Source organism: Triturus cristatus, chromosome 6, assembly GCF_964204655.1.
Source record: "Triturus cristatus chromosome 6, aTriCri1.1, whole genome shotgun sequence".
NCBI classification, from domain to species: Eukaryota; Metazoa; Chordata; class Amphibia; order Caudata; family Salamandridae; genus Triturus; species Triturus cristatus.
Window position 1 is genome coordinate 1,458,024,977 of NC_140589.1, and position 576,716 is coordinate 1,458,601,692.

At 44.5% G+C, this 576,716-nt stretch overlaps 2 protein-coding genes across 3 annotated transcripts; both read left to right on the forward strand.

Moving 5' to 3' along the window:
• Positions 1 to 7,468: 7,468 nt before the first annotated feature.
• On the forward strand, positions 7,469 to 263,597 carry SPRED2 (sprouty related EVH1 domain containing 2). 2 transcript variants are annotated; one of them, XM_085612517.1, is made up of 7 exons: positions 7,469 to 7,837; positions 48,779 to 48,863; positions 141,663 to 141,837; positions 167,063 to 167,231; positions 185,328 to 185,392; positions 233,504 to 233,650; positions 251,896 to 263,597. In XM_085612517.1, the coding sequence occupies exons 3-7, from the start codon at positions 141,697 to 141,699 to the stop codon at positions 252,547 to 252,549; spliced, it is 1,176 nt and encodes a 391-aa protein (XP_085468643.1). In that variant the 5' UTR covers positions 7,469 to 7,837; positions 48,779 to 48,863; positions 141,663 to 141,696; the 3' UTR covers positions 252,550 to 263,597. The 2 variants fall into 2 exon arrangements, with proteins under 2 accessions (XP_085468643.1, XP_085468642.1); XM_085612516.1 differs by lacking the exon at positions 48,779 to 48,863.
• Positions 263,598 to 462,368: 198,771 nt separating this feature from the next.
• Positions 462,369 to 465,455, forward strand: LOC146821531 (uncharacterized). The gene is made up of 2 exons (XM_085609356.1): positions 462,369 to 464,137; positions 464,446 to 465,455. Exons 1-2 carry the CDS (start codon positions 463,705 to 463,707, stop codon positions 465,297 to 465,299), a joined length of 1,287 nt encoding a protein of 428 aa, XP_085465482.1. The 5' UTR covers positions 462,369 to 463,704; the 3' UTR covers positions 465,300 to 465,455.
• The last annotated feature ends 111,261 nt before the right edge of the window (positions 465,456 to 576,716 follow it).

Sequence of the window (576,716 nt, forward strand, 5' to 3'; positions counted from 1 at the left end):
TTTCATATGGATAGAGGAGAAGATGGTGTACATAGCTTAAGTAATCATCTAGCTAGAACCAAGAGAGAATCTTGGGCAGAAATTGTAGGTGATATTTTTCAGGCATTGATACCAGCAGTGGGAATAACTCTGAATGCAAACAAAATTAGAAAATTATCAACAGTAGTGGATCGCTTGTCAACAAGCACCGGTGGAGGATTTTTATTGGTTAACACTGAAATGGTTGCCATGCGTGCTATGGTGATGCAAAATCGACTTGCCCTTGATATATTATTGGCAAAAGAGGGTGGAGTCTGTGGAATGCTGAAAGTTCAACATTGTTGTACTTACATTCCTGACGAAAGCAAAGATCTGAAAACTTATATTAAGAATATTACTGAATTGCATGATGAACTTGCACCACTGGAGGTTGAAGGTGTTTGGGATGGAATTGGAAAGAAAATAGCTGCTATCAAGAATTTCTTAGTAAAATAGGTAGTATTCTTATCTGTAAAATATTGCTTCCATTAACATGTGTAATCTGCATAGTTTTAATGATAAGATTATGTTGTATGTGCTGTAGAAACAAGAAAAATAAGAAAAAAAAGAATAAAAAGTGAAAATTCAAAAAGAAAAGATAAGAAACAAGAAAGAGAAATTGAAGAAATAGAATTGGAGGAGTGGAAAGAGAGTATGTATGAATCAGTAAAAAGAGAAGACGTAGGTGAAACTGAATTATGATTAAGAGCAAGAAAACATTTTAAAGATTCCGTAAAGACAGAACAAATTTTTGGGTGGTGTGGTGATAAAATCACCAAAGGGGGGATTGCTGGAGCGGGTAATGCTTAAATTTGTATACCCACCCCATTTTGCATGTCGTTTTATTAATTAAATTAATTAATTAATTATAATCGTACTAATGGAGTGATGTTGAAAATACTTACAAACCTTACTAATATATGAAATACACGTGGGATTTGCATCTGCATGGCCTAATTAATGACGTGAACTAAATTTCGTCACATATGGGTATTAGCGAGGGAATAACATTTAATTAGTCATTTCTATGTATTAATTACGTTTTTGTGTTTCTTTGCTTAAGTTGACCATTTCGAGTGGCCACAAAATGGCTGACTCCTGTATCCGATGAAACTGGCTCCATTGCTCAAGGTTCTGGGTGAAGTGCGCATGCGTCACCGCTAGCAACTGTGGCCTGGACCTGACCCCAGATGAACATGTACCTTCCAAGGACAGCCTGGGACGTCAGCCAAATATTTTGAACAAAGACTGTTGTGTGAACCGGAACTGGCAAGGGTCATAACCCAAAAGACGCTTTTGTGAGAACCCAAAAGGATGATCCCTGATTGTCCAATCAGCGAACTCGGATGCCCAAATTTTGATACTTGTTAACATCAATTTTACTATAAATTATGGTAGAATAGAGAGGTAATTACGTTGTCGCTCCTTCGATTTCCTGATGATATGCTGACGGAGAGGACGGTGACACTGCAGGACAGCTGTTAGCCTGAATCTTTGACGGACTGAATTAATGCCCAAACTCCTGATGAGCTGAATCTGCCAAAATTGATGGGCATAGATTTGCGAGACTGCAAAATTTGACATAGAGGACGACTTTAGCCAGAATAGGTAAATATGAATGGCAACTTGATCAAATGAATGATTTAATCTGCAATATTAATATAAATTTGGATTTAAACATCTACAGAAATGAGTTGGGTTGTTTATTCATTGAAATGTGTTAATGAAAAGGTTAGTTAGAGTTTTAGAATTTCACTTAAACTACAACTAACAGATCCGTTCCGGTTATGAGGAAAATACCAAATGTGAAATCTAGGGCCTAATGAGTATAAGAAAGGTTTGTAGGTTTGCTGCTCATTAGGGTAAAGTGGTATCTTCCTCCCTCATTATTCAGCGCTTGGAAGGATAATCGCCTCTCGCACGGACTGATGGTGTGTGTATGTTGGTGTTATGGGCCCCACCAGCGAATGTATGGATAGTGTGCGTGTGTGAGATCTTTTAGTCCGTGACAGTAGGGAGGGATTTTGCACTCCGTGCTGCATCACTTGCAGCATTCATTCTTTTGATGATTTCCATACAAATCTGCTTGGGCAGTTTTTAGACCCAGCATCCTTGGCATGGTTTGCCTCCTATCTTTTTGCCTTTAGATCTCTTGTTTTGCTAGCCTTGGGACTCTGTGCATTTTGCCACTGCTAACAAGTGCTAAAGTGCTTGTGCTCTCTCCTAGAAACATGGTAGAATTGGCTTACACCCAATTGGCATATTTAATTTACTTGTAAGTCCCTAGTTAGGTGGCACTGCCTGTGTACAGGGCCTGTACATTAAATGCTACTAGTGAGCCTGCAGCACTGACTGTGCTACCCACTTAACTAGCATTTTCAACATGCCTCAGGCCTGCCATTGCAGGCTGTGTGTGCAGTTTTAAACTGCCATTTCGACCTGGAAGAATAAACCTTTTGCTAGGCCCAACCGTTCCTTTTTAATACACATAAGTTACCCATAGGGTAGGCCCTGGACAGCTACGAGGTCAGGCTGCAGTGTATTTACAAGGTTGGGCATGTTCTTTTAAGTTTTACATGTCCTGGTAGTGAAAAACTCTTACATCCGTTTTTCACTACTGCAAGACCTACCTCACCCATAGGATAGCATTGGATTTACCTTATTCCATTTAATAGGCTGTAATTTCCAAATGGGAAACAGTTCCTGTTTGGAGTCTTTTGAATTGTAATGAAAAATCCTTACTTATGGTGGTCAGATTTTAAATTACAATTTTGAAAATGCCACTTTTAGAAAGTTGACATTTTCCTACCATAGCCATTTGGTGCCTGCAGCTTGTTTTTGGGTAACATGACTGGGTGTAGTTGACATTGGACTTTGTGTATTCCTCATAGACAGCCAAACACAATAGAACGTGTAGGTGTGCCTTAGTAGGCCATCACTGGCAAGATGAGATTTAGGAGCTGGGCCCAGCCCCACTTACACTTGAATAAGCTGTCTCCTGCCTCCACACAAAGGGTGGCATACCCCCTGTAGTTAGTCTGGAGGCAGGGTATATCAGGGACCAATTTGTATTTAACTGTTATTCAAAAAAAATTCTGGAACGATTACCAACTTGAAAAAACCTGAAACTTTGAGGATTTTGCATCTTGTCTTACAGTTAACAAAAGGTGCAATGATTGCAAGAAAATGGGACTTTTCCAAGTGGTTTGTAAATCCAGTGATAGTAGAATGAAAATTAATACTGTCTCATTGGATGTGTGAAAAAGATTTAAAGAGTGTAATACTCTAACATTAAAGGTCCTTTATATGTTGCTATAATTGATGGTGTATGAATTGGTGTGATGGCTGATTCTTGAGCATGGATAACTATTTTGTCTGACATAACAATCTTTAAATATTGGCCAAAATACAACACCTTGTTGGACACTGATGTTAATCCTAAAGTGTTTGGTGACCATGATATTGATATGATTCGATTTTTTTGTTGGTGAGATTGAATGTTTCGGCAGAAAAGCACAAATTTAGATATTGTTTAGAAGAAGGGACGTTATTTGCTCGGGTAGAAAGATTTGGCACTTCTGAGTTTAATGCTTAAACCAGGTTCTGACACTCTTATTGTACTTGGAGATTTGCGTATGTTGACTTGGAAGAAAATTTGGTTCAGAACATTAACTCAAGATTTCCAAACTTTTAAGCAACAAAGTGAGAACTGTAAAAGGATTTGATCATAAGATTAAGTTAAAGAAATGGATGTTCAGCACATTGGTCACAAATGCAGGTTGTTACTTTTAAGTGTGTGGAATGATTTGAAAACTTTACTGGATAATCTCTGCTCAGAATGTATTCCTACTGAATCATCTGAGTGGGTTCCACCTGTTGTCCCGGAAGGAAAACAATATAGGAATTTCTGCTTGTGTGTAGACCTGCACACATTGAACAAAAATATTTTGGTAGACTGACATCCTTTACATCAAATCCTGGCGACGTTAGCTAATTTAGGCCTATCAAGGTATTTTTCTATCATAGATTTACATTTATCTTACCACCAGATACAGTTGACCAAAGACAGGATTTTACAACATCCATAACAAGATTTGGGGCACACGAATATCTCTGTTTACCTTTTGGAATGGCATCAGCTGCCAGTGTTTTTCAAAAACTGATTTGTCTTCTATTTTATCATTTTAAAAGTGCACATGCATTCCAAGATAACATCCTGATTTTCACTGAAAATGCTAAGGAACACTTTGTTGTGCTTTAATAAGTTATACATAACCCTATGAAATGTTATGATGGTCAGACCCGAAATGTTAAAGCGGTTTGTGCAACAAGTTGATTATCATGGTCATTTGATTTCAGCCACAGAGTTACTGGCTGAACCCTCAGCCCGGCTCACTTCTGAATGAGACTATCTAGCCGGGTACTGTAAGTTATCAAATTAATTGTGGCATTAAACCGGACTTGATGCCCAAGTTGAATTTAACGTCACTATTAAGGAAAAGCAAGTTTTAGAAATTGCCTCTCTGTGACCCAGTCTGTCCAGTGGCCTCACATGGTTACTGGCCAACAGATAGCATTCTGCCCACCTGGGGAGTTGTGTGAACGACTCCCAGACTTAGGAGCAATAGAAGACTGCTACAGGGTGAGGTGTTACCTCCCATTTGCAAGAAGCCACTCAAGGTGTTAGACCAAAAGGTGAGTTTCAAAGGCAACGCTGCCATTTGTTGGCAAATGGCGTTCACACTCCTGAGCTTTGTTCAGGTAGATGGGCCGGAGACCGGGACAGAGAGGGGAGACCAGTGCCCCAACTGGTTTTCCAATGGGCATGTAGCCTTCAAGTAGCCACACCTATAGGGTGGGCTACCAAGTTCCAGACATCCGAGGAAGGGTCCGACATCTTGAGAGGAGACCGAATAGTGCATTCTGGGTTTGCTATATACCACATATAGCCAGAAAGTCATCACCAAGAGGAAGGAGACCTGGTTGTCCATTGGCTAGTGATCTCATTATCCCCCATGGGAAATTTCTGGGAATATATGTGGCACCCTGGCCCTCAGAGCACATCAGAACTGGAACAACGACCAAAGAAGGACTGCCTTGCTGCCCCCTGGACTGCACCAAGAGAGGCTGCACCGTCTGCTGGACTGCACCTGCTGCACCTAGGGCTAGCAAATAGAGAACTGTGCCTGTGGCTCCCGGCTTGGGGAAAAGTCATCCCCAAGCCCTAGACCAAAGGAATGACTCAAGAGGAGAACAGTGTACTGACCCTCTGGAACTTGTACCAGGGTCAGAACAACTGAGTACCCCATATCGGCATGTTGGTGGCCACTAAAGAAGATTCGCTATCAGCTGCCGGTGGGAACCCCAAGAGACCGCTCCTTGACAGCCAACATTTGCACCCGAGTCAGCGGGGTCCGGTGGGATCTCTGAGTCCAGATTGTTCACCTACGAGGGACACCGGTCCCCACCAGAGGATAACGATGGGACAGCTGTTGACTGAGACCGGTAGCTCAGCCACTGCTGGCCTTGCAATTTTGAGACCCCAAAATTTACCTTAATCAGTACGCCCACTAATCAATCAATCCGAGATGGTGTTAAACCTTAATTTCTTGAGGCAAGGTGTCCCCAAGTCAAGCCACCTAACCAGCACATACACAAATCAAGGAATACATACAATTAATAGGGCCCAATCAATAAATCAGTTCTAAATCAGCAGAATAGTTGAGAGTTTTATAACAAAATCAAAAATAGGATGATACAGAGTCAATACTATAAAAGCTCTCAATAAATCAAGGGTTTTCATACAGTAATTTTGCATATTAAATTAACAGAACTACAGAATCAAGGTGATGTGATGGAAGTTTGCATTCTCAGCAAATTGGAGCACTGCTTAATTTAATGTCATATTGCCTTGGGGAGTGGCATAAAAACAAGCAAGCTACAAATCTTTGCTTAGCATAGTGTGCCGCCTGACTTATTTTGCTAATTCGGTCATTGCATCCAGATATATAATACAACAAGTAACATTGAAATACCCGCTCTCTACAGTGGCCACCTGGCAACAAGCTCTGCCTCTTTTAAATGCAAAAATAAAATCTCTGCGTCTTTTAAATGTCCAAAATAAATTAATACCATGCCATAGTGCATCAGGAGATTGTAGCCGAAATACAGCTAGGAGATGCGCCATGAAAAGTTGCCTTGTGATGTAATATTATTTCTCTAACCACGTATAATCTGGAATTTCAGGATTTCAATTAGCAAAAACGATTTCATAGAGCATTTTCTTTTCATTTGAAATAACCATGTTGCGTCTTTGCAAAAGAGATATTTTTTTTGTGGTTGAAATGTGTATAATTATGAGTGGTCTTATATAGAATTTAAATAGAACATCTTCCTCCCTCAGCAAATCAACAGAGAGAGACTGGTAATGCAGAAACAGCTGGTCACCAAATGTCTTGCCACATTAAGCACCAGAAGAAAAATGTCCATGGCTGGTTTTTGCGTGAAGGTGACAGCTCTCCTTTCACCTGAAACACGTGCCATATCGGGGAATTATTCTCGTCAACCTTCAGCAAAGGTAAAGGAGCAGTCTACAAGTATAGTAGCTCAGGGCCTTGGCTTCAAAACCAGAAAAATGTCAATTTGGACGTCAGGGTGCAATGCATAGCAAACGTTAAGCACTCAGTCTTTCACAAGTGCTGATGCAGCTATATGCTCTTCCCATCACTTTGGCATTGAAACTAGTAAGGTCGGGCTGGACTCTGTGGCAATCAGGCAGGGCCCGTAGGGCTGGTCTGACATGTCAAAGTATGGGTTGTTTTTGGTGGTTTTAACCCTGGTTTATGATCTGCTTGGTCAGATTTTAATGTCGATTTCCCCGATATTAAAACAAACAATGCGGGCAGCGAGATAAAATCCATGCAGTCTTCCATATCGTTCAAAATACTTATAAAGCGTGTCTTTACAAGCTCAAAACTGAACAAATTTGCAAACATGGGCCACATACTTACCTAATTACTTTTAATTTGGTGCCCGGGCCTGTTCTCTGTCCCACCCCGATTTAAAGAAAGAGAGAATATTGTATTTAAAATTGGCCTGCATTTGAATTGTGGGTTTTAAAAAAGGCGATGAAGTGACAAAATATCAAAATGTTAGATAAAACTTGGGGCTTCTTCACCTTACACAGTCAGCACTGGTATGCTGCCCCGGATCCCTAACTTGAAACGTCTGCCGGGTGCTATGAACCGCTTGAGTGCGGTCGGGTACGGCAGAGGCTGAATGCATGTGCTCGAGTATGGCTATGCTATTGTAGTAGCTGTGCGTCTTTCGTCTAGTGACTAGTCTGGCAGCGCTCTGAGCTGTGGCAGGGGCGGGCGGCTGTCGGTGTCTGGTTTCTCCCCTCCCTCCAGTGCTGCAGCTTGGCAGCTGGTTGCTAGGATGACGTCATCGCTTCCGCCCCACTTCCTCTCCTCGGCGGTGAGAATCCAACATGGACTGAGGCTGCAGCCATGGGGCTCGGACGGGGCCACCGCCAGCCTCCCTCCCAGCTCCCCACTCGGCGCCTGTAAGCGGGAGCTCGCTGCAGAGGCGCTCTACAAGGCCGTGCTGCGCGGCACTCTTCGGGACGGCCGTTCTTTTGCAGTTACACCTTGGTTTTCTTTTACTTTTGGGACAATCCCCCCGGAAAACTATTGAAACATAATAAAAAGTTGAGGAAGGTCCGAGAATGTGACCAAGAAGATGTGGAGCGCGGAGCCGCAGGGCGCTGCTGCGGGCCGCCGCTGAGGAGGAAAATGAACGAGGAAGAACAGCCGGAGGAGTGAGTTGGGGACTCGGGCAGGAATGGGTTGTGTGTTATGGGTGAGGGTAGGTGGTTGGTGCATGAGATTTCAGCCCTAGGGGCTCACAAGAGCTGCTGCACGCCCCCCTGCCGCCGTGTTTACTTCTGCAGGGCTCGCGCTGGCGCCTACACGTCAGTCGCTACCCAGGACTTAACGGGGTTGCCCCGGTCTCGGCAGGGACACCCCCCTCTGCTGCACCCTCCCCTAGCAGGAGCATTTTTAACAGGGGGCCCTTCAGATTTTAGGTGTCAACAGTGTTCCCTTACACTTTGGAGTTTCTGACCCTTCCCCGCCCCCCTGCATTGTCGAGCGTGCGGCGGCCGAGGCTCGGGACATCCCCCCTCCCCCCGCGTCAAATGGAAGCGCAAGCGTCGGCCATTTTTTTTCCTAGAGTCGCCTTCATTTGCATACAGCGTTTTCCATTCATAAAAAAAAGAGCTGGCGTGCGCCGCTGTTCGGGAGGAGGGTGCGCTGCGTGGAAGAGTCCGCGGTCTGGCCCAGCCGTTGGGCAGAGAGGCCTGGCTAGGTGAGGGGGAGTTGCCAGCCGCCTATAGTATGAGCAGATGGCCCCCTCTTCCTTTCTGCCGCGCTTAGTCTCTTGGTAGGCAGGGTGAGGCTCAAGACTGCGCAGCCCCGAGCAGGCCTCCTTCTTGCTGCTGCGTGGGCCGCCTCGCTCTGAGCAGTCCTTGAAAAAGCGCTCGTTCACTCTGCCCTTTAAAGCTCGTAGGACGAGAAATGACCACTCTCCACGCGAGCTCTCCAGCTTCCGCTGCGCCCCATATCCCTTCTTAGTGAGATTTGGATAACCCATGAAATCCCAACATGTCAGTCTAAAGTGGGGCGGTAGGGTTGAACACCTATGTACTGTGTTTGAATAAGCCCATAGATGTTTTTTCTAGAATCATACACTTTGAAAACGAGCTGTATTGTCGGACTTCCTGAGCAAAATCACAAACTTTACATTGGTTTCTCCGAGTTTTAAACTGCGACGCGGCCTTGGGTCTGTTCTTAAAGTGTCCAACTCCCGCCCCCCCCCCCCCCCCCCCTTCCAAAATGGGACAGAAGGCTGCAATATGCTTTTAATGCACATGTTGAGGAAAACAAAGTTATTTTAAAAGGTATAAAAGTAACTACATTAATGTCTAAAGTTTAGTCCAAAGTAAGAGTGAAATGTGTATTGCTGACACAACTTTTCATGTTGCCTATGACCTTAATATTGTGCCATCCACTTCATAGAACGTTAGAAAGTGAATTTCAATCCCCAAGTAAAATGCAGTGAGGAAAATGGATTTCTGAACTATTTGGGAGAGCAACGCAATAAGGAAACAGTCATGCATTCCAGTCTTCATTGAGGAGGGGACGGGGGTCCTAATGGTAACATAACATGACGATCTATGTGGTACTATCAAATCCTCAGTTGCGTTTTGGGAGCGTTATTAAAGCTTCCATTTTCTGTAAATACTATGGAAGAACTCAACCAGAGGTTGTGTCGGTACAGTAGCAATCTAGTAGGATATGGTTTATGCTTATTTTTGATAAACTTTGTTGGTCCACGCTGCCGGAAAGCATTTCCTGAAAAACACCGATTATATCTGTTTTGCCCGCTTAAGCCTTTTCCGGGCGTCCCTGTTCTGTCGGTTGTAATGTTAACTAACGCCAACGATGGGCTGGTGAGGTATTGACATGTAAATTCGATTGGCTCGGTGATGCCCCTCTTGAGTGTAATGTCATTTTACGAGGTTCCTTTTTGTTCTCTACTCTCTCCACCTTCATGTGAACTCCGGGCGATTGCATAGTTGTTATTACATTACTTGGTTGTTCTTTTGTGCAGATACCCGTACTTATTTCACTACCTAGGTTATGTATGTGGAATTAGTAGCAGTATAAGGAATCCAGGTTGGAGATGCATTTAATAATCGTTGAAAAATAAGCTGTCGTTCAAGGAATAGTTGGCTCTATGTTTGCTCAGACTTTACTAGAAAAGGTGGCGGTGTGCTATGGCCTCATCAAGAAGTGATTAACTTGTTATGATGCCTGCTCTTTTGACATCCTGTGGCATGTGTTCCAAAACGTATGTAAAATAATAGAAAAACCACAGGATACTCCAAGCGGTTTTTACTGACATAGTGGCACCTTTTAGCTTGAAGTACACTACAGTGCTAAAACGGGGGCCTTGCCAACAACACTTTCATTTTTAAAAGCCCCTTCACATACAAGTATACGCGAGCTTTTTTAACACACGATGATCGTTTACTTACTTTGGAGTGGCATTTTTTTAACACTAATGTCTCTATACCTTGTTCCGAAATGTTGTATACCTTTTTTTTTTTATTTATTTCAGATCGAATTTTAAATAATTTGCTTTCGCCATCTTTTTTTTGGGGGGGGGGGGCAGCTGCGGCTGTTTTCCCACTATTAACGCCCCTCCGCCTCCTAATTCAGCATTTGTGTGAGGTGGCTTATAGAGTTTCCTGGGTCCTTTGCAGGTTTTTCCTGACATTGGTGGCATGCTGCTTAAGGACCATTACTAATTTGCAGCTTCGTCCTCAGAACTGTTGGGTAGAAAGGGCATCAAATAAAAGTGAGGCAAAGCAGGGTCTCAGTCCCGGACACCGCTCATCTTCTTAGGCTCCAATAGCTATATTTTCTATTGACCGTATTGTTTGGAGCACCAGTGTCAATAAACATCCAACGGAGAACATTGCCAGACTCGCAGTTGGTGATTTGGAAATGTCCTCTCGCATTGGAGCTTTCGTCCCTTCGGCCTTCTGCTAATAGCTGTACTGCTTTCTTGACAGGTAGAGAGAGATCTCTGGGTAGTGATGGGGCCCTGTAAACTCATAGGCAGGCTATGCTAACACAGGGCCCCTCTGCTGCGCAGTTTAAAATGCACATCCGTCACAGCGATATTCTGGTTTAAATGACTAGCAGCCTGTAATGGAACATTTTAAGTCCTTAGATTGGTTCTCTTTGCAAGCTTGAATACTCTTTAAAACGGGGATTGAACGGGTACCTTGGAGCTACTGGTAGCTGCTCGCTTGTACCCTGGAAGTAACTCCCTGAAGCGTAACTCAGCAAAGTGGTTAGTTCAGAGGGTTTACTGTAGCCATATTTAAAAAGGTCACTTTGCAAGAAAAGGACACTTTTTTTTAGTGTGTTACTCCAAATTGAAAATTGCATATTTGATAGAAAATAAATCCTGTTTTTTGCTAAACTAACATGCGGAGGTTTGAAATCAAACTGATTTGAAAATCAAAAACATATATAATCTTCTCTTTGAATTATAGTTAATATTGATTTGCAGAGATTTATAGCCTTTAGTATATCCTTTGTGTGGGTGAACACGTGTTGCTATTTCATTAGGCATGTAGAGGCATTTCATTATGATAACATGTTCCTTGATAGTGCTGTTAGTAACCCTGTGGTTAGTGTTCTCATACAGAATTGAATTTTATATATTTAGCATTTAATACATTGTATCCAGAATATAGACTACCACAAACAATATCATGAAGTTGAGTATATAGAGAGGTAAGTGTAGTTTGCTTTTTTTAAGTCAACATTTATTTACCCTTTAGATTTACATATATTAGAGGTACACAGATGTGGAGTCTAGAATACTTATCTATACATGTACCTTCACAGCATTGTATTAGTCAATATTCTGGATATATTTTGGTATTGCTCAGATGTTGTGACCTACCTCTGGGTGTCCACTACTTTTAGTAATCTAACAAGATATGACCATTTCTGTGGTTGCCTCTGATGTAGTCTCCAATGCTACAATTTTCAAAGTCAGTAGCTCCGTTCGATTTTCATCAGTGTAGCTCACCTTAAAGAAAAGGTTCGAGACCCTTGCTTGAAAATGTTCTCTTCGAAATACCCGTCTGGGCAATTACTATCATAAATAAGAAGGGCATCTACGATTCGAATTTCTAAAGTTTACAGTTGAATTGTCAATATAATTAATAAGCTACTCTTTATTTATGTGGTCAGACACTTCGCTCGTTAAATAATTGCAGCTTACTCCCTGAAGCCCAGTTGGTAGTCACCACGTCAATCAGTCACAGGGAACCTTTGGTATTTAGCCTTTAAAATGTTTATTTGGTAGGTTTGCTTTCCCTCTGTTTAAAAGCCACACATGAGCGGCGGCCTCTACTTTTTTGATGCTTGGACAGTAGTTTTGACCCCTGCATATCTTGGATGCATCCAAATGTTAGAACCTTTTTGAACTCTGCCTTTTTTCACTGTGCTTTTCTATATTCAGGCTGACTAGGCCTGACGTCATCGCTGTCCCGGTTGTTCTAAACATTCTTGGCTTTTTGATGACTATCTTCACTTTTTAAGCAGTAAGTGTAAGTACACCTACATCCCCTTCTTTATTAGCATAGCTCTACTGTTTTGTTTACTGTTACTGAGTGGTGTCCAGCATTCAATCCAAGAATGTGTGCTGAAGCAAATAGATGCTGGGGTTGGAGCGAGTTGGTAAAACCATAACACCTTATTCAAGAGCCATTAACCATAGAGGTAAAATTACGGAAACGAAAATTGTCTGACATCAATACATTTCAAACAATAAAATGTATTTGCTTGCTGTTCATCTGGTTAAGAAACATTAGTCGTATAAAAATAAACTTTCTCTCCTGATTTATGATACTATTACCATCCTTGTCGCTTTTGTTGGCATTATGCCAAAGTCATTTTGTGACCTTGTGCGCCTTTACAACAGGATCCTGGTGTACTCTGATACAGGATCCTGGTGTGTGCTGATGTGGCATCTTGCCAGCAGTATAACTGAGCGCTTACGGTTTGAGGCTGAGTGCTTGCATGTTATGTTCTAGCAATTCATTCGGTTTTGTTCCCACAACTTCAATTTTTGTACCCCTGAAATTCCCATTCAACGGTAGGGCTTTTTACAGAGCGTGTTCTTCGATTTCTTTGCCTAATTACTTACTTGGAAAACTGCACATGCATATTATGTTTTTTGAGGGGCATTGGGAATGTCGACATTTTTGGAAACATGTTATTGATTCTAACTGGAAGAAAAGACGTCGTTTGGTACCGATTAATTGAATTTGGCCCAGACTACATGTAATGCAGGCTTTTTGTTGTAGAATTCTTTAATCGGGTATATGAGTATCTCTTGTTACATGTCTATTTAGTTAGTCATAGGATTTTTCACTTTTTAATGGCTTAGTATTTTAGGTTCAATGGGCATGAGTTTCCATATTGTGATTGTGATAATGTAGGAAACATCTCATTTCGTTTTGTCGAATGCTTAATGCCAGATTTTAAAATATTTTTTCATACTTAAGTTGCAAGTGGTTGAAAATAAACTGCAGGACTATAATCATGTTCATGATTCACTGTTTACAAATGGTGTAAATTTACCCTTATCAATGGAGCTTGCTAACATGAAAATTCTGCCTGAAGTTGAATTTCTGAATTCACAAATTAATGATTACAGGAGAATGACCGCTTCTGTGTGACCCACATGCAAAGGACTGTGATCGCTTACAGTCTTACATATGTGGGCGTTTACCACTAATATGCTGGTGTCATCTCATCCTTGTAACTCAAAAGTTTACTCCTGCCAAATGCAGGAGTAAATGCTATCCAGCTTAGAATGGGGCATAAGGGTATAAAAGAAGCTATATTTCTGATTGTAGAATTGTACAGCAGGTTCCACTTTTAAATGCAGAAGTATTTACGCATTTTAGTATTCATAAAAATCTGGCTGTCACATACTACCAACACCACTCCAGAATTCCAAAAGTACGAATTTTGCCACAAATGCAGAACATTCCTTACAGTACCAAATTGCTAAATCAAATAAAATGCAGGTTGAACTCTTAGATTTCAATTTTCTTTATCCTACTTATTGGTAACTACTTCTGTAAATGGTTGACTAGCTAATCTAAAGCGATATTGATTAATGGTGATTAGTTGGATATCTCATTTTGCCCCTTTTAATGTTGCATATGTTATGTTTGCTGATTAAAGTAATATAGTGTTAACCCCTGTGGAATAAACAGTATAAATAAAGTGATTTTGAACCATGCCTGTTTTCTGTTGGTATTGCAAAGTGTTTGACTTTTGGGTTTTGTCATTTGGATCCATCGCATACTTCTTTGTCTAATCTATTTTGAATTGGCTTGAGTGCATGTAGACTCCGCTTTAATGACAGCAAGAGTGACAGCAAAACTGAAAAGAGGTGTGTTTTTAGGTTCATCCTATAGTCAGTACAGTTACAGTAAATTATGAGAAATATGTAATGGTAGTTACAGACTGAAGAAAGGGTGTTCAGATAGGATGCACATTAAATGCTTTCCTCCTATTTGAAGCCCACGTGTGCATCCAGTTTGAAGCCCATGTTTTGGACATTGTTCCCCAGTGAAGGGCCCAATTCAGAAGAATGAAGGATAGTCTTTTGACCTTCAGAGTTCACATTCAAGTGGCTGTCTTTCCTTTTATCATGGGTAAGATACATGTCTAGAATTGATGGGAGGATTGATCTCCAAGTCCAAGGGGAAATTGGTGGCATCTGCGCACACTCACAGAAACACTGACAACAATCATAGTAGGTGAACCTTAAATAAGACAGGTGAAAGGGAGGTCTCTTGTGAAGCACCACAAAAGACAGTCTATGGACTAGAGGCATACAATGGTATGGGCACTGATCAAGTTATTTCTGACAATGAATATTTTATCCATGCCATCGTTAGGTTAGTGAGTCCCATCTCCATAACCTGTTTGAGGTAGTTGGCATGGTTGACATTGTCAAACGGTGCTGTCAAGTCCAAAAAGGTTAGAGTGGCGATAATTCTACTATCAGTGTTTCAGCCTGCGATGGTTCATCATTGATTTTTATTAGTTATTCAATGTGTCTGGAAGGGTGAAGTCGGCTTTTAAGCGATTCAGCCGTTAAAACTATTTTGTTTTGCATAATTATCTTTACTCGTTTTCCTGAAATTTTAGATAGGATGACCCAATACCTCAGATGATCCCCTGTGTACAATGATGGACTTTATCTTAAATGTAATTCTTTTTAAAAAGCCGCATTGTCTCCGTGCCTTCTTGATGCTTGGGAAAGAATAGTGCCCATTGTAAGCAAGTTTATAATCTTTGTATACCATCATTGAGTAGCAGCACAAAATGACTTATTTGCTCATCTAGATATTGTATATTTATTCTGTAGTTCTGTAATTCAGTTCGTTATAAGGGAAGGGTAGGGGAATAGCTGCCTTGCACAAGTTAAGCCTTCCACTGTTAACACTATAGGTCTCAATAGTGTGTAGCTCAAGAATACGTGAAAAAGATGTGATTGTTATGGGTCCTCCGAATTTTGGAAAGATCACTTGAAGGCGTATAGAAATTTTTATGTTTATTGATCTTTATTTCTCGATTTGTTTCACTTCTTGTTTAATTCATTCATAACCATCATAGGCGATCATTCACTTGACGAAACAACGCATGTTTCATGAAATCAATGGCTTCATCAGGATTAAAAATAAATATTTAACAATAAATACACACGACTTTGCAACCTGTAATTTAACTATGCAGCAATTACCTGAAAAAAATAAACCACTTGTTCACTCTAGTATACTGAGCAAATGATTCTCAGTTGCGTAGACGCGTGGCACTGTATAATTAAAAATGACTCAAAGAGCTACAGTTGATTTAGTAGGTTCCATTATATACCTGAGTCGAGATAATTTAATACTAGAATACACGTTCTAAGGGTAAGGGTCGACAGTCGTGGTGTAACCAAATGTTCAATGTGTTTTCTTCTCAAATTATTGTATTTTGGTTGTTTTAAATATCGAAGCATTTTTAGAACCTTGCAAAATATTTTATAACATTTTAAAGTGACACCAATCAGTCCAAGTTGAAGAGCACTTGTAAGTTGAATTTTTGGAGAGGAGTCTGACCGTTTCTGGCATCTTAAAAGATGTTTCAGAATATACATACTTCATAATATAATGACATATTTATTGCATCTCCAGTGCCTACACGATCATCAGATGTTAGACACTGGTGATCTTCTGAAAAAATAGATTGCACACCATCAGGTGAATCCTATTGGATTGTGCACATTGCAGTCAACTTGCAATGGGATTTCCTTAATTGTAAACCCATTCCAAGAGCTCGTAGCATACGCTGTTGGGGGCACTGGTATGGAGCCGCTTCCCCTGGTCTTCCCTGCTGCTTTTGCGGGAGGATGAAGCTCCTCCTCGTCTGCACATCATTCTGGGTATCACTTCTGGCAGCGCTCTGCAGAGCCAGTGTTACCAGTGCGAGTAATTCCATCTGAACGGCATCCATCTCACTCCCCGAGTTCATTGTGAACTGTGCGGTGAATGTGCAGGACATGTGCCAGAAAAAAGTCTTTGAGAATAGCCAGGGTATGCCATGCTTCTGATTTGGTTTCCTGCTATTTTAAGCGGGAAGCACTACATCGTTGGGGGAGGCTGCAAGCCCCAAATCTCATTGCCAGGCCCGGGAGGATGGGCCGCACAACATCGTGCTTTTAAGCACCAAATGACTTCCGCAGGACTCACTACATCGTTGGTGGGGGCCTTAAGCTTCATATCTCATTGCCAGGCCTGGGAGGAGAGGTTGAGCAACAACATCGTGCTTTTAAGTGCCAAAGGACTTGAGCACGACGTGCTACATAATTGGTAGCTACTGCACGCCCCTTATCTCATTGCCAGGCCCAGTAGGCGGGGCTGAGCAATAGTATTGCATTATTGAGTGCCAACGGACTCCCGTGGGCGCCAGATGCGTCAGGCCGAAGACAAGGCCAAGAGCGGGTCTGTCTTCAGCGGAAGAGGCTGGGCAGGGCTACCCCTCTAGGGTCCTGGGCCTAACTTCATTATAGAGTGAGCCAGTATTAGTGGAGGTTATATCGGGCACACCATTTTGGGAATCTGTTATCTTTTAAGTGGTGTCCAAATTATCTCTCTGAACATCAACTTTATAACCAGCTGGGCTCTAAACCAGGAGGAACATGGGCAAACATGAACTACCCGGGGCCAAAGATAATGCTAATGCCAGACTATCCCATGGTAGCACGCTGGATTCCTTTTTGACTTGTGCATTTTGGGTGATTTCCAAAGCGATAGACCTCAGTAGAGATGCCTATCTCTAGAAACGGGGAGGACTTAAATTGTCCTCGGCGGGGCCAGTTAGGACATCAACATGCCAAGGGACTAGTGACTCTTTCAGTCTACGCAGCCCACAATCCAATGACTCTGAGCCCCAAGCTTATTTTCCACCGACTGAAGTGCACAATGATTCAGCTATTTCTGCTGTTAGTGACTGTGGGCCCTTTACTAAAAGAAAGTGCCAACGCAAGCGAGTTAGCAATTCCAGAGCCTGCGCACAAAGGAATCCAGGCAAAAACACTACACTGTGACCGTCTTCCAGCATCTTGGTCCGTCTCCACCATCCGTGAATGAAATTGGGACCATATTTTAGACCAGTTAAATCAATTAGCTCTGTTTGTGTTACTCCATTGGTGGACTGGTTGCGAAGCTTGGAAAATGTTGTTCAGGAACTAATGAAGTTGCATGCTAACCAGAAGGCCTCTCTCGATTTCTTCCTACATAGAACCTCTTAGCTTGGTTGGGGCTTTGGGTCGGATTTCAGCTGTTAACGCCCCTAGTTCGGCCACACATCTATCTCAAGTTGACGCTGTCTTTACGGGTGTCCAGATCCCTAGCTCACAAGTAAGGGGTACTTTGGTGCCTCTGAGAAGGGGGAGGGGCATCTATGGAGCGTCAAAGGACCCGAATGTCTCCCTTGATCAGGATATTAGAGCCCATGCTCAGCGTGATATTAACCAGCCATGTTTAAATCTCCCACAGAATGTTGTCCGTATGTTGCTATCCTAACGGGTTTACCAACCATGGCCCCCTCTATAGAGGAATCTACCTCCTAACTTAAGAATAAGATGCGACTCTGGATGACCCATAATTCATACTCCAACATTAGTGAATATAATGACATTCTATTTGTGAGGGTAGTTGGGTGGGTTGGCTCCACAGTCAAGCATGATTAATTGCAACAACCTAAATCTGGCCTGCTGCCTGATCTCAAGCAATGCTAGGAAGCAATTCTGGAACAATGTTATTAATATTCTCCCATTCGTTTTTTTTCTTTAAGCATCTGCAACCCAGGATGTAGCCTGGGCATCACAGACCCCTCCCCCGCCAACTAATGACTTGTGAGCCTGCTAGACCAGTTGTTCCTATTTCTAATAGATTCCTCCTCCTGTCGGACCTGGATTGTAATGATTGACGCCCAGAGGACCTAATTATCCACAGATGTAGCTAAGATACCCATGTCCAGCCCTCCCATCAGCGTCTTGGTTCCATAGCAAGGGTCTGTTTTAAGGCTTGTATGTTAAAACTTTCCCGGTTATTGGGGCCAAACATCTGGATCCAGAGCGGATTGATTTTATTACTCAGTTTGACATAGTTATGCTACAAGAATCTTGGGCCCTTGAGGATATTATTGGGATGGATTTGAGAGTTTCACTATTCCAGTCATTGCTTCATTGGGGTTGAGAGTCTTGCTGTCATGATTCATATCTCCAAGCTTTTTAAGATTGTTCCGATTTACCCATAACTGTAATAGGATCCAGATTTTGTGGACTATTTTACCCAATAAGTTTAATTTCTTTCTTTTCAATTTTTATAACACTGTCTATGATCTAGATTTTAAGCTGACACTCTATCAAGTGCTTTCACACTTGTAAGGGGCACTACAAATATACACAATATTTCCAAACAAATATCTTTGATTCAAAAACATTTATTCTCAAATCTCATATTTTTTAACATGGAGAATGTCCAATTGTTCATGTACCAATGTCTTATTGCTTTAATGCCTCGGTTAGTCCTTTATCCATTAATAAATGTTCTTGCCAATAATGAATCCTTTATATCCATGTTCCATATCGGAGTCTTAAAGCAATGTAATGTATTTTAATCCATCCAAATTTTTCTTTTAATCCATCAATCGTTGTTACCAATTTTTTATGATCCAATCACTTTATCATCCTTTTGATCCATCCATCGTTTCTTTCCAAGTGCTGTCAATCTTGAAACTCAGGTTATTTAGTCTCTTTAATTGTTTTAATGTTATATTAGGTAGAGATTTTAATGCTAAAGTGGGTTCTAATTCCACAGTGTCTGACCCTTTTTTGCTAAGCAATGTGCCAATCTGTACTAAATCACCTGATCTTAGAGGGGTGGAGGCTGTATAAAGCCCTGTGCAACTCAGCCTCTCCAGTGTGATCGAAATTGCCCCATGCTTTTGTTGGCTGGGGGCCATAGTTCAACTATTGGCTGTTTTCATATCCAACAACGTAACGTTTTGCTCATTCAGTGGGAGGCGGGTTGACCGAAAATTGTTAGTGGCCATAACCCCAATGAGTTCACTGTCAGTCTACCTTACTGTTCCCACTCCTCTGTTTCCCCTGTAATAACCAGCCTGTCCAAGAAAGACAAGGGCCTCCGGATAAAATGTAGAGAAATCTATATTCCTACCCTGATGCATTCACTAATTGCTTTGAATCTAGGTATATTAGTTGACTGTCTTATAACTCTCAGCCTTCTGCCCATTGATAACTTGGATGCTCTTCAGATCTTAAACCAATCCACCAGAACAATTATATTAGATCTCTCTGTATCTAGAATGGTACGAAAATCTGGATGGTTTGACAAAGAATTTGATTGCTACCTGTAGGCTCTGAGAAATCCTTAATGCTCACCCCAGGAATCCGCACAGTATTACAGCAGCAATGCTAGCATATAAAGAGGCTATTACGACCAGGAAATTAACAGTAAAGGAGAAAACATAGGAATGCATAGTTTTTACATGCAAAGCCAGAGACATAAGGGTTTTTTGGGAGATTAACATTAAACAGGCACCCTTACCCTATGGGCCATTTCATAACATCAACCCGGATAGATGGGTGGCCCATTTTAAGCAGATTTACTCAATAGGACATAATGCCATGGCAGATTTTGTAGAAGAGACCCAACGATTTTCTTTAGAGAATTCTTTTGCACGCGAGGATTTCTCTAATGATATCTTGAATAGCCTATCTAATAAGACTCCTAGGCCAGATGGGGTGCGCTTGGACCTTTTACAAGGTCAGCATCCATCTATGGACCCCTTTGATCGCCAACATTTTAAATGCTGCAGCATCTTTCAAATCCCCAATTAGTGGAAAATTGAAACTATTGTGCCAGTGTTTAAGATGGCCAGTAGACAGGACAACAGCTGCTACAGACCAGTGTCGTTGTGGGGAGAGGAGTTGGCCTAACGGTTAGGGCGGTCGACCTCGAATCTGGGGAACTGGGTTCGAGTCTCTGCAATGACGCTGAACATCCTGTGATTCTGGGCAAATCACTTAATCTCCCCGTGCCTAACAAAAGAAAAAATGAATGTTTCCTCATGTAACGCAACTGGTGCTATGTAAAGCGCTCTGATACCCGATTCAGGTCAAGTTCGCGCTATATAAAACTCTGTAAAATAAATAAACTTCATGTGGTCGACATGTTTCTTGCCTATGTGTCACATTGATCAAGCGGCAATTCATCAGGACCTAACAGGATTGTAAATCTATACTATTTGCGGTGTTCTGGTTGACTAACCGTGATCTACCACACAAAGCACCCTTAATGTCGTACCTGTAAAAGCGGTGGCCAATCAAGATCGGTTGGTGACTGGCACCATCAACTCCCGGCAGGTAAAGACACCTAGTAGTTCCAGTGTCGTGGCATCAACCGCGGGGATGTCGGAAGACCTACCCATACGCTGCCGAAGACCATGTAACAGTGTCTGAACCATAATCTTATCATGGGGAAATGATAAAGCAGCAAAGAAAGGGGCAATCTATTCAGCTTTTATGGATCTTAGTAGTGTATTTGAACATATCCAATCAGTCCAAGCTGTGAGGCATTTGATCTAGCATTGATATGCCTTCTCCCTTGATTGATTTCCTACGGGTCTTACACACAGAGGTTAGTGCCTCTGTTAAATACGACACCGGGGAAGAAAGCATTTCCTATAATTTTTTATTTTTTTTGCTTTTCCTCAGGGAGTTTGACAAGGCTGTGTTTTGGCCCTTATTATATTTTTGTTCTACATTAATGGTCTGAATTCATTTTTGGTTTCCAATGGGAAAGATATGCCAAAGGTGAAATCCCTTCTTTATGCTGATGACATAGACCTGCTCTCCTGTACCCCTAGTGGCCTTAGGGACATCATTAATGCCATTGTTAAGTTTATGGACAATCCAGGCTGGACACCAATATTGCCAAGACTCATTATATGGTGTGTGGGAGGTAGACTTGCAGAGTCAGACCAATTTCCATTAGGGGCAAAAACACTGAAAGGGTCGGCGATTTGCCTTATTTGGGTATCACCTTTGCCTCATAGAACTGTTGGCTACCCTGTCTTTCAAATCGCAGTTTGTACTTTAATCAATCATGTGCAACATTGTTTACATTTGCTGTTAGTGTTGGTAGCAAACCTATTCTCCCTCCTAACCCAGTTTGCTGGAAGTATATAAAATAAAGTGCTTTCCCATTCTGACTTATGGGGATGCCATGTAGGGATACCTCAATTGTTCGAAAGTACAGCCGGAGGAGAACCGTGTCTGTAGGAGGCTCTTCTGTTAAGGTCCAGGTAGTTCTCATTGTTTTGCCCATGAAGAACTAAACCTAGCCTATGTTGATGATTTTATGAAACTTGCTCTTCTCCTCTTGTAGATGGAGGCTTCGAGCAATCCGCATACTGCTTTCAACTGTGATGTGTTCCTGGATTGCCTAAAGTGAGAGAATGGCCATAAAATCCCATGCCTTGATTATGTTAGGAGAACTGCATAATCATTGGGTATGACTGATTTGTATAATTCTCCCCATATGATGGGCAAGGGTGAGCATGCGAAAGTAAAGATACTATTCACCAAGCACGCCTCAGATGTAAAAGAGTTTATCTTTGGGCAAACCAACCCTCAAAGACTACTTGGTTACAAAAATGTATGTTGGACCCGAGCCTTCTCTTTCCCTTGTGAGAAACCAATGGAAAGGGTCCCCTTTAACAAAATTTCGAGTAGGCTTGATTAGAACCCATCACTGTTTTCCAGCAGGCCAATTTTTCCGGAATTCTATATTGATTTACCCTTGTATTAATAATTCACCACAGACACTAGAGAACTGTACATTATTTTGCAGCTACTATGAACCCTTCCGATGCAAGCACTTGTTCCCTGTCCCTAGTGGAACCCTTTGTTTCTGACAACATGGGCCAGCCTTCTTTTACCTTCAAATGTTAGCTGTTTGTTATGCTGTAGGGGCTACAGTGGCACAAAACAATGAATTCTTAGTATATATGTTTTTAAACAGTGTGTTTTAATTTAACGATCTGTTAAACTTAACTCAATGTTATATATTTTATCTGTCATCCATCTATAAATTTAACAGCTCTCTTTTATCTAGGTATGTATCTTTATTATCTTTTTATGACCTATTCAGTGCCATTTGTACTTTTTTTGTTTTGTTTTATTCTTTTATGATTATTTTTTAATATAATCAAGATTTGCAATCAATCAATCAGTTCCAAGATTGCCAGCCATGTGTGCGTATGTTTCGTGATGTGCGCATGCTATTGTAAAAAAACAAAACGGTGGCAGCCAACATCTCTGCTTTTAAAGCCAGGATTAAATAGAAATGGACGTAACCAATCATTACACCTGTATAGCACGTTCAGTTTGTCTAAAAGCAATGCAAACCTACCTGGATTCATGATAGGTTTGCTTCTCTGAACACTGCTATATACTTAAAAATTGGCATCCCAGTTTGTTTTGGAAAATAATTCATCTGGAGACAGAAAAAGTTATCTGTACCTCTACCCCTACCATTGTGATAATTTCTAACCTTTTACTGACTGCTCTTGAAATATATTCCATTGATGTTAGATTTGTGATCAACAGTAGGGTCCGTTTTTGCCACATTTCCATATGTTTATTATTCAATGCCATTGTTAAATAAACGATTTGCGGGACCATTTGCACCCTTCCAACCTATTTATATAGCCCATACCAGATTATGTTTACGCGAGCAAGCAGGCAATCTCATTGCGTTTCACCTTTGTATACATTGATGGCTATTCTATTCAAACTGTAGAAAGTAATCAGTTTTGAATAAACACCCTTTTGTATTTATTTTTCTTAGCACTCCCTAGTGATTCTCTGATAGGGCAGCCTTGCTCAGTGTGTTTTCACCCTAGCTATTTTACACCCTTTTAATAAGTTATGCCATTTGATCATTTTTAATGAGAATCTTTTTGCATTATATAAGACATGAAACCCAAACCACTTATTTGAAATGTGCCTATTCAACTTTATGTGCATGTGGCGTACCGTTCTCTAATTACTTACACGTCACGTTGGGGCCTGCAGTAGTGATTCATCCAGTTGGTTTTCACTGTGGATGGATTCCACGCAAATCCTAGATCAGGGGTCTCCAACCTTTTCTGTAGTGAGAGCTACTTCTGCTCAAGGAAAGTCTTCCCGAGCTACTTGCAAATTTTATAGCTGTAAAATAGTGACTACACTATGACCACCCAATGCAAGATTTTCAGTAGTTACCACCCACGTATACCAATTACGGTTACCAGCAGAAATGGTGGGGAAAAAATCATCAATATTAAATGCCTCCTCTTGACATATGAAGTAACATTCAAATCTTGACATGCCCAGTGGCACAGAGGAAATAAGCACAGCAGTACGTCTCCCCAGCTGAGCTTGAATTATCATTCACCAGTTTCTGAAAATGCACATTTTTCTATCAAATACCACTTTCCACTGTGGGCAAACAAACTCAATTTTCTAGAAGAAACCCAATTTTTTAAAACTAAAACCGCTTTTAAAATATCCGTTTTCAGTTTTTGAGAAATGCACAGCCTCAAAACATTAGCTTGTCATTTTCATCATGTACTCCCATGTACAGATGCCTCATATGGACAGACTACTTTGAATTACCAGGTATTAACGTCATATGCCATTAATGCTCACCATAGCACCACGGATGCCTGGATTGTGCCAGTAATGCTCACCATTATACTAGGGCCACAGTTGTGCCAAGGCTGGACACCATACGGATCAGGGATAAGACCATATATCAGTCATGACCATTAATATGCCAGGAATAGGTACATAAAGACTAGTCATGCTCTTAGTAGGTCTATGATGGCTGCAAGTATACCACAACTAGCCCAGATATACTAAAATAGTCAAGGATGACCATTATTATGCCATTGGCACTTTTATGCCAGTAATGAACACAATTAAGCCAAAGATAACACTCTGATAATGGGGGCTAGCATATATATATTTGGCGGTTCTTGGCACCAGGCATAGTTTAAGGAACCAATAGTGTTTATAATAAACACACACATAAATGTTGATGAATCTCTTAATTGTTTCTGGTCGGGATCATACCCTGTTCTCCTCGGGTCTTGAGCTGATCATGCATCTAACAGACACATTTTCACTCTGACTCCTGCAGTGCTGCACTTTGTTGAGTAAGCACCGATTACAGCTCAGGCTACTGCTGCCATAATTTTTTGATGGTGCACTGTTCATCCACATGTTGTGACTGATAAAGGAGGGACTACAACATTGTCAATCTCCCTGTCGCTTAATTATATTGAGATTGGATACAGACTATCATGTGGCAGGTCCTATAAGCCACCATAGTGTGTGTTTGAGTGTTAGTATTAGTTACGGTCATAAGTTTGTCTGGCTGTCACTCTAAGGGTCTTGCGATTATCAGTGCTGCCTTCTTTAATAGGCACCTACTCTCTGAATTTGATACTGGGCTTGACTTCACCTCAGAGAGCTACTTTGAAGGTACTGGTGAGCTACCAGTAGCTCACAAGCTACTCGTTGGAGACCCCTGTCCTAGATTGATGCCTGTGGTTGGGTCATCATTAACCAGGAGGACACCAGAAAGAAACATTAGGCTCTTGGTACAAGGAAATGCGCAACACAAAAATAAATGAGAAATAGATCAAGATTCACAATTCTACAAGCCTCAATAAGGAGAGAAGGCTTTGGAAAACTCATTCATCTTTTTGAACCCGAGGTTGATCTAACGATTATAAGACAGATAGTTAGATAACATCCACTGTTGTGCATGTGTATATTGTCGGGCAACACAATGCACATTTACTTTTTCTACTGTAGGGTTACTCGGTGTCAGGAGAAAAGGAGCTTTCTTGGAAGGACAAAGCAAAATATTTCAGGATTAATGGCCAGGCTTTAGCCAATCAGGAACTAACATTTGAAGGCCCGTTTTCTAAAGTTCTGGAGGGCACATTTGGTCTTTTTATGGTATTTATCTGGCACTTAATTACCTGGATTTGAAATGCCTTTGGTAAATTACATTTAATTTGCGTACCTGGTAATTTGTGAGGAGCTATGGGCTCAATGTAGTAATTCTGTGTAGCAGTGCCACAAAACATTGTGGTGTGGTGATTGAGTTTAGCTTTCAGAGGTAGAAATTCTCTGGTGAGGTTGTGCCACATGAACGTTATTTGTGATGGTAGTTGTTTGTTTAAAGAACATGAACAATATGAGCATTGGTCCTCCAAAGGTCATAAGGGAGACAATGTGGGGCCACCTCAGTCTTTTCTTAATAGGCTGGTGTGTCTAAGCTGTATTTAGATGTCAAGTCGGAACATATTTTTAACAGCACACTGATTTCCACTCTAGTTCTTACTTTAGCATTGTACTACAAAAAAATGTAAAAGTGCAACAACATTGCTCTTTGCTAACATGTTTCTTCAGCTCTAATACTGCATGTCTTATATCTGCTGCACTTATTTTGCTTTATAATCGTTTTTTTTTTAGGTCTGGCTGTACAGCTGGGTGTGAATAACAGAAGAAAAGCTTACAGAAGTACTATGGACATATGGTGTTAGACTCTGACCACGTTTGTTCTCTTGAATACAGCACTTGGTTGGACAACATGCGCTTCCACTGTAAAATAGTGCTTGTATTGCAGGTTTTGCTTTGATGGACAGATAGTTCTTAATACAGTAGGACTGTGTTGATTATGGTGGCAAGGAAATAATAGAGGCTATTGGTCTGATCTGTATATAATTAGGTTACATTAAAGATGATGATTAACGTATTTTTTCATATTTCACTATACTAATTCAACACTAATCGTTTGTGTTCCGGAGTAACGTGCTACTCGCCGAAAAAGCGATTTGACGCCTCGTCGGGGGTAGTGAGCGCTATATAAATGCAATTACAATACAATCTATGGTGAAAAGTATATGGTAAAGTCAATAAACATTCACGGGTTGATTGCTATTACTTCATATTAACTCCCGCAGAGAGGTATGTTGCTGCTTGGAATCTCACAGATAACCATAGTAGGCAGTAGATAGTATTTTGCTTTAGCAACCATACTTTTGTACACATTTGTGATCTTATGACTGCTGAATGGTTGTCTTGCTGGAAATCTTACGCACCGTACAATAGGGGGAAGGATTTGTATATTGTCTTACCAACTGTAATTTTATAGATATTTCAAATTTTATAACTGATTGCTCGATGGTTTCCAGCTTATGTACACTTTAGAGGTTATGTGCTGGTTAGACCAGTGGCAAAGCCTATAGGTCCCACTGGTTCGTTTGGAAAAGTTGCGTCAAATTCCTTAGGCATGGTTTGAATGTTTTATGAAAAGTTATGACAAATCCACTGGGCCTGACTTGCTTAATGTGGAAACGTGCTAAAGGAAATAGTCTTTTAAGGGTGTTATTTTGTTTTTAAAATAAATTGTGCTAAAGCCTGTAGGCTAGTATATTGTTACATGGAATCTCACAAATTACCTGAAGGGAAGGATTTTGCTGTTGAATACCTCCTAGATGACCCTAGGGGTTAGAAGCATTGTACACACTTTTTGCTAGAATCCCTTTGGAAGGCTTGACAGGCTTAGTTGTCTTAACAGGATCTTGTAATCATTACAAATGCATACATTTATAAATATATGTAGAAGGCCTTTGGGCCAACCCCCGTCATGGGACAGTGAGTCAGCCCACTACAGCCTTTGGGTCTCTTGCTTTGTGAGTTATGGCATTTGTCTTATCTCGTGCACATCTGCTTCAGTGCACTTGAATGCATGGGCTGGAGGGCCAGTCCTTTAGTTTGCCATTTTGTTCTTTTATGGGACCTCTTTTATTTTTTACCTTCTCTTTTTACTTTAATTTTTAGAGCATACTGTAGCTGGCCAAACAATGTTGTTGGGCTGCTTGCTTGCTTGCTGCTCACTTCATCTGCAGTGTGCTCCATCCTGCATGAGCACTACCTCTAAACCATTCAACCATAATGGAATGGTATTGCCCGAAGTGCATTAATGTTTTTCCATTCTAAGACGGCAAACACGTTGGTTCCAAATGTGGTGCCCATGCGGGAACCTTAAAACTGTGGTATATTTTGTACAATGCTGTTACAAGTGCAGCCTGCTACTATGCCTAATTTTGTTCTTGTAAGCATGTTCGTGCTATGTTTAGGCAGCAGCATGTATTTTTTATAAGGTCTCGCCTAAAACACCACAAAGGCGGTTTGTTGCAAAAAAAATTCAATTTACATTGGGGTTTGATCCTGCCCATCGATTGGCATTATTGTTTCCCATTTGCTTGATTCTCCTTTGTTAAGTTCTGTAGGCTTTATTTCCCTTTGTAGTTGCCCCTCTCCTAAAGCATGGGTATATTACTTGTATCTTCCCACTACTCGCTTTTTGGGAGCTTAAGCACTCAGAGTGCACATGTTTTCTAGTGTTCTCCCTCGGGTGCTTCTCTGCCCTCTGTCGTTCTCTCTCACCCGTGTTCTTCTGTCCACCCACCTGTGGTCATGTTGCCCTCTCTTACTCATGTGCTTCTGTTCCCCCTTCACTCATGTTGCTCTCTCTTCCTTCTGTGCACCTACAATGTATGTAGTGCGTTAGTTAGCCTGTATATTTCTAGGCTCGTCTGGTACATTACAGTAAGGGGAGTTAATTTTCAAAAAACAATTTCCTGCACTTGGTTTGGGACGGAGTGCCCCAATAAGTTGAAAGTTGCTGATACCTTTCTGGTTTCAGGACGAGTGTGTACCGGTCCTTGAAAGACTATGGTGTTGAGTTTTTATGGGACAGAAAAATGTTGGACCAGTAGATAGACAAGGAGGTTAAAGTTTAAATATTTTCTTCCCAAGATGAGGTTAGATCTGTAGCCTCCTCTGTGTGTTGTGATCAGTTTTGAGAAAATCAAGATTACCCATACCCTTAAATAGGCTTATGAGTTTTCGCTAATATATATGCTCAGGTAATTTTGGAGAAGAGTCAGCACGTGCTGGGCTGGAAGTCAGTGCCAAACGTAGTGGGGTCCTCTTTGGAGAGTGGTATACCGTCATGCTGGTGGAAACTGAGTATGGTTTGGTGGCACAATTCACAAATATGTAATAACCGGCTGATGTATAGTACGTCTTTTCATGAGTAAAGTGTCTGTCTTCTGATGTGCACGCTCTTCACAACTCTTCCTAGATTCAACCATTTCTTGTATAATTATTTAAACACTCCCTGTCCTTTTCTATAGTCCAACTCGATTCTTGTATGTACAATTTAGGTCGCCCCCTCAACGGTAACGAGACTGCAATATTATATCACACAAAAATTGGCTTCACAAAGTATTTGAGTCCTATCCTGAACCAGTTATTCATCCTGTCATTCTATTTTGGACATCATTTGTCAGATTTGACCACTCCTCCACGTCAACTTTTGCCCTGAAGCTCTACCAGCCATGCCTTGCAGCTCCTACTCTGCATTCCACAGTCATACCCTGTGCTTTCTTGTACTGCAGCACCTCTCCCCTGGTAAGTGATGCTGTTCCCCAATGCTACAATGCACAGGTTTCATGTTTGCCACATACATGGCTGTGCTGTGCCTCCCCCAATCACACTAATTGGCACTTGGATGGTAGAGGGGCATAATAGTGATGCACCTGGTGCATGCGAGATGTGGCCTTCACAGTGCCAAAACTTGGACAGACATAACTGGCTTGGGGGGGAGCCACAAAAGGAGGATTAAAATTCAGGGGTCCTGAACACTAGGTCACAAGCCACAAATTGGACCTTCTACTGTGCCGCTCACTACCTCTGGCTACGAGTAACCTGACACTACACCTTCAGATGTTTGCAGGAAATGGCCACACAGGCTGTGATAAGTGTTTGGTCCTGAGGTGGCTTCAACGCCTGTCAACCAACCACTTGCAAATGCTAAGAGGCAAAGCAGCGACCCTGTCCTCCTACTACACACGAGGATCCCGTGCCTTCAAAACCACAACGTGTTTCAAATCCTGATGGAATAATGTTTCTCTCATTACTAGTGAAGTATAGAAATCTAGCAAATGATGCTAGAAGTCTTGGGTCTTATATCTGAATACTTGTTTTATGCAGCCGTGTAAGATGTACAGACACCCACTGTTAATTTCTGCAGTAGTTTATCAACTAGGCACCTAACGTGGGGGAGTTACTTTGTCCAGCTTTCCCGAATTGTCTTTATTCCTTAGTGACATCAGAGTCTGTGAGGTTAGAATGGAATGCACAGCTGCGAAACGTACTCCTGTGAGCAATGACAACACCAAACTAATGATATTTTGTTAATGTTTTCTGTGGCTTAGATTTTATATATTTAAGAGTTGAGTGGGATAGGCAAACAAATATGACATAGCTTTCCACTAAATCCGCTAAGATTATTTTGAATTAAAAAAAATAAAGATGCCACTCTATGGCATATAGTCTTGTGGCCTTTAGTTTTGAATACTTTGCAGCTGCCTCTCTTTCCCCAGTCCTGAGAGTATCTCTTCCCTGCTGTTTCATCACCTGATCCAACGAAAAATATTTTGGCAACTGAAATCTTAATCCATGTTGAAAGAAACTGGACTACATCCTTGCCGTTCTGCCGTCTTCTAAATCTAGGAGACGAAGTTATTGATAACTTTTTATGCTGTATTTTTGCTGTCTCCGATCACTGCCAATAATGGATGTCCCTATAATCCAGAGCAATGGTAATCCATTTACTGGCCTCGAAAAAATGGAAGGTCGAGGGGGTCTTGATGGAATTCGACCTTCTTGTCACAGAAGTTGTCTGTCGCAAGCATGTAAGTAAGGGTCAGGAAAGTGTTTGGAATCGGCCACTGCAAGCCGTCTCAGGCCAAACGAAAAACGTGCCAAACCAATTACGCCCAGCGCACAGCGCTAGCAACCTTGCAGGATTTTATAGGAGGGCCCCCATCCCTCCTTTACACATCATCCCACGTTCCTCTGTGCTGGTCCTGGAGAGAAAGCTTTGGAAATTGAAATCGCCGTTTCAGCCTGGTCTGCACCAATCAATCGCTGGTCTGACATCTCCCCGATAAAGGCTTCGTCCATTCCCATTCCCCCTTACAGAGCAGTGAGTTTTGCAGATGCTTAAACGCGTTGGTTACTATTTGTGAATGTTATTGCCACTGACCTGACAGACAGCGTGGCTTGTTCTACAGCTGATCGGATAGAATGCCGAAGAGATCGATCTAGAGGGAATTCCGACGGTGGCAGAAGGGTGTTCTGATCTTTTGTTTTTACTGTTTTGCAGTTATTTGAAACATTCTGAAATGTAACGCAGGGCCGATGGGCTCTATAAATATTCGTAATTTAACAGCAGTTTACGCATTCATAGTCAAACTTGTTGTTGTTGTTTTTTTTAATGGCTTTCATTGTTCATCGTGATCTGCTGAATTGTGAAACTTGTGTCTAAATCAAACCGTAAATAAAGCAAGGGCGACCAATCGCCCAAGCCACCACTGAGGCAAACAAATGTCGGTTTGCAGATTTAGAAAGAGCCGCAGAGGAAGTCGGCTCAAGAGGTAAATAGTGGGGTGTAGCAAAGCTGACCTCCCACAGAGGCTGCCTTTGAGAGTGCCGTCCCCGCGCCCTTTCATCCAGCTTTGTTTCTCCCTGGGCGAGAGCTGTTCCAAACCACATGGACCCCTAATTACCAGGCGGCTCTGAAGTATGAACAGCCAGCCTTGTTTTACAAATGCTCTGGGATGTCTGAACTTGCATTGGACAAAGAATAAGGGGGGCAGGCGCAAGGCTTTCCAGGTTTCCTTCGTCCAAGTAAGAACAGCCACGAAAAGCATGTACGTGCTCTGCCAGGCTCACGTCACTGCGCTGAAGTTGGGCTAGTATGGAAAAACCGGGCTGTCTGTGTTTCGGTAGATTAAAAACATACCGTGTAGGGGCGGTTTCTTGCTTTTAGCCACAATTCTGGGGCAAAACCTCTTTCATTTCGAATAACTGTTGCATGCTTGAAGCCTCACACATTACACGGGTAAGACAAGTACTTCAACCCGATTATGAGAGGCTTCGTGCAAAGTTGTTGTTAATTCACTGTTCCACAGCTTCCCACTATACTGGTTGTTGTTTTTACTGCACATAACTGTGCAATTGTAGGGGTGAGGCACATATGGCTCACAATTTTTGCCCATCTAACCTTTTTTTGCGCCTAGATTATCATAATAAATGTAAGCGAATTTAACTGAGATTATAAAAAGTAGATTTATTAATTTGTAAGGTTTCAGACGTAAACCTAGTTATTTAGAAGTGGTATGATGACCTCTTGAGAGTCAGAGAAGACGCAGTTTAAAGCAATTGTTGATTTAACATGTGACTTCTAATATTGAGTGGACAGGGCAAAAGAGGGAACGACTCAGGGATAGAGTAGTCCCTAGGGGAGGGTGTTCAATACATTTGAGGGGCAGAGCTGCATTCCGATAAGCAAGAAGGTGAGCAGTGCTGCTGAAAATAGACGTCATGTACTGCGGTGTACATGAAGTTCCAGGATGTGTTGCAGATGATTCAGGAGTAGGGTTTTTAAAGCGGGACTGAAAGGTGAGAAGGAGAGGTCCTCCTACCTTATCTTGAAAGGTATGTTTTTTTAGATTCTAAAATAAAATTTGAGAACGATCTAGATAAGGTGGAGGTCTTGTTATATCCGTAGAATATCCAGGTATAGTTTTATTTGTGTTCTATAACCAATCTGATAATCAAATTGAGAGCAGGTCACCTATCAAATTTTGACAGTGTCTTGTAACATCCTTGAAGTTGTAATGCTCCTTCGGGCATTATTAGCTATTTGCACCTCATGCAGCTTCACTTCCCCTCTTTAAAACCTTTTTTTTTTTTTTTTTTTTTTTTTTTTTACTGAGTCCCCCCGCCCTCCCCCCAAGCCCGGCAGACAATTCATAATACATTTTTTATATTAGTGATAAAACGCAAGGGGAAAAAAATCCATATACATACAAATTCCTAGAAATTTAATGCAAAAGCTCAAATATAAACCGTAGATAATTCATCAAATGTTGTGCAAATTTTATGCCATAAAGTGACTAGTGCATATTGGCCTATAATCTGATAATACTATGTACGCAATTCACCAGCCAACCACCAAGACATCTATCCCATTCCTGCTCTCCTGTTGTTCCGCTGCTGGTACCCCTCTGACATTGAGGAAATCCAATCCATGATAGGAGCCCACATCTGTAATCCTTTGTTCCTGGCTAATTTGCCTTTTCGTGCATACACTGCAATATCTATGTAATAAGTGACAAAGTGGTTAACCATTGATGGAAAGAAGAACAACCCAGCCACGCCGATGCTAAACACAATATCGTTACTGGCATTGCAAGAAACATGAATAGCTGAATGTGACTTGGTACTACATCGTTATGTACCCCTAGCAAAATGAGTTGGGTAGTTATCACATGTTTTAAACTCCATTTTAGTCCCAAAAAAATCACTAATTTCCTTTTTTAAGCCCTACCAAGTAAGGTCAACCATGCAAACATATGTATCAAATTGTCACCATACAGTTGACATCGGGAGCAACGTGTACCCGTGGACCCACCCCACTTCACAATTTTTCCCGGGGTATAAAATAGATTTAAACATGTTTTAAAGCGCTGTACTTCCAAATTCACCGACATTCATATGGAGTGAGCAAAATCAAGAGAATCCATAAAAAGCATTGTTCCCTGACTGCAGCTTCTCTTGGCACCGACTAGCATGCTCATCAGCATCATCATGCATCAGACTATTCAAGACCTGCTATAATGGCCCTATCGAGGTCTCCTTTCCAGTAATCCTCTCTACAACCTCCACCCTGGAAAACCCTGATGAACGTGGAATTGCAAGTATTGAAAAAAATTGGGACTTTAGGATCCCTGAATTTAGAAGCTTCATCTCAAAAACATTCCTGAGCTCCTCCCTCACAGTGAGGGGGTTGTAGCCCTCGGTGGAACTAGGTTTTTCCACTGAGAGGAGATTCCCAAATGATGGAGCATGTCACCTTTGGTGAGTGAGGGTAATCGTCCTAAAGGGATTTCTCTCCTTTGACAGTCAAAACCCCCTTCTTTATTTTGCTACTCTAGACACACTTTGTTAGTTCAGACCCAGAGAGGCTTGGTGTTATAAAACTATGTTAAATGGGGACACCCTCTCTGCTGGTCTTTACAAATACGTCCCTTGGACCCTCCACTATTTGGTGGTGGTGTTGTGAAAAAAGATAGCCATCTGTTGGAGTGCAGCAGCCCAATAATATGACCTAAAGTTCGGAACAGCCCACCCCCCTCGCTCTCTCAGAAGGGTCAAGTACTTCGGGGTAACGACTCCGATGTCATCGGCATATGCCACGATTTTAGTTTCCCAACCCTGAAAACGTAATGACGGGATGAGTGGGTTAATCTCTATCATCCTAATTATGGGGTCAATGTAGAGAACAAATAATAATAAAGAGTAAGGGCATCCCTGTCTAGTCCCCCGCTGTATCATGACTGGCTCTGAATGCCCCCATCAATGAGATCTTAGCCCTTCGATTACAGCATACCGCTTTTACTGACTTAAATACTGTCCCTAAACCCATCTTTTCCATTACCGCCCAAAGATACTGTCATGAGACCCTGCCAAGCGCTTTTTCGGCTTCCAGAAGTATTAAGGCCATAGGGTCGCCTGCAGTTGTATCTGTGTCCAAGAGGGTGATAACTCGATGAATATGATTCGTACTCCTCTTGGGGATCTATCCATGCTGCATGGGGGATATTGTCTAGCTAATTACCCCCGACAACCGCGTCGCCAATATTTTAGAGTATATTTTGGCGTTGCTATTAGTTAGTGTGATAGGCTGATAGGAACATAATTCCTGTAAAGGTTACTTTTCTTGGGAAAGACTAATATATTTGCCCAAGACTCGGTCATGTCCGTGCCCCTCTGAATTTACAAGAAAACATCGAGCAAGTATGCTTCAAGGCTAGTGGAAAAAGTCTTATAAAACTTGCTGGGAATAAAATCTGCTCCAACTGCTTTCCCTGAGGGTAGATTTGAGATAGCCATTAATATTTCGTCCCACAGGAAGGGTTCATCTAGATACTCCTAGTCCTCAACATCTAATTTCTTAAATAAGAAACCAAGTCGAGATACAACAACATATACCCAGTCACCATTCCCGCTTCTTCGGTATACAGCCGCTGGTAAAACCTTTGAAAGGCAACCTGTATTCCCTCTGGATCAGAGACCAACCCAGTATGAGGATCCCGAATTTCCCTGATCCGACCTTGGTCTCTTTTCTGTCTAGTTCGAGTAGCTACGAGATGCCTCACCCTTTTACTATATTCGTAGAAATGGTCTCCACACTATAAATTTGTCAGCAGCTTTTCTTGAAGAGATATCTACAATTGCTAGTTTTGCAACCGCCACTTTAAGTTGCACAGACTTGGTTTCGATTCCCCACATTACTGCTTCAATCAAGCTGGTCTCTGCTAATGACAATATTGTATAATTCTAACAAGTGTGATTTTTCTTTCTTTTGTCGTGCCCAACTAAACGGAGATGTCTCGCCACGAATTCCGGCCTTAAAAGTGTCCCAGCTCACTCCAACAGGGGCACTGCCTAAATTGTTAGCCATAATGACCTGGATTCATTCCTTCATATGATCGATGTATTCATCATTCGATAATTCACCCCGTTCAAAAGACCAGCTCAGAAATGGGCTAGAAGGGAGATTCATTACTATCTCCGGAACCAGTGGATTGTGGTTGGACAGTACCCTAGGGAATTTTTTTATCTGACACTCCCTCAACAATCTATGTGATATAAAAATGTATTCTAACTATACATGTATCTGGTGTGGTGCGGAATAAAATGTAAATTCTGGATCAGGGACACCTTTTTCAGCCCAAACATCTACTAACCCGTGTGCTAGATCCAAGTTTATCAAAGAGCTAAATAATTTAGGTTTGCAGCCCTGGTAGTGTTATGACATTGGAAACAAACAGATACTTAAACCATCAAAATCAGGAGCCAGTACCCACTCAGATCAGTGTCCTGAACCCTGCCCAGGCCCGTCAGAAATCTCCTTTAGGTATTCTTGCGCTGTTATCTGGGACGTAAATGTCCAAACCTTCCCTTTACAGATACCTTTGAGACAGCTGGGTTAATCAAAAACACTTCACAGCAGAGTCCCTGAAATGACGTAAACAGCTTCTGTGAGTGCCACCTCCTTTCCACTGTAACATGGCAGAAATCAGGCTAGACAAAAAATGTATGACCTTCATATGACCGTTTGACATCAGGCTGAGCCTTAGCAAATATTGCTTGGCGAAGAATTAAGTTACCAAAAAAAAACAATATTGCTCTAGGTTTCTCTGATTGCTCAGCTTGCCAGTTTTTGTAGGTATCAACCGAAAACAAAGAATTTGTTGCACTTCTGAATCCCAGTCCCGGTGGAAGAGATCAAGAAAAGCCCCCTTTAGCAAGTCCAGTATGAAGCATCTTATGTCGTTCCCTCCTCCACATTTTCTGTTAGACCTAATAAACTTAAGTTATTCCTGCACTGGCGGGTCTCTGAGACTTCTAGTTTCCATATCATGTCCACCGTTTGGGACTCATGCATATCATTATGATTCTTCAAAGTTCGAACATCAGCCTCCAACACTACGGTCCGTTCCTCCACATAGAAGTACTCTCAACTATTTCAACTATATTTTAATGTAGTATGGATAAGCTCAATGGAGGGTATATCTGAAATTTCTGAGCTGCCCGCTGTCACTGTTTGAGCTGTGCTACCTGCACTAATTTTATCCTCGTCCTAGATCTGTCGGGTAGCAGAGTAGTCCCACTTCAATTTACAAGCAATGCTTGTGTCCGATTCTTCCCCTTTCCCACTGGCCCTGATTTTCTCTCTCCGTTTTTTGAGACCCCGCGTGTTTCATAGTGGTTGATTTGCCCAGGCTGTTACTGACACTGACCCCAGAAGCTCCTGAGACTGACTCCACATCAGTCAGTCCACCACTTGAACCTGAGAGATCAGAGTCATCCCTTAAGGAAAATGATCCCCTAGCTCGGGGGACTCGCAGTCCATCATAGAACGAAGCCTGCCCGTGTCATGTCAGCTATTGTCAGACTTGTATTGGCACACAGAGGTGGGAGTTCACCGGTTGCATCCGCCATAACTGCCTCTAAAACTCCCAAATTTCTCCCTTCCCCCAGGCTACCCCGAGCCAGTGTGGCCACCAAGTTCGTCTGCTGCCCCCCAGGGGGCCCTGCATCTCCAGCCCCTTCCAGTGGGCAACCCCCAACCTTCATGTTATCTCCTCCCCAGAGCTTGCCCCTTTGGCACTAGTAAGGCAGTGCACTTACAGCTTCTGGGAGGAGTATTGGTCCGCACTGCACTTGAAGATTCATTTGGCTCGGTGGGTGCAGGCATGGTTGCTAACTCTAATTCTTTTATGGCTAACCTCGAGCCCGTAGTGGCTACCGTGAAGATCTCCAGAAGATCTCCAGAATTGAAGGCTGCTTCTGTCTGGCCAGACCTGAGCTAGACCGCGATTCCTTCTGCGGCACATGCTTCCTATGATCAGCTCCTGGTCCGTGTTTTTCCATCTCGAGGACAGCTACGTCCTTTTTTCCTGCAGCAGCCCATCTGGGCTGAATTAATGTACGCGCCGGCACCATGGCATCTGTTCGTTCCTACATTAGTTTATTCAACTTCGGCAGCATCCCCCAATTGTTATGGTGCTTGAGTCTGTGGCTGATGACGCCAAGAAAACCGCCGGCCAGCCTTCGTACTGCTGCTGCAAACTCCTGGGATCCGCGAGACACTAATCGGCTTCAGGTACTTGCATCCTGCTTGTACTATCATGTCAACCAACCCCCACATGCCTTAGTTCCTTTAGCCAGTAGTCGAAACTGCTCTCTTCACCTTCATTCAGCTACTAGGCTGGAGCTGGAAGGGACAGATTACGCCACATACTAAACAAAACCCATCTTGCCCCCCAAAAATCACCGCCCCCTTTTAATTTTACTTTATATAAAAAAAAAACACCAAAATCACATTTTATATTTTAAAAAAAAATAATAATAATTGGTTGGAATAGTTGTAACCTTTTGATGGTTATAATTCATTAAAAAAATGAAACCAGTGAACATCTCCATTGCTTTCCCCTCTGCGTCAAATGCTTGCCAAGCTGAAGGTTGTAGTAGTGATCAGTTGCTTGATCAGTGAGCTTATCCCGCTTCAAAATAAGAGGAGCCACTCAAAATGTATATGGCTTGTTTTAAAGCTGCTGCGTGCAAGAATCCTGTTGCTAGAGGCGCATCCAAGTTTAGGCATTAAGAAGGCATAATGCATACTAAGGAAAAGGAAGAAAAACACTAGTTTTAGGGAATCTAGCTCTTGCAGAGCTGAAAATGTGTACTATTGATGTTGATTTCTAAATAAAATCTGAGTGCGTATATTAAGAACGCGCCTGTAGTAGAAACCTGCTGATCATGCAGCATTCATGTAAATCTGAAGGCAGTAAAATAAACATAAAAAATAACATTAAGATATATATTATACTATATTGCTTAGTACTCCTAATAAGCCCATGATTAAATGCTCTCAGCATTGACGTAATAATTACACTTGCATAACCTTTCCAGCGCTAAATCAGTCAATCAGGGGCTTGTAAAGCACGGCTACTCACCTGTGAGGATCTCAAGGTGTATGGGGGCTGCTGGCCCCTTTGGGTGTAGGATCAGTCGAAGAGCCAGGTCTTGAGCTCCTTCTTGAATTGGGTCATTGCCATGGATTGCCTGAGGTGAAGGGGTAGGGTGTTCCAGGTCTTGGCGGCGATGTAAGAGAATGAACTTCCTCCAGTTCTGGTCTTGTGGATCCTGGGGACGGAGGCTAGAGCGAGTTGGGCGGAACGGAGTTGACTGGTGGGTAAGTGGAATGCGAGGCAGTGGTTCAACTATGCTGGTCCTTCCTCATGGAGAGCTCTGTAGGCATGTGTGAGGAGCTTGAAGGTGATTCTCTTGTTGACTGGGAGCCAGTAGAGTTGTCGAAGATGTTGCGTGATGTGGCTGCGGCGGGGGATATCAAGGACCAGTCTGGCTGCGGCGTTTTGGATGTTCTGTAGTTTCTTGAGCTGTTTCTGGGTGACACTGGTGTACACTGTGAAAAAAACAGCACAAGCTGCACCACTCAAAATGTCCAATATAATTTAAATCAGTCCATATCCATGATGTTTCTTTTCAAAGCAATCTTCTTTATTTTTATTTGTCATATACACATTAAAACATCCAAAGCAGCCGACGCGTTTCGTCCACCTCGGGACTTCTTCAGGGCTGCAACAGATTTTATAAAAAATACATAGTATAAATAACACACATGAGGAATAGGCACAAACAATTGTAACAATACAGTAAACAAACATAAAAGAGACCAAATTTAATAGGGCTCAAATTTCCATCAAGATTAAATAGGACGTCTATTTACAGATATCAACCAACATAAAGTCATTGGAGTGGTCAGCAATTCATAATTTTGCTACACATCAATCACAACATGAAATTTACATCACAATAGTTAATTACAGTAACAAATAATTTTGTTCATATATGTTGATTTAATCAAATGGCCTGTGACAATATATAATGGAGGATATAATGTTTTGTTGGCATAATTAGAGTGTCATCACCCGAATGCTTGGTTTCATTTAGAATATCCTACATGAACTTCATAAGGCATGACTTATAAACATTCCTTAGAATTAAATCTAACAGTTGAATGACCTTCATCATGTCAACACTAAAAAACACCTATCAAAATTGTGTGCAGAGAATAAGGGGAACAACAAAAGTATGTACAAGGGCTAGGGAAATGAAATGCATACCCACCGAAACGATTGCTGTAGTATTCTTAGTATTTTTTAACTTTCTCTATTTCAATTGTCATGTTACTGGAAACATCAATCAGTGTCACTAGGGAAAAGCCAAAGAGCGAGTGAATGTGAAAACGAGCTGAGTACATAAATTAACGGTATAAATAAAATATCACCAAACTGTTGAGAGATGGTATGCGTACTCACTTCAAGGGGTGTGTGCCTCGATTTCAATTTCAAAAGAAGAGCTTATCTGAATAGCTAAAGCGAGTCATGTCCTTCCAACATTAGTCCTATTTCAATTTTATCCAACAGTGCGAGTGGCAGTATCGCTCTCTAAGATGCCTAAAAATGAGTAATATACAAGTATTGGATAAGTTGAAAGCCAAACATCAGGATGATGTACTATCAAAGACAATTTAGAGAGAGACAGTGGTCCGAATATATAATGCCTGCAGAGACAGCTGCATATGGATAGGCAGAAAATTAAACTTTAAAGAGTAAAACTAGCCCCATGCAGCCCGCTTTGCAATGCACAGACGTGCAAGTGCTTTTGAAATTATATTGGACATTTTGAGTGGTGCAGCTTGTGCTGTTTTTTTCACTTTCATTCCAGAGCTTGGAATAGCACTGTGTTGGCGGGTGCTAATCAAGATTGCACACTCATGGTGAATTGAAAATATCACCATTAGATATGATGGGTTAATCTTAAATCCAGTGCTGTCCTAGAGGGATACCGCTAGCCTTGTTTCTTTCTGGTGTACACTGTGTTGCCGTAGTCGAATCTGCTGGTGATGAGTGCGCGGCTGACCGTCTTTTTGGATTCTGTGGGGATCCACCTGAATGTCTTTCGCAGTAGGAGGAGTGTGTGAAAGCAGGCTATGGAAACTGAATTGATTTGGCTGTTCATTGTGAGCGATGAGTCCAGTATGATGCTGAGGTTGCGAGCGTGGTCCGTCTGAGTGGGATGGAGTCCTAGAGTGGCTGGCCACCAAGAGTTGTCCCAGGCTGAACAGGAGGGTCCCAGGATGAGTACTTGTGTCTTGTCCGAATTGAGCTTGAGGCAGCTGTCTTTCATCCAGGTGGCGACGCCCTTCATTCCGCTGTGGAAGTTGGTTCTGGTGGTTGTGGGTTCATTGGTGTGGGAGAGGATAAGCTGGATGTCGCTGGTGCAGGGGACTATGTTGAGTCCATGGCTTCTGACAATGCGGCGAGTGGGGCCATGTAGACGTTGAAGAGGGTGGGGCTCAGGGAGCACTCGAGCTGTTTCTTGGCTCTGCGGCAAATGGTCAAATAGCTTGTGTTTTTTAGTATAGAGCAGCCTTCTTTACAGGGCTGACTCACAGGAGTTGAGAAGAGAAAGTTGCTAAGGGTTTGTCAGGGTTTGTGTATCATAGTGACCCTTCCTTGCCTTTGGCCATTCTTAACTGTTTGTTCGTAACGAGTTGTCGTAGGCAACAAACAAGAATAATGCTTCAGGATGACATTGCCAATTCCATAGGGATTTATTTTCTTCCTTTCTTTGATGTAAATCTTGCTTTTTGTTCCATTTCGCAATATTAAGTAATTTCTGCAATCGAACCAGTTAAATTTAGTTTGAATTTGAAAGTCCAGTCACCAAAGACTGTTGGAAAGCACCTGAAGTTGCTTTTGGATACACAGGACATGGAGAAAAGGAGCAGATTGAATTGTTAAACCTACTTATGCTTTGCCTGGCTTTTCCATTTTCTGGATTGTCTTGCAGCCGTGATTGCAAAAGACTTGGAGAAGAAAGAACAGTCCCATTTGTGTGTGTTCCCGTCAGGATCCTGTATGGATGAATTGAGTCCTGCCTCTGAAAGCCTGCTGCTGAGCAGTACCACAAGGCAAAGCATGTCTGGTGGCAGTAGCATTGCCTCTGGAGGTGGCACATTCTGCAATTACATTTAAAACAGGACACCTGAAATGGGGAGGGTTTTTGAAAACGGCTGTTCCGCTTGTAAGCTCTTAAAGGCAAACTGTTTAGAAGTTAGACCAGTGCGAATCTGTAATGTAACACTTTCTCAGATCTACTTTACAGATATATAGCTGCTCTGGTAAATGTACAGTTCTGTTCTACCACGTTATGTGGCTGACTTGAGCTACACACCCATATATTTAAGTCAGAAGGTCAAACACCATTCAGCTGTTAGAGGCTTGTTTATTTACTAGTGTTGCACTACATGCCTGCTGTTTTCAGGTTGCCTCTAAGAACGTTTTGAGGTACAGGCCAGTTGACCAGGGAAGCTTTTAGTTTGTTAAATGTTTTAAAGGCTTTTACATTTGTAGGCCCGTCTGCGCACTGGGGCCATGGACTATGCCGCTCTCACTAAAAAGCAAGTATACTATAATGTGCTCTGATCTGCGTCAACCATCTCAGCATTCTATTTGTATGGCTTGGTGTATGTTCCTGTTCCATTTTCGTTCTCTTGTCGCTCTTAAACTATACATCTACTGTCTACGAATGGAATCAACACCTGATGTTCTCTTCCTTACCGAGACTTGGCTGCACGATAGCTCTGCTCCCAACATTACTCAAGCATTACCTCTCTGTTACTGCATTAGCAGGCTCAACTGGACAGGGAAAGGTGGGGGTGGGATTGCCATAATATATAGGGACACCCTGAAGGGCACCTTTCACCCCCATAAGATCAAGGGCTGTGAAAGTCTTCTCTTCAGCTTGACACGGTCATACTTTCACCTTCTCCAGTATTCTAGTATACAGACCACCGGGTCCGTATGCACATTTCTTGCAGGCCTTTCCCCGATGTGGTAGCAGGTTTAGCTGTGAATAGGGCCTATTTCACTGTACTTGGGGACTTTAATCTACATTTAGATGATCCCCCAATAACGCTGCGTCTAAGACCCTGCTACATGATCTGGGATCCCTGCAAAGAGGCAACTAGTCAATGAGCCCATGCACAAGAAAGCCATACTTTTGACTTAATATTTTGTAACATCACAAATCTTTATCATGAGTCCTATTCCTCTAATATGGCCGGACCATCTCCTGCACTCATTTTTCTTGCCTATCCCCAAGTCCCACACCATAGTGCCTTCGGTTGGAAAGGCACTGGTTGAAACCAAATGTGGAAGGCTGGTCAGTCGCTCGGCAGACAGCGAGACCCCTTCTTACAGATAATGTTTCCGTCCCTAACAGGGGTGTCACTGAATGGAGTTTGAAATCGTTGGACATGGTCCTGCCCACAAGTTGGTGCAAGAGAATTCAGCGGGAGAAAAAATCCCCATGGTTTAACGCCAACCTGCTCGACTGTAAATGTCTAGAAATAAGTTGGAGAAATTCGTACCACACCATCAGTAAACCTAAGTATAGGAGTGCAATCAGACACTACCATGCGGCGATCAAAGCTGCTCAATCTGTCTATTTCTCTACAAAACTTTAGCTAGCCGCCAACTCACCTAAGGAGATTTTTCGTATTCATAAGGACATCACAGAGCCCAGGTCTGCTGATCCGGTCTTAGAAGCTTCAGCCTAGCGCAGCAATGACTTGGCTCTCTTCTTTCAGAGGAATATATTAGATATCTGCTCTGCCTTGCCTGACGACCCAGTCTCATCGAGGAGTCCTTAGGAAGTGAGCCCCATTTAAGGCAGCCGGAAGTAACACTCTTTCCCAATTTTACGATAGCTTTTTCTTTGATCTCCTTAAGGGATTTAAGTCAGGTTCCCCTTTGGACCCCGCTCCATACATATTTTGCGGATAGGCTCTGATAGCATTGCTCCCACCCTGGTGGATTTGCTTAATCTTTCTTACCAGCGGACAGGTCCCCCCGCCTACAATGGAAGCATGCGGTGGTTAATTCTGTGTTGAGTCTGGGTCGGACCCTCTCTGCCTAAGAAACTAAAGGCTAATCTCCCTGTTAGCAGGTCTTTCGAAGCTCCTGGAAAAGCATGTGAATCGCCATCTTTCTGCTTTCCTTGAGTCCCAGTTTTATCCTCCATCCTACTCAAATGGGGGTTGGGCCATACCACAGAAATAGCTCTGCTGGCTGTGGTCGAGGAATTAAGATCCTTTGTTGGACAAAGGAGGGTCAGCAGCCATCATTCTATTAGACCTCAGCACAGCCTTCGACATTGTAGACCATACCACTCTTATCTATAGGAGATCAAAGGTAGGTGTTGTAGGCCGTGCCTTGAAATGGTTTTCCTCCTTTCATAAGGACAGAACTTTCCAAGTGCTTGACCATACTTGGTACTATCCGACTGTCTTCCCCTGAGCTGTGGAGTGCTCAGGGTTCATCCCTTAGCCCCACCCTTTTACATTTTTACAAGCACCCTCTTGCTGACATTGTACGTTCCTTAGGGTTGTCATTGGTCTCTTACCCCAATGACACCTAGTTGGTAATCTCTATGTCCCCCGATTGCACTTCGAATAGCCATAATCTGGCCCCTTGCCTTCAGGAGGTAGCTGGCTGGATGTCCAACTGTAAATTGAAGTTGAACAAAGATAAACACTGAGGTTATACTACTGGGAAATTACCTCAGCAAGAAAGTCTTCACTCTTGTGCCCGATTGTTTAGAGAGACTTCCCAGTCCTAAAGCGGTGTTAAAAAGCCTTGGAATGTGGTGAGAATCTAGTTTTACCATGGAGCACCAAGCAGAAAAACTTGTGGCCAAATGCTTTTGTGCTCTGAGATTACTCAGAAAAGTCTTAAGTCTTCTTCCTTTCTTAGCCAAAAGCCTAATCTTCAAAGCCCTTATCTTGCGCCTCGACTATGGCAATGTCCTGTACCTTGGTTCATCAGGTTATGTAAAAAAAAGTTACAGACCATCCAGAATGCAGCCACAAGTCTTCTCATGAACCTCCCCAGACATCACTCTGTAAAAAAAAAAAAATCCTGAAGAATCTGCACTGGCTCCCAGTGGACCAGGGTCCAGTTCAAGGTTTTATGCTTCCTGCATAGGTCACGTAACACGAAAGGCCCAGTTCTATTGAGACCTTTTGCTATCCCTTATAACCGGGTAAGGTCGCTCAGATCCTCCTCAGCTCACCTGCTACAGGTCCTCGAGTTCAGCAGCTCTCGTTGGGTTGGTCGTTCTTTCTTACACCTGGCCCCCAAACTTTGGAATATTCTTCCCTCTGAACTGCGTCAACTCCCCAATTAACTTTTCCTTCCTTAAAGCTGTGAAGACCTGGATTTTTGGAGAAGTAGTTTGGGTGAACTGTTGATAATGTAGACTGTTCTGGTGCTAGGAGGCCTTTGGGTAACCATTCACTTTATAGAATAGAATAGGTACATAAAATAACATGAAATGAAGAAAAAAGACCGACCTTTGATGTTTTAGGACTAGTCTTGTCATATGCATAGTTTGAAGGAACTGTTAAGTCATTATTGTGTTTACTTAGTATTTCGAAGCATGGGGCGAGACTAGGTTTTCAGCAGATTACAATTCAAAACCATTTATTTGTTTTTTTGTTTGACGTTTTCTATAGCTTCAAACGTGTCAATTGGGTTGCCTCACATTGTTGTGCCTTCTCATCATGCTTGATGTTGAATTCCTTTTTAAGTTGATACATTTTACCATCCTGGGTTAGTTCGAAGAGGGTAATTTTTTTAATGATCTAGATTTACCTTTGGATTAGATCAGAAGTTTTCTAGTGTATGGATGATGTCCGCTACAAATGAGAGAATTGGCAGTGCTAAATCTGGGTGACTCCTTTTTTCCAGCTTCTCCTGTTGAAATGTGTTGTCATTGGTCTATGGATCTGAAAGTCTGTCACCCAGCAGTGACTGCAAATGTATTTTTGGTAAAAGGAGAGATCAGTAGGCCTAAAGAGTTCTGCAGGGGTGTGAGCCCCTTGTCACCCTGGATAAGTCATTATGGCCAAGGAAGTTGCAGGATCCTGGTTCTTTGTACCCTGAATATTCACAGCTCTGATCTACTGTTTTGTGTTCCCCGAGCATCCCGTGGTCCAAATGGTTTCGAGGGACTTTGCTGGATTTTTTTGTGTGTACGCTTTATTTGATATTTTTGGGCAAAGCCTTGACAAGAAGGCAACCACTCAAATGGCTTTTTCGGAACGGATACAATGGTTGATAGCCTGCTTGATCGGCTGCCCAACCATAAAAGGGCCAAGCTGAACTCTCCCGGCTTCTCCGGGAGTGGCAGCACAGGTATGACGTGGGAACGGGTCATGATTGTCATTCGGGGACTTTATTGTTTCGCTTGCGTTCAGTTTATGGCGTGATTTGAAGTGTGAGCCAAGCATGTTGTATGAAGATATAAAGGTGGTTCTTCTGTATGTAGGACTTGCATACAAACTTTAATGCTGTATTGGAACTGGTTGTCGTGAGGCAAGGCTAGTGCTAAACATTTGAATGAAAGGGTAGATGCGATTAAGAGTGAGGGATGAACTGGAAAAAATGGGATTTAGGGCTGATGATTGACACCTACTTTGGGGAAGACAAGGAGCTGGTCTTAAATTGCATGGTTGCTGGATCCTGACTGAGCTCTGTGGATAGTACTAGTTGTATTATCAGCTGGTTGAGAGAGACGCGACCAGAAACTAGTGGGAGAGGCTGAGGCAGGTACTAGAAACCGGTTAACTATTGAGCTCTGCTGGATGATATATTCGATGACCGCATGAGACTGAGATGGATGGGTCGCAGGCAACGCTGTTGAGTATTTGTTGTCTCGAAATGTAATTAAGACATAACCTGTGACATAGGAACTGTCCAATAAGAATTGAAAACCTAATCACTTTCAATAAAAAAGACCCATAATTTGTAATAAGTTTAAAGTGGCAGTATTCTTATACAACTCTTTGATGGGTAACTGCTGCACCCTAAAATGACACTTTTCACAGTGGGAATTGGGTTCTGTCACTTTGTAGTAACAGATCACACATATTGAAATTTAACAATGCACAATCAGAATACATATATGTTCTTAGAATGTAGGCTGCACAAATTGCATCAATAGCAAGGCCAATCCAAGCGATAGCAGATCCTCCATAGCAGGGGTACTCACAAACTTTCTCTCGGGGGCCAAATTTACAGTGTGGTTTGTGGCCGAGGGCCGCACCTGTGGGGGCGGGGTCAGTGGTGGAGGGGGCGGGGCTAGAGCAACTAAAAAAAACTGACCATGAGGTTGAACACAGACCCCTGCAGCGGACGCATTCGTCCACTGAGCCACCAGACCCAGCATACACACACACATATGTATACAGTTCATTGGGGATTTGCCCATCAGAAGAACCGCACTTGAACACAAGCTGCTTTTCCCCACAAGCTTTTATTAGGTATGGTTCGTCGCGCTTGCCTATAATTATTCACACCTGACTGAGCCCGACGCGTTTCGATGACTCTCTTCCTCAGAGGCTCACACAGTCAGTAGTATGCGAATGTAAGTTCCCCGAGTCCTTGTTTGGCAGTATATCGTACGCAACGTGCTGTCTCATATAGAGCAGCCCATTTGGTCATACGACATACTGCCAAACAGGGACTCTCTCTCTCCCGGTCTCACTCTCTCTCTCCCGGTATCCCTCTCTCTCTCTGTCTCCCTCTGTCTGTGTCCCTTTGTCTCCCTCCCTCTCTGTCTCCCTCCCTCCCTGTCTCACTCCCCCTCTCTCTGTCTCCCCCTCTCTCTGTCTCCCCCTCTCTCTGTCTCCCCCTCCCTCTGTCTCCCCCTCCCTCTGTCTTCCTCCCTTTGTCTCCCTCTGACTCCCTCCATCTCCCTCTGTCTCCCTCCCTTTGTCTCCCTCTCTCTCTCCCTGTTTCCCTCTCTCTCTCCCTGTCTCCCTCTCTCTCTCCCTGTCTCCCTCTCTCTCTCCCGGTCTCCCTCTCTCTCTCCCTGTCTCCCACTCTCTCTCCCTCTTTCTGTCACCCTGTCTCCCTCTGTGTCCCTCTGTCTCCCTCCCTCTCTCTCTCCCTCCCTCTCTGTCTCCCTCCCTCTCGGTCTCTCTCTCTCTCTGTCTCCCTCCCTCTCGCTGTCTCCCTCCCTCTCGCTGTCTCCCTCCCTCTCGCTGTCTCCCTCCCTCTCGCTGTCTCCCTCCCTCTCGCTGTCTCCCTCCCTCTCTCTGTGTGGCAGCTCGGGATGAGACCGCTTCCCGGGCTTGGGTGGGTTTGGGGAGGCCGCATTGTGAGGCCACAGGTAGGGCAGCACCAGCGATGCTAGCCTGTTCGCCACAGAGGGGTAGGAGCAAATCGAGGCTCGTGGGCCCTGGTGAGAGGCATAAGAGATGCCTACGGTGGTGTGCGGCCCGCAGAGGAGAGACTGCTGAAAAAGCAGGTCCTTGCGCTGCTGTTCACTCGTCTTATCTCCCATCGAGTTTTAAGGGCAGAGGATCTGCGAGAGGTTGCTTGGGTAACACAGGCCATCAGGCGCGCAACACCCATTGGACTCAAAGGGCTTCAGCCCCCCCCCCCCCCCACCCCCGTCGCGTGTGGCAGCCGGGAAGAGACAGCCTCGCTGCGCATACACAGCCGCACCCGAGCACTTCACAGGTCTTTAAAAGACCATTTGCATGTTAATGAGGCCTTGCTGTTTCACCCCTTCTAAGAGGCCCTGCAGCGCCACTCTGCCTATTGCTTAAAGATTCAGGCCCCCCCCCCCCTCCCCCGAAATCAGCTCCACTCTGCCTAAAGCTTAGATTCACCCCCCCCTCCCCCCGCCGCCGAAATTTAGCTCTAGTTGCACCTCTGCTTGCGAGGCACTGGTTTTGCGGATGCTTCGTTACCCAGTGAATGCGGCCCCCGAGGAATAACAACAGGCGGAATTACAGTTGATTGCCAACTGTCTGTTGTTTTACTCGAGGGCCGCATGGAAAGGGCTGGCGGGCCGCAACTGGCCCGCGGGCCGTACTTTGAGTACCGCTGCTCCATAGTATAGGTTGCTGTATGGTGCCCTAACATAGGATGCATGGGTGGTTTTTGGAGCACGATGGTGAAAATGGAGTGCACAAATGTGTTTTAAACTTGTGAATCCTCATTTTACTACTATGACCTCCCAAATAACACTTTATAGTCCCATCCCTCTTGTATCCCTCTATTATCCTATTCCATTCAACTAACGGATTTGCGTGTCCACTGCTCAAATTAACTCATATTTTCCTGTACTAAGCCACCCTAATCCTTTATAAAAGTGCTTCAACGTCTTGTTAGGGGTATTAAGGGCTATATACATATACAATTACAAGAAGGACAGCTGTCCTCTGTGTGCTTACAAAGATGCTCCAGGCCATTTAGACCTCTCCCCCGGTGCACTCACTGTCACCGTGATCCTGCCATAACCTGGCTGCTCCTATAATCAAGTGAAATTACGACTAGTAAAAATTGAGAGTGCATGGTGGTGGCAGTGTTTTGGTATTTCCCCTCTGCCCTCCCTAAACCATGCCACATTTGTTACTGTCGTCGCACTATCGAGCACATCTGAGAGTCCCAAGGGATTCTCTTGCACATGCATGTGCAGTGCCAGCCAGGCTATGTCCACATATAGGGCACATTTATTTCCACAAACGTTGAGGGTAATTTAGAACGTTACATGACTCACCGTAGTTTATATTCCATTTCTAATAATTATATCAATATCGCTCTCAAATGACTACATACTGTTTTTTTTTTAACTATTTCAGGAGCTTGATCTGCCCTATTTCGGAATTCTAGTGAAAGTGCAATTTAACATCAATCTGATTCTTACATATAGCAAAACTACATTATGTGAGTACGTGTATTTTAAATAAATGGCAATACTGTGGCTGTTTGCTTGCATTTAATAGTATTTGCACCTAATACCGAATACTGAATGCATTTTTGGTTGAAACTATTGAGTGCAGTGAAAATTAAAAGATGTGTGTTCTTATCTGTGCTTTTCTTACCATAAACTGTAATATTAGTCTAAGCACTGGTTCCTCTCAATCAGGTTCGACATTCCAACCCCCTTCCTGCACCTAACACTGCTATGTTCCTGACTATTATTTCATTTTGGGAAAAAAGGGTACAAAATGTTCCAGAGACCAGGAATGTTTAGTTAGGTGAAGTAAATTGAACACTATCAAATTTAGTTCCATGTAACTTGTAGTGTTTTACATAAATCAGTGCTTGTGAGTTGAGTGCCTAAAATGTAATCAAACGTATAACATTATGAAAAATGTTTTGGATAGGATCAGGAAATAAGATGGCACAAGCCTGGCATAAAATCGAACCACTGTTTATATCAAACATTTGCAGTGCACTAGGTCTCGCATTTACGCGAGTTTGAGCTATTGACATTGTAAATGACAATGCCTTTTATTTTTATTTTCGTTTTTAAAACATAAGTAAAGCACATTGTCATTTACAATACCCAGTGCTTTAAATGGACAAAAATAAGTGCAGGTACTCATCAAAAGGGGGTGGAGCTTCGGGCTGGCATAAGGGCGGTGCTAAAGGCGGAACAAGGGGCGGAGCTACGTTTTTTACCTTTTCAAGGTTTTTATGGAAGAAATCTGCATGCATTGTTAGAATATCGGATGTATCTGTACATTAGATTTTACACTAATACCCATTTATATAGCACTTACTAATGAGTGTTTATTACAACCCAAAGTAACCCTTTTTTTTAGCAACCTTAAAAAATGAGAAAGAAACAGTACGGTTCTATATATATGCCTTGTTGCATGCAGGTCCTTGCTGCAGGGGCATAATTCACGAAGATATATGCCAACGATGTTAACTTGTGACCTACAGGGAAGACCATGATCTATGCAACAAATACAGTATCCAACTGAGCTATCTACATAAAAAACAAATCTCTGATTTACATGCTGCATGCTATGCACTAGTGGGTGTTCCTGTCTAAAATGGAAACCAGAGTTGCTTTCCAAGGGACATACTTGGTGTAACTTCAGTAAGCAATATATTCTCTCTCTGGCTGCCACAGGAAAATTAATGTTGACATAGAGACACTGATGAAGTTGCTGCTGGTGGCTCAACGTTTCAACATTCCATTTTATGTGATTGAAAAGGAGTGGTGGACGGAATAAACAGGTTGCACATGTGATTTTAGATGACTAAAGGTATCTAACTGGGTTCTCTGAATACACTGTGTAATTAAAATATACACCCATATATGTAACACAGCACAGATGTTGAAAAAACGTCTCTGTTGGGAAATTTGAATTGCTTTAAAATCGTTTGTTGACATTACTTTACAGTATTTTTTTTTTTTTTAAATCTGTTTATTATTTTAAAGCATGGTACATCTCGCCGTCGTCTGTGAGCGGCGTACAGACAAACAAAAAAACTTTGTAACAACATTACAGTTCCGGGCAAATCACAGAACACGAAGTGCACTTCTGAAATACAGCAAACGTCCTGCGGCAGGCACGCAGTATCGACAAACTGGTAGCCACCACCTTGTTAATTTACCTGGAAACAGAAGGAGAACAAACAATATTCAATCAGCCTCAGTCAACGCCGCCTCAGCAAGAAAGCGTCTGAGCGGCTCCCAGATATCCTTGGGCTTGGAGGAGGCGGGCAGCTCCTCTGCATACAGTTCTAAGTTTTCCCGACAGTATACCATGTCCGACAACCATCCACACACCTTTGGTTTAGCTGCACTGTCCCAGGTAAACAGAGTGCGCCGCTTGGCCAGCAGAAGGGCAACCCTCACAAACCTGCCCACCAAACCCTTTAACTGAGGCACGGAGGTCAGCAGACACACCGCGGGTTCGCACGGAAGCTCAGCACCAGTCATTTTGTGAATGTGATGTAGCACCTCTCTCCAGTACTCAGACACTGGCCCACAGCCCCACGCAAGATGCAGAAAGTCCGCAGCCTCCCGCCCGCACCGTCTGCAACGATCCGACTCCCTCAACCCTATTTTGTGCAGCCTGGACGGGGTATGGTATATTTGATGTAAGTACTTGAAGTGGATTATACGCAAGTTACCATTAGGGGTGAGGCGGCCCGTTAGCTGACAAATCCGCTCCCAGTCCTCAGGCGATATCTGGGGGACCAGCACAGCATTCCATTTTGCTAAACTACCATCGGGGCCACGAACCGTCTCCTCCTGTACTGCCCTGTACTTTACAGTATTTATTGCAATCCCACGTATGCTAATTTAGAGAATATATTATATACCTCATATACTTAATTTAGTAAATGTCAAATGTATTCTTGCATTTCTAACTATCAATGAAATAAATATTTTAAAAAAGCAACAGACATTCACATCATATTATAAACGGCAAGAGGGTCTGTCTGAATTGAAATATGGCTACTGACATGAAGTCTCAGTCAGGAGATAAGACTTCTTACAAATAAAATAAGTTTCCTGTGCTTGCACTCAAACAGCTTGTACCAATGACCACCTGGGAGTGCAAAAAAGAGGAAGCTTTCAGTTTTCCTTCTTTTGCCGTCCGATCACAGTGTGCAATAAATTGCAACCATGAGTATGAGTTACATGCACTTACCTAGTCATGCATTACATATATTGGTTTTTGATTCAAATACAGCCGTATACTTCCTTGTGACATGTAAGCCCAGATGGTTTAGCGTTGGCTGCAAAGATCTCTGTTCAAAGAGCATATCGCATTTTTCACAGGATCAGTGAGTTTGATACCGAGATCCCATTATATTTACACATGCAAATAGGCAATTTAGTTGTGAAACGATGGTTGAAGATTGTGAAAGTAAGCGCAAACTTTTTGTTCTGTCCAGGCATTTTGAAAATACCCACCACAGGCAACAGTAACTGGAAAAAATGCTTGTATGTGTTATGTAAATGCACTATATCAAGTATTTGACTTTTACATAGTGCTCAACATCTTGCCTTGTCATAGATGTACTAGCGAATTTGTGTTAAAAGGTCTAATGGCAGCAGTTTACATAGAGCGATATCTGCTACAGAAGCGTCATTGCAGTCCTGTGTAACCCTGAACAATGCGCCTCTCACACCCACGCCCATTAAGTTTATTAGCCGCGTCTCTGCCCCTGCTGTGTAAAAACAAAGGATAAACGAACCTCCCTGCAGACACCTCTGCTCTGATGGCTTCCAGAGCATACATGCAGATCACTGTGCTGTGTACGAGCCCAACCCAGGGTTCCACTGTGATTAAGAGTGGAAGGTGCTGCTGAGGTACAAAGTGATTGATGAACAGAGCGCCACCTGCATCAAAGCCAGGCCCTGGTGAGTACCGGTACTCTCCTTACTCAAGAAAAAGTGCCGGTACTCGATGTGAGAAAATGAAAAAGTGCCGGTACTCAGTACCGGTGAGTACCGGCCCATTTAAAGCAATGACAATGGCAATAGCTTAAACTCGCGTAAATGCAAGACCTATTGCATTCCCTAAGAGTGGGCGGGGCTCCAGGAGAGACGTCACAGCTTAGACAAGGCCGAAGCCGTTTTAACAGCAGGGATGACAACCTAATGCCGAGAGCGGCCCTCTGTTGGTCATCAGTAGAATTTCAGTCTTTAGTCTGAAGGAAATCTCGAACGAGGCCATCTAAAAAAGCATAGGCCATCTAAAAAAGCATACCCATAATGTATTGCATGCGTGACCTTAACAGCCGCCACAGCGAATGATAGTTGTCTATAAGCATTGAACATAACTGTTTTTATCTGTCCTTTACCAAGTGAGTTAGCAACCTTTTTTTCCCCGCTCGAGATCTTTAATAATTACGTCCTAATTGTCTCGTTAAAAGTTATATAGCAAGACGATTGCTATCTTATAGCTCAAATGTTATATACATTTTAGTAATTTTCTGTATTTAGTTGCTCTCTGTGTGGCACTGAAGAAAGATAATGTAAAACATTTTTGGTAGGCCTCGTCATGGTGTGGGATCTCAATAAAATGTAACTAAATAAGTAATTGGCATTTCAGGGCTGTGTTGTTCTCTGCGGCTCTCAATACCCAGGGTGTAGGGGCGCCTGGTGATGGGTGTATGTTTATTACTAGCTGCTTAGCTTGGAGCTCTGCTTCTTCTGTCTGCCCATCACAAACCACGACTGTGAAGAGTCACCTCCCTTAGAGTGGGCGGGGCTCCAGGGGAGACATCACAGCTGTCAATCAAGGCGCTGATCGGAGCCATCCCAACAACAGGGATGACAACCTAATGCCGAGGGCGTCCCTCTGTCGGTCGCCAGTAGAATTTCAGTCTTTAGTCTGACGGAAATCTCGAATGAGGCCATTTTAAAAAAGAAAATATGGTGAATCCGGCATACCCATGCATTGCATGCGTGACCCGAACAGCCGTCACAGCGAATGGTAGTTGTCTATAAGCGTTGAACATACATTTTGTATGTGGTGCTAAACGTGATAGTATTAACACATCGTGAACCTATATATTTCCTATTTGCAGAGCTGTCTGTGCTAGTGTCATGGAAGCAGCAGCCATTCTTTCATGTGGGTCGAAGTGAATTAAACAAGGTGGAGTGATGGCCGGAATCAGAAGCTACGGGTGTATGTGCAAGGCGTCCCGTGAAGCTGGTGCCATGGTGAAAAAAAATTAGGAGACCAGGTACCATGCTACGCGCCATGGTGAAAAATAAGTAGTCCCTAAACATAAAATACTTACAGTTGCAGCGTAATAAAACTGTGTTGGTCGGTGCTGCTTCCGATAAAAACAGAAGTGATGAATCGGAGCAGCAACCAATAGGAAGCCCGGAAATAAGAGTGACGCATAAATGACCCAATTGCAAGCAGTAGGCGGGATTACTCTCGCTATACTGTTTACATCAAGTTTTGCATACAGCGCATGTGCGCTGCCTAGGCTCAACCTAAAAAGGAGGCTTTCTTTTTTCGTGTTGTTGGGTCCAGATGTTTGTTCACGGTTGCAATCTAAACTATGCAAGGTTTGTGAAATAACTTCCGGCCTGTTGTATGAAGCAATTTTGCTGCCACAGGGCTACGATTCACACAAAAAATTAGCAATCTTTATTACTATGTAATCAAAGACCTGATGGTCATGGTGGTGGTCAAATTCTGTTTTAACTGTTAAATACTATGTGTGCTTTGTCTATTTTATATCCAAGAAGGCTTAAGAATACTAAAAAACTGAAGTGAAAAACCTTTGTATAAAATGCATCCTTAATCCTGCAACCTCCAAAAGAACCTACTTAACTGTTCCATATTGAACAAGTGTAAAGGTGTTCAGAAATGACATAGCACATACAGCCGAGCATGTGAGCATCTACTCAGTAGAGTTCATCAGACACAGATGCTCTGAGTTGTGTAAGACCATGGGCACACCTCACTACCGAAACACTAACATTTTTGAAGGGTCCCCATCTATAGTTGACTGTTGTATCATTCTTTCTAAAGTTTAAACCACCGTAACTTATATGACAACTGCCCATCTACTGCTTTTTGCCCCGTGATCTTCTTTCTTTTTTACAGAAATGCATGTTTCGGTCAGGATGTGTTTGCGGCTTTGCTGCTTATTGACTCTCTAATCTCCTGGGCTCTTCTGGGTTGCAAGATTGTAGGCCAAACATAGCACAGAGGCACTCCTGTTTTTCACAGTGCATGACCTCCATGCCGCCAGGGATAAGGAAGTACCTTTAGGCTGGCAATTTGTATGGTTGGTCAGGAAATTCTGACCAGCTGCTTCTCCAAAGATAGGTTCACAGACCATCTTCCCTTTTCCTCTCACCCCAATCCGGGAACGTTTGTATGCCTTCTTTATATATGGACCCAGGTGTATCCCTACCACCTTTTCAAGCAGTTGAATTTCCAGTGTTGTGGGAGATTTTTGCTCTCCCCATCCTCTTTTATATATACACCTCCAACTACTCTGAAAACCAATTGACTCATTTTAGTTTTCCGACATTTTTGTATTTGACATGCAGCTCCTTCTGCGGTTTGGCCATCAGTCCTCGGAGTCCATCAATTTGCTGAGGGAGGTGTTTAGCAGATGTCTTTGACTGAATGGCTGCCAACTTCCTTAACATGAATGCCAACATTTCAGATCTTTCATACCGGAGGAGAAACCCTCTTGTTAGGCTAAAGGTGCTAGCAAAAATATGTGGGCGTTTTTCCTAAAGCAAAGACCTGTGTTCTCTTTGACAATGGTCCATCTTTTGAAGCCCAGTTTCAGAAAGTTCTATTTCTTGTAGCTGTAATATAAAATTCAGCCTTGTCTCCCTAGCTCGATAGCCATTGGGGCTTGTATTCTTATCCACGTTAACGACTGGAATGCCCTGTATATTGATACTCGATTGTCAGCCTCTGCAGGTTTGATTGTGTACTTGCAGCACTCCAGTCTCTACAATAGAAGCAAGCGAAGTAGCATATTCAGTTCAAGGTCTTGTTCTTTGTTCTCAGGACTGTCCTCATGACCACTACCTTGTTTCTCACGAAGTGGGTGGTGGCATATGTGTAGACGTGGACTGTCTTATTGGGAGTCATGCACCTCTTCATTATTACCTCTGACTGTAAACTGCTCCTGGTGAGGGCAGTGTTCTGGATCCTAGCACCACAAAGATTAAATCGCCCCCCCCCCCACCCACTGTCCTTGTCTGTTTTTCTGATCACCTGCAATTCAGCAGGACCTCTGTTTTGCTAACTTTTCTGTGACTGTAGTTTGTTTTAAGCCCTGCTAATGTTTCTTAGTGCAAAGATACTCCTGGTTGAAATGGTGCTCTTAAAATTATTTTGTGTGTAGAAACGTTTGATTCAGTAGACGTTGCTTCAAGAGCCAAACCACAAAGGAAGCCATATAAATAGTAGGTTGCAACTTCCCAGGAAATTTGATATTACCTAATTTGCGAGTAAGTAAAGCTCCTATATATATCATGCAGGAAAACACTGATGTGTGTGGTCCTACGAGAGCGTTAACACTGGAAGGGTTTCTTTACAAGGGTATTTGTGTCTATTGTCTCTTTATTTTACCTTGTTTAGTGACCATCTGCATGGGATTCCGAAGACTACATGTTTCATGAGGCCAAGGAACAAAAGGCCAATGGGAACAAAAAAATAGAGTACCAATCAGGAATCAGCAACAACTATTGTACCTAACTTGACAGCAAGCAGTCTTCTTTTTTTCTGCTCGCAGTCAAGATAAGTATACTTTCATTTGCTAATATAAGTACTTCACTTTACAGTTTGTGCGAATTGGAATTTGATGTTGAAACACTTGTGCCTGTGATGCCTTAGCATTGTTCTGCTGCATTTTTCACCTCCTTTTCGCGCGCTTGTGTACAGCTCTTTACCACCCATTCCTGTGGTCGTGTCCACCATTTCCGGTGACACACCACAAATTGCATTCAACTTTCTCCCCTTGATGCTCTGTTTGTTTGGGGCCTCTCACGGAGCAGTCTTTCCTTCGCTGCCATACAAGCTATGTCTCCGTCAAACTCTTCTAAAGGACACACGTCGGGGTGCGGCCTGGTCTTTACTCCGCCTCTCATTGACTCCGTAACCGCATGTTTCTTCGTATGGCAAGGTCCTTTCGGTCAGGGCTTTTCAAAGAATTAACCCTTTCCGAACACCTTTCATTTCCTTTGTTTCTTCACAATTTAGACTGGCATTACTTGTTTAAGTACACACAAAATATTTATATATCACTTTTTTTCCCCTCCATGTATTCAAACAATTCTTTCTCCTTTGAGGAAGATGATGATGATGATGAGGAGGATTTAGAGAATAATTTAACTGATTTTTTTTTTTTTTCAATCATCTGTGGCTTAAGCCGTTTTGGATTACATGTCTAAAGTTACTAAAAGTTTTGAAAATACTGTTCTGATTTGGATGTTGCAATCCAGTTTGGCTCTATCTGTGAGGGCAAGCAGAAAGTGCAAGGCCAAGGTGACCCAAACATCTGCTCAGTCAGCAAAGAGCAATTCAAAAGATATTTCTGTGCTATTGACAGGTGAGGAATCCTCACGTGTTTGAGGACGATGTTCCTCCAAGGCCTCCTTGTATTTACGGATGGGAATTATTCTGCTACTGGCGATAAGCGCAAAACTAAAACAAAAAATATAGAGAACAGCAATACCAATATTGTTATTTCCAATATCCAAGCTACAGATGATGACATGGGGGTTAAGAATACTGACAATGATCCTGATGCGGAGAATGATTCAGACTTCTGTTCTGGGACTCGAGCAAAGAATTCCAAAGCGTCCTTAACTCCTGATGATCCTTTTTACTCCAAACCAATTTTGGACTCCGATGGTCACCCAATGTTCAACACCAATCTCATCCATCACCTTAATTCTGCAGAGTGGCTCCCCTCAGATCATGTGAGGGAATATATTGCCGCCAAACTTAGTTTACCTTTGGATAAAAAAACAAGGGCAAAATTAAGATTTTGGATGCCCCAGACCTACCCTTCCTTTTCATGTTGCTTCTACCCTTTCAATTGACTCAAACATTCTGACCTTTTTCTCCAAGTTTGGCAAGGACTATTGGAAGGGCATGGACAAATCCTGGTCCACTTGTCAAGATAAGCTGTTAGATATTGTTGGTCCTTTACCACGCATTTACGATATTGCTGAGACGAACAAGTTGGATAAAGTGGACATTGACGCTGAAGAATTATCCATGTGCGTTAATGGGGCTTTCTGTCTACTGGGGAATGCTAATTCCTCTATTACCCGCAAACATTGCAAAGGTCTTTTACTAAAACTTGACCCCAAGCTCTCCAATTTTGCATCTATGGATCCCTGTCTCAAAGATGTTGGACTATTGTTTAGCGAGTCTTTCATTAAGGAATGAGTAAATATGTTACTGCTTTGTGTTCTCTCGATAAAGCACAACAGTCCCTCAAAGTTTTTTCCAACCAGGTTTTTGGCAGGACCGATAGAAGCAGGAGCCGCTCTATCAGCCGATCTCCCAAAAGCCAAGGATACAAAGGCTCCTAATCTCCAAACTATCAAGACTTCTGACAACAGTTCTGACCTCAAAGGTTAACAAGTTTCTGAGGTCTCAACCAGAGAAACACCAGGTCTTCACACTAAGCAAGTAAGTCTTCCTTCTGGCCCAGTTTCTGTAGGGGGTTGCTTAAAGTTTTTTCTAAGCGAATGACAGACGCTCACCTCCAGTATTAAACGCTGTTCAGGGTTATGCCATAGAACTTTACGAGACTCCTTTTCAATCTGCCCTTCCACTTCCTCTCAAGTTATCAGCCTCAATGTCCTCGCTAATTTCCCAAGAAAATATGAGTCTCTTACAAAAGCGGGTAATTCAAATCACTTATCCTCATTCATCAGGTTTTTTAAAGCTCTATTTTCTTGGTCCAAAAGAATAACAAAAAGATGAGACTGGGCATAAACCTCAAACAATTGAGTCAGTTTGTCGTTTATCGCCATTTCCGAAAGGAAACCATTCTGCATCTTTAAGATTCTCTGCTTCAATTCGATTAGATGATTCGTTTGGATCTTCATGATGCCTATCTTACCATTCCTATTAATCACAGAATGTTCCTCCAGTTCCAATGGCAAGGAGAAAAAAACAGTTTTCTTCTTTCCCCTCTTAACTGTCTTCCGCACTGTGGTGTTTTACAAACGTATGAAATAGGTTTCCTTTCTCAGGTCCCAGGTTATAAGATTGATCATGTAACTTGACGACTTTCTCCTTTTTGTATAAAAAAACCGCAAACTCTCCACTCTCAAATTCACATCACATGCTCTCTCCATTCAGTGCTGGGTTTTCTTATCAACAAAGACAAGCCAGTCCTAGTTTCTGCTCAACAAATGGAGTTTCTACGTTTCCTCATAAATTCCATCGACGCAACACTTCAATTACCCCAAACCAAAATTCATGCAATAAAATGTGAACTTCTTCACACACTGAGACTCTCCTGCAATTCCCTCAGATTTCTTGCAAGGATTGTCGGTCTGCTTTCCTCATTGATTCAGGTCAATTTCCCGGGGGGCTTCATTATCGAGCTCTCCGGAGACTAAAAACTCACCATTTCCTCAGAGCTCTTTCTTATTCCGACTCGGTTCACCAAGACCAGGAGTGCAGGCTAAACTTCAATGGTGGCTAGACCATTTAGAAGCATGAAACTATCTTCACTTTGGCACCCAGATCTTGAATTAGAGTCTGATGCAAGTCTTACAGCTTGGGGCGTCCGGTGTGGTCAAATATTGACTGGAGGTACATGGTTTCCACAGAAGTCCTCATTGCACATCAATTTTTTAGAGATGCTGGCGGGCTCCTTTGCAATAATTTTTGCAAAAAGCTGGAATTCAGTGCTCCGTTCTGCTCCGGATAGACAATCTTTCAGCAGTCCGCTACATAAATCACCTGGGCGGCACCAAGTCCAGATCTCTAGCGACTAGTGAAAAGCTTCTGGAAATTTTGCCTACTTCCCAAACCTTCAGGTTGGGCAGAATACTTATCTGGCAATCTAAATTCAGTAGCAGATTGGCATTCTCATCATCTTCACGACTACCGCGACTGAAGACTTCATCCTTTTGTCTTTGATATTCTGTTTTGCAAATGGGACCTTTTCCAAATAGATCTCTTTGCGTCCTGGCTGAATTCCCATCCCCCCCAATTTCTCAGTTGGCATCCAGGATCCTCGTCTATCGCCCCCCAGGACAGCAAGGTTTTTTCTGCAACTCCCTAGTGGAAACCATCTCCTCCTTGGCTTGTCTGTCTCCCAACTTTACGGTCTTAGGAGATTTAAATCTCCACTTTGACGACCCAACAAACAAAACAGCCAATGACCTTAAGGAAGACCTAGCCTCCCTTAACATTAATTTGAAATGCAATCAGCCCACCCATTCTAAGGGCCACTTGTTGGACCCCATATTCACTAACCTCCCGAGCCTAGTAGTGAATAACCCCCTCCCTATCCCTTGGTCAGACCACTACTTAATCCCCTTTAAGCTTCAACTCTCGTACGAAGCACCGGAGAGATCGCCTCCCCAAGCACCATCCCGCCCGTGGCAAAAATTGGACACGGCCTCATGGACCCAAGCACTAGCCTCCACCACACCGGTGCTTGACCCAGACCCCTCCAGAGCAGACGTCCAGCTCCGCTCCTGGATTGAACAATCCCTTGACGCCACCCTTCCCGTCAAACCCCTCCCTAGTAAAAAGGGAACTTTTAAATCTCCATGGTTCACCCAAGAACTACGCGAACTTAGGAAAAGGTGTAAAAAGCTCGAGCGCCTCTGGAGAAAGGACTGGGCTAATGATAGCAAAAACGAATATAGATCTGCCTTGAAGCACTACAAAACCTGTGTAAAAAACACCCAGGCAACCTTCTTCGAGGGAAAAATACTAGCTGCTGCTAACTCTGCCAAAGAGACCTACCGCATCGTGCGTCTCCTCACGAAAACCCCAGATCCACTGCCCACACCAGACCCATCGGGCACGAGATGCAACCAGCTAGCTGAGTTCTTCTCAACAAAAATCAAGAATATCCTTAAAACCCTCCCCTCCCCCAACACCTCCCAACTCCCCGCGATCCTTCCCTCTGGCTCGGAGGCCCCATGCCTCGAAGCATTCTCCCAGGTGACCACAGAACTGTTCCTGACCACCCTACAATCAGTGAAGAGTGGGGCTCCATCAGATCTAGCTCCCATGAGCAAACTAAAACTGGTCACCTCCACTGTTGGCCCCCCCCCCTCCTTACACCAACCTCATTAATGCGTCGTTTGTACTTGGCACAGTCCCAACCAACTGGAAAAAAGCCACAGTCCGGGCACTTCTCAAAAAACCCCACCTCGATCCCACTGACCTGTCTAACTTTAGACCTATCTCTCTTCTGCCGGCCATCAGCAAAGTGGCCGAGAGGATCGTCAGCCACCAACTTTCTCTTTTCTTGGAATCCAACAACCTCCTGCGCCAATCCCAGACCGGGTTCAGACCAGGACAGGGAACGGACCCCGCACTCCTAGCCGTAGTCGAAGAGGCAAGAACCATCATAGACGTAGGAGGATCAGTGGCAGTGATCCTCCTAGATCTGAGTGCCGCCTTCGACACGGTGGACCATGCCATTCTCATCCACCGTCTCAGCATGGCAGGTATTTCCGGCACCGCCCTGTCCTGGATCAAATCCTTCCTGGAAGGCAGAACCTTCCAGGTGTCCGACGGCATAGTTAACTCCAGTGCTCTCCCTCTCCAGTGTGGGGTCCCCCAGGGCTCCTCCTTGAGCCCCACACTTTTTAACATATACATGTCTCCCCTCGAAGACATCGTAACTCCATTCGGCATAAAAACAGTCATGTATGCCGACGATACACAGCTGGTAGTCTCCGTAAATCAGTCGACGAAAAGTCTGGACAACCTGTCATCATGCCTAGAGAATATCTTTCAATGGATGAGCGAATCGCGCCTGAAACTAAACGGAGAGAAATCCGAGATCCTTCTTCTTGGAAACCCACGCAAACTCCCCCCATCCCTCTCCTGGCCACTCTGTATGGGATCACCCCCAAGTCCGAAGTCAAAAGCCTAGGTATCTGGTTGGACCAAGACCTCAACTTTAAAGCCCATGCCAGAAAAACCGCCGGCACATGCTTTGGCCTTATTCAGACAGCGCGAAAAATCCTCCACTTAATCCCCTTTCAGTCCAGGAAACTACTCATGCAGGGGCTAGTTAACTCCAGACTGGACTACGGAAATGCCCTCTATTTAGGGGCTCCCGCATCGGTCATCAACAGACTGCAATGCGCCCAAAACGCCACCGCCAGACTCCTGACCGGGACCAAATCTAGATGCTCTGCCAAACCAGCCCTCAGATCCCTACACTGGCTCCCGATTAAGGAAAGGATCACCTTTAAGACCCTCTGCATCACACACAAAATACTACAAGGCAGAGGCCCGCCGATTCTGAGATCTCTCGTCAAATCGCATCATTCGAACAGACAACTCAGATCAGACTCCCTATCCCTGGCCAGCGTCCCCAGAATAAGAAAGACCCGTTCCGGGGGACGGCTGTTTTCTTACAATGCTCCAAAGCTGTGGAACTCCCTCCCACTCTCCATTCGAAGAGAACACAACCTACTTGCCTTTCGTAGGCAACTAAAAACGTGGCTCTTCCCATGACCCATCACTACTACTTCCCCCCCTCCCCCCTTCCCCCCTGAAGCTACTGGTTGACTGTCAGCGCTGGGACGCCTTAGGGTAGCTATGCGCTTTACAAATCTGCATTCAAATTCAAAATTCAGTTCCCTTCGCATTAGCCAGAGATGCTTTTCTCCAGGACTGGTACGAAACCCTCGATTATGCCTTTCTCACCTTCATCATGATCAACAGGGTTCTGGCTCAAGTCTGTCACCAGAAGGCTATGCTGGTTGTGGCAGTTACTGCCTGGCATTCAGTTATTCCCCTTCTGGAATTGGTGACAGAATTTCCCCTTTTCCTTCCCTCTTTCGAGAACCACCTCCTGAACCCAGAAGGTCATAGCTACAGCTGGTTCTGAACAATAAGCTCTTCCTAACAGCTTGGAAGTTCTCAGGGGTTCCCAATCTTATCCAGGCATTTCGGCAGAAGTTTCAGGGGTGTGGAATTTAATAAAATAACTACTTGTCCATGGGGTAGGTTGCTTCATAAATCTACTTGTCTTGTAACAAAATCCACTTGTCCCTTTGGTGTCATGTAGTGCGGCGACAAATTATGTCAGCGATCTCATTATATATGGGGAGAGGAGTTGGCCTAACGGTTAGGGCGCTCGACCTCGGACCTGGGGGAACTGGGTTGAAGTCTCGGTAACGAATCTAAACATCCTGTGATTCTGGGCAAATCACTTAATCTCCCCGTGCCTAACAAAAAAAAGAATGTGTGTCCTCATGTAACGTAACTGGTGCTATGTAAAGCGCTCTGATACCGGATTGGATTCGGGTCAAGTTCGCGCTATATAAAACGCTGCAAAAAAAAAAAATTTACATAAGAGCTCGGTTATAGCCTATCTGAATAAAAAAACAAATAGACGTTCCCGAGCAAAAACAAGGCAGTTGAGTCTGTAAACAACAATCCTGAAAATAATTGAGAGTCCAGTAACTCAAACAAACAGGTTTCTTCTTTTATTCCTTTAGTCTTCTTTGTTCTTATTAAAAACGCCAAGATAAGAACAGTAGCCAACACGCGTTTCGTCTCGGGTAAGTTACCCGGCGACTTCCTCAGGGCATAAAAATATAATCACATACAAAGTATATGTTTATTGATCCGCCACACCTATAGTATGTTATTGGTGTGAATCCATACACTTTCATTCATAAATGTACAGAAATCTTGAACAATTTCACAGTCCCGATCAAGATATCAGATGAAAGGGAAGGTCAATATCTAGATCCGAAAAGCAAGAAGGGAGTACTCTCCCTTCTTGCTTTTCGGATCTAGATATTGACCTTCCCTTTCATCTGATATCTTGATCGGGACTGTGAAATTGTTCAAGATTTCTGTACATTTATGAATGAAAGTGTATGGATTCACACCAATAACATACTATAGGTGTGGCGGATCAATAAACATATACTTTGTATGTGATTATATTTTTATGCCCTGAGGAAGTCGCCGGGTAACTTACCCGAGACGAAACGCGTGTTGGCTACTGTTCTTATCTTGGCGTTTTTAATAAGAACAAAGAAGACTAAAGGAATAAAAGAAGAAACCTGTTTGTTTGAGTTACTGGACTCTCAATTATTTTCAGGATTGTTGTTTACAGACTCAACTGCCTTGTTTTTGCTCGGGAACGTCTATTTGTTTTTTCAGTTTTTCCTTTTGTCACCTTTGTGACGGAGGAATATTGGGGCATAGGTGGCTGTTCCCCTTGATGTTCCCTAGAGCACTTTTCTAATATTGAATTATACGATTGACAGGAATTTGGATGTGCGCAAGGTTGTAACCCTGCCATGGTTCGAAGTTATAAGCCTATCTGAATATGCCAGGACTCCTACCATAGTACTGTTTGCATTCTTGAAATCCCCTTATGTTGCCACGTTTCCTCAGATTGACATACTGGTGCTGAAGGTAGTGAGTGGTAAGCAATAGTTCCAGGGTAAGAATTTCCTTTTGAGCCAGTGCAAACCTACTAACTTGCATGTTTTAAGGGTTTTCAACAACTTTTCTCTAATCTTTTCCGATACTGAGAAATGTTAGACATTTGCTCCTGACAATGGCAGATCTAAACCTTCTTCCAGAGTTGGGGGGTAAAAAAGTGGTCGGAGGGAAAGTGAACTTGCAAGCACTCAGATTTTCGCACAAGCAAATCTACACATTCAAATCTGCTCATGCTAAAATGCAGTTCACAAATATTTCCTAGGAGTACTATTTCTTGTCCTACTTCTATAAATTCTTGGGAATTCACGAACATCGTATTGCTGCACTTAATGCAAGGGAATATACCATGGGTGCACCTTTGAGATTTTCTTTAATAATTGGGCCCCAAATTGGTCTGGCATTAACCATGACCTTTTGTGTTTATTACAATTTTCTCCCTCTCACTCTCCCTCCCTCCCTCAGGGTTTTACAAAACCATGCCAAATCAATTCACACATTGACAAAACTAAAAAGCTGACCACCAATTTTAGACCTACTGGCATTGCAAATGCTTGTTTATTTTTGTTTGCCATAATCCTATTCAAACAGGTTACACTGATTTTCCATCATGAATATTTTTGTGAAATACTAGCATGCATCAACACATGTTACTAAATGATGCTATGAAATGGTACCTGCATTTTTACAGTAGTTTTGCAAAATGTTTTTTTTTCTGCTTTCATTTTTTTATGAACATTTTATTTTGAAAGAAAAGAATCATCAGTCTTGCTTTCAAGCTTCTGTAAATATGTGCAGATCAAATCAGAAAGCATTCTGGGAGCATTATACATAGCCTCATATTGCTAAAGTTTGAAAACATGTGCACACATTTTTTTAACTAAACCATTGTCAGTAGTGCAGTAAGAGCTTATAACATTTACTTAGGGTGCTCTCCCTAATAATAAAGGTTTTCAATCAATGAACCATAAATGCAAGTTTGAACAGCATTAACATATATAGACAAAAATATTACATTAACTGCAGACAGTGCCCTTCCCTGACCCATAATGTGGAACTGACAGCCAAAGTGTTTGTGCCGCAGGGGGTTGGGCCTACTTGTTCTCAGGACAAAATATACATACAAACGTGTTCCCCTTGACCCCAAACAATATGTCCTGGGTGTCGGGCTATAGGAATTCCACATCCCTGCTCCACGCTATATCAGCAAACCATGGGCTTCAGGCACTACCAAGGTTTACAAATCAGCCTGGTCTCTTTGGACTAGCTGGTGCATGGGAAAATCTGGTAATCCCTTTTCAACGGTCATATCCTTCATTACTAACTTTCTAGCATCCCAAGCGGGTGCAAGTAAGACATATCGTACTGTAACGCTTTATCGATTTGCAATTTCAATTAAGCATCCTTCTATCAATAGAAAGCCAGTTAAGAGAACATCTACTCCTCTTCCGTTTGTTCAAGGGAGTAACATTTTCTAATTCTCCTATTCCAAAATATGGTGAATTATGGGATGTTAACCTGGTTGTTTAGTTAATTTCCCGGCCAGAGAATAATTCTCTTTCTCCAAAAATGCTTTTATCCTAATTGACAATGTTAAGGTGCATAGTCTCCATCAAATGCTTATCTGATTAAAGATTTAGACATTTCTTCTCGCCTTTTCACTCTCATAGGCAGTCTCTTCAACATTAGCAAGCATACCGAAACAAATTTGAATATTGTTTTATCCTTCTTTTCCCAATCAGCCTTGGCTTGTGTGGGAAATTGTCAAAGCCTATGAACAAAAAACGGTACATCTTCAAATGTATTTCATACCCAACTCCTCATTTCCTTCAGAAAGCCTCAGAGATCCCATCTCTTCAACTACCCTTGCCCACTAGGTTAAATGGATTGTGTCCATACACATTTTTGGAGCCCACTCCACTTGGGGAGCTATGGCTTCCAAGGCCTTATGGGCGGGCTTTCGGCTAGAGGACATTCTGAGATCTGCTGACTGGTCTAATGATACAACCTTATGAACCTTTTATTGTAAAACATTCATTAGTGCATCTTGTGCAGTGATTAATATAAGCATTATATGAGCCTCCTGTCTTGCCATAACATTTAGATTTTCCTAGTAATTTATGATGGAAAGTCTAAGTTTTACTAAAGACACAGATGTGAGTATTATCGCACCACAGCAATGTATTGACTGTGTTTTCCCGCTTTAACAGTTTCTTCTATGCCAGCATCTGCAACATATAAAAAGCTCCTGCTTTCCAAGGCTGCCTCGTCTACACCTTTGTTGAAGATGACAACTGATACCCACTCTGACCCTTTTATGTGCTCCGCTCCCTATTCTTGTTCCTTTTGGATGGACTTTGTTCAGGACAGTTTCACACTTATGTTAGTTGTTGCTACTGTATGTTCTGTTTTTCCAATGTTTTCTACCTATTCCTAACTTCATGCATAAGAAAAGAGGGCTGCTTGTAGTCAAGTTGGGTATACTAGTTTGTCACCCATTCCTGATTGGTACTTGGTACTCTGTTTTTCTTTGTTCCCATTGGCCTTTTGTTCCTTGGCCTCATGGGATATGTAGTTTTGTAGTTGCTTTGACTGCTGCTGTTTATAAAAGCAGGTTTAGAGACCACATAGTACTCGCCTTCGTGTCTTTAATAAAATTAAGACTTTCCGTCTTAAATTACTAGGAAAATCTACGTTTTCCCTCTTTTATATTAAAGACATTTCTTTATTTTAACACAGATTTCTACCTTTGGCCAGCTTCATAATATGCAGAAGAGCATTGACTGAGGTCATAGTGCTCTCAGAACACTGTTAACGATCCAAATACCCTCACCACATTGCAGAACACTAAAGTGCATGTGGTAGGATTATTCAGGTTTTACTTAAAATGTGGTTTAGTGCTTGTGCTCTCAGATTTGATTGGCTAATGGAGTAATTAAGAACTTGACAACTTAACACTATTTACAATGTGATATCAGAAATTGGAGGGGTGGCTATGTGGCCTACAGCATACGCTAAGCGAGCATGCAGTGGTAACAGTGCAATTTACTGCCACTTATTCTGCATTTATGGGTTCTTGTGTTGTTTTAAGATCTTGGTCTCAACACACATACATCTATTTTGCTGATGCTGTTGTCCATTCAAATTCAAACACTTCTTACAATTTAAACCTCTTACGATTTAAACCTTCCCATTCTCCTCTTTCGTATTCCTTCAGGAATCTCAGTTTTTGCCCTTAAAAGAATGTCTGAGCTATGCTAATGATGTTTGGGTGGCAGGAATGGTGAGCTTTTCATGAGAAGGGGAAGAATTGTTTCCATGCTTCTGGAAGATTAATATAGTATTAAAGTCCTACAACTGAGGGCTTTGCTGGTCGTATTGGCCATCTACTCAATAGTTCCGAGCCTCCAGGGAACGATGGCCTTTAATAGCAGTTACTGCAATAGGCAGAAGGGCAGTTAAGTCATTTGCACGTTTCACTTGCTGATCGTACAATGTTCTGAATTAACCAAGGAGTTTAGCACTGGTGTGTTCGAGCAGGTCTATAACAGCCATTATTGAATAGTTGGTTGCATCTCCCAGGCAAATATTAATATGCTTTAAAAAGGGTACTCGCACCGCAGTCCAAATGGCAGCATGCTGGCATTTGTGGCGGTACTGCAACACTTGGAGTGGGACGGTTCTTTCAGGCATGTAAAAAGTGAAGTTATCAAATTTGCGCTCACTTTAACTTTCGCGACCGCTTTGCATAGCCAATAGGTCTTGCTTTTGGGACCTTTATTAGTATTTAGTTATGCAACTGTTGCATAGCCAAACACTTATAAGGTCCCAAAGGCGAGACCTATTGGCTATGCCAATGCTTGTTTTTATTTGAAAGGCGGGATTGTGAGGAAATTAGAGTGGACCGTGGATGACGATTTGGGATATATTTTTTAAATTGAGAAGTTAAAAAGGCAGGGCATTTGCTATAAAGGGATTTGAAGACAATACAGCCCGTCTTGAAAATTGCTTGTTGTTCGACTTGTAACCAATGGAGCTTTCTCAACAGGGGGTGATGTGGTAACAGCTAAGCTGTCGAAGATAAGCCTAAGTGCCTGATTTTGGACCAGTTGAAGTCTTCAATTAAGGCCTTTAGAGAGGCCAAGATAAAGAGAGTTGGCATAGTCCATCCTGGAGATGACTAAGGCCAAAATGACCTGCACCTAGGCATCAAATGTTAGGAATCTGCCAATTTTCTTAATTTTGCCTAGCTGTACAAAACAGGAGTCCGTGACTGCTCCCAGTTGTCCGTTCAAAGTCCGATTCCCATCTATGATGACTCCAATACTCTTTTTCTTTTTTTTTTCTATAAACTTTATTTTTGAGTTTACAAAATACCATAAAAAGAAACATTTGACATCAAATCAATATATGTAGGCATATTATTGACATTATCAGTGGCTTATAGGGCAAAAGGTGGCATCCGGGAGGGAGATGTACAGTGGGGAAAGGAGAAAATCATTTACAATCATAACACAGTGAGGGAAGAATCCGGGCACATTGCTAAAGTCCACTGCTCACAGTACTAGGGTCAACTCTCCTGCCCCCCATCGTGATGACTCCAATACTCTTAACAGAATTCTTGGGCTGATGGGGGTGCCCATCGTAGGTGACCAGAAGGAGGGATTCACTGATCCAATATATTGTGAGTAGTGACGATCTGTTTCGTCAGAGTTAAGTTTATGCTGGTTGTTATTCATCCACTCTTGGATGAACAGCATAGTGTTCTGAAAGATTTCCATAGATACGGGGAATGATTGATGGTGAATAGTAACTGCAGATCATCCGCATAATTATAAACTCTGACTTGCCTCTCCTTTAGAGTGCACCAGTTGACGAATGTGCTAATTAAAAAGATGGGGAGACAAAGAGACCACATCAGACATGACCTGTAAATGCCCTGGTAGGTAAGGCAAGTTAATTACTTTGGCGTTGTAGATGTAGCTTTGGAGTCCTTCCTTGCCTCTGTGAATCCTATCACAGTAGCCTGTGATTTACTTCTGAGAGGATACAGATTCAGTAATGTCCTTTTTCTTGTGTCAGTAGAAGACCAGGCACTTTTTCCCATATAACAGTTCTTTGTCTAAATTAACGGTTTACATTTTTCACTTGACCACCTAGAAAATGCTGTCATACATTACTTAGTTTGAACTTTGATACCTTCCTATGTGTCATTTTTCCTAGTTTGATAGTCTCATTCTTCTTTAGTAGTTGACTTTACATCTTTATCGTTAACAATGCCCATGCAAAATATACCAAGTTTATTTTGTTTTTACTCATTTCATTTTTACAGTTTCTACATCCTAAAATAAAATCCAATCTCCGTAGAACATAGGGATAATTTTTTTAAACACTGTCCACTTACATTATTAATATTATATTAATTGTTTAACCAATAACAGGTTATCTTAATCATAAGTGATGTTTGTCATGCCTTAACCACCAACAGAAACAGGCCGTTTTATGTGCAAGTATAGCCTTAATTCAGTTCGCACAACAGACAACAGGAATGTTTTGACATTACTACACATACCTTTTCCATGCAAGCCTTTTTCTCATTGCCTTTACCCCACTGTTGCCTTTAACACACATACCTTTACTGTGCATGGAAAGTATATGTACGGTAATGTTTTTAATTTACGCCTATCCTCCTTTTACCTCTACTTGCCCATGAATCCTAAAATTGCTCATACCTCCCTTTACCTCCGCCCACCACAAAATCCTGAATGTAACCTTCCCAATCTTTACCACCACATCCCCCTAAATGTAACTCTTACTTCCCTTCACCACTACTCATCCCGGAACCCTAACATTACATTTGCATCCCTTTACCACTACCCACTCCTAAAATTACATTCACCGGGGATCAAGCACAATATAAAATAATACAGTTGTTGGGGTTTCTATTTAGAAAATCATATTCCAAGTCAGAATCTGGGTGTGCAGTTTAAAATTAAACTATATAGTGCTGTAATGCATGGAAACATTTCAAAAACACAATAAAGTAGGATGAACATTCCTTCTGATATTCTATGGCCTGAGGCAAGGATTATTTTTGGGTTGGAAGTCATTTAGCATTGGTTCAGTTATGTGGGTAGAGGCTACCAACGTATAGTGATGTAATCTTTTTGTAACAATTGTCGGCTTGCAATGCATGATAAAACCCTAAAAACCTTGGAATTAGCAAGGAAAGGTTCAATGGAGTGCCAGAAAGAAATGTCTCACAATTGGAAATTAACATCTCCAAAGCTTACAATATTTAGTGGAGGGATTTCCCACGTGAACAGACCTCAGAAGGCATTACAAGTAGCGCACTGAGTAATCAACTCCCAAATAGAATCTTGGGATTGTAATATGGAACGGTTTCCAAGGATTTGTAACATGAGTTACTCCTCTTTTGACTTTTGTTTCACGTGTCTTGGATATGGAGCTAATTGCTATATTTGATAAATCTGTAGTTAAAATGTGGCAGTTGCCTAGATGATAGTCAAAAATATATTTTCAACCACCTAGCTTTTGCCTTTTGGACAGCTTTAACTGATTTCAACACAAGTTGCTTTGCCGAAGATTTCACCCATAAGACCTCAGATTAAGTGACCTTGTTAATAAACATTTTGTGATCATTCGAGAAAAAATGCTAAAGGCTACAGATTCTCATTGACATGCTGAAGCCAGTCCCACAGAATGGTAGATCTTAAAATAAACTATAAAGACCGTTAATATTTCAAAAGCAGCTCATTAACCATGCCTGCATTACTACCAACCCCATCAACAGAAATCCGGCTCCGGCCTGTGAGAGAATCGGCAAGAGTAGGGCATGAAGTTATCAGAACTTTGCCAGCTCTGGGAGGCCATACTATTCGTATTAAAGCACTCTACAATTGTCTCTAAAAGTAGTATCTCTGGAAGGTATGAATTTTGATCACCAGTCATTATCAATTCCAGATCAGTGTGGTGTATGGCACATCAATGGCATCATAATCCATTGTTTAAACCGATAAACACAAATTAATTGAGGGGTTAAAACTTTGTTTGGGACACACTTAAATGGTAGGCAGTATACATCCGTTTATTTTACATAGAAATTATTTGTTATTCCAGAATTACTTTTGCAAATGATGCAAATGATCAAGGTGAAATGAAAGATAATATTTATAACCAGTTAAGGTGCTAAATTACTTTACATTGTAATCTGTACTTAGTTCATTCTAATAGATTTTAATGAAGGTGTAAATGTTCAATTAAATATGCATACTAGGACGTATTATAGCAGTTCCATGGTAAAATATCATTTTGGGATGCAGGGTGTTTAGATTTTACTTTGGTGGTATACCGCTAGACTCGGTAATCACTGCTTTGTTTGCTTGTCATCATCACTGACCGTATGAGAGTTTAAGCCACAGCAAATTTCTGTCTGACGGCTAAATGGCCAAATAAAATCTGCCCACAGGTGCTCAATCAATCAGTCCTAGCATTTGTAAAGGGCACTACTTACCCGTGAGGGTCTCAAGGCGCTGGGGTGTGGGGAACGACGCTATTGCTCGAAAAGCCAGGTGTTGAGGAGTCTTCTGAAGGTCAGTAGATCTTGGGTGCTGGTCTCAGAATTCCTCTCTAGTTGTCCTCAGTTTTTGACAATATATTAGATAATCCTCTTACCTGTCTATAGTCTGTGTTTTTTTTTTTTTTTTTAAATCCCAAATTCATGTCTGACTTGTGCAGGGGATGCATGTATTGGAAGGGCAAACATTTGCTTATATGAATTGGTGATGGTTTTGCCCACCATTATTGTGTCATGCAAAGCCTCGCTGTCATAAGGAATAGTAGGTGACTTGCTGCGGTGACTTTCACCATAGGAACTAAAGTGGGTACTCTTAATTATTTGTAGAGCGAAATAAATATGTTGCCGTTAAGGCACATGCTTAGGATACAGTGAAATGTCAGTCGTAGTATTCCCAAGTATAACTAAAAAGGGGGAGAAATGCTGGATGGATTTCACCATTGCACATTGCCTACTATCTAGTGTGCTATGGTGCAAACGTGCAAGATGAAGTCATGGCAAGCTCCATCATAATGGCTTCCAATGTTGTAGGCAGCCCAAGATCCAGCAAGTGTCAGCATTTTGGGGTTTCACAATTCGATTGATGCTTATAAAATTGATCACAGCCAACCATTGGTGTAAATATTAAGTCCGTATTGCTGTAACGTTGGCAGTGTAAGCAAAGGGTAACCTAAGTAGCACTTGTTAAATTAAATTGAGAATTCTTCACAATATTTAGCAGCAGCCTTTTACACCCAAGCATTGTTTTCTACAAAAGCCTACTGTTGTATGTAGGACCAAGATTTCGGGTTGACTTTACTGTGACCAGTCTAAGGACCCCTTACTATCCAGAAGCTAGGATCCCTTAGATTGTAACTATTCAGAAATCATTATTCGGATTCTGTGAAGATTATTTAAAGTTAATTCGTAATGATTCAAGTAACCAGGCCGTTAAAATTACATACGCAAATAAAGGCTTATAAAGCGCGTGAATGCCTAATGGCGTCTTGCCGCTTACGTTCTCAGAAAGCCATGGAGCAAACCAACACAGGACTTATTTAATGAGGTAGGAAAAAACAAAGTATTAATGTTTTCCTGAAGGTTGTCAGATTAGATTGAGATGTTAAATGAAAGGGCAAGGAATTCTAAAGTTTGCAGGGAGAGTAAGAAAAACTCCGATCTCCCCATCTTGCTTTATTGATTCTTGAAAGAGCTATCAGCTTAGCTGAACTAGTTAGTGGTAAGTGTAGCTCAGTGCAAATGTCTGTATTCAGTTTTATGGGATCATTTATGTGGACCTTTTTTAAGTCTGGGATATTGTCAAATGAGTCCCATTTTACCTGATAAACAAAAACATTTTGAGCAGCACTCAAAGCTGATGGGTGATGACATGAGCATGAGCTCTGCTACTTTTTAAAAGCTTAGAGTAATGTCTGTCGCTTTAGAATGAGATAATTTGAAGCACAGTCAGATGTTGGCAGCATGAGGAGAACCTATACAACAGTTTTAAAGGCACTTATTCCCCTTACTCCTCTGAGGCTGAAAGAGGACACCTTTTGAACAGGGATTTGCATTGTATGGCTCTGTTATGTTACCAAAGGTGGACTGATCATGGCTAGAACCCTAAACAATCTGGCACCCTGCGCATGCAAAGAGGAGGTACAAAGTATGTGATAGGTTGCTGCCCTGGTCAAACAAGGCTGTCCTGGTATGCCCAATGTTATCCTCCTGTCTTCACCCCACCCTGCACCTCCAATCCTTTCTTTTAGATCCAAGAAATCTTCACTGTTTCTGGAAAAATGAGATACCATGCTCCTTCCCTTCTTCATTTTCTTTCCATGTTGTTACATGTTTATCACTAGTATCGATCACATTTAAGGGCCAGAAATGATCCACCCAAGCTATAATGAGCACCATTGTTACTATATAGTATTTTATTATTCCTTTACTTACCAGACACTCACAAAGAACTCTATCATCACTTCATGAGGGTCTTCTATGTTTTTTCAATTCTGCAAGATGCTGTTGGCAAGGTGCTGAAACTGTTTGAATGGTTGCAAGGGTGGCTGGCAGGTCGAACTTAATAGACTTGCTCCAAGTCCTCGAGAGTGGCCCTGGCGTGAAATGCTGTTAATTATATGAACTACAAAAGTTACTTCTATGGCAAATTCTATCTTGTGTTTTGGGGCAAGTCCCACAACATTTGACTAATGTTAGCATCCGTCTATTCTGCCTAGGATATATCGATGCTAGCCAGCATCCACTGCAAGAATGCCTAATTACCCACTCAGTGCTTTTTCCCCAGGCAGTTCACCTCTGGGGCATTATGATGTCCCACTTGAAACAAATTAAGAAGAGGCAAACCTCTTGGCTTTCTAAAAGTGGGGGCAGTTGTATTATGGGTTCGTAAGCAGGGAATGATATATGCAGTTGAACGAGGAGTCATCTCCTTGTTTAAAGAATTGTTGGTTGGCACACAGAGTGACAGAGAATTATGAGGTTATCTGAATGGTTTTTGCATGTTATCGGAGTATTGCAAGCAGACCGAGATTCATGGGAAGGAAAGCATGAGAGCAGAGGAGTGGAAACGCATGTGAACAATCTAAAATGGCGTTGACTGTTTAAAGTTGGTCCTCCCAGCAACCTGTAAATATTTGTGAATGGGGCGATATATGTTTTTAGGTCTCGCCTGCACCAGCGCATGCGCTGGTCTGGCGAGACTTATTGAGAGGGCTCCAAAAAGTGCTACCTGGCCAGCCTAGAGCTACAGTGCATGTGCCCGGGCGCGCGCGCCACGCTTTACCGCGATTACTTTCACTTTCGCGCCTGCACGGCCGCTTTGATGTTTGATGGTGATCGCGATCACTTTCGCGGCCGCACGGCCGCTTTGCATAGCCAATAGGTCTCGCTTTTGGGACCTTATAAGTATTTAGTTATGCAACTGTTGCATGGCTAAACACTTATAAGGTCCCAAAGGCGAGACCTATTGGCTATGACAATGCTTGTTTCCAATTGAACTCTACTCCAACCTCCAATCTTGCAATAGAGAGCAGCGTTTGTCAATGTGAGCACAGAGAGAGAATGGTGCCAAAAACTAAAATGGTTTTCCAATGAAACTGTGAGCGATGTATGTAAAACAAAGATATTGTGGTCAACCGTGCACATATATTGCGTTCTCAGATATTTCGAATTTAAGGGGTAGTACTTCCTCTTCTCTTGTACAGGCCAGCCTCATAAATGGTTACGAGCTTGAGAAATAACACAGGTTAACTTTGTACAATGGAATTAATTATCCGTTTTATGTCACAATCATGGGCTTGGCTTGACCGCCATCATTGAACAGAATGTTACTGAACAACAGAAAGGATACCTTCTTTTCAGAACAAGTCCTACGTTATTTATGATCTTTGTGAAGATCTGAAATATTTCTTTGCCAAGCTGTCTAATAAGGTTTTTGTGGTTTTCCCTTTCCTCTCTGAATCAGAAAAAAGGCTTGCCACTAGTGTAACTTATAAAAAGAATATTGTTTAGAATGGATTTTCACTTTTCTGTCTTAAATAAAAATGCTACATTGGGAACGGTGAGTCAGTTGTCTCCCATGCGTTCCCATTTTAAAAACTTGAAAGCGCCGCTATTGCTCATCAATTATATGACTCCATTCCTAAAAAGTGGTTCCAATTATCAATCATTCAGTCATCAGTATTTGTAGAGCCCTGCTATTCACCTGCAAGAGTAGCCAGGTGCTGTGTTGATGGGCTCCGTCGAAAAGCCAGTTTTGAGTCTTTTCCTGAATTCCGCCAGAGAGGGTGCTGACCGATGGTGGAGGGGAAGGTTGTTCCAGGACTTGACAGTGAGGTAGGAGAAGGTACGGCCTTCACTTAAACTTCAGCAGATGCATGGTGTCTGTGCGAGGGAGGCTGAGTTAAGGTTTCCGGAGAGTTGGTGGAACTTCAGGCGGTGGTTGATGTATGCTGGTCCTTGGTCATGGAGGGTTTCATAGGCATGTCTCAGCATCTTGAATTGGCATCCTTTCTGGTCATGGAGCCAATGGACGTTCCTGAGGTGGGGGTGATGACGCTCTGTCTGGGCAGGTTTAGGATGAGTCTGGCTCCTGAGTTCTGTATCGTCAGGATTTGAGAAGTTGTTCCTGCATACAGTGCATATATGTAGTCCAGCCGGCTGGTGACTAGGACTTGAGTGACGGTTTTTCATGTACCGATGGGGAGCCATTTAAAGATCCTTCGAAGTATGTGGAAGCAGGCGGCAGAGACTGTGTTGATCTGTTGTTTTATGATTCCCAATCCAAGATGAAGCCACGGTTGTGTGCATGGTCTTTCGGTGTGGGAGAGGCTCCGAGTCCTGTGGTCCACCAGGTGTTTCACGAGGAGGCATTGTTCCCAAAGATCAGCACTTTGGTCTTGTCCGTGTGAAGCTTGAGACAGTTGGTCTTCATCGAGTCAATGTTCGTCATGCAGATGTGGAAGTTGGTTCCCATGCTGGTGGGGGTCTACTGAGAATGAGTGGATGAGCTGGGTGTCGTTGGCCCAGAATATGATGTTGAGGTTGTGGTTCTGACTATTTTGGCCAGGCCCGTCATGTGTGTGTTGAAGAGGGTAGGGCTGAGGGAGGAGCCTTAAGGGACACCGCAGAGGGTGCTCTTTAGTTCCAAGGTAAACGGTGGCAGGCAGATTCTCTGGGTTTGTCCTGTGAGAAAGTATGCAATCCATCTGAGGCTGTTGCCCTGTATCCTGATGTTGTGAAGTCTATTGAGAAGTGTGTAGTGGGATACAATGTTGAATGCTGCTGAGAGGTTGAGGAGGATCATGGCTGCTGATTCTCCCCTGTCTAGTAGGGTACAGATGTCGTCGGTGGCTTTGTTGTGTCTTCCGGTCTTGGCTTGGTCGATGGAGGTAACTGTCGGCGCAGTTGGTAATTCAGATTGTACATTTTTGGACAGCCTGTTCCAGGTTAGTTGTGGAGTCGGGCTGGGCGGTGTTGAGGCCGTCCGTCCATTGTATCTGTCACTTTTTCCATCTGCGGCAGGAGTAGCTGGGAGGCCTGGTGGCAGTGCATGGGGATCCTGCGATGGTGAAGTGGGCGATTGTGTGGTCGGTCCAAGTGGGTTCTGTGGCATGGCTGTATTTGACTCGTTGGCTGTGAAGATCGAGTCAAACGTGTGTCCTGCACTGTGTGTGGGGTTGGTGACCAGCTGGGTGAGGCCAATATTGCTCATGCATTTCAGGAGGTTGGTGCAGTTGGGGGGCGTCAAGTTGGAATTTGAGGTCGCTGAGGAAAATGTAGTGCTTGGAGTCTATAGCGGGCGGTGAAGTCGGTGATGGTGTGTCAGAAGCTGGGGCATGATCCTGGGGGTCTGTAGGGGAGGGTGCCCCTGGTGTGAGCCACATTGTCTTTAGGAGCGGCAGGTAGGGGCTATTTTCTGAACGCAAAAGCCATCTTGGAGAGGATGATTCGCCCAGTAAAAATCAACCTTGTTCTGCATGAAATGCTTCCTTGAAGTATTATCTGAATAATTATACTTGTAAGTTAGTGTCTTTCAGGACACAATGTTGCAAAAGCATGCTCATTTAAAAATGTGAAGCAAGTGATTTTATCAAGGGCTTTTACCCATTCTCTGTTGGGTAAATGTGATGGTACATATTGGGAAAGACTTTTATGAAACCACCCATTTTGCCTATCAGTGGAAAAATCAAAAGTAGCCAAAATATCAAATATGATTTAGAAATTTTCTGATTCTCTGTATCTTATCAAATATTTCAACAAGACCAAAAACATGCTTCAAAACCCAGCATCTTTAGACCAAAGACCACAAAACTAGAAAAAAAAGCAAAAGAAGAAGAAACAATATTTTAGTGACATCCCTAAACAACAAAACCCAAGCACAATAATGTTAGCCCAGTCTTTCTTGCTGCTACCTTGTATAACAAAGTTACTTCCCCTTCAGGAAGAAATAAAAATGACTCTTTCATTCTCCTTTTCCTTTCTTTGAGTGGCAATTAGTTTGAGATTGTGCAGGTGTTTTTTCAGTGCTTATATATTTACACTGGTGAGGGCTATTTTTCCTTCTGTGGAGTTTTATCCGTTGTTATAGGTTTAAACCTAAAACAGGAGAGCCTAATTATGATGATCACGCTTTGAGGACTTAGTGGCTTTGTACGCTCCCCTTGGAAAGCACTCTGAAAGGGACTCTCCTGCACTCAGTAGGAAATCAGGGGTGTGGAATTCCTGTCACCTAACATGGTTTGGGATCAAGTACACCAAGTTGTTTTTATGATTTTGTCCAATGGACAAGTTGGCCCAGCCATGTGTAGCACAATTGTAATGTCTACTACTTTAACAGTACCATTGTATGGATCTGTGAAAGAGGATTGTCTGCAACTAAATCAAGATTCATGTCCATAAGTCTTAAGTTTTTCAAACTTGTAAATAAGGTTTAATGATACAAAGCCTTTACTAATAGTTTGAGCACTGCAAGGAAATGCAATGAGGTGTGAGCTTGGCTTACATTACTTACTGACAGCGGTTCCAGTATAAAAATGTATACTTGAAAACAAAAAACAAAATGCGGCTGACCAGGGTTCAGCACCTCAGTTCTAACGTTTAAAGGAAAGTACAAAATCTGTGCAACTACTTCCGGAGTCCTCCGCACTTCCACTCCACTGGAAACCAGATAGATTAATTCATACAAAAAGGGAAGGTGCACCAATGAAAGTCAGTAGGCTTCAAATCAATTCAAGAGTATATCCTTTATTGCTTTGTAGTGTTAAAAGTAATCATCAGCCAACGTGTTTCGTTCTCAAGGAACTTCGTCAGGGCTCAAATTCAAAAGGAAGTCCAATTGACATATGTGTTTTAGTCGGTAGAATTCAATTGGCGAGAAGTATAAGTTTCTCTCCGATATTCAAAAGAACCGAATTTTAGGTAGGTAGTCCCTCGCAATTTTGCTTAATATATAGGGCAAGTATAGATGTCTGTGGTCCTGAATAGTAACGACGTACCGACTAGCAGAATCCCTCGTCCACAGTGTAAAAGGTTTTCGCCAATTGAATTAAAATAAAAAGAATACCTTGGCATGGTGGTATTGGTTCTACTTCTGCTTCAGGAGGGCCCCTGGGAAGCTCATGGTGTTAGATTTTCAAGGTGTGTTATTTCATATCTCAGTCCCAAACACTGCAGATTCCTGTGTCTTGTGTCAAAGTGTCTTTTGGGGTTAAAGTTAGACTTGAATATCTTTATTTTGTAATTTTTTTTTTTTTTTTTTAATATTTTTATTGTTCATCATCAGAAAAATGAAGTGTAAACAATCAGTTGCTTTGACATATATATCTAATGCACCAGAAATCCTTCAATTAAGGCTTAGTCTCTTAAATTAAACAACATGATACAATACATAATTTAATTATAATTACCGAAAAAAGAAAAGTTGAAAGATCTGAAAATGGAGGGGAAAAAAAAAATAGATAAAATAAAAGTAAAGAAACATAAAAGTAAAAGTCGAGCAATTTCAACACCGCCAACTTTAGTCCTGACAGAGAAAGCATGTACCTATCCCCTTTTAGATTAACCATCTAATTTAAGTTTCCATTTTTCAACTGGGCCCCATACCCGTTTCCCAAGCTGTCTTGCATTCACACCTTTTTTTTTCATATAAAGATTTCTCTAGGATGTAGATAGCTAATAATTTTGAGAGCCATTGTTGAAACGAAGGGGGGTTAGAGTCTTTCCATACCGTTGCGATACAAAGCCGGCTCAGCGTCATTGCAATAAACAAAAATTCTTGATGGGGTATCTCCTGTCCCTCCTTTGCCACCCCAAGAACCATAATCTCATTAGTTAACTTAATCGAAATCTCCAATTCATCTTTAAAGAAATTTTCCATTGCTAGTTTAAAGGGATCTAGATTAGGGCAAGCTGCAAACATATGTGTCGTGTCTGCCTCCAAGCTCTGACATCTTGGGCAGGAGATCTCAATCGTACCACCCCAGCGAGCTATTCTATGTGGTGTGTAATATAGTTCATGCAAGGTCTTCTATTATTGTGCTTGCAGGTTTGCAACCTTCTAGATAGAATTTTCAAGCCGAAGTGATTTTTCACCCTCATTCCCGACTAGATCTAATTTAGTTCTCCATTTATCAAATATCTTTCCTCTATCATCCTCATTATACTCGCACAATGCACCATAAAGTTTAGAGATTGAACATCCCTCATCATCTCAAACAAATTCCATCAGATCTACCCTAGTATACTTACAATTACCTGCCTGTTTCCTCTGCAAAACTGATCTTATCTGTAAGTATTTAAAAAAATCTCCCCGATCCAAATTATATAGCTGTTGCGCCCTTTCAAATGATATTAACCCTGACTGATCCGTGATATCTCCAATTGTACCAACCCCGAGATTATCCCACCGCCTCATCACTTGATCATGGAATACTTCTGGGAGGAGTTCATTCATATATAAAGGGGTATAGAAATTCATTCTCCCTAATTTAATTTTCTTCCGGATTATTGACCAAACTGAGATGGCCGCCCCCAACAGCTTGAACTTTGTTCTTTTGTAGTAGTTTAACTCCTTGAATGTGAGAAGTCCCTTATTAGAGTCCAAAACCAGGAGATCATATATATCCGGAATGCCAACACTACCCCTCCAGATGTCTTTCGTATGCCCGCCGAGGAGTCCTTTACAATACTGAAGGACTGACGCAAAATAATAAGCCTTAAAGTCAGGTACTGCAAGGCCCCCCGGTCTTTAGAAAGTGCCATCATCTTTATGGCTCTGCGAGTTCTGCCCTTAGCCCATATGAAGCGATTACAAATCCCCTCTATTTCCTTAAACCAATTATTAGAAAATGATAAAGGAATTGTACGGAATAAATATAAAATCTTGGGCAAAAACAGCATCTTATTAACATTGCAGCGGCCTATGATTGTTAGGCGTAAATTGTCCATCCTATCTAAGTCTAATTTTGCCTTTTTGATTACTGGGGTCAGATTTTCCTCCACAACCTTAGATAGGTCAGATGTTATAGTAACTCCCAAATAAACCGCGGACTCTACAACTCATTCATCGTTGATCGCAGCAAATTGATTTACAACTATTTGTGTTTTTCCTTGATTTAATTTATACCCTGACAGAAGTCCGTATTTTTTAGCCTCATTCATGTGTCTAATAAATGAGTCTATACAACAGGCGAAAAAGCTTTCGATAGGGTCTCGTGGGGTTTTCTTTGGGCAACAATGTATAAATATAATTTTGGGAAAATATGCATAGGAGCATTAAAAGCCCTTTATAGCAGTCCGAGCATTAGACTGAGAGTGGGGGGGGGGGGAGTTGAGCGAGGCAATAAAAATTGAGCGTGGGACTAGGCAAGGATGCCTCTGCTCCCCTCTACTATTCGCCTGTTATATAGACTCATTTGAATATCTTTTTCAAGTAGAAAGCCAGGGTTATGACCTTTCTGTGACGCCAGGGTAACAAACTTTTTCCTAACTGGATGACCGCTTGATCAAAGAAAGGCCTTACTCAGCAGCTGAAAAATCCATGGGAAATTTCCTACGCTTTTCCGCAAATCACAAACCGCTCTCGGTCATTTCATCCACTTCTATACAATTCAAACAGTATTGGACACAACAGTAGGGTAAGTGTATGTCACGAAAGGGAATCCTTGGACTTTCAAATCTTGCAAAACAAGTGAAGAATATTAAAGGCATCAAAATCAGTCTAGTCAAATCTCTACTAGATGTGAAATCATCCGACATTCCTTTAATTCCAAACTCTTGACTACACCCCTTCCAGGAGGAGTTTGGGTGATAGTGGTTTTGGGATCATTCAGCAACTATGTGAGGATTAATCCAGCAATGGGAACTGCATGCTCCTGGTATCTCTCACAGTTCAACATAGCAGTAGCCATGACCTTTTTGCAGGAACTTGCAGTTTGTCTTAACTATGGAGGATTCTATGGATGGGGCGCACCCACTTGCTAGACTTGAAAACAAGGGCACACTAGTCTCGCCAAGAGAAGGAACTACATATCACCATACTGGAGCTAAAAGCATTCAGGAGAAACCGTTATTCTTTCCTTAGAAAGTTTGCGCTCTAGATTTCTCTTGAACATACCAACACCACATTGATGTTCTAACATGAACAAGCACGGTGGGACAAAGTCAGCATGCTTGTCAGAAAAAGCACAACACCTGTAAAACCTGGCTCTCAGTCATGGTATATCCATGTAGGGCCAGCATCTGCCTGGGGCCTGTGTAGATCGACTCTTCCACACTGTAATGACTAGCCAAGAGTGGAAACTGAACCAGATTGACAGTTTCAGCTTTAGGGCCATCTGAACTTGGAACTGGTTGCCACAGCGAATAACAAGAAATGCTGGTAATGGGGGACTGGGGTGAGGGAAAGCTTTTCTGCTGCTTCCCCTTATCCTGCGGGTGATCAGGAAGCTAAGGGGGAAACTAGTTGTCTGATCATGTCATCGGCCAGACCCACCAACACTGACACGTGGACATTCGTTTGACAGAAGCCGTCACAAGCATTCCGTTTGGCACACAGCCAGATCATCTAACCATAAACAAATATTCTTCCTTATGATCCAAAATGTCTTTGTCCGCATATCTCCTGAGCACCTAGCTACATTAGGTATTTCTCCAAGATTTAGGGACACCCAGAGCCAAGCGCGAGCCGTGCCTACTTGCAAGACTTATTAGGCCAAATGTTGAATTTTTTTTGTTCCCCATCGTCTTTAATCTTAAAGTCTATATTTAGCATTGTAATTTATACATCAAATCCTTTTGTATCTCCTACAGCATGCCTAGTCAGTTTTCTTAGGTCACCTGGCAATCATTTCATGGTTTTTCAGAACATCTGATGTGTGTTTTTCTGTGAGAGTTGTCAAGTAATTCTCCAATGACTGCTCAGCACTAATGCAAGCTCCAGCAATCACATGGAAGATCAAAACAATAAGACAAATCATTAAAAGTCCATTTCAACTGATTTATGGAGCTGACATGGTTCTGTCATGGAAAGCAGTAACTCTATTGGTGCTGACGTCTGCTTCCCGGAAGAGTGTAATCTAAGCATTTATAGTCGGGGACCCATTCCTGTTGTTCGATATGGACAAGGTAGTCATAAGAACAAATCAGAAATTAATACCCAAAGTTCCAACAGATTTCATCTGAATGAAACTTAATTATGAAAGCATTTATTTGTTAAATAATCCAACTGTAGCACCAGAGCGATCACTCCATTCCTTGAATATTTACAGATGGCTTGAGACGTATAATAACAAGTAAGTGTCAAGAAGATGTGTCAACCATTTGCCTAGTACAGCCATCTACAAAACTGGTTGCCCCTTTACAAGCAGCTCGTAGCAAAATGGCTCTAAGACTACTCTGTGCAACAGAAACTCTTTTCATCTCAGCAATAGAAAAAAAGTGTATCCTTAAAGATGGCATTCTATGTTGGAGTGACTTTGACCGTCATCTGCAGGGCAGTGATGTTGAAGAACTGATGTGCTTTGATCGCTGCTGCCTGGATTCGGAAACAGAAATAATTTAACAGTTGAGCATTCAGTTTTCATGCTTTCATAAATTAATGTTAACCTATTTGGTATGATCTGAAGTATGCAAATCTATGCATGCTCCAGTGCAATAGAAGAAGCTGGTTAAATACTTGTAACTACAGTTCTCCTGCATTGGTGTCTTCCATAGATTCACATACTACACACACCCCACCTTGGCTGTCACCCACTCATGCTTTGTATCCGTCCACATTATGCCACAAAATTTGGCGTACCGTTGCTGTGAAATTTGGAGAATTGTTGTTAAAACAAACTATGGGTATGGTGGACTTGAGGCGAAGTGCTGTGCATAGTTCTTACCTCCTATTGGCTACTGGTTAGGTGTTTTTTGTCTGAAGCTTATCGTCTTCTAAAGTTGCAGTATCTTGATCTATTTTAGGCCTTTTTAGGTCTCGCCTGAGCCAGCGCTTTATTAAGTGGGTTTTGGAAGTGCAAACTAGTGGCTTTTGTCAGGCCTCCAGCTACAGTGCATGTGCGCCGGGTGCGCGCACCATTTGTCAGCCTGCGTGCCTCTCTCCGCCTTAGTGCGCGCAGAATGCCCTACCCCCCTCCCTTATCCCACTTCCTGCTTGTTTCCATAAATATCCTGCAGCGTTTTTAAATAAACTTTCATTCAAAGCTATTGCAGCTATTTTAAATAAAGTTTCTGTCACTTGCCTCTCCCCCTACTTTCGTTCCTCTCTTTGTCACCCCTTACTTTCTTTCCCCTTTCATTCTTCCTGTTCACTCCTCACCTCACTCCTCTCTGAATCTTTTTCTCTCTCAGGCCCCCTTTCTCTACCCCCATATTTCCTTTCTTCGTCTCTCTCACTGGTCTATTCCCCCCCCCCCCCCACACTCCTATCTCAACTGCTCCTTCTCTTTCCTTTCCTTATGTTTCCTTCTCTCACTCTTCGCCATTGCTCCGGTTGCGCCACTCTCCATTCGCTCTTCCTTACACAACTATTTCCCGGCCTCACCTCTGTGGCCCCCCCGCCCTCAACACCAGCTGTGCCTCGAGGACACGCACGATTGGAAGCCCCGCTGACAGTGACGCAAGTCTTGGCTGCAGTTCTCGCCCGACACCTCCGTATTACGGAATTTATCCAATGTTTCATAATTTCCGTACTCTTAGTGTTGAGATGCAGTTGACCCTCAATGCACCATCATATTTAAATTGTGTTTTGGACGGTTGGTGAACCCTGATTCACGAGCGGGTGTCCTCGGCGTGAATTTATTCCAATGGTATGCTGCGCTGGAGACCATATGCGTGTGTGTTCCTCAGCGTAGGTTTTACTCGTTATGTTCGTTTGAAAAATATGGAAGGAAACTTTGACCCGTGGCATGTCGCATTGCTGAATAGGTCTCAACATAGGGCCGCCCGCCCCTTATAACGTGTAAATCTGGAGGTCTCTCCACCCTATTTACTAGCCGCCGGAAGTTGTCTTGGAAATGTATTTAATTTCCATGTACACAGGGCTTTAAGTGGGATGAAAAAACTGGGGGGGCTCTCAAAGGGACGTGGCCAGTGTAATTCAGGGCGTTGCTTAAACACTTAATCTAAAAATCTGTGTTGAGCATAGTGTGCTGCCTGACTTGTATTTTGCTGTTTGTCATTGCATCTGGATATACGATACAACAAGTAATATCATATCTACAAGAAGTCAGGACTATTGGCTTTGTCAATGGTTGTTAGTTGCATAAGATAAATAAGCAGCAACCATGGAACTATGGCTTGTATATATTATTGAAAATACTTCCACAAACTCCCAACCCCCTCCGTCGTGTGTAGCAGCCAGGCTGAGACAGTTTCCCGGGTGCACACACAGCCGCACCGGAGTACTTCACAGGTCTTTAAAAGACAATTTAGGTGTTAATGAGGCTTCCTTGTTTTTCACCCCTTCTTAGAGCCCCTGCAGCTCCAGTCTCCATATTGCTGGAAGAGTCAGCCCCCCCCCCCCGAAATTTTTAGTAGCCCCCCCCTTGCCCCTGAAATGTGGCTTTAGTTGTGCCTCTGCCTGGTATGATGTCATGCCTTTTTGACTTCTGCACTAGTGAGCAGTGTGAGCAGCGCACATCAATGTGCCAGCTGTCACTACAGTCCGCCTGTGCCAGGGCACAAAACAGAGCCCGATAGAGACCCGTTTCGAGGCCTCCTTAAAACCAGCATTGGCATAGCCAATAGGTCTCGCCTTTGGGACCTTATGAGTGTTTAGACATGCAACACTTGATGTTGTTGCACCAAGGATATTGTGCTGGTTAACTAAACACTTATAAGGTCCCAAAGGCGAGACCTATTGGCTATTCCAATGCTTGTTTAAGAAGTGCTTCTGTTTAAAAGTTACCCAAGAACTCCCAGCTTGCTGATGAGAAATGATTCAAACGTGTGAATCTGTAAAAGATACCTGTGCTTCTAAATTGTATTAGCTAGTAATTTACTGGGTTCTTAAATTTGTTGATGCTTCCTTGGGTCCCTCATGTTGCAACCTAATTATTACATCGTTTCTTCAGTATGATAAGTAAAAATAATTTTTAACTCTCAGAAACAGCACCTGCGTACCTATAAAACGTACCAAAAAATTGCTAAACTGGGCAGAACGGATGTGGGATTGTTGAACTCTTTCAAAACCTTATTTATATGATTTGTCTTCCACAGAAACCTTGCGTAAAGGCCATATTTTGATACGTTACCTGCCACCTCCTGGTCAAATTCTTTAATGGGAATGTAGCCACTAGTATGAAAAACAAATGTTTTGTAATACATGAAGCATAACCAAACATTAGCTGTTGTTACACCACAGTAGCTGACACGTACACAGAGAATACGCAGTAAAGTCTCGTACATGCGCATACCTCTCATTAGTTGAGTCTCTTATCCGCAGTTGACTCCTTTTTAGATTCACCTGCTCAACCATGCACACAGCCATGCACACTAACTTGCTAGTCAGTGAAGAAACACTTTCATTTAAAACCAGTCCGATTGTCTTTTCCACTGCCTTTATTCTGACCTTTCAGCCATAGAGGAGCGTTTCATTAAAGAAAAAACGAGAACATTTCCGCAATAAACGGAGGCTTTTTGTACAGTTTCTAAAAGCCGCATTGAATCTTTGTTGGATGGTATGTCCTGGCTTCCCCAGCCTCACCTTCCGTATAGCCGGCAGCATTTGCCAAACTGCATGTGGAGCTCTGCAGGAACAAATAATCTGCTAAAAATACACTTCCAGTTCTTCCTGTTTTCATAGCTCCTCCATGTCCTTAGGGCTAAAGTTCTGCTTCATGTCCTATAGTTTATTCATCAGATGGTCAATATTTTGAGTCCAGTATTTGCTGTGCACGTCATTTTTTCCATCTTCCCCGTCCAACAACTAATACTTTATTAAATATTTTATTATTTTACTTAACTATTAATATTTGGCAATAAAAATATTTTTTTTCCCTTTTCAAATGTATCTGAAAGATATCTGCTCTTTTTTTCGAACCAGCCGCAACAATGTTGCATTGGATGCCAATATTAATGAAGCTTCTGTTTTAATGTACCAGACTTACACATTTAGCTCTGTACTTTTTGAGTCGGTACCAAAGCTATTAGTTACGTATACGTCTGCTGAATATGAAGTAACTGTGAGGAAAGGGCTACCCCCCAGTAGATTATATTTGAAGAGTTAACATTGTGCTTATTGGATGCAGTTGTTGGCAACGAACTTTTGGGCATCTAATCAAAATTCCTATTGCTGTTTGTTTGGAACTGTTCCACGTCATTAATTGTTTTTTATTACCGTCTAATGGCTTCGGTTAGTATTTTTAATTAAACCAGTAGAATTTGTGCGTGATTTTTCCACTCGACATAGATCCTGTGTCTAAAAACTCATATGTTCAGAGTGGATTCAGAAGAAACCAAAATTGCTCTGATAATTTCCACAAGGCGCCGTATTATTCATTCTTTCGTATTGCTTCTTAGGATATTAATATTGCATAGTGAACCTGCATTGCCTTTTTACTGGGGGTAAAAAAAGAAAATTCCAGACATCCAGCAGTGTATTTTTGCATTAGGCCTACCAAACGGATTAAACCTGCTGCAGAAAACCCCAAAACTATTGCGGGCTTACCAAGAACTTAACTATTGGTTGGCTTGGTCACACCCATTTGCTTGCTTCTTATTCATTGGGTCATCTGGTCCCTCCTTGTCCTTCTTATGTTTGTCCCTCCTGGAGCCTAGGTTCTTTACCATCTCTCTGATTGGCTGGCTGCTTTCCCTCCACTTCTCACTTTTAGGTAACAACTTTTTCTTTTAGCTAAAGCTCTCCATGAGAATGCATGTGTTAATTACTTTTAGGTTCTGCATTTTGTTAGCGTAAGCCTCCATGAGAGTGCATGTTGCTTGCTTGTATGCTTATTGCCCCGCGCCCTGTGTTGCTGTTTCCCTCGTTTTGTATGCACTCTTGTGTGTTTCTCCCCCTCACCAAGCTGCCTCTTCCGCGCCCATTGATGCTTTCTTGCTTGTATGCTTCTCCCTTGTTACTCCTCCGGCAGAAAATTACTCCAGCAACTTCTTTAAAAAAAAAAATTAAAATTAAAAAATGCAAAAGCAGTTTTGTCATTGGCCCGCAATTTTCACATATGTGCCTACAAATTTAAGAAGTAAAAAAAGCAAACCCTTCTTTTTATCGGCCCTCTGTGCTCCTATCTGACTGAATAAAATGAGGTTGAGCTTCAGGCAGGAGAGGTGAGCTTACTTGCTACTGCCAGCTTCTCGTGATGCCACCATGCCCTGAAAGAACCTCTTCTAACCCACTTCCTGGAAGCCTTGAACATACTCCTTGTTCCCAGCCTCTCATCAGACACCTCAACCCTCCAAGAAAGGATCCATCGAGGATGCTGTACAGCATGACTAAAAGGTTTTGTCAAAGCCAGCAGGTCTCAAAGGTGAGGCCAATTGCCTTTGCCAGTGCTTATTTGAATTTCTGCCTGTTGATTAGGAGTAGGAATCAAATTGCGGACATATCCAATGCTAAGTTATTTAAGGCACATACTGTGAAAGGCACTCCCTGTACCAAATGAAAAGACATTCGGGGGCCTGGTTAAGTCGGTTCGCACAACACCATAGGTGCTCTGTTTTCTGCAATGGCATAGGTTAGCCAGTGTTTACTAATTTGAATACACATGACATTTACCACCGTATGCAAAACACTTGAGGAGCACATCTTGGCAATCCTATTCTGTGCAAGATCTTGTTTGTGAGTTGGCACCTGTGTGTTGGAAACATTAAATTCACATATTTGCGATTAAAAAGCTGCTTGTTGCAAACCTGTATTTCATTTTGTGTGGCACAGATATATAACTTTTTTTCTTTTCATTGCCAACTTTAATTTCTTTTCAATTTCTTAAACAAAATGAGTCAAAGCGCGCCAAATGTTTTGAAAATTCTAAAGTTTGTGGACCCTTTTTTAACCATCATTTGCTTCGGTTTGAAACTATTCCAGTTCCAATCTTTATTTCGGCCATTTGGCCATAAAAAATACACAATACACATATACAATCACAGATAAGTCATTTCATAAAAAGATAAAACCATTGGAATGCATGTGCTAAAAATGCTATACAAACTATATATAAAGAGAGGGAAAAAAAAAAATAATAATTTTTAAGAGGGACCCAACGCCTTTAAAATACGGTTACGCGTATGCCAAACATTGGTAAGAAATTTTGTTAATGCGAAGACAGTTGGGCCAGAGACATCAGATTTTAAAATCCTGTACATTGGTGCATATTCCCTGCAGCCCATATTCCTTATCAGCGGGAGGAGCCAGTATTTTCGTGCTACCTTGTAGGCTGGGCAGAAGAAAGCCACATGCAAGTCAGTTTCCTCCGTAGCATCACAAACCGGACACTGCTTTGTGGTGGGAGCCGATGACCAGGTGCTTGTAAAAGACCGGAAGGGCAGTGTGCCGTATCTCCATTGGAGAAACAGCTTTCGGGCCAGTACAGGGGAAATAGGATCCAGTACCTTCTCAAACCTATAGAGTTCCTTGCTTTGCAGAAACACGGAGGATAAGGACCCTTCTGCCTGGGTAGCTTGGGCCCTGGCTAATTTGTATTCGTGGTATACATTAGCCAGGGACTTTTTAGAGATGTTTAGTGCGGCATTCGCCGGCTCAGTCCATAAATCAGGGAGCCCTATTTCCATGCAAGTGGCTAGGATGTTTTTGACCCAAGGGATATTGAGCACTTTTGGGTGATTCAGAAGTTCGACCAGTTCCGCCCGATAATCTGCAAGATCATTGCTACTCCACAGCCTACGCCAGAAGGCTATGGGTCTCAGGCTTATTTCATCAGCTAACGGTCGTAAACCCAAATCAAGCCTCAGGGGGAGGAGCGGGGTGCTGGGCGGGAGTGCGGCTATCTGTCTTATAAACTTGTTTTCCGTTAGTGACAGACTCCGGCAAGATGTGTGACCCCATAGTTCCGCCCCATACATTATCGCTCCCCTAGCCTGGGCCTTATATATCTGGATTAGTGCCCCCAATGGACGGTATGATGAACCAGTCATCATCCGGGCGATGCCCCCAGTGGTTTGTATGAGTTTGAGGTTAGCCCTACTCTGATGAGATCCCCAAGTCATGGTTTCGTTGAGAGTCACACCAAGGTATTCAAAGGTGGCTACTCTCTCGAGCCGTACAGCTCCCAATTGCGGATTTGGCCGCAATTTTTGGCTCGGAATCAAAACCATGAATTTGGTTTTTGCCGCATTAATTTCCAGCCCCCTATCAGTACAGAAGGCCACGAAGGAATCAAGAATCCTCTGTATACCCATAGGGGTTTTGGATAGCAGCAGGGTGTCGTCCGCAAACATAATTGCGGGCACCCTGCTGCCATTTAATTTGGGGGCGTCCGTATAGTCAGTGGCATTCAGATGGGCGATTACCCCGTTGACGAAGAAGCAAAACAGGGTTGGTGCCAACACACAACCCTGTCTTACCCCCCGGCCAACGGGGAATCTATTGGTCAGTTCCCCCGACCTCCCGCACCTCACTCGGGCGTAATTATTGTGGTGCAGCCTCTGTAAGATCAATAGGATGTCCGGGGGAACGCCCATCTCTGCCAGGACGCTCCAAAGTTTCCCCCTGGTACCAGATCGAAGGCGGCCCGTAAGTCCACAAAAATTGTGTACAGACTACCGCCCTCGAATTTTGCTGTCCTCCAATAGATTAGGTTCAATCTGAAAACCTGGTCCACTGTGGATACCCCCTTCCTAAATCCCGCCTGGTAGGGACTAAGGGCGCCCACCTCCTCCATCCAGTCCTGGAGCCTATTCAGCAAAACCCTACCAAACAGTTTCTGCGCCACGTCTATTAAACTGATTGGTCTGTAGTTGGCTGGGAGGAGAGGCGAGCCCTTTTTAAAGATGGGGACCACCTCTGCCCCCAGCCAAGTACTAGGGATTTCCATGCCACCAAGAGCTCCATTGAAAAGGGCGGCAAGGTAAGGGGCCCAAACAGTGGGCTCCTGTTTAAACATATCCCCTGGTAATCCGTCCAGTCCCGGCGCCTTTCCAGAAGCCAGTCCTGAGATGGCAGCGGTGACCTCGCCCAGCGTTATTGGCTCCCCTTCACAGTCCGGCCAGCCCACCTCAACAACAGCAGGAGATTCTCCCGGCTCAGAACTGTATAGGGTCTGGAAGTGAGCCTGCCACACCCCTGGTGCAATGTTGGGCTCTAGTCCCGATTGTAAATTCCCCGACCCCCCGTTCACTATCCTCCAAAACAGGCGTTGGTTTTGGGTCGCTAGGGCCTTGGTGAGTTCTTCCCACTGATTTTCCTCCCATTCAGCGTGGGCAATGAGTTTCTTGTAAGCTCGCCTGCTTTGTTTAAGGCTATCCCCCCCTAAACCCTCCTTGATTAGTCTAAGGAGTTCTGTTTTTGCCCTTCTGCATGCTAGGTTATACCATGATGTTTTGCCTTGTCGCCCCCCTTTTGAAACTATTAGAATTTATTAACTTCTAATTTCAAATAAACCGTTCTAATGAATCTTTTAATCCATTTCTAGATTAACAATTTATCAGAAACAATTTTATATATATTTTTTTTAACCTAGTCTCACTTTAAAAAAACATAAGATTTGTAGAACTTTTTCATTTATCTCTTGAATTTTTTTAAATCCTGGTCGGCAAGTTCTGTGTTTTAAAAATACACTACATGTATTTAAAATGTTTTTAACCATCAATTAAAGCAATTCTACGTAACACCAAATAAAAAAAGTAAACCAGTTTGTTCGCTTATGCTCCAAACTCCTTAACAGTAATTTAAAGATCAGTGTTTTTACCAACTGGAGAAATCCATCCGAGAAAACAAAATGGGGATTGCCACAGGTTAATGTGATACGGCACTTCAATCAGAATCACTAGTTTATTCTGCTACTTTGTCTTCTTTGTCATTGTCACCTGTCGTGGAAAAAGGTGACCGGTTCCTAGATTAGGACTATTTGGCCATGAAGACGCTGTACATTTTTGTTTTGGGTGATAATTAGCCTGGATAGGCAGAAAAGATAGTTCCTTGACCAATCATGGAAAAATCAGGGGAAGGTACAGGGTTGTCGCTCAATCATGAGGCTAAAGGATAACCAATGGCAAATATATTTCTCTTGCAAAGAACCAAGTACCTGTATGAAAAAATAAGAGGCTAAAACTTCCCAGTGCTGGGTTGCAGCTAAGGAGCATTTAACTGTGGTCCAATAAATTTGTTGACTTCCACAGCAAACGTAACAAGCTGCTATTTATGGCCAGACCCGTCACTAAGCAAAAATTTAAGTTAGAACCGTATAGTTGTTAATAGAATGAATTTAAAAGAGCATAAATGATGATTACATGTGTATATACTTATTTTTTGCATTTTATATTGTTATTTTGATAAGAGTTGCTTACCATGCACAACAAACTTTTTGTAGAAAATATGTATTTGGACTTGAACATAGTGTTTATTCACATTATCGTATAGCCCAGGTGGACCCTCCGTTCCTGGTTCCTGCAGAGAGGAGGAGGGTATTGGGGTGTACGGAAGAGGTACTAGTGAAGGGAAGTATATCTGATAGAGACTTCTAGCTTCAGATTCCATCACTTAGAATATTCCCCTGGCATCAGACTGAATCTGGAAAGTTCTGACTATTAGCACCCCTGCATGCCGGTGTGGCGCCATTTGGCTTGGTGTGGTCCACAACGGAAATAACATGCACAGTGCCTATATAGGCTCCACCCCAGCACGCTGACGTCAGTTCTTTTCCTTCCACACCAGCCAGTGCAGATCCGGAGGGATCTACTCTGTCAATTTTTTTGCTGACCTTTTTCGACCCTTGATTGAATATTTTTACAGACTTTGTCTCCTGACGTGCGGATGTCTACCAAACGGGCAGGTTTCAAATCCAAGCCGTGCCGGTCACTGCCAGATGCCACTGATGGACCCGCACTTGGTTTCCGTTTGGTGTCTGGAGCTCGATCAAGACACCAAAACGTGTGAGCATTGACGCACTATGCACCCAAAGGCACTGAGGGAGTGTTCTCTCAAGCGCCTCACTTCTTGATGCTGATCGACCCCCAGGATTGTTCGCTGAGCCATTTCCGTCAATCCTCGTCCCACACGCAGTCATTGGGGAAATTCTGCTAAGGTCCACAAGAAGATGATGATGGAATCAAAGAGGTCTTCGACTTTGCTGCGTCAGTCTTCAGACAAGACTTTGGCACTCGAGGCCTATTTCTGTGGTGAAGCCTGAGTTTCCGGGAGCCGGAGCAACCAACGCCCAACTAAATGAATTTTATGAGGCCATGTACCTCATCTTTGGGATGCCCGACCCCTCTGGATCGCACTTCAGTCCCACAGGTTCATAAGGGATCCCTACTGGTATTCAGCCGGTTGGCTTGCCCTTGGCACAAGCCGAGCTCCTTGAATCCAGTGATGGATTCGGCGCAGCACCTGTTGAGCGACATCAGCCACCACCCGCTCCAGGGCAGACTCTCATTGGTGGCGCCTCCCCATCATCATTCCCGACTCCGACATGGAGCCGGACTGGCTTCGTCCTATGTCCTGGTTTTTCACCCCTACTGTGGCTACGGAGGAGGGTGCCTCGTTTGCCATGGTGGTGGGGAGGGCAACTGAGGTCTCGGATCTTCAATTGCCCTTATTGTCAATCAAGACGAATGTTTTGATGACGGTGCTTCAACCAGGAGTAACCTCATCCAAACCCTTTTTCACTTCCAATGAAGTCCCCACCGGCGGCCTGCTTGGGGTCTGGTCCAAGCCCTGCACAGGGGCACCTGTTCACAGGACATTTGCCCGGTGCCATCGCCCTGCCCCAGGGGACTCCTGTTTCCTCACCCAGCACTCCACCCCTAGAGCTTCGTGGTCCAAGCTTCCACCACGCATTCCCTACCACTCCACCGGCTAAGGAATCCAAGAGGCTGGATACCTTCGGGAAGAGGTTGTTCTCTTCTGCCAGCCTAGCCCTGCTTTTTAGGCTGGTACTCCCATACAATCTGGGACACGAGCCATACTCTAAACAATTGCTGAGTAGTGAGATGCAGCCAAGTTCACCATACAATGTGGGCTGGACACGCTGTGCAGAGTTATTTCATATTCGCTAGCCCTTTGATGCCATGCCTACTTGAGAAACATGGGCTTTTCAGTGAATGTCCAGGTCTTGCTTATGGACATGCCCTCTGATGGCTCCCATTTATTTGGGGAGAAGGTGAGCTATGGCCACATCCTTGGGCCTTTCCATTACCCCTCGCCAACCCCAGTCCCCCTTCCATCGCTTTTTTGGCGACGGAAGGGGCTTTCAACAGTGCCTCTTCCCTCCTGGCGATCACAGCCAGCAGGTTTGCCAACGTTGTTGTGGCCAAGGACACATTTCCCATCGACCACGTGGGACAAGTAGGCATAGGTTGGGCCATTCAAACACCCCCCACTCCAACAGCTGCAGTGTCCTAATTTAGACCCGAGCCCATTCAATTTTTTCGGCAAGAAGGAGAAATTCAAAATGTTCACACTCTCTCAAGTTCTGTCAGTCTTGAACCCAGGAGACTGGATGGTAGCGTTGGATTTGCAGGACGCATATTTTCACATCCCTGTCCTGCCTGCCCACAGACATTACCTGCAGTTCACGATGGACCAAAAGCACTTTAAATTTTCTGTGCTCCCCTTTGGTCATACCAGTGCCCGCTGGTTTTCATCAAGGTGATTGCAGTTGTTGCAGCTCATCTGCAAAGGTCAGTGGTTCCAGCCTTCCCTTGCCTCAACCATTGGCTGTTGAAGCTGGGATCGTCACAGGCAATCGTCTCTCATCTCCAGATTACAGCGGACCATCTTCATGCACCGGGGTTCCTAATCACTGTGAAGTCGCACCTGACTCCCTCTCGGACACCCCTCTTTATCAAGCTGTTTCGAATGCAGTGCAGTTTAGGGCCTATCCTCTCAAACGGCGAGTCCAGGATATGGTAACTATGTTTCAGCCTTTATCCTGGATTTCAGTGAGACAGACTCTAAAGCTGCTGTGCTTCATGGCCTCCTGCATCCTGCTTGTGACGCATGCCTGTTGGCAAATGCGGGCTCTGCAGTGGGGCCTGAAGTTTCGTCTGGCGCAGCATCGGTGGGTTCTTTGTCATGGTCCAGATCTCTAACAGAACCGCAAATAACTTGCAGTGGTGGGTAACGAACTGCAATTTGGATCTGTGGCAGACCCCGCTCCCTTCCTCAACCAGAGCTGACTGTAGCATCACTCCTGGGATGGGGCGGCCATCTAGGAGAGGTGGAGATCAGAGGACTCTGATCTCCGGCAGAATCCAGGCTCGACGTCAACCTGTTGGAGCTTTGGGTGATCCATTTGGCATTGAAAGCCTTTCCTTCTTCAGGTGTTCACGGACATCACTACCGCTATGTGGTACTGCAACAGACATGGAGTGGAGGGGTGGTGGGCCTTTGTCAAGAGACTTTACGCCTCTGGATGTGGCTGGAACACCAGGGCATCTCCCTAGTGGACGGCTCTCTGAAGGTCTTGAAAAGGCTAACTCAGCCTTCAGTGCATAGTGGGTCACTAATTACATCTCCATCGAGGTGGCACATTGTCACTTTCAAGAGTGGAGAGAGACTTGGTTAGATCTGTTCGCCACCGCTGACAACACGCAATTTCAGCAGTTTTGCAAGCAAGAATATCCAAGGCAGCTCTAACTAAGAGCCTCCTGTATGCCTTTCCATAAATACCACTCCTTCCCAAAGTTTTCTAGATCAGGAACCACCAGTCCAAAGTAATTCTTGTGGCTCTGGATTGGGCACAGAGAGTCTGTTATCCTGAGCTGTTGAGCATGAGCATCAGTCCTTAGATCAGGCTGCCTCTTTGGGAGGATCTTCTGTCACTGCAGCAAGGCAGGGTTCTGCACCTGAACTTGAAAACGCTTTGCCTTCATGCATGGAGATTGAGTGGCGACAGTTGACAGCTTTTAACCTTTTGCCTCAAGTCTTCAATGTTATTTTGCAGCCAGGCGTCCCTCCACCAAGACAGGGTATGCCTGCCTTTGGTGCAAGTTCCTGGCATGGTGTACAGATGAACACGTTGATCTTCTGCCTGCACCCCTTTCCCAGGTTTTTCTTTTTTATTCTTTCTTTGGCCCAGCACGGCTCTGCTTTGGGCACATTAAAAGGTTATCTTCCTGCCCTTTCAGCATTTCTGTGGTTGCCAGACGAGCCATCCCTTTTCAAATCCCCTGTTGGAAATAGGTTCCTGAAAGGTCTCAGCATATGTTCCAACCAGCGCCTTTTATTATGCTCCAGTGGGACCTAAATCTGGTTGTTAGATTCCTGGTGTGCACTCCCACGAGCTGCACCACAACTGCCCTCTCAGGCTTCCCACCATTAAAACGGCCTTTCTTGTGGCGATAACATCTAACAGGAGGGTCACTAAGTTACAGGCATGTTTGCAAATCCTCCATAACTTACCTAGCACCCTGACAAGATGGTTCTTAGGACTCAGGCATCCTTGATACCAAAGCTGGTAAGTCCTTTCCACAGAGGCCAGTCCTTCACTCTGCCTATCTTTTAAGCTCCGCCTCAATCCTTGAAAGAAGAGGAGAGACTCCACTGACTGAACCCAAAAAGAGCATTCTTGTTCTGCCTTGATCATACGCATGTGTTCCAGGTGGACGATCCACTTGTCATGAGGTATTTCTGGACCAAGAAAGGGAAGGCAGTGCAGAAATGAACCATCATGCGATGGATAGTGCTCTGCATCACAATCTACTACACACTGGCCGAAAAGCAACCCCCACGGAAGGTGTGTTGTCACTCTATTAGAAACAAGGCTGCGACCACTGCATTAGCGTGCTGAGTTCCTGTCCTGAATATCTGTCAGGCAGCAGTGTGGGCTTCCTTGCACATGTTTACAAAACACTCCTACCTGCACAGTCTGGTCCAGAATGAGGGTCAATTTGCCCGTTCGGTCCTACAGGACTTTTTAGTCTAATCAGTGTCACCACCCCACCTCCAGGGTGGTATTGCGTGGGTATCTATTCTACGTTAAGAAATCTACGGTTAGAAGTCGCTATTGGAGAAACTAAGTTACTTACCTTCGGTAACTCCTTATCTGGTAGAAACACGATCTAGCTGCAGATTCCTTAGCGACCCATCCAAATGGCTCTGCAAACGGATTTTAGTGTAGAAGGTTAACTTCTTATAAGGGCCCTAGCTTCGCACACCACTGCTCAGTGTACCTCGTGGCCCCGCGCTTCTCGCGTGGAAAGTCACGTAAAGAAACTGACGTCAGCTTGCTGGTGTAGCGTCTATATAGGCAACAAACAGTCATTTCCGGTGTGGACAATGCCAGCGACGGAAAGCTGAATGGAACAATACCACGTACTGGCACACGGGTGTACCGCTTGTCAAAGGTTTCCGGTTCAGTCTGATATATATGAAATATTCTACAGCAAGGAATCTGAAGCTAGATGGTCTCTACCAGATAAGGCGTTACCAAAGTAAAGTAACTTCTTTAAAATCAGTGGCACACACTGCATGTGTAAATAATATGTATAAAACATCTAAAACATATAGAGGTAGGACTAAAAGTAGACAATGAGGGCAAGGTGTGGCGGTTCACACTCACATCAGTGCCAGTGTGGGAGACGTACCCAGCCTCCCAATAGTTTCTAGCATCAACAATTCCACTGCACTCAGGAAGCCTGTATCAACAATTTATTGAGCTTTGCAGCAACAAACTGACGTATTATGACCAAAAGGTATTTTTCACGATTAGCAAATCCTTTTTTCCTGTCAGTTTTTATTTTTCTGCCCCTCCTGCACATTATGATGCATTTTGCGAAGTGTCGTTTTTACATGCATTGTAGTAAAAAGAAAACACAATTATTTACAATTAAAACTGAACATATTTCTGCTCATATTATGCCAAATACTATGTAAATTCACTTTCTGCGATTATTGTAGCATTCAATTACTTAACACATGACAGTACTAATATTTCGTCATTCTAAATATGTGCAAGAGCGTGCCATTGCTAATATGCTCAATGCATAATCACAGCGTCATTTAATTGGTTTATCATAGTCCCATATCAGCTTTAGTGGCTTATCATTGTGAATGCATATTTCATTTTTGTGATTAGTCATATGGGTTAAATCCTCACCTTCGTGGCCAATGGTATATTAAAGATGCTAAGTTTTGGTCCACAGAATAGTATTTTCACAGGTGTACATTGTTGAAAGCGGAAGAATGTTTTTGTTCTCAGTCTGATGATTTATTTGGATTCCAACTGGCTGAGTTTGTGCTCGATCACTGGCTCTTTCACTTTTCATAGCCATGTCCACCCCATAATATTTCATGGGTTTCCAGTTTTGCAATGGCAAAGCTTGTTTCTTTTCTGTACTGCTATAATGTGTTCCAGAATTCTCTTTCAGGGTGCAGGCTGTACTTCCCACTTATTTCGTGCCACATTCGCTCTCTATGGTGTATACCACTTATTGCGATGTGCATGTATTTCTTCGCCTGATAGTTATATTTCGATTATTATGATCAGTGATACTTTAAATGTTGTTTCTGATTTTAAATGTCTTTATTTGGAACATTTAACAAATCCGTGAATTATTTTCTTCATCCGTGTATTCAGTGATTTTTCGCAAATATAGCTCCTTTTGCTAGTTTGTCTTTCAGAGAAGCCACTTTATTTTTTTAATGTAATCTGAAGTTCATTTCCCAGATTTTCTCCAATGTCAGGATCTTCGTTGATTATACTCCAACGTTTTAAAATATTCTTCTAATTTCATGGGTGTCCTAACTACGTCCGTATTCACCTTATGTTATCTTTATTTCCTTCTTTGGCAAATGTGTCTGTGAGGTGTTTGTTTACCTTTTTCTATTCCTTTCATTGGTATCCAGTCTCTGTGTTACCTCACTGAATTGATTAGCCAGATCATGGTTATTTGAGCAATTCCATCTCGTATGTAAAAATTTGACATACCCTATATTTGTACAGTAAGTAAGGAGTGAGTATATTATCTTGATGTGCTAGTATGCGTAAAGATATTATGATTGAGACCACTCTTTTAAGAAAACCCACTGCAAAAACCGTATATTGCATGGTACAAGTTTCCATCCCAAGTCTCTTATCAAATGTATACCGTGTGGCGGTTACTTTAAGACGGTGGGGAAAGTATCAGGATTGTGCGTGTTCAAGAATAGGAATGCATTTTCCAGGCTTGGAGCTGCACAAACCAAAAACAAGGAGACCATCTCCAAGAGCTCTCCCCACAAGACCGCAGGAAGCACCCCAAGCTGAAGAAGAAGGGACTAAAAACCATGCAGGTGTAGTGAAGAGGGATATAAAGCTGATTCTTAGCTGTTTTGGTCAAACTGATTCTTCGAGCAAATCGGAAAAGGGAACTGTTGAATGAATATAGGCCAGAAAAAATAATCAAACTTTGGTAGGTGACAGCAATGATCCTTATCAGAGCAGGGATACAATCTCGAAGACAAGCTCTGAGCAAAACCTTTATACACAGTTTCTTAACATATACACCGTAAGGAGCAAATTGGGAACACCCTTGCCTCAATAGTGGATATACAAAACCCATAGTATTACAGGAACTATAGTTCCTAGTGTAGGATTCTAGCATCCGAATAGTCAAACTGTTAAGTTTGGTAGTTGTCCAATGCAATGTGATCTGTATATTCTGTCTGCAATGGTTACAGCATATTGATGGTTGTGCATGTTCAAGCCTTCCAGCTGACCAGAGCAGTGCAATGCTGCACATGTATGTAGTATCGCGGCATTTTGTACGGATTCATGTTTCTTGACTTTAAGTGCACTCGCACCGTACTTCATGTGCACTCTGGTGTTGGGGCCTACTCCTGTAGTTACTCCTGTAGTAAGTAGTGTTTTAGCTTTAGTACATCTTGCAGAGTTCCTAGGACCAATCGTTAGAAATAGCACATAGATTGTGATTCCTGGAAATTGCATATCAGTGTGAAGGTGTTTACATTTTAAGCTTTTTTGCTGGGTTGTAGTTATTTTACAACATATCTTTTCACAGTTCTTAGCTCTATTTACTTTCTCATCCAACCATATCGCTAGATTGATAATTTATAATGCATATAGTATTTAAAGATTTTAATTGAAAAGCAATTCAGGATGCCTCCAGTGTGTCCTCTGTGAAGCAGGATGTTGAATGTAAGTAATGGCAAGACGGGCCTATAAAACGCAGAATTAGCCTCGGATGACTCATCCAGTACAATGCAGTATATTTGTCAAGGAGACTGAATCATACATGGGGAACCACTTTTCAGGCAGCCAGCTGCTTCTCAGGTCAGCGAAAGACGATACACGTTTCATCAGAAGCGCCACACTAGCGATAATGCTAACGCAGGCGACTGTAATGGGTCTGAAATATAGGGAGGATGACGTCTCTGAGCAGGTAGGTGTTTGGTTCTAGTGTTTTCCTGTGCCTTCCCTTATAATATGCAAATCAGCGCGAGGCATTTTAGGCGGATTAATCCCGGCTATCCTAGATGTCGGGTCGCATGCGTTTTTGAAGTTTAACCCTTCGTTTTAGGTGAAATCATCGGAATGATACTTTTTGTGCGTGTGAATTTGGCGTGACATCTTAAAGTGGGAAGCTGCAGAGCCCCCAATGATCTTATTGATTCACATTGCACATTAAAGGCTGATTTAGTCGCCGATATTCCAGTGGCGTATGCTTTGCATGCAAATGAGCTAGCATTTTAAACAATTAGCAGTTGTTACATTTTTCTTGATCAAACCTTTAAGCAAGATTGAAAATATTTCGGGGGGAAATTGAATTTTTGCATGTGTTGCCGTTGCGATTAATAACATAATGAGTTAAAAATCGACACTTTCACATTTCACCAGTCCATACAGCCACGATTAGTGCCCCTTGAAGCCTGCATATTTGAACCGCAATCGATTGAGTGTGCACGTGTACATCTATTCTGCGTTTACATAGGTCTGACACGCACTGTTCATACATGTCAGCATTGTCCACGCTCGTGTGAGTCACCGCGGTTTTTAGACCTGTTTTGCTTACTCTTCTGGGATTTTGCTTTTACAGACGAAAGCAACCCTCAAAGGCGTGCAGCGATTGAGGTTGTCGTGCTAATGCTTGCAGTGCACTCCGTTCACAGGCTGCACAGCAGCAGCAGAGACCAGGGAGTCTGAAGGATATTTTGATGGAGTTATGTCTTTGTGGAAAGAGGTCTTTATACTCGTTAATTAGCCAGTCTCCTTCCCTCATCCCCCCCCCCCATCCCATTTCACAGTTCCACTTGGCCCCCAAGACAAATATTCGAGTCTCCATAGATGCAACACGGTGTCTGACACGATCTCTCTAGGGAAGCAGCTCCTTGTCATTGGCTGGTATTTATTATGTATGCACTAAATCGAATATGTTATGGCATCATTTATCAGTTAGTCCTTTCCATTGCCTGGTTTCTCAGAGGTCTTCGTGTATTATGACAATGTTTTCTCCATCATAACCGTGTGCTTTATGGAGTGGGTTCGTCGTGTGTATCTCAGAGAAATATGGTCCTTGTATTCCAGAAGTTTCTTGAATATTAAGAGCTATAGAGCCTGATGATGCCCACTTTTCCAATCCGTGTTAACCGTATTAGTGACCCAGGGACATCTTAAGAATTTTGGGGGCCCTACGCCAAGTGGATTTTGGGGGCCCATTTTCTGAAGTTTTTTCAGAGCAGTTTTGAATTTGTGCTCCAATGTCAGCCTTTTCATGTCCTCTTTGACCATGTCGCTGACACTACACATGCACACCGGTCCAAATTCTAAATATGTTTCCATCTAATACTCGGGGACAGTGATGTGTGTTAACAATATTGTAATGTAGCATCAGCTCACAAATATTATTGCAAATAATCTCTGCGATCCACTCTCATTTCTCATATGTGAGGTCCTATTTTGATCTAAAATGAACTTTTTTTATGGATGCTCCATGGTGCGGAAAAACCTAAACACATTTCTCTGTAAAATGTCCCATACATCACCTGTATTAAAAATAAATTGAAGGGAAATCGTAATTAAACAATCTGTTTAGGCATCATTAAAGGTCATCCGATCAAGCCTGTGTAGAAAAAAGTGGATCAGTCAGAAGGCCCTGGGCCAGAGCCCACGTTGCCCATGCCATAAAATGTCTCTGGGGTGACCCGGTGTCCCCATGAAGACCTATGTTATTACTCAAAATAGTGTATTGTGACTGGTCTTAAGCATTACCGTACTTAAAGAGTTTGCGCCAGAGCTTGAATTTTGTAGATATAATTGTAAAATTCAGGTTTTCGTACAGAAGGTTTTTTCCTGCAACATAATCGTTTCCTAGCGATTTCAAAACAAATCCTGTGTGGAACTTTTATATGTATTTTTTTTGCATTGTTTTTGCAATTGCATCTGCAGAGACCTCGTCACCTTGATGAGGCACCAAAACAGTTTTTGTGGATGTATAGCACTTCTCTGAGTATAAAGTATGATCCTCAGCCCCAGTAGTATAAAAAACACCGCTGCCTAGTCCTCGTTGCCCAGTGGCATGGTGTAATATACTATAAAGCAGGGCATTTTGCTGCAACAGAACCTCATTTAGGAATGCTTGGTATGGTGTGGTAGGTTGAACAGAAAGAAGCTTGGACTGATGACATTGGGAGTCAAATGAACGAGAGACTACTATTGGCCGAGCATTCCTTTTTGGGTGGTTATAAACTGGATTTTGTTTGGCTCTGTTTAACGTGTTTCTCCTGTGTGGCTACGTTTAGGAGGGTGCATCATAACAGCCTGCTTCTGCAGCCTTCCTTTTCCATGCATTGGCCAAGCAGCTTTAAATGATTCTCTTTTTCTGACATGAAACATTGACATGCACTACCTTTTGATGGTCTGAAATAAAATTATTTTGATCCCTCTTACACATTATGCACTGCTATGATCCAAGCTTGGCACATTTCAGACAAAGTAGATATGTAGTTGGATGGTGTTTACACAATACTGCAGTCATCGATCAATATTCAGCACAAATCAGTTGAGAGAAGTTTCAACTGTATGGTAATAAGTGTTAACATCCTGTTTTTCTTTAAAGTAGTAATGATGCATACAGTTTGAAAGGTTTAGATGTGCTTCATGCGAACATGTTGTCACGACAAAGTCTTCCATGCAGTGGGGAAGTTAACTGTGCTACACATTGAATAAGAAAAGTTGAAACTGGCATCTGATGTAAATAATAGTCAACAATTTGTTTCAGCTGTTTTTTTGAGTTTAGAAAGCTTTATCGAAATATATATATAAAATACGGTACAGAAATATATTAAAGAGAATAAAAACGAATCCAATGATAACAATAGATGCAAATACTTAATACTTCATAAATTGAAAGAATAAAAAAAATGAAAGGAAAACAAAGTCAAAGAGTACCATAAAAAATAGCATTTTTGTTTGAGATAGAAAGACAGAAAAAGGAAGGAAAAGAAATAAGGAAGAAAGAGAAAGAAGGGAAAAGAAAGAAAAAGAAACGGATATCAGCTATCACATGTTAAATACTGGCAGAACTGTCCAATCACAATACAATAAACAGTATAACAATCCTGTAATGAGTACGTAATAGAAAGAAATGAACATAGCAATCATGGCCGTTGAATAACAAAATTAGTGTCCTGGTTATGTAATGCAGAGGAAGAAATGTAGTTAGTGAGAGGAGTCCAAAAGGCCTCTTTACGAATAAGTTGCTGTTTACCCTGTGATGGTAACATAGACTCCACCAGGCAGAAAAGGATACTTTGGAGGCATCTTTCCAGTTCGATGTTATAACCTGAAATGCAATGGCAATAGATAAATCTATAAATGAGCCTATTTTGCGAGCACCCAACCACCGCATAGAGGAACTACCCAAAAATATAGAGGGAATATCAAAAGGGAAAGTGGTTGAACAAATAGAGGCAATAGTCTTGCATACTTTTTGTCCAAAAAATGAAAATATTAGGGCAAAGAAAAAAGGAATGAAGATATGTACCAGGAGTATTTTTGCAAGACCAGCAGTTAGGGGAGGAGGGAAGGGCTAAATTTAGAAACAGCCAATGAAGTTAAAAATAATCTCTGATAAAAATAGTAAAGTGATTGAGTAGTGCTGGCATTGCATGAAATGTGGTGAATCTGAACCCAAATAGAGTCCCAGGTGTATATAGAGAAAGTGTGCTGCACATCTGATTCCCATAAAAGTTCGATCTTGCTTTTGGGAAGAGTAGACAGAGGGAAAAATAGTTGTATGTAAATGTGAGAAGCCCGAACAGAGGAGGCAGAAGGTAACGGTTGAATAGAGGAATCGGGAAGAGAAGACGAAGTGTCCCAGAGAAGAGAGAGTTGCATAGTTACAATCATTCTTAAAGAATCAAACTTAGAAAAAGATGAACCAGATAAGTTGTATCTAGACTGAAATTCCTGGAAAGAAAAAAATGGCAGTTGGAAAATTTGATGAATTTATTATGCCAAATAGAGGAATCCAAAAATAGCTGCAGGGGAGAACGTGATTTGGTAAGAATCGGATAAAGAAAAGAGTAGATATAAGATATGAAATAGTAGGAGATTTAAAAGAATGGGGAGGATGAGCAAGGTACTCTAGCGAAGAGAAGGGAAATGGATGAATATTCGATTCCTCTAATTTATGCCATACTGATAAAGGAGGATCATCTGATGAGGAAAGATACGGTAAGGCTAGTCAAAGTAGAAATGAGGAGTGATATTGGTGAAAGTTGGGAAAGTTAACTCCACCTCTGTCCTTAGGAGCAGAGAGAGCAGAAAGAGAAATAAGAGCTTTTTCAATTGTTCCAGAGGAATTTACTCAATATACTATTAAGGTTCTTTTTTTAAAGGAAGCCTTATCGGTAACATAGAAAGGTACAAATTAACTACCGGAAGCATAATCATCTTGGAGGTATCCAGCCTACCCCACCAGAACAGATATAAGGGGGACCATTTCTCGGCCATGGCAGAAATTTTAGATAAAACCTCACCCAGGTTCAATTGAACAGTTGTAGCAATTGAAGCAGAATATTTTATCCCTAAACCCGTAATACAGTTAGTATTCCATTTAAAGCCCATCCCTTCAAACATTCTACTAAGACAGTATTTATTAAGCGGAAGGATCTCGGACTTGGAAAAATTCAACTTATATCCAGAAATGGCAGCATATGAAGACAGAAGATCAACAAAAGTGGACAAGGATGTAGAAGGATTAGAAATAAATAACAAAATATCATCGGCATAAGCAGTGAACGTATTTTCAATAGCTTTATAAATAAAACCACGAAAGGAAGGAAAATTCCGAAGAGAATGAAGAAAAGGCTCAAGGGAAAGAATAATAAGTAAAGGAGACCAGGGGCAACCTTGACGAGTACCTAGTTGGAGAGTAAAATATTGAGATGAAGGCCATTAACAAAAACCGAAGTAGTGGGAGAAGAATACAACTGACTGAGAAGTGATAAAATGGTGGGGCCAAATCCATGCCATGCATCATAAAAAGCCAGTTAACACTATTGAAAGCTTTTTCAGCGTCCAAGGTGATAGCTGCCGACGGGGTAGAGGTTTTGGAGCAAGATGTATGACGTTAAAAAAAAAAAAAAAAAAAAAAAAAAAAGTCCTGGAATTATCCGCAGTTGTTCTTCCCGTAACAAAACCTGATGGCTCATAGCCAATTAAATCAGGAATAACCTTATTAATACGAAGGGCAAGGACTTTAGTGAAAATCTTGCAGTCCAAACTGATTAAAGAAATAGGGCGATAATCAGCGCAGGAAGAAGGATCCTTGCCTTTCTTAGGGATGAGACAGATCATGGCTTCCAGGAAGGATCCACAAGCTTCCTTGGAAGACATAAAGTATTGAAATAAAGATACAAGGCAAGGAAGCAAGAATTGGAAAAAGCAGGAATAAAATTCAGCAGTGAAGCTGCCTGGACCGGGAGATTTGTCCTTTGGAAGTAAGGCTAAGGCGGACTTGATTTCATGAAGGGAGAGGTCCTCTTTTTATATTGAACAATCAGGAAGCTCAGAGGAACGTGGGGGGAGTTGATTAAAGAAAGAATCCAACGCTGCTTCAGAGGGGGAAGGTTCTGGAGTATAAAGCGTCTTGTAAAAATCTGTAAAACATCCTAATATTTCATCATCTTTGAAATGATCAACGCCTCTAGTATCGGTAATTTTGACCAGCTTAGGGTGTTGAGATTTAACCTTTAAATAATTAGCTAATAACTTACTAGCTTTGTTACGACCACCGTAGAATTTAGAGTTGATCTTAAGTAAGGTGCCGGAAGCCTCCTCGGTCGATATGTTTTTTGTTTAATTCTTTTTTATTGAAGTACATCTTGGCTTGAATTCGTTTTTTTAGGTTGTCTTAATTATTGGACGTTAAGTAGGCATGTTCTAGATGCTTAATAGAGGCAAGTAGAGAAGCAGATTCTTTGCTGCACTGCTTCTTTTCAGTCGCAACATAGTCAATAATGAAACCTCTGGCCGTGGCCTTATAGGCATCCCCAATAGTGGACAATGGAAGATCCGGAGAGATGTTCCTCAGGAAGAAATCAAGCAAGAACTCTTTGAAACGTTTCAGGAATTTAGGGTCCTTGAGTAGATAATTATTAAAGCACCATCTACGTGATTTGGGAGATGCAGAGGGGAGATCTAGATTGAACAGAACAGGAGCGTAATCGGAAATAAGAATAGACCCAATATCCACATGAGTTAAATTAGGCAGTAGAGGAGGACTCAAAAATATATAATCAGTTCTAGAGGAAGATCTATGAGTAGGGGAGCAGAGAGTACTCTGTGTCTGGATGAGATATTCTCCAAGCGTCAACCAAACCCCTCGAATGAATTGTAGTCATGAAGGATTTTTGCATTTTGTTGGTAATGTATCCAGCATCAGATTTCCTATCTGTGAAGGGATCCATGACTTGATTACAGTCTCCACCCACTAATAGATTGAGATCGGGACAGGAGTGGAGGGTATGTGACCTATTCTTCCAAAATTGTACGTCCACACCAGTAGGGCCATAGATGGTAAGGAGGAAAATGGGGGAGCAGTTTAGAATGAGGTGTACACGGAGCCATCTACATCCCTCTCTTCCCTTTCCACAACAAGTGAAAGTGATTTTATGAATCAAAGTAATCCCAGCATTTTTTTCTATCCTTGGATGGGGCACAAAAGACCTATCCAAAAAGATATCCAACCCATTGTTTTTTAAGAGAGTTAATCTCATTATCTGTAAGATAAGTCTCTTGAAGCATTGCTATTTTACACTGCAACCTAGACAAATGGGTGAGAACCCTCTGGTTTTTTTAACGGGATTGCGTAATCCCTTAACATTCCATTAAAAATACGAACATTTTCAGTCATGGTTACCAGGAAAAAGCTAAATTAAACAAAAGGATAAGTAATATATAGCATTTCAGAGATATCTGGAACATTTGATAAAAGTGAAAAAAAAAAGAGTAAACATATGATAAACACAGAAATGCATGTATTAAATAACAACAAGGAATACATATTGAAAAGCAGGAAGAACAATGTAAAATGAAGGAGGTGAATAACATGGAGATAAGTAAGCGTAATGCGTTACAGGAGAGGAAGAAATGTTGTCAGAGGACAACAAAGAAAAGCTGACAAGAAGCCTGAAGACTTCAGTCAAGAAAAACAGGATAAATAACCAGAATAAAGAAAATAACATGTGGGAGTGGGAAACCGCAAATGAAAAAGACCACACCAAACAGGACAACCGAGAGCAATCGGAGACAAATACTAGAGAAATAGATAAAAAAAAAAATAAGGAACCAATTGTGAGAACAACACAATGAAAGAGATTAACCACATATCAGATCTGAATCCATAAACGTTAACAAGCAAACAACAACCAGAATATGAGAAGAACTACTCAACACTTCCCATACGTGAGGGTAATTAGGAACATGAGGATTAAAATGGAAGAGCAGGGAAGAGGGAAGCAGCTGGGTAATGGGTCCAAACATGAGATGAGAACATCTGTGGAAAAAGACAGAGGGAAAACAATAACAGTTAAAACCGACCAGTATAACAAACTTTGGGGAAATTTCAACATCTACAAACCGATATGAAGAAAGAGATGAACTCAGAGAACATAAGACATAATATAGACAACAAGTTGATCAGGACCCTCCTAAGTCCATCTCATCCCCTTTATGACTAGAAATGAATTGTCTTAGATCTTCAGGACGGTCAAAAGAGTAGGACCTCTCTTTGTAAGTGACTTAGTAGCAAGGATGTATCAAACCATATCTGGCATTCATGGAACCAAGCGCCGGGCGGAGAGAAAAATTCCTTGCGAGGAACTGCAGTAGCACAGGCAACATTTTGAGAGAAGAAGACCTTCTGACCAGACCATAACATCTGTTTTCTTTTTTTGGCCGCTGAGATGATCATTAACAGTTCAGTATATTGCAGAAATAAAAAGATTATTCCTATGGGACGATTGGTTGACACTGAAGAAGAAGAACCTCCGGATTTAGGACCAATGCGATGAGCACGCTACAGATTAAGATTAAAACTTTCATTGAGATAAACAATTTTGGGAATGTGTCTTTAAGAAGGCGATCATATCGGACCCTTTCTCCCCCTCAGGAATGCCATAAATTCAAAGATTATTGCGCCTATTGCTGTTTTCTAAATCCTCCGTTTGCGTTTTGAGAAGGGTAATCTCTTTAGCCATGGCAGCAACATGAGGGATCAGATCTTGAGTGTCACTAATTCTCTGCTCCATCTCTGATACTCTAGAATCTAGATTAGACCATTTCTCATCCAATTTCTGAAGGGTAGCATTGGTTTCTATCACAAAGGGTTTAATCCGCTTAATCTTCTCCATGAGATCTTCCAGAGTTATGGGTAATGGAGATTTGGTAGGCGAACTAGGTTCTTTCCAGTGTCGTTTGGGAGGGGCAGCAGGGTTGGAGTCCTTGCGAAGAGAAGACATACTAGATGCAGCGATTTTCTGACCCAAAGAAGAAGATGGAGGATCCATTGGGCAAGGAGTAAAAATACAAAAAAAAGTGTCCAGAGGATGAGCAAATAAATAAAAGCAGAATAATACACTTGAAAGAGGCAGCAAAAGGCAATAATGAAGATAGATCCTCTGAAAATCACCTCACATAGCAGTGGTGCAGCATCAAAAACCACTAATGCCCAAACGAAAGCCAGAGTCAATAACTGTGACCAATTGTAATGGTGACAAGCATGCACTTGAAAGTTACTGTTGGCTGATAGGACAGGCTCAGCTTGGCATAATCCACCTCAATATATACATCAGGAAGGTAGCCAGACGTGGGAGCGTTATTGCTCATAAAGGGCAGTACACAGAATATTCCGGTGATGAAAAACACGTTAATCATGAGGAAAATGACCATAGAAAACAAGTCTTGAGAGGACAAAAAGAAGCATGTATGGTCTCATCCTTAAGCTTGTAGTTGTCCCTATTGCAGAAAAGAAGAAAATTTGCCCATTTTTAAAATTTCAAAACACTTGCAACAACGCGGAAAAATTTTCGTTGAGGGGAAAAATCGTCTGTGACAGGCCACGAACGAAATGGCGGGCGCCGCCGACAATTATGAGGGGAGCACGGAGCAGAATGCAGAAAGCAGCAAAGAAAATGACTGTAAACGCAGCTACCGGCGCCTGCTCCCCTAATGTGGCAAGTTCATGTGGCATGAAACGCGATGAAGCGGCTCCATTGCAAAACAGCTCCGGTCGCGGAGCGGAGCCTCAGCCGGTTGCAGCCATCTTTGAAGCGGCTCAAGCCACGCCCCCCGTTTCAGCTGTTTTGATAAATTAAAATGCCTTCATCGGAACTGAGTGAACATACACAATGCTGTAAAACTCTGTTGCTGAAAGGAAAAACCAATGCATACGGGACCAATGTGTACAGTTACTTGCAACTCTAAGTTAAAGTTTATATATCAAGAGTGGACTAGTGATGATATCCATTTCAATACTCTTCGTGTGGAAATTAACTTTTGTCTGAAAAAAATCACTTCTCAAGGTTGAATCAACCCCCCCCCCCCCCCCCCCCTTAAATTGAGCCACCAGCAAGGTGCAAAGAAAAGTTGGGCAAATTATTCCAGAACTAAAACTTCCTCATCTTTAAAATGCCACTTACTTCCCCAAAAGGATGTCCACATCAAGTATATTGCCTGCTCAGTTAGTTAGTACCAATAGTAGTAGGTAACCAACTATTATTATTGACAATAAGGATGCCTGGGAAAATCATTTCTATAAGAGCTTGTGAAAAGACTAAATCCAACCCATTTCCAAACAGCTCAGTGCATTTAAATACATTCAACGGCTGTCATGTAATCTTCACCTTTTTTTAGCAGGTGGACATGGTGGTTGGTGGTACTGCTCAGCAAGTGGTCAAGCAAAAAGTCTCTCCGTCTAATTCTTCCATTCCCCCAGGACAATGCCTTGAAAAGGCTGTCCCAGACACTCCACTGGTGCATTATCAAGGAGTGTCCCAGTTGAGGGAGAGGAAATCCTTCCTCCCAATGGAGATTTCACATTACCAAATATGGATATTGATAAGATAAATAAACTGAGAGAACAGCATCACTCTTCTGTGACGCTTGCAACCCTCACATGTAACTCCCAAAAATCCACGTTGAAGTGCTTTAGTAGCACCCCTAGCAAAACATTATCCACAGTAATGAAAACTTTGGCTTTCACAGACCTAGAGTTCCTTTTAAATTCCTTGTGTAATTTGCCAAGAAACGAGGTCCTATACTCTGAATCACTTAAATGTCTGGAAAGGATCCTGTCGTCCATTCTCGCAATGCTGGAAAAGTGAGTAAGCAACTTTGACAATGTGCAAGATATTCTCTTGGCAATTCACAACTCATTAGTGGAAAAAAAGGAGAGCAGAATACAACGAGCATTGGAAATGCAATAGGTCTTGCATTTGTTGGAGTTGGAGCTATTGGCATTGTAAATGGCAATGTTTTGTAATTGTGTTATGGGGTGTATGTATATGGTGTGTTGTGAAATTATGTATGTTGGATTGGATTAGTTAGTTGTGTAATTGTGTGGAGTGGAATATTGTGGTGTGGCGTGGATTTGTGTTTTGGCATTATGTGACTTGGTGTGTTATGGAATTATATGGATAGTAATTATGTGGTATTGAGTGTATTGGAATTATGTGGAGTGAGATTTTGTGTTTTGGGGTGTAATTATGTGGAATGGTATTCTGTGTTGTGAAGTGGTATGTAGTGAAGTGTGAGGATGTGGAGTGTTGTTGAGGGCTGTTCTCCATGGTACAGAAAGGCCTATAAATAATGTTTGTAGGATTACATATTACATGATGTAAACTGCTAAACATCAATGCAGTTTGTAAGGATATGCCTTCCCCACCTTAATTAAAGAAAGAACTGTGTTGTGTGTCTTTTTTTGTAGGCGTTTGCATAGTATGCTCATTATTAGAAAGTCACGTAGTGCCGCTGGAGAGGAAGTTCACTGTATCAGCGTAGCATTTTAAAAACAATGTTTTGTAACATAATGCCATACTCGGCACTAATGCACTGCACTTTAAGATATTACATGTACCACCAGTGCACTGCAGTTAGAGGTGTTATAGGTGCCATCTCGCACTGCACTCTGATATGTTACATGTACAACCTGTGCACTGCAGTCAGGTGTTCTAGGCACCACTGTGGTGTGGATGGAATATTGTCGCTCTCTGTCGCACGTGAGATTATTAATTAATATTTCATTTACAGAAATGCATGTAAATAGAACCAACTAAACTCCTGTAAAGATCTGCACTACTATGCATACAAGTTCTTAATATCTGAATAACTAGTTGCTCTGGTTACACTACAAGGCAACAAAATAATTATTTCTCCTTTTGCAATAAGAGCCAATGTAAAAATAATGCTGTGCAATACAATACACTAATTTGTGCAATATAATCAGCCTTTTGATTTAAGATTCAGTGTGAACATCACTATCATGATAAATTATTTGTAAAGTGCGCGCTTTGCTAAGCTGGCTTAATGGTAAAGGTGTGCACACCACTCATTTCCAACCTGGGTGGGGTCCAAAGAAATTTACCTACTCTGCAATATAATGTTCTTGTTACGGATGGCTGAAGATTTAGGATGCTTTCCCTTTATCATGAAAAAACGTATAGCCTAACTGTTCCCTACACATTTATTTTTTTACGATAACAAGTGGGAAGAATAAAAGCTAAAACTTTGTATTCTGAATTCTGCATCCTCCCCACTTGATTTGTGGCTTTGATTTCAACTCGATTGATGTACCTAGCTAAAGTTTTGATTTATCTCTGTTCTAATCGGGCTCTGTGTTTAACCATACTGAAATCCCTGCAATGGTTTTGCGTGTGTAAATCGTACTAACCAGTTGTATTCACTAACTTGCTTACATTTATGCGAAATACGCCTCGGAAGGCACACTTTAGTTTTATTGTGATTTTATGATTCCAGTATATTTGTTTGTTATTGGCCCGAATCCGTAGGCAAACAGGATGTGAGAGGCCCCTGAACATGAATCTTTTCTGAGTTGCCGAATAATTATACAGAGTCAACAGAGGTCAACGGACTCGACAGCCGCTGCAGGCAGCACTGACCAACATGGCAGGCCTCAGTCTGTGAGTAAGTCTGGCTGACTGAGGCATGTATATGTGACAGAGCCAGCTAGGCTGTTGAGGTATGAGTATATTAATAGACCCCTGCCCTAACAGTAACCGCCCGCATATTTAACGTCTTGATTTCAGACAGCGCCTAAATCTTTTTTCCCATTATAAATCTTACTGTTGTGGGTGAGAATGGGGAATAACATCAGAGGAATATGCAGCGTGTGCTATGCAAAGAACAGTTTTAGAAAACAAATGGGCAGAATTCCTCAATACACTTACTCTTTTCTGCAAGGCAGTCAATCGTGGCAGTTTGATTGTGGCTGCTCGTGTCCACAATCAGGAGTACACTCTGATTCGCCTGCAGTCCGCAAAACAGTAGATCAACTGTTGCAGGGAAGGAGAGGCGGTGGCCGGGCAGTACTGAGGTCGACTGAGTGGCTGATCACTGTACCCCCTGCGGCTCTAGAGGTGATCCGGTAGAGGCTGACCCCGGGCAGCCCATGACGAAGGTTCAGTCTCCTTAACCCGGAAGAGGGATGAGAGGTGTGTAGCTTTTGGTGTCGAGAGGGAGGGCACCAACAGGGAGAAGAGTTAAAGTTCTAGGTGTTAAAAAATGGAGGTGGTTGAGCCGCGCAAGTGTGCAAAGTAAAGTGCGCAAAAAGTATTTTCTCTTATCTAAGGTCTGCCACCAGGCATTTTTAAATGGAGCATGTTTTTGTTACTTGAAAGCGGGTGCCGCACTGAAACAAAGCGCAGCACCGCGTACTTAAAAGCGATGTGCTAGCTACCTGTAAAGTGGGCGCCATAGTAATGAAGCTACCGCAATGTTAAACAGCCACTCACGAATGTTAAAGTGCTTACCCAATAATTAAAAGACACTGTCTACCGCCGCAGGTAAAAGATCCAGTCCGGGTGAGCGGGGCCAAAAGTGGAGACAGGGCGGTAACAAGGAGGGACTATAAAGCCTCCTTCACAATAGAAAGCCAGCGTTTAGCCTAAGCTATGACGCAAGCCAATGGGAAGAAGGGGCAGGGCTTCAAGTCGCCTTCCGAAATCGTATTGATGACAAAAAGCCCTCGCAGAGCGAGGAGCGCATACGTGCTAGGTCTGCGAGACCTAAAAAAACAGTTGTGTACTTTGATATTGAAAAGATGGGTCTAGATCAGGGGTACTCACAAACTTTCTCTTGGGGGCCAAATTTACAGTGTGGTTTGTGGCCGAGGGCCGCACCTTGGGGGCGGGGTCATTGGGGGAGGGGCGGGGCTAGAGCAATAAAAAAAAACTGTGACCATGAGGTGGAACACAGGTCCCTGCAGCGGACGCCTTCGTCCACGGAGCCACCAGACCCGGCATACACATCTCTCTCTCTCTCTCCCTCTCTCTATCTCCCTCCCTCCCTCCTCCGTCTCCCTCCCTCTCCCTCCATCTCCCTCCCTCTCCCTACGTCTCCCTCCGTCTCCCTCCCTCCTCCGTCTCCCTCCCTCCTCCGTCTCCCTCCCTCCTCCGTCTCCCTCCCTCCTCCATCTCCCTCCCTCCTCCATCTCCCTCCCTCCTCCGTCTCTCTCCTTCTATCCGTCTCTCTCCTTCTATCCGTCTCCCTCCCTCCCTCCGTCTCCCTCCCTCCTCCGTCTCCCTCCCTCCTCCGTCTCCCTCCCTCCTCCGTCTCCCTCCCTCTCTGTCTCTCTCCCTCCCTCTCTGTCTCTCTCCCTCCCTCTCTGTCTCTCTCCCTCCCCCCTCTGTCTCTCTCCCTCCCCGTCTGTCTCTCTCCCTCCCCCTCTGTCTCCCTCCCTGTCTCCCTCCCCCTCTGTCTCCCTCCCTCCGTCTCCCTCCCTCCTCCGTCTCCCTCCCTCCTCCGTCTCCCTCCCTCCTCCGTCTCCCTCCCTCCTCCGTCTCCCTCCCTCTCTGTCTCTCTCCCTCCCTCTCTGTCTCTCTCCCTCCCTCTCTGTCTCTCTCCCTCCCTCTCTGTCTCTCTCCCTCCCCCCTCTGTCTCTCTCCCTCCCCGTCTGTCTCTCTCCCTCCCACCTGTCTCCCTCCCTGTCTCCCTCCCCCTCTGTCTCCCTCCCTCCCTCCCCCTCTTCCCCTCTCTCCCCGTCTCCCTCCCTCCCTCTCCGTCTCCCTCCCTCTCCGTCTCCCTCCCTCTCCGTCTCCCTCCCTCTCCGTCTCCCTCCCTCTCAGTCTCCTCCCTCTCAGTCTCTTCCCTCCCTCCCTCTGTCTCCCTCCCCCCCTCTGTCTCCCACCCTCCCTCTCCCCCCTCCCTCTCCCCGTCTCCCTCCCTCTCCGTCTGTCTCTTTGCCTCTCTATCTGTCTGTCTCTGCCTCTATCTGTCTGTCTCTGCCTCTATCTGTCTGTCCCTCCCTCTCCCTCCGTCTCCCTCCCTCCTCCGTCTCCCTCCCTCCTCCGTCTCACTCCCTCCCCCCTCTGTCTCTCTCCCTCCCCCCTCTGTCTCTCTCCCTCCCCCCTCTGTCTCTCTCCCTCCCCCCTCTGTCTCTCTCCCTCCCCCCTCTGTCTCTCTCCCTCCCCCCTCTGTCTCTCTCCCTCCCCCCTCTGTCTCTCTCCCTCCCCCCTCTGTCTCTCTCCCCTCCCCCTCTGTCTCTCTCCCCTCCCCCTCTGTCTCTCTCCCCTCCCCCTCTGTCTCTCTCCCCTCCCCCTCTGTCTCTCTCCCCTCCCCCTCTGTCTCTCTCCCCTCCCCCTCTGTCTTTCTCCCCTCCCCCTCTGTCTCTCTCCCTCCCCCTCTGTCTCTCTCCCTCCCCCTCTGTCTCTCTCCCTCCCCCTCTGTCTCTCTCCCTCCCTCCTTTATCTCTCTCCCTCCCTCCTCTATCTCTCTCCCTCCCTCCTCTATCTCTCTCCCTCCCCGTCTGTTTCTCTCCCTCCCCCCTGTCTCCCTCCCTGTCTCCCTCCCTCCCTCCCCCTCTTCCCCTCTCTCCCTCCCCCTCTCCATCTCCCTCCCTCTGTCTCCTCCCTCTGTCTCCTCCCTCTGTCTCCTCCCTCTGTCTCCTCCCTCTGTCTCCTCCCTCTGTCTCCTCCCTCTGTCTCCTCCCTCTGTCTCCTCCCTCTGTCTCCTCCCTCTCAGTCTCCTCTCTCTCTCCCTCTGTCTCCCTCCCTCTCCCCCCCCTCTCCCCCCCCGTCTCCCTCCCTCTCCCCCCCCTCTCCCCCCCCCGTCTCCCTCCCTCTCCCCGTCTCCCTCCCTCTCCGTCTGTCTCTTTGCTTCTCTGTCTGTCTCTGCCTCTATCTGTCTGTCTGTCCCCGTCTGTTAGTCTCTATCTCTATCTGTCTCCCTACTGCCCTCTGTCCCCTTACCCGACTCTCACACCTGCTGTGCTCTTGTCATTCTTTGTCACCTCTTTTCCCCCCCCCCCCACACCCCACCCCTTCACTTGTGTGGCAGCTGAGGCAGCTTCCCTTCCAGGGCACACACACAGCCCCACCTGAGTACTTCACAGGTCTTTAAGAGACCATTTGCATGATAACGAGGCTTTGTTGTATTTCACCTCTTAGCGCCCCAGCAGCTCCACTCGGACTATCGCTTGAATCCCCGGGCCCCAACAGAGCAGAGTCTGTATTTGCTGACACTGTTAAAAAACAAACAAAAAAAAACGGTACGATGTCTGCAAGGTCCGTGGGCCGCCAAGAAAGGCTTGTCGTGCCGTACTATGAGTACCCCTGGTCTAGATAGACCCAGTGACAGGAGCATGTTCCTCAAATAAAAACATGCCGGCCAAGCACTTGCTTAGAGATATTGGCATGCTAGTGGGTAAACCTCAATTCAAGAAATTCGATAATAGTAATAAGTACAATAACCCTTTTAAAAAAGAAAGTGGTCAGATATTTAATCTGAAAAATCATTTTGAACCTCCACCTTTCAATACCTTGGATTCATCCATACTCGGAGTGGCTACCAGTAAAACAAAAGGATTCATTTACAATTTTTAAGGGTAAAGAGACTCCCATAGGGTGTACATCTAATTCTACTACTGGCTTTTTAATTTAAAAAGAGAAAAACAGAAAAATGGTAATCAGCAGAAAAAGAAAAAACAACAAAGAATTTAATTAAAAAAAAAAAAAAAAAACACCTCCAAAAACTGGTTTTGGGACCATGAAGGTGTTGGCCTTAGCAACAAACAAAGAGGATGATATCGCTTTGAAGATTCTGGAAGAAACACTGGAATTTGGAAAGGCCTATGTGGATTCTCCCCAGGCGATGATGCTACGTGAGCACATTCCTCACAATGGTCATCATTCTAATATGTCCTCGGTCTTTTCACTAAAACTTTCTCCTATCCAATTAATGTAACAACAACACTAGAATTTTTTGGTGCTATATTTGATCATAATATGATTTTGAATATATCTTTTTATGATCTTGTTTTATGGATAATGAAAAATTGAAGGTGGGGCAAAGCAGTGACATCTCTCTAGTGAATATTATGCAATTATCATCTGGTTAATAAATCAAGAGTGACATTTCAGTCTAGGGTGTTGTCAAATTTTATTCTGCAAAATAGCTATTATTTTCACTGTAGGGATATTGATGTAATTTCAGTACCCCTCGAGAGTAGTATGGAGGAGAAGAGTTGTATGTGGAACATTCTGAACATGTATTAGTATCCTGGGGGAAGGTGGGAGGCAGGTCTCCCTGCTGGTGACAGAGGAGAAATGGTGCCCTTCTAACAGAAGATGAGTTAAGAAGATTGAGTTGACTGTAGGGTATTCGCAATAGTAATTGTGTACTCGGACCCATGATTAATATGCACAGTTAATAACAGCTCAGAAGTGGTTTCCTGGAATGCTGCTAGTTTGTTGAATTACCCTGATAAAAGCATTAAAAAAAATAATAACTTAAGAGCGATGTGATCTGCAGCCAGGAACGCTCGTGTTCGAATTATGTTGATCTGCATGGATATTTTGTGCTTAGTTGCAGGGCTACTCCCTCTAGGAAGGGTCATGCCAAGTGTGGTGTTGCTATTCTTTTAAGCAATCGTTTTAACTGGAAGTATTGTAGTTTCTCAGATTCTTCTAATCTATTCCAAGCAGTAAAACTCTACACGGTGCAGTGTAAGATCTTGGGAGAGCCCGTTTTATTGGTAAATACAAACATTCCACCTGATCTCCTTCCCACTCTCCATTTGTTTATAAATTAAGTGGTAGATGTTAAACAGATCCTGCTAGTTGGGGACTTTAATTTTAAAATGGCTAGCCATTCAATTAGCCTATTTACTGATTTGGAGAAAAGAGAGGCTTTAAATATTGCTTCGGCTTGTTTGTCTGCAAATATTAAAACCGATAAAAGAGGACTTTTACTCCCTGATTTACTCAGAAAAATTGACTTCGACTCTCCTCCATATTTTACTCCTAAGACTGCTACCGCATGCGCTATAAGTCTGTTCAGTCTTCTAGTCAATATTGGAAATTTATCTTATTGAGTACCTCCTTAGTGACCATAAAGCAGTATCGTTTTGGGTAGAATTCTGCGTTTTGACGGCTGCTCCATAAAAGCTTAAGGGAAACACAAGTATTGGGAAATCATAAGGTAGAATCTATTAGAGACCAGTTTTGATCAAACGTTTAAAAGGGCTGTTGGAAGAGATTATTAGTAGGGAATCTAAGAAAGTTGTTGTACTTTTTCAATACACTCGGGCCATGAAGCAGTTGGTAAGTCAGGATGATCAAAGATAGAAGTCCTCCCATTTCAAAGCCATGCAGCAGCCAATTGCAGCCTTAAATAAAGAAATTAATAGGTTCATTAGAATTCAAGAAGATGATAAAAGTAGAGGTTGACAAAAGGTGAGTACAATTGTAAACGGATAGAACTCTGAGAGACAGCCTACTGAAAGAGATGAGAAAATATTGGGAAAATATTTCAAATTGCTTTGGCACGAGAGTGAGGTCTCATCCCATTCCTATTGAGGAAGAACAATGAAGTAGATATATTAGAGTTGTGTGGCAAATGATGGGAAGGCTCCAAGTATTTAATATGTTTCCCGTAGCTTGAAATTGGAACTAGCAGCTTATAACCCCCCTCCCCCTCCCCTCAGTTGATCAGGAGGGGGACTTTATTCAGTGTATGAGAAACTCTGTTGCAATGTGCCCTGATGAAGTTCCTATCTCGGTTAAAAAAATATAAATTTAAGTTTGAGCACATTTTTGGGCTCCTATTTTCTAATACTGTGACTCTTTTGCTATAGTTCCCCCATCATGGTTGGGGAGTGTCATTGTCCTATTACATAAAAAAGGGTGTCAAAATGTACCAAATAAGTATAGGCAAATTGCCTTTCTAGATGGGTTAGGCTAAATCTTTGCGAAAAGCATTTTGAAACACCTACACTCCTGGGCGGAGGCTGAAAGGATCTTTCCAGTAGAACAAACTAGCTTTCGGAAAATTAATTTCACAATAGATAATATCTCTGCTCTTCAGCTTTTAACTGGTAAGTAAAAATTAGTGGCGCCTGGCTATATGTAGCTTTTTGATGGGTGGGAACAAAGGGTAATGAGTTGTGAGATCTTGTTTGTGGGGACTCGTATAGCTGGCTCATACATTTCTCATGCGGTCGCCTGGAGAAGGTTTATGAATGTCCCCCTCTGGTAACTCAATCAGGAGGTGGTGGGCGGTCTGTTCTATCGTTGTTGGACACCAGACTTCAGCCTCGTTACCTTTCATGTAAGCAACACTGCCTTCAGGGACACATTTCTAAACTAGAGTTGTGTTCGATTCATGTTTTGCCTAAGTCTCGTAATACTTTTGCTTCTGAGTACTGGGATTCGTCATGAATATTTTCTTGATTGCACCACAGTGGGAAAGTAGAACTTAGTAGTTAGATCTTCTGGATTACACCTGGTCCCCTCAGAGGCTCATACTTATATCTCTGCATAGGGGAGAAGAGAGGGGAGGTGTTGTACCACATCAGCACCTAGGTCTTGCATGCATGGAAGTTGAGAAACATTTCGTAGGTAGTTGGTCTCTTTTGGATATGGAAGCAGATGCAGTCATTGCAGAAATGTTTTGATGTGAAACCGATGTATGCCTGTGATTGAAGTTGTTTTCTCATTCCGTGTTATGAATATCATGCTGATCGGTTCTGCCGTTGATTTCTACTCCTCCTGACTTTATCCTTCCCTTTATTAAGAGATGCACTTCATACAGATTCTGTAAAGGGGTACACAACGGCAACTCTTACCTTTGAGTATTCCTTGTTGCTGGCTTCTCTCTGTTTCCATTGGTGTGCATTTTCTGGGGCTGCCTCGAACAGTTTCACTTCTAAGATGTTTGTTTTTCCACTCTTGAGTTGCTCAAGGAGGGTGGGTCTCTGTTCTAGCTCATGCATTGTGGAATTTAAAACTCCTCTCACTAAAAACTTTATTTTTTCATAACCAGCGCTTGAGGTCGCAGGGTGAGTGAGTGAACTACACATGCTCTGTTGCATCGTTCTTAGCAGTTATACTTGTTTTTGTACGTTGTTATTGTTTTTTCTGAAAGTGGTCTGAGTATTATTTTCTGTGAAAAGTGATAAACATATTTTCCCTTCAACCCTGAAAGCAAATGGAATATCTATCATTGAAGAGTTCTTGTTTCCAAGTTAACCACCCAAAAGAGTACACATCGGATAACCAACAATTCTTAAGTTTCACTGGTGTGAAAAACATTGAGGTAGTTTCCTGTCTAATAATTTCACAATGACATGTGTTCTACATAATGCTTTTCACATGCATGTTTCCTAGATGGAGAACTACCACTAAGTCTTTAGGATCTCTTCCTGGTGACTTCGTGGGTTTGTCTGTTAGTTTCCCAGACACGATTTGTTACATGTTGAAGACTGGTTTTATTTAGGCGGTGTGCAGCTTTTATTTGGCATTATCAAGCTTTTTCTTCTTACTTTTATAGAACCCATCCTTATGATAATTGTTGATCTGTTTTTCAGTAGTAAGAAAACACTATTCAATAAAGTATCCATTAAAAGACCAAGTTACTTCGCTTCTGTCATCGGTTCGGATGGATCTTCTATCTTATACCAGATTCACTATCTTCCACCTATTGCTGGATTTGGTAACAGTTTTTTCAAATCTGATTCTATCTCTAGTTCTTTTATTTATTTCTGACCTCTTCAGAGCTCTGTAATAAGGTGTAACTAGCATTATTAGCATTGGTTAGTACCTCTGCGGACCCATGTCATCATGTCCAGTAATGCCTTTAGTTCCCAATCACCCCTCTTTAGAGTCTTGCAGAGATCGAACTATTCGAATAGACTATAGAAGTTAAAAAGACCTAGGTTGGCGGATCAAAAGAAAGGAGAATTAGTCCAACAATGAAAGCATTTTAATATTGACTTGAGTGGGGATCTCTGTAGGTTTGATGGGATGCTGAGGTCATTTTGTAACGTGTAACTTGAAAAGCTGTCTTTGTAGTTGTATCTGAAATTGGTGAGATCAGCTGCAAGGTGTGGTGTTAAGTATGTGTGTGCTTTTTGAAGTATTGGGTTATTATTTTAAAGTTTGTTTCTTCCTAGAAATGTTTTGTTTTTTTCAATATCTGTGGGTATTGTAGTTGAGAGCTCCTTTTTTGAGGAATATTTATTATTTAGCCCAAATGGGGCACATTGAACAATTCTTTATTGTAGTTACCCTTGTAATATTCTGATTTGTAATCTGTTTAAGAAAAAACAATAGGAGCGCTTTGAAATGTAAGATTAAGGTAAAGTTGTTCCCCAGTAATTGGTGTTTTTGGTCTCTTCTTTCTCTCAATTGATAACCACAACTGTGCTTCAGATGCTGGTTTGCAGACTAGTCGGGTAACAATATTGAAAGTCAGGATAGAACTAATCCTTTTTTGGAATATTTGGTTATACAAGGTGCATATTGAAAATCAATACAAAACTATAATCTGGTCATTTCATAAAACCCAAACTGGCTTTGTCGCCTCTTATCCTCCATCAGCTAAATCAACTTCTAAAAACCCCAAGTGACTATCTAAAAAGAGAGACAACCCTGTAAGATCAAAGACTCCTTAGTATGCTAATATCAACCACACAGCACTTGATACTAACAATGCGATATAAAAAAAGATATGCCATTGGAGGCAAAACATTGTTCTTTGCAGGATCCGAGCCACTTTTTTTTTTTTTTTAAATATCTTTATTGAACATAGCAAAAACACACAAAAGACAATACATGTACATCCTATATCCATGTGCCATCTGCGCAATTTTCGGAATTTCGACCAAGATCTGGGAACCATTTTACAAAGATCTGCCCCTCCAGCTATGCATTACAACATTTCCAGTATTGACAATGGTTATATGCGAACAAGACGATCAACTAGTACCTCTAGTGACAGGTACTGTACTTTCTTCATAAAGTTGCTAACAGCCTACCTGTTCGCCTCGCCCAGCAAAGACCCAGACAGCTCTTCTACAACAAAAGAAATTATTTCTCTATCTGCTTTGTTACGATATTCAATCAATCGATCAGGGTTTTGTAGAGCGCACTACTCCCCGTGAGGGTCTCAAGGCGCTGAAGGAGGGGGGGTGTGAGCAGCTCCGTTGGGGTCGTCTGAAGAGCCAGGACTTGAGGTCCTTTCTGCATAGGTGCAGTGTCGTGCTTTGTCAGAGGTGAAGGGGGAGTTTGTTCCTGGTCTTGGCTGCGAGGTAAGAAAAGGATCTTCCACCTGCTCTGGTCCTGTTAATAACGAAGGACGGTGGCTAAGGCAAGGCCAGCGGAACAGCGTTTTTTTCTTGGGGGCGTGGAAGGAGATTCGTTCGTTGAGGTATTGGGGTGCGGTGTTGTGGAGGGCTTTGTAGGCATTTGTGAGCAGTTTAAAGGTTATTCTTATTTCGACGGGGAGCCAGTGGATGTCACGGAGGTGTTTTAGGTGATGTGGTCATGTCGTGAGATGTCGAGGATAAGTCTGGATGCGGCATTCTGGACGGTCTGGAGTTTGTGGAGGAGTTTTTTGGTGACTCCGGTGTAGAGAGTGTTTCCGTAGTTCAGTCTGCTGATGATGAGTGCGTGGGTGACGGTTTTCCTGGAGTCGGGGGGGGGGGGGGGAGGGAATCCACTTGAACGTCTTGCAAAGTATGCAGAGGGTGTTGAAGCATGCGGAGGATATGGCATTGATCTGGTGATTAATGGTGAGTGAAGAGGCAAATATGATGCTGAGGTTGCGTGGGTGGGTTTCCGAGGACAGGGGGCCACCAAGTGTTGTCCCATGCAGAGGGGGTGGAGCCGAGGATGATGACTTCTGTTTTCTCTGTTTTGAGCTTCAGGCAACTGTTGCTCATCCAGGTCACGACGGCTTTCATCCCTTCATGGAAATTGCGGCTGGTGATGTTAAGTTCCTTGGTGAGGGAGAGAATGAGCTGGGTGCCATCAGCGTTGGAGACAATGTTGAGTCCCTGCTTTCTGAGGATGGTACCAAGGGGGGGGGGGCATTTAGACGTTGAAGAGTGTGGGACAGAGGGAGGAGCCTTGGGGTACTCCGCATCTGATCTCTGTCGGTTCTTAAAGGAAGGGCAGAAGTTTTATTCTCTGTGTCCTTCCTGAGAGGAAAGATCGTATCCAGAGAGATGGGCCTGAAGTTCTTGAGGTCCGTCGGGGCTGTGGAGGGCTTCTTTAGGAGGGGGGCGCATTTGGCGTGTTTCCAGTCCTCTGGGAATGTGGTTGTGGGCGCTGGAAGAGATTCTGTCTTGGATGAAGTTTTTCTTCGTTGATTTGATGACTTGGTGGTGTGCTGTGATGGCTGCTTTGTAGGCCGTGTGCTTCCGGGGTTTTGCGCTTTCTCCACTTCTCCAGTCGTCTGCAGGAGCACTTCGATTCGCGGAGATCCGTGGTGAATCAGTTGGCTTTCTTGTGTAGTCTAGTGTTGTTCTGGAGTGGGGCAAGGGTGTTGGTGCAGTTGGCGATCCATTGGTGGAGGTTGCTTACCACTGTGCTGGCGTCTGTCGTAGTAGGGGGAGGAGTGCAGGTGAGGGCAGAGGTGAGTATTCAAATACAAAGCAACAGTATCAAAATCCTGCACAGTCATGGAAATTGTCATAATTGAAAAGATAGTAAATTTAAGTAACCACACTCCCCTCCCTAATAATTACCAAACCAGATCCATTTCCCATTATTTTATTTATGGTTCACTCGGAGGCAGTCGCGCATTACAAACCAGACACACTGTTCAGCCATCTCACAGAATCATGACATTACAGACTGAAAGTCACTCAAACTCATCATTTGATGATTTTGTTGTACTTGTTAAGCTCATCCGTTTCACCTGCCTCTCAAGCATGCTCGTTGGAGGATGTTGATATTATTGATTTAGCAAAGAGTATGTTTTGGAAACTTAAGTGGCCAGAATGTAAACCCAGTGTGTGAACTGTTGCCGTTGTCAACTAAATGGGTCGATGAAAGGGATTTGTCTAATTGTTGTCATGTTTTTATGCCTTAACATGCACAAAGTACAATAAAATCAGGCGCAAGTAGCCTTTTAACACATTGCTCTGAATGTCTAAAAATGTTGATAGTAGCAGAGCCTCCTGCCTTTGCGTATCATAACATTTTAATCTTCGACCTGCAGTTTAGGAGTGGACCTTGAGACCTCTACTTAAGGAGCTCAGATACAGCAGAGGCAGGAGGCTGCTTGAGACTCACAAGTAGAAGGAAAAAGAAGCAGATATTTTAAATTTGTTATTTAGGCATCTGTGGTGGGTGTTATCTTGCCAGTTTTTAGGTCTCGCAGAGCCAAAGGCTCGAAGAGACATTTTACATGTGGGATTTTCAAAGTGCTACCCACAGTTTTGGCTGGCCTAAACCTTGAGTGCACGATCACATGCACGTGCACAGCTGCTCCCACTCCCCCCTCCCTTCTCTATAGCTTTGGCTCCTTTGAGCACTTCAAAGGGTCCGCTCCCCCGCCCCCAAGCGCTCGCGCCCACGCTCCGCCGGGCTTGTCTTGTTTTTCATTTTTTTTTTTTTATACTTTATGCGTGTGCGGCCCATGCTTGTTTAATGCTTGTTTCGGAAGCTGTGCGTGATTCCGCACTGTGCCAGCCACTCAACGTCCTTGTGCAAGTGGAAGTGTATGCCCCGGGTCGTCGTGGCTGGCCCCGCACGGTACCATCATGGCAATTGTGACACAGAGTAAGTGTCAAATCATTGTGCTAATCTCCTTGGCTTTTCTAATTAAATTTACTTTTGCAGCGCCTCGCCCTGTAGTTTCAGCTAGTGCTCTAGTACATTCATTGCAGTCTGTAAAAGTTGAGTTCAGCCCCTTAAAGCCGAAGCGGAGGATCGATTTCCGCGACCCATCCCCCGCAGCGTCTGAGTGACAGACTCTCGCCGTGCATTTTAACTCGACTAATAGCGCAGCTGCAGTGCAGTGCTGCAAGTGTCACAGGCCGAGGTCTGTACTGGTGTTCTAATGGCGTCTGTTTGATGGTGTTTGCTGCCGTAGCTTTAGGTCTGCAGTAGGAGTGACACTTCGGTTGCTTTGGGGATTACACCTCTGTATACACTGGAGCCCGTCCCGCCAGGCCTTTAGAGCTACATTTTTGGGTACAGTAAACAAATGTTTATGGACTATGCAGAATAACACAAATCTGCATTCAGATGTGCGCCTTTTTTGGTGACCATAAAGCCACGAGCAGCAGCGCTGGCACATGCTTGAATGTGTCAGCATGTTTAATCAACAACCGTGAATGAAGAGTAGTGACAGGTTTTGCGGTTCTCTGCCGCGGGTTGTAGTGGAGTCAAGTCAGACTTCAGGCGTTGGGCATGGTCGACAAGATTGAAAGGACATGGAGCAGGGGTGAGGCGTTGGCTGGGCAGAGTTTGATCTCTTTCATTGCGATATTACTGTGATTAGGCCCAGAGTTATTCACAAATCTCAGTCCTAAGTACGTTGCCCCACGGAGCACTCTGGTTGGTATTAGAACCGGTGATTTTTAGGCTACAGGCCTGCGGTCCAAAGTTGCACAAACATCGCTTCCATAGGGTTATTACCCCACTGAGCAGTCTGTATGGATGGTATTAACCTGTGACTTGCAGGCCCTACGGCCTTGCATCCTAGAGTTGCACACAAATTCCTGTCGTAAGTACTCCACTTGAACACTTTGGCAATATTAGAATGTGTAATTCTCAAGAGATGTACAAATCTATAGTCTATATATAACCTCCGGTGAACTATCTGTCCAGCCTTGAATATTTTCATCAAACTTGCGTGTGGTATCCCACTCACATTTTAACCTGCAACATTGATTTATACTATTTTTCCACTTGCTATGTTTATTCGTTTCCCTTTCCTCTCTTTTATACGTAGATACCTTATGGCTGTAATCTCTAATTTCATGTCTTTTTATTGTACGTAATTTTTATCTCCTTTTGCTCTTATCATTTTGCCTATATTTTCTGATCTGTTCCCTTTGTTTTTCCTTCACCATCATCTTTTTCCATCTCTCAACCTTGGTTTATTTATCTTTAAATGTCCTTTAATTCATACTGTTTTGCCCTTTCTCTTTTTATTTGCTGCCTTTTTAAAACTCGGGCGATTCCTATACTATTTTCATATACTTTATTTTATTTTTCTGTCATTCATTGCTGCACTCATTCTTTCATTTCCCGTTGTCTCTTTCCATTGTATTTCTTCCTGTCTCTACTTTCTGCTCCTTTGGAACTTGACGTGCCAGTGATTTTTCACTGCTGTTAGTGGTGTACTGAGCAGCAGTTCTTGAATTGTAGAGAACACAAACCTGGACCGGAGTGCCACAAAAGAAGGTTGGAATGTCACAGCATACACATTGCTGGGTCAGTGCAAGTGACTCATAGTGACATCTCTATCCACACTCTTGAGATTTCAGGTTTGCTCTTCAAACTCAGTAGAGACACCCAAGAGACCATAGTTTGGGTCAGAATTCTGCAACTGTGGGGCACCTTTTCACAAGCTTTTTTAATTCAATAAACCAGCAATTTGGCATTAATTTATCACCACGAGTCCGTCCTCGAGGTGATGTCATGAACCCAATTAAAGAAAGGTCGTGTGTGCGAGCGTGAACAGGATCTACACAGATGCGATGTTGTTCTGACACACGTGGGGGCACTTAATTACAGAATATGCAGAAAAAGTGTGCTTTGTGGTGGGGACCGTGTTTTTTCGGCCATAGCTAGCAGATTTTTTTGCAAGTGTCGCCATTCCGTGGGCAGTCCTTCGTTTCAAACGTTCATGAACCAGAACAAGCATTGGCATAGCCAATAGGTCTCACTTTTGGGACCTTATAATTATTTAGTTATGCAGCACAATATCCTTGGTGCAACAACAACTGTTGCATGGCAAATCACTTATAAGGTCCCAAAGGCGAGACCTATTGGCTATGCCAATGCTTGTTTAGTTGGTGATGTGACCTAACTTAGGCACAGTGTGCTTCGTTTGGAACCCGCTGCAGAGTTATGAGTGCTGTTTATTTGATTTCTTTTGGCTTGCACAACATTTATTTATTCATTTATTTCTTTTTGCTTGCACACATGCAATGCTGCATTTTGTTAAAGGAGCAGTGGTGCTGTGTGCCAGATCAATGTAAATAACAGTATTGGTGTGGACGAACCAATTCCATGTAGTTGCTCACCTCTTTTTCTCCCTTGCAGTTGTATACCTTATTCAGTAGTGGACCTCCTATTCCATCATTCCTTATTCTTCACAAAGATAGTTTCGTTAGAGTCCCAATCCTGGTGTAATATTTGTGGATGTGTCTGATAAACATTTTTTAGGTGCCAGTCAATGTTTTTTGGTCTGTTTGATAGAATCCCATATGCCCACCTTAGCATGCGTTTCTCAGTTTTGCAATAATCCGAATTCCTTGGATTTTCTTCCCATAAAGGTTTTCTACAAAGCTTTTGATGCACATGCCACTGTTCTGTGCATTTTAATGCTCCCAAATTTACATTTTTACTCTATTTTGCATTTGAATACACACTGAAAACTATCTGTTGCCTCTCTGTATGTATTGGCGTGGCTTGGACGGCAGACGAGATGGCCGCCTGACTCCGTCGCTCCGTTGGTCCGGGGGAAGTTGCTGCCCTTCCCGTGTCCTATGGGGATTGTTTGCGACTCAGGCTGAGCGGATTCTGCCGCGCAAGATGCCGGGCACAAGAGGAGCCCTCTGACACCAGCTACGGTCCCTGCAAAGGCGACCTTTGAAACATCTTGCCTCGCGGTGCGAAGCGAAGGGAAAGAAACAAGATGGCGCCTCCCCGCTAGTCCGAGCGGAGTATCCTCGATTGATAGACCCGTGGCCTGCAAGTACCCTGCTTGTTCTTTACCTGATGGCTGTTTGTTTCCACTGTTGGTGCCTTGCTGGCACGATTTACTGGGCGCCTTTGCTGTTTTCGAGAGCGGATCGCCACTGCATCAACATGCCTGACCTTAAAATGGCGGCGGCGGTGACGGCGAAAAGGAGCAATGTCGAGCATTTCTATCTTTAATTTCTAGCACTAACCATACCAACTTATCCAGCGCTACTCTGACAAAGCCTTCCACAGAGGGGCTTGCCCGCAGATTTGCCAGCGCGACCCCGGTTCCAGCCCGTCCCAGGTCATGGTCAGTGTTTGCCCAGTCTCTCTCCCTGATAGCAGCGCGCAACATCGGAGCTTGACTCCCACTGCTTCCACTCCTGGTCTTATGAGCTCTGAAGCGCTCTAGGGTCGGAGGCTTGGGGAGGGAAGGACCCGAGAGTCGGTCTTTGCCACGCTGTGCCCCGTGTGCCCTGGGAGTGATTCAACCGGCGATTCAGCGGAGGGTAGGCTTGGGTCACCGGCCTGGGTGCGACTTTGACCCTGTAGCTGTGGGCACTTGTCCATCTTATTAAGACGCCTGCGGCCCCAGAGACTCTGCCGCACGGCCCTTTGGTGGCTTACCCTCTCACGCCCCTGTGATTGGTCGACCGACTGTAGAGTTGTGGTCATTTGGCCTGCAGATCTCACGGATACTACGGATACTATGCGATTTTCTTAAAGCCAGCCTTTCTCTCCTCCAGTGCTCGGCGCTGTTGGAAGCCGACAGTCATTTTTGTCAATACAGTCTATACAGTCACTATTGCAACAGTGCAAGCCGGGGGCACAGGCCAGCTACACAGGCCGGCTAGTTATCCAATTGTGGCCACAACCTCCAGAATGGCTGACCGCGAATCTAAACTGGTTCACAAAAGGAACAAAGGGGAACCTTCACAGTCAGACTCTCCGGTCAAAATGAAACCAGATATCAATAGCACCTTGGAACTAATTCTGAAAAAGCTGGCCGATGTCCATGATTTGGCCAAGTCGACCAAACAAACTACTGACACCATACAACTGGAGATAACTGCCATCAGAGCAGACATGAATGCAGTGAACAACAGACTTTCCGCTGCTGAACAGAGGATCAGTGATGTTGAGGACATTGTTTCCAAGTCGAGTAAGGAGATGAAAGCCCTTTCGAGCACATCCTCCATGCTCCTAAGACAGACGGCCGAGTTGGAAGACCGCAACCGTAGGGGCAACATCCGAATTCTTGGGGTTCCGGAGGGTTCAGAGGATCCTCTGGGCTCCTGTTTAGCCTTCTTGGAGGATTGGATTCCTAAGTTCACTGGCATAACGTTCGACCAGCCTTTTGAATTAGACAGAGCACACAGAATCCCTTCATTCAAATCCTCCTCTCGGCAGGGGGTCCGCCCAATCATTTGTAAACCTCTCCGTTTTCGCCATGTAGAAGCATTACTGGCCCATGCCAGGAAAAATCACAACCTCAGCTGGAAGGGTAACAAAATCATCTTTACCCAAGATTTTTCGAAACCTACTGTGGATACTCGTAGGGGGTTCCTAAGTTTGAGAGACAAACTGAAATCCAGAGGCATTCTGTTCTCCTTCGTGGGGCCTGCCAGGTTCAAGATCACCGAGGGGGGGAGACACCTCTTTTTTACTGACCCCGGTGCTCTTGCCTCCTACCTGGAGGGCCCTCCTACTCAGGACATGGACTCGTCGCAGCTTTTGGCCAGCAAGAGAAAATCCTCACCGGGCCCGGCGTGACGCCTGTACTGATTCCTCTGCTCCTTTTGTTTTTGCCCGGCTCCGGTGTTCCGATGTGATGTATTGGCCCCTTTGGTATTTGCGTCCTAGGGGTGGTATGGTTCTTTCTTTGGGGGATTTGCCACACTGATATGTCAACAGTCATTTGTATTCGAGTTGCAATCTTACACACGGCTCTTTGAAAGTTGGATACTGGGAAGGTATGTTTATGTATGTATTTCGACCATGTTGTTTCCCCTGGGGGGCGGGTGGACGCTTCTGTCGTCGCACCTCCCACATGCTAGGTTTTGAGGATGGGGTGGGGTGGGTGGGGGTGGGGAGGGTTGGGGCTGAGAGCGCCCACGTGTATGCGACCATTTTGATGGTCTTCACAGTTGCTTCCTCATTTGCTCTCCTTTTACTTTCCTTTCGTCTTCTCTTTTCTTTCCTTGCCTCCTTCTGCCTGTTTCCTCTCTCTATCTGGCGCCTCCTACTCTCCAGGTATGATAAGTGGCCTATGTACCGTATGCTTTGTTCGGAATGGGATTGTCCGGGCTCCAGATGTGGTATGCAGATATGGTTGTATGTTTATATTGGTGCCCACATTGGGCCTGCACTGGGGTCATTAGAATTTTCACATTTTTCCTTATGTCACGACCCACACTTGGTGAATTCACCACATAGATACATTACTCATGGCCATTGATAAACAAGGGATCCTTTTGAGTGATCTGAAGATAGCTTCCCTGAATGTCAAGGGCCTTAACCATCCTGTAAAGAGACATAAGGTCTTGGAATATTTAGCCAAAACCAAAAGTGATATCGTGCTCCTACAGGAGACTAAGCTTTCCGAAGTAGACAATAATCTGGTGAGGGGCAGCTGGATTTCGCAATTGGCATGCTCACCGGCAGTTAAGAAGAAGCGAGGGGTCTTAACCTTGATCTCGAGATCTGCTAACATCACGCTAGAATCCTCCCAGCACGATGATGAGGGCCGCTTTTTGCTCACTCACTTGAGGAGGGGCGAAGACGTAATTCATGTGATTAATATTTATGGTCCCAACACAGATGATCCCACCTTTTGGTCGGACGTGTCCGACAAGCTAGACGGTATCCCTCGGGAAGATTTGATAATAATGGCAGGAGACTTCAATCTCCCCCTGGACCCGATAATTGATAGACAGTCCACTTGCCAATACCACCCCACAAGCGCACACGCCGAGCTCACCTCTATTTGCTCAAAATTTAACCTTAAAGATTCCTGGAGACTCCAACACCCAGACTCAAGGGATTATACTTTCTACTCGCCCCCCCACAATTCATACACTAGGATTGATTATATCCTTGTTTCCGGTGCATACACCAGCCTCATTGAGTCCTCTAATATTGCTCCACGATTGATTTCCGACCACTCTTGCATCTCTCTTACCCTGACCGGTAGCCACAGAGAACAAACTCCCAAACGGTGGCGGTTTAATAATGACGTCCTATCGGACCCTGAAGATAAAAAAAGGATTACGGAGGCCATTTCAGAATACCTTGACCACAATAAGGTGTCTGATACTAATATAAACACGCACTGGGACGCATTGAAGGCCACTATACGGGGGACGATCATTGCGATAAAAACTAAAATAAATAAACAATTGAACCAGGGACTTCTTCAACTGGAACGGGAAATTAGAGACTTAGAGATCGCCCATATTTCCTCCTTGAATGACTCCACTCTACTCTTAACTCTGACACAGAAGAAGTACGAATACAATAAGATATTGAGCGAACGAGCGGGGGTGTGGATTAATAAATTTAAGGCATTGAATCTCTGCGAGGCCAACAAGGCGGGGAAACTCTTGGCTTCATATCTTAAGCATAGACAAAATCAACACGTAATCTCTTCCATCAAGGACGCTAATAACCTAACCCACACATCTCACAAGGCCATTCTTAATACTTTCAAACAATTCTATCAGGACCTATACTCAAATAATCAGATTTTCGACACTGAGAAGTGCTCTGCCTTTCTCCGTGATCTTAATCTGCCACGCCTCTCAGACGATGACTCTGCCATGCTAGCAATGGAAATTAGTAACTCGGAACTAGATAAGACGGTCAGGTCCTTGAAGGAAAATAAAGCCCCAGGGCCAGATGGCTTCACGGCATCCTTTTATAAGTCTTTCCTACCCCAATTAGGTCCTGTTATGAAGCAGGTTTTTAATCATATGGCCGATACTGGGCATACACCCGACTCCATGACTGAAGCAAACATTGTAGTCATCCCCAAGGAGGGGAAGGACCCTGTTCTCCCAAAAAACTATAGGCCAATCTCGCTTATAAATGTGGATTGCAAAATTTATGCCAAAATTCTTGCGATCAGACTCAATTCGGTCCTCCATAAATTGATAAGCAACTCCCAGGTGGGGTTCCTCCGTAACCGTTTATCTAATGACAACACACGACTGTTATGCCACGTATTAGAAAACGCTGCAACCAAAACTGTGCCCTCGATTGCCATCACATTAGATGCCGAGAAGGCCTTCGACAGAGTCTCTTGGCCGTTCCTGGAGCGTTGTCTGCACTCCTTTAGCTTGGGTAAGGACTTTATTAAAATGATTATGTCACTCTACCTAAAACCGACTGGACGTATAGCTGTCAATGGGGCTCTCTCGGAACCCTTCCCCCTATATCAGGGCACCAGACAGGGATGCCCTCTGTCTCCATCACTTTTTCTTCTGGCGCTAGAACCCCTTCTTCAGGCTATCAAACTTAACAGGGACATTGCGGGTGTGGATATCAACGGCATCCGGGTTAAACTGGCCGCGTACGCGGATGACATTTTGATAGTTACAGAGCGTCCAGACTCCTCCATTACTGCCCTAATGGAGACGATTGCGGAGTACTCTCTGCACTCTGGATACAAACTTAACAGAGATAAATCGGAGGTTAAACCACTGAACGTTTTTTGTACTAGCGACATACTGGGGGACTCTGGGTTAGCATGGCAGCCGAGTTTCATCAAATATCTGGGGATTGAATTTGGTAATAACATCATGGACACCCTGTATCAAAATGAAAAGGTACTCCTACAGAAAATTAAAACACTCCTGGAAACCTGGTCCCCTAAATTTATCACGTGGTGGGGGAGAATTGAAACTATCAAGATGATGGTTACTCCTTTAGTCAATTATCTCATAAGTATGTTGCCATTGCTACTTACCGATTCCTTTCACCATAAACTAGATAATCTTCTAACGTCCTTTCTGTGGCGTGGTAAAAAAGCCAGAATCGGCATCCGTAAATTGAGGCTTGACAAGTCTATGGGCGGCGTTAACCTGGCAGACTTTCGTTTATACCAATATGCCTTTCTAGCGAGGCAGGGTTTGCTCTGGGTCTCTCCTCCTGATCATTATATGCCGGTGTGGTTGGAGGTGGAAGGGGCTCTATTACAGAACATACGTCCTCTATCGGTTCTCACGGCCAACCGCCTTGTTGCCACCCACTCCAGATCCATCTTTAGGAACACTAAACTGGCTCTCTTAAAAGTTGACAGGTCCTTGGAGGTTGGTATGAGGGGATCCGATATGGAGTCACTTTGGCTTAACTCCAAGTTCCTTTACAATGGCGAGCCTTTACTCCTTGACTCTTGGTGTAGAAGTGGTATCTTTTTTCCACACCAATTGACGGATGGCACATATCCTTTGACATTCAGGGATCTCCAAACCCGCTTCCACTTGGCTGATATCGAATTCTATAATTTCCTGAAGGTCAGGGCTGCCATTACGAAATCCAGAGTGTCTCTCAGCTCCCCCTCGCTTCCCAACTTTGTGGCAAAACTTAATAGGCTTGGTCATCAAGTCTCCCAAATCTATCGACTTCTGCGCCCAAAATCCTCCAAGCTTAATTCTAAGGTGGTAAACTACTGGAACGAACTGTCTGATACTCAGCTATCCGATGTTTCTTGGCCCCAGTTATGGAGATCTGTCACACGTAATAAGATTTCCCCAGTCCTTTCCCAAACGAAATTTTGGCTATTACACAAAGCTTTTTGGACACCGGCCAGGCTGTTTTCCGTGGGGATCCGGGAGGACAATGTGTGTTGGAATTGTAAGCAAGACAAAGGGGATTTGGCTCACCTTATTCTGCACTGCCCGATTGTGAAACCCTTCTGGGATAAGGTCTATCTGTTTTTGTATAAGTTATTTAACTGTCTTCTTCCTAGGTCCTTAGCATCCGTGGTGACTGCTTTTTTACAGGAGGACTTGCATTCCGAGGGGGATCGTGATCTCCTTGATCTACTGTTGATTTCTGCAGTTAAAATGATACTTACCAATTGGAAGGACACTAGCAAGGTCTCTTACAAGTGCTGGATGAACTGGGTCATTCATCTCAGGGGAGCAGATAATATTGTCCTACAACAGTCACCCTGGAAATCACCCACGAGGAACATATGGTCTACCCTGGATGACTATTTTGCTTCTCATAAGCCGCCATGATCTCACTTTCTGGATGAAAATATTCGCATGTCGTCACCATACCATGACTATTGACTTGAACGGTCACTTGATGCTGCATTATGTTATATTAATGTGAACCTAGAGGCGTCGGATAACTCTCATTTCTCTTTTTCTTCCCCCTTTTCTGTCTCTCCATTCACTCTCTTCCCTTTCTTTCTCTTTCCTTTTTCTTCCTCCCCCTCTTCGGGAGTTGGGGATTTCGGGGGGACATCACGGGCATGGTGTTCGTCTAATGTTGACAGCTATCTGCTGACCCAGTGAAGCACAGTCATGGGTATTCTGGGGCCCTTGCCCTGATCCCAACTCCTGCTCTGTTTTCTCTTCTTGTGTTCATAAAACTTTTCAATAAAGAAATTTGAAATTGGAAAAATGGGAAAAACGGAAAATAGTCCACCTTTCGTGTTTTTTGAAGAGGAGAAATCATTCCCAAGATGTCTGTTGTGTAAAGTTTTACATCTAGATGTATTAGTCACCATTTTTAATTCACTATTTCATCATGTTCGATGAACGTTTTAGAGCAGGAAATTAAAAAGACATAGTGAGTGGAAGTACCAAAAAAAGTATAGAGCCCTGTATCTCTTTGAAGCAGACCGGCACACCGAAATAAAACAAGCATTGGCATAGCCAATAGGTCTCGCCTTTGGGACCTTATGTGTTTAGCCAGAACTTTTGGCTATGTTGTAGAGCATTTTGGCTGCTGTGCATTATGTTGAAAAGCTATAATAAAAAGTGATAAGCATTTTTGTTACCTTTATACAAACGTGGATAACATTATATACAACTGAAAAACCTGATCTAAAAAAAGATTTTAACATAAATGTCTTCTAGTTTTTTTGTACTTGCACTGCTGGCAACTTCTTCCTGCCTGTTCTCATGCTCGTTTGTTATAATTTTATTTTGTTATGGGGGAGCGGGGCATAAATAACTGGAGAGTGGAGTTTGGAAAACAGTAATTTAATTAGAAAACGAACAGCGGACGGACACTAGGGGAGAATCAACAGATACCAGATTCCAAGGGCAGACTGACGGTGATGCTTAGGTATAATGTTATGGGGCTCCTCCAGAAACGCTTATGGGGGTAGCTTGGGTTCAAACCCAAGAAACCCCAATGAATTCTCTGGAGATGTGGACATTCCATCATCAAAGACATCCACGTCCGTAATTAAATGAGACAATTCCGAATAATCTGTATGCGCCACTCTGCCTCCTGTGAAAGCAGATTCACTGAGAAGTGCTCCCAAATCTGTAGGAAACTGGCGAGGGAGGGGGCTCTTACCGTTAATCGTTCATGGTATCGCGCACATCAGGCTGTGAGGATGACTGGATGCTCCCTCAGGGGACAATGGTGAAAGGCCATAAGCGGCAAGATAACTTTACAGAACACTAATGCGAATGCTCCGTTCACAATTGTAAACACAGACAACTCAAAATGTCTTCCATTTCCAGCCCCCTCCTCGGGACGATTCACTGAGAAGTGCTCCCAAATCTGTAGGAAATTCCATTTCCCGCCCCCTTCTCCGGACGAGCTATGGCCAATCAGATGCGGCTCCATCTCTCGTCCAATGACGCCCCAGCCCGGCAATGACCGTGTGTCATTCGTTCCGCGGGTTTGAAATGTTTTGTGTAACCATCCTTTTAAAAACCAACGGGAGGCTCGGTGTCAGCGCCTGTACGGTGGATATTGTCTGACAGCTTTGCGTCTCCTCGTTACTACGGAAACACAGGGCGTGGCCGAAGATGCATAAAACAGCTGTTAAACCACGTTAACAACAAAGACACAAACCGATGACACAAAGTGCGCAAAGCCCATTGGGCTAAAAAGGGTTTCGGCTGCCTGCTGGCGTGTGTCTTAGCCTGGGCTCATGCAAGTTCCAACACACGGTGAGCTGGGCTGCGCTGGAGATGTGGACTCCATAACAGCCAGCCCTGTCACAGATTACCTGTTATCAAGAGTTTAGTGTTCATTAAAAAACAAGCGCGGCGTGCATGTGAGGTCGGCGTAGAAAGTGAGAGCGTGCGTTCACCAGGGCCAGTGCGACTGCCATCTGTTACCAATTAACTTGCCTTTGGCCAATTGCATGCTGTCTTTCTTAGAAAGACGCACGCAAAGGCCAATAGCGAGAAAGCAAATAAAAAGCACACACACGAGCGTGTGTTCAGAGTTTAAAGCCCTTGCTAGAAGCCCTGCAGCATGCGCGCTGGCTCAGGCGAGACCTAAAAAACGGGGAGTGTGATTGGGGTATGACGGGTGGGCTGGAAGAGCACCAGGAAGGAAAACATGAGCAGGGCAAGTGGAGTATGGTGCTAGTCTCCCTGAAAAAAGTCTTGTTAAAAAACAATTTTAAAAGTGGGCCAAGGGAAGAAGTGTATAAGCGGGGTTGAAAGTAGAGAATAAAGAGTGGAGGGCAAGGGTGTGAGGGAGAACTAGTAGATCTGTGGGAGATCAACGATTGACATGCATTCCCATGAAGTGCTGAAAAAAAAAATATATATATAGCTTACCCCGCTGGCTGTGCAATATCCGCAAACAGTTCCCAGAAAAGTGCAGTGATGCTACCGGCAACTCCTTTCTGTATGTGCACAGGAGTGCTGATGTATGGGTACGCTTACGTCACCTCTGGAAAGACCTGGGTAGAATTTTCTTTTTCTGTTTACCGGTCTAAGATGTCAGACAACACTTAGATCAATAAATAAAAAAAATTAAACTATTTGTGTAAAATGCGCTTTTTGCACATCCACTAATGGCAGCTACTGGGGCCTCTCAAAACTGTAAAATAAATAAACTACTGCACTACATAAGGGAGTGGGTGGAAAGAAATCAGTAGAATGTCGGATTGTGTGTGTGTGGGGGGACGACGACGAGGCAGCAAAAAGCCCAAATATGCGCTTTATGCAAAGCAGGTTGGCCCGGCAATACAAGCAAAGGGCAGAGTGGAGATATGTGGTGTAGCAGAGGGAGCAAGGAAAAAAAATGCAGTCTCACAGCATACTAAAGGATGAAGAGGAAAGTCTTCCCCAAAGGTGAGCAGTGGAAGGATGCCAGTCAAACGATCAGAATAATGGTAAAGATAACGCTCTAAGGAAGAGACATACACAACGAAAAGCAAGGCAAGCCAACGAAAAAATACAAGCTAAGGAGAGTGCCAAAAAAGCCAACCAATGTCGTCCGTGGATGGGCTTTAACTCTGGTAGGTACGACCTTAAAAAAGCCCACTCAACTTATCAGTGGAAGGACACAACTAATCCAATCACAGGACAAACTCAAAAATAGGGGTGAAAGTCATTGAATAAGTCATAGAGATTTGGGAGAGACAAAGCCCCCCAAACATTTAGCAAGGGACTTACTCAGAGCCCGCACTTTTTATTTCATCGTGCAGCGTAGGTCTTCTGCAGCAGGCAGCTAAAGAAGCCTTAAGTCTACAGCAAGCCACCCGGGCTCTTTTTCCTTTCTTAAGGTTGTTGCGTAATCTGTTAGCTTTCTGCTCCAGGCCACTCTGAAATGCATATAAATGTTCCTTGGCCCACAAGCGTAAAGCAGCTCTCAGACTTTTGTGCATAACCTCTGGCCATCAAGTTCATTCTCGTTTTCTTTCAGGGTGGGGTTGACAGATAGTAAGAACTTTGATACCTGTTGAGAAATGTGGCTGGCCGCCTGCCAGCATGGTTGACTAACGCAGAAGCATTTTTTTATTTTCATGATTTCGACACCTTTGAGAACACGCTTTCAAAAGCGAAGCAGCCTCTGCGAAGATGTTAGATAACAGTTGTTGAAATAAAGTCGTTTGGCGCCGGATATATTGTTGGTAATATTGAATTTTAAGTTGGAAAATCAATAAATCAATGTGCTGTACTCAGGCATTCAGGTGTGCAGGTGTTAAAAATCTTTTGGCTGCTATGTATGTACCTAGTGTTTGTCTTTTCAAACTGAACCATCGACCAAGAACATGTGAAATCACAATAAAAAAATATCTGTAAGCCTGATTAAGAAAGCAGCTGTTTTTTTTTTATCCGCACCTTTTGTAATGCCATCGTTTTGGCAGAGATGCACATCGTGGCAGGAAGTGCATACTTATTGACAATGAGTGCAACATACCTCATTTAAATAAGTGTTTTGTATTCTTAAGTTGGTGTCAAGTGATCCCATCAGTGCACGTGCTTTGCAGTGCAAACAAGTACTAGCTTGAAAACAGGAAGCAAGCTTGTAAATCAGCACTGCATGCAAAGTATAGGTTTGCTACCTATATGGTATAACTTCAAGTTAAAATATTTCTACATTGAAAAGCAGCAGGCACCTGATCATCTGAGTAAAAGTGGAGGGCGTTCGCAGTGGGGAATCTCAAGGACCAGGGTCTATGTGAGGGTTATTCTCTTCATTGCCTGTTATTGATGATGTGGACTGACTGGATGGGCCAGAGGGGGGTTGTTCAGGGTTATTCTAAGCTTCGCAATAGACACAATATTTAAAGAAGAAACTAGAGAAATGAGAGTTTATGAAAATCTGAAGGAGGTTAGAAAGATTGTGGCTTAGATTCAGTGAAGCAAAGTTTAGAGTAGAGAATTGAGGCTTAGTGCAAGCTTGAGGAGAGGGTATTCAAGGCCATGGAAAGAGGCTTCTTGATGTCATATTCAACATTCGTGATTCCAGGCAGTCTAATAGGACAGTAGGGAAAACAAGGGTTGTTTTGAGCTATTCAAGGGAACAGTTTGACCTGACCAAATGAACCTCACACTAAAGCTTGTCAAGTAAAAGGACATTGGTGGCAGTGTTGAAGGGACTTTCTTTTAGCAGACTCGTGTATATAAGGCATACTTATAGTTCACAAAATAATTTGAGGGCGTTCGAGTAGGCGATGGAAAGGTGGTTTTATCTTCTCACAAGGCAGACACTTAAATGTGTCTGCTTCTGAGAGAGCCCGGGATCGTCCCATTCCCCAGTAAAGCTGGTGGCGGGCAGAGGGGCCCAGGTTGCTTCCAATTTCCACTTGAAACATTTCTGCTATATGGGAAACCAAACATTTTTTTAATCCGTTATTGTGGAAAATGTTGGTTGGACAAGGTTTTTCTCCATCAATGCACATAGTACGTAAGCCTTCAATTATACAAACCATACCATAGTTTGGTATCTCAGGATGTGATAATATCAAGTAACTTGTTTTCTATTAGAGGACACAATTAGGATAAACAGAGAGAGGAAAAACCATCCCTGCCCAACCTGCAACCAAAAATTTAGGATTATGGATATAACGTATATCCTCTTTAGTCTCTGCATATAAAACATGGTTTTCTCATACCTGTGCTGTCTAATCTGACCTTGTGTTTCACCACCAATGTTACAGTAGACTTCCATCTTTTAATGTTTTCTGCCCAACTATTAGTGCACACATGAGCAATTTATTTTCCTTCTGCGGAGTACAAAGGCCAATCTAATTTTTTCTTCTTAGGGGTCTTGCCTGGTAGGAGATATAGTTGTTGCTCAGGTCTCTCTCTCTCTCTCTCTCTCTCTCTCTCTCTCTCTCTCTCTCTCTCTCTCTCTCTCTCTCTCTCTCTCTCTCTCTCTCTCTCTCTCTCTCTCTCTCTCTCTCTCTCTCTCTCTCTCTCTCTGTGTCTGTGTCTGTGTCTGTGTCTGTGTCTGTCTCTCTCTCTCTCTCTCTCTCGCTCTCTCTCTCTCTCTCTCTCTCTGTCTCTGTCTGTCTGTCTGTCTGTGTCTCTCTCAAAATGTCTGTACTATACTGTGAGTGACAGACTTTGATTCTTGCATGTATACATTAATCTAAAGAGTAGTACACTTCAAAACCTGGGCTTGTAAGCCAATTACTGCTTTCAATTATGCCTTCTTTTCATATAGATTGTTTTCATTTATCTTTGTGGGGGTACATTTGTTACTTCGGGGTTTTTTTTTTTTTTGCAAACATACACACCATTTTTAGACGGTGATATTTTCAGACGGTGATAGTTTTACTTTGTTGTCTTTTAGATGTCTACCTATTTGACAAAGGCCACCGAATTTGACTAGGTTTCACAATTTCCTATTTTCTCTTTGTCCGTCTAGTCACTCTTTGACACACAAAGTTTGACAGGATGTCCTCACACACCTGCAAGGTGTCATGCTTCATCATTGGACAACACCACGCACTTCTAACCATGGTTTGATGGAGAGCGGGCCTATACCCTGGAGTCAGGGAAGCATCATGGACTCTTGGGAGAAACATACCAACAATTTAGTGGGGTTGGGGTACTTATTCCCCTATAGTCCATGCCCAGTGTTTAATACCAAGTAGTACCCTGCGAAATAAAACTTATACTGGGTAACCACATTGGTTATTAATTTTTATTATGAATGCTCGGTTAGAAAAGAGCCTCTCTGACTCTAGGGTGTAGGCCAGCTCTCCGTCAAACCATGGTTTTGGAGAACGTGGGGTTATCCGGTGATGAAGCGTGACACCTGACAGGTGTGTGGAGACATCCCATCAAACGTTATTTGTGTGTCAGAGTGACCAGATGGACAAAAAACAATACAAACTATTGTGAAACCAAGTAAAACTCAGCCGGCCTTTTTTGTGAAGTAGGTTTGCATTGGAGGCTAGCTTCCCCTTGAGGCCCTAAGCCTCTAGTTCCGTACCTTGGAGAGTGTCCATTGGTTTTGTGGTTTGGTATTTGAGATGTTTGTTAAAAAAGCAAAATATTCTGCAGGGTGGCTAAACCCAGATTTATAGGCTTTGCCAATGCTTGTTGAAATATGAAGCTGTGTTAGATGAGGAATTTTCCCAAATTCTTTGACTGTGTCAACTGTAAAGCTTCACTCCAGAAATTGATTACCCTTTAGGATTTCAATAACAAATGACACCATGTTGTAGCTATGCTTAAATCGTGAGACTAGCAGCAGCCATCTTAAGTAAGCCACAAGTTAACCATTTTGAAAGGTGTTAGATGTCAAGCCTGTAAACTACTGTCTGTTGCATTATTTCTTCATCTGTGATTGAGTAACTAACTCCGTGTGCTAAGGCAGTGTAGAAAAAAAAAGTGGCATGCTAGAACAGAGGGTAATATTCCTTGCTTAATGGGGGCCATTCTAGCTGGTGAGAGACCAGACCTGGTCATTTGGTAAGCAGGGATTAGTTGCACCTTTTGGCATAGTTGCTACTGAGTGTGTGGAGGACCACCTCATTCAAAGAAGGGCTTTACTGGTCTTTGTGTGTAGAACTAACACTGTTCCGCCCCACCGCCTAGCAGCAGTATACCGTAATCGGCCACCGCCTTTTATCTGTGTACAGACTCTGCCATCCTATACTTTTGCTAGACCCCCAGATTCAATGTCCGGAACCCAGGAGCTCTTGGCCTCAAATAAGAAGCAAAAATGTAAAAAGTAGTCTAAAGATGGTTATAAGAACAGGGTTTATAAAAATACTTTGACTTACCGGCAGAAAGTAAAACCTATTGATAATCAAAAGTACTTTTTTGTCTTGATTTGTTGTGTGATGGTAGTTGGGAGATGTGTTTCAAATTCTTGCTCAGCAACTTTGCATATAATTCCAAACAAAAGATTGTTATCTCTGTCCCTTAGTTACTGTAAATAGAGAGCATTTAGAAAGTGCCTTCAGGCGACTTGTGGCTCAATTCAAGAAATACCATCGCTTGTTGAGTTTAAAAGTCGAGTGTTAACTCTTTATAGGCAAAGGTGTGTAACATGACATTGTTTTTATTTTGTTTTAGTGACAGCTATATTGTGCGTGTCAAAGCCGTGGTTATGACCCGAGATGACTCCAGTGGGGGATGGTTGCCACAGGAAGGAGGCGGCCTTAGTCGAGTTGGTGTCAAAGTCATGTTCACGGAGGGCTGCGGAAGAAGTGCCTTTGTCATCTATGGTGTACGACTAAAGGACAAACTGGTAATGCAGAATGCATCTGTTCATAAGTTAATAAGATTGACGTTGGTCTACCTCAAAACCTTTCACAAGATATATATATACACACACACACACACACATATATATATATATATATATATATGTGTGTGTGTGTATATGTATGTATGTGTATATATATATATATATATTCATAGTGAACATCTGGGGTTTTCTTTTTACTTACATGGCAGTTGAATGGGCATCAAGCAATTTGCTTATTGTTATGCCTCTTCTGGGTTCCAAATATTTGATTTTGGGGTTTGTGTTTCAAAGGGGAATTTTATTTTGCTTTGCTAATTTATTTTGTACACGCATAGTGTTATTTGATTTTGGATGGGAAATATGCATGGTGTGAAGGGTTTGAAGGGTCTGGAAAACACCTAGAGAAAACAGCATTAACATGAATTAGGACTGTATTTGAATATTTTGCAGTTCTCAACTTTTATTGCCATTAATTTGTGTTCTTACAGTGTATTGCCGTCCAAGCTTACTATATTAAAGTGTTTTAAGTTGGACTTCTTTTATTATATATTAAATTTTCTTTACTTAGCGGCACTAAATGTTCCTTCTTGTTCCCTACTTATGTTACTTTGCCTTGTGTATATCCCTATCAATTTTAGACAAGTTTACGTCCATGGCCATACATCGCTTACATACGTATAACAGATCTGTATAGTAGCTCTCTGCATCCGGTGTTCACTCATCTACTGGTGTTCTGGGCACTTCTCATTTTTAGGTCTCACCTGGCGTGGCTGCGCCCATGCGCAGCTCGCTCGGCGGGATTTATTGCAGATGAGGACTTTTAGAAAAGGGCTTTAAACCCAGCCCCTTATTTCCATTGGCTGGCGTCACCATTTATGCTAAACTGTGGCCAGGCATTGGAAATAAGCTATCTGTGTTGCCTCCCTTTGGCTTTTTGGTCCAGCCACTCCGGACTCGGTGGCTTGCTTTACGTGTGCTGTAACAACTTTTCTGATCAGTCACGCGTGAAGCATGCAGCAGTAGGCTCTCTGATTGGTTGTCACTTTCACAGTTCATGGTTCTTTTTATGGCTTTATTTACTCCAGGCAGGCATGGAGCTCAGAGGCGCAAGGGGTCACAGGGAGGGCAGGGGGATCCCAGCAGACTGTGGGTGCTTGGCAGCAGCGTGTTTGCCTCGCGCTTGATAACTTTGAAACTGTGCGCGGCGCCGCTTCACGGACACCGCGCTCTGATTATTTATATATTTCTTAACTTTAGCACTGAGCGCAGCGCCTGCTTCAAGGACACCGTGCTCAGTGTTAAAGTTAAGAAATATATAAAGAAACCGAGCGCGGTGTCCGTGAAGCGGCGCCGTGCTCAGTTTTAAACTTAAGCATTTGAATGCAATCGGACCGATTACATTGCAAATGCTTGTTTTAAGTACAGCGTCCGCTTAGTGTGTGACCTGCTTCTATGGACTCCCCCTTTAGACAGAAAATGTACTCATGCTCCGAAGGGAATTTGATTTGGACAAATGGTGGAGAGGAGGGGCCACATAGTATCCAGATGCCCTGTGTCTCAAGTCAATAGGTCAGCGATAGGTGCACATTCGTAATTCATGGTCACTTTCTTGTGTGAATAATCTTTGTTTTTCCTTTTAAACGAGTGTCCATGTCACTATGCCAAATGTAGTAAAGGCAGCGTCTTATGGGAAAGACGACCTCACGTCAGCACTCAAATGGCGGAGACTCCGCTTAAGGAAGAGGTATATACTTTGTATAGTTGCTTATGGTAACTTTTAATTCATCTGTAGTCACGTATGATACATCTCATACTCAAAAAATAATTTCCATGTAGGTGAACAACGCTGTTAGAAGATCAACAGTTATGAGAATGGTCTTTTCAGATATCCCCGATGCATTTCGGGACTCGCCCTTCGTTAGGGGGGTGTATTTCTACGAGAGAAAATAGGGAAATTGAGCAGAGGTCCAGGACATGAAGTGTGTGAGGTTTAGTAAAGTGAAAAGAGCCGGAGTATCAAGTGTCAGAGGTGAAATTTAAAATTGTAAAGTGTTCGCTTGGGGAATGTTAATCAGAAAGGAAAGACGTAAATCAGTGGACCGTAGGCTAACGGAAAGAGGCTGGTGAAAAAGAGGCTGGTGAAACAAGGTACTCAAAATAATTACGTCAAGTGATACCGCAATTAGGTGTTTTAACAAGAAACGAAGAGGTGAACCGTGTACTACGAAAACCAGTAAAATAAAGTACGAGCGAAGGTAAAAAGTCTAGAAACAAAGGAACATGCGGGTAAGTCAATAGTGAAATACCTGAAAGAACCGCCGAAGCTTCTTAGGTGAAGTCACGTCGAGAGGTGATACAAATCCGAAGTAAAGCAGCGGAAAATAAAGTCTGTTAACCCGGAAGTGACTGGAACGTAACCAGCGTAGAGTGCCATGTGATTAAGAAAGAGTGAAAACAGACTTGGTTTGTGTGCGGTAGTCAAGGTAACCCCGAAAAAAGTACGTGTATGACTGAAAGTAACAAGAAAGAAAAAATAAAAAGTGTCTAATGCGTATGTGTCACAAAGAAAAATAAAAACCGGATAAGTACAATTACACAAGAAAATGCGAGGAAACATATGTACATAATGACAATAAATTTCTTCAAACAGGAAAAAATAAGTATCATAAATCTGGATGCAGAACCTATAAAATAGAAGAGTCCTTTACAGATAACAACTGTATTCAACACGTTCGTTCATTCCGGAGGGATAAACGGAATTGAGTCTATTTATCCAAAACAATTCGCGTTGTAATAAAAAAGCGTTATTGTCTCTTCCTCGTAGTAGTGGGACTTGTTCCAAAATGAGAAATCTCAATTGGCTGCAATTTTACTGGTTTTCGTAGTACACGGTTCACCTCTTCGTTTCTTGTTAAAACCCCTTATTGCGGTATCACTTGACGTAATTATTTTGAGTACCTTGTTTCACCAGCCTCTTTCCGTTAGCCTACGGTCCACTGATTTACGTCTTTCCTTTCTGATTAACATTCCCCAAGCGAACACTTTACAATTTTAAATTTCACCTCTGACACTTGATACTCCGGCTCTTTTCACTTTACTAAACCTCACACACTTCATGTCCTGGACCTCTGCTCAATTTCCCTATTTTCACTCGTAGAAATACACCACCCTGACGAAGGGCGAGTCCCGAAATGCATCGGGGATATCTGACTACGCCACCCCAGTTTAGACATGGCCATATGCAAATCAGTCTTGACCCTGTGCCTCATGGGAACAGTCCAGCCCGAACTGCCAAGCCATGTCTTCCCTGGACCGGAATCAAGCATCCTAGGACCGGTTTCTGGCTATCAGCCGACCCGTGCTCTACTACGCCACTGGAGTCAAGCTATCCTGGCTGATGACGGCTGATAGCCAGAAACCGGTCCTAGGATGCTTGATTCCGGTCCAGGGAAGACATGGCTTGGCAGTTCGGGCTGGACTGTTTCCATGAGGCACAGGGTCAAGACTGATTTGCATATGGCCATGTCTAAACTGGGGTGGTGTAGTGGGCAAAAGAACGATGGATTTAACCCAGATCTCTTGACTGGGGGAGAATGTATGCATTGTCAGCATTCCGTCCATCATTTGTTTGTTGTAACCCCAGATTATTATAAAGCAGCATTGCAGTCTATTAAATCAAGCGCAATAGTTTTTCGTACAGCTGGTATTCTGAGCTCACGTATTTGAAAGTGCTTTAATCGGGGCTTTAAGTGGGCTGAAAAAACTGGGGATGGGGGGTCTCTCAAAGGGGCGTGGCCAATGTAATTATGGGCATGGCTTAAAAACTTGTAGATTAAAAAACTGTACTTAGCACAGTGTGCCGCCCGACTTGTATTTTGCTGTTTCTGTCATTGCATCCAGATATATGATACAAGTAACATCATACCTACAACAAGTCAGGACTATTGGCTTTGTTAATGGTTGTTAGTTGCATTAGACAAAAAAGCAGCAACTATGGCTTGTATATAATGATACAAGTAACATCATACCTACAACAAATCAGGACTATTGGCTTTGTTAATGGTTGTTAGTTGCATTAGACAAAAAAAGCAGCAACTATGGCTTGTATATAATATTGAAAAAGCTTCCACTTAAGGCCCTGGTGAAACCACAACAATGTTGCTGCTCCTGAGTTTCAAAAAGAGAAGGGAAATCCATAGAGAAAATTACTCTCTTTAAAGGATTTCCCTTCCCCTAAAACGCTCACCTGGCATGACGTCATGCCATAACTTCTCCACAAGTGAGGAGTGTGAGCATGCAAACATGATGTGCCTGCTGTCACTGCAGTCACACAAAAAAATGGACCACCTGTGCCAGGGCACAAAATAGAGCCCGATAGAGACACGTTTCGAGGCCTTTATTAAGTTAAAGCCATTTGCTTAGCTATACAATACCATTAGCAAAGCAAATGGCTTTAACTTAATCAAAGTCGAGACCTATTGCATTTTCAATGCTTGTTGTAACAATGTAAACGTGAAATCCTTAACACTTGGAAAATATTTTTCGTATATCACATCTAGCTTTAACCACTTTTTTGATAGTACCTGTGTTGTCTTGTGCATTCCACAATTTCTCTTATGTATTTGCAATTGTTTTTACCGGTAAGTGGACCTTTGTGCCGTGTTTATTTTTAAGACAGACATTTCAGTATCTAATTAAGCAGCGCTGCAGTTGGAGGTAATGCAATGACCGTGGCCTGTTTGGGGAGTGAACCTGGCACCCACCCCCATTAAAAAAAAAATAACATAAAAAAGATCATCACTGGGCAAACACCTCAATTGAGAGTGTGTTGGTGTTTGCCCTTTGGCGAAATATTCGCAAGTCATCTTTACTTCTTGTTTGGTGTCAGTAGTATTTTAATGGTTATTTTGCTGTGATTGAGAATTGTGTCTGATGTCACCTGATTTGGTGGTATCTAATGGAATGTATGGAGCATAAATCTGGTTTAGAAAAATGTATTTTCAGTGCTAAAATTAAAAACGCAAAGGTCCAAGTGACTATTTAAGGGTATGAAATACATTCTTTGGACTACTTCATATTGAATGTTTCCAATACTTGCGACAGTAAAAAAAAAAAAATTGAATCAATCTTATAAAATGAGAAAGTAAACTACAATTTCAGGTAATAATTGTCAAGCTAGAAGGGCATTTTGTATTGATTACCTTGTTGTTCATGGGAGATTTCACCTATTTTTTGGGGAAGATGTGTGGTTCAAGTGATTTTAAAGAAAATGTTGTACTCTGTTAAAATGTAATTACTTGGATTTTTATGAATGTTGCTTTTAGTTGTTTTGACAACATAGTGCCACTGGAGTGGGAATTTTCATTGGGTTGGGTTATGGTGGGTAGTATGGATGGAGAGAAGTCTGTTGGGTAGATTGACAATATAAATTACTTTACTGAGTTAATATTGTGAAATGTAAAACTTTGCATAGCAGAGGTCCTCTGTAGTTTCAGTGCTGTTCCCAAAGATGCAAAGGAACACAACTGGCCACAGCCATCTGACGGCAGCGAGATATATCCAAGTAGGCAGTATATTCCGATGGGGTGGGTGTGGTAGGAAAATGAAATAAGCACATAATGGTGCTATGTTTCTAGCACTGGAACCAATGTTGGGCCATCCTTGTCCTTTTAGATACAAAAAATAATATAAATGTACGAATGTTTAGAAGAAAAAAGGCAAAAAATTCAATATATATGAAACCCGGCAAGTGTTGCAGCCTGATTTTTGTGACTGATTGATTCTTTCTGATACACGGCAAATGTAATTGGTTAGTCAACAATGACTGTGTTTACTGATTCCCAGCTGTGGCAACCAGTATCTTTGGTACAGTTTACTTCCAAGTGGTAAATAGTTGCATTGCATTACAACATTTATATAGCACTTGTATTATATAGCAGTGTGTTGGGCACTGAAGCGCTTGCCTCCATGGGCAGTAAGCTGCAGTGAGTTGGGTATGTGGTTGGGAGGATGTTATTTCTGTTTTGATCCCCATATGGGAAGTGTTTCGATGTCGTGCGCAATGACAACATAGGTGCAGTAATAGTGTTACGGGGCACAGTTCTTAACAGTGTGATGGATGAAGAAGTATGAGAGATAGGCCCACACTTTATGGTTTTAAGTTAGCTGGCAGCTTTGGGCAGATCTGCAGGTCCCTAATGGGTGTTTCATAGTCCGCTTATCGGGTTACTGCACTAGGTTGTCCATTCTGAGATATCTTATTTAAAGTTTATGGTTCTTAGTAGGCATGGATTGGATAGAGACATGGATCAGAGAACTGATGGAATGGACTTGGTTACTATCATCCCATATCTCATTGCCACTGTGAGATGTCAAAATTGGTCATAGCATATAGTTAGCTGGGACTCACTTGAAAGCCCTCCATTGGCCAGCAGCTTGTGGCAGGTCTCTTCAGTTATTCCCTGCTATTGCAGATGGTGATGGGTGGGTTAATGCTGTGGACTGGTACAGTAATGTCACTTCGACTAGTGTGGCTTCTCTACTGGGTAATGGACAAGACCCATAGTAGTTTTTGTCTTATGTGAGTGTGTCAAGCTGTATAAGGAACATATTCAGTCTGTATGAACTACAATCAACTGCCCAACCACTGAGTGTTATGGAATTTTGAGGCAGGAGAGTTAGATCTTGCATTGTAACTGCATTTATATAGTGATATTACCCCTGAAGAGGTATTGTAGCACTTTACTGTGGACAGCACGCTGCTCTGGAACCTAGGATTAGTATTCTTTGGTTATTGGGATTATTCTTGTGCTCTTAAGCAAACCATGCATGCATTTACTTTACTTCATATATGGTAGATTAAGTTTATAGCAGTTAGGGGTGATTGTTAGTGGAAGAGGGGGGATAAATGCATTTGTTTGAGGTATTAATAGATGAGCTACAGTAGATTAGGTATTGTTAGGTTGCAGGGGTATGACTTTTAAAAGCGAAGTTGTGGTCATTGAAATGGAGATGTAGGCAGTTTGCAGGGATACAATAATGGGAATTAGGGACAAATATGCATGTGATTTTAGAGTAGGCTGTGCTCAGAAAGAAGAGGCATGCAGAGGATAGAAATCAAGGAGAGAGTCATACAAAAGAAAAAGCATTGGCAAAACCAAAAGGTCTCGCCGATGAAAGATCTGTTGTCTTTGTCATTTGTTTTTTTTAGCCATGTTGTACAGCAGCAGAAAGTATAAAGTATTAAAATTAAACTAAGCTTCATAAACACATTTACATCTTGATTAGAGCGGGTGCGCTTGCCACATTTTAGACACTATCCCAAGCCCCAAGCGAAGTGATTGCTAACTAATTATTAAAGTACGGGTAATTGCTATAGCCTCCCTGGGGGGCCCTGGTAAGTAACTTGTTCTTCTGGTCAGCAGCGGTTCTTTGGAAACCCTACAACCATAGGAACACTGCGCCATCAGTGCAATCATGGAGGTAAATCCCACAATTAAACCCCATGCTCTATAACAAGCCTGAACCTGAGCCATGGAAAGTGCCTAGAAGTCTAGGAAAGGGGAGTGCTGTTGTATGGAGTAATAGACCTGTCCCAGGGTGTTTCAGTGTGAAGGGGCGTGGCATCTGCATAAGCCGTGTTTCAGAGACTCCCCAGGGCGCACAGCCTGCTTCTCTCGGCCTTTCAGGAATAGCTAATAGCTAGTTGCTCCCCTTGTTTAAGGGACCCCTCATTTGCAACTTTGGGCTTCTATTAAAAACAATTACTGTTTTGTACGTTAAGCCCAGTGCTTCAGCTGTACCCGTAGGACTATAGCTCCCAGAATACATCAGTTTGAGCAGCCATGTGTTCACCAAGGCATCTCCTCCTGATCAGGGGCCGGTCCCTGTCAGCAGCGCGGGGACCAGCAAGTTTCACTTTCCTGTCAGAGGGCGGGGGCCCAGAGCTGGAAACAGGGCGCCTGAGAGGGAGGGTGAGGGTGAGACAGGCAGCGGGAAAGATAGTAGAGAAACAGAGGCAGAGCACAGAGACGGGGGCAACCGAGGAAAGGGAGCACTGAGAACACAGGGGCTAAACCGGGGGAGAGGCAAAAAGAAATGAAACGTAAAGTGGGCGAGCGACTGGGCAAACTGGATAAGGGAAAAGGGCAGAACAGCACTAGTGTGAAAAGGGGGGAACGGAGGAACGCAGACTAAAGAGAAGAGGGGGGACACCCTGGTGACTGGAGACAGAGAGGCCCTCAAAGGAAAGGAAAGCAAAGGCAGCCGGAGACGTCGAGTGAGCCGACCAGAAAAGAAAGAATAAATAAAGGCGCTTCACCATGCTGTTGGCAGGCAGGAGGCACATTAACAATGCTACCAACTGCAAGAGCCCCTGTAAACGCAGGTCCCCGGACGCTCAGTGGGCTATGCGTGTGGCGGCTCCAGGAAGTACCTTGCGCCATGATAAAAAGAAAAGCCCGCAAGTGGTGTGCGCGCACGCTGCAAGGAATTTAAGGCATGCAGCTGCCAGCTTGCACGCTGCTGCCCACTCCCGCATGCAAAACGCTGTGGGATTGAACATTTGTAAAGGAGGTGGGACATGCGCCCACCTTTAACCATTTGCAGCCTTCCATTTAAAATTGACACAGCCAACGAAATGCGTGGGGGGAGTCAGACCCACACACAAGTTTACAGTGATTACCTGAAGCCTCCTATAGAGCAGCGCATGCGCGCTGCGCTAGGCTAGACCTAAAAAGGAGATTTAAGAATTGTTACGTTTTAAGTCATTCAGTTTTTATGAAGAGGCTTTTTTGAATATTGTGGGTGAAAACACATAGAAAGAAATAACATTTGCATGTGTTGCAATTTCGTTGTAGATCATAACATCAGCGCACACATCTGACCATCACCCATGGGTAAATAGAAGTATAGTTTCCTGTTCCCATAATATTAGACGGGAAGAAAAACACAAAAAAGTAATGTTGTACTTTAAATGCACTAGAGATGTGCCTCCCATTTTCTTCTGATGATCTAGGCTGGGATGAACAACACCTTAAGGTGACATATGTAACACTTGACTACTAGCTGACCAAAAGATATTTTGACCATCTAGCTGAAAAAATATAAAATTTCCTCAAATTCTTCTTTATGTCCTTGCTGTCCAAAGGGAATTCCTTAAGGCTTCCTGGTTAATGACAGGGTTACTTCTAATCTAGGATTAGGAACAGGGATAAAGAGAGAAGCTTAAAGCAGCGGTAATGTGTGAGTCGTATACCATAAAAAAAAAATGATTTACTAAATATAAATACAATGAGTCTAGTGATTAATGCTCCTTGAATCAAACAGTATAGTTTCAGGATAACTGCAGAAACGTTTTGGGAATTGGGAAGCAGAACAGAGAAGTGTATTGTGAGCAGGATCAGGCAAATGTATAACTCTAGAGGAAATTTTGGTATCTATGACCATATGGGGGAAGTGATGGTGATGAGTAAGGTGTAACGGGGATCATTGTGGAGTGCTAAAAGGTACTGTAATTGAAGAATATATTTCAAATGCGTTACTTGAGTTCAGTATGAGATACATTTGATTTATCAGCAAATAATCTTAAAAACAGCTGTGACCTTATGGGAAGTGCCTTGGGAACACAGCGGCCCGGAGGTCAGCACATTAATTGTAATAGAGTGCGCTGTCCACCTTATTAACCAGTTAAAGGTGCACTACATGCAGGCCCAGATGCTTAAACGATTCTGTACTATAAGCAAGGAAGCCTTTTTAAAAACTCTTCCTCTTCAAGTAAAACGGTAAGCCTAAAACACTAACTTATGAGGTTTTACTGACCATTTCAATACTTCATGTCCCTTAAGATAAAACTTGCTCATATAGTGTTGTGGGTACATATGCTAAATAGTTTTATTGTGTAATCACCATAGATCAGGCATAACTTGTCAACCTTTTACTTTTCACAGTGGCCCTCCTTTTATCTAAACTGACCATGATATTTGCGTCATTGAAATTCACAGGTAAATATAAGGTGGGTAGCCAGTTAACACAAAAATTATGGTATTTCTTTGAGTGAAATCTGACAGTGCCAATTAGTTCTCTATAAATGTTAAAATGTAAAGTGTGGCATTTGGTTTTATTTAATTAACAAGACATGTTAATGCTAATACAGCAGTCCGGCTAAACCCTTCCTTCCAACCCGAAGACCTAAAGTGGTGCTCCACTTCATAGTGCTAAAACCATTCCCAAACTGGATCCTGTGTGTCTTCCGAGAGGCTTACAGAAGGAAAATAGATTCTTTTGGCAGGCTCACAGAAGGAAACTTTATTGGAGCACATCAGTGAATGTTGTGGAGTGGTATGTGTTTAACCCCTTCTCTGCTCATGACGGAACCACTCCGTCATGAGCCATGGGTGCCGTGTGCTCATGACGGAGTGGTTCCGTCATGCTGCGGCCGTTGGCGGCCGCTCCGCCCACGCGGCGCTAATTCCCCACCTGTGCGGGCGATTAGCGCCGTGGGCGGAGTCATGACGGAACCACGCCGTCATGAGCACAGCTCACCCGTGACTCGGGATGGCGTGGTTCCGTCATGAGCACGGCGCCACACTAATGCCCCCAAACCCCCAAACCCCCCCCCCCCCCCCCCCCCCACGCTGCGGCGGAATTCCTGCCGCAGCCAAGGGGTTAATAATGGCTGCAAGGAATGTACACCATGTTGACAATTAAAGTAGCACAAGATATTTGAAGTTGTCTTTAATGAGCGCTTCCACGTGGGTTCTGCATTTCCATTTGCTATTGAATTAAATTTCTGGTACTTACATGGGCCAAGCCTTGGTTATGTATGGCAGTCAGTCAACCCGTGGCTAGGCAACACAGACTGGCTCCTGATATCCGGATTCTCTGAGCAAGCATCCCATACTGGAGAGCCTGATTGTTCGGGCTTCAACAGGCAAGATCAAGCTGAATTCCCATCCAACTAAACCTCTGGATAGGGAATAAATGCTTTTGGGAAGAGGATGTTTTTTTCTGCTAGTTTTGGCCTTGAATCTCGCAGTGTAGTTTGCCTAATCAGTAAATACACCTATGTATAATGCAGTATAGCCAGTAACATTCTTTTGGTTATCCTAGAAGACTCCAGGGTCTTGTTATCCTAAATAATATTGATGGTCAGGATGCAGCTAAGTATGTGCTTCCAACTGGAGACGCATTTGCATCAGCAGAGCTGTTGGCACGCAAATATCCATAATGCCCCAATTTATCTCTGTGCTTTTCAGAAAAAAAGCTGCTTCAGTACTGGACCAATTCAAGGACAGTTGCACCATGCATTGATCTCTGGAGCTGGTCAACCTTACCTCGACACCTTAGGTGATCTCAAAGTGATGGTGGTGGTTGCATCCTGTCTTAGTGTCGAGAGTATAAGTTTTCCTGTACCTCAGTGACTGGCTGCTCAAGGTGGGCTTGCCATAGTTAGCTGTGGACACCTGAACTCCTGACATAATTAGGTTGCACAATCAAACAGCTGAATTTCCATCTGAGCCCCATACTTAAGATGCCATTCATTGGGGCAGTTTTGCAAAGTGAAATTCAAGGCCTTATATCTGTCACCATGAGTCTGGGATATTTAGGATACAATCCTGATGTTTTGTAATCACTCCTGAGTTTCAGTGAGAGTGGTTCTACGGCTTCTTGTCTCTTCTATCCTCCTCGAATGGCAGGTAACACACGCTGGCTCTGCAGTGAGCCCTCACTGGGCTCAGCTTCAGGGCTACCTCTCAACTCCATTCAGATTTCACAGGAGACATTGGAGGATCTGCAGCTGGTCACTCCTAAGTCCACAGCCAGAGTTCACAGTGGTGGCAGACATCCCTGCTCAGTTGGGGGGGGGGGAGGGGGCGGTATATTAGAGAGGTGTCTGGTCTCCAGTGGAGAATGGCTCCATATCAATTTTCTGAAGTTTTAAGCAATCCATCTGGTCATAAATGCCTTCTTACCATCTATCAGTACATCATAGGATGTTGGTACAGGTCCTCACAGACAACATGTCACCACAGGCAACACAGTCACCAACGTTTGCCATCCAAGGGGATTTTGATGTACTTAGGTCAGTGGAAGAGAATTATGTGGATCTCTGTTATCAAATCACTGCAATTGTTAATCAAATTGCCCCCCTGAAAAATTGTCAAAATGGGTGTAGACCCTCCTGTAGATGGTTCAATGAAAAACTGAAAGCCTTGGAGCTAAAATGGAAACAGGCAGAAAGAAAATGGAAAAAGCACTATGCAGACTAGGATAAGATCGCCTGGAAAGCGGCCATATCTCTCAACAGAAAATAAATCTTTTCAGCTAAACAGAAATATTTTGCAGAGCTCATTCTGAATTAGTTAAATAAGTCCAAATTCATCTGAAAAATAGTTGATGACATCACTAACCCATAGTGCTCACAAAACGAGATCTAGCCAACTCAAGCTCACTGCGACAGTTTAGCAACCTTTTTTGGTGAAAAAATCAGCACTATTGTTACTGGGCTTCAAACATTTCCGTAGGGGAAAAAGCTATATCCCATGAAGTAGCAACCTTGACTGATTGTGTGGGAGGGGTGTTCTGTGTAGGAAAACAGACTGGTGAAGGAACTGTTAAATTGAGTCTCTTGTATCCCTTTGAGCCTCCATCCGAGGAGGAATTTGGCGGGCTCGCCTTGGGTGTCTCCTCGGGCTCCCAACTGGACCCCCTTCCACATACAATCTGGGAGGAATTTGCCTTAGAACTTTTCCCCAGACTCCGGCAGATTTGCAATCAATCGTTATCCAACGGGGTTGTACCATCGGGCTGGAAACAGGCCGTGGTTACACCACTCTTGAAGAAGGCCACTCTTGACCCAACCTGCCTGGGTAGTTATCGGCCCATCTCTCTCCTACCCTACCCAGTGAAGATCTTCGAACGTCTGGTCAGCAAATCTGTCAGTATTCTTAGAACGTAACAACCGTCTGGCGGATGTACAATTTGGTTTCCGTCCAGAACACGGAACAGAGTCTGCTTTGGTGACCGTGATGGATGATCTTAGTTTGTTGGCAGACAGGGTACAATCGGCAATACTTATTTTGCTTGACCTGTCTGCCGCTTTCGATGTGGTTAACCATGGCATTTTGCTGACCCGTTTAGAGGAGGTAGGATCAAAACCAGTCCAGGGCAGTGCCCACTACTCCTATCTATCTGGCAGGTGCCAGGCAGTGGCTCTTCAACTGTTCCAATCAGCCTTCACTAACATCTGTCATGGGGTTCCACAAGGATCTGCCATCAGCCCAATTTTATTTAACATTTACTTGAGCCCACTGATCAATACTATTCGGGCTCACAATGTAAAATTGGTAAACTATGCTGATGACACCCAGATCATTCTATCTCTTGATGGAACCCAACCTAATGCCTTGGAGGATTTTCATGCTTGCATGCACGACACTGCGCAGTGGTTAAGAAATAATTCTCTACAATTTAATTTGGATAAGACTGAAATTTTACACTGCGCAGTTGGGAAGGTGCCTCTGCCTCTTCCTCACAATTTTGGGCCTCTTGGTACATTTACTCCCTTGGCGCTGGCTAAGACGGTGCGAAACTTGGGAGTCATGTTCAATGCCAACTTGTCACTGGAGACGCAAGTGAATAAGACGGTGGGATGCTGTTTTGGTCTTATTTGAGCATTGAGAAAGATCCTTCCGTTGCTTCCCAGCTCGGTCAGAGCCTTGATAGTATGAGGCGTTATTTTAAGCAGACTTGACGACTGCAAAGCCTTACTGTTGGAGTCCCCCAAGTATCTGATCCAGGGACTGCAACGTGTTCCGAATACGGCAGCGAAATTAGCTATGTCTAGACCATGCGGCTTTTATGCCTCAATGTGTCTAGCTGGGCTACACTGGCTCCTGGTACAGTAAAGAATATATTTCAAATCCCTATGTAAGGGGTTTAGGGCTGTACATGGATTCAGTCCTAAGCTGCTACAGAAGAAATAGGTCTCGTACACTCCCACCCGGAGCCTCCAATCTTTAAGGTCTCCAGGTTCAACAGAGTCAGATTGGGAGGAAGAACTTTTAGTATTTTCACCGCGAAACTATGGAATGAACTGCCACTTGAAATCAGCAATGCAGTACCTTGTCCTTGTTTAGAAAAGCATCAAGACGTGGCTGTTCCCCCAAAAACTGATCCTGTCGTGTCTGAGTACTGCCCATTTTAGGTTCTGTCATCCTTGCTTTTTACGTTGGTCTGTGTTCACATATCTTTAGCCCCAGGGTACCTGTAGGGTGCTTGTTGCGCTCTATAAATGCTATATACAATACAATACAATGTGGCATTGCAGCACGCAAGGCGGAGTGAGGTCCCGGATGTTGTGTCAGGAGCCACTGCGAATCTGGAAGTGGGTGGCCAGGCAGAATATATTCCTGGCTGCCATTCACCTGGCGGGGTCCCCGAATGCTACAATGGCAAACTGGGCAGGTATTGGGCTATGAGTGGTGTCTTCATCCCTACTTTTTAGATTGGCACATGGCATCTTCAATTCTTAGGTACACCGTGGCAAGATCCTTTTGCCACCACAGAGGAAACAGTTTCAGCAGTCCTGCATGTTAGTTTTCTCCAAGGAACTCATCAGGAAACACATTCCGGCTTGAATTTCACCAGTGCCTCTTCTGCCTGGTTCTGCATTTGAGCCTCAACAAAAAGCACCTCCATGTGGACAGATAGAGTGGCTGTGTGTTTGAGTTGCTGACTGAAGTGGTTGATGTCATCTTTGCGGCCAGGTTTCCTCTCCATGAAGTCAGCCTATGTTTGGACAAATTGGTTGCTTGGTGTGTTGCTCATAATACTGACCACCTTGCAAGCTAAACTTTTGTAATTTACTCTTTTGTTAATGTACCAAGGCCATTAAGTGGGCCTGGTGACAGGTTTTTTTGTCTTTTCTGTGTTTACCTGACCGACCATCTTTAAGTCACCTGTTGTGATGCATTTTTTTTTAAAGGTATGACTCGCGTATTTCCCTTCCAACATTTGCTTTGCCTCAGTGGGACATGAACTTGTTTGTGACATTTCTCATGAACACACCGTTTGAGCCTATGCACGGCTATTCCTTCTGGTCTTTGACACTATAAACAATCTTCCTCATTGCCATTAAATCTGCTTGTGGATGAGTGAACTACAGGTGCTTTCGATGTGCTCTCCTTCCACCTCCTTCTTTTTGGGCAGCTTGGTCCTGAGGCCCCGAGCAGCCTTTCTGACAAAAGTTGTGATAATCTTCCAGGTTGTCCAGTTGATCACTCTGCCAGCATTTTTTGCCCTGTCTTGGCCATTGAAAGAGTAAGAGAAGCTCCATCATCTTGACCTGAAGAGGGTGCTAAGCTTTTACATTGACCGCGCAAAGTTCCAATTGCGTAGATATCCAGCTCTTTGTGTGATTTTCAGAAGAAAGGTAAAGTGGTACAAAGGCAGACCTTGTCATAGTACATGCTAGCTAAGAAGGAACCCCCAGAAGGCCTGCATGTGCATTCCACCAAGGTTATGGCCAGTGTGCCTATTCTGGTCATCAGTTAGGCTTAAAATGTGGTCATCAGTGTATATGGTCATGAAACACCACTGCCTTGAAATCCAGTTCAGCAGACAGTCACCTCACCACTTGGTTTTGCTTGACTTTGGTCAGAGTTCACTCTTAAGTCTCTCCACCTTAGTAGGTAAAGCTATGGTGTATATTCTAAAGGTGCGGAATTTGCGGTTAGAAGTATCCGTCAGAAGAAAAAATTACCAGTGGAACCTCCATCTAACTACTGATTCCCGCTAAGTGCCACTGTTATTGCCCTCCAAACTAGCTCCTACTTCTGTCCCTGCCTCACCAATACAGCGTGGTGTTGCAGCCGGAGTGTGTCTAGATTGGTCATGAAAAAAGGCAGTGTTCCAAAAAACTGCATTTGGGCTTGTCCGCGCAAAGAGAACGAGTGGCACAGCAACAGGCGCATCGGAATCTTCCACACAGCAACACCAGTGCATTATTGTTGTGTCCCCGATCTCCATGACAGTGAAAGGGCTCAAAATGTTATCTTAAGGGGGAAGGCACAGTGTGGAAATGCTAAATCAAGGTATCCTGTCTGAAGGCAGAGAAGAGAATGCGAAGACGGAAGCAGTTCAGCGTGGACATGAGCATAGTGTAGTGAGATGATATGTCAGCATGTGCAACTGTGTGAACAGTTTCCTGATTAATTGAAAAATCTGCCACGTTAGCTTCAGTAGTGACTAGAGTGTAGAAATGTATGATTAAATCAGTTTATAGAATCGTTTTGGAAGACTTGGCAAGGGACAAGGTTAGGATTGAACAGCCTTTGAGTAAGTGTTTGCCCAGAATTGGAAAGTGTGGATTTTTCTCTCGTCCTTGCACCCTTGCAGTCCTTGTAACAGAAGTGTTTTGCAATGGAGAACTAAAGCGATACGACTGCACCACAGACTTGGATTGTTAATGTCCACCATCTGGAATTTCCCAATGCCTAAAACCTATGATGCGTTTTATAATCGATGTGCTGTTCGACGAGGGGTGATGCACCATCCGCGATACCCGCAAAGAAACCAGGCAACAGTTTTATTGGTTTTAGACGTGACTTGGAGATGCCAGTAAAATATACACTCCTCAGAACATGGAACGGGTCTGCAAGAACTGATGAGTGGCATATGACTAAGTTTACACATACCAGCCCTCGGAAATGTCAGTGCTGCGTGGGACAAAACCTGATTGGAATTGCGCGAGGAAGGGCGGTATAAAGGCAACGCGTTTCAAAGTGCAATTGAGTCACTATTATTTTGCGACTGTATCGTTTCTGTTCCTTGGAGATTAAAGTATGATGGTTGCCAGGGCACATCGCTCTTGGAAAGGCAAGATAACCCTTTCAACTAACAATGAATACTTTATGGAGCGAGCTATTTAAAGTCTGCACTGATAGAGAAAGGATACCTTCGCAATCTAGTTCAATTTACACCCCTTTCTTTGCAGTTCAGAATGCTGCTTGGCTGGAGAAAAACTTGCATTATATCCACGACAAGTATTTTTTCACTGTTGTAGGATTATTCATTGATAAAAATGTCATCAGGATGTTTCGGACTGGTGGATCCCAGAATAGCCAAAATTTCATGTGTTCCAGTGTCCTGATGTCCCTTCGGGAAATAAAACGTTGCAGAAGTGTGGCGTCGCCCATCCCGGATAGCATCTTTAATTTTTGATGCAGGAAATGCAGATTAGGGCAGGAAGTCCTGTTATCCTCCCACTGTTTTCACAGAATATGTTTTAGATTGATCTGTATTCTGCAAGAAAGAACCATTGACTCTCAATATAACCTCGGTTGGAACAAGCTTCAGAGTGGCATTAAGGGCCTCTAAATTAGGTCACATGTCAGTCAGGAGCATTTAAAGTATACACGTTTTAATTCCTAATTTAAAACCGAGCTTGAAGTGCTGAATTATGCTCCACTTTACTGACTATTTTAAGCAGCCCTCGTTGTTTTCCCTTCTTTAGGGAAGATCCTCTGAGCAGCCCTTCCCCTACCCCCAAGTGCCGGTTTCTCTCCGGATTCAAAGTTCGACCTCCTTCATACTTACCTCCGATTTCTTTTTTGTGTTTTATTTTTTGTTTGGGATTTCTCACCTAAACTTGCCCACCAATGGTTTTCTTTGTTATTAATTCCTCTATTTTCAGTCTTTTTTTTTTAATCCGGTAATTTTTTTTAACCAAAGGGACTCATTTTTTTTGCAGTTGAATTGCATTTTTCCTCCTTGCCATCCTCTTTTCCCTGAACTGTTTTCCGTTCATGGTCACTGTGCAAACGGGAAATGTATAACTGTGGCCCAAAAGTGTTTATTTTTTATACCTTTTTCATTTATACCCATTTTTCTTTGGAAGTTTTTGGGCGATGTTTTTTTATTTTTTTTATTTATCTTCTGGACATGGGATTAGATACCAGCTCTGTGAGGCTTTTCGCATTTCTTTCTTTTTACCATTGTGGCAATTCTCAAAAATGGATTTCGGTGTTTTTCAGATTTGGTATTCATCAACTTAGTTTTCTACTAAACCACATATTAGAGTTTTGCAAGCCACCCTCTTCGCCATATTTTGGAGTGTATGATTGGAAGGGTAAACTTGAAATGTGTGTTTCGTTTCTTCGTGTTGTTAGTCACTTAGACATATGTAGTTGAAGGGGATAAAAGAAGAGGCAGATATATTATCAGCAAATACTGCGATGTATTGATGTGACCTCAATCTGAGGGATTTTTACGAATATATAAAAATTAGGCATGTGCTCAGGTTAGACTTGGATGCAATGTTTTTCATTTCCGCAGCCCATTAGACCCCCTGTGCGGGAGTGCAGGTGGAAAGAAGGCAATCTGCACACACAGATGGGTTTTGATGGATTTATCGGCTGCTACTTTGGAGATGCCAAAAAGAGCAAGCAGGTGGAGTTGAGCCATGGTTCTGCTGGAGAGGAGAGAAGGAGAGATTTTAGCAGAGCCTAAATAGATTTGTGTTAACTGCTTAGTTGCAGGCAGTAGTAGACATAAATGTATTTGGTGAACTCTTAATTGTGTTTATAGCGGTAAACAGCGTTTACCACGCATGCTAAACACATGCCATAACAACGCGGTCGTTAGAACGACCGCGTTGTTATTTTGCATACCGTTACAACACAAGTCGGAACAACGACTTGCATAAGGGGGCAGAAGGTGTTTGACTTAAAATCCAACACCTTCACTAGTGTCCGCACAGACTGGAGTTGAAATAGTAAATTATACTATTCCAACATCCAGCGCCCCCTAATGCAAGTCGTTGTTACGGTATGCGAAATAACGCGGTCGTTGTAACAACCGCGTTGTTATGGCATGTGTGGTAAACGCATGCAAAAAAAGATCACATATTTGTTTATAGCTAAAGTGAAATTTAAATGCTGGACATAAATGTACACAGACTGAGGTTGTTCGGTCCACATGGCTAGAGTTTCTCGTTGGACTTACCTGGATCTACATTGGATATTGTAACTAAGCTCCAATGAAGGCATGCCGAAGATCTAGCTGTATCTGAAGATACCCAGATAATGCAAAATATGTCTGCTTTGTTACGGGTACCATACCATGATGATTCAGTCACCCATGCAAGCTAGCAATATTTGCTGGAGTGTAATGGACATCAACATGACATCTGAAATATAAATGTACTATTAATTATTACAAAATTCAAGCAAATCTGAATATCATTATTTAATATTATACATGAATGTTGTGCAGTCTTGTTATGGACGCAGGTCAAAACGGGAAGGAGAGAATAGATCATGGAGAAAGAGAGTAAGATGAAAAATATTTTGAGCGGATCAGATCCAAGTATATATGTGACAACTATGTATACCTGACTTTCTAGATTTGACATAGAGACAGCTATAGCTCTATAAGTAAATGGTGTCTGGATTAGTCTTCTTTATGTATTGGACTGTTAAATTGTCATTCATATGTTGCTTTCACCTACCACAACATACAGTGCATCATTCCACTTCAGCCATTGGCACTATTGCACTGAGACTGAAAATCCACACATCCACCTAAAAAGTAGTAATCATCTCCAGGAAACAGTTGGTCCAAGCACTCCTTTTGCTTTTCTTTAATGTATTCATTTATTTTGCTTTGGCCCACGGGCCATAGACTTGCAATAAAAAAAAAATGCAGGCTTGCCAAAGCCAGGGTTTTTGACTCTGAGAATGCATGTTCTGTTTGCCCTGGCCTGTTGGAGCTATTTTACTTTTGAGTGTGTTTTTTAGGTTGAACTAGACAGGGCATGCACTGTCTCTTCGAGTCCTGCTGTTGCACACAAGTGTTTCAAGTCCATCCCATTTCTTACCAGTGCTTTTCATTTGTCTGTCAGTGTCCTTTGAAAATCCTTGCTTGCTAGTGCTCAGTCCTGCCTTTGTCCCTCCTTTCTCTCTTCTGTTCCTCCCACAGAGCAAGGACTTAGTACTATCTCATTCCGCTATTGGTCTTTATCTGTTCTTTGGGTTATTTGTTTTCTTGGTTTCCTGCTCTGTTACTGTTTGTCTGTTTTAGGTTCAGCACCCTAGCTATTTTCATTCAAATATAGCATTCTTCCTCCCACCTCCTCGTAATGTCACAGTTGTGTTACTGCTGCCTCCCCCATTATGGCTTCCATCAGTTGCTTGTATTTTTTTTAATTGGGCTTTTTGCACTTTTTGATCCCCTCTGTCAGTTGGGCTTCTTCTAGTAGGATATTTGCTTGGTTTGGGCGTCCTTTTAAGGGGGATTGGGCTTGTTTTATATGTATGGCCTGCAAAGGGTTTACATCCAGCCTCCTCTCTTTACTGGCTTTTCATTGGTTCCCATGCGGGCCACTTACTTCACCTTCAATTCTAGTGGCTGTAGCATATTTTCTTGCATTGGCCAATGCTTGTTTACAGTGGCTTATAATGTATTGGAGCGCTTACCATGTGGCCACTTAAACTATTTGTTTACATTTGGCATGGCAAATGCAGTGATTCTCCCAGAATCGAATGTTTAGTCGACTGGAGACTCAAACCCTACTCCTCAGCTCCAAAGCCAGCAGCTCTAGCTGTTACGCCATATGATGTTCCGTTCTCCGTAATGCTGCTTTTAGCAGATGTAGACATTTTAAGTCCGGCGTCGGATGATGGCCTTCAGTAATTGCCTTTTTAAAAACATTAATATTGTGATTCACCCAGAATCGCAGGATGTTAAGCTGCTCCGAAACCGGATTGCTCAGCTCCAGAGTCGGCAGCTCTGGCCGTGACACCACTGGACTGGTGCCTGCTCCATAAAATTGTTTACAATGGCGGTAATTAAACTACTGTTTCAGGCAGTGGAACAAGTGTTTCGGGCACACGCAGCACTAATTTTCTAGTTTGACCTCAGAGACCTCTACTGGTATGTTAAGAGTCCAGGGGCAAACTATAAGATGAAGCTTCTATTCTTTGCAGGGATGTGTATGCTTACGAGTTAAGCATGTTCAAGTAAAAGTCAGTTCTCCTTTGCGATGAAGACTTACGTAGGTGTTAAAGTATGGCCTTCTCAACCTCACACAGCAATTCCACTCCACAACCATGTGCGAGTGCAGAAATACTGAATCGTTGCACTCTGGGTAAAGTATGTAATCCTTTCTCACGCACATGATGTATTTTGGGTGCACAACAGCGCCCTGAGCCTTAACGCACAACTGTCTCCCAATCAGTCTACTAAAATATACCACAACACAGTGGTGCCCCATGCACTCTCATACAACATGTCACTTATATGACCATAACTTACTAAATGTTGAGAAGACAAAAGTAGTACATTAAGTCCGGTATTCAGATGCCACAAGCAAAGTACGAGATAAAACTATGCTGTGTCAGGGGTAACCAAAGCATTAATGTACTCGCCACTAATAGCTTCAGCACTCCTGTGACTGCCACCCAGGTGTGGAAGACCGTTTAAGAACACACATTGGGATTCAAGTTACTATATGAAATATATTCCAAGGAGTAGCACAGTAAATGTGCAATCACATGCTCTTGCCTGTATTATGGCACTGTCACAATGCGGTCAAGGACACTACATGCTGCTGTACGTCACAACAGTATTTGCCTGTTCTTTTTGCTGTCGAATATCCTCCTCCCCACGCTCCAAGTCTCACCCCCGGAATATGTAGACGCTTGTTAATGCTCATACCTGTTCCAAAGATAATTACATTAAAGTCTGAGTGAAGGCTCTCCGCCATCTTGGTACAGTAGGAGCGAAGTATAATTAATGCCAGAGGTGGCAGCGAGTTTCTGGACACGGGCACAGTGTGCCAAGGGAGTTTTAATTTTTACGGCAAGCCAAACTATCGGTGCTGTCGGCGCTGCTCCGTTTGGTATGAGAATTGCACACTGATCAATGCTGTTAGGTGTGGATAGTATAATTGGTAGAAGTCTGTTTTTGACAGTTTCGTACTCAGTGGTATGGTGGTCTCCGTGTCCCATGATTCAACTTGCATTTGACTATGTCAATGATGCTAATTTTATGGGATGTGGAAAATTGAACATTATTATTATTAGTTTTGCAGTTTTATATAGCGCAAACTTCCACTGCATTCAAAACCAAAACACATACGTAAAGCACATTGTCATTTACAACGCCAATAGCTGTAACTCTTGGAAATGCGAGACCTATTGCATTGCAAATGCTTGGTCTTCATTGGTAACATCTTGTCTTATTTGTATAGATCCAAGAGGAATTTAACAAACAGACTTTATAACAAAAAAAATGAGATTCGAAATTCCTAAAAATTGTTTACGGTGTAATAATGAGTGCTCTTACGTGCTTGAGAACTCCCTTCCTCAATCCTCTCAACCTTCTGCAGTGGCTTGTCAGACCAGACTCACTATTTTGATGGTAGACTCGCATTGTTTTATTTTTAACAAGAGTATGAGATTATCTTGCCTTCCTTTCATGTGCATGTATCCCCTTGTTTCAAGCACACTGGATAAACACTGATTGGAGTGCAGTAGCATATTCAATAAAACCGTATATATTTTTTTTTATATATACGTGGGTGGTTCTTTAACGCTGCACTCTTCTCTCTGAAACCTTCTGTCAGTGTGCGGAAAGGCTAGCTCAGTGAGTTGAACTTTCAACTCTGACAAGGTGGAGATCGACGACTCACAAATGCAAGTCCTGGCAAGCCCAACCAGCCACCAGCCTCCACCCTCCCAAATGTTAGTAATTAGGGACTAGTGACATTTGCTATTTACAGTGCATGAAGTGCAATATTAAAAATGAGCTTTGGCAATGCCAATAGGTCTGGCTTTAAAGGAATGTTCTGTGGTAATGTGAAGAACTGCAGGTATAATAGATATGTATTTGTGTGGAAGCAAAGGATTGTAAAGCAATATTGTTGTAGGTTAAAAGGTCAGGTGCCAGTTTCACTATCCAACCAGACCTAAAAATGCATGTAGGTAAAGGACTGCTCTGCTACCATCTGTGGTGCTGCCACAGGAAACAAGCATTTGCAATGCAATAGGTCTCGCATTTGCGAGAGTTTAAGCTATTTGCATTGTAAATGGCAATGCCTTCTATTTGTTTTAAAAATCCTCACATAAATAAAAGGCATTGTCATTTACAATGCCAACTGCTCAAACGCTCGTAAATGCGAGACCTATTGCATTGCAAATGCTTGTTATTTTTTGTTGCAACACATTTTATTGCGGTTTTTGTTACTCACTAGGTCAGCAAAAGTGACAGCATACATTATACAGGCCCATATTCATACAAATAGTATGGACAGTTAAGCTACAATGGTGTATCAAAAAAGGTATAGAGTTATCAATGATGCATCTTGAAAGAGCCAAATCGTGTGAGCAAAATATAAGGACTGAGTTGAATAGCGCAGTAGGAATATGTGCGGGGGGGAAGTGGGAAAAGAGAGTCATTTAACAGGTAACCAAATATAAAACCTCGACAAACAGATCATTGCTGGGGTGACATTACAGATCAGGATGAGCCGCCAGGAAGGTGTAGGGGAGGAGGACGTGGTTGGGTGTACTAGGCTTCCACACTGCAGAGCAGCACGTGGGTCGTGGCAGACCTACAAAACAGGGCTCCCTCCTTGGGGTCCATCCACTCACCCCTCGTTGGAGGATTCCTCACCAAGTTGGGAGAGCAATCGGGCATCAATAGCAATAAGTAGGCCGCCCTATAATATAATTTCCCATGCCTATTTGTGCTCCAGGATGCAATGGCATTTCTGTACCTCTAGTTTCAGCAGGGCACCCTTGCATTTGGACCACTTGAATCCCTCACATCTCCACCCCTTTACAGCGGGGTCTGTGTAGGACTTCCAAAACATGGATAGCTGCCTGCAAACCAGGAGCAATGCCAGATCTGCAAACTTACTTGTGAGTAGCTGCTGGGGTTCTCTCTAATGTTCTGGTCGGTGGCCACATTAATGGTCAAATTACTGTGTCCCAGTAAACTGCAAGGTTCGGGCAGTCCCAAACCATATGACAAAAAGAGACCCCGGTCGACCAGCTCACAAGCCTCTCAACTGCCGGGTGGATCCGGCCACACAATGCAGCGTGGCTCAGCAGCAGTCCCAGCTGTCACGGGAGACCGGTGACAGGAAAAACCAAGCTCTCGGCATCGCGCAAAGGCAGGCGCTTGTTTATACTTGCATCGCAAATAAACATGCGGCTTCCTTTGCCAAAGCCGAATGAGACAACCCTTCTCACTACAAGGCCGGCTTCAAAGAGCCTCTAATCGCAAGCGAAAGCGCGCCATGCGTGCGCCGCGACCCGTAGGCGTGCACATCACCTGTACTCTGTACGCGCGTGCACATATCCTGGCCCCCTTCAGCACAGAAACCCACAACAATAGATCTCGCCAAGGGGAGCTGCGCATGCGCTGCGTCGCTAGGCGAGACCTAAAAATGGCGTGTGCCCCTAAATGTTCGAACTTGGGCAGATGGATAAATAAACAAAATAATCACAGCTGGTGGAGGTCGTGCACTTTTTTTGTGGAAGCACACAACTTTTGACCAATCAAAAGAAGCTCACCATGTGGGTGGAGTCAAAGCCCCTCTCTAGTGATGAACATATAATTGACAGCTGCGCTGTCAAGCCAGACCATACCAAGTTATTGTTGTATGTATTCCGAACTCTGGCAAGGAGGGTGAAGAAGGGAGGCTGAAGCGATGAGTGGACGTGAGATCCCTCAGAGTGGTTGTTGCCAGCCAGAGAGCCGTGATCCTTTCAGAGATGCTGAATAGGTCTGCTTCTTTTTCGTAAATGCTGATAACTGCATATTTAAAGTTTAAGGAGGCTGGGATCTTTCACGCTGCTAAAAACTGCTCTCTCTTTACCTGTTGCATCTCTGTTCTTTTTCTCTCTTCCCATATCACAATCTCGCGTCTCGTACTTTCTTCCTTGAAAACTGTATTTTTTGTTTGTTGAGCGTGAAGCAGTCTTAATTTGCCTCTGTAAGCTTTTGTTCAACAGGTTTGTAGGTTGTGCTATGGTTCATGTTCTTTGAAGACTAGATTATCTGCAATGAAGTTTGGAACATGGCGCGCATTGATGCATTGTGTGTGTGTATGTAAATATATTCACATTCTGTCCAGTCCCTTCGGGTCACCGACCTGATAATGTTTACTGAAAGTCCAGGACGCACTTATCCTTACATTTTTGTTTCTACGTTCCAGGTGGTATTGGAATGCTATTTAAAGAAGGACCTCACCTACACAAAAGCAACTCCAACTTTTCATCACTGGAAGGTCGACAACAGGAAGTTTGGGCTCACGTTTCAAAGTCCTGCCGATGCACGAGCGTTTGACAGGGGAGTAAGAAAAGCCATCGAAGACCTTACAGAAGGTAGCGCCATTTAAGCTCCGCATCCCGTCCGCTCTTTCTGGGGGGCTGGTGAGCATCCTTTGCGGTCTTGCTTGACTGTGCTGGATTCGAGACACCCCTTATTAGTCTCTCAGTTGAACTCAAACGAAGACTGTGCTTGTTCAGAATTAAATTCGCATTTGGCCGTGGGCCAGCGCTGCGTGCTTGAAGGCTATGCTACTGGGCTTTTATATATAACCCATTTGACTCCATTATCTTCGATTGTGGGCATAACTTTTAAGCTTAGGACTGCACTGAGAAACTGCATGTCTTCTAGGGCTGCATCTTAAAAACAGCATTTCAATTGTGATAGTTTCTGCGGGATTGTTCGGCTGCTTCGTACATGATTTCACAGTACTCTTGATGACTTTTCTGCATTGGATACGCAAGAGCCACGTGCATTTAAATCACAGAAGAGAGAATAGCCTGTTTTTAATGTTTAAATGTGTTGTAGATTCTTATATTTTGGTTATCTCTTAGGCACGAAGCATATTTTAGAATCTGAATAGGGATTGGCTGGCATCCCTGAGGGTTTTTATTTTATGATTCGGTTTTACGTTACTGGATGTGAAAGGTAGTCTTGGAAAATAAACTCTATGCTTAAAAATGTGCTTGGGACTATGTGGCATGCGCAACTGAGTGGAAGCGGTTAATCATAAGAGCTGGTCTGGTTAAAACGGCCTTTTATACATCAAGACTAGCATTAAACCTTTTGTTCAGTGTTTACAGCACATTCTTAAAAGCGCAAATTCGGACATCTTCAACACTTCAAGTGATATACTACTCGAAAGGTTGTATACGGCACTCCTAACAACAATAGAAAGACCACTTCAAAATAAGATCATTAGAAAAAAATCGGTTGACTTATTTTAGAATGATCATAGGTAGGATTGAAAGACCGTAAGGAATAGGCACATTCCTCATCAGCCAAATTAAGATAACTTCATACATTTAAGTCGGGAGAATTTGCAGGGGTCCCCACCTGGCCCCCCATTTTTTAGGTCGTGCCTAGCGTAGCACGCATGCGCTGCCCGACTTTATGTAAGGGCTTTCAGAAAGCTCACCTCGCGCTTGTGCATGTGCTTTTTGTTTTGTCCCAGGTTATTGACCTTTGCGTGCTTCTTTTTAACAAAGGCAGCACGCAATTGGCCAAACGCTCTTTTTGTCCCACCCATGTTCATGCCCACGGCCTAATGCTTGCGGTTACGCGCAGCAGCAGCATATGTTTCCAATCATCGTGCCCAGACGCAGGTGCGATAATTGGAAACATATGCTGCTGCTGCGCGTAACCGCGCGCGCACACCAGCAGATCCTGCATATTGTTTTTTTTAGCTATGAAAGACATTTGTGCCGTTTTCTATGAAAGCACATCTCAATGCGCAGTTATTACCCATGATACTTTGCAGCTGAAATGCTTGTAATTCAAATAGAGAGTCACGCCGGCGCTCTTGTCTGTCTGTCTCCCTATAGGTTGCTGCCGCTTGTTTTACAGTGCTCATATTGAACCGTATGTTGTATAAATCATGCAAATGTGTTTCTTGTTACTGCGTGTGACTGCCATATCAAATATACATAATATGCATATGCCCCGAGGACGCTGTGCTTTGTGAACTGTCTGCAGCGTGCGAATTTAATATATCACGCTTTGAGGCGCTGTCACTCAATTGGCTGCGCTTCAAGCCTCCAAAATGTAGTTCCGTGAAAATGGTGGCTGACGACGTCACAGTAGTATGCGGAATATGTGCTCGAATCAAGGCGACTATTGCCCAGCTTTCAGAGTTTGTTAAATTAAGCACCAGTATCTAAAACGCATCTTATTCAATTCTTAAAAACGACTCAAGGGTGGTGTCCTCTGACCTTCTAGAGTTGGGAACTGCAATGCTTTATGCTTGTTTATTTTCATCAATGCAACATAACAGATCATTTTTTAATTAATATGTATCGTCACGGCGCTGCTGTCACGGTTGTTTGATCGATAACCACAAACTGTATTGAACTACTTTTGCCTAAGTATTGTGTGCTTTGACTCACACTAAACGAAGTCTAATCTGCTGAATAAACGGCGACGTGGTATTAATACACAGTGCGTCTCGAGACCAGGTGCCCCTTTGATTCCTAGCAGAGATGGGTCCGGCTCGCATACACTGTGTTTGGTAGCTGTTTGGGTTGCGTGTGTGCCTTCGGCTTTTGATTAAAACCGGAAATGCCTAGAAGGCTGGCAATCCACATACAGCCTCCAGGGACATATCCTCTTTCCCTGCACCAACAAAACCAGCATTGGCAATGCCAATAGATCTCGACGCATGTGCGAGAGTTAGAGCTGTTGGTGTTGTAAATGATAATGTCTTTTGGAGTGGAGCGGATGTCATGTGTACATTGGACTTGTGGTTGGATTGCAATTGTTAGTTGTGGAATTGTGTGGTGTGGTGTGGAGTGGATTTGTGTAGTGGAATTATGTGACAATGGTGGATAGATGGGGTGAGAGCTGCACAGAACAGATAGTCAGAAAGACAGAGAGGTATAGATACTTGGTGCATAAAGGGCTGACTGAACTCCAGATAGAGGAGCAGAAAGAGTGTGAGAAGGACAGACGGAGTTAGCAAGAGAGGAGAGCATTATAAAAGAAAGAATGATACCCAAAGGAAGGACAAAGGGTGACATAAAAAGAGAAACGAGAGAGATAAAGAGCAAGATCTTGTGTGTGTGTGTATGTGCTTGAGCGAGAGATAGAGGAATCTAGAGAGAGAATGAGTGAAAATGAGAGAGCAGGAATAGATCGTATGTGTTAGAATGAGAGTGACCACAGGAGAGATTAAAAGAAATAGCGAATGAGTGCCTGATAAGAGAAAAAAATCTAAATTGAGGAAAATAAATGGAAACCAGGGTGAAAAAGCAAAGGAGTGAAGGGAAGAAAGTGTAAACTGACTGAGAAAATGTGAACGGATGTTCTTTAAGGTGAAAAAGAGTATGTTTGAGAACTAAAAGGTTAGGTAATGCTAGAAATTAAATGTATAAAGACAAGAAAAGAAGGACAGAACATATGAAAGAGGGAATGGAATGTTAAGGGGGGCACATAGATATTAGCAAAATTAAAACCATTTATAAAAAGCGAAAAATATATGTGCAACGTAGAAGCCAGCTGACTACCAAGTAATCTGAAAGGAACACAAACAAAATGCAGAAGACCTATGCAGCATCTCATGTACAACATTTAGGTGAAAAGGAAACCAAGCATTCAATAAACTTAGAAAAAAGTACAATGACTCACCTGGTGCTGGCCGTGCCAGAGCACTTTTTTGTTGTGGCAGATGGGGCAGGGCCACACGGACATTGGTAGAAGAGTTTGAGGGGTCAAACAACACTAGATACAGCTGGAGGAAGTCGGGAGAGGGCTAAGAACACTGTAGAATCAACACAAGAGGGAGTGGGAAGGGACCAAAGAAGCAACTCCACACAGGAGGGGGTGGGAAGGATGGAATCAGCAACACAATGCGGGAGGGAGCAGAAGGGGCGGAGCAACAGCAACATTGTGAGGGGCAGGGCATGCAACAACAATGGCAAGCTGCAATGAACATGCAAGCAAAGATGACGAATCAAGTAAAGAATGCATGAGCAGCAGAAGGACACAGTACAACAAGGAAGCAGTACTTGGGCCAAGCTCTAAGGGAGTAACAAACGCAAAGAAAAAAGTGAAGCTGGAACCAGCTGACCCAAGAGAAGCTAGGAAATGAGTGCTGATGAAGCCAACCAATTGTAAGCAATTGGATCACTCTGTCTTGCAAGTGGCAGCCATTACTTTGTCTCAGGCGAGACCTTAAAATGCAAAAACGGTGATTGTTTTAAAAAAATATATTATTGCAACTCTGCTTGTTCCTCTAAGCTGGGAAGATAGAGATCCTAGGACAGCATAATTTTCGTTGATGCCATTTTTAAAAAGAAAAACATGCTTTCTTGCACAGCACTTTTTTCCTATTTTTCCCGCAAAAACCTACATTTTGGGCATTTTCTTGGCACCCTCCAGAGGAATCTACAAAACTTGGGTACCTTTGGAATCCTGAAGATGTTGGGCAAAAAAAGGACAGGAATTTGACGTAAATACTTTTTTGGGGGTGGGGGAGTTAGGAAGGGTTAACCATGAGCTACCCCTAACATCCCAAAACGTATTCAACACCAGGGAACAGCCGTAACAGTCAAGAGGTTAGCTAGGCCTCCACAAATACCCCATTTCCTCTAATTAGAACACATTTCTGGCCGCCCTCTAGGCCTCCCTACAGGGTGATGTGGAGACACACGAAACTGCTGACCTTCTGCTTACACCTGTAGGGTAACCTCCGCAAACCCCATTATGCTGCAATCAGTAATGTAATTTTATGTACTGGGTTGATTGCCATTTATAGGCTGATTGTGGGTTACTGGGGTCGGGTCAGGACTGTTTGTGGTTGCGGCACATTCCTTCCCTTTTCTATACCCTATTGTAGATTGCAAAAATTGATATGCACTGAATAAGTTTGTCATTACAATACAGTATTACGGGCTGGATTACACAGGCAAATTGGATCATTGCCATTTAACCACAGTACCCCCTGCTTGAAATTGCTCTTGCCTGGAAACACTCGACCCTTGACGGACATGCTTGTATGATTGTCGCATTGTATCAGCGCCCAGCTCCATTCCAGAACTGGGTTATACTTACACTGTGATTCACTGTGTCCTGATATTATAATGTTTCATACATATAAAAGCTTTAATAAACCGATCAACAACAACAAAAAAGTCAAGAGGTTAAACATGTTTTAGGTTAAAGGTAATTTAGTGGAACTAGGAAACAGGAGCAGCATCATTCCTGCTCAGCCCACTCTTTCTAACTACCAACCCAGCCTTTTAGTGGCAGCCCAATGTTCTGTGACCTCCTAAGGCATTCCACAAACAACACATTAAAACATATTTCCTTGTCTTACAAAATAGTAACACAAACAGAACAAAAAAAAGGACTGGGAAGACAGTTAACTTTTTCAGATGATGGCAAATACATTTTCTCTGCAGTTTCCCACCATCCACCTGGTAAAATAATGTCCCAACTTCACATAGCCCAACCAGTGCAGAGACCATGAAGTATGGAAATGTTCTTCCCGGTCATCTTTGGTTAGATGGTGTAGCTTATATTTGAATGCTATTCGCACAATTCAGCAATGCGAAATTGCATCTCCGCTCTGAAGACATGAAACCTGGCCACTTACAGAAGTTGTGGCATGCAACAGCTTCACCACTCTTGTGAGTCCACAGCCAAAGAGCAATGTACAAAACTTTCCCATCCAAGATCACCGCGGTTTGCCAATACCAAAAGAATGTGTTCCTCCCAACTGAATGGTTGTGAGCACCTGGCTACAAAAACATCTCACTCTACTTGCCGAAGCATGGGAACAAAATCCACTCATAACGGAGTTAAATCAACATAATGTATGGCTCAACACCTTGTAACAGTTTTAGAAGTTTGTCAACATTAATCAAATTCTGCAAAACAGAAATATTTAACATTTCGATAAAAACAATATGACTGCTGTTTATAACGAGTAAAAACCTTTGACTGTGCACTTCGCTATAGGTTCATTATTTCTCATATGAGTGAGAAAAAGCTGATGCAATGTTGAAGAAAATGACACTTTTCGTGATGGCTACATATTAAAGAGTTCTAAAGCAACCAAGCACAGTAAGGCAAAATCATTTTGAATTGAAGAATATCCTTGTATTATATATGCACTCAAAAATAATGCTGTGCGATGTACTCTTTGAATGTAGAGACAAAATGTAAGGCATCCTTCCCTGACACTACATTTTACCATAGTGATGCTAAGGTGAAACTATGCCAGATCCTAAAAAATACAGATCATGACCAGCTAAGAGCATCAATGACAAAGACCACCCGACTTTATTTATAAAGGAGGGGAAAGCAGGAATGCTGCGATATGGGCTAAAATAATCACAAACTTAATTTATCCCTCCACGAATGTGGAATCAGTTGCTCTCTTGAGCTGGTGGAGAGGGTACCAACACTTATTTTTCCTGATCAGAAATTTTTCCGAGAGGTGAAAAACACAGAGGGAGGAAGGAGGAAGGAGGAAGAGAAAGACGGAAAACCCGCTACCCAGGGAGAAAGAAAACTGCAAGAGTGAGCTAAAGGGGAAGGGGTGTTGGGTATTGAATTAAAGATCCCTAAAATGAATTGAAGATTAGGCAGGCTTGATTTTTGGTGCCCTAACATTTGATAGCGCCGGCCGCTGACTTCCAAGCATAGTTTGGGCACCGGCACTTATTCATTTTACAAATGTATGTAGATAATTGTTCACGAAAGAGGTGAGCGTAACCCAAGCGGAAGAAAGTAGCGAGGAAGGACAATGGAATTATTTTGCGGTGGTAACTGGGGAACTATCGAGCAAATCTCGCAGAATCAAAAGGGGACGAATCGACTGATAGGAGACAGGAATACTGGGTTGTATCAATTTCTAAATGATTTTAATGGACACTATACTTTATATAAATGACTGTGTCCAGCATTATTGAACAACACTTTTAAACTGCAAGAGACTTTATAAGTGGAGTTCACGAAATAATTACCTCATAATGCATAGATGATTCTTCATTTACAATAACGCTGGAACAGTTTGGGTGGATGATAACAATATTGCTGAATGAAGAGCCATAACAATTAAAAAGGAAGAAATACTAGGAACCTCTCCGTAACAGCAGTAAACTATCGGACAAACCTTTGGGGTGTTGTGATTGGAAGTTCAACACCAAATAATTTGCTTCAAGCTTGACCTTGCTAATGACGTGGGCATTGAGGTCGAAATGACTGTAGGTCTTCATTCAGTTTACTCTCGCAAGTGAGTTGAGGACCTCCCTTGCTCTAACTTTGACGTGGTCTAACTCTGTTTAACCATGGGGGTGAGACACTTGACTAGAGCGTGCGAGGAACCTTTGCACAGAGACGGCCAGTGTGAGGACTTTGGCACGCCTGGACCATGTCAGCAGACCGGGGCTTATGGACCGAGAATGTCAGGAGCTTCCAGCACACCACCAAGCAGTTTGAGGTGCCTGGGACACACGGACAGTCTGAAGAGATTGGGGTGTATGTACAGTTTGTTTAACAATGTTATTGCAGAAGATCAGATAGTGTGACAAGGGCATGAGAACACTGACTGACATGCACGTCCTGGGGCACATTCAGAGTGCCTGCAACTGGGGAAATAAGTAAAGATGATATGGGAACCTTCTTACAGTTGAACTGACTGTGCGAAGAGGGGAAGTCAGGTGGACTGGACTAACAGTGGCAGAGACCTGGTCCACATAGGCAGAGACTGGAAGCAGGGGAGTATGGGAAGAGAGTGTAAGGAACTTGAAGAGCATGGATGGTGTGAGGCACACAAGCCACACTTGAAGACAGTGCGAGTACCACTGGAGCTGCATAGGGTATATAAACGGTGGAGGAGCGTGGGTACACAGTGTGGAGAACACAGGGTATAGACAGACTGTGTGAAGAAGTTGGGCCATATAGTGCCAGTAGGCTAGAGCACATGGGCAGTTTGAGCAGGTTTGGATTCATGGGCAGTGTAAAGAGTTTGGGGTGTATGGAAGAACAAGAGATAGGATGAAGTGAAGGGGGCTCAGTGACACATAGCACAATTGTTTCGGCAGCCATTACAGTCTCAGCTACTTGGAATGCTAAGGAAAGTGTGAGGATCTTTGGAGCAGGTGGACTGAGTGTGAGGGATGGGGGCATAGTCATGCTCCCCCCCCCCCCCTGCAAATTGCGAAGTATGGGGAAAAGTGCGAGGCTCATGAGAAACATGGACAATGTTAGCAGCATGAGTGACATATACAGGCAGTGTAAAGGTCTGTGGCATCTAGGAAGACAGCCTCAGGATCTTAGGGCACAGGATCAGTGTTAAGTATCTTGCACTCTGCGGAGTTCCTTAGTCTCTATCATCCTCAGTCCAACCGCGAGGGCTAAGCTCCTTAGGATGATTCACAGTGTGTGCGACACATAATGTATATTCTGTGTCTTGTTGTATAAATACACTAATATGCTCTGTAGTGCTGTGAAACGACTCGCTGGCAACAGTGAGAAGTAACTCATGAGTACATTGATCATGCATTCCAATAACATACTTTGCTGAGTCTTTCATCCTTTTCTACCATTCAACTCTAGTTTGACATTACTTTCCAGATTCCAGTCTATTTGCATTCAGTGTCCTAAAGGTGATGGATTCTGACAGATCCTAAATTGAGAAATTAGTTCTGTATTAGTCACTCCACTCTTAAATTTCTTTTTGATCCACTGGCTTGTATTTCAGATTAAATCAGACATAGCCTGCAAACTGCAGCCTCTTCCTGTGTGCCTTTAGCTACTTACCTCTTCAGCCAGCAGACTTCAAGATCAGAAATTCTGTGGCGATGAGAGGGTTCAGCACCCTGGTGCGGAGGAATGTGCTATTCGTTTTGCTGCTGTCCGTGCTTTAACAGAACCTATAAGATTTGTGGGGAACTTTGGAGCACCCTTACAGAATACCATCAAGGTGTATTTGAAACTCTACCAATGCAGCATACATTACAGTATGTATATCAGTATCTACATCACGGGATTAGGCACTTACAAAAAGTTATGCATACGTTTTGTTTGCATCACGTGCGAAAGGAAGCTGCAAACTGGGATGCTTGTTCAAACAATTAACCTCAAAATTCTTATTATGACTGAACTGAAATGACACCTAAGGCAGCTTGTGACATGGAAATCATCTTGTAGCTTCAGAGTTATTATAAGTCACGTGCATTACGAAAAGTTTGTCCAAGTGACACAAGGAGCGCATGCTGTTTCCTATAGTACGTCTTTATCCTCGGAGTACATCGTTTCTCAGATAATCACACGCTTGTTAATGAATATACTCAGCCCATGATTGCCTTTCGATCTAAATTTGATGAAGAGATTTAAAAAATACAGGTGCTCAGCTATTTCTTTCTGCCTTGGAAATGTGCTGGCCTGAAAATATATTTTTTTAAATTCTCAGTCACACCTGTCAAAAAATTCCTGATCAAACAACATCAAACCTATCCAAGCAACAGCAGCAGCACTCACCATGGGAAGGTGTGGTGGTCACTGGTCGTGGGGGTCTGAAGCTATTGGAAAGTGAACCATGTGCATATTTATGTAAAGAGTAACCTTACCACTAATCATAGTGCTGTCTTGTATGTCTGTTTGATTTAGAGGTTGGAATACTAAAGGTGGTGAGGTCAAGTGGATGGAGAAAGCAGAAACATTCAGCTTCTCCAAATGCACAACTACACAATTTTTACGCTCTTGAGCTCCTTTTCATCTTTAAACAACTCCCCTTTAAAGAATCCAGTTTCAGTGGTCAATCCTCTGTTACCAAACCACGTTCTCTGTGTTTAACGTACCCAGCAGACCCTTACCTGTGCATACTAGAGTATTCGTCCGTGTTCAAGCCCCACGTAAGCAACAAGACCAATAATTTTGGAAAAAAGCTCGAAACATGTTCCAGACCACATAACAACATCAGTTTATTACTGATTGTGAACAGCTATGGCGGGAACCAGGTTAAAGTCTTGGCATCAGTTCTCCCAGTGACTACCAAAAAACCCAAATTTAAATACATGTCGATCCTTAACAAATAAAACAATGGCAAAACAGTAATAAAATGCCCTACAAGTAATCAGCAGTACCAAACAAACTCCTGTCGGGTGATCGGGCAGAAACCAAATAAACGTGTCTCAGCATGGGTCCTCCACGTGCCAACTCAAAAAAAAAAAAAGCTATTTAAATTCACGATGATCCTTAATTAATTAATGAATATAGTCCGATTTCCTGAGGACGTATTTAGAAAGAAAACCTGAAGTTTTTGGAAAGACAATGTGGCGTAACATCCAGTGCTCCCGACTTAGAAACGGGGGAACCGGGTTCGAATCTCTTCATCGGTTCTCCCCGTGCCTACCAAAAAAAACTATTTAAATACATGTTGATCCGTATTTAAATATATGTCGATCCGTTAACAGATAACACAATGGCAAAACAGAAACACAATGTAGAGCTGTGCAAGTGATTTGTGGTACCAAACAAACTTTCATCAGATGAATGGACAGAAACCAAATAAAAACAAGCCGCGACCTCGGAGGGGTAGTGGGGGCGTGCAAGTAGTGTTGTGTGAGGTGTATTGGGACAAAACAGGGAGATTAAGTGACAGGAGAAGCTGAAACACCAAAGACAGGCTAACCGCATGGAAAATGAAGCGGGCAGGAACGTTTCATGATGCCGGTGTACAAAGTAAACAAAACAGAGTACTTAACACGAGACAAGGCAGGCAAACAAAAAAAAGAGTACTATCAATGTATCCAAAATAACCCGAAGAGTAAGAGCACGTGTAACATGGGCGGTCCTCTTGGGAGGATGCAAAAGTCCAAAAGGAGGGACTACTAAGCATATTCACAAACAAAAGCCTGCATTTACATAGGACAGTAAGAGGAACCAATGAAAAAGATGGGCGATGCTTGAAGCCCATATTGTAGATGCAGCATGTCTCGAAGAGACAGCGCGCATGCTCTGCCTAGATAAAACCTAAAGAAGTACAGAGTAATTTCACTCCAAATTGCTTGTTAATTTTCCCCTGATGTGGTGGCCTTTAAAGTCACTCCTTGCTGTTGTAAACTATATCTCACTGGCCAGAGAGCAGAAACGTTCTCTTCACTTTCGTTTTCCGCCTTATGGCTAAATTGAGGAATGTACTTGTCCGCTCTAGTTTATTTAAATATATGTGGTTCCTCTGCACAATATTAAAATATGTGGAACAGAGGTAACCACGTGCAGTGTGGATCATAACTCTTTCTTCTCCTTAGAAGCAACAGTTTCCTAATTGGAAATTAGCTAGAACAGTGGATATGCTTGCTGCTTCTGAGCTGAAAGCTAGACCAAAGAAGCAAACAGGAAATTCTGTATTTATGACCTGTGCAGGCCATTGGTAATTTGGCCAAGGCGGCAAGAGTGAAAAGCATATTTTAGGCCAACACAGAATGAGGATGACTTCAAAGTGATGCTTCAATACATTAGATAAGCAGAGTTTCATAAATTGTAATTGGGGCAAAGGGAGCTAATGCAAGAGGAAGACTGACCACGCTTTTTTTTGGTGTGGGCATCAGTGTACTTTGGAATTGGTTAAGGATTGAAACAGGCCACCTCTTTATTCAGGCAGAAATAAATTGCCTTCAAATTCATGAATTCGTGAATGTGGCAGGTGGTCAGGGAAAGTCATTATGAGCAGGTGTGGTTGTATAGTCCCTGGGCCTATTTAATGCATGTAAGAAATTAAAAAGTCCTGTTTTTCCTAAATATGTCCTCTTCGGCACGCACTCTCTCTTTAGGCCCATAGCCCTGTGAGCCAGGGATCCACTTAGACAAATGGAGAACAGTGTAAAGTACAGGTCTCTCGGTATGCTGATGTAATCACCTATGTTGTTTGGGTATCACTTTGTGGTTTTCCTGGAGCAGAAAGTGGTAACTGAAGCACTGAGAGAAGCCAAGAAAGGGTGGCGTAGGCAAAACCAAACCACTGCGAGTAAAGATTGTGTGCTTACAGGAGGCCATTTTCCGGGAATTTTTTACTGGGAATCCAAAGACTGTGGTGATCTCTGTTCTGAGATTCGCCCTAGTTCCATGTGACTAAACCACCGGTAGGACCTTGCCACAAGTGTGCCGCTTAGGGGGTCTTCTATGGCCATCAGGGTGATGGCATCAACCTTCCACTGTCTCCCTCGGTGCATATCTTTTGTTGTACGTTGCTCACTGTGACTTCCTAATTCCCAATTTGGTGATTGCACACCTTGATAGCTACCATATATGGAGAATCCTCAAGCATTTTCCTCTGTCCCAGCAACCTAAAAGCCTGTGAGTTACTCTCGAGCCAAAGATCCAAATGGAAAAAGATTCCCTCCAGCCTCTGCTCTGAAATGTCCCTATGGGTGTCACGATATTACTCTATTAATTGCTCATTATGTAGAGTTATTTAATAACACCCGTTTTATTGATGTCATCATGGTAAATGTGTATCTCACTGTGTATCACTTCTTCTGATGTCATCAGGAGTTTGAAATGAGTTTGTCACTTTTACAAACTGTGAATATGAATTATGTAAATCTAATGGGGAATTAATTTTTCAACACTGAATATTAACCCCCTTTCACGTGGAAATATGAATGTTCCCCCCTGCATTGAGTATATCTCATAACAAAGGGAAGGAAGAGGAAGGTATACAGCCTAATAATCACATGACTTGTGTAGTTTAGCATCAATAATTATGGCAGAACATATGGAAGTTTATGGCTTGACTGAGTCTCATGCAGTTAAGTTTGAGCGAAGATGTATAGAAGATTCTGGAGGCATGAACCTTTGTAGTGAAGATACCTACCACGAATACACTTAGTTTGACTGGGGTTTCAAGCAGGCGAGAGTCACACAAAATACTTCCTTTTGCTTGGTAGAACGGTAGCTGTGTGGTAACGGTAGCAAGAGCCCTGGCCATTAATATCTTATGTGGGTGTGAATTAAAGGGTCTTTTTATTAATGTGTCATTTGTTGATGTAAACTTTTCAAAGATGGAGAGGTGTAACCTGGTGCCTATAAGGGGTGGGCAGCAGAGTTTTGGGAACACTGCAGGCTGAAACATGTCCACTGCAAGGTCCTATGAAATAAATAGGTGGGAGGGCAATTTATGTAAAAATTCAGCTTTGCCAGCAGCAATTTTATTGCGATGTTGAGAGAAGGAATGGATCCAGAGATAGGGTGGCAGTTTGTACAGTCTGAATGTGGGACAGAGAATACTATTCTGTAGGTTCACATAAAGCAAAATGCCCTCAGCTGCCATCGCCTCGCCTGAAATCTGCTATTTTGTTCTGTGTGACCCCCTCGAAGTGGAATTTTTACAAGAAACCAAGACTTACAAAATGAGTTTATTTACCAGCCATTAGCTACATAAACCAAGCTACGGATTTATTTAACCCTGTCATTGTTATTTTTGAAGGGTTCTACTGGCAAAATATTTAGTACATGGAAAGACCTTAGCCTGGTGAATGTATCTTGAAATAGATTTAGTAATTGCTAGCTAGGTGCATGCTGTCTTGAGCCAAAAGAGAATTGGTCCCTTTCCCTGATTTATTATGGTATCCTAGGCCTGAAACGATGTGCGTTTCTTAAAGGCACCGAGGTTAATTTCGCTATTTCGGAAGGTGTTAACTTTTCTTATTTGCATAGTTCGCATGTGGATGGAATACTGGGGTACAGAGCTTTTGCTGTCAGATTCGCAGCCTTTTGAAGCTTCCTGTACCTTTGTGTGGGGCTTTATGCACACCATTTTGTGCTAGCCTGTCAAATGTTTGTACCATACTTGCAGCATTGGTTGACCAAACCAACTATTGTACTGTTCTTTCGGAAGTAGAATAATACTTTTTGGGCCTAGCCTACAAGGCAGCGCAAGCTGTCTGGTTGCAAAAGACCTATTGTCTGCTTACCAAGAACCTACTACGGGTTTACAGCCCACCCGTTTTAACCACAGGTTTGCTTTGTCTCTCTCATTTGCTTGCTTCTTATTCAGTCCTTCCACTGTTTGCGTTTACGAAACTACTTTTGTTTTTTGGTTTAGCGCTCCATGGGAGTGCAGGTGTTTTTCAGTGTTCTCCGTCGTGCGCTTCTCTGCCTGCCAAATACCCTGCCCCACCCACCCACCGCTGCATATTGATTTCACCCTCAAGTGCTGCACAGCACAGGCCAAAATAAGTGTTGCTTCTTCAATGAACGTTGGCAGAGCCATTGGGTCAAAAAGGGCGGCACCTTTTGGCTTTGTCGAGACTTGTTTGGTCTGTTTTAATTTCTTTGGTCCACATAGAAAAACGTTTTCTAAGCCATGACATCGTTTTGAGTTACAATAGGCAGCTTTTTGTGTCCCCCTTTGTAGGTTTTGTATCCCTCGTGAATTTATGATCATTTCTTTAAGCCTTACTTAAAGCCTAAGCTAGCAGTCAGCCTAAGCTAGCAGTCAGCCAAAGCTAGCAGTCATCCGTATTTTGATCAATTGTATTTACATAAAGTGAGATATATCAGCAAATGTGCATGTTAAGAAGACTTGCATTGGAAGCTAGATCTGCAAGAACTTGATGTGTTTGAAGGCGTATTTACAGTTTATTTACAGTTGTATGTGATTCTTTTTAGTTCTTTTTATTAACGCTTATGTCACAATTTAATTACCTGGTATAGAACATTTTTTGTACATTTATGGTTATTTTGCTGTACTACCCATGATTGCTAATGGGTGTCTTCAGCTTACGTTTTCATAATCTGACCCTGTCCCCAGTCGTGTGCAGTTTCTTCTAATGACCCCTTGTGTTGCTTATTACAAATCTATGCTTGCATTGCATTTGTGCTTCTGGAGGTATATCTCTTTACATCACAGTGACTTTCATTCTAGCTCTCCCGATTGTGTACAACTTTCCAGGACTAAATGTTAACTTGATAATTTTATGCGCTAAGGGAGCCTACACTCATGAGTTTGACTACTAAAAAAAATACTACAGAAAATGTGGTCAAAAGCAGAAAATGCCTAGCTATGCTTACTCTTATGTGATTAATCCAGTGCTTCCCAAACGGCCCAGTTTTTAGCACGACAACCTTTTTGTTACCTACCTATCTTTAATTTACATGCAACAGATTCATTAGGTCTCGCCTGACCATGCGCTGGTCTGGCGAGACATTTTGTGAGGGCTCCAAAAAGTGCTGCCAGCCTAGACCTAGAGTGCATGTGCGCGGGCGCGCGCGCGTCGCGCTTTACCGCTATTACTTTCACTTTCGCGGCCGCACGGCCACTTTGATGTTTGATCGCGATCACTTTCGCGGCCGCTTTGATGTTCTCCGTGAGGCTTCAATAGATTGCAGCAGTTAAAACAAGCATTGGCATATCCAATAGGTCTCGCTTTTGGGACCTTTTAAGTGTTTAGTTATGCAACTGTTGCATGGCTAAACACTTATAAGGTCCCAAAGGCGAGACCTATTGGCTATGCCAACGCTTGTTTTTTTATGTAACCAAAGAATCCTGTGGTTGCGCACTGTCGTTTACAGACAGCAGATGTTCCTTTGAAATGGCTACTAAATTTGCACATACATACAGTTTTACTGATCAAACTATATTTTGCACTAAGGATAATGTGTGGAAATCGAGTTTCAGTGAATAGTTATCATTTGTACATGACCGAGAAAAGTGCCTTGATAAGTTTTGAGCATATTAAAATCTTTGTTTCCATCCAACTTCCAAATTTAAAAAAAGTGCTTAATTTTTGTTTTCCTAACTGCTGAATGTGTACAATTCATTTGCAGGTCTTTACATTTTGTTCTGTGTTACAAAAAATGACATCCTACAGCTTTTCCTTTAATACTCTTCGTAACCCAGTAAGATTGTTATATAATTTACTTTACTTTCTCTGACTGCCAAGTGAGAAGAGGTTACAAACTTCAATCTCAATGTTAAGGAAATAAGTAACAATTTGTCAGAAGACATTGATATTTGACTTCTCTCTATAAAGGACAGTAAATGTGACCATATAAATACACATTTTAGAGGCACCTTTATTTATTACTTACTTTTGCAACCCACCAACAATCGACGCACCGTTTGGGAGTGCTGGATTAACACATCTAAATCTTATTACTATAGAGAGAAATGGGGCTGAAAGTGGGACAATATCTCACTGCCACATATAGGCCTTTTACAAGGCCTCTTTGTTATCACATAGCTATTATGAGCTAATGATTGCTTTGATAAATGTTTTGTTCATGATTTGTTCAGAGGAATTGTGTAACATACTACAATACATATGAAAAGGTATTCGTCAATCCTTTAATTTAGCAAGTACACTATATATGCATTTTATAGTAAAAATGTCTTTTAGGTGAATGTTTTAGGGTAGACTCTATTTCAAAATGATATTTTCCTTATTTGGTTATGGAAGAAATTATTCCCAGTAATTTTGAAGAAAAGATTGTGGTTTGCTTTTTCCAGAGGTGAAAATCTGAATAAACTGAAAACGTCATTGAGTTTTCAATCGGAGATCTCTTGCGGACCATACCGGAAAGTGGACTGAGAGCCAGCCTTTTCTTGTCATTTATTGGCTTTCTTGTCACTCTCATTTTCTTGCTTCTTATTCAATGGATTTCCTGTCTCTTCTTGTGTTTGTCCCTCCTGCGGAGCATACCTTCTTTACTATCATTTTGTTTGGATGACTCGTGTTGCTTTCACTTCTACCATTCAGGGAACTACTTTATTATTTTTCTCTCAGCACTCCATGAAAGTGAATGTGTTTTCTTGATGTCTCCCACATGTGCTGCTTCCCTCTTCAAATATCTGGCCTCCCCCCATGCACTCAGTGTTGCTCCCTCCGTTCCCCAACCCCAGCTCGTCCATTGTTTCACCATCGTGCTTTTTTACCTCTTCTTTTTATTATTTTCTTTTTATTCCCCCCTCTCCCTGCAACCTCGGTCTTAAGCTCGTCCGTTGCTTCCCTGCCCACTTCAAGATTTTTCCCCCACCTACTCTGTTACTCTTTCATGCCTCGTAGTCGTTAAAATAAAGTATTTCTTTCAGGGTTTTTTGATGGATTATCTATTTTTTGAGGGCTTGAAAGCTGTTATCCACTATATAAATAGCTTTTGCTGTTGTTTAAATTAATTTTTTTTATTTACGAGTGTGTGCATACGTCATCTCGCTGCGGTGCTGTCGCATTATCAGGCATGGGCACGTCCACGTAGGTTTTTTTTCCTTATGAAATTCTGTGTAGCATCGGAAAGAAGCATTGTCCATGCTATTTGTAAACGTTGCCTTTAAATACGTTAGTTAAGATTTTCGAATTCGAACGGAACTTTTGAAGTAAAATCTCTTGTAGTGGAGCAGTATGTTACTATTTGCAGTTTAAGTTGCAGCAAACTTAAATGCCTGGAAATGCGTAAACAAAACGAATACCCGCTTTTCCATAGTGTTTGAAGATCATATGAGGAGATCACATTGTAAAGCTTATCCAGGTCCTTTAAAATACATGATCGTTTGTTAAAACGTTAAACATTTTAATTTTAGAACGTGCTTCATACCTGTAGCCGAACACATTAATAGTTAGTTTAAAGTTTTTTTAAAAAGCATGTAAATTGTTCATCAAGACTTTTAAAGGCTATTTAGGAGTAGGAGTTAACACAATTGCAATTTGTTACATGAAAGCGTTCCAAATGTTAGTTAAGAATCAGTTTTAATTTCAGGTGAACCAAAGCGTCACTCTTCAAAATAGAAGTAAATACTGTAGGAACCAAGTCACGCAAATAGATATTTCTGTGCGTTTTTTTTTGTTTTTGCAGATTTGCACCAGCAAACTTTTCATAGAGATAGCTGGATTTGGGGCATGACTTTTTTGCATTGCACTTTTCATATGATTTATGTTCAAATATTTTGACCTGTTTGAAGTTAATGTTTGTGGAGATTGCAAAATGTGACGCTTAGTGGGCCTTACTGGAACAAGAACTGCATACTTACAGCTTGCATAGATTCTGCAGCTTCAGTCAGCGGAAGCTAATGCTTTGAATACCCGGGCCATCCAACTGACATTTTAGTTGAGTTACATTTGTGGTACCTCATTGCTATTAAAATTCTTGTTGTGTCGGATACTAAAAGCTTGCATGGTCTGCTAGTGAGATTGATGATGTGATACATGGAACCCGATGCACACAAAGACAGACCATCAAACTAGGAGACATCCAAACGGATATGTTGCTGAGCCCTCTCAGACCCTACAGTCAATCTTCATCCAGTATACTTAAGAGCACAAAAACATTGCTAGACCCAAGAAAAGCTAAGCTAAGAACAGTACCTTGTTTGCAGATTGGTATGGCTGCTGGTGGATTCACTGGTTGCCTGGATCATCAGTCCACTTGCTTAATGTTTATCATGCTGTTGTCTGATTACCAACTAACTAGTTTTTCTTTTTTTTTAATAGGATCTACAACATCGTCTTCCACACTCCATAATGAGACAGACCTTGGAGATGATGATGTGTTTACAGTAAGTGGCATTGTGTTACTGTTACTTAAACTCTTTGCATGTATTTAGTCACCTATTTATTTTAAAAGAAAATACTTATGAAGCACAAAACTTGTTCCCATTTTGGGCTTTTTGTTATCCTTGCATGTATTAGAGTTATTGCATTCATTTGGGTGAAGTAGGAGGCTTGTACAGTTACTGGTCAGACTTCTCATCCATGGCAAAGAAACAAAGAAGTTGGATGAATAAGGTGATGTTAGTGAGACAGGAAAGGTGGTTATACTTTATGGGCAGCTAGTCTAACAAGATACAAGGTGTCCCAAAAGGTTTTGAGTTATTTTTACTGGAAACTGGTGTGTCAAATTGGGCTCTTGTTGCAAACAATTGGTTGCATGGTAAAGACAACTTGAACATTGTTGCGGATATTCATTGGTAGGCATACAAATTATTTTTAAGTCTGGTCTACTGTGCTTTTTTTTAAAAATATGTCAGAATTTGGTGTTCCAGCTCGCTCTATTCCAATCACTTGCATTGAAAACATTGTAGGAAATGATTCTTTTCTTCGCATCATAAAAGGGGAGGTTAATAAATGTGGCTTGGGGCAAAGGAGTAATGAGTATCATTGTGTCCAATTGTAATTTAAGTGGCCGTTCCCTACTATAATCTAGTTTGAGTAGTAAACAAGGATATAGTACAATAGGCGTTTGCTTCACTGTACTGAGGCACAGTTACCTCCTTTTCTTGTCTGATGTACTACTTTGAGAAGAACATCAAGATTATAATCTCATATAGAAGTGGGAGCTGCAGTAGTAGCTTAGGTGTACTTCATGCAGCCTCCTTCACAATGGTGTGATATTCAGAACAGCCTTGCTTCAGACGTGTATCAGTTCTTTGCACAATAAAATCAGTCCTTGGCACTAAACATTGTAAACACAGTTTATGGAATACATGAGAAAGCTAGATCTGAGCTGAACGTAGACGTTTTTCTATAACCTATGCTGCATTTCCAGTGCTGTGCAAAACTTGTAGCCTATATGTCATAATAGTTGGAGATTGCTTTCAGCAGCACCAATTTAGGTGTTTGCGCAAACAGTGATTGCGGGGGGGGGGGGGGATGACCAACTTTCCCTGTTGTCATTAGCATGCCACTTCCTTAATATACATTACCAAGCTTAATATGGTGTCTAGAAGAACTAATGAGCCGAATGGTCTTTGAACTGGTAAACTCTATATTGAATTTTATACTGTTTTGGTGTCTAGGGTACTGGTGATTTTGTATTTGGCTTATGTTGGTGCTTGACTGTTTTCTTTCTTTGAATAAAGATGTCACTGTTGAAAGGGATATTTGACAACTCTGTGTAGGGCGTGTTAACATGAAGTCTTGGAGAAAGTCTTCTCTCTGGCTTGTTCCAACCGCTTCCAAATAATTGTTGAGATGCCTAATCCTAAAGGTGCGGGCTCATTCTGTTAAAGCAAAGCCAGTATGCATGGAGACGCAGAGCTGTAATGAATGGAAATTATGCCTGAGCACTTAATTCTGAGAGGAGGCATTCTGTTGATGTCTATCTAAACATAGTAGTTACTCTTTGTAATGTGAATAGCATGACTTTGTAGTTTTTTTTGTGAAATCTCAACTTAAACCATCCATTCAGTCTCTAGGCTTGCCTTTCTGTAAAACCTGGAAAGCGTGGAACCAGGGTGTGACCCATCCGCTGGTATTGCTTGGAGAGCCCATGCACTAAATTGTTCTCTTGTGAACTTAACTGAATGCCATATAAAGTTTAATTCTTGTGTTCCTGGTGTAGAATCTCAATGCAAAAATTATGCTGCCGAAATGAGGCGTCAAGCACTGGGTACCTACAGTGGTCAGAGAAATGATATTGATATAATTTAATCAATACCCCTGTGTGACTGATGCAAATCATCCATTTGAGCCCCAGTGCTTGCATGGCAGCACACTGCGTTTGGGAGCTGAAGCTTATCCTGCCAACACCACAAATGAATGATGGCACACGTGTTTCCTTTAGACCTAATAACCCAGTGATCTCCCACTGGGATATCTAGCTGACACCTTGAATACACTACTGACTGTTGGAGTTCTAATGTTACTGGCTACATGAGTGAACCTCATCAGTATAGTAGCAGCAGTAACGTCACAAACTGAGACGTTTGGTGTACATGAGATGAGTTGCAATAAAAACAAGCATTGACATAGCCAATAGGTCTCGCTTTTGGGGGGAAAAAAAGCCCACTTACATGAAACAAGACGCGCGGCCGCGAGACACGCTCTGTGGGAGCTCTCTCTGTGATGGGGGAGGGGCAAGCAAGACCGAGAGGCGGAGCGAGGCGCGCGCTCACTTGGGAGAGCGTGAGGAAAACCAGATGGAGCCTCTGCTCGTGCCTGTGCGCGTAACCGCACACAGTATGCCACACAAAAAGCTGTGGTAGGCTTTTTAAAGCCACTAACTAAATGTCTCGCCAGAGCAGCGCATGCGCTGGCTCAGGCGAGACCTAAAAAATGTTGAATGCAGTGTCCTAAAAAGATGGAATTATGGTTGCAAAGTCTGTGGTCTTGGTGCAGCTTGCCCCATACATTTATATTCTACTTTGGAAAAACTGTAATTTGCTCTTATTTTTTTTGTGCAGCTGTTGATCTCCATGAGAAAGTGATATACATACAACAGAGTGACTTTCATACTTAAAAGATGAATGAGGCCTTATTATTATAGTGTTTCTCAACAACGGGGGTTTCCTTCACAATGACAATTTAATTATATGTCTTAGATTTGCACATGCGGACCCTGATAAGTAGTTCTCAGTCGGGAGTGTGCTATTTATATTGATTAAAATCTCACTGTGCTCCTACTGTTTTGACCTGTTGAAATTTAACAAAGGGACAGATGTTATTTCACTCTGAAATTTCTGGGGGCAGTAAACTTTGCATTACTTGGAATGCTGAGCCTTGTGCAGGGGTGAGGAAACTCTGGTCTATCCATAATTAGCCCATAGACAAATAACCAGACTAGTTCTGTGGTAACCTAGTGTCCACACTAGCGGTGATATCTGCAACTCTCACTGCATAAAATGCATGTCAATTATTACTACTAGAGTGGAGTGCAAAGCAGGTAAGGAGACTTCACTCGTGAAAAGTGAGTCTCTTATCCTGGGTGGTAATAAACCATCACCTGAAATGTGACTTCTCCTAATGTCTCTTATCACCTCTTACATTTAAGGTTGAGCCTACCAGACAGCATAGTGATGGCAAAAGACCTATTGTGGCCTTACCAGGAATGTACACTGGCTTACAGCCCACTCATTGCTTGCCATTGGCTGGCTTTATTGTCACTCATTTCCTTGCTTCTTATTCAGTAGTTTCCCTTATTCATGTTTGTTTGTCCGTCTTGTGTTTATCCTTTCCTGGGAGCTTAACATCTTTACTATCTCGCTGACTGGCTTGCTTCTATCCATACACGGTTTGCTTTTGGGGAGCTTCTTTTCCTTTTTTCCTGCTTATTTATGTTTGTGCTTCTTTCTCCCCCCCCCCCCCCCCCCCCCAAACTCCCTGCCTCCCTTACGGTCTATGTATTTTTCTCACTTGTATCCTTCTCCCCTACTCCTTTATTGCCCTCCTTTGTGTGCTATTTCCCCCCATCCACTCCCTCTTGCTTAGCTCACCATCTCCTTTGTACCCCCTTCACCCACCTTATGTTTTTGGGGGGTGGGGGCAGGTGGGAAATAGCCGTCAAATTTTGGCTGACCACTCAGCCTTTATCCTAAATACCGTTTTCGCTATTCCTTGTAATTTTTTTTTTTATTCACCAAATCCATCGCAGATTGTAAAACGTAAAAAAAATGGCAAATGCGTCGTTTGGTAGATGGCATGCATAATGGTGCATGCACATAGTACAGGCATTACAGCATTAAACCTCTTATCTGTAGGACAAGCAGGAGGTGCAGTGGCTTCCTCGCTATATCGCACATTACGGCTCCCTTTCAAAGGCGATGTGTTGTTCCAACGGTTCAAGCACATTTTTATCAGAAGCTAATCGGTCAACGCTCATTATTGTAAACCCAGTTAATGAGAATCCATGAGCCGGCATGTGCCAAGGGTGGAGATTTTCCATCAAAACTATTTTGTTTCACCAGAGCTGTACAGAACTGGCAGGCCCTTGCTTAGGGACCTGTATTTGACATTAACCAAAACATATCGGTGTTCTCATCTAATTCCTCGTTTTTGATTTTGTATACTTTTTCCTCATTCATAAATAAAGCATAAAATAAAATCACAATGCATATTGAAAGAAATGTTTCTAGGCTAGGTTTGCCGACAGGATAGGACCCCTGGTGAAATAAGTCTGGCTCCTCTGGGGGGCGTGCATGTGCTTCAGGTATCCACACTCACAAATGTTTTGATTTACCTCGTTTTACCAGGTTGAGTGCCAGTGCTACACCAGGACTTTATCACTATACTTGGGCACGTGGAGGTCACAAGTCCTAAAAGATGTCCCTGTCTTATTACGTATGTTCATCTTAGTCTGCCATGGATTAGTGAATTGTTGGACACACTTGCCAAATACACCATAGTGGGTGTAGATGATGTGTGTATTCTGAGAACCATACACCAAGAACTCATTACCTTTCCTCTGTATTGTGTTATGCTTCTATCCTTTCCTACGGGCACCCACCAAAAAGTTTGGACCTTAGGAGTAAATAAGTGTATATGATGCATGACTGTGTTCCTCCACTTATGAGAATGGCACTGATTGCAAAATTAGCGTAAACATTCAAATGAAAAATAGTTTTTGGGTGGTGAGCAAAAAGATAAAATAGGGATCTGTTAAATTACGGTCCTGCAGAAAGCCATGATACCATGATACCCTGTGGGGGCGAAGATTGTTGAACCATGTAGACCATGATTTGGTTGAGTGTAAGCCGGGGGGTGGAATCTAATAACATACCTACTTGTCCATGGGACAGGTAGCTTCATAAATCTATTTGACCTGTAACAAAATCCTATTGTCCCTTTGGTGCCATGTAGTGCACTGTCAAATAACTGAAGTGATCTCATAATAGAAGAGCTCTGATAATAGGATCTCTGTCAGGCTCATAGTATAGAAGGATTTGAATGTGAGCAATTCCCTTATTTTGACTCCTTTCTACAGATCTGCAGACTGGGGTTGGAGGTAGCAGTAAGCAATAGTTCCAGGGTTAGAATACCCTTTTGCGTCGAATGTACGACGTTATTCCGCCGCCTTTTTCCCCGCTTGGAATCACAACGCGGTCGTTACAACGACCGCGTTGTGATTTCGCATACCATTACTCCGCAAGTCGGAACAACTACTTGCGGCGGGGGGGGGGGGGGGCTGGATGTTGGATTAGTATAATTTACTATTCCAACTCCAGTGTGTGCGGAAACTAGGGAAGGTGTTGGATTTTATCCAGGCCTATCAAGAACTCTGTAGCTGCTTCATTACACAACACGACCCCTCTGGTGCAGGCACCAAGTAAAACAAGAGGCCCAGTGCAAGGACAGAAATGGGGGTGGGCCTGAGGCCTGCATGAAAGCCCCATGTGGAAAGTAAGTAGATTTAATGTAAGCCCTGGGTGATATAAGATATGAGAGGTCAAGGGGAGCGGGTCAGGGCTGTTCAGAGAGGGCGACGAAGGGTGGGATGGTGGTAGGGGCTTAGCAGGTACAGGCACTGGGTGAAACATAAGGTGTATAGGAAAGGCTAAGGGGGTGTGTGCACGAGCTGCATGAGAAGGGAAAGCAGTAGGTGAGGATGAAGAGGGATCTTGGGGCCATATGAGGCCCACGGGCGGAGCACAGAATAAAAGGCAGGGATCACAAGGTTCAAGTCAGAGCAGGAGCCAAGATGCAGAGTAGGTAGCCTCTTACATACCAGTGCTGTGAGTGTTCTAGCTGCAGAAGCTAGATGCTGCTCTCGTGCTCGAAGTAAATGAAAGGACCAGGGGAGGGCCTGGAAGCCACACGAGCTTCGGGGACAAAGAACAAAGCAAGTGCTGCAACCTTGAGCTCTACTCCATCATGTTGTTGTTCTGCTCTGGGGAAATGAAAGTGCAGGCCCCAGCTTTTGCATTCCTCCTTTCACTGCCAATAAACTGCTCAGAGCTACTTATTAACTGGCTGCGACCAACATGGTTGAACAGCTGTGTATCAGATTACCACAAGACTGTCTACTTGTCCTTCTGAACTCCTGCTATGGCCGTCTTAAATTGCCCCTTAAGGCACCCCATGTGTTTTTTCTGTTTTAGCCTTACCTCAGTACCCTTTGTTAATTAAAGAAGGCCGCTTTTGGTTGCTTGAGGTAATTTGAATTGTCTTCCTTAGAAGTGCTCCCTCCTTCTAGAAGTTGAGCGGACCTGGGTACAGTAAGTGCTCCGGGTGCGGACTCGATGATGAAGCATGCCACAAGAGGAAACTCTAGTTGGTGAGAGCCCTTTTAAAAACTTTTAAGACTTTCCAGGGTAGAAAAGGCATCCTAGTGGCACCAGTGCCCTTTGATTTGCTTCTGTCTTTATGTACAGTCAATTGACCTGGAAAATCTGATTCCTTTTAACAACATTGAAATAAATGTACTATGCCCTTAACTGACCATTAAGAAAATGAATACCAATAAATAATTCTTTCTGTTGTCTTGCACCTGTGAAAAGATTTAAAAGGATCTTTAGGAAGACCAAAAGACGTCGTAAATAGGTATCATATGTAACTGTGGAGTACTGGGGTATATTTCTTATAAATAGTTTGACACAAAGGTTCTTTACTTTGTGTAATCACATCTTAGGTGGTAAGGTAGGGCATTACCCTTAGTGGCATCATTACTGAGTTAATCTTTGTATACTTTGTGTTATTTTATACTGCATGGCCACTAAATACCTCCTCTTTACGAGGCGCAACACTTTGTTCCAGTACCAACCTTAGTTTGTTGTACAGTCACATAATGATATACAATTGAGCTGTTGTCTTCTTAGGGTTTTCCCCTTTCAGTTTTGTTGTATGTTTTGTCCTTGTACAATTTTAGAATGGTTAACCCTGAGAGTTGGGCATCCATGCTGTTGGAATGATATCGAGTGTGGCAACTTTTAGCACAGCCAAAGCAGTAGCTTTGAGAGTTGTACTGCAAGTGATTACTGTAGAGGTGATGACAATGCTAGCAATTTACAATGCTGTTGCTCTGATTTTTATTTGTTTGTTTGTTTTTTGTTATGGTAGTGTCCCATACTGTTTCGGTTTTTATATGACTCGAGATTTCCAAAACCAAATGGGTTTTCTTAACTAAGATTTAGGGTAGTTGGTTGCTCTATCGTCTATATCAACTTTTCTTACAACTTTACAGCGAATGTGATATGTGCACGGCAATTATTTATACTGCAGCTTATGTTTAATCTATTCATCCTAATTAATTCATTCCATTACCTCCAAATATAGTCTCTTCTAATTACAACTGCATGGCTGTGCACCACCATTGGAAATGTTTATTTCTCAACATTCATGGTATATAATCTTTAGTACGCCTTCTAGTTGATACCTGGACCATACTTCATTTATATCTTTTCTTACACAAAAATACTATGCATTCACAGAAATGCAAAGTAATTTTTGGTTGTGAAATAAATGGTGCCATTGACTGAATAATATTTTTCCAATGCCCAAGACAGGCAAGACTGTTCTCTTCCATATGGAAAATAAAGTTGTTGTACACAGTGTGATCAGAGGACTGATAATAGCCCCGCAGCTCAAACTTAACTGTTTCTACAACATGAACATTAAATAGCGCAACATCTCCGAGCATTGGAAGTACCCATCCGGTTTCAGGTTGAACAAGTGATTAATGGGAACTCATTGTCCTCTTTTTCCTGAGCTGTGAAAGGGTATAAATCTACTATACAGCCATGCTTGCCACCCCTGCTGAGTTCCTCTGCGATTACACTACCAGCCTCTAAGGGCTGTCAAATTATGCGGAGATGTTTCCATGATGTGGAGAAGCTGACCTTGATTATTAAAAATCTATCTGTTGCAGATGCCAGAACAGCTAAACCATGTGTGGGTTTCTTTATGAAACTGTTAGCCTCCATAAAGCGTGATGGTGATATCCCAGGACTGAGAATGAGAAAGGGCCTCTGCAGGGGTTAGGGGATCCCCAGAATGAGGGAATACGAGGCGAGAGGGGAAGGAGAGGCGTACAAAGAAAAAACGAGGAAAGGTATACTAGAGCACAAATATTGAGAGGCAGAGAAGGAGAGGACATAAAAATAAAGGAGAGGCAAGGGGTACATAAATAGCGGGATCTACATATGCAAAGGAGGTGGGGTGATGTGGAGAGAACAAAGATAAAGAAAAGGAGAGAGGGAACATATGAAAAGAGGTAAAGGATGTGGCGCAGTGGCCAGAGCCACCAACACGGGAGCTGGGGATCTGGGTTCGAGTCTCTTGCGTTAGCACAACATCCTGCGATACTGAGCAAATCACTTAATCTTCCCCTGCCAACGGACGAAGCCTGGATAACCTCAGGGGTGATAAACTGCGCTATATATAGATCTACAAACATATATAAATCTACAAACAAAAGAGTGAAGGGAATGGACAAATAAGGGAACACAGAATATGAAGAGAGCAGAGGGAAGAGGTAACAAAAATGGAAGTAGTAAAGATAAAAGGGAAGGAAGCTAGAAAAAAAAATCAGTAAATGAGTGAAGAGGGTAGAGATAAAGTAGTGGAGAGAGAGGGCACTTGAGAGGTGGAGAAGGATGAGATAAAGTGTGTGTGTGTGTGTGAAGAGAGAAGAGCTGGGAGAATGAAAAAGAGAGAGAAACTATCCAAAACTAGTGGAGACAAAAAGAAAGAGAGGACATACATAGATAACAGGAAAGATGTAAAGAGAGCAGAGAAAAGGAAAAATAAATGTGAGAGAGACGTGAGAGGTGTACATAGAGGGCGCAAGAGAGTAGAGCTAGCAACATGCGGGTGAGTGAAAGTGTACGTAACGGGAAAAAGAAGAAAAATTCATAAAAACAAAGAATGGAGGGGTAAAGACATGGTATGTGGGGCGGACACCCATACTCTTGCGATGAGAGTGAAGACTGGATCGTCGGCTCGAGGGGAAGAGTACAGTGGTTGATAGAGCACACAGGTTAGAGGGTGGGAGAGCAGGTTGTGCAGGGAGAAAAGCCAAAGATTAGTCACCCGGTCTCAAGGGAATCAAATGGGGAGGAGGGAGAGAAATATGGGAAAGAGAATAGGTGGGTAAAGCTCTGTGCAACGAGGCATACAAGACTTTTTATGATCTCACAGTTCAGGCAGATAAAAGAGATCAGGGTTCATTCGGGTGAGAAGGCGATTTGTCCAGGATCACCCAAGTGCTGTACTGATAAAGTAATGATTTCCAGAGTCTACAATTTAGTCACTGAGAGAAGTGCGTTGCTCAGAAGAGGGGATAAGAAGGATTATGTGATACAGAGAGTAATAGATATAATGAAATGAAAAGAAATGGTGAGTGCTAGATATGAGGCAGGGGAAAATCGACATAGTGGTGTTACCAATTGGGAAACTGGGAGGGGCAGTATCTGTGTACGTGGCACAGCGAGTCGGAGGAGGAGAAGGAAACGGAAGTCAGAGCGGTAGATCGTTACTGATATGAGGACAAAAGAGTAGAATGGAGTGCTAATGCAGAGATGGGCGGCGGGAGGAGATGTGCAAGAGAGAGGGCTCAGGGAAAAGCAGTGTCCACAGACAGTGGGCACACAGAGGCTAGTGTAGAGCTAAAAGAGGTGGGGGCTTCCAGATAAATGGAGAGGAAACCGAGAGGAGAGAATCGCATGGTTAAAGATTGAGGTGGGGAGAAAGGAGGGGAAGAAAGCAGCGATTAGAGATAGACGAAGGGAAGTAGATGAGTTTCCGAGAGAAGAGCTGCGGAGTAAACGAGGTATACAGAGACACTGAGGGAAGGAGGCGCGAATGTGGGAAGTGTGTTGGTAGTGGAAGGAAAGAGAAGAGGCAATTTGGGAATACAAGGAGGGTGGTGGGGAGGGCACAGGGAGGGGGTAGGGGATACCACACTGAGAAACGGTGGGTGGGAAGGGAAACCTGTAACACTGGTTGCAAACATCAGCTGCACATGTTTGCCTCAGAAAGCCAACAAACCGCATTCCGAGAACACAAGCCGAGGCAATCAAAAATAATTGTGCGTGAACAGAATCGAAATAAGATATGTAAAAGGGGCAGCCCTCCTGGGAGGTTCAAAAACACCAAAAGGAGAGACTAATAAGCATATTCACCAAACAAAAGCAGTCATTTACAAAGGGCAGTAGCAGGAACCAATGAAAAAGATTGGCGGTGCTCGAAGCCCACATTGTAGATACAGCATGTCTTCAAGGACCAACGCATGTGCTGCCTAGGTGAAACCTAAAAAGGCATTGTTTTTCGATGCTGTGTCATAACATCAAAGACAAACATTAGTACTGCCTATCCAGGCACTTGCTGAGCCAACCTGGATGGAAGATACTTGAACATAAAATGTGAGATTGTTTCAAGGTATCCCAAGCTTGATAGAACACTTTCAGTTTATGAAAAATGGGAAATCACAGGCACATTGCACCAAAGAGTTTACTCACTCCCCTTTTGAAGTCTTTATCTTTTAATAAGCAAAATATAGAAAAGATTTCATAAAATATTTTTTTCCTTCTGGGGTGTTAGTTTCTAATAGCATGGCATGGGAAAAGTTACATCCGTTCCGATCCTTTCTGCTTTTTTGTTTATTGTTTAATATGTCTTTCCTTTTGCTGTCTGCTGCCAAAAATCCTCTTGTGCGTAATACAAATATTTACGGTGGGCTTTAATAATTGGTCCACTTCTGGCAATCTCATTTGCTTGCCTCTCGTATAATGGTCTTTCTTCCTCTTCTTGTGTTTGCTCCTCTCATGCATAGCTCCTTTGACATTGTTTTGACTGGATGACTTGTATCCTTCCACTACTTATATTATGTGATCAGCTTTGTTTTTTGTTTTTAGCAGTCCATAGTGAGTGTGTGTATTTTCATGCTGTCTCTTCCACCTCCCCAGCTCGTCCATTGCTCCACAACCCCCGCCCCGGCCCCCCCTGCCTGCCTTCTTTTTTTCCATCCTCCATTGCTCCCCTGTCACTTTTTAGGTCTCGCCTGACCCAGCGCATGTGCTGGTCTGGCGAGACTTTTTGAGAGGGCTCCAAAAAGTGCTACCAGGCCAGCCTAGAGCTACAGTGCATGAGCGCGGGCGCGCGGGCCGTGATTTTCCGCAATGACTTTCATTTTCGCGGCCACACGGCCGCTTTGATGTTTGAACGCGATCGCTTTCGCGGCAGCTTGTTTTTATTATTTACTTACATTACACAGGTCTGTAAATTCAGACACAGTATGATGGAGTTTTTTCCACAATAATAAAATATTTAATTAGGTACCAAAGCCGAAATGGGAGCCCAAAACTCTAGGTTACATACACGTTCTGCAGCGCAACTTCAGAAAATTATTTCTTTCCGTTTTTCAAAGTCGCGCTTTTCAAACTCAACAGGAAATCTCTGCCCTGTGTCCTTTGTGTCACCTCCACAGGCGGTGAAATACCTTGCTTGACATCATAAGGTGCGTGGAGAGGGCTCGTGTCTAAGGGCACTCTGACGGTTTTCTTAGGTAAACGACGGTTGCTGCCTGATCGTAAAGTATTTCAGAATGGATTTTAAATCTGGAGGGTGTAATTGCTCCGTCGTTAATGTAGAATGCAATCAATTATTTTAACTGCAGAAATGGCCTTTTCTAATGATGATCATCTATGAGCGTGTAGATCAAGCAAACGCTAGAGCCAAGATAGTGTCTGATTCGAACCCAAAGCAGCAGCATTCAGGGCTACTGAGGTGGGGGGGGGGGGGACGGGAGGGGGGGGGGGGGTTCGTACTGTGGTGGTGTTGCCGAACTCTACGTGCACATTGTCATGAAAGTTAAAACTGTCTGTATTCTACGTAGAATGCATCCCGTCAGTCTCACCCTATTTTTTATACCGTTTGCTGAATGACCAACTAAGCGTCGATGTCCTTTTATGACAAAATACTTGACAAATGTTGTCCTTCCTATATGGATGTGTTTATGCCACGTTTGTTATTTACCTTATAAGCACCTAACGGATTTATTTAAAAAAAAATAATTAACTCCATTGCACTTACTATGCTAGATAATACACATCAAGCATCGAGATTTGAACATAATCGTTTAAAATTCAGTTAGTAAGATTTATGAAAATTCTCCAGCAAAATTCTGGGTAAAATCGTACGTTTTGATTGCCCACAATGTAGTCAATGGCCAAAGCGGTAACTCTGGGTTCCCAGGCCAGTAATTTAGCACCTAGACCGTATGGTGTCCTGACAGCTTACAGCACAGGCGCATATTCAGAGTTAAGCAGATAGAAACCGGCAGGTCATGTGTGTGATCGCTTCTACGGACAGGTGAACTCTTAGTCAGGGTGATGTCTTAGCTGGTGTGATAACAACCCACTCTGACGCCCCCTTTTTAGGTCTCGCCTAGCGAAAGCAGCGCATGCGCTGCTCTTGCTATTGCAAGTACCTTTTGGAATCGATTCTGCGAAGGGCTTGCGTGCACGCGTCTGCATGGACAAACATGGCTGCTCTTGCCATTTGTCCATAGCAGACAGCATGCGCTTGTCTGTCGGACTGTGGACAGTCTGACGCCATCTTGCGAAGCTTTTGTTTCGCTGTCAAAGCAATGAAAATGCCGCTTCAGCAGCGCACCTTATTCACCCAAAGTTGCTGCGTTCAAAGTTGATCAAGTTAGCACCGTTTTATTCACGCTGCGCTGGTGCTCACCGACCCCGCCATGCCATCCTTTGTCGGTTTGGTGCATAAAATATGTGCAGATCTGCAAATGTAAACTTCGAAGCAGAATTGTGAGGATATGGGAAAGGGTTTTTGCAGAAATCTGATGCAGATCGCAGACTAGGAGCTGAAGCGTTGTCAGACTGAAAAGCACGCAACACAGGTGTAAAGGTTTTTGACATTTCATACCAAATCACTATTCTGGCACAATTCAAACTCCTGAATGCGAATGACATCCCAGAAGACAGCAAATGACGGATTGGGATGTGAGAGTGGGGCGTGCAAGCGACGAGCAGCCACATTGTGTAAAGGAAACGCATTGTGATGCAATGCCGAGGTGGGGAAAGCAGGGGATGGAGAGAACTCCTAGGGACTAGCTCGTAAATCAAAGGCGGCAGACCTGACCTAGGGCTGATTAGAGTCTCTGCCACCGCTTTGGCTGAGCAAGCCCTAATTAGACCCTCCAGAGGTTAGTTTGCCAAGGAAATGCAGAGCGATTTCTGCGCAGCTCTCCTGCACTAGGCGTATCCGCGGATGTCTGCTGTGCCTCCATGTAAAAGGTGAGAGACCTGCCACTAGCTTTCCTTCTGAAAACAAAACAATGTGGCAACTTAAAGTCCAGTAAATATAGCCAGAACACGTCGTTGTTAATGGATAAATGTAACAGAAAGAGGCTAAACTCTAGAGTTAAGTAGAAATTTGATTCTAGAACACAGCATGGGTGCAAGCACAAATATTTTGTAATAGAAACCGGTCTGCTGAGAACTCAAACAAACCCTTCTTTATTTGGAACCTGTGGAATTATAGATGGATAACTGAATTTCGGGGATGTTTTTCACCGAGGCGATTTGAGTGACTTCAAACAGATAGCAAGTGCGAACTTCAAGCTATGATGTCACTCTGAACCTGGAGCTAAAAAACGTCCCTGTAATATCAATTTTTACCCATCTATAATTGTATGTTATGTATGCCTCTCCAAAAATTATCTGCCCCAACTTTCACATTCTACACAAGTCAAAGGAGTAATGGGTGTGCCATGCATAACATGGCCTCTACTTCCTGTCTCAAATGTAACTAGCATTTGCAATGCAGTAGGTCTCGTATTACTGAGCGTTTGAGCTACTGGCGTTGCATTATTATTTGCAATGCCAATAGGTCAAACTTACAGTCATGCGAAATCTATTTCATTGCAGATGTTTGTTTAATCTTATCTTACCCCCGGGATCCCATGAAGTTCTTCAGCAGGCCAGAGGCCTGTAGAATAGGTCCTAAATGTTCCACCTCGAAATAACATGGATGGACGCTGCATTTGAGTGTGACGGGAGGAGGGAGGGGGTGCTAGTGAGGAGTCAAGAGATGGCCAGAGGTGACCAACCAAAACAAGCATTGAAAATGCAATAGGTCTCGCCTTTGATTAAGTTAAAGCTATTTGCTTTGCTAATGGTATTGTATAGAAAAGCAAATGGCTTTAACTTAATAAAAGGCGAGACCTATTGCATTTTTAATGCTTGTTCATTTTTTGGTTGAGTGCATAATGATTCCATTTGATACCGGACTGCTCCTTTCTTGATGTGTGCACACTATTTTTTATTTAACTGTCAAAAACAGGCATCGTCCTTCTTGAACAGTGAATTAAGTAAAAGAAACGGGGGGAAAAAACAGCCACACAGTTATGACTCATCCATGTTTGTGCATGTGCGGTGATCATACCCACAAATACATCATCAGTCTGGGGCCAAAAATGCAGTAAAAATTCTAAAAAAATCCACCACGGTGTCATGATGCATGCTGTCGAAGTTACAACAATTTTTTTTTCATTTTCTTTTTAACAAATTTAAGCCCCAAGCGCTGTCCATGATATTGATTTCATCAACACTTAAAGCTGTGAAAGATTGACATTCCTACGAAGGTCTCAGAAAAAATGCATGAGATACAATCCAAATAGTTGTCTGATATGCTATTAGAGCCTTATTCTTCCCTGAATATTGGTCTCCTCCTATGGCTTGACATCTATAATAAACAATCTTTCTGATATGCATCATTCTGCATAGTCTGTGCTGAGCAGCAAACCTAGCCAGTGTCCCATCAATACTGTAGCCTTCTAGCCCGCTGCCTCGGTCCATACTGGTTGTAAAAGACTCTGAACCGGAGTTATAGCGGCGAGGCCCTTCAATGAGGAAGAAGTCCTTTAACAACCGTATAGCCTCAGGCAGAGGGCTGTAAGTTTATTCGAGCATTCCACCCACCGAGGGTAAGGTGTTCTAAATTAAAAAAGGAGAACTCGAAAGTCAGGCGTTAGAATGTTGGAGCAGAAGGTGTATACCTGCTTTTATAAGCCCGAAGCCACTTCATTGTTTTCAATGGAGCTCTCAGCATTCCAGTGTTCAGATATTTTAAAAAAAAATTCCCTCAGTAGCTTGTCTGTCTAATGCGAGGTGGGGAGTCAGTTACTAGGTAGCACTAATGTGTGCTTAACCACACCAATAGGGGGCAAATTTGTCAAACAAAGTAAACTGCATTCAATGTGTCACGTTATTTCGCCAGGTCTAGTTTCCAGGGCGTTTCAGCACCAACACAGGAAGAGCTGGCATGCCCAGAAACAAAAGACAGTCTAAAGAGCGGCCCATAACCAGTATCTAACGCCTGGATTCTGTCTCCTAGGTCAGTTTGAAGCCAGAGATTAGGTAAGGACCTTTGAGCAAGTTAGATGTAATGTCCGGGCTCCAACTTCACCGATAGGCTGGGTAGTGTGGCCTAGCGAAGGCATGCTTAGGGGAGCGGATGTGGTCTGACGGCTTGACTTCCTACTTTTGGGCTGGGAAACCAAGGTTCGAGCCTCGGGATCGACTCCACATCCTGTGATTCTGGACAAATCACTCAATCTCACCGTGCCTAACAACAAGCATTTACAATGCAATGGTCTCGGCATTGGTAAAGTTAGAGCTATTGGCATAGCTCATGACATTATTTTTGTTTATGTTTTTGTTTTTAAAACATTTAAAGAAACGGCATTGTCATGAGCAATGCCAATAGCTCTAACTTTAACAATGCCGAGACCGTTGCATTGTAAATGCTTGTTTATTTAATACAAGTTGACAGCTGGGGTGGACAGATAGACAACCAGAATATATCCTGCTGGCTGGATCCCTTTGAACCCACGGGGGTGGGGGGGCTCTAGGCGACAACATTATCTCACAGCCCGTGCCCCTGCATTCATATTACACTATCACTGTATTCTCTGAGCCCTGTCTTGTCATGTCTGCATGCTTGCAGTGTCTCAAAGCGCTTTGAAACAGCAGACAGGCAGCATACCAGCGCTACATCACAATTTGTAAACAAACAAAACAGTTCAGACACTGTTTGTCACTCCTGTTCTTTACAATGATGCCCTTATCTGTTCTAACCCAGACCCCTAACCCCCAACCACACACATAGCGCCCAGAAACATTAAGAGGAGCTCAGACCACCAGTCCGGTAATAGCGCCAGAGGTACATGAGGCTGGGGGTGATTTTGCATGAAAATTCATTGATTTCCCTGTGTGCCTCGCTGCGCTATGTTAGCACTGAGTGCGAAATTCTAGTTTCACAGAGCACTGTATAGACTGGATCGCTTCTGGGTGCTATATTTAAATGTAATGCTGCGAAGGATGTCCCAATGACAACACAGGAAAAGAAATTGATGCAAAGGAATTGCAGATCACACGCTTTTCAGGTTGGGCAGGTCCAGCCCCCTTTAGTTTTATTTCACGCGTTGCATCATGGTATTCGTAGTCTCAATTGGCAGTCATTCCTTCTCAGCACTGTAAGTCTTCACAAACATATGTTGATTTGTCTGTAATCTTTGTCAACAAAAAAAGCATCTACTTACAGTGTAAACAATGACACATTTCAAAGGGCAAGCGACAGAATTGCCTCTCCGGGGGCGCACGCACCCCTGCGCAGGAAGCAAGGCTCCGAGGGACCACGTTCATGTGCTTGAAAGCGTGAGAGCTACCCCGACAAATCCGCTCGTGCAACATTTAAAAGTGCTCGGCTCCCGTTGAGGGATTCGTTTTACCACAGGCATTATGGGACTTGTAGTTTTGGATATTTTCCATTCATTCCTGATTTTTCACCATTTTAGTTCACGACATGTACATACTTTGCTTTCTTTTATGCTAATCATGTAAAAACTCACATTTCTGTGCAGTTAAATAATTTTGGAAGGCAAATAGAAGAGTCCTTTAAATAATCACGTTGATAAGAATCACCCTGCTGTCTCTTGTCGTGATATGATTTAAAAGACGCTTTTGCAGCCAATGAATCAATAACCCCCAAAGTGAAGGAAACACATTTAAGTGGCTTTTACGTCACCTTTCTTTGTATTGGTTACACATTTCTTTTTACTTTGCACTTTCTATTGCTACCGGTAAACAATGACGGGGGAAGTGAACAAAGTGTAAATAGCGCTTCACACCGCTTAGGCGCTATGCTTGAACACAGAAGCAAACATTATTTGCACCAATTCTTAGGGAGGTGGCAACATCTGAATTAGGAGTGGGCATTTCAAACTTCACGCGTCTCACTATGAGACCTCAGCTGAGACAGCGCACGGGGTGCAAAGCGGAAGCCGAGCCACTACAAACAAGCATTGGCAAACCCAATGTATCTGGACTTGGCAAGCTGTTGCAATGGATATTTAGCAAGCGGCACAAAAACAAAAAGAGAAAACAGGCAGCTACCTGACCAATCCACTATATGCTTGCAATAAATATTGTGAAATTAAAAATAATAACATCGGACTGTTTTACTGGTGATGTTCTGTCACAAGCATTTCAGTTGTATCGTGCATTTTATTATTATGTGACAGGGAGAAGAAAAAATCAACACCAAACAAAACAATTAAGTTAAGGGGAACACTTATAAAAGCAATGTGTTAGGTTGCGTCTCCCAGACCGTGCAAGAGGTCTGGTTGCACACAGAGGCGCAACTAGAGCCCAATTACGAGGGGAGGGGGGGGGGCGAAGACATTTTTTTTGAGGGGGAGGGGGGGGCCTGGCCTGAATCTTGAAGCAATAGGAAGAGTGGAGCTGCAGGGGCGCTTAGAAAGGGTGAAACACCAGCGAGGCCTCATTAACATGCAAATGGTCTTTCAAAGACCTGTGAAGTGCTTGGGTGCGGCTGTGTGGGCACTGGGAAGCTGTCTCATCCCGGGCTGCCACACACAAGGGGGGGGGGGGGGGGATGAAGCCCTTTGAGTCCAATTGGTGTTGCGCGCCCGGTCCCTGGGGACGGAGATGAGGAAGTAAAAGGGGGTGGGGGGAGGAGTAGAGAGGTGGGAGTGTAGGGGCCGCCACAAGAGGGCCCTACCCCAGTTTGTGCTCTGCTGCACTCGAGCACCATAGTAGTAGCCGGTATTTTTCTACTAATCCGATTTCACCCTATAATTGAACAAAGCAAAACCGCACTGTCAATCTGTCTATACCTTGGAGCCCTAACAACAGTATTCACGGCCACATGCGCCCTCACACAAAATGATATTAAAAAAATCGTAGCATTTTCCACATCAAGCCAACTAGGCCTGATAATATAAAACTAATAGTGCATAGACAGCAGAATCGCAGGCCTGCCTCAAGAGCAGGGGAGATACAGAACCGGCACTTAACACCCCACTCCTGCAAAGAACAGGAGTGGGGTAACCAGCAATGCAAGCTTCCACACACAGTGTGTGCACCACATGAGGTAGAGCAATTTCCACCATAAATAAAACTGATAGTGCATAGGCAGTAGAAGCGCAGGCCTGTCTCAAGAGCAGGGGAGATACAGAACTGGCACTTTACAAACCCAGCCTACAAAGAACAGGAGCGGGGTAACCAGCAGTGCAAGCTTACACACACACGTGCACCACGTGACGCAGGGCAAGCTTCCTTCTCACAGAAAATAGTACAGTGTGGGCAACACTAGGCCTAGCTGACCTCACACGCAGACAGAACAGACCCAACATCAGCACAAGCTTCCATCAGACACTGGGCGTGTAGAGCACAGACAGGAGCGCGAGAAGCTTCTCTAACACAGATCGGGCACAGCAAAGCAGTACTGTAGCTTGATGCAGAGACCGAACAAGTACAGCACAAACTGCGGCAGTACAATTTCACTCACTGATGTATTTTGCCGTTTTCTATGGATGCGACAAAAGGGAGGCCAGCGGGTAGAAGAGTAAGCAAGCTTCGCTCGCATACTCAACGCTGCATCATACTTCAGCAATGCAAGTTTACTTTAGACGTAGAATCAGGACAGCTAATGCAGCACTGTAAGCTATGTGGGCAGACACACACACACGACAACGCAAGAAATAGTATTAATAATCTCTCACGAACACACAGGTGCAACTGAACAGTAGCATGCAAGCTTTTACAGAAGGGAGGGACAGCATAGGCAACAGAGCAAGGCCCCCTCGAGCACAAATATTGGTAGTAGAAGTACAGACGGGTTCAACACTTTCTTAACCGTGCTGGGATCCTCACAGAATAGACCAGAGCAGTGCAAGCTTCCCTGGCATACACAGTAGTAGTACTGAAGCCATGCACAGAAACTTGGAAAATCGCAGCTCGATTCTACTAAAATTGGTTATAGCAGCATTCTATGAGAGAGACAGTAGTTAAAACTTTGCAACGGAGGAACAGGAGCACAACTACTGTGTGAAAGTGTGGACGGATGTGACCATTGCAGCTACAGACGAAAGAAGTCGGAGAGAGTTGTCAAATGGGAGGACACAACCGCGAGGGGCTAACACTCACCGTTAAACTTACGATCGGTGAAAGGGGGCACTGGATTACGATACTGAGAACTCAGACAGAGGTAAAAGCCTAGGCCAACACCGACAGAGGATTTTAACAGCCTATCAAGCGATTGTAAAGTACTTTCCCGAATACCTCCCCACATCGCCCAATCTCTCTGACTTTTACACGTATACATATCATTTCACATAGCCTCAAATCGAACAACTTGCATAGCCCCTGCCAGTTCCTTACCGCGGAGTCGTTATCCAGGACCTGATGCTCCGCTCCCACAATGGCGGCCTCTGTACGTCCACAACGCGCTCCCGGAAGCAGAATTCTAACTCTCCAGAGTTTTCACCAATAGAGAGCTGCTAGGCAAATAGAGGAATGGTTTACACCAATGAAAAGCGGGGTACTAGGAGAAGGCGGTACCGCTATGCCAGACAGACAGGCAGCTATCATCATAACAAGGATGCCGATATAAACAATAGACAGAAAAGAAACACTACAGAACATAATGCTTCATGCGTATAAAAAGTGGACTGCAACAATCAAAGACCAATACTGCCAATAAAATCGAAGAAAGAATATGTAAGCGCCACAGAGAAGACCCAGTTACGCTAAGTTCGATTGATAACGGCCTGAGTCAAACTCCTTTCTGCAAACGAAACACAGCTTCTGACTTTGGAACTGAGGAATCGGGTGCAATGTTTGTTGCTGGTGATAGCACGGGCATCCTTCTCAAGGCATCGAGATGTGATCAGACGTCATGGGAGAGAGGCGAGGAGGAGGGAGGGAGGCAGAGAGGCAGAGGCGGAGGGACTGGGGGAGAGAGGGCGCTGGGCATACCAATGCTGAGGGAGGTCGGGTCCAGCGGAGACTGCAGAGGAAGAGGCTGAGGAGGGGGCAGCGGGGGAGACAGTGAAAGGGCGAAAGAAGAGGCAGAGCTGAAGCCTGCCGGTAAAAAAAACACAAGAAGACCCTTGAAAAGGTGAGGAGACCAGAGCAGCAACCGGACGAAGGGGGAGCGGACGAGCACACGACTGCCTTTCTCCGAGGCAGAGCAGAAATGCCTCGGAGAAAGGGAGCGTCCTTTTCGGATTCGGGGCGTGTTTTGCTGTTGTCTCCTCCCTGAGACTTTTCGCAAAAAACACGCCCCCCGATCCGAAAAGGACGGGGCCTATCGGAGTGACTGACCTTTTCTCCAGTGGCTGGCCAGCATTTACGAGGCCAGCCAATGGAGAACAGGGGAGAAGAGGGGCGGGTTCAAGCCCCTCTTCTCCAAGTCATTATCTCTCGCGAGCGAGACTGCGCAAGCGCAGCCTTCGCTAGCCGAGACCTAAAAAACGGAATGTTGTGCAACGTAACTGGTGCTTATGTAAAGCGCTCCAATACCTTCGAGTCGAGTCCGCGCTATATGAAATTTGCAAACAGAAAAAATGCTTCAGCTTTAGGGATTGATCTGTTTTTGATACTGTTATCAGAGGTTCGAATCCTGGTGGTTGAACTGGGCACAAGTCCGAATGAGTTGAGTTACAAGAATCCCTTTTGTGTCAATAATATTGCCAAGAGATAGGGCGAGCGTGCACTTTACAGATGCACGTTTTATAGAATGTACTTCGACCCTCACAGAGGCTTGTAAAGTGCTATTTAAAAAGTTACATTTATATAAAGTGCACACTGCGTGTTTAGGGAGAGGTGGGTGTTGCCACTCCTGGCCCTCGCGCCGTTTCACAGTCGCACCCAGTACCCGCGAAGAAGTCGCATTCATTCGGACTCCCGCTCCTCAGGGAATCTGTGAATACCACCTCAGCCGCTTGTGCAAATGAAGAAAAGGTATGTATGCCGCATAAAACGAGGGATGTTATGAGTTGTATTTCAGTAGGTTGGCTGGAAAGTAGAAGGAGAGCACTGGCAGAGCTGCCGACTTTGGAGCTGGGGAACCTGGTTCGCGTCTCCGCAACAAACTTGTGAATACGCGCCCAAAAAAAAGTGACACTGTGTGAAATGTAGCTGGCGATGAGTGCCTCTAGATATTTCCCCCGCCTGTGAAGCTTTGTGAAAAGACCGGAACTCGGGTTTCATTCGTCAGTGTGTGTCGCAGCCTCTCCGCCTTTCCCGGTTTCTTGCATCTGTGACCAGACCCACAGTTGGCATCTTGTTCACATCTGTTCTTTTGTCACCAGTCTGAGACAAACAACAGCAGGCGGGGTTAAAGGGTGACTTCCTGTCTTCCAGAGCAAAACTATCGTTAGCAGCTGCTTCCCAGCTACCTGCCAGAGTGATTTATGGTTTCTGGAGGAGGAGGAAGGGACGCAGGGAATCCTTGGGAGTCCGAATACTCCTCTGCTGCAGCTGCGTAAAATGAGGAATCGCATGGGCCGACGGTACATCGTGTGCATTAAAGTGCACAAACTCTATTCATTGTACGACTTAGCATAGCAAAGCTTGATTGGAACAGATGTTTAAAATAGAAATACGTGTGAGTTTATTTTGAGTGCGTCACTATCGCATTGCTGACCACAAATATATCTCTATACATTTCACTTGCTTTGCTTGTGCAATATCGTGTGCGCCTATATGTTTTATCATCATTATGACAGGCCCAAAGAGTTCTGCAAATCTTTACCATTATCAGGGTTATTATGATTAAGCGGCAACAGAGAACTAGATTATGTGGCAGATTTATCTAAATTGTGTGTTAAGTAAAAGCAAATCATGCATCTGAGATTACACTGTCATTCAAAGTGGAGTCATGTTACTCCAGTACTGAACTAACTATATTGATTTAGACGGCAGGCTCCTATTAACTTAAAGGCGCTGACAGTTTGCATTTTATGGCCAGGTCCTGAAATACCCCAAAAAAAGATACCTCAATTCCTATTAACTGCTCAGATATGGGCAAACATGTTTGCCCTCTAGCGAGCCACTTAAGTTGGCACATGAGGGTCTTTGTCCTCTTTTCGCGTATGTAAGGTGTGGGATTTGTAAGATGCACCAGCAATACATTACATATGTACAAAATCTTTGAAAACACGTCAGTTGTAAATGATCAAGCCCTTTGTCGAGTTTGGATTCTCAAAGGTTGGTTGGTTACTGCTGTATATGGAATATGGAATGCACTTTTTAATTCAGAACAAATCTAGGCATTTGACTAATCTAACCACAGCCCGTGCCATGTCCTTTAGTTGTCCCTTGTAGGCAGGGCCACTGGAATTGGGCGGCAGGGGCGGACCAAATTATGCGTTCGTGTTCACTAAGTTATGCATCAAGAACATGCACATTATGCGCTGTAATTGGTGAAATTTTGTGATGGCTTACTTAATTTAGTCATTTTTGCACGTGGTAACAGTTTGAGGAAAACAGTACGTTATTAGTATCAGTTTCACACCAAAATACAGCAAATTCGACTGAAAGTTGACTAGTAAACTTTTGAAAAGGGCCTTCCTCTGCACAGAAACACGTCACCATATTTTAGTAACTTTTCATCTGTTTGATCTAAAAACATTTTTGTCTGTTAAAATGTGCAGATAATGCAGCGATGCATTATGTGGCAAAGATGGTAAATCCATACTTATGTGGAAAATGCCCCAGCTACAGAGTCTCATAATTCCAGTGGCTTGGTCAACGGTTTTAAATGTTCTGTTGTGGAATAGGTTGTCATTGATTTCTATATGTTTGATTTCAAGTATTGCTGTACAGGTTCATTTAGTTTGTGAAGCTGCGCAGCACAATCAACACGCATTTGCAATACAATAGGTCTCACATTTGCGAGAGTTTAAGCTATTGGCATTGTAAATGACAATGCCTGTTATTTATCTGTTTTGATAACACATTAATAAAAGGCATTGTCATTTACGATGCCAGTAGCTCAAGCTTCTCGAAATGCAAGACCTATTTAACTTAAACGAAGAGGCCGCCATTGTCCCGGGCTGCTTGGTATGTGAAAGCGCGCATGGCGCGCTGAATGTTGCAGGAGAGCATGTCGTGCCTGCAATAAGAGAAACTCATTAAAGAAAATAGTTCTTGTAGACTAAATAAGACATACAGTATAACAGAAGTAAAAGGGCAAGGCTTCATGGGAGGTAACAAATGAAGACAAGGCGGTACAAAGGAGGGGCTAAAAGCCTATTAACGAATCAGAAGCCAGCATTACGAAGGACAATGACAGAAGCCAATGAAAAAATTGGCGGAGAGTGGGCGGGGTTTAAGTCTATTCTCGAATACAGCATGCCTCCCAGAGCAGAGCGTGCGCTGCCCAGGCTTGACCTAAAAATCAGTGTGTTAGATCTGTGGAGAACTATACTTCTGACGTTTCCGGTACTCCAGTATATGTGAGCACAGTAAAGTCTTTTCTTTAGATGTTAGGATACAACTAATATGAAAGCTCACAGCAATGCGGGAATTAATTAATGTTTCTGGTTAGGTCTGTGGGACTGGATAGCTTTGAACTTTTTCTGGAAATGTGAGAGTCCAGGAAAAAGTTTCACATATAGTGGTTTCAAGTTCTGCCCTTGTAACTTAATAAATACTGTAGTATTTGCTCTCCACATTATTTTATTTTCTGCCCATGGTAGAGGCCATCAAGGTTGTAACAATACAATACAGTATAGAAGGGATGTATGTATGGGCGTTTCTCTGGACCTAAACAAGGACGTTGCCATTTGTAGCTCTCTTAGAAGGAGCTTTTTGAGGTCTGTGATCCAGGCTCAGCACTAAATGCCAGCGGGTTGCTGCACCACAACCGTACTACCCTGCTGGCTCGGCTTGACCAGGTGAAAGTGTTGATTTAACTCCGTTGCTAAATTTTGTGAAAGTTGGGCTCAACAAAAAAGATCTTATTGCTTACTTTCTAGAAGGTCTCCACCCATATTTGTGTTGTGTCTCAGACCTGCGTAACGCTCCAATTGAATACATTTCTCTTAATATGGGCGCCTTTCCACATAACAATTGAAAGACTGAAGTTTGTGATTGGTACTGCACTAATTAAATTTTCATGACTTTGCCAGAATTCAGGCCACTAAGTAGGTAAAAACAGTGTCCTTATTGGAACAGTTAGCCCACCTCTGCATATAGGGTCGCTGGTCCTTGGTGAAAAGCATTCCATAGACCACACACACTTTTACATTTTTCAAAAAGGCAACAAAACAAGGGAGAAAAGCCTGCATTTATGCATATTGTCTGACATAAATGTGTTCCAAATAACATTTAGATAAAATACTGCCCCATTGGAGTTAATAATGGAAAATCTACTCCCAACAGTTCAAGATATTTATTTGTAAAGAAGGTTTAGAACTCGATATTTGTCTGTGGGTATTTTCCTGAATACAATACTCTTTCTTGCAATGTATCCATCCCCTTTAAAATCTGCTATAAGAGCATACAAGAATATACAGAAGCGAAGCGTAAGTTTAAGGTGTCTGTGTATGGGATAGAATTCTACTTTGGGTTTGTCCTAGTTCGTTTTGAATTGGAGCGACAGTCAGTATCAGAGATATGCAATGTTTTTGTACAGTACAGCACCTTTTTCGGGCTGAGCCTGCGCGTGCATGCGGCAGCGGCATGCCTCTCACTTGCGAGACACTGTTGTATACAGAAAGGGCGTGGAGCCTGCCCATTGCTTTACAATTTGTTGGCTTCAAGTCTTTCTTCTGTACAGCCCCCTTAATTAATTGGCCAATGAGGGGGGAAACGTCACTTCTGATCATTGGCGTGGAGCAGGGACCAAGCACAGATTGATTCAAGTGAATCTGTGCACGTCAGCAGACTTGATTGAGGTACTATTTCTCACTACCCCCATTACACCCCTGCCTGCCTAGCACGTGTGCTTTTTAGGTCTCGCCTAGAGCGTAGCGCACAGTGCTGCTCTAGGAGTGACCTTTAGGAATCGGTCAGCTCTTTTCAAGCACTCGTGCTATTGCTGGCATCCACCTTTAGGGAGCGAGCAGCAGCACACATGCTAATTGAAAACAGATGGCCCGCGCGCTGCTGCTCGCTCCCGCAAGGTGGACGCCAGTACAAGCACGAGTGCTTGACAACAGCTGTTTGTATTTGCCTGCTTTTTTTTCTCCATGTTTTGTCTTGCCCTTGCTATACCTTCTGAACTGCTTGTCTTGCCGTCGCTTTGCCGAAATGTCTGTCTGTTCCATTCGGTCTAATATCAAAAATAAATGTTTAAGTACATGTTTTCATGCATCAAAACAGGAACAGTTTTGCATATTTGTGATTTCCTCTGCTAATACTGAATCATTTTTTGTATTTATGCTGTCCACGGGTTTGCTTTCCTAAAACGGTGCAGTGAAAATGTAAGATGTGTGTTTATGGGTCTGCTTTTGCTGTCATCACACAGTAAATATCCCCTATATAAATTCGAGGCTCTGCCTTAAATTCACGATGCGTTGTTTATGCTGCTCTGCTATAATTTCACTGCCCACTGTTTCTTTACACGTTTGCTGCTTTCTCTGCTATAATTTCACAGGTGTTGCACCATCTACAGCATGAACACAACTTCGCGTCAGCATGCTAATCAACCTGAAAGTAAAAGTTACAGGCTTCATTTATTTGCCTTTTGAAAACTACATAAATAGATGTAATATACATAAATTATACATGCTGTTCAAACCTGTGTTTATGCTGAAGGCCACTGATTCGTGTTAAAACTCTATAGTCTAGTGGAGCTCTCGATCCATTCAAAGCGAGACCTAGCTGGGCTAAGCAGGAACTTGGAAGGCCTAGTATCAACTATTTAAATACATAGCTCTTCTACAGCATATGTCTGCATAATAATGAAAGGGGCGGCCTGCTTCCAACAGACTATACTTTTGCATTAAGGTCAGAAATATGGTGCACCACTGCTTTGTACAGGTGCCATCTTTAAAAGTTACCAATGCCCTCATGGAAATAAATTGCCTTACAACAGCTGAATATGTTGTAATTAAAATTTAAATCCATTTATAAGCGCAAAACTTCAAGCACATGTGGTTAAAAAATTGTCAAGAACAACTACCACTGTTAAACAAAATGTGACTGGTTGCTCTGTCTTCTTTCTGATGTTTGTAAACCCACAGCTTCTGTGCTGCATGGCTAACCACTTATATGGTCCCAAAGCCGAGACCTATTGGCTATGCCAATGCTTGTTTTTTGTTATATGTGATGTTGGCCTCTCTGCTCACTCAGGCGGCTGCTTGGCCACGAACTAGCGAGCAGGTTAAATGTGTGAACTGTCACTGAAAAGATTTTAAACTCTCCAAACAGATGTTTATTTGAGTCTCGTGAGTGCAGACACTTAACAGGAAGATGGGAGCAGACACTTAACAGTAAATGCCACAGGGTAACTAATTAATAAGGGAAAAACACACATAAACCTGAAACGAAAGAAAAACTTTCTTCATGCTTTTTTGCAGCTGTGCCAGAGGCTGCTGCTGCTTTTCTTATCACGTGAACAGCTGCTCCTCTTGCTGCAGTGGAATATATATTTTTAAATTTAACCATGCGATTTTCTGTACTAATCCGAGTGTGCGCCCGGGACATTTACAAATCGGCATCACTTTTGGAGTAGGATTACCACATGACAGTGGGGGCATCATGGTTCCAGTCTGGTCGTTTACTAAATCATTCTATTCTGAGAGTTGTCGCTTTTCTCTGATTTAATTAGCCATGCATTTTCAATCATTTTCTACTGTCTATGTGCGCGATCTGGACACCCATCGTGGAACCGTCAGTGTCATTGTAGGGATGCCTGAGCGGGACAGCCATGGTGATGGATATGAAGCTTGTTTGTCTATTGCAGGAGCGTTTCATCTAGTCTTGTTTTGTCTTCTGCATTCTTGTAACATGGCTGCCGAGCGTCTGTATCTTCTACAGCCCCAGAAGGGAAATCGCTCTCGCTGCTCAGTGCTCATTGTCCTGTGACCTCTTCACCCAGTACTAGTACATTAAGCAGTGGGATTTTTCATTCTGGGTCTTGTAGTTTCATCTTTTCAGGCAGAAGTTGTCTGTTAATTGAGTTTGGTTGTACTGCACGTGTCATTTAAATTACATAAAGCATCTATTTTTATTTGGCTAGGGAAGAATGGTACAGTCCACCATATCAGGGGCCCAAGAGTCTCCGCACCCTTCTGGCACAAAGCCCAGATTGGCTTCAGGTGTTACATGTGTGATATGAGACCACATTGCAAAAAAAAAGTCTAACTCCTATACCTTGTAGGTCAGTCTGCCTCTTGACTCTGGCAGTCAATGAGAGAGTGAGAGGAAAGACATGAGGAGAGTGAGGTGAGAAAAATGTGGAAAGAACGAATTGGTATCTAATAAGATCAGGGCTACCTGAATTATGTGATTTTTGCAGCTGCTGTGTTTTCTGCATATTTATGGATTTCCCAGATGTTTTGTTGTTGTTGCTGGTGGTAGAGTGGGTGTGAGTTATCTGCACCCTCCATGTTGCACACCCTTCCTCCAACCAGCAATAAAAAAACAATTCTACGACTGCCAACGCTTTTTAAAAAGCTTTTGGCTGTGCTGCTTTGACAAAGCTAATAGTTCACATAGGTGCGACCTATTGGCTTTGCCAATGCTTGTTAGAGCTTGTCTACTAACCGGTTTTAGCTGTCTGTTGTAGAAGACCTATTTGGTTACAGTACCAAGACTTGGAGTGGGCATTTGATCAGCCAGTTGCTTACCGTTGGTTGGCTTCCGTCTCCGTCATTTGCTGCTTATTTAGTGGCTTTCCTTTTTCTTGTGTTTGTCCTCCTCTGGGGCATGGCTTCTTTACTGTCCTTTTACTTTGATGACTTGTATTTGTTTTTCAGCTCCATAACCGGAAACAACTCAATTTCTTTCTTTCAGCACTCCATTTGAGTGCATGTATTTTCTTGCTCTCTCCCAATGTGCTACCCTCTCCCACATTCCAGCCCCCAAGGCTATCCATGCTCTACACCCCCTGACCCTCAATCTTGTCAGTTGCTCCCCTTGCTCCTCCCCAATGCATGTTTTTTTGGGGGATGGAGGGCTTGCTTCTTAGGTCGAGCCTGGGCAGCGCATGTGCTGCTCTGCTAATCCTGCTGTAATCTAGACTGTGGCTTGAAGCACCTCCCATCTTTTCCATTCTTTCTTGTTTGTGCCCTTCATAAAGGTATGCTTTTGATTGGTCAGCATGCTACATTGGTCTCGCCTTTTTGTGTTTCAAACCCTCCCAGGAGAATGCCCCTGTTACACATGGTCTTGCCTTTTTTTCTATATAGGTTCCTCTGTGCGCACATTTTTTTTCTTGTTTGCCTCAGCTTGTGTATCAGCAAAGCACCCACTTCACTGACGCTGTACTTCATGTTTCGGTCGGCATTTGCATCGCTGGTTTAATTGTTGTTTTACTTTGGAGGCTATGCGCCTTTTAACGAAATGCCCACTTTCATTTTCACCATTGCATCTTGTTTCCTGCTCATGGCAGCCTGCTCGCCCTATGCCTTCTCTTCCTTCACCCCGCACCCAACACCCCTCCGAGATCGCTGCTTGTATTTTAAGTAATTTTTCCAAAACCACACGATGTTGAGGCAACGCCGAGACTCGAACTCCTGAGTCGGCAGCTCTGACTACGCCCTTCACAGCATGTTTGGTGCTGTTTGATTGCTGTTTTTTAAATGTTGCCAGATGGAGTCATTTATAAACGCCAATGCTGTTCAAGTCGCACTGCGTGCTGTTCCTTCCCACCCCCTCATCGCTTTCATTTTCACCATTGATTCTTGTTTTCTGCTCGACCTGTACTGTCTCTCCCTTCCCCACACCTACCACCCCTCCAAGATCGCTGCTTATATTTTAAAAGATTTTCCCAAAATCACAGGACACTGCTTGCTCATAAGCGACTCAGCACCCTGAAAGCCCCGGGGCCACACAACCTGCTGCATTACTAAATCCTTATAAGGTCCCAAAGGCGAGACCTATTGCATTGCAAATGCTTTTTATTTAAACTACCCTACCTGGCTCCTCTATTGGTTCCCTGCCCTTCGTTACTCTCCTTTGCACCTGCTGCTTGACAGTGTTTGCTTGCTCCTCTCTCATTCTGTGCCCTGCTCCACAGTTACTCGCCTGACCCTCCCAGTCATATTGTGATTTTTTTGTTTTTGTTTTGTTTTTTGTTTTTTATAATTTAATTTTTTTCTTGGACCCAGCAGCTGTAGTTTGCTTCCAGTCAACTCCTTTCCAAATAATGTGCTTTTGTGCACCTTTTTGGTATCCACCATCCAGAAACAGTAAATGAAAAACAAAAAAATGACCACCACTGCATCAGGATGCATATGTTCGCACGTGTGCTGACCGACCTGTTGGCAGTGCTTGTATTCACAGTATAATGACTCTTCCTCTGCATCCACCAGTTTCCTGGTTTCCTTAATTTGAAGGCAGCATAGGCCCAGCTGCCTATTAGAAATCTGTCTAGTTGGTATGTTACTATGCTATTGATGATTGTTGTGCTAGATTAAACTGATGTTGGGATTGTGTCACTTTTACTTTGCATTAAGCAAGTGATAGCTGAGCATGTTTACTGTATTTTAAAAACATAATGGCCCTAGTGTTGCATCTGGGAAATCACTGCAGAATCACTGGTAAAGCATCGCAAGTTCTGTATTCTCATTCTGTTACTGAAAGAAACAATGCCCCCTTTCATTTTACAAATAGGATTGGTTAAAAAAAAAGCCTGTTAAAATCTTGACTAAAATAATGTCACTTGTTTTGATGTGCATTTCGGAACATGTTCTAGAACCGAATGTTCTCACATTGTGAGTATCACTGTATTATCCCACCCTATTAATCCATTTTCTAGCTAGCCTTGTATCCCCCTCCCTCAGTGGATTCGACATATGAAGGGCCACTACAGGTTATTTGTTATCTATCTCACCAACAGTTAACACGACTCTGCTTGGCAGACAGATCCCCACAGTGTGCCCCTACTTATAGTAGAGGTGACTGCTAACACATCACCAGGCTGTGGGAAACTGATGGTTAATGGGATGCTGTGACAGTAACGAGGTGCTAGGACCTTTTTACCTGGTCACCTGGTAGAGGAGCCTTGTGACTGCCTATGTTGAGCATTTATTTTCCCCTATAACTAGAAACATTTCTCTCCACTTTGTGAATGTAGTGAGGTTTGCTCTGTGTGATGATGCATGTTGTGTTTGTGTTTTGCATGTTGTGTTTGTGCGATACTTGGCTGTGTGTGCAGGTGCGTGTGGATGGGTCTTGCCCTAGGGCTCAATTGGTTCATGGTTCCTGACGATACCCCTGGAAAGTTCACAGGCTAGGAGAGATACGTGACTAGGACACTCCTTTTGCTGTTTCATCCCTCACACACATTTTCACCAAGGCTTGCCCTTGAGAGAATCGGAACTGTGTTTGGACAACTCAAAGAACTGAGCCTGTTATAAGTCTGCACAAAGGTTTGAGGTTCATGAACATATACGGACCATCAAAGTATTGTGCCTGTTGAGCCTGCATTGTTCCTTGACTCATCTGACTTAATTGGGGTCTGTATCATCCTGCTTTCTGCCCAGCAGAAACCCAAGGCTTTCCAGTGTAACCGTAGGCCATAGAATGGTGTTCCGTTGGCTATGGCTAAAATTCTTGATATTTTTTGAGCTGTTTGAACAGTCTCCTTGTGCCTTATAGTTGTACAGATGTCTGGGCTTTAAGGTGCAATACAACTGTGCTTAAATCCTAGTTTTCCTCTTACTGGGAGAAGATGTGTGATGCGTCCAGTGGATGTCACCTGCAACCAGCTATTCAAGATCTACGAACCTCTGAAATGTTGTACTTTTGTGTGGTCGACTGTGGTGCTTAGTCTATTCCAGAGGCTATAGCTCCCCAGTTTTGATACTTACTGTGGGGTCCCTCTTGACCTGTGTCCATCACCCATGTCCATGAACCACCCTGGTGGCTTCTTTTTTGAACACTGTAACTTTTGCCTTTGAAACCAGTTATCTGGAACCTTAAAACTGGCATCTTGGAATCCAGGTTCATCTGGGGGTTGTGGGTTACCTGGTGTTAGGGGCTTTGAAAACTTTGTAAAGGTTCTCAGCCGCTTGAAGTGACTGAGCTGTCTGTCCTTCCTTTCTCCTGTGACAGCTGAAAATCTAGGGTAAAGGGCAGCAGTATCATGGCACAGAATTGGAATGGAATATCTGAGACATTCAGACACCTATTGTAAGCAACAGTACTGACCACGGAAACAAGACCTTTGACTGGACCAGAAAAGCAGAAAAGGGTCTCACACATGTTTTTAGAAATAAACATATTTCAGTCAATGTTTTTGGTTCACTTGTTTCCTGACATGAAAAGTTTTCTTCTCCTTTGGTCATCTCGACTTATCGCGGTTTAGGTTTGAAGTCAACTTAAAAGCACATGAATCCAATTCCTTTCCTCTTTACGACTGTGGAAAGAGTGGTTACCATTTCCTGAGGGATGAAGTACTGTAGACGTCTGGGGGGCATGCACCCAGTCAAATAATCTTATTGCCCAAACGTCTCCTTTGTTTGCCGTAACAAGAAAAGGATGTGTGCAGCAGCAAGACATTTGTAACTTGTTTATACAGCATTAAAACTAGAACAAAGACTCGCAGTGTAAATCAACTTATACAAAATGCATGTTTTTAATTTGTAAAATATACTGAACGGTATGCGTTTGACACTGGAAAAAACGTGCATAAAGATTTCAGTATGAGTGACCTAAAACAAATCAGCTGCTAACCCAATAACAATGTCCCCGGTACATAACAATAGTTGTCCCTGTGAAGTATAAAATCCTCGCATCTCTCCTGTAGAGTTTATGCTCCTCCCGTCACAGAGGCAAGTCATGGCATGTTGGAGACATTTGTGCAACACGCTTTCTTCCATGAGTAAATTTCCAGCACCATTGCAGTTAGACTATCTTCACGTCGGGGAATTAAGGACTTGCGTTTACTACATTTTCCAAGCATTACCCCACGTCACGCAACATCCGACTGGCACCCTGCGGTTGTTTTTACCCAGAAGAACATTGACCTAACCCTACAGCTTGGGGTAGTCTGAGATGCACTTTGTGGAAATATTGAGAGTAGGACACCCTTCCACAGTAATTAATTGCAGAAATAAGGACATCATTAAAAGGAAAAGGGGAGAGAGCTACCAGAGTATATGTGGTTTGTTGATATATTTTAATAAAGTACATAAAATGAAGCTCAAATTTCCTGAAAATAATACATGAAGATGAAACTTGGATTTGACCTCGGATCCAATGGCATTCCCTTTACCATTGTGCCACACATTTATTTATTGGTTTATTGAAAATGCCTTCAACTTAGAACGTAACTACCACTTCCAAACTATCCATTTTTTTTTCTGTCTAAATATTTCACTTTACCTCTAGTAGATCTTTCGGTAGTTGGTCATTGAGTTTGTAAGTCGTAAAAATCGAAGTTAAATACAGGGCATTAGCTGTTCCGAAAAATTGAGAAGATTGTGCCATAATGCATAGTAATTGCAATTATTGTCTCCACTTTGGTTGGGTACCCTCATTTCAATACATGAGGTTATTCTTTATTATGTTCTTGCTGTTTATTTACCACATTTTCAGCAGCTGATGTTACCTTTTAGTGCTTTCAGCAGTCCAGTGACTTTGCAGATGGTTCCAAGATTACCATCGAGGACCGGAGTCTAATTCAGCTTTTGAAGATGTATTACGGGTCCTTTTATTTATCGGTTAGTCGATTCAGTCTTAGTCCTTGAGCTGTAGGTGTATGAATTTGGTATTTAAACACATCTTAGGTTATACAGTGTGCCCATCAGATAGTTGTGTTCCTTGATGGTAATTGCTGTTGAGTGACAGCCTACAACATGGTGTACTTGGGCTGCTCTTGATGCATGTTAGACGTTCTGCCCATCTGTGATCTGTTGGATGTTATTGCGTGCCCTATCATAATGTATATGCTGTTAGCACAGAGACCCTGCTCTATTGTATGACTGTGTTGGATGTTCTGTTCAAAGTGTTCTTTTAAGAATTTGTGTTAATTGTTAGGAGCGAGTGATGTTGTCAGAAACGTTATAGCTGTGTGTGTGTATATATGTGTACATATTATATATAGATATATGCACATATAGATATATGTAGATATATACACACACACCATATATACCAACTCAATGACACCAGCTTTTTATTGACTGCTTCTCAAAATGGCAACATCTCCTGATCAGTTTTAGCTATCCAAATGCAGTCTTGTGCACAGGCGAGCTGGATGAATAATGCAGGCGTCACACATTCTAAGTACAAACTACCACTTGACCTTTAGGAAATCCTACTGTTAGGAAATTACCAACTACAAACTGGGAAGAGTAACTGGGATAGCTGAAACGCGTCAGGAGACTTTGCCATTTTGAGAAGCATCCAATAAAAAGCTGGTGTGTCATAGAGTTGGGCTTCAGTGAATCTCTTCTGTGTGCTGTGGGTTATTCCATACCCGGCTACCAAAGCCCCCTGCAGGGTTGGAGGCTCCCATCAAATGGAGATTTGATGCTGGATTTAATTGGGGAGCATGACGCACTTGCCCTCATTCGACATAAATTAATTTGCTTGTCACCATCGATAATGAGGTGAGAAAGGGAGACAGGAGGAGAAGTGTCTCCTCTTGACGATTCTGATTCTCTCGTTTTGCAAAAAGACATGAATTTGACTTGAGCAACTTCTTTCATGAGCGTGGATGGTGCGGATATGCACATAAACTTTTGAAATTTCACCTGGCCAGTGTACCAATGGAATATATGCACCTGAATTATTAAATGTACAGCAGTTTGTTACACTACTAAGCAAAGTATTTCTACACTACAGTTGGAAACACTGTGGTTACATTAAAGGTGCATCCTGAGAAATGTAGGATTTCCTAAAGGTCATGTGGTAGTTTGTACTTGTGACGTGTGACACCTGCATTATTTTTCCAGCTCACCTGTGAACAAGGCTGCATTGAGATAGCTGAAATGTTTCAGAAGACGTTGCCATTTTGAGAAACATCCCATAAAAAGCTGGTGTGTCATAGAGTTGGGCTTTGGTGATTCTATCCAATGTGGTCTGTGTGAATTTTGTTTCTGTCAGTTCTTAGTGGTTAGTGCTGTTGCTTGCTATGAGATAGCCAATGGGCACATCCAGCAATAGGCCAATGTTCGTATGTGATATAGCCTGGCTTGTTATATAAATAGTTTTTTCCTACGTTTGTAGCAATTGAAGTTGGATCATGTACATCTCTAAATAAAAATCTTATCAAAGTAGTTTCATGGAAGTGGAGGGGACCAAAGAAATGATGAGGAAGATGTAAATATGTCCAAGAGTGCAACACCGTAAGTGATTAAGCAGTTTTATAAGAGTCAACAATAATGTGTTTTTAGTTGGACAGACTTAGTGTTAGCACTGTTCATTCGACTTTGGCATTCTCATTGAGTGTTCGCCTTGGTTGGGGGTGTAGGGAGTGTGTGGTGTGCATAAAAAACATTGAGAGTTGTGTGTGTTCTTTTTTTTTTTCTGTCTTGGCTTTGTTTGAAATAGCCTTTCAGTTTGACTTGACTGTGATGAATCCGGTAGTAAAAAGGATCTTACAGTGATGTAATTTTCCTTAGCGATCGCTTGCCAAAAGCACTGAAGTTTGTAGTAGCTCGTTATATCCTGTTTGCTACTATCAACGTTCGTGCTATTATGGGAATGTTTGAGAGCCACGCCTCACCTAGCAACCATACACTCTATAAAAGTAAGAGAAGAAGCTTCCTGTCTGAGCCTGTGCATGTCTGCTATGCGAGAGGCAGGGCTTGTTCTACGAACTCACCCAGCTTCTTTTGTTGTGCTCTAGGGCAATAGTAGTCCTCCACTGCTGTCTGGCAGATTCTAAATTCCTAGTCAGGACAACACCTGGAATTCCTTGTTTCTACATCTGTGGCACGTGTTACTTGGTTGGTACTGGCAGTCCCCTCCGTCTCATTTGCCTGTTTTATTCAAGTTGCACACATAGACAGGCATTGATCTACTTGAGCCTGGTGGGGGTGGGGGTGGCACTTGGAGAAATCTGAAGGGTGAGGAAGGGCTGATGCCTAGGTTTTTTCAAGGGCTGTTGAACTTGTTTCCTAGAACACTGCATTAATTCCCCATTTGGAGTCTTCAGTTGTGTTAGAGTCCTTGACTGGTCCTCCATTTGAGCCTCTTGAGCGGGTCGATTTGAAACTCTTGACGTTTAAGACTTGTTTTCTGGTGGCCATTACTTGTGCTAGATGCTGGGGGAGTTGAGGGCTTGATCTTGTAAATATCCTTTTTGTAAGGTGTTTCCAGATATGATTGTTCTGGTTCCGGTCCCATCATTTGTACCGGAGGTCAATTCTGCGTTTCATGTCAGTCAGGATATGATTTTGCCGGAATTTTGTCCAGAGCTGCCCTCAGAGTGCAGATTGCATTGTTTGGACGTCAGACGGGCTTCACGGTGGTACTTGGATATGGTAAAGTCGTTCCGGCAAAGGTACCATTATTTGTGAATTTTGGTCCTGGAAAGAAAGGGGAGGAGCTATCTACAGCCACTTTAAGTAGATGGATACAGTCTCTGATCCTGTTGAAGTGTGGTTCCTCCTCTAGGGGACGCAGAGGCGTTGTACACACAGTATTGCAGCAACAATGGCTGAATTGAAGGGTACCTCGGTGTTGAAGGCTTGCGACTTAGGCTACCCCATCCACTTTTGTTTGTCGCTTATAGGATTGCTGAGTTGGAGCCTCTTGATAATGTGTTGGGTCACGGAGTTTTGTCCTCTACGAAGGCATTGAAGTATTTCTGTATATGATCTGGGCATCCTAATAAAGTTGGGTGTTTATGACTCAGTTGTCCATTTCTATTTACTTGCTATGTCTCACTGGTCAAGAAGGAAAGGGAGAGACGGGAGATGATGCGTCAAATATTTTCTGAGAATGGCATTACTCCTAGTCCCACTCCCTCGCCTTGCTTCAAGGTCCCTCTCGCCCTCCCAACATGGAACAACTGAGTGCGTGGTCTGGCTTGATTGCCCACAGGACGGGAAGGAGGTGATGGGGGGGGGGGGGGGGGGGTTATTTTAAGAGTGAGGGGTTTATTGGCAGCAGGGGAACCTCTTTGATTAAGAAGGAAGGCGAAGGTGTAGGACTAGGAGTAATGCCATTATCAGAAAGTAATGGACGCAATACTTTTTTCCTAGAGTGGAAAGATGCTGAACAGCGCCAGCAAAAAGCATTGGCAAAGCCAAAAGGTGAGACCTATTTATTGGCTTTACCAATGCTTCTTTTGCCTTGAGTGAGGAGCGTTGTTTTGCAGCATAATGTGCTCTGGCGTTCCGAAAGGCTTTATGTATACTTTACGTACACTTTACAGCATTTCTTTTCGAGAAGCTGTGCAAATGAATTCAAATACACATGTATGAGAAACCCGTGCCATCTTGTTTTAACGTTTGCGCCCTTAAAGTGAACCAACTGATGCAAATTTTAAAACTGTATGTTTTTACCATAACGTCAGATGTGCTCAACACAAAGTACACAGAATGTCTTTTTAGAATTCATACGTGTAATGTCTGTTCGTGCTCCGGGCCGGATTCTACTTTCTGCTTTTCAACGGGGTGTCTGAGCAGCTCAATGTGTAAACAGTACGAAAAAGAGGCGGTGCTCACATCTGACGTGCGACGATTCACACACAGCTCCTGGTTAGCAGTGGAGCGACTTGGACTGGGAAATGCCTTCAGCAGGAGCAAAGAGGCATTCAGCGTGATCAGCTTACCACACAACCCCCCTTCATCCCAACAATCAAGGGAGTTCACACACAAGCAGGAGGCTCTTCGGTGGGTAGGGTCCCATGCGGAAATGTTATCATCTTATGCCGATTTTTACATTTGATGCTTTCCCCGCGTACTTCATTTTGTTAGGTGTTTCACATTCAAATTGGCAGTGGTGGTGTGGCCTGGAGAGAACGGCGGAGTACAGTGTGGCACGGAGTAGGGATTCCTGCTTTCCTGTATTGACGTGAACCATCTGTCTTCCCAATCCGCGTTAGAGGGCCGATGCGAAACCGCCGGGCAAATGGCTGTTAAACCACTGCCGTGAAGGAGACCGCCTATAATTGCCACGGGGTATTCAAGCCCAGACGAACGTCTGCTCGGTTCCCATTTTCTGCCTCTAATTTGTCTGCAACTGGGGCATGGAGCAGAGCATAATAGCACGGGAGCTGCTCAAAAGTAGAGCATTTGTTTCCCATAATTCTACCTCGCTCATGGTCTCTGTTTGAAGTGCGTCTGCCCCTCAAACCGTAGAAGAATGAAAATAGTAAAGCCGTGCTGTACTTTAAGGCCAGAGTGCGACGTGGACTATCGGGTTTGGTAATGGTAGTTTACAAAACTATTTTTTCCCTGCGGATTGAGGACAGCAGTGTTATATAACCGTACGTATGTATGAGCCCCCCACTCTTGCTTAATGAGAATATTTAAGATGTATGGGCAATTTTAGGAAGTATAGGTCGCTCCTAGGAACAGCTGCTTTCGGTTGAAGTTACCGTATTTCTAGTTGTGGAGACCGCGGGGATTGAGGAGATCGCTCAAAGTGGTAGCAAATGACAATTACGTAACTTATCTGTGTAAGGATCTGCCTCCCTCCTCTTGTTCCCGCCTCTTCCGTGTTCCTCCTCTACTCTCACCCAGCAGGGCTCCTCAGTGGGCCTCGATGGTATCCCTCAGGCTCTCTTGATCAGTGCGCTGCTCTGTAGACATTTGAAACAGCAGATTGGTCTTGGGACAGCTGATGACACTGATGCAAAAAGGTGCTGATTTTTATGTGTTACAACAAACAAATGATGGACGGAATGCTGACAATGCAGACATTCTCCCCCAGTCAAGAGATCTGGGTTAAATCCATCGTTCTTTTGCCCACTACGCCACCCCAGTTCAGACGTGGCCATATGCAAATCAGTCTTGACCCTGTGCCTCATGGGAACAGTCCAGCCCGAACTGCCAAGCCATGTCTTCCCTGGACCGGAATCAAGCATCCTAGGACCGGTTTCTGGCTATCAGCCGTCATCAGCCAGGATAGCTTGACTCCAGTGGCGTAGTGAGCACGGGTCCCACGTCTGGGAATACCCATCCCACTTAGGGCGAAAAGCGTTACAACAAACAAATGATGGACGGAATGCTGACAATGCAGACATTCTCCCCCAGTCAAGAGATCTGGGTTAAATCCATCGTTCTTTTGCCCACTACGCCACCCCAGTTCAGACATGGCCATATGCAAATCAGTCTTGACCCTGTGCCTCATGGGAACAGTCCAGCCCGAACTGCCAAGCCATGTCTTCCCTGGACCGGAATCAAGCATCCTAGGACCGGTTTCTGGCTATCAGCCGTCATCAGCCAGGATAGCTTGACTCAGCAGTTGAAGTACCTACATCATGTATGGGTAGCTGCGATTGTGAGTGCAGTGGGGCAGGAGAAGTGCTTTCAAAATATATTTTTTTGCAATATGCAACCACACCGGACCTAATTCACACAATTAAGTTTCCATTAGAAGAACGCACTCCAGAACTCTGCTGGTAACATCCTTGTGTTGCCTCTCAAAAATGATACATCTTTCTCAGCATTAAGCCTCAAATGAAAAACTATACACTGGCTCCCAAGCAGCATTTAGATTTGGTGATCAACAGTTGCACACATTTACATTTCTTTCAGGTAGGAGGCACCCTAGCTAGAAGGCTGGTTTCTTCTTTAGCTGCCTGTCCCTCCCTTGGCTTCAAAGTGTAGGACTCCCCTTTCCTTTTAACCAGCGGTGTCTTGAGGTCAGCATTAACCATCGTAGGAGCCTACACGTCCCCGCCCTCCCCTACACACCTGCCCTTCCGTTTCTAGGTCTCCCATGTCTCAATGGGTCATCTACGTTTTTAGATCTGCGACAATGCCACTTGGCAGACATAACCTCAACTAAGGATCTCTTCTACAATGGCACGCTGCGCTCACTTAACAGAGTGCCATATGCAGCAGACTGTTTTTGGCATATCAGGCAATGACCCATGCACTGCGCACAGGCTGGAACATCACTCAAGCAGAACTGGCCACAAGCATTGATGCAATACCTTCACGCAATGGGAAATGGCCACAAACTCATTTGCGGGCTCACTGAAGCCATAGGTGAAAACTGTCTGCCTCCGCACCCCTTAATGCAGTACAAACTAGGTGGGAGGAAGAACTAGCTGTACCAGTTGCAGAAGGGGACTGGGAACGGCTAGTGTCCTACCTGGCTAAGGTGTCTAGAAATGCATGATTTAAGTAAATCCAGTTATTTGCCCTTCATCTTGCTCTCTTTCCTGAGTCAAAGAGCAGGAGCCCTGTGCCCTCGTTGTCAGATACAGTGCTAACTTTCTACACATGCCGTGGGTCTGCCAATCCTTGTCACTGTAGTGGTTGACCATTACTACACAGCTGACCCAGGCTACTGGCATGGGCGCAATGCACTGCTGGGAGCCTGCTCACTGGGGGTGTTATCCACTCTCAGCCAAGGAGAGGGTAAGAGTAAGCTTCCTCGATGTTGGCTTACATGCTAAGTACTTGATTACCCAAAGGTGGAGGGATACCTGCCCTCCATTGGGGGCATGGCGCGGGTCGCTTGATGTTAAGGCCAAGGCTGAAAGCACTGCCCTGATAACTGAGGAAAAGTAGGGTCTGCGCAAATATCCCATTTCAGAGCTGGGACGAGCTGTTGATAGCCATCCAGTCAGTGGCTGCTGGTGTCAGACCCTCCCTCTCCGGGGAGCACCCCTAGAGCTGCGCCTGTTCCTGGTGAATTCTCTCTCCCATCAGGCAGACACATGAAGGGCCACTTGAGAGCAGTTGTGTTCTCTTCTCTGCTTCTAGATAGGAACTACTAACCGGTTCCAGCCCTGCTCGCCATTTACAGCTCTGCTGAACCAGGCTTTGTCACACACCTTAAAGCTTGTCAGATCCTGACGTGGTGCTCCTGCACCAACAGGTGCATCACATGTCTACGCCAGGGCCAGTGGACAGCTCCCCCCCCACCCAGTAACACACTATCTCTAATAAGCATTGACTGCCAGATAGTTGTGATTATCAGCTGTTCATTTCCCCCTTTGGTGTACCTTATCCGCCCCCTTTGTACTGTTTTCTTCTGAAGTAATTGTATTACTCTAAGTTGCTGTTATGCAAGTGACAGTTATTGATGTAGCCAACAATGTCAAGAGGAACAAGTAGCGGTGAAGGCTGACCTGACCTCCCCAGTCTCACTATCCTCTGCGCTATATCAGGCATACGAGCATACACGCACTGTGCCGGATACTGTGGACTATTAGATGGGCGTGGGACGGACAGCGACTGCGTGCGAACCTAAAGTGCATCTCCGCCCCCTCCATCCCTATATCGCAACCCTATAATACCGACATTGCAAGATGACGGTGCGCAATTTGAGCGCACAGTCAAAATCTGTTTACATTTGTTGGGCTTTACACCGGTGGCCAGTTCATCCCACTCCCTAAAATAACAGACACCCCCAGGCCCACTGTGTTGGACATATTATTATAATATCAGATTCGCTCTACATGCCGCGCACGACATGCCACCTTCCATGAGCCCCTGCCAACGCTACTGGCACCGGAGCACATACTCACGATGAACTCATACTGCAAGCTCGTCACTCGGCTTTACACAGTTATCCAAGATAAAACTCCTATATGCACCCCAAAAGCACATGCTAAATGGACGCTGGACACAGATCCACCTATATCCACTAAGCAATGGGCATACTGCTGTGAACAAACCACAACCCTTTTACCAAACTACAGACTGCGCTTCATACACTTCAAGTTCTTACACCGGTAATACCGCACAACTACAACATATGGGTTTGAGGGAGGGGACGCAATGTGACACCGCTCAGGCCTCGTTCTTACAACTAGCTTGGGAATGTCCTAGACTTGCGGACTATTGGTGTGATGTATATTTTATTCTCCCACAGATCATCGGTCACCCTATACCACAACGCTGACGGTTAGCCTCCTAGACTATGTTAAGTACTTACCCCAGACACCCTGTCGCCTAATCGCTTTCTACTACTGGCCAAGCGCCAACTCGCTAAACACTGGGAGAAGAAAGCTGCTCTAAAGGTCACACTATGGTTGCACGACGCAACATACTGTCCAACTACTGGGAACTGATGCCCTCGTGGGCCTGACCAAAAGACATTTGGGAGCCATTTGTAATATATTTGAGGTCACGAGACACTCCCCCACCGTAAACACATGCTGACTAACATCCACAATCGATTGTTTACTCTGTTATTCAAATGAGGAAGTATTATATATTGTGAGACAAAATTGTGCTGCTAGTCCTAACCCATGGCCCGGTGTTACTACCCTGAATGACATGTCTATATCCTGAAACACCTTTCTTATGTCGCTACACCCACAGATCAAGATTGAACTCTGACGAAGCAATACCAATGTATAGTCCACACTGTTATCTGTTGTAATGCTATTGTGTGTCCTCCCCACATAAGCAGATTATGCCTTTCACTTCCCCGTTTCCCCCTCCCTTTCTCTCCCTCCTGCCTGTTGTTAATTGTTGGAGATTACGGCCTTGTATTGTAATATCGCACTGAATGCCAATAAACTAAATAAAAAGTTTAAAAAAACATTGTCGAGTGTACTACCCCCTGTTTACAATTAATTAAGTAAAAATAAATGTGAAAAATGGATAGCATTAACCATCTAGGAAAGTTGTTTATTAAACAAAAAGTGGCGGAGCTGTTGCTGTAAAATTAAAGATTGGGAACGTCTTTTCCAGTAGACTCCCCAACCCCCTAAATAGCCAATTTTTTTTTGTCCTCCTACTGAACCCCCTAGTAACTGCCTAGCATCCAATGGGTATTCAAATGACGGGTGTACTTCTATGCGGTCTCTTAACCTTGTATTTTATCATCTATTCTTGCCCCGCTCTTCTCCGAGGTAGAGAGAAGGAATGGTAAAGAGAAGATGGCACACAGAATATGCACCTTCATCCTCAGCGCATCTGGCCACTCTGACACTACCCTGACCACCCCTACATTGAGCTCATCTCGCAACCCCTAACTCCTATGGATGTTCACCACTGCATCCTTTTTTTTTATTTTTATAAATCACCCACATACTTTTAGTATAGTTACGGGGGAAAAAATCAGAATCACTACATCCTTCCTCTATTTTCCCACCATTCGAGCACAGTGAAAGCATACTTTTATAAAACACAGTAGGTCAGAAAATAAAGACACTAATGGGTTTTAAAAAATATATATATATGTCTCTGAACTTTTTTGTAGAAATTAAAATACACTTCGAAATAGAGCTCAACCATGTGCACCCTTCTCAATAGCCAGTGGGATGTCTTCGATTCCATTCTCTCTTCTTTTTGTAAGTCTTGCGGTAGGAGTCAAGCCACCTGCTCCATTTTCAAATGTACTTCTTTTGCACTCAAGTAGCGCCTCATTGTAACTCTTTACAATTTTAAGTTTTATTTTGTAGGGAATTTGCATGATTTTGAATCGGATTATTGAATTGTGAACTATTTTTAGAAAAGACCAGTTCATCATCAAACCACGGTTTTTGATTACTTTCTTCTCTTCTCTGAAATAGATGAATAGTTGTACAATAAAAACCGTGCATTATCAAATGCCTGCCCATTTATTTGTCCAGAAATGATCATATTTCAAAGCTTATGTTGTCCCTGCGCAGTTGCTTTGTAGTGGGGTAGATTGACTAATGCTGCTTCACTGTGTCCGCCATTCATGTAGCTAACAGCTTTTGTTGTTAGATTGAAACAGGGCTGGCTCCAAGGCTTTAGGCGTTCATGTTAAAACAGACAAAGCGTCACGTCACTCATTGACCACTTTAGGTTGCTTGCAAAGTGGAGTAGGAAAAGAAAGTTCTGGTGGGTTAACATAGGGATATACTCTGAAAGTATTTATTTTCCAAGATTATGTAGCAGCTGTCCAGTGAAACAGAATTGTGATTTTAGAATAGTGCAAGGTCTTTGGAGCCTCAAAGTGCTTACCTTTATAGATTTCTGATAATCATCAGATATCTTTTAGAGAAAGAAGAGGAACAGAAAATGACTCTGGAATTTAAAGCACACGGGATGCATAGCGGTCACGTTTCGTAGCTCCATGTATGAGTAGTTTGTCCGGTCCATTTTTTTTGTTTTAATTATGGCATTTGAAGCCTTGGTATTCACATTATAAAAGAATAACGAAAATACCTTGAATGGAAACAAACAATCTGGACTTGATGTGCTGCCCTGGACCTGGGAAACTAGAGTTCTACCCATGTTGGTTAAAAGGCTTTAAGTGCTTCCTGATGGAGAGCAGAATATGACGCCACCTGAGTTTTATTGCCAAAGCAAGCCAATGCATGGGAGAGTTGCACTACTAGGCACCAATTCCAATGTTGGCTGTGCTGACCCTATGCTGGGCAAACAAGAGATCATCATTGTTGGAAAGCTTGTTCCTTGTTGAAAGCAAGTCCATGGTCTCCTTTACAAGGTAAGCTGGAAAGTTAAAAAGTCAGCTACATGGATATTAGAATGACTGTTAATGCGCAAGAAAGTGATGCAAGTGATTTTTATTTTAGTGTTGGTACAAGTGGATCATCGGGAAGCAGCTTAGCATACAGCTGCAGAACCTCTTTACATCCCATAGATTTAACTGAACAAAGGTTATAGCAGTTGCTGTTGGGTCTAGGTAGTGCACATAGGATACTTACTGGCTGTAGGGTGGATACACAGAACTGTTAAGGATATGGCTTTCTAGAATCAGGAATAGGTGAGGGAATATTAATGAAGTAGATACCTTTTAGGGTTTTTTTCCCTCCTAATTTCAAGAGCGTGACTGCTGGGGCCCAGAAAGTATAGAATACAAAAACGGTGGGTCAAAATTGTAGACGGCTTGTAGTTGTGTATCTGTTTATTTTCTTTTTGTGCATTATGTGGATTTCATGGCTTCAATTTGGGCGGCTTTTAGTCAATTTGCTAAGAGCATTGATGAAGTGAGTGTTAGGAACTTTTAAATGATGCAGCTGGGTTTTTCGTTGGTAAAAACTTAGTGTCAACCGGATGAGGAATATGATGGTGAGGCTAATGTGGTCAGAATTTCTCTTAACAGTACAAAGTGTGCTGTGGTATGTGAAATCTAGATGAGGGAAAGGGCTACTGTACGTCAGTCAGCACACTGGGCATTGCCACAGTTGATATAAGAGATGGCAGGTACTTTTATTGCTGGTTTCAAGGCAGGGTATCGGGCACCAATTATGGGAATTCTTCTAAAGCCCTCTTTGCATGTAGCATGTCATCTTGAACTCAATCCATTGGGCACCGGGTAACTGATGAATCCCTTGGGTCCAAAGGTGGCCTGTTTATATATGAGAATTAGACCGTCCCTAGGGAATCGAGATCTAGGACCTCTGGAGTAGAACCTTCCTTCATATTAGGGAGTAGTCCCTCTAGACTTCACTCCCTCTTTACAACAAATGTAGATCCAGTCGTTCTACTCTGAACTTACATTTTGATAATCCGTTACTGAGTACCGTGCATGTACGTACTACAGATTGTCTGGAAATTTCTGTTTGTACTGTTCAGCATTGTTCTATGTGAAGCCTTTACACAAATGGCAATAAATGCTTTTATAAAAATAAATGGGAGGTGCCAGTTACATGGTTAATTTAGGGCGCAGTCTTGGGCCACTTTTTCTCACAACAGGACATTTGTGAACACAACTCCTCAGTCCTTTTACTGTCATAATTTACCTCATTATTTGATTTTGTGTCCACTGCGGTTTAATAAGGGAGCCTTTGTTTACAGGTCATGTAAATTGTTGGCGACCCGGTAGGACTGAATCTACTGATGCCATATTAACTAGTAGCCCCTTTCTAACAAAGCCAATCACCAGTGATCTAAATTAGATTGGACTAGCCACAGTCCACTTGATTTTGGTAGTGCTCAGACCATGTTTGAAGTTGTAGTGTCATAAGAACGTATCTGACCCTTTAGTCACATGAACGAAAGTAAGCAGTATATTTTGACTTTTCTTCACAATAGGATAACCAATTTTTTTTTTGCTGAGTTTTATATAGCGTGAACTTGACCCGAAGGTATCTGGTATCCGAGCAATTTACATTCACCAGTTGTGTTACAGATGGACAGTCAATTTGTTTTGTTAGGCACAGGGAGATTAAGTGATTTTTCCAGAAAAACAGGATGGTTGCTGAGACTCGAACCTGGTTCCCCTGATTCAAGATTGACTGCCCTGGCCGTTAGGCCACATTCTCTTCCCGATTAACAAAAAGTTACTTATACAAATACTATTCAACAACTATATTCCCATCTCCTTTGTATTCAAGGGAGCCTAAACCAAACGATGCTATAATATTGAAAACATTCTTAAACTCATAAAAACCAATCATTAACTGTCTGATTCAAGAAATGGCCCATACAGTTCCAACTCTTTCTATTTCTTTAAGGGTTCAGGTGTAACAAGAGATGGGAAACCTGCCTTGATAATAGGCTGGTTAACATTGTAGCGACGCACTACTATCTCCGTAATTAATGGTAACCACTTCCTTCTAGGGTTAATATTATGAGGAGCTAGATGAATAATAATATGAGGCGGTAGAGAGGAGAATTAATAATAGTCAAGTTTGTCATATCACTAATATGTAAACATGCATATTGTACTATTGAAGCTTATTAAAAAGTGGGGCATATGGATACATTTTTTTTGTTCATAGTTGATATTAACCCAAGAGACGTTACAGCCTTTTACTTTGGAAAACATTTGTACGTTCCACTGGTTGCATGAGAAACAGAATGCATTTTCTGCATTTCAAAAAGATGGGAAAATGTAACCAATACTGATGTAAGTATTTCAATTTGTGTATACAAATTGGAATACTTACATTTTTGAGTTGCTACCTCCCACTGCACACCATCAAGAAGAGGGAAAGGATTTTTTTCCGGTGTAGTATTGTCATTGTACCAATATAAACATACATTGTGGTTAGGGAGAAAGAGTCTGTTTCTGGTGGATGGAAGAGAAAGGTAGCCTTGTCCCGGGTATCTAACGTGTCGACCTCGAGAGCAGGGAGATGGGAAAGGTTGTCATTCAATGTGTGCACCTGTGTAACTAGGAAAAAAAGTGAGAGAAAACAAATGGTCAGGGGGTCTGGATAGTGAGATAGAGGTTCAATGTGTGTGAAGTTGGATCAATGGCATATTTGAGACCAGATTGAGCACCTACTTACTGTAACCCTTCTTTATGCAGTATTCACCACATCCATTGTGAATAGACCTGGTGAGTGGGCTTTTCAATAGATAGTACAAGTGGGTATGTAGCTCTCGACCCAATCGGGGGAAATCAACTTAGATGTGGCTTATGGTGAAGCATAAAGGCTACTCGTAATATAGTGACCAACACATTTTGGAAATCATACTCTGTGTTCTGCACAGTGTCTCCATATCTGAAACTCTTCAGAAAAAGGCAAATCAATGATAACCTAAAGCTGCATATTTTAGACAACCTAAAGCTGCATATTTTAGACAATCCACAAAGTGTGATTACAAGCCCATAAGCGTGATCTCCCCATGGGATCTGTATGCAGCTTGTACAACTCCGGCAGATTTATCGAAATAAGATATTACTTTGTTTAAAAAAGAAAACTTAATAGAAATTGACTGAATACCTAAAGGTTAGAGTGGAGCTATACATGAGGAAGAGGAAAGTAGTAAGATTTTAAAGTAAGTTGGGAAAAAACCTTAGAAATTCACTGAAAAAACCCACTATTGTTGCTCCGCCGTAGATTTCAGACATTATCACTGATGTAACATGTGAGGTCATAATTAGTACTGGGGGGAAAAAACAAAGTTTGAAGTAACTTTATAGTTAATTATGGAAATAAGACAAGAACTAATATTTGAAAAAAGGCCAAACACCACTTAAATGCACCCATTCTAGTTTAGCCACTGTGAACTATGGAAGTCCAAACGGATGTACTTAAGTTTTACAGGCCGGACAAACTTCTTCAGAACCATTACTTCCATTTCATGAAGCCCTGACAGACACCTTTTGGAATCTTTGGAACTTGGGCTCCTGTGTTCAAATCAAGCCTCAGCACTTGACTGAAAATTGTGTGATTCTAGGCAAATCACTTAATCTTCCTGAACCTAAAATGCAATTGTGTGTAATGCAGTTGTAAATTTGTGTAACATTATTGTGTAACCCAAAAGATGTAAATACCCACTTAATGTGCACTATCTTGTATCATCTCCTAAAACACTCCATAACATGCTCAATTGCTCCCCAGGTAGGTTAGTATTAATACCTACATAAATTCTGCATGAGTGCTTCTTCTTTTACCACTGCAATTTTAGTAAAAACAATATGTTAAACCTCATAAGTAAAACTACATTAATATTTTTTGATTTATTTCCATGTTAGAGTGCAACAGATAGCTCTTCAAATTCTTCGTCAAAGAGGGAACCACCCATGCAGATAATATCCTCTCCAGCGTCTGACATTGATAGATACTGTGCTCTCGGTCATTTCCATGACCAGTATATCTCGGACCACTACCATCTGAACCAAGTGAGTGTTCTTTAATTTCTTTTTAATTAACTTTGAAACAATATCCTTTCCTCCATCAGGTTATCATTTAGGGTGTTTGATATGGTGTTACATGCCGCTGTGATGCAAAATATGTTAGCTGTGTATTACTTAAAATTGTGTTGCTCCTTAGGCCCATATGGCACATTTATTTGTACTGCCAAGTATAATTATTTTTCGTTTTGGTACAGATACAATTGACATTTGCATTTCATAGCAAGGTAAGCAGGCACAGTACTAGTAACTGTGGCAAAGAGGCATTGTTCCTGCTTGGTAAGTGGTTAAACGTCTTGTATTAGGCAATAGACTATAATACTTCAGATTGACAAACCTGCATTAACTTTCCAGATCTTTGGTTGCCGTGCTCTTCATTGACCCTAGGTAAATGCCCAGTGCCTCAGATTGCGACAGAATAATAGCTTTCTAGATTCAGCTACATTTGCGGTGTCACTGAGCTCCACAGATATAATAATTTACAGTGTTTAGATCTCTTCAGATGTCCTGCCATCATCAATGAAAAGCTCCACTGGCTCCTGCACGTTTTTTTGCGGTTGGCAAATTTAATATAGTGTCATTCTTTTCTTTGCTAGATGATCAATGTCTTTCTCCAGAGATGCATGCTTCTACAGTTGCTCCTCTATTTATATAGCCCTACTAACCACACCATTTCTAGCTCAGCTTCTAGAAAACAACTTGTGTAAAAAAAAAAACCCAGCTGATGAGACCTATGCATCCCTTCTGTTTTTAGCACTTTAAGGTCTGCTTTTTAGGGAACACCTGCTTTAGCCTCCTATTCGCTCTTACTCATAAGTAGCTTGAACTAATTTTTCATTGCTTCAACAACAGAGAAACATTTTCAAATTTTAACAATGTACGTCTCAAAGAATAACACACACAACAACACCAACAAACAGTACATCCTGTTAAATGATGGATCATCCCTTCTGATTGATCGCCTTCACAGATCCTCCCAAATATTGGCCTAGGTAGAAAATGTGGTTCAAGGACATAATGGTGGTTGGCACTACACAAAAGGTAATCGCAAAATATAATGACGCCTCCAATGTTTTTTCTCCTAATGTCTATTCTCTCATCCAACCATGGAGCTCCATGTGCTATAGAGTTTATAGAACTATAGAGTTAAGTTCTAGGGATTCAAGAGATCTTAACAACTTCAGTTTGTTATTAAGAGAGAGATGGTTGGGCCACCAGTACATATTCCTTTCCATCAAAGATTCAGATGTTTTGGCAGGTTTTTCTTTCTCTGTGTACTTGTTCTTTGGTGTTTTCCTTCATAGGCAAAAGTGAAGTTGCATAACCTCATCGGGAGATGTCATGAGATTTCTTACTTATTGAACCAAGGAGATAAAGCTTGCTCCTTGCCTGTTTGGCATATCGTGAGTATGCACCTCAAGACATACTCTTTCATTTGGACTGTATCAATAGTAATTAGATGTGCTCTTTTTGTAGTATTTAAGACTATTCTTGTGCCCAGACCGGCATATCTCTGATTGGTTGATGAATGTACTTTCTCCTCAACACATTAAAGAGAAACGGAAGCTCTCTGAAGTCTTGAGTTGAAAGATATGGTCTCAATGGAGGATGCAAAGTGCATAGGGATTCTTAGTGGTGAAAAGTGGCAAGAAGTTCTTGCTCAGGCCTAATAAAAGCAGTTAAAGAGAGAGGTAAAGCCATGGTGACTAAGTTGGCGGACATAGCTTAGAAAATTAACTTGCTTGGCACTCCTGTTGCTAGCAGCCTATGGGTCCGTCCGCCACCATCAACTGGAATACAGGCCATAGCACGGGGCAGAGAGCCCCAGAAGAGTGCACAGCACACCAGTGGTATGGAGCGACCTGCTGATTAAGTGGCCCACACCTGAGCCTGGTGGGCCTTGTGGCCTAAAACTCACCTCTGGTCCACGTGGTTCTGAAGTGAACGGCTGCAGTTCTGGTGGACCGCCAGGCCTACAATGGCTTGGCACTGGACTGTCTGATGGACCTGCTCATTGACCTAGCTTCTTAACCCCCAGTAGTCGGCCAATGGCCTAATGCAGTGGCTCCTCCTATCTTACATACGGCCTTGAGACTCTATGCACTCAGGGAGGGAAGCCTATGCTTCCCTGCCTGACCCCCTGGTTCTCTTTGCTGTTTGTATAGTCAGACGGCTCAAGCAGTGATAACGGGCTGCTCTCTTACTTGAGGAGGGCTGTGGCAGCAAGGACACCTGAAAGCAGCTGCTCATAATCTGTTCCCAAATCTGGATGTCCTCGCATTCGAGGGCAGACTCTTTTTCGTTTCTTCGCGCTCAGTTGGATGCAGTGGCCGTTAACCAGTTTTCGTTGCAGAATTTCAAGGGCTCAAGTAGGCTCAACTAGGTTATCAACCTTTGGTGAGTGTCAGCAACAGCATGAAGCGAGCTTCATTCCCGCCAGGTGAGATACATTAGACAATATCCTGGAGGCCATTGGGACAGCCACGGTCCCTGGTGGTGGATATAGCTACTGTTGCCATTGATGATGGTCCATTGCTAAAGAACCAAAAATGGCTGAAAAGATTCATTCAGAATACGTGCTCCAAGAACTGCAACCCCAGACACCTTACTTACAGCAGCAGCAGCTCAAGGATCTAATGGACTGAGTGGATTTCTAAAGGGCCTGGTGAAGGGTCGCCAGTGGCACAGTATCATCGGGTGATTGAAATACAGAGCGATTGGAAGGACACATCAGTATCAAGTTCCTGCAGAACTAATATAAGATCTTTGCGGTACTTCACACTCTGTTTTGTCCTCCATTGAAAGAGCCCATCTTGCTCCATGTCAAAGGCTGCCTACTGATGCCCTACCTTGGGCGATCGTTGCCAAACTGTTGCATTTTAAAAACTGAGACAAAATATTGTGAGCTGCTAGGCAAGCTGAACTGCTTGAAATTAACTGTCACCTACTCCTTGCTATTCCATATTATATACTGGCCATCCAACACCAATCGGCAACCTTTCAAGGCATGAAAAGAAATCTTAGACTGAAATATTTGCTTCTTTTTCCTGCAAAGCTCAAGATTTTAGTACTTTGCTGAATTGGAAGCAGCTTGGAATTGGGCAGAACAGCAGGGCACCTCGACAGAGGCAGACACTGTTTAAGTGGGAGCAACAGACTACTAGACATGAGGCTCGATGAGGCCTTGGGCTCTGTTGCCACTTGTCTCCATGAGCAAGTTCAGGACAGCTCAGCGCTTGTTGCAGTGCTCTCCTTCAGAGACCCACCAAAGGCTCCTGTTTCCCTCTCAGTCAACGCCTCCTACAACAAAGATAGCTCATCCCATCTGTTTCCCCTCTGCAACTCAGGATCCCATCCAGTGGTGACCCTCCGCCTTCAGAATGCTGATGACTGTCTGTGAATGGGGGGGTCTCTATTGCATCATCTAGAATGGGCCTAGACTTTGGCTTGTGATAGCCTGCTTCAAACACTTCAGGCTTCAGTTTCATATGACACTATGCTCTCAATTGCTTTCTCTGATCTCTTTCAAGATTAATTCTTGATGGTGCACGCATGACTGTGTCAGAGTAGCCTTTCTGTAGTTTAAGAGTAACAAATGTGCACAGTTTGGCAGCCCAGCAATATCTTCCGCTGATAAGGATACATCCAGCTAGGAAGCGTTTATTCTTCCAGTATGGAACAACATGCATTCCTTTACTGGCTGTTAGAACAGCTGGCTAAGTGGGTGCACCTTCCATACATCGTAGGGGTCATTCACCGGTACTGCAGGCTCAGACCACAATGAGGGAACGTCCTCCTCGCCAACAATTGCGTAGGAGTCCATCAGAGTAGGTACTAGGTACTCAAGGTCATAACATCATGTTGTGGTTGGTGCACCTAGGACCCATGAGTGAATTTAAGACTCCAATGTCCAAAGCGAACATAAGGTGGCAGAAGGGATGCTGCTCTCAGGGATTCTCACAAGGCAGCATGTGAGGAGCAGGAAGCCATAGCTGAGCAGATCCGCTGTTTTGGTTGTATGGTTTTGTTAGACCTGTCAGCCCTTTGGGTGGTCCCTCCTCATCATTATTTATTTTGTCCCACTTTTGCCTCAAACCCTGTTTGAATTTTTCCTTTTTGGGAACCACCAGACTTTTTCGTGTTGCTGCAGATTCAGGGAGCCATTTTAGCTACCCCTGAAACTTCTGTCTGAGGGCCTGAAGCACAAAATGGTGGCCACCTGTGACATCACCAGCATCCACTGGAACCTACCAGCACCTTCCAGAACATTCCAGAACCCTGTGACAGTTGGAGGCGGTTTAGAATGTTGGGAAGCTAAGACAGAGAGTTGGCAGTTGGAGCTGGCAGTTGGCACCTGACTGGTGAAGGGTGAGCAGCACAAACGTGAAGGAGGAAGGAGTGAAGCAGCAGGGGTGGAAACTTGTGCCTGGAGTGGGGTCCATAAACCCACCCTTGATACTAGTCCCTACTGACGGAGCCCAGCCTAGAGCCCTGTGTGGGAAGAAGTCAGAAAAACCATCCTGAGGACCTGGACAGCAGGAACAGGCCTTAGAAACAAGAGAACAGCAAGATCCTGACCTGGAAGCTGGTTTCCCTGAAGTCCGACGTCGAGTAGCCTAAGACCTGGAGCCCGAGGTGGAGAAGCGGCGCTGACTGGAAAAGCAGACGTCGTACCCGGAGCCGCCAGAGGTCGAGAGAGGGCGCCGTCAGAGGTCGTGAGGAATACCAGAGGTCGAGGAGGAAGTCACCCGAGGTCGAGTGAGCGGCGTCATCGGAGGAGTGAAGTCCGCCCTCCGGAGTCGTCGGAGACCGAGGTGAAGTGCAACGGAGGTCGGGAGTGAGGATCGCACTCCGGAGTCACCGGAACCTGTGAGGATCGGGCCGGAGGTCGGGAGTGGAGGTCGCACTCCGGAGTCGCCGGAAACCTAAGGAGAGGGACACCGGAGGTCGGGAGTGAGGATCGCACTTCGGAGCCGCCGGAAGTCGACATCGAGGCAAGGCCGGCCGACGTCATCGAATCCGAGGTCGCTATCGGACCGGAGCCGCCCGAAGTCGACATTGAGTAAGACTGCCCGACGCCATCGAATCGGAGGTCGAGATCGAACCGAGGCCGCCGACATCGAGACCGGAGCCGCCTGCCGGCGTCGTCAGAGAACTGACATTGTGCCGAGGCCGCCGACATCGAACCGGAACCGCCTCACGGCATCGACACGACTCCAGCGGCGTCGGAGCATCAGAAAAAGGGCAGTAAGTGGAGTAGAGGGCGCCTAAGGCCCTGTGGAGACCTGAGAGACTGCTCTAAGGGGCTAGGGAGGTGCTGGAACCAACCTGACTGCGCCAGGGGTGAACTGGGACTAATCTAGAGAGGTTGTGTGGAGAGAGAGAGCCAGGTCTCTGGTATTCCCCCCTTGATCTACCTCAGTTTAGGCCTCAGCCTTGTCCAAGCCAGGGAGTAGACACCCTCAAGCCTTCCACATCCCCACAAGCTGTGCCTGGGCCAAATCAGCCCTTAGGAATCAAAAGTGATCTGATTCCCTGAGTGTCACTGTCAGCTTTTAATTATTTATTAGGGGCACTGTATTTATTGTATTTAACCTATCTATTGCTTCACTGTATTTATTGGTCCACAGTATTTATTGATGCACAATATTTATTGGTTTACAGTATTTATTGCCTCAGAATATTTAATTGCCTGTATGTATTGCACTTTTATTTATGCCTTCATTATTTATGATCACCCCTATTTATTGAATCATTAAGCCAGTATTTATTTGACCTGCACTATCTAAAAAGTTTGTATATTGTGATTGTTATTTATTTTATCCAATCAGCAACTAAGAGAAAAAGAAGATAAAGAAAGAGATTTTCATAATTTTTACGGTGGAGTCGTTTTTGGAACGGATGCACGCATGGTTATTGTTTGGGTATGTCGTATGCTTAGCACGGAGCCTGATTCCTGACCACTCGAGCCAAGCTACCACAGTGTGTCCGGAAGACCACCACCACCACCCTTTCAGAGTGGGAGTGTGGTTTTTCCAACATAAATTGGTGTTCAGCGGTGGGATAGAGCTGTGCCTACGTATACTCAACAATAACTGTGGGTAGTCCATAGGCCTACACCGGGAGTTTTCTCAAAGCGGCCTTCCTAATTGTGGGTTTTTGTTTTTTCCAAATTTACTCTGGTGGTGGGAGGAGGTATTATTAAAGGTACCCCCCTGCATAGTTACTGCACAAAACCTGTCCTCTAACCTGAGTGGGCAAGATGGAGTTTGTACTAGAAAATCTAGAAACGTACACTGTGGCCCAACTCAGGGAGTTTTGCCAGCGGGAGGGGGTGTACTGTCCCCCAGGAGCAAAGAAGGGTGCACTCCAAACCAGCTTAAGGGCTTGGGGGGAGGCACGCCGAGAAAGCAAGGCTGAGGAGGAAGACAGGGATGGAGAGCCTGACCCCGAGGGGGCTGAAATGTACCAACCTGAGGTGGGGAACCTGTCAGCAGGGCCCAGAACCATTTCTAGGAAGGGCAGCAGTGCCTCTAGCGGTGGCTTGTCTGAAGTGGAGCTAACGGACCGGAGGGAGAAAAGACAGCTCACATGGGACTTAGCAAGGCTGGAGAAGGAGAAGGAGGAGCAGAGGATGGCCCATGAATTACGACTGAAAGAAATAGATCTTCAGATCTTGAGAATCGGGGCACAACCTGTTCCTAATGGTGGCAGCCAAACCCAAGAGATCACCAGGGAACCTAAACCATACCTGCCAAAGGACATAGTAGCTAGCTATGGAGTGGGCGACGATATCGCCAAGTGGCTAGCGGCCTATGAGGTCTCGTTGAGGGCCCATGGGGTTCCAGAGAAGTACTGGGGAGGGGGATTGTACAAGTACATGCCTCCAGCTGGTAGGGATGCTTTATTGGCCCTCGAAGAGGATGAGCAGACCCACTACCCCACCATGAAACTGGCGCTCATAAGGAAGTTTGGACTAACACCCGAAAAGTACAGACAGAAGTTCAGGGGTAGTCACAAACTGGGCACACAGAATTGGGTGGACTTCCTGGACTATGCAAAGAAGGCACTGGAAGGTTGGATTCAGGGCAGTGAAGTGAGGAACTACGAGGGGTTGTTTGACCTAGTACTGAAGGAACACCTGCTCGAGAAATGTTTCCCTGAACTGCGGCAACACCTGGTGGATAGCAAGCTGACCAGTCCCCGGAAGCTTGCTGAGGAGGCGGACATTTGGGCTAGTACCCGGGTGTCCACAAGGGGGACTGGAGGGGATACTCAAAAGGCCGGACAGGGCGCCCCCCAGAAGAAAGAGGGAGGGGAACAGAAAAAGGAGTTCTCCAAAGGCCCCCAAAATAACTTCCAAGGGAAGGGAACAGGATTCACCCCTAAGGCTAACCCGCCCAGAAACCCTAATCCTGGCCAGAGTCAGCAGCCAAGGGTTGTCCATTGCTACGAGTGCGGTGGCGTTGGACACTATAAAGGAGATCCGAAGTGCTTGAAACGACCACCCCCTCCCACTGGAGGAAAGACCCCCGGAGTAGCTAGTGTAGTGCTCGGGGAGGAGATGCCCTTAACTAAGGGAAGGGAGTGGGCGGGTGTCACTTTAGTGTCCCTGGGAGAACGGGAGATGGTTCCTAAGATCCAGGTGCCCGCAAATACCGCAAAGTATGGGCAGTGGGTCACCATCAACGGCCAAAGAGGGGAGGCTCTGAGAGACACAGGAGCCAGTATGACTATGGTACGTAGTCAACTGGTGTCTCCAGAGCAGGTAATTCCCGATGTACTCCACCCAGCTGCGATGGCTGACGGCAGAACAGGCCACTATCCTGTGGCCGAGGTTCCCTTTGAATGGGGGGGGGTTGCAGGTTCACTTCGAGTTGCCGTAAGCCCTGCCGTGCCAGTCGATTGTCTGCTGGGGAATGACATGGAGCACAACGCTTGGAAGGAGGTGGAATACCGGACTCACACCGAGATGCTGGGTACACCTGACTGGGCCTGTGTTAGCACAAGGTCCACGACTACCCGAAGAGGGAGTTCATTTCGGCTGGAGCCTGGAACAAAGGCCCAGCCAGCTGCCAGTCAAGGGAAGAACCGAGGACAGGAGGAGCCTGCCTCGGCGTCCCCACCCCGTAGGACGGATAGGCCACCGGAGGTGGTGGACCAGGAGTCTGCGGTGGGGGACGTTACCAACCTGGAGGATCTACCCATCCCGGCCGAGTGGCACGTGGAGGGAGGCCCGTCCAGGGAGGAATTCTGCCAGGGCCAGAGGGAGTGCCCTACCCTTGAGGGGCTGAGGCGACAGGCCGAAGCCCAGGCAGCAGGGAACGTTGAAGGGAACTACAGTGTTTACTGGGAGGATGGCCTCCTCTACAGTGAACCCAAGGCACCCCTACATGGATCGTCACGAGCCTTGGTAGTCCCTCAACGTTATCGAGCCTTCCTTCTGGAGTTGGCTCACGAGATACCATTGGCAGGACACCTGGGGCAAGACAAGACCTTCGCCCGTCTTGTCCCACACTTTTATTGGCCTCAGATGAAAGTGTCGTCCGATACCTACTGCCGGACATGTGTGTCTTGCCAAGCCAGTGGGAAAACAGGGGTGAAGCTGAAAGCTCCCCTGGAACCACTTCCTGTCGTTAGCACCCCCTTTGAAAGGGTGGGCATCGACATTGTGGGTCCATTAGATCCGCCAACGACAGCTGGTCACAGGTTTATCCTGGTCCTGGTGGATCATGCCACACGGTACCCAGAGGCAATACCTCTGAGGACCATAACAGCACCTGTTGTGGCTAGGGCCCTGATGGGAATCTTTACCCGAGTGGGTTTTCCCAAGGAAGTTGTGTCCGACAGGGGGACCAACTTCATGTCAGCGTACATGCGGGCCATGTGGAAGGAGTGTGGAGTGACATACCGGTTCACCACTCCTTACCACCCCCAGACCAATGGTCTGGTGGAGAGGTTTAACAAAACCTTGAAGGGCATGATCAGAAGTCTGCCTGAAAGCCTGCGGAGGAAATGGGACGTCCTCCTACCCTGTTTACTTTTTTCCTACAGGGAAGTGCCACAGAAGGGAGTGGGCTTCAGCCCCTTCGAGCTTCTGTATGGGCACCCTGTACGTGGACCTCTCAACCTGGTGAGAGACGGATGGGAAAGAACTCCCAGAAAGCTTCCCCAGGATGTGGTGAGCTACATGCTGGCCTTCCGGAGCCAAATGGCTAAGTTGTGGAAGCAAGCTTCTGACAACTTGGAAGCCAGCCAAGCAGTGATGAAGGCGTGGTATGACCACAATGCTCACCCGGTGGAGTTGGAGCCTGGCCAGAAGGTGTGGGTGATCGAACCAGGAGAGCTTAGTGCCCTCCAGGATCGCTGGTCAGGACCCTTTGAGGTGTTGGAGAAGAAGGGTAAGGCTACCTACTTGGTGGACCTGAAGACCCCTCGTCAGCCCCTGCGGGTGCTGCATGCCAACCGCCTCAAACCCCACCACGAGAGGCCCGAAGTCATCTTGATGATGGTGACTGACGGGGGAGAGGACGTGGAAAGCGAGCCTCTCCCTGATCTGTTTGCGTCTCAAGAGAAGGATGGGTCGGTGGAGGGAGTGATTCTCTCCCCATCTCTAACTCCTGAACAGCAGGAGGACTGTCGCCAGGTCCTGGGGCAGTACTCCTCGTTGTTCTCCCTTGTCCCGGGTAGGACTCACCTGTGCGTCCATGACGTGGACACAGGAGACAGCCCACCTGTGAAGTCCAAGATCTACCGGATGTCAGACAAGGTGAAGGCCAGCATTCATAGTGAAGTCACTAAGATGCTGGAGCTAGGAGTGATCGAACCTTCTAGCAGCCCCTGGTCCAGTCCGGTGGTGTTAGTACCAAAAGCTGCACCACCGGGTGCCCAACCAGAACTGAGGTTCTGTGTGGACTATCGGGGACTGAATTCAGTGACCAAAACTGATGCTCATCCGATCCCTAGGGCGGATGAATTGATTGACCGGCTGGGAGCTGCCCAATATCTAAGTACCTTTGACCTTACTTCTGGGTACTGGCAGATCTCTTTGACTGATGGAGCAAGGGAAAGGTCAGCCTTCTCCACGCCCAATGGCCACTACCAGTTCTGTGTGATGCCCTTTGGGCTCAAGAACGCACCTGCCACGTTTCAGCGCCTGGTAAACCAGATCCTCACCGGAATGGAGAGTTTCTCTGCTGCTTATCTGGATGACATAGCCGTCTTCAGTAACAGCTGGGAGGATCACTTGCGTCACCTGCAAGCTGTTCTCCAGGCCCTGAGACGAGCTGGATTGACGATCAAGGCCAGCAAGTGCCAGATCGGGCAGGGGTCGGTAGTGTACCTTGGACACTTGGTGGGTAGGGGAGCGGTGCAACCCCTCCAGGCGAAGATCGAGGCCATCATGGCCTGGGAACCCCCCAAGACACAGACTGAGGTCCGAGCATTTTTGGGCCTCACGGGATACTACCGCCGCTTCGTGAAGGGGTACGGTACCATCGTAGCCCCCCTCACGGAGCTCACGTCCAAGAAACAACCTCGACGGGTAGTCTGGACGGAGGCTTGTCAGCAAGCCTTTGAGAGATTGAAGAAAGCCATGTGCGAGGCCCCGGTCTTAAGGGCCCCAGACTTTTCCAAGGAGTTCATTGTCCAGACAGATGCATCAGAACATGGCATTGGGGCAGTGTTATCGCAACTCAATGAAGAGGGTCTGGATCAACCCGTGGTCTTCCTATCCCGGAGACTACTTCCCAGGGAACAGAAGTGGAGTGCAATAGAGCCTGAAGCCTTTGCAGTGGTATGGGCTCTGAAGAAGTTGCGGCCATACCTGTTTGGCTCGCACTTCCTGGTTCAGACCGACCACAGACCCCTTCGTTGGCTGATGCAAATGAAGGGGGAGAATCCCAAGTTGTTGAGGTGGTCTATTTCCCTACAGGGAATGGACTTTCAGGTGGAACATCGGCCTGGAGTGGACCACGCCAATGCAGACGGTCTCTCAAGGTATTTCCGCCTTACTGATGAGAACTCCCAAGGGGTTGGGTAGCTCTCCCCACTTTCAGCTGGGGGGGACGCGTGTTAGACCTGTCAGCCCTTTGGGTGGTCCCTCCTCATCATTATTTATTTTGTCCCACTTTTGCCTCAAACCCTGTTTGAATTTTTCCTTTTTGGGAACCACCAGACTTTTTCGTGTTGCTGCAGATTCAGGGAGCCATTTTAGCTACCCCTGAAACTTCTGTCTGAGGGCCTGAAGCACAAAATGGTGGCCACCTGTGACATCACCAGCATCCACTGGAACCTACCAGCACCTTCCAGAACATTCCAGAACCCTGTGACAGTTGGAGGCGGTTTAGAATGTTGGGAAGCTAAGACAGAGAGTTGGCAGTTGGAGCTGGCAGTTGGCACCTGACTGGTGAAGGGTGAGCAGCACAAACGTGAAGGAGGAAGGAGTGAAGCAGCAGGGGTGGAAACTTGTGCCTGGAGTGGGGTCCATAAACCCACCCTTGATACTAGTCCCTACTGACGGAGCCCAGCCTAGAGCCCTGTGTGGGAAGAAGTCAGAAAAACCATCCTGAGGACCTGGACAGCAGGAACAGGCCTTAGAAACAAGAGAACAGCAAGATCCTGACCTGGAAGCTGGTTTCCCTGAAGTCCGACGTCGAGTAGCCTAAGACCTGGAGCCCGAGGTGGAGAAGCGGCGCTGACTGGAAAAGCAGACGTCGTACCCGGAGCCGCCAGAGGTCGAGAGAGGGCGCCGTCAGAGGTCGTGAGGAATACCAGAGGTCGAGGAGGAAGTCACCCGAGGTCGAGTGAGCGGCGTCATCGGAGGAGTGAAGTCCGCCCTCCGGAGTCGTCGGAGACCGAGGTGAAGTGCAACGGAGGTCGGGAGTGAGGATCGCACTCCGGAGTCACCGGAACCTGTGAGGATCGGGCCGGAGGTCGGGAGTGGAGGTCGCACTCCGGAGTCGCCGGAAACCTAAGGAGAGGGACACCGGAGGTCGGGAGTGAGGATCGCACTTCGGAGCCGCCGGAAGTCGACATCGAGGCAAGGCCGGCCGACGTCATCGAATCCGAGGTCGCCATCGGACCGGAGCCGCCCGAAGTCGACATTGAGTAAGACTGCCCGACGCCATCGAATCGGAGGTCGAGATCGAACCGAGGCCGCCGACATCGAGACCGGAGCCGCCTGCCGGCGTCGTCAGAGAACTGACATTGTGCCGAGGCCGCCGACATCGAACCGGAACCGCCTCACGGCATCGACACGACTCCAGCGGCGTCGGAGCATCAGAAAAAGGGCAGTAAGTGGAGTAGAGGGCGCCTAAGGCCCTGTGGAGACCTGAGAGACTGCTCTAAGGGGCTAGGGAGGTGCTGGAACCAACCTGACTGCGCCAGGGGTGAACTGGGACTAATCTAGAGAGGTTGTGTGGAGAGAGAGAGCCAGGTCTCTGGTATTCCCCCCTTGATCTACCTCAGTTTAGGCCTCAGCCTTGTCCAAGCCAGGGAGTAGACACCCTCAAGCCTTCCACATCCCCACAAGCTGTGCCTGGGCCAAATCAGCCCTTAGGAATCAAAAGTGATCTGATTCCCTGAGTGTCACTGTCAGCTTTTAATTATTTATTAGGGGCACTGTATTTATTGTATTTAACCTATCTATTGCTTCACTGTATTTATTGGTCCACAGTATTTATTGATGCACAATATTTATTGGTTTACAGTATTTATTGCCTCAGAATATTTAATTGCCTGTATGTATTGCACTTTTATTTATGCCTTCGTTATTTATGATCACCCCTATTTATTGAATCATTAAGCCAGTATTTATTTGACCTGCACTATCTAAAAAGTTTGTATATTGTGATTGTTATTTATTTTATCCAATCAGCAACTAAGAGAAAAAGAAGATAAAGAAAGAGATTTTCATAATTTTTACGGTGTAGAGTCGTTTTTGGAACGGATGCACGCATGGTTATTGTTTGGGTATGTCGTATGCTTAGCACGGAGCCTGATTCCTGACCACTCGAGCCAAGCTACCACAGTGTGTCCGGAAGACCACCACCACCCTTTCAGAGTGGGAGTGTGGTTTTTCCAACAGGTTTATACTGCATTGGGCTTATACTGAAGAGGACAGGTGGGCAAGCTATTGGCTTGACAACTTAGAAAATGTACAAGCACCCATCTCATCACTGCAGATCACGCTCAGAATGGTCTTGCGCACCCAGCAAGAAATTCATGCAGCCTTTTATGAATACTATTGTTTGCTCTAAGAGGGTGAGACTATGGGCGTGGATGCAACAGTTAAGGCATTTTTAGGGGAGCTGCCTTTGCCTAGCGGTCACCTGAACTAAGAGCAGATTTTAGTCCTATTTCTGTCCAAAGTGTCAGGGAGGCCATCTATGAGCTAGCCACTGGCAAGATCCCAGGGACTGACGGGCTCTGTTGGAATTCTTTCAGACCTATGCCGTGGCACCAAAGTTGGCCTTTCTGTATGAGGCAATAGTTCTCGAGGGTGGGCTACCACAGTCTCTCAGGTGAGACCCTGGTAGTATCGATCCCTAAACTGGATCGTGCCCCCTTGGACACTTCTTCATAGCCACCGATAGCTATCCTGAATTCTGACTATAAACTTCTTAGCAAGATTTTGGAAAGCTGCATACTGTAGACTCTTCCCATCGTGATCCACCTGGACTGACCAAAATGGCTTTATGCCCAGGAGGAGCAGGATAATGGAAGCAGCTCTTTCAGTGGGGTTTCTATCTGCCTGGCTAGTCCTTGACCTGCAAAAGGCATTTAATACTCCGGATTGGGAGTACCTGTTCGCCATGTAGGTCTGATTTCACTTTGGAAAAACGTACAGTGTGTTTCTCTAAGAGTCATACTGCCAGAGTCTGGACAGGAAAGTTGTTCTCAGCTTACTTTGGAATTCGGAGGGAAACACAGAAGGGGGAGCCCTTGTCTCCTTTGCTTTGTGCTTGCCACAGTTTGTCAGACTGAGGTAGGAGGGGCGCCCGGGGCTTCCGCTTAGCTAACAAGACTCAGTGGGGAATGAATGTATGCTTGCTTCATGGTCTAACCCTGGGACATTTGAAGAGATCACAGTGTGTATCTCGAACACTTAAGGCATTTGCCTTGGTTTCTGGGCTGCATGTAAATTGGTTTAAATCCGGTCTTTTTTTCCGCCGCACCCTGATGCTGCTCGGACTCATCTCAATCTGGGTGGTAGTCCGATAATCTGCGGATTAGGATCTATCACACTGGGACCTTGTAGGTGGAAATCTCATTAGGACAGTAGTAGCCATTAGAGTTCAATAACTTTATGGAGGACACTCCCTCTTTCAGTTATGAGACTTATCCCCTTACCCAAAATGATGGTGATGCTGCCCCACCTTCTGTACTACATTGCCTATTGCCTTATTCTTTTTTATGAGAAAATTCTTCTGGGAACTAGACGCCCACCTTAAGGGAAACTGGCGCAAGCAAGTCAGCTGGTTATATAGGGATATTCAACTACTATCATTGCAGCCTCATTGCGTCCGACATGAGGCTGAATTAAGTAGAGCACTTCATGACAAGCAGTGGGAGTCTATTAGAATACCCACATACCATCTTGCTCAATGCCAAGTTCGATTGAATATAGTTCAACATTCACCATAAATCTATATTCCAATGAAGTAAATGCAGTTCTCTCTGTTGCCATCGTATCCTGTCCTTGCTGCGCAACCCCATAAGCAAATTTACAACACGATATGGGACAGCCCATCTTTGGTGGCCTACTGGTCTGAGGTCGCAGCCCGGCTGACTACTATAAATGTTAGCCAACTTGAACAGCTTGGAGGTTTCTTCTCTGGTGCTCTATAAACGGCCTAGAAAGAATAGAGTCACTGTCCGTTTCCTCGAGCTTGCTTTACTCCTTATTAGCCTGGCAATCACCATGAAATGGAGGGCTGCAATGTCTCCCATGTCTAAACACATGGCATCAGGTCACCCTCTAATGGACAGAGTAAATCTCTACATAGGGAAGAAAATAGAGGCCAGTGCAAGTACCTGGTTACCATCAACTGGAGCAACCTTTTGCTTGCCCAGAAAAAGTGATCTAAGAATGATAATCTACCGCCATAATAATTTTTTTTATGTGGCTCCATCAGAAATTTTAGGCTCCTCATACCCTCTGGACCAGTCAAGGGACTGGGTGTTGCATTCTTTCAATTATTTGCCAAAAAAGAGTCAGCTACCCTTTTCTCAGTCTGGTTACACCATCGTCCATGCTGCTGCTCCTAATTTTCCCCTTTTGGCGTCTCCTTTTGGCCTTCCGATCCCTTGGTCAGGGCTGGACTTCGTTACTTTTGTTTGCTTGTGCCCATTTAGGATGGTGAATAATTTGCTCATAATATTGCCTGCATCCCTATGTCTGGGATTGATGTTTTATGTTCACTGTCTTCATTTCACTACTTATTGACCATATGACTCACTTTAGTTTGTGAGGGCAAGCAATCTAGTTCCTTTATTCAGTGCACATAGTGGTAATCATCTGGGTAGGTGTTGAACTCCAATGGTTCTTATTTGTTTAACATCTGTGGATGCCCACTCTGTCACTACTTTACGCTATAGGCCACTGCCAAAACAATTTCTCCGATTTGAACCTCAAAACAATGTACAAAAATACAGAAACAAGCATACGTCAAACAAACCCTAATTATGTAATATTTTAGTAAATTCACAAAAACAAAAAAATAAGCGAACATCAACATATTCATTGGAAGGTTGAACCTTCTCAAAATGTTTTATTTCTGAGATGAAGCAATATGATGACCTTTGCATAAAATCTGCGCATACTAGGGTTCCTTCAATGGAGGCCACCAGTCGTCCATACGCCACCAGTCGTCCATACTATATTCCGTTTGCTTCTTCAACAAATCAAGAGAACTCGAAGAACATAATTTTAGTATCCAATTTTAAATTCCTTAACATTTTCAATGTTCTAACTTTCAATTTTACATTTTTATGTGTATGTATTTAATTAGTCTGTTAATCTTGTTTAATTTTCTAAACAGTTGCAAGCACCCTGAGTAAGTGTTGTGGACCATAGGAATCACTGACATACGCTGTCATGTTGCATAAAGATAACAAAAAAAATTGCAATAGGAAGCAGAAACAGACAATTTTCGTATATATTTTCCCACCCCCTTGCTTTTTTCTGCACACACATCTTGATTTATTTTGCCACCCTCCCCGCAATTGTTTTTATACAATTATAGTCCATTCCATGTATGGCTATTCTGATTAAAGTCCTACAAAATACTACAAATAAAAGCATGTGCTTCCTACAAAGATTTCTTCAGGTAGTTATTCTTCCAGTGAATGAAGTAATCTTTGAGTCCATTCTGGTAGTGGGAAACAGTTTAATGCTGGCCTGCTTAGAATGTAGAGGTTAGAGGTTCTAGAGATTGCTGAGTTCGAAAGTGTTCACATCCTCCGACTGTTTTAACAGAAGTTCTTCACCAGCGTTGGCAGAACCTCTACTGTGGTTTTCCATTTGTACTCCAAAAATCACGTCTTTATGCATCTTGCCCACTAGAAGGGTTAGACTTGTAACAGGCCTATATAGGAACCTATATATCCCTGAAAACAATGCTTTGTTTGGACACGATTGTGATCCCGTATCTACGCCACTCTCTGCCCTCCTGATCAGACTCTGGATGGAGACAAGTGGACAGAAGTGTTTTGTTCCTGGGTGGGGGAGACTTATACATAGGTCAAGCTTGTCTCAAACCTAATTTAGACTGAGGGGAGTTTTCACCAAATATGATGTCCACTGGTGCTCCTGAGAGGAAAGTGGCATCCTTGCAAATGAGGAAACTCCTTCACTTGTGAATGTGAGCTGTATTTTCAGTCACAGAGGCACAATGTGTAACACTCCTGACTTTTGGGAAGGGACGTGTAGGGCTCAAGGACTTCCAGTAGCAGACTTAAGCCATCTCTCGAGGTGAGAAGGCACTGTCAAAGAGACTGACAATGTAGCAGGAGATGCATAATCATGATTTCTGCAGGTGCACTTTGTGCACAGGTCTTTGGGAGGAGCCACGATGGCCTCTACAGAGCTGGGTGCAAAGTGTGACTTCATCTTGCTTCATGCTGGCCATCTTGACAACCATTATGAAATAGTAAGAAGTATTGTTCTTCTGACACTAAAATTATATTTAAGTACGTTTAATTTCATATCATTCAGTAACTTTTACAGCTGCGGATGTGAGTACTATTAAAATAGTTAAATAACATTAAATTAAAAATAAACATGTTTAATCAAGTTTAGGGTAGCAGTAAGTTTAGAAGAATTCCTATAATTATTTTAATTTAATGTATGGTTAAATTAAGAATTCACTACAATACAGGTTAATTTGATTTAAAATATTTTAATCAAATTATAAGATGAGGATTAGCAATAGTATTACAATGCAGTTATGACTTAAATTTAAGTAAATAGATTACAAAATACGGATCAAGTTTTTTTTGTAATAGCAAGTTTAAATTTAATTTAGGGTTGTGGTAGAATAAACTTCTTTTTTTTTTTTTTTTTTTTAACTTAATTTTAATACTAGCGTTAATGTTGCCATTAATACAATTTAATGTAGTTAAGTTAGAGATTAAATATGGTAGCAGTTAGCTACATGGCAAAGTTTAGGGTTAGTAATAAAATAAAGGTAACATAAAGTAAAAATTATTTGTGTATTGGATGGAAGTGAGAAATAAAGGTAGGAGAAGTAAAGAAGACAAAAATGTACATGGTAGTAAAGTGGGTCAAAGTAATAACGTGCAAATATGTAAAGCAATATTCAGAATGTGATGGCTGTAAATATTTTGTTACTCCATTTATTTCAACAGAGTGATGTCAAAATAAAAACATGCTGTTCGGAAATAATGTGTTCCAAGATAGAACTATCTGGCAGTTTAGTTTAAATCTTTTATAGTGCTCCAAAGAAACAATTAGGCTAAGGTTCCACTTTTCGCCTTTGTGTCTTCTCTTCAATGAGGGGTAGTTTCTTTCAACTTTAGTGATGTAGTTGAGCTTTCAATTCTATATATACAAACTATTTTTCTAGTTTGTCAGATAGTTTTTTTTAAACATATTTAATGTCCAAAAATTACTTGGGGAGTTTGGGGTGTTGCCATGTTAGATATTAAACTAGAAATTCCTAAAGCCATGATGTTCACAAAATATCTGAAGTATTTTCTTTTTCCTTCAGTGTCTACCTAGATCTCCTAGACACGTCACTTTTCCTGATGACGATGAAGAAATTGTACGCATTAATCCACGAGACAAGTGCTGGATGAAAGGTTATGAGGATTACCGGCATGCCCCAATCCATCCGAAGTACATCGGCACCGAGGACATGGACTCATATGTACGTTTTGCCAAAAGTGAAGCCTCAAAGCATGACTACAATTACCCATACATCGAAAGTTTGGATTTAAACCGTGGCGATAATTCAAAGGGTAGTGTGATAAATGCACAGCCAGCAGTATACAAAAAGAGGCACCAGAAAGACTATGGGGAGAGGTCAAGGTGTGTGTATTGTAGAGACATGTTCAATCATGAAGACAATGCACGAGGTAAATGCCAGGATGCACCAGACCCCATCAAGAAATGCATCCGGCGTGTCAGTTGTATGTGGTGTGCGGACAGTATGCTCTATCACTGTATGTCTGACCCTGAAGGAGACTATACCGACCCTTGCTCATGTGACACGAGTGATGAAAAGTTTTGCCTCCGATGGATGGCTCTTATTGCCTTGTCCTTCATCGCCCCCTGTATGTGTTGTTACTTGCCTTTGCGAGGTTGCTACCACTGTGGCATTATGTGTCGGTGCTGTGGTGGCAAACACAAAGCAGCTGGGTGACTGCATATAATCACTAACATTTTGTTTCGGTTCATGTATAAATCGAGGCCCTCGCTGGCCTGGGACAGTCAAGGATCCATTTGTTTTTGGATGAAGCTGTTTCCCCTCATCCAACAAAGAGCTAAACTTCCAGGATTGATCTCAAGACCACTGTGTGCTGATTTTGCATCTGAGATTCTCTACGATCTGTTATTAATCTGCAAAAGAAGAGGATGTCTTATACTTGTTTGTACATTTTTTGACAGTTGAAAAGTTTGACTCCCGAGCTGGGCAGTGTGTTAAGTTTCAGTGGTGGATGTCCAACAACTGTAGCTGTATGGAGAGTGTTGAACTCCGCCACGGCCAGCAAACAGCATCCCATACAGAAGGGGCTTGGAAACGTGCAAAATCCAACTGGAGTGATACAGCCTAGCAGTATTTTTCAACTGTACAGCAATATATTATATAGAACTGCAAAACAAGGTTGTATTATTTCAAGACTGCACTATAACTTAGCAGTAACTGTCAAATTCACAAATCGCCAGTACGCAGTTATTCATGTTAGTCCAACATCATTTCTTATAGCAAACATGTTTTTATTTACTTTGTAACTTATAAGGGTTCAGTGCTTTTTTTTTTTTTAATTTTTTTTTTTAAATGGGAAACGCGCCTTCATTAATTCTGATAGTTATTTAAGCATTTTTTCATTGCTAAAAATTGTTGAAAGGGAAATTAAGATGTTCGTTGTTTTTCTAAATAACACGAATAACCGTTTAATTTTTACATCTAATGGAGCCTATGATGATGTTCTCAGTTAATGGCTAAACACTAATGTCACGTTCAGATGGTGTCTGTGGATTTGTTAAGAAAGCAATCTATCGAGCTCGCCGCTGCAACCACACATCTGTATGAAGAGGTATAGTGAAATGCAGGATTGTCAGACACAATATAAAATCATATACAGTTCACAAAGGATTATAACATGCTGTTCGTAAATGTTTTCCAAGCTAAAAATGTTTAGTTTAAAAGCAACATAGCGCTCCATAGAAATGAAACACACACATATATCTTGCAGTATAAAATATTTCTTGGTGAGTTAAAAAAAAAAAAGTGGTACATTCACATATACAAGGTGGTACTTAATCTTTTCTTCGTTCACAAGGTGCTCTGCAACTTCTTACAATCAGGTGATACTTCGGCTCTTATGTTTGAGCGCCTTGCCTTGGATACTGAAGTAACTTAAAATGCTTAATATGTGAGATCTGCCCCCGTATTCAGAATTACGTCACTTTGCATCCCATTGTTTTTAACAATTATAAACTGCTACACTAAAGAGTCTCACCGGCTTAGTTTGCAAGACATACGATATTATCTTAGTTACAACCAGTGATAAGCCCTTATTATTTTCCAGTAGACTTGGCTTGGAGGATTTTATTCAGTCAACTACCTTACTTCATTTGTACCATGGCTTGATTTGACCATAACAGTATCCCATTGACTTTTGAATCTGTTTTTCGCTGCCTGTTAATCTGTGATGTATGGAAAGCCATTATTATACCCTACCTCTATACTCAGACCCCTGTCTTAACTGACTGCCAGTGTGCCTTGATCTGTTTCAAAAGGGTTGGACAGAACATTCCATCCCCATGGAGGAGAGATGGCATCCCATAGATGCCTGCCTACTTCGCTTCTCGTAGACATGGATTGTGTAACCGTGCTATCCTTTTGTCTCCCGCCATTAAACAGGCACATAATTATTTGCTTCATCTAATTCCGGGGCATGGAAACAGTGTGCCAGTGGGGCAATCCGATTGGACAAAGTGTTCCACAAATGGTTCAGGAAACACATCGAACACCTGAAACACTCATAGGTGCGGCTTTTTGGACTATGCTGTACCTGGCGTAATGCCATCAAAGTGTCAGAACGCCCCCTTAATGCTACTACTTTGTTCTGTGGGTGGGAGGGGAACTCTCAGCCCATCCCTATTAAGGAACTCCGACCTTGAACAAAACCGCTTTCGAGGACAGTTGTACAGAACTTCCAGTCGCAATTCTCCAAAGATCAAAATGCTAGATCATTTTATGATCATGAAAGTGCTTGTGAGCAATGTTTGGCAACATTACAATGGAAATAGCTCACCAAAAATTGTTAAACATATGGTTCCGTAACTAAGCAATAGTTGTCCATCCCTAAGGTAAAGTGCAATTTTAAATAAAAATAAAAAAAAACATTTAAAATTATATGACAAACATTTTGTTTTTGAAATAGCGGTCATTCTGATTCTCATAAACGGTACATTTAAGTCTGTAACTTTACCCTCATTTTATAGTTTTAGCCATCACCTGTGTACATTCAGTACTACAAATGTGGTGTAGTATTTAGCATTGCCAGTTTAAGGAGCCCTTACCATTACTGTATAGGCGTGTGTCCTCTCAGAAGTTGGAAGAGTGGGGCTCAGTCAGAATTTTCACCTGACTTCAGATTTCCATAAACCCTATTGGTAGAGAACTGTGATAACCAATGTTTAATAGAGATTCTGCATTATGGCTGGGACGTTTGGTTATACTTAAATGCCACCCTTACCTTCTTCGCCTCCCTCATCGTCTCTCCCACATACACAAATAACAATAACCCCGTTTTGTAGCCACCTTGAAAATTAACTTTATTTTGAACAATGTCATTACTTTTGAAGGTTTCCACACACTAGTTTTTCTGACTAAGAAATAGAGGACTACTGTATGGTTGCAGCTGGTTACAGATTAGGCGTTAAGTTGTTCAAGTGATTACAACTTACATTTTGTCAGTTTGCCCATATACCACTCCTGTGCAAGGCCTGTAATTAGCGTGAAAAGAGTATCTTTCTAATATATTGCGAGAAATAGCGAAGTATTTTTTTTATTAAGAGTAAAAATGTATAGCAGTCTGCTAACAGCATAGTACAATCAGATATTTTGAAGCAGTTAGAGATTGCCTCGTCAAAGCAGGCACCTCTGTTCTAGCCATAATTAATATTGCAGTAAATTGCCAGTAAGTGATGCTTATGCCTTCCGCCTTGTCACACACAAACATCCATCTAAAGGAAAATAAAAGGTGTTTATTTCCCAACTGTGTTTTCTAGGCTTGACGCTTATGATTAAAAGCTCCAGTTTTTCAATATATAATTGGAAGTTACTAAACTCACGTATGTGAGTTTATTTAGTTATATCTACATAAACTATACATGTTTATATTAATATATATAAACAAATAAGGACGTTTCAAAATAAATAGTATGCTTCGGTGTACCAGTGGACACTGTAAGAACACATATGTCCCTTTTAGGCGCGGCAAAGACAGTCGTTAATTAAAAGCTCGGTTTGGAGCAGTCGTGAGGTTCACCTTACTCGTTAAGGATAAATGTGACATTATCTATGTGTTATGTGTCTGATAGGTCCAAATGGTAATGTAAAGTATATGTTCTGGCTACAACAGTAGTGCCCTGAGGCTGCTTTTATGGCATGCTGGTTGGTACCTTACAAATCACTATAAAGTAAAATGGTCACCGTAATATTTCGGGATAAGTTTACCTTCATCAACCTGGCTTACACATATTGGTTCCAAACTGGTTAATTTGAATGTAATAAAATAATATGATAAATGCTAGCGCTACATTATGTATTGTAGGTTAACGGTTGGTGCTCAGAAAATGAATGAGTTATAATCAGCACAGTGAAAAAATATTTCTTTGCAAAGATTTGTTGTGGCAAAATGTGGTCAGCTGTATTATTTTCAGGGAGCTAGGCTATCCTCCAGGTGGTTTGACCTTCTAGACTCTGTTTTGCTGTAAGGAGTTTTATTTTATGGGCTTGTGCATTTAGCTGGACAGGACTCAACAATAGTTGGGCGAGACCACACTTGGATCAGACTCTTCGCTTTACATTAAGTAGGACCGCCTTTCAAATTCTGTCTCCAGGAGCTAGACCTCTTTGACAGTTAACATACTTGTTAACCACATCTTTGTTCCTTTTGCGGTTGTGTACAATTCTTCCATGGGCTTCTGCCCTTCTGATGAGTTTTTCATTATAAATTTGACCCCCTCTCTCACTTCTCCTTCTCGGGTCTAGTATGATGTGTTCCATTTTGGGGAAGGAACAGGAGCATTATTAGCACAAAATAAGGAAAACCCTATTTGCGTGGATGGCCCTTCTGAAACATAGTCTGCACACAACATTGCTCGAGATCTATTATCGGATTCTTGTTTTTTCCTTCATGGCCAAACACATTCTTTGCAAAGCATTAGCATACGGTTCTAACACGGCTTGTGTTTCTGTATTTACCATTCAGTTAGAAGGTCTCTTCCTTGCACTGGCCTCCTTGCACTTGTTTCCTGACATCCTCTGTCTCACATGTCACTGAACCTGAATAGTCCCTATGCTGATCCTCTGAGGTTTTGAAACCTGGCTCCAGCTTGCTGTGCTTTCGCCGTCCAGGGCCCTTATAATCCTAGCTAGCCACATGTAAATTATTTTTTTTTTAAATTCAGCAGCATCTGGAACAAATTTGTTGCATTGTTGGTCAGACATCTGTGGAGGTCACTGTCTTCTAAAGTTGCAGAACTCCATAGCTTTTTAAGCTGTAGGTATGTAGAGTTCAGTTCAGCGACCTACCCTTAATGGCCATGCCCACATTGTGACTAAAGGACTGTAGCATTTAAAGGGTCACCGGTGCACATACTGTACAGTTGTCAGTTTGGCCTAACTCCAAAAATGGTCCTGAGGTGTCCTTGTAGGATAACACCAGGGCTTAGTTCAATTCCTGCTTTGTGCCTAAAACTCGCTGTTACTGATACTGCAGACCCATCGTTAATGCATTCACATTCTCTCATTTAAATGCAGGTGATGTATAGCCTCTAATACAGGCATATGAAATATAATAATATGTTGAAGAAAAGCCAAGAAACTACTTTGAACAGGTATTGCTGTCCGAGGAGGAGTGTACCAAATTATGTGACAGAGCATTGCGTCCAGTCTTGCATCAGTTAGTCCTGTCATCTGTCGGACTCTACTGGTTCGTGTGAAACCCATTCTCCTTCCACTCTGTGGGGGAAAAGTTCCGTTTTTGATGATGTGATTTCCAGGACCAATTGTAAATGTGCTCAAGAGACATAGCCATCAGAATTTTACAATTCCGCAATTAAAATAATTCCGATATGCCTACTACTGCATCACAGGACGGTCACACCAGAAGAACACAATTTACCATTTGTGACGGCCAGTCTTCCATCCTTAACATTTAGGCTAGAATGCAACAGCTGTCCCCATAAGACTTTGTAATTACTTTTGTGAACCCGTTTTCTTTACAAGGCAGACTTTCTATTTACTCCAGGAGTAGTGGTTTCCAAGCCAAAGACTCCAAAAGATGATCTGGGGATGCAAACGACCTTACCGAAGTCTTTTTATGGCCGACATCTTTTTGTTGCTTATCTCCCTCATGAGATTACAGTCTTCTACTCCTCAGTTTTTGCTTAGTCTCCTATGTTAGTCTCAGCTCTCCATGACTTCCTTTGGGGTTTTCATGTGCATATACCAGTGGCAACCCAGTCATTGTCAATTGTTCTAGTCCAGGGCAAAGACGCAAGAGATGCGTTGATTACGTTAAGGAACAGTCCGCCAATGTTGTTCATCTTTTTTATGACTTGCTATAGGATGCCCTGATGTGCTTGTATCTCAGGGACACATAACTATCTTGTGTCAAGATGGTAATTCTGGCTCCTATTTCACCTATTTACGCCAGCAAACCTGGTCCATTCTGCTAAAGAAAAACCTCTTAAATGTGGCAGCAACACAGTTCAAATCATACTACAAAAAGCTTGGAAATAAAATCAGTGTCTTTTTCAATGAGTAGAACAAAACATTGGTCAGCACCTGTATTTAGCAAAGAAAATACTTGGCAGCCTCTTAACCCTTTCCAAACACTTAGGAGGCCAAATATATTGATTAGCCACGGAATTTGTTTATCCGAATTCTGCACTTTGATCCAAGCAAGGTAATGTTGTTGCTACCCTTAATGTTGGTAATTATCATCTAGGGAGGAAGATATTCAAATTCCCGCCAGGCAGAGAGAGGCTGATCGCAAATGAGCACACACGTTTATACATGCACAGTTGTGCCTTCAATCATGTGGGTACTACTTGCTAATGCATGTCCATGGCGGCCACAGTACACACTATAGCCCATCTTCTTGCTTTGCTACAGAAAACCTGGGAACATTTTTGTTTGCCATCTAATAGCAGGTTCTTAACCGATAATGCCTTGACACAAAGTAAGAATGAGTAAGTGACGTGACTGCCAAATAACTCTACTTTATCTTGACCCAGCTACACGATGAGTTGACATAGAGTTCCGCACTTCGCTGTAGGCCTGTCCTTACCAGATTCTGTCATGAATTTCATGTTTTAACCCAACACCATGCAAGATGAGAAAGATCCTACATTATTTCTTTAGCCTTGTCTTCTGTGTCACAAACCAAGAATCAGAGCTAAATGTCCTGCTTCCTTCAGGGATCATCTTTCTGACGGGACTTGGTGAGGAATGTGGATACAACGGCTTTGTCTGCTCTATGTTGTATGTGAAAGCTAAAGGTTTCCACAAACCTCTTCTGAAGTAAAACTAGTTGTTGGGTCAGGAGAGCTATGGTTGAATTTCCACTGATAAAGTTTACCCAAAAATTCTAGTTCTGCTGTTGCCTGAAATTCCGTCCCCACCTCGATTTAGGTGGGGGGGAGGGGTAAATTGATGATCTGACATGGAATTGAAGGATGCTTACTTTTGACATGGGAATTGCATAAGAAGTATGTTTGATTCCTGTGGTGTGACAATGGAGGACATTTCAGTGCAAGGTGTGCCACATGTTTTCACAGGCTTTTTGTGTAGCTTACAGGAGAAGTGGGCTTATGTACATGTAGCCCTGTGTCCATAACCATGCATTGAGAACTTCCAACACTTGTCAGTCATGGTCTCACAGTACCAACTGATCTCTGCTATATGACTTCAATTTTTTCAGTGAACTCTAGCCTTCGCTGGCTCCTTTCCCAATAGACACTGATCATCGTTTTTAGTAGGAAATTGTTTTATTGAGCTTTATTTTCTGGCTTGTACATTTTACATTATGTGTGCCTCAATAAGTAAATTTAGAAACATGCAACAAAAACACACTGGTACGTAACAGCCAAAGCAAACCCAAATTTGTTTATTATTGTTTCTATTTATGTTGTCAAATATAACATCAACACTATACTTGAATAGTGCTAACTAATACCACAGCACCCTGTTGATCAAAAGGTAGGTTATATTAGATGAACATAGAGAATAAAAATTGTATTTTAGTAAACAACCATTACGACCAGGCTCACGCCCTCACAATATCAACGATGCTAGAGCCACACATGATGGGGCGGAACACCCTGCTGAGCATAGGTCCTACTTCCACTTTCAGTATAGAAAGATAATCAGAGCACATACACAAACAGTGTAGTAAGTACATAGGAAAGTCACATTTGGGTACACTGCATGAGTAGCATCGACTCTCTGGTGTAATGAGTCACCATAAAAAATACCATAATATGCAGAACATCGTACCTCCAAGATGAACATGTACAACAACCACAACTAAGGACAGTTCCCTGTTCCGGGTGGCTTTTCATCACTTAGCCTCCAGTTTCATAACATATGTGTCCCAAATACTACAGTTTGGTCCCCTGCCACCCAGAAGTTGTATCTTGGTGATGGTAGCCACCTCTGCTTTAGCCCATTTTATGAGTTCTTCGAGCCAGTGCACCATGTCCGGTGCTGTACTGGCGTTCCAAGATATGGCTATCTGTCTTAAAAAGCACCAAGGCTAGATCAATGTACTTGCGGGTGTGCTCATCACCTTTAATACTGGGACTTGCCCCTGAATACTGTCTCTAGGTGGAAGGGGTGTCATGCGATCTACTCCTTCTGACAATAGGCCTGTCACATCCTTCCACACCTGGTGAAGTATTTGGCACCCCCACACCAATCTGAAGATGACGTCTCGGGCACTCCAATGGGGCACACGGGAGTATCAGGTGAATGGGATTCGCTGTCAGGCATGTATGATGTAGGTAGCTGAATTATGTGTAACAGAATTGTGGATTCGTGGATACATCCTTCATGAGTATTTTAGCACTCACCCATTGCTTTTTGGACACAGTGGTGCCAAGGACTGCTTCCCACTTGGCGGTAGTGTTTTGTATGTAGGGCACTGTATGTCACAGTGACAGCCTTCCTGGCATCGCCATGTGTTTTGAAACAGATCATTGTTGACAGGCTATAAATGACCTTCCCCTTCGTCTAGGATCACATAGGGATAAGTGGCTTCTCTAAACTCTATCTTTTTTTGTCAGGGATCCTTATGGGTTTTCATATTAATCAGGAAATCTACTTTTTTGAGCTTCTCTTCTAATTCTTAGCGGTTACGCCTCAATATCAGTGATACAGTAGCACACAGCTACTAATTAAGGTGGACAGATCCCCAGATCAGTATTATAAATGATACCGGTCTACAGGACAAGGCAGATTATGCAATTGTTGTCTCTAATTACTATGAGCCCACATGTATTATGTCTACAAGGCATTGGCTTTCAATTGTTTAGTTTCCATGAGATTATCCACTTGATCCCTCTCAATCTTAAGCACTTGGTAGTTAGTTCTGTCGACAACTCAAGTTTGCAATATTTTAACAGTTGGTATAGCCAAAAGCAAAGCCTTCACATTGCCCAAAATGTTGGTCCTTGTCTAACTGCTGGTTTAAAGTGTGCGATTATCTATTGATACTGAATGGAATCTGTACTTAATCAGTTGATGGCAATTTCGCCCCGCCCATCTGTAGAATAAGCTGATTTACAATCACAACAGCCTAATCTTGACACTCAAAGGTAAGAACTTTCCTTTTTCTGTAGCCTGTCGGAGGTCATCACTACGGTAACGCCTTTCTGTCATCTTGGGCTTCAAAGATTGCAATACCCTATTTTTACCATTACACCAAAACAAAAATTGCCATTGCTGCTGAAAAACGAAGTAATAAACACACTGGCTCTTCTTGCAGGCAACATGTCCAGCGTTAGAGTTGTTCAGGCTAGAGGTGCTACACCTCAGCAGGGGATGGCACATCAGTGTAAATAAACTTATGATGCCAATAGTGTATGTTCATAAATATGTAATAACTGACCACTAACCTTTAGTACCTTTTGAGAAATGTGGTTCAGCGCTGTATGCTTAACTAGTTGGTATAATCTCACATTTATTCACATAGACGCGTGAAGAACTGAAGTTATTGCTCAAACTGTTGAACCCCCCTGAAATCGATTGGCTCACGTCCTTAATCATAGTGAATGTATCGATCACATACACATGTTTTTGGGGGTATAAAATAGCAGGTAGTAGTAATGCTTATATCCAAGCGTGGTATGCATTGAGTGGAAAAGGTGCAGGTGCCTGGTGAAATATGTGACTAATTTGTCACACAGCAGTGGCCTGTTTAGAATTAGTCCAGATCAAATTAGGGTGGAAAAAGACAAGTTCACTCTTGACTGCTCTCACACTAAAGAAAATGCCTCGTAAGGTACCTATATGAAATTACAAACTTGTAAGTGCTGTCTGATGAAAGTCATCGGCCTCCAAACACAGGAGCCAATTCACAAATCTTTTTTAATGAATGTATACGTTACACATAATTTATAAAATGTAATGTAAGAGCACACCCGTGCTGTTTGTTTACATGATGTACACGTGTAATTTGTACATTTATTAACCAGTAAACTAAGTGGGATTGGAAAAGTGGGAATGCTTCTATAAGTGTTGCATGAATGATCAGGGAAATGCAGTGCAGACTTGTTTACCACCCACAAAGTACTAACTTTTTGGCTATTCAACAACATATGAAAATGTACTTCTTACATTAATTTGATCACCTAATTTACACACAAATGAATAAAAGTATGGAAGAAACACAGTCCAGTCAAGTGGTTTTGAATGCGTGTAAGAATGGGCTTTATACATTAATATTTTTGTGTTAGGGCAGAACAATACATTACTTTCCTTAGTCTATACATGCTTAATGTAAGCAGTACATACATTATGCACATATAGGTTTAGGAAAAATGGTGCAATCTACAATTGTACGTGAATACTGTATGTATATGCTTGTACATTAAGACATTCATACTTCACGCATGACTTGTAAGGGAATTTACTAAAGTAAAAGTTGTAAACTAGGGACGTATGTGCGCATAACTTGTAAGTTGCGTACTTAACACATCTATATACACTAGTATTAGACACATTGCAGTCTACAATTCTGCAAGTGGCTTCCTACCAATAGGTGCCTGTGAGACCCACACAAAGCACAACACTAAAATTGGGATCTTACATTTTCTCAAGTCACTAATAATTGCCCCTATTTATTTTAATCAAAACGGGTCCACTGAACAAACTAATATTTAAGTTTATACCTTTTTCGTTAGGAACACCCCTTTCCTCTCCCCAGACCACCTGTTTCCTATCCTTTACAACCCCAATTTTGGTATGCTTGCTACAGATATGCTTTTTGTGAGGCTGTGGTATAAGGGCACAAAAGTATAATTGAGGCTGTTTCTTTCTGTAAATATGTTTAGTGTTTCGCCACACTGCAGCTGAATGATGTGTAGTGCATTTTCTTTTTGTCAACTTTGCAATACTGACATAAATCGCTGAGGGAAATCAAATTTTATTTTTGTAACAACGTTAACCAAATGTTTGTGTTTTTCATTTGTGAACAATGCGGAGTTAATGCTCACATTAACAATTAAAAGTGCCTGAAGCCTACATCCATTATGTATATGTATACTAAAAGTAAATCCCTGTTGTATTGATTTTTTTATAATCATTTTTACTTCTGTGTAAAAATATATATACAAGTGTATGATGTACATTTTAGTTCTTAACTTTTTTATTGTTTCTAATATGTATGATCAATGCAGCTATTGCTATGGAAATGTTCCATGTAAATATAAACACATCTTATCATAATAGTTTTTCCTGGTCCATGTTACATATTTTTAGTATGTGTATGTTAACCACGTGCTGTGTGCATAGTGGGTGGCCTTTTTGTAGGCCACTGAAGAAGAAATTAGTTTCCAGTTAAAAGCAAAGTTTTGGTTGAGTATTGATTATCCGACCCTTGTCCTCGTTTTTAGGTTTCACCTGCACAGCACTTTAAACTCTCTAGTATTAAAAAAAAAAATCTTAAAAGGGACTTAGAACCCGCCCAAAACATACCATTGGTTGATTCCAATGTAACTCTAATTTGCATGCTTTAGATTGGTTAGCACATCGACTTTGCAGATCTTCACATCTTCCTCCTTTGCTTTGCCTGTCCATATCATTGAGTTTTGACCAAAGTACAGCTTCCGGTGACCGGTCACTGCCCGCTGACCAGTGTCCCTTCACTGGCTACCAATCGGAAGCTACTTTTTTCCATTCACTAGTGAGCACTCCATGCAAGTGCATCTACAAGCTGTTTACACTTCTCCCAGCTTATTGTCGCTGCTCCTTTCCCCCTCCCCCACCCATTGTATTTAGGTCTCGCTAGAGCCAGCGCATGCGCTGCTCTGGCGAGACATTTAGTTAGTGGGTTTTCAAAGTGCTACCCATGCTTTTGCTGAGCTCAAGCTTGCGTGCACGTGCGCAGCCGCCATCTGTCTTTCCTTTGTTGTCATGAGTAATTAAGCGTCTCCCTCGTGGGCACCTTTTTTTTTATTGCAGTTCCATGACGTGCTCTCTGTTTAAAGCCTGCAGTGCTTGTTTAACTTTCAGGGCGCGCGCTTGTTTTTGTTTTTAACATGTCAGCTGGTGTGTGATGTATATATACTACAGTTCGGCTGATGCTTTAAACTTCAGTGCTATGAATATTAGTACATATATAGCTGTGAACAGAGGCAGTTCTTTCGAGGAAGCAGGATGAGAACTCGAGAAAGGCGGCGGTGATAAAGGCTCCAGCTAACGAAAACGATCGAAAATGCTGCAGCAAACTTGACCTTTGTTTTCATTTTTAGCTCCAGCCACACATTCTAAGGTGAGGCAGTTCCCTCTGCTGGTCTGGATCGGTGCTGCACCTGCTGCATAATATACAGTAAAGGAGGAGTGAAAACGCCATTTCTGTTGTTGAAATATATTATCAATTATTTTGCGTGTATACCATCACTTTCAGTAGCAATCCTTTTGCCATGCAGCAGTACTTGAAACCAGAGGAACAACAGTTGTCAATTTACACAAGGAAAGTGGGTCTTACGACGCCCCGGTTTAACAGTAAATGACAGGCACTATTGAGGAGCAGCGGGCCAATCACTGTCACGGGCACTGGTGCAACTGAACTTGCTGCACAATGTGATAGATCTATTCGTGGGAGCAATCAGCACTGAAGTTGCGTAGACTAACATACGGTGCGGGAATAAAAATAAAACGAGGCATATGAGTGAGCACACTTTTATAGTGCACATTGCCATCAAAATCTGCTCCAAGTACTGATCAACAGGAAAATAAAGTTCTTTGCCCAGGATCAAACAATTTACAAGAATAGTGAAGCTGCGTTTGAAGGCTACCTCTCGGAGCTCCAAATGTTTAACTTTGACGTCAATCTTTTATTCTTTTTTGTTTCTGTTTCAATCCGGCTTTGTCTTGCTCAGGTAGCTAATGCCACTGGTTCTGACTTTAAGCCATGCACATTGTGTTCCCTACCATTTGCAGCAGCGGCCTTGTATAACTTTTGCACCTTTTGTTTGATAATACCAGTGCTGTGTGTGTGTGCGCCACGCCAGTAGGACGAGACTCCAGAACTGGTTGAGAAGGGAGCACCACTCCCACAAGGTATACTGGATTTTATCATTAAAAGAAACTGTCTAAAGGTGAACTAAGTGCCTTGGGTTACCAGGTGTAGTCCTGATCACACTTCCTGCCAGTGCAGTAGGAGACACGATATCCCATTCTACATTAAACGAGCGATGGCAAAGTCAACATGTCTGTCATTGGCCATCAACCTTTTTCCTTTGTCAATGCTTGTTTTGCTTTGTCATTGTTTTTCCAAACACTGATTGCAGACGAAGCAGCTGCGCACTCAATCTTAAAAAAAAAAGAGAACGGGCTGCAACCCAAAATATTTTTTGGGTCTCAAAAAGCATCCATTTGCTAGTGGTTGCCATTGGCACTTAAAGGATCTGCTTAATGTATGGATGTGCTCTTTGACAAAGGGCAGAATGCCATCACTCTACGGGACGGAAGTGGGCCTACCCTCTACCCCATGCTGAGGTGGTGGAAGAAAAATGTGAATGACACAGCAACAGAGGAGTGGACGAAGAGGGCTGACTGAAAGTGTGCTATACATTTAGGTTTTGTAAAATCAAAAGGTTTTGGCTAACGCCAGTCCTTTAAAAGCGTACTGGTTGTAATCTTAGTTAAAGTAAACGTACCTGGCCCCCAAACACCATTCCAGTGGCAAATATACAACAAGCATTGGCATAGCCAATAGGTCTCGCCTTTCGAACCTTATAAGTATTTAGTTATGCAGTACAATATCCTTACTGCAACAACATTAACTGTCGCATGGCTAAACGCTTATAAGGTCCCAAAGGCGAGACCTATTGGCTATGCCAATGCTTGTTGTTCCTCCCCTGCACATGTGCCTGCTGTTTATTCACACACGGCTTCTCAGAGAAGCCTCGGAAACCTCAGATTAAAAAGACAGCCCAATTTCAAAGGAGCCCTTCCCTCCTTCGTCTTCTAAAAAACAAATTGTGTCTGTGTTGCTACTATTCAATAAAGCCTTCAGATTCCTGCAGCATCAAAGTTTGTCTTTCCCTTTTCAAGTGTGAAATAATCTTGAGATCCAGCACTTAATGCCCCGTGAGTGCAGCTGATGCTCTGCTTCGTGTTTCTGGGTGTGTGATACCAGCTTTATGGCCTCCGTACTAAGTGTTGGGTCGTGTCAGTAGTGTGGATGCTTTTTTATTTTTATTTTTTTGCATGTTTATAGTGCAGACTCGCCCTGAAGGTATTGAAACGTTTAACATGACCCTCATATTCTTTTACACAAGGACACGCTTTTTTTTTTTTTGACCCGAGAAGTTCCAGTTATTTGGCCGGAATCACAGGATGTTGAGATGATGCCGAGACTGGACCCTAGTTCCCCAGGCGGCAGTTCTGGTTACATTACATGCTACCCCTTCGCTTTGCAATATGCTTTCCCTCACATTTGCCTCCCTTTTCGCCTGTGCAGCATTCACCAGCCCGCCCAAAAATTGCTTTGTGGGCCATGTTCCCTTTTCGGCCACTACTGCTTATTCCCACCGATAGATGCAACATTTGATCCCTCGACTTTTGCCTTTCTCTGACCCCTATCTTCGGTTACCCCCATTTCAGAAAGCATTTCTCCTATGTTACCACAAGTTCCTCCCCACATTTCTGCCATATTCTTGCTTGTAATCCTGCCTCTTTGTTTAAGCTTCTCCTTGTTTTCTAATGCACTTAACATATCCGTTCTCCACGTCTCCGATTACTCTACATCCATTGGATACATTTCCTTCTTAGTCTACCCCCACATCCCAAATTGCGCCTAACTTCCTCGATGCCCAGTTTTGCTGTGATCCTTTTCCTCTGCATTACTGAACTGCAGTTTTCTTCCTTCCCCCCCCACCCCTGAGTCTTCCTGACTTCCTTTAATAATTTGCAATACTGATGCAGTCAGTTTATTATTCCACTGGTGTCCTCCATACCCATTTCTATCTGTATCGACCTTCATTGTGCATCCTGTTCTGTTCTTAAAGGGGAAAAAACGCTATGACATTTTTCTTTTTTAATACTTTAAGCTATGTTTCACAGCAGCTCATGATTCTGTGCAACAGGTAAAAAACAAAATGGACAAAGCCAGTACATTTTGCATAGGCAAAACCTATTGGCTTTGCCAATGCTTGTTTACTAGAGTGCCTCTTGAAGTGGAATTTGTGCAAGAATTCCATCCAGAGACTTACTCCCATGACACTAACAGTCTAGGCTGCTTCCAATTCAGTGGAGCTTCCAAAATCATGTGTAATCCCATTTCCAAGCAATACTTTTGCAGTTAGTCTTGCTAGTACCATTGTCTTGTCCATGCTAATAGAGCCCTGCCATGTAGTCCTAGAAGCCTGATGTAGCTGGCCAAAATGATGTTTGTGTGACTAGGTTAGTGCCCATTCCACCGATGAATTGGTGCCTAAATTTCCAGACCGCCACCCTACATCTACAACTGTTTGAGAAAAAGCATTGCTTTTCTCTTCGTTCTGTGATCATTGTTTCCATTTTAACAATGTTTTGTTTAAATTAGAACTGGCGTGTTCTGTTTGGGTACCATGCTGTTTTGTGCAGTACATTGTTCTGATTTTATTTATTTATTGATCTCTGCAGTACGTTCTCCTATATTGCTTATATATGGTATTAACTATATTATCTCTGTATGGATGATTAGTCTTGAGTCTGATGAAGGACATATCAGTAGTAAAGCATAACATTATATGGCAAGTCACAGTTGCTTTGGAACTAGTGAACTAATTAATGGGGTAGGGTGGGGATCAGTTTAAACTGGCTGTTAATGGGGTAAGAACGGATTTCTTTAGAGTAGTAAAACTGAGCAGCTTGCAGCTGTCTCTCAAGGAGGACAGTGGGAAAAAAATATTTCACTAGCGTGTTGGAAGGTAAGAAGTCATCCAAGCCATTTTTAACATTTTATATAGCAAGATTAATTTTTAAGATCAGAAGATCATTAAAGAGTGACCTCAGTTTGGGTTGTAAGGTCAAGTTGTTCAGTTTTAATACCCGTTTTGCAGTGGTGGCTGGTAGGAGACTATGGCGGGTAGGAAACAAAAAATATAACTTACCTGCCGGTCGTGGTCGCCAACTCTGTTCCAGCTGCCGCCTCTCTCAGGAACAGGAAGCACCCAGGTTTCCAGACTCCCCTGACCAATCACCAATCCCATGCCCGGCCAAACAGTTATGCGTACTTTATAGTGGAGCAACCACTCCTCCCTGTGAGGCGTGGAGCTCAGCCCCGCCCGCCCTTACCTGGTGGCAACTACAATACAAAAAATAAAATGATAGTAATGCCCCGTCATTTTACTTTTTCCTTTGCACTGCTTTGAAGCAGTGGGGCGACACTCCTCTGCCTTAGTGGAGGAGCAGCCACTGCAGTTTTGTCCTTAAATGAACCCCCCCACCAAATGAATTGCTACTTTGAACTTTATGGCCGAAGTAGACTACCTGCCGCTTGTTTGCTCTGGGTTAGCCGGTACCGTAGTTTAAAGTATTGTTAGGTTCTAATTGTGATGTTCGTCTTGGAACTTCCACGTAGGGAGGTTCTGGAAGCAAGAGAGACGACAGTTGGGGAAAATACAAAGAGAGCTTGTACATCGTCTCCCCTTGAGTCCTGCTGGTAATAAAGAAGTTAACCTACCTACCTGGCTTCAGCAACTTCTTTTCAAGTATACAATGATCAGATGGGTAAATAAGTTTGGCTCCTAATGAACGCGTTTAAATACCTAAAAATTCCTTTGTAGAAACTGTTAAAAGTCTTGTAAAACATCCAACACGAGCCCCTGCAACAGTTTAGTTCAGTGATAACATAGTATTTGCATTTGATGTTGAAAATGCACTTTTGGTTTGGTTAGTGCTTCCGTTCCATTATAAATTCCAGAATATCGACCTGCTGCTTCTCCTCCTACTGTGTTTCTGGCCCCTTCTGCCTTCCTGTTGCCTTCAGGGGTCTGAGTCTGGTGGTAAGGAAGTTGTGCATTAATGGAAGCCAATTGTGTTTGTAATGTTTTCCCTTCTGATATTGTATGGTAAGTAGGAGCTTTAGGGCTCGTGAATCGCTAAAAGTGCAGTTCATCTATTCCACCTTCCGACAACTCTTTTCTGCACTGAGACCTTGCAATTTACGTATGTTTCGAATAACACCTTTTTCTCTGGTAACCCTTCCTTATTTGTCCTTGCCCAAACCATGGTTTGGCTGACCCTGCAGGCTGACTGGGTATTGTGAACACTTTAATTCACAACTACCCACTTGGCTATCTGAATTGGGATTGGGCAAAAGTGAATTTATGATCGAAATACATGAAAAGGGTCGGACTTTTTTTCCATTAACTTGATGCATTCCATCGCTCTGACGGTCAGTGGTCTATGTGTAACTTCCTCTGTTTGGACCGAAACGGCCTTCAAGCCAGACGCTGCACCTGCAGTGACTTATTGCTCCCTTTCCACCAGAAAGCCAGACGGACATCGGTCTTTAAGACCTATATAAGAGAAGTTGCATTTGCCAGCTTGTATGCGTGGCGTGGTAATATACTTCAATCAGTAATGTATAAACGTTATATTTGTATGTTATCTGCAGTCTGTTGTGTCTAAAATGTAGCCATGTGATTGTAACCACCCACCCATGTACTTTTTGTCTATTTCATAGCTTTGATAACATTCCACTGCGAGCTCAGTAATTCTAGTCACTTCCGATGAAGCATTTCTCAAAGGACTGCCTAAACTTCCTTGTGAATCACCAGGGGCGGCTCCTCCGGTAAGGTGGAGGAGCGTTGCACCTCAGGAAAAATAAAGTGATAATAACAATGTTATTATCGTTTTATTTTTTATTATTGGCTATGTAAAGGTACAGGCGGGTCTGTGGTTCCCGCAGAGCAGGAGGAGTAGCGATGGGCACTATTTTAAGTGTGCATGACAGTTTGGCCGGCCGTCTCAGGCCAGCCAAACTAAAATGCTCACTTTGCATGTTCTCCACCGGCTGTATTGTACAGCCTGGGTGGAGAACATGCACAGCCTCCCACAGACTCGAACCACAGATTTCTGACCAATCACAATGCTGCTGTAAGGCAGTGTCGTGATTGGTCAGGAGAGTCTGGGTGCTTCCTGGTCCGTCGACCGAAGAGGAGGGAGGAGAGGCAGCCGCCAGGAAGGTAAGTGAATTTTCTTTTCTTTTTTTTCTTTACCCCTTTTTAAAAATGTTTAATCTTACCCACCCCACCACTACTGTCCGGTAGCAGCCACTACTGTGGATCACTGCTGGGTTGATCACACAAATATTTTTTATAAGAACAGAGTAACTTGCCACCAGCCCAGTATTTCACAGCGGAGTAAATCTCATACATGTTTTTTTTTAGAAACTGAGGAGTTCTCCACCTTCTTGGTTAATGTTGTCTGGAAAGAACTTGTGAGTAATTGTCTGTTCCATGTACACCGCAATGTGGTGTACCTCATTCCTCCTTCACGTAGGAATGCCCTATCCTATCTATGTGCATGACAAATTGGTTCAGTAAGGGCTGTTAAATCTTCTCTTAAAAGGCAAGGCTATTTCTCCCTATCCATTGTAAGCCATATCTTGATATGTTTTACAGTCACTTACCTATGATCTCAGTAACCTTCTGATTTGTGGTAGCACATGTGGGCAGAGCCTACTGCTATTGTCCCAGAAGCGATGTCCTTTTTCATTCTTTTGCTTGTATATCATTCGTTAGGGAAACCAATTTAACGAAGGGGTGGGCCTCTAAGAACTGAGTTTCAGTCTATCTAACTAACTGGCATCATTCAGGGCTTCCTCTAACAACGTAAGCCTTTAAATGTAGGATCTGGCTGAAGTGGCAAACTGGAATGATGCCTCCTACCAGTGATCAACCCTGACCACACAGATACAAAATATGCCCACTATCAGCTCTCTGAATAGTACTGTGCAATACTTCCAATGAAAGCTAAAAAGAGTGTTATGACGCCAGCGTTTTCAACCAGCCAACCTCCCACCATCTTCCTGCTCTCCAAGTGAGTCATAGGCTTTCTGCGCAAACTCTTACACTTTAATATGCTTTTCCAAGAGATGCGTGGTGAAAATATGTTATCTTTCCTAAGATAACAAATCGGCAAACCATCCAAAAGCAAGGACTTTTTTTTTTACTGCAATATGCTATGTAAAGTAAACTACTATTCCTTAAAGGAAGACTAATCTTTTTAAAATTAATTAAGCAACAAATAATCTCTCTTGAAATTGCTGCCGTTGTGCTTGACAGCAGATGCTCAGCGCTTATCTAAATGAGTCAACTGTATAAAGAGCTTCTACTGAACTGCTTAGCTTCCAGCAGAAAATACCAGACTGAACACCACTCACCCTTAGAGAAAAACCAAATATTGTGTAAAGATTGATAGCACCGTTTCCACAGTACCATTTACCACTAAGATGCCACTAGCAGAGAACACTCACAACGGCCAACAGAGCACATTAGAGTGAACACCCTGCTGACGTCCAGCGCAGCACAGATAGGCCATGTGGATTATTATCACTGTGCTCACATGAGCGTAACCACTAAGAGACCACATCTAAGGGACAATCTTAGTGCACATACATCGAACACAGCATATATATGCTATTTAGTTGTTTCATCATGCTAACACCACGCACCTTGACACTCCATACTCAAAACTACAAGGGTTATCTTGTCACAAAGGACCACAAATCTTAAACAATCTTTGTCCTTTACAATGCTTGTACAACATGCTCAAATACCGTTGTTCTTCACACTGCCAGTCGGCTGTCATATGCAAATATTTTTAATATTTGACTTCAATCAAAAACAAGGGCTTCTAGTATTGGAACCACTGCAAGTGTAGCAACAAGGACTTCCTCTCTTCTAGTAGTACATATGTGCTATAGTTAATAATCTGCCTGCATAGTCATGCCTGTTAGCAGCCTGATATGTCCCTGTCGCAAAGAATTCAAAGTACTACAGAAATATGCACAAGAATGAGTGACATCTGAACATGGTGGACGCCTTTGGCGAGCTCCTGTAGCCGTACCATAAATCCAATGTATATCCTGCTGCATTGGCCAGCTGGAACGGTCTGACTTGTTGTAGGTCCAAACCACTCTGACCCTGGTGGCAGCCCACCCTCTTGCGACGATCTTGCTGCTTTCTTCACTGAAAAAGTAAGACTCGTCTCTATTGACCTCGCCTCTAAGAAGGCTCTACTACCTTCCTCCAGGGCCGTATCACCCCTTGACCTCTTAGAAAAGTATAGATCTACCAACCTGAACACCAAGAACAATGGGGCACCTTTTCCACATTCAGTGAAAAATACATCTACAAGATCCTTCAAAATATCAACCCATCCAACCTCGTCAGTGACCCTTTGCCCCCGGCCATCTTAAAAAAATCAAGAATGTACTCATCCCTGCCTGGACAAGGATTGTAAACGCTTCTCTTTCACAAGGCATGACCCCTGGTTGCCTAACAGCAGCCCAGGTATCACCTATACTAAAAAAAAAAAAATGAATGCAGACAAAGCTGATCTCAATAACTTCCACTCTATCTCCAACATCCCCACCCTAGCGAAACTCATAGAAAAATGCATACAATCCCAACTCTGTGCTCACATAGACAATTACCAACTCCTTGACCAGCATCAATCTGGCTTTCGGAAGGGGCACATCACCGAATCGGCGCTCACTCACGTTATGGACGACATTTTAAAAATGCTTGTCCAAAACCAATCCTGCCTCCTGATCCTCCTTGACCTTTCCTCCGCATTCGACACGGTTAATCATGACAACCTCCTTGCCATTCTGAAAAACAGGATGGGTTTTTCTGGGTAGGTGCTACAATGGTTCTCGTCCTTCCTTCACCACAGATCTCAAAGAGTCAAGGCAAACCACTCTCTCTCCCAGCCCTCCCCAGTTCTCATGGTGGTTCCCCAAGGGTCCGCCCTATCTCTTATCCTCTTCAACCTGTTCTTGGAACCTTTAGCTAACTCATTAAACTCCACTAACATTCTCTTACATATGTATGTGGACGATTCGCAACTCTATTTGAAAATCTCTTCCCCGGAAAACATCATCTCACTCAACACTACCCTAACGTCTACTCAAAACTGGTTAACTGAGAACCATCTCCTGCTCAACACCTCCAAAACTGAATTCCTGCTCATCTACCCTCCGAATCACATCCCCAAGCTAGACCTGTGGCTGAGTCACCTCACTGCCTTCAACTGCACTCCTCTCATCATAGACTCAGCCAAATCGCTCGAAGTCACCATGGATGAGCACCTGAATATGAAAAATCATATCAGCAAGGTGTGTAAGGGAGCAAACCACTTGATGAGGACACTCAGAAATATCAAACCTTTCCTTCCACAAAATGATTTCAAGCAGGTGGTCCAAGTGCTTGTCTTGCCGAGGCTCGACTACGGCAGCGCTACCCTCTGTGGCCTTCCCCAATACATCGTGGCTCCACTAAGGGCATCACTGAACACAGTGGCTAGACTGGTTACAGGCACCGAACGAAATGAGCACGTATCCCCAGTCCTAAAATCTTTTAAATGGTTGCCCTTCGAAGCATGAATTCAGCTAAAGATTGCCGTTCTGGCGCACAAAGCCCTTCACTTTAATACTCCCAGGTACCTTGCGCAAAAACTTGAGCTTTCCTGTGGTGTAAGAGCCTCAAGAAGCGCCAATACTTTTCTCTTGAAACCACTCATCCTTAGCAAAAAGAGAAGATGTCCCAGGACCTTCTCTGGTGCTGCCCCAAAGATATGGAACTCTTCCACCAGAAGTACGCAGAATTTCAATGACGGTGTTCAAATTGGAAGCCAAAAGTTTCATTTGAATAAATTCTTACCCTAATTGGGCTAGGCTCATCTGCTCAAAGACATTGTTTCCTACTTCCATTGTACCTTCATTTGTTACTGCTCCTCTTTAAGGCATACTGTGACCCCCTTCATTGCCCGCTTACACCTGTTTATTGTATTACCCTCCATGGTGCAATTGTCCTGGATTCTGCAAACAATCCTGTTTGTTTTTTTTTTTTGCTCCTACTTGATGCCGATTTTGTATTTATGTCCGTCCTTTCATTCTTGTTCGCACTATATAAAACTTTAAAAATAAAATAGGTAGGTATAAGGGTAGGAAGGAGGGGGGTGTTGGGGAAGTTATTGTTAATATCTGTGTTATGTCAAATCATTATTTCCAGAATTTCCCCCCAGAAGAGGCCACACATTGGTCTGCTCCAGGACACTTATACAGCTTGACCCAATGCCCACAGGTAAGACCGATGCTCTGGGCTCCAGATAGTTAGCTGGAACACAAAAGATGTCTTGGACAAAATCAGAAGGGGCGCTAATCATTACCAGGCTAAGCGATACCAAACAGATTTCCTGATGTTACAGGAAACCCACCTTATGGGCACAAAAACGCCATGTCTCTCTTGCTTTGGCTACACCCAGGTCTTCCACCAATGGTTTTTAGGGGTTCCCAGGTAGTGGCTATCCTAATTCATTGCAGAATTCCGTATTTGCAGCGTGAATCTTTTCTGGATTCACATGCTGTGCATTATTCTTCCAACTAGTGGTTGGTCCGGAATTGGTGGACGTCAACAAACCACCATTTGGTGTCCTCATGTGACGTCGCCAGGCTTCCTCCGAACTCCGAAAGTTCCCACCTTTGGTCGCAATCTTCAGATTATTTTTTGCCGCCGTTGGGTCTGGATCGAGACGGAGGAGCCCCAGACGAATCACTGAAAAACTAACAAGAACAGGAGGAAAGGGTCATCGACGTACCGGACTTCGATCCTACGAACCGGAGCGCGACAAAGACGGAGAAACAAAACTTCAACATGAAAAATGTGCAAACAGGGGGCTTCCTGTACGCGGTAATGGACAAAACACCTTTCAAATTCTGAGACAATTGTCACCACAAATACACACAAAAGGACCAGCCTGCAACCTTTGCCTGCCACTGGATCACCGAAGAGACAACTGCAACGCATACTCAGCTTTCACCCAAAGACGTTGAGAGCAAGAGAGCGGCAGAGAAGAGCCAATTATAACATGCAGGGTCAAGACCCACCACCATCGCTTCGAGACCTGGGCCTCTCCAGCGAAGATGAGGACAACATCCCCGAAGGTCCAGAAGTCGAAGGGGAAACAGACGTCAGTCGTTGAGGTCGAGAAAAAAACTCAAAAGGGAGGTAAGGGAACCGTCGACCTCGAAAAAGAAAATCTGACTCTAAGCCCTCAAAAGGAGCATCAGCGTTGAAACACTCGATGTCCGCAAGCGTGTTCAGGGGAAAACAATCAGTCTGTTCCTTAGACAAGGATTCCGAGACAGCAAAAAAGACCCTGAAAAGTTCAAAGATGTCGAAAGACAGCCACGAAAAGGACGCGCAGACGTCCAAAAAAGAGGGGTCGAAACAGGCTTTGGCAGCGGTGCCGTCAAGCTCAAAAAAGAAAGGCGGAAAGTTTTGACGCCGAAATACATGCGTCAGAGATGGAGAAAAAGAAAGAGAGACTCGAAGCAGAAATGGCAAGTATCTTGAAACGCAAGAAAAAGTTTGACGAAAACATAAAACTTTTCAAAATTCCACCGAAAATTTCGATCAACCTGGAAAAACATGTTGACAAATTACAGCCGCCAACAACTCCCGAACCACAAGACAAAGAAGAAGAGGAATAATTCCTCTTTGAAGATGAGGGAGAGACGGAAGAGCAAACTTAAGCGGGTTCGGCGACTTCGTGAGGCTCAAGACGTGCAATGGCAAGATCTCGACGCCGAATCACCAGAAGAAGCAGTGGAGACATATCCATCGAGGCCTTCACCACCAGATGACATTGGAATGTACAGCCAAGTCATAAAAAAAGCTGCAGACACCCCATGGACTGCGATTGGAAGAAGAAAACCCCAATCATGTTTTCCGTTAGAAACATTTCTGCCCAGTCAAACAAGAAGTCAATTCCTTCCTATGTTGCCAGGTATTTTGGATCAAGGTAAGTAAGCTTTTAAAGAACCAGCCACTAGCAAGGCATTCACACCAAGAGGTGAGAAAAAATACAAGCATTTCTCTAAGGATCCTATGTACACAGGTTCAGTGACGGCTGACTCAATCATAGCTTCTACGGCTCGAAAGAGAGCTAATGTACCAACTAATGTGGGCCCTCCACCTGACAGAGAGCAAAAGGATAGATCTCATGGGAAGGAAGGTGGAGAGAAATGCGGCAATTCAATGGAGCATAGCTAATTAGAATGCTTTAATCAACAGCCATGCATATCAACATTGGGAAGAAGTTAAAGAGCTATTAAAACATCTACCAGAGCAATTTCAAAGAAGGGCAAACCACTTAGTTGAGATGGGGAAAAACATGGCAAACACATGTTTAAAATTTGCCCTAGATGCTGCTGAAACTGCCAGTAGGCAAATGGCAATCGGCATCACAGAAAGGAGGCATGCATCGCTGCGAATCTCTGGTTTAAAGCCAGAGGTACAAAATAACGTTCTAAACTCCCCTTTCAATGGAGAACATCTGTTTGGAAGTGTGGTGGATGAAAAACTGAACCAAGTAAAGAAAGACAATGAAACGCAAGGTCCATGGGGGCACTGCAGTTCAGAGGCATGTGTAGGGCACACCCTCACGGAGACCAATGGGCAGAGGTAACCACCAGCCTACAACCTTGGACCAAACCTTTCAACAGACTTTTAAAGGAGTAAGTCTGGGACAACAAGAGGGACAGCAGCAGAATTGGCACTACCAACAGGGTAGGCAGTCCTTTCGAGGGTGCCTACGGGGAAGAGGCCAGCCACAACGAGGGGGGCCACAAACAACCACCAAGTGACTGCACTCAAAAACTTGTGCACACTCCAGACATCACGGAGTGTGCTACACAAAAGAAAAAAGGCAAACCAGAAATCAAAAAATCAAACCGTTCCTGAATACAGTACTGTTACTGCATAGAGCTGGCAAGGAAACCTCCAAGCAAAAAGATACATTCCAAAAGGAATTATCTCAATTACTACAAGAGGTACAAGAACTTCTGAACAAACATGCAATAAAACAAGTACCACGCAAGGAAAGGAACAAGGGCATTTACTTCACGTACTTCCATATCCCAAAGGTGGACGGAACTTTACGACCAATACTGGACCTAAGGTTCCTCAACAAATTCATAAAGACTCAAAGGTTCAAAATGACAACACTGCAAGAGGTAATACCTCAACTGTAATCAGGAGACTAGATGGCAACCATAGACTTAAAGGATGCGTACTTGCGCATTCCCATAAACAAGAGACACAAGAGTCTATTAAGATTTGTGGTCAGCAAGACACATTACCAGCTCAAGGTGCTAGCTTTCGGGCTAAAATCTGCCCCAAGAGTCTTCACAAAATGCCTAGCTGCAGTAGCCGCTCACCTAAGACGACAAGGAATTCATGTTTACCTGTACCTAGATAACTGGTTAGTAAGAGCAAGCTCCTACAATCTATGCAAACAGCATATACAGCTAGTAATAGAAACACTAATTCAATGAGGTTTCTCAATACACTGGGACAAATTGTCAACAGAAGCAGAACAACAAAAGGTGTTCTTAGGAGCACAAATCAACACAATATTAGGAAAAGTGTTCCCAAGCGAAGGAGAACATTAGTACTACTGAAGGAGACACAACTATACCACAGGGGGCAAGCTCTGACAGTGGGGAATCTGCTGGGAATGATGGTTTCATGCATTCATTTAGTCCCCTACACATGAGACCGTTCCAGGAATGGCTTCAGCAACAATGGTCACAGGCAACAAGGAGTTGGGAGGATCTAGTGGTTGTCACGCACAGTTCATCAAGAGATGGCATGGTGGGACAAAACAAACATAGCACAGGGAAGACTTTTCACAACACCAACTCCAACAATGACCATAACAACAGATGTGTCCCTAATGGGATGGGGAGCACACGTGAACAACCTCAAAGTGAGGGGATTGTGGATACAGCAGGATGCAGTGAAACATATCAATATCTTGGAGTTAAAAACTGTATTCTAAGCCTTAAAAGCCTTTCAGAAAGAGTTATACGGGGAGAAGAGTGTTGATGCAGACGGACAACACAACAATAATGTTTTACATAAACAAACAAGGAGGAACTCAGTCAGTAGCACTCCAAGCGCTAGCTTAGGAGATTTGGAGATGGGCAGTTCCAAGGGGAATAGACATGATAGCAGTACACCTACCAGGGAAAGATAATGTAGAAGCAGACAGACTAAGCAGACAAACAAAATCATCCCACAATTGGGAACTAAATCAAGCAGAACTCCTAAGAATTTTCAGGAAATGGGGGACACCACAAATAGACCTATTTGCAACACCCCACAATGCAAAATGCCAAAACTTCGCATCCAGGCGACCTTGCAGTCAGTCCCTAGGGAATGCGCTATGGATAGACTGGTCATGGATATTTGCTTTCGCTTTTCCACCCAATACCATTAATGAACAAGGTGATCAGCAAATGCAAGATCAGCCAGATGACAACGATGCTCATCGCACCACAGTGGGTCAGGCAAACTTGGTTCTCAGAAATAATGCAGATGTCGCAAGCAACAATACACAAACTGCCAAAAAAGAAAGACTTGCTAACAATGCAAAATGAAAAAGTACTTCACCCAGAGAGCTTAGGCCTAGCGGCATGGCTCCTGAGGACTTAGAATTCGCACATTTCAAATTACCAGAAAGCCCAATGGCTGTTCTAAGAGAAGCTAGGAAACCAACAACAAGGAAATGTTATACAGAAAAGTGGAAGAGATATACAAAATGGTGTCTTAAAAAACGTCTTTCAAAAAAGATTACAAAGGAAAGAACAGTGCTAAAGCACTTAACACATTTACTGGAAAGTAAATTATGCTGTACATCATTAAAAGTGCACTTTGCAGCAATTTTAGCTTAAACCAGAGGAGAAACAGGGAAAAGTTTCTTCACTTCACATGTGGTCAAAAGGTTCCAGGAAGGAGCAAAGAGAATTGCACCTCCAAAAATTGTGCCAGCACCCACATGGAACCTGAACATAGTTCTAGCACAAATGATGAAAGCACCATTCGAACCACTGCATAAGGCAACGCACACTGAAAACTGCCTTTTTAGTGGCAATAGCATCCTTTCTTAGAGTTAGTGAACTACAGGCACTAACACTACAAGGACCGTACTTCCAAATACATAGTAACAGGATGGTCATGAGGACAGATCCTCAATTCATACCGAAAGTAGTATCAAAATTCCACATCAATCAGAGTATACAAATACCAAGTTTCTTTCAAAACCTAAAGACTAAAGCAGAAAGAGCTTTGTACACACTTGACGCAAGAAGGGCGGTCATGTACTACTGTGAAAGAACCAAGGAATACAGGAAAACAAAACAGTTCTTTGTATCCTTTGCAAACAGTTTTCTAGGAAGACCAGTAACCAAACCATTGCAAAATGGATAGCGCAAGCCATACAGTTATGCCACAGACAAACAGGACATGTCTTACAAGATGGCCCACGGGCACACTCAACAAGAAAGAAAGGAGCAACTATTGCCTTTTTAGATAATACTCCAATTCAGGACATCTGCATGGCTGCAACATGGTCTTCAGTGCACACGTTCACAAAACATTACTGTGTGGACATTCAAATGTATAAGGAAGCACAAGTAGGACAAAAGGTCTTACAACATCTATTCACAAACCAAAGCTCATCTTCCACCCAACCACCACAAGACTAGCACCCCGCTACAAAGTCTATGCACAGAATGTGAATCCAGAAAAGATTCAAGCTGCAAAGCGAATAGTTTCCTTCCTGTTGGTGTAGTTTTGTAGCTTGAAGAATTTTCTTGATTCCCTAGCGAACCCACCCTCCTCTGCCAGGAAGAATGCCAATAGGAAGAAGAAAAACAAAAAAAAGAATCCGAAGCTGGCGACCAAAGGTGGTAGCTTCTGAAGGAAGCCCGTCGACGTCACGAGGACACCAAATGGTGGTATGTCGACGCTCACCAACAACAACAAAAACAAGTATTGGCATAGCCAATCGGTCTCGCCTTTGGGACCTTATGTGTTTAGTTATCCAGCACAATATCCTTGGTGCAACAACATCAAGTGTTGCATGGCTAAACACTTATAAGGTCCCAAAGGCGAGACCTATTGGCTATGTCAATGCTTGTTTTTCCTTACCACCTGACCGTACTGCCTCCAAACCACAACATGTGTTGTTAATACCGCCATGTTACTAAGCAGAGATACCTTCCTGACAGCTGCAAGTATGTAATCGGTTTTTGGAAGAAATTACTTCTGATCCTACTTCTTTAACGAAAGTAGTTCACAATATTGTGGCTTTTATTACATGGACAACGGTCATGGGAGGTTCTACATTTTTTCACTCTTCTTTATAGTTTGAGAATTTTGTACTTCACTTTTACGTAATTTAATTTGGAATGGACTAATAAATATGGCCCTAACGTCACTGCCTGTGAACAGCTTCTCAGTCACAGTAATTGCTTGCTTGAATATGTTTCTTTTTGAACTAGCCTTGAAGGTAAAGACCGTCTGAACATGGTACTTGTGAGGTCTGTGTCTAAGAATACTATTTGAAAATAAATTATTAATGTGTGTTAATCAGATACTTTCTAATTCTGTGTTCCGTTGCATGGTTTCCCGAGAGTAAAGCAAAGGCGATGTGCGTTATTTAAACTGTACCCTGTCATAAATTCTGATGAAAGTCCTCAATTTAATCAAGAGGGCAGAATGGCAAGTATTCCTAGACTGCCATCCATGACTGCCTGATTAAATGATTTACAATCTATAATCTACTAGTTTCCATTAATAAATTAGCTATTTGGCAACAGTGAGGAGCGGGGATGGTAAACTGTGTAGAGTACGTGACTAATGTCTTCATTAAATCTTTGTGTTTTTCGTGTTAGGAGTACTTCGCCTCTTATCTTTTTTTTACATCAAAGTATCTGGTCTGACATCTAATCTGTATTACAGTACGGGAACCTGATGCTCGTTTGTTCTATTAACACTCAAAATGCGTACATGTAATCCAATTAGTTCAGCTCTTGAAATCCTAAATCGCACATTTTAATAGCAAAAAATGAAATGTATAATTAGCAAAATAAACGTTTTGGAAAAGTTGTTTCTAATTATATCTTCTTCAGGTTACCACTTGCAAAAAGATCGAAGGTCAGGTACTGAGAATTACTTAACCCATGACATACAGAGCTTAAACGAGGAGTGCGGGCGAAAAACTGCCTTAACTAAATGAAAGACAAGCATTTGCAATGCAATAGGTCTCGCATTTACGCACGTTTAAGCTATTGGCATTGTAAATGACGATGCCTTTTATTTATGTTTGAAAAACGAAAACACAAATAAAAGGCATTGTTATTTGCAATGTGAATAGCTCAAACTCGCGTAAATGCGAGACCTATTGCATTGTAAATGCTTGTTGTTCCTTTCACTGTAGCAGTGACCTGGTTTGTTTTTTTAAAAAATAAGACCTTTGGCCTCACGCTGTTTGTTCATTTGCATCTCACTGATGCTGGGAACAAAGAGATTGCAATCTTTACTGCCGATCTTTACTGCCGTGCGGCCCGCGAAAGTGAAAGCAAACGAGTGCTTTCAGGCCTCCAAATGGTGCGCGCGCCCGGCCGGCGCACATGCACTGTATTTGGAGGCCTGAAAGCACTCGTTTGCACTTCCAGATCCCCCATTTACAAAAGCTCTCGCGAGAGCAGCGCTAAAGCGCTGTCTCAGGCGAGACCTAAAAAAATAAGGAAATGAAAAAGAGTGTGGGGGTGGGGGTTGAGTGTTTGCGCTAGAAATCACTAAATGATGGAGGAACACATTTCATTTCACATGAATTGGAAACAAGCGCGCCACGGCTAATTAAAACCAGATGGCCCTGCACGCCTCTGCTGGTTCCCGAGAGCAAAACGCTCTGGGAGTAAACCTTTTAAAAGAAGCTGGGACTTCCACACGCCTTTGGCCAATTGCGTGCTGAAGCCAGACACAAAGGCCAATGGTGTGAGCCCCACATGCACGAGCTTTTAGGAAAGCTGAACTGATGGCAAGAGGTCGTTTTCAGGCTCGACCTAAAAAGGAAAGAAATACTACAATTCCGGACCCAACCACTAGATGGCGGAATAATGCACAGCATGTGTTTCAAGTTTCAGAACTACACCGACAGGTAAGAAACTATTCGATATACATATTAGATCCACAGGGCAGATACATAGTCATAGTGGGCACACTGAGGAGCAACTGGTACTAGGTTGCATTTATTCTCTCTCGCCACTCACATGGATGTTAGTGGAGCGCATGACATCAATTTGGACTGAGATACCCGATGGATTGACTGTGGTCGGAGGGGATTGGAATAACGTAATTAACATGACCCGGTACAGGTGGTGAGTGACGGGGGAACTACTGTCAATACGGGACTCACATTTGAAATCCTAAGTGGATGGGATAGGGTGGATGGACACATGGAGACTTCACCCAACAACTCAGGGGTACACATACTACTGTGGGGCGCATGACTCATTTTCCACCTAAACTACATATTCATGCCCTCCAGATACATCCTCAGAGCTAGGACAGCCGAAAGTCTGCCATGGGGCTTATCTGACCACTTCCTGGTGACACTTGGGCTGTGGATTAGAGCTGAGTGCCCTGCATTTCGCTGGCATCTCTCTACATGGCACCTCCATGATTAACAATATAGGACACGCATACACCAGGCAATAGATAAATATTTTGCTAGCAATGAAGGGTCAGTGGCATCAAAGGGGATTCTATGGGAGACTATGATGCCAACGCTGCGAGGCATTGATATCGCCTATTGTGTGGCGCAACGTAAGCGTCACCGTGAGAAACTGATTCAGTCTCAAGTCCAACTCAGGGACCTGGAGCGACGCGGACAGGAGGAGAAGGGGAGCCCGGTGCACTGCCAGATGCTTCTGGCACAAATGACCTATAGAAGCGAACAACTAGACAAAGTCAGATTAGCATGGATAGCGTCTATGAGTAGGATATATCAATGAGGGGGATAAATCTAGGAAATTACTGCACCGCCTGTGCCAAGAAGTGCTCCACCTTGTGGACCTCCCAGATATTTATGGCTCGGATGGCAAGGTGCTCAATGAGCCATCCCGGATTGATGCCAACTTTGCGGCATACTATACAGAGTTATTTGCCCCTAGGGAGACTATATCAGAAGCTCTTATACAGTGTTTTATTGAGAATTTGCTTTCCATGTGAATTTTTTTAAATCTACCATCCTGAACTTGGTGCCTACTATTTGGAGGTTGTTAATGAAGCCATGAAAGTGGGTCAACTCCACCCAGACTGGAGACATGCTGAGGTGTTGGTGTTCCTCAAACCCGGTAGACCTCCCGAACAACACCCCACATACCGCCCCATCTTTTTGTTAAATATTGAAGCTAAAATATTTGCGAAAGCTCTCGCCAACCCCATAATGGAGTATATACCAGAGCTCATACGCCCGGATCAAGCAGGATTCCTTCCCCCACCGGGCCACGCACCACAATATCCACCATGCCCACAATGCTATAGCGGCGATAGAGCGCTACGATGGTCCTGCCGCACTGCTGCTGGCAGATATAGACAAAGCGTTTGATTCACTTAGTTGGCAATATCTCTGCGCCTCTGCTACACCTGAACAACGGCACTCGCTTCTTATACATACATCTCCTGTACACGTATCTCACAGCATCAGTGGGTGTGGCGGGGGTGATCTCACGCTTTCTCCATAGGCGGAGGCACCCAACCGGGTTGTCCCCTATCCCCATACTTATTTGACCTGGCAATGGAACCGCTGGCGGCGTGGGTCAGAATAGACACCCAAGTGCGTGAATTTGATTGGTCAAGAGAGGTCTCTGATCGTATAGCATTATATGCAGACGATGTCCTATTTTTTTCTCACTGACCCCAATAGTACAAGGCCAAGAGTACTCCGTATCTTCAGCGAGACTCCTGGCCTCTTAATGAATGCCCGCAAATCAACCCTATGATCGCTGAAGGGGCAAGTGCATTGGGCGCGTGGTCCAGAGAGGTAAAGGTCGCCGCAGAGGGTCTATCATATCTGGTTGTCTATTTGTCAGCTTCCCAACATACATCATGGGAGAAAAATATTGGCCCGTCTGGTCTCAAGTCATAGATGAGACACGGTCGTGGTCCCATCTGCCCATATTTGGAAGATCTGCCATTTTCAAGATGATATCTCTTCCACGTCTCCTATACCAGCTACAGAATTACCCATACCCGATTTCGACGGTGTGGTTCCTTGGGGCAGTTTCTCCAGGGGGTAGATCCACCCAGGTGGCCTTGCGAACCTGCTTTCAATCTACATACTGTGGGGGATGGCCACCACAGATGTTCAATCATACTACGCTGCCTCCCACCAGCTGGTGCTAAATTAGTGGTGGTACAGGGATAGGCAAGACCCAGCATATGCTGTAGAGCCGTGGATAATGGGAGACACAACCTTCCATATAAATCTATATATGGGACCGGCGCTTCGGACGCTACTGCCGGCAATAAAAGTAGTGTTCGGAACTTGGAAACAATCACTGCATAAGCTAGGATGATGGGCTAGATTAACCGGGGAGACTCCCTTGTGGCGCAATGGCCTCATGCCCCACCTGGCTGCGTTGGCAGGTTTTTAGGGATGGGACAACATTCCTAAAGAGGCCACTTCACAGCCGCTGTAAATCCCCCAACAAATGTATTTCTTCATTCATAGCAGGGCAAATCTTAAAGACTCCAGCAGCAGCTACTTCAGGTTACACCATCTTCTATTGGCTATGCTGATCAAAACTTGACTCCTCACCTACATAACCACCTTTTGGTTGGGTGAAGGGTCTCCTATTTCTCCACCATTTGGGCAACTGTCCTGATCGATCATAGTGTTCTATAGCTAGTCCACAATGCTGAAACACTACCTTTCCTCTCTTCCTTTCCAGCTTGCCATTCTTGCAGCAGAACATGCTCTCCAGGCATATACCTCGAGCTTCGTGGTGAGTGTTCTTGTCCTGCTGCACAAAGTGGCAATAGAGGTGTTGCACTTGGACAAAATATAATTGTATTCTGTTTAATTTTCAAGTATAACTGAAATTGAACAGTAACAAAAGGGTGCTAAACCTTAAATCTACAAATTTTTCAGGAAATTGTAAGTTGTGTGAAACCAAGAGGTTGGCACAAACACCCTAAGAAGCCAATAGACTATGGTGGCACACTTGCAGGTTGAAATGAAGATACTGTCACAAAAATAATAGAAAAATACCAACCTGATGAGGTACTTGAAAAATATATCGGCATATTAAAATGTAATCTGTAAATACTGTATTACCAGTTCTGAGGGTTACAGTGTTTTTGAAAAGCAGCATATATTAATATCACCTTCATACGTCTTGTTTAGGTTAATCAATAGTGGCCACTAGTTTTTTTTAAACATGTTTAATACAGACCATAGATTCAAATGTGTTAAACTTCTGTGAAGGAAAATCCTTAGAGAATTTATTTTAGAGTATATGCCCTTTGCTGGGGTATGTTGGAAAACATCGATTGTACTCTACATAACAAGTTCTAGCCAAGAATGTACAGGACAATGGATCAACAGCCAACCCATGTTTCTTTCCTAAAGGAACTGCTTCAAGGCTGGAAAGGGTAACCTGTTGGTTTGAATTGATGCAATCATTAATCTTGCATAACGAAAGAAGTGTATATTTAGTGTATCTCATGCTGTGCAAGAAAAAGTAGGAGGAAACAAAACCAAGTGACCTGTGTCTTCCCTATTTGTAATTTTGCAGATGAAGAAAACAATTCAAGTCTTTGTTTCAGATCTCAAGTGAAAGGATATTAGAGTATCAACCTATTTTAGTCCCAGTACCTTGAGTCACTCACTTCATGTAATATTATATAGTCAGAGAACCTAGAGGTTGATGAGTAATAAGTATGTTGAATAGGTTGACATTAGGATAACAAGTGTGGTCCCAAACTGGATTGGAGAAAGAAATTAAATAGTAAAAGTAGAGCTTAGAAGCAGGTATGGGGATACCTTTACAGTCTTTTTAAAAGAAATATAACTATCTAAAAGAAGCAGGTTAGTTATAGATTCCTTACCTTAGAATTACCCCCAGGCGTCAGACTTGATCCGGTAAGTTTTTCGTCAGCAGTACCTCTGCGCGTCGGAAGGTGGCATCGGTCGGCTCCGGAAACCGCCCTCGCGCGCTGACGGCAGTTCTTCTTTTTCCGCGCCAGCCAGCGCAGATCCGGAGAGAGCAGTACCTCCAGTCACTTGTTGACTGACTTTTTCTCTACTTCTTTGTTTGAGTCTTCGACTCCTGGTGCATGTGGGATGCCCAGCTTCAAGGCTTTGCGGTTCCTGTACACGACTAATGTCGGTTACGGATCAGCACAGTGTGTGCCTCCTATGCTTGGAGCGCAACCACGACCCCAAGTCGTGCTCCGACTGCTGGTCGATGGTGCCGGTGGCTTTGCGGGGGTGGTCCCAAAAGCTGCTTGAGCACCGGCAATCAGCTCTGTGCCGTTTGAGGTCCCGGTCGCAAGGGAGGTCGAGGGACCGGTCGCGGAGCCATCACCACTCGTCCAAGTCATCGAAGTCTTCGCACTCTGAGTCGGGTAAGTCGATGCACAAAAAGAAGTCGAAGAAGCATCGTCGCTCTTCGACTTCTCCCCGTCGGTCGGTTAACGTGACGAGGGATGCGGGCAGTGCCCCTCCCGCAGCTTCACGCATGGAGCCCGAAGAGTCGACTCCGGGCTTCCCTCCCTTCCCGGGACCTGGAGCGACTCCCGCCCAGCTTCGTACGTTCTACGAGGCGATGCATGCCATCTTTGGGCGGCCCGAACCCGCCGGCGCACCTTCGTGCCCTGCGGACTTGGTTGGGGGGCCTAGACCTTCTTCGCCGTTGGGTCCGGCCACGGCGCCGCAGGCCCAGCTTGGATCCAGTCCTGGATCCGGATCGGTGCCAGTTGACATTACACCTCCACCGGCACTGCTTCCTCCGGCACCGCAACCGATGGCGGTCGTGTCCCCGGACGGCGTCGATCCCGGCCTCCATCCCGACGTGGACCAGGAGCCAGACTGGCGTCGCCCGACACCAGATCCAGCGCCGAGAGGGGTTTTTGTGCCCCTGTTCACTCCTGGGGTTCCTTTTCGGCCTGATTGGTAACTTGTGGAGGAGGACTGGGAAGGGGTCAGGTGACCCCTTAACTGATCAAATGGAATCTGAGAAGGACTGGAGAGAGGAACTGGGGGATGCCAGTGGTCTTGACACATTTCCTGACCTTGGCATGTTGTCTCCTCCTACCGTGGCTACGGAGGAGGGAGCGTCATACGCAGTGGTGTTGCGTAGGGCGGCCGAGGCCCTCAACCCCGAGCTTCCTACGGTGGCGGTCAGGACTAACCTCCTGACAGAGGTGCTTCAGCCGGCAGCGAGCTCTTCGAAGGCCCTGCTGCTGTTCAATGAGGCCCATACCGACGTCCTTTTGGGCATGTGGTCCAGGCCCAACACGGGGATGCTCGTGGATAGGATGATTGCCCGATGCCACCGCCCGGCTCCGGGCGACCCCACTTTCCTCTCCCAACACCCCACCCCGGAGAGCTTGGTGGTCTAAACCTCCACTTCCACAAGCGCATTCCCTACCGCTCCACCGGAAAGGGAATCCAAGAAGTTGGACCATCTTGGGAAGAAAATGTTCTCTTACACCAGCTTGGGACTGCGTTCGGTAAACACTGCATGTCTATTGGGCCATTATTCCCACTCTGTGTGGGATACGGTTGCGCAGGTGCTGCCCCAGTGTCCGGAGGAGGCCCGGACAGTGCTCTCCCAAGCTGTCACTGCAGGGAGGGATGGAGTAAGTTTACCATCCTTTGTGGGCTGGATACTGCCGACTCTCGAGGCAGGGCGATTTCTACGTCTGTAGCCCTTCATCGCTATGCCTGGATGAGATCGTCTAGCTTTTCAGGGGATGTCCAGAACACATTGATGGACATGCCCTTTGATGGCCGTTGCCTTTTTGGCGACAAAGCGGACAACGCTCTAGAGCGTTTCAAGTACTCGCGGGCTAAAGCCAAGTCCTTGGGCCTCTCCAGCCACCCAGCGCAGTCTGCCCTCGACCCAAGAGACTGGATGGTAGCGTTGGACTTGCAGGACGCTTATTTTCACATCCCTGTCCTGCCGGCTCACTGGCGTTACCTGCGGTTCACGGTAGGCCACGAGCATTTTCAGTCTACCGTACTCCCCTTTGGCCTTACCAGCGCCCCATGGGTGTTCATGAAAGTGATGGCGGTGGTCACAGCTCATCTGCGCAGATCAGGGGTCCCAGTCTTCCCCCTATCTCGACGACTGGCTGTTGAAGGCGGGCTCACCCCAGGCTGTCCTCTCCCACTTCCAGACTATAGCCGACCTCCTGCATTTGCTGGGGTTCTCCATCAATGTGCCGAAGTTGCACCTGATTCCCTCTCAGAAGCTCCTCTTCATCAGAGCGGTTCTGGACACAACGCAGTTTGGGGTTTATCCTCCCGAACAGCGAGTCCGGGATAGTGGGGCTATGATTCCGATCTTTCAGCCTCTATCCCGGGTTTCGGTCAGGATGGCCCTGAGGCTGCTGGGCCTCATGGCCTCCTGCATCCAGCTGGTCGATCATGCCAGGTGGCATATGCAGGCTCTGCAGTGGAACCTGAAGTTCCAGTGGGTGCAGCATCAGGGGAATCTGTCCAATTGCGTTCAGCTCTCGAAGGGCACTGCACAACAATTGCAGTGGTGGCTCACGAACCAGCATTGGGTCAACGGCTGATCCCTCTCCCTTCCCCAACCAGAACACACAGTGGTGACAGACGCATCCCTTCTGGGATGGGGCGGCGATCAGAGGCCTCTGGTCTCCAGCGAAGTCCGGGCTCCACATCAACCTTCTGGAGCTTCAGACGATTCATCTTGCACTAAAAGCATTCCTTTCCTCTGTCCGGGATTAGGGTAGTGCAGGTGTTCACGGACAACACCATCGCTATGTGGTACTGCAACAAACAGGGCGGGTGGGGTTGTGGACTCTGTCAGGAGGCCCTCTACTTCTGGACATGGGTGGAACATCAGGGCATATCCCTGGTGGTTCAACACCTAGCAGGTTCCCTGAACTCCAGGGTGGACGAACTCGCCCGCAGGTACATAATGGATCACCAATGGCGACTTCACTCGGAGGTGGTGCAAGGTCTCTTTCGACAATGGGGAGAGCCTCGGTTAGATCTATTTGCCACCGAAGAGAACGCATTGTCCCCAATTCTGCGTGTTGGAATTTCCAAGGCGGCACTCACTAGGTGACGCTTTTCGTTGCGATTGGAGTTGCAGTCTGTTGTACGCCTTTCCGCCTATACCACTTCTGCCCAGAGTGCTGAAGAAGATCAGGTGCAACTGGGCCCAAGTCATCCTTCTGGCACCGGATTTGGCACGAAGAGTCTGGTATCCCGAGCTGCTCAACATGGCCATCGATCCTCTGACGCGTCTGCCTCTTCGGGAGGATCTTCTGTCGCAACAACAGGGGACGGTCCTCCACCCGAACCTGTCCAGCCTCCACCACTTTGCGTGGAGATGGAGTGGCGGAAGTTGACGTCTTTTCACCTGCCCCTCGAAGTTTGCGATGTAATCTTGGCAGCCAGGTGTCCCTCCACTAAGACGGTATACGCCTGCTGGTGGAACAAGTTTGTGGCATGGTGCACAGCAAAGGCTGTGAATCCCCTATCTGCCCCTCTTTCTGAGGTTCTATTTCTTCGGCCCAGCAGGGCTCTGCTCTAGGCACTATCAATGGCCATATTTCGGCCATCTCTGCCTTCCTTCGGCTTCCAGATCAGCCTTCTCTTATCAAGTTCCCAGTTGTTAATCGTTTCATGAAGGGCATAACTTCAATCTGGTCTTGACCTACTTGATGTGCGCTCCCTTTGAGCTGCTTCACAACTGTCCTCTACGACTTTTAACTATTAAAACGGCATTCCTGGTAGCCATCACATCTGCCAGAGAGTGAGTGAGCTCCAGGCTCTTTCATCCAAGCCTCCTTTTCTGTCTGTCCATCTGGACAAAGTGGTTCTCAGGACTCGTCCATCTTTCCTGCCCAAGGTTGTCACTGCCTTTCACGTCGGGCAGACCATCACTTTGCCCACCTTTTTTCCGCCTCCACATCCCTCAAAAGAGGAAGAAAGGCTCCACGGTCTGGACCCAAAAACGTTGCTTTCTTTCTCTCTGAATCGCATCAAACAGTTCCAGTTGGATGACCAACTCTTTGTTGGCTACGTGGCGCCAAGAAAGGCCGGGTCGTACAAAAGCGAACCATTTCTGGATGGGTCGTTTTGTCTATCAAAGCCTGCTACTCCTTAGAAAAGAAGGAGCTTTCAGTGGGGCTACGTGCCCATTACACCAGGGCGACGGCAGCCACTATGGCCTTCGGGAGAGGAGTTCCTTTGAATGACATCTGTCAGGCAGCAACGTGTGCATCACTGCACACGTTCATGAAACACTAGTGTTTGGACAGCCAAGTTCGGAGAGACGGCTTTTTTTAGCCGTTCTGTTCTCCAGGACTTTCTAGTGTGATCTTGGTTTGCAGACCCACCACCGGGGTTGGTATTGCTGGGGTAGCTATTCTAAGGTAAGGAATCTATAACTAATGTGTTTCTTTCAGATGAACAAGTTACTTACCTTCGATAACAATATATCTGTAAGAAACATTAGTTAGTTATAGATTCCTTACCGCCCACCCATCCTCACCGTTTTGCGAACTAATTTCTAGGATTAAGGACATCCTTTCAGGGCCCTAGTTTTGTGCACCAGAGGTCAGTGTCCTGCATGGCTCTGCGATTCTGGCACGGAAAGTCTTGTACAGAACTGACATCAGCGTGTGAGGGCGGTGTCCGGAGCCGACCGACGCCACCTTCCGATGCGCAGAGCTACTTCTGACGAATAACTTTCCGGATCCAGTCTGATGCCTAGGGGTAATTCTAAATTAAGAAATCTATAACTAACTAATGTTTCTTATAGATATATCGTTACCTAAGGTAAGTAACTTGTTCAACAAATCCAAGTGGATCATGGAAAAAAGTGTGAATTGTTAAAAAAATAAGTGTGCATGAGAAACATATACCAAAATGTTAGACCATCTTCCCCCATTGATGATGTGATTTATTTAGTATATGAGTAGGGGCAGTCAATTAGGAACTATTTTTGTAATTTGGAAAGTCATAAGTTGCAGTGGCACACAAGAAGAAATAGAAAGAAGAGGGGCAGTCATCAGTGCCTTCTGCACCTTACTAGGTTAGAAGATTGAATGTTACCTTTCTTCAGATCGGTTTTCATTCCCACAGGAAAATGTAACAAATTTGAAGTTTCTGGTCATGTTAAGCCACTAATCTGACACTGTTTGTGGATGTGTAATGTCCGAAACGGGTTATGTAGAGTAACACCATTAGATGGAGCGTGAGTATTCTATCTAAACGTCCAGTAGGAGAAGAAGGTAGGAAACTCTTCTTTTGAGAAAGCAAACATATAGTATGATTCTCATCCTTTGCAATGGTCTGTCTGCTTTGTTATTAGTGTCTGTTATGGTACCATACTTGTAGGAAGATATGATCCTTCTGCATGGTTACCCCCCCACTTTTCTCCTGGTGCTATGCTGGTTTTGGACTAGTCTGACTGGGGCCCTGCTAATCATGGCCGCAGCCTATCTGCTTTTTCCCCAAACTTGTTATGTTCAGTACTTCGGTACACCCCAGACTGGATACTGGGGGTACCCTTATAAGTCCCTAGTATATGGTGCCTCTGTACCCAGGGCACTGGTACCCCAGATGTCTCCCATGGGCTGTGTCAGGCCGAGCACCCGGTAAACACTGACTGTCCCATTTCCGGCGGCATCCGGAAGAAAAAACTATGTTTCCCATGAGGCACAGCGCGAGACGCTTGGCACGCATCGTGCATGCGCGCGCCACGCCTATATCTGGGAACCCGGAAGGACGGACAGGCGCTGGTTATTCCCATGCTGTATGCAGTCACGGCGTTCCGTGTGACGTACAGTCCTGTCGACCAGCTCCGGAGGCTCCCGTTTCCGAGTTGTGAGTTTCCTGCCGGAGCCTTTCCCAACCCGACTCCGGATTTTTTCCCTGTTAGCTCCTCTGTTGGAGAGACGGTTGCGACGTCTCGTGCAGAGGAGCAATAAAGCTTCGCGTGCCAGTTACCAACCCGGCATTGTTTGTTCTCTGTGCGCTCCTCTGTTGGAGAGACGGTTGCGAAGTCTCGTGCAGAGGAGCAATAAAGCTTTGCGTGCCAGTTACCAACCCGGCATCGTTTTGGTCCCTGTTCGCTCCTCTGTTGGAGAGACGGTTGCGACGTCTCGTGCAGAGGAGCCATAAAGCTTCGCGTGCCAGTTATCAACCCGGCATTGGTTTGTTCCCTGTTCGCTCCTCTGTTGGAGAGACGGTTGCGACATCTCGTGCAGAGGAGCAATAAAGCTTCGCGTGCCAGTTACCAACCCGGCATTGGTTTGTTCCCTGTTCGCTCCTCTGTTGGAGAGACGGTTGCGACGTCTCGTGCAGAGGAGCAATAAAGCTTCGTGTGCCGGCTATCAACCCGGTAGTGGTGAGTTCCACGGTAGCCCCTCTGTTGGAGAGACGGATGCCTCGTCTCATGCAGAGGAGCATCGCGGTTGGCCACTGATCACCACACCTGAGTCCTTGGTGAGTCCTGCTGCTGGAGAATTCCCGGAAGGAGACACACTCCGTTGGCAGTAAGACTCCCACAGGGAGACATTGCTTTCTTGTATCATCACTGGTTGTTATGTCGGGGTATGAATGAGATTGGGGTTTTGGTACACTTCTCGTAAGACACAACCCCGCTCATTTCTTTGCTGGTTTGCCTCCATCCTCGGTTGAGGAAAGACTGTATTTCTCACTGAGATCCTACCGGTCTCCGTGATTCCTGGTTCCGGAGGTAATCCACACCGCGACCTACCCCGCATCCACTATTCTGTTCCCCTGCTTCTCATTTCAGATCTCCTTCCCCGCTGTCCCTACCCTTTCCTTCCCTCGCTTGACCACTTCACCAGTCCGCGCTGTTATATATATCCGGACTTGGGGAGGTCAAGAGGTGGACCCCATTTGGCATCAGCACAGCTCCGAGGAACCAGGGAACACAGAACGTGACAGAATAACCAGCCCACGAGTTCGTTTCTTCCCGGTTGTGCTGGTGGTAGAATGGCCACCCTCGAGGATGTTATGGCAGCACTGGCGGTTGTGCAGGCCGAGCTTACGGCTTCACGTACTGAAACAGCCGCCCTCCAAGACAGAGTACATAGGATGCAAAGAAATCCGTTCGATGCAAAGAGTCCACGCCATAACCCCGCTCCTGTAGTAGTAGAGATGCCCACGCAAATTCCGTTGGCCTCTCCTGAACGGTTTTATGGGGACAATAGAAAGGTGCAAGTATTTCTAACTCAAGCCCTCCTGCACTTTACCTGTAAACCCCGATTGTTCGCCACGAACCAAGCGAGAGTGGCCTTCGTGATCTCCTATCTGGCCGGAGAAGCGGCACAGTGGGCAGTACCCCTGGTAAGAAAAGACGACCCCCTGCTATACGACTGGGACACGTTCAGGACCGAGTTTGAGAAAACCTTTGATCGGAGGACCGAGTCCTTCGCGGCAGACAGAGACCTATTGGAACTTCGCCAGGGCAGTACCGATTTGATTACTTACCTCAATCACTTTCGGCGGTTGGTGGCAGAGACCGACTGGCCTGAATCCAAACAAGCCGCCGTCTTCTATCAGGGACTGAAAGAAGAGCTGAAGGATGTCCTTGCCCAGATTGACCCGCAACCATCCACATGCACTGCTCTCATAGAGTTGACCTTGCGACTGGACCATCGCCTCAAGGAACGGAAAGGAGACCACAAACGTAGGGACAGAACTCCGTTCCAAAACGATCATGGTCCTCCTAAGGACTCTCCGGCTAGTAAACCTGAACCCATGGAAATCGGAGCAGTTCGGGCGTCCCTCACCCTGAGCGAGAAGGACCAGAGAAGGAAACAAGGCCTCTGTCTCTATTGCGGCAAGAAGGGGCACTTCCTCCGCGATTGTCCAGTACGATCTAGGTATGGACGCTCTCGACCGGGACAAATGGCAGCGGTCGCAACCGACAAGGACACGGAAAACACCAAAGCTTGAAGGCCCAAGAAGGGGAGCCATCAAGCACGTATCTGATCCCTTCCATTAACAGCCCTGATATAGCCGAGACGAAACATTTCTACATAGAGGTAGACATCCACGTGGAGAACGTCATCCGGCATGCAAAGGCCATGGTGGATTCTGGCGCCACTGGGTGTTTTATCGATTACCAAGAAGCCCAACGCCTACAGTTGCACCTCCTCCAGAAAACTACTCCTGAAAAGGTATATGCCGTGGACGGCAAGGAATTGGAGTCTGGCCCTATCAGTTACAGAACCAGAGAATACGAAATCGTCTACGGAGGGTACCACCACGAACTATTGTCGTTTCAAGTGATCCATGCCCCGCAGTACGGGGTGATCCTTGGTCTTCCCTGGCTGCAAAAACACGAACCGACCATACAATGGGCCAACCAGACGTTAACATTTCAGTCGCACTATTGTCAGAACAGGTGCTACTTGCCCGCTACACGACCCTCAAAGACGTTAGCCACTGGTTATTACGTGGCCACAGCGGCAGAAAAGGAGGTGATCCTGCCAGAATGCTACATGAAACACGCGGAAGTGTTTAGTAACAGTAAAGCGGACGAACTTCCCCCACACAGGGACTACGACTGCCGGATCGATTTGGTTCCAGGCGCGGAGATCCCGTGTGGCAGAATATATGCCCTCACCACACCCGAAAACATCCATCTCCGGGAATATCTGGACAAGTATTTACAATTGGGGTTCATCCGCCCGTCCAGATCACCAGCGGCCTCCCCCCTTTTCTTCATACCCAAGGCCATCGGGGAGTTGCGATGCTGCATTGACTATAGGGCATTGAACGCCATCACTGTGAAGAATCAATATCCACTACCCTTGATCCCCGTTCTGCTAGAACAAGTGAGGACAGCGGTTGTGTATACCAAATTGGACCTACGAGGGGCGTATCATCTGGTTCGCATGAGAGAAGGCGATGAATGGAAGACGGCCTTCAAGACGCGGTATGGGCTATTCGAGTACTTAGTCATGCCCTTCGGGCTGCGTAATGCCCCAGCCGCGTTTCAGTTCTTCCTGAACGACGTTCTGCGGCCCTTCCTGGATCGCTTTGTTGTTGTCTACATAGACGATATTCTGGTGTATTCGGCTACCGAAGAGGAGCATCAAGGTCATGTAGGACAAGTGTTACAAGCACTCCAGGACCACCAACTCTACTGCAAGATATCCAAATGTGAGTTCCATGTTACCACGGTGGAGTTCCTGGGGGTAATGCTCACCCCATCGGGTCAGGTAATGGCAGAACGTAAAGTCAAAGCTATCCTCAACTGGCCTCAGCCCCGGAATGTGAAATAAATCCAGGGATTCCTGGGTTTCGCAAACTTCTATCGAAGATTCATCTCTAACTTTTCGGATAAGGTAACGCCGCTCACCAGGCTCACTCGAAAGAAGACTCCTTTCATATGGTCTTCTGACGCCCAAAAGGCTTTTGAGGTGCTCAAACGAGCCTTTACATCTGCGCCCGTGTTGGCCCATGCCCGTCCGGAAATACCATTCATCGTGGAAGCAGATGCATCAGAAGTGGCGGTGGGAGCGGTGCTATCCCAGAGGAACGAAGAAACGGGATATCTCCACCCGATTGCTTTCATGTCCAGAAAGCTCAATTCCGCAGAGCAGAATTACACAATAGCGGAGAAGGAGCTCTTGGCTATAAAGGACGCATTTAGCGAATGGAGACACTGGTTATTGGGGGCCGCTCACCAAGTCACCGTTTACACCGATCATCGGAACCTCCAATTCATGCGAGCGGCACGCCACCTCACCCCTCGCCAGCTTCGGTGGATGTTGTTCTTTGCCGAGTTCCATTTCCTTATCACCTTTCGCCCCGGCAAAGACAACCGGAAAGCAGACGCTCTCACGAGGCAAGAAACCTCACCAGTACAATCCAGAACATTGGAAAGGGCCATTATCGAACCCACCAGAGTGATTGGGACCATCCACACAGATTTGTTCCTACAGAAAACCAAGCGGGGTGTAAATACGTTTCCGTGGAGGACCTGGTCGAAATTCCACCCCGAATGGAAAAACCACCAGGGGCTGTTGATAAAAGGTCACCAGCTCCTGATCCCAACACAAGAACTTCGAAGGATAGTGTTTTCTTGGTGTCACGACCTTCCCTGTGCCGGACATCCCGGAGGGAAGAAAACCCTGGAAAAAATACAGAGACAGTTTTGGTGGCCCTCGGTTCGTGCAGATAACTTGTCTTGGGTAAAAAACTGCTCCACGTGTGCCCAAATGAAGGCCGACCATCGCCCCATACAGGGATTGTTACACCCACTACCGACACCCGATACCCCCTGGGAACGCTTTTCGGTGGATTTCATTGTGGGGTTACCTAAAGATCAAGGGTGCACCGCTATTGTGGTCGTCATTGACTATCTAGCCAAAATGGGTCACTTTATTGCCTGTAAACAAGTTCCGACAGCCAGCTCATTGGCCAAGCTGCTTCTCACCCATGTGATTCGGCTTCATGGCCTCCCCAAAGTCATCGTATCAGATAGGGGGGCCCAATTCACTGCCTGTTTCTGGACAACCTGGTGCTCTGAACTCAAGATAGAATCCGCTCTTTCCACCAGCTTTCACCCGCAGACTGATGGCCAAACTGAGAGACTTAATCAAACGCTAAAACAGTTTCTCAGATGCTACGTAGACTGTAATACGGAGGCATGGGTGGAGTGGCTCTGGGTAGCAGAGATAGCTTACAATAGCGCCGAACACTCTTCTACCCAACACTCCCCTTTCTTTAGCACATACGGTTTTCCCCCCCGGTTTACTCCTCTTGTTCTTCCACATCTGAACTCCAAATTCCCTACAGTACAAGAGAGACTAGAACATATCCGCAGTATTTTACTCAAGACCCGAGAGAAGTTACTCCACGCCAAAACACAGTATAAAGCCCAGGCAGACAAACACAGACGACCAGGCCCCACATACAAGAAAGGGGAGCGGATCTGGCTTTCCACGAGGAATATCAGGTTTAGAAAGTACAGCGCTTTCCACCCAAAGTTCATAGGACCTTATCAGGTGATCAGGCATGTTAACCCTGTGGCAGTCAAACTAAGGTTACCTCCGTCTCTGCGGATCCACCCGGTCTTTCACGTTTCCCTTCTCAAGCCATCCCACTGTCCGGTGAAAAGACACCCTGTGCCGATATGGGTCCAACATGATCGGGAGTATGAGGTGCAAGGGATCGTGGACTCCAAGGTGGTGAGAGACAAGTTGTGGTACCTGGTGGCCTGGAAGGGGTATGGGCCAGAGGAGAACTCTTGGGAACCAGCAACCGCGATTCACGCGGCTCGATTGGTTGCTGCGTTCCATGCACGATACCCGGGTAAGCCGCGCATCAGTCAGTGTTCTCGGAAAGGCGGATGTACTGTCAGGCCGAGCACCCGGTAAACACTGACTGTCCCATTTCCGGCGGCATCCGGGAGAAAAAACTACGTTTCCCATGAGGCACAGCGCGAGACGCTTGGCACGCATCGTGCATGCGCGCGCCACGCCTATATCTGGGAACCCGGAAGGACGGACAGGCGCTAGTTATTCCCATGCTGTATGCAGTCACGGCGTTCCGTGTGACGTACAGTCCTGTCGACCAGCTCCGGAGGCTCCCGTTTCCGAGTTGTGAGTTTCCTGCCGGAGCCTTTCCCAACCCGACTCCGGATTTGTTCCCTGCTAGCTCCTCTGTTGGAGAGACGGTTGCGACGTCTCGTGCAGAGGAGCAATAAAGCTTCGCGTGCCAGTTACCAACCCGGCATTGTTTGTTCCCTGTGCGCTCCTCTGTTGGAGAGACGGTTGCGAAGTCTCGTGCAGAGGAGCAATAAAGCTTCGCGTGCCAGTTACCAACCTGGCATCGTTTTGGTCCCTGTTCGCTCCTCTGTTGGAGAGACGGTTGCGACGTCTCGTGCAGAGGAGCCATAAAGCTTCGCGTGCCAGTTACCAACCCGGCATTGGTTTGTTCCCTGTTTGCTCCTCTGTTGGAGAGACGGTTGCGACGTCTCGTGCAGAGGAGCCATAAAGCTTCGCGTGCCAGTTACCAACCCGGCATTGGTTTGTTCCCTGTTCGCTCCTCTGTTGGAGAGACGGTTGCGACGTCTCGTGCAGAGGAGCAATAAAGCTTCGTGTGCCGGCTATCAACCCGGTAGTGGTGAGTTCCACGGTAGCCCCTCTGTTGGAGAGACGGATGCCTCGTCTCATGCAGAGGAGCATCGCGGTTGGCCACTGATCACCACACCAGAGTCCTTGGTGAGTCCTGCTGCTGGAGGATTCCCGGAAGGAGACACACTCCGTTGGCAGTAAGACTCCCACAGGGAGACATTGCTTTCTTGTATCATCACTGGTTGTTATGTCGGGGTATGAATGAGATTGGGGTTTTGGTACACTTCTCGTAAGACACAACCCCGCTCATTTCTTTGCTGGTTTGCCTCCATCCTCGGTTGAGGAAAGACTGTATTTCTCACTGAGATCCTACCGGTCTCTGTGATTCCTGGTTCCGGGGGTAATCCACACCGCGACCTACCCCGCATCCACTATTCTGTTCCCCTGCTTCTCATTTCAGATCTCCTTCCCCGCTGTCCCTACCCTTTCCTTCCCTCGCTTGACCACTTCACCTGTCCGCGCTGTTATATATATCCGGACTTGGGGAGGTCAAGAGGTGGACCCCATTTAGCATCAGCACAGCTCCGAGGAACCAGGGAACACAGAACGTGACAGGCTGAGGCATGCATTATGCCACCCATGAGTGACCATTCGGAACTACAGGCCTGCCATTGCAGCCTGTGTAAGTTGGTGCTTGCACCACTTACAAAAGATATAGGTTTCCCATATCTAGGGTCACTTCACTTAAAACCTATAAGTCACCCCTCTAGCAGGCCTTTGCAGTTCTAAAGGCAGGGTGCTTGGTTCTAAGTGAGAGGGTGCCCCTGCATGAGCAGGACACCCCTGCAGCCTACGGAGTCCATTCTCCGGGGTTGTCAGTGAAGCAGCCATATACTATATAGAGGGGCACCGCATAATTACACGATGACCATCTCGAAACTTACTGCAACAAAACCTATCATATTTGGTATCAAACATGTTAGGTTCATACCCCCACACCATAAACAGTGTAGGATGCATGATTCCAAGCACTGGAAGAGCCCTCTGTTAGGCTCTCAGTGTTCCCTGTACCAGCCTTCTTGACCCACACAACACAAAATGGTTGCTGCCGACAAGAGACCCGATTCTGCCCTTCTGTGCTGAGCCAAACCAATAGGCATCCTGTCACAGGGAGGTGTGACCACCTCTCAGACAGGATTTAGTGTGGTGGGGTGGGTGCACTTGCCAGCGCCACTTAGTCTGCATGAGGGACACATTTGGTGTTTCTGTGCATAGTCCAGTTCAAACCAGTCCTGGGAGCCGTTGGCTCCCGCTCAGGTGCGAAACTGGACAAAGGACATCGGCGTAACCTCCCTCCTTTCCAGACCCTCCCCTGGGAGGGTCCCCTGAATCTTCCCAACCCTTTCCTAGGATACTAGATTTGGCATGGAATAAGATTCAGATCAGACACCACTGCTCTTCTGCTGTCTGGGCACTCTGGACTTTGTTTGGGCCTGACTTTGTCTCCCTCCCAGTCTGCTGCATGGTCTGTGCCTCTGCATCATACAGGAACCTTCCAAGGCCTGTGAAGCATCAAAGACACTTGAAGAAATCTCCCTTGGCGTGAAGGAGTCACTCCCCTGAATTTGCAGGCACCGCAACTAAGTCGACCGGTCTTCTGATCCTGATCTCTTCCAGGGTCCAAAGGCTCTGCAACCAAGGTGATGGTTTTCCACAGCCCCCGAGGCCTGCCCTCTCACCAAGCTTGAGGCCCGTATCCCTCGTGGGGATTGCAATAACCGAACACTTGTGCACCATGTCAACTTGCATTTGCAAAGGCTTGTTGACTTCTTTCCAAGAAGATCTTCAGGCTCCAAGTAGCCCCAACCTCGAGCACCTCCAGTGACCAGAATCTTCAGCCATATCGCTTTGTGTACATCGTGGCCTGGATCTTTTAATGAGCTGCTTCAGGTCCTCTTGCAACTCCAGTCCCTCCGGCCTGCCTGTGGGTCGACTTGAGAGTCACAGTTGTTTCTTTTGGGCTCCCCTGATTGCGCGGGGCCTGCCCTGACTCCCCTGCTCATGGTGAGTCCCCTAGACCTTGCTGGTCCTGACGTTACTCCTTCTTCGATTCCGGTGTTGGTCGCATTTGCCCGACACTGACCCCTCGGCACTCAACATCCTTTGTGGGACAGCTTGTGCAGGGCTCTTGGTCCTCCTCAGCGTCACCTGGTCCTCACAGCTGCAGAGTCAAGGTCATCCTCATCCATCCTGCAACACCTGACATCAGAGGGCATTAGTCTTCCAAGTCTCCTGGTCAGCCTCGAGTGACATAGACTCTGTCCCCTCTGCTTGCAGGTACTGTGGAAATGTGCCTTTTTAGGGTCACACCGGTGCAGGGTTCACACTTATCTTTGTCCACTGGTCCTTAGACTAACAAAGAAGAGATTGGAACTGAAGCTGGAATTCAAATAACAAGTTCAGTAATCACTCATGAGTGGGACCACATCAATACAGCACCCTTAAGTGCTGCAGGAGGTAGTACATTGAAGTCACAGCCCATGGTGCTTTTATACACCCTTTGTTGCAGAGTAAGCTTGTAGTTACACATAGAAGGTACAAGCATACACAGAAATAACTACCGACAAACATGGGCAGATGAATATCACTTAGTCAGCAAAGGGGGGGGGGGGGGGGGGACAGAACTGCTTACATCAGTAGGAAATGGTAGACAGTTAAATTTTTAGCCAGGTGCATTCTAGCAGCTACAGACCTTTTCTCAGCACGTCTTGCTTTGGCTCAGTACAGAAGGAGTTAACTAAAGCTGATGACTCAAGCCGAATAGAGAAGCAAGCAACAGTGAAGACGGAAGAATCACAAGGCTAACAAAATGGATGCTGCTAACAAGATGGCTTCAGCTCATGCTAACAGCAATTATTTTCGATTCCCACAGACGGCCCTTTTAGCATTGGCTGAAGACATCTCTACGACTTAGAAGGGGCATGGAATATATCCTGTACATCTATTCTCATGAGTTCATTCATTTCCTGGTCCATTGCTAGGCGGGCATTTACATTTTTGTTTAGTCGGTATGCATAAGGTACAGGTAGAAATACAAAGGGAACAGAGCATCAGGCCACAATGGATACATAGGTAACAGGTGAAAAGAATAGCAGAAAATATACATAGGCCTGACCATATTTTCCAGCCCCATACAGTAAACATAGTCCATAGCCATCCAGTCAAAGTCCATGTCCCTGAATCCTGATGGATTTCAGTGGCTATCTTGTGCGTCTTAGCAATTGCTTCAAAAACTGAAGGGGCGTGGTCAGGGATATACACACAGCAGCTGCTCCCAATGATGCGGCATGCTCCACCACGGTCGGCCAGGATGACGTCAAGGACCATCCTATTTTGGAGCGCCACAGTTCTCGCAATTTGCTGTTCTTCTGTGATATTTCCAAGTGCCATGGCTGTCTGATTGGTTACAGCTTCTACAACACGTGTCAAGCGCCTTATCTTTCTGCTGTTTAAGGCCGCACCAACAACGAAGAATAGTCCCAAATTAAAGTCAATGTACTGCTGCAATGCAGTATCAATTTGATCCACCTCATCGTGATTTATTGTTCTTTTAAATCGACTCTTGGAAATGTCATTATACAGTTTATAGTCTTTGTGGTAGGATGCAAGTGCCAATAACACAGGTGGTAGCAAAAAGGACACATAGTAGCTACCTGACCAACCAATAGGTAGATGGTAATAATCTTTACTTCCACAAATGAAATAGGTGTTATGTGAGGACAAAAAACTACTGTTGTTTTTTCCAGTAATGTTCAATGTTATAGTACAGTCACTTTTTCCCACAGGGATACTGCCAATACTGCTCACACAAAAGTCTGCTCAAGCTCTGGTAACAGCTATAACAGGAGGTCCATTACCCTTGATTGTTCGAGTGTTAGGGAAAACATAGCGCACAGAGGCATTTCCTTGACGATACTCCTCCATTTCCCATACAGTACCTTTAGCTTGTGGATCTCCTTCCTCCTCAGGGTAACAAGCTCTGTTTAACTCAGTGTTTAGTCTTCCTACATCAGCATAGGTAATATTAGCAACTTCAGAAGCCCACAACAATGCAAACCAGGCTCTACAGGAGCCATTGTGTGAAAACGGCAAAGGAATGAAAGGCGTTTCTCTTTTCTCTGATGAGCTGGCATCATTCCACACACCCAACAGTTGGTAATGTTTGTAGCATTGTGAGTGTGATGCAACATCTGAATGAACGTATTGTTGAGATAGGACATTCTGTGCTTCTGCTCATGATAAGGAAGAGTGAAATGGTGGCGTTCAATGGGGACCGGAGTAGTAGCAGTCAATAGTTTTCGAGCAGGAGCTACTCCCTCTACAACCCATGTTATTGTAGCAATAACAACAATCAAAGTGAGTCCAATAATGAACATACTCTTTCGATCACAAACTCTTGCAGCAGTTTGTCTCTTTTCCTTAGGCATGTTCATTTCGTGTCAGATGACAAAACAGATGGTGCCCTTAAGGTCCTGGGCAGACGTTGGTTTCTTCACTAAGACTGAGACGAGTAGTCACTAAAAGGTTACCCCCCCTTTGTAACTCAGTCTTTCACTACCCAGGACAGTGGCTCAAACAGTTTTTTTCAGCAGCAAAGTGTCTTCCTTCTGGGGTCGCAGCTGATATCGAGATGTACCAGAAATCGTGTGGTCCGGGAAGACTTCCTCAGGTCCTTCAGGTGACGTGGGTTGTCCTCTCTCGGTGTCCAGGATATCACGGTGATCTGCGAACACAGCTGGGCTCACTAGGTCCTGCAACACTCTCCTGCAATGTGTTGCGTGGACCCAGTTATTCCGGTTGGTCACTCGAACTGCAGTCATGGTAGCCAAGAGCACCTGCTCAGGGCCACGCCAACGAGGCTCCAAGGAGCTGGTCCGCTGAAAGGACTTCGTCAGCACGAAATCGCCAGGCCGTAGATCATGGCCCTCACCCTGCGACCTGTCTGGAAGAGTCTCCCGAACCTGTTGATAAATAGAAGACAACTGTCAGTCAACTGACACAAATAGTTGTTCATCAATACATAGGGTACATCATGTATAGGGTGTGGCTTAGGATTCCCCCAAATATTCATTGACCTTCCAAAAACCACCTCATACGGTGTGAGGCCAGATCGTGCATGTGGTACTGATCTAATGGATAGTAATGCTAAGGGCAGTGCATCAGGCCATTTCAAAGATGTGGAAGCCTGTATCTTGGCCAATTTTAGTTTTAGGGTAGAATTGTAACGTTCCTCTAGCCTTGCTGATTGTGGGTGAAAAGCAGCATGAAACTTCTGCTTCATTCCTAACCCTTTCATGAGGTAATCAACAACTTGCCCAATGAAATGGGGTCCGTTGTCACTCCACAAAACTCGACAATTTCCAAATCTGGGGAATAACTCCTTTAGGAGCACCTTCGCCGTAGTAAGAACTGTATTATCTTTCGTGGCGTATGCCTCCACCCATTTACTAAAGGCACAAACCATTACCAAGACGTACTTTAGTTTGTTACAACGCTCAAACTGTATGTAATCCATTTGCACGACTTCAAAAGGTGCAGTAGGTATTGCGAACCGTCTTGCTGGAGTTTGTGTTCCCTTTCCAGGATTATATTGGAGACAGATCAGACAAGACTGGACTATCTTTTAAACTGTGCCGGCAATATTGGGATGATCCCAAACTTGCATACGTTGCTTTGCCTTTGAGGATGCTCCACCATGTGCCGGCCCATGTGCCATGGGAATCATAGGATGTAAATAGGCTGTGGGTAACTTCCATTTTGTCATTTCTTTATTCTTCCAACAGCCCTCATCATCCAGTGTTCCCTCCTTAGACCATTGGTCTAATTCATCAGCGAAGCAGATCGTTGCATGTCCAGCACAACTTGCACCTCTTATCTGGCATCATGCCAACGTTCAGCTTGTGACTTAACTACATACATAGATGTGGTACTTCGCTGCATTGCATTCTCACGAGCTGTGTACTCTGCAAAGGCATTTCCTTTTCCTATTTTATCAGTCACTTTCTTGTGCGCACTACACTTAACAATTGCCACTTTCTTAGGATATGTCAAGGCAGTAAGGAGATTATGTACTAATTCCCCATGCACTATTTGTGCCCCATGTGAGGTAAGAAAGCCTCTTTCCTTCCAGAGTTGCCCAAAATCATGAGCCACGCCAAAGGCGTATCGGCTATCAGTGTAAATGTTAACAAGCAAATCGGTACTAAGCTCACATGCTCTTGTCAGTGCTATCAACTCGGCTGCTTGAGCTGATTTCTGTGGGATGCGAGCTGTCTCAACTACTGTCTGAAGTGTTGTAATTGCATAAGCAGCAGACGTCGTACCATCAGGAAACTTCAGGCAGGACCCATCAACCCACAGTTCCCCATCAACACTACAAAGAGGTGTATCTTGTAGGTCAACACAACCCTTTGTTTGTTCTTCAGTAAGGGATATACAATCATGTAACTCTTGTGACTGAGACTGAGTAGCTGGAAATGGCAATAATGTAGCAGGATTCCGAGTCAGACATCTTTTCAGTGTGATATGAGGAGCCAAAAGTGTCAATTCATAGCCTGTCAAATGGTGTGTTTTCGTTTGATTTAACAAAGCATCAACTGAATGGGGTACTAGCACAAGCAATCTATGTGGCAAGACTATTCCCTCACTCTGACATATGGACACAGCCGTTGCCGCCACCGCTCAAAAACACCCAGGCAGTGCACGGGCGACTGGATCAAGGACAGCTGAGAAATATGCACAAGGATGCTGCTTATCACCGTGTGTCTGTACTAAAACTGAGAGAGCTTAACCGTCCCTCTCATGTACATAGAGTGTGAAGGCCTTAGTATAGTCTGGAGTTCCTAACACTGGTGCAGAACAAAGAGCTTGACCTAACTGTTGAAAAGCATTCTGGCATTCAGTAGTCCATGGGAGGGGCATCGGAGTGTCTTTAGTCAAAAGGGCCAACAAGGGTTTAACAATGTGAGAAAAGCTAGGGATCCACTGCCTACAGAAAGAAGTAAGGCCAATCCTTGCACGAACATCCTTCTAAGTACGGGGCACAGGCGTGTCTAAAATAGCTTGAATGCGATCTGGTGTGAGTGCACGCCCCTCCTTAGACAGGAGGTGACCTAAATAGTTAACCTGCTGTCTACAATATTGCAATTTCTTCCGAGAGACTTTGTGATGATGAGAGGCAAGGAATGATAGCAATAACAGTGTACCTTCTTCACACTGTTCAGGGGTATCGGCAGCCAACAAGATGTCATCGCCATATTGAATAAGAGCCACCCTTTTCGGTACAGGGAAAGAATCAAGCTGCCTTTTCAATGCCTGACTATAAATGCTAGGACTCTGTGCATACCCCTGTGGAGCTCTACAAAATCTAAATGATCAATTATTCGAAGGGAAGCCGAACAAATAACAGCTGTCAGGATGAATAGGTATTGAAAAAAATGCATTTTTCAATTCGATCACACTAAATGTATTGGCAGTAGGAGGAACCATAGTAAGAAGTGTCATGATGTCAGAGACTACCGGATATTGGGGCACCACTATTTTGTTGACCTCTCGTAAATCAATGATGAATCTGTAAACTTTAGTGTCAGTATCTTTATTCAAAATAGGAAGAATAGGACTATTACAGGTATTGTAAGGGACATCTTCCACAACCCCCACCTTGATCAAATCCTGAACAATGTGTATTAATGCTTCTTCACCTTCCCGAGATATTTTATATTGGGGCAGTCGAGGCAATGAAGCACCTTCCTTCACTTGAATATGTACGGGTGGAATAACCATGTGTCCCACATTGGTATCTGATGTAGCCCACAAAGTACTAGGTAACGAAGACAGAGCAACATCCTCTTTAATGAGACAAGACCTCTCAACCATTGGATAGTTATCATTTAAAATAAGACGCACACCTTCTGGGGAACAACGTATTGTAGCACGAAAATGTTTAAGCATATCGATACCCACAATGTTATCCGGCATGTTAGGGGAAAGCAGAAATGGACACACTGCAGTGAATTTATCAAGACTAAATGCAAGTGGCTGTGACAGTGGGCTAAGTGTAGGTGTTCCATTGAACCCTATCGATGTTATCATTGTGCCAGACAGGGGAGCCCTAGGAACCAATTGTTTTGACAGAGCACTACGAGTAGCTCCTGTATCAAACAGAAACCGATCAGTAGAACCCAAAATGTTTGCATCAACATAGGGACCCTTCTGATCTACTGGGACCTCAACCGGTTCCTTAACCCATCCTAGGCTTTGGTATGCATAATCAGAATCCTCGAGACCTTCAACCGAATAATCAGACATTTGATTTTGGTTTCGTCTATCAAAGGTATTAGAAGAATATGGGTTGTGTTCAACTGCCTCAAATCTGGAATGGTTATCCATGCCTCCCCTATTTCATGAGTTACCTGGACGGCCTTTCATACTTTCTTAACCCCACTGATACTGCTGACCTTGCAAAAGGGGGCATTCAGAACGCCAATGTCCAATCTCTTTACAATAATCACACTGATCAGAAGACAAAGATGCTCGATGGAAAGGGGGTACACCAGGGCGATACATCGCACGTCCACCTCTTCCACCACCTCTAAATGGTGGACCATATACTTGAGCCAACATATCTTTTGTTTTTAAATCCTTAACCTTTTTATCCTCCTTGCCTTTTGATTCCAATTCCTGACGCTCATAATACTGGGCCATAGTCAAAAGGGAGACTGGGGAAGACGTAGTCCATGAACTCTCGCTAGCCTTTAGGCAACTAGCTATTTCTGGCAACATGTTGGCGACAAATTTGTCGACGAACAGATGCTTACCCGTGTCATCTGTCAATGACTGCCCACTAAAGTCATGGAATGTCTCTTCAAACCGCGTAAAGAAATCAGAAACGGACTCATCCGCTTTCTGTTTACAAGACGCTAATGTAGTCCAATCTATTTTCTTAGGGGGTATAAGAGTTTTCAATTTAGTCACAATAGCTTTGGGAAGATCTAATATCTCCTGTTGTGGTTTCTGCGCAGGCTCTCTAGCCGCATCTATTTGCTCTAAATGCACCCAAGTATCACCATAGTCTACATTATCATCTACCTTCCGAATTGATCCCCACATATCAGGGGGCAAAATAAGTCCAGAAAACATGTCAATATCTGGCAGAGTCATAGTACAAGAGCTAATCGCTCCTTCCACTTCTTCATAAAAAGCGGACGGATTTTTCCGCGGGTCGGGCAAAGCAGCTTTAAGAGCCATAACGTCTGCTCTACTCCAAGGAGTGTAGACTCAATTATAAACAAAACATCCTTTTGCATCATCTGAATCCTACAGAGGTGCTGCTTCTCGCATGGGTTTCATAGTTACTTCAATATCACTAGTATCTTTATCTGTCCCCGTAGCTCCCTCTTGTCGCTCCGGGGTCTGAACTGTTTGTTCAGTTGTAGCTTTACCAGATGGTTTTTTCTCCTCTCGCAAATGTAACCCGTCAGTGAGCAATTTAACCACTCGCCTAATTAGATAAGGTACCATCACTTAATTGTTTATAATTAGAATTTATATCAGAGGGCTCTAGATCATCAGAATGTTTTCTAAAACTGAGTATTACTTCCCAAGTAAACTACTCTACAAAATATAACTGCTCTAAATCTTTCCACTGCTGAACCATTGCTACGAGTTCTGGAGCAGAGGCACTCCCACGAGCTGCTTTTCGAGCAGCGGATCAAAGAGTGGCCTTGCCTTCAGTATTCAAAGTAGAGCGAGTCTTCCGCCCATCTTGCTTATCTTTATCTTTTTCTTCTGAAGACAAATGCTCCTCATCAGAACCCTTATTCTCAGGGGCACTAGGGAATTTACGGGGGTGGAGGTCTATCCAACAAGATGGAATCATCCTGAGGTCTATTAAGTATGGGATAAATAGGGCGCCTAATAGGGTACTGGCCAGTTACCTCTAAACAACGCTCCCTATCTTCTTTTTCTTTTATTGCAGTCATCTCTTTATTTTTTAATTCTAACACTTTTTGATATATCGTTTTACGCTGTTCTGTTTCGGCTATAGCTTCTTCTTTCCTCACTCTCTCTTCCACTTCTTTCTCCCACATTGGTACACAATCAAACGTATCTTGTCGACTCTTATGCTTAAACAAACACTGCTCTACATACTGAATCTTTTTAAAATCAAATGACCCATTCACAGGCCATCGTAAATCAGGATCCTTTTTCGTATATTTTTTCCACAGTGTACTATACATTATGAAAACAATACTGTATTTAATATACATATGCTTATTAGGTGTTCCCTCTGGGGGAGCCGGCTGACTTCTTTCAAATCCATTTTGGTACCACCAAGACAGCAACACAACCTACGGAGTGCGCTAGGAGCAGGCATGCTACCAAATGTCTTTGTAAAATATTACTAACCCCAGATATGTCAAAGTAGAGAAAAATCTCCACATTACCTGCCTTTATCTTTTGCAAAAGATAAACAAACAAAACCAGAATCTTGGGCAAGCAAATCCTTACCAAACAATAGTCTCCAACCTCCATTTGCCAATCTCTTGGTCTCAGTCGGGACCGGCCACCACATGGAGGGTCAATATAGAGAAAAACGGAAAAGTCGCTTTGGTCTGCAAAGACAAGGGTCTCTTCATGCAGGACGTCTCCTCAGCAAGATTCCATTCTTCCGTCAAGACCACTCCTTCGGGCGGCCGCGTCTCCGATGAGCCTCACAAGTTGGGCGCCAAACTGTGGAAATGTGCTTTTTTAGGGGCTCACTAGTGCAGGGTTTACCCTTATCTTTGTCCACAGGTCCTTAGACTAACAAAGAAGAGATTGGCACTGAAGCTGGAATTCAAATAACAAGTTTATTAATCACTCATGAGTGGGACCACATCATTACAGCACCCTCAAGTGCTGCAGAAGGTAGTACATTGAAGTCACAGACCATGGTGCTTTTATACACCCTTTGTTGCAGAGTAAGCATGTAGTTACAAATAGAAGGTACAAGCATACACAGGAATAACTACCAACAAACATGGGCAGATGGATATCACTTAGCAAAGTGGGAGGGGGAACAGAACTGCTTACATCAGTAGGAAATGGTAGACAGTTAAATTTTTAGCCAGGTGCATTCTAGCAGCTACAGGTCTTTTCTCAGCATGTCTTGCTTTGGCTCAGTAAAGAAGGAGTTAACTAAAGCTGATGACCCAAGCAGAATAGATAAGCAAGCAACAGTGAAGACGGAAGAATCACAAGGCTAACAAAATGGATGCTGCTAACAAGATGGCTTCAGCGCATGCTAACAGCAATTATTTTCAATTCCCTCAGTACCTCTCATCTCGAATACACCTTTGGATTCCATCAGACAGTTTTTCCTTCTGCAACAACAGCACTTTCCTGAAGTACTCTATTGGGTTTCAATGGCGGTTTCCAACACCACTTCACATGTATGCACGCGGCTTCCCTGGTGTAGGTAATGTAGGTAGTAGGGTATCCACGGGTGGGGTGGCTCTCCAACCTTCTGTCTTCCATGGGGCTTCGTCAGTGTCCAATAGGAAGGGTCCTTAATCTTTAAAAATCCAACCGCGACTTACACATAGAGTTGTACGGAGCACACGGTCGTGTTCCCACACTGCACACGCTCTCCGTGGTGTCAATGTCTACTCACCTTGGGTGGTTCCTTGGGTCCCCAGCACTTCTACGTCTTCTCGACCCTGTCTTGATCCGAGTCGTGGCTCTTATACCTGTCAGGATCCCTAATGTGAGTTCCAAAACGAAGCGCAAGGAATTAAGTTCTATGGGCGCTTCAGTCTTGAATGGGTTTCAATGGTCGAGTTTGTGGCATGTCCGCATTTCCAAGATGGCCGTGCAGACGCTGGGGTCGGCGGTCTAGTCGCTAACAGATCTAGAGGGAGACGATGTGACGCGCGCGCGCCTGAGGTAGTGCGCACTTCACCAAGATTTTTCCTCAGAGAAGACGTGCTAGAGAGAGTTCCCAGTTCTGAAGAGAATATTTGTCGAAGAAGTTTTCCAGAGTGACGCAAGGGAGTTGTGTCAATGATAGCCGAAGAGAATAGAAAAAGCCACAGAGTCCGTAGAGGCAACTACTGAGAGCAGAGTTTCGGAGTTTTCCTCATCGGTCCAGGAAACGAGATACGACTTCAACCGCATCTGAAGAGAAGACCGAAGAAAGCTAAGTGAATTATTGATAGTTAATCTAAGGTCACATTAATGATAAGTAGTGTTGGGTGACGCAATAAGTAAAGACTTACCAGAGACAGCAGAGAACAGTTTAACGAGTCCTGAAAAGAAAAGAAGTATAATGCAATATTACTGAAGAGGTATTAAGGGAAAAAAGGATCAAAGACAATAAGAACAACCAACTAAGAAAGTAAGGAGTAAGACTTACCTGAGCCATAACCATTCGCAGTAACCATAGGAGAGGAAGCTGGAGTAGACTTCCAGAGCCATAACAATTTGCAGTAACCATAGGAGAGGAAGCTACAGGAGAAGTAAAAGCAAAAAGAATCATTTAGAAGTCAACAGTTAATTGAATAGCTAGAAGCAAGAAAAGAAAGAAGAGAAAACACGAGAAGAAAGATTGATGGTAGGTCAAAAGAGAGAGTTAAAAGATATTAAGACTACAAGATAAATAGGTATAATTAACAAATATATGTTTTACAGATAATTAGTGACAAGAAAGAAGAAAAAAGAGAGAGTTGAACAAGAAGAGAGGCACAGAGTTCAGGATACTTGGGTAGGTAGGAAATACCATAGAGAAAAGAAGAAAAGAGACAGAGTAGAGTAGAGGTGGAACAATAATATAATGTTGTGTGCTTAGTTACCTCAGGAATCTTCAGTAGCAGAGAGATAGCTGAAGAACAATTCCAGATAGGAAAACCAGAAGGTCCAGAACCAGTCTCTTCTCTCGTTTGTTATTTTATCCAATTCCCCCTTCCCCCTTGCTGATCAGTTAGAGCCAAAGACTATTCTTGGGGCTGAGTGATTAGTAGTGGGAGTCGGGAAATTAGCAGCTTCTGTTCCTGTGCAAGACAACGGAAACCAGCGGGAAGCTGAAGGTGAGCCTTGACAATACCACTTTCTTAGTATATGGTGTGGTCCCCCCCCCCCCCCCGGGTCCACTCTATATTTTGTGCTATTTACTGTTTCTTTGCTAAAGTATTGTGTGAATTGTGTTTATCTCCATGAAGGAGATATTTGAATGTACTATAGAGTATTATATAATAAATACATATTTTTATAAACAGTCGGTGTGGTTCTTTTCACTTAATCTATACTATAAGATTGCATTCTGATAAAAACAAGCTGCTTTGCACTCCTTCTGGACTAAGCCTGAAGGTTGCTCTCCACAGCTACCACTTAGAGAGCTTTCTAAGGTTGTCTAAGACCTCCTAAATCACCATAAGGGTTGGCTGGACTGGTGCAAGGTGCCCACTTACATAAGTGGATATCATATACCAGGCCAGCTTCTCACAATACTATTCTAATACATGGGATTCTGTAATCCCTCCATAAAGGGCAGCCTGATTTCTTTAAAATCAGCGGCTTATGACACACCCAGTCGCTGGTTATAAAGAAAAGACGTCCGAACACGACTATTATAAGTTATAGTCGAGTTTTGACGTCACAATGCCTCCTGCTAGCGCCAGCAGCTGAGGTGAAAAGCAAGTCGGATCATGGAGCATAATTGAAGCAGCTGTATAAAGCAATAAAAATGGAACATTGCTTTTCTTCTGCTCTATTTTACTACCAGAGAGAATGTTTATTTTTTGCACTCCTTAGATAGAGATAAGTTAGACTCTTTCTGCATGTTTCTACACATTCCGAGCTACTGCAGTTTTTTTTTAATTAGCTTGTTATGAACTGTTTCTAATATCTGTTTGCCACAAATATCTAACAGGTTTTTATGTGTTTAATTTTGCAATCGAGGTTTTATTTTTATTCTTTGTTTGCAAACATGAATGTTCTTCCCTATGAAAGAGCTACACCCCAAGGTTTTAAGTGGTTTGTGGTAAAAGCAATGGTGTGACTATGTATTATATGGGATAAAGTACCCCTTGGCGTACATGATAAGCATGTAATACACCTCGGAGTTCTATAACCTCATAAAGGAACTCAGCCTTTGCCATCATTCCTCTATATGGTTATGGAACTCCCTAGTGACTTGCAATATCCTTATAATGTACGTCAGGGGGCACTTTATCCCTTATATAATATGGCATCATTGTTTTTTCCCCACTGGCCTTCCATCTTGCCAGGTACCTCCATTCCCAAGTATAATTTCTCGTTTCATAGGGCTCACTTTTCCAAATTAACTGTAGCTAAATTATCTCTTGCTACGAAAGGGCAAATAGTAATTGTTCGTTAAACTGAGGGCCCTCTCGTCAAAGGGAAAACAGCCACAGTTGCTGTGATAACGAATGGCCCCTCACCTGAATTTTGTAAGACTTACCTATTATATTTTGGACTCCAACTCAAGGACACATACTCCATACTATGTAGGTTCTAAGTTTCTAATCTGGTATTTAAGGCTGGGTTAATAATAAAACATCCCCAAAGAGAGCAACATCTTTTTTTCAAAACATTCTCTAGGTAATTGAGTAGCTACAGTCATGGTTTAATAGACCCAAAGACCAGAACTCTTCCATTTGCCCTGGTGTGGAACCATCAACCACCTTTAACAGTATTTTTGTATATTGTGCCCAAAATCTATCCTCTATTGAGTTTATAGAAAAGTAGTGAGAACTGCTTGCCTTAGGCAGTGTCATGCCCAGATTGCATCTTCAAATACGCACCTCTTGTCCACTTTAAATACAAGAGGAGTACAGAGAGTCGGAGGTAAAACAGATTAGTTTATTCAAGCTTAAGCGGATGCAAGGCCAACAAGTAAAAAGTTGTTCCGTGTAGGTAATGAACAACTAAAAATAATTCTCCTTTCATATTTATACTATACTTCAATCAAGTCTGCCTACAGACTTCACTCTACTCCACCTAATCCATTGGAAATGTCCTTCCAGTTATACATACAAAAAGAATAGCTAACCACACTACATATTCAAGATACGTGATCACAAGCCATAGCTTAATTGCAAAACAAATAGAAAAAGACAAGTGTGACTTTCCATCTCAGAGAAGCACAAATGATTAACAAAGTGTAATTATTCTGACAACCACTTCAGTACTTTTCCAAGAACATGGAGAAAAAAATAAAAGAATGTACAATGTCAGGACGTACATGGAAAATTCCTCAAACAACGTTGTACAAAGTCAGGTGGATTTAAAAAAGAATTCTTCACTCATGTTCATATTAGATAACCTTTTCCTCAAATGGTCCTAGAACATGAGTTCAACATTTACCAATTGCTTGCTATCACTAACCTATAGATTCAATAATAAATAATTTGATTTGGCCCCTCATATTATGACAGTACTTCATTTTCAGATATTCTCCATTATAGGATTGTTAACAGAGAAAATAAGAAACAAATGGGATTTTGTAAGAAGGCTAATCTGTGAGGGCACTAACACTAATGTTCATTAAATCCCCTATTTCTTCTTGTTGAATCATAAGCATATTCTGTTGTGGAACAGAAATTGGAGGGGGCTTGCAGGCTGAAAGAAGCATACTGCAACACACTGGAAGACAACTCACACATAGACAGCACCCTAAAATAATCCCTCCTATAACCAAGGCTATCCCTAATAGTTTCCAACCCCATGTGAGCAGTACTTCTCTAAACCAACCTGACCAAGTCCAGTATCCTGATGTATTTCAGCAGCAATTTTGTGAAGTTTTTGAATGACCAAATTCACATTAGGAACATTATCTGGGATATATACACAGCAGGAGCTTCCAAATAATTAGCATACCCCCCTTCTCTGCTAAAAGAAAGTCTAATACAATCCAGTTTTGAAGGGAAACAAGACGGGTAGCTTGCATTTCTACAGTAATGTTACTGAGTGCACCAGTATTCTCATTAATAACAGCTTCCACTACTCTGATCAATTGGCGCACCTGTACACTATTGGCCATAGGACCTCAAAACGGCACTGTACCCTTCATTGCATCAATAAATTGCTGCAGCATGGTATCTGGTCAACCTGTACTTCCTGTTTAGTAAGTCGATGTGTCCTGTGATAATCAAATGGTGCAAGGTTAGTAGGAGGAAGAATAAATGCAATACAGCATCTGCCTGACCATCCTTTAGGGAGCCAGACATAAGCCTGATTACCACAAACAAAGTAGGTGTTTTGTGAAGCCAATAATGATGGAGAACTAGTGCAATTTAATATCACTGTATGGGAGCAAATACTATTCCCAACAACAAGGGGCCCTTCACCTTGAACACGAAAGGGGGTGTTATGGGCATGCACAGGTATGGGTATCATAGCAACCTTGGACAGTGTTCTCTCATTAAAGGATAATAACATAGAGGAGCTATCATATCCTGTAAATTCCTCCTTCTCCTCCATAGTGCCATAGATCCTAACAGCATCTGGCCAGCATAGATAATAAAGGTGATCTCTAAGCTGGTTCTGTACTGCTTTATTAGTAACTTTGATATAAGAAGCAAAATTAATTTCCCACCAGGCACTACAAGACCCATTATAGGATAACGGTAGAGGAATAAGAGGTGCCTTCCTTTTGACTGAAGATCGCAGGAAACCACATATCCAACAATCTGTAGCATTATATTCAAGATGGTCATTATGTAAAACCTGAATGAATGTATTATTCACATATTGCAAGCGATGTGCTTTCTTATGAAGTGCAAGGGTTATGTACTGATGCTCTGGTATTGGTGTGGTGACTGATGTCACTAATTTAGAGACTGGGTGGTTTTCTCCTAGCCACCAGAACAACCCTAGCATTCCTAATATTATCATCAAGAGACACATAAGCACAATAATTTTTACATTCTTGGTCCAAAATTGTTGTATACCAGCCACTGGAGTCTTTTCCTCCTGCCATAAATGAAAGGGTGAGTTCCCAAACTGTCTCAGTTCAAAGCTCCTAGTCCTACCCATATTGTATTATTTGTGAGGGATGTACAAATATCTGTTCTTGACAAGTGATGCTTCTCCTAAAATGTTGTCTTTATGCTCAGACCATTCTCCTTTTTTTTTCTTTTCCAAAAGAGAACCAAATCAAAAACACCTAACAGCCAAAAGCCAAGTATCATGGCTAAGACCTAAAAAACCCTATCTATTCTACCAAAGAAGATCAAGAGTTCCCAGTGTCCTTTACTTTAAGGCTTCACTGGCAAGCTTATGTACAGGTCCGGACTGCAGTGTTGACCACCGGCATGGGTTGCTATCCCTCCAGAGATAGTTTTTTCATTCAAAGTCTATATTTTTTGACAGTCCTAGGTCTCAAATTATAACTAGGCAAATCACAATCTGGATGCTCAAATAGAGGTATTGGTATCAATTTGGGCTCAACAGGAGTGAGGTTGACCAGTGGATGCGCTACTTCTCCTTCTTCAATCAGTTCACCATCTTTAAAAGATAATTGCTGGGGCGGGCGTGTCCAAGATGGCGCCCGAGCAGTAACTCAACTGCGGAGTTCTGCTGAGCCGTACAATTAAAATAGTGGTTACCTGGGGAGCGTCGGCTCCAGTCTCACAGTATAGGATGCAGAGGATTTACAGACCTTACCGGTGTTGCCGGTGGTTGATTGCGGCATTAACTGTGGCTGAGCCGTGCACCCAAAGCCGGAAAGCGTAAGATCGGAAGCTTCCAAAATGGCGCTGCAGTGAGTGCGACGGAGTCTCACAGTACCGGAAAGCCCTGCATCGGATCGGAAGCATCAAGCAAGTGCCACAGTGACACGACGGAAAGTCTACTGGTACTGCCTAAAGACGTTTTGGGAGACTGGCAGTGTCGTCTGTGACCGCCCCGAGCATACCGGACTGGGAGCGACTGGCGATTGGGGGAAGTGCAGATGCTGAGGCGACATCGGAGCGGCATCGGAGGCCGATGAAGCCGTCCCAGAGTGTTGGCCCTCCGTTCAACGAGTGCTGAGAGAGGAAGGAGGAAGTAACTGCATGGGGCCAATCGTGGCCATCTGCAGGGCTGAGTTCACAGCACTGAGCACTAGCTGAAGAGGTGAGATGGACGGGCAGCATGGCGGAACGGCAGCAAGACAAAGGCAGTGAAACCAAGGGGCAGTGAGCGGTGGCCTGGACAGTGACGTCTGGCGGTAATAGTAAGGTGCCCCCCTTCCACCGCAAATTGCCCCCCCCACATGGTCTGTATTGTGCCGGCGCACTGGGAGCATTCATTACTTTCTACCCCTAACACAGGCATGTTTTTAGAGAAGAGGTACGACCAGAGAGGCGGCCAGCTTTAAGCAGCATCAAGGGAGGGAAAGGCTGCGGTCACAATCTGGGTTGCCTGTCTGCAGCAGGGATGCCTCCCCATGTGGGTTTCGGCGGAGCCTAGTTACCAGTAGGGCTCGTTGGCTCACAGCAAAAGTACCATTGTATTGATGGGGGCCTGGCGACCTTGTACTAGGCTGGAGGGCCACTAGACCATCGAGGCCCATAAGTGGCCATGAAAGAGGAATCTGCATGTGTTGCTTGGTGAGGGAGGCCCCCTGGAAACCACGCCATAGCAGCAGTGGGGAGGAGACATCGTACAGACGTAAAGGACCTCAGGCCCATCACGCTCTGTAGTTTAGTTCCTATAGTACCCCTGCAGGACCTGCGCTTTTAGATAACATACACTGTGGGTCTGGGGGTAGACTGATTCTGTGCACCCCCACCGCGTATGTTATCCACTAGAATCTCCTTTTATCAGAGAGATTCGTTTTTGGGAACTTCAGAACATAACAACCCTGATTCCTCAGACTCTTGGAAACAATATACTACTTTTCACCCAGTCACTCGTGCTTGTTCATTTGGTCTCAGAGAGTTACACAGAAGAAACAGTCGAGCGTGTTTACAATAAGAATTTATTGCACTGTTGTTCTTCTAGTGTAAAATATATGTGCTGCTACAACTGTTACACAGTAGCAGAGATATAGGATCAGCTGTACAGTGAATAAAAAGGAATAGTACAGTTCTACCATTTTCCAATGGTCATGAACATATACATGAATAAAAAATGCATTTATAAAATAAAGCGCATACTCCTACGATGCCTGTCTAGATGTACCTAAGTGTACCTAGCATGTGAATAGGTGCGAAAGAGCTAATAATCCTAACAGCCAAGAATCCCGCTAGGATTTAGTCGAACCCCATTACCTGAGTAATGAGAGTGTGGGACCTTGTCCTGGTCTCGAGTTGGACACCCTGCAAGGGATGTTTAGACCACTGTCAGCTGGAGCGACTGCATGCAGCGTCTCTGGACAGTGTGTCGGCCTTGAAGTCTCGGCTCCCTCCAACTACTGATAGCAAAAGGTGCTGTATTTATACAGAGTCCCTTTGTCCCCTGTGCGTGTTAGCCATTGTTTAGTATGAGGATGACGTATGGGATAAACCTTGTGCATAGATAGGAGGAAGGTGAAATATACCCCCTGGGTAGTATCCTCATAAATTATTCATATGTGCTAAGGATGACATCAGTATTGATTGGGAAAAACCCTCCCTCTGCATGGAACTAGGTGAAACGTTTAGTCCATAAAAGGCATTCAATCCTTATAAGGCTTTCTGTCCCTATAGGTGTTCTGTCCTTATAAGGCGTTATGTCCCTAAAAGGCTCGTTCATGTGAAATGTAGGGGAGATGATGTAGGTGAAAGGGTACGATGTTCCCTGGACCTATATTAGAGTACCTATAATGAAACATAACAGTTCGGTCGAATGGCAATGCCCAATGACTGAGAAACATTGGTGTTTTCTGGATCAGGCGGTGGCGGGTGTCCACATCTGGAAGATCCCTTGGCTCCAGCACAAACACCATCTGCCGGGGGTCTACATTTTACCAGTGGTTAGAGCCACATTGGGGTTTGGGACAGAGTGTCCTCCTCCAAGCAGCTTTCCACGCAGATCTCCCCGCTCACACTAATAATAGGGAACCCAGACTTCCAACAAGCCACGCAAGAGAAAGCATTCATACATTGGCAAGAGGCAAATTGTAAGCGAATTGGGGACTTATTCGATGTGAAAGGCCTGCTAGATTTTAAAGCGGTGCAACAGGACTTTGGGCTCCCTTACTCCGAATATTTGCACTATTTGGCGATCAGGCACTGGGTGGCACGTTCCGACATTAGGCCACATGCCAGAAGGCAACTGACCCTATTCGAGCGTTGGCTTTTATCTAGAAAAGACGACTCCCGCATTCTATTCGACATATACTCCTTCTTAAATACGCAGACTACACCTTTGCAAACGCCGGCCAGGAAAAGGTGGGAGCTCGAATGCGAGCGTGGCTTCACGGACAAAGAATGGACAGACATCTTACATCGCACGCGTACTTCCGCTACTAGTGCCTCCGGCTTGGAGGCGTTGTTAAAGTTGGAGCACTACTGAATTACACCCCAGCTCGTCAGGCACAGTAGCAAAGAGGACGGGGGGATACATGTTGGAGGCATTGTGCCCAGTCGGACACACTTGCTCACCTGTTATGGCATTGCCCCAAGTTGCATAGGTACTGGGAGGAGGTGCCTGCAGACATTGATCAGATGTTTGACACGGAAATACCGCGCTTCCCTAGCTATGTGCATTTGGGACTGCTCAACACACTAACTTATCCACTACACTCCAATAGGGGCAAGGCTTTTACCTTAGCGTTATGTGCAGCAAAACAAGTCTTGTTGTCAAGATGGGGTACGGATATTGTCCCAACACACACTGACTGGCTCCATAAGTTGTGGAAATTGTTGGGGATGGCAAAATTAACATCTGTGGTCAATCGTACCTTACCTAAGTTTGAAAAACAATGGCGATCCTGTATAAAACACCTCTCATGAGTGTACCAGGAGCTTACATGCCACATATATTTGTGTATACTGCAGATTACACCGCAGCCACCACAACAGAACTAGGAACAGAACGAGAGTGACGATTCCTATAGATTGACACGTGCATGTAATGTTTATCTTACTTTACTGTATTGATTCCTAATTTTCCCCTCCCCTCCTTCTGATCTCAGCTACCTCGCCGGCCAATGGATGTAGGCGAAGGATTTTGTAAGAAATTTAAAACAATAAAAACCGTTACAATCCTAAAAGATACTTACTGTGCAGGAATTCCTCGCTTCACACATTGATCATAGAAAAAAGGCAATACAGCTTTCTTAACGTGGTGGGCATGCAGCCAGTGTTTGTGTCCCATGCAGTTTACAGCCATCTGAGTGGTGAGTAGCACTTGCACCGGTCCTTTCCAGCATGGCTCAAGACTGGATTTCCTCTGAAAGTGATGGGTGAAGACCCAGTTTCCAGGCTTCAGATTATGACCTAAACCCCCAAGATGAGGAGGGAGACTGGCCTTCACCTGTGAATGAATCAAATACAATTCTTTAGTCAATTGATCACAATAATCAACAAGCAGAGGATATTCAATTTCACTAAAAAAAATTTTTAGTGGTACACCCCATACATTTGCAGGCCCCACCATGACTACTTGGAATGGGGATAACCCCATTTTCAAGTGTTCAGTATTGCGCATTGAAAACAAAGTTATGGGCAAAGCATCAGGCTATTTTAATTTTGTTTCAGCACATATCTTTCCCAGTTTTCCTTTCAAGATACCATTGTATCTTCCTACTAGGCCTGCTGCCTGTGGATGGTGGGCAGCATGAAACTTTTGCCTTATCTGTAAGCCTTTGCAGACCAGGTCCATCACTTGGCCAATGAAGTGTGACCCATTGTCGCCCCAGAGCACTCTGGGCAAACCAAATCTTGAGAAGTACTCCTTCAGGAGTATTTTTGCAGTACTTAGGGCTTTGTTATCTCATAGAGGGTAAGCCTCCACCCACCTACTAAAGGTGCAAACCACCACTAAGACATACTTAAGCTTGCCCACTTGTCCATTTCTATAAAATCCGTTTGCAGGACTTTAAAGGGCAAATCCGGAGGGTTTTTTTTAAGAACAAGAAGTATAGGACTATTACATGGCCTGCCTTTTGTTTCTTTTATTATCCCCTTCTATATTAGATCAGAGATAACCTCTTTCAGACCTTCCTCTCCCTCCCGGGATATTTTGTATTGAGGAATGCGGGGTAAGTGAAGACCTTTTTTAACAGTGATTACTATGAGATCTATGTCCATTTTACCAACATCATTATCTCCTGATGCCCAGACCGTTTTATCAATTGCCTGTAATTTGGGCGGTAGGTGAGTAACATCTGTCATTGAAAAACATTTGCTAAAATTATCAGAAGCTATTGATATAAAGACACCATCAGGAGAACAATAATGGTTAGCGTTCAGTCTTTTCAGTAGGTCCAGACCTAATAAGTTCTCAGCACAATTTTCAGTGAGCATAAATGGGACAGAGGTGGTGAAGGGACCTATAGTAACATCTAAGGGTTTAGAGATGGGGATGCCTGAGAATGCCACTGATGTATTCATTCTGCCGAAGAGGCTAGCCCCTGAAAATTGGTCATGAGCCACAGAGGTATGAGTGGCACCTGTATCAACAAGGAAGTCGCGTACTTCCCCTTCTATATCCATGGTGACATATGGACCTGCTTGATTAACTGGAATCATGACTCTATTTCCACCCTTCCCTTTGCGGTCCTGTTGTGAATACTGAAAGGTATTGTAATCAATATCAGTAAAATCTTCAGTATAAAAACTTCTGTCAACTTGTTGACCATCAGAATAATTCTGACGTCTATTGTCATTCTGACACTGGGTGAAATCTTGCCTAATTGTGCCACCTCTCCTTGTACACCTTGGCACTGAACTACCTCGTCCTCTTTCCATAGTTGCTTGGCCCTGTAGGCTAGGGCATTCATCCTTCCAATGACCCTCTTGAAAGCAATAGGAACACTGATTTTGGCCTAATCCTGCTCTGTGTTGCTATGCAGGAGCGGATGAGGCTCTACCAGCCCCTCTTCTACGTCCACCTCCCCTCACATTTCCCATACCCCTTTGTTTCCCCTGTCTGGGAATGGTTGCTGTAGCAAACCCTTTGTTTTTAATTCTTTCAGTTTCTTATCATTCTTTTTTTAATTTATTTTCTGGTAATTCTCATAATATGTAGCCATTACCAAAAGATCTGCAGGTTCTTTAGTTGGCCAGGTGCTCTCTGATACTTTAATAAACTCTCCTAATTCTTTCATCAAATTATTCACAAATATGTCAGCAAACGTTCTTTTCCCCGTGACAGTTGCCAAATCTTGACCACTATGAGCCCTGAATATTTCCTCCATCTTCCATCCTAGTGAAATAGTCTAATACTTCTTCTGTAGGTTTTTGCTTACAAGCTGTTATTTTATCCCGATTTACATCTTCCCTTGGTATTATTCGTAGCAATTTAGCAATAATAAGATCAGGTAATGAAGTATAAGTTGATCTGGTCTGTCTCCTTGTCTTCTCCGTGTGTCAAGATTTTCATACTGTACCAAATCATGTCCAAAGTGCGCTACATCATCATGTCTACGTATTCCATTCCATATTTCTCTGGGGAGTAAGGCATCAAAAAATAGATCCAAGTCCTTGAATGTCATTACACATAATTTAGAGGCTGACTCTAAGGCTTCATAAACCTCCTTTTGGTTTTTCCTAAAGTCTGGCAAATCTTTCTTTATTGCCATTAATTCATACCTACTCCACGGAGTATAAACAAATTGAGGAATGGGGTTCTGAACAGGAACACCAGGTGCAGGAAGGGGGTATATTTCCCTCATGGGATATTTCCCATTCATTTTTTGATATTTTCTAACCTTAACGCCCCAATGCAAACAATTTTCAACAGCCTGTGGGACATCTGGGGAAGGGATCATGTGACCTTGTGCATCATGCCACAATTGTAACACTTCTTGTGGGGTATTTTTATTTCACTATGTCCACAAGTCCTCTATCCTTTCAGTCGTATATTGAATGAGTAAGTTTTGCTGAAAAACATGAAACCTATTTACAGTTGGCATGACAGTATTCATGGTGGCATTATTTATGTCATCCATCCGTCTATGTGCTATCCTTTTTAACTCTTCTAGATCAGCTCTCTGTGATCTATATCTAGTATTAGGTCTGTCCCTCCAATTCCCACTCCTATCTCTTTTTTTTTATTTTTTTTTTTTTTTTTAAAAGTTTTTATTGAAATTAGACAAATCAAATAATACAGATCTTGCGGCTGTGTGATACACAAATAACCAATCAGTAGCAGCATTGTGACATTTCCGGTCCTGAGATAAACAATACCACATCATGAATGCAACCGACAATAAGACCCCATCTACCAATCCACCATCAACTCCTGCCCGAACCTGATCCAGGGGGATCCCTGACCCGTGAGCCGTCCCCAGGGTACTAAAGACGTTCCCCTCCCCTGCCCCCATTTCTAACATGGGAAAACGCAACGCGGTGTGCAGTACCCGACCCCAGGAGCTTAATATCCCCGCGTCGACACCCCAGCAGGACCCCTACATCTTCGTAATAGTGGGTTGGTACAACCTACCCCACTCCAGTGGGAGCTATTCCGGGATTTGGAGATGGCGGGGTCGAGCCAGGCAAGCCTGCAATGTATGTTTTATAAGGGCCCCAGATGTCCCTAGGACGCGCTATCGTTGGGAGGAGACTGGAGTAGATCTCGCTATTCGTGCTGCAGAAAGCCAAGGCTGTAAGCCATGTCTTGGACGTGGGAGCTGTCTTCCTCCCCCAGTGCTTTGCTATCTCCCGCTTGGCCAGAAGAAGCCCTAGAGAGGCCAGTTTACGGACATTCTTTGGGAAATTGACCGTATAACCCAACAGTGCGACCTCAGGAGTGGGAATTAGTGTAAGCCCTAGCATCTCTTCTAGGATCTTGTGAACCTGTGCCCAGAATGTCTGCAGTCTCGGACACGTCCAGGCCATGTGTGCAAAATCGGCATGTGGTGCAGCGCATTTCCATCAGGCGTGCGGTCGCGCGGGATCAATGGCGTGGAGTCTAACCGGGGTCATATACCAACGGCGTAGGAATTTATAATGTAGGAGTTTGTGACGGCTATTCAATGACACTGTGTCGGTGACCTTGCAACATGCCGTCCATTGTTCGTCCGTGATAGGCCTACCAAGGTCTGTCCCCCACTCCTCCCGCGCACGATCATCCGCACAGGGGACCCGCGCCGCGCACGCCTTGTACAGCTTGGAAACAATATGTGCCCCCGTATCGGCGTCAATCAGGATGGTGAGAGGTTCAAGGGAGGCCGGCTCGAGGGGGAATCCCTGAATCTCCGCCCGGGCGGCGCAATAGAGCCGGCGAAGAACGAACCGGTCCATGAATGTAGCGTCACTTAATCGCGCGTCCTCTGACGCCGAGAAAATGTGCCCACCCGGGTACAAGTCCCCGATCCTGGTGAGGTCAAATTTCGTCAACGTTCGTCGCACTAGTGCTTCATCCGTGCCAGGTAACAGCCCAGGGTTGGGTATCGGGAGGGAAGACGAATACAGCAGAGGCTGAGCCAAATAGCGCGAGAGCCTGTTCCATGCCCAGCTGGTGGTAGACACAGTTTGAATGTCCTTTGGGTCCCTGGGGACACCTTTGGGCAACACCGTCGACAGGCGACCCGGGAGGACAAAGTCCGCCTCTGGGCGAAGGAATGGGATCCGAGCATCAGGGTGATACCAGGCATAGGCATGTGCACACTGAGCGACTAGATAGTATAAATATAAATCCGGCACTCCAAGGCCGCCACGATCTTGTGGGAGTGTGAGGGTCGCCCAGCGGATCCGTGGGTGTTTCCCGCCCCAGACCAGCCTAATCAGGAGGGACCGCAGTGTGGAGAAGAAGGCCCGGGTCAGAGGGATAGGGATGTTATTGAAAAGATACAAGAATTTGGGGAGCACTATCATTTTAAGAATAGCTATCCTGGCGGACATAGAGAGCGGGAGCCGCAACCACCCATCCACCTGAGTCTCCAGCCGCGCAATCGCGCGGCCATAGTTGAGGCGGATGATTTCGTCCGTGTTCAAATGTATTTGTATGCCCAAGTATCGCACCGAGTCTGAGCACCACTCAAGAGGGAACTCACATTGCCATGGGGAGGTGCCGTTAGTCAGTGGGAAGATGATGGACTTATGCCAGTTTATGCCCAGGCCCGAATGGCTACCGAAACGAAGGATCTCATGTATCAAGGGGGCCAGGTTGGCCTGCGGCTCCCTGACATACAGGATTGTGTCATCGGCATAAAGAGAGGCCAGCAAGGGGCCCATCCGAAACTGGAGACCCCTGTGGAGGTGCCGCTCTTGGAAATGCCGAATCAGGGGGTCCATAGCCAAAATGAACAAGAGCGGTGAAAGCGGGCAACCCTGCCGCGTACCGCGCGTGAGTGAGAATGGGCGAGATAGCGTGCCGTTGAGACGCAAACGGGCCGTAGGGCGACCATAAAGGAGTCTGACGGTCGCCAGGAAGTTCGTGGGCATGCCCATGCGCTCCATGACGGAAAGAAAGAAAGGCCACTCCAAAGAATCAAACGCTTTTTCGGTGTCTAGGAGGATCGCTGCAGCCGGAGTGGTCGGGTTAATTCTGTGCAGAACCGTGAAGAGCGTACGCAAATTAAGCGATGTCGAGCGGCGGGGGACAAAGCCGGACTGTGCGGGCGATATAATGAATTCCATCAGCTGGGAAAGCCTGTTGGCCACTATTTTGGCCAATATCTTATAGTCAGTGTTTAAGAGGGAGAGGGGCCTGTACGACCCACACAATGTAGGGTCCTTATTCGGCTTCGGGAGCAGCACAATGACCGCCTCACTAAGAGTTGACGGGAGGGAGCCACGTTCCAAGGCCTCCGCATACACCTCTATTAGCTTGGGCGCCAGCAGATCAGAAAAGGCCTTGTAGAAGTCAGCGGAGAAGCTTTTAAGGCCCGGGGCAGAAGGGCCCCGGAGCACTTTGATCGCCACCGTGATAGGTTCCGCCATGAACTCCTGCATGCCCCTGTCCAGGTACACAAGAGCGATTTCCGATAAATAGGCCGCACGCGCGGCCGCGGAGTCACCCAACTTGGTGGTGTATAGATCTGTGTAGTAGGCCAGGAACTCGTCCCGGATCTCAGCGGGCGTTGTGTGGAGCTCCCCGTCCGTGCCCCGCACCTCGGCGATCAGGGACTTGCTGTATGGTGGTCGCAAGGCCTGCGCTAGCGTGCGCCCTGGTCTGTCCCCCTCTCCATACCTACGCGCAACCTGGTATTTCCCCAGATACAGGATCTCCCTGTCCGCGGCCTCCCGGAAGTCAGATAACAGTCGTAAGCGCCTGGTAAATACCTCGTCCGCGGGTGCCCGCTGCGCCTCAGTGTCTAGCGCGTCTAGCTGTGTCTCCAGTTGTGTTATTGTGGCGCGCAATACTTTCAGGACCCCCGCGTGCTTAGCAATGCAGACCCCTCTGATGTATGCCTTGAACCCATCCCAGAGCACTGCCCACGAGTCCACCGAGCCAGTATTTATGGTGAAGTAGTCCTCTATCGCCTCGGAAACCTCGTGTACAAAAAGGTCATCCAGCAGCGCCCTCCCAGGGAAGCGCCACTGCCGCTCAAACCCCTCAGGTCGAGGAACGTCTAAGCCAAGCAGGACTGGAGAGTGGTCCGAGTACGTTCTCGGGAACGTCCTCAACGCGCGGAACCAAGGGGATAGGCCCGGGGAGAGGAGCCAGTAGTCAATTCTGGTCCAAGTGTTGTGCTGCCCTGAAAAGTGTGTGTAGTCAGTAGTGTTTGGGTGTCACCTACGCCATATATCCGTCAACGAGAATCGACGGCAAAGGTCCTGGAATGCGCGCCTTGCCCTAGGCTTAGAGTCTGTGGCCCCAGAGGTGCTATCCAGCCCCACATCCAGCAACAGGTTTAGGTCGCCACCCAGCAAAACGCCAGCCGGCGCTAGGGTCACCAGTTGGGCCGCAAGCGCATTGAAAAAATCCGGGGAATCAGTGTTGGGGGCATACACGCAGACAAGAGTAACAACATGGCCCATCAAGACCCCCTGTACAATACAGTAGCGCCCCTCCCTGTCCCCCAGAAACGTCTGGCACTGAAACGGGACTCTCTTATGGATCAGCACCGCAGTGCCTCTGGCGTAATTACTGTAATTAGCGAAGTATCGGTGAGCGCCCCAGGAGGCCGCAAAGCGGGAGGGCATGGGGCCATGCAGATGAGTCTCTTGGAGAAAAGCAATGTCCACCTGATGCCGATTTAAGTAATGTAGTACTTGTTTGCATTTACTCCGGTTGTTCAGGCCCCGGACATTCCAAGACATTAACGATAGATTGAGAGGAGCTTCATTCAAACCTATGTGGGCCATTGATGCCAGTCAGCAAGTGATGGAAGCAGCAAAATCGGAATGTCACTGTGTAGCAATAAAGTTCGTTCACACATAGCCGTAGTAGTAGAATCAAAATTGCTTACCCCAATCCCCCTCCCCCCGCCCAGCCAAACCACGCAAACGGGAGGCAATCCCAATTCTGGAAAAAAAGAAGAACATAGCTCTAGGCAGGAATACCCAGTGTAACCAAACAACAAAAAGTAGAGCATCGTAACAGAAAACGATCCCAGCGGTTTCAACCAAAGGGGAGTGACAACGATCCGCAATCAACCCAGCGCAGTAGCACCAATATACTCCAAATGTTAATACGTCCTCAAATAACCAAAGTCAAAACAGTGCAAAGTTTAGTAACGGGCGCAGTCTCAGCCGACACCGGAGGATAAGAACAGGTCCTGGCTGCCCGCCGACCCACTACCAGGGGGAGACCGTCCACCCTCATCTCCCCCCGGCGGGCCCCTGCGCGGCTTGTAGGTACGGCAAAACTCCTGCACCGCAGCGGGATTGTCAAATAGCCGAGCTCGGCCATCAACCTCGACCCGGAGCCGGGCCGGATAGAGCATGCCATATTTAAGGCCCAGGTTCCGGAGCGCCGCCTTCACCCCCGCATACTTACGCCTGGCCTCCTGGACCATGGCGGTGAAGTCTGGGTAGAATGAGAGTCTTGCACCCTGCCAAGTAATCTCGCCCTTCTCTCTGGCAAGCCGCAAGGCAGTGTCACGGTCTCGGAAGTTCATAATGCGGGCAATCAGGGGGCGAGGCGGGAGCCCCGGGTTAGGCCTCGGCCCCAGGGAACGGTGGGCACACTCCACCACGAAGCCAGGAGTGAAGGAGTCTCTCCCAAAGATATCAGCCAACAGTTGTTCCACAAAAACATCCAGCCTGCCCGTGGCCGTGGACTCCGGAACCCCAATAATCCGTACATTGTTGCGCCGACTGTGCGATTCCAAATCTTCGTTTTTGCTGGCCACTTCCTTCAGTATGCGCTCCAATCTGTCCACCCTTTTGACCTCCTGTACCGATTTATCCTCCACTGCCGAGATCCGGGCCTCAGCCTCTCCCAAACGCTTGTCATGGGCCTGGATTTTGGCCCCCATAGTTTCCAGTGTCTTATTTAGGGCGTCAAAGCGACCATCCAGGGCTCTGAAGCCGGCACGCATCTCCTGTAGCCAGTCCGGGGCCGGAGCCTGGGTCGTCGAGCCGCCGGTCGCCCCACCAGCCGGGTCCGGCATGTCAGGGGGGTTATCCGTGGGCTGCTCAGACAGTTTCTCGAACTGCAGCGTTTTCTGTTTGGGGTCCTTGCGACCCATTCTCACAACCTCCAGACGTGTGGAGAGCAAGGGAGGCGATGGTGCGATGGAGCGTCCGGCCAATCCTTAGCCAATCTGGTCTGGAGCACTGATGATGGTGGGCCCACCGGGCACCGGACAGATCACGTCCTCACTGCGCAGCCGGCAAGAGTCACGACTCCGTGTAGCCAGCAGGGCCCCAATGGAACATCAAGTGCGCCATCGCGATGTGATCAGCAGCCACGACTCGGCGCCGCCGGGAGGGGCAAGGGAGGAACGCAACAACCAGTCACGGAGCACATGGCAAAACCCGCGAGGGCCCAAGTAACGAGGCAGAGACAACCCGGGCGTCGGGCCCAGCGCAGGGCCCCAACCGCCCCCCCCCACCGCCCGCAGAACCGTCCCGCCACCCCTCCCAGGCTCCCCGACCGGATTAGTCCGGGGCCCCAGAGAGGAGATAACGAGCGAGGCCGCGGCCGAAGCGCAGTGGCCAGAGCCGTGCGCCCGGTCGTCCTCCGGTCCGCAACGGCGCAGGGAGAAAGAAGCGGGCCCCCGCCAGCCAGCACCCCGGTGCTCAATGCCCCCCCCTCCGAGCCCCCCGGGTACCTGTCTCTCGGCCGGCCGCCCTCCTCGCACTCGAGTCCCCCGTTCCCGGATCAGCCCGCCATCTTGGGCCTCAGGATGGTGCGCTCATCTCCGGGCGCCCCCGTGGCACGGGAGGTCCGCTCTGCATCCCAGCGCACTCCGGGGTCTTAGTAGGGCCAGCGGCAGCGTATGGCATCCCGCGCCCGCATCAGGAGGGCGAGGAAAGCAGGGTTTGCGCCGGGTCGATGGCGGAGCTTCAACGCCGCGCGGCCATCTTAGCCCGCGGCTTGGCCACGCCCCCCACTCCTATCTCTCAAAGTAACACTATGCTTGTGAACCAAAGGTGGGGTACCTGGAGGCGTGTTTCCAACAGATTGGGACGCAGAACGAGTTTGTCCAGTCACTAGCCTTGGTAAAAAAATTTACCTGAGGGGTAGTCAATACATTTGGTGCAGGTATCACTTGTCCTGCTTGTGACTGCTGATGAACAGCAGACGGATTAAGTATTGGTCTGGGTAGGACAGGCAGTTGCTGACCTGGTAATGGGTCAGGAAGGATTGGTACATTTGGAATGGGTACTAGAGGTGCATGTCCCTGCTGACCCATCTGTAGTGGTACATTGTGTGCCTGTGCGGCAGGTATGGGAACCTCTGGGACATATGGTGGGGGATGCTCCAATAGTTTCTCTGATACCTCATCCTTGTCCACATTTTCTTTCTCTTGAGCCACATATGTCCTGTTAGTGGTCATTCTAAACTCTCTGTCCATACATTCAATACTTTCAGTTTGTTTTAATTGATCATATGCTTTGGCTTTCTGCAATACTCCCTTTTTCTGTTCTCGTTCCCTCTTTTTGTTCTTTAATTACTAACATTGTAGCATGTTTTTCCCATTTATTAAAACTGTCCCACATTGCTTGTCTGACCTTTTTCTCAAACATTGCTGCATTAAACTTTATCTAGATCAAATGAACCATCCAGCGGCCATCTCAAATCCCTTAGTATATCGATGCCGTAGTCTGTTCCACAAGTTCACACCTATCCCTTATTTTGTCATCATCTTCCATGCAGGACTACCCTCAACTGGGACTGGTTGGGACTCATCCAGGCGTGGACTCACGAAATAGGAACAACGACACCGTGAAATATATTTCATTAGTTTGCTCATTGTGCCTTGAAGTCAAAGATCATCTAAATGAGAACACTTACTAATACAATCAATACAGGCCTATTTATTAGGTCTAACCTGAAACCCAACCAATATAAAACAATAAAATTCTCAATACCAAAAACTAATCAATAACTTCAAACGGGGGGCGTGGCTCGCAGCCGAGCAAGATGGCCACAGCCTGAGTGAGCTTCGCGACCGGGAGAGCCGCCACAATAAATCCGAGCACTAATCCTGCCTGCATACGGCTGAAACGAGGAGCGCTTCAATCCGAAAGCTGGTGGTGCAGATCGCGACATCCTGGGACTTCGTGGGATGATCGACAACCGAGATATCTACAGTGGCGTAAGAGGGCCTTCCAGCCTCGCTGAAGCCGGGACCTCGAGTGCGCTTGGTACCGCGACCTCGGAGCGAGTGGCGGAGCCTGGTGATGGCGGAAAATAGAGTCCGACAGCTGCCTTGTTCCACGGACCCGCGGATAGAAAGGGCCCGCAGACTGCCGAAACGAACTACAGGGTGAGCCTTGGGACGCTCGCACTGTGGGGAACTTTAAGGAAGCCCACGGCAAAGGAGCGCTTCCCGGCGTGAATAGATGAGGAGAAGATTGGGTTGCGGTGGCGCCAAACGGTAACAATCTCATTGTGACCCCCTTGAGACTCAAAAAAATCATGCACGACTCCCCCAGCCATACAGAGACAGCATTAATTGGCCCAACACACCATAGCGCTGGGTGGGGAGTGCAGAGGGTGCTAGGAGAGGCCGTGAGCCGTGAACAACGGGGGAGCGCCCCCCCTTCTGAACAATACCACATCAACTTCAGGTGGCTGTATTTCAGTGACCCATGGACTGCGTCGCCGCCCACACCCTGACTGCCTTAAACAGACGGCAAAACTCCGACGCCACCCCGATCACCACCACGCCCTAGCCACAGCACTATTAATAGACTCCTTCTGGGAAGCTCCGATCCCCGTTCGAATAGACCCCTCTCAAAGACATCAAACTGGCACTGATCGCCGGGCAGTGAAACGTGCCTACACACCAGGGGCCTTGTAGCGCCACCATTCTAAAAGGCATATTGCATGCCACAACACCACCTCCTTCGTCCGGCATTACAAGGGGATTCTAAGGGCAGGAAACCCGAAAGGCCACGCAGTGCGATATATACCGCGGCAGGCAGCGGCGATTACTGCCCCTCCCTCCCCTTGGCAACCAGCGGGACAATGGATACGCGGGGCAAGATGGCAGACCCTGGTCCACGTGGAATACCTGCTGGCAAACTGGAGAAATTTGCATACACCAAGGATCAGGCCGAAAAGCAGCAGTTTAACCCGGGCCAGATGGAGGATCCCACACCGCAAGCCCCGGAAGCAGTCACACTAGTGGACATTATGGCCGCCCTACAGCAAGTCCAATCATCTATAGGTACGATCTTAACAGACATATCTCTGATACGGGCGGATTTTTCCATACTGTCGGAAAGACTAACTGAGGTCGAGTCCACAACGTGGGTACTGTCCACAGATACGGCCGTGCTGCAACGCCAGGTGCGCCAATTAGAGACGGACAATAAGCTTATCCTCGCCAAACTGGACGATCAGGAAGGTCGCTCAAGGCGCAATAATATTTGCATAATTGGCATACAAGAAAAATGTGGGAGGGCCTGCCTTGGACCTCTTTGTTGAGGACCTCATCAAAAACCAGCTGCAACCGCGAGGACTGTCGAGTTTCTTCTCCGTGAAAAGAGCACATCGTGTACCGGGGGGAAGGCCCAAGCCGGGGGCACCCCTCAGACCGATCCTAGCACGCATCTTCAACTTCCGAGATCGGGATGCTATTTTGCAGGCGGCAAGGATAGCCTCAACAATCCGTCTGGAGAATCAGGTGATCACGCTATACCCGGACTACACAGCTGCAGTAACCAAACAATGCGCAGTTTTCTGGAAGTTAAAAAAGAGTTGAGGATCCGAGAACTCAAATACTCAATGCTCTTTCCGCCGAGACTACGAGTAGAGGCAGAAGGGAAAACATGGTTATTGTGCCACACCTGAGGAAACCCGAGACTGGCTGGATGGATGGCGCCCAGTGATAAAGCCCGGGAAACCAAGGACCCAGCAGCAACACCGACGCCAGGAGTCGCAGAGGTCAAGGTCTACTGAATCCAGTGACAAAGGGGACTGAGTTACCTCAAACTATTACTTGAGATTCTTTCTTATTTTAAACTTATCTACAGCCCGCCCCTCCTTGAAAGCGCACTGACCCTACCAATTGCCCACGCCCTACACGTGTAGACCACATTTCGAGATGACCACGTTTCTGCGGGCTGTCACTGTACCTCCTGATAAGGTGTAGGCCTCCGAAGATCTCGGACAGACTCGCACCCCCCACGCAAGTACTAGTTATGGGGACAAATCACTCTGCTCAGTTGGGGTGGCGGGTAGTTTGGGGACCGCCGGGCAGGGAGGCTGGGAGGGGGGAGGGAACAGAGGGACAGTTCTTGATTCTAAGTTTGTTTTATGTTCAGCTTATTAGACGGCATTCACGACAACATATTAAGGTGAACAACGCAATAGGCTCCACACCCCTATTCAACTACATGGGTAGATGGCACACACTAGCCCACTAGCAGACACCACGGACAGCCCATCCCAGAATCCTGAGGGTCCGCCCCCTCATTTCACGGTGCTATCGGCTAACGTAAACGGACTGGGAGACAAGATTAACATGGGGTCTGGTCCTCCAATACATAAAACGCAAAGGTCCAGCGATAGCACTTCTACAGGAATCTGACAGGTTCAGCCACTAAAGCTTTGGACAGATGGGGATACAAGAGGCCAATCCACTCAGAATTTACCTCCGGCTCTTGTGGGGTGGGAATTCTGGTAAACAAACGCTTCCCACTGATACTCACCGGATCCAAAACAGATAAGCGAGGGTGCTTTGCAGCGCTGACATGCCAGTGGGAAGGGCGTCCTTATAACGTAGTCTCAGTATATGTCCCACCGGCACTACAACACACAACCCTCCCGATATTGGGTACATTTTTGCTGTCCCTGCCACAAGGATCCATTATTATGGGGGGAGATTTCAATGCCATATTAGACGCATCACTCGATAAGCAGCCACCCAGAGACCCCGGCAGTACGAATCTCAAATTGGCAGACTTCATTGATGCCATAGGTTTAATTGATGTTTGGAGAACTAAATACCCGCAGGATAGACAATACATGTACCACTCAGGGGTACACAATAGCCTCTCTAGAATTGATTACATATTCACGATAGCGACTGGGTGAGATCCGGTCATGGAAATTCAACAGCTACCCAGGGGAATATCAGATCACTCACCTCTGTACATGACGTATGCATCCCCTAGCACAATACGGCGGCGGATATTCCTAATACATCCGGGATAGCTCAAAAACTCCAAAATACACAAGGGACTATGCACGGCCACAACACATTACTTCACCGAAAATGAACACTCAGTGTCCTCCCCTTTAATACTTTGGGAAGCCTACAAAACAGTACTACGCAGTCATGCGATTTCACTGATAACTGGGCACAAGAAATCGCAGAGGCAGCAGTTGGGAGACCTTGAACAGGGGGTGGCCGATGCAGAGGCAAACCACGCGCTTGATATTACTGATGCTACAACATATGCGTTAAGCTTAGCGCAGCAGGAATATAAAGCATTTGCGTGGGAGGAGGCAAAAGCAAAGCTCACAGCGACACAGCATACTATTTACGAGATGGGCTGGACAAAAAAGACCGCACCAGCAGGTGAATAACCCAACTCAGTTTGGAAAATGGAGAGGTAAACGCAGACCCACAACGGATAGTGGATGCGCTCGCCTCATATTATATGGGGGTATACACGTGCACAGCCACGAATACAATTGACGACAATCTGGCCTTTCTCAAGGATATTCGCATGCCCACGTTGCACGGCGATGCAGCTTCGGTGCTTGACGCCAAGCTAACTGCAGATGAGCTCACCTTAGTAATTGGGGCACTTCATACCGGGAAAGCCCTGGGGCCTAATGGCATCCCAGTAGAACTCTACAAACAAATGGCGAGCCAGCTCACGCCACATCTCCTAAAATATGTATAAGGCCAGGTTAGAGGTGGGAGAACTCCCCAGGGATCAGTGCCTAGCGACCATAGTCGCCATTCACTAGGCGGGCAAGCCACCGCAAGATTGCGCGTCCTACAGACCAATATCTCTCATAAACGCTGAAGCGAAAATATTGGCCAAGGCACTGGCAACGCGACTTCAGCCATACCCAACTACGCTGATCCATCCGGACATATCGGGCTTCATGCCCCATCGTAACACAGCCCTGAATCTCCGAAGGCTTCAAGGAGTCATAGCACGAAAGTCCACCATTGCAGAAGACGCAGTCATTCTCTCGTTGGGCGTACGCATGGCGTTTGACATGGTTGAATGGCCCTACCTCTTCGCAGTTCTTCGGCATTTGGGATTTGGACCCAAATTCTGTGCCTGGATACACCTATTATATAATAAGCCCATGGCGCACGTTGTAGCAAACGGCCGAACTTTGGAGGACTTAACTCTTGGTAAGGGAACGAGACAGGGGTGCCCACTTTCTCCACTCTGGGCCGAGCAGAAAACAGGTTTTTACGAGGGATTGTGATGGTCCCCCAAAGCACACCCACAATCCCACTAAAATTGGATATGGGAAGAAAAGGAATAGAGGACATAGCGAGGCTACGCCCTCTTCTATATTGGAGACGGATTATGGTGACCCCAGAATTAAGCCATTATGCGGCGGCACTGACGGACGTTATTAAATTCGACCGTTTCCATACTATCCCATGGCTAAGGGAGCTCCGGGGACTCCTTATAAAATTGAACTTGAATCATCTATGGGACACCAAAGATGCAACCTGCTTTCCTACGAAGGCAAAGCTGAAAGATCTATATTGGGAAATGGTATATCTTACAATGTTTAGTGACGGCACAAGCACAAGCCTAACATCTCGCTTCTTAGACATAAAAATGTACCCTTCTTGCGAAATTTTTTGGGATATTATTGAAAAACCCTATGATATAAAACTTTATTTTCAATTTCGCATAGGTACACTCCCGGTGAATGCGTTTAAGAAGCACTGGTCCCCAGCATGGGATGAACATTGCCACCACTGTAATGAACAAATTGAGCACATTTCCCATCTTTTGTTCTGTTGCCCATTGTACTCGTCCCCCAGACGGAAATGGTTAAAACCTGTGTGCTCTAGTTTGGGAACCCGCAGCCAATCCGTAGCCCTAAGGATACTTGAAACAGATTGTTCCATATTGCTTGTGGTTGGGGTAGCAAAATTTCTGGCTTGGTCATGGTTAATTCGTACTCGTTCACTTATGGCAATTGCATCGTAATGAAATTATGTATATTTCTAATCTTGCACTTTGCCATATGGATTATTGTATTTTATTTATTGAAAAATCTATATTTTAAGAAATCTGATAAATTGAAGTACTTGTATTCTTACTATGTATTTATTCGACATTTCATGTTTAATATGTATTTTTAGAAGTATTTTTTATATGTAGTATTTATTGTATTAGGGATAGGGGAATGCTTTTATGACAAATGTCGAATAAAGCTTTAAAAACCAAAAACCACTATATGCAGACGATGTGTTACTTTACATGGCATCTCCATCTCGATCCATTAACTTTCTATTAGATATCTGTGCGGCTTATGGCAAAGCTTCAGGTTACTCCATTAATTGGTCAAAATCATTGCACTACATTCTTCATGGCCCATCGCCCAGATTGCCGTGAAATTGTAAGATTCAAATAGCAGAAGGGGGTTTTAAATACCTTGGCATTTATATCGCCCCTCAAGTCACGCTCTTTACTGAAGAAAACCTTATGAAGCCCCTGGTTCGATTTCGCCATGATGTGATACACTGGCGTTCACTACCACTTACCCTGCTGGGAAGAGCGGCCCTCTTCAAAATAATGGCACTACCCAGATTCCTATATGTCTTACAGAACACCCCCTTTCTGATCCCCCCTCATTTTTCACACTGATAAATACTGAAGTGACTAAACTTCTATGGGATGGAGGATCAGACCGTATCGCTATGAAAAAACTAGTAAAGGGCTGGTACGATGGGGAAATAGCCCTCCCACATATACAAACATATTACTGGGCATCGCAACTCACTGTAATAAACCAGTGGATCCACGCATCACAAGAAGATCCGGCATTTCGCATGGACCGCCATCGCCTCGCCTCGACCCCGAGGGGATAATGAGGGCACTATATAATAGATTTAAGAAGCCGCACTAAACAGGACCCACAGCTCACACACTACAAATTTGGCATGCGGCACAGCGAGCAATGGGCTGGAAAGGGACTCTTATGCAAGCAATGCCATTGTGGGATACCCGAAAATTAGGGAGACTACGAAACACCAAGGGGTTCCAACAGTGGGATCTAATAGGTATCTCCAGGGTGGGGGACCTATGGAAAAAAGGCACGGTCGTACCTTTAACTCAACTCTAAGCCACCTACAAGTTGGCACAGACAGAAATTTAGCGGTACACGCAGATCCGACATGCACTTCTAGCAGTGATTCCGACAGGCACACAATTGCCGGTGGCCTCCCCATTGGAGGACGGACTTCTCACAGAACACCTTCAGACAAAAGTCATTTCTCTCACATACCGTAAGATAATAAATAATCAGCAGGATCCCACGACGGCTCTTAAGGAGAGATGGGAGGCAGACCTGGGAGACCTGGACGAGGAAGACTGGCAAGCAGCCCTGGCGTCCCCGCGGGAGGTCGCAATATTATCTACATTAAAGTTATTACAACTAAAAATTCTACATCGCATCTATTACACGAGAACCCTGCTGCACAAGCTAGGCAGGTCAGATAATCCTCTCTGTCTCCGACAATGTGGTGCTGAAGGCACCTTCTGGAACACAATCTGGGACTGCCCAATAATCACTCGCTTCTGGGAGGCCGTCCTGCACACATTGGCACAAGTTACCAGATTAGAGGTCCCGCCCGAACCAAAACGCTGTTTACTTAATATCTGGGAGCCCACGGATTTGAATCATGCAGACCAAGACTGCGTGACATTGGGAACGACATTAGCCAAACGAAATATAGCACGGCACTGGGGTTCGGGGTTGTCCCCGACACATCAGCAGTGGTGTCGTGATATGGACCACACGATGGTGACGGAAAAATCAGTAAATGTTCATCGTGGCTGTCCCAAAAAATGGACGTGGATATGGGGAAAATGGAATTGATTTCGGGGCGACATTTGTGAACCTCCCCTAGCAGAGCAGGTGTCAGACGTCAGTGATTAATAGAGAAAAGCTGATGGGACAAGATGCATACCATAACACACATGACGAACCGACCACTGAGGGGTATAGGATGCTTAATAGTTGCTCTATAAGCTGTGCCATTATAGATGTCATTACGATATTCGTTGATGGATACCAATGTATGCTTCACCGCTATATTATTTGATTGTCTTCGTATAACTTAAATGCCAATAAAACTTCCCCCCCCCCAAAAAAAAACATCAAATCAAAATGCCTGTTAGATTTGGTCTCTAGTTGGCAGAGGTAGATACCTTTGACAAATAGGGACCCTTGCGTCTAGTCAGGGTAAGGGGGTACACTCCTAAAATAACCCCTGCTCACCCCCTGGTAGCTTGGCACGAGCAGACAGGCTTATCTGAGAGGCAGTGTGTAAAGCATTTGTAAACACATACAGTAATCAAGTGACAACACTACAGATAGACACCACACAAGTTTTATATCAAAAATAAGTATTCTTTATATAGACTTAACACAAGACCACAAACAACAAAAATCCACAATACTGTACTTAAAAATGGTAGAATTAGCTTAGTTCTCTTTAGATGTTAAAATGAGTCAATGTACCTTTGGATGCGTAACGCTATAGAACGAAAGTGTTGCAGGGAAGGTGATGCGTCGGTTCTTTACACGCAGGAACTGTAATGCGTTGGTTTCGTACTGCGCTTCCGTGGTGATGCGGCCCGCAACGCCGTGATGCGATGAAGATCCGGTGCAATGAAACAAAGATGGCATCTTCTTCTTGATGCGACACAATGCGTGCACGCCCGACGGCGGTGCGGTGACTCAACGATTCTTCTGAGCCGTGACAGGCCCTGCGACACGCTTCTCCGATGATGCGAGACGTATCGACTCAATGCGACAGCTGCAGCGGTGACACCCTTGTTCAGTGATGCGACGATAGCAGCTATGGCGGCGACACTCTTCCTCGATGATGCAAGACGCTTCGGCTCGATGCCACAGCTGCAGCAGCGACACCCTTGTTCAGTGATTTGACGACAGCGGCTATGACAGTGGCTATGGCGGCGGCACATTTCTCCGGTGATGCGAGACGCTTCGGCTCGATTCGACAGCTGCAGCAGCGACACCCTTGTTCAGTGATGCGACCACAGCGGCTGCGGCGGTGGCACGCTTCCTTGATGTTGCGAGACGTTTCTTGTGATGCGACAGCTACAGCGGTGAAACCCTTGTTCAGTGATGCGACGGCAGCGGCTGCGGCGGCGACATGCTTCTTCGATGTTGCGAGACGTTTCTTGCGATGTGATGTGATGCGATGCAACAGCTACAGCAGCGACACCCTTGTTCAGTGATGTGTCACCAGTGGCGGCGACACGCTTCTTCTTTGTGAGTCGCGCTACCAGCTCCTTGCAACACGCAGTCCCTCAGAAGGCCCCAATACAGCTGCAGGCATTTCCAAAGAACTCTTGGGGAGCTGGTGGTTGAAGTCTGTTGTCCCTGAGACTTCAGCAGGAGGCAAGCTCTTTTCTCAAGCCCTTGGAGATCCTTCACAAGTTGAATAAAGTACATACAAAGTTCCTTTCTCCTTTCTTTGGCAGTCAGGCAACCACTGCAGGCCAATCCCCCAAGCAGCACTTCAGCTGATGGATAGTCTCTCCTCAGCCTCTCTGGTTCCTCTCCTCAGCAAAGGTTTCTTCTTGTTTCCCAAAGCGATCTAAAGTTCTGGGGTCTGGGTCCCCCTTTTTATACACAGTCCCTCTTTGTTCTCTGAAGGCAGAGAGGCCTTTGCCTAGTCCAAACCAGTTCTGGTCAGTCCTGGAGCACTTTGTTGACAAGACTCCTTCTTTCCTTTGACAGTGTAGGCCAGGGCCATCAGACGCACCACAGGAGGTGAAGCCAGCATTGTGGAGGGAAGCACAGCCCTATTCAGGTCCCAGGTGCAACTCCTCCAACCACTCTACTTGTAGATCTCTCTATTAAGCCCTGTGCTGACTCACCCTGCCTCCTGGAATTTCCCCAGCCCCTGTCACTCAAACTCCAGACAAGGAATACGCAACCTAGCAGGGGCAGGTTTGGATGGTTAGACAAGAAAATACCTACTTTCTAAAAGTGGTATTTTCAAAAACAGAATGTTAAAACCAACTTCACTAAAATATGTATTTTATCATTCTGAGTTCAGGCATACTAAACTCGATTTTCTACCATGTTCCCTGAGTCAGTTAGGATTATAAAATGTAATAATCAAACTGCCCATTCTGGCCTATGGGGAACAGGTAGACTTGCAATAGTGAAAAACGAAAATGGCTGTAATTCACTATTAGGACATGCCACACACGTCAGGGCTCGCCCTACCTTTTACCTACAATGCACCCTGCCCTTGGGCCTACCATAGGGGTGTCTGATATGAAGAAAAAGGAAGGTTTAGGGACCGGCAAGTGGGTGCACTTGCCCAGTCAGCATGGCAGTACCAGACTGCACACAGGCTCTGCAATGGCAGACCTGAGACACACTTTACAGGCTGCTTCTGTGGGTGGCACAACCAGTGCTGCAAGCCCACCAGCAGCATTTGGTTTACAAACCCTGGGCACTCCTGGTGCACTGTACTAGGGTCTGACAAGTAAATCAAACCAGCCAATCATTGAGTCACTAATCCATACATCAATTTATAATAGGGAGAGCACATGCACTTTAGCACTGATAAGCAGTGGTAAAGTGTCCAGAGTCAAAAAACAGCCAACAGCAGGTCAGAAAAAATACAGGAGGAAGGGCAAAAAGTTCAGGGATGACCCTGCAAAAAGGGCGAAGTCCAACAGCGCCTGTTACAAAATAACTCAGAACAATCAAACCAGGTATTTGCTGAAGATGTCTGACTCACTGTACTCTGCAATTCAGCCACTTTTCGCTTGACCAGTTTGGAACCTCTGCCGAGGAGATCCTGTTGCCGAGGTACAACAGTTTGGGACTTCAGATGGCAGCTGCGAGAAACTAGTCTCTAGCAGGGGCCCCAGCAATCCGTCAGCCTCGGGTCGTGTCACCTCAGCCAGAGACATAAATGCTGTTGGATTTCCCACGTAGAGGCCCCACGTTCAGGCACCATTTGAGAAATGCACCTCTTGTCCACTTTAAATTCATAAGGAGTACAGGGAGTCGGAGGTAAAACAGATTAGTTCATTCAAGCTTAAGCGGATGGAAGACCAACAAGGAAAAAGCTGTTCCATGTAGGTAATGAACAACAACAAAAAATTCTCCTTTCATATTTATACTATACTTCAAACAAGTCTGCCTACAGACTTCACTCCCCTCCTCCTAATCCATTGGAAATTTCCTTCCAGTTATACATACAGGATCTAGATTAAGGAGTAACAAAGTGAGTCGGGCCAGGAAGAGCCATGTCTTCAGACTTTTTTTGAATATGGCTTCAGTGTCCATGAAGTGAAGAGGGCTTGGGAGTTGGTTCCAGGCCTAGTACTGTGATTTACTTTCCACCCCGGGTTTGCAGTCTAAAGGGTGGGAGCTTCAAAAGATTAGCATTTGATGATCCAGCACCCTTTGAGTCTTCTAGTGGCTAAAGCAGGTAATTATGTATTTGGGTCCGGTGGATTTCAAAGCTCTGAAAACCAGTAGGAGGATCTTGAATTGGATTCTCTTATGCATTGATAGCCTGTGTAGTTTTTCCAGGGCTGCGGAGACTGAGCTCAGTTTGGGAAGTTTCAGCACCAGTCTTGCAGAGGCGTGTTGTACCATCTGGAACTTATGGAGTTGCTGCTTGGAGGATCCTGCCTGAAGACTATTTCAATAGTCAACTTGAGGTTATTATAGCGAAGGCAACTGTTTCCCTGGTAGCCAATGGAAGAAAACTGAGGAAAAAAAATAGGGGATTTAATTAGCTCAAAGGACATTCCTGCTACTGCCAGAGCTTGTGGGTGAAAAAAGAGGGTTGTATCGAATTTGATCTCTAGATTTGTTTGCTACTTCCACTGTGACAGGTGGTGGGCGCATGGAGTTGGGCCACTATTAGATCGGGGAGAACAGGTTTGACTTCCCGAATAGCAGGATTTCGCTTTTATCTGTGTTGCATTTAAGGTGATTATTTTTCATCCACAGGATGACATTGTTGAATTAGTTTTGGTAAAAAAAAATTGTGAACCGAAAGAGCCTTTGTCTAGGGATACAATCAACTGTGTATCATCAGAATAGGATGTGGTCGCGATTCCAAATTAGTCTATCAGGGAAACAAGGAGAGTCTTATAGATATTAACTAGTGCAGAGCTAAGGGACGAGCCCTGTGGGACTCCCAGTGTCACTGGTCTTTTTGCTTAAGAAAATTATCCTAGGGCTACAGATTGTCTCTTTCCAGTCAGGAAAGATTTGGTCTAGGACAGAGCCTTATGGCAGATACCGGTTTCTTGGATCTGTTATATGCGTATGGAATGGGAGAGAGTATCAAACAGTATTAGCACAGCATTGTTACCTGTGTCCAGAGAAACCTCTTGTAGGGCTAACTCAGTTGAGTGCTTGGGTCTGAAACCGAACTGTCGGGGATGTAATGAATTGAAGTTTTATAAAAACAAAATGAGTTGACCATTTACAATTCTTTCCAGCATTTAGGGCAGTGCAGGGAGTAGAGTGATGGGCCGGACATTTGACAGGATGATGGGGCCTGCAAGGGGATTTTTTTTTAATTGAGGTTTTACAACAATTGCCAGTTTCTGAGCTGTAGGGACTTCAGTTGTTGATGAATAAGTGTTAGGAATCTTATTGATTAAGGAGTTGACTGGATCAGTGGCCATTTGGAGGATGGCTGGTGGGCATGGGTCATTGTGAGAGCCAGACCTCCAGGAAAGAATGGCTTGCGAGTTTGTGGAAGCAAAATCTCCTGAAAGGCATCCAGCCTTGCAGTTGTGGCGTTGAAAGGTGGTCAGTTATGTGGATGGAGGTTGAAAAACTCTGCTGTTTGGTCTGTATCTACTTCTCAAAAAAGGCTGCAATCTGATCACAGAGAGCTTGAGAGGGGAAATTCCCTGGAGAGGGCTTTGGGTTGTAGGAGAGTTTTTGAGTTTTTGAATATTGTTCTTGGGCCATAGGGAGCCTCTTCAGTTTGTGCGGGTAAGTAGGCTTGCCTGGTTGCCTTCATCAGATTATAGTAAGATTTCTGGGAAGTCTTGAAGCGGGGCAGGTATTCCGGTTTGTAGGCTTGATGCCATTTGCATTCACGCTGTTTGCAGTGCAGCTTCTGTTCTGCTGCAGTGGGGGAGAACCAGCGTGCAGAGGGAGTTGACCTGCATTTAGAGGGTCAAACTGGGGGCGTTAGTTCATTTGGATGTAGAACCAGAAAAGAAACAGCAAAAACATACAAACACTAAAAAGTGTATATGATGCACCTCCCTCAAATCAAAGGACAGCAATTCTATTTTCTAAGCCCTCCTATGGTCAAACTAACATTTGAGCATTATGCTCCCGTGGTGTGCAACACCACTGCCCCTGCCGTCTCCAAGGGGCGATCAAAATGACCAACATAAACTTTTGCCAACTGTTGGTTGCACCCCCCAGTTCTAATATCCAAAGGAAAAGTAATTTATGAATGTCCATCCAATATTAGCAATGTTCAGATTTCTTTATTCTTCTTTTTAATTTGAAACAAAGCACCAGGCAGCCAACGTGCTTCGTTCTTTTAGACAAGAACTTCATCAGGGCTGTAAAAAACATTAAAAACATATGTATAATACAATCTAATATATATTGACATGTAGCAATACATTCAATATAATACAACAAGACAGGAGACATTTTAGAAAATTAACTTACAAATATTAATTTCCTTTTTACAAAGACATAATATTACATACATATATCAAGTCAAACACCTAACAAGCTTTCTCTTCACTCAAATTCCTTATTGTAAGGTTCAGTTACTTGTAAGGTTCAGGTACGTGTAAGGATTATTTTGATATTCGTGAAAATATGTAGTAGATTTGTATTACATGATTGAGACAAAATCCAACCAACACTGACCAATGGCATCTAATAATAAACCACCTTGTACATCCAATTTGTCGTGCAACATTAATGGACGGTTATAATAATGCCCCAAGGGACAGACCGGAAACAGTAAGGTAGAGATAAAAAGTAATAGGAAACATGATGTTTAAGAGAAATATGAGAGATAGAGGAGGAATAAGAGAAGGGATGATAAAAACAGTTAAGTACAACATGAAAAGACTGAAGTAGTGATCGCTAAAGGTTAAAGACATTCCTATTAGCTATATTCACTCAATGGTTACCTAGTAACCCTGATTTTATACGGAGTTCATCCAATAAACATGGACCAAGTACCTACCGATTATACTGCTATTAGTTGTTTTAGACTGTAGACGCAATCATCAGAATGGCTCAACTAAGAACTCTCCCTGCGACGTCACCTTAAATTTGTAATCACAAGTGGAATATAATGGTTGTTGTGCCTAGGAAGAATAGTATTCGATTATTTGCTAGGCCTCAATATTGTACCACAAATTCAAGTACACCAGTGACAGAAATACCAACGAGTTAGTACACGGCATATATTAAAGGTATCTCAATATTAGATTGTCACCTACCTATCATACTGAGTTGCCGGTGTATTTTCAGACCTGGCGGCAATACCCTATTAAGTGGCTGTTCTAGCCTAGAAAAAAAGTTATAGGGGATATTACTCCTCAAATGTAAACCAGCTTTGTACTGTAATTTAATCACAACCCTTAGTACGGGTGATTTGTAGGCTTGATGCCATTTGCATTCACGCTGTTTGCAGTGCAGCTTCTGTTCTGCTGCAGTGGGGGAGAACCAGCGTTCAGAGGGAGTTGACCTGCATTTAGAGGGTCAAACTGGGGGCGCTAGTTCATTGGATGTGTTCATAATCCAATTGCTAAATGAGTTAAAGTCATTAGCCAGTCTTCCTGTAAGGGCCGGGAAGGTGTTGAGATGATGGTTTGTCATCATCTTGCCCCATTTGCGCAGGGTGGTGCCAAGGGCAGGGGTAAAAATGTTTTCTAGTAGAGAAATAAAATTCAAGACCTCTAAAATTGGTGTGGGTATAGGGGAAGGGAGCTATCCATGTGGAAACAAATATTTTTTTACTTTAATGTGTGAATCTACACTTCAAATAGCTAAATACAATCTACAGTCTATTAAGACAAAATACTGCATCAACATCTTATTAATTGAACGGAGGATTTACTCCCTTCAATGTAAGCTGCTTGCCTTTACCTTTAGGGAGCCTAAAGCAATTAACCACTTCCTCCAAACTGGAAGCTGAAGTGAGATATGATTTTTAAAAGTATTACGCTGATTGTTACATTCTTGATTAGTCATGGAAAGCTGAGTTACCAATGCAGTTAAACTTAAAATGCATATTTTTAAACAACCGTATTTCCAACTAAAAATGTTAAATCAACAAAAACGCATGTGATCTGAAGAAAACATCCTGACATGAATTTCACAACACTACCACCAGCCTCCATGTTGTTGCTTTGCAGCAACGTTATCCTATGTCTATATCCATTCCCTTGCCCAGTTTGCTCATGTTTCAGCTTTGTGCACAGAACATTTGAATCACCACCTTTAATTTAACAAGAAAGTAGAATCCATACCAAATTTACAATTAGGACGTAAATAGAAAATTCATCGTCACATCATTCACAGGGCAACACACATTTCTTTGTTATGGTTTAAATAATCTTCACCACTTTGTGCTTAATGGAATTTGAATGTTTTGTTATGAAAACAAGGCATATTGGATCCAGCACACTGTTTGTATTAAAAAAGATTTTTAAAGATGATATCTTCAATGTAAGAAACTATAAGGGCATGCACCGAGGTATCACCCTCTAAACCTGGGTGTATGATACTGAACACTGTTGGACTTCCCCGCTGGGAAGTGCCTCTCAGAGTGCACTGCCTGAAATCCAATTGGAAAAACGTATTAATCAATAGAATCCAAGTTCAAAAGTAGATGTTTATTGTGGGATGTATTATCGTAATCTCATTGAATTCATGAGTTATACATATTCTTCATGTAAATCCATGGTAAATGAAGCATTTTATAAAGCACACATACATTAGCCCCAATGTATTTCGGGCAGCCTTCCGCCCTTCATCAGGGAAATTTCCTAGAGAAAAACAACGAGAATGGTGAAATGAGGCGACAAAACTCGGAGAAGAAAGTATCATTACCCTAGTACCTTTGTGCAAATTTGAAACGTGCTGGTGACAAAACGCTACAAAAATAAAACTGTAACTATGCTACATGCACTGCGGTGATCAGTGGCTGAAACCGTGTGCGAAGAAACGATGCAATCAAGAAACTGAGTGCCAAAAAACGATACGGGATATGGTGAATGTGCATTGATTTAATGTTAGCATACATGTAACTCGAAGTTAGTTTGAATTAAAGTTAATTCCCGATGGTTAGCTGAAATGAAAACATAAGTTAGAAAACCTTGATGATGCCAGTGCCTTTTGAACGCGTCTAGACGTGCAACATTCTGCATGGCCAAACTGTTGTCTTTAAATGAGAATTACCTCACAAAAACATGGTACCCTATAGTGCTATGGCATGCTTCGATCGGGAGATCCGACTGTAGTATTCTCGGAACGCGAGTTGTAAGAATGAAACGAAGCCGTCCAGGATGGTCGCCATATTAGCATGCTCAAGGATACGAAACAGTGCAGTGGCCATCTTAACATGGGTATCAATATAAACAATCTGTATTCCATACACAATTAAGCACAAACTAACATCGAGAAAGTAACTGTGAAAAAAAGAAGAATTAGGTGAAATAAGAGATGATTGGGTAAAAAAATGTATTGAAAAGGGGGTTCATGTTCATATCAGGAGAGATTGTGAAAAGGCAACACTGGTCAACAGGAAAAGAGGAAAGTAAGAAAAGAAGTAAGAAAGTGAGAAAAAAGGAGGAGAAAAGTAAGAAAAAAGTAAAAAGGGTAAAGGTTGTGAAAATGTGAGGTGAACACACTATGACTCAGGACTAACAACTGTGAGTTGAGATTTGAAAAAGATACTAGGACAAAGAAACAAGTGTGAAAGAAAGATATCTAATAAGTGTGCTAGCATGCAGAAGCTGGCTGATTTATCTTTTCGTTAGATACAGGAGTTGTTTGATATTACTCTGAACTGATCCAGAACCTGTGGATGTCATCTCAATTTCGCCAATAAAGGAATAAATTATTTGCGCTTTATTCTCTCCAAACATGAATGTATCCACACGTTTGTCAGTAAGGTTCGATATTTCATTGTAAGACATTGTGCTGTCGGGTGCTGTGATCCTGGTTTAGAATGAACTGTAATTTAGCGGATATTGAATCCCGCACACCTTTAAACAGAATTACGGATGAGGCATCTAGAAACATGGAATAGGTCGATCTCAAGGGTGGAAATTGGAGAGGCTATAACAGCAGGCAAATCCGGGAAAGCTGCAGGCCCGGACGGTCTACCGGCAGAACTATATAAAGTTTTGAAGGATGCTCTTATTCCGGTTATGCAGGCATTATTTATTCATATTTTTGAACAAGGTGGAGATATATCACCGTCATGGAACGAGGCAACGGTCGCTTTAATCCTTCAACCCTCTAAACCATCTCGTTCATGCGATTCATATCGACCTATCTCTCTGCTCAATATAGACTGTTGTGTCCTGCGAGACACGTTCTAGTGTCTCGACAGGCACTGCTTTAGTAGCCACTCCCCTGTGGGAGTGGACACACAGACACCCCACACCCATCCATCACCGGCGTCACGAGTGACGTGACCCGGCTAATAAAGGGGCCCGAGTGCACGTGCTCGTGGCCAGTTAACTAACTACGTACAGCGAGTCAGTGTCGTGATTCCTTTACTATGTGGGCCCCGGGCCCACAACACCACATTGGCGACGAGAGTGGGATCCGGCCCTGCGCACACCTGGGGTGCTGACTCTCTGGTCCGGAGGGGGGAAGAGTGCCATGAGAGAAGGCACCCGCGCACCTAGTGAGAGCAAGTGGGCGAGATCATGCTCAGTGCCTGCAGCAGCCTGCTACGCTGACCGGCCCGGAGGGGGGAGAGATGAATCCAATCGTGCCCCACAGCTCGGGAGTCCCGTTGCTACCCGCCTGGTGAGTCGCGGCATGCATAAGTGTGATGCAAGGCAGCGGGTGGATGAGCCCACGAACACCCCAGCGGTACGGGAGGCCATAAGACTAGCCTTGCTCCACGCCTGTCGCACCGCAAGCTGCCCCTGCCTGCCACCAGTCACCTCCGCAAGTCAGAAGTGCGATGAAGCTAAGGTAGGGCAGCACGAGCCGGCAAGTGCAAGGAGGTCGCATCAGGTCTGATTTACCGCCTCTCACACAGCGTGCCCCATGCCGGTCGTCTGTAGCGGACGACGAGAGGAGGAACAGCCTGCAGCGCTGTGACGACTGCGATGGCCTCGTAGGTGCAGAAAAGCACCCAATAGCCGCGCCGCTGCCCCAGGGAGAGAACAGTCCCACGCTCCTCACATGCGAACAAGGCTCCTGCGCCTCCTTCCTCCGCCTACAGAGTGCTGGCACAGCTAACAGGACGGACGGCAGCGAGGAAAAGCAAGTGGCACCGGCCGTCTCGTGAGCGGAGACACTGCACCCAGGAGAAATGGCAGTGCTCTCTACAATCTTCTAACAGCGCCGCCATCGTCAGGCACACGTTGCCATCCGGGCAGAAGATGTATGTGTGCTGAGAAAGAACGTGTGGTAAAGGAAGCCGCCACCACTTACCAGAGTCCCTCCATGCGGCCGCCCCGACCAGGGCTAAGGTAATGAGCTCCCCAGCGCTGCTTGCCCTCACCCGCATGGACAGCTGTAGCTGAAGTGCAGTGTCGGGGAAAAGAGCAGTAGCGCCACCTGGCGGCCAGTGGAGGAACCGCATCTGCTACGAGAAGCACGGAAGAGATCTGGTGAAAGACCAGCAGCGCCACCTGGTGGTCAATAGTCCACATCACACGCAAGCACCCTACATGAATGGAAGCCAGCAGTGTCCAGGGGCCATGACACCTATTATGCAAACCCCTCAAATTTACAAGCTGCAAACTGGGGCACATCTACATTTACCATCCTCAAGGGAGATGGAGGCTGTGACGCACAGCCACAGCAAACACTGAGTGCACCCTGTGACTCACCCAGCCTGAGACTCTGCCTCCAACAGCATCCCTGGTCACCAGTACAATACCCAAGTTAAACTAGAGGCAAGGGGTGGACGCAAGGATTGGCTGAAATAGAATCATATGGCTCTCAGTGGTAGTCAGACACCGCAGCAATAGAGACAATGTCACAGGATGGCCGGCAGTCACACAAAGAAAAATGACCATGCCCAATGTCAGGCGCCATCAGCACTTCGCAAAACAAAAAAAAAAGGCAAGTCGAGCAAACAGGTAGCATTGCATGCATGCTGGACAGCAACATAAGAGGCAGCACGTGGGCCAGCATCATCCCGGGGAAGGAAGACAGCGCAGGCATACCAGACATCAGTGGGAAGCACTAAGTTACCCGGGCGTGACTTCACCAAGTGTGCAGAGACAATGCCAGAGCACCAATAGAGCCCGAAGTGACATTTGCCCAGACAAGCGTCAAGTTGATAAGGACACGCATGCACAAGGCGGTACTGACTGCTACCTCTCGGCAAACATACGGGAAGAGACCGACAAACCCGTAGGGAGGCGCTAGACACTTGGAGCTAAACACAAGCAGCAACATCAATGAGAGCCATCATCATCAGCAAGGTTAGATGACCGAGCAACGACTCAAGGGAGTTTTCCCCGCCAAAAGTGCAAGAAAAGACTAATGCAGAGAGCGCACCCCCAGTGGCTGCCCAACGCCACAGCGATTGAGAAGAGAGCGCCAGGCGCCCTGGCGGTGAGTGATCACCACCACAAAGAGGACGAACAGGCACGCCCGGTGCCAGGAGAGAACACCCAAGAAAGGGACGAAGTGCACAAGGTGCGCGCCGCATGCACCCAGAGGCGCGCCAGCACAGATGCAGGCCCAGGAGGAAAAGACATCTCTCCAAAGACAAAAAGAAGCACTGCTGGAATCAGCAGGGAGATCCCATACGTCCCCACAGCAGCAATGAAGCAAACGAAGGGCGCAGTCAGAATTTCGCCGAAGCGATGCAAACAGAGAGAGCACTTAGAAGTGGTTGCACAGACGCACAGAAACACGATTACCCAGAAGAGGGTAGAAGTGCGCCAAGTCCGAGGTGCGCGACAAAGGCACCCACACGTTTGATTGCATGGGCAGTCGCCCAAGAGAGCAAACCATCCTCGAAGAAAAGGGGAAATGCCGAAGGCATCAAGATGAATCTCCATCGCCTCAACGAAGTCTGGAAGGGGCCTAACGCAGAACAGTGTCCTCCCGAACGGCCCCACACTGAAGTCGTCAGTGACCCAAGGCTAACGAGAGGAGAATCGTACACCACAAGTGGACAGCTGCCACCACTAGGTCACTACAGCCCGCGGAAGCCATTCCCTGGAGAGGGAACACCCGGAGAAGGAGTTTTGCTCCCTACCGCCTGTGGAAGCTATTCCCTGGAGAGGGAACACCCAGAGTAGGAGCATCAAGATGCCACAGCTCACCACTGCCCGCGGAAGCCATTCCCTGGAGAGGGAACACCCGGAGCAGGAGCTTCAAGAAGCTGCCTGAAGAAGGAGCACCCAAGATGAGCGGCTGCTTGCCGTGCAGCCGAGAAGAGCGACTGAAGGCTCGCCTGGATGGTCTGGAGACCATTGAAGTTAAGGGGCCCGTTGGCCTGGTTAGAACATGGTGCATGTCACTGCACCCGAAGAAGAAAAGTGGAAATCGTGTCACCCAGAAGAAGCGGAACAGACGCAGGTGTGTCAAAGACCAAGAGAGGAGAAGCAAGAGGACTCGTAGCACCACATGCCAAGAACACCTCCAAAGACACCAGACAGCCGCCCAGGCGGACCGACGGCCCTGGCGACAGCACCAAGGGAGAACCACACATAAGCCGCAGCAAGCGCCACACGTAAGCCGCAGCAAGCGCAAACCGCGTTGCTCCCATCGCTTCACAGTGAGACCGTCCAGCCCAGAGTGTCGGCAGTCGGAGGTGAATGCATCCCTGCTCCTGACCGCACATGCCCGAGGTGCGAGAGAAGGTTCAGAAGAGGCAGTCAAGTGGCTACGACGTTCATCCAGAAACCTCCTCTCCTAGTTAATCATCGTCACCTGTCGTCCTGGCCCAAGGGCAGCTACGTCATCAATGCCATGTGCATGACACAGCACTCAGGAAGACACGTGGGAGTGTGACCGGAGGGTCCACACCAAGAATCGGACAGCCAATTGAGGTCAAGAAGGGAAAGTCGTGATTGGCAGGGCTGGACGATGAAGAAACCCAAGCTACAACAGGAGTGAGTCCTGATACAGCGACAACAAGGGAAGAGGGGGACAACCCGAAAAGGAACTGGCAACCGCACAGCAGGAGGCCGAGGGTAAGCCGCACAGCCTGCGCGAACCGAGTCTCATGTCTCATGTTTCACAACGTGTTCATCACCCTCCGTCTTCAAAGGCCCAAGAAGCCCAAGTACACAAATGCAAGTGCTTCCCAGAGAACGTGGAGGCACCTGGCCGCCCCTACCTCAGGTGATCGACTTCAGACTGAAAGCCTGCAATCATCAAAGCAAGTCACCACCAGCCATCGTCCAGATTCACCACACGACTGGCCACGCCATCATGCCAGTCCTCATCAAGTGCATCAACTGACACCATCTCGAAGACACATGGAGCGGAGTCCTATTCTATTGCCAAACTAGCCAACAAGAAAACTCAGAGGCTACCTGCTAACCTGGTCTACACCTGAAATGTGGCAGCGAGAGCATGTCCTGACCAAGATCTATACACCCTTGAGGCTTGTGCGAGAGACTGGCTACTAGCTCCCCGGTGGTTTGCCGCTGCCCCCAGCCGGCACATATGCAGCCCCCATCGCAGCCTATCAGCAGTCCCGTGGCAAGCCCGAAGAAGGGCCTCCCCAGGTGGGAGAGCTGGAAAAGACATTGTTCCCCCCCCGACAGGTCACCGGACACAGCAAGACAGCCTCATAGATACTCATGGCTAGACAGCCTCATAGATACTCATGGCTATGCAGAAAGAATTCAGTGAACTTTCACCATGGACTCCAACCATGATCTGGACGCTCCAGTTGATTGAACAGTTGTTAATCATCACATGCCAGCCTCAAGGTCAGCAAAAGGAAGCCAGCTGGGACCAAAGGGCATGACTCCACAGACACGTTACAAGAGTGCCGCGAACCTCTTCAAGCAAGCGTTCGTGTCCTGGATCACCCAGGTTAAATGATGAAGGCCCGCCGAGATTGTCCTGCTACTGTTGGAGTTACCAGTCCTGGTCTGTTGCCTTCGGGATGCTTGACCCGAGAAACTGATGGACCCTGTGGTGTGTATTTTCTTGTTATTTCTCCCCACAGGTTGGACTAGGGAACTTTTGTTTTATTAAAATTTGGGAGGAATGTTGTGTCCTGCGAGACACGTTCTAGTGTCTCGACAGGCACTGCTTTAGTAGCCACTCCCCTGTGGGAGTGGACACACCGACACCCCACACCCATCCATCACCGGCGTCACGAGTGACGTGACCCGGCTAATAAAGGGGCCCGAGTGCACGTGCTCGTGGCCAGTTAACTAACTACGTACAGCGAGTCAGTGTCGTGATTCCTTTACTATGTGGGCCCCGGGCCCACAACACCACAATAGACTATAAAATCTTCTCAAAAATATTGGCAGAGAGATTAAATGGGGTGGCAGAGAACTTATTACATCAAGATCAGAAAGGATTTGTTAGAGGTAGGGGGATAAAAGATCTCATTTACAACTTGGTCGGAGCGATAGATATAGCGACCGTATACAAGATTCCTGTGGCAGTAATAACAATAGACGCTACGAAGGCGTTCGGCAGAGTAAATTGGACATATTTAAAATTCATATAAAAAGAAAATAATATAGGAAAAAATATTTGTAGGGCAATCTCACTGATATATAAATCGCTGTCGGCCAGAATCTTGGTAAATGGTAACCTATCTGATTTAGTTAAAATTCAAAGAGGCACTCTGCAGGGTTGCTCCTTAGCCCCTATGCTTTTTAATCTATATATAGAACCACTTGCTGGAAAGTTTAGAACACATGATAAAATACCCGCTTTTATATTTAGAGAATGCGGCAAAAAGGTGGCATTATATGCGGATGATCTTATGATCTACACGACGAATCTAAACACCACCCTTCCGTTAATATACCAAGAAGCACAAAATTTTGAACAGATTTCAGGCTACGAAATAAACAAAGCCAAAACTGAATGCATGGCCTGGAACTTGAAAGACTCCATTCATCCAACAAAAAAAACAATAAGGTATTTAGAAATATTGATTACACAGGACATTGAAAAAATTACAGAAATAAACCTGCACAAAATTGGAAAAGAAATACAAAACTCCATAACCGGTTGGACATATTTCCCGTTGACGCTAATCGGGAGAATAAACCTAATAAAAATTATGTTGCTGCCAAAAATAATTTTTCTACTACAAAATATACCATTAGCATTTAAGGAGAAATCTTTAAATTCTCTACAGGCAAAACTCAACACTTTCATTTGGGCTTCAAAAGGAGCATGAATCACATGGAAGAAATTACGAAGGAAAAAGAACAAAGGAGGCCTGTGTCTCCCGGATCTAGTTATGTATGCAAGGACTTTTTCCCTAAAAACAGGAAAAATGCTAATGAATACACCAGATGGGTCGGGCATTGGCATAATGTTTAAAGGGATGCTCCTGGATGTGGAGAATGAAAACCAGGGCTTTCTATATAAATTCGGAGATCCAAGATTCTACAAAAAAGTCTGCTTCAAAATATTATATAGTCTAGCTACTACCTGGTCCAAAATTTAAAAAACTTTGGGAATCACCTACTTTAGTGCCCTTGCCCCCATATGAAAAACACAAGGTTCACCAGAATGGACCAAAGACATTCTCGTAACCTCTCTAATTAAAGCAGGAATTCACCAATGGGGACAGTTAGCTCCGAATGGGATTTTATTATCCTGGGAAGAGATGAATTCATTGGCGGACAGAGATCTATCTAAATTTAAATACTGGCAAATAAGCAGTTGCTGTTGGGTCAGATGCAGGACTATCTAACGAACTGGAATCAATATTTGTCAAGAATACGGCAAAGAAAAAAGAAGTAGCAACCCTTTACTGGTTACTTATGGAAATGGAAGACGGTGAAATAAAGTTACCAACGCAACTATGGGGAGATAACTTGCCTGGCTGCAACATCGAAGAATTATGGCAAGTATCTCATGATAGTCTACACTCGACAGTACAACCTGCAAATTTAAAAAGAAATCATGTTTTTTTTATACACAGGGTCTATTGGACTCCATTTAAACTCGCAAAGTTTTCTAAGGGTCCTACCCCAAAATGCTCGAAGTGCCTCCAGATAAAGGTGGATGACATTCATGTGTTTCTAACCTGCCCAAATTTAAGTCAGTACTGGGAGGAGATAAACAGAGGTATGGAGAGCATATTTGGTAAGCATAAATCTAGTCTTTTTCGGGGTGCTACCATAATATAAGTATATGTAAAAGGGGGAAAATAGATTATGTATATATCTGGTTTTAATTGCACGAACAGAAATATGTAAACAAAATGGGTTAAAGATAACCCTCCAACGCTCCTAGAATGGGTAACTTCTATCTGATATACAATGAAGATGGATAGAGCCAGAAAGATAACAAAAACAAGAAAGATTTCTGGGCCCCATGCGAAAGTTGGTTAGAAACACTAAGTTAATGTACAAAATATTGCATACTAGTCGAATGATTAAGCCTTACACTATTTTACTAATTCTCTTTGGCTCTTGTGGGTCGCTCTGAGAGCTATAGAGCCAATCTGTAGAGAAGCTCTGTGTAAAGAATATCAATCTAGATATGGAGCTCTCCGGTTGGTGCCAGCTTAAAGGGGGGCCACAGGAGTTAACAGGACAAGCTCAAATTTATCTGATGGCGAATGAGGACACAAAAAAAAAATTCAATCAATGCACATGAACCATATCCTGTATTATTTTTCGGCACACAGTTTCTTGATCGCATCGTTTCTTCGCACAAGGCTCCAGCCACTGATCACCGCAGTGCATGTAGCACAGTTACAGTCTTATTTTTGTAGCGTTTTGTCACCAGCACGTTTCAAATTGACACACAGGTACCAGGGTAATGACTTTCTTCTCTGAGTTTTGTTGCCTCATTTCTCCATTCTCGTTGTTTTTCTCTATGAAAATTACCCCCTGATGAAGGGTGGAAGGTTGCCAGAAAGACATTGGGGCTAATGTACTCTTGCTTTCTAAAATGCTTCATTTACCATGGATTTACATGAGGAATATGTGTAGCTCATGAATTCAATGAGATTACGATAATACATCCCACAAAAAATGGTGTGTTGGAACATCTACTTTTGAACTTGGATTCTATTGATTAAAAAGTTTTTCCAATTGGATTTCAGGCAGTGCACTCTGAGGGACACTTCCCAGCGGGGAAGCACAACAGTGTTATGAAAACAAGGACATTTTATATTCTATGTTGCTACTGGAGGCATGGATTATTCTCCTTTAAAGCTAACTTGCCACGCTGTCGGAATATCCGCCCCAGGCTTGAGGTATGAGCAAAACAAAACCTGTGGTGTTTACTTTGCTGACTACATGATATCTTTGATTCTAGTACCAAGTGTTAAAGATTGTGACTACTTAGCCTCTCTTAATGAATGTGCCATCAATTTCTCTACCTATAAATCCGTCTGCTGCAAAAGTCATTGCAAGCACCACATCGCGTGAAGACACCACAGCAAACAGTGTCCTAAAAGATCAGTTTCTTTACTCTTTGTGGTTGAATCTCCCTTGTTTTCTCTTCATGCACCCTTAAGCATCTTCAGGTTATCTGGGTATGCAGTGAATTTGCTCTCTTGGAGATGGTTAATCCCATTGAGGTAAAAATCCTACCCTCCCATTCTAATATTCTGTCATCACAAATCCTTCTAGATGTAATCAGCTGCAGTAGATCACAAGTTTGACCAACATCTGTTGCCTAGAACAGTCTTCATAAGTGAAATAGATCTGAAAAAATCTCAGGACTGCAGTCCTACCCCTAAACTGCCTATACCTAGGTTCTGGAGGTTTAGTCAATGTATTCATTTGAACAGCTTATAGACAATAGGACGTTCTCCTATCTGAGAACCCATGACATGGGAGGGAGCTGTTGAAACAGCAGATCTCATGAATTTTATCTTTCCGCTGCATAAACCTTCCTCAAGTCCAATATGAAATTTAGAATGTTAATCACATTTGTTGCATCAAGATTAAAACCCCTCTCCTTACCCCAACTGGAACATCTACTCACTGTTAAATTTCTCTTGTTGCACCTAGCTGCCCATGCTTACTTGATAAAGAATGAAGCTTGTTAGAAGAGGCCCTGGGCTTCGGCCTCATTTCCTTATAAGGTCAGGGAACTCCCCGGTGATTTGCAATATGCATATAATGCATAGCAGATGTACTTTGTCCCATATATTAATTTTCTAGGTAAAAAATACATATTTGAGTAGGAGATTTGAAGGGGTAATAAATCATACTGGATAACTGACCTAGGTTTTACAAACCTTTGTCAGCTCAGACCATTTACTTCTATGTCCTTCCCAGTTCATAATTGTAATTAGCAAAGAAAGAATACAGGGCATTCTGCTCTCTATAGACAACAATAACTGCCAAGATGAACATATTAACAGCTATGAGTAATTGTTCAACATAAAAAGTCATGTCCAAGAGGATTCAGAAAAGAACTACCTTAAAATTTCAGTTTATTAAAGTGTCAACTAAATAAATTGAAGGGCATGGGGGGAAAACTCATTTGTTTGGAGTAATATTCAGGTAGAATTATCGAACGGTGTGAAACCAAACTGGCTAATCAATCATTTATAATCTGTGAGATTCCCCTGATGAAAACAGCCTCTCTCTATCCTTTCATCCTGCAAAATTAAACAATTGCAGTGCTTCTTTGGGTATCCAAAATATTAGAAACAGTATACTAGTGGCACTTTACATGTATATGTGAAGGTATATATATATATATATATATATTCACTAAAAAAACCATAGGTTTCACACACGTTATAGTTAGGAATTAGCATTTAAAAAACCTTGCAAATTCACTGAAAAAACCATAGGTTTCACACATGTTATAGTTAGCTGGACATTTCACTCATAAAAAACCATTGAAATTCCCCCGTTATAGTTAGTTCAGCTAACTATACTCGTGCGACCGCAATCCACTGCTGATGATGTCGCATATTACATCACTGTATTCACTAAGATACTGTTAATAAGTCAGTTATACAATTAATTTTACAAAAAAAATATCCATTTAGACACTTATTTACCCATTTATTCCTCCATTAACCTTTAGATATACATATATATAAAAAAAACTTTTTTCAGAAAGACACATATTCACTGGATGATGTCATCAGTGATGTCATTTGTGATGTCATCAGTGATGTCATGAGTGATGTCACTGACCATGTCATGAGTGATGTAATATGCAACGTCATCAGCAGTGGATTGCGGTCGCGCGAGTTATAGTTAGCTGAACTAACTATAATGGGGGAATTTCAATGGTTTTTTTACGAGTGAAATGTCCAGCTAACTATAACATGTGTGAAACCTATGGTTTTTTCAGTGAATTTGCAAGGTTTTTTAAATGCTAATTCCTAACTATAACGTGTGTGAAACCTATGTTTTTTTTTGTGAATTTGTAAGGTTTTTTAAATGCTAATTTATGTATGTATTATTATATTTTTTATATATTTATTTTACAATAAACTACCTATGTATATAGTTATAGATTGACTGTATCCTTTAATATGGAATGGCTCAGCTCTTTTATTTTGAATTTGGATAATGTTGAACAGCATAGTTAATATCTTCTATAAACTTATAAACAGTTTAAAATGTTTTTTTTAAGTGTTTTTGACCGTGCGCGCACCCCGCGATTTTTTGGAAATAAAATAAAATGTCTTTTTCACCCTTCGGGGTCCTTCAGGGACCCCCTGACAAAGGCTAGGGGGTCAGGAACTCTCTACGCTGCCCCCTTTTCACGTTCTCCACCTTTCTTTTTCACTGCCACACACAAAATGGCATCCGACACTTCCTGATTTCGACCGATTCGAATGTTGACTGACATCTAACCACCAATCAGAATTACGCTCGCGCACGGCACGGTGCGCGCATATGGATATTTATGTACTTTTAACTGCAATTTTCTCAGGAACTACTGAACAGATTGACACCATATATGCAAAAGGCACATGCCTGACCTGAGGACTACCTCTTTGCCAAATTTCAAGTAATTCTGTTCAGCCGTTCGGGCTGTACCTTCGACTAAAGGTCCAATGGGAAAATGCATGGGGAAAACATGTTTTGGGACCCCCCTTTTTTCTCAGCCCCCGCTTGATGAATCACCCCGAGACTTTCAGGGTAGGAGCTGAGCAGAGCGCCCCATTAGTTTTGAAAATTTCGCGAGGATTCGTCAACCGGCGCCAAAGTTATTCAAAATAGACTTTTCAGATTTCCTATGGGAACTCGGTCCTAACTATAACTATCTACTAGAGCGCTAGCAGTACTTTAATCCTTTCAACGGGACCTTTAGACTATACCGACAGATGCCTACAGTGCGCGCCTAAGTAGGTAACTGCACACACCTATCAGGTCTGCACGCCACTTGGTGCTGACATATACACGTATATAATAGTACTAGAGACATTTGTCTGCATTAGTAGCACCTAAAAATAAGGCAATTAACGGGAACTCTATATCACACAGAAAGATAAAATCTTTCACTGCGCGCGGAAGTAGGCAGCGGTTTACAATGAATGAGGTCTGCACACCACTTGTTGCTATTATGCATATGTATAACTATGTACAAAAAATAAGTACCTGAGACACTTGTCTGTAATAGGTTACATATACATAGATCACTGTAGTAAATGCGAACAGGTACTGAATTAGCAGATCCGATTTGCCACTCGGCACTGATATACACTTTACATGTATGTACTATCTGCTCCCAAACTTTATTACAGAAATCTGTCGGTATTGAGGGCACTGAACAGTTGTATGGAGTGAATATGAAATGTTCCAATATGGCGGCTACCCGCACACAGAGGTATTATCTCATTGTGAGTCCTTTCTCTATGTCGATCTATTGATCTGTATGTAATGCACTGGGTTACAAGCGTTCGACGTGTGATCAAGAGAGTTTACTCTCGAAACGCTTAACGTCGGAATAAAGATCGCTGTTGATCTACCCTAAACTGAGAGCGCGCTTTACTTTGAAAACTGGAATCGAAATTTATGCCGGCTGTGGCTCTACCGGCCCCGCGCGCCAGCAGACAATGGGCGGATATCCCAGGAGGAGCTGAACCTGTTGAAAAAAAAAAAAAATATATATATATATATATATATATATATATATATATATATATATATATATATAGACACACACATACATGCACGCACGAACACACACAAAAATATATATAGCGTGATCAAGCTGTAATGGCGAAACGCGTTGTTTTTCTACTTGCCGAATAAACTACCTGCAAGCAACCTGGGTGTTCGAGTGTTTCCTGCTCGCAAAGGGGAACTGTGGAGTGTGTGTATATATATATATATCATGTGATCAAGGTCGCAGGTCAGCGACCGAAACGCGTCATGTGGACCGTCTGCGGCTCGTAAAACAAACGTGGATTTCACCCGTTGCTGCTGTGGTCTGTGCCTGTGTGTTCCTCTGGTTAAGCCGATTCACTACGGGACTTTTTGTTGATATATATATATATATACATACTACCTACTGGCAGTAGCCAGTAGGTAGTTGTAGTTAGGACCAACTTTTCCCATAGGCAAATGTTTTTTTGTTTTGCTAATAACTTTAGTCGTGGTTCGATGAATCTTCACAAACTTTTCAAAACTAGTACTCAAGTTAGTTCATGCTGCTGTCTGGAAAGTTTCAGGATGATTTGTCTAGTGGGGGCCAAGAAAAAGGGGGAGGGTCTCAAAACACTTTTTCCCCCTGCAATGTCTATGGGGAATTGCAGCTTTTAGACACGGATACAGCCCGAACCACTGAATTACACCTAATTTGGCAGGAAGCTAGATCTTGGTCCAGAAAGAAAGCTTTTTTTTATTTGGTGTAAATCTGTTCAGTAGTTTTGGAGTTAATAAAGGTAAAAACATTTGTGCATAGAATACTTGGATTGGTCCCTGAGGGACGCCTAATGGGCAAAATAACATTTGGGACCAATTTGCAGATCCACTGCGGCCCCTAGTGTAACTTTGGGATGGCACCTACTCACACACCAAACCCCTGTTGTGCGCGACCAAAGGCCGCACGCAATGTGGAGTTGGGTGCATGCGGTGGGGATGGGGGTGGGAGTTGGCTGCAGAACCTGGCCCCAGGCCATACCATGCGGGGAGGTAGTTATATTAGCATACGGTATTTATATATTACTTAACATTAAAAAAACCTTACAAATTCACATAAATAACCAAAGGTTACAGGGACATTATACTTAGCTTGACGTTTTTCCCACACAAAACCATAGAAATTCACCAGTTTTAGTTATAGTTATACTTATCTGAAGAAACTATAACTTGTGCTGTTAAATAGCTTTAGGCCATGAGTTAGAGTTTCTTAAAATAAGTCCAACTATATGTATAACTGTAACTGCTGAATTTCTAGGGCTTTGTGTGGGTAAAATGTGAACCTAACCATAAAGTCCCTGTAACCTTTGTTTTTTTCTTCAGTGATATATGGCTTGGATGGTATTTTACTAGTCAAAAGCTGTAGTACTGTGCCTGGAGTGATGGAACCCTTATGTCATATTACAGCTCGGCGTGGATGGCACTGTGCCAATCCTATGCTTAAAGACTTTGCTATAGAAATGGCAAAAAAGACTTTGCCCCATTCTATTTCAGCATGGATGACAATGTAATAACATTATGCTTAAACATTTTGATAGAGATTTAGACATATGAGGTGAGCAATTTCTGAGTATCGCTGGTGTTGTAGGGTGCTCCGTTCAGCAGCTGCTCTCCACCTAAACGTGGGAGCTACCCAGAGTTATCTGCTTCTTTTTTGCATAAGTTATGTGCCACTCTGTGCCTTAAAAGGTATTGTTTTGATATATATATATATATATATATATATATATATATATATATATATATATATATATATATATATATATATATATATTATCTACTGGCGGTCGCCAGTAGATAGTTATAGTTAGGACCTATTTTCCATAGGAAAATCACAACATTCTATTCCCAATAACTTTGGCGCCGATTGACGAATCTTCGCGAAACTTTCAATTTTTAAGTTGGGGAATTAATTCCCCTTGAATACTGAGGGTCTCTGGGGGCCAACTAGCCCAGGAGGTACCTCCTGTAAGCGCCACGGAGCTGCGTTGCAGAGAGGTGTAAAAAGGGGCGTGGCCTCTGAACACCTCTCTGCAACGCAGCACCCTGGTGCATACTGGAGGAGGTACCTGGTGGGCTAGTTGACACCCAGGCACCCTCAGTAGTTCTCATACCTATTGAATAGGGCTGATGCTTGGAGCCCTGTGGTGATGTCCGAGTGCTTCCCACTAGACGGAAACCAAGCCCGAGCAGGAATATTAGGCGGCGTCCGTGCCACCGGGAGAGCACTACCCCGTGAACCTGGGGGCCATGGGGGCAAGTATCCGACAAGCCCCTTGATGTGGGACATTGGCGCTGGATTTAGAGGGCGCCCGCCAACTGAGGCTCACTTGTGAGCTTGTAATGTCTACGGTGAATGTTTTGCACTTTCAATGGACGCTGGAATGTCCGTCCACACTACAAATCCCAGAAGGCACAGCGTAGTCTCATCATGAGCGGCCCATCCGAGGGCGCGCCACTATGTGTACAAAAGGAGTTAGGAAGTGGACAACAAGTGTTTCCCTACACCACGAGCCCCTGAGGAAGAAGGTTATTCGAAACGCGTTAGGCACTTGTGGCAGCAGGACTGTAAATAGATTTGGCTGGCTGGCGTTCTCATACCTATTGAATAGGGCTGATGCTTGGAGCCCTGTGGCGATGTCCGAGTGCTTCCCACTAGACGGAAACCAAGCCCGAGCAGGAATATATATATATATATATAGATATATACAAAAACATTTTTACTCCAGCAAGGAGCAGGTGAAAGTCTCTACAAACCTAAATCTACATTTTTGCCGATCAGGCCTAAAGACGCAGTTGACATCTTCCAGAGGACATTAAAAAACTGCACCGCCAAGTCAATTAAAAAAAAAGGAAGATGCAGCATAACAGAATATATTATCAGAATCTGATGAATAAATTGGGCAAAGATCTAGAAATTGTCATTAAAAAAATCGGACAAATGCGGGAATATAGTATTGTGGCCTAGAAAAGATTATGTACAGGAAGCTATGATGCAACTTAATATGAGCAATGTTATGAAAAAAACACAATGAGGGAATACAACAAAGTAAAGGATACCATAAAAAAGGAGCTGCAACATTGGAAACGTGAAGGATTGATTACTACAGGGGAGTACCAATATATGTTCAATGAATACCCTGTTCTTCTGTTTTTATATCTTTTACCAAAGCTCCACAAAAAGGTTACTCCAATCCCGGGTCGCCCCATAATTTCGGCTATTAATAGTATGGCTGAACATGTGGGGGAATATGTGGACTACTTTTTGCAAGATCTGGTTAAGTTGCTGCCCTCATATGTGAAAGACACAGGTGACTTTTTAAATAAATCAATGACATTGTATGGACAGACAATTTGATTTTAATCACATTGGACATTGAGTCACTGTATACCAGTATTGAACACACAACGGGTATGACTGCTGTTAAGCATTTCCTAGAGTCTAGGCCATGTGAATACCATCAACATAACAAAATGTTAATTGCCCGTATTACATGTCCATACCTATTACTACTCTTTTGGGGTAATGTCAATTTCCTTTCAGTTTATTTTACAATTTATTTTACAAAATGAGGGAAGTCATTTCATTATGATCGTAATGGACGTAATAGCCCTATATACAAACATTGACAACACTTTAGGGTTAAAAGCCTGTAACTACTTCCTACAAGAAAGAAACATACACTATAACGATCATAATAAAATGCTGACGGAAATGATTTCATTATGTCTAACAAACAATGTGTTCTTATTTGGTGATAACTTATACCGCCAAAGCAACGGAACGGCTATGGGTTTTTCTTTCAGCCCTAGTTATGCCTGCTTGGTAATGGGTTGGTGGGAGAAAAAGGTGGCATGGAATTCCAAATATGATAATTACGCAAACAAAATAGTCAGCTGGATGCGTTTTATTGATAATCTTCTGATCATCTGGAACGGAAGTGTGGAGGATTTCCAGGATTACTTTGAAAACTTGAATCCAAGCACAAATAATCTAAGATTCACATATGAAATGAGTAAAGAGAGAGTAACGTTTCTAGACACGGCAGAAATCTATGTGAAAAGCAATCAAATAGAAACCACACTCCACCGGAAAATGACAGTGACCAATGCAACCTTAGAGGTAACAAGCTTCCACCAGCCATCATTAATATCAAGCATACCTTATGGTGAGTTTCTCCGCCTGCGAAGAATATGTAGTGAAGAGGAAGAATGGATGAAGCACAGTACCAATACAGTAGAAAGATTCAAAGGCAGAAAATATAACAACAGCATTGTGAAAAGATGTTGGACCAGGCCAAAAGTGAAATTAAGGGAGGAATGCCTTGTGCCCATAGGCCATGAGAAACAATCAGAACCGGATACTATTAGATTGATTATGGATTATACTCAAGAATCCAAAGAAATCGCGGGCATCATAAGAAAGAATTGGAAGATTCCGCAGCTGGACGGAAGAATGGGTAAAATAATGGGATCACACCCAACAATAAAATTTCGTAGAGGCAAAAATCTAAAAGATCGATTAGTTCATAGTCACTTTAAAGGAAAACAGAAAAAAGATTGTTGGATAAAAACAAAAGGTTTCGTGAAATGCCACAGCTGCAAAGTATGCCAAATTGCAAAGCCAGTATCAAAAATCACAATGGCTAATAACAAAATTGGGAAAATTCGTGACTTAATAACTTGTAAAAACCAATACACAGTGTATGTAATTGAGTGCCGCTGCTCACTCAAATATGTGGGTAGCACCATTTGTGAGTTAAAAAAGAGAGTACTTGAACACATACGTGCCACAGTAAATAAAGATAAGAACAATGCATTGGCCAAACACATGGAGCTACACCACAATGGAGATTGGAAAACCTTAAAGTTCTATGGGATAGAAACTGTACCTGCAAATGAACGAGGAGGCAACAGGGAAAAAATACTACGGCAAAAAGAATCACGTCATATCCTGAATCTTAGACGTATGACACCACATGGCCTCAACCAATCAGACGAATTGTACATACACCTATGATGTAAAATGACTTCCCTCATTTTGTAAAATAAATTGTAAAATAAATTGAAAGAAAATTGACATTACCCCAAAAGAGTAGTAATAGGTATGGACACCAACATGTTTATGGCAGGAGTTACCCACTGGAGGGAGGAAAGGAATAATTTAAAAACAAAGCAGAAAATTGTCAAACATCCCACTAGAGGGATTATAAGAGTAATCATCCCTAAGCCATAACTCTTAAATATAATAGGAAGAAACATCGTAGTGTCGGTAACATGAAATGTTAAATCCATGTGAATTTGGTTAGAGAACTGTAACATAACAATGATTTGATATCTCAGTTTTGGGGTAATGTTAGTAATATTATCAATATGAATGTGTTTGGTTTTAATTCACAGCACCGATAAGGTATCTTAAAAATTGTTTTGCACTGATGGGATTTTTTCACGATAAGATTATGGGGGACTACATCTCCAAGAAACCTTAGGGGTAGATACTCTTGCTAGACAGGAAATGACGCAAAGGATTTTGAATTGTTTAAAAACAAGCGATATCATACCAGAAATTAACCGTGAGCAAGGTATAAGGAAATACCGAAATGCGTTGGTTGTGTTTCTGTGTTCCTGTCAAATGGATTTAAGAATAAATTAATTTTGCCTAAAACTGCTGCAAGAGTGCGACCCGTTTTCTTCTGAAACAAAGGAGCTGTTTGTATATTTAGCAGTGTGGTTCAACCGCGGTGGTAACGCACCTAATTGAGAGCCAACGATCCGGACGAAGGAGAACCAAATTTGGAGGATATATATATATTAGAACCGAGGTCTCCAGTTGGCCAGAGTCCGCACCCTAGCCCAAATAGGCACCCCTGATTCCGACAAGGTAGCTTGGCGCGAGGCAGGTAGGCACGCACAAGGCTTTGTGTGAAGTAGTTGCGCAGCACACCCCAACACTGACACAGTAAAGCACATACAATAAGGAGACACCACTCCAGTTTCATTTAGGAGAACAAGTATCTTTATCTACTTCTTGTCAGGGTTGAAAATGCAAGGTTCTCACAGTAGGCAGGTTAAAAGTTTTTTGTATCCTCAGGTCACTACAGGCAACAATTCTTATGCAGATATATATTCAATTCAGGCAACAATTCTTATGCAGGTATATATTCAATTCAGGCAACAATTCTTATGCAGGTATCTATTCAATTCAGGCAACAATTCCTATGCAGATATATATTCCATTCAGGCAATTTCAAACAGGACATTTCAGCGGGGATGGGGGCATCTCCAAGACAGTTATTACTCGTGACTGAGTATCTTTACAAGGTTTTCAGGCCCCAGGAGCCCCTGGGGCTATCCCTGCTGCCAATATGACTGGGCCTCCGAGTGGGCGTAGGCCCCAGACCTCCCCGACTCACCAGTTCAGTCCCTCTGGGGTCAAGGAGCGAGGGAGCGTAGGGGGGAGTATGTGCAGGGCACCTTCAGACAGTCCCTTCGTGAACCAGCCTCCTGACAACCCCTCCCCCGGTCAGCCCACTTCACACTTCCCACGGGGCTGTTACCTGGGAGAAGGAGGATTTCCACAGGGGGGAACCGGTCCGGTGGGTTCAGGGAGTTCTCCGCAATGGCGCCTGGGCGAGCCCTGGGGTCTCCCAGCAGCACTCCGCACGTCAGCCGATGGGCGTGCGGCTTCTCAGGAATGAGGCCGGTGACGCGGTAGGCTGGAGCCCCGGTTGCTAGGCGCCGCTCCACCTTCTCTGTCCAATCCCAGCGCGGCACTCTCCGGCCGTCGCTAGGGGCATTCCTTTGCACGCCTTCTCCTGCAGTGCCTCCCGGCCTCGGCGGGGAATCCGGCAGCCCCTCTTCGGCCTCAGGGGCCGTGGCAGTGAGTCCGGCACAACAGCACTTCTGCTCACAGCGCTCCACACTCCCACAGCGCTCGCACCGGCTGCGGTGTTCTGGGCCACAACAGCGCTCCTCCTCACAGCACTCTCCACAGCCTCAGCGCTCGCACCAGCTGCAGTGATCTTGGGCACAGGGTGCTCTCTGACACAGCGCCGGGCAGCAATTTCAGGTCCGGGGCACACAGCGCTTTGCTGACACAGCACTTGACATTAATTTCGAGTTCTGGGCACACAGCGCTTAGGATCAATGACAGATGCTGGATGCACAGAGCTTCACAGTACCTCAGGGGTCCCCAGGCAGTAGCGGCGCTCTCAGGTTCACAGTGCTTGACAGGTCAGGTTACAGGAGCATGGGTTGTGGGAGTCCTTGAGGATATTTGCACTCCCCCCAGCAGGGGGCTAGTCACAGGAGAAGAAGTTATTGTGGAGACACACTGGAGATGGTGTCCCTGGTTCCCCTCACGCTGGGCAAGGTCAGCAGGGGGGTAGGGTAACTCAGCTAACTTGGGGCAGCAGTTCCTGGGATCAGTCATCCTCAGTAGTGTAGCTCTCCCCCTAGCACAGCAGCCTTCACTCCAGCGGAGAGTCCCCAGGTCCAGTAGTGTAACTAACTTATGAGGTTCCCTCCCTTTCTTTTATAACCCTAGGTCAGGTGACCCTCCAAAAAGGCGGCAAGATGGGGGGTTGGAAGGTTCTAGAAGAATCTGGGGACTCTGTGGTGTCTGTCTATGGTGACAAGAGGCGGGACGGTCAAGGTTACAGTAGCATTAAGTCCCAGCCTTATTCCAACTACTAGTGCGCAGATAGGACAGTGGCCTCGCCGCAGTAGCAGGGGCCTGTGGGAACCATGTTTTTAGGAGAGAGCACCTGCACCTCAGCACTGTTTAGCAGCGGTAAGACGCCCAGAGTTCTATGTCCAGCAAAAATGGCGGTCAATAACGAGGCAAAAAAGAGAAAAAAATGTAGGGGAAGACCACCTTAGGGCTAAAAGGTCTAACAAAATATATGGCCAGGCCACCGGAATTAAGTAAAAGACACACAGATGATGGACGCGATGCAGAACAAATTAAACATTCACTCCCGGTCAAGAAATCTGTGTTAAATCATAAATCCATTGTTTTATTTGTTCACCATGCCACACCAGTTTAGATCCAGCCATATGCAAATCAGTCTTGACACTGTTCCTCATGGGAACAGTCTAGCCTGAACTGCCAAGCCAGGTCCTCCCTGGACTGGAAACAAGCATCCTCAGTGCGGTTTCGGGGCATTACCCCTCATCAGCCAGGCTAGCTTGAATCCCGTGACACAGTGAGCCCGGGACCCACTCCTGGGCATACCCGGCACACTTAGGACAAGAAAGCAAAAGACACAGGTGCCAGGATGCTTGTTTCAAGTCCCTGATAGAATGGCTTGGCAGTTCGAGCTGGACTGTTCCCATGAGGAACAGGGTCAAGACTGATTTGCATATGGCTGGGTCTGAACAGGGATGGCGAAGTGAGCTAAAGAACGATGATGGATTGAATCCAGATCTAATAGTGACTGGTGGTGAGTGTCTGAAAAGTTTCAGCGTTCCGTCCCTCATCTCCTTGTGTTTGCTTTGTTCACCCTAAGTTGGCAGGGTATGCTCAGATGTGGGTCCCTTGCTCACTGTGCCACTGGATTCAGCTAGCTTGGCTGATGAGGGGTGTAACCCTGAAACCGGTCCCAGGATGCTTGTTTCCGGTGCAGGGAAGGCCTGGCTTGGCAGTTCGGGCTGGACTGTTCCCATGAGGAACAGGGTCAAGACTGGTTTGCACATGTCTGGGTCTGAACTGGGGTGGCAAAGTGAGTTAAAGCATGATGATGGATTCAACCAGGATCTGATAGTGACTGGGGGTGAGTGTCTGAAAAGCTTCAGCGCTCCGTCCCTCATCTCCATGTGTTTGCACTGGAATTAAGTGGCAGGGGAGGGCCCGATTATGTGGTAGGGTTCAGTAAATTATGCAGCAAGAAAAGGCAAATTATACGGCACATTTTGTGATAACATTACTTCATTATTTTGTCATTTTTAAACTTGTTAACACTTTCTGGGCATTAGTTGCACTTTATTAGTACCAGTTTAATACCTATATATAGCGATAGGCTACAGAAAGGTGACCAGTCAACCTTTGCAAAGGGCCTTCCACTGCGCAGCAACATGTGTCACTTTGTTTACAGTAACTTTTGAACCGTTTGAGCTATAAACAAAATTTCTTTTGGTAAAATCTGCAGATTATGCTGCAGGTGGATTATACCGTATAATTTATACGGCAAATCGCTGCACAATTGCATAATTCCAGTGGCCCAGATTTTTATATATATCACTTTTTCCGCAAGCTCTTCGATTTCGCCTATATATTCATTCAATTTTGTGTATATACCTGTGACATCCTCAATCTTGCAGTTTCCCACCAACCATCCCAATAAATCATAGCACTCAGTTGCTCCTTAGCTAAACGTGCAACACAAAAAAACCTGGCATGGGAACCAAGTATTCTGCATGTGTATTTTACTGGTAACTGGTTCAGTACATAACTCACAATCAAACGTGGCCTTGTGGGAGGAGGTTACAGTTTGAATCACCTTGTGAAATACTGCAGGGATAGATGCATGCTTGTGACTTCTTACGTTTTTTTCACATTTGCTATATCTGTTTATGAAGTTGGTCCGTGATCCATTTAGCCCTTTATCAGTAAGGATCTAAACCTCCTTCTGCTCCATTAAACTGATATGTTCCAGGCATTTTGCTCAGATCTTCAGGTAGGAAACTGGAAAGTCATCATTCGCAGGTTCCGCAAAGTCAGATGAGGCGACCGTTCTATTTCCGGGGCTGCTGCCAGGTTATGGAACACTCTGCCTGCCCACATCGCTAGGCTCAGCTATTTCGTCTGCTTTAAAAAGTCCTTGAAAGCCTGGCTGTTCTCATCCTAAGGTAATTGGGCACTGTAGTCCTTTATGAGCTCTGTTTGACTTAGCGCTTAGATACCCACTAGTTTGATGCACTTTACAAATGCACCTTTCATTTCATTCATTCGCTGAATGGTGTTTACTTCAAAGTACGTATAACGTTGAGACGGATGTGCAGATGGTTTCGCCCACGCTGCAGGAAGTAATACCGGATTACGCTCGATGTATCCTCTCAGTGAATAAACATCCTGCAGAAGACAGGATTTCAACATTAAAACGATAGTGATTGGAATGAGACCATCTGCTTCTTTCCGCTTGCTTAGTCCTATGATCATTACAAAGACACTTGTATCAAAGAAGAGGAAAATGCACCAGAAAGAGAGTATGGGCTTCTCTAAGCGTAGCTAACTACCAGTATTCTAGTTGGAAGGTGTATGTATAGGGGAGCTCTGTAGGAAGAGAGAGAGAGCATAGGAGGCAAAAAGAGGAGAATACAAAGTCCAATACTGGCCAGGTTAGACAAGTCATCAGCCTTACTAATACACACTTCAATCACAATTCACGTACACAATGCACAAAGACCCCCCAAGATAACCTATATCTCCTCACATCGGACCAGTCAGTAAAATGAGTGTAGTAAGGGGATTCACCAAATGTTTCAACATTTCCACGTCACCAGCTTTTCCTTTTTTGTTTTTGAAGTCAACAGCACTTGCCATCAAAGGGGTCTGCTTAGCCAGTACAGGTACATACAGTAATCCATACACAACAGCACTTGCCATCAAAGGAGTCTGCTTAGCCAGTACAGGTACATACAGGAATCCATACACAACAGCACTTGCCATCAAAGGGGTCTGCTTAGCCAGTACAGGTACATACAGTAATCCAAACACAACAGCACTTGCCATCAAAGGGGTCTGCTTAGCCAGTACAGGTACATACAGTAATCCTTACACAACAGCACTTGCAATCAAAGGGGTCTGCTTAGCCAGTACAGGTACATACAGGAATCCATACACAACAGCACTTGCCATCAAAGGGGTCTGCTTAGCCAGTACAGGTACATACAGTAATGCATACACAACAGCACTTGCCATCAAAGGGGTCTGCTTAGCCAGTACAGGTACATACAGTAATGCATACACAACAGCACTTTCAATCAAAGGGGTCTGCTTAGCCAGTACATGTACATACAGTAATGCATACACAACAGCACTTGCAATCAAAGGGGTCTGCTTAGCCAATACAGGTACATACAGTAATCCATACACAACAGCACTTGCCATCAAAGGGGTCTGCTTAGCCAGTACAGGTACATACAGTAATGCATACACAACAGCACTTGCAATCAAAGGGGTCTGCTTAGCCAGTACATGTACATACAGTAATGCATACACAACAGCACTTGCCATCAAAGGGGTCTGCTTAGCCAGTACAGGTACATACAGTAATGCATACACAACAGCACTTGCCATCAAAGGGGTCTGCTTAGCCAGTACATGTACATACAGTAATGCATACACAACAGCACTTGCAATCAAAGGGGTCTGCTTAGCCAGTACATGTACATACAGTAATGCATACACAACAGCACTTGCAATCAAAGGGGTCTGCCTAGCCAGTACAGGTACATACAGTAATCCATACACAACAGCACTTGCCATCAAAGGGGTTCTGCTTACCCAGTACAGGTACATAAAGTAATGCATACACAAATTCCTCTTACCTAGAAAGACACAGGACTTGTTCAAGGTGTCACACATGACATGGGTAGACTCATCAGATCATTAATATCAGGTAATATTACATGGCCACGGAACAAAGTGGCGGATCAGTTTTCTGCTGCATTACCCATTGCTCCATGACTGTGTTCTGCATGCTCGCCTGTGCAGACACTCACAGCACCTATGTGCTCGTGCACATAGGTCCTCACATTTTTGTTATCTAAGAGGGTGCAAACCTCTTGAGTGTGGAGGGATGGATGTATGTTTGTGCTCATGCTCCCACGCACACACCAGCCCAGGCACCTCTTTTCATAATGTGACTCTATACTTTAACCCACATATCCACATTGTAAGCAAAACAAAGAAAATCATAAAAATAATAAGATACCATCCTGACCATGGCCTGATTCCCCAAGTCTTTTTTAGGCAGGGTTGAAAAGTAGTGATTTTTAATGCCACAAAGTGTTGCTCTGAGGGAACAATGCAGGGCCAAAAACTAGGAACACCCCATCACCTATGTTTGTAATTAACTCTCAACACATTCCAGAGTGCTTTAGAAAAATTAAAAGTTCAATCTCAAACACAGTGGGGCATATTTATGAGAGCTTTGCGTCATGCTTGCTCCACGCAACGTGCAACATGCATGACTCAAAGCTCTTAGTCATATTTATGAAGCCATGCAAAGCCACTTTTCATGGCTATGAATGGCTTCATAAACATCGAGTAATGCAACGCAGTTGCATTACTCTGCGTAAGGGAGGTGTTCCATCGGTGTTGTAGTGGGTGTTGAGTGAAAACAGAAGGTATGCAGTTCCTAGCATTAACGCAAGGTGTGACAGAATAACAAGTGAGTCGCACAGTGGTGACAGGAAACTATAGTGAGAAGCAGGAGTAAAGGTTACTCCTTATTTGGAAAAGAAGACCCTCACACACCCAACAAGCGGGTGTCTTGCTTCATCACCGGGTCTTTGCTCCTTATCGGGCCGACAAGTGCAATGCCCGATCAGGCACCTAATAGGGCCTTCCTAGCGGAGATCTTTTATTCCAACGCCGGTGAGTGATGTGTGTGTGGGGTTGAAGAAACAGTATTAAGATATATGTGAGTGTAGGTGCAAATGGAGTTAAAGTGATTAAAACAGGGGTAGGTGATCCACTAAATAATTTTAATGCAGTGTGGTCACCATCCTGGTTAAAAAATATATACAGTCTGCACATGTGACACCAATAGTTAAGTGAGTGTATGTGCTGACGTGATCAAGAGGTCAACATGTTTCTTGCCTTTGTATATAATAAATGGCAATTCATCAGGACCAAGGAATAAATGCGGCTACCTACACCTCTTTGGTGGTGCCCAATGTCTATAAGAGACTGAGTAGTGAGCACGCATACAGCACCCTAAAAAAGTGTGGTACCGTAGTTAAAAAGCACACCTGCAGGGAGAGAAAATAACAACAAATAAAAAGCATAAACAACAAATAAAGTTAAAACAACGTATGCATTGCAGCTGCGGTTACTGAAGACAATTAGTGGTGTCAAGCCAACCGTGGCATGCAAAAATGGTGAGCAATGTATGGAGGACTTGTAAAGGAACCAAACGCAAGTATATGAAGGAGGCACAATATCCAATCACTGATGCCAGAGCCCATCATATATTTATATTAGATAAATCAGATTATGATAGATAATACATCCAAAGGAACTCACCCTCCTTGGTTGTGCTGTATATAAGGCTGGGAGGAGTACACACTAAATTATAGTGTCCTAGGGTGAGGGAAAAAAATAAAAAAGAAACAATTACAGGTGTTAGAGCAATTGTATCCACCATAATGGGGAGTAGTCCGTGAGGCAGAAATACCAGTGACACTCCAAGCTTGACTACTCGAATAACACATGGCAATTGACTCCGTGGTGACCGCTTCGACACCATCAGGGGGAGCTATAGAAATGAGGCTGCCAAATTAACGAGTGTGAAGCGGGGAGGAATAGTAAAATCTCTAATTAAACAAGTCAGTTCCCAACCTTGTGCGTGCTATAATGGATGAACACGCCAGTGATCGAGGGAACACGGGGACGTGGGTCTGATCATGGATTTCAGCGTTGTGCGCTAATTGTAAAATAAATGCGCTCGCAGAAACCATCCAAAACAGGATGAAAAAGTGGAAGCGTGGCCGTGCAAGACGACGCTCTCAGGGTCAATGGTACAGTACTCACTGTTCTGTTTACTCGATACACGCCGTCCACCTAGTGACGCGCCAGCCGCAGTAGACTGGTGGTGTCTAAACGCGCCTAGCCCGTTAAAAAACCCCCACCAGCAAGCTCACGCGAGAGGCACGAGTCAGATGGGAGCGTGCTGACGCCGGGTTAGCTAGACCGCTAACAGAAGAAGAACGTACGGGGCTGCGCGTCCTGCTCGTTGTCATGGCAATATGACGACGCATGGAGGCAAATCACCGTCAATAATAGACGGCGCATATCAACATCGGCTGACGTGGCAAAGTGTAGGAGGCACTCGGGTTAAAAAACGAACTCCATAGGGGTCAAAGTGGCCCGCTGGGAAATTAAGTGAAGCAGCTGAGGAGTTCATATTAACAGTGCCCCATCATACACCAGGATACTCATATTCACTGGCTAAAATGAGGGTTTTATTTTATGAGGGTTCATAATAACAGTGCCCCATCATACACCAGGACACTCTTAAGTACTGGCAAAAATAAAGGTCTTATTTTATGAGAGTGACAGTCAAGAGGAGGTAGTAACTCAAGGAAAGGAAACTGGTGAAATCAGGTCAGCATACTCCACGGAATGTCCTCATTAAGGCCCGTAGTGTCCGCGGATAACCTCAGGACCCAACGTTGTTCAAGTCTGAAGAGGCTTCTCTTAGACATTTGAGGGTGTGATTCAAGGACAATCCATTTAAAAGAGTTTGGAGGATGACGTTCAAGATGATAATGGGTAGTCATTTTAGTGTTGGTTTTTGCGCATCGGAAGCTACTCTTATGTTCTAACATACGAGTCTTCACTGGGCGAGTCGTCATGCCTATATAGGGAAGGCCACATGGGCATTGCATCATGTAAACACAGTTCGAGGAGTTACAGTTTGTGTGTTTAGATATGTTCCATGTAAGACCGTTGGGCAATGTCACTTCCTTGCTGGTGAAAGTTTGGGCACACATGGAGCATGACCCACAGGGATAGTGCCCTTTGACTGGGGGAAGATCCCATAGCATTCTTTGCGAACTGTGGATAGGTTTCCTAGGTCTAGTATGGATCAATAGATCCTTAAGGTTGCTCGTGCGCTTAAATGCAAATCTGGGGGTCTGTAAATCCAAATCGCCGGTGTTAAGAATGCCCCAGTGTTTTTTGATGATGGATTTGATCCTATTGGAGTCCGGGGTGAAGGTAGTGACACATGTAATGCACTTATCAGGTGCCTTGACGTTAATTTCCAACAAGCTCTCCCTGTTGTTGTTTCTGGCTCGTTTGCGAGCCTTTGCTACCAGAAGGTATGCAGTTCTTAGCATTAACGCAAGGTGTGACAGAATAACAAGTGAGTCGCACAGTGGTGACAGGAAACTATAGTGAGAAGCAGGAGTAAAGGTTACTCCTTATTTGGAAAAGAAGACCCTCACACACCCAACAAGCGGGTGTCTTGCTTCATCACCGGGTCTTTGCTCCTTATCGGGCCGGCAAGTGCAATGCCCGATCAGGCACCTAATAGGGCCTTCCTAGCGGAGATCTTTTATTCCAACGCCGGTGAGTGATGTGTGTGTGGGGTTGAAGAAACAGTATTAAGATATATGTGAGTGTAGGTGCAAATGGAGTTAAAGTGATTAAAACAGGGGTAGGTGATCCACTAAATAATTTTAATGCAGTGTGGTCACCATCCTGGTTAAAAAATATATACAGTCTGCACATGTGACACCAATAGTTAAGTGAGTGTATGTGCTGACGTGATCAAGAGGTCAACATGTTTCTTGCCTTTGTATATAATAAATGGCAATTCATCAGGACCAAGGAATAAATGCGGCTACCTACACCTCTTTGGTGGTGCCCAATGTCTATAAGAGACTGAGTAGTGAGCACGCATACAGCACCCTAAAAAAGTGTGGTACCGTAGTTAAAAAGCACACCTGCAGGGAGAGAAAATAACAACAAATAAAATATAACACCCAGTTATATCATCAAATCCAGGGGACTTCCATGGGCAGTACATTCGCGCCGAGCCTAGCATGTATGTACATGTCGGCCTTCGAAGCTAGGGACATACACCACTCCTCCAACCCCTACGCCGCGAATGTACTGCTCTGGAAAAGGTTCATTGATGATATCCTTATCCTTTGGAAAGGAGAATACACCGAGTGCATAGCATTTTGCACCTGGATGAACACTTTGAACCCTTATTTGCGATTCTCACATACCATTTCTGACTCAGAAGTTCCCTTCTTGGACCTTTGTATCCGCCTCAATGACAATAAGGTCACAACGAGTCTTTACCGCAAACCCACCGACAGGAATAGCCTACTCCTCTTTAGCAGCTTTCATCCAAAAGCATTGAGGGAAAATCTGCCATTTGGGCAATTCTTGCGCATTAGGAGAAATTGCAGTTCTGTGTTGGATTACCAGAAAGAATCAGGTATGCTCATGGAAGATCTGCTTAAACGAGACTATCCACGCCATGTGGTAGCAAAGGCTCGCAAACGAGCCAGAAACAACAACAGGGAGAGCTTGTTGGAAATTAACGTCAAGGCACCTGATAAGTGCATTACATGTGTCACTACCTTCACCCCGGACTCCAATAGGATCAAATCCATCATCAAAAAACACTGGGGCATTCTTAACACCGGCGATTTGGATTTACAGACCCCCAGATTTGCATTTAAGCGCACGAGCAACCTTAAGGATCTATTGATCCATACTAGACCTAGGAAACCTATCCACAGTTCGCAAAGAATGCTATGGGATCTTCCCCCAGTCAAAGGGCACTATCCCTGTGGGTCATGCTCCATGTGTGCCCAAACTTTCACCAGCAAGGAAGTGACATTGCCCAACGGTCTTACATGGAACATATCTAAACACACAAACTGTAACTCCTCGAACTGTGTTTACATGATGCAATGCCCATGTGGCCTTCCCTATATAGGCATGACGACTCGCCCAGTGAAGACTCGTATGTTAGAACATAAGAGTAGCTTCCGATGCGCAAAAACCAACACTAAAATGACTACCCATTATCATCTTGAACGTCATCCTCCAAACTCTTTTAAATGGATTGTCCTTGAATCACACCCTCAAATGTCTAAGAGAAGCCTCTTCAGACTTGAACAACGTTGGGTCCTGAGGTTATCCGCGGACACTACGGGCCTTAATGAGGACATTCCGTGGAGTATGCTGACCTGATTTCACCAGTTTCCTTTCCTTGAGTTACTACCTCCTCTTGACTGTCACTCTCATAAAATAAGACCTTTATTTTTGCCAGTACTTAAGAGTGTCCTGGTGTATGATGGGGCACTGTTATTATGAACCCTCATAAAATAAAACCCTCATTTTAGCCAGTGAATATGAGTATCCTGGTGTATGATGGGGCACTGTTAATATGAACTCCTCAGCTGCTTCACTTAATTTCCCAGCGGGCCACTTTGACCCCTATGGAGTTCGTTTTTTAACCCGAGTGCCTCCTACACTTTGCCACGTCAGCCGATGTTGATATGCGCCGTCTATTATTGACGGTGATTTGCCTCCATGCGTCGTCATATTGCCATGACAACGAGCAGGACGCGCAGCCCCGTACGTTCTTCTTCTGTTAGCGGTCTAGCTAACCCGGCGTCAGCACGCTCCCATCTGACTCGTGCCTCTCGCGTGAGCTTGCTGGTGGGGGTTTTTTAACGGGCTAGGCGCGTTTAGACACCACCAGTCTACTGCGGCTGGCGCGTCACTAGGTGGACGGCGTGTATCGAGTAAACAGAACAGTGAGTACTGTACCATTGACCCTGAGAGCGTCGTCTTGCACGGCCACGCTTCCACTTTTTCATCCTGTTTTGGATGGTTTCTGCGAGCGCATTTATTTTACAATTAGCGCACAACGCTGAAATCCATGATCAGACCCACGTCCCCGTGTTCCCTCGATCACTGGCGTGTTCATCCATTATAGCACGCACAAGGTTGGGAACTGACTTGTTTAATTAGAGATTTTACTATTCCTCCCCGCTTCACACTCGTTAATTTGGCAGCCTCATTTCTATAGCTCCCCCTGATGGTGTCGAAGCGGTCACCACGGAGTCAATTGCCATGTGTTATTCGAGTAGTCAAGCTTGGAGTGTCACTGGTATTTCTGCCTCACGGACTACTCCCCATTATGGTGGATACAATTGCTCTAACACCTGTAATTGTTTCTTTTTTATTTTTTTCCCTCACCCTAGGACACTATAATTTAGTGTGTACTCCTCCCAGCCTTATATACAGCACAACCAAGGAGGGTGAGTTCCTTTGGATGTATTATCTATCATAATCTGATTTATCTAATATAAATATATGATGGGCTCTGGCATCAGTGATTGGATATTGTGCCTCCTTCATATACTTGCGTTTGGTTCCTTTACAAGTCCTCCATACATTGCTCACCATTTTTGCATGCCACGGTTGGCTTGACACCACTAATTGTCTTCAGTAACCGCAGCTGCAATGCATACGTTGTTTTAACTTTATTTGTTGTTTATGCTTTTTATTTGTTGTTATTTTCTCTCCCTGCAGGTGTGCTTTTTAACTACGGTACCACACTTTTTTAGGGTGCTGTATGCGTGCTCACTACTCAGTCTCTTATAGACATTGGGCACCACCAAAGAGGTGTAGGTAGCCGCATTTATTCCTTGGTCCTGATGAATTGCCATTTATTATATACAAAGGCAAGAAACATGTTGACCTCTTGATCACGTCAGCACATACACTCACTTAACTATTGGTGTCACATGTGCAGACTGTATATATTTTTTAACCAGGATGGTGACCACACTGCATTAAAATTATTTAGTGGATCACCTACCCCTGTTTTAATCACTTTAACTCCATTTGCACCTACACTCACATATATCTTAATACTGTTTCTTCAACCCCACACACACATCACTCACCGGCGTTGGAATAAAAGATCTCCGCTAGGAAGGCCCTATTAGGTGCCTGATCGGGCATTGCACTTGCCGGCCCGATAAGGAGCGAAGACCCGGTGATGAAGCAAGACACCCGCTTGTTGGGTGTGTGAGGGTCTTCTTTTCCAAATAAGGAGTAACCTTTACTCCTGCTTCTCACTATAGTTTCCTGTCACCACTGTGCGACTCACTTGTTATTCTGTCACACCTTGCGTTAATGCTAGGAACTGCATACCTTCTGTTTTCACTATTGCTAGGGCATGTATGCTGGACCTTGATAGCGATAAAGTTTATTGTTATTTTTTCAAGCCCTCTTCTCCCTCGACTTGTTTAATATTGTAGTGGGTGTTCCCATGCAAATCCTATAGTTTTTGAGGCATTCCCAGATTTACCAAGCCTGGTAAACCTGGGGATGTGCCAAAAAAGATACGCTTCTCCTGGTGAGGCTTAACTGAGAGAAATATCTTTATTTCCCCTCGTTTTTTCCTCTTTCTCAGTGTGCTGCATTCTGCCACATACATAGAAAGAGGAAACGCCTCTATGGATTGTTTTTGTGCAGGAAGGTGCCTCTTCCGGCACAAAAACAAATCTGCCTACAACACAGACACCCTTGCACCATGGTGTAAGAGTGCCTGCATTGCGGCTAAGCTGCCGAAACGGCACCAGCGCAGGGGAAAAGACAGGAATGCACCGTATTGGATAAATACTGTGCCTTCCTGCTCTTTCCCTCTGGCTCAGGGCCTGCGTTGCCTTCCCCTGTATGTGTATGTTTTTGTCATTACCACACTTCCTCACTCTGGCAGTGTTATCTGATAGAGACTTCTAGCCGCAGATTCCTTACCTTAGAATTATCCCCAGGTTTCAGACTGAATCTGGAAATTTTTCTGTAGCAGTACCCCTGTACTCAAGCCAGTAGGTGTCTTTGTTAGTCTCCACGTCATGTCGTCGGCGCTGAAAGTGACGTGCACAGTTAGTTCTTTTCTTTCCGCACCAGTCAGCTCAGATCCGGGAAGGGCTACCCTTATGCAATTTTTGACTACCTTTTTTTGACGTGTTGTTGAAGTGTTGTTGAGGTTTTTCCTCCTTATGTAGCACATTATGTCATCCAAGAAGGCCTGCTTCAAGCCCTGCTGTGCATGTCACCACTCAATGTCCGTGATGGACCCGCACCTTGTGTGCCTCTGGTGCCTCAAACAAGACCACAACCTGAAGGCCTGCTCTGATTGCCACGCCATGCACCCGAAGCCCTTGAGAGATCAATCCCTCAAGATCCTGGTGACTCGACATGCGTCGCTGAGATGATCAAGATCCCGGTCGAGAGGTAGGGATCAGTCTTGGAGTCAGAGGAGTCCATCGCAATTTAAGTTGTTGGTTCATCCGGGTAAGTCCAGCCACAAGAAGAAATCGTCCTCGAAGCGTGCTTTGACTTCTCTCCGTCCGTTAGCTGACGAGACGATGGAACATCCCTCGTGGTCTGGATCCATGGTTGAGCCAGTGCCTGGGCCAGCTATGCACACTCCAAGTTTCCGAAAGCTGGAGCAACCCGCACAGTTGAGAGAGTTTTATGAGGCTATACACCTCATATTTGGGTGGCCCGTTCCCTCCAGTGTGCCTTCAGGCCTGCGGGTTCTGGAGGAGCCCTTACTGGATCCACGCCGGCTGCTTCGGCCACAATCAGGCCCCAGGGATCCACAGATGGATCCAGATTGGTGCCAGTCATGCCTTGTCAACATTTCCCAGCACCGGTCCTGTTCCGTGGGGTGCCATCCTCATTTAAATCCCCGACTCTGACAAAGAGCCAGAAGGGCATCACCGACGATGCTGACTGGAGCCATGCCATCCAGGCCGAAGCCTGAGCCCTATTCCAATTGGCTAGGACTCAGAAAAGAATGGGAGGGGTGGACTGAACACCTTCAGATACTCACTTGCTTTTTCCACGTACAGTGGTTATGGAGGAGGGAGCTTCATTTGCTTTGGTAGTGCAGAAGGCAGCTCAGGTCCTGGACTTCAGTTTGCTCCTGGAGGCAGTCAAGGCTAATGTCTTGACAGAAGTGCTTCACCCGAAAGTGTTCCTTTCCGAGCCGCTTCTCCCATTCAACAATGCTTTCCCTGATGCCCTGCTAGGGTTCTGATCCAACCCCAACACAGCGGCTCCTGTGAACGGGACAATTGCCTGCCGCCTCTGCCCCAGGGGACCCAAAATTACTCATGGAACATTCGACCACAGAGAGCTTGGTGGTCCAAGCCTCCACTTATTTAAATCCTGGCAAATTCCCAACCGCACACCCTGTTCGCACCGAATCTAAGAGGCTGGAAAATTTAGGCAAGAAAAAATGTTTTCTTCACCAAGCCTGGCATTGCGGTTGGTGGACACCGCATGCCTTTTGGGACGCTATTCTCATGCCCTGTGGGATACCATTGCCCAGGTGCTTCTAACGGTCCCAGTACAGGCACTGGATGTGATATCCCAAGCTGTTATCGACAGGAGGGATGAAGCTAAGTTCACCATAGGATGTGGACTAGAAATGTATTTCCTCGCTGGCGCTTCCCAATGTCAAGTTGGCAGGCACGAATGAGGAAAATCCACCTCCTGGAGAGATTTTTCCTCACTCATGCTCCCCAATGTCAAGTTGACAGTGAGAAAAAAATCCACCTCCCGTTGAGATTTCTCAACACAGGCAGTCAGATTTCTCATTGCGGATGGTATCGGATAGTCGCGACCGCTCACGTTGAGAAACCTTCTGTTCATGTTGAGAAAGTTGCCACTCAAGTAGAAAATCTACTCGCGTGGCAGAAAAGAGGCAACGCCCTCTTGCGCTGTGCATGGTGCAATTCGCCTTGATTTTCCAATGCTGGACATACACCCGGTGCTGAAAATAAATGCGTACAGGCATGACCAAGCGCAGCGGTTTTTTTTGGTCACTCTACAAACTCCACCCAGGCTTAATGAACATTCCCTTTGATGGCTCCCATCTCTTTCGGAGACAAGGTGGATTCGGCGCTTTAAGGACAGCAGGGCTACAGCCAGGTCCTTGGTCCTTTCCATGGCCTCTCGTCACCCTCAATCTGCCTTCTTATGTGGCCACGGAAGCGGTATACAGCCGCTTCCTTACCTGCCGAGCCACCGCGGGGCTCATGTTTTCCAGCCAATGCTTATACTTATCTATCTCGAGGGTCAGGTGGCCAGTGGTCAGGTCAGTCCACCACCCCTTCCAGCAGCCACAGCCTCCAAACCCTTCTAGTCTGCCTGTTTACTATCATGGGCACCCAGTGGGCGACAGGATTCGCCATTACCTGCTCCACTGGCAGTTCATAAAATCGGACAGGTGGGTTTTGCAGATTGTCCAGAGGTGCTATTCCCTCCCCTTGAAGACCACTCCTCCTTTCATGCCACCTACTTTTGCCAGGTTGACGGAGGACCGCCTATCCCTTCTCCACCAGGAAGTTACAGCTTTTTTGGGCAAAGGAGCCATAAAGAGAGTGCAGACACCAGAAGTCACTCATGGTTGTTATTACTGCTAATTTCTGGTGCCCAAGAAGGATGGAGACCTTCGTCCTCGACTTCTTTCTCAAGAAGGAGAAGTTCAAAATGCTTACTCTTGCTCAGGTCCTATTTGCCCTGGACCCAGGAAACTGAATGGTAGCGTTGGACTTGTAAGATGTTTATTTCCATGTTCCCATCCTTCCTGCCCACAAGCATTAACTTGCGGTTCACAGTGGGCCACAAGCACTTTTATTTTGTGTACTCCACTTTGGCCTAACCAGTGCCCCTCGGGTGTTTACCAAAGCGATGACAGTGGTTGCAGCTTATCTGAGGAGATCAGGGGTGCCAGTCTTCCCCTATCTGAACGACTGACTGTTGAATACGGGCTCACCCCAGGCTGCTGTCTCCCACCTCCAGACTATGGCGTACCTTCTGCATTCGCTGGGGTTCACTATCAAAGTGCCAAAGTCACACATGACTCCCTCTCCAATGCTTACTTTCATCAGAGCTGTTTTAGTCATGGTGCAGTTTCAGGCCTATCCTGCCAAATGGCGAGTCCAGGGTATTTAGGCTATGATACCGATGTTTCAGCTTCTATCCTGGTTTCGGTGAGACTGACTGAGGCTGCTGGGTCTCATGGCCTCCTACATCTTGCTGGTGACACATGCCTGTTGGCATATGCCTGCTCTGCACTGGGACCTAAAGTTCCAGTGGGTGCGGCATCAGGGGTATCTCTATGACACAGCCGGATCTCAGAGGTAACTGCAAAAGATCTGCAGTGATTGTTAACGAACCGTGATTGGGTCAGCAGCAGACCCCTCTCCCTTCCCAAACCATATCTGATAGTAGAGACAGATGCATCACTCCTGGTATGGCGTTACAACAAACAAATGATGGACGGAATGCTGACAATGCAGACATTCTCCCCCAGTCAAGAGATCTGGGTTAAATCCATCGTTCTTTTGCCCACTACGCCACCCCAGTTCAGACATGGCCATATGCAAATCAGTCTTGACCCTGTGCCTCATGGGAACAGTCCAGCCCGAACTGCCAAGCCATGTCTTCCCTGGACCGGAATCAAGCATCCTAGGACCGGTTTCTGGCTATCAGCCGTCATCAGCCAGGATAGCTTGACTCCAGTGGCGTAGTGAGCACGGGTCCCACGTCTGGGAATACCCATCCCACTTAGGGCGAAAAGCGTTAAAACAAACAAATGATGGACGGAATGCTGACAATGCAGACATTCTCCCCCAGTCAAGAGATCTGGGTTAAATCCATCGTTCTTTTGCCCACTACGCCACCCCAGTTCAGACATGGCCATATGCAAATCAGTCTTGACCCTGTGCCTCATGGGAACAGTCCAGCCCGAACTGCCAAGCCATGTCTTCCCTGGACCGGAATCAAGCATCCTAGGACCGGTTTCTGGCTATCAGCCGTCATCAGCCAGGATAGCTTGACTCCAGTGGCGTAGTGAGCACGGGTCCCACGTCTGGGAATACCCATCCCACTTAGGGCGAAAAGCGTTACAACAAACAAATGATGGACGGAATGCTGACAATGCAGACATTCTCCCCCAGTCAAGAGATCTGGGTTAAATCCATCGTTCTTTTGCCCACTACGCCACCCCAGTTCAGACATGGCCATATGCAAATCAGTCTTGACCCTGTGCCTCATGGGAACAGTCCAGCCCGAACTGCCAAGCCATGTCTTCCCTGGACCGGAATCAAGCATCCTAGGACCGGTTTCTGGCTATCAGCCGTCATCAGCCAGGATAGCTTGACTCCAGTGGCGTAGTGAGCACGGGTCCCACGTCCATCATTTGTTTGTTGTAACTCTTTTCGCCCTAAGTGGGATGGGTATTCCCAGACGTGGGACCCGTGCTCACTACGCCACTGGAGTCAAGCTATCCTGGCTGATGACGGCTGATAGCCAGAAACCGGTCCTAGGATGCTTGATTCCGGTCCAGGGAAGACATGGCTTGGCAGTTCGGGCTGGACTGTTCCCATGAGGCACAGGGTCAAGACTGATTTGCATATGGCCATGTCTGAACTGGGGTGGCGTAGTGGGCAAAAGAACGATGGATTTAACCCAGATCTCTTGACTGGGGGAGAATGTATGCATTGTCAGCATTCCGTCCATCATTTGTTTGTTGTAACGCTTTTCGCCCTAAGTGGGATGGGTATTCCCAGACATGGGACCCATGCTCACTACGCCACTGGAGTCAAGCTATCCTGGCTGATGACGGCTGATAGCCAGAAACCGGTCCTAGGATGCTTGATTCCGGTCCAGGGAAGACATGGCTTGGCAGTTCGGGCTGGACTGTTCCCATGAGGCACAGGGTCAAGACTGATTTGCATATGGCCATGTCTGAACTGGGGTGGCGTAGTGGGCAAAAGAACGATGGATTTAACCCAGATCTCTTGACTGGGGGAGAATGTATGCATTGTCAGCATTCCGTCCATCATTTGTTTGTTGTAACGCTTTTCGCCCTAAGTGGGATGGGTATTCCCAGACGTGGGACCCGTGCTCACTACGCCACTGGAGTCAAGCTATCCTGGCTGATGACGGCTGATAGCCAGAAACCGGTCCTAGGATGCTTGATTCCGGTCAAGGGAAGACATGGCTTGGCAGTCCGGGCTGGACTGTTCCCATGAGGCACAGGGTCAAGACTGATTTGCATATGGCCATGTCTGAACTGGGGTGGCGTAGTGGGCAAAAGAACGATGGATTTAACCCAGATCTCTTGACTGGGGGAGAATGTATGCATTGTCAGCATTCCGTCCATCATTTGTTTCTTGTAACGCTTTTCGCCCTAAGTGGGATGGGTATTCCCAGACGTGGGACCCGTGCTCACTACGCCACTGGAGTCAAGCTATCCTGGCTGATGACGGCTGATAGCCAGAAACCCGTCCTAGGATGCTTGATTCCGGTCCAGGGAAGACATGGCTTGGCAGTTCGGGCTGGACTGTTCCCATGAGGCACAGGGTCAAGACTGATTTGCATATGGCCATTGCTGAACTGGGGTGGCGTAGTGGGCAAAAGAACGATGGATTTAACCCAGATCTCTTGACTGGGGGAGAATGTATGCATTGTCAGCATTCCGTCCATCATTTGTTTGTTGTAACGCTTTTCGCCCTAAGTGGGATGGGTATTCCCAGACGTGGGACCCGTGCTCACTACGCCACTGGAGTCAAGCTATCCTGGCTGATGACGGCTGATAGCCAGAAACCGGTCCTAGGATGCTTGATTCCGGTCCAGGGAAGACATGGCTTGGCAGTTCGGGCTGGACTGTTCCCATGAGGCACAGGGTCAAGACTGATTTGCATATGGCCATGTCTGAACTGGGGTGGCGTAGTGGGCAAAAGAACGATGGATTTAACCCAGATCTCTTGACTGGGGGAGAATGTATGCATTGTCAGCATTCCGTCCATCATTTGTTTGTTGTATCACTCCTGGTATGGGGCGGCCAAGTGGGACAAGTGGTTCACTCCACATCAACCTGTTGGAGCTCCGAGTGATCTGATTGGCATTGAAAGCCTTGCAACCCTCCATCAAGGAAAGTTAGTGCAGGTGTTCACAGACCGCACCTCCGCCATGTGGTACTACCACAAACAGGGAAGGGTGGGTTTGTGGACCCTTTGTCAAGAGGCACTGCGTCTCTGTACATGGCTGGAACAGCAAAGCATATCTCTGGTGGTTCAACATCTGGCATGCTCTCTGAAGGCCAGAGTGGATGGAATAAGCTGCAGATGCCTCTCAGATCATGAAAGGCATCTCCATTCAGAGGTGGTGCAAGGTCTCTTTCAGCAGTGGGGAAAGCCTTGGTTAGATCTGTTCGCCACCGATGAGAACATGCAATGTCAGCCGCTGGCGTTTCCAAGGTGGCTCTTGCTGAGAGATGCTTTTTGCCTTGAGTGAAGGCCAGGCCTCCTGTAGGTCTTACCACCCATACCACTCCTGCCCAGAGTTCTCAAGAAGATCGGGAACGACCGGGCTCATGTCATCCTTGTGGCTCCGGATTGGGAATGGAGAGTCTCGTATCCTGAACTGTTGAGCATGGCCATCGGTCCCTCGATCAGGCTGCCCCTTCAGGATGATCTTCTGTTGCAGAAGCTGTGGAGGGTTCTCCAAATGAACCTGTCAATGCTCCACCTTCTTGTGTGGAGATTGAGCGATGACAGTTGACAGCTTTTGACCTTCCACCCGAACTCTGCAATGTTATTCTGGCAGCCTGGCACCCGTCTACCAAGACAGTGTACGCCTGCCGTTGGGGCAGGTTTGTGGTATGGTGTGCAGAGAAACAAGTTGACCCTTGTTCGACTCCCCTTTCTCAGGTTCTCCTGTTAGTTTGTTCCCTTGCCCAGCAGGGCTCTGCTCAGTGCACTAAGGGATATCTGCTGTCCTGCAGTTGCCTAACCAACCATCCCTTTTCCAATCCCCTATTACACATAGGTTTTTGAAAGGTTGGCAACATATGTTTCCTCCTTCTTCCTTCATTATTCCTCAGAAGGCCCTTAATCTGGTTCTGACATTCCTGACGTGTGCTCCGGTTGAGCCCTTACACAACTGTCCTCTCAGGCTTCTTGCAATCAAGACGGCCTTCCTTGTGGTAGTAACATCTGCCCAGAGGGTCAGTGAGCTTCAAGCCTTGTCATCCAAGCCTCCTTACCTGAACACCTACCCAGACAAACTGGTGCTTCGTACAAGGACTTCCTTTTATCCAAAAGTGGTCACTCCATTTCACGTAGGCCAAACTCTGCATACTTTTTGCGCACTGCCTCATCCCTCCAAGGAAAAAGAGCGACTTCACCAGCTTTACCCAAAAAGCGTGTTGCCGTTCTACTTCGAGGGCACACGAGGACGACCTGGGTGGACGACCAAGTCTTCGTGCATTATGTCGGAGCGAAGAAAGGATGGGCCGTGCAGAAGTGGGCCATCTCCCAATTGAGTATGCTCTATATAAAGACCTGCTACGCATTGGCTGAAAAGCAACCCTCCACTGTGTTAGTACATGGAGTTCTCAGTACTGAACATCTGCCAGGCAGCAACGTGGGCTTCTTTGCACACTTTTACCAAACATTGCTACCTGGACAGTAAGGTCCGTAGGGATGGACACTTTGCCCGTTTAGTCCTGCAGGACTACCCCATGTAAAATTTGTCCAGTCCCACTCCTGGGGATATATTGCCTGGGTGTCCATTGTAAGGTAAGCAATCTGTAGATATAACTCTCTATCAGATGAACAAGTCACTTACCGGTAACTCCTTATCTGGTAGAGACTCGTATCTAGCTGCAGATTCCTTACCGACCCACCCATCCTCCCCACTCCGCGACTAGATTTTTAGGGACAGGGCTTTCCCCTTTCAGGGCCCTAGTATTCCATACCAGTGGTTATTGTGCTTCATGGCTCCACACTTCTGGCGTGGAAAGTTGCTAAAATTATCTGAAATCGGTGAGCTAAGGTGGCTCCTATATAGGCACTGTGCACGTCACTTCTGGCCACGCATAGCCAAACGATGCCACCCACCGGTGCGGAGGGGAAGGGCTTAAGTAAACTTTCTGGATCCAGTCTGATGCCAGGGGATAATTCTAAGGTAAGGAATCAGCGATTAGTCTCTACCAGATAAGGCATTGCCTAAGGTAAATAACTTGTTATTGTATGCCCGTGCCTGTATCTTTTTGTCCCACTGTCCTTGACCTCCTGTTCAGGGTCTGTGTTCAGTGTTTGTGTCGCCATATTCCTATATCTGTTTCTTTCTGTTACTGTGTCTGTGTCCTGGTTTGCCTCCCCACCAACGTGTTTTTGTTCCATTGTCTACCTATTACAATTTCTGTTTCCATGTCCAATGGTCTATCTCCCGTTTGTGTCTTTTCCAGTGTCCTTTTATTCTTGTCCTGTCAAATGCATCTTCCTGTGTCAGTATTTGTTTATTCTTAGCCATGTCATTTTTTAGGTCTCAGCCACAGGTGGCTTTCGCGGTCTCTGGGTCAGACCTATTTTATGCAATTTGCACAGAGCAGAGTTTGAGTCAGCCCCTTGCATTTCTCATAAATGGAAGGCTTAATTATCTATCTCACTCCTTGAACAGGAACCCATTCCAAGATTGCTGAGCATATGTGTCTTGATGCATGTGTTAGCATGATGTTATAAACAAGCATTGGCAAAGCCAATAGATAGGCCTCTTAAAGCTGCGATCTATTGGCTTTGTCAATGTTTGTTTTGTCTTGTTGTGGAATCTGTGCTTGCGGGGAAATCATGACAGTATCAATGCTTGTTATATAGCTCCTGTGCATGCCAGTGTGTGTTTTGATGCTTGCTCTGATATATGTGGCCATTCAGGTTAGAGTGTGTGTAGGTGCCAGTGAGAGGAAGGGCAAGCGCTTTTTGTTGTAAATGCAGTTGTTTGCAGATGCTATAGTGGGATCATAGTAAGGGGTCTTGTAAGTGCATATGCTAATGCATGTGTCAGCGAAGGTGCCAGTTCAAAAATCAATGGTAGTGTTGGTAATGCTGCCTGTGCAGACACCGATTCAGGTACAGGATAAGAGCCAGTGAATGAGCTAGTGTAGTTGCTTGTGCAAGTGTCAGTGTGGGTGTCTATACAAGGTTTCTGTTTAGCTGTAAATGTGTAAATTGTGAGTATTCTTGTTCCAGAGCTTATGATCTCATACTAAAATTACTCAAGACAGTTTCCCACCCCATTATAGTAGTTCCTATGATCTATTAATCATCATGATGTGATGCATTAATCATCATGATGTACAGTCCATGACTGGCCACCGAGGGATGTACTAAAGAGGGAGGGAGGAGTAGGGCACAAAAGAAACCATGTTGAGAAAAGGAGATTCGCTCTGCTTCCAAAGCCTAAACTAGATCACAGCATGGCAGAGATGCGGTAGGGCTGTTTTTTTAGGTCAAAGCCTACCAGACGGCACAGCTGTCTGGTTTGCTTACGATTTCTTGTGGGCATTCTGAAAGTTTCCATGGGAATGAATTTCACCCATTGCTACTATTGGCTTTACGGTTTGTAACTCATGTTTGTTTGGTTTCTTTTTGCTGGCTTTATTTCATTTAGGCTGTCCAGCTTGAGCTCGTCCCTCCCGTGAGCATCCCTTGTTTACTGTATTAAACTGAGTACTCACTTTCTGTAAACAGGCCTTTAAATAATGTTTAAATAATGCTCTCATCTTGTCATATTGCTGTGCAGTCAAAGATAGAGGCCAAATGCAGGCTCTGTCCTCTGAGGGAGGTTGGTGTTTACTTTTCTTTCTCTGACTTCAAAGTGAGATAATTTGTGTGAGGGAAACATCCATTACAATGCTGGCATTACAACGCAATGCCTTTAAAACGTGGTCAGTACAACGCAGGATCAATTACAACACATATCCCTCACTGACCAGCACCTTCCCTGGGGTAAGCACCTGGCGGTGTTAGAATAGTCATTTTCGTAGTAATGGAATATGCGCTGTTATGGCTTGCGTTGTAATGGTATGCGTTCTAATGGAAGCTGCATTGTATTGACCACGTTGTAAAGGTATGCGTTGCAATAGTTTACGTTGTAATGTCATACATTCTTTTTGTGACAATCCTGTTGAGAACCCATGTGAGAGGAGAGGGTGTATGATATTTTTCTAGCACATAACAAAAACGAACTGTGCTTATGTTTCAGAATATATTAGAATTCGGAAAGTACCACTGAAGCAAAAAAAATTGGCAATTCTGAAGTGCGTTGGAAACAAATATTTGAATACAATTGACACACACCAATACATTAGTTGATGCCATTTCCACACATTACTGCTTGTGCGCTGTATAGTTTTATCAGTAAAACTGTATGTCGGTAGAAATGCTGTGGTCATTTCAGTTAAAAATGTGTTGTCTATAATAGCACACCATGCATAAAATGCCACTCCACTGTACAACACTCCACTGTACAACACTCTACTCCATTCAAAGCCCTTCCACTCCACTCCATTCTACGCCACTCCACGTCATGCCACTCCACTCTAAGACACTCTATGACACACCATGCCACTCCACTCTACACCACTCGCTCCACCAAACAATACGCCACTCTACACCCCTCTAATCGATGCCCCTCCACTCTACACCCCTCCACTCACCCCCTCCAATCTACCCCACCCCACCCCACTCCATCCAATCTACCTCACTCTACTCTACCCCACTCCAATCTACTCCACTCCATTCTACCCCACTCCACTCCACCCCAATCCAGTCTACCCCACTCCACCCACCCTAGTCTACCCCACTCCACCCACCCCAGTCTACCCCACTCTAATCCATTTTACCACACTCTACTTCAGTCTACCCCCAATCTGCTACACTCCACTGTACCCCACTTTACTCCACTGTAGCCCAATCTACCCCACTCCAGTCTACCCCAATCCACTCCACTATGATCCAGTCTCCACCACTCCACTCCAATCTACTCCAGTCTACTCAACTCCAATCTACCCCACTCCACTCCTCTCCAGTCTGCCCCAATCCATTCAATCTTACCCACACAATTCACTCCACTCCAATATACCCCGTTCTACTCTACCGCAACCTACTGCACTCCAATTGAATTTACCTCACTACGCTCCAATCTACCCCATTCCAATCTATCCCACTCTACTCCAGTCTTCCCCACTCCGCTCCAGTCAACCCCACTCTAATCTACCCCAATCTATCCCACTCCAATCTACCCCAATATACTCCAGTCTACCCCACTCCACCAAGTCTACCCCACTCCACTCTAATCTACTCCACTGAAATCTACTCAACTTCACTGCAATCTACCCAAACTACCCCACTTCATGTCTTCCAGTCTACCCCAATCTACCACACTCCACCCAATCTACCCCACTCCACTCCAATCTACCAAACTCCACCCCACTCAATCCAATCAACCCTACCCCAAACTACCCACCCCACTCCAATCTACCCCAATCCATCCCACCCCAATCTACTCCGCTCCAATCTACCCCACCACACCCCAATCTACCACATTGCACTCTACCCACTGCACTTTACCCAACCTACCCCTCCCCACTCTACCAAAACTACCCCATTCCTCTCTACCTCAATCTATCCCACTCCAATCCACTCCTCTATGATCAATCTGCCCCACTCATCTACAATCTACCTCACTCCTCTCCAGTCTACCCCACTCAACTCACTCTAACCCAATCAACCCCACTCCACTCCAATATACCCCACACCCCTCTACCCCAATCTACGGTACTCCACTAAAATCTACCCGACTCCAATCTACCTAAATCCACCCCAATCTACTCTAATCCAACCCACTCCACTCCAATCTACCTCACTCCACTTTACCCCACTCCAATATAGCTGAGTCCACTCCGATCTACACAACTCCACTCCAATCTACCCCACTCCACCCCAGTCCAATCTACTCCACTCCAATTTTCCTCACTTCAGTCTCCACTCCAATCTATCCCACTCCACTCTATCCCATTCCACTCTATCCCATTCTAATCTAACACAGTCTAACCCACTCCAATTCATTCTACTACATTCTGCTGCGATCTACTGCACTCCATTGCAATCTGCCCTACACTATTCCAGTATATTCACCCCTCCACCCTAATCTACCCCACCATGTTCCACTCCAATATACCCCACTCCACTCCAATCTACCCCAATTCACCCCAATCTACCCAACTCCAATCCAGTCTACCCCAATCCAATCTACACCACTCCACCCCATTCTACCCCAGTCCCCCCAATTCAATGTACTACGCCAGTCTACCCCACTCCAATATACCCCACCACACTCAACTCCACTCCAATCTTCCCCATTCTACTACATTCTACCCCAATCTACTCCACTACATTCTACTCCAATCTACTCCCTCCAGTCTACCTCACTGTCCCCACTACACTCTACCGCACTCCGCTCTACTCCAATCTACCCCACTCCACTCTACTCCAATCTTTCCCACTCCACTCTACTCCAATCTACCACATTTCCCTCTACCCCACTCCAATCATCTCCACCCATGCCACTTTTAGCCATTCTGAACAGCAGCCACACTGGTGTACACCATGGTTAAAACACATTGCCAAAGCCAATAGCTCTCGTATAGGCAAGACCTTTTGGCTTTGCCAAAGGCTTGTTTCCCCCCTCTTCGCCTTGCTTTTCTCTGATATGCGAGCCTTTCAAAAGCACAGCTTTGTCTGGTCCTTCCCTCTCCTCTCTTCCCCCACACTCTCCAATTAACGCTGGTATCACCTCTAGCAAAAGGCCTTTGATTCTGATAATAGTAGCCAAGCCCTGGTGACGTTTCCTGTTCTAGACAAGGCCTGAATCAGCCTTTCTGACAACAGGCTCCAGCCAGCAAAGTGTGTTGGTTGACTCTGCTGGTACTGCAGCAGACATGTGCACTAGAAGAGGGGAGCCATGGCCCACAACACTGGCCTTGTGCCTCAGTGGGAAACGTTTAGGATATTTTTAGCAGCGATGTTTCTGATTGCTTTAATGAATGTGTGTTAGGTATTTGTTTAGTTTGTTTTCCAAGAATTTGAGTTCCTTTTGTGATTTGGATTGTTTGTTTTGAATTTCGTTTTCAAGGACAGGTGGGGGTATGTAAATCTGGGACGATATCTTTTGATTTGAGGTGGGGGTAGGTAGTAAGATGAAGTTTGAGGTATAGAAATAGTGTTGTGGCAGCATTTGGGATATGTTGGAGTTTTCATCTTAGGTAAGATGGAGCAGTATTAGGTAAGATGGAGCACATTGTGGGAAAGGTGTGGCGCAGCGGCCAGAGCGGCTGACTCCGGAAGCTCTGGGCTCATGGTTTGATCCCCAGCTGCTGTACAGCTCAACTCAGCATCATGTGACTATGGGTGATAGCTCACTTAATCTCCTCGACGACCCCCAGCGCCTTGAAACCCTTAAGGTAGTGATATGTTCGCGCTTTACAAATAGGAATTATTATTAGTATAGGTAGTGAAGGTGAGATAGTTATTTTGAACAGAACATTTGTATTACTAGGTGAAAAAAGTATGCTGGGGGTGGAGCTTGCGCCTGGATTAATGGCAGCTCTTGTGTGAAGCTCCGTAGAAGAAAACGGGTCCATTTACCTCCGGAAAATCCACAACTGATTGTCTTTCAGTGGGAAATGTGCTGATCATAGTGTGCTCTTGGAATGTTTCCTTTTTGTCGGAAACGTTAAGATATCTAGGGCCATATTATCAAGGAACGGTGATAACATTATTGCCGCATTAGCGGCAGAAAACTGCCGCTAAAGCGGAGATAATGGGCTTGATAATATGCCCTTGTGAATTCCCATAGAAGCCCATGTTCACACAAACCTGGGCTTCTATGGGAATTCACAAGGGCATATTATCAAGCCCATTATCGCCGCTTTAGCTGCAGTTTTCTGCCGCTAAAGCGGCGATAATGTTATCGCCGTTCCTTGATAATATGGCCCTTAGACTGTTCTACTCTGGGTGTGGTGCAGCATGAAGACAAAGTGCGCCTCCAAAGAGGATCGCCGTCTACGTGCTTTTTGAGAAACGGTATTGGAGTTTTTCAATACATTGCAAAGTGAAGCATGATCTTTAAGATCCTGTGGAATTGTCCACACGCACGTGCTTTCATTATCGGAACGAACTAATTGGAGCTTCGCTCTATTGGTTTAAGTTACTCGGGACCCAGAACTCCTCTCTGTGGGGCTTATTTATGAGCCCTTGCGTCACTTTTGCGCCGCCGGTGCGTCACTTTTTGTGAGGCACCAGTGGCGTAAAAAGTGCACCATGTTGCGCCATATTTACAAAGTGACGCATCTAGGTAGATGCGTCACTTTAGAAACCCCTGCGCCACATTATACCTGCGCCAGCTATAATGTATGCAGGGTGGGCATTCTGACGCAAGTAAGCCTTGTAGATGTGACGCAGTGAAATCTATGAGATTTCACTGCACCACTTCTAGAATGCAAATGCGTCAATATCTTACGCCTGCCTAACAGCAGGCGTAGACTGACGCAGGCACATTCAAATGGGACTTGCCCTTGTTAAATGACACATTGCTGAAGTTGCGTCACATTTGTGACACACTCCAGCAATGCCTCATTTTTGCACCTACAGATACGTCAGAAATACTGATGTATCTGTAGCCCCTTGCGACATGATGCCTCATATTGTAAATATGACGCATCCAGCATGTTGCAAGGAGGGCGCAATGAAAACTGACGCATCGCTGTTTTCACACAGCGATGCGTCACTTTTCATAAATGAGCCCCCTTGTTCTTTATACACACAATGTACGTGCAAGGGAGCGCGTCTGTTTATCGGTCCTCCTTTTATGATCTCTGACATGATGGTGGCCTTCTCTTAATTTCTGTTCAAGATAAAATAATTTGGTTCCCTTCTCGTGCTTTCAGGGAGAGAAGGGAGGGAGAGGAGAGAAAAAAAGCCTTACAAGTTTTGATCTTTGGATTTTTACTTACGTATGACTTTTTGCTGTTATTTAAAATACCAATGCGGAACGGAATTGTTTTCCTGCATAGATTGAGGAGTTATGGCATAATTCTTCTCAGTTTAATATCTTGATGAAGATACTTGCCTCTCCAACTAGTGTCTTTAAATTGCGGTTGCTTCTCTTGCCTGATTTTCCTGTTATCTGAACTATTTAAGCTGAATGGAACTATTTGCTGACTCGTCATGGAGGAATGGTGGTAAAATGCTTTGAGGGAAGAGAATCTTGTATGGAAATCATCCTTTATCACAACTCATTGAGATGGTGAAGATACTTACTGCTCCATTGGTATTATTTATTTCATTATATGGACTCCATCAGGCCATCTTCTAGCATGGGTCCAGTGTGAGTGAGTCAACTCTGTGTTTTACCTCTGGCCGATTAGATCTCTATGCTGAAATTTAGGCATATCCGACATCTGTCATATAGTGAGGCTCTAACGACAGCTACATCTAATGCGGCCCCCCTCCCACTATGGCAACCTCTCCAGATATCCCTGCAATAGCACTGGATCCTTCACTTAAAGAACGTTTGTACATAAATAATTAAATATCTTCGGTTAACAATGCAGTATCAGCAAATACTCTGGAAGTACAATCTCTTTCAGGCGAGGTTGCTCAATTCCATTCAAGTATGCAACTAGTAGAAGGTCTCCTAACTGAGGTCAAATCACGCCTTTATATACTACCTGAACATGGTCATGACATACGGTACCTCCAGGAAAAGTCGATTTGATTTGATTTGACAGCAGAAGGGACAGCATTCGAATTATTGGTCTTCCAGAACAGTTGGAGAAGGATGATATGATGCAATTTCTCATTAATCTGATTCCTAGCCTGATGAAGCTTACTTTCTCTCCACAACTCGAATTTCAACGTGCGCATCATGTGAGCTCAAAGAACACTGCTTGCACTTCTCAACCTTGTCATATTCTGGCTTGCTTTCTATGTCATCAGCCATAATGGCTGCAAGGAAACATGATCCATGTAATCATGGTGGTGCACAGATAATCAGTACTGACTTTTCTGCTCCTACCAGTCTTAAGAAGAAGCAATTTTTGGCATTATATGTCCTAGGTTAAATAAAGGGGAAAAATATCGTCTTCTGTAACCCGCCACTATGCTCGTAATGTTTCAAGAACAGGCTAAGGAATATTTTGATCCTCACGATTTGGAGTCTTTTTTTTAAATTATCTAGATGAAGATGACTGAGGAATGGAACATAAGTCTAGACCTGAATCAACTCAAGATTCGAGCAGAGGCCTCTCTCCAGATACGCTTAATCCTGGTGATGTAGTGGAAATCATCTTATTTGAAGGGGTGCATTATAATCACACATGTAGAGCGCTCCCACAAATAATCCTTTGTTGTGTTAACATGACGTGTTAGAATTGTGAAATGTATTAACTTGAAACATGATGTGTTTAGACCATTGAAAAGTAACATGGAGAAAATTAACGTGGAAAGTAAATGTAGGTAGCAGAAAACATTAACGTGAGGATTTTGTGTTGTAAACTGACAATTATTCATGTACTAGATGTGTTTATTAATCGTGTCATTTTAAATGTAGGCAAATGCATTAATCGAAGGTGCCTTATTTCCTATGCAAATTCGTAACGCTTATGTGATGCCTTCTTATGTTAGATAAACTTTTAGGCCTGAAATGCAGTTCCCTGAAACTCTCGCTTTAGAATTAATTGTCTGAATTTCATGTATGCTGTGGAATTTGTTCTTTCTCACGTTTGTGTTGCAGGTGAAAGAAGCATTCTTGTTAGCTAGAATAATGTCTTTATTTTACTAGTCTGGCAAGGAAAGAAGAAGTCACAATCATGTCACTTGAGTCAATAAAGGAAGGTCGTTGTGCCTCGCACAGGAGAAGGCCTGGGAACCAAGGGCAAATTGATGCGAAAGAAGAACACCAATGTCCCAAGAAAAAACTACCTTTAGGATCATACCCAGCGCAGATGGCATGACCTGCAACGAATCTTGTTATCTGTAATATTGTAATGATGGGAGTAGGGAAAGTGACAACTTCTTCTTCTGCCTTCAAAGAGAGAGCATCTGAGAACAAACTCTCTCTTGGTAGCTTTATGCTGCATGACCCATTAACTGTGGGGAGACCTCTTATGTAGACTCCGCAGGCTGACACCTTTTACCTTCCTTCCTGAAGATGTCTAAGTAGGGATGTCTTTTTATTGTTAGCGTAGGGATAGATTAATGCTTTTTACTCACCAACCCTCATTGCAGGGAAACCTGGACACATGCTTTCTGATCCTCTGCATCCTGCTTCTTGAATGAATTGTTTTGTTTTTATGCTACATCGCCTTAATTGGATACGCAGATTTGGCTTTATGCTGATTCCGATGTATTTCTACATTCTCGTCTTAAGGGGTCTCTATGTTTAGTTATTTTTTGCTTTGTAATAAATCAAACTTTCTTTACGTAGTTGTCTGTGGTCACAATGTGTCTAAAAGGATACTTGTTTAATTGATTGGCTTAATAATTAATTTTTTCCCCTCTACGCTTTCATGCTGCTAAAAAGAACCATCAGATTGTGTATCTAGAACAGATCCAGAACTTATGGGCATGGCCCTTTCAGTGGTGGATGGAAAACCGTGCCTCGTAACTGGTTTTCTGGCAGTAAATTTAAAGCTGGAAAGGTTTTGCAGCAAAGAGACAAATTGAGATCACCATTGAAGAAATGACTGACTATGTTCTTAGCTTATATTCCTTTTTTTCTTTTCACATAATATTGCTGCTCTTGACTAGCTTTGTTCTGATGCACATTTGTTTTCCTCCATGTTTTATTAACATTATATTTGACATATACAATATGGTTATTTTTTAATGTCTTATGTATAAGATTTGAATATACTTTGGACGCTTTACACTCCTAATTTGTATGTAAGTTTATTATATTCATTTATATGCTGATATTGTTTATTTAAAAGGCTTACGATCGATCTTGTACTCCTTCCTCTCATACTGCCTTACACGCTCTACCCCAGTTAAAAGTTTTAACAGTTTAAAATGTTTGTGGCTTGCACTATTTAGTCTGAATACTAGTTGGTGGAATTACTTTTGATCATTATTTTTTATATTTTCTTTTTCTGTCATAGTATAAGCTCTACACCATGTCTATTTTTGAATCACTTTGACATTGATTTTTGTTGCTCCAAAATTATTTTACTTTCATAATAATATTGTAATATGTGTACACCCATTGATACCTTTTCATTATCTATTCTTTACTATTCACATTTTCTTTCTCCATGCAACCTCTTGAATCAAAACCATTGATGGTCATTTCCCTAAATGTACATGGATTAAAAACATTTTATTAAACGAAAAAACATATTGACTTATCTTCGCCATAATATTCCGGATATAGCTTTATTGCAAGAAACACATCTCCAGAAAGTGAAAAATTAAAACGTGATTGGGTAGGTCAAGTACTTCATCCAAACTCTCTGATGACCCACACGCGCCGTCTAAAAAATGTGGAGTTGTTATTCTTTTCAGTGAACATCTGCATACAAACATGGGAAGACAATGATGGTTGTTATAGTTTTGTTAAACACCAAATTTGTAACCATTTTTTAATAGTGGGATCAATATATGCCCCTACAGACTCTAAATGTACCTTCATATCCCAACTCAGCAGATTATTAGCAGTATTTGGAAATATGCGTGTGTTGCTTGGAGGAGATTGGAATGCCACTATTGACCCGTTTATTGATAGATCTGGTAAACCAGATACACTACACAATAAGGATATGTATATACTAAAAGATTTCATTAATAATTACTCTTTGCAAGATCCATGGATGTTACTGCATCCAACCGAGAGGGATTATACTTTCCCTACTTGTCCTCTTTCCATGCATAAAGGAATTTAATATTTCTTGCACTCCTCTTCTGTTTTATAATTAGTATCTTTTGCAAAAATTGTTCCTTGCAGTATATCAGATCACACTCCTATTGATACAAGTATTGACTTTGGACTTTCACGACCCCAAGATCTCTATGGAGACTTAGCATTTCCTCATTTAAAACCCCACAAGAGAAACAAATATTATGCCCATACATGAAACAGTTTTTGAAGAAAAATAAAAACTCTATCTTCTGCACACATATTTTTGGGTACCAGGAAGGCTGTTTTACGGGGGATGATGATGAGGAACACTGCTCGTGTTAAAATGTATAAATGCTGCCAGACTTACATTGGAAAAGGAAATCTCACACTTGAACCGCAATTATCATCAAACTCACTGCCTCATGCTCATACAAAAATTATCAGTTAAATTCAACCTTAATAATCTTTATACCTCTTATGCAGAAAAGTGCTTATTTCATATTCATCAACGACACTATGAATGTGGGGAGAAAGCAGGGAAACAATTAGCTTATCAGTTACAACAACAAGAATCTTCTAGAACAATCTCTGCAATTAGAAATCCTGAAGGTACCCTACTTACACTCCCATCAGAGATTTTTTCTAGATTTGAGACATTTTAAGAAGATTTGTACACTTCCATTGATAGTTCAGATCCTTCCGAAGAAACTACTTTCATCTCTGAACTTAGTCTCTCATAATTGACTCCAGAACAGAAACAAAAATTGGAGTAAGAGGTCACCAGTGATGAGTCATTGAGGGTGATTGAATCTCTGGCTATTGGTAAGTCACCAGGAGAGGACAGTCTTCCACTGGAATTTTATAAAAATACTAAATTACATACTGTTCCATTATTGGTCTCTGTATTTCATGAAGCTTTGTGTCTGGGACACTTACCTCCTGATTTCATAAGAGCTCGCATTACGGTGACTCCTAAGCCAGGTACAGATCCTTTAGAATTTTCTAGTTACAGACCAATGTTGTTAATTAACTTAGACGTTAAAATTCTAGCTAAAGTATTGGCTTATACCTTGGCTCAGTAGTCACATCTTTGATACACCCCTCTCAAGTTGGATTTGTCCCAGGTCGATCCTTAACTAATCATCTACGTACTATTTCGCATTTATTGTGGGAATTACAGAACGGCAAAGAGGAGAAAGTTCTTCTCTCATTTGATGCTGACAAGGCCTTTGACAGATATTTATTTTGTACAATGGAAAGGATGGGTTTTGGCAAAGACTTTCTTACATTAACAAGTGGTTTGTATCATTTGCCCTCCGCATCTGTCTCCTGTGGTGGGTTCACATCGTCATATTTTAACATTTATCACGGTAATAGACAAGGTTGTCCTCTTTTTCCATTATTGTTTTTTTTGGCCCTGGAGCCTTTAACTATTGCCATAAGATTTAATGCGGATATCAAGGATAGCAATACTACCACTGATGAAATTAAAGGTTTTTATTACATGAATGATATACTTTTCTCCCTCTCACACCCAAAAACATCTGAAAATGTTCTAATTTCTCAAACATATTTTCAAAATTCTCAGGTATAAAATTAATTGGACTAAATGTGAGGCCTTTCGACTAACTCCTGTTACTACTATCGAGACTATTGATGGCCTCCCATTTAAATGTCTACGTTAAAAATTCAAAAACGTAGGAATTTTCCTTAATAGTGGCCTCAAGGATATGATTGGGGATAATTTGAACCCTATAATTGACCAAACTAAAAAAGATTTTTAACGTTGGACGCTTTTAAATTTATCCTTATGGGGTAGGATACAGATTATAAAAATGAATATGACTCCCAAAAGTAATTATGTTTTTGGAATGATTCCACTTTCCATTCTGAGATCTAGCTTTAAATCACGAACATTCAGGATTTCCCATTTTGTATAGAGTGGTGACAGACCTCATTTATGTGGTTTCAAATTACATTCATCGTCGAAGAAAGGGGGCCAATGTCTTCCTCATTTGGAATTTTATTGGATTTCACAAAGATTGGCTCACTCTAGTTTTATGCTACCCACTCACAGGGATACACCATTATGGGTTATAACGGAATGATCCATCTTTCAATCTAACTTGGACCCAGAAATGTATTATACCAAAAGAACTCCACTATCCTAATATTCATGCTTCCCACCTAGCCTGGCAGAAAGCACATAAGCTTACGAACACTCATTTTCGTCTCCATTATGAAGTTCCATTATAGAATAATGCTGACATTCTTTACAAGAGATCTCATCTCTCTGGATTAAATATAAAGTGCATAGCATATTGGATGTGTTTCTGCTGTCTCTTTCTATCAAGTCATTTTCCAGTTAACAGGAATTTGATTTGCCTTCAACATACTTTAACAGTTATCTTCAACTTACCTCAGCCCTCGCTTGAAGTACAACACAATGTCCTGACATAATATTTGACTCTCCAATAGCACGCTATATACATACTTGGAAGCATTTTATGGGTACAGTCTTTGGTGTATATATGCCATGTTAATTGATTCTTCATTCTCTACTGAAACCTCCCATAATTTAAAATCATTGTGGTCGACACGTCTGAATATGGACTTTGAAGATGACGAGTGAGATACTATCCTAGGCAGTTACAATAAAGGACTTAGAGACTCTTGCCTTAAATTCAATGATTTCAAAATACTACATCATTGGCATTGGTCCTCGTCTAAATTACAGTTAGCTAAACTAAGTCCTGACTCACTTTGTTGGCGAAGTAGAACTCCAGATTGTGATATTGTCCATAATTTTTGGGAATGTTCCAATATTCATAAATATTGGTTTCAGACTCTGGATTATTTCAAAACACATTCCTTTATTAATGTCTCGCTTTCAAACCATTTTTTTTTTGTCAAACCATTTTTATTGCAGGTCCAAATATACTGTATAACACTCAGGATAAATGTCATTAACGCAGATTTCTCGCCCCCCTTAGTCATACATCCGTGCGGTATACACAGCCGTACTGCCCACATCCCGGAGGCCGGGCGGCGCCACTTAACCATATGTTACATCTTTACATTTCTTACAAGTACGGTCGTCTAGTGGGGAAATCCGCTGCCTGCTTTTAAAGTTAACCCCCCTCCCCCCCAAGATTCTCATGGACCTCGCATTCTTCTTCCATTAAGTTTGGTCTTGCAAACCCTCCCTCGGTCCTCCCCCCCTCAGTGTCCCCCCCATAGCGCCTAGCCAGGAAGAGTTGGTATGTGTGGTGGTTAGCAGGAGAGTTCCATTAATTACTAAGCGTGTGTGACTGGCAGGGGAGCCGGTACCACGACTGCATCGACTGCGTCATCAGATTCCTCGTCTTCCTCCCCCATAGTTAGGCTGTCTCGCACGGCCTGCACTAAAATTTCCCATTCCATCGCCGCTTCCTGAGCTCGCTCATCTGGTTTGCGGCGAGCTAGTTGATATCTGAGTGTGCTCTCACTAGCCGCCCATTTTAGGAATTCGTTCAGCCATCTCCGGTGCGTTGGACCTACCTTCGACTTCCACCCCTTAGTCACCTCCCTCTTTGCCAATATTAGGCCCATGTCTATAAACTTGCTGGATATTTTATTCTTGGGCGTGTGCGGGAACCAGTGGAGTACACTAACGGCCTCGTCGTACTGTAAGTCTCTGTCTGCTACCTCATTCAATGTGCTGCCTATCTCCCTCCAGTACTCCTGCAGGTGTGGGCAAGCCCTCAACATGTGGATCAGATCTGCTCCTATCTTGCTACATCTAGGGCAAGCAGCCTCCTCAGCCCCAAAGTATTTCCTTATTTTTTCTGGGGTAAGGTATGCTCTATGGAGCACATAGAAATGAATCAGTTGAAATCGTGCATTTCTCGTGCTTTTTCTGGCTCTTCGCACTAGTTGCGTCCGCGTGGTGTCCGGGATTTCCACCTGCAGGTCCAGCTCCCACTTGTTTTTTAACGCAGCCAAGGGCTGAAGGGTTTCGTTCAGCATCCGTGAGTATAGACACGTCACTGCTTTGAAGGTGCCAGCCGACATCATTGCGTATTGGCACGCCAGCGTCGTCGCGGGCTCGAAAAATCCCTCCCCCCAGTGTGCCTGTATGGCTCTCACCACCGCCGCGTGCAGCAAGTAATCTCCTCTCGGGAGGTCGTAGCGGTCTTGCAATGTCTGGAACGGGGACAGCACTCCGTCATCGTACAGGTCCCCCACCATCTGCAGACCCGCCTCCTCCCACAGCTGCAGCCTCGACCAATCACCCCCATGTGGGAGTGCTGTCACCATACCTAGTGGGATTTCGGGCGCATATGGGTGTCTGACTCCTGCTCGCCTCTGGGATCTGTTCCAGTATAGGCGGAACGTGCGCTCCTCCTGGGACAGATCATTGAGTGCCAATCTCTGTTGTAGGGTGATGTAGGCCAACACATGACGGGGAGTGCCGTTGTCTCTCTCCCGCTCCGGCCCGCGGTATACCATCGCTACCTCCTGCGTGAAGGACTGCAGTTGTGCTGCTAGATAATAGAGCTCGAAGTTCGGGACCGCCAGGCCCCCTTCGTCTTTTGGACGGGTCAGCGTCGCTAACGCTATTCTGCATCTGCCCGTGCCCCACAGGAAGGATGTTATCAGTGACTTTAGTTGCTTAAAGATCGTTCCAGGCACCCAAACTGGGAGTGTCCTGAAGTAATATAACAATCGGGGCAAGGCGATCATCTTCAAAAGAGATATGCGGCCCGTTACTGACAGCGGCAGGGTGGTCCAGAATGACATACTGCTTCGTAGGGCACGGATGCAGCGTCCTATGTTGCCCTCCAACAAGTTTGCGACGTCATGGTATACATGTACCCCCAGGTAGTCCAGGCAACTAGGCTCCCATCTAATCAACTGGCAGGTGGGGGGCTGCTCCTCCTCCAGCCGTAGGGGGAACTGACAGGTCTTAGCCCAATTAACCCTGAGGCCAGATAACCTGCCGAAGCGCTCCAGGAGTCTTTCCGCGCCCTCTACCGCTCTGTCGGAGTTCTCCAGAAAAAGGAGGAGGTCGTCCGCGTACAGCGAGATAAAGTGGCGGTTCCCTCTGAAATCCAAACCACCGTAATGGTTGCCCATTCTAGCCATGGCTGCAAGAGGCTCCACCGCCAATGCAAACAGCAGGGGGGATAATGCGCAGCCTTGCCTGGTGCCGCGACACACCTCATACTGTTGTGATACCAGCGTGCCCACTTTCACCCGTGCACTCGCTGAGGAATACAGCACTTTTGTCCAGTGTATGTAGTCTTCACCCAGGCCGAAACACCGCATCACTTTGTACAAATATTCCCACTCCAGGCTATCAAAAGCCTTTTCAATGTCAACTGACAATACTAGGGGCGCCCGCGCCTCGGGCGGAGGGTCATTCACCAGCCTAATCAACCGCCGGATGTTGTGAGTGGTGTTACGGGTGGGTATAAACCCAGACTGATCCTTGTGGATCAGTTCTTGCATGTGGTTCAACAACCTGGTCGCCAGTACCGTGCTTAGAATCTTGTAGTCCGTTGTTAGCATGGACAGAGGTCGGTAGGACGCCGGGTCAGTGCTTTCCCTACGTGGCTTCAGTAAGGGGATCATTATGGCTTCACGCATGGAACGCGGGAGCCGTCCCCTGTCCCTGGCTTCATTATAGACAATTTGGAGCCTGGGAGCCAGTTGCTCCAGGTATCGGCCATAAAACTCTATGGGCAGGCCATCCAAGCCCGGAGTTTTATTACGAGCCATCCGTTTCACAGCTCCTCTTATTTCCGCCAATTCTATTTGACCGCCTAGGGCGTCTGCTTGCTCTTGTTCCAGTCGTGGTAGTTGCAGCTCATCTAGGAATGCCTCTATTTCCTCTCCCTGTGCCATTAACACGCTTTTGTACAATTGCACGTAGTAGTCTCGCTTTCAAACCATTTGTAACTTTTACATGATGTTTCTGAATTGCTAACCATGTCTTCTCACGCCTTTAAGTGGCTTTCTACCCGTCTTAGTTTAGCAAACACATTACATTTTTGGAGATCCAGTGTTATTCTGACTTTCCATTCTTGGCTGGAAGATATGTTTGATGTGGCTAACTTTGATAAAATAATTTATAAATTGAATGATAACTTAATTCAGTATGAGGTCCTTTTATAAATGTAAGCTGATTTCGATTCGATTTTATATTTTTGATATTTATATGTTTACATTAGGGATTTTAGTTTTGGGTGTATGTATTTCTTCATTTTTTGTGGATGTAGATTTCTTGCTTTTTGTTGTATTATTCCTTTTTTATCAATGTTTGAAACTGATCATGGTATTGACCTTTGATTTCTGCTCTTTGGTGTCCTTTCTTTATTTTATCTATTTTTCTTCATCTTTTGTTCTTCTCTTATGCTTTTCTTATTCTTATTGCAGATTTTATTCATGAAAACCTGTTATTCTGTTTCTGGACTGAAATATGGCAGTTACTCAATCTTTAAGTACTTTTGTAAAAAGAAAACGATAAAGAATTGTGAAACAAAAAGAAAGATGTATGCTCTCACTACTCATTTGATTTGTGGTCCTTGCACATTCAAAAGTTCATGCCTGCTTTTGCCAGTGGCGGAATTGTGAAACTACTTTTGTGCTGTGACATGACATAACAAGTATTGGCAAAGCCAATAGGTCTCCCCTATGCAAGAGCTATTGGCTGTGTCAATATGTTTTTGTCATGTTGTACACCAGTGTGGTGTGGAGTGTTCCAGAGTGGAGTGTTGTAGAATGGATTTGTTGGAGTGGAGTAGAGTATCTTAGAGTTGTGTACAGAGGAGAAGAGTTCAGTGGCAGAGTGTGTCATAGAGTGCAGTGTCAGACAGTGGAGTGACATAGAATGGAGTGGCACAGAGTGGAGTGCGGTGGAATAGGGTGGAGTGGGTTGGAGTGAATTGAGGTAGTGGGGTGGATTGGACTGGAACAGATTGGTTGGAGTGGATTGAGGTAGGGTGGCTTGAATTGAGTGGAGTGGGGTGGATTGGAGTGAGAGGACTGGATGGGGTGGATTGGATTGGGGTGGATTGAAATGGTGTGAGGTGGATTGGGGTGGAGCAGATTGGATTGGAGTTGGGTGGATGGGATTAAAGTAGGTTTGTTTGGAGTGGGATGAATTAGAGTGGAGTGGAATGTAGGGGGTGGATTGGACTGGAGTGGTGGAGGGTGGGTTGGATTGGGGTGGGGTGTAGTGAACAGGGCTTCTGCGGGGTGACCTGGGGTGGGGTGAATTGGATTGAGGTGGTTTGGATTGGAGGGGGGTGGGGTAGAAATGGATTTGGCTGTATTGGATTGGAGTGGGGTGGATTGGATTGAGGCGGATTGGATTGGATTGGGGTGAGGTGGATTGTTTTAGATTGGAGGGGGCAGCATGTTTTGGAATGGAGTGGGGCAGATTGTTTTGGATTGGAGGGGACAAATTATTTTGGATTGGAACAAGCAGATTGTTTGGATTGGTGTGGGGCAGATTGTTTTGGATTGGTGTGGGGAAGATTGTTTTTGATTGGAGTGAGGTGGATTGGAGTTGGGTGGATTGTGCTGGATTGGATTGGAATGGGCTATATTGGGGAGTGGATTGGATTGGGGCAGAGTATATTGGATTGGGGTGGTGTGGTGGGGAGTGGGGTGGGGTGGATTGGAGTGGGGTGAATTGGCATGAAGCGGGTGGATTGGGATGAGGTGGGTGGACTGGGGAGGTGGATTGGATGGTTGTGGGGTGAACTGTAGTGGGGCAGATTGTTTTGAATTTGAGTGGGGCAGATTGTTTTGGATTGGAGTGGGATGGATTGATGTGGGGTCGATTGTTTTGGATTGGTGCAGATTGGAGTGGGCAGATTGTTTTGGATTGGAGTGGGGCAGATCGTAGTGGGACGGATTAGAGTGGGGCAGATTGATTTGGATTGGAGTGGGGCAGAATAGAGTGGGGCAGACTGTTTTAGACTCGAACTGTACTGATTGGAGTGGGCAGACTGTTTTGGATTGGAGTTGGGCAGAGTGGGGTGGATTGGTTGGAATTGGATGTGGGTGGATTGGAGTGAAGCAGATTGTTTTGGATTTGAGTGGGGCACATTGTTTTGGATTGGAGTGGGGCAGATTGTTTTGGGTTGGAGTGGGGCAGATGGTTTTAGGTTAGAGAGGGGGATTTTGTTTTCGATTAGAGTGGAGTGAATTAGAGAGGGGTAGACTGTTTTGATTGAAGTTGGGTGCATTGTTTTGGATTGGAGTGGGGCGAAATGGATTGGTGCAGATTGGAGTGGGACAAATTGTTTTGCATTGGAGTAGGGCAGATTGTTTTGGGCTGGGGTGGGGCAGATTGTTTTGCATTGGAGTGGGACAGATTGTTTTGGATTGGTGTGGGGCAGATTGTTTTGGGTTGGATTTGAATGGGGTATATTGGAAAGGGAGTGGAGTATATTGGATTGGGGCAGGATGGATTGGATTGGGGTGGGGTGGTGTGGACTTGAATGGGTGGATTGGAGTGGGGTGAATTGGGATGAAGTGGGTGGATTGGGGCGAGCTGGATTGGATTAGTTGTGGGGTGAACTGGGAACGGGCAGATTGTTTTGGACTGGAGTGGGGTGGATTGAAGTGGGGCCAATTGTTTTGGATTAGAGTAGGCAGATTGGAGTGGGCAGATTATTTTGGATTGTAGTGGGGCAGATTTGAGTGAGGCGGATTGGAGTGGGCACATTGTTTTGGATTGGAGTGGAGCAGAGTAGGGTGGATTAGAGTGGGGCAGATTGTTTTGGATTGGATTTGGGTGGATTGGAGTGGGGCAGATTGTTTTGGATTGGAGTGGGGCACATTGGAGTGGGGAAGATTGGAGTGGGGAAGACTGTTTTGCATTGGCATTGGGCAGATTGGTCTGGGTTGGGATGGGGTAGATTGTTTTGGGTTGGAGTGAGGCAGAACTTTTTGGGTAGGAGTGGGGCAGATTTTTTAGGTCGGAGTGGGGCATTGTTTTGGATTGGAGTGGGCGGTTTGTTTGGGATGGGAGTGGGGAGAAATGAAGTGGGGTGGGTTGGGAGGATTGGAGTGTGGTGGATTGGATTGAGGTGAGTGGTTTGGATTGGATTGGTGTGGGGTGGATGGATTGAGTGGGGAGGATTGGTGTGGGGTGAGGCGGGGTGGATTTGCATGGATTGGAGTGGCGGATTGGAGTGGATTGTGGTGGGTGGACTGTGCTGGATTGGATTTGAATAGGGTATATTGGGAAGGGAGTGGGGTGGATTGGATTGGAGCATGGTAGATTGGATTGGGGTGGTGTGGTGTGGACTGGAATGTGGTGGATTGGAGTGGGGTGAATTGGGATTAAGTGGGTGGATTGGGGTGAGGTGGATTGGATTGGAGGTGGGTGGGTGGATTGGGTGAGGTAGATTGGATTCATTATGGGGTGATTGTTTTAGATTGGATTGGGGCAGATTGTTTTGGATTGGAGTGGGGCAGATTAGAGTGGGCAGATTGTTTTGGATTGGAGTGGGCAGATTGTGTTGGATTGAGTCAGAGTGGGGTGGATTAGAGTAGGGCAGATTGTTTTGGATTGGATTTGGGTGGATTGGAGTGGGGGAGATAGTTTTGGATTGGAGTCGGCAGATTGTTTTGGGGTGGACTGTTTTGCATTGGAGTGGGGCAGATTGGTTTTAGGTTGGGGAGTGGAGGGGAAGATTGTTTTGGGTTGGAGTGGGGCAGATTATTTTGGATTGGAGTGGGGTTGATTGTCTTGCATTGGAATGGTGCGATATGGAGTGGAGCTGATTGGAGTGGTGTGGGTTGGGAGGAAAATAAATCTTTGCAAATGTGTTTGTCCTGCTGGGCACATTTTTGCCAGTCACACGCCTTATGTTTGCAGGGCACTAAAAGTTAAAAAGAATGAAATAGTACCTCAATGACGTCGGGAGCAGTGGGCGGGCACTGATTAAGTCAGTGCTTGGTCCCTGCTCCACAGAGAGCAACAGAAATTATGTTAGGCCTGCCTTGACAAATTACAAGGCTGTAAAGAAGAGTAGTGCGCAAGTCATCAAATGGTAAGAAAAAGGCAGGCTCCAAATCCTTTTTGTTAACAACAGTTTCTCGCAAGCGAGACGCTTGCGCTACTGGATGCTTTCGCAAGCCAGACCCTAAAAAAGTAGTGGGCTTTCATTCTGAACATGAACATCTTTACTTGCGAAATTGTTTTATGGTTTCAGAATTTTTTACATTGTATTTATTGCACATTGTAGCTTGAAGAGCAGCACTGAAGGCGTTGCTTGTCTTTTGGGAGTTTTAAGGCAATATTTAAATGTGATACTTCTAAACCCACGTATAATCATGTGTAATTGAGACTCTTTCTCGTGATCATTGTGATTCGGATTCTTATTTTAATGCATTGTCCACCGCATCTCCTCTGTTCACTGAAAGACAGACTTGAATCATGGGCTACTTTTATTGGGTCACTAGTTAAAATCCTGTAATTGAGAACATTAGCATTCCAGTGGAAAATTCAACGATTCCCTATTGGCAATGAAGGATAATTACGTGGCAAGTATGACTTCTAGTAGTGGTTAACCATCTTTTGCATCAAGAACTTCCGGTTTCAAATGAGAATTTAGAGTAAAACTGAAAGTACTGCGGTAAATGTGGCACTTACAATGTGACATCTTCCTGGTTACTCAACACCTCCGAAAGATATATTTTCAAATTATAGCCATTTGTGAAAGAATGCATTTTTCTTTATTGTCTTTGTGTTAGAATTGATTGATGTCACGTTCTCCCTTAGCTGGGAAGGCGAAGGATTATTTATTTCATAATTGTAGGGCTGTATCTAGTCTCCGAGATGCAGCAGTGCAACTGTGAGTCTAATGAGCTGTTCCACTGTGATTATCTGGGGGTGTGCACTAAATGGGAGCTGCTGAATCACAGAGCTAAGAATAACATGTACTTACGCATTGTCAGAAGAGAAAGAAAGCTCTTAATGTGTACCGTTTAGAGTCAAGAAAACTGTTTCTTTTCATTGGGTTTTTTTTAAGTGTACATGTTTATATGGCCTTACAGTTGGAGATGATTTCAGATCATTGGGCCTGATACTTGTGTAATTTACTGACAAATGGATCCCATTCTCTGTCATTTAGAGACAGACTATTAACAAAAACACAAGATTTTATTAGGAGATTAGTAGGTGTGTGCTCCCACGTGAGTGAAGATGGAACCGCATCAGTATAAACTGTCGTAGTCTACAAATGCAGCACCACCCGATGCTCCTGTCATCTTGTCACCACTGCTATGCAGGAGTTTGTGAATGGACTTTGGTGTGTCCTATAACACACTGCATCTCCCTTCCAGCTTCAATCATAAGAAGGCGTGCTCATTAACAACACACTGCGGAGCAGTGGCATACTGGCAGAAGTGGTAGATGATGTACCATGTCAGGGGGTGTTGTTGCCTACTGCTGGGGTGTTCTGCCATCATTCAAGTTGTATTACCCCTGATAGGACCCAAAGCTTTATTTTCCTTGGTGTTTAGGAACAGTCATGTGTCTGAAAGCCTCGTGGCATTGTTGCTATGCTTTACACATCCAACTATAAAGGTTGTAAGTGGTGACCAAAGGTGACAAATGCTTCCAAATGGTTAGAAGCCTCTTCCTATGAGAAACAAATATGTGCCTTGATATATTAATGGTAGGGGCTTGTTTTATGCTGTGAATTTGATATTGATTTACTACATGTTATACCATGTCCGGTATCTCACTGGATGACCAGAGAGCTGTAGGTTTCAGGTCTAAAGCATGGTAGAACTGTCTCGGGCTTCTATCCTTACAGGGCTCATAATACGAGTACCATAGCTGGGATTTTAATAGCACTTATTATTTAAGTAATTAGAGAGTTTTCTGGTGTGAGCCATATAAACAGTCATTTAGGTACCACAATTTGATTGATGTAAGTGATTGATGGTTTTCACCACTTGAGAAACTCTGGGGTATATGTACAATAGAAGTGGCGGAGCGAGTCATTAGCCTCCTGGACTAATGACACGCTCCGCCACTTCGCAAAAACGCAAGGCTGCACCATATTTACAAGAATGTGGTGCAGCCTTGCATTTCCCCCTGCGATGGCGCTAAGTTTAACAACTCAGGGGCTTATTTACAAGTCGCTTGCGCCACTTTTGTGTCATTTTTAACATGGGAAAAGTGGCGTACGGGTAGGGCAAGAGCTTTGTAAATAAGGCCTTTAGCGCCAACGCAGGCACCCTTACACCAGAGTGCAAGGGTGTCTGTGAGGATTGGTTATGTGTTGGGCTCCCAGTTTTATGGTATTTATTTTTTTGACATTTCCATCTGTATTTATCCATATTTATTTTTTGCTAATTTTATCTGCATTTATCCATATTTATTTTGGGTTTTGTGGAGAAATGTAGCTGAATTTAGTACATTTCCACATTTATTTAACAAATATGCACTCATGCTTAAAGGCCTGCCGGGTTTCAATGCTGTGAACATCTGCAGAAGATAAATCAATGAACTTATATGAAAATATGCAAATTTCAGTGTCTACCTTGTGCATATCTACTGCTGTTAAATCCTCTTTGCTAAAATCCCTTTCTCTTTTAACCCCCTTACCTATCAATCCACACCGCTATTGGCCTGGCAGTCATGGCAGACAGTATGTAGAATTACTCAAAAAGCAACCCAATGTCCGTTTTTATCCATATTTAAAAATAAATACAGACAAGAAAAAACAAAATTCTGCCTGTATTTATATGTAAAAATCAGTAAAAACGGAAAACAGGGAGCCCTAGTTATGTGTAGGAAAGGACACCTTCCTGTACATAAACAAACCATGGCATTTTGCTTTTTCCATGTGTGCTGCACAGGGCAGCACATATAGAAAAAGCAAAAACGAGGAGAAATAATGCATTTCTCCTCGCTTCGCCAACTTAAGACCAGGTCTTAATTTTGGCGCTGCCTCTTATGTGCGCCACCCCTGTACACAGGGGGCAACGTCAAATACAATGGGTGTTGCAGTGGAACGCCCACCACAACACCCACTGCATGCCCCTTTCACACAAAACATAGCTTGAAAGGGTGCCTTATGTATAAGGCAGGGTTAAGCCATGTTAAGCGGCTTAACGCTGCCTTGTACATAAGGCAAGGCCCCTATCGCCACGGGAACGTCACAAAAAGTGTTGTTCCCTTGGCGATCGGGGCTTGTACATATGCACCTCTTTGTCTACTTATGTCCACTAACGAAAAGGAGCACCCTGTAAACCATCAGAACAAGGGTAGTGTGCAACAACGAGAAAGGGGCTCTGCTAGTGGTACAGACCTATAACTCTGGACGATGCTGGTTCTTCTGCCTGGAACTAAGATCTCCACAGGCAGTACAGTGCTCCACAGGCAGTAGACCTGCTGTTTTCAATAACTGCAAACCTATCAACTTTCCACGCTTGGTAAGCTCCATTAAGTTCCCTTACAAACAGTGGCAATTAGTGTGCAGTAGAATCCTTGCAGTAAAGTGCTTAAGTTGCCTAATTTTGATAGAAATAAGTTTAATATGTAGTGGTAAGTGGTCACTACTCTCTCTTTCTCCAGACCTCTCTCCTCAAGATTCTGTAGACTTCCCTTTAGGAAACTGCCATCAGGAAAGGAAGATACTACACACTTCCCTGTTTACAAACAAATGTAATAGACAACAACTACAATACAGTATACACTAACAGAGAAAGGTAAAATAACAGTAGAGAATCACTACTGATATGAATAAAAAGCTCCCACTGAAAAATGTATAACGATGGTAAGAAAAGCTGATGGATGAGAAACAAAAAGGATCACCCATCTTCTTTGGGAATACACAAAGAAAGAGGCTACCCTGAAGTTACCCTGAAACATGTTCATCCATTCATTTGGAGACTCTTCTCATTCTAGTACTTTCCTCCCTTCTAACCACCCGTTTCTGCTCCTGCCTCCCCTTTCAAACTCACTTCTCACCACCACCCTCTGCAAATTCCACATTCCACCATCCTCTGTGTGTAGAGATTGAAACAATGTTTCAATTACCCAGCTGGGACAGAATATTTATTTTCACCCTTGGTGACTCCATCAGTCTGTCCAATGCATATCGAATCCTCCACTTTTGATGAAATGTCTTTGGCAGCTTTTCGTGTGTCCACTCTCACACCAACCCGCTTATGCAATTTTATCATCCTGACTCTGGCTTCCTTCTCAGCCACCATCACCCTTCTTGCTTTGCCCATCGAACCTGTACTTAACCTAGTGTTTGATCTCCTTCCCCTTAGGCATAAGAAAAGTGTGACTGTTGTGTTATGACGGATCCACCTGTATGAATTTATCCTTGCTAACAATTTTTTTTTCAATGTCAACCTGCCCTCATATCAGCACTATCCCCTCTATAATGTACAATTTCATCTCTCCATTATACCATTATCCTCAAGGTGATAAAAAGCTGCCTTTTTATGTCCAACGGCATTGATTTTTAAATAGTCTTCCATTCCTCTGGACACCATCTGTTGGCGAGAATGTTACTGGGATAACCATCACACTGCCAGTTAAATTATCACATACCAGCAATTTTAAAAAAGTGGCAGTATAAGACAATAAAATACAGTCTACCCACTTCTTTGCTATAAAATGCCTCATAATGTCAAATCCAACTCTTTACAGTGACTGCAGGAAATCTGCAGAACACTAAACTCAGGAAACCTAGGTTTCTCACACTTACACCTCATACAGTGGCTCATTTTCATACTGTCCTCTCACATCCTTGTCAGGTGCAAGCCACTAGCAATCATCCTAAATACTCAGTTTTATCGTAGTTATTACTAAAGTGTAGAAAATCTATAAGATATTGAATACATATACAAGTGCTGGTATTTTCTGGACGAAAAGGTCCCCTCAATTAAACAGAAGCACACTGGGATGGGACGCATGAATCAGTTGTCCTGGTCCCTGACTCCTCCTTAGAGATGAGACGATAAGACCCTAAAGGCTGTGTCAGAATACCCCTAAAAGCTGGGGGCTTTAACCAGCAAACTCTAGACCACTGGTTATAACTGCTTATTCTTTACATTTTTTTTTATATAATCTATCAGCAGTGAGGGCTGTATGGACCTGATGAATGCCTATACACCTCAACTGAGGAGCACGGGCAGAAACATGTTAACCTCTCTGTGTGGGTTGAACTAAACCCACTTGTTATTCCTACCACTAGGGAACTAATAACATTTTCATTTCCCACCAGTAGATAGTTTTAACATGTACCCATTTCCCTCTGAAACTTGGTCTTTTGGTAAGATATCCACAGGCTTTCTAATAGCACCATTCCTACTACCTACTTTATAAAACACCTCACAACCTCCCCTACAGCCCAGCAGTTGCTTGCACCTGAATCCTTTGTACCCGTGCCAGGAGGAGCCCAATGATGAAGTATGCCAATCAAATAGTGGGTGAGGGTTGCTTGTCCTGAAAATAACAGTATTTATATATGTATTTTATAGCTTATAGAGTTTCGACACTTTAGCAAGCATTACGTTTTTTAGTTTAATTAATTGAAGGGCATTTGTCCTTGCTTTTTTCTCTCCCATTCCCTTGATTGTGATATGATGATCTTAGTTACACCCGGATATGCCTTATGGGTTTCTTCGATAATTTTCCTTCTCAAACAATCGGTGGAACTGATTTGACTCCTCTTCATACTCTTCCTTTCCCACCCGAAATATATTCTTTTTCTCACCCCATGGGCAATCTTTTTCAACTCACTCCTTCACATTCTTTAGTTCCTCATCTTTATGTAGTTCTTCTTCCAAATTCTCCTCTCTAATCACCCCAATCTTTCACCAAACATACCTTACTATCTTCTTTCTCCATATCTTCACTATCTACTTATTTTTTCTGCCACCAAAAATCTTGTTAGAGCGTTTTCAACTGTGTTACTTTTCTCTGAAATGTACCTCACATTGAAGTTGTATTCATGTAATTGAGAGCTCCATCAGAAAATTCTAAGTGATACCGTTTCTACAGCTTTTTCCTTCAAGAATTCCTGTAAAGGCTTATAGTCAGTCTGGATAGTGATTCCACTGCCCAAAATAAATACTTTAAATTTACTTATGCTCCAATACAGCATCCAGAGCTTCTTTTTCGATGACAAACTATCTCAAATCAGGGCCAGTCATCATTCTATATCCAAAAACCTTAACCACTGTTATCCTTGTCTCTCCTTTCTTGAGTCATCACTGTTCCCACTCCAAACTGATGGGCATCTGTCGTGATCAGTTATTTTTTTCTCATTACAACTGCCATGAACAAAAGACTTTTTCATTTTCTCACATTCCTTACCACATTCCTCATCCCAAATAAACAACCCTTTTTGTTAATTTTGTTTTTCATGCACACATATGAGACATGTTCCTGACACATTTCGAATAAAATCATTAAGACCAAGAAAAGAGAACTCATGTTTTTTTGTTTTAAGGACAAGTTGTGTCAACCACTATCGCAACTGAACTCTTCATTGATGACACTCCCTGAAATTTCATGACCAAAGTAGTTACCTTTCTCCACCGTAAACCTATTTTTGAATCTTTTGAGTTTGCTATCGTGTTCCTCACATTTTTTGCTTGCCTTAAATTAATAATCCTGAAAGAATAAACATTCTTCAACTCAAGCCAATAACTGGTGAATTGGTTTTTAATACACTTTGCAGAACGACACTCTACAGTACCTAATAATTCCTTTTGGCTTGATCAAGGTTGTAAAATCTTTTGAATCTAGATGCAACATGATCTGACGGTAAGCCTGAGTAACGTTCATAGAACTGGTAGAAGCCAGTGAGTGGGGTTGCTGAGGAGGCGTCATGAGAGCAAGAAGACTCTGTATCGATCTCAAGAATTTAAATGCATATGTGATTGAGGATAGACATCCTCTAATCAAAATAGAGAAGTTGATCGCTATGTTGGGAGAGACTGACACTTTCAACACGAAAGCAACCCCACTCACTGGCTTCTACCAGTTCTATGATGTTCTCGTTACATAAATAGCCTTTACTACTTCCCTTTAATATATTGGCACATTCCTGGCACTGACACTGAACTCTTCGTGCATGAAGCCTTTCAAACAACCTAAGCCAGTTCCAAACACACTGTTAAATTCCTCTAATTCCCAACCATGCTTCTCACCTAAAACGCCACACTGCAAAATGTGAAATGCTACTAGGATCCAGCTTTATTCCAAGCCTTCTATTGGTGTTGCTATCCCAATAAATAATTACTTTTCTTTTTTACACAATTGTGCCCTAGCATTTTTCTCCGCTTGACTACTACCTTAGCTTCAAATTAACTCGTAATACCAGCTGGATGCCCAGCATACCCACCAGCTTTATTCTAGCATTCTTCACCACTCCTTTTAGAGTATTTTCAAAACAATTCTGTGACATAAGGGTGAGTTTGGATCTTGAGTTCATTCCGACTTCTACCTGTCACCTCTAATATTTTAAAAACCTTGCAGGCTGCCATCTAAACTGGTCTGAACAGCTAGCACAACTACTTCAATATCCTTGCAGAACTCTTCACCAGACTAGGGCCAAACTTGTTGTTATTACTATAATTTTTTCAACATCTTGCCAAGTGGCATCCCCTCCCTTCATTTTTTTATTTTTTATTTGATCTGTTTATTACATTTTCATAATGCAGTTACAAATCAGATGTAAGCACAGAAAAAATACAAGGGTGTCACTATTTCGCTGCATATCAGGACCTAGGGCACGTAATATAATCCACTATACCCAGTCTAGTACAACCATATCTACAGTTCAAAAAAGTATTGCAGTGCACGACAGAACTCAGGGGCTAGAGGTGTCTCCCTAGGTAAGTAGACAATATGCAGTCGCATTTTCCGTAACATGCCATGGCAATGACATCAAACATATTTAAAACACTGAACTGGGAGCAACCAGTAAGCTCCAAATGAACAAAAAGGAACATCACAGGTAGTGGGGGTGGGGTGATGAATGTGGGGACAAGGGGAAAACAGGTATGGTTTGCCATCTCTCAATTAGGGGTGGGCGGAATTTGCGAAATTCACTTTTGCAAATTATCGCGAAAATGTTAAAAATCTCCGCAAACACACGGAAATATCGCGAAGATGCGGAAGTTTTTTTCCCGCCCGTTCGCGGTATTTTCTGCATGGTCGCGGCTCGCCAACTTACCCATGTGGTTGCTCGCGGGCGCGGCCATCTTGTTTTCAGTTGTCTCGCGGTGCATGATCGCGAGAAGAAAGACGTGATCGCGCGACAAATGACGTCACTGCGGGCGCGAACTGTCGCGAGACAGCGCAAATGGCTACCAACAAACCAACATCTCATGGAGAACGCGACCGGATCGGATAAACTTGTCGGCGAACGCGGGGATTCAGGTAAGGCGATCGCGCGCACGCGAGAATGTATTATTTTACAGCGCGAGCAAGAAACAAATTATCGCTAAGCTGCCGAATGCGGAAATTTTGACATTTTCGCGCTTTCCACGGAACGCGAAAATGTCAAATTATCGCAATTTCCACGACCGGAACGGAATTTTAGCCCAGGCCTTCTCTCAATGCAGCTTCTAATATACCTTTGGGTGAGTTGCTATCCTCTCATTATCAAATAATACACTTCATGCTATATATACAGTGAAGCGTCATTGGTAATATCTTCATAGCTTGTGTGGTCATGGTTGTTCGGGTATAAGCTAAGCTGTAGCATCAACTTCAACATTTGTCTCAGGGTATAATGCAGTTTGTAGGGCGTTCAAAATTGCGTCCCAATTAGATTAGATAGGGTATTTATCTAATCCTAGTGTGTCCTCTCATCGGAGAAATGTCCCATCTGCTATTGCCCAGGTGAGGATGGAGTGTGACCAAGCTTTTATAGATGGTGGCTCACTAGCCTTCCAGCACCTCGTAATGAGTTGTTTGGCCACTATGAAGCTGAGGTCCAAAAAACGTTTAGTGGCCCTATGCCTCTTTTCTCTCAGGATTATGCCTAGAATACAGACTTCCCACCTGCATGCAAACTGTTGGTAGGGGCAGGTCGATCAGTGTTGAGTCACCTCCTAGTACTGTCATTGTGAGGGGCATGACCACAACATATGTAAATAACCGTGTCTGGATGGCTGCGGCGGGGAATGCCGCATCCAGCCTATGGAAATATCAATTGATTTTCGCTGGTGTAAGATAAGCCTATGCATAATGTAGAATTGTATCAGCCGGAATTTTGCATTCCAAGGGACGTATGCAAAATCATGCTCCATTCCATGGAGCTGCAAGGATGGGTCAGCTCTGTCCCCCAGCGATTTCGCAGCGAGGTCAGAGTTGTGGCAGTATGCACCTGAAGCGCGTCTGCCAACCACCGAGTGAGATGACCCCCTTCTCCCACGACATGTAAGTATTGAAGTGTGAAGTGAGTTGGTGGTTCCTTCGTGACCTCCCCCCATTGGCGCTGCAGTGTACCAATCCAAGAGGCGTTACTAATGAAATGTCACAGGGGCAATCCCTCCTCCAGTGTCAGTACCTCATATGGCACGAGTGCTACATCATAATACAGATCCCCCAGTGAATGTAAACCTGCCGCAGGCCATGCTGAGAGCTCAGGCGACAATGAAATCCTGCTGCCCCTGGGCATACCAAGCAAGGGTTCATGAGGGCATAAGGCGTAACATGTCCGGTAAGGAACAAGCAACGGCGCAAGTAACAATAGGCTACCTGTACTAGTAGAGGACGGGCCCGGGAAGGTTTTGAACATGGGTGAAACAGATGAAGAATTGCGTCTGGTCGACAGGAAAGACCATCTGCTGCTGTGTCGTAGATTTGCAACCCCGCCATCCAGTGGGCCATCCATTGAATCTGAGATGCTAAATAATAATGCTCCAAGTTAGGTACTTCTAACCCTCCTTGGGCCAATGGTAGAAACAATTTTGAGAGCGCCACCCTACAGCGAGTTCTGTTCCATATAAGGTCTCCCAGCATACGTTCAAGTGAGCGGAAGAAGTACGGAGGGAGATACAGCGGCAGATTAGTGAAAAAATATAGAAGGTGCGGAAGTACTAACTTTTTTGTAAGGGTTACTCTCCCAGCAACCGAGAGAGCAAGAGACTTCCAAAAAGACATCTGTGCTGTTAAGGAAGTGATTGCCCTCATGAGGTTGCCGTAAAGAAGGTCCCGGTCAGTATGATAAATCCGAATGCCCAGATAACGGAACATAGTTGGTTGCCAGGTGGCAGGAGCTCCATGAAACATGAGTGCTGGATCCGGCGCTCTGGTATCAAAGCGAAACAAGCAGGACTTTCCCCAATTTACGTTCAATCCAGATAAGTGAGCAAAGCGAGTGAGAACGTACGATATGACACCCGGGACCAAGCACACATCTCTAATATATAGTAGCAAATAATCCACAAACAGGGAAATTAATTGCATGCTCTTCCCCACCCAGTGGTATTCCCCAGGTTTCCGCTGAAGCATGACTGGCCAGGGGCTCTATGGCCAAAGAGATAGGAGGAAGGGAAGGAGGGAAAGGAGGCAACCCTGCACACTCATTGTGGTGCCAAGATGAGGTTTCCGGTCCGGACTCTCAGGGTGGGGCTATCATAGAGAAGATTCACCAGACGTAAAAATCTGGGTGCGATACCATATTTCGGAAGAACCTCAAAAAGATGAAGGTATTCAATGGTGGCAAACCTCCCCTCCCTTCATTGTTACATACTATTTTTTCCAATGCATCCCTCAAAATTTTGGAAATGTTTCTTGCTCCCACACCTAAAACGTTCTGTAGCACTATTACCTCACTATCTCTTTTGTAATTTCTCTGTAGTTTCGATTTTGAGCTTTCATTTTTCACTTCGTTATGGACCTCACTAGTGCTACACTCTTCTTCTTTCTCAATTTCTTTCACACATTCTTAAGAATTCTCAATCCTCTTGGTTATTTCTATAACGTTCTCCAAATCCGGATTCCTTGATAACCATAGTTATTCTAAGACTTTAGAACAATTCACCGTAAATTGGCCCCAGTTTTTCTCTTCCAAGGTGTTGTCAAATTCACATGACTGCCAAGTTTGTAAGAGCTTTAATGTACCTTTCCACCGATCCTCGCCAAAATGTTGCATCTCTAAAATTGCTTTTATTTTAGGTATGAAGGCCTAATGTTGCACAGTATTGGGGTGATTTTACAGTGTGGTAAATACAAATACAAATTTACCATAAACATGCAATTACCAGGGAATGGGTATTTACTGTGTAGGGCTGATTTTTCCAGGTGTAAAAACACACATAATTCACCATACTTTTTTCTGCATACATTTAACACCTGTTCTGAGCAGGTGGTAAAGTGTATTTGAGGGGCCACTGCATCTGGTATGGGGAGGGAGGAAAAGAAAAGTGTTTTTCTGAAAGTGGGATGTAATGTATGCTTCCCCCTGTTGGATAAACATTGGCAAATAGGTCTCAGCAATGCCCGAGGTATTGTCAATGTGAATGTCTTTCAGCCATGTTGTCTAGCAGCACATCTGCTGTTCAGCATGGCTGAAAGTCACTGAAAGCCCAGATTCACAGGATGCTGAGCCTCCGCTGAGACTCTTCGCCCCCCGCCCATGTTGAGCTTATTGTTTTGTCCCTCCTAACACAAAAAAGCAGTATGACGTGGCCTGTGCTGGCTGCATCATACCCGTTTTGCTGAACAGCAGATGTGCTGCTAGACAACATGGCTAACAGGTATTCACATTGAGAAGACCAATAGCTTGGGCAATGCTGAGATCTATTGGCTTTGTCAATGCTTGTTCGGTAATGATGGGGTCTTGCTGAACAAATGTGGAAGGGATAGTGAGAAACTGCTGGGGAGCTTTGAAGTGAAGCGATGATGTGGCGTAATTGGCAGAGCTGCCAACAGGGGAACTGGGGAATCAGGTTCGAATCTCGGGGTCAGCTAAATAGTTTGTGATTCTGGGCATATCACATACGCTTCCCCCTGCGTACAATTAATGTATCATTGTGTAATTTAACTGGTGAGCATGTATAGTTCTCCAATACCATTGGATTGTGTTAGCACTATGGCAAGATGGAGAATGGAAGAAGCGCTCCAATACCATCAGACCTTGTAAAAACAAAATGTAAATAAAAGCAGCAGCGACGAGGTAGGTAGCAGGGGGACTGGTCAAGCAGGGAAGCAGGAGGGCATGGGGAGATGGGCAAGCAACGACAGGAGAGGGTGGAAGGAAGCAACAATGAAGGGGGGAAAGTGCCATAATTGAAGCAGGATTAGCGACAAAAAATAATGTGTCACTGTGGAATGCAACAGGTAAGCACTTAAAGCGCTTCATTACCATTGTCTCATGTTTGCGCTATAGCAAGACCGAGGATGGAGAAAGCTCTCCAATACCATTGGATTGTGCAAAAAAATAAACAAGTGCTGTTCATGTTCTAACATCTTTTTAAGGAATGCATTTGTTTATGTACACACACATGTATTTAGTGGTATGTGTGTATGTGTCATAGTCAGACTATGGTAAGACGGATGATGGAACAAGTGCTCCAATGCCATCAGATTGTGCAAAAATAATAATACACAAGTGCTGTTTGTGTTTTAACAACTTTTTAAGAAATGCATTTGTTTATGTACACATGCATGCATTTTAGCGGTAGGTGTACAAGGGAGACGGTCTGAAAACAAAAGTACTCCTATGGAGTGCTTGAAAATAAAGAAAAATATAGCTCCACAAACAGGGAGCAGTTTAAGGAGACATATACGTGGTCCATGCGCTGTGCAAGGCCCAAACACAAGAAAAGGGCATGACACCTGCATGCCATGACGAATGGCATCGCAGAAAATGAGAGCGACGCTGAAGTTTATCAATGGTAGGAGATGGGCGGCCTGTAAGCCCACAGAGGGAACGCAACACATCTCTTCGAGACAGCACATGCGCTTTCTAGCCAAGACCTAAAAAAAATAGATTTCATACAGGCAAAACCTAGTTAGAAATGGTGAGATCAAGTGATTTATCCATAATCACAAAATGTGGAACTGAGGGTGAGGCCTTTAAGGAGAGGATATGACATAAGGGCTAGAGCTGCCAGCTATGGAGCTGAGAACCGGGTTTGAGTTTCGGCGTTTGGGTAAAACACTTAATCTCACCGTGCCTACAAAAATGAATGTGTCCTTGTGTAAAGAAACAATGCTAATGTAAAGCACTCCAATACCTTTGGTGGCGTTGGCACTATATAAAACTGCACAAAAAATGTAAATGGTGCTAATGTAAAGCACTCCTATACATTCGGGTGGTGTTGGCGCTATATAAAACTTCACAAAAAAACAGAAATAATCACAGTGTTAGGCTGGTTTACAGTAGTAAACATGAGGAAATACATTGCATCAGCAACCACATTGAAAAGCCTACCTTTGCCATGGATACTGAGGGGCAGGTAGACAGAGACCTTGATGACATCAAGACTCAGTCTGGCTCCTTTGAAGATAATTCAAGTAAAGCAACAATGTCACTTGGAAACACTTCACTGGTGAATGCGGGAAATGTAAGAAAGTGTCCTCATGGGATAAATTTGAAGAAATAAAGTCCCACCCTATGAAATCAGAATCAACAAGGTGAGAGACGAAGAGTTCAATCATTTTGCACAGGAGAAATATGCCAATGCATTTACAGCAGAAGACACAGGAACTTTTGAAGATCTGACATGCCGTGTGATAACACATACCTGATTCACTTGGGGTCTAATTTTCCCGCTATAAACACCATTGCCAAATGACTACATATGGTGTAAACACGCACACACACCTAGTGCCCACGCACGCAGAAAATAAACAGAATGCATGTGTGCTAAGTAATAGCAGCCGTGCACACATGCTCCAATCAGCATCCCAGCTATACACTAATAGTACATTTAAAGACAGAACACTACAGCACACTAGAATAAAACAGATTACAATGGGGGGTTTAAAGCAGTGACGAGGTCGGGGGAGGGGGTAATTTGTGGACTGGGCAAGCACCGGGAGGTGCAAGAGAGCAAACAGAGACAGGAGGCAGGAGGTGGGGGAAGCGGAAAGCAGCAACAAAGGGAAAAGCAGTGATGAGGAATGGGGAGGGGATGATATGTGGATGGGGTAAGCACTAGGAGGTGTGAGGGAGCAAGCAGTGTCGGAAGGGAGGAGGTGGGGGAAACGAAAATCAGCAACGATGGGAAAAGCCGTGACAGGGGAGAGGGTGATATGTGGTTGAGGCATGAGGGTGTGTGGGAGGAGACAGAGCTAGAAAAAGCACAAGCACTGTGTAGAAGCTGAAATGGCCCTAAAATGGTCGGAAAAACAGGAGAAGTGGATGTTTCCAAGTACTTGGTCCATGATCTGGGGGTAGGGCTAAACACAAGAAGAGGCATGACCATGCATGCCCGGGACAATTGGGGACAAGGAATATGAGAAAGACAATGGAGCGAGCAAATGGAAAGCCTGTGGGCAGGCTGAGGCCCACAGGTTAAACACAACACGTTTCTTCAAGACAGCGCATGCGCTGTTTAGTCGAGACCTAATATAACAAAAGTGAAAGAGACTTGGGTGCTTCAGCCATAGTCTCATGCGAGTTCTCCAGCAAGTTTTTCTGGCCACAAAAATAATGTTTGTTTCTCCCAAACCCGGGAAATACTGAGTGAGGACAAACCAAACTACTTATAATTAGGTGGTGCAAAATTAGTACATACAAATCATGCCTATGTTGTAATCAGGGCTATACTGTTCACCGATTTCTTCATGCATATTTCATACATTTATTCCTCGTCCATACAACTAGGCAGATACTGAGACACATCTTTATCTTCAGTCCTCAATAGTGCATGAATTGAGAAACTCTTGTCCGTACTGGAATGAGTCATGCTATCTATTTGTAAATAGCAAAGAAAAACTTTTTCCACTTCTGTCAATGGATCTGTGTTTTCCCTTGACTTATTAAAACAAATATTTAGTGGTGCCTGTACATTTTGCATCTTGCCCTTCAATGTCAGACATCTGAACCACTTAATAAAAAAATCACACAAATGTGACGTAACATAACTGCCTTCTATATTCTGAAGAAAAAAACACTTTTGGACCAACATTAAAAGAAAATTGACAAACGCATTATTATTCCTCACAGTTACTCAAAATGGTAATGGAGACCTTTTTGTTTGTATACCCAACACAACACGGGTTTGACTCGACACCTGAGTGCCCAAGTAATGAAGAGTAGTCCTTTCAACTAGCTCTTTGACAATATAGATTATAGAAGAATATTGAAATGCAAAGTTATTAATTCAAATAGATGAAACTACTCCCACACCACTAAACAGCGCCTTCAGAATTAATAGGAAAGTAATTACAATGTTATAAGCAACTCCGACATGACTTGGCTCCCAGTAGAACACCTCAACTTAGGTGCAGCAGAACACCTCTATCTTAAGCATGAAGAATTTCAGTGGCAGCTGGCAGGGAACTGGGGTTGGCAGGGGAATGAGGGAACAAACTATATATTTTTAAAAAAATTACCTCCTCATGGCCGCCACCATCTCTCCTTTGTCGTTGCCTTGCTGACGAGTCACGGAAGTACACAGGCTCCCCTAAGCCAATCACAATGCTGCATTGATGCAGCATTGTGATTGGTCTGAGCGCCGTGGTTCGGTGATCAGATGGGGACAAGGAACCTGGGCATGTTCCCCAGCAGGTTGTCCGCAACATGCAAAGTGCGCATGACTGTTTAGCCGGTCCAAGTCGGCTGGCCAAACAGTCATGCACACTAAGGTGCATGAACTAATCTTCCCCTTGTGGCACCAGCCCTGCCTCGCCCTAAATAGATCTGAGAAAATAAACTGATAATAACTAGGTTATTATAATTTTATTTTTATTTTTTTGCTTTAAAAAAGGAGCTGCCCCTGCAGAGTATGTGAAAAAACACTTTGTTATGCATGCGCAGTAAAACGATCCACTCGCGTATTTGTGTACGTCCAGAATTGCACTCCATTCACAGCACACAGAGAGCAACACTCTCCTCCTCCAGACTGTGTGATTTATGACATTGTCCTTGAAGCAGAAATTATCAAAACACAAGAAAGACTCTGGCAGTGGCTGGTTTAAAAAACAAGGAAAATAAATTAGTTACTTGTCAACGGATAAAGCGTGCATCCTCATACAAAATGACCACAACAGTACCAATTACAAGCTTAGCCTGATGATAAATGTTCAGGATGAACCACAACCTCAAAACACGGAGAGGCAGCGCAGTCACTCGGGTGCACAGACACCATAGCAAGCTCACTAGCTCTACTATTGGTTGATTTGTAAGTTACGCAGGGTCCTCCCACTCATCACCAATGTAATAAAGCATGAAAAACAAAGGGAGGAAGAAGACAAATGAGAATGGAGAATGAAGTATGCATGAAAGGAAAAGGCAGAAAGAAAAAAGGATAGGTGGACGAATAGAAAAAGTACATAAATCATGGAAAGAAGGAAGGAAACCAAGATGTAAAAAGACAAAGAAACATGGAGAAAAAGGACAAAACAATGAATGAAGGATAGCAGGAAGGAAGGGAATTTAGGGATTTCAGAATTACCCTCAGGTGGGGGCAATCTCCCAAACGACTTCCAGGTTCTCTTGCTTCATCCAATAGCAAATTGGGACATGGTTCAAAGTGGGGGCATCTTATGTTTCTGGCTACTCCATTGGCTGTGAGAAGACTTCCAGGGAGTCATGGCAATTTTTTGTTTGTTTTAGTTGGTATTTTGCAAAACATAAAAGTTTGCTGAGCGGCCTGATCAGTTCCATAAAACATGGTGGCTCCTCAGCAAACTTACAGTGCCTTCAGAGGGGCTGCCATGGTGCAGCTCCTCAAAAGGGAGGAGATGTCCACCAGGTAGGCATAAATCTCTAAATATGGTAAGCTGCAGTCCACCAGGGCAGCAGGATTCATGTCTCTGCTGCCCTGGAAAAATGGAGTACTGCTCGCCAAACCCTAAATTACCTGTTTGAATTGTAAAAGAAATGATCTGTTGCATGAATTGCCTGGAGAAAGATTTTAATGAGATTCTCCTTACAATGGGAAGTGATGGTTGGGCCTCAAGGGAATGGCTGGTAGGCCACACCAGCTCAAATTTATCTCTGCCATTGTAGTTTACAGATTAGGTGCCTCGGGAACCCGATATAGAAATTATTAGCATAGTTGATCATGAGGTTGCAACCTTGCGGTTGAGGGAAGATCTGGTGTGAAATTCTCATGGTAAACCACTCATTTTCATAACTTGGTTAACCTGTGGTTAGAGTTAGGTGTTAGAGTCCTGATAACTCACAGGTTCTTTACTTTTTTTTTTTTTTTTTTTTAAATAATACTTTATGTCAGCTAACACACAACAGTAAATCTGTAACATATCCAGAAAAGTTGTATACATGGGGATAACAATTAAGCATTTAGAATATACTTGTAGCACAGTAAAATTAAGTGCTACTGTATTGTGACATGGCAGCCTATTTACATAAAATGCAATTGGTAGCATGCAAAGTATTTAACTATCATTTTACATTTACAGGTTAGGTATGTATGCTTTAATCGTCTTCAGTATTGCTGTGGTCTGGATAATGTTATGTTGAGAGTTTGAAATCTCACTAGTAGTTTTTTTTTTGTAACATATTTTTATTGACATTTTCAGATTTAATATATCATACATCATTCACATCTTTCCAGTAGGTATGGCATAAAGTACAGTATGCGGTATTACACACCAACTGTAAATCCTGACGTAGAGTCCTCAGAAAGATGTTATGATCAAGTACGAGGCAGTGTGTGTATCCCATGGATACGCATGACTACTATGTCACGTGAACAGGGGTGTAACACAGGTTTAAACTAGGGGAAGGGCATGGAAATTCACCTCCGGACCGCGTGACCGAGTGTATAACTGTCGTGTGGGTGTGGCCCCTCGTAAACTCGCGCTTGGAACTCCTCTTAGGGTCGACCGGCAGCGGCATTAGTGTGCCCTATCCGTCTATGCGGGACTACTCTAGTGGGGCAGATTGTGTGAATGTGTCATCTGTAGGGTCCTCGCCAGGGGTCCATTGCTTGAATCGAAATAGTAACATGGCCCATTCCATTGATATAGGGTTCTTGCGGGCCCCTCTAACTTCCTCCTCCCGTAATGTCTCCTCCTCTGCCGCCGCCCATTTATGTGTCGCTCCCACCCAAGCCTCACAGGTTCTTTACTTATGTAGCACTGTTTGGTGAAGGTCCATTTTCTTTAGACCAAGCAATCACCGGGTCATATTTTCAATGCTCCACAAGTGAGGCATCTCAAGAACTGAGGGGCATATCATCAAGGGCTTTATCTCCGCTTTTCGGGCTTTAAAAGCCAGAAAAGCGGAGCTAAAACCAACGCCCTATCAGCAAAATGGTGCTAACATGCATATTCGCATGTTAGCACCCTTTTACACTACGCCTACCTTTGTATCTCTAATGAGATGCAAAGTGGGCGTTCCTGACGTACACTACATGTCAGGAGAGCAATAACGCGTCTTTGCGCTATCAGCAAGGATGCCCTTGCACTTTAGCAGAAGTTAGTTTTTGGAGAAAACTGCTGTTTTCTCCAAAAACTAACGTCTGCTAAAATCCTGACTAAGCCACCCCTAACATTGGGGGTGGATTATGCTGATACGACCACAGGGTCGTATCAGCAAGGTTATCGCCCTTTTGCAGGGATCATCGCTTGGAAACCAGCGATGTTCCCTGCAAAACGGCGATAACATCACTATCTCTGGATTTTTTATCGCCCTGGAGCAGCGCGTTGATGATAACGCGCTACCAGGACGATAAAAAGCAGAGATAGCCAGCGATAAGAAAATTAGCGCTAAGCACGGCCTGCGATAATTAGCGCTGGCCGTTGCTGATATGGCCCTGAATTTCAGGTGGTTCTCTGTTATCCAAATATCTGTTGCCTGTATAAATTGGCTGAATCTTTGCAGTGCAGGTCTAATTTTAGGATAAGCTGAGTACCATCTGCATGCAGGCAAGTAAGCTTGAAGGACTTGATGAGCTCGGGGAGTAGGGACAGGTATACATTAACAATTGGGAGTGATTGATCAGTTTTGAAGCACATCTTTCTAGTTAGTGTATGGTGACAAATAGAAAGGAGGCTGCATGATGATTTGGGCTCTGTCTGTCAGACAGGTCTTAATTGAACGAAATAAAGGAGGTTCCTTAATTTCCAGTGACAATCTGTGGAGTGGGAGTTGATGGCTGATGGTGTCAAAGGCTGATAACAGGGGGGCGTGGCTTACGCGCTCAACAAGATGGCAGGCGTTTGCTGAGCTCCGTCGTTTCACGGAGCTCCCGAGGAAGATTACGGCCCCCCTTTGACCTCGTTCTGCGTCCTCTTGACTGAACAAGCCTCCCGATGCATGGCATCACATTGTTGACAAGGGGTTCATTCGCAACTCACTTTTTGGCTGTTTTCACCTCATCTCCGTTTTCCTGACGAGCGCGGCTGGCATTTTGAATGCGTGGCGGCCGCACTACTGGAATAATACACCTTCCTCTGTGACTCAATGGCGGTGAGTTGTGTCGCTCCATTTTGGCACTGAATATTCTTGTGCCTCCTCAAGCTCCAGTCATGTCTAGTTCAGGGAACAATACTGGACAATAAATAGGCAAGTACATATTATTGTCTGCTGAGGCAAATGGATTATTATGTGATACCTGTGAGGAAAGCCTTTTGAAGGTGTTTTCTCGTATTTATAAGTGCAACTCTTAAGGAACACCATCACCCCATTCTTCTCTATGTCTTGTATTGTGTAGAAGGTGCGCTATTCCCTTTCAGATGGAGTCATTGCCTTATTAATACACTGCCTTCTCTGCCACTCTCCTGGTCTTTATTGAAGCAGAATAAGCCTACCCTTCATAAATGCCTCGTGTTTGAGAGGATGTAAACGATCTCTGTGCATAGTGAGGTATTTCTTTCATTAGTTACGTCACATCTTGGCCTTTATCTGCAATACCTCCATTTTATAGTCTGCAACACGTCATAACTCTGGTATCTGGAACTGCGTTGAGTCATTCATCATCACAGGGTCTGAAGCATTTTCATATCCTCACTGAGCTCTATTTCTCTGAGCATATATCTTTATGGGAAGGATCTCTACTTATAAAACACCTCCTCACTGACAAGTTCATTTTATCAAGATGGCTAGTGAAGCGCTCTCTCTGGCAAAGGCATCCTCATCTGGTACCAAACCGAGAAGAGCCAAAAATAATCCTCCATCTCTGGTCCAGTCATCTTCTAATCCTGTTTTGGACTCCATTTTAGATGAACTACGTGCATTGAAACCTTTTATGAATACCACCAATGAAAAGCTTTAATTGATTGAGGACCGATGGATCAACATGGAAGGTAAAATATCCGAAATGGAGCAACGTATAAGCAACCTTTAAGATGTGGCAATTAAAGTACCCTTATTGGAGCAAGAAATTTATTAGCTTAAACTTCATACAGAGGACTTAGAAAACCGCAATAGCGGGAACAATTTTCGGCTGTATGGACTGCCTGAAAATGTTTAGGATCCAGATCTCCTCTCTTTTTTAAAGAAATTTCTGTCGGACCTTCTCAATCTTGAGTCTTCAACTCCTCTCAACATTCAACGTGCTCATTGCCTTGGTCGTCCTCACCTCACTCCAACAAACCATGCGGTATTATTATGCTTTTCCTAGAATTTACTGATCTGATGCATGTATTAAAAGTTGCCAGAGAAAAGCGCTGTCTTGTCTGGTCTGGACATAACATCTTCATCTCACAGGATCTTTCCAATGCTACTAATGCCAGGCGTAAAGAATTTCTAGCTCTATGCCCGCAATTAAGATCTATGAACATTTGCATTGGCATCCTGCATCCTTGTCTTTGCAAGATTACTCATGAAGGTGTCTCCTAATCATTCGAGGATCCATCTCAACTAAGACAGTTTTTGCATTCTATAACTAGAATACTTATGGACACAAATGCTCAATGTTCTTAAATTATTTAATCTGTTAATGCTTCACAATTCGTCATCTCTAGTTGCGGTTTTTGATCACTACATAATCACTATGATTTCTGTGGCCTAAATATCTCTCAGCTCCATCTTCTCCCGTTGTTGTTCTTGTTCTTGAGCGCTAACATGTCCGACTCATTTCTTCTTCTCTTTACATCTCAGATCTGGCTTTTAGTCTTGATCTGTCCCTGTTTTTCTTTCAATTTTCCACTTTCTTTCCATCTTTTCTTTCTTTGTATATTTCCTTTCTTTCTCCCCCCTTCTCCACCTGTTACTTCTCCCCTCTTTTATTATCTCTATGAATGATCGTTTTATTTGCTCCCTTAGGTATTTATTAATGTTAATGTGTTCCCTGATCTTTATGACGTGTGTCTTCCGTCTTCTTTGTTTTGATTTTTGCAGTTAGTCCACAATGTGATTATTCCCCTATTCCTTAAACATCATAATGTTTTATGTCGTATCGTGGAACGTCCATGGTCTGGGGCATCCTGTCAAGCATCAAAAGGTACTTTCTCATTTATCAAAACTTAATTGTCAGATTGCTTTTTTTGCAGGAATCCCACTGTAATGATGTTAAATCTGTTAAACTCAAACTGGGTGGGTCAAATTGTTTTCTCTCCAGCAAATAACAGTAAAGGTTGCGTGGTCTTTGAAATTACAAATTGTATCAACTGAAACGGATATGAGTGGACGATGCCACGGTCCATAATAAACTTGCCATCTTTTTCAATATTTATGGACCGGTTAAACCTGACCCAGATTTTTGGCACAATATTACACTAAAATTATCCTCAATTACTAATCTCAATATTATTGTTGCAGGAGGCTTTAATAATTGGCTTGACCCCTTTTCTGACAGAAAATCAGATTGTAAATTTAAACCTGATAAATCCCATAAAGCATTTCAATCTGCTATTGCTTCTCGTCCACTCTATGATGCCTGGAGAACTAGTAATCCTGATTGTTATGAATTCACATTATTTTCTAATGTTCATCATACTATGTCTTGCTTTGATTATGTATTGATTTCAAAAACCTTGTTACCCTCGCTCCAATCTTCTGAGATTGGTTCTATCTTTATCTCCGACCACACCCTCTCAGCTTCTCCAGATTTATCCCTTGCCACTCCCAAACAAAATAGATGGAGATTTAACAACTCCCTATTAGCTGGTCAATCTTTTATTTTAAATGCTACTTCCTTTATACAGGAGTTTTTTCAACTTAACAAACCAAGTGACACCTCTATTCATAACAATTGGAATACCTTCAAAGCCTCATTTAGGGCTTTTACCATCACCTACACTGCTAGAAAGAAAAAGTCAATAAACTCTCAATACATCTCTTCTCTCAATCATATTAAAACCCTTGAACACTCTTATTACACTTCCAAATCCCCTGTCCACCTCCGAGATCTAATTAAGGCTAAATCTGACCTAAATAAATTGGCCACAACCGATGCTTGTAATATTTTTCTTAAGATAAAATCCAAATATCGTAGGGGACAAAACAAAGCGGATAAAATGCTGGCTAAATATTTAAAAGTCAAATCAGAAAAGAAAGCCATTGACCCTATTCGTAATATCCCTACCAACAATTTATTACACTCTGACTTAGATATTGTTAAGGCATTCCAGTCCTATTACCACTCATTATATATGGAAGACACCCATCCCATTATAACCGATACGCAGTCATTTTTTGATTGTCTCCCATCTCCCACCTCTGTTCCGGATGCCATGGCTCTTTTGGAAAAAGATAAAACTCTTCAGGAGATATTAAATGCAATTAAATCTTTAAAAAGAGCTGAGGCCCCTGGTCCTGACGGCTTCTCTATTGAACTTATTTCTTCCTTTTCATCTATTTTTGCGCCGCACTTACTTGAGCTTTTTTTTACCTCCTTTATATTACACTCTAAACCTGAAGGCTCCTTCCTTAACGATCTTATTGTATTTCTCCCTAAACCTGATAAAGATCTCTCCCTTTGTCAAAATTATCGCCCAATCTCTTTAATCAACTATGATTGCAAAATCTTTGCAAAAATTCTCGCTTCCAGATTGGAAGGGGTTATTCCCCTCCTTAATAAACCTGATCAATCTGGTTTTATTAAAGGTAGACTCCCCACAGATAATGCTAGAATGTTCTCTAATATTCTCATGTTGGGAACAAATTACTCTGAACCCCTAACCGCATCATCTCTTGAAAAAGCTTTTGTTTGCAAAAATTGGCAATTCATGTGCAAAACTTTTCAATGGTTCGGTTTCGGCCCCAAATTTATTTCATTTATCAAATTATTATATTTCGACCCCCATGCATGTGTATCTGTTAATGGTCTTCTGTCTCCTTATTTTAACTTACACAGAGGTACACGGCAAGGTTGTCCCTTTTCTCCTCTTTTATTTCTTTTATGTCTTGAACCCTTTCTTGAGTGCATTCGCCATAACCCTTTGATATCTGTTTTTCTCGATAATTCCCATGAAGTTAAATAATCTGTTTTTGCAGATGATATCTTAATTTACCTTTCGAAACCCTTAACCTCCTTACCTCCTTTTTTACAGAAGATTGACCTATATTCTAAAATATCTGGATACAATTAAATTTCTCTAAAACTGAAGTTTTACCCTTAAATCCTTTATGTTACCAATTCATGTTTTCTGATACCAACTTTAAATGGTGTCCATCAAAAATTAAATACCAAGCTGTATGGTTTTCCCCTACCATTCCCCAAACTCTTACCCATAATTTTACTGCTTTAAAACTTAAGATTCAAAACTTACTCTCCTCATGGTCCCCCTTATATTTGTCTTGGTGGGGCAGGTTGGACACCATTAAAATTATGATTGTACCGCTTATTCTATTTCTGCTGTCTATGTTACCCTTTAAAATTCACAATTATTATTTTAACCAAATTGATTCCATTTGTACTAAATTTCTCTGGCACAATAAACCTGCCCGTATTGCTTTCACTAAATTAATCAAACCAAAGAATGAAGGGGGTGTACGATTTCCTAATTTTAAGTTTTATAAGTATTTGCACTAGACAGACACTACCATGATGCTCCGACAACTAATTGGATTAAGTTTGAATGTTCTTTATTACATGACTTTTCTTTTTATGACTTCTATTTTATGTCCAATTGCACTTTCATATACCCTATTTTAAAATACTCCCAACACCTGCTACAATCGCTGTTTATGGATGGATCTAACTTTCACCAAGCCTTCCTTGCCTCTTCTATTTGGTACAATACATTTATGAAGTTTTGCCACAAATCATTTTACTTCAAACACTGGTAAGCGAAGAATATTATATATGTTTACCAACTTGTATCCCATAATTCTGTTTTGCCTTTTAATGCATTACAAGACCACTATGACCTACCCACTTCCTGTTTATCTCAAAACTCTCAACTATCACAGGCACTTCAATCATTTCTTTCATCGAAAAACTTTCCTATGAACGATACTCCATTTATTCCCTTAACTCCTCTACACAACATCTCTTCCAAATCTAATCCCAAAGCCTCCTCTATATACAAACGTATATCTACTCTATCTCTGAAAGACCAAAATCCCATATTAAACAAGCTTGGGAACTAGACCTGTCCATCACACTTTCCCCTCAAAAATGGGACAAACTATGGCATAAAGTTTTCTCCATCTCTAGAGCTGCTAACATTACTCAATCTTTATCTTTTCTTTATAATAGAGCTGTTAGGACAACAATGTTTCTATACAAAATTAACCAATCTTCTCCCCCCCTTTGCTAGTCATGCCTTTCCACCAATGGTACATTATCTCATTTGATTTACCACTGTCCCAATGTCCTAAAATTTTGGAGGTCCATCTGGGCCAAATGTTCCAAGATTTTTCATCTTTATATTCCCTTATCATTTCAAAATGTATTTCTTGGATCCAAATCTGTTGAATCCCATGATACAGTGCTTAAGCCGAAGTTGTTTGATCTTTTTCTTGCACTTAAAGTTATTCTTACTTGTTGGAAAGACAATTCCAAAATATGTATATTAACATGGTGGAATGTTATTTGTAACCAACAGAGAATTTCTACTGTTTCATTTTCATCTGTAGCTCAAATAATTAAGTCTGATTTACTCTGGTTACCCTTTACTACTTTTCTATCTTCACACTCTTCTTTACAATCATTGTCACCTGTGAGTTCTTCTCCTTTCCTTTCATTTCCTTTCCTCTCTTCTCTTTATTTATTTCCTTTCTCTTTTCTTTCTTCCTCCCTCTCTCTCTTTTCTTATTACCACTCTAAAAATTATTTAGATAAATTATTGATTTGTTAGGTATCCTAATGTTATCCACATTTTAGTTGTTACATAAGGTTGTATTTTATACTCTCTTTAATCTATATTTTGTATTATCGCTTCCATTTATTGTATATTTTGCCATGTTCCTTCATCCCTTATGTTCCTGATACCTGTTTATTATTCAATAAATATTATTTAAAAACAAAAAAAAGGCTAATAACAGGTCGAGAAAGAGGGGGGCAGAGACTCTGCGTTTATATTGTGCTCTGTGCTGTCCCAATTGCATTCAGCGAAGATACAATACTGCACCCAGGACTGAAACCTGTTGTTTTGTCAGAGGCAAGGTTGTTTTGTTTGAGAAAGTCAAAGATTTGAATGAAAGATGCCTTTCCCATGAGCATTGACAAAAATATTATGTTTTATATTGCATGTAATTTGCAGAGCTCGTCATGTCTTCACTCCTTTTGTATTGGCATAGCATAGTTGGCTATTTTGTGTTTGGTGAGTTTGTTAGGGAGCTCTCTAGGTAAGAGGAATGAGTCATTGCGGGGGTCATTAAGGCAGCAGACAATGCTAGGAGGATGTATTTGAATATATGTGGGGGCACCGGTCAGTTGTGATCCAACAATAAAGGAGACATCCTTGATTAGTTCAGGTTCAGTTTCTTTTTAAGGAAAGAACACTAAATGAGCAGAGGTTTAGCTGCATAGGTTTGAAAATAGGATTAAGGTTGAATGGTAAGGGAATGTCACTGTTTCCTTTTAATTGAAAGGAAGTTTCCATGTTGTTGGCATATTTGGTGAAGTGTTTCGCCAGCAAGATGTAGAGCTCCTTAGAGTCGTTCACACAGTTTGCATTTCAGTCTGTGTCATGGAATTCTTAAATTATTTTGAAAAGTTGTTTAGTTGGTATGATAAATCCAAAAAGCATTGAGAGTAGGTAGACCTCTTGTTTTCTCAATAGTTGCTTTATAGGTTCTGTACTATTATTGTAGCTTGTCTTTAATGTTCTGGTTGTGCGTTTTCAAGTTGTGTTTTTTATAACTTTAATTTGTGTTGAGCCTAGCTATCTTCAAGTGATATTATTTGTTTAATGAGACTATGAGGGGAACTAATATCTATACACATTTTGAGAGCCTTAGTTAGAATTTGTTGATCACCTTCAGTGGGCCCGATGGCTCCACAACTTGGTTGGTGTTAACATGTAGGTGGAGGGGGGTGTGATGGGCAGACTGACCTTGATGTGGATGGTTTAATCATTAATCCAAGTATTGGGTTTGTTTCCTGTAACTGAGATCAGAACCTTTGAAGCTATAATTGCATTATGAATACAACCAGCATGTCCCACCAGACAGTGAGGGTTCATGGGAATGGATCAAAGGAGGAGGCAGAAAAAGTGGTTTATGAGGTAGGAGGAAGTTCCAAAACATTTCTGAAGATATAGAAGACCTGGAAAAATTACTATGGACTGAATGGGCCGGAGGGGCGTTCTCTTAATTAGATAATGACATGTAGACCCTCCCTTGAAGTTAAAGGCTCCCAAAGAGAATGTACTCTCTAAAATGAAGACTGTGGTATTAAGAAACTGGACCGGCACTCCCAATGAATATGATGGGGCTTGCCAGTAAGTTGACAGAGTTCCTGAATGTTGTGATGGATGAGGTATAATGTTTAAAAACAATAAAAATGATCAAACAAAAAAAGAGCATGACCAGCAAAGTGAGTGGCACAAGTAACTGGTTGGTAGAGTTTGATGACTTATAAGGTATAGTTCAGGATTCTCAAATCAGGTCTTACAATAACCCAATATTCATGGAGTCAGGTAGTCATGTGATGTCTGAAACTAATTCCAGGAGAGCATGTGGGAAAGAAGTGTTAGGAGCAGGTGGTTTTTGGATGAGCATGAAGGAGGCAGAGAGGTCCGGTTAGGGGAATAACTTACAGGTGAAGACTAATTCCAATGTTGTGTCCTTGTACCTGTACTAAAGGGGATGTCCTGTATGCCGTCAGATAGTAGATCAGGTTTGTGTTTTTTCTTCTTGCTTAAGTTTCTTTGGTTGGTCAGGATGGAGGGATGGTGGTTGTGGTGTTGGCTGGGAGGTCAGGAATTTCCTAGTGAACTGGGTGTATTTAGTACTATTTGGGGTTTGATCAAAGCTGTGTTCCAGTTGCATAGGCAGTAAAGTAATACAAAGGTGGGGGGGTTTCAGAGTTGTAATCAGCTCTGTGCATAAGGCAGAGTGGCTAAATTGAATACACTAGTTCATTGGACGCCAGTGTAGAGTCCTTCTAAGTTTGCTCACAAAGTCAAGATTTCCTATCTTGCAAAGTAATCGAATTGCAAATTTTGGAATTCTTTGTAGTTTATTAATCAAGCAGTCTGGCAACCCCAAATAAAAGATATCTCTCTTGGCAGTTCTTGACATAATGCAAGGAATGGCCACTTGAGTATGATGCTCCTGCCATAGACAAGGAAACACCTTTTTAAATAGCTTCATATAATAAAAGCTATTAGAAATGTCATGGTTGATTTATGCAAGACAAATGAGGTCAGAATCCAAGGTAATTCATAGAGATTTCACTGTCTTAGCAGGGATGGGTGCCTCACCCATAGAAACCTATTGTTTCCAAGTAAATGTGTCCAAATTCTGGAGTAAAAAAAAAACAAGACAATACTCCACAGACGTTTTGTGAGGAGGACTGTGATGACAAGATATTGGGGAGCTATTTAAGAAGTTAATATTATATATTATAATATTGAATAACTTTCTGGTAGATTTAGAAGCCTCTGAAATTTGCTTCTGTATATAGTCATATTCAGGTATGAATATTTTTTTCTTGTACAATATTAATTCTACTTCAAAGGCTGATACATTGACCATGGAATAAGTTGCTCTCTGTGTGCATTCTAACTGTCTTACTTTTGAAAAATTGAGTTTTAGTGTTTAAGAGAACCATTTATTCTGAACCTAACTTGTTCCTGATGTAAAGGTTTTAACAAGAGTCAGCTAGCATATCAAGTGCATGTGATAAGTTATCATTAAAAAAGTTTAGTGTTTCTGCAGCTGAATAAAATTCAGGCTGCTGGTTAGACAATCATATGAAACCTCAGTGCACTTGGCTAGGCTGACTTTGTTTTTCTATGAACAACCTACGGTTTTAGAGGATATGGATTGTACATGTTTTGCCTTCTCTTTTGAAATTTCAAAAGATATTAAACATTGACAAGTCCAGGTCAAAGGTGTAGGACTGGAGACTTCTAACAGTTTCCCTGAGGTCTTGTTTTGATCAGATGAGTATGGCCCAAACTGTGAGTTGTTCTATGGAAATTTGAGAAATCCCAAATGAGTTCATGGATTCAAAAATGTCTATAAGTGCTGGGTCTTTTGGATTATCGATCTGCACATTGAAGTCACCTAAAATGATCAGATTTGGAATGATCAAAAGAGCAGTGTCTATGGGTTTATAAAGTTTTTAGAGAAATTTAACATCTGAACTAGGTTTACCGAAGACCACTAGGAATCAAATAGCAGTCAAATACATAGAAGGGCATCCATGTGACCACAGGTGAGGGACACATTAGGTGCACAATATAAACTATTTTATGACCCACTGTCACACTCTCTTTTCCTTGGAGAGTACAATTTAAAAGCAAAATGCTACAATTCTCATGGGTTTTATTATCTATCACGGAATTAAAGTGATCATTTAACCATGTTTCAGTTTTAAAGAATAAATTCCAAGCTAGGAGTCATCTCCAGGAAATACGAATTCTGTATCACATGTTTGTTTACAAGAGTCCTCCACGGGATTATGAACTCTATAGCAATGTTTACTCCAAAAGGAACCAGTCATATGAATTATGAACTTTACTTAACTCTAATTGAAGTATATTACCATCGAAGTATGGTTGAATGGTATTCTGATATCAAAGATAGTGAAAATATATATTACAAGGGTTAGAAGATACACATGCAATTCTGGTATCTTGTTACAGGTAGCTACTTTTCACCTTGAACACAAACCTACCACGAAAAGTTGTTTCCTAATTTTGAAAGTAGATCTGGTTGAGAAACATGCTGTAATCCAGATGGTTATTCTGTTTATTCAGCTTCTTTATCAAACCTTAATTTGATCTCCTCTCAGAATATAAATAGAAAATGGAAATACAAAAAGTGTCAAAAGGTAAAGCAAAGGCAACACTTCAAATTAAAATCTAAATGTTTTGTCTTCAGTTTGATTGAAGTTCCCCTTTGCTTTTTAGATATCAGTGCTCCAGCACAGTAGATTAGGTCCAGCCATGCAACCAGATGTGTAATGTTATCGAGTGTCTCTTTTTCCTTCGCATGCCCAGTTCCCCTTTCCCCAGGCCTACTGATTATCGCTACAATATTACTGTGAGGTTGGCTATGAATTTGGCAGTGTGCACACTTTCCTTGCTCCTATTGAATCCACATTTCCAAGTTTTTGCATTCTGACAAGCACCTTTTCTAAAGCAAAATAAAATTTTCTCAGTGCTGGCTCAAGAGAGGGGGCCAATAGTGTACGACATTTCATTTGTGATTCACAAACTTCAGATGATATGTGTCCCATTCTGGACTTAAAGGGGATTAATCATTATCTGGTACATAAGAGCTTCAAAATGGTGCATCTACAGAAAGTCATAAATGTTCGCTAAATATAGGTGATTTTCTGTCCACATTGGATCTACTGGACACCTATTTTCATATTCCAGTGTATCTTTTATTTCAGAAATATCTTCAATTTTCACTAGAGAAAGGTCATTTTCAACACACCGTCCTGGCTTTCTAATTGTCCACTGCTCTTCAAGTCCTAGGTACCAGGGTATAGACAACTGTATTGGCTTTTCTGCAGATTCATTGGATACAATTGTATCCTTCCGTTCTTGTCAATCCATTTTTGTCATGTTTAGGGCTAGTGGGAAGGGTAGGAAACCTTCCACTATTAGTTGATGGGTCTGTTTGAGTTAATTAAAAAAAATCTGTCTGCCTGAGTCTTTATTGTGTAACAGATAATACAAATTGTTAAAATAGTGAGCAACTCATGTCCATTAAGAATTTAAAGAAGGGAAGAATAAAGGAAAAAAGAGATAAGGAAATTAAACTTACAAAAAAATAATAAGACATCATATACAAAATTAATCTATACATTTCAAAGAACAGGATTCTACAGCTCTACAACAGAGGCAGTCCTCCAACTGAACACGATTGTAATCACACACAGAACCTTTTCACATGCTTTTCTCATACACAATCTGCCTAAGAAGAACAAAATAAGACATACAGTTCCAAGGAATTTGCTGCACTGCATACAGATTGGAGATTAACAACTATGCTTTGGAAAAGATTTAATAAGAAAGATAAAAGTCTGTTCATCTTGTATTTGATGGAATGGCTAGAGAATGGGTGAGAGCAGGAACTATAATAGGTTCCTCCTTCTGGTATATTTACTCTTCCATAACAGATAATGCTACAAGAATGTGTGCACTATTCTGGGATATCTACACGCCGTAAGGCCATCAGCTCCTTACACCATACTGCCTATGTAACCGTATCACTTAGCCATACAAGAAGCTTGTTCCAAAGAGCCTTCTAGAGTTCATTGCTTGACGTTTTGGAGACAATAGTAATCATAATATTAGGTTGATCATTGATTACAGCACTAGGATTTTAATCAACTAACATAGGCATATTCTGTTTCTTTTTGGCATAAGATTTTCAGTCATTACCTTACTTAGGACAGACTGGTGAGGCAGACACATTGAAAACCTTCTTACCCCCATTTGAGCGTTCAGTGCTCAATGAAAATGGCACTGACATCAAAATCTGGTGAGTCACTGCTTGCGTAGAACTTGCAGAATAATTTTTTTGTGTTGATGATTGGGTTAATAGTGTCTGTGTTGTCCGATTTGCCCATTCTGACTTGTCTATTGTTAATCTTAATTTCTGCTTTCTCTCTCTCTCTCTCTCTTCTTCCTTTCCCGTGCTAACCCTGTACAAGGTCTTGATATTTCCATCTTTTGATTTTCTACCAGGCTTACCAGATCCTCATATGCCTGTACACCTATATTGGGAAAATAGGTAAATTGAGATGGAAGAATCAGATTTTTAGTTTTAGTAGGCAGGGGGCCCATAGCTTTACCTTGTGTACCTCTTCCTCTTTGAAGAGTGTTCATCACTGATGCTGTCGGTGGCTCTAACCGACTGGCAGACAGAGAAGAGCTTAGATTTAGGAGCTGTGGTTTGGACTGCAATGTTCATTCCTGGCCGGAATTGAAAGTATCTAACACCTGTTGTGGCACCACATTTTCCAAGCTGTGACACCTCCTCGCCAACTATAGCAGACTAAACCTTAACTACGGCATTCGGAGTTAACACCCCACCCCCACCTCATTTGCTCTTTCCCTTTCCTGATCCTTTTCTGTGGGACATTTGATGGAGTAGACCCTCAGAATCTTTCCTATTGTCTACATTTGTAAGGGACATTAACATAAGATTTACTTCTTGTAAGGCTGGTGCAAGGGTTCTTGTAGTAAAGTGCAGTGATTCCAAAAACATATTATGTATTTGAATTTGTTTTCATCCCTTGTGAGACCAGGCCATGATAAGCAGGTGTAAAGCCTGATTTCACCATTGATGTTCACTTGTAGTATTGATAGTGTAGTTGATAAGGATGATATGACAGTTTTTATTTCACTCTCTCCCATTCCTAACACACCTGGGCATCCTCCTACCCTAACACTATATTTGCCCCAAAACCCGTAGAAAATCTTGCTCATGAGTGAGTGTAATGTTTGTTCCGCAAACAAGAATATTTAGACACTTTGGTGCTGGATAGGGCATATTCTTATTTTGTGCTATCACAAACAACAAAAAGGAGGCTTTGTGACCAAGGTCAAAGTGCTTGCAAGAGAGGTAGTCAACTGATATGCATGCATATGCATCTATCCCTGTACATCAGTTATCCTTGTATGCTTCATACATGGAGCTGCTTCTCTCTTCACTAAGCTGTAAGGTAACAGGTTGGGCTTCTGCTAAGACTTACCCAATAAACCACCGTAGAAAACATAGCAGCAAGAGCTCCATCAAAGCCTGGCCTTCTGAGCCCGCTGCTTCAGATAAGTCTCACAGGTTGTGCCTTAATCCAAAAAGGCTAATCTGTCAGCCTCAGTCTACCTAGCTGAGCAGCACTGACCCCCTAAGCCACACAATACCTTGATGTGTCTAAAGCTGGAACTCGGTGAGGCTCCTGAATCACAAGCTTTTGTCAGTTCCCAATTGTTCCAGAAACGGCTCTGTGGCCTACTAAAACAACCTGGACAGAAATGCTAGAGACAAAAAAGTTTGCAGCACTGCAGAACCAATGGACAGGTAAACTAGTGGATCAAAGAGTAGCCAGCATCGGAGATCACCAAGAGCCACCCTCAACGGCAGGCTGCACTCTCGCACATCAGACACCTGGCATACTGACGTGCTCCCTTGAGCCCTCTTCCTCTAGTTGATGGGTGAGATCATCTACTTTAATTGCCAAAACTTTGGGTCAGCATGTTTCTTTGAGGATCATTAGTCAATCAACAAGAGGTATGGCCGCTTCTCAGGCAGAAGCAAAAAAAGTTCCTTTTGCAAAGATTTGCAAAGAAGCCACTAGGGCAAAACTCCACATTTTTGTAAAACACTAAAGGCCTTATTACGAGTTTGGCGGTCTGACCGCCGAAGGACCATGTCCACAACCACTGGGAGACCGCTGCGCCTTTGTCCTTCCGGCTGCTATATTATGAGTTTGCCTTTACATTCCGACTGCGTATGTGTCGAATGCACACATATGCATGATATATGTGGGAAAATACCACCTACCCATAGCCGGAGTCCGAGCCGTATGTTGGCATTCCTGGTAATTGGTATATGGTACCAAAGCACTTACCTGTATTTCGTCAAAGACGGTGTCATATTCCTCAGGGTGAAGATGCCCTTGTGTAGGAGGGACCTGGAGAAAAAGATCCACGTCGAAATCTGCTGGCTGGGAAGAACTGGAAAGGGGTGAGTATGCACCGCAAATCCTTTGTTTCCGCCAAACTTTAGGGGGCTGTCTGACTGCCGCGGTCGGCTCGTGGGAAAGCTAACTCGTAATACGGACGGTGGTATTGCGCCTCTATACCACCCAATGGAGGCTGCCTTCTCCGACCATGACCCCGGTGGTTAGTGGTGTGCTGGCGGTGCCTGAAGTTCGCCAGCAGTCTTTGCAAAGCCAATCCACCCAACTCGTAATACAGTGGACTGCTCACCACCATCCATCGGACTGCCGAGACAAACTCGTAATATGGTCCTAAGTGTAAGCTGTCTGTTCTAGTAATTTTTGTAAAATGATTCTGTTTCTTCTTAAGTCCGTATCTTATTAATGTACGTGTATAGGGTAGTAACTTTGGTAATAGTTCAAAAGACTAAGGGTGGCACCAAAGTCCCAGGAAAGATAAGCCAGTTTCAGAAAGAACTCCTCTGGTCTAAAAAACTCTCAAGCTGAAAAAGACGGTGTTAAACCAGAAGAGTCCAATATTTTAGGTATAGACTGTCCCAAATCTATCTGGCAATGAAGTTAAATACAAAATCTGTGCCAGAACATGATAGCATTTAGAAAAAAATTGATTCCTTTTTCAGCTGTCAATACTATGATGATGGATGTTTGTGACAATCCTGAACAAGATTACACCAGCAGCCTTTTGGGAGAATGTGCCTGGAAGCCAGGATAATGACTTTCCACACAGAGATGCCAAATGCATGCATGGATTTCAGGACTGAGAAGAGTAACAGAAAAGGTTTACAATTGACTGCAACAATGGAGATGCCTTAGTGAGATTTCCTTTTCAGGGAGATGGAGGTGAATAAAGGTAGACTGACCTAGAAAAGGTAAATACAAAAAAAGAGATCAAAAGTACAGTATACTAGCTCCATTGCTTTGTTACATGTTGATTGTTCAAAGAGAAGAACAAAACACAGTCATCCAGCAGAGGGCTGCTAAATTCAAAATTAGTAAATTCAGACCTACAAAGGCTCAGCCTCCTTCACTCTGGGTGTAAATTATATTTCCACTTGACCAGATGTCTACTCTGATTTAACTACTTTACAGAAAACCTTAGTGTCAGAGAAGAAGCATACTGAGCTAATAAACTCTAAGGCTGTGTCCTTTCTCGCTTTACTGGGAACTTTCGTGTCAGAGCAAAGGCATCCTGAGCTAATAATCTCTATGGGTGTCAGGGACGATGGTTATGGGTAGCTGCACATTTAGATTCCCACCTTATCAATTTTACTAATTACTACAGCCCGGAGGCCAAAGGATGAGACACGTCCTCTTAAACAAATATATTCAATATTGATGGATGTAAGGGAGCTAATTATATTAGGGGTTGATTTTTATTTGTTGCAGAATCGCCGGCTTGATGCTTCGCATAGGGATAAGAAAAAAATATATAAATCTGCTTCTATAGTCGTTCGAGTCAACGAAGAATATGGCTTGTTAGACCCATGGCATACTGCGAACCCCGATGCTAGACTTTATACATGTTTTTCTAAATGCTTTAAGTCTGCATGATAGATTGTTTTTTTTTTTAATTTCGTCTCAGTTTAAAAGACTCGATTCACAAATTATTGGAAATAGTTTCTCGACTACTCTGCGGTCTTGGTCCAATTGGAAACTATTTCAGTTAATACTAGAAATACTAGGTGGGGTTTTGATACATCTTTATTATTGCTTTATAATTGGAAAAATGATGTGCATATTTTTACTGAGGAGTTTTGTAGACTTAATACACATTTGGCCTCTTTATTAAATATTTGGGAAGCATTTAAGTCCTGGTTTTGCGGTCAGGTCATCGCATTTAAAGCGAACTCAATGAAGACCCGTAGGACCTTGATTGAGGGAATGCAGGCCAATACAGAGAGCGGAATCAAGGGTTGTCTAAGTCCATCTTCTTAGTTTCCTAGCAAATCATTAAAACTTACTAAAAGGAATCTTCGGAATTTCTTTTTGTCAGAGGAAATAGTGATGTGAGAAAATTGTATTTCAGCAAGCTTAAAAGGAAAGTGAGCATGTGGGTTGTGTTTTGGCTTGGTCAGTTAAATCTAGGGCCAATGCCAATCGGATATCAGAGTTGTTAGATCCTGATACTAACAGTGTTACTGTCACTAGTGAAGATATCCAGAAAATATTTTTCAAGCACTATTCCACTCTTTATCAGGCACCACCTGAGGCTGCAGAGGATGCTATCACGCATTTTCTCAATGCAATTCCATTTCCTCCGTTATCAAATGAACAGCAGGAAAGCCTAATTAATCCAATATCAGAGGAGGAGTTCAGGGCAGATTTGGCCTCTATGGCCCAAGCTAAGGCAGCAGGGCAGGGCGGCATTCCCATCAAGGTTTATAAAACATTTGCTATGTTTTTCCATGATATACTGATAAATCCTTTCAATGAGATAATTGCCCGTGGGCCTATCTCTCCAACCTTTACTCAATCTATTGTATCAAGTTTTTTTTAAAAAGGTAAATCGTCTCTCAATCCTAATTCGTATAGGCCTATTCATTTGTTAAATGCAGACTATAAACTTTTAATGAAGTTTTTAATTAATCGGCTGGCATTCAACTGCTGGCCAGACTGATAATGGTGATGTTCAAGCATTCCTAACAAACTATTGGTGAGGGGCTCTGTATCGAATATTTCAATCAGATGCAACAGGGGATAGAATTATGTTATGAAGAAGATAAACTCCTACCTTTAAACAGTTGTTCTTACAGTCTATTAAGCACAGCAACAGTCAAAAGTCATTCCAAGCCAGCCAGCAACAAGCTGACAAACCTAGAACACTGCACTTCCAAACCAACCCAGAACACAGTAAACATTCTAATGCTTAAAGAGAAATAACCTAAGATACACTCTACAACATATCCTCTTCTATTAACAATACATAGAATACACAACGATGATGAAATGTGGAAAACGATAAGGATGAACATAAAATGAAGCAAAAGTAATTATGGGGCAGATTTACAAACCCCTTGCACCTCTTTTACGCCGCCGTTGCGTCACTTTTGTGACGCAGCGGCGGCGCAAAGCCAGAGCAATGCTGCTGGGTATTTACAACGTGACACATCTGGGAGATACGTCCCATTGTAAAGCCTTGCGCCAGAAGTAGGCGTTCCTGCACGGGGGGCATTCCGTCGCAGGAACGCATCCTAAAAGTGGCTGAGTGAAATGTACAAGATTTCACTCAGTCATTTTTTAGCCCATGCTGCGCCAAATCCCTGTGCCTGCTTGAAGCAGGCATAAGGATTGACGCAGCATTGTAAAGATAGGGCACCCCAGAGCCTTGCTGAAGCTGCGTCGCGCTTGCGATGCAACTCCAGCAATGCGCTAATTTTACGGCACAGATGCGTCACGCATCTGTCCGTTTTTGCCCCATGGTGCGCCGCATTGTAAATGCGGCGCATCCATGGTGGCGGAGCCGTGACGCACAATAACTGGCGCATCCCTGTTGATATGCAGGGATGCGCCAGTTATTGTAAATCTGCCCCTATAAGTTTATACATATGATACATGCAAAATGCGAAGCTAATTCACATAATAATGCATGAACACTGGTGGTCTGCAATTCCTGATACTCCTTGCCCTCACACCATTTAACTTTTCTCCCAAGATGCTTCTTGGATCCCTCCCTCCCAAGGAAAGTGCCTCAACAGCCCCACTGGATGGAGAACACAATTCATTGTCAGACGTCAACATGAAACCGTTACATTCCTTCTCCTCCTCTTGACAATCCCCACCTTTTTTATACAATGCAACTCTTCTAATATTCCAGCACTTCCCATTATCAAGAACAACAAAGTACTTATGTACTTATCTAACTTTGAAAGGCCCCCTAAACTAAATGAGACCATACCCAACTCTGCCAGATTTCACTTTGACCCAATCACCTTTCCTAACATGCCCCAAATTGCTCCACATTCACTTGTCCTTTCTCCCAATATGCAACACCTACTCCCTCATCCATGCTGGAATCAACTTAGTGCCTGGAACTCTACCATGCATCATCTCAAATGCAAATTTATGAGTGATATCATGCTCACTGGTTCGATACGCTCATACCATGACCACCACCATCTTCTCAACATCTTGACTATGAGCCACAGCCAACTGAATTGTGCATTTGACCAATCTATTAGCTCTCTCCACTACTCAATTGGCTTGTAAAAAGAGGTACAAGGGTGTTGAATTCCACAAGACGTTAAAAAAACTTGCATCCCATAAGATGTCAACTGAGTTCTGTTTTCCGTTATAATTATAATGGGAACACCTTCCTCGATAAACATTTTTTAACAAACCAACACACAATGTAGTGGAGACTTCTCGCACAAACTTCACCACTAACCACTTGGCATCGACATCCACAATCACCAAAGCAAACCTTAAATTACCCCTGAGTACATTCATAGGTGCAATAAAATCTAAACACACAGTGTGCCAAAGCCTAACTTGATCACCGATAGTTTTACAATGGAACAACGCAGGTAAATGCATTGTATACCTTTGCCACGCATGTGTTAGCACATGTGTTTTTACCGCGAATATGCATTTACAACGCTTGCCAATACCACGCATTGTTTTTAGATTTAAAAACAATGTATTTTGGGGGGGAGACCACCACCCCTCCAACTTACCTTAAATACATGGTAAATGCACATTCTCTGTAAAAACATGCGTGCTAACAAATGCGTGGTAAAGACACAACGAGGTAAAAACCTCGTTTTAAAGGCTGTTTCCCATCACTGATGTGTCCCATCTCCGACTGCACCCCACCTTTCCCTCTCTTCTCCCCATTCTTACACACTCCAGAATTCTCAACCCACCTCATTACTTGAACATACATACCAGGCCACCTCAACTCCGACTTGAGATGTTTCTTGGTATGAGTCTGTCCCAAATGCCCCTTATGGGCTAATGTAAACAACCTGAGACGTAACCCCATGGGTGGAACAAATCTTTCACCCCTCATCACCAGCATCTCAACACTCACTGTCAATTTACCCAAAACCTTAATTAACGGTCTCTCAGAGGGCGAGACATTTAATTTCCTGCAGCATGGTATCTTCTTTCATTTCCTTTTCCCACTCCTCAAAAGTGATAGCACCATCAGCCCAAGACACAGCATACCGCACAGATGCCACTGCACCGTCACTCTCCTTTGCGAGCACAGCACGACCATCCACTAAACGCAAATCAACAGAGAGTTGAGACAAAGAATCTGCTTGGCCTATTTTTCCATCCGTGTATGTGTTTATGAATATAACAAATCCTTGCAATCTTGCAGCTAACCTCGCTAATCTAGCTGACCCCTTTCCAGCACCACCTATAAGTACAACTTTCACCAAGGGCTTATGTTCTGTTCCGAGTATAAATTTGGTGCCCCACAGATAAATTCTGAAATACTATGCAACCCAAGCAGCTGCCATTGTCTCACGTTCGATTACAGAATAATTTTGTTCAGAACTGGTTAATATTCTTGAAGCAAAGTCAACTGTTTTTCCTTACGCCCATGTATTTGTGAACTACACTAATCCCTGGCACTGGCATCAACAGCAAGTATGGACTTTAAATGTGTGTCAAAAAGTGTAAAAATACCAGCTTCACAAATTTCATTTTTGATATTCTGAAAACACTTACTTTGTATATCACGGTACTTAAAACTACACACTTTCCTCAACAATGTTCTCAAACACGTTTTATCAGCAAATTTTTCAGCAAATTTTGAATAATATTCAATGAACCGCATGAAGGACCGCTGTTGGTCTTTGTCAGTGGGGGGCTCTGCTTTCCTTATTGGTATTGACAGATTCTGTTTGGATTTAACACCCTCTACAGATATGGAATACCAACTTGCTCAACCAAGAACTTGCACTTGTCTTGTTTAAGAGTTAGTTCTGCATATTTCAATCTATGCAAATTTTGCCTAAGTACAAAGTTATGTTATTCAACAGTCTCCTGAATCACCAAGATATCATCTTGGAAATACAAAATGTTATTCATACCTTTAAACACTTCAGACATATTACGTTGGAAAACACTCCCTGCAGAGCACAGGCCGAACAGCATGCGAGTTAGAGGTTTAGACTCCACATGAAAATTGGTCTGGTGATAAGCATTTTTCAACTCAAGTTTGGAAAACTTCTTGCCACCTGCCAATAGCTGTATCAATTAATTTATGTTAAATAGAGGATACATATCCACCACAACATTCTGATTCAATTACCTGAGGTCCACAAAAAACCTGGAACAACCATTCGCCTTTTCCTTGATGACCACTGGTGAGATCCAACTCGAGGTTTCAATAGGTTCAATAAACCCAATGGCGATCATGTAATTAATCATGTCTTTGACTGCAGAACGAGCACTTAATAGAAATATTCCTTAACTTATATTGGACAGGGATGGCATTGGGTTTCAACAATATTTTAACTGTCCCAAATTCTCTCTGAACACTTCATGTGCCTCCTTGATTTTTGTAACCATATTTTATTGGTATTTAATCAGTTTTAACACAAACATTGTTCCAATCTGATTAGTCTCAGAACAGATATGATTAGTGATCTGCTAACATTCGTGGTCTATTATTGTCAACCGTCCCGTAAAACGAAACAATCCCACCCTCCCCCCTTGAGTTGCATTTGAACAATTAGTACATGGTTGCAGATTGCCAGCAGCTGCCCGTGCATGTGTGTCTCATCGGTCGTGTGGTGCAGCGCCAGATTTTTGGCTGTGTTAGGTTTGTTAGGTCTGTTGTCTCCCCAGTTCATTGTCAGGAGCCGCTTCTGCTGCTCTAGGAGAACCTGCCTCGCTAATGACCTCCTGCCCAGATGTTACTAGCTCATCTACTAGGGTTTCCCAGGCTCTGGTTCTTTCCATCTTGCCAGTTCCCCGACTGGGTTCTGGAAATAATAACCTGCTTTCTGCTCCCGCCCATCTCTCTAGCTCCCTTCTCCAGGTGGTGACCTGTGGTCCTCTTCGGGCCTTCCTGTTCTTGGCTATCTCCCTCTTGGCTAGAACATAGGCAAGGTCCTGAAACTTCCCCCTCACTTTGTTCTTGGTTGTATGTAGAAACCACCCCAATAGGAGGTGTTCTGGTGTATGTGGTAGCTCTTTATCAATCAAGTGGTCTATTACCTGCTGTATGTACCCCCAGAAGGTCCAAAATAGGGGGCAGTTCCAGAACATGTGGAGTATGTGCGCCTCTCTTTCCCTGCATCTCGGACAGGCCCTGACGCCAAAGTATATCCTAATGTGTGCTGGCGTTAAATATGCTCTGTGTTGCACATCGTAGTTAATTTAAAACGTGCGTTCCTGGAACCCTGTGGAGTGTGTTCTAGAATTTTCTCCCGCTCTCTCTCTGGTATGTGCTTACCGAGGTCTTCTTCCCATTGTAGTTTCAGTCATTCTAATGGCTGTTGCACATCCTTCTGTATGGCCTTATATAGGCAGGATACCGTTTTAATTCTTCCTGCTGAGAGCGCGACATATCTGCACCCCGCCAGTGCCCGCGGTTCCGCGCCCCCACTTTTCCAATGTATCCTAACCCTGCGCGTCAAGGCCCTATGCTTCAGGAAGTGACCCCCAGGTATGTCATATGCAGCTTGCAGGTCCTCAAAGGGTAGGAGCGTGGAGTCTCGGGTATAGTTCCGCCATCTCTCTCAGTCCTGCTTCAACACAGTCTTCCAGCCCTGCCCAGTTTTCCCCTGTGGGAGATATCGCAGCATTGTCAGTGGTATGTCAGGGGAGTAGGGAGTCGCAGCGCCCACCTTCCTCAGGTACCTGGACCAGCAGCGCACCACCACCTTGGTAGCAATTGTGTCCCCAGTCGCAGTTCGGCAGACTCGTAAAAGGATTTTTGCCAGGCTGGCAGTGTCCGGTGCATCCGGGCATCATTCCCTGTCTGGGTTACGATCTGCTGCCAGCCATTGGATCAGCCAGTATAGCTGCTCAGCTAGGTAGTAGCTCTCGAGGTCAGGCACCGCCAGCCCGCCATCTGCTGTGGGGCGTTGCAGCAATGTCAATGTCATTCTCCGTCTGCCTGTCATGTGCCTCCTTGATGACATCAGATAACAAAATGTATTCTACTAATTGGGTGCCCTAAGATTAATAACAATTTTGAGATCATATTGATGCATCCAACCCAAGATGGGTGGACCACTCCGTGCCATGTATAGCTTCCCTTTTATTCCTCTACTCTCAACGTTTATAGCAGAAAGCATGAAGCCATCCAGGTCAATGGTCTCCTCTTGTTACCCCCCTGGATTGATGTTCTTGGGTAATAAACTATTATCAGGCCAGAGATCCTGAGTAAACCATAAGTTCCACTTCCTCACCATTCACCACAACCTTTGCCTTAGGTCTACATTTCCTTCCCTTCTCTCGTTGATCACAAACCCCACTTAAGAATGTTAAACCTTCCAAATTTTCCTCACTTTCAGCTGCCACTTTTTCTTTACTCCCTTCTTTACAAACATTGGCAAAATGGCCTCTGCGACCACACTTATGGCAATCTCTATTGATTAGCACACACACTTTAAACTCAGAATTATAGACGTTACTACCACATCGATTACACTGTCTGCTACCTTGTTTGTTCTTGAAATCTTATTGCTAGATTTGACCACCACCCCCATATCAACATTAATCGTTTTTATCACAAAAACATCATAATTATTTCTGTCCCATTTTTCCATTTCTTTTGTCCACGACTCCCTTTGTTCCACTACGCTAGCTACATCAAGAGCATCTTTAAGTGAGAGATTTTTTGTTGCCCTAGGACGTTCCTGCATTTTCTTGCTCCTGCATTGAACTATTAATTGATCTTGCACCAACTAATCAGTCATAACTCTGAATTGGCATTTCATAGATAATCCTCTAAATCTTGAAATAAACTCATTCATGGTTTCATTCTCATTTTGTGGCTGGGTGTAAAATTTGTATCTGACCCTTACTAAATTGACCTCTTTGGCAAATCTAATTTCTAGTCTTCTCTTCACTTCCAGATATTCATCCAACATAGGTTGACCATTTGGATCAAGGGCCACTGGTAGATATGTGCTGACATTCTTTCCCTAACATATTTAGTAATAAAGCTTTCTTACTAGGACGAACATTTTGTTAATCTAGTGCCTCAATGTAATTCTCGAACATTCCTATCTAATCCTCCCATTGTGGTCCAGGTCGCAGTATGAGTAAAGGGGAGTAATGATGGGAGCATTAGGCCACATCTCAACAATTTATACCAGTCCTGTCTGCAACCACAACCTCAGAATGCAATTCACATAAGAGAATAGAAAACAAGAAATCATAAGTAGAAGGAAGAAAAAGTACTTAGGTGCGCACATCACTGGTATAGGAAGATCCAGAAAACATTGATTAGGGGTGTGCGTACTCTTAAAGTGTGCGCATCACTGTGTAGCTGAGCTACTTCGTGTGACACATAGCTCTAAACTGTGGAAAAAGTCCAAGGTCCAAGCCATCATCAGCGCAAAAGACACCCGCTTATGAAATAATTGAGGAAGTAATCCCAGTGAAGTTCAATAATGAGATAGTACATCGTGCACTTCCGTCTTTGGGATCAATGACAAGTCGCGCACCCATCGTGAATGTTCCCAATCCAAAATGGCTCTTACGCCACGTCATAGTGCTGTGTGTTGCGTGTCAGGTGCCACACTGTGTGTACGTCATAAGAATACACCTACTCCGCCTCCAAAGGGATGAAGAGATAGAAGTGGCACATGCTAGTTTAGCCGGTTGCAAGCACCTTTTAAACTTACGATTGAGCCGCACAGTATAAATGCAGCCTCACAACCTTTCCCCTAAGCTGCCACTGCATTTGGGCTTAATTTACGAAAAGTGTTGCATTGCTGCGTGAAAGCAGCGATGCAAAACTTTTCTATGTACCCTCCTTACAACGCAATAGATGCGCGGTATTTATTGTACAGCGCACCATTTCGCAAGAAATAACAGATACTTCAGGAATCCTGACGTATCTGTCGGGACAAAACCCACACATTGCTGGAGTTGTGTCATAAGCATGACGCAAATTAAGCAATGTATGGGGAGGCCTATTCCATTTCACTGCATCACCCTTATGCCTTCTGTGAGGCAGGTGAAAGGTTGTGACACAGTAGCGTCCTAGAAGTGGCGCAGTGAAATCTGGTAGATTTCCCTGCGCCACTTTTACGAGACTTTTTCACGTGAGAATGCCCACCGTGCATACATTATACCCGACGTAGGTATAATGTAGCGCAGGCATTTACAAAGTGACGCATCTAAGCGTGGCGTGGCGCATGGGGTGCATTATTTACGCTGCCGCTATGTCACAAAAAGTAATGCAACGGTGGCGTAAAAGTGTTGCAAGCCTTCAAAAATAAGGCCCTAAATTCCAATACTTTCCTAGGGCTCTCCACTCCAACGGGATACTGTAAACACTGCAAATACCACAATAACAGGTTCTGTGATTACCTGATAACTCCTGTTGTGGATCCTCGCCGACTGGCTAAGTTGTCGCCAACAATTGTTGTGAAGAGGATATAGTGCAACCATATAATGGTTGTAATTGCCGTTTATTAAGCACGGCAACAGGAGTGTAGTCATCCCAAACCAGCCACCGACAAACTGACCAACCTAGAACACTGCACTTCCTAAGCAACCTGGAACACAGTGAACATTCTAATGTTTAAAAAGAAATCCCCCAAGATACACCACACAACAGTTTACATGGCATTGAACTTGGTTAGGATGCCTAAAGGAAATTCACTAGACTCTGGCGAGCGACAATTCATTGACCCGCTGCCCACCAAATCTAAAGAAACATGGAACATTCTAGATTAAATTAACCCCTTCAGCGCGGCGCGGATTACCGCGCTGTGCTGAAGGTTCCATGCGCGGGCGGGGCCATGACGGAGCGGTTCCGTCATGCGCACAGCGCAACCGACGCGCATGACGGAACCGCTCCGTCACTCGCATCGAAGGGGTTAATTTTACTTTGAAACAAAACATTGTACAAACTATCTACTAACTACACACACAACCAAACACCAAAACAAATAACAGACACTATCAAATGACATTTCTCCCAATCCAGTTAGTCAGAACCGCATAAAAATGCACCCAGATGCAGAAAGTACTGCAATGTCCGACCACCTTCATTAATGCCATTCAAATGTGAATAAAAGAAAACAACAAAACTCAGTCATCGATCTCTGAGTACCATCTCCCATAAACAGCGGATCGTTGTGTCATACTTGACAAGAAGCTGCGTCCCTCTCAACAAGAACGGAAGGAGATGAAGGATGTGAATAAAGGAGGAAACGATTAAAATAGAAATTGTTTCATGGCACGAGCAGTAGCCATAAACCTGACTGGGTGGATCTAGACAGGATGCATGTGGAAGGGAAAGGATGCAAGAGAGGGAGAAACAAACAGTGAGTAAACAGGAAATACACAAATATCCACATTGAACAATGCTTTAACAGGAACCATTCTGTGATATTTTATAAAGTTTTTCTTGCTATTAATAGCATCAATGGCGGAACGTTGGAGACACAGATAATGCTGTTGTGATACAATTCCAAATAGACTCTATGGAAATAATAGACAGCTTCCTAAACCCACTGAGGTTAAGTATTGGAGGGTCAAACTACCATTTTATTAATTCAGGACCACTGCATAATAAACATAGAACCTGATTCACAAACTGCACTTTTTAGATAGTTTTGTTGTACTTCAGTAGTAGAAACATACTACAAACTGCTGGTCACAAATTGCACTTTTGTAGTAACTTACACTTTTGATTAAGTGTACTACTTTTCGGTATTCACAAACTGCAGTCTTGTAGTAACTTATATTTTTGTAGTAACTTACACCTTTGTAGTAAGTCCACGCCTCCACTATTTTCTATGGGAGGGTTTAGCAGTCTCATGGTTAGCCGTGTGTAGTGATGGAGTTCAAATGGCTTTGTTTTTTCTTTTGCCATGTCTGCACTGTATGAGCTATGACTAATATGTAAATATGTGTTCCATATGTGCTGCCTTGTGCTGCCTTTAAGAATACTGACACAGTGCTGTGACTTTTCTAACAGCCCCTGAAAAAAAGTGTAACCACTAATCTTTGCACAGAGTATGTTTTGAGAGTAATAACACAGCATTTACAAAATATTTATGCTTAACAGATTAAGGGCCTCATTACACATGAAACATTATATTGCGAACCCTGCTCAAACACCTGTGGATCGCAGTTCTAAGTGATACAAGGTTTATTTACAAAGACATCTTATGGTAGGAGCTGATCTAAGCTTAATGTTGCAGCCCTTAATTCTTTACTTTGCACCTCATTGAGGGACTCAGTAGAATCTGACGCTCCTACTTTAGACTTGTGGATCAGATCCTCTCTCGACGTGTTATTTACCACTTCTAGCAACTCCTGCCCACATTGGCTAAAGTGCTGGAGAAACATGTCAAGATGCAGCTCACATCCTACGCAATCAGGTTTCAGGTCTGGTCAGCTCTGAATTAGCCCTTCTCAGCATTACTGTACACCTGCACTGTCAGCTAGATAAAGGCATCATGGCCGCACTGATCATTTTTTGATTTTTGTGCTGCATTCAACACCGTGAACCATTCCACTCTGCTGACCAGACTAGAAGATATGGGTGTGCGGGGTGTAGCCCTTGGCTTGGCTGAGATCCTTTTTACAAGACCCCACCTTCCAGGTGCATTCACATCATCATAGGTCTAAACCACAGGACCTAGTTTCCGGGGTACAACAGGGCTCGACTCTGAGCCCTCTTCTTTTCAACCTATATGTGAGACCATTAGCCGAGATTGTAGAATCCTATCGGCTTGCATTGTTTTCGCATGCTGATGATACCCAAATTGTGGTATCCTTATCATCTCTGCATAACCATAAGGCAGAATCTCTTAGCACTTGTCATGCCCAAGTTTCATCTTGAATAAATGGGAACTCATTAAAATTGAAAGGGGGCATGTCCAAGTTTCTGCTGGTGGGTAACCAACCCCACCTTTGGGTCCTCAACTGTGGCCATCTGCTTTTGGTATCATTCCCTCACCAGTTCATGCAGTAAAGTTGTCTTTGAGCCTTCAGATCAATGAAGTAGCAGCCACCTGTTTTGGCATCCTTAAGTGGTTATGTAAAATCTTGATGTTCCTTCTGGCCCCTGCTCAAAGAACAGTTGTTTAGGCCCTGGTAATGTCCAGACTGGACTACGGCAATGTTCTATACTTAGGTGCTGCTACATCGCTGCTTAAACAGTTTCCGACCCGACAAAATGTGGCTTCACGGCTCCTTCGCCACTTACCCAGCTTCACCTCATCAGCCAGTATGTTACACACCCTTTACTGGTTGCCAATTGAACGTCGGGTTCAATTTAAGGCCTTATGCTACATGCATTAATATTTTTTCAACACAGGGCCCATGTACCTGAGACCTTTGGTGTCCTGGTATACACCTAAATGATCGCTCCACTCTAGCAATCTAGAGTTGGCTGTAGTTCCCAGAATCAAGAGAACCTGTCAAGGTGGTCGGCAATAGCATATCTGGGACCAAAACTGTGGAACATTTTGCCACAATCATGGAGAACCTGCAAATCCCTTACAGCTTTCTGCAAGCTGTTCAAAACATGTTTGCACCTATTTGTTAATAGTCACCCTTGGCATCTGTAAATTCTGGTGAGTTCAGTGAGGATGCTAGCACTGGGAAACCTTTTTCAGGTAGCCATGCAATCTACAAATCATGTAAATAAATACATTTCTCTCAGTAATTACCTGATGCAATAAAGTTTACACACTTCATTACATTTTGGCAGTTCACACCTGCTGGAATTTAACAGGGGAGAGAAAAGGGCCAGGCATTTACTGGGACATATGCATTATGGTGCAGTAAGCACCAAAATCCACGTTATTCCTCAAGAGGTCAGAATATGTGATAATTATCATACTTGATAAATTCCAAGCACCTTGGAGGTGGATTTTATCAAGTGTGATAATTATTGTATTCGACACTGGTCACTTATAATCAGATCGATAAAGTCTTGTAGATATATATGTAATAACTTAAACACATTTTCTATCCCACACCCAACATCAGGAGAAAGCCTAGGTTGATCAAATTCACTAGTCCATCATAGTCAAAGCCTAACAAAGAGGTATGAGGCAATTCCGTGAGCTCATGGTAGTGCATGTTTTTTTGTTCCTGGAGCATTAGCCTGACTGCTGTCAATTACCTTGTCTCTCCCTGTGATGTAAAAAACACTGTTTTGTGTAGTACTATCTCAATTACATACTCCGATGCCTATCCTAACAGCGGAGTCTGAGCACTATGTCCGACGCCCAGTAGAGCTGCTCTGTTCAGCTATTGAGGAGATCGGCCTTGGTTCATCCCCTTGACCGTCATCTGCCCAGCCGGACTTTGGACACCGTTTTTCTCCCTGTCTCCCTGTCTCGCCCATTCCCCCCTCATCGTTTTCTGAAACTCTGCTTTCTCCTTGTCTCCTATCTATCTATCTATCTATCTATCTATCTATCTATCTATCTATCTATCTATCTATCTATCTGACCGATGCCCGATGGAGCTACCTTGAGAGCTATAGGGGTGATTGGCTGTGGATACCCTCCTCGGCCGTCACCTACCCAGTCGGCCATTGAGCAGACTTTCCCTTCGTCTCTCATACCTCTACCCCCTCTTCCTCTCCCTTCTCACCCCCCCCCTTTCCGCTCTATTTTGTATCTCCCTCTCGCTCTTAAAGGTGTCGCATATATTTGATGTAATCTGTAATTGTTATCATTGTTGTAAAATTTTTGATCCTTATGTAAAGCGCTCTGATACCTACGGGTCTAGCCAGCGCTATATAAAACTCTTAAAATAAATAAATAAATAAATACTCCCACTCCTCAGCACACCCTGTTTTTGTGATATAGTCTCAGCCCCATAAGTCTATTATTGCTCTGTGTTTACACCACATCATGTTTTAGATGCTCCACCTACTTTAATGTGAATATTCTTTGTAAAATGTGCCATTGCTCTTTGGACCCAGATTCACACTTGGTAATACTGACAAACGATTAAAAGAAATAAAATGAATACATTTCCGTTCCCTTGAAAAGTAATTAATCGCACATCCCGGAGAAGGGCATCCCTTTGAAGATGAATGCCTTTACAGCAGCTGACCCACACCCTTCAAAACTGTATTTCCCTTACAAACTACAAAACTAATTATTTCATTGTAATTCTTGCTTTTTCAGTTATCAGCAAATGGAGAGGATACAAACATTTCAACCAAATTACCTCCATTCTGGTCATGCAAGATTTAGTTTCACTAGAGGCACACATTTTAGTTAAACTAGCCTGCACCTTCTACAAAGCATCCACCAAGACCAATCTGTCTACCTAACTACAAGCCGGCGATCTCTGGAGGCCATTTGGTTAGCAGTAGAAAATACCATACACACCTAGAATCAAGAGCTTCACTTCTCAAGGAAGGCACGCCTCACTGGTTCCTCTTTCCAGCAAATGCATGAACTCTGCTGGACTCCCTGATCTTGCACTTCAACCTAAAGACCCTCCATTGCCATTTGACTTTGCATTGTGTTGTATCCTGCCTATTGTATATTCCTATGTATGCTGCTCCTGGTGGGGCTTATTCCAGGCTACTTAACAACTTACAATAAATCTTCATGAAATACCTCAACCAGTCTGGAGTTCATAACCAAACATTGCTTCTTAAACACAACATGTGGCCTAAGATCCACTAAGAAGCCATACAACAGGAGCCTTTTGGGGTCAATTAGAGGGAGGTGGCGACAGGACATCTGTAGTGGTTCTGGCTGCTTGGCATAGTGATGAATAAGTCTGCAGAAAAGGCAACCATCGGAAGCCCCACTTCACTTATCAGGAAAAAAGTCAGCTTCACTTTTTCGATTCTATTCTATTTATTTATTTGCAGTTCCATGTAGTACATACAATACCGAGGGATGCCAGAGAATATGGCAAAAGGAAAGTTACAATGATAACAGCAAAATATAAGTATATAACCTGCTAATAATCGTATGTTTACAAGAGCCATGAGGGGAATAAAACATAGTCTGTTTACAAAGAGTAGCTGGAGTGGCTAATTAGCTAAGTATTTAGGAATAAGTAACAGTGTAAAGCTCTTCTTAAGCCAGGGGGTTGTGCATATCTCTGGAAGGATCGTTGTTTGTCTTCTTGCCATGAAAATGCAGATAGTTAATAACAAACGTATTTCTGATATAGAAGCTGTATTAAATTCTAATTGAAGACATCAAAAGAGGGGTTAAGGCGGGACACAGCTGCTGTACTCTCCGGCGCACCCTCTAGCAGGGAACTTGTGGGTACCTATTACTCGGGAGGTAACGATCCGGCGAACCTTAAGCAAATTAACTTGGTTACATTTGGGGATGTGTTTCCCGGTGGACACATATTTTCCCGTGAGGAGGATGGCTGGTTTCAGGAAGCCACATTCCTGGACCAGTTTAACTTATGCAAATTACAGAAGGCGTTTATGTCACACGTTCCAAGTTACCCTTTGGAGCCACTGGACTTTCCCCCACTGACACTGCTCATCAAGGACACAAGCGGAGGACACCTCATGTCCAGGATGTACAAGGCTTCAGTAGGCATGCTCCCAGTTAGAGACGAAGGGATACGAGCGGCATGGGAACGGGACTTGAATAGTTCTCTTACACATGCCCAGTGGCGTGCATTCTGCGAGCAAACACGTACAGTTTCACTTAACCACAAACACAAGATATTACATTTTAAGTTTTTATGGTGAGCTTATATCTCCCCAGCCTAGGTCCATCGTATGGACCCCACATGCTTGCATGCCTGCCCCAGATGCAGTGCCCGATGTGGGATTTTGCACATATGGCCTGGACCTGTAATAAAGAGGCTCAATACTGGGCCCAGGTTTTTTGGCACACATGACTGGTTTAAGTCTCCCACCTACACCTATGCAGACGCTGTTTGGCTATGTACAAGGTATTGCTAAGCCGTACCGGCGTTTTAGTGCAATAGGGTTATTGTTAGCCAAAAGAGAGGTCGCAGTACATTGGGGGAGTAAATTCCCGCTGACATTGAAAGGTTGCTTGTTTAGCATGTCATACTACAATACCACTAGCAAGCTGTACGCTCAACTGCAACATCCAGTATCTAGGTCACTTGATATTTGGCAACCCTACCGATCATATTTGTTGGAGCAGACGTCTGTAAGCTTTTTTTTTTTGGGCTCCCAAGCCCATGAAGCCGGGCTCTCCTGGTGGTCTCAGGATATGTCTCCCCTGCTCTCGGAAGTGACACTTGTAAAGAATCTGGTTGTAAAATTGGACTCTGCTCTTTCTATGAAGACGCAAGTCCAATCTGTCACTGGTACTTGCTTCGGGATTTTGAAGATGTTGAAAAACTTTCTTCCACTTTTTCCTGTATCACATCGAAAAACTGTGGTACAGGCTTTGGTGTTGTCAAGACTCGACTATGTGAACTCTCTATACCTGGGTCTTCCCGAGTATTTATTAAGTCGGCTACAAATTATCCAAAGTGTGGCAGCCAGGGCTATCTTTCTTATTAAGCCTAGAACACATACCTCTCAACTGCTGTCTTCACTCCACTGGCTTCCAGTGAAAAAAATAATTTACTTTAAGGCTATGGTTTTGGTTTTGAAATCCCTCCACAGGATTGGGGCCCTGTACCTACGAGAAAGAATTCAGCCTTACATGCCTCAACGTTCTTTAAGATCCTCCTCTCAGTCCCTAGCCCTAATCCCTAAATTTAGGCTCGCACGGGTCGGAGGAAGATCTTTTCAGGTCACGGCCTCTCGCCTTTGGAATGGTCTCCCCATCTCACTCCGTCAAAACTCTGATCTTTTGTCCTTCAGCTCTAGCTCTCCCCCCTTTATTTTTTAGGATGGCATCTATGGGCGTTTTATTTTCTGCTTTTGTTGGTTGTTTGTGGTCATCTGTAGCGCCGGGACACTCTTTGGAGTAGCTGTGCGCTGTATAAATCACGAATAACATAACATAACATAAGCTCCCTGACAGAATAGGGTGCTTAGCCGCAGTGTAACCAGGGTAGTTGTGTTCACCTTTAGAGTAGTATGCAAGCTGTGTAAGGTAAGAGTATGTGTTCCTACTGCTCCAGACCAGGACATTCAAGTTGTATTGTTCACACGTGCTATGTATAAACATGGACCAATGTAAAGCTAGATAAGTTAAGCATGTCATTCGAACTGTAATGTTTTGCAATTTGTGGGAAACTTATAATTAAAGGATTTAAAAAAAAGAGGGGTTAAGGCATATCTTTTGTTGCTTTGCATCTTTATACATAATTATATTTTATGTTTTTTGTAAAGGTATCAAGCTCTGCTTGAACATTAGTGACTTTTCTCAAGTCGATGTTTGATTGGTACACTACCTCGTCTCTCAGTGTCCCAGGTGAGCCAACCAAAGGAAACTGCAAACACACTGCAAAGTCTAAATGGTGGAGCATGATGGGTTTAAGAAAATGACTCCTTTATAAGAATGAACAAGGCCTCATCTCAATTCATACATAAACTATGCAATGTTGAGAACTGTCCAGCGTTTTTGAAAATATCTTAAATTAATTTTACTTTCTATGTAATCTAGGTCTACCCTTAGCTAAACAAGTTGAATACAAAAAAGCATTATGTAAATATATCATTTATTTTAATACATCCATGTGATATGAACATTCTGCAGTACTTAGACACCCCTTGTTGCTGGTTTATGCTAAAAGAAAATCAGATTATTTTTTTTAAAGTATGTCTATGTTTCCATTGCAGAACATCGCAGAACTGAGTGTTAGTGCTTAGTTATAAAATGAACACAGGAGCCCAAAGATTTTCTTAGGAGTTTAACACCCGCGCTGTCAACTGCCAGCACTGACAACAAATACCAAAGCAGTCTAGACTTGACTGCCTCTTGTGCCTCTTTTTTTCCACTACCCTACAATTTCTGCCTTTTTTTTCCTCATCTTTTACTTTTTTCTCCCTTGTCTGCCTTTCTCTCTCTTGCTCTAGGTCAATGTCTGATGATGAAAAGTCCTAGTCCCTAAAAACGAGTACATGCACCTACCACCTGCAACCCCGGTACAAACTAAGTAGTGGAACCACACAATAAGTGTTTTTTGGGTTTTCCTTTCTTTAAGTGCTTCTTCTAGCAACGTGAGGAGACAGCTCCAGTATGAGAACTCAGGCTGGTATGCATTTGGCACAGCATTAGGAATACACATGCAGGGTGTTCGAGACTTTTCAAGTGGCTGAAGAGACTTAAGTTGCCAATCAATGTAACTTCAAGGAGAAACAATTGTCTTACAATTCAGTTAACAACATATAGCCTGCAGCTCTTCAGGTACGTGGCCGAACCTGCAGCTTAAGTGAAAGAAAGCACTCACTCTTCAATTGCAGTAATAGATAATGCTTTGCAACCTTCAAATTTCTATACTTTATCCGATTTATTCAGAGTTAGAGTTGTGATTGTGACACTTTTGTGGTGCAGCCCCGACACAATTACCAAACCATGCAAATCAAGATTTGCGTAGCTCTGCGTGGGATTTAAACCCAACTCATAGCGCTGCCTTGTGTTACTTTGCATCAGGGGCATTACATGGGTGGAGCATGGGCATTCCCATGCATCCACTCATGTATTCAGACATAAACCAACCCATATTTACTAAAGTCAGTAAACATGGGTTTGCACCAAAATGGTAGAAGGCTGGCACAACGAGAAATATCTTTGTTTCTCTTCATTATTTCCTATTTGCATGCCTGCTGCAAAATGCTCCACAGATGCAGAGAGGAATAGGCCTCTATAAATTGTGGTTGTGTATGAAGGTATCCCTTCCTGCACAAAAACTACTCTAATCACAATGCAGTCACCCTTGCTGTTGATGCTAGGTAGCCAGAAGTGCACCAACGCTAGGAGAGAGCACAACTGCGCTATATTTCAGTAGATAAGATATGACACATTTCTGCTCTCTCCCTTTGACGCAACACAGAGCAGCAACTTCCCTTGCTGTGTTGCACAAAAGTTGAGTAACATGTGGGCCATTGTTCCTAGTACTAGCATGTTAACTTTCTGTCAGGAATGAAAATGTGGCATGTAAACCTATACATCAATAGTTCTCCAGGGAGTCCTATCACCGTGGCGCACAAGAAATCCTTTTCTCTATGATTTTTACTCTATAGTACATTTGCTCCAACGTCTCCTTAGAACTTGCGCCTGGTCCAGCTGTCCAGTCTCAGCTTGTTAGTGGAGTGTCCCATTCTCCAATCCTCCATCCTTTTCTGGCCTCCTCCCTCCAGGGACCACGAAGAAATGATAGTCTGCAGGCAGGTTATGAGCTGGGCGTCCCCCCTCCCTGGCCGCTTGATGCTAATCGCTTCAGGACATCACATCTGCTTCTTACTCAGCGGGTAGGTGGGGCGCGTTTGTGCAATGAATCCTTGAGGTTGGTTGTCTGATGGTTTCCCCTGGCTTTACAAAGGCACCACAGACTTCTGGTAGCACTTGAGATGATTCAGGGCCTACATGACTGTAGTCTGCATCATCCTTATTTATAGTTTTTTGGTGATGTTGCATTTGAGATATTCACACAGAACGCAGTTGTGAACTGGACAACAGCAAAGTCATGGTTTGTCATATAAATGAGCCATTAGACATCTGTTGGGTAGTAATGAACACGGTTACGATTTTTTTTCTGCTTTTAAAATAAAAAAAATGTGTGTGTTTATGAAAAAGTGCCCACGACTCATCTCTTTCTAAGCAGCAGACGTGAATTTTACCTAGAGTAGAAACTGTTTTCTTTCCTCAGAATGAAGGCCGACTTCAGGGTCACTCAGATTTTACATTGTAACGCCGAACGCGGACTGTGCTAACTACGTCCTGTATATTTTTAGTCTCGTATTTTTCCGTCTTGCGCCAGTGTTCGTTCCTCCGGAGCATTGGGAATTAGCCGTCCTCACCCATCTGCCGGCTGTGCTTTCCCGAGGCCCTCTCTGTTTATCCTATTTAAAGTATTTCCTTCCTTCCTTCCTTCAGGTTCAATCCCCTCCGCTCCCCAGGGCCTTCTGTGATGTCTAATCACAGACTCCCGCCTCAGAGGCCGCGCCCCCGCCTGCGTCACGCGGAGGAGGATGGAGCGGTAATGGCGAACACTGCTGTGCATTGTGTGCGGAAATCTGGGAAACATCCTTGAAATCAGATAGCTGCATAAACAGCTTATTAAGGAACCCCCAGCTGCCACGATTCAAGTCCACGCTGTCGTTTACCAGCAAGATTCTCTTCGGCAGCACCACAGACAACAACAGACCATGCTAACCTGTGAGAATAACCACGGAGTTCATCTGTGAAGGAAGGTGTCCGTCTGAAATCCACAACTGAGCAACCCCAACTAAAGGCCAGCAGGCACATGCATCAAAGGAAAAACCGGTCGCAAACGGGCAGATTCTCAGAATCTGCCCCTTTGCGACCGGTATTTTTGCATTTGGGATGCATCATCCCAAATGCAAAAATCGCAATTTAAGGAATCTCTAAATTGCGATTACTTAAATTGCGATTGCATTTAAGGAACCCCAAATTGAGATTCCTTAAATGCAATGCATTAAAGTAAAAAAATTAGCGATTTTGCTAATAGGGGGAGCAAATTACCATGAAGTTGAACTTCATGGTAATTTGCAAAAACTTTGAAAAATGCACTTTTGTGCATTTTTCAAAGTTTCATGTTGCACACACGTGTGTGTGCAACATATGTGCACAGATCAATTTCAGGGGTGCAATAGGGTGTCATTTTGACACCCTTGCACCCTTGAAATTGCATGAGCAATTTGCGAGTGCCTACTGGTACTCACAAATTGCTCATGCAATCTCCAATTCATTCTTATGGGCCTGGAAGCCCATAGGAATGAATGGGACGGCATTCCTTAATTGCGACTTGCAATTTGCGAGTCGCAATTAAGGAATGTGTAGGAATCGCTATTTTTATAGCGATTCCTACATGCATAGGCTTTTGCAATTCCTTAATTGCGATTCCTATATAATCGCAATTAAGGAATCGCAAAAGCCTACGTTGATGCATGTGCCAGCAGATGTACTAAGTATCGATTCGGAAACAGCACTTGCAAAACAAACACCTGAGAGCATATGTATCAAACTCCCGTTTAGCGAATCCCAATTTGTGATATTTTGCGATTAGCAAATTGAGATTCGCTAAGCGGGATGTAAAAAATAAATCGCAAATATTTTGCGATTTCTTAAAAATCGTAAAATATTCTCAGAAACCTCATTTGCGATTTCTTAATAGCGAACTTCGCAAATTAAGAAATCGCAAAAACGGGAATCTGCAATCCAGGTGCAGCCTGATGACATCACAAACAGGAAACTGGAGTGATTTCCTGCACCTGCTCACCTGAGCCACACCCAGAGGCTGCTTGGGGAGTGTGAGGAGGCATCCCAGGAGAGAGCAACCAGCAATGGCTTCCAACAAACAACAGGAGGGCAAGGATGCAGAGAAGAGGAAGAGGAAACACAAGTTTTCAAAAAAGGAGCAGGAGGTCCTCATTGAGGAGATGGTGTGCAGCCATGAACTCCTTTTTGGCAACAAGGCACTGCGTGTCCCAGAGGCGAGGAAAAGAAAAATTTGGCTGGACATCCAAAGTAAGGTGAATGCAGTGGGAGTGACCAATCGTACCATTGAAGAATTGCGCAAGCGATGGTATGACATGCGCCAGAGGTCGAAGGAGAGGGTGGCAGCCAGACTGAAGGACGCAAATCAGACTGGAGGAGGACCATCCACAGCAGAACAGCCAACACCCCACGAGGAGCTTGTGGAGTCCACTCTCCTGCCTGAGAGCGTCGGTGGAGTGGCTGACATAGACAGCTCCGACCCTGCATCCAGCAGCCAAGGTAAGATGCATGCAAAATCAATCTGCACTCATCCCCATCCCATGCACACTTCCCCAAATGCGCATAGTAACCTTACAAAATGTCATTCCAGTCCAAGTCTTACAGCACACCCAGCAATGCATCATGGGACTTGTAGTACTATGTCTGACAGTGTGTCCATGAGACAAAGGAAATCTAATGCAATATGTGGGTTGGGGATAAGTGAATGATACAGTGTCAGAGGTTAGCCAAAACAAACTGTAGGAACTTTATTGATTGCCAATTGCAGACAAAGACACAAACTCATGTAGTCTCCTTTACATCCACAGCACAATCCAGGGCACGTGAAGACAGCGCAGAGGGAGAGGAGCCTGCACAGCCTGAGGACTCAAGTGACGAGACTGAGCAGATTCCAATCCAGCGCAGGAAGCGCGCACATGTGCCCCCACTGCCTCCATTTGAGGACGAATTACCGGCCACAGGGGATGACAGTGACAGGAGAGAGGGGAGTCAGGGTGTGTCACACATGCCCATTCAGGACACACCAAGGCCAAGGATTCGAACACAGGACACACGCAGGTCAAGGCCCAGGAGCAGCACTGCGTCTGAAGCCGAAGAATCCGTCTTCTCAGGCCTGGAACATAGCATGCTGCAGGAACAGCGCCTGCAAAGCAAATCACTTAGGTCAATCAATAGGCAGCTATGCCGTATCCACAAGGACCAGAAAAACATGGGGGAGGGCATCATGGCCATGGCAGGTGCCATCCGTGACCTATGTGACACTTTGAGGCACAACCAGGCCGCCAGTGATAGGGCTGGCCGACGTGCCAATGCACGCCTTCACAACTATACAAAGGCCGTGTACCGCCTCTGCACCACCACCAGCACCCTCACACGCAGAAGCGTGACTATGCAGGTCGAAATGGCGCACTGCTGCCAGGATATAGCCCGAGGACTTGCACAGGTCACCACTGCTGTGGAGCAGCTGCAGACGGCCAACGCAGGTGGCAGCGCACTCATGGCCTCTGCCGAGAGTGAAGACACCTCCAGTAGGAGCAGCATCACTCCTACATTGCCAGGGGACAGACGACGCAGTGCCAGACAGGGTGCAGGACAAGGGAACACCATGGGGGGCACTCAGCCTGGACACCAAACACCACCAATGCGTCACCGAAGGAGATGAACCATGCGGTGACACTTAATGCAAACAGGGTGAAGTAACCCTACTATGCTGTGTGCACAGTTACTTGTGCCTTACCTGCACTGTGTGCATAACATGTGCTGGGGACAGCTACAATTTTCATAATTGTGAAGTGTGAATAAACACTGCACACATTTTCAAGCTTTTTTGTCTCATGTCATCATTGCTCACCTAGAAGTAGTTTTGTGTGATCTCAGTCCGTCTCTGGTGTCCAGCAGCTGCCCCGACTCCTGATGCAGGTCTGGCAGGGGGACCAGGGTGCTCGCCATCCGATGTGTCTGTATTGGTCACATCAATTGTGGTGCCTTTCCTCATTGCCATGTTATGTAGCATTGCACAGCTTGCCACGATTTTACAGCAGGTCTCAGGGCTGTATTGCAGTGTGCCTCCACTTTTATGCAGGCACCGGAAGCGGTTTTTAAGGATTCCAAAGGTACGCTCAATGACGCTGCGTGTAGATCTGTGTGCCCTGTTGTAGCTCCTCTCACTTGCATTTGCAGGATCCAGATATGGGGTCAGGATGAAGTCCCGCACTGCATAGGCACTGTCACCTGCAGGGATAGACACAATAGGTAAGTCAATGTCCCCCCCCTCAAGTGATGTAGTGGATGTATTGATGTGTGCCATGTATTTACCTAGCAGGTATCCCTCCCCAAACTCTCCAGCACTCAGACGTCTGTGTATTCCACTGTGTCTAAAGATGAAAGAGTCATGTGTACTGCCGGGGTATTTGGGAACAATGTCAGTGATGATATACTTTGCGTTGCACACCATCTGTATATTGAGGGAATGGTAGCATTTCCGGTTTCTGTAGACATATTCAGTTGCTGATGGGGGTGTGATGGCCACGTGGGTCCCATCGATGCAGCCAATGACGTGGGGGAAACGTGCAATCTGGTAGAAGTCCAGTTTTGTTTGCTGTAATGACTGTTGGGTGGTGGGGAAGTAAATGTGCTGTGAGAGCCTCTGTAGCATTGCATCTAGAAAGGCATGTAAGAAGCGCGAAAGTGCACTCTGTGACACCCCACCAACCTCCGCTATTACCCGTTGAAAACTCCCTGACACCAGGAGGTGCAGGGAGCACAGGACCTGCACATGTGTGGGAATTGTTTGTGTCCTGCGTGTGGGGTGTTCCAAGTAGGGTTTCAGCTCCTCAATCAGGTCCATTATGGTCTGTGGGTGCAGTCTGTACTTGTCATAGATGTCCTCTTCAGTGTGCTGGAACAGAGTGATGTGCAGCCTGAATATACGTTCCTGTCTCATTCTCCTCTGTGCAAGAGCCCGAATACGCAGCCTCCTGGCTATCACGAACATTGCTGCCATTGTGGTTGGGTCTGTTGCATTGTGGGGTGGTTTAAGTACCTTGCACCAGTTTACCACCTGCATGCAATTGGTGTTAATTGCGATTTCTTATTTTGCGAATTTCGTAAAATCGCAATTAGCGACTTTTTCATACATTTGCTAGCGAATTCTTATTTTGCGATATCCTTATTGCGAATTTCGCTAAGTCAAAAGAAATCGCTATTTAAGAAATCGCAAACATATTCGCAATTTTTCAGTTTCGCAGCCTAAGAAATCGCTAATTTAGCGATTTCTTAATTTTTCCTAGTAATGTGTGTCTGTTAGACCTTTCAGCCCTTTGGCAGTTCCCTCCTCATTTTATTGTTTTTGTCCTTTCCCCCTTCTCATTTTTTCTGTCTACTACCAACTTTTTGGGTGCTGATGTAGAGGTTCTGGGCGCTTCACCCTCACTACCTGAGGGAGAGGCGCAAGGTGCTCCACTGAGGAAACTAGATAAGGGAGGTGAGATTCACAAAATGGTGGCTCCAACTGTCACCTCAGCACCTGGACCATGACTGCCATGAGAGGTTCCGGAACCTTCTGGACCCCTCTGGCAAGTCAGGCCCAAGGTGATAAATAGAGGTGACAGGAGGGCGGCCATTTTAGAGTAGAGCTGAGCGGCCGGTTAGCCAGGAGTAAGGCACCTGAGTGGGGAGGTGGCTGCACTGGTCAGGGATTGACAGGTCTTAGGGTCTGCACGGATTCCCCTCGCCAGTGACATCACCCCCAACCTGATGACCAGTCCCTGAGTGCCGCCAGTGACTTGAGACCCTCGTATTTGGTGAGGCCTCGAGGAGGAGTGTACCCCTGACCTCTGGGTTCTGAGAGAGGGCCATTGCTGGGGGCTAGCGACTGGCAGCTCCGCTGTCGCCTGGGATTGTCACCGTTACCGTTACTGGGAAAGGTGTGTGTGCCCATGCCCTGAGGGTCCTGTCAGCTTCAGACCTGGTGCGTGAGAGGATCGGCACCGTGTTACGTCAACCTCCCCTCCCTCCACGAGCTCTGCCTTCGAACCCGGGCCGCCACCCTTGTGCCAGATCGAGAGGTTACCTGGTGATCCTCGGCTGTGATCCGCCGTGGTCGAGTGGCCTGAGGAGCGGGGCTGGCGCCGGAGGTGTTGGGGGCATGAGAGAGCGACGCGACTGACAGCCGAGAAACCCACAGTCAGGAAGTACCAGCAGAGCGGCAGTGAAGCCGCTGCCCGAGTCACCTGAGAGGGGGCCGGAGCGCGGCCCCCCCCCTGGTTGTGGTGTGAGAGCGAAGGCTGAGCACACGCGAGACGCGCTGTTTTGGAGTGGAGCCGCAGGAGCAGCGGGACGGCCGACGACGTAGACTTTCAGTCAGGTGACTGGTGAGGAAGAGGTTCTGCCTCCGGGGGGGAAGTGCCCTCCGTCAGCGAAGGGAAGTGCCGGTGGGGGAACCCCTACGAAGCTGGAAAAAGGAGAGGCCATCAGAGCGTGTTGTATTTACTGGCAGCATAGCGCCACCATACACGTGACCACAGAGAAGTAGTAAGGGAGACTCACGTTGTTGTGGGAGGTGGTCCTTGGAGATCCGGTATCAGAGAGCGCGGAGATAAATAGTGTAACAGGGGTGGAGTAGATTCAGTGGACAACCTTTCTGACCGTTACCTAGGTGGGAGTAGCCTATTGATTGCCAACAGTATTTCCAATGTACCGATAATGTGTATATGTCAGGAACAGAGGGGAATGATAAACTGAGGTCCCAGAAACCTGATACCCGGGGCAGCCAGTAACAGACAACCCCTCATTCGACTAAGAGTTACCCTGGACTGGGGGCTCGGGGAGTGTTGTGCAGAGCACAGTCTACCAGGGGTTAGTCATCCCTCCAGAAACCAGGTGTCCTGGGGAACCCCCGTAGAGGGGTAGGAGTGTGCCAAGCTAGAAGTAATATTCCCGGCCTGAGGTGGTTTAAGTAATACCCGGAAATGCTATTCTGAAATGTAACAGTGTGTTAACTTTAAAACGTTTGATGAAAAGTTGATCTTGAACTGTAATGACCAGTTATGCCTCAAGACATAGGGGAATGTTCATCTGGAAATGTAATGAAATGTTGCAGGTTGTAGTGTGAAATTGAATACCTGAGCGTAATAAGAAAGAAAAGAGATAAAGTCTTATAGTAAACTTTACCTTTAATCTGTGTAGTGTCCTTTTTGAGTGGTGTTACGCCAGATTGTGAGCTGGGTAGGATGCAAGCACGAGATGCCAGGTTGAGATGAAAGCCTGTTGACCTGAGCCAAGCTACCCCTAGGATGTAGGTCCAACAGTGTCATATATATGAAATTGCAAAAATTTAGTCGCAAACGCTGTTTTTGGCGATTCGCAGCGTTTGCGACTAAATTTTGGTTTCATACATATGCCCCTTGCTGTTTGCGACTGGATTTCGATTTCACAAACCCACCTCTATACTATTAGGGCGGTTCGCAAAATAAGAAATCGTATTGAGTCGAAAGGTCCAGCCTAATGCACTTTTATTCGATGGGTTGCATTTTGTGACTCCCTACAATTGGCCACAATCAGCAGTGATGGTGGACGGAAAGGGTCAGCAGACCACTATCCCTGCAACTGCTTTTTAAACAAGCATTGGCAAAGTCAATAGGCTTCGCTTTTGGAATCCATTGGCTTTGCCAGTGGTTTTTAGTGATAATGTACACATGGATCTGCGCAGAAATATTTTCAGGGGGGGCATAATTAAGAACATTACAAGATTGCGCTGCCGGTATTATACCGGCAGCACAAACGTGAAACTTTTTTAAAGGCCAAGTGAAAAATCCAAGGGGGAAAGCACCCCTTTTTGCCCCTCCACCCCCGCGGAGGACTATGGCTGTACAGCATCCCCAATGTTGTGCAGCATGGCTAAGGAGAGAAAAAAAACTTCTAGGATGCAGCCAGCTGAGTAATTTTGTAGACGCGCACCACAAAATTACATTGACGCCTTTTTCTTTATATTTACCAATCAGAGTTGGATCTCAGCTCAAAGTTGTTTTCTTTTTTCAAAAGTGGGAGGGGGAGCAACATGAAGGGAGGGAGAGTAGTTGGAACATGGAGGGCAGGATAGGCGGAAGCAACATTGATTGCACAGGTGGGGGAAGCAACATGGAGGGTTGGTTGGGAAGCAACAGAGAGGGAACTCATGGGGGAAAGTAACACAGAGGGTGGTGGAACCAATGTAGAGGTGGGGGAGAAGTACAGTACACAGAGAGGGAGCCATGCGGAGGGCAGGGGAGAAGAGAAGCACACATGCGAGAGAAAGCTATATGAAGCTTCAGAGAGAAGTAAGGGCAATATGTATTGCAGAAAGAGAAGGATAGCAGAATGCGTGCATCATGGAGGAGATGGCATAGAACCACATTGATGAGACCGAGCAACACAGAGCACAGTGGCGAGGGAAGAGACATACACGATGGAGACAGTTGGAAAACGTAAACTCTCCTGGAGTGCTCAATCAAAAAGAATAAAGTGGTGCTTGCAAAGTAAGCAGTGAAAGGACACGACTAATGAGGCCATGCTAAATGTGAGGGACAAACTCAAAGAAGAGGATGGAAAGCCTCCACAAGTTAACAAATAAAAAGCAAGTAAAAGGGTGCAACAAGAAAGTCAACCAATGGTAACCAGTGGACGGGCTCTAAGCACTCTGTAAGCTGACAACATGCCTTTTTTGTCTCTTATGATCCTTTCTTTGTCTTTATTCATGAAAAACAACACAAAATCCAGCCAACACGTGTTTTGTCGTTAGGGAATTTGCCCTCGACTTCTTCAGGAGAGCCTCCGGTTATGAACGTGCATCCGGCATTGTGGGAATTTTACAGCGTACTCACTGAAGATATCTCGTGGCTCACATATTCTTAATTTTCTCTCCACACACATCAGAACCGAATTGATTAGGAAAGGATACATGTCGGATTTTATTATTTTAAGATTTACGTGGCTGAATAATGTGATTGGTGACTATTGAAGGATTTATGACCAGCCGGGTCGGAATTATAACCGGCGGTGAGGTGTTTGATTTCCACATTCTCAGCGTTACAGCCCTGAAGAAGTCGAGGGCAAATTCCCGAACGACAAAACATGTGTTGGCGGACTTTGTGTTGTTTTCGTACTAGTAGGTGATTTGACCAGCTCTGCCATAGGATGTTCCTCTCTCAAACCTCCTTCTACTAAAACATCATCTGTGTTACATTGGGGGTATTAGTTCAGCGGGGTAAGCACCCACCTCAAATAATAACCACACTCCTGGTCAAGGTGAACTAGTAATGTCACTAAATTAACCTGAGCTCAAGTCTCTGATAGCTATGGCACAGAACAGATAGGCTTAACTTGGATCAGTGTTTCCCAAACTGTGAGCCATGACCTTAATTTTTAGAGGCTCTCGAAAGTACCAGCAATAAATAAATCAGATTTCCGTGCACTGCTTTTTTGTGTTGCCAAGAATAGATCCTGTTTTAGGTTCCCTTTTCTTCCTTGCAGAGGGTTCACAAAAGCTAGAGGTCAAAGGCAAATCAGGGATGACCATAACTGGCTCCCTATCCAAGATCATCAAGGTAGCATAGCTTGGAGCCTCTGGGAGTGTTGGGCTAGAACAGCTTCCAGGGGGTACCTCTGGGTTAATTAATAAGTCAAAAGGGAGGGGAAGTAAAGGTATGGGCTTTTATAATGAGGTCCAGCATACATGCCCAGAAGACTATATTTGAACACTAAGTATGAAGTTCCTATCAGAAGATAAAAATGACATGTGCTAACTGTATGGTTGAGCCCAATGAAATACAGGAGAGTGATCTCCTTATTGGAAAAAGACCCTCACACACCTGACAAGTAGGTGTCTTGCTTCATCATCGGGTCTGCTCCTACTCGGGCCGGCGCTGCAATGCCCGATCAGGCACCCGTTATGGGGCCTACTTCTCGGAGATCTTTATTCCAGAGCCGACAGGTGAAGTGCGAGTAAGGGTCCTTGTGTAGGTGCAAGTGAAGTGTTAAGTGTGTTAAAATAGAGAAAAATAGTCCAATCAAAAAATATTTTAATGTGTTTGGCTACTTCCCTAATTAAAATAAATACGTCGCGTATCGTCACCTAATGTTGTGCTTTGATACGCTTAAAAAGAGGTCGACATGTTTCTTGCCTAGTTATCAAGTTTGATGGCAATTCCTCAGGTAGACCAGACTACGTGGACCGGTCGATCCGCTGGGGTAGGGTTAACGCTCTGATTCACCTTATAAATCGACACTAGATCTCAGTGTCGGCGGCGGCCAGTACCATTATGGCCCGGCACGGACTGAACGAGGGTTGAGACTTATTAACCTTTGATTTACACCAAGGTACCCCCACATTTTTTAGGGTGCTGTAAAGGTGGCCGCTTTCCACTGGTTGTGTTGGGTGACCACCACCAAAAAATGTGTAGGTAGTACAACACTAGGTCCTGAGGAATTGCCATCAAACTTGATAACTAGGCAAGAAACATGTCGACCTCTTTTTAAGCGTATCAAAGCACAACATTAGGTGACGATACGCGACGTATTTATTTTAATTAGGGAAGTAGCCAAACACATTAAAATATTTTTTGATTGGACTATTTTTCTCTATTTTAACACACTTAACACTTCACTTGCACCTACACAAGGACCCTTACTCGCACTTCACCTGTCGGCTCTGGAATAAAGATCTCCGAGAAGTAGGCCCCATAACGGGAGCCTGATCGGGCATTGCAGCGCTGGCCCGAGTAGGAGCAGACCCGATGATGAAGCAAGACACCTACTTGTCAGGTGTGTGAGGGTCTTTTTCCAATAAGGAGATCACTCTCCTGTATTTCATTGGGCTCAACCATACAGTTAGCACATGTCATTTTTATCTTCTGATAGGAACTTCATACTTAGTGTTCAAATATAGGTACCTCTGGGTTACCAGTCAAAATTAAGTCCAAACTCGATGAAACAAAGCTAGGCGTCTCCGTCATTTCTAGGGACAGGCGTCTCTCTGCCAGTTCAATCTCCTTAGTAATTACACTTACTGCTCGAACCAAGAAGGAGTCCAAAGTTGTGCCAACTTGGGAGTTAGCAAAGGCACTAACTTTTCCTGTGGCCCATTTACGCTTGCCCATAGTTAAAGGAAAGTCAGACAGACAAGAGGATACAAAGGAGACTCACCAGAGGAGTTTGAGATGCAACAGGCAGAGGAGCCAAGAGGGATGACCCAGCCCAGCCTCCTCCGGGTGAAGAGTGGCCAGGTCTTGGGGGCAAAAGGAATATGAATGCGCGTATGAGTGCTGCCGGCAGTCTCTGGGCTGGCCTCAGTCCTGATGGAGGCTGGGGGACGAAGTTCCACCCCAGCAGGTGAAAACAATGCAGCCAAGAAAGCGGGCAGGGAACCGCTGCAATCACACCCATGCTGCGGGAAGCTGAATGTGTTTATGAGCACTGCCAGGAGGCTCGGGGTCCACCTCTGGCCAGGTGGGGGCTGGTGGCTGAAGCCCCACCCCAGCAGGTGAAAACAATGCAGCCAAGAAAGCGGGCAGGGAACCGCTGCAATCACACCCATGCTGCGGGAAGCTGAATGTGTTTATGAGCACTGCCAGGAGGCTCGGGGTCCACCTCTGGCCAGGTGGGGGCTGGTGGCTGAAGCCCGACCCCAGCAGGTGAAAACAATGCAGCCAAGAAAGCGGGCAGGGAACCGCTGCAATCACACCCATGCTGCGGGAAGCTGAATGTGTTTATGAGCACTGCCAGGAGGCTCGGGGTCCACCTCTGGCCAGGTGGGGGCTGGTGGCTGAAGCCCCACCCCAGCAGGTGAAAACAATGCAGCCAAGAAAGCGGGCAGGGAACCGCTGCAATCACACCCATGCTGCGGGAAGCTGAATGTGTTTATGAGCACTGCCAGGAGGCTCGGGGTCAACCTCTGGCCAGGTGGGGGCTGGTGGCTGAAGCCCCACCCCAGCAGGTGAAAACAATGCAGCCAATAAAGCGGGCAGGGAACCGCTGCAATCACACCCATGCTGCGGGAAGCTGAATGTGTTTATGAGCACTGCCAGGAGGCTCGGGGTCCACCTCTGGCCAGGTGGGGGCTGGTGGCTGAAGCCCCACCCCAGCAGGTGAAAACAATGCAGCCAAGAAAGCGGGCAGGGAACCGCTGCAATGACACCCATGCTGCGGGAAGCTGAATGTGTTTATGAGCACTGCCAGGAGCTCGGGGTCCACCTCTGGCCAGGTGGGGGCTGGTGGCTGAAGCCCCACCCCAGCAGGTGAAAACAATGCAGCCAAGAAAGCGGGCAGGGAACCGCTGCAATCACACCCATGCTGCGGGAAGCTGAATGTGTTTATGAGCGCTGCCAGGAGGCTCGGGGTCCACCTCTGGCCAGGTGGGGGCTGGTGGCTGAAGCCCCACCCCAGCAGGTGAAAACAATGCAGCCAAGAAAGCGGGCAGGGAACCGCTGCAATGACACCCTTGCTGCGGGAAGCTGAATGTGTTTATGAGCACTGCCAGGAGGCTCGGGGCCCACCTCTGGCCAAGTGGGGGCTGGTGGCTGAAGCCCCACCCCAGCAGGTGAAAACAATGCAGCCAAGAAAGCGGGCAGGGAACCGCTGCAAATCACAAATCATTTATTTCCCAACATTATTTTTCTTCTTTGTCAACAAAGTGGTATGTAATGTATGCCTTAGTTACCAATTCACCTCCTTGAGGATGTCATCTGAAACTAAACAAGTGTTGGCTATTTTCAATGTAGCTGACATTCCGCTCTTAATTCTGGCTTCTTGCAACTAACAACAAATTAATCCAGCATAAAACCATGCAACTATTTCATGGACATTAATAATGAACTATTCCAATGTTACTGTAGAAATGTGCTCCCATCTGTTTTTGCATGTTTCCGATTGACGGCTCTCTTCAGTCACTCATATGACACCTATAGGTCGTGGGGTGTTGGTTTTATGTACACCACACAATATAAATATATGCTCCCTTTTACCTTTATTTGTTCAGTAAATTGAGCCATACTTTCTCTGGATGTGCAGCTCTTACCCTACTGTTACCATTGTAATAGTTTCCATACATATACTTACCTTTCGATAGTTTCTGCTCAATATTTTGGCTATGATATTAAGGCATAACAATATACCCTACTCAATATTCCGGACTACAAATACATTATTATGTTGGATCATTCAGTGGAAGAGAGAAAGCGGCATACCAGCACCAAAGTCTATGGCTGTAGGAGTCAGAAGGCATACTGTGTCCCATGTGGGTCTTACTACTACAAATGAAATGTACCACACATTGTTTACTCCTGTATTTCTACAGGCTACTATCACTAACTAAGAGCTGGTTGCCCATGCTTTCTGGGCTACTGAAGGTATGCACTAAATGGGCACAAACACAATTTGCACATTTTTCTCCTGATAACTTGGCTCTCTGGTGTAAATAAGGAACAAAATCACCTATTATAAATGTTCTAGATAATACAAAAGTTCTGGGGTGAAGACTAGCACTGGCTAGTCAATGCATCAAGATCAAGGTCAGGGGTGGGATGGGACCCACTTGTCAAGGGACGTTGAGACAGCGATTGGCTCAAAACAACGGTGCGTGCTCACGCCCCTCCTATTCAATCTGTACATTTTAGATCTCTCTCTAGGCCTTGATGAGTTGGTGACCCACGGCCGGCCCTGTGGTTTGCCTTTATCCAACATTCTCTACACGGATGACCTGCTCCTTCTAAGTAACTTCAAAGTAGGGTTAACAAGATTACTTAACTTCTCAGCGGTTTATTCAGTTGAAAATCAGTTGCAGATGGAACCTTAAAAACCTAGGGGCAGATTTACAAGCCCCCTGCGCCACCACTACGTCACTTTTCGCGACGTACTGGTGGCGCAGGGGGCTCCTCCATATTTACAAGGAGAGGAAAAGCCACCCTGCGTGACTTTTCCTCTACTCGTAAATATGGCCCCTTCACACGCAGCACTGTGCTTGGAAGGGGCGTTCCATGGGTGTTGCTGTGGGTGTTCCCACGCAACACCCATGGAACAAGACACATCTCCAGATTTACGAGAAATCATAAATCTGGAGATGCGTCTGAATGCTGCGCCACCCTAGAGGTGGCGTAGCGAGGCGCAACAAGGAGAAATGTTTTCATTTCTCCTTGTTTTTTCCTCTTTCAATGCGTGCTGCATTCTACAGCACGCATTGAAAGAGGAAAAAGCCTCTTGTGATTGTTTTTGTGCAGGAAGGTGTCCCTTCCTGCACAAAAACAATCTCCCCATGACGCAGGCATCCTTGCACCATGGTTTGTGCACCAGCGCCGGGGAAACACAGAGATGCAACATATTCTTGTAAATATGTCGCATCTCTGTGCTTTCCAAACTAACGCAGCACGGCGCAGCAAAATGACTTGCTGCACCGTGCTGCGTTACTTTGTTGTAAATCTGCCCCCTAGTGTCATCCCTCTAAACTGGCGTATCTCGAAGCAGAGTAAATGGCTACTCAACTGATCCCTGATAAGAGAAACATACACCTATGTCTATTTGCGGGTAAAGTTAAACTCGAGGGACACTTATGCACCACAAAAGGAAGTTATTAGAGGGAAAGTAATGGCCCTACATTTTCCCTCTTAGACCCTAGTGAAATCCCTTTGGGGGCTCAATCTTAAACCCCTAGTCACAGTAATTAAGGAGAAACTGATCCCAAATCTTTCATACGAAGGTGAAATAATGCTACGTTTAGTTGCCAGCCTACCGGACAAGCTTACAATACAAATCTACAAGCAAATGTTCAAGCTGCCGAGGTCGGCATCGCCTGCACAAGTCAGATTCACGTTTTCACTGGCAAGGCAATCCCTAGTGAAGTCAGGGCCTTTGCAAAATGTTGTCACACGCTGAGGAGTACCACTAAGGACTCTCTAGCCCATTATGTTTGGTCCAAAATCAAACTACAAAGAGAGAAAAGTGGATTTAAAAGTTACTTACATGACTGTATCGAGACGCTCAGCCTCAGAGAACGTCGGCAGTTAGACACAAGTGAGCAAGTCATTAAGAGAATGGTAAACAAAATAATCAGGCAGAGAAGTTGGTAGGAAGATAAAATAAATACAGGCAAGCGAGCACATAGATTACTGGTGCTAAACTCATATGAGGACTAACAGGATCAGTCTTTCCTGTGAATTTTAAGAGGAAGCTGATGTCAATGAGACTGGAGGTGCTCCCCACCAAAGTCTTCAAGCCCAAATGGCAGGAGAAAGGGCATTGGGAGGACTCGAGGTGTCGTTTATGCCATCAAACAAAAGAAACATTACTGCACACCCTCTGCCCCTGCCTAACCACATGCAGCAGAGGGACCTGCTGCGGAACAAATGTAACACCCTAGGAATAAGAACTTGCAGATCAGCCGCTAAGGAGCCCCTAAATCCTTGAAACACTAAGTAGAGTATTTGGCTGGTGCAGTTTATTGAAATTAAAAAAAAATTGGTTGAGGCCAAAGACCCTGCTAAGTAGTGCCTCAGGTCCTCCGCCCTAGGAAAGCGCAAATGGTGGGCTGTGGGTGGGCACAGACAGCGCCCTGTAGGTGGGTCGCTAGGTGTGTAGTAAGAATAACAATGCTTTTATCCTCTATTCAGGCCTCCTGGTTTCACACCTGCTATATACTCTGCACTTTATTGCCCTAAGCACATTGGCCACCAGCTGATCTCAATTACGCTGGCCCTTTAGCTTTTTATCGCATGTATATGGCTGCTTTGTTTTGTTGCTTAAACTTTAGCTCATGTGTTCCTTAAAAGTATGGTTAAACGCTTGATGATAGAGTACAGGTGGGGAGGGGAAGTAGTTGTTTTTGGCACAATGGCACCCTAGTTCCCAACAAGCATCTTGCCCTGCATTTTGCACTATGTAAAACACGACGGCAGAGTGCACAAGTTTTAGCAGTTGCATCGCTACCTCCTACATTAGGGGATTTCTCGAATCATCATTATTATACCGGATGGTCCATGGGAAGGCCCTCCTGTGTTGCTTTACACCTTGCACTTTACAGGACCATAGTAATGCTGGGTCTTCTACTGGTTTTTATGGGGAGGGAGGCAAGGGGATGCACACATGAGGCTCACAAGGAATACGCGTGACTAACCCTGGGCGTAGTTTGCGTAGTAGCGCTACGCGTAGCTACGTGAAGTGCACTGTGCACTACGCGAGATACGTGTAGCACTACGCGAACTGCATAGAGCGCTGTTCGCGATGATTGCACAGTGCTGGATGCTTGTCCGCACTGTGCAATCATTGAAAACGAGTAGATTTTTACTCGAGCGGCAGCTTTCTCAACGCGGACTGGTAGTTTCTCATCGCAAGCGGTTGCGAGCATATGCGACCACTCGCAATGAGAAACCTGACCTCCCCACGTTGAGAATCTCGCAGGGAGGTTTATTTTCCACACTCGCGATCGGCAACTTGATGTTGCTGATCGCGAACGAGGAAAAAGTCTCGCCGGGATGTCATTTTGCTATCTCGCGGTCGCCAACTTTACTTTGAGGACCGCGAGCGAGCAAAAAATGTCAATCACGCTACGCTACGCAATTTTGCACTGCGCTACGTGCAATTCGCGTAGCGCGAAGTAGCACAAACTACGCAAACTTTGCGAGCGTAACGTAGTTGTCCGCCCAGGGTTACGCGTGACGCATACTTGTTTTTGAATCTTGATTAAATGGTATCTAAAATGTATGATGGTCTCCTCTTGGTTTTATATTTATGGGTTTTATTGACTAATAAACTTAATACCCTTAAGGTCAGGTTGGTCCAGGTAAACCTATAACCTGGATTTCAATGGAACATACAATCAGATGCACACCTATGCTGAACAACTAAAAACAGAGAAAACCCTAACATCAGGTCACAGTTTACATGTCAGAGCCACACTTTATGCTGTCATCATAGATCTGGATATAATATTAAAGCTACAATGGTTCGAGAAAAACACTGAAAAGAAATGGTAATTTATAAATCAACAAAACATGCAAAGTAATTACATGAGGACATCAAAAAACTAAATACTATATAATATATCTGGAGGCATATTTACTAAAGATTTGCATTGTCCTTGCATGACGTAAGTTGTTGCCAGGCAACGTAAGTCCTTAAATGGGATTTACAAAGCCACACAAGAGGCGATTTATGTTGCCTTGCGTGACTTTGTAAAGAAACGTAATGCAACACTACAGCTTGTGTGCTTTGCGTTACATTTAGTTATGATAGACATTCCATAGGTGGAGCATGGGAATTCCCTTGTATCCATCCAGTGAATTTGGTGCAATCCCAGAGTTACTAAAGGCAGTTAATCTGAGATTGAGCCAAAATGGTGCACCTGCCACAGAGAGGGGTAACGAGGAGAAATATCTTTATTTCTCCTTGTTACTTCCTTTTTCTATGCGTGATGCATTCTTCATGGAACGATGAAATTGCCTCTTAGAATTGACCCTTCTTGCACAAAGCAATCTTGCCTTACCCACAGGCACCCTTGCAGCAAGGCGCAAGGGTGCCTGCATTGGCGCTAGTGCTAGGGGATAGCAGAGATGCTCCATATCTTAGTACATATGACACATTTCTGCTCTCTCCCTATGAGCGACACAATGCAGCAAGTTGACTTGCTACATTGCATTGTGTGAAAAACTAGTATATCTGCCCCCTGAACTCAGTGTATTTGGGGGAAGATTGGTTTGCGGTACCTAGACTCCGAACACTTCTTGTTGTTCCCTTCATCATCTCCTAGAAACACTGGTGTCCAGCATACATGGTGCTACATGTTTGTGGGTAAAGTGAAGATTATCTCCTTCTGATTAATAAGGATACCCTGAGTAACAATGAGTTGGGCAATAGTAACATTTGCAATAAGCAGTGAAATAATTCAGTTTCCAGCAAGCCTTTTGCAGTTATCATCATTGTTATTATAAATAATAGAAGATGGGTGTGAATCAGATAATCCATACCTTGGTGAGCCATGTGTAAATGTTCCTGGTCTATGTGATAAAATTCCTACCCTCCAAAGAATGGAGGACAGAGGGTGTCCTGAGTGTAGTATTAATACATAGATGCTATTTATGACATTTCTGGGATTTAGCTATCACACTACAAAGAAATGGCAGTGGATTTGGGGCCAGATGTACGACCGTTTTTTTTGCAGTCAGCTTAAAAAAAAAGTGCATCATTCGAGGAGGAGGAAATTCTACATTGTTATTGCAGTGCCAGATAAGGACTGTTTTATAGGTTGTTTCTTATAGAATTTGTAAGCATCCAGTCTTTATTTGTTATTAAAAAGACCTGCATGTCAGTACCGCCTTCTCCCTCCTTTTCCTGCCATATGTATGGGGGAATGCACACAAGGGTGTTTTAGGGCTGAGGGCCGGGATTGGGAGTAGGTTTTGGGACTCAGGGCGGGTTTTTTTTTTAGGGCAGGTGCCGCACCAGGTCGGGGTTTAGGGCTCAGGGCTTGGCTTTTTTAGGGGTCGGTGGGGGTTGCGCCAGGGACCGATTTAAGGGATTCGGGATGGGATTGGGATCGACAGTAGGTTTGTGGATGCTGTCCAGATGTGGGATTGGGTTTGGGAAGTGAAAGGTGAAGCGGGGCCGCGCTGGGCCTGGGTTTAGGGCTCAGGCCTTGGGTGCGGTTTTTTTAAAGGACCTGGGGATGGGGAGTTGCGCCAGCAGCCGGTTGTAGGGCTCAGGGCTGGGAGAGAGGTGGTTTTTGATTTTGGGGAAAAACCTTTACCATACATATGCCTTTACCATTTATGCTTTTACAACGAAATCCTAAGAGGCATGCGTGGTAAAGGCATAATCGTTGTAACATCCTGCGTGGTAAAGGTAACGTGTGGTAACGGTCCCTGCGTTGTAACCACCACGTTGTAAAGGCATGCGTGGTAACCGCATGCGTGGTTCCATCTTACAACCGTTCTTTCTTACTCAGTCTCACTTAATATCACTCACTCTGACTCACTCGTTCTCCCTCATTTGTGTGCATTCACTCTCTCTTACTCTCACTCACTTATACATTCTCTGTCACAATCACTTGCACTCACTTTTAGTCACTAATTTTCACTTGTTCTCACTAATTCAAACACCTGTATTGTCATTCAGCTGCGTTCATTCACTGCCGCTTACTCTCACGCATTCTCACTCACATTCATTCTCATTCACACTGCCTCACTCTCTCTAACATGATTGACACTCATTCTTATTCATTTTTACTCACTAACACATTTTCAGTGTCGCAAACATGCTCATACATAGAAACAAACACTCTCATACTTACACAGGCTATCTTACATAAACACACTCTCAGCTGCCCCAATAGACACAACATACATTCAAACTCAATGTATTTAACCTACCTCACCCATCAGGGAATGTCCTGTTACAGCTCATGCGCTCCTTGTTTATTACACTGATAATGAATAAAAAAAACTATTATTAATTATTGATATCATTTAAAAAATAGACAGAAAATAAGAAGGGAGGAACCCTAACGCCCACAAGGGTGACTGTGCCTGTGTCCTTGCCCCTGATGTCACCACTTCAGAGGCCAGGAAATAGCAAATACAGCGCCAGGAGTTGCAAAGGGCAGTCTACGAGTGGCAACTGCAACCTGTGGCAACCTCTAATCAATGTTCATTTGTCCTTTTCCTGACCTCTCAGCTATTCTGCCCATCCTGTTTATCTTACTACAACTCTCCCTCTCTTTCTCTCTGAGTTATCTCACACCATTGCTTCTCTTATACCTGTCTCCTACTCTCCATCTTGGAACACTCTCTCTCACTCTCTCTCACGCTCTCTCTCTCTCTCTCTCCCTCTCCCCCTCCCTTATTCCCTCCCTGCCACCCTCCCGCTCCTCTCACCCGTCTGGGTTGTCCATCTGTTCTCCTGGTCATCAACTCTTCTTTTGCTCTTGCAGCTGCCAGGCCCTTGTGGGCATTGTTGAGCCCCCAGTTCAGGAATGGTGGCAACATTTTCTTTTAGTGCAGTATTCACTGTTGAATTTATTTATGATAGACAAATGTCTCCTTTTGCTGTAGTATAAGAAGAGTTTAAAAGGGCTCATTAGGGCACAATTTAACTTCTGTCCCTGGTACTCCTTTTGAGATCTCTTAGGCCAGGGGGTTGCCAGGGCACTACTAGGGGTCGCAAGAGGGAAGCCATAGGCCGCAGTTGCAACCCCTTGCAACCCCTAATTGATGTCAACGAGAAGGACTACCAACTCCAACAGCTCTATCTCTCTCAGTTTGATTCACAATATGTCCCTATTGACAGCAGATTTAAGTTCTATAAAGGCCCCTGAAGGTGACTCCTTCTTTTCAGGTCTCACATACAGGCAGCTTTTAGCTGTCTGTTCTCAAACACCTATTGTGGACAAAACCAATATTTACACTACTTCGGGTAATCCCATTGCTTACCATTAGGTGGCTTTCTGGTCACTCTCATTAGCTTACTTCTTATATGATGCCTTTCCTTCCTCTTCTTGTGTTTCCCCACTTCTGCAGCATGGCTTCTCTGCCAACCTTTTGACTTCCACTGCTCACATCCAGGGAACTACTTTTTAGGTCTCGCCTAGGCAGCGCGTGCACTGTCTCTTCGAGACATGCTGTATTCAGGATAGGTGCATAAAGCTCCACCCACTTTCTACCCATCTTTTTAATTGGCTCCTGTCCCTGTCCTTTGTAAATGGTGGCTTTTCATTGGTCAATAGACTTAGTAGTCCCTCCTTAGTACCGCCTTGTCTCTTCTTGTATCCTCCCATGAGAACAGCCCCTGTTACATGTTTTGTTACTCCCTAGGTTTTAATTACATCCTCAAGGCACTATTTTCTTTAAAGGTTTCAGGCAAGACAGACACTAGATCCTAACCTAGACTGGAAGTGGTTACTTCGCTCACTAGAACATCTCACATTTATATGAGACCGTCTATAGATTTCCCTTCATCAGCTCCACACAGAGTACAACCTAATCTGAGATTAATGTAATAATTCTTTTGTCACATTTCACAGCTACTAATTGTATATATGGACATAGCTACTTGAACGTACTCGTAGTACTGTCTTGCATGCAATGCATTATGGGTAGGGTGGATTTATCATATGTTCTGCAGGGCGCAGTACCATATGTGACCAAAAGAGGTCCGCAGGGCTGGTGCCTTGCTCACTAGGGCCCTCAAGGAGCAGCTTCCGATACTGCACTGACACATGCAATGCTGGTTCTTGGCTCACTACGCAAGCATTTGCAATGTACTAGGTTTTGCATTACTGAAAGTACGAGCTAGTAGCGTTGCATTATTACTTGCAACAATACCTCAAACAGTAATGCGAGACCTATTGCATTGCAAATGCTTGTTTCTTTTGCTTTTAGCACTCCATGGGAGTGCTTGATTTTTTTGCTCTCTTCTTTGAGTGCTGCTTCCCCCCCTCAAATTCCTGCCCCCTGTGCTTTCCGTGTTGCGCACCCCTTCAGCCCCAGCTCATCTATTACTTTTCCCACTCCTACCAGTCCCACTTGTTTATTGTGTTATTTAGTCACCATATCCCTCAGCTCTTTCGTTGTTTCCTATCACCTCTCAGGTGTTGACTCCACCCCAAGCCACTCACCTGATCTTTCTTAGGTGTTGACTCCACCCCAACCCATCCCACTCACCTGATCTTACGTTGCACCCCTACCCCACCCTGTCATGTTCTTTCTTTACATTGTTTTTAGGGCCTGGCAGCTGCAATAGGCTCCTGGGCTGCTCCTTTAATACACTTTTGATTCTTTTTTTAATTTACCACTCTTAGAGGGCGGCTGCCATCTTGGGACAGTATAAAAAAACAAAATGGCAGACATGTCATGCTGTATGCACATGCATGTATATTTCCTCACATTCGGGTGCAGTAGCATCATGATGCACATGTGCACATGCACGATGACACATGCATTCATATACACCACCAAGCCTTTTGTGTTCTGGAAGACAGCACTAACCAGCACGTGGAGTAAGCTCCCCAACCTGTTCAGGTGGCACAGAAGTATCTAAACATCTACAATGGCCTGTGGCATTTGGATCATACTCTTTCCTATTCTTGCGCGTTTATCTTCTTAGAAGAGATAGAAACCCAGTTTGCTACACTACCACCTCATTGCAATTTCCACACTACCTATAACTAATTACCATAATGCATGTTATCATTTCAGGGGCGTGGCTATCATCAGTGCAGGTGCCGTAGCACAGGGGCCCACGAGTGTACAGGGACAACTGCACTCCAGTGACTATCTTGTACTACCCAATGGAAATGTGGGGAGTGCATTTTCCCTGCTTGCATTACGTATGTGTGCCATTACTTCAGAGTTTACAAGGGTATTACATATCGATTTACTTTTATTATAACTTTGTCCTTGGTAAAGACCACTTAACCACAAAGTGAACGCTTTGTGATTTGGCCTCATTGTATCAAAAAAGCAAGTGGTACAAAAGCCTGGAGAATGAGTACATTTTACCACAAACGTTCCTACAACAGAGCAATATAGCAACACCAGAGGTTTCTGCACATACTCTGTCTAAATTATTCACGATGTGAGATTTGCTCAGGTGTGCTTCCAGTGCACGCTGGTGTTTTTTTGTTTTTTTTGCATCACTTTGTTTTTCCCACTTATTCATTTAGATTGCTTAATTTTTGTTGGAATTAAATATGTATATATGTGTATTTTTTCAGGATCAATACGTGTAACAGGCATTAAGGGGCATAAAGTGGGGTCTCTTCCTGTTTTTTTTATACTTCTTTTTTAAAATTGTTTATTGATTTTGTAGAACATAACATACAAAGGGCAGATCATGTACGTCCAACAATGGTACATCAAGAAGAGATGTTATACATTGTACAGGGTGCGCGTTTCACTGCTGGAGGAGCAGGGCATCCTATAAGGGTTCGTAATCTCCAGCCTGACTTTTTACAACTTCTGGTGCATCTCTGCAAATCAGCAGGGATGCGCCAGAACAGATGCGTCACGTAATCCCCCCCTTGCGCCACCACAGATGCGTCGCACTTACAATGCGGCGCACCATGGTGCAAGGAGGGGAAGATGCGTGACGCATCTTGTGGCGTACGGGCGGCGCATTGCTGGAGTCGCGTCGCAAGCGCGACGCAACTCCTGCAATGCACAGGGGCCGCCCATACTTTTTTTTTTTTTTTTTTTTTTTTTCATCTTTTTAGTCACACGACGCAAATATTGCAGTACAACACCCCGCTTAATACGATCCCCCAACCCATTGACGTTCCATGACATAAGCCTCAACCCGTCTCCCCCCATCCCCTCCAATAGATCAAGAGGCCCCCAGCCCGCAGCACGGTTTCCAAATATGGACAAAAATCAATACCTCGCCCTGTAAACAAAAAACACACAACAAAACAACCCCCCTTCCCCCCCAACCCCACCCCAAGTCCAACTCCCCCCACCCTGCACCCCTGCGGGCCAATGACCCCCCCCAACTTGCAGTGTGCCTGTCGCCCCCCTAACCCCATTCTACAAAAAGACCCCGGAGGAGGAAAGGGACCCGAACCCGCCCGCGCCCCTCACGGGTCCTGGTAAAACACAGTATGCAAAAGAAGTAAGACCCAACTGTACAGTGCAAAACCGCAAAAGCAAGGACCAAATGTCAGTCTAAGGGGACCCGTCACCTGCGGTGCCCCCAGAGGGCCCGGGCCGGCCACCCCCGTCCGGCAGCGAGTCCAGCCAGTCACTTGCGGCCACAGGAGAGTCAAAAAAGGCTGTCCGCTCTCCATGCTCCACTCGGAGTTTCGCCGGGTAGATCATCGAATACTTCAGGCCCAGCTCGCGGAGACGGCGCTTCACCCCTTGGAATCCCATCCGCTGTTTCTGGACCAGTTGCGTGAAGTCCGGATAAAAATTGATAGTCGAGTTCTCGTAGCGGACCGGGCCACGGGTCCGTGAAGCCTGCAGAATAGCGTCGCGGTCCCTGTAGTGGAACAGTTTAGCCACAATAGGCCTCGGGGGGGCCCCCGGCCGCGGCCGGCCGCCCGGAACTCGATGGGCCCGCTCCACGGCGAAGAATTTACTTAGGCCAGCCGGGGACAGCTGTTGCAGGATAAGTTCCTCGACCACGAGGGCCACCGGGCGGCCGTCTGAGGACTCCGGTACACCAATGATGCGGATGTTGTTGCGTCGGGCCCGTCCCTCGAAGTCCTCAAGCCGCCGGGCCATATGGTCGTTGACCACTCTAATGTCCCCAAGCGCGGCCCGCAGATCCGACACCTCCGCACCCAGGGTGGAGGTCCGTGTATCAAGGGCCTGGACCTTCTCGTTGGTTTTGGAGAGGTCGGCCCGAATCAGGGTGACATCGATTGCTACAGTGTCGATCTTACGGGCCAGGGCCTCATATTGCGTCGCGATGGTTTCCCTGATGCCCTCGATGGCGCCCATAATGTCCTGCAGGGAAAGTTCCGCAGAGACGGTCGTGCCTCCCCCCGCAGCATCCGGGGAGAGGCCAGTAGCGCCAGGGGGCCCCCTGCCCTGGGTGTAGCGGTCCATGTTGTTGCTCTGGACCGCTCCCCCGCGCAGAGAAGCCTTGGTCTTGCGCCCCTCCGGACCCCCTTTGCCCGCCATGCGAGCGCAGTCTCTCAATGGGACCTCCGATCAAAAGGTGTGCGGGCGCCAGCAAAAGGACCACAAACTGCCGATGTGGGGGTCGGAGGCGTCAGGCCCACCAGTAGCAGATGGAAGCAAGCCTCGGGCAGAGGCCCAGGAGGCACCTCGCCACCTTGAGCACGCACGCCAGCCGATCTCCTGAAGGCCAAAATCGAAACCGAAAGCGCTGACTCGGCAACTGGCACCGCGCTGAGGCCGCTGTTGTTCAATTGCAGCCCGGCCCCACGGGTCACCTTCACCCCGGCCACCTCCGCCGGGTGGGTCCCAAAAGTTCCGACGACGACAACTCAGGATTCCCAGGTCCAATTGGAGTTTTAAAAAGAGATATATGATCAGCTGGTCTTCATCTCCCAGATTCCATAAACCAAATCAGGATAATCTCAGGATATATTCCGAGGAGCAGAAAGGGTCCGGGGAGCCCTGTGCTCACGCGACCATCTTAGATGCGCGCTAGGCTCCTCCCCCGGGCCGCCCATACTTAATGTGGTGCGTCACTCCTTACGCCTGCTTCAAGCAGGCGTAAGGATTTGAAGCAGCAGAGTCGTAAAACTGACTCAGTGAAATCTTGTAGATTTCACTGCGTTAGTTTTACGGGGCTTTCCTGCAAGGGAACGCCCACCCTGCGACAGAACGCCCACATGAAACCTGACGCAGGTTTCATGTGGCGCAGGGCTTTACAACGTGACGCATCTGCCTAGATGCCTCACGTTGTAAATAAGTCGCAAGGTGGCGCATGGTTTACGCCGCCGCTAAAGTGATGCAACGGCGGCGTAAAAGTGTCGCAAGGGGCTTGTAAATCTGCCCCTGTGTACGGGTTGCATGGTAATAGCAGGATGGTAAACCCGCATGCAAAAAATTACATTACCGCGCGGTAACACCGCACCAGTACAGCACAACTGCCAGTTAAACTCCATGAAATGGGGAATTACCACGTGGGGATGGATTTGCCGGTTGTAAAGCTGCATGGAATTCCCAATTCTGTAAGATTTACCACATACATTGACCGCCTGTTCTGAGCACGTAGTGAACGTATGCTCTGGCCTCTGTGCAGGGTGGGGGTGGAGCGGGGATTGTGAGGAGTAAGTGAGGCAAGCTAAGTTCCGGCAGGAGGGGAACATTGTATCTCCCCCCACTCGCCAGAAAATATTTAAAAATAGGCGCAACGTAAATATGGTCATCCCATGACACACATAAATAAAATTACTCAGTGCCACATATTTTTTTTCCAGATCTTCAGTTGGTTTGGAGTCCGTCCTATCGTATATTTACACTTTTTAACATCGGTTTGCATACTTTAAAACTTTTTCTTGAACTCAAAGGGCGATCATGTTTTGACGAAAATGTTGGTAGATTTCATGAAACATCTGACGGTGCAGACGGCCCCTGCCTCTGATGTGGTTTTGCGAGTAATGAAAGGTCTCCTCATCTGCTGACTTCTTGCATATTACATTACCAGAGTCAACACACTGGCTGCCTTCACAGGAAGATTCGCTCGATTACAACCTGGAGATAGCCGGGCAGAGGATGTCAAATGACAGGGAGCCAATTCTAATGGCAGGTTTGGTTTCAGTTTGCCAGATGTTGGCCAGAATGTCCAGGATGCAGCTGAAGGGTGGGTGTGAGATATCTCAGACTCCCTGAGGTTTTCCGCCCTGCCCAGGTACATTCCAGCTTCCATGAACAGGGAGCCTTATAAAGCATATAAAATTTAAAAACCCTGCTAATGGATGATTTTCTAGATCGGTGATATTAAAAAAAAGAACAAAATCCGTATATTGCTCTTAAATGAACACCACAACCTTTCCTGGACAAAGTAACCTCCTTCCATCTCTGCCTACCTCTCTCAGTGGTATGTGTCTGCGTAACTCTCCTTAGTGCAAGATCCTTAGAGCAAGATACTTTTTGTCTTTTGGTAACTCTCTCTCAGTTTACCATTCCTCTGTACTTTGTGTTTATAACTCATTTGACATCATTCCTGAATGGATTTTACTAGGTACCTGTGCATGAGAGTCAGTAAATTCTAATCGTACTACTCGTGAGAATACCCAGAGCCACTGGACTTATGCAATTGTGCGGCCGCGAGGATTTTTGCACAATTATATATTTGCCGCATTTGCCACACAATCCATCATCTGCCGCATAATCAGATTTTAACAACAAAAAACGATTTCTCTTGCAAATGGTTCAAAACGTACTAATAATGCATCAACTCGTGTTGTCGCACAGTTGAAGGCCCATTGAAAAGCTCGACTGGTCACCTTTCTGTTGCTTACTGTTATATTTGAGTGTTAAACTGGTACTAATGAGGTGCAATCAATCTCCAGAGAGAGTTACCAAGTTTAAAAATGACGAAATAATGAAGTAATTCTATTACAAAATGTGCCGCATAATTAGCCTTTCCTTGCTGCATATTTTATTCAACCCTCCCATATAATTTGGCTCTCTACTGCCGCATGATTCCAGTAGCCCTGAGTATACCTCGTTATTCAGGTATCTATGCAGATTTGCGCAGTGAAAACATTACTGCAGAGCAACAGAGCTCTCTATAGTGGTTGAAGCAGATAATGAATGGAGAGAAGGTGGTGGAGGTGGTCGATCAATGCAGGGGGGTGGAAACATTACGTAACCTAAAAGGAAACAAGGTTTTGCAGACCATGCATCGCCCACCACTTGCATCATTGGAACTCTGGGAATGAGAGTGAGTAGTGCACCTATTCTGGGTAGCTTGTGTATGGGTAACTCTCAGTATATCACACATGGTTAGACCTAATTAGATACTGTTTGTCTGGGTAACAGACAGTGTACCAATTTTGGATGGTGCTTGTGTCTATTTAAGTCTCAAGGTCTCATTTATGTTTAGTGTTTACCAAATTTAACAGCATTTATGTCATACCATCCTTTTGGGCATGAACCCAACACTGAAGAGAACCAGGTGAAGGATGCAATGCAAGCCAATGTTACCCTCCCCCGCATTTATTGTTTATGGCAGCGTGCAACAATAGAAAGGTTTGGCGCACATTTTGTATATGTTGGTATGTTATTTCTATTTGTATAGTGTGCTAAACACCCGTGAGGGTACCCAGGTGCTTTCACAGGTAGGTCAGCGGCTGCTCCCCAGGAGAGATTATTAGAAGGGCAAGGTCTTCAGCTTCTTGCGGGACTCAAGGGAAGAGGAGGCTCTGATGTGATGTAGGAGGTTGTTACATGCTTTGGGAGAGATTTATGAGAAAGTGCGACCCCGTTTCTGTTTTTGTGCATTGCGGGTACATGAGCTAGTGAGAGTCCACCTGAGCGGAGGTGCCTGGGAGGTTGGTGGAAGTGTATGTGGCTGTTGAGGTAGGCGGGGCATATGTTTTGTAATGGTTTGTATGTGATCGTGAGAAGTCTGAACCTAGTGCGTTTGTGTATGGAGAGCCAGTAAAGTTCTTTGAGGCATGGAGTCATGTGGGTGCAGCGAGGTAGAATGAGGATGAGTCTTGCGGTGGCGTTTTGGATAGTTTGGAGCCTGTTTTGCCGTAGTCGAGCTTGCTTTTTTTTTTTTTTTCTCATTCAGAAAAATGTTTCAGCCATTTTGCCTATGCGCACAGTCCCGAAGATGGTCTTGATTATGCAACCAAAGAAGATCGAGCTTGCTACCTATTTTACTGTCATTCCAGAGACAAGTTTCTCATAATCCTTAAGGCTGAAGTGCCTTGGAACCCACAGGGTGTTTTAAGAGTACCCTCACTCATCAACCTAGTTGGTGACATGCTTTATCATTGGGTTCCCATCCTGGTCGCCGAATGCTTCCAGGGTGTGCTTGACATCTGATTACAGCGGAGCTGGTTTATTGTGATCTGTGACTGTGTGTGTGATGGTGAAGAGTGGTGTTAGAATTTGCTCAGGAACTCATATCACCAATAGTGAATTTTTTAATAATGGAGGTCACGGTCAATGTTAAAAACAGTGGTGGATATTTGTGGGATATTAGTTCATCCCACTTATCCTTAGTGTGGTCAACATGTTTCAGTAACCTGTATTCATGCCTCTATGGGTCAATGTGACTTTTGTCAGGACCAGAAAACAAAATAAGCATGTGTGATATGGCACGCGAGATTCGGGTTTGTACTTACAAACCCGGTCAATTGTGGGGATAATCACTTCTTATGATCCATCTCTTAGGTTAGTAGTTTTTTTACTAGATGGGATGCTGCAAGGGGGTGGATCCTGTTGTCACACTTTCATCAATGTTTTACACTCTCCAGTGTACCTGTATGTCCTCGTGAGTACCTCATCAGATGGTCTTGCTTATTCATCAACTTTAAGACCAAACGTCTACGCACAGCATGCATCTTGCTCAACATTTAATGGAGTGTCAACTCATCAACTGCTCATGGTACTCAAGGATATATATTTGAACACTATACAAAGGAAGATATGTGCCTGTATGTTACAGATTAAACCTGTGCCATTTGTAGTGTGCACAAACCAGAGATTAACTGTGCTAACACTGATAATTCAACAAATGTCCACACAAAGGACCAGGGAAAAGAGAAATGACCAAAGAGAGATTGCAGAACTGGTCCATCCTATTCATCTAAAATGGGGGAGAGATGCACCGAGCAGCACAGAGGGGGTGGCTGCTGTAACAAAACAGGGGTTTGCACAAGCAGACAGTTAATAGAATGAGATTTGATCACATACAGATGGGGAGCATATGAGAGGGGCCCATAGATAAGCATGCATCAAAGAGGCAAAGCAGACTGGGAGTTCATTAATAAACGAGTTTGAGGAGAGTGTGTGGTTAGAACAGTGCAGCATATTGAGTGGCTATGGAGAGACCGGCGCAGGTTGTCGAAACGAGGAATTGCCAACGTGGTAACTGAACATAGAAATGAACCATCTCCATCTCAAAATCTGAGTTTATGTGATAGTTAGGGACAGAGGGTGGCTGTACGACAGTTGAGTTACCAGGATTTGTTGAGCAAGCAGGGCAGGGCAATTAAATAGTGTCAGGTGCTTACCAGTTCTAAAAAGTGCAAAGTAGGTGATTTTCAGGAGCAGTTTGGTCATTGGAAGAACATCAAGACTTCCAATGGAATATGAAGTGGGCTAGTGAAATATCAGGTCAGTCAAGGAAGGAAGGGAAAGATCTGGGCAAATTTATGGCATGGAACGTTAATTGGTTGTGTGATAATATCATGAGAGGGGCAATGTTTACATTTTTGAGCAGGCACAAACATGACCTGATCTTTTTGCAGGAAATCGACCTGGTGTGGACACAATGAACAGTGCTGGACCATGCCCACTAAAACAAGGCAGTAAATGGGAGACACTTTACAGGATCAATGGGTGTCACAATAGAATTCCCAAACACATTTGTAAAATGATTTGAGAGAGGGGTTGTAAAGAATGGGGTTGTTGATTGAGGGGGCTGTGAGCCCTTCTCAAGCAACAGCCTCAACACCTGTCATGGTGAATCACAAAAGTCACTAAATTAACCTGTGTTTAACCCTCTGTTAGCTGGCACAAAAGCAGTCAGGCTTAAGTTAGAGGGAATGTTCAAAGTATTTATGCAGCACGCAAACAGTAATAAAGTGAAAACACGACATGTAAAATCACACGAGTCTAGAAAAATAGAGTACTCTTTAATAAATAAAATGATATCAGAACGGCAAAAATCCAATCAGAAGAATTGGCGATAAGCAATTTCAAAGTCTTAGATAAAAGTAGCGCCAAATGGAGTTATCTGGCTGCGCCAAACCTGGACAAAGTCACAAGTTCAAACCAACCACACTGGAGCGCTGGCTGGGTACAGGACTGAGTTGATATGAGATCCTGTGTCATGCTGCATTGAGTTGCATCAGTTACGATGGCGATGCTGATCAGGAGCTGCGAGGTGCTGCGTCGAGCTGCGTGCATCGGTTCCGATGAGCCGCTGATTAGATGCTGCGAGGTGCTGCAATGTGAGGTAATGCATTAAGATGCATCAGTTCCGATGAGGCCGCCGATGAGGAGTTGCGAGGTGCTGCAACGTGAGGTCCTGCATAGCACTGCAATGGTTCCGATGAGGCTGCCAATCAGGTGCTGATAGGTGTTGAGATGCAAGGTTCTGCGTCTCACTGCACCAAGTTGTTGCATCGCATCAGTTCCGAGGGAACCCACAGTTTGTCCAGGAGGAGTACACTCTGGTGCCAGTCAAGGGTCTAGGATCTGGGGGCTCTTTGTAGGTGCCAGGAAACACTTTAGCAGAGGCCAGCAGAAGGGCAAAGGCAGGTCCTTTTGAGTCTGGGTAGCTGGACAGATGCAGGTCAGGTCTCTGGAGCATGTTATGTACTGTAGCTCAGAACAGGAGGCCAGTCAGCTAGTCCTTGGAGTCAAGTTGGTGGTTCTGGTGGCAAAGAGCAGGTCCAGTTTTCCTTCCCCAGGCAGCTGTGCTGTCTTTCTTGCAGCAGGGCAGTCCTTCTAGCAGCAGGGTTGCAGACCATCCTTTATCTCAGTATTCCACAGGTCCAGAAGTGATCTGAAGAGTTGGTCTGAGGGTCCAATATGTATACTTGGTGTCAGCTATGAAGTGGGAGAAACCTCTAGACTTCCCCCCACATCTGGTTCTGGAATTTCCTTCCTTCCCCTGCCCCTGCTCCAAGGGGTTTGTGGTGACAATAGGCTGGTGTGGTGTCCTTTGTGAGTGTGCTGAGGAAGCCCCTTTGAAGCGCAAGTGTGGGAGGTGACAGCTTCACCATCCCATCAAGTCAGGATGGCCCATCCTGTCAACACCCAGTCTCCTTTTTGCTAAACTGTCTGGGAGGAAAACAGAAAGGCCAAATATCCCTAGTCATTTAACCCAAGACACATGTTGCAGGCACCAAAAGTTAGGAGAAGAAGACTTTCTAAAAGTGGCATTTTTAGAATTATGACTTAAAATTCGACTTTACCATCAAAGAGGTTTTTGAAGTACAAATCATTAGAGACTAAACATTCCTACCTGTTCCCAGTCAAAAGTTAACTCTTATTAAAAGTAATAAGGTAACTCAATGTTATCGCATGGGGCAGGTAGGCTTTGCAGTAGTGAAAAACAACTTTAGGAGGTTTTCATAACCAGGAAATGTAAAACTTAAGAGTACATGTCCAACATTATTAAATACATTGCATCCTGCCCTATGGGCTGTTTAGGGCCTACCTTAGGGGTGACTTACAAGTACTAAAAAGAAGGGTTGAAGCCTGGCAAAAGGGTCATATTTAGACAGGTCTAAATGGCAGTTTTATACTGCATATCAGTTGCAACAGCAGGCCTGAGACATGTTTAAAAAGGCCAATTTAGCGGGTGGCACAATGAGTGCTGCAGGCCTACTTGTCATGGCTTGTATAATGAAACACCAGTGGGTGAGACATTTACTAAATACTGTAGGAAACTGTATACCTCTGTATCAGGTTGGACAAAGAACTTGGCAGCTTCTGCCATGATATGCCAACCAGGAGGGTGAATGTCGAACAATGAGATATGTGGGATTCTGAGCTTTCCACAATAGAGTTTGTGGTCATCAGTGGTTTCCTAGAGGATTACTGGAAAAAAGTGAAAGTGACCAAAATACATGGCTATTTGTTCATGGATTGCGGGATTGGGATTTGGCCTCCTTTATTTCTCTCTGGCCTTATTGTAAAAATAAAGCCCTTAGCAAAGACCCTCGCTAATAGATGTTTGGGATCATAGGCATAATACTGCATGCTGAAGAAATAGATTTTATGGCTCACCTGGCCACCATACTGAATCTTTATCAGCTATATGAGGAGGTCGAAATATTGAGGATTATAAATCCACTAGCAAAACCATTGTTGGACATAGAGAAGGCCCAGAGACGTAGCTAGGAGGGGACGGTGGAGGCGGTCCGCCCCAGGCGGCACTATTTTGGGGGCGGCCAGTGGCAGCTGCGTGGCACTGGTGGCCCGCCGAGCAGCCAGTACACCACACGTGTTACTGTAAAGTGCAAGCGCACCTGCTTGCAAGGAAATGCTGCACCACCTAACGTAGTGGTGGTGGGGCACAGCGCCGCACGGCATACTGTGTATGTGGGTCCCAGGGCAGTTAATCTTGTAGCGAGCATAAACTAAAGCGCTACCAATGACGGCCCTGGGTTTCATTTTTGGCCTGCCCCGCGCTGCAGCATGGATACACAGTGTCACGCACACCACCACGCGCGCTCTCTTGAGTGAAGGAGTCTCGTGCTGGGCAATGCAGATTTGCTGCAGACAGTCTGACGGGACTTCTGATTTACACCGAGTCAGTCACACACTGTCTGGACCCGGTTGTGAGGATTTCACATAACAGAGTTCCTGCCCTTTGAATGTGTTTACGTTGCTTAGCGACAGATAACTACACGGATATTGGGAAGCAGCACGATGCGTCATGTCATAAGTATACTTGACAGCACGTTAAGACACTTCCACATGGTAAGAATGAGAATTCACCATTTGTAAGAGGATAGTGCCATACTGAGAGCTCCATGAGTTTTGAACATGCAGGTTTTGAGCTTTTCGTCAAACGTTAAGAAGTTAGGAATTTATCTTATTTTTTCCTAGCTTTAGTTCCAGAGCTTAGGCGCGCAAAATGAGAAAGACTGATAAGCGGTTTTTGGTTTTTTGAAGCGTTGATTTCTCAGTTCAGCCAATATCTACACTGTCCCTCAAAGGTACGTCGTATTTTTCTTTTAAGTAACCTGGCCGGCCTGAGTGAAAAATGTGTGTAACAAATGCCGTTTTTAAGTTCATTCGTGTTCCGATAGTGAGTCGGTGAAGTCGTTCCGTGGAATCTCTCAGAAATGTCTTTTAATTCCGCGGAGTTAAATTCTGCAAGTTCCACCTTGGCACTTTGAAGGGATGTACTTTTTCAATTATTTTGCCCATGAACAGTCGACTTGTCATTGGCCTTAAGTTCCGTAGTTTTCCTGGGTCTCAGTTTGGTTTCTTCACAAGCGAGGTAACCTGACTCCAGAACATTCTGGAAGGAGCCTTCTGCTAGAGATGAGGGTAGGATTTCAAGGTGAAATGGTAGAAACTGGTCTGAATATGTTCTGACTAGGGTGCCTGACTCAGCTTCTATAAGATGTGAGCATGCATTGATGATTATTAAAATTTAGCAAAGGGCTTTCATATTCAGTGGTCAGGAGGCAGACCATGTGGACACACAGCTTGCTGGAGTGGTGGGCGGATGTGGTTTTCTAACTGTTAATTCAATGCTTTTGAGTTGTAATTTTTTTTCCTGGTTGGCTAGGGTTAGAGCAAAACGTAATTGTTTCAAAGAGGATTCTTGGTCTGTTGATTGTTTCTTTTGTTTTATTTTTGTAGTAATCCCTGTTTTTGATCACTTAGGGCCTGATTCACAAAGGTAGCTTACACTTTTGAGTAATTTACACTTTTGAGTAAGTTTACTACTTTAAGTCTATTCACAAAATCCAAATGTAAATTTACTCCAAAGGGGTGACTTGCATGTCTCCTTCAAAGTGAAGGGCCTGGGGGCTCTACACTTTTGAGTAATTTATACTTTTGAGAAATTTACACTTTTGAGCAAGATTACTACTTTTTGGCTATTCACAAAACCCCAAGTGTAAATTTACTTCAAAAGTAAAACTTACACTCTGATTTTGGGCCTGATTCACAAAGGTAGCATACACTTTCGAATAAGTTTACACTTTTTAATTCACTTACTACTTTTTGGTATTCTCAAACTCCATGTGTAAGTTACTACTAAAAAAACAGTAGGGAGTCCAGCACAGTGGCGTAGCTAAGGGGGGGCTCCCACCTTGCAAAGGTCTAAGAGTATGTACTAGCCACCCCATATTGTCAAAGTGTATGTGGGGCAGTTTGTTCAACTTCCACCACTTTGCCAAACAGGAGGTTGGGGTAATTTTCTCCTCATCCTTAGTCAGGGGTGAGAGGCAGTGAATATGAAGAGGATTGGGTATCTGGGAGCACTTCTGTGGCCCGTCATATTCTCCAGGCCTCAGAGAAGTGAGGAAGATCACAGCTCACCTACTTCTCAGTTCACAGTCTGAGCACTGGGAAAGCTGAGAACAGCCCATAGCTCTTTCAACACGCATATTGCAATTGTGAACTGAGCACTCAGTGAGCTGTGAACTGTTCACAGTTCTCTTTGTGCTCTTTTCAAAACTGTGAGCTGAGAATTGGGAGAGCAAATAGCAGCTGACAGCTCTCCAAGAGCTCAGTTCACATTTGATGTTATGCTATGGTTTATTCATACAAGCATGTACACCTTGGACTCTTGGCACTATAGAACAACATAATTGGAAAAACAGTGTAATAAAAACAAGGAAAATCGTACAGAATTATAGATCAAAATGACAAAATACAGATTACATACAAGAGTCTTAAGGTTTTTTTAATGCACAATAGGGGAAGGTCATTCTCTAGCCAAGGTAAATTAAAAGGCCCTGTCCCAAAAGGAAGCTATTTTATTCCTGAGGACATTCAGCAAATCTTTATTTGTAGCATGCAAAGTTAATATTGGACTGTATTATTAAAGTTTATCCCTGATATAAAAAGGAGAGAAAGAGTAGATAGAACGGTGTACAATTACTAGGGTCTTTTATGCCTCACAAGAAGACAGTGGAGGATCTCAAAATTAGTGTACTTTTTCCAGGAGTCTGAAAATTACACCTGGACAAGCTCAGCATATTTCTGTGTGGCCCAATTTCTTGGCAGGGTGGACGGCATTCACCCTGTGAAAATAGTGGGTGGACGCACGCAGCAAACTCCACTCCGACCTTTGCTTTCACCTGCAGTGGAGTATAGAGTGGTGTCGTAACTTAAACCCTGCCAATCCACCCCCGCTGCTCGTCAGTTTTTTTCCCCAATCTCAATTCATATTTTAAAATGTAACATAACCCTACCATGTTAGCACTAACCCACTACAAGAATATTGTTTGCCCCTATTGACTTAACATCGTGGAGGTGTTTGATCAAACTGGTTACATAACTAACCAAGAACTATTGTGAATTAATGCAATACAGTGTGTTAGCAGGAAGAACCTTGAGATGTAGTAAAAGACTTTCATTAGCGAGCTCTTCGAGAACTTTATGTCCACAAAATTCACATCTTGCTGTATGTAGTGTCAGGCGTAAAATATATAAACACAGAATGAGCATCATGGTTCGCATCTATTTTTAGCAAGATGGACCTGAGGCATAATTAAGGCCAAGTTAAATCCAAGCTATAAAATCACACTCAAACACACCATGCTGATTTTGTTTCAATTGCAATAGCTCTAGGTCAGTATACACCTGTGAACTGAGGTAAAGAGAAACTAATATTAATGTAATTTTCACTTCCAACGCACAAAAAAGTCCTCCACCCCGTTCCCTGTAACACCATTTTGTCAAGTCTTGATATGTTCACAGATCAAGACACCAAGTGAATAGAGCAAAGGTTCCTTTTTTGGTAGACACAGGTGCCACCAACAATGTCACGAATGATGTAAAATCTGCCCAACTATGTCACAAACCTGGCTCGGTTATTTCAACCTGGGTCCACCCATGACAACAGCAGCGGGCGCTGTTTGTCTTCTCAGTTTCCTATCATCTTTAAAATTGAGACTCTCTTAAATTCTCCATCAATTGATAGCCAGACTGACTGTCTATAAAATATTCAATTTTTCCTTGTCGTCCTCTGTCAAAATCCATCATCCCCCCTGAAAGCCCCCCACCACCACCCACCCACCACCCACCACCCCCAACCACCACCCGGCCCACAGCTCTTACCTTCACGGGCCGCAGCTGGTGATAGGATGGTACGGCTGGTAATAATGAAATGGAATAAAATTGCTGCTTACTATCTATGTATTTAGTATGAACATGGATAGAGGAAATAGGTTATAGCTGAGCAGAATGGCATTTTTGGCTGGCTTATGTTTTCCTCTCATTTATACCTTGCATGAAGATGCTGGAAATTTCAGTTCAAAGATTAAAGTATTTTTTCAAAAACGCATCATGTGACTGGGATTCACATATCTCTTCTAAAGACAATTAGAAAATGTGTGGTGTAAACCCACTCACATGGCGCCATTTATGTCGTCTGAATCCGTGAGCTATATCAACCCACACATGAGAGATTCGGATTATATTGAGAGTGCGGAAGTGCAGGAAGGAAGTTGCTGTTAATTTCAATTCTTTTCAGCTGAACATAAAAGAAAATAGTGTATTTAAAAGTATACTATGATTCATAGCAGTGTAGTAAAACCTTACACGATCAACACCAACCACACTTCAGTAGAATTCCATGATGTGAATTGTTAAACACATTTGATGTTACTAGACTTGCTTCTCTTTTGGTGGGTGAGTAAAGCATGTTTGCTGTAAATTGTCTTTTGAAAGAATTAGAAAAACATAACACTGTTGTTAAGCACACATGGCATTTTTAAAAGCAGCTCTGAAGTAACGACGCATTAATTAGTCCATGAGTAACACAGAATATTTTACAACAAAGCTATGCTTTTCCTGATTTCTAAACACTCAGACGCCCCGAACATTATTATATCACGAGGCTCTCTAATAAAAGGGCGCCGGTGTGAATACAAGAATAGTTAACAGTCTGCATAGCTCTGCCAAATGGGTGCGACATGCACGCCCAAGCAATGGCTGTGTTATTTATATGACTGAAAAGCAGGGACAGTTTTTACTTTGCCCTTTCTGGATATAGCAAATACTAACACGTGAATCTATTCAACCAGTTTCAGCCAGAGCAGACAGCAGATATTTTCGGCTATGTCCTAAATATGCCCTGGCTGTGTTTATGAGGAATCCTTCCAGCTTTAGCGACCTACACAAGTGCTTATGGGACAGTGAAATATCCAGTTTGGAAAAGCACATAAAGATAAAATGTAACCCCACTCAGATTGTTTACGTTCTGTTGACACATGCTATATGTGGTCTGTCCCTTCATCCTTTTTTTCTCAGTACTGTTGTGCCACTAGGTCGGTCACTTGCCTTTTCAGATCGAGCATTCGAGACCTCTTGTATATACTTTAGTATATACTTATATGTGTATGTACTTTGTGGGCTCTGGAGATCAGCGCTCGGTCTTGTCTGCTTCCGCTTAGGGACTTTGGTTTCTGCTCAACTGCCTCTATTTAACTTGATAGAAAATGACCAGCAGAGGTCAGTAAAATACCAGAATTACTTTAGCATTCTCTAGATTCCAGTCCATAGAAATTGTCTTCCATGAGCAGCCGTAGACAATAATATTTTTTTCAAATCTTGTATTTTCAGTGATACGACCACCAAAGGCGCTGATTTTATATTTAAAACAGAGCTTTGGACTATACCATTTCCAGCTGAAAGGCAATATTTTTCTCCATGTGTTTCCATTCCGGCCGTGTTCCGCAGTTTGGTGCTTACTTTCTCTCCATGTTAAAGAACAGTAGATGTGTCAGCACCCGGGCTAATGTGCTGCATAGCTAAATACATACAAGGTCCCAAAGGCGAGTCCCATTGCATTGCAAATGCTTGTTATTAATAGAGAGTGGTTCTGATTCACAAATCTTTTTCTAAGCCCAAATCTTATTTGCACCTGTAAAGGGCCTGAATTTTCATATGCCTAAAGTACGTATGTATGACAAAAACACATATATATCTAAAGTATTGTCTGGATTAGATACCAGTGATCTTTATTACTTAGATTCCACATTCCTTATCCAAATTCTTAAGTTCCCCCCAGCCCACCTCAAGTTATCAAGAAGTTTAGTTGGGATCTTGATTGCAACAAACTGATGTCATCATACTCTTTAATTAGTGAAATAGGGTGGCATTTTAAGGTTGGAATCAGAAGACAGGTGCTTCATAAGTGGTGGCCACAGTGATACGGGACTCACCACTATGTAAGTATTGGCACAAGGAAAGTGGAATCAGAGTAATGAAGATTATGAGTAAATATTTTATACATATCTAGATATTTCCCTTAAGAACATCCACTTTTCCATATCCATACTTTAGAGCATACATGTATTGTATATTATTTCCTCATCCATCCCGCTTTCACTTAATGCAGATATGCCAAAGCAAAGATGTCTTTTATACGGCTAGAAGAAATAAAGCATGAGTCATGCAGCAAAGTAAATTTAATTGAAAAATATTAACCTATCCTTAACATCAGGACTATTCATGGTGCATTATTTGTATTCAAACCCTTCGTACTAAATTGCAGTTTAGTCCCTTGGCCTAGATTCAACCTGCAGTGATTAACAAATCTAGATGACCTTCCTCAAGTTGCTGCAGCTAAAATATCCGTAAAGCAGACTGCACCACATTCAACCAAGTAGGCCGCCATTCCCCCTGTGGATCTCGAAGAGCACATTCCAAATTTGAGTAAGCAATAGAAATGATCTCCTTAATTCAGCAACCTAAAATGGAGAGTGAGGTTTTACAAATTCTATTAGCCTGGCCAGAATTTACTAACAATGAATCACATATGAAACACAGTATCTGAAATCTGCTGATCTAGACAGATACATTTTGACTGCTCTGACCACATGGAATACATGCAGTAACATTTCCTGTTATGAAACTGGGTTAGTACATAATGGCAGAAGAACTACTATTTGAGTTCTGTGAAACAGCTTCATAACAATATGAACATCAAAAATTTTCAGATTAAGAGGGTTAAAAATCAATGCACTCAGCCCACCTACATTTCTTGTTGTGCCTATAGCCACAAAAAATACCACCTTTAATGATAAAAAGTGTCTGAAATACTGTCCAAAAGTTCAAAAGAAAGTGTTTGTAATTCAGCAAGAGCCAAATGCAAATCACAATCTGGAAACACTTTCCTTAATCTCAAATCCCATGAATAGCCTAGAGGTCCACCTCTCAATATCATGAAAGGAATTTGATGGGTAACAGAGAGCTCTACTACCTACTAAGAACTGAAGGATGTGTTTTGAAGGACAAAGAACAGGTGGACACATTTTTACTTCTACACTAATTGGTAAAAGATGCCCAGTGAGGATTACATGCCTTTGGCTGGTGTCTCTTTCTTGAATATTAAATGGAGTTATAGACTGAAAGAGAAAAACTGTTGGGATGTGTGCGAGCTGTCGGTCTTCGCATCCCCTGTTCTTCTTTGATCCTGACGCACTGTATCGGAATTCTGCGGCTCTCTGTATCTGGATTCAGGCAGACTCAAGAGTGTGGCCAGTTCTGCAAGTGGCATGTGTGTAGGACTGCTAGTAGCTGTGTGGGCCAAAGTGTCATGAATAAGTAATAATTTGGTTTAAGGTGGCAGAGTGCAGCACTGTTGTAATTCCCTATACGGCGCATCCAATCCAGTGCTTCCTCGACCGGCATCAAAGCACTAGCTGCTACATGCAATTACAGGGAATTTAAAGATTAAATCATCCGAGATCAGTTGATTGGAAGGACTAGCAACTAGAAAGCTCAAGAGATGCTCTTATCCACCAAAGTATCAGATTTGGAGACTGCTGTAAAACTCACCAGAAGCCTTAAACACTTAATTTAGCATGAAAGAAATGAATGATTGTGAGAAATCCAGTGAAGTAAAGCAGTTTAATGGGAAACACAATCCAAAGCAACCTACAAAGAGAGCAAATGCCAAAATTTTGTGCAAATCTGATGTTTTGCTGTTTAAGACAAGTGGGAAGAGTGAGAGGTTATGTTTTCACTGTGGAAGCAAATCTCATTTAGGAAATGGCAAATTTTGTAAACCAAACTTGTGTCAAATGTGGCAAGAAAGGGCATTTGGCACGTATGTGTGGAGCTAGTTTAGGACTGAAAACTACTCCTTTACAAAAGGTTAGAAGACTTTAATAACTCTGATGTGAATAGTAATGTAATATTAATGTTATCTGCTTCAAGCCTGTATGAGAGTGGTGCTGCAGAAATATCATCCATGATTGGGTCTCGCAAGAGGAAACCTCCATCTTGCGTATCCGCTGTGAACTATAGGGGTATTAAATTTATGGCATATTCCAGCTCCCTTTTTAAGCTAATTAATGTGAAGTATTTTGGTGAGATGAGAGACATTCAGGTGCATCAATCCTACATAAATTGTTTTGCGTATGGTGGCAAGAGAGTAGAGGTCATGGGTAAATTTGATGCCAACTTAGAATTTGATGGAAATTCTGACATAGGACCAGTATACATTGTCAAGGAAGGTGCAAATTTGTTGGGTTGGGATGAGCAAGAAGAACTTGGCATTGTGTTGGACCCCAATCATCCTGACATGGTTTTATCTACACATAAAATGGAGAAGGCGTATGGTGCACAGCAAACAGTAAGCCCTCCTCAGTTCAAGCCGGGGTTGTCATTTGAAGGCAAGCCTCCGCAGTTCAAGCCAGGGTTGTAATTTGAAGGCTGGTGAGTAGGTCAGGGATTATCCTTAGGTATTTACTGAGATATTGGGAAAACTCTAACTATTGTGGATTTGAGGGATCTTCATTGAAATATGTGAATGGATCGCCAACCCCTGTCTAACATCAGCGAAATGCTGGCGACTTTAGGTGGTGTTAGTTTCTTCACGTCTTTGGATATCTCTTCACCCTACCATCTGGTTGAATTGCGTAGGGATTCTAGATATCTCACATCGCTTGCCAGGCATGAAGGAGCGTATCGCTGTGTCCGCATGCCATTTGGTCTGGCGTCGACATCAGCTGTGTTCCAGAAAATAATGAAAAATTTGTTTAAAAATGCCACGTGGGTCATTTTCTTCCAAGATGGCATTTTGATATTTGGGAAGACGGAGTCTGAACATGATGACAGAGTGAGACATGTATTGGAAATCATAAAGGCTAGTGGGTTGACTATAAGGAAAGACAAATGCAAATTCTTCCAAGAATGGGTAGATTATTTGGGTCACCATGTATCAAGTAAGGGCGTAGAACCCAAAGTGAAGTTTCTAGAAGCCATCCAAATAGCGCCAAAACCCGAAGACAAAGACCAGCTTCCAAGACCAGCTTCCATCATTCCTTGGTTTAGTAGAGTACTATGCCAAATTTGTTAACAACTTCTCGACAAAACACAATGTTTACGCAAGCTTCTTGAAAACAAATGTGAGGAAAGTGTGGGATGAGGAATGTGAGATGAATTTTGATTGGATTAAAAGGGAGATCGTGCAAGCCCGTCCTCTTAAACCTTTTGACATAAATGATTTGTGCATTGTCTCCGCCAATTCAAGTAATGTGCTTATGCAAAGAAGGGTTGATGGGCATGAGGAAACCATTGCTTTTGCTTCCCGAACCAGAGGGGGTTTTTAAGTCACACATTCTACAATAGAAAAAGAGGCTTTGGCTTTGTGATGGGGAGTATAATTTAAGAACAATTTGTGGGGAAATACATTTGTTTTTTAAAGGATGAATCACAAACCGTTGGTAGACCTTTTCACCACAAAGTGGGGTGGAAAAGTGAAATTCAGATTGCAAAAATGTCCTTACAAGTTGGAATATGCGGCAAGGGTCAAGAATTATGTGACCAATTGTATGTCTAGATTACCACTTGACGAGTGTGAGGGGAATGACAAGACATTGGATGACCTTGAGATGGTGTTGTGAGTTCAGTTGATAACATTGTGAAGGGAGCTCTATCAGAGCAGAAGTGGTTGGAGGTGGTGTCAGCTGTCAAGGAGCTTCAGGATGTGGCAGAATTTGTTTTGAATGGTTGGCCCAACAACAAGGATACCCCTGCTGTTATAATTCTCTACAGGATAGTAGGTGAGGAACTGTTCACTGTTAAGAATATAATGCTAAGTGGTGGACAGTTAATTGTTACAGTGAGCTTGCACAGAAGATTTCTGGATTTGGCCCATGAAGTCCTGGAATTCACGCCATGAACTGTAAAGTAAGGGAAGATTTTTGGTGGCCCAGTGTAGACAAAGCTATTGAGCCCAATGTCCGTGAATGTTGCATGAATGTTCTTAGTGACAAGTCACATCCCTTGCCAGTCAGTCCTATTATTGCTAAGAAGACACCTTGGTGTAAGGTGGAATTTGACGTGGCAGGACCTTTTGGAATTATTGGTGGCACACTCAAGTATATTCTAGTCTTGATTGACTGCATGACGAAATAGCCCAAAGTGAAGTTTGTAGATAACATAAACTCAGGTGTGACCATCAAATTCTGTAGGGAGTTATTTATGACAGGAGGATTCCTTGAGGACTTGGTGATCAACAAGGGCAAACAAATGGTATCCATGGAAATGAAAATTTTCATTGTAAAATATGGCATAAAACACATTCTAACTTCTTTAGACCATCCCTGAAGCAATGGTTTGCTTGAGAGACTTAATCGAGGGATACAACTGGCACTTATCAAAGGGTTGTATTGGCAAGCAGCGATTGATGATATGTGGTGAGCCTCCCTGGGAGGCTCCTGAGATCCGTCTCGCAGAAAAAACTTGTGACTCCCAGTTTTCGTATGACCAGATGGGGCGGCCGCTTCTTCTCGGTAGCGGGTGCTAAGCTATGGAATTCTCTACCCACCTTTATCTCCAATGCGGACTCTTATCCGTTTTTTAAAAAACATCTGTAAACCTGGCTTCCCATCTTAGGTTGTTGCAGGTGCGCTTCTTTCCTTTCTCCTCTTTTGTCTGCTATAGCGCCTTGACACCCTTGGGTATTAAGTGTGCTTTATAAGTAATATCATATCCTATCCTATGAGAATAATCCTTCATATTAGTACTGAGATAGCCCTGTTTACAATATTGAGAGTTAGGATCTAAATTTAAGAAAGAATGGCTGTCCAGGAAAACTATAGATTTGCGGAAAATGGCAGGGTGGTGGATGTAAGAACTGTGGTGCAGAAGAAATACAGTGTTATGGAGAGTTGTCACAGGGCGTTAGATATTAAAATTTTCATTGTAAAATATGGCATAAAACACATTCTAACTTCTTTAGACCATCCCTGAAGCAATGGTTTGGTTGAGAGACTTAATCGAGGGATACAACTGGCACTTATCAAAGGGTTGTATTGGAAAGCAGCGATTGATGATATGTGGTGAGCCTCCCTGGGAGGCTCCTGAGATCCGTCTCGCAGAAAAAACTTGTGACTCCCAGTTTTCGTTTGACCAGATGGGGCGGCCGCTTCTTCTCGGTAGCGGGTGCTAAGCTATGGAATTCTCTACCCACCTTTATCTCCAATGCGGACTCTTATCCGTTTTTTTAAAAACATCTGTAAACCTGGCTTCCCATCTTAGGTTGTTGCAGGTGCGCTTCTTTCCTTTCTCCTCTTTTGTCTGCTATAGCGCCTTGACACCCTTGGGTATTAAGCGTGCTTTATAAGTAATATCATATCCTATCCTATGAGAATAATCCTTCATATTAGTACTGAGATAGCCCTGTTTACAATATTGAGAGTTAGGATCTAAATTAAACAAAGAATGGCTGACCAGGAAAACTATAGATTTGCGGAAAATGGCAGCGTGGTGGATGTAAGAACTGTGGTGCAGAAGAAATACAGTGTTATGGAGAGTTGTCACATGGCGTTAGATATTAAAATTGGAGACTGGGTAAGGATTAAGAGACCTGGTTTTGTTCATAAGGGTTTGTCACGGTTTTCTGCACCCATTTGTGTGAAAGAGGTTAAATATCATGTAGTAGTGTTGGAAAATGGTAAAACATGGAACAAATGTTTTGTCTCAGTAGTGTCAGAATCCAAAGCTGCGTATGTGGGCAGCAAAATGGGGATTCAATTTGATTCTGCGTTTCACAACCAATGTTCCGATAAGGATATTTCACGTAGAGTAAGATCAAGCTGGAGAAGTTTAAAGAATATGTCATGTATTTACCATATTCTTTTGAGTTCTGTATTCTTGAATACATTATTTTGTATTGTGTATTTCAGTTCTAGGTATTTTTTATTCCGAAACTTACTCTTTTATTCTTATTCTTTAAGGTTGATTTCAGTGCATTGTTAATTTGTTTCATTTTGTGAAGGAAGGGGGGGTGTTGGGATGTGTGCCGGGCTGGGCTGGGACAGCATGGAATGGTGAGTGGTTGGAATGTAAGTAACTCAATGAGTTTTTCGCATAGAACTCTATCTGGTGTTCTTACGACAGTTGCTACCGGGGCGTTGGACTGACAGGCGAATAATGCTATCACTCTTACCTCTACGCCTGTAGCTTCCTTTTAAAGACCTAATTTCCTCAGGCACTCTCTTTCTACCTCCTAACAGCCAATCTCAGCTGTGCAAGACGCAACAACTGAGGAGGAGGATTTAAGGGACTGGAGGCCTAATGCACAAAATGTGTTGGCCTTCACAAACTCTCCGATTCGGTAAATCAGAGGGTTTGCGAACACTAAACCTTTTTTCAAATGTACTTAGCTCATTTAGTGTTCCAAATGCAGCAAAACGTTTTTTGTTTTTTTCTAAAAAGAAAATGTTGTCTTCCTGTTTTGCCTGCCTCGGGCAGGAAACAAGTTCAAACAGTATCTCCTCTTTTAAGAGTGAATTAAGGTAGGCATTATTGCGCCATTTAATTTTCAGGGGCGTAGTAATCAATAGTGCAGATACAGGGGCAGCAGTGACAAGCATCCAGAGGGGCCCACTGGAGCAAAATGGTATTTTGTGGTATTTTTATAACTGTGTGTTGCCCTTAGTTAGGTTTACAGTGTACAAATCACGAATGCATACATACATGCATTATAGCTACATTTTCATAGTTAATGTAGAGTGGCTACCCAGTTTGCTTTTTTTTTTGTGTACTGTTGGACCCGGCCTCGCGGCGTGGTCCTTAACCCCCTGGATTGTGGCCGTTCCCCGCCCCGGCCTTCACGGGCCACCCGTCTGAACTACACCAAGGCCCTTCACCCGGAGCTGCACGTGGTCGCATACTCCTCGTGGCTCCGCCATCTTGTTGGCCTCCACGTCACACCGTGCACCAGCCGGCGCGACCCCGCTCAACCCGGCCTCGACCCCAGCGAAGCCCCGACATCGAGGCACCACGAACTAGCCAGGGGGTGCCGCAGGAACCATTCATCGCCCCCGGCGGAGGACAGTATCGATGGGACCCCCAACTGTCCTCCCCTCTCGAGGTGTGATCGCCCTGCAACTCCCATGGGCCTGGCGCCTCTCCTGCTGGGCGTCTGGCCACCTCCACCCGGCCACTCCGCCCCCTCGGGCGCATAGGTCCGGACATCAAAGGGCTCCAGACCTATATCTGGGGCGACCCCACCACAGCTCGGCAGTTGTATCCCGGAGTCGAGAGCCCTGCTGATTGAATCGCGGCTGACCCTACGGAGAAGAACTCTTGTCGGAACCATCACGAGCCCTGCGGACTGCGTCGCGGCTCCTTCTTGTGAACACTTTAAAGCCACCTGGACCATCGGAGCCCTGCTGACGCTGTCGCGGCCCAACCTCGCTGAAACCTTCCTCGGAGCCCTGCTGACGACGTCGCGGCTCGAGCCGAGCAGAAACCATCTTGAGAGCCCTGCTGATTGAATCGCGGCTCTCCACGAACTGTACGCCAGAGCCCTGCTGACGCCGTCGCGGCTCGACCCCTCCGAGGTCGGAGGTCCTCCAGCTTGAGGATAAGAACTGGGCCCCAGGTACCCTCGTACCGCACTCCTGCCAAAGACTGTCCCGCTACCCCTACCCTTCCAAAGAGACACTGAGACTTTTGGTGGATCCCTCGATCCCTTCGTGTAAATATTGACCTCGTAACCTTTTTATTGCTGATAAAGAATTGCTTGTCATCAGACAACCTCCTTGAGTCCTGTGTGGTGGTGTTACTGTGCTAGTACGTGATAGGAGAAGGATCTCACAGGGGACTTCTCGGCAGCGCTCGGCTACTTCGTGCAGTGAGAGGGCCCCCCCTTCGTGGTCTCGCCGACTCCTCGGGGTCCGCCCTCCAACATTTGGTGGCCAGCGACGGGATCCGAGCCGAATGCAGTACGTACCAGCCAGTACCCACTAGCTACCCATCCAAACGAATAGCATCATGAGCAGCCAGGAAAACTACGCGACAATGGAGTTCCAGCCCGAACGGCTGGAAGAATATACGCACAAAGAACTAAAACAGTTCTGCAAAGACAAAGGCATTGCAACCACCAGCCTAGGTACCAAAGAAGAGATGCAGAAAGCTCTGAGGGCATGGCTGGGGGCCGGGGCAGGCCCCTCCCAGGAAGAAGGGCCCTTGCCCCTGACGGAGACCGCAGCAACCGCACTGACTCCGGCAACCGGAGGAAGAAAGAGCCTAGAAACCGGCCTCTCCGAAGAAGAAATACGAGAGCGGGAAAAGGTCCGGAGCCACGAGCTAGAACTCGCCCGACTGCGGCTGGACGGCGAACTCCAGCTGGCAGAAAAGAAACTGGCCCTCGAGCAGCTACGCCTTCAAGAAGAGATAGAAGAGAAGAGACGACACCGGGAGTTGGAGGAAAAGAAACTAACTCTTGAGCACGAGCGCAGTCTCAAGGAACTCGAGATCAAGGCCAAGAACGGAGGGACCGACACCCCCAGTACTAGAGACACTCTACCGCCTTCCGAGGCCAAGGTACATATCCCGAAAGAGGTCGTCAAGGAGTATTACAAGAATGACGACATCCAACAATGGATTAAGGCCTACGAGGTGGCCATGACCTCCCATCGGGTGCCCCGAAAAGACTGGGGCGCAGGCCTGTGGGGGCGATTCCTGAGTGAAGGACGGGACACGCTGCTCCAGCTACCGGAGGAGGTTATGACCTCCTACGATCACATGAAGGAGGCCCTGCTCACCCGCTACGGGCTAACAGCGGAAATGTACCGCCAGCGGTTCAGAGACTGCAAGAAAATCCCGGGTACCACATGGGTGGAATATGTGGACTTTTTCAGTCGGGCCCTAGAAGGGTGGATCAAAGGAAGCAAAGTAACCACCTACGGGCAGCTGGTCGACCTCATCGTGTGGGAACACCTTTCCAACAATTGCTTCGTGGAACTGAGACAGCACCTCCTCGACAGCAAAATGACCGACCCGCGAAAACTTGCTGTCGAGGCCGATCGATGGGTCAACTCCCGGGTCCCCCGGAGCTCAATGGGGGAGTACCAGAGGAACCACAACGGACCCCCACGCCAGCGCGGTGGGGGGGGAGGGCCGAACAGGAACCGAGACCCTCCCGCCGGGGCCCCCAGGAGCCCCCCTCGAGGGCCACCGCAGCCACATCTCTCCCCGAGCCTAGCCCGAAGGGTGGGCCCGGCCCGACCCGGACCACGACCCCCAGTGACCTGCTATGGCTGCCAACAAACCGGACACTTTGCCAGCGATCCGGCCTGCCCTCTGAACCGAAGAAACGGGGCCGGCGGGCCCCCGCCCCGGCAGCTGACAGCCGCCGCCTTGGGGGGAGGAGAAGAGGAAGAGGAGGCCCTCGACCGAGAGAACACTGAGTGGGAGCCGGCAGCCATGTCCCTGGTCTGCCTGGGTAGCCGAGAGATGGTACCCTGCGCCCCCATCCCAACCAACACCCAGAAGTACCGGCAGCAGGTCACGGTCAACGGACAACGGGCCGAAGCCCTTCGCGACACGGGCGCCAGTATCACCGCTGTCCGCTGCCACCTGGTGACCCCTGAACAGATTCTACCGAATGTGCTGTGCCCCGTACGGACGGCCGACAACAGTGAAAGCCTATGCCAGATGGCCCTGGTCCCCTTCGAGTGGGGAGGGGTGACGGGCCTGCTGAAGGTGACAGTGCGCGACGACGCCCCGGTCGACTGTCTCCTGGGGAACGACTTGGAAAGTTCCCCCTGGGCTCAAGTAGAGCGACGAGAGCACCTCCGAATGTTGGGACTGGCTGATTGGGCCTGTGCCATCACCCGGTCCATGACCGCCCAGGCCCCCCGCTCATCCTCGACCTCCGGGACCGCCCAACCCGAGGGGCTCACACCCCCTCCCACCAGCAGCGAGGAGGAGGCGGACACCGACCCTGGGCCCAGCGAATCCTCCCCCGAAGAGATGGCTTCTCCGAGCGTCCTACCAGAGCTGACGCACTGGCAACACGAAGGGGGCCCCACCCGAGAGCAGTTCCAGCAAGAGCAACAGTCCTGTCCCTCTCTCGAAGGGGTCCGACAACAGGCGGCCGCGCAAGCCAACGGTGACCAGACCGGCACCCACTGGATCTACTGGGCCGAGGGCCTGTTGTACAGTGAACAGAAAGTAGCAGAACTCGGGGCCAGCCGCGTGTTGGTGGTCCCCCTCCGCTTCCGGGAGTTCCTTCTCAACCTGGCCCATGATGTGCCCCTCGCCGGACACTTGGGGCAAGACAAAACGTACAGTCGTCTGGTGACCCACTTCTACTGGCCCCGGATGCGGAGAGATGTGGACAACCACTGCCGGTCCTGCCAGACCTGCCAAGCCAGCGGAAAGACGGGGGGTCGGGTCAAGGCCCCCCTCCAGCCCTTTCCCGCCGTCAGCACCCCGTTCGAACGGGTCGGAATCGATATTGTGGGACCCCTGGACCCCCAAACCGCCCTGGGCCACCGCTTCATCCTGGTCCTCGTGGACCACGCCACCAGGTACCCGGAGGCGGTCCCGCTAAGAACTATAATGGCCCCTGTGGTAGGCCGGGCCTTGATGGGGATCTTCTCCCGAGTGGGATTCCCCAGCGAAGTGGTGAGCGACCGCGGCACGAACTTTATCTCAAGGTACATGCGGTCCCTGTGGCAACAGTGCGGGGTCACATACAAGTTCACGACCCCCTATCACCCTCAGGGGAACGGACTGGTTGAGCGGTTCAACCGAACATTAAAAGGGATGATCCAGGGCCTGGAAGAACCCCTCCGGCGGAAATGGGATGTCCTGCTGCCCTGCCTCCTGTTTGCCTATCGGGAGGTCCCGCAGAAGTCCTTGGGGTTCAGCCCGTTTGAACTATTGTATGGACACCCGGTCCGCGGACCGCTCAGCCTGGTCAAGGAGGGCTGGGAGATGAAACCCCGAGGCGCCCCTCCTGACGTCTACCGATACCTCCTGACCCTCCGAAACCAGACCCGCAAGTTCCGAGCCATGGCCGAAGCCAACCTCGAGGCCAGCCAGGAGGACATGAAGCGGTGGTACGATCGCAACACCTCTACTGTAGAATTCGAGCCAGGTCAGAAAGTATGGGTCATGGCCCCGGTCGAACCCGGCGCTCTCCAGGACAAGTGGACCGGGCCCTTCAAGGTGGTGGAGAAGAAAAGTCCCGTCACCTATCTGGTCGATCTGGAGTCCCCCCGGAACCCCCTCCGGGTCCTACATGCTAACAGGCTAAAACCCCACTTCGCCCGGACCGAACTGAGCCTGCTGCTGGCGACCGACGAGGGGGGCGAGGACGACTCCGAGCCCTTGCCCGACCTCTTGCAATCCGACATTCACGATGGATCGATCGAAGGGGTCCAACTCGCCTCGTCCCTGACCCCGGAACAGCGCAACGACTGCCAGCAATTACTGCGGGACTACACAGCCCTCTTCTCTCTCACCCCGGGGTGACCCACTGGTGCGTCCACGACGTCGACACCGGGGAGAGCCCCCCCATACGACACAGAGCCTACCGGGTGCCTGACCGAGTGCGGGCCTGCATCCAGGCCGAAGTAGCGAAGATGCTGGCCCTGGGGGTCATCGAGCCTTCCGACAGCCCGTGGGCCAGCCCTGTCGTCCTGGTGCCCAAGGCCGCAGCTCCCGGTCACCCCCCGGAGTTGCGATTCTGCGTGGACTACCGAGCCCTGAATACAGTAACCAAGACAGACGCACACCCGATACCCCGGGCCGACGAACTCATCGACCGCCTAGGGGCCGCTCGCTACTTGAGCACGCTGGACCTCACCGCCGGGTACTGGCAAATCCAGCTCACCCCCGGCGCACAAGAAAGATCCGCCTTTTCGACTCCGGATGGGCATTACCACTTTCGGGTGATGCCCTTCGGAATGAAGAACGCCCCGGCCACCTTCCAGAGACTGGTGAACAAGGTTTTGGCCGGGCTTGAGGCCTTCAGCGCGGCCTACTTAGATGATATTGCCGTGTACAGCAACCACTGGGCCGAGCACCTCCGTCACCTGAAGGCCGTCCTGGCCGCCCTCCAGCAGGCCGGGCTCACAATCAAGGCCAGCAAATGTCAAATCGGCCACGGATCCGTGACCTACCTGGGCCATCAAGTGGGGAGCGGGCAGGTGGCCCCCCTCCAAGCGAAGATAGAGGCCATCAAGACCTGGGAACCCCCCACTACCCAGACTGCTGTCCGGGCCTTCCTGGGCCTCACCGGATACTACCGGCGGTTTATCCGGGACTATGGGAGCATTGTTGGCCCCCTCACGGAGTTAACGTCCAAAAAGCAGCCCAAGAAGGTACACTGGACACCCCGCTGCCAAACAGCCTTCGACACCCTAAAAACAGCCCTGTGTACTGCTCCGGTGCTGCAGGCCCCGGACTACCAGAAGGAGTTCGTGGTACAGACGGACGCCTCCGAGTATGGGATCGGGGCCGTCCTATCCCAAGCCGACGAAAAGGGGCTCGACCGACCAGTGGCCTTCATCAGCCGACGACTACTGCCCCGAGAGCAACGCTGGAGCACTATTGAGCGCGAGGCCTTCGCTGTGGTGTGGGCCCTCAAGAAGCTCCGGCCCTACCTCTTTGGCGCCCACTTCCGGGTCCAGACCGACCACCGGCCCTTGCAATGGTTAATGCGAATGCGGGGCGAGAACCCCAAGCTGCTGCGATGGTCCATCTCGCTACAAGGGATGGACTTTGACGTCGAACACCGGCCCGGCAATGACCACGCCAACGCCGACGGCCTGTCCCGCTTCTTCCGCCTTGACGAGGAGAATCCCCAAGGAGATGGGTGACTCTCCATGCCTTCGGCTGGGGGGGACGCCTGTTGGACCCGGCCTCGCGGCGTGGTCCTTAACCCCCTGGATTGTGGCCGTTCCCCGCCCCGGCCTTCACGGGCCACCCGTCTGAACTACACCAAGACCCTTCACCCGGAGCTGCACGTGGTCGCATACTCCTCGTGGCTCCGCCATCTTGTTGGCCTCCACGTCACACCGTGCACCAGCCGGCGCGACCCCGCTCAACCCGGCCTCGACCCCAGCGAAGCCCCGACATCGAGGCACCACGAACTAGCCAGGGGGTGCCGCAGGAACCATTCATCGCCCCCGGCGGAGGACAGTATCGATGGGACCCCCAACTGTCCTCCCCTCTCGAGGTGTGATCGCCCTGCAACTCCCATGGGCCTGGCGCCTCTCCTGCTGGGCGTCTGGCCACCTCCACCCGGCCACTCCGCCCCCTCGGGCGCATAGGTCCGGACATCAAAGGGCTCCAGACCTATATCTGGGGCGACCCCACCACAGCTCGGCAGTTGTATCCCGGAGTCGAGAGCCCTGCTGATTGAATCGCGGCTGACCCTACGGAGAAGAACTCTTGTCGGAACCATCACGAGCCCTGCGGACTGCGTCGCGGCTCCTTCTTGTGAACACTTTAAAGCCACCTGGACCATCGGAGCCCTGCTGACGCTGTCGCGGCCCAACCTCGCTGAAACCTTCCTCGGAGCCCTGCTGACGACGTCGCGGCTCGAGCCGAGCAGAAACCATCTTGAGAGCCCTGCTGATTGAATCGCGGCTCTCCACGAACTGTACGCCAGAGCCCTGCTGACGCCGTCGCGGCTCGACCCCTCCGAGGTCGGAGGTCCTCCAGCTTGAGGATAAGAACTGGGCCCCAGGTACCCTCGTACCGCACTCCTGCCATAGACTGTCCCGCTACCCCTACCCTTCCAAAGAGACACTGAGACTTTTGGTGGATCCCTCGATCCCTTCGTGTAAATATTGACCTCGTAACCTTTTTATTGCTGATAAAGAATTGCTTGTCATCAGACAACCTCCTTGAGTCCTGTGTGGTGGTGTTACTGTGCTAGTACGTGATAGGAGAAGGATCTCACAGGGGACTTCTCGGCAGCGCTCGGCTACTTCGTGCAGTAAGAGGGCCCCCCCTTGGTGGTCTCACCGACTCCTCGGGGTCCGCCCTCCAACATGTACATTTTATTTTTGATTTTTCATAGCATCATACACATCAACTCACATTCCCACCTCTGGTGGATTGAGTAATTAAGTTAATAACAAAGCATTGAAGAAAGAGCAGCTGATGTTACATTTCATTTACATCCAATAGAACATAAGAGTAACAACAGAGAAAATGTTTGACAATACGTATTGCCTCAAAATTATGCAGTGGTTCAGCATAGCCGAGGTTCTCTTTATTTTTACCACGTATATTCGCCCATTTGGTATTAAGTGTGCTTTAGGGAGGGTGCCTATGAGTATTTTTCCTCTGCAATGGAGTCAAGTGTGAGGAGGTAAGCCCTCAGTGACAGTCAGATATCTCGGGGCCTAGAGGTGGGTGGTTGGAGAGAAGCATAAAGCTTGCTGTTTTTGTCACAATATATTAGACCTTGAATCCACGCTTCTGAGGTAGGTGTTTGTTTGTTGGTATGGCTACTTCCCGTTAGCAAATAGTAAGGCAATTGCTACAAAGAGGCGTATTAATTTGGACAAGTTGTGCACAAAGCCTTTCAGGGCTAGCAAGGGGAAGCGTTCTATGGCAGTGGTGTCATGAGAGTAAGTTTGGCAAAGATCTCTCTCCGATATGAGGCGATCTTATCATAAGTCCATGTCATATATGCCTAGTCTGCTGACAATGTCTGGCATTTCGGGCAACCAGATAATCGAGTTGGATCTATATGTGCCAGCTTAGCCAGTGTGACATACGCTCGTTGGAGAAAAGTTGTAGTGTACCATCATATGGCCATGGTTGAAGGATATTAAGCGTGTCTGCATGCAGCAACTGTGCCATACCTTATCTGTTATGTGGTGTCCTAGATCTCCCTCCCAGGCAGTTCTTAGTTTTGAGTCGTGGGTAGGTAAAAGGTTCAAACTAGCATGATACAGCTTTACAATTAACCGGTCTCCTTCTAGGTCAGTAATTATCGATGTTAGTGGTGAAAATCCCTCCTGCGCCAATTGGTACGATGGTACCTGGGCTCTGAGTGCCCTCTGGAGCCTCTGCAAAACAAAACGGTCCATACAGGGAGCTCCATGGAAGTGTTCATCATCCATGCAGGAAAACACGTGCCTGTCAGTGAAAAGATCCCCAAAGGTGTGCAATGAGTATTTCAGAAGGATGCATTGAACTAGCTTCTCCTCCTTTATGGGTAGCCAGGTGTTGGCAGCCAGAGGTATCTCGGGAGAATACAGGTTTCTGCCACCCAGCAGTCGGAACAGTCTGTGCTAAGCCCAGGTAGTCGTAGACAATGTTTGCACATCACCTGGATCTCGTAGAGGTCCTATCAATAATAGGACTTTTAGGGGGTTAGGGCAGCGAGATCTATCTAGGGCCTAGCATATGGTGTTCGTATGTCTGTATGGTACCAATGTGTGGCAAAACTGCACTGTGCTACCAGATAGTATAGGTGCATATGGGGAACTCCCAGGCCCCCACCTTTGTATGGGAGAACTAGAGTATTCCATCCTATTCACGGTTGTTTGCTCCCCCAAACTAGTCATGTGAGTATACTACAGAGTGTTGCAAAAACATTTATTGGTTAATGGAATGGGAATGTTGTGAAAAAGGTACAAAAATTGGGGCAGTACCACCATTTTCATGATAGCAATGCGGCCTGCCATTGTTAGAACAAGGTGGCTCCATCTTTCTACTTGGGTAGTCAATTTATCTTCTGCCGGGCCATAGTTGAGACGTATGATCTGGTTTCTATCTATATCGATATGAAATCCCAGGTATCGGACAGATGTATTGCACCACTTCAAGGGAAATTTGTGGCAAGTTTGTGTGGTTACTGCGGTCAGAGGGAGTATTTCTGACTTGGTCCAGTTTATATGAAGAACAGATTGCGATCCATAGCGAGTGATCTCATGAAGTATAGGTGCTAGGTATCTCGGGAGAATACAGGTTTCTGCCACCCAGCAGTCGGAGCAGTCTGTGCAAGGCCCAGCTAGTCGTAGACAATGTTTGTACATCACCTGGATCACATGAAAGTCCCATCGATAATAGGACTTTTAGGGGGGTTAGGGCAGCGAGATCTATCTCGGGCCTTGCATATGGTTTTCATAGGTCCGTATGGTACCAATGTGTGGTAAAACTGCACTGTGCTACCAGATAATATAGGTGCATATGGGGAACTCTCAGGCCCCCACATTTGTATGGGAGTACCAGAGTATTCAATCCTATTTTGGTTGTTTGCCCCCCCAAACTAGTCATGTGAGTATTATACGGAGCGTTGCAAAAAATGTATTGGTTAATGGAATGTGAATGTTCTGAAAAATATACAAAAATTGGGGCAGTACCACCATTTTAATGATAGCAATGCTGCCTGACATTAATAGAGGAAGGTTGAGTAGTCAATTTATCTTCTGCTGGGCCATAGTTGAGACGTATGGTCTGATTTTTATCTCTATGGATATAAAATCCCAGGTATCGGACGGATGTATCGCACCACTTCAAGGGAAATTTGTGGCATGGTCGTGTGTTTACTGTGGTTAGGGTGAGTATTCCAGACTTGGTCCAGTTTATATGTAGAGCAGATAGCGATCCATAACGAGTAATCTCACGAAGTATAGGTGCTAGGTTTTCAACTGGGTGACGTACATAAAGGATAATATCGTTGGCATGTAGCATGACTAGGAGCGGGTTGGGTTTAAACTGTAGACCCCTATGTAGATGTGGCACCAGTGGGTCCATCACTATGATGAACATTAACGGTGAGGGGGGGGCACCCCTGTCTTGATCCTCGTGATATTGTAAACAGGGCCGTCAGCGTGCCGCTAACCATATTGCAGGTCATTGGTTGCACGTAGAGGAGGGCGATGAGTGATGTAAACACGCAAGGGAATCCCATCTAATGGAGGGTGGCATCGAGAAAGGGCAATTCCAGCAAACCGAACACTTTTTCAGCGTATAATAATGCGGCTACTACTGGAACCGTGGGTGAGATTCTATTGAGTACTGTGAAAACTGTGTGCACATTAATTGCTGTTGATCTGTGTGGGACAAATCCCGAAAGTGCTGGTGATATTATTTGTTCCATTAATAATGCAAGGCGAGTCGCCAGCAGCTTTGCTAAAATTTTATTGTCAAAATTTAACAAGGATAATGGTCGATAAGAGCCACAGTTGAAAGGGTCTTTGTCCGGCTTCAGAAGTAGCGTAATTGGGGCTTCACAGGGAGTGGGTGGAACCACACCTTTTCTAGCACTTCAGAATACATTTCCAGAAGATATGGTGCCAATATATGTTTATATGCTTTGCAAAAGGCACCTTTAAGGCCATCCAAGTCGGGGCGCTTTAGATCCATCCATTGCATCTATCCCTGAACGATCTCTTCAGCGATGAAAGGTTCACTAAGAAACTGCTGGTGTGCTGAAGTAAGCCACATCATAGCCACTTCTTCTAGATAATTGGGTATTTCTGCTTCACTTCCACCCAGTCACAAAGTGTATAGATTAGTGTAATAGTCAAGCAACTCTGCCTGTATAATCAATGCATCTGTAACATGAGTGCCATCAGGCCTCTGCAGTCCTGATATATCGGATTGACCCCTGGATGGTTGTAGTAGTCGAGCTAATGTAGAGCCCAGCCTCTATCCCTCCCCATATTTTCAGGCTTTGGCGTATTTCCGAAGGTAATTGGCCTCCCTCTCCACTGTCTCTCTGATATCCGTAGATTGTTGTAGGGCTGTCGTCTGATCTAATGTCGCCAGTTCCACCTCTATTCAGGACAATGAACCACAGTTGTCCCTGTAGTACCCCCTGCATGCTTGGAAATGCAGACACCTCATGTGTATGCCTCAAAGTCTCCCCCAGTGTAGCCTGGTAGTCAACAGTGTCCTTAATGATTTCAAAGTATTCGATAATAGTAGCGGGGAGTTCGGAGCGGAATAATTAATCGTGAACCATGTTTGGAAATCTCCATTTGCCGCTCAACACCCGCCTGGGCATGTGCAAGGTCATTACTACTTGGAAATAGTCTGATAGAGTACGTGGAAGGCGTGTAACAGATTGAATCCATGGGATGAGCGTGGCTGATAGGAGCCAATAATCTAGTTGGGTCCAAGTATCGTGTTGCCCTGAATGAAATGTGTAGGTGGACTTGGTAGGGTTTTGCTGGCACCAGGTATCCACTAATGTATATGTGTTGCATATGTCTCGCAGAATGCGCCAAGAGCAGGGTTTTCCCGACGGGGTCTGTGTAGTGTTATCTAACCTTGCATCTAAGAGCATATTAAGTTCTACCTTATAAAAATGTGGTCCACCTCTACCTGATCAATCTATGTCTGCACTTTTTGGTGCTGAGATATTGACCAACAGTACGCAGTACCCTAGCATGTGCCCCACCTTCTGTGTCAGTGTGTATATTGTACGGTTGAAAAGGTAGTCGCTTATTAATAAAAATGGACACTCCCAAATTACCCATAGCCTATTCCTTCACAAACAACAGTGCTCCCGCGTATTCGCTGGTCGCAGCACGCCTCGCCCCGTAGAGGGATGGGAAGACCCCTATGATGAAGCATGACACCATGGGATTCATAGTGTGTGAGGGGTATTTTAAAAACACTTAGTGCCTTCCCATGACAATTCATGGAGCACTTTACTTTATCTAGTATCACTAAAAAAAACTACAAATTAATAAATAAGTTTCACTTTCACTAGAATGAATAGCCATAGTGTAGAGTCGATTAACCTGTCATGAATTGGAGTTGCATCTGGTACGGAACAGTACAGTGGAGTGGTGTGTCGTAGAGTGTTGGAAAGTGTAGAGTGTTGTACAGTGGAGTATAGGGGCACAGAGTGTGATAAAGGGTTGTACAGTGTAGTGTAGGGGCACAGAGTGGAGTACAGTAAGGTGTAGTGGCACAGACAGTAGTATAATCTTGTACAGTCGAGTTACATAGAATGGAGCAGAGTGTGGTAAAATGGAACAGTGTAGTATAGTACCATAGAGTGGGTAAAGTGTTGTACAGTTGAGTAGAGTGTAATGGAGCCCAATGGAGTTGCATAGCGTAGAGTGGATTAGAGTAGAGTGAACTGGAGCCTACAGTGGAGTAAAGTGTTGTAGAGTGGAGTGGTGTGTTTTATAGTGAAGTAGACTGGCATGTTGTAGAGTGGCATAAAGTGTCGTAGAGTGAGTAAAGCAGAGTGCCTCAGAGTGGGTTACAGTATAATACAGTTGAGTGGTGAGGAGTAGAGTGTGGTACAGTATGGTAGCGTGGCATGGCATAGACTATCGTACAGTTGAGTGGTACAGAGTAACATACAGTGGAGTGGCATAGAGTACAGCAGTGGAGTGTAGTGGAGCATAGTGGAGTAGTGTCTCATAGAGAAGAGTATAGTAAAATGGAGTGGAGCGGCATAGAGAGAGTCGCATAGAGTGTACTAGATTGTCATATAGTGGTACAGAGTAAAGTAGAGTTCTGTAGACTGACATTGAAAAGAGTTTGTTGCACAGTGGAGTGTCAGAGAGTATAGTGTGGTAGAGTGGAGATGCGTAGACTGTTGATGAGTGGAGTCAGTGTTCTTGAGCGTAGTACAGTGGAGTGGCATGGAGTGGAGGGGAATTGGGTAGAATGGAGTGGTGTACACAGGAATAGCACTGAGTTAACTGACATACAATGGAGTAGCTTACAGTGGAGTGGTGTAGAGTGGCGTAGAAAGGAGTGTGGTAGGTAGAGTAGAGTGGAGTGGTGTACAGTGTAATAGCACATACTGGAGTGGTGTACAGTGGAATGGTGTAGAGTGGAACGGCATAGAGTGGTATAGCATAGAGTATAGTGGAGTAGACTGGAGTGGTGTAGACTGGAGTGGCGCAGAGTGGAGTGGCATACATTGGAATAAAGTACAGTTGAGTGGTGTAGAGTGCAGTGGTGTAAAGTGGAGTGTGATAGAATGGAGTACAGTGGCGTAGAGATTAGTGGTGTAGAGTGGAATACTGTTAAGTGGGGTGCTGTCGAGTGGACAGGAGTAGAGTGTAGTGGGCTAGACTGTAGTGGCATACAGTGTAATAGCATACAATAAAGTGGCGTAGAGTGTAGTAGCATAGAGTGAAGTGGCATACAGTGGAGTAGAGTGGAATAACATTGAGTGTAGAGGCGTACAATGGAGTGACATAGACTGGAGTGTCACAGTGGAACAGTGTAGAGTGGTGTGTTGTACAGTGGAATAGGATAGAATGCAGTAGCGCAGAGAGGAGTGACGCTCAGTGTAATAGCATACAGTTAAGTGTCAGAGTGAAGTGGCGTATAGTGGAGTGGTGTAGAGTAAAGTAAAGTGGAATAGCGTACAGTGGAGTGGTGTACAGTGGAGTGGTGTAGATTGGAGTGGCGTACAGTGGAGTGGCACACAATGGAATAGCATAGAGTGTAGTGTTACAAAGTGTAGTTGCGTACAGTGTGATAGTGTAGAGTGGAATAGCGTAGAGGGGAGTGGCATGCAGTGGAGTAGCATAGACTGGAGTGTCACAGAATGGATGGGTGTAGAGTGCAATAGCGTACAGTGGAGTGGTGTACAGTGGAGTGGGGTAGAGTGGATTAGCATAGAAGGGAGTGACTTATAGAGGAGTGATGTATAGTGGAGTGATGTATAGTGGAGTGATGTAGAATGTAATAACGTAGAGTGTAGTGGCATAGAGTGGGGTGGCATAGAGTGTAATGTGGTACTTGAAACCAGACGTAGCATGAAAGTGGGCAAACAGACGTAGCAGTAATGTGGCAGGAATATAGGTTATGAGGTGTAAATGGTAACTTTTTCGGTAGTAGGTGTAAATAGTAAGTAGTGTTAAAGTTGGCAGCAAAAGAGATATGTTTTCATCAGTGTAGGACGGACGAAAAGGCGGCAGATGCTTTACAAACTTGGGGCCTACTCCTTGCAGGGTTTGAAGAAGCAGGGAAGGGACACGAGTACCACTCACTGGACTCTGATGCTTGACAACACATTTTTTGCCTGTGGGAGGTGGGACATGTATTCTCGGAGAAGAGGCTTGGTCTATGCTCTCTATAGTGATGTTCTTCTCCTTATTTAATTACTTGTACGGATTTCCTGCAGTTGTATAACACATGTGGACGGATGGCTATGTCCTTGCAAAATGATGATGGTACGGAAGTTGCAATGCACTGCATGTTAAAATAGAACAAAATAAAATCTTTTAAAAAAGTTGTGTTAAAGTTATAAGTGTTAAACTACTTAGTTATATATTGTGCCGCAGCATATGCCGATGACAAGGGAGTATCTGATTGACCAATGGCTGTCTTTACAAAATATAAAAGCCAGTCATATAGGTTTCAGCACACTTATGCTGCATTCTGGGTTAGGGCCTTAGATATAGGTAAGTTTATTTTTGTTCCCTATTTATTACCAGTGGTACTAGGTAGTGAAATGTATTTATATTTTTCTTTATATTTTTACAACAGTTTATGGAGAACCGTGCTTTCTTAAAAAACAAAATTTAAATAGCGTGTTAACTTTGTAGGTATTACCCTGGTACTTTGTAGACTTTTTTCTAAAGAATGAAATATGTAGAAAATATACTGAGGTACACTATATTTGTAAAATATAGTGTAATTCAGTGTATTTGTAATTTTTTTACTTAAAAACAAAAATCCAAGTACCGCTGTATATCCTAGGCAGTACTGCGGTACTCTGTACATTTTTTTTCAAATATATAGAAACTTATAAATAATTTTCCTTACCTATCAATAAATCAATCAATCAGTCAGTCAGTACATTTCTAGAGCACACAACTCACCCGTGAGGCTCTCAAGGCGCTGGGGGAGGGGTGGGGTGCTGCTACTGCTCGAACAGCCACTTTAATAAAGAGGTAATATATAGGGAAAAAATATAAAAAACGTAATACTTACCTATATCTAAGAGTGTAAAGCAGAACATAGCCAAAGTGCTCTAAAAACAACAGTGCTGCCTTTAATTTTTGTAAAGGCAGTCATTAGCCAATCACATAATGCCTTGTTATCACTTTGTACCGTGGTAGTTTTGCAAAATACTGCGAAATTTCAGGACATTACCGCAAAAACAGATATCACAAAGTTAAAATACCTTATAACTTTAAAAATACTTACCCTACTTAACCCCAAAAAGGATCCTCTGCAAACCATAATCTCTATTCCAACCAAATTTGATTCAAATCTGTACAGCTGTTTTTCACTAAGTACAAACTCTATGGAAAATGCATTGGTGCCTTTTTTCTTTACACCCCCCCCCCCTTTTCTCAACAGAATTTTATTGAACTGAAGGAAAAATGCACTTTCAGTTGCACAATGTACACTGATGCTCCTATGGAATATCCAATTCAAACAAAGGGGACTTTAAGCACTGAGAATGTTACAAATCAACAATGCATAATATATTTGCAATCCAAGGCATATGCACATGAACGAAAAGGCTTGTCACAACTAAATTGGTGTACATCATGACAAATAAAGTAAGTATATAAAGGTAAATAAATAAAAAGTGATCAATGAAACACCCAGACCCAACTCCCCCCTCTCGTGGCACATCTCACCTCCCCCCCTGTTTCCCAAAAGAAGATCCTCCAGTGACCAGGCAACGGTGATAGGAATACGCACTTCTGAAAAGGCATTATGCGCTAGGAACAGAGCCCAACATTGAGGCTCAGCAATAATGCAGGAGAGTTGCAAACACAGCGGGGGGCTCAAACACCAAGTGATAAAGAATCTAGCAGGGAGGGCACAGTTAAGGGGACATTCAGTGGGAGGACTCATCTGCACTCTCAGTCTCATCTCCCCGAAAATCTGCCAGAATTACGTTCCAAGCCCTCGCCTGTTCCAAGGGGAGCCTGTCCTGGTGTGCTTCATGAAGCAAAGCGATACCCTCCCACATTGCCCATCATATTACATCTGCCTGCCAACTTTCAATCCGAGGACCCTCAGCATTCCTCCACATGTTAATAATTTTACTCTTAGCGAGTACCAAGGCCAGGTCTATGAAGCGGCTTGTGACTCTGTGTTAGAACCGGCGGTCTCTAGTTGGCAGAGGTATACACTTCTGACAAATAGGGACCCACCAACTCTAGTCAGGGCAAGGGGATTACACACTCAGATAACCCCTGCTACCCCCTTGGTAGCTTGGCAGAGCAGACAGGCTTATCTCAGAGGCAGTGTGTTAAGCATTTATGACCACATACAGTAATAAAGTGAATACACTACAGATGGACACGACACAGAAGTTATTACAAAAATAGGATTTTTATATAAGGCTTAGCACAAGACCAAATAACGACAAAAATATACCACAGTCTTAATAAATACTCTTTGGAAGGAAAAATAATAGTTCAAGTAAGGTTTCTTCTTGGCAAATAGTTCTTTAGCAAAGTATTCTTCTGAGCACAGTTCTTTGGCAACAATGTAACCCCCACAGGAGTCACACGACGTCGAGTCTACAAGATTCCCAAGGTTCGGCGTCGACCGCGAGGAGCGCTACGTCAAGCCTGGAGTTGCAACAGACCCCACAAGTACAGTACCTTGAGAAACGAAGAAAACGATGATCCACGGCGTCGAGATGTCGGCGTCGATCGTGCCTCGGAGTCGGGTCAATCCGCAGCGGCGTCGAGGGATGTCGGGCCGGAGCAGCGCTCACGGCGTCGAGAAGGGCGTCGAGTCGATGCGATCAGCAGCGGCGTCGGGAGGGGGTCGCTTGGAGGTGGAGCCGATACTCACTCCTCACTGGCGTCGATACCGGCGTCGAGACGGGGTCACTTGGAGCCGGGGCCGATACCCACTGCTCACTGGCGTTGCTGCTGGCGTCGATCGGGCCCGGCGGCCGGCGTCGAAGGCTCGGGACACTGGAGCCGTTACTCACAATGTCGAGCTGGATTCGGCGGCGTCGGCGGCGTCGAGACTGCAGATTTTCCCTTGTGTACTGGAAACAACACTTTCCAGCAATTCAGCAGATGGTGAAGTCCTTTGGCCCTGTGACTTCAACAGGAGACTGGCACTCTTCCAGTCCTTGGAGATTTCCTAGCAAGTGTTCAGAGAGTACACACCAAGTTCCTCTCTCCTTGTTCCTTGGCAAAAATAAAGAAGCAGCTTTCAGGTTCCTCCACAGCAAAACAGCACTCTGGCAGAAAGGGGAGGCAAGTCCTTAGATCAGCAGGCTTCTTGTCCTTGGTACAGGTTTCCTTGTCAGAAGTGATCTGAGTTCTTGGTTCAGGGGTCCTTCTCTTATACCCCATTTCTCCTTTGTTCCCTTTGTCCAAGCAGGGAAATTCCCACCATCTCAGGTTTGTTGTGGGTGTTGCCAGGCAGAGGCACCTGGCCTATTCACTGAGCAGGGCAGAGTCCTCAGCCGCCCAGCAGGAGGCGGAGCCAGTATTGTCACTGGCAGGAGCAGGGCTATCAGTCGCCCAGCAGGAGGTGGAGCCAGCATTGTGTCAGGCAGGGCAGGCTACTCTTTCCTCACTCTATGTGTAAATGCCTCATTCACCCCACACTGACTCATTCAGACCTCTGGAGCCACCCAGCCCCTGACACACACACCAAACCAGCAGAGACCGGTGGATAGTTGGACAAGAAAATAGCCACTTTCTAAAAGGGCTATTTTCAAACATAGAATTTAAAAACCATCCATCCTAAAGGGTGTGTTATTAAATTCTGAGTTCAGGGATACTAAACTCGACCTGCTACCATGCTCCCTGAGTCAGATAGATTATAATGGAGTTAATAATCCGTCTGCCCATTCTGGCCTATGGGAGGCAGGTAGCCCTTCAATAGTGAAAAACGAAAATGGCTGTAATTCACTATTAGGTCATGCCACACACATCAGGGCATGACCTACCTTTTACCAACAATGCACCCTGCCCTAGGGCCTACCATAGAGGTGTCTGAAATGTGGCAAAGTGAAGGTTTAGAGACTGGCAAGTAGGTTTCCTTGCCAAGTCGACATGGCAGTTCAGGGACTGCACACAGGCGCTGCAGTGGCAGGCCTGAGACACATTTTACAAGCTGCTTCTGTGGGTGGCACAACCAGTGCTGCAAGCCCACCAGCAGCAGTTGACTTACATGCCCTTGGCACACGCAGTGCACTAGACTAGGGTCTGAACAGTAAGTCAACCAAGCCAATCATGGTAACACCAATCAATGTAACAATTTAACATAGGGAGCACTTGCACTGTGGCACTGATCAGCAGTGGCACAGTGCCCAAAGCAATAAACCAGCAAAAACATCGTAAACAGAGGAGGCAAACAGAAAAAAATGGAGGAGAGACTCATGCCAATGATGCCAGGTCTAACACTCTGTATTTAGTAGGACGAGGGTAGATACCCAGGATACAAAATCGGGGTGGGTTAGCGGGATCGGCCAATAGGTGTACCACTTTGCACCTATAATAGGTTATGTGGGGGAACCCCCAGCAGCATATGGAGGATGTCTCCTCAAGCAACTCAGCACTGCAGGCAGTCAGGCGAGCTTGGGGGAAAATCCATGCTTAGCTTCAAAGGCATGAGGTACGCTAGGTGGAGAACATACAAATGGATTCGCTTCAAGCAAGCATTGCAGGATATTTTGGACGCCCTTTCGCACATATTTGCCCAATCTCCATCTAAAATGGGGTTCCCAGGTCTTCCTCCCATCGACCCCGCAACACCGCAAGAGGGAACAGGCATCATCCCTCAGGTCCACAAAAAGGCCCCGGACCAGGTGATGGGCATTGGAGGTGTCACAGCGGAAGCAACAGCTGGGAAGAGGTTTGGGTTCTACACCACATTGGCTCTAGTCCTTAGGTATAGCCACTGTTATGATACCGTATAGCTTAAATTGTCTCTCTGGAATATCATAGTCCATGCATAGGTCATCAAATGGCTGCAGCACGCCATCAGTATACAACGCACCCACGCTGTCCAACTGGGTAAGTAATCCCGCAGTGGCAGATTCGAGGATTACGGCGACCAAACGCACGCTCTAGCGAGTACATGCATCCAACATGACACGTCCCGGGTTGAGCATCAGGGCCCAAAGCTGCTGAGTCAGAGGGCTCTGGAAAATGTAACAATCCCGGAGCATCCCGTCCCGGGAACCAGCCCACACACCTTTGCAATTGGGCTGCTAAGCAGCATAGATAATACTTAGATGCTGTTAGACCTGGCCTTGTGGCATGGCCATCCCTGACCCCTGGCCACTCCCCCTGACCCGTACACCTCATTCAGTCCCTCAGTACACGGCCTAGCCGGTCCTGTCCACCAGGACCCACACACACCCGACCCGAACTTCCCTGTCTGTGCCCTCCATCTTCCCAGCACCACCGGGCCCGCGTGCCCACTTCATGCACCTACGATGGCCGCCCGGCCCCAGCACAACCCAGGCCTACAGGCGCCACCCCGGCTGGGGAACATCGCGCTCCCAAATAGTGAGAGAGGGAGGAGCAGTTTCCATCACACCTCTGGCCTCCCATCGGGAGATGGGTTTCGATCGGCCCTCTGGCCTCCCTGAGGGCTGGCTCCACGCCTGCTGGGTGTCTGGGGCTCCTCCCGACCCGGCCCTGAAAGGATCAAAGGACAACAGGGCAGGAAACTCCAACGAGCGGCCCCCAGGCGCTAAGACCCCTGCCCACACGGACCCCGGACATCAAAGAGGAGCTGACCTATAACAAGGGGTGCTCTGGGGCTATCTGGCAGATTCGACTCTGGAACGACGAGAGCCCTGCTGACGTGGTCGCGGCTCCCTTGCAACCTTGGAACCTCTGAGCCCTGCTGAGTGACTCGCGGCTCCCCTGAAGATCGTAAGACCTCCGAACTTGTGCTTGAGCCCTGCTGAGTGACTCGCGGCTCCCCTGAAGATCGTAAGACCTCCGAACTTGTGCTTGAGCCCTGCTGAGTGACTCGCGGCTCCCCTGAAGATCGTAGGACCTCCGAACTTGTGCTTGAGCCCCGCTGAGTGACTCGCGGCTTCTAAAGACTCCTCTGGTCCGGCTGGACCACAGAGTATCCCCCGGCTCGAGGATTGTGAGCTGTGCGTTGGGTACGCCCCTGCATCTATCCGGATCCCCCAAAGACTCTCCCGCTACCCCCTTCCCTACCGAGACTCTCTAAGCCCGTGCTCTATTTTGTACATATCTACCTTGGGGATCATAAAGATCTGACGTAGCTGAATAGATAAAGATCTGTTCCCAAGAACCTACCGTGTGGTGTCTCTTTGTCGTGTGGTGCCGTGTGTGCGATCCTAGATACGAGACTCTTCCCCCTGAGGAGTCTCCCACCAGTGCCCGGCTACGATACCCCGAGGGTAGGTCTCAGGGTGTTCAGGTAACCTCCCTGACTCCTCTGGGGTCACCTTCTAACAGATGCATTCATCCCCCCTCCGTTGTCGCACATTGCAATTTAGGTAAGGCCACACAACCTTTGTTCCAAATAAGGTCAATAAGGATGGAGTCCAGCTCTTGGAACATTGCTTGTGGAATCACCAGAGGGATAACTGCACAGAAATAAATGAGGAGAGGTAATGCCATCATCTTAGCCACCGCGATGCAGCCCGTGACAGAAAGGAGCAAGGTCTTCCAAAACCCCATGCTTTGACGCACCACAGTGACCGCCATACATACATTGCCCTCTAGGAGGTCAGGGAGAGACCGATATACCAGCACTCCCAAATACTGCACCACCATTGGTTCCCAGCGCATGTACCCGACATCCAGGGGTTCCTCTCCATCATCTCGCATTGGGAACAGATTGGTTTTAAGTCAATTCACCTTAAGACCAGACGCCTCTCCGAAGGCCAGAGAGGTGAGCTGCCCTCGCTGGTTCCGTGTGCAGATTGTGAAGGAAGAGCACCATGTAGTCTGGGTAGAGTGAGATAAAATGGGTTCTCCCGCGGATGTGAACTACTGAAAAGGGCAGGCCACTGCGTGATCTGCACGCCAACAGCTCTACAGCGAGGGCAAAAAGCAACAATGACAGTGGGTAGCCCTGCCACGTACCCCGTCCCGCCACACATTGGCCAGAGATTATGCCTCTGGTGCGTATTCTAGCTTCAGAATCCGTGTATAATAAAAAAGTCTAGGCCACAAATTGAGGCCCAAGCCCTATCTTAAGTATGGCAGCATGGAGATATCTCCAATCCAAGCTATTAAAACCCTTCTCTGCCAAAAAACATGCACCCCCGCCAATCTTGGGAGCTGTGTGTCCTCCCTAAGGAGTGCCAGGAGGAGTTACCTAATATTGAGAGCTGTGCAGCGGCCAGGTATAAACCTGGGTTGATCAGAGTGGATCAATCTGGACATGTGAGGAATCAGGCGTTGTGCAAGCACACCACTAAGAATCTTACAGTCCATGTTGAGCATGGACATGGGTCGGTAAGCGGAAACATCCAAGGCAGGCTTCCCTGGTTTAAGAAGAGAGACAATAAGGGCCCGGTGCAACATAGAGGGCAACGTCCAGATAGTGAGTGCATTTTTGCATACATCCACTAGGAGGGGGGAAGAATGTCAGGGTATGTGGCATAAAACTCCACCGATAGGCGATCTGTTCCTGGGACCTTCCCACAGGCCATGCGTCAGATCTCTGCCCGGCCTTCCTTTTCAGTGATGTCTCCCCCCAGTGCATCCACATCCTCCTGTGTCAGTCCCCCCCCCCCCCCAGAGTGGAAAGCCACGTATCAACAGTGTGATTCTGCTGAGAGGGATGAGCTGCATATAAAAGGGAGCAGAGGGCTGTCAAGGATCTATTTATATCTCCCTGAGTGTATAGGCAAGCATTGTTTGCCGTGAGCAATTACATGGTCGGCGAACCTCAACAGGAGGGGTTGGCCATCCAGGCCAGCAATGGGCCAGACTTGTCCCCCTCCGTGTGTGCCCTGATCATACAAGCCTTGTGGTTGAAGCAGCAGAGATGCTCCACATGCTCAGCCACTTTCTCCTTAGCTTCCAGCAGGTCTTGCTGTAGTTCTGGTTTGTCTGGGCACCGGATCTCTAAATCTCTAATTGTCCGTTTATGGACAACAATATCCTGCAATAGTGACAGCCGGATTCTGACAAGCAGTGCACTCTAATGACTACCTTAAAGGCTTTCTATTCCATAAGTGGGGAGGTAGCCGTACCATCATTCTCATCAAAATAGTTCTGGGTGCATGTCCACGACGGCCAACATGGCGGGCAGATTTTGAGACAGCTCCGTTCTGAACCCCTGTTATACGTCATCCATCCGGACTTGTGAGTGCCATCTAACACCTACCGACTACTTTTCCACATCTCGCCTGTGGTGCATTCGGACTTCTGCTGCCCTCCATACCGCTGAGTTCCCAATGGAGCTGTGAGGCCAGTGCTGTAGCCTTGTGGCATGGGAGCCGTGATCGTGGTGTGGCTAGCGGCCCCTGTCCTGCTCTGGATGTTATGGCGTGGCAGATGGGGCCCCCCCTGGATGTCCGACTCCACTGGTACTCTCGCTCGTGAGTGGGGCCCTGACACGGCAGTGAGGTGATGACTGGCCTCTGCCGGCGGGTTGGGGCTGAGGCTTGGGGGGGGGGATCATCTGCTGGCGGCGTCCCTACCAGGATGTTCCTGGGGCACACCACAACGCCCCTCGTCTGAGGATCTCTGGGCCTGCCGCGGTCCCCCTATTGTTGCTTCCCTACACAGCAATCGAAGCTTGGGCCTGGCAAGGAGTGCGCCCCTCGGTCGCTGCCTCCTTCTCCAGCCGGCTCACTTCGCCTGGGTCTGGAGAATGGAGTGAGAGCATCCCTGTGCTGTGGTGGGTGAAAGCGCCATCCCTCACTGTGAACTGTGATCCTGGGCGGCGACGACCTCACTCCGTTGAGGGAACTGCGGCGGTGAATGGGCTGGAGGCCCTGCTCCTGGGATTGTGCCCGCAATGGGTGAATGAAACCGGTGGTGGGGGCCAAACTGTGCAGTCACTAAGGCGGCCCTCTTGGCACGGTCGGTGGGGTCTCACCCCCTCCTTCCTTCAGACACCGCTGGACCCATTGCGTCCTTGACCAACTCTACCGCCTCGCTGGCTTGAGGTCCTGGGCAACCAATTGGTGCCTCCGCCTGGTGGTGGCTGTTGTCGACCAGGAGCCGGTGGTTGGGGCGTGGTGAGGGCTCCGTGCTCCTCCCTGCTTCATGACCGGCCTGGCTGCCTAGGGCCTGGGGACCGGACCTGGGGTGATCCCATAGGACGATTGGTGGATCGGCGGTGTCTGGACTGCAGCAGGTACTCAGGGGGCTGGGACCTACCGCCTGGTGTGGAGCTGCCGGTATCGGCTGATTTGGCTGTACTCACCCCTGAGGTCTGGGACAGCAGCAGGTAGGTGCTTGTGCTTTCTTGGGGGGGCAGTGGCAGTCTATCCCTTAAACTGTGGCTCAGGACCTCTGCTGGATCCGTGCCCCCTCTCTCCACTGGGAAACCTGTTGTGTAGTGCTGCTTGAGTGGAACCTGTTGATGGCTACCCAGTGCTCACCCTGAGGTCCCTGGTGCTGTGCCCCATGATCCTCGGCTACAGACCTCTGGCCCCTCCTCCTTCCAGTGGCGACAAAAAATATGCTCCCGGCTGTTAGGGCCCTTCCTGAAGTGTGGCTCTGAAACTTCTCACTGCAGCAGAAGACTGGCCTGAAAATAGTGCTTTTCCCTCCACCCTCTTTTACTCAGCTAGCGACCATGGGTAAGGATAAATTTGCCTGTTCCACTTCTACGCAGATGGAACACTACATCACGGCCCTACTGGCAACCCCCCCGGGCCCCTCAGACAATCTGCCCCCCCCCCATGTAGTGAGATCACTGTTATTTTGCCGACTATCCAAACTTCACAGGCAGTAATGGAGGTGATGGTTGGGGAGGTGCGAATGGACGTAGCATTGCTGCGTCAATATCTCTGAAAAGCCACTGCTCGAATCACAGAAGCGGAATCCCAAATCTCCACTGTTGAATATTAAGTCACCGCTCTTAAGTCCACACTACTCGCCCGCACGTCAGAGCTCCATAGACACGCCGAAGATGCAGAGAACCGCTCACAGCACAATAATATTTGCATAATTGGAGTTCCCAGGACCCTTGAGGAAACCGAATTCCAATTAATGGTGGACTTCATGGAACGCTGGATTAAGTCTTGGATCCCTAGTGATCATTTGTCCTTGTGGTTTGAGATCGAACGAGCTCACAGGTCCTTGGCCCCCTGACCACCTCCTGGTGCCCCCTCCGTACCAATCATAGCTTGTATCCTGAACTATAGGGGCAGAGATGTGATTCTCAGAGAGACTTGGCTGCAATCTGACCTCCGAGGTGGTGATGCCAAAGTCCTCCTTCTCCCCCGATTACACATGTGAAGTGCAGCAAAGTAGGCATCCGTATCTGAAAGTTAAGCAGAAGCTGAAAGCAATGGGGCTACAATATTTTCTTTTTAATATCTTTATTGGTGTTTTCATATTTTTCCATTTTCTTACAGTACATAACAAAACAGCAACGTAAAGAGCATAAGTCGAATCCGCACGTAACAACAGCATAACAATGCTATAATAGAACAACTGTTCATGTTACAGCAGAGTGTTTTCCAATGTGTGGTAACACACCAACGTATCACGAATAGACAGTCTCTCATGCGTCATTATGATTGCCCGCCCCCCGCACATTCCCAGTTTCCAATCGACTATAAAGAAAAAGTGAAAAAGGAGAAGAGAAAATTTGCCAACCCCACATGTTAGCATTGCTTGCACCATTTAAATCATTTGCGTCTAACTGTCGTAACATTAGCAGACGTTGGGAACAGTCATAGTTGGTCTTTTCAATAGCCCGACAAGGTTTTTTTCCCAAAGAATAAGGAATAAGGATAAAGTAAACGTGCCAATAAAGCATACGTTATCTGAATAACAACATTTAACAACTAATTTAGAGGGCTGCCATCTAGGAGCAATTAAGATAACCATTACATTACTGAGTGTGGGACCGTATATTGTATAAATAACAACTTGGTGATTCACCAGGGTAGAACTCACGTGGGGGTTGGGGGCTAGTTTCATGGTATTGGGTGCCGGAACAAGAAGGGGCAGGGGTACTACTACATCAGGTTTCTCCATGAGGTAACGTCTACTGGAATGCGATTGTCGTCTGCCACCGTCCTACCCCCCGCCGCCCGGGTCCTCCGGCTTGTACACTATGTGGCAGCTAGCTGAGTGTTGTCCCCCTCCCCGTTTACTTAATTGCCGAAGGCTGTAAGTATGGTGTCCCAGTGCTGCGCTATGGGATATTTGCGGAGCCCCGCCGTTTCCTCCCTGTGCAGTCCTGTACTCTCTGCCTGTGCCCATATCTTAAATGATCTTTTCCAGCTGATAGTCTCTGGGGGGTCTGCCTGTTTCCACCGTTTTGTAATTAAGCGATTAGCAGCTATAATCCCAGGTACAATATTGTTTGTTATTTCCTGCTAAGCTCTGTGTTATTTATCTTAACAAGTCACATTTCTTTGATTCTCCGGAATCGGCATGACAATGGCTAAATGAAAATTAAATGCAAGTTAAACTAATGAGTGAGATGCACTATTTTACTCTATGAAATCTCTATTAGTCAATGTGATCACTGCAGGTATCTGTGTGTGTAACCAGAGAGCCACATAATTGAATTCTGGTTGGTGCAATGGGGAATAGTGACTTGTGTGTTTTTAGCATTACGAGGTCCCAGCCAGTGACAGAAAGAACTTTGAATGTGTACATCATTATTTTGAACTTGCATTACTGCCACAAAGTGCATAAAAAGAGTTAGGTTCAAGATTAAAAAAGAGTACTTCCAAAATGTTGATCTGAGAAATATGCAGACTGTACCTAGTGCAAACATTTTTTATTCAACTCAATTAAAAGCATTCACTCTCCAACTCATTGGGTGTGCTTACAATTCCACTGAAAAAATTTTCTTCAAGTGACCCCATCAATTTAAGCCAGTACCGGCTTCCAAGCAGCCTTCACACTTGCAGATTAATTACATTCGCTAATTTATATTTTATCAGGCATGCTGGCAGAAAGACTGGTTTACTTTTCAGCTGTCTGTTTCTCCATTGGCTTCACAGTGCTGGAGACACTCCCCCCTTCCACTTGAGCTCTCACACCTGCTCGTAGTTTAAAAACAAGGGGTTGGTATTAGTAAAACATCCATTTTTGTTATTTATTTAGTCATGAGACCAGCAAGTGCGCTCCCAGAGAAAGCCTGGGCACTGGAAGAAGTAAGGTTGGGCATGCAGGCACGTTGCCTAAAGGGAACATAGATACCTATACTTACTTATGCATGGCAAAGACTTGCGCTTTTAAGTAATGCATTGTAACATCTGCATTACAATGACATAGGCATTGAAATTACATTGTGTTAAGGCTGCCACGATGTAATGTCTCGTTTGTAAATTTAACATACCATGCTTGTCCATGGACATGCACACATGCTATACTGTTTGGTTTCGCTGTAGCAATCATTGTATGGACATTTGAAGCCTTTATCTACAAAACTAATCGGTATAGGCTTTGCATGTACAAGAGGAGGAGGGTGGAAAAAAAAGATGTGTTTAGTTGGAATTCAGCACAAGTATGTTACCATTTTAGCTGCCTCAGGTTCTCCTTACACCATTACAAAAGGGTATGAGTTTGATAGTTTAAAAAGCAAGGTTAAGAGTTTAACGAAACCTAATCAAGGTTAGAATTCAATTGTTTGTTTGTTTTTAAAGTTGAACTCACTATTGAAAAAGGGAAGCAGAGAATATAGTTTTATAAAAAAAAGGTTCTGTTTTATGGTGCTGGTACATTGATGTGGTGTATTCCCCAAAGAAAACCCTAAAATAAAATGGATCTTTGTTCTTAGAGCAAATTGTGGCCGTGAGTGAAGGTAGTCAGGAGAAACGATTGACTGATATACTTCCACCGGACATTCACACAAATCTTGGTATGTTGAAGAGTTCCTAGCACAAGATTTGCTTTATAATTGAAACCATTTCTGTGAAACACAAGGTATGAGGGTACCAATGCGGGTAAATACATATTTAGATTTTATATTGAATAAATAGCCTGTCCCGTATATAATAAAATCAATATACTATGGATGGGTATCCCCAGTAGTTTTAGCAGGCAAGGGGTATGGTAACTTGCGGTTATGTATAGACCTTACAGAACAAATTGCTAATATCTTAGTTAATGTGGATCCATGGGTAAACAATAATATATTGTAGCAACGGTGTCCCCAACTCTGGACTTAAACCATATGAATCTTTCAAAGCAAATATTTGTTTTATTGGAGTCAGCATAGAGCCTTTCAAAATAAAAACAAATTACATTCCATTTAATTCAAGGTTAAAAGGATTGTTAAAATTTCACTCTAAGAGACACATAGCAACAACATATACGGAACAAATAACATTGTACATGGTTAAAACAGCCTGTAGTAATTTTCTACATAATGAGTCAACCAGCTAAGAGGCCAACGAGCAGAAGAGAAGAGCCTGTGCAAAGATCCAGTTATAAAAAAGCCACATATTGTGGCTTGTTACCTGACCAAATGTACTACTAACAGCATAGCGGTATTCAAGACAAATAAGACAGTTATACTGCATGCCTATACCCCATTTGGGAACTTGAACAGTGGGTAATAATGCAATGCGATATCTAGTTTTCGCCCACACTGACCATAGGTAGGCTGACACTGATGCAACAATTAGTGTCTCATTACTACTCACACCATGTGCCATTGCTTCCTCTACTCTCAGAGTACCTTTTAGACTCAATAACAGAAGCAACCAACATCTTCGAGCATGTGTATATTTAGTGCAAAAAATACTACAAATAGTGCATTGCAGTGTCTTTGCCCCATAGAATCAAAAATTCACAATATTATGTGCCCCCATTAACCATAGATAAAACCACCTTCTACATGTACACCATGTTTTAAATCCAAAGGTATGTAACAGATTACTTAAATTCCCAAACTCACCTCATAATATGACACTCCTTCAATTGATTTAAGAGTAAGTGCTTGTAAAGCCTCACAGTCTTACACATTTTGGATACGTGCAATTTATTTTGCTACACTAACTTTCGGATTACAATTTCGAGCATTACCAGACATTATTTTTTATTACCCACAGAGTCCATCTATTCTGAGGGCCATTAGAGTTGGATTTGGATTGCAGCATTTATTTGGACACATATCTGTGCTCTTTTTTGTGTTAATGTTTCCTTACCTTACAGTAAAACTTACTGCATGTAAGTACCCTTTTTTGTATCTCACTGGTGATTTACAGCATGGCACAAGGTTTCCTACTCCAGGCATTTGCAAGTGAACTTCATATCGCTTTTCAACTACCCTCTCCAGAATAATAGATTGAATTACCTCTTCCATATCTGACTTGTTCTTGGTGTCTCAAAATATTCCAGTCCTGAAGATTACCTTATAATTTAAATAGATGGTCGAAACCTCATTGACATTACTACCAGCAGATTTCCTTACTTTTTCACCCTCACTATCCTGTGTCAAAGATGTTCAAAGCCTCCTAGTATTTGCACATTTCTACAAGTGGTTCATCACTAACATCTCTAGCATTGTTGCCCTATGACCCATCTTGTGCGGAAAGAAGAGCTTTTAGGTTGAGCCTGGGCAGCGCATGCGCTGCTCTGCGAGCCATGCTGTATTGAGGTATGGAGTAGAAGCGCTGCCCATTTCCCTCCCATCTTTTCAATTGGCTCCTGTTACTGTCCTTTCTAAATCATTGCTTTTGATAGATAAACAGGCTTAATAGTAACTCCTTGGTACCACCTAGTCGGCATTTGTAACCTCCCATAACAACTGGACTTTTTACTTTTGTTGTTACACGGTCTGCTTTATCTACTCGGTGAGCACTTTTTTCTTTAATGATATTCCAGTATTCCACCCTCGACGTACTTTCCTACAAGGCAGCACACCACCCGTTTTATATTTTTATTGTAATAGCTGCGGGTCCGCTTTAACTATAGCGGGCACGCTTTTTTATTTATTTAATTTGCAGCCACTGTCCGCTTTAACTATAGCGGCCGCGCTTATTTATTTATTTGCAGCGCAGTCCGCTTTAAGTATAGTGGATGCTCTTTTTTATTTATTTAATTTTCCAGCACGGTTCGGCTTTAACTTTAGCGGCTGCCCTTCAAAAAATTATTTGGGGGTGCCCCTTTCTTTAGACACTGCTCACTGTGACCTGAATGCCGTGATCAGCGTCTGAAGAAAGGCGTTCGGACACCATTAAAGTGGTCTCACATTTGTGAGAGTTTGAGCTATTGGCATGATAAATAACAATGCCTTTTATATGTATGTTGGGTTTAAAAATACATAAATAAAAGGCAATGTCATTTACAATGCCAATTGCTTAAACTCTCACAAATGCGAGACCTATTGCATTAAAAATGCATATTTTTCCTGGACCCCAGAAGCAGACGATTGAAAGACTGGTTCACCTCAGCACCCATCTTCAGACTCCCAGACATGGGTATATGTGAGGGAGAATGACGCTACCTAATTTACAATTTGTGGAGTATTGTGCCAATGAGACACAACACTGGCCAATACGCTATTATGTGATGTTTTCACCAAAAAGCTGATTCCAGCTGTATTCATATATACCATATTTACCATCAGGGAGAAAGAGCTATTAGATATTAAAGCACCCTTCAAGAAGGCCCTCGCATAACCTATTGCTTCCATGTTAATTTTATTTTATGCAGTAGTTGACTGTTAGTGGCTATCAGCAGGGATCTTCCATAAGCTACTTAACTTTGAATGTCCTTGTTTAGTTCTTTATTCCTTGATGTAGAATCGCTCAAGAATTTCTGATATGCCTTATACAGGTTTTTCTCTAGTGAGCACTAATTCCTGTTTTTTCTTGTAGGTTATTATTTCTTTTAGTTACAGAGATACTAGAAAGCCAACAAAAGATAAGTCTCTAGCTGAATAACAAATAGCAATCCAATTACAAAAAGCTCAAGAAATGAAGATCCTCTCTCATCCATGATCTACAGAAGCTGGTAGTGATCACCAAATGGGTGCAGTCTTTGAAGATGACTTCACTCAAGATTGGTAGCAGCCCGGTGAAATCTTCAGAGTTCTTGAGACAACTATGGCTCAAACCGGACATCCCAAGATCTCTAGTAGTGTGCCCACTCTCACCTCGTTCTCAGCAGCCTGACTGCTAGCAGAGTTTCAGAACTCAAACATAGTACCCAAAAGACCAAAGTATTGTAGGAGTTCATTAGTTAGGTGTATGAGTCAGATGTGTGTGGCCTTTTACAAAGTGGAAAGCATTAAGGGCAATTTGGACAGAGAACACCAGAGAATGGCAGGAATGAGCCAAAATATTGGCATGTCAAGCACAAGGTCATGCTGGCTCTACAGGAGCTGTTTGACCTTGCTTTTTGCAGGGTCTCCCACAGATTTTTGCATTCTTTTGGTGTTACTGTTCCTTTTTTTGTTGGCATTAGGACTCTGTGCTGTTTTGCCCTGCTAACCAGTGGTAAAGTGCTTGTGCTCTCTCCCTAAAACATGGTACAATTGCCATATACCTGATTGGTACATTTAATGTGCTTGCAAGTACCTAATAAATAGTTTTATATATACCCAGGGTGTGTACATTTAATGATACTAGTGGGCCTGCAGCACTTCTTGTGCCATCCACTAAAGTAGCCTTTTAAAACATGTCTAATTGCATCCTGTAGTGCACCTTTCACCCTGGTGTAGGCCCTAAAGGCTCACAGGAAAGGGTGCACTGTATTTAAAACGTAGGACATATGTACATATGTTTTACATATTCTGCTAGTGTAAAACTCCTAAAATAATTTTTCACTGTTGTAAGGCCTGTCTCTCCCATTATCTAACACTAGGTTACCTCACTACATTTAACAAGTGATAATGTTAATTTTGGAGAAGGTGAAAATATACTGTTTACACTCAAATTAATCCTAATTTAAAATCCCCTTTAATGGTAAAGTCGCTTTTTAGGTCCCAATTCTGAACATGCCAGTTTTAGAAAGTTGGCATTTTCCTGTCCTACCCATTTGTGCTTATTGCCAGTATCCTGGGTCACATGACTCAATGGTTTTGCTGTTGGGGTTTATGTATTCCTTCTAGACAGTGACCCAAAGGGTGCTTAGGTGTGGACAGGATGGGCCAACCTGGCATGATGACTGGGATAAGCTGCACCCAGCCCCACTTGCACTTCAGGAATCTGACACCATGTCTGCCCTGTCTTTTGTCACCCGAGACTTCCTGGAGCCTTGGCAGTGGAAAAGGAAGAACTCTACGGAACCAGAGGTAGGGGCAGTGTAGGGAATCCCCCCACATCAAAGACTAGCATGAGGTATAATTATTGGACCTCCAGAACCATGCTTCAGAACACTCCTTGACCTGTAGACATTCCAGAAGACGGACTACCCTGTTGCATGAGGACTGCCTTGCTGCTTGAGAAGGAAGCCTGGACCTGGGTACCTTAATCCCAGGCTAACCTGAGTGACTCCAAGGATTAGTTGGTTGACCTCCTGTTTGAGTTAAAGGGACAGAACAAGCTATGAAGGTGTTCTCGAATTAAAGAGAAAAAGACACAATTTTAATTGGCAATAAAGTACAGAGTCACAGCATCATTGTCAAAAAAGACAATACTATTCTACAAAAATAACTGATCACATGGCTATAGAAGACAGCCTATATACACCTGTGGTTTGATACATTTCAACACTAGCTTGGTGGCATTGGCCTGTCTGGGTTTGAAGCATAATAGTACCACTCCTACATGTCCACTGTTCTGTGAAACCTACCATCCTGTTTGCCATGTGCTTCTATTTAGCTTTATCAGCATATTTTCTTAAACACGTTTTCCCTCAAAACATGCCTGTGGCCTTCACTGCTACAGTGATCTCTAAATATATTTCCCTATTCTACCAAAACATGCATCTGCTTTTCCTCCCCTCAAATCTTAACCCTATTTGAGCTGCTTTTTATTCTGCTATAGTAGTAAAACTGGGCCTGTATCGTTCTTTTACTACCAGTGGTGACTGGTGACATTTGAAAGTGGTGAGGCGTAAAACAATTGTTGTACTTTATTGCGGCGAGCGAGAGTAGCGAGCGAGCCTGAACCACCTACGGAGGGCTCTGGGGGGGGGGGGATTTGTGGGGGTTTCCCCCGTGAAAACTTTGAACAAATAGTGGGCAAATGGTGCATTTTCAAGCAAATTTGAGAAAGCAGGAAGGTGTCAACCACTTTGAGGTCTGATGACAAGGCACCAGAGCCAGACAGCAGGCAAAGCACTGCAAGCTCAACAAACAGTACGTGTCCTTGACCAAACCAACTTAAACAGGCAGCTTGAACATGATGTCACCCACTTTGTGGCACAATACTGCATCACTGCTATAGAGACTCGGCAAGAGATGCCGTGGGGTAAGTACCTGCAAAGGCCGGAAATGGACAACTGACCACCCAGCTCACCAACAACAACACAGTCCTGTGGAGCGCTCATCCTTACACACAGCAAAAAACAAAGATGTTTATCTGGGACGACCTTCTCTTAATTTGACATTAACAATCATGATCCATTAGCACTGTTGAGAAATTGCCCAGTTCCGAGTGAAAATGTGTTCACTCATTGTTACAATGCATTCAATCCGGCACCAAAAGTTATACGACTTTTCTGTCACTTTGGATGCAGCAATCCATTATATCCAATCAGCAATGCACAAACAACCTTTCAATAAACATATGCCTTATTTCATTTAACTGCAAGTAAACCGCTTGGATTTAATGGGGCAGTGAGCAGACATCATTTGACTTTCTGTTGGTAGTTTATAGCAGATTGTAGACCTATATAGGGGGTTAGATTGTAGGTTATGCGTGTAGAATTGTGTCTGGTGGTATGCAGAGAGCGTGAGGTGTTTGTGTGCTGGGGTGTAGTGGCAATGTATATAGTCTTAGCTTTATGCGTCCTGTGTGCATTGGGTTTGGCTTGTGCATTTGTTTGCAGGTCTGTGCACGGCGCGTTTTTCGTGTGTTTTCTGTTGGTAGGCACAGGTTGGGTGAAGCTGCCATGGGTATAACTAGCATCTCATTGCATTGCAAATGCTCGTTTCAGTTGTTATCAACTAAAACAATGCACATCTTAGGCATTGAGCAGGGGGCATAAAGGATTTAAAAGAAAACACATAACACAGTACTAAACTCTGTTCACGGCCTGTCAACAAGGAAGCCATCTTAAAATAAAAGTGTGACATTTCTTTTGCAAAGACTCGGGATAGTCAGAAGAAACGCACCTCTCTGACGTTAATCCAATAGTTTTTATTTACATTATTTGAAGTGTTGCTCTGCGCCAGGACATTACACAAATTTCTTTGGAATGATAAATTCGTTATTACAAATGTATGCTTAGCGCGCTCTACTGTAGTGTGTACATCTTATTTGACAGCGTGAACTCACTGCCCAAGGGAATCTAAATGGCCTGGAGAAGAAGTAGTGAGCGAATAATGCCATGCAAACAATACACTCGTCCAGCTAAAACGAAAGTCTGCCGAATGCATCCATGCAGGAATGACCGCGCACGCACACTTTATACCGCCGGGTCTTGTGCAGCAAAAGAGAGCCTCGCCTCACTCTCTCAAGAGACGCAACAAATGTGTTTAGAAGCAATAAAAAACATTGAAGTCACCAGCCGCACATTTTTGGTAAAATGAGGAGCGGAGACATGATAACAAAGCAAAGGTCTCTGTTTATTGGCCCTGCTGCAAGCTAATCCGACATTGAACCCAAAGATAAAATAATATCAGCACCATACATGTCAAATAAATATGTAACTACTAGTTAAATTAACAACAGTAAACTTCCTCCAGCCACAACTTGCCTTGTCAAGCGCTCCCTCGTCTAAAGTGAGTGACTCCGGTCGTTAAGCGTCCTGCTGTGCTACTGTCCATCTCAGGTCTCACATTTAGTGAAATCAAGTGAGCTCTCCTGTGTGTGCCTACCAGGACGCGGAGCGGTGTTAGTGTGTTACGTGGTATCTGCACCTATGATTAGCGAGGCGTTTCAAGGCTGATGGAGGTGAAGAGAGCGCTAGGAAACAAGACAGCTTCCCGGAGGGTTGTGTTCTGCTCTCTGATTTCTATCCATTACCAAGGCACGAAGTAAACATAAGAGTAATTTAGCTACGAGCACACTGAATCACTTAACAAGAGGCACTTCAGTATATACCTGCACCATAGCGCTTTGTGATGTCAGAAAGGACACAAACCAGCACTCTATAAAAATTAATAAACGCAAACTGAATACAAAATAAATCACCTTCTTATAAGGGTCTGCACCCACAGTAAGGCCAGATAATTTCGATCTGCCGCTTCCATTGCATAAGGCCTCTGCATGGCTAGTGCACTCCGTTTTCAATACATCAACTCTTATAATTTTTTTGACCGTTTTAAATGAATAAAATCATGGTGATGCCTTCTAAATTCAAGTTTTGTTTTATTGATCACCTAATACAGCCAAAGATATACTTCAGTCACACTTTTCGAAGATATGTCTTTTGGTCATTTGTAGAAACATCTTGGTTTTCGAAGTTTTACACATTCCTCCATATTGTCACTAATCATTCCTGACCAGTCGCGGCTCGTGTCGTGGGGGGGCAGGGAGGGGGTCGCGCGGGGTTGAGTTTTTTAAATAAAATCCTACCTGAGCAGGTCCGGGTCAGCGCCGCCTCGGGTCCGTTCTGGCACCTACACTGGAACAGCCCATCACTGCTGGCAAGACCCCTCTCAGCCAATCCTGGCGCTGGAGCAGCCCCAGGATTGGCTTAGAGCAGGCTTACGCTCCGCCCGCCTGCCCACCAGGAGACCGAGGTTTGAGCCTTGGCTCAACCCTCGCTCTCCTAATGGGCATGCGCCAGCCTTTGGAAACACTAGTGCGCATGACTGGGCACGGTGCAAAAATTTGCCCTCTGTCCCCACTCATGCGCACTTGTGTGCTGCTGCCTGTTGCCCCAGACAATGCCTGTAAGTCAACATGACGCCAGACCGCCCACCCCCTTCAGACTCTGAAGGGGATGGGCGGTCCAACGTCATACTGACTGACATGACTGACAGTTCTCCCTCAGCGTCTCTGAACTTAAGTAAACTGAGAGTTTACTTAAGTTCAGAGACGCCGAGGAAGCTGCGGGCGCGGGGGGGGCAACGCCCCAACGCCCCCAATGGACGCATCGCCACTTACCTGACTGCTGAACAGTAGAAGCGTGTGTTGCCATTTTTCGTGCACTTGCTGCCTGGGGATAATTTCTCTGCCCGTGGACCTCCTACCGCTTGTCTCCCGCCGCCCTTCGCTCTCCTGACAACTGAGTGGGGCCGCCGAGCGGAGACGAGCGAGGACTGCACTACAATCCCCAGAAGCCCCAGCGCCCTGCTGCGTCATGTGCTAGCGCCAGGAGGCGCTCAAAAGCAGCATTACCACGATCGAGTGGGTGGAAACTTTCCTGACTGCTGAACAGTAGAAGCGTGTGTGGCCATTTTTCGTGCACTTGCTGCCTGGGGATAATTTCTCTGCCCGTGGACCTCCTACCGCTTGTCTTCCGCCGCCCTTCGCTCTCCTGACAACTGAGCGGGGCCGCCGAGCGGAGACGAGCGAGAACTGCACTACAATCCCCAGAAGCCCCAGCGCCCTGCCGCGTCATGTGCTAGCAACAGGAGGCGCTCAAAAGCAGCATTACCACGATCGAGTGGGTGGAAACTTTCCTGACTGCTGAACAGTAGAAGCGTGTGTTGCCATTTTTCGTGCACTTGCTGCCTGGGGATAATTTCTCTGCCCGTGGACCTCCTACCGCTTGTCTTCCGCCGCCCTTCGCTCTCCTGACAACTGAGCGGGGCCGCCGAGCGGAGACGAGCGAGGACTGCACTACAATCCCCAGAAGCCCCAGCGCCCTGCCGCGTCATGTGCTAGCGCCAGGAGGCGCTCAAAAGCAGCATTACCACGATCGAGTGGGTGGAAGCTTTCCTGACTGCTGAACAGTAGAAGCGTGTGTTGCCATTTTTCGTGCACTTTCTGCCTGGGGATAATTTCTCTGCCCGTGGACCTCCTACCGCTTGTCTTCCGCCGCCCTTCGCTCTCCTGACAACTGAGCGGGGCCGACGAGCGAGGACTGCACTACAATCCCCAGAAGCCCCAGCGCCCTGCCGCGTCATGTGCTAGCGCCAGGAGGCGCTCAAAAGCAGCATTACCACGATCGAGTGGGTGGAAACTTTCCTGACTGCTGAACAGTAGAAGCGTGTGTTGCCATTTTTCGTGCACTTGCTGCCTGGGGATAATTTCTCTGCCCGTGGACCTCCTACCGCTTGTCTTCCGCCGCCCTTCGCTCTCCTAACAACTGAGCGGGGCCGCCGAGCGGAGACGAGCGAGGACTGCACTACAATCCCCAGAAGCCCCAGCGCCCTGCCGCGTCATGTGCTAGCGCCAGGAGGCGCTCAAAAGCAGCATTACCACCGTCTCGCGGGACGCCGGGCGAAGCCCGGGCAAAGGGCGGGCCCTCTGTGGCCCTCAGTGGCCGAGGTAGGCCGGGCAGGGCCCTGTTATTTTTATTTTTATTTTAAGTAAGTCCTGACAGTGATCGAAGGCGAGTAAACTGTGAAGGAGATATATCTATTGACTGGCCGCATATTTACTTCTTTTTCTCCGTGGATTCATATCTAATCAACTGTTTATTTATTCATATAAATTTAAAAACATTCACATATTCCGTTTAAAAAAAATAAATAAAAAAAACCTGCTGCTTGGTTAGTCATTTTCCACACAAAATGACAGCAAAGAAATTACGCTCTGGAAGAGTCCTAGGGGGGAGGTCATGTATAAAAACCAGATCCAACCCCTTGAGGAATAAATATGAAAATAGCGTACAACTTAAGGGCCAGATGCAGTTGTTGAAATTATGGGAAAAACCAGTGAACAAATATATGGAAGTTCCAATAATCACTGACGATGAGATGATAACAATGACGGAACCGCAGTTAGAAGTAGTGAACGATACTAATCCTGTGCTAACTACGGAAAAAAACTCGCCCACCCGGTCTCTGACTAAAGATGTAGACCTCTCAGTATGTTTATCCAAAGGAGACAACTCTGACCTTATGAAAGCAAATTCGAAAGTTCTTCAGCTTAACACTCTTAAGGACACAGAAAATCAGGAGGTGGATATAAAAGAAATCTCTATTCCGTCCAGTATCGATCTTGAATTGTGTGGTCGCTATATGGACGAGAGAATCTTGAAACAGCCTGAACCTAGTAAAACTCCAAATGGAGCAACGCCATCAGGATTACTGTTATATAGTAGCACTCCTTCTATAACATCCAATGATATTCCCTCAATGCAGAGTGATTTGAAATCTCCGCAATTCAATTTATCAGGTATCTGCTCTCTCACTGCATCTGGATATTCAAAAAATTATAAACCAATTTCTGATTCTCTGATAGCACTTGAACATTTATTGGCTTCCATATTATGTTTATTGGGTAAAATTGTTGGGTGTTCTGACTGCATTTTGGGCTCAGTTACTGAGATATTGAAAGTATTAATTGCTAAAAATGCTGAGAATGGGTCTATTTCCCCTATTGAACCTGTTGTCCAGAATGTTCCTGACAGCAATAATTCATTGAGAAAAAATGTACCAGTGGGGATGTCATTAAAAGTAGATATTCATGAGCCCTCTAAGACTCCTACTCCATCCTCTTTAAATTGGAGGAAAGAGTTGGAACCGACTTTGAAGGAAGAAAGTTTGGTAGAGGTTAATCAAACCGCTGGAAACAAACTTTTTCCCATTTTTAATCAGGATAAAAAAGAACCTGAAGGAACCGTAGTGACTAAGGGGATAGTAAAAGAAAAAAGTAGAAAGAACAAAGGGAAAAATAGGAAACCTGTTCGCAAATATAAGAAGAAAAGACAGAGGCAAATTATTTTTCAAAAGCACGTAAATACAGAAGCACTTGATGTTATAGAAACTCCAGATAGTTTATTATTGGATACTTCCTCTAATGAGGCTGCTGGTTGTTTCACTAACCCTATAGCAGAAGGTCCCCTTGACAACAGCACTATGAATGGGGGAGTCCTATGTTCTGAGGTTAATGAGATAGAGCCTCCGGCACCAATGGATGAAGTTACAAGAAATATGCCTACTGTAACAAGGGTACTTAATCCATCGGCACCTATTTTTCGGCCCCCAGCTGATGTGACCACAAATTTAACTATTGCACCTCTAAAAAAATTTAATCCATGTGTGGATACCTTGTCACTGGATTTTCTTCCCTTATTTGATTCAGACCTAAATTTGAACAGATCATGGTTGCTCAATTGCTTTAAGGATATTGAAAGCTTAAAACTTATTTTGTCAAGTGATATTGATTTGGTTTCAGTAATAAGGTTTGAAAATGGGCAACGAGCAAGGGTAAAATTCTGTTAAAAAATAATTGCTAATCTTGTCCTCCAACAAGCGGAAACATTCCAACGTAGAGGGATTGACGTGTTACCCTTTTTTAATAATGGAAAGCGTATTTTCTCCAGAGAAGGAGTTTCAAAGTTGGGTTTTCGTCAGGAAGACCCGTCCATCCACATTAAAGATCTAAAGATCTGGGTCTCTAGAGGTAAACGCATGGTTTCTCAGGTACTCCCACCCCCTGAGAATTTGGATATTCCTCTAACAGAAGATAATCAACTTTGGAATTGGCTACCAGGAGTCTTATCTAATAACACATCGAATAATCCAAGACTGTTTCAACATCTTTAACAGACAATTAAAAGTCATATCTTGGAATGCAGCAGGATTATATAATTGCCCAGAGAAGCTTGATTATCTATTCTCCTTGAACGCTGATGTGCTATGTATTCAGGAAACATGGTGTAAAAATATCCTATATGGGGGGAAAGATTATTTTGTCTTCGAGGCCGCCGCTATACCCTCAAAAAAAGGTCATGCGAAAGGTGGAATTGCCTGTTTTTTATCTAATTCATTACAATGGCAATTTTCCCATTATAAGGACACTAGTAATCTCTTTCAATCAATAACTATCAATAATCTAGCGTCTGTAGGTAGACGGACTTCTCTTGTAATTTTAAATGCATACATACCACCTGAAGATATTTTTAATATTGTCTTGAAGCAAATGTTTTCCTATGTAAAACAATTATTAGAGCTTGATCAGCCCCCATATATCTTACTCATGGGTGACTTAAATAGCAAAGTGTCCACTTCAAGTATAGATATGTTTAGAAGCAAATTTAAGGAAGAAGCATATAATATACCCCAAGCAATCTTTCCTAGTAAAATAAAAACTAATAAAAGAGGAAAGATATTACTTGAAGAACTTAGTTATTTAGAGGGGCTAATCGTAAATGGTAGGATGCCTTCTGACATTCCCGCTGAATTTACACATAAGTCATTTAGGGGTGAATCCATCCTGGATTATGTAATTACGGACTATGATACATTCTCTTATATTCGAGACATAATGATCTCTCAATCCTCCTTGAGCGACCATAATGTGATTAATATAACTGTCTCATTACAACCTCCAGATACTGACTCTTGGTCTTTAATCAATAAAGGTGTTTATATTCATTGTAAGTCTGGAAGGTGCTTCTGGGACCCTTCCACTATGAAAGATGTACAAAATATTCTTGCCCAAACTTTATTTGAATTAGATGAATGGCAGGGTAGGGAATTCTCACACTTTGAAATTTTTAAGAAGAAGCTTACCATGACAGCTAAGAAATCAAGAAATCCTAAGAAGTTACACTTCCCTCCTAGTATATTACTACCTTTAAATAAGGAAATAAATAAACTTGTGAGGCAACAGTACCTTAGTAGATCTAGGGAAATTGAGCATAAGTTAGCCTTACTAAGAAGAAGGAGGGCCAGACTTAGAACAAAATTAAAAAGAGAAAAAGAAGATTCTCTCTGGATTAGGTTAAGAGAGGCATCGGCCTTTAATAAATCTAGAGAATTCTGGTCCATAATAGGGAAGGGATGTGGCGTAAGAACTTCCCCCATCCCCATCTCTATCGCTGAAGATGTCTGGATACTATTTATATCTAGTTTGTACGCATCTAACAGTGTAGAGGGTGATAACTGGGACCTAGCCCCGAATAGTGAGCCTAATATAGAGCTTCCGACCGAGAAAACCATAGCTTCGGTGATAAAGAGTATGCGCGCTTCCGGAGCTATGGGTCCAGACGAGTTGCCCATGTCAATAATAAAGCAAGATGTCACTTCCTGGAGTAGGATTCTTCTTCCAGTGTTTCATGCATGCTTCCTATCGAGATCAGTCCCTAACTCTTGGAGGGGAAGTATATTAATTCCCATATTTAAAAAGGGAGAGCGGGATAATCCTGCGAATTATCGTCTAATAGCTCTATTGGACTCTATAGGAAAAATCTTTGCTAAATGTCTTTTGATTTTAATTACTGAATGGATAGAATTAAATGATATTTTACCCTTGGAACAAACTGGATTTCGCAAAGAGCATGGTACACTTGATAATTTAACAGCATTACAGGTGATCGTTGATAAATACGTACGTGTTCGAGGTGGTGGAATATATGCGGCATTTATCGATTTCTCCACAGCGTTCGACAAGGTAGATCGTCCAACGCTGTGGAGAAAGCATGCTACATTAGGCATGCCAACACAGTTACTTGAACTTGTAAAATCTCTTCACTCGAACACGTGGTGTAAGGTACTACAAGGCGGAGAAAGGGGTCTTTCTCAATCTATCCCTTCTCCGAACGGGTTGAAACAAGGGTGCATACTGGCCCCTATATTGTTTTCACTATATACGGTAGACCTACCTACTTCCATTTCAGTGTGTGGTGGGATAGCCCCGATAATTGGAGGATCATCAATATCAGTTTTAATGTATGCAGATGATATCCTCATATTAGATTTAACCCCGAAGGGCTTGTCTAACCGCCTACATGCATTAAATCAATTTGCAGAAGCACATTACATGAAGATTAACGCTTCGAAAAGTAAAATTATGTGCATTTTTGGAAAGAAAAAATGTAGGTCTGAAAACTATAGATGGGCCATAGGAGGACAGAAACTAGAGGTGGTTAAAACCTACATCTTCTTAGGTAAAATAATTTCAGCAAACCTAAGTGAGAAAACCCATATTGAGCATAATTCGCGTAAAGCATCGGCTCATGGTATGGGGTTATGTTCCTTGTACAATGCTACAGGGAAGAGACATTTCACACTATTTTTGGATGTATTTAGAGCAAAGATCCCTGCAACTCTACTGTACGGATTAGAATTAGTGGAGTTAAAACACTGGGGATTCTTGCATAAAATGGAAGGAAAGGTACTAAGAAGAATTTCTTCTTTTAACACAGCTTGCACTGTATCTTCATGCAGGCTGGAATTCGGACTCCGAAGTTGTTGGGTACAGGGGTTGATTGCCCTCGTAAGGTGGGTAGCTTGCTTAGCTAGAGGTAAATCGGATTCCTTACGGGAAGCCATTAAAAATGAGCTCCTGGGCAATTTTAACGAGTTTTCCCTGTTAGTAAAAAACTTTAGAAAAGCAGTAACTTTGTTAGAGTTGGATGTAAGCACTTTGTTTTTACTTACTCCCTCTGAACTAAAGTCTAAATTAAAAAGTGCATCTTGGGAACTCAGTTATAAATTGGATATGATTGCCCAACAAGGAAAAAAAGAAAGGCAATTACTCCTAAACACATACACACCAAAGCTGGCACAACAATACCTTACCTGGAATATCCCCCACAGAGTCCATAGGTTATGGTACCTTTTAAGACAAGATTTGCTCCCACTAAATCTCCTTTTTGCAAAATGGTATGGTGTATCTCCAATATGTAATCTTTGTTATAATACTGTACAGGATCGTAATCATGTCTTGTTTATTTGTCCCGCACTACGCTCATTGCGCTATAAATGGTTAAAACCTATTTGTCTCCAATTAGGAATTTTAAATGTAAAAACTTTTTTCCATGCACTTTATTGTCCGCCAAATGAAATGTTCTGTTTCAGAATTTTTAACTTTTTTAAAGGGTTTTTAGATATTTATTAATGATACATAGAGAAATGTTAGACGACTGTTCGACCAGTGAATATGAAGTATTACCTTTTTTCTGTCTTTTTTGTGATTTTATTGTAATTAATGTTGTATAATTGTGTGTTTATTTTATGTGGCCCTCATTTGAGAGCCAAAAACATAATAAACTTAAACTTGGAACTTGGAACATACATTTCAACAAGATTCTCTACTGATTTTTGCATTGATATAAACAGACTTTCTTTATTTTCTACATTAGTCCCCCCTTTAGTTGAATTTTCAACTACTTCCTCACCTCCCCTTTCGCTTGGCATCATGAGGTATATACATTCTCCTCAACGTCCTGCATTTTATTGACCACTCTATTAGTGAACATCCCTCCAATCTTATGACGAACCCTCTTGCAACATCCTATCACTACTTGGAGGACACAGAAGATCAACAGCAAGACCACAATGACAGGCAACAAGGCCTTAAATCCTTAAATAGTCCTGACATCCAGAAGGTACCCAAGTAAACCACCCTGTATGCCACTTGTTGGGGGGGTCCCCTTCGAATGGAGAGTCTGTATAGCCTCAGTTTGATTTCCGTTCTCTGCATCATTAGCAGGTATGTATGGATCTTGGTGCATACTCCTCCTTCCATAGCCATCATCAAGTCTAACACATATCAATGCTGCATAACCATTAATCACATGGCACGCAGTTCTTTGATAGCATTAAAGTCATCCTCTGTGGTGTTGATAGCCCACATCAGCTCCCAGCGGGTGATCTGGAGCAAACACACAGTCGCTTTGGCTTGCACAAGAAGAAGCTGTGCATCATGGAACAGCCTGTACTCTTGCAGAAAGTCTTCCAAGGCCATTGTACAATAATATTCTGCAGTTCTCTTCCTCTGATGATGGTGTCACAAGGTCGCTGGACTGCTCATGGGTTGGTCATGCAATTGTGAAATGTCTATCCTTGGAATCACGAAGGATGGGTGTGCACATTAACCAAAGAGCAGTGCCCTGCCATCCACAAGGGAGTCCTGTATACAGCTATTCACCACAGCACCAAAAGTAGCCCATTAAGCTGGATGTGGCCCACTGCAAGTCGGAATTAAACATCGTGGTATTGCAGTTGATTTTCCGGCCCGCCGAGACTGCTCTGTTTCCCCTACCCAAGTTAGTATAGAGAAATTCTCATCCCACACTGCCTGACACTTCTGGTCTGTGCTATTTCAGTCTGATTTCCCTTCAATAGAGAATGTGCCCTACACCCAAATGTAGCGCCCTGGTGCCATTGAACATGAACATACAATGATGCATTTACCCTGTAATATGGTCTTTCATGACAATCGTGGGGTCGGGTGTAGCAGAATAATTTTAGTAGAGAAGTGTAGGTCTAGACACTCTTAAAAATCCCTGCCATATTATCTTAGTTCCCCAATTCTGACACTTATACCTCATGATCCCTTTCTTTTCCATTTTATCTAGCTTTACTAGTAGCTTCTTACAGTCTGTTATGACATCCGTTACAGCAGCTATCTCATTCTTCATGCTGTGTAGTGTTTACTAGATATGCTCCCTGCCTAATCCACAGAGGTTGCATCTGTGCTTGTATTCTGCAACGAAAAAGGTGCAGCTCACATAGAGTAACATTTGGGGGTACCTCTGGCTGAGTGCAACCTATCTGTGTCGGGAGTGTGAAATCAAAGAACAGACAAAGCAGGATACATTAGAGGGTTGTGTACCTATCTCTGACATATCTATATCATAGATTATCTCACAAGTCTGCATGAATACTGTGGTATATACTTTCTTGCTCGGGTATTGCTCTTTACAAGCATTTAATACTTTCACACAACCCCATGCACGAGGTAAAATGCCACTGCAGTGCAGCTGCAAAATAATAATAATAACAACAAAATAGCAATATATAAGTATCAGTTACTAGAGTCGACAAAGTATTCAACTTGCATTTTAAAAGGTAACTTAGTCATTCTTGTATTTCTCTCTCCCCCTCTTGTTCCCCTTGTTTCTGTGGAGGTGTCTGAGGCAAGGCAGGGTTCAGGCGTTCATGGCTCCGTTGAATCCATGGTTTCCATCCAGCCACCTTCAGGGCAGTAGGAGTGCTCATCGTTACCGAGAAGGGTCCATCTGTGCGAGGATCCCTCCATCTGTGCGTGAAGTTGCCGATGTAGAACTCTTGACCAACAGGGATCCGACTGGTCTGCTGGGCTGGGGCAGCCTTCTCTGTTCACAATACCTGTTTAGAGAAGAACTTAACAGACTTCAGTAACTCGAACAAATAACTAGTTTCTTCTCCTAAAACCTAAGCTATTTTATGGGCATCTTTCTTTTTTCTTGTTATTGATAAAGGAGCAGGCATTGGACGCCCTGTCAATATTTGATGTGGCGTTAAATGATGATCACTCCCTGGCTGATTTTCAGGGCATAAAAAGCCAGTGGTAAGGAGTACAGCCATTTCTTTTCCGAGTGGCAGATAATTTGCTGATTTTATTCTTAAGTAGGCATTCAGGCACTGCACAACACCATTACTCTGGGGGTGGTAAAAGATGTCAATTTATGATTGATTTCTAGAGGGGTACAAATGTGCTAAAAGATTGTATTGAGGAAATGGGGCCCATTATCTGAGAGAATCATTTCACCCCACGCCCCATCTCGGTATCACCTCTCTGATCAGAATATTGGCTGCTGTCTTAGCATCATTATGCACACAGCGTCCTGCCTCAATCTATCTTGAAAATGGACAGACAATCACTATGAGATATCTGTAGATGTTACATCTTTCTATCATGTCAACAAAATCTAAATGTAGATGCTTGAAGGGACCTGTTGGACGTGGTATGGTTGAAGTGATCACCTTTAAGGCTTAGGGCTATACTGTTGGCATATTGTGCATTCTGCAATGTACATAGAGATCATTTCAAGATAGGTTTGGAATATACCAATCTGGATGTACTGTAGCGAGAAGATAATCTTTTGAAGTGTTTGTTGGGAAGTGCAGTTGCTCTAGCGCTGTGTACAACAGCGTTTGTGGCATACTGGCTTGCCTGTACTTTCTTGCCTATAGTGAAATCTGTTGGTGATTGAAAACACACTCTCTGTTCCTAAAACTCCTTTCCATGGGGAAATGCTTGTTCCTGCAATGCACTCAAATGTAACCTTGCTGTCTCAGTATATGGGAGCGGTAATTCTGTTGAATCCTGTTGGCTGCTTGTCATCATACCTAATGTGTTTTCCTCGCATTGATCATAATTTGGGGAGGACTTAGCTACTTCTTTTGCTGCCCAGTCTGCCAGAGCATTGCCTCTGGAGAAAAGATCCTGCTGATTTATGTGGGCTGCACATTTCACCACTGCTACCTTGGATGGAAGTGTTAAAGCTGAAATTAATTGTGCCAATAAATATTTATGCATTAAGGGGGACCCGTCAGATTTAAGAAAGCCCCTTCTTTCCCATCTGTGAATACTAGAATGTACAGTGTCGGTGACATAGGCTGAGACTGAATAAAGGGTGGCCTCTAATCCCTCAGCTAACTGCAGCGCTTCAATAATGACCACTAATTCAGCTGCCTTTGCTGAAAAGTGAGAGGATAGGGGCATCTGACTAATTGTCTATAATGTATCGGATGACCCTTGCTGTTCTGCTCTTACGACAGCTGCCCCCAACTGTCGAATCCAAGTTTCTTGGTCTATGAAAGAAGACCCATCGAAAAAGAGTTACATGTTTCCTAGAATGGGGTATTCACTCACTTTGCTTCCTTCATCTGGTGTATAATTAGCATAGTCATACACTTGTTCATCATCAGTAATTCAGTGTGCCAAAAGTGTTGCTGGATTAACTGTGTGACATCGACGCATTTGTAAATATGGTACTGAAAGGATAACTTCATACCCAGATACTCTCCGAGTTGCGAGGGTGCTCTTGCTCTTTTGTAAAATACCAAATACTGCATGCTCTACATACAGTGTTTATGGTAATCCCATCACAATGGTGGTGCTTTTCTGGACTGCAAATGCTGCTGCAGCTAGTGCTTGTTCACCTGGATAGTGACCTTTCATGACAGGATCCAGCAGCTCACTGTAGTAGTCAATTGGTTTGTGTCCCATAGATGCCTTGAGTCAGCACAGCTGTCATTGTTATTCTATGACCAATAACTGAGGAATTTCTAAATGCACCCTCAGCTCCCGAAATGATGTCTCTCTTTCATAAGTCCAGTTTATTGTATTTTCAGTAGTATGTGACTTTTTCAAAGCAGTCAAAAGTGGCACAGTCATGGTGGCATAATCAAAAACCCATGGCTCATGCAATTACAGAGCCCTAGAATACGGCTGCATTTGCTTAGTGCTTGTGGGTTTGAGAATGTGTCTGATACTCTGTACTCTGTCAGGTGTCACCCTTCTCCCATCTTTGGATATAATCCGTCGCAAATAGAGAACTTCTTTCAGCACATATTGCAATTTGTCATTGTCCACTTTGTATCCTTTGTCTGCAAGCATGCACAGGAGACCAGTTTGTCCTCCCTGCATGTGTTTTCAGTGGGGCTACCTTCTAAAATGTCATCTACATACTGTAAAAGAGTATTTTTGCATTTTACATTTGCCAAGTCCCTTTTCACTGTCTGGTTAAAGATACTCGGAGACTCACAATAGCCCTGGGGGAGCCTCCTTTGGCAATATTGAGTCTGTATGTACGCGAATCCTGTCAACACTATCTGGGTGTGTTGGAATGCTAAAAATGCATTTTTCAAGTCAGTCACTGAAAAAAAAGGCTGCATGGAGCGCCCAAGCTGGCCTGACCCTAAGATGGCACCTGGTGCAGAATTAATTCAAGCCCAGCAAATCGATGAGGCCATACCCCGAGGGGGAAATCTTCTGTTTCAGGTCAGCAGGAGAGATGAGTAGCGGTGGGCGACAGCCATGCCGCACTGAGGGTATTAATATGACAGCACCTGGAGGGGACATCGACTAGACCTTGCGCATATCCCCCACCCTACTCCCTTACTCGGCTCACCCATCTGGACATAGAATCTGTGAACTTGCCACCTGTCCTTGGAGACCTAGCATTTTGTCCGACGCCCGTGGAGCTACCTTGATACTTATAGAGGAGATGGGCTGTGGACTCCCACTCGGCCGTCACCTACCCAGCCAGACATTGGGCAGACTTTCCTTCATCTCTCTGCCTTATCTCCCTCCTCGTTACCCCTTTTACCTTACCCCCTACCCTTCTATGCTCCATTAATTTGTCATCGGATGTAACTTGTAACTGATTTATCTTTTTCAACAATGTGGAACTTGTAACTGATGTAATTTTTGAACAATGTGTAACCTCATGTAAAGCGCTCTGATACCTCCGGGTCTAGCCAGCGCTATATAAAACTCATTAAATAAATAAATAATGTAAGTGGGTCTTTAGCTAAGTTCGTCAATATGACTGATGGGTCTATTGTCACCGGAAATTGTGGTATCACTATATCATTCAGGGAGCGATAATCTTAAATCATCCTCCAAGTCCTGCCCTAAGTTTTTTTGATATGGTAAATCGGTGTATTACAGGATGATGTTCTCTTATATATTACCCCCTGCTCAAGTAATGCTTGTATAGTGGGAAAGATGCCTTCTTCTGCTTCTTTGGATAAGGAATACTGACGCACTCCAGGCAGTATTGTTCTGGATTTCAGTGTTATTTTCACAGGCTCAGCTCCTTTGATCAGTTCCACATCATGTGATCCCTTTGTTCAAAGACTTTCTGGTACCATTGCCAAATCATTTTGTCTTATTGTACTGTCTTGTGGATGTTTTTGCATTGTTCTGTACTGCAATCATACTCTAATGGGAGTATCCATTTGAAATACTACTGTGTGAATTGATGGGCTATCATCAAACATCTCTTCATCAGATATGTCTCTCAACTTCACCCCTTGATCTGTAAATACTACTGATGCCCACATTACTTGTCTCCTGTCAAATGCTATTAGTAACACATATTGTAGCTTTATTTCAAGGGCCATTATCTCAAACTCTATGTCGGGTTCTTCTATAGGATCTACAGAATTCTCAAGTCTGAACAATAGCTCTTTAGGTATCTGCACTGTCTTCCCCAATATTACAGGTGTATGGGCTATCAAAAAATATATACCACACAAAAGGGCCTCTGTAACCACTGGAATTGCTCTGACCTGCTGTCCCTGTGTCATTTGTTGTTGGGGACCCCATTGCACTTATTGCGTCCCCATCTGCCCTGTTGAGTGACCCAACCTTGTGCTCGCTCATCCTTCTTTCTTGATCCACACTCTCTTGCAATATGACCATTTATTATAACAATAATACCACTGTGTTCCTACTCTGAATCATCCTTGTTTTCTTCCCGGTAATGGCCCTAGGCCTCTTGGAAAGCTTCCTTGTTTCTTCCCTGGGTTACTCCCTGGTTACTTTCCTGGTGCCTCTGCCTGTACTGGCGCAGTGACAGCAATTTGCGGTGCTGCTACGAGTGCTCCTTCTGCGCTGAATTTTTCAAGTTTCTGTTGCACAAGCTTAGCCGTAGCCCTTTCTGCTTGCTCTGTCCTTTCCTTGTCCTTTCTTTTTTTCGCTTGTAATAATGTTTTATATGAGCTTGTATTTATGGCCACGGCTTAGCCTCTATTCTCACAATTCCATTTAGGCTTGCTTGTACATCCGTGGGCAGACCTTGCTTCAACACATTATAGAATAACATTACATTTCCCCCAGTATTTTCCCAAGTACATCCTACTTCCTGTACCCATTGCTTATTTCATTTTGGTAATGAATTCTGCAATGTCTTCAGCCGGTTTTATACTTTCTGCATTAGGGGCTCCAATGTCTAGTCAGTCTGGGTATGTCTGCCAGAGTGCATTCCACACATATTGTTGGATATTGTTAAAAGATGATCCATCAAACTGTGTGTCTGTCAAGGTTACTTGAGGGAATCCTGCCCTGACAAAAATGGTATTTACTTCATCTCCTACCAGAGAGCCTAGCAAGCTATTAACATCACCTAAGGCGAGGTTCATTCCTGCAATTTGTTTCTCAAAGCATCCTATTCATTTTCCTATTCAGTCAGATAGCGGAGGCAGTGCCCTTTAAGTTCTCTTTATCCATTTGCAACCATGGTACATATATGGGAACTGGCCCACCATTACAAAAGAGGGCAACTGAGTTATTGGTCAGGGATTTACTGGTCTTGGGCCTAACCTGGGATCTGGTCTGTTACTTCTGATCACTTCTGTTGGTTTGTCTCTAATATACTCCTCAGATGCTGCAAGACACTCTTGCATATAGGGGTAATCCCATTCAGGGTTGCCCTGTCCCTGCTCTATACAATCTTCAGCAGTTGCTAAATCAATAGGGTTAAAAGACCCTTGTCGGGGCCATTGCTTCTTTCCCATCCTTTTTAGTCCATTCTGTCAATGCATCCAAGAAGGGCTGACAAAAATAACTACCCTCCTTATATTCTTTTACGTTTATAGATGTCAGGTCTGACCTGCTCCTTTTTAGTATCAACTTCAAACAAATGCACTGTGCATTCATGGCACAACAGGACTTGAGGCAGTGCCAGCTTCATTTGATCTTCTACTTGGGCATCTATCGTGGAGCAAAAATATTAAAAGCAATATCCCTTCAACTAGGAGCAGGACCGGCGGAAGACCTCCTAAGATACTTCCGAAGACAGAGTGGATGAAAGATAGAATAACCCCTAAACACAGCCTGGAAAGTGCTGACCAATCCAGAGCCAATGCTTCTGAAAAAATGTCTGCAGTTCTCAGAAATATTCTGTGGCATGTTTTGTAGGAAATTAATTTACTGAGTTTAGCTAACACAGTGGTAACAATATCCTTTCAAGCTTGAATTTACCAACATCCAATACATAGGATATACCTACTCAGCTGCGGAGGATATTGCCTACCACCACGGAATTCTCCCATTCAAAAGCTGTGTAGGGATCTCTGAGGAAGTACGATTGAGCTACTCGGTTGATCCATAGAAAATAAAAAAACAACCAACGTTGGCGCCGTCATGTTGTGTAGTTTCAAGTAATCAGAAGGAGAGGCGAGTTTACGGACGACACAAACTTAGGATGGTCCCAGACTGATTCCATGCAGGATATGTTGTCCCTTGGACCACCTAGTTCACTGTGCCACTGTTAGCCCCCGCTGAGCTTAGGCAGGGTGCAAACACTTCTGGCTACTACTGAACATGACAACCCTGTTCCCTCAGGAATCGTGGTAACAGACCTAAATAGTTTCACTCATGCTCTCTTTCGCTCAGAGAATTATACAAAGAATAGATGAAGGCACTTTTTTCAATATTTATTGAACTGTAGTGATTCTTGTATAGAAGATATGTGCTGCAATGATTAATAGATGGAAGCAGACAAAAGTTCTGAGAGTCAAAACTGTGAATAAAACAAAGAGTTCGACCATCTTGTTGACACAACTTATATATGCATTCATATACAGTAGTTATAACATTCTTGCATACTCCAACCATGCAAATCCTAACCTACGTGTCTAGGGTGTGAATGTAGGGTCTGCCAAGAAACCCGGATGATCTCACCCCTTTACCTGGGGGGTAAGAATGTAGGACCCCCTGTCTTGGTCATGAACTGGACACCCCTCACAGAGATGTCAGTCAGATACTAGGCAAAAGCTTCAGCATGCAGGGATCCCACGAAGTCAACATAAGTGTCTCCTCTGATTGAATTTACAAACAAAAGGATATATATAGAAAAGTGCTTGCTTGCCTTGGGCAGTGATTGTGATCAAGCTGATTACGGTTTGTATTCAGCAGATAGCTGTGTCGTCATTTGGACTTTATAATAAACACAGTTGTATCACGCACGTGAAGACCTTGCACATGAGGCCAAGGTATTATGATAGTGTTCTCACAAAGTTCTTCTGTGTCAGCAAGGTTTGTGTTTCTTAGAAACTTAACCCAAGCGTCGTAAATGCAAAGGTGTGTCAAAAGTCAATGTGACAAAGGGAAGGCAACTTTAGGAAAGAACCGTGTACATGTAAATTGGCATTATTTCCTACCAGGCCTAACTTGGCACATAACACTTTGACAGTAACATGGGATCTTACCCGCTCATCTTTGAACAGAGAGACTTAGCATAATACTAGGAAGTTCCTTACCTGATTTTGTGCAGCCTCCATTCATCAACGGCAGGCAGCTCTCCCTCTGAGACAATCTGAGGCTGGTGAGATGAACTCTGGGCTGACTGAGCCACAAATGTTCTCAAAATAAAGAAAAGAAGGCACAATTTTATTTGTCAGTGAAGCACAAAGTTTAATAAGCTTGTGTGCAAGAGGAAAGTCAGACGGCTCTGCAGAAGTGTAAGCTGAACTTCAAATCACAATGAAACAAACAGTGGTTTATATACCTTTTTAAAGGTAAATACGTCACATGCATAATTACAAATAGAATGTTCGAGCACAGCATCATTGTCAAAAAAGGCAATATCATTCTACAAAAATAAGTGATCACATGACTATAGAATGCAGCCTATCTACACCTGTGGTTTGATACATTTCTACACCAGCTTGCTGTCCTTTTCCTTTCTGGGTTTGGAGCATAACAGTATCACTCCTGCATGTCTACTGCTCTGTGAAGCCAAACATCCTGTCTGTCCTGTGCTTCTATTCAGTTTTATCAGCATATTTCTTAAACACGTGTTCCCTCAATGCGGGCCTGGGGCCTTCACTGCTACAGTTGTGTCCAAATATATTTCCCTATTCTACCAAAACATGCATCTGCTTTTCCTCCCCCCCAAATCTTAACCCTATTTGTGCTGCTTTTTATTCCGCTATTGTAGTAAAGCTGGGCCTGTATCGTTCTTTTACTACATACATTTCAACACGTTTTCCTACTGATGTTGGCATTGATAGAAACAGAGTTTCTTCATTTTCTACATAAGACTCCCTGCAATTGCCCAGCTGACCTGCAGAGTAAGTTCCTGTTCCCCAAGAAGTGCCCCCAAGTCCTGGACCATAGTCTGGCATTAGTTTGAGCTTCTCCTGAGAAGGAAAGGTGAAATCCTGAAGTTTGGGGTCTTCGCTACCACGAATGGGCACATTTGCACCAAGACTCTGCCATCCGCAGCAACCACCAATGCGAAGCTCCTGTGAAGACCTGTTCTTCACACTACAGTGACCAGCAGCAACGCGAGATTTGCACTTCGCGCTATAGCAACTACAGCCCACAGTGACCACACGCATGAAGATCCAGCAACAACCATCTACGACGCCTGACCAGCTCTACATGCTACAGCATCGACAGTCCATGCCACCTGGTATGACCATCCATAAAAATCTACCTGTTCCTCGCGTATTCCTCAACCGCGAAAAGAACTCTTTGCGCTGGACTTTGATAAATTAACTGTTTTAGTTGGACTAATCTGGTCCTTGTATCCAACCTGCACTGCATCACAGTCAGCCTGAACATTTAACTTTCCCCTGGTAATGCACAACTAGATGACCACGAATGGCGCTTTGTGCTTTTAGGAGCTATTTCCATCAAACATTTAAACATTGAATATCTCCAGATCTACTGATTGGATTTTTGTTGTTCTAGTATCATTTTATTTATTACAATTTATTCGATTTCTCTCTAAAGAAAATATTTTTCTTGTTTTGTGTTTTCATTTTATTATTGTTTGTGCGTTTCATAAATACTTTACACAGTGCCTCTAAGTTAAGCATGACTGCTCTGTTCCAAGCTACCAGAGGGTTAAGCACAGGTTAATTTTGAGACTTTTGTGGTTCAACCTGACAAGGATGACTGTTGCCTGAGTGGGGCTTCCACACCCCTCAACCAATAACCCAATTACTTACAGGAGCCAAACATTAGGCATGCAGCGGGACCAAGAAGCCTGGCACCAACAACCAGCGGCATAATTTTTCAGAACCACACTTAACAGGCCACCGCTCCTCCATCACAGAGCAGGACTCACTCAATGACAGACCTGCCAACTCACATAGTGCTACCATGTGCCACTCGATATTGACTCACTTCCCAAGCTCACCCGGTGAATAGCAGATATTGTACAGTGGCAGTGAAAGCATGCTGAAAACCCAGCACTAAGTGGGTTTCCAGCTCGTCTTTGGAGGCTCAAAGCATCTGAGGGCCTTTAAGATTTCAGAAAACATCCCAGGATATCAGGGGCTGCCTCAGCTAACTTTTTTTGGGGGTGGGAGGGATTGGTGGGGCAGGGTGCAGAAGTTTCTCAGGCAGTTCTTGGGGTGAAGCCCTGCTCCTCCAAGACCCCATCTCCTCCTCACACAGTACATTTTGTTTTTAAGTTAGCAATCATCAAGGCAGGTCCCATAGTGTTCACCCACCACACCTGCTCTGTCCACGCTGCAGGGACACAACACTTTCAGCTTCAATTAACCCCGCATCACCCATCAAACTAGTGCTGTTTTCCCTCTTAGGATCAGACCTCGTCAGAATATAAGTGGTTGGTGTCACAGCAAGCTGTTGGCAAATTATAGGGACAGTTGACAGTGACCACAGAGAATGCATCCTGTCGGCCAAGACGCTGGCCATGTCCCTTGCCAGCTGAGACCCTTATGAAGAATTTAAAAAAAACATCCAGGCAGATGTCAAGCTGGTAATATAATACCTGGTACTAATAACATGGGGCCTTGGCAAGTCTTTGTTTATAGGAATCCCCCAAAACCACTTCCTGACTAGCCTCCAGTCAGAGTAAATATGATCCAATCGCATCGCTTCTAGCCACTCTTAAATGGCTCTCTATAATCTGTCAGAGTTTAAATTTCTCTTTACTTTTCATTAGGCTGAAAGGACACACATGCGATATTATTGTTATTTTTTTAATATCTTGCACACGTGGCAAATTTAAATTATTTAGAAGAATGTAATGAAATTAACTTTCCATATATTTACCGTTATCTGCAATCTTTTTAATTCTATATAGTACAATATGGAACCTGGGACTAGAGTTGGGTTGGTGAAATGTTTAAGGTTTATTTGTTTTAACAATTTATGGCTATAGCTGAAACATAATTAAAATGACTGAAATCCTGAATGGCTCTTGATAGAAGCAGGTCTTTTCTTAAACCAGCCTGCATTACCTATAACGTGATTCATGCTAGAATTCCAAGCCATCTATCACACACTGACCATCATGAGCGATCAGTGGTCTTTGCAAAGTTCGGGCACACTTCTCCCTGAAAGTCCAGCATTTAAGAAGGAAACAAAACTAAAGTAATCTTTCTAGACGAGCTCCGCAGGTCTGCGACTGCATTCCACTAGCCATTAGGACAGTCAGATCATTGGAAACCTTTAAGAAAAAGCTAAAAAAGCATGCTGTTCCATCAGCACTTCCTCCTACAAATGGTCCTCCAGGGTTGCGTTATGAGCAGATGCTGGTGGCTGGGAACCAACTGTTAAGTCTGTGTGGCTGTACATCTGTTGATAATATTTTCCTTGGCTCCTTCAGGATTCACTCTCACTGTGGACTGTGTATTCTCTACCGACGACCTGGTTTCTGCATCCATTTTGTCTTATACAACAAACATAATCTTCTGAAAGATTTGAGGGCCGGTTCAAGATGTATTAAACTGCTAATACAAATATTTTACATTGTTTTTCACTGTTGTCCTATTCTTACACTACTAAAAAACGAAACTGGGGACTACTTCAGAATGAATATGTTAGTCCAAGAGCTGGACATTCCCAGTTTGGTGAAATAAGCATTAAACTATTCTCAAGTGCACCCCCGAGAGGCCGTAAAAGAACAAGGCGTCCCCCTCATTTTGGCGAGGTCTTGCGTCCCCCAGTGCAAAAATACCCCTTTTTCGAAATTATGATATTATACCATAGATCACCCTCTCTTTGGGGTCTTTCTAAGTCCGCTTTGTGCATATTAGGCTTTTAACCATTGTTACCGCATTAAAAATAGGAGTTGAGTCTGCCGTTGGAATAGTCAGAAAATATTGGATTTCCAAAAAATTTTAAAGAACCACTTGCCTCAAAGACAATTACCAACATCATCCGCAGATTATTTCTCACTTCTTTCCAGAAAACCAGCAAATCAAGGCATTCATGGAATATATGAATGCCATTAGGTGACCTTGAGCCCCATCGAGGTCAATTTATAGATTTTTTCATCCATGGCCCGTTTTGTCTGGAGACCAAAACAATCTGTAAAGTGTGGGGAGATAGTGCGTTCTGAGTAAGGCACTTTTTGGACACATAGACATAAATCTCAATGACACTTGCTGTACGACTGTTATATCCCGTGTTAGAAAGTCTCCCAACCAGAGCTGGTGGGGTTTCGGTGTTTACCCAATTGAGTTTTGGGAGGGCTTCAGACATCATGTATGTAGATGGCACATTTTCCATTATTTAATGTTTCTTAAAAGTTCACTGTATCATTTGAAATGCTGCTTTCCTTTTCTCTTAGTGTCATCAAAGCGAAATTTAAATGTATTTAAATCTAAAAATCATGTTATTGGTTGCTAATTGAGGGTTGACCAATCTTTAAGATCTCTCTCCAGATAGAGTCAACAATATTGTTGATTTTCCTAGGTAGGTTTCTTTGAGTGAGTGACATAACTGATCCAAGAGACAAGGTGGATAGTCTGGCAGAATCCACATGGATTGAAAAGTAGAAAATGAGGGAATACCTAAACCTCCGAAAGACTGAACCATATCATTGAGCCAACTATCATTGAGTTTAAATGTTTTTACATTTTGGATTGTCAAATGAAAATACTAAATTGTTTCGGACATCAGCAAGCATGAAGGCCCAGAGCCTTTCAATGTTTCCACTTATCCTGCTGTGAGAGCTAAGGGTGCAAAGCTACTTCATTTTATTGGCTTAGTAATATAGTTGTAAATAAGGTAAAACTTGGCTTCACTTCAAAAATGACTTTGTCTACATCGTCCAAGCTCATCAATGTCCTCTACAGTGCCAGGGTATGCTCAAGAATACAGAATGCAACTCCCAAATTACTATTTTCACTAGACATGGGATGGTCTTAAAGTAAAAAATCTATATTCTGAGAAATCGACATTTTATTACATTTGCTTTGACAATTATTGAATTTAGAAGTCTAGACCACTGCTTGAAGAAATTTTGTACGCCCAACTACTTAATTATTTATTTATTACTTGTTGAGATAAACTGGGCGTTCCAATATATTGTAACTGAATAGACACAATTCAAATTCTTCCAAAATTTCATATACAACCCAAAGTGAGGGCCCAGGAGTGAAAGAGAAAATCATCAGGTCATCTACTTACAGTACCACATTTTTCTCTGACCAACGCCTAGAAAACCAAAGTTAGCTAATTTTCCTTCTTTTAAAAAAAAAAAAAAAAACATCTGTTTATTGAACGTTCTATTATATTTACAATATATAGAGTGCACACTTCTCGTCATGGTAACACACAGCATATATTGCTTCTTATCGTGTATGAACTGTTCTGTGAGCATGCACCTCCGGGAAGTGTGCGACTAATTAACTCAGAAAGTTACATAGATGAGGGCATCTGTGCATGGTGCCAGTTACATGTTGTTTTTGACATCAGATCGTGTGTTACATACACCAGATGTCGATCAATGAGACATGCATGCATGGGTCGTTAAACAGCTAGGTTCAGCCACGGAATAAACATAAATAAAGATAACATCTGAAAAATAAAGCGATAGCCACCTCTTAGATATGCGTTGTTTACGTTGTTTGGCGTCTGCATTAAATGTTTGCGTCCATATGGGTGTTGGAAGGGTTGAGCGGATGCTCACATAGGGAACAGGTAGCCAGGGTCGCCGCTCATTTTTTACACACATCTGTCAGGTGGCTACACTCAGTAGAACTACTACACGTGGGCTGTCAACATCGACTTGCATCGACAAGTAAGCTGTCAGCTTGGTGTGGTCACCTCATGCGTGTACAAGGGAGGAACGTGCCACAGGTACCATCCCCAGTAAGTTAAACAGGATCGCCACACTGCTTTTTTCTCATTTTGATAGCTAATGGTTTAATAATAAATTAAAAGATGCAGAAGAAAACAGTCACCCTTGCATAGTACCTAATTCAACCTGAAACTGTGAAGGCATGCTGCTATTTTTACAGATTTTCGTGTTAGGGGCATGATATAGTAATAACTATACTTCTGATAGAGACTTCTAACTGCAGAATCCTCACCTTGTAGATATTCCCCATGTGTGAGCCTGGATCGGAAACGTTTGAGCAGTACTTCAACGCGCCAATAGGTGAAGGTGTGTGGGTGAGCATGGATGCCGTTCCACACCGAAAATGGTGTGCAGTGCCCATATAGGCACCACTGCTGTGTGCTGACATCAGTTCCTTTCTCTACACGCCATCAGATGCTGATTCTGCACTATCGGTCATCTCTTTGAGGCTGTTTTTTACATAAATTTGTCACCTATTAAGATGACAGGATTCAAACCCTGTAAGGACTGTCACAAACAAATGTCTGTGACAGATCCTCATTAGCTTTGCCTGTGGTGCTTGGAGTCACGACTCTAAGGCCTGCAGTGACTGCACGTCGGTGAACCTGAATGCCATATGAGACCCCAGGGGGGGCCCCCAACCTCCAGGGGGCCCCCTCAGCACCGCACTTCGGCCAAAGTGCTCCAGCTTGTGTCCGGAGGTGGCCTCTCCACGTACCCTGCAGGGGGGCCCCCCCAAGTTTAATCATGCCACTGATCCTCACTGGTCCAAGTCCAAGAGTCAGTCTTGGTCCCGTTCCCGGTCTAGAAGTTGCCAGACTCAATCCAGTGGTCGTTCATCATCATGCTTCAAATGTACAGGTAAGTGGAAGAAAAAGCATAAAAAATCCAAGCGGGACTTAGTCCCTTCCCACCACTCTCATACACCTGAAAAGGCGTGATGGCATGTCCATGCCTCTTGATCTCGCTCCCGAACTCAGTCGACATCTGAGCTCATTCCGCAACTTGTCCCGGCGCAACCAGAGTTTCCAGGGCCGCCTGCTACACCTAGGCAGGTCCAAGAGTTCTGCAAGCCACGCTCCGACTCTTTGGACCCCTTCCAACTCCCTCTGGCTCACCTGCGTTCCCCATGGAGCCAAGGTGCCCTTTACCTGGAATACCACGAAGTGCTCACCCTCTGCACCAGTTGTACCTTCTGAACTTGTCACATGGCCTTCTCTGGCCCCTGTACCAACTCCACTTCTGCTTCCTCGACCCACACCGGTCCCTGGAACATTGACACTGTATTAAGGCTGGAGCACACGGTGCCCATTGTATTCACTGACTCTGAGTTGACCCGCATTAACATCAACTGTTTTCTGCTAAACCACAGCCATTCCCCTTGTACCTACTTAGAGTCCCTCTCCACAAGGCAGGTCCCACGCATTACATTCCTTGTTTGGGACAGATTGCAATAACTACTATAAAGCAGGTGATGAAATTGGCCAACCTTACCACAAGGAAAACTGGTATGATGATTAATACTGAGCCCTTGCTGCCTTTTAATGAGGCACTGACCAACAGCTTCTAAGGGGCTTGGGCCAAACCTTGTCTGGCCCACCCGGTAAATTGCCAAATTGCGACATGTCACCGTCCTGTCCCAGATGACCCTGCATTCTGTCTCAGCACCCCTCTCCTATTAATTTAGTGTTTCAAGCTTACACTAGTCAGATTAACCTTAATTCTTTCCTGACAACTCCCCCAGAGAGGGAAAGCAAGTATTTTCCTCTAAGAGTTTGACCCTCTGGTCCATTAATGCTAGTTGCCTGCTGGGTCAATATTCCCATACCCTCTGGGATTTGGTTGCGCAAATCCTCCCATAGTTACCAAATGACCTGACAAAGGCCATTTATGGACATGCTCTTTGACGGGACTCTTCTTTTTGGGGGACAAGGCAGACTCCGCTCTTGAGTGCTTCAAAAAGATGAGGGCACAGCACACTCCTTATGCCTGTCTGCTCTGCCATGCCAACGCATCAATCTTTTCGCTCCTTTGATGTCTTTGGCAGAGGTAACTCATATAGACAGCCACTTCAGCAAGGTACCGTCTGCTCCGCCATGCCAACTGTATCAATATTTTTGCAACTTTGACAGAAGCACCTCGTACAGACAGCTGCTACAACCTCAGCAGGGTACCCAGCCTTTTCGTGGCCGAGGCCATATCACCTGTTCGGCCCCATGGTTAGGGACACTGAACCCCCCGCCCCCTCCCCCCAAGACCTCACCCACCAAGCCCCTTTATTGTGCCCTCACCCGGTTGTCAGCAGGATACAGACTGGCAAACCATAACATCAGACAGCTGGACCCTGCAGATTGTACAAAAGTGGTATGACCTACCCTTGCTGACTGTTCCAACACACCTTCTACAATCCCCGGAATGACTAACATAGGACCATCTTTCCATTTTACGGCAGGAATGTAGGCTTTTTTGGCCAAAGGGGCTATCGAGTGGGTGTCAGCATTGGAAACAGGTCACGGCTGTTAATCCTGCTACTTCCTGGTGCCAGAGAAGGACGGAGGCTTTTTTCTTATTTTAGATCAATGCCCTCTCAATGTCTTTCTCCGGAAGGACAAATTCATAATGCTCACCCTGGCCCACACTTGTCTGCCCTCAACCCTGGAAACTAAAAGGTGGTGTTGGATCTAAATGATGCTTATTTACACATACCCATCCATCAGGTCCACAGTTCGTTGTGCTCTCCTTTGGTCTCATCAGTGCCACTCAGGTGTTCACAAGAGTGATGGCAGTAGTGGCAGCACATCTTTGGAGGTCAGAGTTCCCAGTCTTCCCTAGGAAGGACTAGGCTTTTTGATCAACTACCTAATGTAATCTCTACACATTGAATGATAAATCAGGCAAGTTATTACATTAGCTAGCTATGCAGAACTTGGTGCTCCACACAATTCCAGCAGTGTCCCAGGATGATGAAGGGCTGGTAAAAGATGCCACTTCAATAGCAGATTAATATCACCACATAAGCAACCCATCTGCCTGGAGTGGAAAAGGTATACAGGAAACAAAAAAAAACAGGTTCCCTCTAGGATTCACTTAACTAAGGGGTATATTCACAAGAACGTGTGATAACTACCGCAAGAGTAGCTTAACGCAACTCTCAACATTGCGGGAAAATAACCCAGTGTCAACGTGGAATTCACAACAAGGTGGTACCATGCGATGGTCCTCTGAAAACGCGGCCAATGTCCGCGATACAACCACCCTGACGGAGATAAAAACACAAACCACAACACCAGAAAACATGCAATGAGCCCATCCGCGATGAGGAAAGCACTGATGAGCACCGCCAGGACCGCGAAACACACAGCAGGCAGGAATAATCACAACAAAAGCCTGAAAAAGTAAGACAGACCAAACAGAAAACAACAGCCAACCACAATGGAGGCAACCCGAGCCAGCAGACAACCCCACCAAACCCATTGGCAACAAAACATTGTACATGGCAGGCCAACTCAGACAAGATGAATGCAGCCTGAGAGCAGAAGAGGACAATGGCACAAAACCAGAACTCCGGCAATGATGCGAAAGGCACAAACAAGCAGAAACACGCCAACAACAAGAAGGCAGCAATGCACACCGGAGGTGGGAGTCCAGCGCCACACCAGGAGCTGGATGACATGGAGGAAATGGGGTCCACTACATCTGTCTGAAGATGGTGGCAGGACTCGGGACCGCAAACTGCACCAAACAACAGACACAACAGCAACAGGGAGAGGAACCAGCAGGGACTGGGGGACGGGGGGAGATGGGTACAATGGCACACAGGCACAACTAAGCACAGCACAAAAGCAGACAAACCATGCCCACGAGCAACAACACCAATCAGGTGCACAAGTCACACAACCCGGCAATGTCCCACCACTGAACAGGCACAGAAGTGAACATAACACCGCCTGAAAGGGAGAAGGGTGAGCCTAATCAGAGCTGAAGGGACATCTCACACACAATGCAGAACACACACATAGGAAGCAGAGCACCCCAACATCCAACACAATGTGGTACAAACACCAACTTGTGCACAACCAAACACTGGACACAAGTGCACCCGCCTGGGGCCGGTAAACCGCCATACGCATCTGACAAAGCACGAAACAGGGACATAATAATCCACATGTACAAACACACAGTCCTGATGGGGTAGCAATGCACGGATGGCAGGGAGCCAGCGAGTCAGTGACACACATTGGCATGCAAATCAAGACACAACACAGTTGGAGACAAGTGAAAGTGCGGAAACTTTATCAACAAGTGCGAGTCAGTACGGCCAAGATAAGTGCCATGACATGCAGACCAATGCAGTAGCATGTCTGAATGAGGAACGTAGGAAAGCACCCATGTCCATCTCGGGGGAGTCCCTCACCAACAAAAGTCAGTGCCAACCCACGTTGGTTGTCCGCGCCTGGAACATGAGTCCTGGCCAATGTAGCCATGTCCACTTTCGTCCCTGGACTTGTGACCATATCCACAACATGCAACCTTGTGTCGTGACAAGTGCAATGGCTCACATCCAGTTGTGGCTGCAGGTACCTTGTCACTCGTCCATGAACGCGAGTGCAGCTGCGTAGGCCAGCATCTCGAATGAGCGATCGTCAGCCACCACATCTGACATGTTGACGTAATCCATCAGCTGACCAGGACAGATGTGCTGACTCCAACCAGTGGACCCAATGTGTACCAAAGCTCAATCGGGTAGTGGCTCAATGTCCTCACTGCACACGACGATTCGTGAAATCTCCCAGGTCCAGTTTCCAGCCTGCATGCCGAACATCCGTGCATGCCATAAGCGGTCATCCTGGTGACACTTCTGGTCATGGTCCAACAGGGGGCGCACACACACGTCGAAATCCAGGTCATCTACTGTTACGTTGGAGAGTCAGACATCCATGGACCACTCGAATATGCACGAGCGACAATGCAACACAGGCTGCACTCAAGTGACGTGCGCAAGGAGGAAGCCCACCTGGTAACTGATCCGCAGCACCCACCTGGTAACTGATCCGCACCACTGCCAACGGCAGTGCCCCCAGTACATGCAGCAGATGTGCACAGTACAGCTCTACGTGACTGGAGTAGACCATGTGTCCGGGATGGACTGCCATTGCGTCAGTGGCTCTGCTTCACGCAGCCTGTGCATGCCGGGGGGGCAGGTGCAGGGCTAAATGTCCAGTGTCACTGTCAACGCTGAGGTGACATGGCAACGTCTGCAGAAGACAGCACACTGTGGCCTGGATGCACAACGTCCTGCACGGGCCTGCCGCATCGGGCGCTGGCTTGCGGTGCACTGGGGCAGGGTCACTGGTGCAGAGCAGGTCCACGGGATGACATGGGGCCTTGTCGCGGAGTGTCTCTAGGGACAGTGGAAGGTGTACTCCCAGGGCAGGATGCAGAGGGCAGGCCCACGCTGAAACAGTCACGCTGAAACAGTCACTATTGTGGAGATGAATGGAACAGACTCATGTCAGACACCAAGTCCGTTCCAGCCAGAAGAAGATGCAGAAAACCACCAGGCCATGGGCTCTGATCCCACCAGGGTTCAAACAGATGGTGCCCATGACTCATTGCGCACAGAGTTAGTGGCACCAGCGCAGTTAGGGGATGCCGCCTGCGATGAGGTGTGTCCAATGGTGTGGATTCCTCCACATCTTACCCAAAACACAGTTCCACATGTGTGACCTAATGGACTGCAGTGTAGGCCTGAGGTAGCGCTCGGCATGGGCCATTCACAGAGTGTCGCCGGCATGGGTTGGATGGCCCCACCGGCCTGCCTAGTTCCGGTTCAGTGGCACCACGTGACGCGGACTTGCGATGAACAGAGTTGATGGCACCAGGTCAGTTGTTGATAGTGTTCGGTCACCTCCATGACTGACCCGGGTTTCGTCCGGACTGAGCCGCATCTTCCTCATACTCCTCTCCGTGTGACCACTGGTGTGGACTCTGCAATTCGTGATTCGTGACTAGGTGCTGGATGTGGGACTTACTGGTCCGCAAGGTAGTCCTGGTCCCTAATTCACGTGTGGCTGGCTGGCGTTGAACAGGGTTAGTGACACCTCGTGTGGCCGTCTGGCATTGAACAGGGTTAGTGGCACCACGTGTGGCTGGCTGGCATTGAACAGGGTTAGTGGCACCATGTGTGGCCGGCTGGCGTTGAACAGGGTTAGTGGCACCACGTGTCGCAAGATGCCCATATGGAACTATGCCTCACTGATCGGGGGAGTCTGGTCCTGTGGCCGCTGCCCAGGCTTTGGGGTCACGGCCATTCATGACTCAGGACACAGTTTCACATATGGGACCTACTGGGCTGAAGAGGACGCCGGTGTAGTATGTAATTGTGGAAGGAGTAATGTGGGCCAACGTCGGGGGCCCAGCGATGGTCTGCGGAGGCTGCAGGAGTCACAGAACTGGTGCTTGGAGCTTGCGCCGGCACGTGGTGGACTCTCCTTGATACACGCCGGTGTCGGCAGGGGATCAGTGTGGCTTGGCTGCGCAGGGCTGGGCCTGGCGGTTTCAGGGTCCAGGACGGCGTCGGCCTCGTGCCGTGCTGAGAGGCGCTGCCCTGACAGAGAAGTTGGGCTTTCCGGAAGTGGACCACGCCCAGGGCTACGTGCTTTTTATTCACACCCCTATGCTGGCCTGGCGTACGCCGGGCAATCCCACTCTGCTCACGCCTACGGGGGGGGGGTCGTAACAGGCAACATTTGCGCAAACTCCCCCACTGGCCGGGGGACATGGTTCCGTCCACTGTCCACTGTCCACCACACTCCATACACCAGTGGTGTGTGTCTGCATGGATATGGGTGTGTTCTGCATATTGCGGTCTGTCCAGCACATCTCCGCCACTCTTGGCATTGTGTGCTTTCCCAGTCATGGTTCTCCTGCCTCCTTCACATATGCCTGGTTGCAACCTCTCCCCACATTCGGCTAGTGTGTGGCTGAGGTGGCATGCCATTGATGGCTCATGTGCAGGGCTTGCCCAGGTTACCATTGTGAGTTGTTCTGTCGTGTCTGGTGGGTGGGCATGTTGTTTGGCATGTTGGTTCAAATTTTGTGACGTCTGCATTGCCAGAGTTGTGAGTTGCATGGTTGTGGAGTTGAGGTGGGTGGGGTGTTCATTTTGAAGTTGCCAGGGGGCTGTGCAATTCCCTTGGTGCCAGAAAGGTAGGGTTTAGAATGTGCCAGGAAGCGTGGCGCCTCGCTATGTTTGCGTTTGGTAAGTTTTTTATGACTGTAACACGGCGCAACCAGGTTTCTGGGACATACTCTATAACCCCTATGTATGTGTGGGCAGAGACCCGCACAGTTTATAGACAAAGTTCTGGGCACACGTTAATGGATAAATACAAATGATTAAGCAATGTTTCTTGTATCACGAATGTTGTCAAACAAGGTCCACAAAAGTAGCTTGGAATTTCTTCAATTTTAATCAAGAATGGACATAACCAGTCAACACGTGTTTCGTCACAATGGGAAGTATCCCGTGACTTCTTCAGGGCTGTTTGGACATGCGTGGATATCTTGCAGAAATCGCTTCGCCGGTGATAATTCCGACCCGGTTGGTCTGGTAAGTAAAAAGAAGAACGGAAAACGTCCTCGTCTGTGTAAAAGGAAACGGAGCTCTGGAGTACCGGAGATCTCAGGACATGTGTGCCTGTAATCCAATTTGAGGCGGGTCCGCCGTCAAAAAACCTCTTAGCAGGTACGCTGAGGCGGAGTACCGGCACTTGTTCACCTCTGTTCCGGATGGGGATGATGGTGCCATCCTGGGGACGCTGGTTGCTGATGGACTGTCGGAGGTTGGAGGAATCGTGCACAGTGGCTGGGTATTTGGAGGCGAGATTGGTAGAGGTTACACTGTGTTTGGTTGTTGCCTGCACATTGCTGTGAGACGTGTGCTTTCTGTTGCGGTGATTGTGTGTTGTGTCGGCAGGGGACACAGGTATGACATGTGTTCTGTGGATTGCCCCCAACACGTGCGTGCATCTAGGTATGGCGTATGGTCCTTGCTTGGTGTCCAGCGGATCCTGCGCATTGTGTTGGGCGTATAGGGACTGGAGTGACAGGCTGATGGTGTTGTCCAGGTCAGGTGTGAGGGACTTGGATGTGGCTGGCTGTGTGACTCCTCTGACTATGGCGGGTGTTGGTTGGGGTGTACCAGGGGCCAACAGGTGCAGCACAGCCAGCCGCTTTGTGTGGGGTGGGATGTTGTTTGTCTGCTGCGTTTGTGCCGTCGGCCTGTTGGACGTTGTTGGTCAGGAAGCCTGGGATGGTTGTCCTTTTGGGCCTGTAGTGGGCAATGACATTGTCAGGTGTTGGGCCTGTGAGGCTGGTGCGTTTCCTGGGGGTCCGCTGTCTTTATCTGCGCTGCCTCTGTGGTGGTCCGGGGCGGGGGGTTGTTCCGGGTGGGGTTTGGGGTCCTGTGGTGGTGGCAGTGAGTGTTGTGGCCCTCTTGGGTGTCCGGGCCGCATGATCAGTGACTCCATGGCATCTACTGCCATTCCGATGTGGCTGTGAGCTGTGCTCCTTTTTGTGGTGCAGGCTGTGGTTCGACTTAGCACCAGGTCAGAGCAGATGTTATTTTCCTGCTGCTAAAGCGCCTTATCGCCGGTTTTGTGTTCTTATTGCAGTTCTGTCTGGTCGTTGTGAATGTTGTGGAGTTGTGTTGTCGCAGCTTTTGGCACGGGAATGCCTACTCTGCATCTCATTAGCGATAGTTGCGGGGGTCTTCTGTGGCGATGTTTTTTGCGGCTGCTATCTCGGGTAAACTGGTGCTGTGGGCTGTTAACACCAGCTTGTGAATGGGTCGAGAAATTTATCGCAACTTTGGCTGCGATAAAGTGCCGTTAACTCGGCGATAGTTCCTTGTGAATAAGCCCCTAAGTGTTGAGAAGCTTAGGGATTGTCAATCAATGCAACTGCTCCTATTTGTGCTTGTTGTTGGGCCACCAGCAGAGTGGATCCGACGAGACACTAGGTGCAGGGTACATGGACAATCTCCTGGGGTACCTGCAGCAACCAGAGCACTCCACACCTAGGTTGCTAGAAATACTACAAATTTGTGAAGATCCCATCTAAAATTAACTGTGCCAAATCACAATGTGTTCTAATCACAATAAAGCATTAAGAATCTCTGGCACAGGTGATGTTGGGTGACACAGGAGAGATCACCCTGCTACTGGAGCAAACATGAAAGGAGATGCTCGCCCAGGACAGACTGCCCCAAACAATCATGGGCCATGGTGCACTTTTCAAAATGGTGACACTGCAGAGATTCTTTATGTGCTCCAAAGGTTCCCTTACATGTTCCCCACAACCTTGTTCACAGATATAAACACTATTCTCAACAGGTTTCTCTGGGCTGTTTCACTCGTCAAATGTATACAAGCCCCTTAATATGACGAGTGGCGTGTCCCAGACCTTAGCCTCTATTATTGGGCTTCACAGTTGGTGGTTATCAATGATTGGAATTATGGGGCTAGCCAAGACCCAACCAATAAGTTAGAATGAGACCTACTACAGGCTTGGAATTTGAAGGCTGTGATATATGGATCCACTTTTCCTAGAGGGGTACTGGAATCCACCAGGGCCCCCTTGGTCTGAAGGTACAGAGCGTTGAAGCACATCTGATGATTTAAAATAATAACAAAGGAAACCCTCTTCTTACGAGGCACCTGGTTCTCTCATGTACCGGGATTGGCTAGATTTGGGCCCTGGGATGTGATTGGTATCTCGAGGATGGGAGATGAGTGGCAGGGTGGACCTATCAAAATGTATGTTCAATTGACATAAGACTAAACTTAGCATGAGTCCCAATTTTTCCATTATATGCAGCTTTGCCGTGCACTTTTGCAACATAATCACCTTCTGCAGAATGTCCCTGAATTTTAATGATCGAATCCCAAAATAGTGATGGAGCTGCTAGCCAAAAAAAAGGCATATCACACATGTACAGGTCCCTAGTGGTGAACTCTCCGGACCCGATCGCACAATTGAGAATTATATAGCAGGTAGATGTAGGCCCCCTCGAGGATGATGATGGGATGAAGGCCAAGATAGGCAGCTAGATGCCTGGCCATCTGGGCAAAATTAAAGTTGATACGATTTGAGTAGCTTCACAGAACCTACTATGACTCAACATGGGTTTGGCACATGGGTAGAAGGATGTATACCTTTTGCCCTCATTGTCTGGCAGAACAGACTGAATATTTCCATATGCAGGGGGCCTACACCAGGATAGCCCACTACTAGTCCAAGATGCATAATGCACTGAGTGAGGTTATTTTCTACACTACAACCCCAAACCCAAAGCACCCAATACTGGATACTGATATTGAAAAGGGCGGGGTGGACTCTGAGGGACCTGCCCCTTGAATGGAATGGGCCTTCTTGTGGCAAAGTGGAACATCACACGGCACTCAATCACTGCTGACTCTCCAACAATTGATGAATGGGTGTTAAGGACTCAAGCTGCTTTTCTGCCAAAAGTAGTGACATCTTTTCATGCTGGATAGGCTATCACACTTCCATCATTCTTTGCCTGACCTCATCCCTCAGTAGAGGAGGAGAAATTTCATTCACTGGATCCTAAAAGAGCTCTCAAGTTTCTACAATGATCGCACCAGAGACCATCGGGTGGACGATCAACTTTATGTGAGTTTCTATGGGGCAAAGAAAGGCAAGCCAGTGCAGAAAAGATTCATCTCTAGATGAACAGTCCTCTGCGTTAAAACCTGCTATCCACTAACCAAGAAGCAGCTCCTCAGAAGTTGAGGGCCTATTACATTTGAACCAAACCTGCTTATACTGAACTTAGACATGGAGTGCCTATCCTGGACATTTGTCAGGTTGCTACTTGGGGGTTGCTACTTGGGCTTCGGTGCACACTTTCACAAAGCATTATTGTCTTGACAATCAGGTCAGTCGAGATGGGCATTTTGCCCATTGGGGCTTGGAGGGCTCTTTAGTCTCAACCATTCCACTGACCTACCACCCTGCTTGGGTATCCATTCACAAGGTGTGGAATCTGTGGTTAGAAGTATCCATCAGAAGAACAAGTTCTTTCTGTGGGATACTTCAACTGCAAATTCCTTACCACTCTTTCCATCTAAAAAGGTCCCGATCTAGATTCTAGGTCTGGGTTATACCAATGTGGTGGACTCTGTGTCTGAGGGGGTGGATATGAATACAATAGAAACTGACGTCAGCACACATGGGTGGCTTTTAAAAGCGGCTCTGTTAATAACGTCTGGTGGTAGGCAATGTTAGTGCAGATCAGCAGGGACCCACCTTTTGGCGTGCATGAGTGCCACTTTAGAATTTTTCAGATCCAGCCTGACACCTGGAGAATGTTCACAAGTTGTGGAATATGTAATTACATAGAGTTACCATCAGAATGAGCATTCCCGAAGGTAAGCAACTTGGGGGCATATGTATCAAACGATTTTGTATTCGCAAACGCTGCGAATCGCAAAAAAACAGCGTTTGCGAATACAAAATCGCAAAAGGAGATGTATGAGGCATTTCAGCCTCGCAATCTTAAGGAATCGCTAAATTTGCGATTTCTTAAGTTTGCGTAAGCATTTAAGAAATCGCAAATTGCGATTTCTTAAATGCAATGTGACACGCACCCAAGTAGAGGATTTCTCCTTAAGAAATCGCAAATTACCACCAACTTCAAGTTGGTGGTAAATTGCGAATTCTTTGATATATGCACTTTTTTGCATATTTCAAAGTGCCATGTGGTGCACATACATGCCCTTAGGGCATGTATGTGCGCCATATGTGCACACATGCTGATTTCAGGGGTGCATCAGGGTGTCATCATGACACCCTTGCACATTTGAAAATATTCTCAATTTGCGATTAGCAAATAGCGATTCGCAAATTGAGAAGGACTTCCCATTCATTGCTATGGGCCTCCTGGCCCATAGGAATGAATGGGAAGGTATTCCTTAATTGTGATTTCGCAATTTGCTAATCGCAATTAAGGAATTTTAAGAAATCGCAAAATTTGTGCGATTTTGTAAATACATCCCGTTTTGCAATTCTCAAATAGCGATTTTTTGAGTATCGCTATTTGAGAATCGCAAATGGAGATGTTGATACATATGCCCCTTGGTCCTTATCCAAAGAATTACTCCAATGCCAAATGTGTTACTGATGTCATGATAACATGGATCCTGGCATTCTGGAAGACAAGATAAAGGTGTCAATAACATAATGGTCCTGTGGGCCAGAGATGGTAAAAATTATAGTGTATGTTCGGTAATGAACAGTATGTGCTAGATCAAAATCGTCTACACTCCAAAACAACCATAGTATGCTTTGCTCTGCATTAGTATTAGGTACATGACATACCCTATGTGTAATTATGTACCAGTTGCAGTTGAAATC

Coding starts and splice junctions, on each gene's coding strand:
- LOC146821531 (XM_085609356.1), top strand. CDS start 463,705: ATGGCTTCCAACAAACAACAGGAGGGCAAGGATGCAGAGAAGAGGAAG. Junction 464,138..464,445: donor CCCTGCATCCAGCAGCCAAG/GTAAGATGCATG, acceptor TTACATCCACAG/CACAATCCAGGGCACGTGAA.
- SPRED2 (XM_085612516.1), top strand. CDS start 7,812: ATGAACGAGGAAGAACAGCCGGAGGA. Junction 141,838..167,062: donor TACGACTAAAGGACAAACTG/GTAATGCAGAAT, acceptor TCTACGTTCCAG/GTGGTATTGGAATGCTATTT. Junction 185,393..233,503: donor GAGATGATGATGTGTTTACA/GTAAGTGGCATT, acceptor TTTCCATGTTAG/AGTGCAACAGATAGCTCTTC.